Source organism: Bacillus rossius, chromosome 5 (assembly GCF_032445375.1).
Source record: "Bacillus rossius redtenbacheri isolate Brsri chromosome 5, Brsri_v3, whole genome shotgun sequence".
Lineage (NCBI taxonomy): Eukaryota > Metazoa > Arthropoda > Insecta > Phasmatodea > Bacillidae > Bacillus > Bacillus rossius.
The window spans coordinates 80,605,929-81,068,573 of record NC_086333.1 but is presented as its reverse complement, the minus strand read 5'-3'; the positions used below and the strand labels follow the sequence as shown (position 1 = coordinate 81,068,573).

At 41.1% G+C, this 462,645-nt stretch overlaps 1 protein-coding gene across 2 annotated transcripts; it reads left to right on the top strand.

The window, feature by feature from the left end:
• Positions 1-128,677: 128,677 nt before the first annotated feature.
• LOC134532105 (protein amalgam-like) lies at positions 128,678-426,399 on the top strand. Of its 2 annotated transcripts, XM_063368413.1 has the most exons (12): positions 128,678-128,970; positions 221,016-221,141; positions 256,576-256,776; positions 296,454-296,575; positions 307,913-308,063; positions 360,604-360,701; positions 393,780-393,954; positions 399,675-399,865; positions 402,474-402,690; positions 416,008-416,055; positions 420,953-421,073; positions 425,169-426,399. In XM_063368413.1, the coding sequence occupies exons 1-11, from the start codon at positions 128,901-128,903 to the stop codon at positions 421,051-421,053; spliced, it is 1,500 nt and encodes a 499-aa protein (XP_063224483.1). In that variant the 5' UTR covers positions 128,678-128,900; the 3' UTR covers positions 421,054-421,073; positions 425,169-426,399. The 2 variants fall into 2 exon arrangements, with proteins under 2 accessions (XP_063224483.1, XP_063224484.1); XM_063368414.1 differs by lacking the exon at positions 416,008-416,055 and having other exon boundaries at positions 128,680-128,970; positions 425,169-426,397.
• Positions 426,400-462,645: the final 36,246 nt, after the last annotated feature.

The following is a 462,645-nucleotide window of genomic DNA, read 5'->3' as shown; positions in this document are numbered from 1 at the left end:
GCGAGTCCAGCCACACGGCTGCTCTCTCTGTCCGCGGAGAGAGGACACGTGACGCAACACTGACGTCACCCCCCCTCCCCCGCGGTGCCGCCATACGGCCTTCAGCGCACCAGCCTGGCACCCGCCCTGACTCGCCTTACAGTCTTCACAACCGTCCAACTGCGAACCATCACCCCCCATGGAGTTTGACGTGGTGTATGAAAATATTGTATATCTGGCAACAGGGCACACTGAAACAAATACAGCACCAATAGCAGAAACTGTACATTGGCAAGAGAAAGAAAATTACAATTCAAATTCTCACAGCCATCTAAGGACGAAGCAAGCTATAGATACGGCCTACGCAGCTAATTCCGCGAAGAATACATTAAAATGCATTTATAATGTAGTGTCAGACCCCAGTTGTTGAAACAGGGATTTTTTTTCCCTCGCCGGGGGGGGGGGGGGGGAGGAAGTGTTTTAGTAACTCGCCAGAAATGTGTAACATCTAACCTCGTCAACGAGCAAATTAATTTTTTGTCATGTTGCAAATACACTCGGACACGAAATTTAACGCAGAATTATTAAAAAAAAAAAAAAAAACCGCCGAGCGTGATAAATAAATACGCATATTTTGTTTTAAACTACATTTCTTGTCGCGAATCACACGTAGTTTCCGCACCCGCCGCTAGGATTCCCTGCCGGAGCAGCTACGTCGATTGTCGAATAATTAGGTTGCATAGCGAATTTTAAACTATATAATGAAACGGGTACTATAAAAGCGAAAAAAGACTTGAAAAACACTAAAACTAGGCTTTGAAACTGATTTTCAAAAAAAGGAATTTTATTAAAATGTTGCCCAACTTGTTAAATTTAATTAAACAGTTAATACATAGTATAAAGTTACCCTATTTGGCTTTGTGAATTTTGGTCAACGTCTTCCCCCACATATGGCATCACAGTTGTTAAAAATTTCGTTCCGTACAAATTTTGTTTCGTTCGCAAAATTTTTCCAACCAAATGCCGTATGCCGAGAGCTAAGACGTTATACACATAAAAAAAGCCAAAAAATGTTTGCACGTATATTAAAAAAACTTACAAAACTATTGGCACCAATATATGAGCTTACAGTAGTAGCAGTAAGTGACGGGCTTCTCATAATGATATTTTTATTTATTTTTATAACTTCTGGGGGGGGGGGGGGATTTATATCCCATATCCATCACTGTCAAACATCTACTCCACTGAAACCCCGACGTACAAAATTATATGAGTTTCCGTAACCTCTACAAACTGTTAGCAATTTCTGTGTGTATGTTTAACGTTTTCAAGACTGGTCAATAATTCACGGTTTAATGCGCCTGACAGAAATTTAGATTTTCCCAATCTTTAAAATTTTTTAGTACATCTTTTAATTGCATTTATGTATGCAACATGGTCAGAATTTATTCTTTTTAGTCTTACATTACAAGCTACATCTCAACCTTTTCTCAAATCGTATTGAATGCAGGCCAACGGATTTACGGTAAAGGGAAACTGCGGCGTGCAGCGCACTGCAGCCAACTACTCGTGTGACGAATGCAAATATTCAGTTCCCAACTCCTGGGTTGGTACGAGCTGTTGGCACCACTGAGGCGCGCCATTTTTTTAAAAAAGGAGTTGATTATTTATAAAAATAAAAGTAAAATTATGTTAAAGTATTGGTATAAAAGTTTAAGAGAAGGATAACGTTTTTTTTAAACGCTATATATATATATATATATATATATATATATATATTTGTTTTCTAATGAAAAGTTGATTTTATTTTCATACTAAAATAAAGCTTTATTTCCTATTACCTAATTTTAAAGTAAAGACCGAGTGAGATTTATAAAATTTTACCTCACTGAAATATCATGTTATTATTTAAAAAAGAGAGTAAAAATTATTTTCTAATAAAAATGCTTAAAATTTCATATTTTTTTGTCTTATTTAATATTATTTTCACAATTTAAAACAAGACACTGTGTGGCATTTTTAGAACAAGTACTGTATCTAGCATAGAATCACATAGTTCAAAAGTGTGTGCTTCAAAAGCAATAACCAGGCAATCGAACTCCAAACTCTAAGGAGGTGGCCTGTGCATTGCTGGACAGCGCACTAGGGCGGGTTCTAGCATCAAGAATTAAGAATTGTATAGTATAAAGTACTATCCCTAAGGAGAAAAAAAACATAACAAAAAAAGGGGGGTTGTCTGTAAAGTAGGTTTACGGAAGATAATTTTAAGTAATAACGTCATAAGAAACATAGAGGAAAAATTGCATAATTTTTAATTTTCAAATATTATTAAAAGTTTTGGCAAATTTAATTTAAATAATTTGTTTAAATATAATCACGAAAAAATTAGTTAAAAAGCCCGCCTTAACCTGTTTGATTTTACAGAAGGTTTTCTCGCACTGTGGTTGGCCGGTTCTTGCACGCTCAGCTCAGGCGGAACGTGAGAATGAGTCATGTTTTTTCGTGCATGCAGCCGGCGTTCATCGATTTATAAGACGTTTTCACGTCAAAAAAATATGTGTAAAATAAAAACAAAAAAAAATAGAAGTATAATTTAAATCAAGTTATTACCTTTATAATATTTTCAAGTAATGTACGCTCGGCGCCTGCAGATGTTTTGTTTCTGTTCTTTTAGTCTGTAAGCTGTACTGATATTTCTCCTTTTCTAGTTCTAGGCGCTGAATGGCGGCGGAGTGAGTGTAGCCACTCACCGCCAGGGGCGCTTGCGTCCCTGGACATACGCCCAGTGCTGGATACATAACAAAGTTATAAAAATGAAGAAAGTATTTATTTGGTTTCATTAATAATCCTTAAAATGAGCTTTGATTCAATCAAAGAAATTAAAACAATGTAAAAAATGTTTTTTTTTTTTCACGCTAATATTTTGTGGCATCCTTCCACACCCTTGTCAATAGTATATTTTAAAAATAACTGCCATAGGCATATAACCATCGAAAATAATATATCTAAGGCGTTAGTACAAAACTACATTACCTATTACATATCACCTATTTTGAAAAATTTGTAAGATCTTTAACGTAAATACAGACTGACAATTAAAAAGTGACTGGATACATCACACAATTCTAATAATGAGCTCATGTTATGGCCAAACTACATTCACGTAATGTTCCGATATTTCGTTGGTATACATGTTCTGAATTGTTTGAACACGCATGTTGTCAGTTAAAACATTTCTTCTTTTCCGAGCAAGAGAAAGAAGTAAAAACCAAACATTCATGATGTTAGGTGGATTATACATAACTGCATGTGACGTAAAAAACACGCACACACACCGGTAACCAGTAGAGAATAAATAAACCCAGTACGCAGAGGAAGAGAGAGAGAGAGAGAGAGAGAGAGAGAGTAAAATGCAAGCAGGGACGCCAGCATCGCGCAAATAAACTGTAGCTAAATAAAGCAGGCGGTATCATCTGTCCCTGTGTTCCACGGCCCGCCAAGTCAATATCCCGCACAAGTGCACACAGATAATTAAACCGCTTTTCCACTCCGCATTCCAGCTGCAGTCAGCTCCGTTATTAAAAACCGTTATTGTTTATTGCCGGTTGCGCTGGGGCCCGCGACGCAGACACTTGCTTCCGAAAAAAAAAAACACGTGCGGGGGGAGGGGGCTACGAGGCAGTGTTTGTGAAAGGCGCGGTTTGCGTCGTGAATAGAGGAGCAAAGTATGTTTTATGTTTTACGATTTTCCCGCTAGAGCGGGCGCCTGTATGTCGTGGAAACCGACTGGAGCATTGCAGATGTACACGCAATTGCAGAAAACCAAGGGGTCAACCGGCGTAAGAATGCCCAGGCACATGGTATGAAGCTAAATCAAGACCACCTAAAATTTTTACAAACGGGAAATGTGTGCAGACGTTCCTGTAAGGGGGTCGGTTTTCTTCGCGGTGCCCCTGTTCTTCTCACCCAGGGACGGAACTAAAGATGGACAGAAAAGAAGGGGGTGGGGACCACTAAATTAGCAGAGTAGATTTTACTATAGTATAACACAAAATAAATTGGATGGCAGATGAACTGTATTATTTTTATTCAAACATACATACATGTATATCGTTTACATTTAAAAACTTATATTTTTTTGCGTACTATCAAACTTTCGATTTATTAAAAATGAATTGACTGCATATAAATATATTAATTTACTTCTTAAGTCAAATAGAAAAAAAATGGAAAAATGGAATTAAAATGTAGTGGCGACATGGGGCGTTGCTGGGAAAGGTTTTGGTTTGGTTGATTTTGGAAAAAAAGGAGGGGGGGACAAGTTTATTTCTTGCCCCGGGTGGAAACTAGGCTAGTCACGTCCCCACGCACACAGCGAACAGTAGAGAGAACAGTGTCGAGTGACACAGCGAACAGTAGAGAGAACAGTGTCGAGCGACACAGCGAACAGTAGCGAGAACAGTGTCTAGCTACACAGCGAACATTAGCGAATGCAGTGTCGAGTGACACAGCGAACAGTAGAGAGAACAGTGTCGAGCGACACAGCGAACAGTAGCGAGAACAGTGTCGAGCGACACAGCGAACAGTAGCGAGAACAGTGTCTAGCTACACAGCGAACAGTAGCGAGAACAGTGTCGAGCTACACAGCGAACATTAGCGAATGCAGTGTCGAGTGACACAGCGAACAGTAGAGAGAACAGTGTCGAGCGACACAGCGAACAGTAGCGAGAACGGTGTCGAGCTACACAGCGAACATTAGCGAGAACAGTGTCGAGCTACACAGCGAACATTAGCGAGAACAATGTCTAGCTACACAGCGAACAGTAGCGAGAACAGTGTCGAGCTACACAGCGAACATTAGCGAATGCAGTGTCGAGTGACACAGCGAACAGTAGAGAGAACAGTGTCGAGCGACACAGCGAACAGTAGCGAGAACAGTGTCGAGCTACACAGCGAACATTAGCGAATGCAGTGTCGAGTGACACAGTGAACATTAGCGAGAACAGTGTCAAGCTACACAGCGAACAGTAGCGAGAACAGTGTCGAGTGACACAGCGAACAGTAGAGGGAACAGTGTTGTGCTACACAGCGAACATTAGCGAGAACAGTGTCGAGCTACACAGCGAAAATTAGCGAGAACAGTGTCGAGCTACACAGCGAACATTAGCGAATGCAGTGTCGAGTGACACAGTGAACATTAGCGAGAACAGTGTCAAGCTACACAGCGAACAGTAGCGAGAACAGTGTCAAGTGACACAGCGAACAGTAGAGAGAACAGTGTCGAGCGACACAGCGAACATTAGCGAGAACAGTGTCGAGCTACACAGCGAACATTAGCGAGAACAGTGTCGAGCTACACAGCGAACATTAGCGAGAACAGTGTCTAGCTACACAGCGAACAGTAGCGAGAACAGTGTCGAGCTACACAGCGAACATTAGCGAATGCAGTGTCGAGTGACACAGCGAACAGTAGAGATAACAGTGTCGAGCGACACAGCGAACAGTAGCGAGAACAGTGTCGAGCTACACAGCGAACATTAGCGAATGCAGTGTCGAGTGACACAGTGAACATTAGCGAGAACAGTGTCAAGCTACACAGCGAACAGTAGCGAGAACAGTGTCGAGTGACACAGCGAACAGTAGAGGGAACAGTGTTGTGCTACACAGCGAATAGTAGTGAGAACAGTGTCGAGTGACACAGCGAACAGTAGCGAAACGTGTTTTTGCTCACTGTATTGTCTTATTAAATATATATTCGTTTGTGTTGGATTACAAGTGCATGATTTTAGTGATTATTTTGGACATACGACTTTGCTATTTTGCACCATATATGATAGAGAAAACCCAAAGATCGGACAGAGAAACATGAACACACTTACACAATGAAAACAAGCCAAAATCAGGCAATGTTAAATGTAAAGACAATACAGAGAATTACGTGGAAGGAATTAGTTCAGAACAGTATTACAGCACAGACGAACACAAAGGCCTGAAAACGATTAGACAGTTGCAACAAAACCACTGAATTTAGAAAAACAACACAAGAACAGACAGAGGAACTCAACGAAAATACTAAACAGATAATCCAAAAACACTGAAGACACAGTGACGCACATGCAAACACAGTGGGTTTCAGCCATGGTAGAAATTGCAAACTTGCAATGGCGTATGTCCAAAATAATGATTTAAATCAGTCCTCCCCATTGCACCCACCATTCAAAGAACGCACAAGAGTAAGGCTTAATGAAAACTATATATTTGTTTCACTCTGGTAACTTAAATGCTTGCACATATTGTAGGTCTTGGCTCCACCCAATCATAAAGATGGGGTTAACATATGTTTGAGAATGAGTTGTAGGTATGTCACTAAGAACGAAGAAAACAGCGAGGTGTATGATAGGTCTGCGCGCAACATTGGTGGACCGGTACAAATATTTACTAGACAAAGGAAATTACTCTGATTTATTTCATGACATGGTACACAACAATTTCGTAATACTTGTAAGGTCACATCACTAACTTGTTGAGCAGTTCTGTGAGTCAGTTGCGGACTTACAACCAAGACAGTGATGAAGCAAGAACAGTCAGTCGACACTTCTTACGATCAGCAGTCAGTGAGCACGCAATGGCTACTTTAATTTGAAATGACAGATGAGGCCAGTGGCCGTGCTGAATATCTAAATATCCTCTCTGTATAGCCATACATTACATTAAACCACAAATATATCTGAGCACACCTTAGATCCACGAGATAAAAATTTAAATCCCGTAAGATGATAATTTCGGAAAGTGTCAATTGGATACAAATTGTTTTCGAAAAAAAAAAATGAATTGGAAATTTTTTTACCAGTGTAATGTTTGTAACAGAACTGAAGGTGTCTTTTGTGTTTTGTTTAACATTTTGGAAAACATGTTAGAGAGTTTTGTCAATCTGCCCAAAAATAAATTTTTATCCATGAACATAACACAAAAGAAAAAAAAACAAATAAGTAGAACTACAACTTCATGTTCTTAAAATTTTAATTCCATTGAAGTCTTCACTATTTTTTTTCCAGCTACGAGTTATTTAAATACAAATTAATTTATTTTAGTGTTACTTAAGTTTCTATTTTAATTTTGCTGTCTCATGCGTACTTCCTGGCTGCCAGGTTATTCCCGCGTCAGACCATTACATTCCTGGCGTTATTTCAAACAATGCTCTTGTAATTTTACTCAGATGTGAATTCAAACGAGTGACTGTTGCTTCAAGGCAAAGATTTGTTGAAGTCAAAATATATACTAGCCGTAAAAATTAACGTTATTTATTGCGCCGTGGATCGAGAACTTCTCCAGCCCCGAACCGCCCCAGGGCTTAATCTCCCCGACTCGAACAGAAACAAAACTCCGCCGTCGCGCTGCGAAACCACCCTCCCCGCCCTCAGCCCTCGGGTTAAGCCCTTCCTGAGAAGCTTGGAGTCGCAGTCGGCTGGCGGACTGAGTGTGCCTCACACCCCGTTCCAGGCGAGGCTTCAGACACAAGACACACCATCAGCATTCACACCGAGGTCAGCTGAGGCGAGTCCTACTGGGATGCATGTCAGTCCGGCAGTTCCTGCGACGGAACACTGCTCTTCGACCGGTGATCCAATGATCTTAGCCTAAAAGTGATCTTTGCATTATTCCTAGAGACCGGAAAAATTCGCGAATTCATTTCGCGATAGGCTAAAATACAAATAGTTATACCTCAGTGCTGCCTCTGCTATTGGCTCACAACTCACCTGGATGAGAAACACCCAACCAAAGCTTTATCGAATCACAGGCTGGCTACGTTGGGACATCTCACAAGACAGCAGCCAATGAGTGGGTGATATTTGACCGAGTGTACGTAGAACTGTGGAGTTCATCCTGGAGGTCATTGAACCCGCGAATTTTTCCGGTCCCTAATTTATTTCTGTAGACGTTGCGCCAACACGTACTGACCACACGATCTTTTTTCGCTTGAACTATAGTTCATAACGTTTCCAATATGTGACATCAGGTAGCAGCTGCGTCGATGAAATGTTAGCTGCATTTCTTTTGGTGGGCTTGAACTAAATGACATGCTACAGTAGGCTGTGACACGGCTAGGCAGTGATTAAAGCCGTCCACACGAGATAGCAGCACACGCGACCACTGACTCAGTTTCAATAACGACTGAAAAAACGTAGTCCTACTGTTGTTTAAAAGTTAATATAATTCAAAGAAATCTGAAATATTAATAGGCTTTAATAAAAAAGCCTCTATTTGATATAGCAAGTAATTATGACGAAATGAAAAACCTCATTACAGCATTAAACAAAATATCAAGAACTAAAAAAAAACAACACACAATTAAGATAGGGTATTTCACATTAGAAGTGGTGGTAAGAATAGAATAAGTATGGGTTTTGATAACGGTCTTAAGAATGATCTGAAATTTTGTAGAAAAAAATTTCCAATATTTACGTCTGATTAAATCAACCCGCATAAAGTCAGTAAAAATTCCTGCCATGTCATCTCACGCAGTGTCGTTCCCAGATCACAGTCCATGAAGTTCACAATGATCTTGGTTCAGCTCTCGAAACACAATGGTGCAACAGAGAATGTGGTCGAACCGCGATCAACCCGGTTTCTGACCGTAGATCAGGCTTGAACCCCGATGGTGCAACTGGCCATAAACAAGCTTAGTCCATACGAACAACAGTTGAACTCCCTGTTCGATAGAGCCTTGGAGGAGGGGGGGAGGGCAGGGGAGGTGACATCCAAGCAACCACCACGGGAGGGGAACACAAGGGCTTGCAAGGACATGAAGGAGAAGCAGCCACCTCGACTCCAAACCACACAACAGGAAGAAAGTAAGTAAAAAAATAACATTTATTATCACAAATAAACTACATGTCTGCGCTGTCATCGAGCCAAATATAACTACAGTGATGATAGCACAAGCAATTTCTAGGACCCATAGAACTAAAAATATATCAATTATTAAAAGAGTGATGCCTTTGCGATAATACTGGTTTTTGCCTTCACCACAGTACACGCGGCTGCGCCAGTCCTTACAACGTGATCTGTGCCAGGCGCAGGCTCGGTTTTTCAAACGAAGCAACCCAGCGGCGAGCCAGGCCGCCCGCTCGACAGGCGTGTGCGGCGGGTGGCAGGCTGTGCAGGCGCTCCCGCCGCCGGCTGCGAGCAGGGCTCTGTCCGAAGCAAGTCGGCCCCTCAAACCCACGGGGGCTGCCTCGACCTTTACAGTATTCTTTACGTGCGAAACCTTATTAATGTGAAATACACCGATTATAGCTGAGTCATTCCTTTTTTTTTAAATTGCGGCCTCAGACATTACGGTTCGTTTCTGCTTATCCAGTGTAAAAAATTAACACACCCTCCTCACGCTTCAGGAAACTCGTTTCCAACAGCCTCGTTCCTCCCCTCCCACATCTCTGCCAGGGATTCCCTTTTTTAAAAAACAGGACGGCTTTAGCTGCTGGCCGCGGTTAAACACCCTTCAACACCGCGCCGCACCCACCTCGCGTCAAAGAGGCACTGAACCATTCACCGGCTGTCTTTCATGTTCCGAGCCGGCTGCAGACTCTCAGCTCCAGGCCTGCTCGGCTGTGCTCCCGTCCCGGTGGGGCGGGTCTAGGCTAGACTCCACTGTCCTCTGACGAGTGTCTAGTCTAGACTCCATTGTCTTCTGAGGAGTGTCTAGTCTAGACTCCATTGTCTTCTGAAGTGTGTCTAGTCAAGATTCCATTGTTCTCTGAGGCTTGTCTTTTCTAAACTGCATTGTATTCTGAGAACTGTCTAGGCTAGTCTCTAAAGTCTTCTCGGGCGCGTCTAGGTTGGAATCGACATTCCATTTGGGCGGGTCTAGGCTTAGACTACACAGTACATTGAGTATTAGGGAAACGCCAGTTTTTCGTTAGGTTACTCACAAATATATTTAACGAAAAAGAGAAAAAAAAAACATATACCTGACACAACCAACTTAAAAATGTGTGGCCTAAAATGACTTGGTACACAATGATCTGGCATAGTTTTGAGGTGGAATGAATGATCGCAGGCAAGTGGTTGCGTTGTTTGCTCCGTGGCGGTGACCACGTGGTGGAAGTTTCCCCCCCCCCCCCGGGGCACCGACACTTTGTTGCGAGGCAACTGCAGTGTCCCCCCACCCCCTCCACCGACCAGGCGGCGGCACGGCTACTGGACGACTGTTCTCGGCCCCAGAGGACGTAATCTCGCAGCTGCTGGTCAGTGGAGGGGGCAGGGGTCTAAAGGATGGTCGGCTGGGGGGCTTCATTTCGCCGCTGCTCGCGCGGGGGTGGGTGTTGGGGGGGGGAGAGGACAACCCTAACGGCCGGTGAGACTCGCTGGTAACATGTAGGGTCGGGAGAGGGAGGGCTGGGTTATGGTCGCCGAGACCCCTGCTCCTTCGTAGCCACTCTCACGACGCACACCTGTTCCGCTCGTCTCAGGACGGCTCCAGAGCCGCTACCAGGCGCGGTGGAGGCATCATCCGCGGATCCCGAGCTTCTGTTGGAGCCGTAACACTTCATTACCTGCTTCCTGATTGGTCGCATTGGTAAGCTGCTGTGGCAAACAGTCTCCAGTCAGTTACGAATTGTTTGCCCTCATATTGCCTTTCCAGAATTCCCTGTGAAGCTAAGTAACTTTTTTTTGACGTGATTAAGTCTTATAAATCGATGAACGCCGGCTGCACGCACGAAAAAGCATGACTCATTGTTACGTTCCGCCTGAGCCGAGCGTGCAAGAACCGGCCAACCACCGTGCGAGAAAATCTACAATAATATCAAACAGGTTAAGGCGGGCTTTCTTTTTAACTAATTGTTCGTGATAATATTTAAACAAATTATTTAAATTAAATATGCAAAAACCTGTAAATAATTTTTGAAAATTAAAAAGTATGCATTTTTTCATGAATGTTTTCTTATGACGTTATCACGTAAAATTATCGTCCGTAAACGGACTTTACAGACAACCCCCTTTTTTTTCTTTTTTCTTTAGGAGCACAAGAGTTAGTGACGCAACGTATATATAAAGATATTATTTCAATACTTATAAATATTAGAATAATATACAATTTTTAAAATTAAATTATATAACATAATGACTGCCTAAATGGTTCAATTATATAATTTTATTTAAAAGATATGTTAGTTTGGGTCTAGGTAATATTCTCTTTCAGTGCCATTAGTTTAACAATTAAATTAACTGTACTAATCAAACAAATATTCTTCACAATAGGTTTTGATCGAGGTATCTAAAACTTCGAGTACAGGACTATTTTTACTACCATTGGTTTGAAAATATTTTATATAAATGTTTGTTTTAATACCCAACTCATTTATTAAAAAAATCTTTTTAAACTAGTATTGGCTTTATAATTGAACTATGCTTTCCAAAGATGATAATGTGGTAGACCTACATATAGAAAAATAAAGAAGTTTCGATAATTCCTACTTTTTAATTTATAATATTGAAATAAACATTTTCTATTTTACAAGCTCAACTTTTCATTTGCTACTTGGCAATTTGTAAAACATTGGACTGAAATAAGCTTAAATGCGCTAAGAAAATAAATGATTTATGTAAAGAATTATTTAAATTATTTGATAAATATATTGTTAAAAATTAATTGTAGTGTTAAAATTTATACATTTTTCTTTTAAAAACAAAAAATAAATAGTATATTTTTCCTGATTTTATGGCTGTTACTAAATTATTTTTTAATTTGTTAAAATTGAGGAAATTTTATTGTGTGTTACAGACTCATAAGAAAAATATTTTAATTTTAACTTAATAAACAGGAGCAAGGAATGTTTCTTTGTTTACACTTTATACTTGTGTACGCAGAAATATGGAGTTCATCCTGGAGGTCATTGAACCCGCGAATTTTTCCGGTCCCTACCGATGGGAAAGCAAACTCCGTTAGAGTGAACACATAAGGGTTTGAATTCTACCCTGACGGAATTCCCGGGTCTTCAGCCATCTCTAGTCGCTGCTGATGCGGTCCCGCGCTCTGGCGCCACGTGGTCGAATGGGGCGCCGCGGATAATGCGCGGAACAGGCGCCCACGTGACAACACACCCCCCTCCCCTCCGCCGGCAACCCGCCGCTCGCAAACAAACCCCCCGGTGGAGCCGCAGCGCCGTAATGCGCGTCGCTACGATATCAGTTACACTTAATTAGCCGGCCCCGCGGAGCGGCGAGGGGTTAATTAGCGATCACGTGGCCGTGCTTTGTGGTCGCCGCTAGGGGGGGGGGGGAGTGTTGTTGTCTCTCCACACCCGGTGGGTCAGCTGTGTCCCGGACACTGCGCCCAGCAGTCGCACCAACCTCCACGGGCATCAACAACGAGGGCAGGAAGTGTTCCCGGGTTTAATTCTGCGACGGGTTAAAATTACAAAACCACGCTAGCTTTGTTATGCTTTGGAGATGCTGCGAAACCCAGCGCAAACATTCAGTTCGCAAGTTAGAATGCAAACCTTTCGCACTCTCGTAATGTGTTCGTGATTGGACCGCAGTTGTTTGGACATGCCCCTGTACGATCCCGAGCTAAGAGAGGAGTAAGCTAATCACGTAGTGCCAAATAACAAGGATAAATATGTTCTCGCTAAGAAATCAACCAATGGGAATGTAAACATGGGTTAAGCACACCTGTTACTTTGAATTCTACCCTGAGGACAGACGTATCTGCTATATTTCCTGGTCTCTAATTATGAAGTATATTTGGCCCCCCGGACATACTCTACTGTCGTACACATACTCCAGGAACAGTAAACTGTACACTGGCTTCCGCTTGTCTGTACGCCATCTACACTCAGCATTGACACACGTGGGATTTACACGACCGATCGCTGAAACATTACCGTTGTTTCAAGGCTTTTAACATAAGTCAGATTAACGACAATCCAATGACTAGAGACCTGTAAAATCGTGGATTCATTTCGCGATAGGATAGAGGCCAAATACTTTTGACATTATTTTGCTTCAGTGATTGGGCCACAGTTTATCTGAAGGACTCTTCGCCAATTAAAAATCTTTAACAGAAGAATTAGCGAATCACTATCATTCCAGTCAACAGGTGTTACGAGTCGGTAACCAATCATCAGATGTAATTTGCACGAGTGCATAGAGAATCACGGAGTCTATTCTTTAGGGATTTTAAATCGCGAATTTTACAGGTCTCTACCAATAACTCAAAACTTAAAAACCCACACATGTTTGAAGTCACCCATCGTGTTAATCAAACCACACCATAACGTAGAGTTGCTCGGCTTCCGGGTTGTGGCCGCGACGAAGGCCAAGATATCCCTGACGTTTCGGTCGACGTTGCAGTCGCCATCATAACCTACTGAGGTCGCTGCAAGTACTCTCGCCTTTATGCAGCTGTGGTGGGCCAATCAGAGCCTTCCTCTCTTCTGTTTGACCTGTTGGTTTTGGTCAATCATGGATGGGCTTCGGTGATTGGCTTTGGGGGTGCTGGCCAATCCGCGGCCTCTTATCTTCTGGTAGGAGGGGCTGTTTGGCAAACCAGAGGCGATCTGTCGTTTGTTGGGTGAAGAGATAGGTTTTGGGGGTTTATGAATAGAGACCGGAAAAATTCGCGAGTTCATTTCGCGATAGGCTAAAATACAAATAGTTATACCTCAGTGCTGCCTCTGCTATTGGCTCACAACTCACCTGGATGACGCTGGGCCAATGAGAAACACCCTACCAAAGCTTTATCGAATCACAGGCTGCTACGTTGGGACGTCTCACAAGACAGCAGCCAATGAGTGGGTGATATTTGACCGAGTGTACGTAGAACTATGGAGTTCATCCTGGAGGTCATTGTAACCGCGAATTTTTCCGGTCCCTACTTACTGTTAATCTGGACGAATCTCAACCAGTTATAAACTCTCAACCATAGAAGGATCGAATCACAGACAAACCAGCTGAGACGACTACAAGTCGGCAGCCAATGAACTTGCGTTATTTGCCCCGAGTGTACAGGGGAATGCGTAGACTATCCTGAAGGCCATCGAAACCACGAAATTTCTCCGGTCCCTTTGCTGCGGTCGTAACGAAATATTTTGTTAGTACAGCCACGCCATATATTAAAAATAAAATGGGTGCGTGTACTTATATGCGCACGTTAGTAGTTATACTTACTTGGCGCAAATAAAAAACTAACTTTAATTAAGCATGAAAATAATCAATAGAAATAAAATATTAAAAAGAGTGGAGTACGATTATAAAAGTATAATTTCAATCAAATCAAAAAATTTAAATAAATATTGAGTAATTCCACATTTATATGAACATTTGCATGAATTAATTATTTCATTTAGTAAAATAATCGAGATGGAGATTGATTAGTTACGAAAATCAATAAATAGGCTAATGATTTATTCTGATTGTTAAATCCAATTATTTATTAAATAATAATGTAAAAATTTTAATTTATAATAAAAATAAACCATACATACGGGAACATAAACTCACTTATATAAATACACTTGAAAAAGTTTATAAACACAAGTTATATCACTAATATAGACAATAAATAATTGTTTGAATGCTATGGACGAGTATTCAATATCAGTCACTAAAGCAAAAGAAGCATATATCTAATTTTTATTTCTATGCAGCCTTTTTTTCATCCTGTAAAATTTTAACTTTGCATGGTGCGCGCGCATTGTAAGAATTCAATCCCTTTATTTTTTTCATAACGCGACTTCAAGTGTAACTTATAAAAAAAAATTTTTAGCGACCAGAAAAAAAAAGTCTACTACTTACGTATTTTTGTGAACATTACAGAATTATTGTATGGCTGTAAAAAAATTTCATTACTTGCGAGATATGTTTTGGCGAACACAGTCTCTCTCTCTCACCCCAACCGCCCTCGGTGTTAGAGTTAGTAGGAGGCGAAAGCAACACCGAGTAGAACAACAGGAACGTAGCAAGTGCGTGGTGCCAGGTGCGAGGGTTGTTGCGAGTTGTTTACACGGAATGAAGCAAATTTTTTCCCCCGTTGTTCCCTGAGTGACCGCGCGAAAACCACCGCAAGCCACCGACTGTTCGAGTCTGCGGACTGTTACAAAAAAAAATTAACTCGCGAAAAAAAAAAATTAGCGAGCGCAGCGGAGCGGGAATGCCAGCGACGGGTCGTGACTGGGACAGGGGGTAGAGGGGGGATGGGGTGCCGGCCTGGAATTGACACGGGGCACCCTGTTGGGGGGAAGGGAGGGGTAATTACAAAATACAGAATGTTTCGAAGAGCGCGAGATGGCACGTGAAAGCGGAATTTCCCTGAAAAAAAAAAAGTGTGGAAGAACGCCGCGGACAGCGGAAAAAAAAGTAGGTTGTCTGTAAAGTCAGGTTTACGGACGATAATTTTACGTGATAACGTCATAAGAAAACATTGATGAAAAATTGCATACTTTTTAATTTTCAAATATTATTTACAGTTTTTTGCAAGTTTAATTTAAATAATTTGTTTAAATATAATCACGAACAATTAGTTTAAAAAGCACGCCTCACCCTGTTTGATATTATAGAAGATTTTCACGCACGGTGGTCGGCCGGTTCTTGCACGCTCGGCTCAGGTGGAACGTGACAATTTTTCGTGCGTGCAGCCGGCGTTCATCGATTTATAATTCGTTATCACGTCAAAAAATTCCGAAGAATTACGTCACTTCAGGCTAAACTCCGGACTTGTGTATTTCTTTTTTTTTTTTTTTTTCACCGGCTACTTTGACAAGTTGTGGACCTGAGAATGTCACTGGTTCAATGAATGACATGAGAAGTAGACTTGATGGCGCGGTGTGTTCACTCGAGCTTTAGATATGACTATCTTCATGTGATGAGAACTGGATTGGGTGTTGTCAAAACAAACGTGGTGTGATTACAAATATAAAAAAAATATATAGCCAGTCATGGGGACTGTCAACAGTAGCGAAAACTTAAAACTTTGTTTTAAAATGTGTAATAAGACATCATTTCTACGTCAAATGTACATAAGAAAATGATTTTGGTATTATATCAGTACGATGTCAGCATATCATTTATCCTTACATCATTTTTTATAGTCACAATGGATGTCAGAGGTATGTAAAAATTACGTAAAAATTCATTACCTAGCTTTGACTTACCAGTGATGTCAGACCTAGGTCATGTATTCACGTGATCAAATTAACTTCACTTACTGCTACTACAGCATGTCGGTGACGCGAACTCACAAGATTTTACCCACCCAAAAAAGAGTCCAACACGCACATGATACAGTCGAGTATATACAATGTATTAGTGTATATATGCGTATACATGTACACAGGCCGGTAAATGTCGACCGAAACGTCGGTGAATTATTCGCCAAGGACACGGCTACAACCCAGAAGCCAAGCTGCTTCAGACAATGGCCGTGAAAGCCTGCGAACATTATGGATAGTGTTTGCCAACCTTTTAAGTGTATTTTCAAGCGCTACTCGTGGATTGTCTGTCGTGAGTAGCGTGGTGTTGTCCCGGACCTCCGGCTACTCGCTGAGGACTGGCTGTGACGCAGTAGCGCTAGCACGACTGTGTAAAACCGTGTGTCACCGAGGTTTATGTTATAATATTTTATTAAGTTTTGTGTTAAGAAACAATATCCTCTTCGTGAAGTATGTTAGAAGAGTTCACGTGGCAGGGATTATTTCATTTTGGTTAAAATAAGTTTGAACAACCAGATAGTGCATATAGTTGAATATATAAAGAAATGTAATTTTCTGAACATTTTTTTTGCGGAGTATGTATCTCTATTCTGAAGCCCCTTAATTTTAGTGTTTAATTTCTAGCCTCTGCTTTTTTTCCATTGAAATCTCTTGTTACAGTTGTTGACTATAGTCGTGCGTTCGTCCCAGGTGGAATTAAGTATAATTTAATGAGTGTCAAAAATTTCGATAATTTTGACATCAATAAAATACTTGCCCTAGGACGAGTGTGCGTGTTGTTGTGTGTACATAGTAGAGGTAAAAAAAGTGCCACCATACTCTTAAAAAAATATAAATGAGTGAATGCTATCACACAAACGATATTAAAATTCCTTATAGTTTTATTTCAACAACAAGAAACGATTTAAAACCGAGAAGTTTGCTGTATCGTATAAACTTATTTATTGTGTCACTGGTAAGCAACTAGAATCGATTGGGCTGTAGCGTATATAGCTACTTAAAAAACTGAGTAAAATATTAGGTTGCTTAAATGATTGGACCATGAGCTGATGTATAACTACGCTACGATCATCAGACAGCTGAAGAACAATAGAATCAAGCACAAATTTAAGGACTCGGGTGTATAGTGATAACCAATATTATTGTGAATTTGTTTAAGAAACCCGAGAGAAGATATTGTACATGTCACTTTGTCCTTTATTTTTTCCCAAGAACATTATTTGTGATGGGATTTTCCTTATATTAAGATTTGTCTCTATAGAACCTGAGGTTTTCAATTACTCCAAATAAATTATATAGTTTAAATTATGGACGACTGTGAAGTTAGGAATGGCTTGAAATCAATCGGCAAAGTTTCCGGATGCTTGCAAATCGCTTGAGACCGTGGAAGGATGTATGTATGTAGGCGGACGTAGACACCCGTGAAGGTAGGCTGTACCGCCGAGCTGCGGAGCTGTGAGGGTCGTATCTTGAGCAGTTCATGGGGCGCGGCAGACAAGGGTAAAACCTCGCCTTCTCCGGGGACACTGAAGACCCTTGTGCCTCCCCCTCTCAAATGCCACCCCTCCAGCCCCTTGAAACCAGGCACCCCAGGGGAGAAGGTGGCGCGCTTACTACCCATCCCTTCACCACAAACCTCACCACGCTCTGCTACCACAGGCGTAGAGATGGTAGCTTATTGCGGGAAGTCTCCGCTGTTTGTCAGATGTCTGTACTTAGTCCATGGCTGCTTCATCTCGTTCAGCATTTGACTTTGCCAACAAGAACGCAAGTTCTGTGCAACAAAACGTCATTAATACGCCAGCAATAACCACTCCAACTTAAAAATATGAAATATTACTTCAAACCACAAAATACGTTTTTACAATGGCTTTGACGACTATCCAAGCAGAATAATTTTCGTTTTTAAAAATTATAACTATATATATATATATATATATATATGTGTGTGTGTGTGTGTGTGTGTGTGTGTGTGTGTGGAGGAGCTTCAACCTCGGTTGGAGGCTTAGCCCCCAAACCCTCAAACTTTGGCGATGTTCCCCTCAATTGGAGCTTTGCTCTCAAACTTCCACTCATTGGGGGCTTCACCAAATGTTGGGGGAGTTAAGACAAACACTAACACTGGTTTTAATTAAATAAAATGTGGTTATAGATTAGATGATATTATATATAAAATTTGCAAATCCAACTTGCGTAAGGCTACCAAATTTTCGATTATAGGTGCCCCACAAGAACGAAAAATCTTAAAAAAAAGTAGGTTAAAACTGTTCATTGAATCTCAAGATTCTAACGAAATCGATGGGAAAAACAAATGGAATTAGACAAAAATTATTTGGGCCAAAATTATAGATTTTTTGTACTTTGATGGCTTGCCAAGTTTTAAAATATGTAGCCATCCATAACTGCAGAAAGTAATAAAAATGTTAGGAAAAAGTGAAAAATACGCTGTATATTGAAAAATGTAACTATTTTAGGTATAACTGATAGAGATACAACCAAACGTTACATGCAAGATATTGCAGATGTTGTTAAATCCGGTAAGATAGTGCAATCAGTTTTTTTAATCGTCCCAACGTTTAAACACAATAAACCTACGAAGAAAGTTCTGCTTGAACGTTTAAAGCGTGTCTCAACTTGTCAAAATTGTGGAGGGTTAAAAGTTATTAATTTAAACTTTTGGATTTTTTTCCTTCTTACCTAAGCAATTAGAGGCTTTTGTTCTATGTTTACAACCAGACTGCACGTGTGACAAGTCAGATATTTTATTTCTGTTCCGCTTCAGGCAGCCTTCAGTGTTACCGTTGCTGTCATGTTTAACACAGATCTCTCTGCTTTCGCAACTGTGCTCGTCCGCACAAATTAATAGTTTCGTTTAAGAGTCGTTTATGTTCGCTTACGTTACGTTACTCGGCCTTTTTGACTTATATGTTTGCTGCTCCTTTGTTTCTTTATTCTAGTGTTTACTGTCTTAATTCCTTAAAAATAGTGTTAACACAGTTTACAATATGTTTGTGTCTATAACCGATGTTGAATTGTTTAATTTATTTGTATGTTTAGAAACCCGAGAATGTTTTTCTGACTTTATTTTACCACTGAGTGAACTATAAAAATTCAAACTTTTTTGAACCTAGTTTATTAGGATTATCAATTAATCCACGGACGTTTAGGCCTCTATTCATAGTGAATCCACGATTTACTTCAGTGGCGCATGTCCAGATTTTCGACTCTTAAGTTATCAACACTCCTACTTGTGCATGGGGTCCTGTTAAAGAGGAGATTGGTTGATTTGCTATTGACATTTACTTTTTGCGAAACGATTTTGAGACTAGCTGAGCGTTAAACAACTGTAACATCGGCTGTGTTTTTATGATATCTGGTAATAGTCTAGGATTTTGATATACCTGTGCGTATTTCCACTAGTGTGATAGCTCATGGACATTATGATTAGCTTTAAAAGATCCTGAGATAAAGATTCACATTGACTCCTTGAATGTCCACATTGTGAACGGCCGAGATAAGGAGAGAATTAACTTATAAACACCAGTAGCTAAACAGATTTATAAACACATAATCAGAACTCCCAGCATCGCTTTACCTCGTGAACCAGTGAACTGTTGTACTATAACCTTCCACACAATAAAATTGAAGTTATTTGGTTAATTGGCTACTTTCACAGTTTACCCGTGATGCAATCATCAAGGTAGTTCAAATTTATAAGAATATGCGTTTTAGCGTGTTAAAAAAAAAGTCGAACTTCGGAGGTCGGCCCACCAAGTCATCGGATGTTGCATACGTCACAAGACATCTCCAGTGTGACGTTATATCACGTAATTCTGGACACTCTTAATCAAACGCTTTGAAGGAACACAGCATACGTTGCAGTCAAAATTGATCCAAATTAGAAAAACAAGAAAAAAAGGCCACGAATAAGTTAAAACAGCTCCGTCGGAATCAGAGGAATCCAATGATTACATCGCATGACAGCCTCGGGGTCAAGTTCATTTAGCAATGACTTAGGGCATCATCAAGTGTACGTGTAGATGAGCCATTCGAGTCGTTGCCTCGTGACCTGTACACCACGTGACCACACAGCCAAGTCACTGATGTCGCATGCAGAGAGCATGTCGCTACGACACAGAACAGCTTGATTGGCAGAACTGTCAGGAACATGCACTGTTGGCGCATTCACGAGTGGGTAAAAAACTCATATATGTTATATTTATTAACACACCCAAACTGTTCATTATACATACATATATAATATCGAACTGAATCGAACTGTAAAAATTCAATAGCTAGAGACCGGAAAAAATTCGCGAATTCATTTCGCGATAGGCTAAACTACAAATTGTTATGCCTCAGTGCTGCCTCTGCTATTGGCTCACAGCTCACCTGGATGACTCTGGGCCAATGAGAAACACCCAATGAAAGCTTTATCAAATCACAGGCTGCTACGTTGGTATGTCTCACAAGACAGCAGCCAATGAGTGGGTGACATTTAACCGAGAGTACGTAGAACTATGGAGTTCATCCTGGAGGTAATTGAACCCGCGAATTTTTCCGGTCCCTATCAATAGCCCACCAAATTTTAACCCTCTGGGAGTTTCTTTCCGGAAAATCCGTTCTTAGTGGGTGTTTATGTAACATTAGGGATATGCTTGACAAATTTTAAGTCTGTAGGTTACATAGTTACGGAGAATATATGATGAATGAGTCAGTGAGTGGTATTTCGATTTAATAGAAATATAATTTAACATAAAAAAAAGTGTGTCTGTTAAAGAATCATTTTCAAACAGACGCATGTGCCATTGTTCACGTCAACTGGGCAGTCGCAGGTTCCGTGACCACAATACAATACTGGGTCTACTCGCATCTCTGGTCTATGAGTAGAACACGCTAGTCCTCTAGTCTGCTGGAGCTGGGGCCGGTGTCTGCTAGGGGCGGAGGCGAGGCAGGAAGCAGAAAGGGCTAAACAACCCCCGGAAACAAAACAGCGGTTCTGACCTCCGTATCCCCTCCCCCCCTCCTCCAACGGAGCGAGCAAACCTCTGGGGAATTAGCGGGGTCGTTGTTCGTTCACAGAAGATAATGCAGAAGTGTAGTAGGTATCAACTTACCGTCTTTGTTATTGCTGCCGTGCATAAAGAACGCCGCTTCTGTATACCAACGGCCCATCCATGTTTAGCTCCGTGTCCACACTACAAAACTTCCACGTAATTGTTTATGGCTCCGTGGACACGGGAATTCCACAGAATCAGTTGGCAACGAGGCAGAATTAACCACTCAGGAGCCGCTAAATCGCTTTCAGAAATACGAGGACTAACAAACCTGTTCCAACTTAAATATATGTATTTTGGTACTTTTGTCGTATTATAACAGCAATATTATTTATTTCGGCACTGTTCGATAGTAAAAAAATTGAATTTTAACAAGTTAAGTTTCAGTTCTTGGCTTTATGGATCTAATTCTTAGACTGTTAGGTTGACGAGAATGGGTGACGGGCGTTTTCTGAAACAAACGAACGATCGAAGACGCTGAAGCGATAAGCGTTTCGCAGAGAACCAACAACATTAGAAAAAAAAATTGGTTGTCTGTAAAGTCGGTTTACGGACGATAGTTTAACGTGACGTCATAACAAAACATTGATGAAATGATTACATACTTTTTGAATAAAATTGTATGATTTTTATTTTAATAATAAAAGAAAAAAATCTTGAAATTATACTAGAAATCAGATTTTTAAAATGCAAGAATAATTAACCTTTATTGCCGAAATGGTTGTTGTAATAAGCAATGAAAACCACATTAACTTTTCACTTCACTTTATAAAAAGTCGAGTGGAAGAGAGATAGATGCGGCGCAAGCGTACAATGAGCGTAACGGGACACAGCGTAACGGAACAATGTGCGTAACGGGACACTTTTTCGTGCGTGCAGCCGGCGTTCAACGATTTATTAGACGTTTTCACGTCAAAAAAGGAAGTTTGTGACTGATTTTGACCGTGTTGTTTTTATAGAAGGGCCTTCTTGTATGATGAATAACAGCCGTGATGCACGATAGAGAAAGGCCGTTTACACTTGGAACGTCGCACACCAGAGATCTGGGCGGTAGGTGCATGAAACATAATCGATTGTACTCCAGTATCGTCCTCAGTGGGATAAATTACCAAATACTGTACGATAAATTATTCTGAAATTCAAATAAAATATTTTAATATAAACTAGCTGCCCGACCCGGCTTCGCACGGTTGTATTAATAGGGGAAAAAATGAGACCAAATATATTATTTACAGTTATAATAAATAAAATAAAATTCAAATAATTAATTTTGACAAACACTTAATACAATGCTTTGTACTGTACCGAAGAAAAAACGAATTGCACCGATGGTTTCCCGACTCTCGAGCACGCAACGTTGTCATGGAGACGAATTACCCACTGTTTCCCGGGCTTAAACACCAATCAACATTGATAATCAGTTTATTATTAATTATAAATTATTAAGACCATTAATCGAAATAAAAACTATCCTATCTCTCAAGTTGGAAAAAATTACACATAAATGCCAATTTTCATCAAAATCGTTTGACTTGGTGAAGAGTTCACTGGAAACAAACATCAGGTACACTGGATTTATATATATTAATATAAATTATTACAACCATTATAAAGTATAAATAGATCATAACTGACCTAATAAAATAAAATATTATATCCAAGACAATTAAATGTAATTTAATTAAAAATATAAAAGTGACCATGAAATAACAAAATTAGATTATTATTAAAAAGAAATAAAATATTGTTGGACATGTAAATGCTACACTATGATTGTCATCGAGTTATTAGCTATCAGCACTACTGCAGAATATTCCTTTAGTTATAAAACGTATCAGCTATGCGTAAGCTTTCTTCCTGAAAGTATAGGCCTGATAAGCGTCATTACTTGCCAGTCCTGAAGTCAGAGAGGTACACTACAAAAAGGATGGAAAGCCAGTCTATATCCATAAATAAATAAAATCTTCTCCAAGGATGCTGGCTCTGATGCGCATAAATTATGAGCCGTACTGGGAACCCCGTAATGGATGTGAGCCTATGCTTCTGTTCGACCAGACTCCCGTGTGTGGTTCCGATTCATGCATGAACGCAACAATTTGTAAGCACGAGAAATGTCGTTCCGTAACTACACAGGAGCGAACGATGCTCAGGGTAGTTGTGCACTCGGGTCAGAAGAAAATAATTTCTGCCATGATACCAAAATATTTTGCTTACAAGTTAGATTTTTTACATTTACAAAATATTATTTATATCACTATAGAAGTTCTGTATTAAAACTGAGAAATCGAGTGTTGATGTTACACCAATGACAATAGGGCACACAGAATCCTTAACTGGATATAATATCCAGCTCTTTTTCCGTGCTCTGGAATTTTCAATTTATAACCATAAAACATATTCTAATTTCTTATAAACCCTTCTTTTGAACTGAGTTATTTATACAAAGGTAAATTTATGTAATTAAAAGGCTCTGATAAAGTGAAAAAGGCTTAAAATTGTACTACCCCCTGGCTTTGGATCCGATTGTCGACAATGAAGTTTGTTAAAATAGTGCCCTTCTTGTTAAAATTAATTAAACAGTTAAAAGGTACTACAAAGTTTCCCTTTGGCTTTGTGAACTTTGGTTCGCTCCATCAGCCACACACGGCAGCACCGCGATAGCACATTTCCGTTCCATGCGACTTCAGTCCAATTTTTCACAAAATAACTCCTACCAGATGTCGTACACAGAGATAGGATGTTTGCAATTCAGGAGGTTGCTGCAATAAGGGCCTAAATGACCACGGGCCCTTATAGGCGAGAATACAAAAATTAATTCTAGGTATGTTACACTCTATGGTTAGAGACCGGAAAAATTCGTGAATTCATTTCGCGATAGGCTAAAATACAAATAGTTATACCTCAGTGCTGCCTCTGCTATTGGCTCACAACTCACCTAGATGACGCTGGGCCAATGAGAAACACCCAACCAAAGCTTTATCGAATCACAGGCTGCTACGTTGGGACGTCTCACAAGACAGCAGCCAATGAGTGGGTGATATTTGACCGAGTGTACGCAGAACTATGGAGTTCATCCTGGAGGTCGTTGAACCCGCGAATTTTTCCGGTCTCTATCTATGGTCAACAAAAATTATCCAGAAATTTGAATTTGTTGTGTTGGTATGAAAAGTTTTACGTGATGAGCCCTTTTTGAAGAGAACTATTTTGTTTGTTGAAAGTTTTCAGATAAACAGATTACCTACTATTTTTATGTGTTTGCGTATTAATAGTGAAAGACGAGGAAAACATTTGTTTGGTAAGTTACAGAATATTATGCAATAACTTTATGTACGCATGTGTTCATTGGAGTAACTGTGCTCCGATACCGTGTGTGGCGCCAAGAAAACTTTGCACCTTGATGTCTCAGGACATTTTTTTTGGGGCATGGACCCTTATTGCAGTAACCTCCTCAGTTGGAGGATTGTGTGATTTTTCATGTTCTCTGTCACAGAGCTTTTTTTTGAACCCACTTTGAGACCTTTCTCCAATTTAGCAGGCACGAAGAGTAGGTACTCCATTCATGTCGATAAAAAAAGGGGGTTGTCTGTAATGTCGGTTTACGGACGATCATTTTACGTGATAACGTCATAAGAAAACATCGATGAAAAATTGCATACTTTTTAATTTTAAAATATTATTTTGCAATTTTTGCAAATTTAATTTGAATAATTTGTTTAAATATAAACACGAACAATTAGTTATAGAAATAAACTGAAATAAAATCAAAATCAATAAATTTGTTAATTTGAAATGACGAAATTGGAAAAATAAATACAATTTTTTTAAAATTGCTGCTTATTAAAAAGCCCGCCTTAACCTTGTTTGATATTATGGAAGATTTTTCTCGCACGGTGGTTGGCAGGTTCTTGCACGCTCGGCTCAGGCGGAACGTAACAACGAGTCATGCTTTTTTTTGACGTGACAACGTCTAATAAATCGATAAACGCCGGCTGCACGCACGAAAAAGTGTCTCGTTACGCACATTGTCCCGTTGCGCTGTGTCCCGATACGCTCATTGTACGCTGGCGCCGCATCTATCTCTCTTCCACTCGATTGGAACAACCATCGATTTGACTTTTTCGAGGCACATTAAACTTGAAACACTCCCATTCGTTTCCTACTTTTCCTATCATCGTCCTATCCTTAACAGAATAACACAGATTGGAAGAAGTTAAATAGCAAACATGTATAAAAGTTATAGTTAAAATAATCATTTCGTTAAACATATTTGAATTAATGAGTGCAAATAAAAGTAAAATTATCAATTAAATTGTAGATTTCATTTCACTCCTTCTTTGTATCCATACAAAATAGTGATAATTCAATAAAATGATTCAATTTTATTCATAAAAGTATGCAATAATTTCATCAATGTTTTGTTATGACGTTGTCACGTTAAACTATCGTCCGTAAACCGACTTTACAGACAACCAATTTTTTTTCCGTGCGTGCAGCCGGCGTTCGTCGATTCATAAGACGTTATCACGTCAAAAATGAACGTGGAGTGCGGGATTCAGTTCGCCCGGGGCGGACAGCTCTCGGCCCGGACAACTCGCGAGGCGCGGCGAGCTGTCCCGCGGCCTGCCAGCTGTCCGGAGGCTGTACGTGCTCACGAGCTGAGCTGTTAGGGCGATAACTCCGGCCTCCGACAACAAACACCGCCCCTCTCAGCGCGCTAACTCATCCTGCGAGCCGTGTGCTTACATCCGCCGCGTGAAGGCAGCGTCGCTCCAAACGAATTACAACCTTGAGATATTTTCCCCTTCGTCTGAGTCACGTACACATTTACGCCATTACGTCCAAATACAAAAAAAAAAAAACCAAAATGTAAAAATATACTGGCAAAAAAAAACACACACACACACACTTCACATGTTTTGATTATTCCCTTGAAAGTTGTGATTATAAGTATCATAAAAAAAAGGCCAGACATGAGGACTGTCAACAGAAGCGAAAATTTAAACCTTTGTTTTTTAAATGTGTAATATGACATCATTTATACGTCAAATGTACGTAAGAAAATGATTTTGGTATTATATCAGTACGATGTCAGCATGATATTATTTATCATTACATCATTTTTTTATAGTCACAACAGATGTCAGTGGTATGTAAAAATTACGTAAAAATTCATTACCTTGCTATGACTTACCAGTAATGTCAGACCTAGGGCATGTATTCACGTGGTCAAATTAACTTCACTTACTGCTACTGCAGCATGTCGGGGATGCGAACCCATAAGTTTTGCCCCCACCGAAAAATCGCTCAACGTGGCTAAAGAAGTTTTCACTTAAAAAAAAAAAAATACGTAGTGGTGATAACGAAAGAAATTCCGTTATGTCAATCACAGTATTTATTAGGGACTGCGATAGCGCTTCTTGGTCATGACAAGATTGCTGTTCTGTGTTGGGAAAAGTAATCCGCAGAGGGGATGTATACACTGTGGGAAGCCTTCATTTCACAGACGAGAGAGCCACACCCGAAGTTCCCCGAAGTTCATGCTAGGAAACCGTTTACATGATTTCACGGTATCTTGAATGTAGCTATCCTAATCAAATCAACCGTCCACAATGTTTTAAAGTATTTATAATGTAGCTAACCCAACCTAATTGACCATTAGTAATCATGAGTTACAATGAACAAAAAAAAAAAAAAAAAACCCGAAGATGCACGATAGGGCTTTTGGCTCTCTCGTCTGTGAAAAGAAGGCTTCCCATACACTGTGGTGTAGACACACGCCTGGACTCAGGTTCGCTTCTGTACGGCGCTGGAGTCTGGGTCTAGGGCCGCTGAGATATTATAATAGGGCATGAGAACCTCCGTGGCCTATAGGGGGAGGGTGTAAGTGGCAGAGGGAGGGGGAACATGAGGACCGGACACTCACACTAACACTATACATCACGGCCGAGCAGTCGCGGGGGGGGGGGGGGGGCCGTGGAAACGAGTAATAAAATAATCTAGCTTTGTCACGCGAGGCCCTGGAAGTCGCGCCGTGCTTCTGTTTGCCCGACTACCTCTCGCTCGCTCGCCTGCCGCGCGGTGGCGCACAGCAGTCACCGAACCACGCGGCCGCTGACACACTCGCGAATGCCACGTTGCGACCCATGCACCGAGAACACAGTATAAATTCAACAAATGCACATGATTACAAAGCAGGCTTCAGAAAACAAAATTATGCGAGCGAATACCTCAGTACTCGCCAGTGATGTGTGAACATCTAAACTCGATAACGAGAAGATTTATGTGTTCTCACGTTGCAAATAAATCTATAATACCAATACGAAACTCGGACACGAAATTTAACGTATAATTATTAGGGACCGGAAAAATTCGTGGTTTTCAATGACCTCCAGGATGAACTCCACAGTTCTGCGTACACTCGGTCAAATGCCATCCACTCATTGGCTGCTGTCTTGTGAGACGTCCCAACGTGGCAGTCTGTGATTCGATAAAGCTTTGGTCGGGTGTTTCTCATTGGCCCAGCGTCATCCAGGTGAGTTGTGAGCCAATAGCAGAGGCAGCACTGAGGTATAATTATTTGTATTTTAGCCTATCGCGAAATGAATACGCGAATTTTTCCGGTCTCTAATAATTATCTTAAATAATGCCAAAAGTGATAAATTTACGAAAACTATTTATTTTAGAAAAAAAAACTGTAAAAACTAATTCCCGTTTTAAACTTAACTATAAATCTGTTTCACAAGATATAACCTAACCCAACCGAACGGAACACAACCCCGGTAGATTAGGTTAATTTCTTTCAATTATTCAATGCTATTTCCTTCAATTATTCGCAAAGTGGTTCATTTGACGCGATTCTAACAAACTTAAACATTTCCCAATGGTAGGCGAAATAAAAGATAGCGTAATATTAGTACACTAAAAATTATGAAAGCACACTATTTATCATGCAAAAAATTGACAAGTAACTATGAGAAAAAAAACATACAAACTAATGCCAAAGTCAAAAAGACTAAATAAAATTCACTCGTAACAAAAAAATAGAATGATATGTTTAAATGCAGGTTAGGGCTACCTTGGAAATATTGGTTTACCCACAAAACAGTATCATTTTTAACAATACACGAGCTTAAGCTTCAGCACGCAATAATTATAAATACCTATATTCCAGAGTAGTTTCTCTATCATAAAGTTTCATTTGGTACACCAATACGTATGGTATGTACCCAAATGTTTAAAAAAAAAGAATTTTCTTTGGGTTTTATGTGGTTACACGTTAGTCCGCCATCTTTGTCCCACACATACTTTCATCGACTGCCATTCCATTTCCACAAAATCACTCCCCATTGTACGAGAGTGGTTGAACGTCCAAGTCCCTGGCCTTTGGACTGGTCGTAATGGCCGAGACGACAGAGCTCTTTTTCGCTGGCCTCCACGTTCACCTGACATAACGCCAAGCTATTTTTGACGTGACAACGTCTAATAAATCGATGAACGCCGGCTGCACGGACGAAAAAGTGTCCCGTAACGCACATTGTCCCGTTACGCTGTGTCCCGTTTCGCTCATTGTACGCTTGCGCCGCATCTATCTCTCTTCAACTCGATTGGAACAACCATCGATTTGACTTTTTCGAGGCACATTAAACTTGAATCACTCCCATTCGTTTCCTACTTTTCCTATCATCGTCATATCCTTAACAGAATAACACAGATGGGAAGAAGTTAAATAGCAAACATGTATAAAAAGTTATAGTTAATATAATATCTCCGTTAAAGTAATAAACATATTTGAATTAATGAATGCAAATAAAAGTAAATTTATCAATTAAATTGTAGATTTCATTTCACTCCTTCTTTGTATCGATACAAAATAGTGATAATTCAATAAAAATGATTCAATTTTATTCATAAAAGTATGCAATAATTTCATCACTGTTTTGTTATGACGTTGTCACGTTAAACTATCGTCCGTAAACCGACTTTAAAGACAACCAATTTTTTTTGCCTTTGGGACTTTATAAAAGACCGTGTATTACGTTCCGCCGCAACCTGATATTTTGCCAGAGTTGAGACACGGTATTGAAGATGCTATTGCTTCCATTACTCCGGACGTGTTGACCACAGTGTGGGAAGAAATGAACCTCAGGTAGAATGTGCTCCGTACAACTAAAAGTGCACGTATTGGACATTTGTATTATGTACTAGGGACCGGAATAATTCGCGGGTTCAATGACCTCCAGGATGAACTCCATAGTTCTACGTACACTCGGTCAAATGTTACCTACGCATTGGCTGCTGTATTGTGAGACGTCCCAACGTAGCAGCCTGTGATTCGATAAAGATTTGGTTGGGTGTTTTCAATTGGCCCAGAGTCATCCAGGTGAGTTGTGAGCCAAGAGCAGAGTAGAGACCGGAAAAATTCGCGGATTCATTTCGTGATAGGCTAAACTTCAAACATGTGAGCAATTCTTCTGGTTCTGCTATTGGCTCGCAGTTTAACTGGAGCTCTTTGGGCCAATGGCAGACTATTGACCAAAGAAGCGTCGAATCACAAGCTACCCAGTGGAAACGCCTCACAAGTTAGCACCCAATGAACACGCGTGTTTGCTTGAGAAATGCAGAGGATAATGGAAGCTATACTAGAGGTCAATGAATCCGCGAATATTTCAGGTATCTAGAGCAGAGGCAGCACTGAGGTATAACTATTTGTATTTTAGACTATCGCAAAACGAATTCGCGAATTTTTCCGGTCTCTATGTATTACGTATGATTTGTTGTAACTAGCCTAAGTAGAACAGTTATAACATGCCAGTGAAACTGGGACTTTCGTTTATGGACGGCCTGTGGGAAGTTTCCTGTGTATTTCCAACTCCTCCTGCAGGACACAGTGGTCGCCAGGACAAAGCCTGGAGGACGTGAGGAGACTTCCTGGTCGCCAGTAGCCCGGCGAGGTAATTCCAGGAAAGTAATCTGAAATGGCCGCCTGCAACAGCAGAGCCAGAGAGAAGGGGTGGGGCGGAGGTTATTAATTAATTCGGCCCCAAGTGCTCCGAGCAGAGACAGCGACGTCCAGGTACGGACGGAGACCAGGAAAGACCGCTTCAAGAGCGGGTTGGAAAGATCCGGGCAGCAGAAACACTCAGTGGCGTGGGCAGTCTGTCGTTGCTGGGGAGGGGAACCACCTCGTGACTGCAGCGGCCGCACACAAGTACACTGCTCTTGTTTCATCAAATACTTTCTTAAAAGAGAAATATTTATATTACATTTTTAATTAGCTTAATGCATATTTTTTAAAATTAGTTTCTTGACCATCTGATGGAATAATGATATGCTTTTGATTCTGTCATAATTAGAGACCGGAAAAATTCGCGAATTCATTTCGCGATAGGCTAAAATACTAATAGTTATACCTCAGTGCTGCCTCTGCTATTGGCTCACAATTCACCTGGATGACGCTGGGCCAATGAGAAACACCAAACCAAAGCTTTATCGAATCACAGGCTCCTACGTTGGGACGTCTCACAAGACAGCAGCCAATGGGTGGGTGACATTTGACCGAGTGTACGCAGAACTGTGGAGTTCATCCTGGAGATCATTGAACCCGCAAAATTTTCCGGTTCCTAGTCATAATGCATACACGGAGGTACGTTTATTTAATTATGCAGTTAACAGATAAAATGAAATGGTAAATATAAATTTCAAATGTATTATTGCGCAGAGAGGAGGGAAAGTAATGACCCCCCCCCCCTTCTTGAGCGCCACTTGTTAATGGTGCCAGAATATAGCTTATCTACTCCTCTGCTTGCAGGTCGAAGCATTGTCCAAGTTGGCGTGTGTGTATGTGTGTGTGTGTGTGTGGAGCGATTCAGCCCATCATGTCGCTTTAACTATTTTTTGATGAGACGAACTATTACATTAAAAACAGGGGGAGCTGTAATTAAAAACAGGTTTAAACTTCCTTACTATCACATTAGTTCGAACTTATTTCAAACCGTTTTAATATTATCCTAAGCCTTGGTCTAAAGCATATTTTTATATGCCTCCGTATTAGTGCAAGGGTTAGAAATAGTGATGATCAAAAAATTCACTACTACCTTAGTAGGCACAATATAAAATATAGTTTTAAGCTATTAAATGCTGAATGTTTTGAGTTGAAAACATTCGAAATTTTTTCGCTGCATGGAATATGAAAAATTTACATTAAGTTTTTAATACGTTCCTGAAGTTTATAGAAGTTTCCAGAAAATTTCCAGAATAATAGGTACTTCGAAATAAATCTAACCAGTAGGCTGTGCCAAAAGGGATTCTTGTTTTAATTTTTTATATTACAATTATTATCAGCTATTAAAAATTTATAATAACTAATTTTCAGGATAAACTTTAATGAGGCTAGGAATAAGTATGATATTATAAATCTTTATAGACCTAGGATACATTTTTTATTCATTTCAGTCCTTTTAAAAACCGGGTTTTTAATATTTTCTAAAATTTAATTATTATTTTCTGATTATTAGTCTATACATAGGTAACTTTTCCACGAAGTTATGTAGTGTCTGTGAAATTCTTTCTGGATAAAGAGAGCGTATCAAACGCTGTCTCGCTGGTCCAATGTGTATAAAAAATATATTTTTAAATTTTTGCAAATTAAAGGTTGATTTTTCTTTTAAAGGAATTTATAAAATGTTTAAAGAATGCTGAATGCTTTTCCCTCTTATTTGTTTTAAATTTTAAATGTGATAATAAGAAGTGTTTAAAGACAGTTAATTAAATAATCAGAGATAATGTTTAACATTTAGAAAAAGTCTTAACTCAGAGAAAAAAAAAATATTTGTATTTTCTCAGGCTGTGAAATTTAGGAATAAATGTGTTACTGAATTTGCAAAGAGTATCAAACAACATAGATAAAGAATTAAAAAAAAATAATATTTACGTTAAATTTTACATCATGTTTATGAATGTATTTAATTCTCCATACTATAATTGAAAACAAGAGCCTGGAGCAGTCTGTCATGTAGGCACCGCCTGTATAGTGCTGCGTTACGCATTCCGCAACACTTTACTGTTCGGCACGTAGCCTAACGTGATGAATACGGGGGCATTGCTAAACAAAGCCCAAAACATTTATAACGAACAGACAAACAAACAGACAAGAAAGCGAGTTAATATTGCATTGTCAATTAGTTCTGAGCTATATTAAATGTAACTCACCGGGAAGTTAATTTTTACCGATCAGACAAATAGACAAACAAGAAACCGAGTTATTAAAAACCTGGTATAATTTATTTCCCATTAAATTTGTGTCGGGATGAACATGGCTACAAAGATATTAAACACTTTGTTTTTCTCTAAAGCATTACAAAGTGGCGTTATATTTGGAGTCCAATATATACATTAATACAGAATTGAAACATTTTAAAACACATTTTGTAGCCCTAAGTATATGTGTGTATATTTGTTTTATGCTAAAACGACAGAAGTAAGTCTGTAAATACTTCTTAAACAAACTTTACACCTTATTGGACTGATTAAACATTTAATATTTAACAGAAAAAAATCTTTTAGACCGGATTTGAACTTTATTTATGACAAGGACATTTTATTCAAATAATTCCCTTCGTTTAAAATTTACCAAACAGTTAATACTGTTAATTTTAGGCACACGCTAGAAGTTATACTTATGCAGAATTACTAAAATACTAACGAGAAACATTTTAAAACACGTATTATAACACTAAGTATATGTTTGTAAATCTTCTTTTTCCTAAGCGATTAAAATCAGTCTTTAAATACTTCCTACAAACAAACCTCAACCTTATCGAGCTGATTAAGCATTTATTTATAATTATTATATTATAATCTTATTAAAAAGTAAAAAAAGTGCCCAGTTGCAAGATTTGAACTCCTTCCTTTCGGGTTATCAAGCTCGTGTTCTACCACTAAGCTACGGGCACAATTTAAGCTTAGGGAAGATACTATGTACGTGTTATCAACGCGTAATGACGTTCTCCTAAGCATTTTAATATTTGGGATTACTTTTTATATAATGATTTTACTTTACCAAATATGTTCCAAGGTAGTTTCATTATCATGTTTGGTATGCACCCTAATGTTTACGGAAGTGACTATGAACGGGTTTATGTTGCCATACATCGGTCCGCCATCTTTGTGTCACATTTACGTTCATCGACTTCTGTTCCATTTTCACGGAATAAGTCCTACCAAATACCGTACACCGAGAGCTAAGATATTCACACACCATAAGTTGAGACCTGCAAAATTCGCGGTTTCGATGGCCTTCAGGATAGACTGCACATACCCCTGTACACTCGAGCAAATAACGCAAGTTCATTGGCTGCCGACTTGTAAGTCGTCTCAGCTGGTTTGTCTGTGATTCGATCCTTCTTTGGTCGAGGGTTTATAACTGGTTGAGATTCGTCCAGATGAACAGTAAGCCAATAGCAAAATTATCTAAGAGGTATATGTGTTTGAATTCTAGCCTATCACCGAATGAATCAGCGAATTTTGCTGGTCTCTAATCATAAGTTCTTTAGCTTCACAGAACTGTTTAATATTGTGGTAATTATACTTTTATGTGTGTTTTATTCTTTATACATACTTAGTATGGATTTTATAGTTTTCTAAACGGTTTTTTAAATTAAGGTTTTCCCGACATTTTAAATATTGAATAAGTAAATTATTTTATGTATTTGGCTGAAAACCACTTCCTTAGAAATACGTTTACACTTAACTTTATTTAAAAAAAAATGAGTTCGCCTGAAACGTCTAATGAAGTCGTAAAAAAAAAAAAAAATCACCACCTCGTGAAGTCCCAACGACGCAGAAGCCGAGAATAAAATGGGGTGTTTTTACGTTTTCTTTTCCCGCTGGCACTGTCACGTAGTTTGATTGGTATTGAGTGTTCCGTGTGACGTCAGCCAGGCCTTTCATGCCCCTCCCTCCCCGCCGACTGCGGAGCGCATAAAGTCTTCTTTATCGCTGAGCCGGGACTGGTCTTTGTTAATCCAGCAAGAAGCCAGCCATGTTCTTACGACTCTTGGAGCGACTATTTCCGCGGTCCCTGCTCCAACTGCCCGACAGAAAGAAATTAAATTGACCTGCGTTAACGCACTTCAGATCCCATGGCACGTTGCTTGTCTTCAAGAAATTCAAGCGAATTCGTGTACCTTAATTTTTCATTTTTTTTTTGACGTGATAAAGTCTTATAAATCGATTAACGACGGCTGCACGCACGAAAAAGCATGACTCATTGTCACGTTCCGCCTGAGCCGAGCGTGCAAGAACCGGCCAAGCACCGTGCGAGAAAATCTTCTATAATATAAAACAGGTTAAGGCGGGCTTTTTAACTAATTGTTCGTGATTATATTTAAACAAATTATTTAAATTAAATTTGCAAAAACTGTAAATTATATTTGAAAATTAAAAAGTATGCAATTTTTCATCAATGTTTTCTTATGACGTTATCACGTAAAATTATCGTCCGCAAACCGACTTTACAGACAACCCCCTTTTTTTTTATTTCATCCACTATTCATAAAGCCAATTTTTTTATATTCTGAAGATACAGTGGACTGTACGAAAACCGTTTATAGCAATGCAGAAAGGCCATAATTTAGTAATTGTGTTATGCTTAACGTGTTTAATGTTTCATTTATTTAATAAACTTATTTTTCACCAACAGAAAATGTCGTCAATGTTCGTGTATTTCTTTGATGTTTTTTTGGTGCCAACTGTACTCACGATTCTCGCAAAACAGACACTTCTGAGGCAGGTCCAATGAAAAAATAAAAGTTGGTCACTCGAGATTTCCTGAAATCATGCTTTGATTAAAGACCAAACAAAGAGGGATATTAAGCAAGGAATATGACCTGGGCTATACCGTTTACTTCAGGCTCTAACCAGCTGTTACAAAATGAATTACTCTAGTATAGGTTCAACCAGTTAGTTTTGCAGTGTATTAATTTTTTTCTTCTACTATTCAACATCTTGGTAAAAAATTCAGTTTTAAATAGTTGAATGCTAAAATTTGTTTGAGTTTATGTATAGTACATTGCAATAACATTTGTTATGTTAGAAAAAAATAGCTAGTCATGGGGACTGTCAACAGAAGTGAAAACTTAAAACTTTGTTTTTAAATGTGTAATATGACATCATTTCTACGTCAAATGTACGTAAGAAAATGATTTTGGTATTATATCAGTACAATGTCAGCATTATATCATTTATCATCACATCATTTTTTAGTCACAACAGATGTCAGTGGTATGTCAAAATTACGTAAAAATTCATTACCTAGCTATGACTTACCAGTGATGTCAGACCTAGGTCATGTATTCACGTGGTCAAATTAACTTCACTTACTGCTACTACAGCATGTCGGTGACGCGAACCCATAAGATTTCACCCATCCAAAAAAGAGTCCAACACGCACATGATACAGTCGAGTATATACAATGTATTAGTATATATATGCGTATACATGTACACAGGCCGCTGCGCGTCGCCAGTCTGGCGCAACACGTCACTAGCATGTCGGTGACGCGAACCCATAAGTTTTGTCCTCTACCAAAAATCGCTCAACGCGGCCATATAAGTTTTCACTTCAAAAATTGCGTTGTCTGTCTCACCGCAAAAGTTTATTCCCGCTCCGCGCATGCCTACAGGTAGGGAAACCTGTATTTCGCGAATACATTTGGTGTCAATGTATTTCACAAAATACTGTAGCTTTTCTCCTGTGGTTATTGGCTGAGGTCGGTGAGAGGTGTCGTCCCGCTCTTGACGGGGCCGATGAGAATGTGGTCACCGTACTGCTGCACCCTCACAATTTGCCATGACTCTTAGAAAAAGCTACAGTGTTTTGTGAAATACCTTGACACGAAATGAAATCGCGAAATACAGGTGTCCCTACCTATAGGTTTCCGACAATGCTAACTATGAGTGTGGAAAAACCATTCAGAGTAGTTGTCTTTAGCAGGAACCTCCCCCCCCCCTTCCTTGCCCAAGCGCGGGCGTCTTGTTGACGGACTACTACGGCTCTCGGTGAGACAAGTGTTGTCTGGTGGTCGTGAAGGGGAGGCAAGTGGAGGAATGAAGCGACCGGGTCGTCCGGAGTGCGGGCGCAGTGCCTTACCACTGCGCTGCCGAGCTGCGGCCTCGGCGGAGCGATACAGGCGAGGCGCCGGCGACCGAAGATCCCCAGGAAATCAAGGAGGGGGGGGGGGGAAGGGCTAAACGATAACGGGCCTCGCCTCGCCTTAATCTGCGGCGGGGCGACCCCTCGTGGCCCCGGTATGCTAAACGGGACCAATTGGCTCCCGTAATCACCCGCGAACTGCATACGAATGAGCAATTAATCAGCGGCCTCCTGGGCGTCTGGGGGCAGACCGGGGCGTCGCGGCGCCTAGACGCTCGCTGAAGGTCGCCGGGTAAGACTTACTACATCTCTCCCCTCTGTTGTAAACTACACGTCACCTTACCACCTTACTTCTCGCACTGGAGTCTTCAAGGAAGTCTTACCCACATCTACGTGTACTTCGACATGGAAACAAACCCTTGCATGTGTACACGTACACGTGTTTGGTGTCATGATCAGGGGCAGGCATTTTTCGCGAAAAGATCTGAACTCCAGTTAGACTGCAACTAGCTATACCCGCACCAGCGGTTCCTTCCTTGTGACTGGCGGCCGTCTGCAGAGAGAAGTCGTTGCCTTGTTTGACCGAGCCAATCAGGACGCGTTTGCTTTCTCACTGAATTGCTGTGATTGGTGTTGTTACAATCGACATGCACCTGAAAGAAACACACCCAATCACGAAACACAGACGACGCTACAGTGTTTCAACTTCCAGCTACTCTCGGAATCTTTTCGCGAAAAATGCATGGCCCTAGTCATAATGTATCTTTTGGACTGCAACCAATGGTTAGAAAAGTAATTAAAAAATTATCACCCCGTTCGTAATGTAAAAAAAAATCAACAAAACCTTAAATACGTAACTTTGACTAAATATTTGTTTCAACACAATTATCCTGGCTAATAAATTATTTAAATTTTGCGACGGTGTCTTGTTGTATGAAGTTTCATTTGGCACACAAATACGTCAGTACGTCCCCCGGCCGTTGTTTGCGGAAGTGAATATATACGGGTGCATTTTGCCACACGCGGGTCTGAAATATTGGCGATTTTGGCTCGTGGCTATAACAGAAGAGCCTTCGACCCGTTAAATTTCCGTTGTGATGCGCGCGCATACCGCTGCATTTCCGACGCACACTAAAATTACACTCTTAGCGCGCCAAAATAAGTATAACTTGAGGCCGGGCCCCATCAGAGTCCCAACTCCCACTGCAAGCACTGCCTAACTAATCTCGGGATTAATAGAGATAATTTTCGAATGTTCTAGAAAGATCTTCATACCAGTTCACATAATCGATAAACAACCAATTTCCGGGATTTATTCTTCTTCTTGCTAAATTCGGAGTTGGTAACACTGAATTCGATGTTGTGTAGGAATGAAGTCTCCACTTTGTCTATGGTATTTTGTTGAAAGTGCACTGTCTTCTGCCGCACACAGCCGTGGCTTATCTATGAGTCGTGACGTCACAAGAGGTCAGTTTATTCCTACACGTCAACATAGAAGGTAAGCTTCTTCATGTCCTTAAATGTTTGGTGGTGGAAATTTAATTTTAACGTCTTGTGACCAGACACGGTCAAAAACTTCAGAAATACAGATTTGCAATGTGTAAAATATAAATAATTGAACACTTTGTTTCACGAAATGTTACTTCTTAGATATTACTCTCTCTAATGACACTTAATCAGACGCCTAGACCTCGCAGCAAATTTAATTCACCATTAGATTCTTTTGTCTTGATTATATGGAATTCGGACACTTGATTGTTAAACGTTTTTCCCTAAATCAAGGTAAACCAAGGCGTGTTAAATGAACGATATTCCACTAAAAAGAGAGAGACAAAAAACAATGCTTGCTTTAATTACTACCTGATGGTAAAATAGTGCTTAAAGCAAGACATGGTAGGTCTTACGTTTTGCCTTGATATCAAAATACCAACCCCTACGATATAGTTGTGACATTCATTTTTACGAAAGCTAGCTTTTAGGAAGGCTATTCATAAAGTAAGCTCCATTTAGCCATTAAAAAAATTAACTCGTGAGAAAAAAACTTTTATTGACAGTTTTAGTTTTTTACATATCTACTTCAGATTTTCACAGATTCGAACTTCAGTTCAAAACATTTTTCGTATCACTGCACCAGTTTCTTTAACCCCTCTACATAAGAATCCGCCCCCTGGGAATGGAACGGACGTCTGGGCTATAGGCATCATGGACTTCTAATACGCAATGCGTGTAGCCTAAGTACAGGGGCTCAGTAAACATCCCCACAAAAAACTTTTAAGCAATCTCCATACTCGAGTCAAAAAATGTTGGCTACCATTTATCGGGACGAAAAAGGCTTCTTTTTGTTGATTTAATGTAACTTGGGTCAAAAAACTAAGGCCATATATTCCAAAAATTACGACTGTCAACATGAAAAAATGTTTTTCTAATGAAATTACCAAGGTTTCGAGTGCTTGTTAGTTTAAGTCATGGCATCGGTACGCCTTTTTAATTGTAATTTTGGCTTTTGGAAGCTTAAAAGTTTGTGAAATATAATGCTTTCCTTCCTCCCGTAAACAAAGTTGGTTACTGCCTTGTTCGGGGTGGCTGTTCAAGCCCTAACACCTTGTTAGGGGCTGCTGTTCAAAAACAAATACCTTGTTCTTGGTGGCTGTTCAAGCCCTAATACCTTTTTCGGGGCTGCTGTTCAAAAACTAATAACTTGTTCTTAGTGGCTGTTCAAGCCATAATACCTTGTTAGAGGCTGCTGTTCAAAAACTAATAACTTGTTCTTGGTGGCTGTTCAAGCCCTAACACCTTGTTAGGGGCTGCTGTTCAAAAACTAATACCTTGTTCTTGGTGGCTGTTCAAGCCCTAATACCTTTTTCGGGGCTGCTGTTCAAAAACTAATAACTTGTTCTTAGTGGCTGTTCAAGCCATAATACCTTGTTAGAGGCTGCTGTTCAAAAACTAATAACTTGTTCTTGGTGGCTGTTCAAGCCCTAATACCTTTTTCGGGGCTGCTGTTCAAAAACTAATAACTTGTTCTTGGTGGCTGTTCAAGCCCTAATACCTTTTTCGGGGTGGCTGTTCAAGCCCTATCATCGAGCACCGGCGCAGTCGGGATCGCTCGCCGGTCACACCCAGGTTGCGCGAGCAGAGTTCTAGTTCTTGTGTTCCGCGCCGCTCGGCCGAGCAGCTAGGGGTTGGTAAGGGGGCAGGGGGTGGCTGCGTGTCCAGGAAATGTAAGCCTCGCCGCGGGGGAAGTGGGGGAGGCGAGCAGGATGTGAGTCACATTAGCCTCACACACGAGGGTGAAATAGCGCGACCCCTCCCCGGGACAGAAGATGGTATCTCGACATCCGACCCCTCCCTCCCCCCTTCTCCTGTTTCACCCGGAGGGGATAATGTCTCCATTCGTATTTGGACGAACCTTCCCCCCTCCCTCTCACGCCAATCCCACTCAATCGTCATTACGCCCCTCCCCCCCCCTGCCCGCCAACGAGAGGGGACGGCTTATCAGAGCAGCGCGGTATCCAGGGCGACCTTTGCCACGCCCGCCGTGGAACACTTCTCCCCACCAGCTCCCGTGTGAACACCTGGCTCCAGTTTCACCCTCCAGGGAGCAAGCTTTGCTATCTGTTAAATAACTTCTCTTTGGACTCGTCTCTTCAGAACTACAAGAGCACGGACTGATCAGGCTAAATGAACTCAAAACAACTGGCACCCATTGCACGCACATTGCGATCAGATCGGAGGGGGCATCACCCGTTGTAGTAAAACCAGCGATAAATAAATAAGTCTCGATAGCAACCAAACGAAATAAATGATAATACGCAGAAGACTGTTGAAGTCAATGAAAAAAAAGGAGAAATTTTCCAGTCCTTAATTTCAAGGACAATTGAATTGTTTTATACGGATCATGTCCGCCCACTCGGTGTGGCCGGTGGGTCAAGGGGTCCCGGGTTCGACTCCCGGCTGGGAGGGGAGTTACCAAACCTTCTCCCTGGGTCCAGAACTGGGTGTGTGTGACGCCCTCTCACCTTCATCACACGGTTTTGTTTATATAGAGGCGGGAAAATCTTTCAAAGACACCGCCTTTATACATGATGGTCGGTAGTGTGGGATTCCCACCCACTAACAACCCCCCTCTCCACTTTCCCCGTAATTATTGTAGGGAAAACTTGGCTGGAACCGCGTTAGCATTACTTCAACCCGGTCCGTGTTGCGTCAAACGATGTCCGCTCCCTTTTCACTGATCTCTCTATCTCTCAGATATTTTTTCCTTGAGGATGCACCGCACGTAGGCAGCGATTTCATTCCAGTTTTCTTCTCTTTGTATCATAAGGTTCACTAGGCTCGCAGGATTGAGAATCTTGCCTGTTGTTGCTTCGGTGTTACCTCTGTGATTCCTCCATGATTCGCAATTGAAAAACGCGTGCTCAGCGTCGTCTGTTTTTGTCCGGGCAGTACTTGCGCATCGGAGTGCGGTGTGGGCATGCGTTGAATGAGCCATGGCCTATCAACAGTTGAGTCAGGAAGAAATCTGTCTCACCGTGATTTCGGTCGATCACACGGTGTCTCCTGCCTGCGCCTGCAGAGAGCATCACCGCGGCCTGGCCTGAGCTCACCACACGCAGTGACTGGGAAAAAAAAGAGCCATCATCGTCATCATATGGATCCGGCTTTAAATGATTCATGCAACGGGGGAATTTTAATTAACTACATTTCTTCAGACGGTTTTGTCATACTTGTTTATTTTCATCGTTGTGTTCCTATACGTTCTTTAAGTGATTCATGCAATGTTGAATTTTGATCTAATGCAGTTTTTTTGGACATACGGCATTGCAGTTTTGCACTGTTTGTCATGGAAAATTTTGAAAATAAAAAAATAAAAATATGTAGTTTAAATATTCACAGAAAACAAGACTGAATCAGCTGATGTGAAACAGATGAACCCAACGATGGAACTAAACAAGTATAATGGCCAACACAACAACGACAGCACAGACGAACACAGAAGATTTTCAGTGACAACAGTTTCGACGTTTCGGGGACCTGACATCTGTTCCTATGTTCGCTGTGTTGTCCAAGTTTGTTCTCTGTCTACATTTACTGATCTTGATAAAACCGTCTCTTCATTGTTGGCCTACTCTGTTTGTCTGTGCTGTTAATTATTTGACGACTAAATTCCTTACACGCGATTTTTTTTTTTTTGCTGTCCGACTTCTAAAGTTTGACTGCGTTCGTCTGTGCTTTCGTCGTTGTGTTGTCCATGATATCTGTTTTTGGTTTTATCGTTGGGTCCAAATGTTCGCTGTGTTGTCCAGAGTTTCTTGTTTCTGCATTCTTGAATGTTCTTTCCACGTCAAACAGTGCAAAAACTGCAATGGCGTATGTACAAAGAGTTTGAAGTGAATTCACCGTCATCATCTGAAGAAGTCTGGGCGTGTCTATCACCTTCCTCCCCTCTCCCCCCTTGTTATGCTTGTGTCATCCCTTCCCCTTGCTCGCTTTTGACCTCCCTCCAGGGTTCTCGCGCATGCGCAGTGCGCTTTAGGCTCCCGAGAGCTCTGCCTCCTCATTTAGGTTCTGCACTTTGTTTAATTTCTTAGTTTGTTCATTAATTCTGTTAGTTTGTTACTCTTTTGTTATATTTATTTATTCTGCCATCAGGAGAGACAGGAAAAATTCGCGGATTCATTTCACGACAGCCTAAAATTCATATAGTTATGCCTCAGTGCTGCCTCTGCTATTGGCTCACAACTCACCTGGACGACTCCGGGCCAGTGAGAAACACTCAACCGAAGCTGTGTCGAATCACAGGCCGCTACATTGGGATAACTTCACAAGACTGCACCCGATGAGAGGGTGACATCTGACCGAGTGTACGTAGAACTATAAAGTTCATCCTAGAGGTCATTGAGCCCGCGAATTTTTCCGGTCCCTAGCCATCAGTTACACACACACACACCTCACATTCTCTGGTCTCTATTCCAGAATAGAGCCTTTTTTATATTTTTTTTGTGTGTTTGCGTTGCTACAACGCACAGTTGGAGGTTGCTGGGTCGGGACCGAACACGACACACTTCAAGTATTTGTTACATCAGATGGGATATCGTTAGAGTCCCGGAAATTTCGCGGATTCCTCTGGCCTCAGGATAGAATTCAAAGTTATAGGTGTGCTCGACCCATGTTTACTTTCCCATTGGTTGATTTCTTAGCGAGAACATTTTTATCCTTGTTATTCGGCACTACATGATTCGCTTACTTCTCTCCTAGCTGGACATCATTGGCTCACGGTCGTAGAGGGGCGTGTCCAAACAACTGCGGTCCAATCATGAACACATTGGGACAGTGTGGAGGTTTGCATTCTAGCTTGCGACTAAGTGAATCCGCGAAATTTCCGTGGCTCTAGATATCTCGTTCCTAGTGGTTCGCGCCGGGCGACATAACACACTCTGCAGTGTTGTGCAAGCGACACGTGGTAGCTCCTGGAGGGGCCACACTCGGGGGCGAGGCGGGGGGAGGGGGTGGGGTCTCCAAGGACTCGGCAAAGGACGAGGCGGGCCGGGTCCTTGGCGCAGGAGGTCCGACTGCTCTGGAGAGAGGGAGGGGGGTAGGCTAATCTGACGCGAGTCGCTGATTGGACGGTCGACGAGGCGGCGAGGGAGGCGTTAATAACCGCGGCACGACCGAGCCTGTCCCCAGGCGACCACCCAGGTGCTACCACCCAGGACTACCCAGGTGCTGCCACCCAGGACTACCTGGCCCCGCTATCTCAGCCTCCAGCTACCCCGGTCAACTGCACAGTTCCACGAAGACATTCCTTCGGATTAAACTGCGAAGTGATAATTTTACACGGAAATGTTTTTACATATATGTACACTAGCGGACCCAACCGACGTTGTTTCATTCGAACGTTTTAAATTCGAAAATTTACAGGAAATTTCCCTGAATCTGATTGCAGCACCATCTACCGGGTCGAACTGAAATAAAAATAAAATGTTTTTGAATATTCGATAACGCGATCACAGCGCTTCCTACCGGATCCAAAGTAAAACATCCAAAGTTCAACAACATTAATTAAATAAATAAATTTAAAAAAAAATATTTATCGGATTGAATTGTGAAATGCAATGCCGGATACCTTAGTTACAGGATAACCGGTAATATGTATTTAATATAATGAATTTTAAAAGAACAGTCGATATATTTTTTGTGCTGTGTTTTTCAAACAAAAAGCACTATATTTAGGCAATGCACATAATTATTGTAAGAGTATAAAATTAAGCGCAGCATAACTTTACGACCATTCGCCATATACTGTGACATGAAAAAAGCCCGCGAATGTTTCAGAAACTAAATAAGCGCATGCGAGTTTCCTTCTTTTACTATCATTTTTAAAGTGTAACACTAATTGTAAGTCTCACTCATCATTTAAATTGAAATTAGCGTTGTTAATTGTCACACAATATTTAAATATTTCGGTTTTTGTCCTGGCTCTTCTTTTGCTCACCATTGTTTATCAATAGGAAACTTTCATTTACATTATTTCAACAGTATTAATTTTTACAGAGCCTTTCAGTATTCTATAATTTTAGTAATGGATGGATTAAATAAAGTTATTTAAATATGAAAAATGTTTATGTGATAGATTTAATATTTTCACTAGAGGAAAATATTCATAACACTCTCATGTGGCAGTTTGCTCTTGTACATAAAAAGCAATTAGTATGATTACTATATTTGAAAGATTTGTGCAATGAGAGTGCATGACATGATGTAAGCTTTTGGACATACGCCAATGCTAAGCACATGTATGTCTGTAGAAGAATATGAGAGTATGATTACATCTAACCATAACAAAAAAAAAAAAAAACGTGAATTCGGGATGAAAGATGTTTGGACTTTTGATAAGGGATGTATCCGTGTCACGTGACCCCTCCGCCATGCATACGAATAGGACGCCGAAGTAACGTGGCTTGTAAGGGTGTACTTCCCAAAGAGTGGCTTATCACAGTCGCCCTTATTGCTGTACGCGACACGCGCGCCTGTAACGGCCCTCGTGCTCGCAGCTGTGATACCCCGCCGGCCAATCGCTGTCGAGGACTCCAGAGCTGCGTCTGTGCCCGCGCCTGCCTTCGCTGTGTCGTCCTGCGTCGGTCTAGTCCAGTGGCCGTGTTCGTCTGTGCGGCTCTGCCTTGTCCACATCACTAGGGACCGGAAAAATTCTTGGGTTCAATGACCTCCAGGATGAACTCCATAGTTCTGCGTACACTCGGTCAAATATCACCCACTCATTGGTGGCTGCTGTCTTGTGAGACGTCCCAACGTAGCAGCCTGTGATTCGATAAAGCTTTGGTTGGGTGTTTCTCATTGGACCAGCGTCATCCAGGTGAGTTATGAGCCAATAGCAGAGGCAGCACTGAGGTATAACAATTTGCATTTTAGCCTATCGCGAAATGAATTCGCGAATTTCGCAGGTCTCTACACATCATCTCTTTTAATGTCATCGTTGAGTTCGTCTATTTGTCACTGTATGTCCGAGGTCTGTTTTTTGCCTTTATTTACTGTTATTGTTGCAACTTTCTTGTCGTTGTCAGTTCACTGTATCAGTAGAGACAGGAAAAATTCGCGGATTCATTTCACGACAGCCTAAAATTCATATAGTTATACCTCAGTGCAGCCTCTGCTATTGGCTCACAACTCGCCTGGATGACTCTGGGCCAAAGAGACACATTCAACCGAAGCTGTGTCGAATCACAGGCCGCTACGTTGGGACACCTTCACAAGACAGCAGCCAATGAGAGGGTGACATTTGACCGAGTGTACGTAGAACTATTGAGTTCATCCAGGAGGTCATTGAACCCGAGAATTTTTCCGGTCCCTATTTATTGGCTGTTGACTTGTGAGTCGTCTGGACCGGGTAGCCTGTGATTCGACACTTCTATGAGTGAGGGTCCTCTAATTGGCCCTCATTACTCCAGATTAACAGTGAAACAATGTCGGAAGCAGCTCTAAGGTATAATTATTTGAATTGTAGCGTTTCACGAAATGAATCTGCGAATTTTTCAGTTCTCTATGGATTAATAGTTCTTAATTTGCTTCTTGACAAGCAGTGCAAAATATGCAATGGCGCGTTTGCAGGAAATTCTATCAGATCAAATATATTTTACTGTTACGTTGGGCCTGCCGAGAACCGTCGTCGTGTTCTCCGCTTCTGTACGCTCAGCTACTCTGCGCGTTCTTGACGCCCTCAGGGTGCGGGGAGGGCGGATCTCAGAGCCAGTCGGACGGCTTAAAGCTGCTAATGACGTGGAAAAAAATATATATACGCAACGAGCATCTCCCCCGCTACGCGCTTGGCTCCCGTCCAGCCTCCTCCCCCCTCCTCCCCTGCTGGACCAGGGCTGCTGCGAGCATCTCCCCCCCCCCCCCCCCGGGGAGTTCCCTCTCCCCCGCCTGGCGCGGCGCCATGTCGAGCACCTGGTGACGTCACCACGCCCGCATTGCCAACCTGCGCGCGACAAAAAAAAACAACTAATATATTAAAAAAATGCGATTTTTCAAAACCAGCTATTTTTTGTTCTGTTTCACCACTTGCGTTCTGCAAAAAAAAAAAAAAAAGATTTTTTTTTCAAAACAAACTGCGAGCAAAATAGTATTTTGTAAAATTATAAGCAAAAAAAGTATATGGAAATATACACAATTTAATGAAATATGCAATTAATTCGGATATTTTTCGCGATAAATCACCAGTAAAACGTTTCTATTCTTTGCGCCACACTAGTAGACTACACATTTATTTTTAAAATGTAATTTATCGACTTTTAATTTGTTATTGGTAGGAACATGTAGAATTTCGGTCATCAGACTGCAACAAGGCATACTAGCGCTGGCGATTGTTCCCTTGCTATTGGCGGCAGTCAGCAAGAGAAGCCATGGTCCTATTCGACCGGGTCGTTCAGACGCGTTTTCTTTCGCGACGGATGTCTTCGATTGGTGCGCTGATAGCGAACATCAGCCTGAAATAAACCCAGCCAACCGCGAAACACAGACAATGCTACTACTACGTTTTAACACACAGCTGGTCTGGAAAATGTCTTCGTGAAAAGTATATGGTCCTTAGTTACTGGTGGGTGCAACTATGAGAGGCTAGCTATTATCTCACCTAGGTCGTAGTTATGAATAGAGGAGTAAAATGTCTGATTGAGAGACGCAGCTTTTTAAACGCCGCAAAAAGATGTCTACTTGATAGGGACTAGAAAAATTCGCGGGTTCATTTCGTTTTATGCTAAAATTCAAATAATTATACCTTATTGCTGCTTCTGTCATTGGTTCACTGTTAATCTGGAGGACTGAGGGCCAATTAGAGACCCTCACTCATAGAAGTCTGAAATCACAGGCCACCCAGTCGAGACGACTCACAAGTCAACAGCCAATGAACAGTTGGCATATGTCCGAGTGTGTAGAGGATATTGGAGTCTATCCTGGAGGTCATGGAACCCGCGAATTTTTCCGGTCTCTACTACTTGAAGATGGGATATGATAATGACAATAGTCATCTCCCAAGTCTCTCTCTTCTATCGTTTCTTCAAGATTCCTGAAGGGCTACATTATGACAATATCATGTTAGTTTATTTTAAAAGACTGGGGGTGGGAGGAATTAGTAATTTATACGCTCACGGTATTCGTCACAATTTGACTGCGTATTTAAATTGGCACAAGAGTCACTTTACCATACTGACATATTTCTTGTCCGCTTTACCACGCACAAGATGTTTTTGAAGAGACGTGTACAAATTCTAAGTACTGCTCTTTTTGTACTTATATTCTGTGTTCATGTCAGAAATGTGCAGCGCTATCTTAAAGTAGATTCTCAAATGTTGGTATTTGAATTGTAGCATTTCACAAGAAAAACCAATGCGTTCCAGTACCTAAAGAAAATTTTGATTCCGTGATTTTAAAATTAGCATTGTTGTCAAACCAGTCTGCTGGCGACTTTGTCACAAAATAGAAGCCAGAAAGTTTTACTTCATTTGGTTTTCCTTAAAAGTTTTTGTTCAGATGTTCCTTGTCTGACTGCGCAAGTCAAAACTTATTCCTCGAGTGGTCTGTCGGCTTGGCTGGTGAAGAATGGCTTCGGTTTGAAATAAACTCTCTTTTGCTCCAGTTAGGGAAAAAGTTATCTATGCGGGTTCTTACATTTCGCGATTCTGCACTTGATATGAGAGAAATTCCTAATATAACCTTATTTAAACGTTTATAAAAGATTTTTTTTTTTAGACAAGTTCTTATTCAATATTTTTATGAAATTGAAGGCTAATTTTATGTCAGTCCTAGCATGTTCTGACAAGGTTAAATCATGTGGTACACATTTTTAGGTTAAACTTTGGTATTTAGGCTTTGTCTTCGAACGCTTTATTTTCAGCATATCATTGATTAAACAAAATGAATTAGCTTTCCTCAGAAACACAGAAACCTGATTTTCTTTTATTGATTTTGGGAAAACCCAATTGTTATTTAATTTACGAATACTAGAAAAATGTATTCGAATACGAAGAATACTTACAAAAGGTTAACTCAAAAATTCGTATCACATGACAAAATTATTTCCGTAAAAGCTAGCTAGGACTGACATAAATATTATTTTCTAAGTTAAAAAAAAATCCCTTTAGGCACATCCTACAGGCGTTGGTAGATTTCGAAGTAACTATTTCTTCTGGAAAGGTTTTGGGTATTTCTATAAAATCCTGGAATTTTTTAAGAACTTAATGTACATAACATCCTATATGTTCGCCAATATTAAAAAAAGATCAATTTTTTTTTCATATTTCACGCAACGGACATATTTTGAATGTTTTTAACTCAATGCATCCAGCATAGAATGTTTTAACGAATTTCATATTATGCCTACTATTTTGTACCCCTGGAACTAATACGAGTTCGTATATATTTCTTGGAAAAAGGTTTAAGGTATTTTTAAGGTAGTATTAATAAAGTCCGATGAATTTGATACCAAGAAAGTTTAATTTTTTAAAAATTCAACCCCTGTTTTTACGGTGATAGTTTGTTTCATCAAAAATTGTTTCAGTTACAGGTTTTAGATCAAATATAGGAGATTTACAATAAATTATAACGTATTTGATATTATATATATTAAAAAAAGTATTTTTTTTTGTTTTTCTACCCTTGTCATTACACCTTGCAGTAAGGGTTTGTTACATAAAATTTACTTAATGCAAAAGTTTTCAACAATATTTATAAAGTTAAACAAAATAAAAATTAATGCGATAGAGTACATCGTAGGGAAGTTTTATTAATTTATTTTATTTCAACCCCAGGGGTTTCAACCCCTTGCAAAAATGGTTTGTATTATCCAAAATTTTTTAAAATAAAAGTTTTAGATAAGAATTTAAAGATTTACAAACAATGTGATTGGATTTGATGGTATGCTTACTAAGGGAATTATTATTATTTTTCTTTTTTTAACCCCTCATTAGCCTTGCAGCAATGGTTCGTTGTATAAAAAAAATATTTGAGATAAAAGTTTTGATAATATTCATAAGGTTTACAAACAATTTGAACTTATTTTATAATATGCCTACTAAGGGAGTCATGCATTTTTTTCCCATTCAAACTCTAATTATTCCACCCCCCGCAGTAATGGTTGGGGTATAACAGATTGTTTTAAACGAATATTGTAGATAATAATTTACGGTTTTACAATAAAACCAAACGGATTTAACAGTGTACATGGTACGTAAATTATGATTTTTTTTGGTTATTCAACCCCTATTTATTCCACCCCTTGCAGTCATGGTAAGTCGTATTATAAAAAATATTTCAGACAAAAGTTGTAGGTAATAATTCAAGGGATTATGATAAATTAGAAGGAATTTAATAGTTTACATTGTACGGAACCTATTCTTCGTCCTTTTCGCGTCAGAAACGTTTCACAACAATGGTTCACGAAAAAGAGTTGGAATAAAATTCGAACCTTAAATTATACTCCTATTGCGCTCAAGGGGTCCGCCTCGTCAGGGGTGTATGTGTGTCGGCGAGGCGGGATGATAAGCGCGACGCTCGCTGGTGCTTCTAGCGCGGTGTCTCCTCCGGACTGGCGCGCAGTCTTCTCGTAGTCACAGGACAACTGTGAAATTTGAGCGGTGACCGTAACATTATATGGACGAGAAATGAAGATGCAATGCAAGTCCCTTAAGTGCTTTCAAGAATCTGTACTGGTTGTTTTACGCCTAAAAATTACTCTGAAAACACGAATTTTAGCCATTTTAACGCATCTGAAAATACAGTTTAAAATCTTAATCCGGAATCAAAAGTACTTTTCGGCTCTCAGCGAACTCTTAAATGCTTTTCGTAAACAGACCCAACTCGGATATCTCGAGTATTTTTGAAATCGCGCTGGTTTTCCCTGAAGCTCTGCGCACCGTGTGTGTGCCCGGGTAGGCGGGGGCCTTAAAGAGGTTTCGCCACAAAAATTAACTTGGGAATTGCTTTGTGGATATAAATTTTATATATCCACATAGAGGATGTAATAACAATCATAACAAACATAATATAAAAATAATAATAATATATAATATTGAATTTTAATAAATTGCTATTTTTAACTTTTTACTTTATATAACTAATGTAAAGTTTCTTAGGTTATTATTTATATATTTATTTCTCAGTTATTATACATTTACAAATGTTTACAATCGTCAAAATACCGCATGTAATTTGAAGTGACTAGATGCACTCACATACAAGTTTGCTTTCGTGAGTGCTAAATTTCCTAGTTAATTAAATGAATATTGTTAACAAAGTGTAAAAAAATGGGAAATAAATTATAATTATAATTATTATTATGTGCATACACACTGAAGTGAGGATGCTACCCCTTAACGCCCGCGCCGAGTGAGTGGCAGTCACAGGCATAGCAGCTCTCACGGGCCAGCATGCGCACGTCACGTGAGCCGTCACCCCCCCCCTCCCCTCTCCCGGGAGCGAGCGGGCTCCGAACCACGCGGCGGAGCTACAGTGGCGAGGGGACGGGCTGGCAACAGCTGACGAGGGGGACATGGTCGCGAATGGCGAAGAGTGATACTTCAATTCTCGCGTGGCGCCACGGGAAGGTTGCATTCTGCCAACGCTGTAAAAAACTGCTTTCTTTACTAAGTGTTTTTTTTTTTGGTTGTAAAACCACTGAATTAAGCATGAAAATATATATGTATTTAGTAATTGTAACTCAGTAAACACGTTTATTTTTGACGTGATAACGTCTTAAAAAATCGATGAACGCTGGCTGCACGCACGAAAAAGCATGACTCATTGTCACGTTCCGCCTGAGCCGAGCGTGCAAGAACCGGCCAATCCACCGTGCGAGAAAATCTTCTATAATATCAAACAGGTTAAGGCAGGATTTTAAAATAATTTTTTGGGATTTTATTTAAACAAATTATTTAAATTAAATTTGCAAAAAAACTGTAAATAATATTTGTAAATTAAAAAGAATGCAATTTTTTATCAATGTTTTCTTATGACGTTATCACGTAAAATTATCGCCCGTAAATTGACTTTACAGACAACACTTTTTTTCTGCTTTTCGTTTATAACAGTAGGCAGGGTAAAACATTGCCTGCACATTCATGAGAAAAAATATCCTTCTGCTTACAAATAAATGTTCATCTAAAATATATTAATTAGCACCACCTCAGAACAACCATCGTGTCAAAGTAGGAAATTTTGTCTGGAGTCCAAACGCGAGCATCTGTATGGTTTTTTTCCTTCGTTGTTTTTAGTTTTTTAACATTTTTTTGTTTCAGTTCCAAAACCTAGGCTTGTGGACGTTGGTATGAAATGTTGATTTTTATATTTCCATTCGTGACAGGTTTATAGCTTGTAAGCAGCATAACATTGAAATTTAAACTTTTCACATGTTACGTACAGCTATTTACCATAACTGTAAGTGATATTTAAAACTATGTAGACATTTATAAAACTGGAGTCAGTCACGGAAATCAGGAACAGATGATTGTTTTATTCTTAAATATGTTGAGAATCGCTAATTAGAACTTGTTTCGTTGAACAAAACACTGTAACTCAAACGAACTTTGGTGATACGATAGTTTTTCGATGCTGCCAACTTGGAAATTACTTCTTTTATTCCGGCAAATGGAACATGTCCAGGTCTCACTTCCTCCGCTTACTTCTTCTCGCATATGCAGTCTCTGATGTCTCATACCTTCCAGAGATGGCGTGAGCGTCGCTGCTACTGCGAGTGAACATAACTCCGTAGCCGTCGAACCCAGAGCTGGCCCATAAGTGTCGAGTGAAATATATAATTATTTCATTATAAGTAGGGACCGGAAAAATTTGCGGGTTCAATGACCTCCAGGATGAACTCCATAGTTCTGCGTACACTCGGTCAAATGCCACCCACTCATTGGCTGCTGTATTGTGAGACATCCCAACGTAGCTGCCTGTGATTCGATAAAGCTTTGGTTGGGTGTTTCTCATTGGCCCAGCGTCATCCAGGTGAGTTGTGAGCCAATAGCAGAGGCAGCACTGAGGTATAACTATTTGTATTTTAGCCCATCGCGAAATGAATTCGCGAATTTTTCCGGTCTCTAATTATAAGTTACTTTTTAAAAGAGGGTGCGGCCATATCGGAAATTTTTTTGTTTTCCTCATGTTGGTAGCAGATTTTTACTACCTCATAAGGACATTGAATATAAATTGCATCTAATGTAGCACCCATACAAGTTAACATTCTGTATCCACCCATGCAAAGCAACTATAAAAAAACTGTTAAACACCACGTTATTTCAATGATCCTTGCAATGTGGCAGATTGATTTAAATAACTATTTTGGACATACGCCGTTGCTAATTTGAGCGATATATAAGAGAGGAAACCTGATAGAACATACATATAAATATGAATACACAAACCCACAGAAAATAGCCGGAATCCTGATGCCAAATATTAATTTTAAAGACAGCTCAGAGAATTACGTGGAAGAAATTAGAGAACACAGTGTACTAACTACGACAAACCAGTTGCAGCAAAAAACAAACATTAAATACAGACAAACAAGGACTCTATACACAAACAGAGTGACAGACAGAGGAGCCCAACGATAATGATAATAAACATATTGTTACGAATTATTAAAATGAAATAATAATTCGTAGTGGGCAAATTCGTAAATTGATAGCCCAATGAAAAATTTTACTTCACAGTTTTATTTATTGCCAATATTTTCATCACTAACAAATAATATTCTAAAAATGTTTAATAATCAATGACACTTAAAAATATTTCTTCCCCAGTCACATGGTTTTCATACACCGCACACCTCGCTGGGCCGCACCTCTGGCGCACCTCTCGCCGCAGCGCCCCTCGTGGACCTCCGTCGCTGGACTCCACCACCCCGCCACCGCCGCACTTCCCTTCGCCGAGGGTCCGCTCGACGCTTCGCTTGGAAGGGACTGTTTGTTCGGGACTCTCGCCGCACCCGCGGCACTATCGCCACCCAACTATCGCCGAGAACTCAACTGAACTCGGAGGCCGGCGTCCCGGGCTTATATAGGACCAGGCGCCACTTTTAGAAGTCTCGAGCGCGGCTGGGGCCAGTCGCGTCATTCCGCGCCGACCCGACGCCACATTTACCGAGAAAGGCGTCGGGAGCTCGCGCGACCGCAGGCGGAATCCCCACAGCTGCCAGGTGTCAGGTTAACACCGCAAAGGCAGAGATTCGCTAGGGGAGTGGAGGGCAGGAGGGAGGGGAAGTGGTGACCCTTATTATCCACCAGGCGCGCGCTGCACGTCTCACGTTGCGGCAGCCACGTGACGTAAGTGGCCGTGCGGGGCCGCCAGCCAGCTCTGAACCTGCACGCGCCGCGGCCCTGCTCACGTTCGTAACGACATAATCTAGACAAAACATTGACAATACAGTGATGCACATGCAAACCCAGCGATGTAATCAAACAGGTATTCTGATAACACAATGACGACAGCAGCAGGCTTTACAAAACAGAACAGTTGCGACGTATCGGGAACAGCGATTGTAAATGTATAATAGCTGAGAAATAAATATATAAAATATTACATTAGTTATATAAATATGAAAGTTAAAAAGAGCAAATTATTAAAATTCAATATTATGTATAAACAAAAAAGTATAAATTATATCATTGTTACATGAATAAATGAAAATTCAATTAAATAAAAATTAGTATTTAAGTAAAGTACAGGTACAAAGTTAAAACAATATATAAAACTTACTTATGTTCCAATCGCCAGGCACAAACAGAATGGGAAACACTGACACATAATTAATATAAACACGCTCATCACTGACTGTAACGCAGTACGAATTATGTTTTCATGCGCTTACAGTGTAACATTTCCATTTCTCTTTGTTGTCCTGTTCCTCCTAGCATTGCTGGCGAGTCCGTGGCGTAAATATAACATGCACGGGGGTATAGATAGCGTTCTATTTTGACGAGGCAGATAGTTCATGATAAGAGTAGCGAGCCGCGGATTAGTTTGCCGCGTTTTGGCCGCGTATATCTGTTTAATATAATTCAAGTGTTTGGCCTCCACTTGCAAATATGAATCTACCAACCACTGTGTCAATTTTCCAGCGCTAATGATAGGATTAAATCGATCGAGAATACATGTTACGGCACACTTGAACTGTAGCATGCTAATGGTGTTGCGGTCTATATTCAATTGAGCACTTTCACACGAATCGCACTGCCAATATTGTTTCCATCCTGGCGTATATTGAATCGAATCCACAGCAAGGAAGATTATTAAATGACTAGGTGCAACTAACAAGAAATGCAGTGTTTAAAGAGGTTCCTCATTAAAAACAAATTTTTGAGAAATTTTTATTTTTCACTTATTTATATTAGAAATAATTTTCACTTGAGTAATATAATGATAAATAATAATTTCAATAAATAGTTAGTGTATATTAAATAAACATGTATGTTAATCATTTCTGAACGGGCCCGTTAGGTGCCTTTCAACTGACGTAACACATATAGTATGACATGATGGTGTAAGTACAGAAGTAACTGAAAGAGCCTGATATTGTTTGCGGTGTAGGCGACTGCTCGGTGGTCGCACGGAGACGTCAGCCACGTCTCCGCATGACAGTGACGCCCGGACACAGGAAAGCCATTAAGCCGTCACCACGCGCGGACAGCCCTCGGTGCCGGAGACTCCACACCTCCTCCGCAGATACTCGCGGCGGGGATTAATCACACGCGGATAATTGATAACCAGGGGGGCGCGTCATAAGGGACGGATTCCTTTAAGCGACTGCGACTGGTGCCATGACCAGGCGTCCAGGCGACCAGGCGAGTAGGCGACCAGGCGACCAGGCGACCAGGCGACCAGGCGAGCAGGCGTCCAGGCGTCCAGCTGTCCAGGTTCGGTAGAACAGCAACACAATTAAACAGTTGCTCGCCGGGCGACACACTGAGACTCGTCATGGCTCATACAAGCCAGGCTGTTAAATCATATCACGGCCACTAAGGCTTAAAATACCTTTGAACCGGACTTAATTTAGGAGTAGTCTGAAAGAATAAATTTCGAAAATACTAAATACAAAGGTGTAATTATATTTACTTTAACGGCATGACAACATACTACGTAAACAGACAATAGAAAATGTTATAACTGCAAGGACTCACCTCAGTTTCGACCCAAGTGGCACCACAATACTTGATCAAGTAACGACTGTAACAACGATAAGGTCGTGGCCACGGGATACCAGCATGTTTAAGCCCTGCGAAAAGCTCGTTTCGCATGAGAGAAACTGCAGGCAGAGCAGGTGGGAGAAATAGTGGAAGAGCTGGAAAAAGGTTTTTTTTCCGGGGTAGAATGGAAACACAAAGAGGACGAGTTACCATCGAGGACATGTCTTGCTATCTTCGTTTGTCTGACCCAGTATAATTGTTTAGTACTCGTTTATGAGATTTTGGGCTGGTGCTAAATAATTTTGCAGTACCCAGTTTTTGCTCCAGGCTAATTATCGGACAGTGTTAAATTATTAACGAGTTGGTTTTGCGGTCCCGTCCTTGTGAACTATTAGTATCACGTGTTTGACGAGACTTCAAACTTTGATACGTAAATCGTAAGCCCTCAACGCGTTTATAAGGTGTTGCTATGCTATTTATTTTAAACCGACGTTTGCATTGAGAAGCCTTTGCCATTCACGAGGTTCAAATTGTGTTTGCGTTTTTCCGTCTGCTGCTTACGTGATACAAGTATAGCGTCGTAACCATGCGTTCCGCAACGTGTGACAAACTTTGAACACACTCATCCGGCTAAGAGCCAAAGACTAATTTCTGAAAACTTTGATACATGTGTATTAGCCTTATTCCAGGATAATATATTTTTTTATTAAGTGTACTACATCCTTTCTAAATCACAGGCAATTTAGCTTAAAAGACTAAATGTTTTGGACATTATTTGAACATTTAAACATGTTTCACTACATTATTGTGGACCATTTTAATTTGGTTGTTAAAAAATTTATCTTAGACAGAAAATAATGGCTGTTCCATTCATATGTTTTTTAAATTAGTAAATACATACCAATGTCCGCATTTATGCCAACTAACGATAAGGCCGTGTGTCAGTTTAGCTATTTGATATGAGTGTACCTTTAGTAATTTTTAGTGCGATTCTCATTTGTATCACTTTTTTTCTTTTCTTTTTTAACACTCCGTTGTTTATCTGGGCCCGACTTAAGACTTAGATTTTGGAAAAAATCTCTGTACTGAAATAATTTTCACGTTTATGTTTTTGATTTTACAGCTTTTGAAAGAAGTTTGAGTTTGGTGGCATTGTTCTTCAGCCTTTCAGGCTGTTTTTATTTGAAACCCCAGCGGCCTCACTGCAATCAAATGTTTAAATTACTCTCGCCTGTGGAATAACAATGTTGAATAAATTAATACTCTAATAACATCGGCCAACCTCCAACAATTAAAAAAAAAATATGTTCATCAATTATATTCTATGCCAAAAAAAATTTCCTAACTTAAATTAAAGTTAATCGAACAAAAATATTGCAAACCTTCAAAATGGCATGTGAATTGGAGTGTCTCAATAATTGGTAAACTTGACGGACGTTGCCTCGATCAGTAAGTTGCAAGAGGTAATTTCAACCTTACCACGCTTGGATTCCTTCTGAGAACACTGAAAGCTTTCTGAGACCCCTTTTCTTCTCCGAAACCTGTTATCTCGGCGGGTGAATCTCCCTCCCATCTGTGCGCGCGCTACCCGACTGTTGCTTAGTAATCTCATTGTCTGCTTCACGTCCGCGGCTAACCTCGCTTCAAGTGGCTCTCCCGGGTGGTTCTCTCAAGATGTTATCCTTCTGTCCCGTGTCCTCCAAAACACCTTCATGATTAGAATTCTGTTCATTTTTATAATACAATAGAGGCATCTAGTAAAAAAAATGGGTGCGTGTGAGAAGTTATACTTCATTGGCATCATTAAAAAATAGTTTTTAATTGCATGCAATAAATCATGATATCATTCAATGATAAAAGCTGTTTATTTAATCAAGCGGACGGGTTCGCTCCAAGGAGAAAATTGACGCGGCGAGACCTCGTGGACATAGAGAAATGACACACACTCACTATGTATGTGTCTATGAAATATGATTTTTTTTCTGCAATTTAAATTGTAATATACAAAAAGGGTATTGAAAATTGAAACAAATATGGGGACACTACAAACTGTCAGGATCTTTATTTTTTTCTTACTCTCGCTCTGTCTCTTTCTATTCCCCCTCCCCAGGAGCGTTAAACGTTTAAGGCAACCTTGTTGGAAGTCGCATTAGAAGTATAACTTCAATAATGCTTGCTATGTAATATAAATACGCTCATCACTGACTTACAGAAGGACTATGTAACGCTGTACGAATTCTGTTCTCATGCGCTTACAGTATAACATTTCCACTGCTCTTTGCTAACCTGTTCCTCCTAGCATTCCTGGCGAGTCCGTGACACATGTGTAACATATATGTAAGTATATCAGAAATAATTTCATTTGCACAATATCTATTAATATAAATATAAATTGAATAAATATTTCATGTATATTAAAATTGAAGTGTTAGTTGTAATCATAAATTTTCAACGGGCCCCTTAGGCGCATTACAACTAATAAATGTTTGCTACATAGATCGAAAACATGCTCAAACAACATAAAAATGTATGTGAGATAAATACTGCCCATAATTTTGATCATCCGAAACAAATTCAACCCTGTTGTAAATGAAGGAAATACTTCCTGAAAGATAGCTCGTGTAGGGAAGCTATGTAACGCAGAAGCAGAGGAAGAGCGAGGACTGAAGGAATCTGTGAGATAAAAAAAAGTTGTGACAATTTTCTAACACAGCGTAGCAGAGGAATGAAGAAAATTCTTTGAATAGTTAAGACAAGAGATGAAAAATTGATGTTGGCGCACAGGGAAAGGCAGAACTCTTGGGTGGATTTTGATGAAACTAAGAGGAAGGTAATTGAACTTGAACCCAGGCTGGTTAATTAGGCATCGGAGGGAAAGTGGAGAGGAAGAGAGAGGCAAACTCTTACTTGTCTACGGCGAGGACTGAAGGTGCCAGCTGCAGTGTCGCTGGCTCAGAACTCCGCTACAGACTGGGAGTTAACTCAAGCCTCTCCGGGCTCTGGAATCCAACCACCGACTCCTGATTGTCTCTTATTGCAGTTTCAATCCCTGCGCGCTCTGTCGCATGGGTTTCCCCCGTACCCTGTTCTATTGTACTGGTTTCTTCGTGCTCTTCAACTGGACTCTTCATATTTCGGGATTTGCCCTTGGCCTCCATTGCAGCCATGGCACCAAGCTGACCTGCTAACATCCCTGCTAACATTCCTGCTAACATCCCTTCTAACAGCCCTGCTAACAGCCCGCTAACAGCCCTGCTAACAGACCTGCTAACAGCCTGCTAACAGCCACGTTACTAAGGGACTAACTACCCTGTGACGCGCTCAAACCACAACCGGACTCAGCTACTAACGTGCATGTCGGGGAAGTCACGGAAATGATGACGAGTTCTCTTTGGCCAGCGAGATTTGGGAGCGTACAAAAAAAATTAAAAGGGTAAGTGTACTTATATGTACGCGAGTTAGAAGTTACACTTACTTGATGTAATAATAAAACTTACTTTAATTTTGAGTGCAAATAATTTATATAAATATAATAATAAAATGCATAAATAGGTATTATAAATACGGTTGTCATGTATATATTCAATCGAATTAAAATGTAAATAATCAGTACTCAATGTTTATAAAATTAATTATTTTATTTAGTAAAATAACCAAAATAAAATTTAATTAATTATAAATATCAATAAATATGTTAAGTGTTTATTATAATTTATTAATTTCAATTAATTAATATATAATTTTACAAATTTTACAATTCATAATGAAATTAAATAATACATATAGGAACATAACCTCACATTATAGATAGGGGAAGGCGGGGTAACTGCACGCACTTAACTTTGGCACATTATATTTCTGTTAATAAAGTTTAAAAAGCAATGTAATTAATTTGTAGCAAAGCGACATTAAGTCAGTTTAAATATAGCCGAGTATTAATACTTTGTTTAAAAGCGAAGTGTGTTTTTTTACTTAAACTATTAAAATATGTATTGCGTACGATTACCCGACTTGAGGGGGTAATCGTACGCACTAAATTTATGTTGCGTATATTACCCTCTATGCCAATTCTGGTGCATAAAATTTTTCCCGAATATTCCCTGAATGGAAATATAATTGTTTTAAATATTACAATGAACCTAAATAACAAAATAGACTATTTGTACCTACTATACTGGGGACATAAAAATTTATTTTCTTTTCAAATTAAATACATACATGATTTGATATTTATCTTTTTTAATTTTTCATATTCGCTAATTCAAGCTTGCAGTTAAGTATTTTTAAAATAATTTTGTAGGTACTTGAATGAAATTATATATAGTTTAGAACGTAGCTTACTCATTATTTGCATTGTTATTGAACAAATATGAAGGGCTAACACAAAACAACACACTTACGCACTGACAAACCATAGTTGCAAATATATGGTTAAAATTAAATTTTCCATCAAAATAACTAAACAGTTTTTTATTTGACAAAGAAGTAGACTATTTCAGCATTAAAGTTATTGAAATAATTATACTTTCACTTGACGAAAATCGCATACAATATTTGAATGATTTTCTGCAGCACTACAGTCTGAATGGACCCAGCCCGAACACCTGCCATAGCGCTACCACAGTTCTCTGTCCTTAACAAACTCTCCACAAAACATACAGATCTCATTAGTGCCATTTTTGTTGGAAAGATGAAGCCACCATATCCAAATCTTCAATGTCATTATCTTGACAAAGATATTTTGTATTTTTTTTTTGCAAGAAGAAACGGACGAATCGCTGAAAATATTTTTCTTGGTTTTCTTCTTTTTCATTTTTTTAGCTTCCTGTATCATGTTCAGCTAGTTTCCTTTTATTTTTCCTCTTTGTTTCCACTTCTTCCAGCACTATTTTTTCTTGGAGTGGCTGTTAGAATTTCTGAACGCCGTTTTCGTGTCGGTGCCTTCCTGGTCCCTGCAGTCCTTGATGTCGATGGTTTTGTAACTGGGGAAGTTAGTATACATATTTGTTTGTTATTTTCATAATGTACAAAACCATTGATATGATCCATTTAAACATAACAGTTACTAAATTTCGCACAGGTGAATGAAATGCAGATGGGGAATTGGTACGCATCCCTGCGTACGAATACCCCAAACGACGACATATCAGTTTACTGACAGTCACAGTTGAAACGATCACAAAGTACAAGCCCTCGCCGCGTTAAGTTATAGAAAAAACACCACTAATTATTTATAAACATCTAAAATTCTACAAAAGTACATAGTTTTTTCCTTACCTCGAATGCAATGAATGCAGGATCTTATTGGAAAAATCTCCGATTTAAAAAAACACAAATATCCGACACAACTTCAGCCGCACGCCATCGCCACTCGACTAGAACGAAGTTACTCCTTTCGCCGCATAGTAGCGCCAGTACTCCTGCGTGCGTCTCTCTTCTTTAGCCAGATACTGACCTGCGTACCAGTACCCACTGCGTCCAGTTACCCCGCCTTCCCCTACACTTGAAAAAATTATAAATAAAATTTCTATCTCTAATATTCACAAGGAAAAAAGTTTTCAATGCTATAGACTGGTATTCAATATCAATCACTAAAGTTTAAGATTGAAAAGCACATATATATGATTTATTTTTATTGAGCCTTTTTTTTTGTATATGGATTAACTTTTCAATCCTGTCGCGCGTGCGTCGTAAATTGTTCATTCTCATTAACATTTCACAACGTGCCCAAAGAAGTATAATTTCAAATGAGCGAGGCTTAGCGCTCATGGCCCCCGAGGACCCACAAAGGGTAGTCCCTGACTAGAACAAGTGGAGCAGGCTGACTGTGACTAGTAGTGGGGGTAGTTATTGTGTCGGAATTGACCAACGCCCATGACTAGAGACCTGAAATATTCGCGGATTCATTGACCTCTAGTATAGCCTCTATTATCCTCTGCAATTCTCAAGCAAACACGCGTGTTCATCGGGTGCTAACTTGTGAGGCGTTTCCACTGGGTAGCTTGTGATTCGACGCTTCTTTGGTCGACAGTCTGCCATTGGCCCAGAGAGATACAGTTAAACTGCGAGCCAATAGCAGAACCAGCAGAATTGCTCACATGTTTGAAGTTTAGCCTATCACGAAATGAATCCGCGAATTTTTCCGGTCTCTAACCATGACTCAAACAGGAAGATACATCAAAAACTTGTGTTTCAATAACTCTGAAAAAAAATTTCAGGTCTGGACCTGTTGGACTCGAACCATTTTTTCCCCGGCGGGTGACGTCACTGATTTTCTCGCGCCTTTAGCGGGCACTTAACCTGCGCTTTATTGGGGGGGGGGGGGGGGAGGGAATACACGCGTCTTTGACACCTGAAATGCCTCAATTTTGTTCAAAAAGTATTTTATTTATTCCTGTAAAATCACTAAATTATTTTCAAAATACCATATATTTAAGGAAAAATTATATAATTCTCACACTGCAATCACATCAGGAAATGTTACTGTGAAGTCATTACCCATTTTAGGAATACTTAATTAAAAAACTTAAATATGGATATACCAGTTTTTCTTACGCTTTTGTAATTTTGATGATGCTACTGAACACAAACAATACTCTTGTATGTGTGGGTCTACACTAAATAAAGACTGTTAAATTTTTTTTTTATGTAAGTCAGTACAGGATTAAAAAAGAGGGTGTTCTCTGTAAAGTCGGTATACGGACGATAATTTTACGTGATAACGTCATAAGAAAATATTGATGAAAAATAGAATACTTTTTAATTTTAAAATATTATTTACAGTTATTGCAAATTTAATTAAAATAATTTGTTTAAATATAATCACGAACAATAAGTTATATAAATAAACTGAAATCAAATCAATATCAATAAATTGTTAATTTGAAATGACGAAATTAGACAAATAAATAAATTTTTTTAAATTACTGCTTTTAAAAAGCCCGCTTGAACCTTGTTTGATATTATAGAACATTTTCTCGCATGGTTTTTTGGCAGGTTCTTGCACGCTCGGCTCAGGTGGAACATGACAATGAGTCATGCATTTTTCGTGCGTGCAGCCGGCGTTCATCGATTTATAAGACGTTATCACGTCAAAAACTAAATGTTTGAAGTATTTTTCCAACTGGAATGATGCTATGGACAAGGAGACTCCCCGGAATGAGGCAGGTAGCAACAATGGCCGGGTGAAGGCGCCAGGTAAGAGCTTTGTGCATAGGGGAGGAGTCGCATTAGCTGCACCGGGCAGCGACGCCCTTACCGCCGCGCGGGGCTTAATCCGCTTTGCGCGCGCGGTATTTTACGCGAGGTGCCGGGGGAAGGGGAAGGCAGGGTTGTAGCAGGGATAAAGCCCTGGGCTCCTGTAATGAGACGCCGAGCCATACATATGCATCTCAGGCGGCCTTGATTAACATCGGCGGGGCGAGATAACATGATGCCACCCAGGGTTAGGCAACCCTGCAACCACGCATCAAAATACCCGGAGCTAGGCAAAATGACAGCCACGCATCACACCGCCCAGAGCTAGGCAATATGGCATCCACACATCACACCACTCGGAGCTAGGCAAAATGACAGCCACGCATCACACCGCCCAGAGCTAGGCAATATGGCATCCACACATCACACCACTCGGAGCTAGGCAAAATGACAGCCACGCATCACACCGCCCAGAGCTAGGCAATATGGCATCCACACATCACACCACTCGGAGCTAGGCAAAATGACAGCCACGCATCACACCGCCCAGAGCTAGGCAATATGGCATCCACACATCACACCACTCGGAGATAGGTAATATGGCAGCCACGCATCACATTGCCCAGAGCTAGGAAATACGGCAGACACACATCACACCACTCGGAGATAGGTAATATAGCAGCCACACATCACATTGCCCTGAGCTAGGCAATACGGCAGACACACATCACACCACTCGGAGATAGGCAACTAGCAGCCTAACATAATGACACCCGAAACTAGGCAACCAGCCGGTATGTCGCTCCAAGCAAGCGGGAAGCCAGCAACTAAAAATTGGTCATCGGCGAGCGAGCGAACTAGACATCTCGCCTCTCTTCGGACGTGCGATGCTCGTATTGGTGTAGACTTGCAACTGTGGATTGTGGAACTGTGGACTTTGCCATGGATCAAGGATTCGTCGCTTCATATTCGTGAGTCGTATCTGTTCTGACATTTATATCCTTGGTCCACCCCCATGGCAAGATTGAAGTCAGAGCTAATTTTTACATTCCCACAGACATCACAGCTCTAAAGCATGTAGTGCTCTTTGACATTTGTGTAAGGCAAGATATTTGAAACAAAAAAAAAATTTCTTTGAGACATGAACCCGAAATAATGTTTAGCAAACTTTGTAGGTAGTGCTGTATGAAATTTGACTTCTATGCAGTGCAATACAATTTCACGTGACTACTCTGTACTTGCTCAGTTGTAAACATTGATCTTGACCACTAATTTCATGTTATTTCTTTGTGTGACAGCCAGATGATTTTTAATAATAATTTAAGAAAATTTATTTGCAATAAATATTTCTTTAGTGTTATATATTAGCATATCCTAGCCAACATATGTTGCAATGATTAACGAGTTTATTTTGTGGCCTACTTTTGGAAATTTTATGAGTTTCATTTTGAGGAGCCTTTAAACTTTGATATGAAACACATCAAAATGTTAACCTACAAACTGACACAGTCTGGGCAGCTGTTTAGTGAAGGAATCTACTAACCTTGTCTAGCGGGAGAACTCTCTACTTTGTCAAAGAATGTCAGCGTGCTCTCAGTCCGTTGTGTTTTTATAAACTGAATATAGGTAATTAGATTTAAGGGACTAATTGTTTTAGAATTTTTTCCCCTCATTTTTATATATGATTAATGACTAAGTGATTGAAGTTTTAAGTTAGTTTCGTTTCACTCCAGGATATATTTATATTATAATATGTCCATTGAAGTTTGTAAATATACGAAAGATTTATCACGTGTATGTACCTACGATAAAGCCGCGTATTTATTTTGGTATTTGCATATGTGTGCTCTTTTAGCCACCTTTTGTGCACAAATATTTGCATTACCATTTTGAGTACAAGCACACAAGAATTTTTCCTGGTCCAAGCTAAGTGCCCTAAGACTTTGGGGGAATTTTCCACCTGTCCACTAGGGTTGATGTTTTTGCAAGATTTCAAAATAGTTTAAAGTTAGATGTGAATTTTGGCCCTTTTTAGTCTTTTGTAACTTCCATTTGAAAAACCCCGGGGCCACATGGAGGGTGGGGCTGTGGTCGTGAATCAAGCCTCAGGCGCGTGACGCCACACAAGCAGGTCACACCTGGCAGGTCACGCGCTGACACGGCCGGAGAGGCATGTCTCCTGCCCCCCGCCCTCCCCTCTTCCATGCTCCAGAACCCCTCCATCCCTCCTACTCACCTGCCGCCGGCACCCTGCCTCGTCCTTGTACTCCGCCTGACCGCTCTCAGAGCGGGGCTTCAACCACGGCCCAGTCGCGCTTGTTCCAGGACTACAGACCTGAAATATTCGCGGATTCATTTACCTCCAGTACAGCTTCCATCATCCTCTGCATTTCCTCAAGGAAAACACGCGTGTTCATCGGGTGCTAACTTGTGAGGCGTTTCCACCGGATAGCTTGTGATTACGACGCTTCTTTCGGTCGATTGTCTGCCATTGGCTCAGAGAGCTCCAGTTAAAAACTGCGAGCCAATAGCAGAACCAGCATGAATTGCTCACATGTTTGAAGTTTAGCCTATCACGAAATTAATCCGCGAATTTTTCCGGTCTCTATTCAGGAGTGAGTGTTCCCGGTTCTCTTCACGCAACCGCTGCGGGGGATTCACAAAGTCAGGAACTGTCACGAGAGGGCATACTGCCGCACAGTTGAAGTCACTTACCAGCGGTTCAAGTTAACTTCCCCAAAATGTTACACAATTCATCCTCAACTCTCTCTTTGTATTGCTACAATATAAATTTTAAATTGGATTAGGTAATGCAATTTGGTAAGTCACTAAGATGTTAAGGAAAATGAAATATTTCAATAAGTGTATGATATTTTGATACAATTAAAATGCTAAATTGAAAAATGTACTTTCTCCATCAATTGTCCATTTTTACATTAAACTAAACATTTTTTTAAAATTATTCTCTGACCATGCATGACAACGGCTAATATGCATGATTTAGAATTTCCGTCATCAAAAAACAATCACTGCCATAAAATATAACCCTTTAAGATGGTTTCCACACCACAAACACTTAATTTAAGCCAATGTCTTTGAGTGCCATGTAAAAATGAGGAGACAATCATCTGTATCCGTGTGGTTTCGCACGTAAGGTTACCTCATGAGCCGTTTCTTATCACAGGCCATTAACGGTTCCTGCTTTACTCTGTTTTATTCGTGTTGTTAGTTCCCACCCCTAGCCACCAAGTTGTGGACGAAATATGACACCAAAATAAATTAATACTGCTTCTATAAATCGCAATTTGTCTCACAGATCCTAGGAGGCTACACACTACTTGATGTTCATGGACAAAGTACTGCTGGGACTTTCAATCGAAGCAGAGTTCCTTGACCATCTCTTGGTCGTGTGCAGCTTCGCTTTGACCTTCGCTTTTAAGGGGCCCGCCTCGTCAGGGGTGTATGTGTGTCAGCGAGGCGGGATGACAAGGACGACGCTCGCTGGCGCTTCTGGCGCGGTATCGCCTCTAAGCACAACGCTGTGGCCTGGCGCGCAGTGTTCTCGTCGTGCTATGAGATGTGAGCGGTGACCATAACATTATATGGCACAGAAATAAATATGTAGCCGTAATGCAAGTCCTTTAATAAATGATTCCAAGAATTTCTACCAAGCCTTTAATGCCTAAAACGTGTTCTAAAAATCATTATTTATCCATTTTAATTTAAAAAAAATACTATTTAAAAATAAATATGGAGAAAGAACAAATAATCCGGCCTCAGAATATTCTGAAATGCTTTTTCGCAAACAAATCATACATCATATTGAAGGTAAATTAACCTTGTTTTTCTCACAAATTTTTTTTTATGTAGGACTACACCTTTAGTTATACGGCACACATCCAAACTAAATTCCAATTCTTCCCACACTTTGGTTAACACGTCCGGAGTAGTGGAAGCAATAGCATCTTCAATTCTGTGTCTCAACTCTGGAAATTCATTACGTAGCGGCTGAACGTAGATACGGTCTTTTATAAAGCCCTGAAGGATATAAATCGCATGGCGTTATGTCAGGTTAACGTGAAGGCCAGCGAAAAAGAGCTCTGTCGTCTCAACCATTTCGACCAATCCAACGGTCAGGGACTTGGACGTCCAACCACTCTCGTAAGAAGATATTCCAATGGGGAGGGACTCCATCCTGTTGCCAAATAAAGTTAACAGGTCCACCCTAAACTAATTGGGGAAAGAGTCATTATTTCGCTTTGCAAAAGAGATAACAACAAGGTAGTATTCGCGCATGCGCTCATCTAAAACTGTTTGACGTTACTCTTTAATTGTGACCTTGAACCAACACTCTATACATCTTAAAATTGATATTATAAAATGTTATATCTGTAACTTTGTTTTATGGGTAGAGACCGGAAAAATTCGCGAATCCATTTCGCGATAGGCTAAAATACAAATAGTTACACCTCAGTGCTGCCTCTGCTATTGGCTCACAACTCACCTAGACGACGCTGGGCCAATGAGAAACACCCGACCAAAGCTTTATCGAATCACAGGCCGCTACGTTGGGACGTCTCACAAGACAGCAGCCGATGAGTGGGTGGCATTTGACCGAGTGTACGCAGAACTGTGGAGTTCATCCCGGAGGTCATTGAACCCGCGAATTTTTTTCCGGTCCCTATTTATGGTTCGTGTGTGTGACGGGCAGGGCGCGCCACAGGTGTGAGACGACACGGGGTGTCCCGAGGAACATATTCACCTCCGCGCAAGGGCTCCCGACAAAGGCATCGCGCTGCGAGGTGTGAAGGGAAGGGCGGATCGAACGGATAGTTGGAGGGGGTGGGGGAGGATGTTTTCCCCAGCCGCCAATCCGCTTAGTTAGAGAAGATCAGTCGGCTCGAAGCAGCGCACTCGGTTCGGAGACGTCTCCCCTCCTAGGGGGGTTGTAGGGGGGGGGGGGTATAGGGTCTCCTCGCCCTGATGAGCCGCGCTCAAAGGGCCGTCTTGCCGCCCCAGCGGGTAGCAAGCAGTCCGCTCCAGTCTGCGCGCGGGCACCGGCAGATTGCCGGCGTCTAATGAACCCGCGTCCCAACAAGTCTTCCAAACTCCTCGCCTCGCAGGCACGCAGGATGCTTCTCTCGTTCATTGGTTGTTTCCCTGCCGAGAAGTATGTAGTCCCAGTCTCGGGGTGCGTTGGATGACGTAGAGATAGAGACCTGACATATTCGCGGATTCATTCCGTGAAACGCTACAATTAAAATAATTATACCTTAGTGATGCTTACGACATCGGTTCACTGTTAATCTGGAGTAATTAGGGCCAATTAGAGACCCTCACTCATAGAAGTGTCGAATCACAGGCTACACCCAGTCGAGACGACTCACAAGTCAACAGCCAATGAACATTTGGCATTTGCCCGAGTGTGTAGAGGATAGTGGAGTCTATCCTGGAGGTCATTGAACCCGCGAAATTTTCCGGCCTCTACGTAGAGACCTGATATATTCGCGGATTCATTGACCTCTAGTATAGCTTCCATTATCCTCTGCAATTTCTCAAGAAAACACGCGTGTTCATTGGGTGCTAACTTGTGAGGCGTTTCCACTGGGTAGCTTGTGATTACGTCGCTTCTTTGGTCAATAGTCTACCATTGGCCCAGAGAGCTCCAGTCTAACTGCGAGCCAATAGCAGAACCAGCAGAATTTATCACATGTTTGAAGTTTAGCCTATCACGAAATGAATCCGCGAATTTTTACGGTCTCTATGGATGTGGCACTGCTCAGGGCTTTCTACAAACCGTGTAAAACAAACCATCAGCTAACCACAAAAAGTATTTATTACTTGTATGTTTCAGAGGCTATCGCAGGAAAAATTCTGGTCTGAATATATCTCCAACTTTTCGAACGATATTTTCAGTTACCACATTCAGTGCAGCAGTAGGCAACTTACACCATAGTGAATGCGAATGTAATATCTACGGGATCATTGGAAAATGTATGCGTTTTTACTCTGTTCAATGAAAAAGCGTAGACCATACGTAGCTCTTAGTTAGTTTGCTTGCTGTATAGCAAAAAAAAAATGTAAAATTTTCGGTCTCAAAAAATATAATATAAGGCCGTGTAAGGAATTTTATCCTCTGAGTTGTCTCTTCTAAGATGTTCAGGTTTAAAGGTTACTTTTCAAGATTGTACTTGATTTAGTTATAGTATTTTATAACTTTGGAAAAGTTGAAATACTTTTACTTTTTTAACGTAACATTTCAGAAAAAAGGTTACAATGAATAAATTTGTAACGTGTGTACCTTCGTACACACCCAGAATCGTCATTGCCCCTAACATGTCTGTGGATGCCGCCCGCGCAACACTGAGCGCGGGGAGTTTGAACGCTGCGGCTGGTGGTCGGGCTTCTTCGGAAGCGGTCGGGCGTCATCGGTTGCGCGTCGATTCGCCGGAAAAGGAAGCCGGCCATTTTTTCCCCCAAACGTACGAAACCTTTCTGTTCTAGCCTGGTAAATCAACTGGGACTGGCCAATCACCGTTGCGTTTGACAGTGTATACGCAGTAGGTTGAGCCGAGGCTGGCACAAACTTGATTAAGGGTGCTGCTTCGATATTTTTATCAGATTGTTAATTTTTTGTGTTTTTGTTATATCTGACCTGTAACGGGTATTCAACTCCACCACGCAGGGGTACAGCTTCATAACGATCGATGTTAGTTCGAGAATGAGATGAGATATTCGTTTGTGAGAATATTTCTGATAATTAATTGTTGTATTTACGAATTCTATTGGGAATCTAATTTTCTGACACACTCGCATCCGTTCTTTCCTGCCTTGTTAGGGTTTCCTGTTCCTTTAGTGATACCCGTGACACATTTTAAAATAAAGATACTGCATTTTTAACACCTATTCAGTGCAGAAAACTCACGTAAATTGAAAATTTTGAAATAAATAACCATCTCCAAATGTTGTGAGGGTCTGCGACATGGTGGCAGGGCAGACTGCTAGGCTGACCAGTAGCTCGGCGACGTGCGGTGAATGCACCGGCAGCCAGCGCACATTCACCCGAGTTGCCCGCCAGACCCGTGACCCCACGTGACCTCTCAGCGAGCCCGCATGAGCCGCTCTTTGAGCTGACGGCGACCCCTCGCGGGAGAGAGAGAGAGAGAGAGAGAGAGAGAGAGAGAGAGAGACCACCCTTCCTTGTCCTCCCGGGCCGACAGCCCCCGCGCTGTGGAACAAGAGCAGGCGCGAGTTCTCCGAGGCTCTCCTGCGCGCGGGCATACTCGGTGCGCCGTCCGCCCGCCGCGCGTACACTCAGTCCGCCGTCGTCCTCTTGGCAGAACACTCGCCTCTCCTCCCGAATACGCCACTGCCGCGTCTCGAACGAAAAAAAAAGGGGGGGGGGTTTCTGTAAAGTCGGTTTACGGACGATAATTTTACGTGATAGCGTCATGAGAAAACATGCATGAAAAAATGCATACTTTTTAATTTTCAAAAATGTTATTTACAGTTGTTTTACAAATTTAATTTAAATAATTTGTTTAAATATAATCACGAACAAATAGTTATAGAAATAAAGTGAAATCAAATAGATGTCAATAAAATTGTTAATTTGAAATGACGAAATTGGGCAAATAAATAAAATTTTTTTTACATTACTGCTTTCAAAAAGCCCGCCACAACCTGTTTGATATTATAGAAGATTTTTCTCGCACGATGGTTGGCCGGTTCTCGCACGTTCGGCTCAGGCGAAACGTGACAATGAGTAATGTTTTTTTTGTGCGTGCAGTCGGCGTTCATCGATTTGTAAGACGTTATCACGTCAAAAGTATGAATCGTAAACTGAAATTCTGAAAAATATCTTCAAATGAAAAAGAACACCGCCACCCCGCATGGAGAATCTAAATGCTGTTATTTCACGGCTCTAGGCCTCGTCGTCTTCACGTCACGCGGAATGCAGGCAGACAGGCAGACACAGAGACAGAAGGAGATGCAGTCAGTCAGACGGACAGAGGGACAAATAAACTCTCTCGTTGATGTAGATGTATGACGTAGGGACCGGAAAAATTCGCGGGTTAAATGACCTCCAAGAATGAACTCCATAGTTCTGCGTACACTCGGTCAAATGTCACACACTCGTTGGCTGCTGTCTTGTGAGACGTCCCAACGTAGCAGCCTGTGATTCGATAAAGCTTCGGTTGCGTGTTTATCATTGGCCCAGCGTCATACAGGTGAGTTGTGAGCCAATAACAGAGGCAGAACTGAGGTATAACTATTTGTATTTTAGCCTATCGCGAAATTAATTTCTCGAATTTTTCCGGTGTCTATGTATGAGGGATAATTGAGTTATTTATTAGAAGGCTTTAAAAATTAGCTGACATGTGGTTTTTTGTGTTTGTGTCGGGTGCCGTGTTTGTGGTGAAGTGTTGCCATCTCTGTGGCAGTGTTGCCATCTCTGTGGCAGTGTTGCCATCTCTGTGGCAGTGTTGCCATCTCTGTGGCAGTGTTGCCATCTCTGTGGCAGTGTTGCCATCTCTGTGGCAGTGTTGCCATCTCTGTGGCAGTGTTGCCATCTCTGTGGCAGTGTTGCCATATTTGGGCAGTGTTGCCATCTTTGGGCAGTGTTGCCATCTCTGTGGCGACGAGTGGTCCAGTGGCATGAAGCGCCGGCCCAGCGGGCACCGTTGTTTGTCCCGCCTGGTCCGGCCGCGCCTAGCGCTTGTCGCGTGCCGGCTAACTGCCGCGCAGCACGGCACTGCGGGCGGCCTAGCCACCGAGCGGGCAGGCGCAGCGCGCGATAACCCGGCCACGCTCCGCCACCTACTAACACTGCAGGTCGTGTCGGGCGGCGATATAATACCCGCGGCAACTTCAACATCACGCCTTATGCCCCGCCGACATGCTCGCCCCTCAAGCTGCTGTACTCGACTCTTTATTGAAGTTATACTTCTAATGCGACTTCCAACAAGGTTGCGTTAAACGTTTAACGCTACCATGGAGGGGGTATGAAAGCACTGTCTGCTTGTACGCGGTGTTCTACAAAACTACTGTACGAATTTTAGTGGGGTTTTCAAGTTAGCTTGAGCGTAGCAGAGAAAGAAATATAAGCTTTATTTCATCAAAATCGGCTCAAGGAAAGAAAATAAATATTAATTTTATGACAAACAATATAATCATTATAAGAAGCCATTAAGTTTTGCTATTGTAAGGAACTAAGTAGAGAGTAAGAAAAAATTAAGATCCTGACAGTTTGTAGTGTCGCCATATTTGTTTCAATTTTCAATACCCTTTTTGTATATTACAATTTAAATAGCAGAAAAAAAATCATGTTTCATAGACACATAAATAGTGAGTGTGTGTCGTTTCTCTATGTCCACGAGGTCTCGCCGCGTCAATTTTCTCCTTGGGGCGAACCCGGCCGCTTAATTAAATAAACAGCTTTTATCGTTGAATGATTTAATGATTTATTTCATGAAAATCTGCTCTCATAAAACAGTTAGTTTTATAGAAATTCAATAGGTCTCTCTCTCTCTCTCCCTGAAAATCAATATATGAATCGATACAAATTTATTTCCTTTATTTTTTTTAGTTTGATTTGATACAATATGATTTCACTAAAAATCAATTTCTACCCCTTCCTATTTTTATTTCCACATTACGAAGTTTCACTTCTTCCGTGTGGAGGGACTCCACGCACTAATTTTGCAAGCAATTAAAAACTATTTTTTAATGATGCCAAAGAAGTATAACTTCTCACGCGCGTACCTAAGCACACGCGCCCATTTTTTTTATTTACTAGATGTGTTTGTACTTCGCTACAGAACTCTACTGGCAGAAAACACTCCCACTGCTCGTTATACATGAAAAAAAAAGTGAGGGGCGAATATATTTCTGTAGTTCCGCTATATGATCTTCAATGAACCCATGCCAGCTCTTTAACTCTTTCGTATTTAAGTATAAAAATATCAGTCAGTAAGAGACTTAGTTTAGGATTTCATCGTTAGCCTATATAATTAGACCCGAGGACGTACAAACAATAAATAGAAAGCAATATAAAAAAATCTATGCTAGAACTGTTTTTAAACAATTCAGTCTTTTTTTTTAATTAAAAGTAATTAATATATCCTTTTATGATCACTTTCATTTTAAATGCAGACCAGACATCACTTCTATATTTATTCGAAGTCTAAGACTTTCTGTTTTATAAGGTTTCCTGATGCACTTTAATATAGAAGAACATAGCCAGTATTTGGGAAAGGGCGGGGTGGATGTTCTAAAAATATGTTGATAAAACACAAAAATGTTTGAAAAGTTAGAATATAAGTATCTTCATTATACTCACACCGTAGAATTGTATATAATGATAATACGATTGAAATTGGCAATGATTAGAATCGTAGATAATTAGGCAAATGTGATAGAATATCGCTTAAAAATAAAACAAATACTTGATAGATTTTTGAAAAAAAATTCAAAATGCATTCTTTTCATCTCTGGGATAATTTATGTACCAAATATGACGTCTATAGCCTTTTTGTCTCCGCGCTACGCGAATGAAAGCCCAATTCTCCTACTCATTAATTGTTTATTTCATTGGACTTACTAACGCTTCCATTTGTGCGTCGAAAGGCTAACCAGATGGCATCTTTAAAGCTTCACGTGCATGCATGCCTCACAGGGGAATCGAAGCTAGGACCCTTCACTCTGGAGTTAGCGCTTCGACCTGACTTACTCTCCAAGGAGACTGGCTCGCAGGATAACGCCCTCTAGGCGGAGCTCCAGTGGTGACGTCACAGAGACAGTACGACATATGACAATGATCGCAGCTATTGCAAGCGGCGACGGGTCCTCACTTGTAAGCGCAGCGGAGTACAGGCCAGTGAACTGTAATGAATTTGAATTAGTATTGATTAAAACCATGTTCAGTTGCATTCTGATAGTTTATTGACACAGGTTAATATTGTTAATTTATCTACTTTATGTCTAATTGTTTAGTAAAAGTGATTTCAACTGTGCGAAAAACAATTAATGCTGTTTTGTAATAAAACGTATTGTTATATATAAATGAGGGGGACGCACCACAACGCCGAACGTACAATAACGCCGAAAACCATAACGCCGAATGCCAAATTTACTACAACGCCGACAGCTAGAAAACTGCTGTGTACCACAACGCCGAATTACCACAACGCCGAAATACATTAACGCCGAAAAATGTAATTGCAGGACTGCCACAAAGGTTAGGTTAGGTCAGGTTAGGTTAGGCTAGCCTAGGTTTTTCATTTTTCTCCAGAGGTCCCCCCCCTCCTCGCAGAAACATTTTTCGGCGTTACTGTATTTCGGCGTTGTGGTACCTACACAGCAGTTTTCTAGCTGTCGGCGTTGCGGTCAATTTGGCATTCGGTGTTATGGTATTCGGCGTTATTGTACGTTCGGCGTTGTGGTATTTCGGCGTTGTGGTAACGACCCATAAATGAGTAGGAGATGCAAAAATTTCTGGTATGTCACACCATAAAATATGTAGCTATCAAAATTGAGTGCATTATTTTAAACTGTTTTTTTTTGCCTGATAATAGCTTATAAATTACTTCTTACAATCAATGTAGCTATATTAGCAATATATTATGAAAGCTGTTATCTAGCGGATGGGACCAAAACTACTTCAGAAAACTAGGTCTCAAATCTCAGCAATTGGAGTTTCTCCCCCATGCCTATCACAGACAAGCTCACAGTGACGTCACCCCGACGGCACGCAAGGAATAGGTATATTCCTGATTCTGTCATGTCGTGCCGCCCGACAGAAAGCTAAACGGTAACGGAAACGGAGAACCTTACAGAACTAAACTTGAAAAATATCTACCTACTCGGTCAGTCTTTATGCTGAATAATGAAATTTCTTTTTACGTGTGGGTACATTATAATATTTGTAGCTTCCGTTCATCTTTTTACATAGACGGATATCATCGTGTTTATGGACAATGTTGTTCTTGCAGATTTATGAAGATTTAATTTAAGATTGGATGAGTTCAGCAAAGAATTTTTAATTAATAAATTTCAGGCTCGTGGCATTCTGTATGACAGTGGGTTGAAAGAATACAGAATTCTACAAAAAAAAAAACCTTTGCTGAGATAGCATTTTCTTTTCCGCTTATACACAGTTTTTAGTGCATTCTTTACCGAATTTTATGGAAGTATTTGGCTTGAAACGATTTACAGACAGTCAAATCAGAAATCCTCGGGTTAATGTTGTCGTGGTACTGTGGCTCTACGATATTAAATCTGTCGTGCTGGAGCGATGTTCGACTATTTGTCGGGTTTGTCGTTTCGTGACCGTCGTGGCATTTTGTCTGCAGCTTAAGCCTCGAAGGCGATAAGTACGACGACGGCTCGCTTATCGAGTACTTCACCTCCTCTATGCGCGACACTCGTTCGGAACTTTTCAGTCAGTTTATTTATCCTTTAATGGGCTAGCACTCTTAATGACGCTAATGAGTATTAATATATTATATGAAAAGATTACAACCTTTTTCTCTAAATATTACACCTTTTAAAACATAACTGAAGAAAAATTATCAGCCATAGAAATTAGAAAGTTTTCTTAAACGCTTCACGTAACACAGCAGATGCAATAAGTATATACGCGTTGGACAGGTTTTGAGTGCAATACGTTTGAATTAATATTTAAAAAAAAAAAGATTTTATTTTTTTGTTAGTTTTTATAAAATAATCTGTTACCAAATATTTTTTTCCATTATTCAAAATTAATTTTCATATTAAATTTTCAGTGTTTCATACAGTAAATCATGTTTAGAAACTTATGAGTTAATTTTTAACATTATTTTTATTTGCTGGTAGTTTATAAATTTGGTTTAAATTTTATTTTATTGTATCTGTAAGTATTTTTTTTAAGTGACAACGTCTAATAAATCTATGAACACCGGGTGCACGCACGAAAAAGTGTCCCGTAACGCACATTGTCGCGTTACGCTGTGGCCCGTTACGCTCATTGTACGCTTGCGCCGCATCTATCTCTCTTCCATTCGATTGGAACAACCATCGATTTGACTTTTTCAAGGCACATTAAACTTGAAACACTCCCATTCGTTTCCTACTTTTCCTATCATCGTCCTATCCTTAACAGAATAACACAGATTGGAAGAAGTTAAATAGCAAACATGTATAAAAGTTATAGTTAAAATAATCTCTTCGTTAAAGTAATAAACATATTTGAATTAATGAGTGCAAATGAAAGTAAATTTTTTGAATAAATTGTATATTTCATTTCACTCCTTCTTTGTATCCATACAAAATAGTGATAATTAAATAAAAATGATTCAATTTTATTCATAAAAGTATGCAATAATTTCTTCAATGTTTTGTTATGACGTTGTCACGTTAAACTATCGTCCGTAAACCGACTATACAGACAACCAATTTTTTTTCCTGTTGGGTAAATCTTTCTTAAAGTTTGTCTTAAATGAACCCGCGTGGTCGAGTGGCAAGGCGGCAGTCATGAAGCAAGTCGCTGCAGCGAGTCGGCGCTTGGTCGTTCCAAGGAGGATAGCGCGCGGACAGGCCACGTGGCGCCAGCAGCGGTACAGTCACGTGCACTCACACGTGCGCACGAGCTGCAGCCGCGAAGTGGCGGCGTCCCCCACGTTGTTCCGACCTGGGACTTCCCCCCCCTTCCCCCTTTCTCTCCTCCTCCTACCATCCACCGTCGCCACGCCAGGGGTCTCGATTTATGGGGCTGGCTTCTCGCCTTTTGGTGGCAGTCGCAGCTGCTGCCCGCCGCATAAACCACCCCCCCTGCCTCCACCACCCCCCCTAGTGGCAGGACAGAGCTGCCGATAGCTGCCAGTACCCTCCCCCCACCCCCCTAAACATCCCTCCAACCCCGGTCTCACTGGAGTCGGGCGAAGCAAACACCCTCACTCCCAGATTCCATCCACAGCACGTCCGTTCATTCTTCCTCTCTTCCAACACATGTTCCAAGTTACACTTCTTCGCAATTATAGAGCGTTACGAAAATTCCGATTGCATAAGTGGAATAGTTGGTCGCTAGGTGGGGTGAATTGGTAGAGGATATGACGGCAGGGGAAAGGTAAAAATGACGCAGCTTGCTAGCATAATCTATCGCTCACATACTCGCATATATATTTTTATTTATCTACAACCTCTGCCAAAATTTCGCTTCTATCGCGCGAGGACTCCACACACACATTTTTTGACGTGATAACGTCTTATAAATCGATAAACGCCGGCTGCACGCACGAAATATTGTCACGTTCCGCCTGAGCCGAGCGTGCAAGAACCGGCCGACAACCGGCCGACCACCGTGCGAGAAAAATCTTCTCTAATATCAAACAGGTTAAGGCGGGCATTTTTAACTAATTTTTCGTGATTATATTTAAACAATTTATTTCAATTAAATTTGCTAAAACTGTAAATAATATTTGAAAATTAAAAAAGTATGCAAACTTTATCTATGTTTTCTTATGATGTTATCACGTAAAATTATCGTTCGTAAACCGACTTTAAAGATAACGCCCTTTTTTTAATCAGCTGAACTCTTCGCTTTAATATGACTGGTCAGAGATTGTTGGTTTAGATTTATTATACTTTTATAATCATATAATATTTTTAAGTTAGGTAGATTTCGAAGAAAGACTACATGTTGTAGCCGTTACCATGGTGCGACTTCCCGAAAATTGTATTATAGTTTTTCGTTTCATAGAACATTGACCCCAAAACCATCGTCAACTCAAAAGTTTATACATATCACTTTTTTTTATGGTTACGATAACTGCCGTAATTTCGCACATCACTTCCAAGCTGATACATAAAATATAGGAATGGAAAATGGTCGAGTTCGCAACGGGTAAAATCCGATCAAAGGTGGGGAAGGTTAAAAAAAAAAAAAGAAAAGAGAAATCGCAATAACCCCCATATTATAAAGAATATCGCACCCATTAAAACCTATTATAAGTAGTAGGAGTAACAACAAAAATTTGATACGACCTATGATAACTGCAATGTGTGGAGGACAAAAAAAATTCATAACTCCGTTAGTAGGCACACCATAGAAGGTTATTTCGACATTATATAATGCAAATTTAGAACTTAAAAGCTGTAGTCTACTTATTTTTTTTTTTAGTTTTCATACCAGAAATAAGTAGAACGGTTAGTTACGTTAAAGCATTTCAATAAATTAGGACTAATATATTTTGAAAAAATTTACAGTTTTTTTGCTTTGTTATAAAAAAATTTTTTTATGTGGTTTATACAATGTTGCTTGGCTTGTGTGTTCTATTCGCGTCAAAGGCGAAATAGTTCACCGACTGTCTGTTGACATAACAATCACCCTTCTTCAAGGTGGTAGTGTCCAGTAGAATATCACAGTATGAGACTGCTATCCTGAAGCTGGCGATTGTAATTTCGACCAAAACATCGGTAAAAATTTCGCCTTCAACGCTGCCAGAAACAAACGAGCCAAGCAACCTCAAATAATGGCTATATAATCCGACGATATTTATCTATATTATTGTATACAATACTTATTTGGATTATTAAACGTAATTTTATGGTGTGTGATATATTAAATAAAGTGAGTGTGATTAACGCGAAATCCAAACACGCCGACAACCAAAAGTTATTCGATCGATAGACTTGACCGAAAGAAATTTGACCAACATACATTAGACCGACACGCATTAGACTGAGTCATTTTGACGAAACGTCATTTGACAGACTGTCACTAGACCGACAGGCTCTGGACGAAGAACTTGAAAATTTATCTCGCCAGGAAGATGTCTTAAGGGGCCAGCCTCGTCAGGGGTGTACATGTGTCAGTGAGGCGGGATGATATGCGCGACGCTCGCTGGTGCTTCTAGCGCGGTGTCTCCTCTGGACTGGCGCGCAGTCTTCTCGTCGTCACGTGATAACTGTGAAATTTGAGCGGTGACCGTAACATTATATGGCGCAGAAATTAAGATAAAGGTGTAATGTAAGTCCCCTAACTGCTTTCAAGAATCTGTACCGGTTGTTTTACGCCTAGAAATTACTCTGAAAACACGCGTTTTAGGCATTTTAACGCTTCTAAAAATACAGTTTTAAAACTTAATCCGAAATCAAAAGTACTTTTCGGCCCTCAGCGAACTCTTAAATGCTTTTCGTGAGCAGACCCCACTCGGATATCTTGAGTAGTTTTTGAAATCGCGTGTGTTTTTCTTGAAGTTCTGCGCACCGTGTGTGTGCCCGGGTGGGCGGGGGCCTTAACTCTGTCAGCAGACAGTAGTTGACCGACAGGCACTGGGACTGTGGTTTCGGTCAGATGACTCTCGATCTACACACCTGCCACATCGGCCGACGCAGGACGAGAGACGCAATAGTGGCGTGAGCAAATAAGCCAGGCCCGGTTGGCGATATGACCCCAGGTTTACGAGAGACCCCAGGTTTACCTCCCAGATGAGTCCTCCCCCTGTCCCCTGCTGCCTCTCTCCCGGGGGTCCGCCCCCGACTGCAACCCGGTGTCGCCGCGTGGCGACCGATATCACCCCCCTCCCCTCCCATCCACCCCGGGCGGGGGTCGCGCCCCCCACGTGCTATCCGGCGGCGCCCCGAATTACAAATTGAAAATTACGCCGTCCCCTGCCCACCCCGTGACCCCTGACCCCCCAGTGTCCGCGCCGCGCGGGGAGCAAGACGTACCCTCGTCCCGCAGGAATTAAGGCCCTTCTCCACAGCACACGTCTCCCGGTGCGTGCGGGCGGGAACACCTGGTCCACTCTCGAGCCGCGAGTCCACTCGGGGACTGACAGCCCGGTGGCTGCGAGCGACAACTTCCGGTTCACAGTCTACCACCGAGACATCGCGACGTTCCGTTTTTTTGGCAACTCCGTAAATATCAACCCCCGTACAACTATAACTAATATTTGCAATGAACAATAAACAAAACGAAACGTGGATAGCTGTTTTTGACGTGATAACGTCTTATAAATCGATGACCGCCGGCTGCACGCACGAAAAAAGCACGACTCATTGTCACGTTCTGCCCGAGCCGAGCGTGAAAGAACCGGCCAACCACCGTGCGAGAAAATCTTCTATAATATCAAACAGGTTAAGACGGGCTTTTTAAAAGCAGTAATTTAATCTTATGACGTTATCACGTAAAATTATCGCCCGTAAACCGACTTTACAGACAACCCCCCCCTTTTTTTATTTTAACGCAACGAATAGATTCTTACTAATGTAGTAGACATAATTCATTTACATTTGATTGCTTGTGATTTACTTTATGTAGTTCACTTTTGAGGGCATGCAGTTTCCTGATCTTTTTGAATTCCAAGCACAATTTAAAGTAGTGCTTTTGATTTTGGAGGTTACATGTTTATTCATTAAATATTTCAAACATCTCCCTATCTTATTTTTCTCATTAGCGAATTAAAAAAAAATAATTCCATTAGCCATATCTGCCTAACTACCAAATTTTATGGAATACCAATATACAGTCTGAATGTTATCGTGAGACAAAGTCACATACAGACACGCTCTGGTTGCTACGGGGACATCACTATATCGATGTAGGCCGTCTTCCCATCACTCAGCTGGCCATGACAGACATGAAGCATCATGCACGTGCCTTAATCTAAGACCTGTATCCCTTGTGTCTTAGTCTGCACAGACCATTCCGCACCCCATAGTTCTCATTCCATCCACGCCATGTGGTATTCCAGAAGTTTCTTCAAGTGTTGTGTACCATGCTTAGCATACGACGAATCGTAAGCCGCTAAAATGTGGTGAGGAAAATACAGTGTTATAGTTAGACTTCCCTGCATTGCGATACTAATTAATTTACCTTCACCTGTAATCTTTTGTTTGCCCAATAATATAGTATCTTCAAACACTAAACAAATTTTATATATATATATACATATATACTGAAAAATTATGTCTCTCAAAAAAACATAGAAAAACATGCATAAGAATTCGTGCACAAATGGCTAGAATTAAGTCATACGTTTAATCAAAACTACGTAATTTGTATTCTTACCGCTGACAGTTTGGGTTGCAATGTATGCGTTAGTTTTATCAACATGATTTACACTTGATGAGAACCTTAATTAACACTCATACAAAATGTAAACGTCAAAGATGAACTAGTCGTATATTTCAAAAACTCGTAATGATCAAATAAATTATATTTTTCATGTTTTAAGACTTAAACACATATTTTTATCTGAAAAGTTGTTTCAGTTTTGTGTTATAATTTAAATTACTCCATAATTATCTTTAGTGCGAAAGCACTTAAAATTTTTGTTGGAGAAACGACATAAAGATTTTTTTTACTAGCATCACGAATCTTTTCACTTTTCGGAGAATATCGCCGCGCGGGAAAGTAAACTCCGGCGCGGTTTGAACGCCGAGGAGAAAACAAAAGCGCGCCCGGAGCCACATCGCGAAGAAACGAAACGCGTCTCCCTCGCCAGAGTGTTTCCTGTTTTCATTAATACACGCCGCGCAACCGGCGTTTAGAAGGCGCGTGCGGGGGTTTACTCTGATTTCAAAACTTCTGGCCTGTTAATAAAAAAAAAGAGAGACGCGGCGGTGTCTTTTATGTGCCAGAGGCTGAGCGAAGTAACAGCGCAGCGGGACGAACAATGGGAAACGAAGTACGCAAATAAAATGAGCAGAAATAAGGAAGATGAACTGACAGTCAGCGTAATGATGAAGTGTGGGAGGGGGGGGGAGCCGGGAAGTGGAAAGAGTGGTTTAATATCCGGCTGCATCTTCTATCTGCGGAGCCTCCAGCCGCCGTCTCTCTCCAGCTTCTGCGGAGAACCAGAGCACTGGAAGAGAGCAATCGAGAGCATCTGAAGCACCAACATAGTTTCCCCCTCTCTTCCCGTCACTTCCCCTCTCGCCCTCACGTCCAACTTGTGATCTCCAGCAACTCGTTGATTAAGTACCGCGAAGCATTGCGTTCTAGCTGTCCAGTTTCGCAAGAGCCCTCAGAACATAAAGGAACAATAACCCAAACAGCTTCTGTCATCGTAAAGGTTGGTGAAACTCCCATGTTTAAGAATAAAATCATAATAATTCTCCAGCTCTCTTGTCATTTACTATTCGAGAAAGGAAATCAACGTAAAATTAATAACAAATACTCACGGACATATCTATTACGAAAAGAAAATGTTAAAAAGGTTCCTGTCTTTACGGATAGAGTCTTGATAGCAACTAGGGCAGGTGAACTCTCCTGACTACTCTACTATGTCATACATGGTACACTGTAAAATATTTTGGCACATTTTACAAGGAAAATCCTTGGCCAACGATATCACTTTGAAAACTACAAGGCAGAGTTTTGTATAATTGCCACTGGTAGAAAGCTCTACTTTGCAATTTTACAAGTGATATGGTTGGCAACTGTGTTACAAATTTTGTTTACAGTGTAGAGTAGCTGTCCACACAGAGAATTACAATATTAAATGGTTCAGGGCAGAAGAGGCTTCCACCATGCATCCGCAGTAATGTTCTCGTCGTGTTTTAAGAACATTTAAAAAAAAAATGTGCAAAAGTATTGAACAAAGAGGTAAGGGAATCTTTAATATATCATAGAAGGGAGAAAATATCATCCTCATGTCCTGCCTGATCCATGTCCCTGTTTCTGTAACTTGCACTGTCAATGTGCAATTCTACAAATAAAATAGTTTCTGCTTCTAAACATCTCATCTTCTCGAGTGAATTGAGAACCTCGTGTTTATGAACTACCTCACCAACTTTCTACCAGACTGTATTTTTTATCGAAAGTTTCTGTAAAAATAACAATATTTTAATAATTTTGTGCATACCAAACAAGTTTCAAATTTATTTATTTATTTGTATAAATACACACAAAATCGATCTTATTTAATTTATGATTTTTGGTATATTTAACAGCCTTTGCTACCTTGCGTGTAAGATTACACATAGTGTAAGTATTTTCACAAACTATCCATACTTAAGTGATAAAATACACCTACTTTGAAGGTGCAAAATCACACTTTCTTTTACAGAGTAGGCACATGGGGATACAATGAGTATATTAACACATGTTTATATTTTTTTTTAATGCAAACTGTTTTTACGTGATAAAGTCTTATAAATCGATGAACGCCGGCTGCACGCACGAAAAATTGTCACGTTCCACTTGAGCCGATCGTGCAAGAACCGGCCAACCACCGCGCGAGAAAATCTTCTATAATATCAAACAGGTTAAGGCGGGCCTTTATAACTAATCGTTCGTGATTATATTTAAACAAATTATTTAAAATTTAAATTTTGCAAAAAACTGTAAATAATATTTGAAAATTAAAAAAAGTATACAATTATACGTTATCACGTAAAATTACCGTCCGTAAACCGACTTTACAGACAATCCCTCCCCCACCTTTTTTTTTAATACTGTCCATCTTGTTACAATACTCTAAACAGTTAATACTTTAAAATTTCCCTTTGGCTTTGTGAACATCCACCGCAGATGGCAGCCCCGTACCTGATGCCGACAGTGGTCCCTGGACTCCGGGTGAGAGAAGACCCGGCCGCCGGGGAGTTACGCCCCACTCGGCCACTTGGACGGCTCCACCCCCACACCACCCCACCCCACCCCCCGGGGAACAGCGGCGCCCAACTTGTGTTCCCGCGGGCGCCCGGCCAACACCCGCGCCCCGACGCCTCGCGCCTTCAGGAGCCGCCGCCAGGAGCGCTGTGCGCGTCGTTCCCGCCGAGACCTCTCCCCCCCCCCCTCCGTCACGGAGTCCTGGGTTCAGACAGGGAAGCCTAAGATGTACATCAAGTTCTGCCCCTGCCCGAACACGCCCGAATATTCACCTTCGGCCAACCTCGGGTTTATTTATATATATTTATATTTCTCTGTGTATTTTAATGTAGCTATGCTAACCTAACTAACCGTCCATAGTGTTTTAATGTAGCTAACCTAACCGACCACTTTTAATATTTGAATTCAATTTTTCTTGCGCAAAAATGAAACAAATCCCGAGGTTGGCCGAAGGTGAATATTCGGGCGTGTTCGGGCAGGGACAGAACTTGATGGACATCTTAGGCTTCCCGTTCAGACACCGCTGACTACCCGCATCAAGTTACACTTATGTAGGCGCGATATTGATTTAAAAAAAATGACGAGAGTGAATTTTCACGAGAAACTGTATATATATGTCAATTATATTAGGCAAAAGAGAACCGAGTGCTGTAATGTTTCGTTGTAAATATCCAAATCTGTAAAGTGAAAAATTTGTGATTAATAAAAAAACCTATTGAATTTGAAGTGAGTACCATGAAACGAGCTTTTCACAGGCTGAAAAAAAAACCTACATACAAATAACTATTTTATATATCTGAATTTAAATCTTACACACTCGTGATTGTTATTGAATACTGGAACATATAATTAAAAAAAATTGTTTATTGAGAACATTAGTGACCCGTAAATTTCGCGGATTCTTCTGGCCTCAGGATAAAATTCAAAGTTTTAGGTGTGCTCGACCCATGTTTACTTTCCCATTGGTTGATTTCTTAGCGAGAACATTTTTATCCTTGTTATTTGGCACTACCTGATTCGCTTAATTCTTTCCTAGCTGGCATCGTTGGCTCACGGTCGTAGAGGGGCGTGTCAAAAATAACTGCGGTCCAATCATGAACACAGTGCGAGAGTGTGAGGTTTGCATTCTAGCTTGCGACTAAATGAATCCGCGAAATTTCCGGGTCTCTAGTGATAGATAATGTGTTTATAAGCTTTTTCAAACATAGTTCCAAGTTTATTTATATAAGTGAGATTATGTTCCCCTATGTATAATTTATTTACGTGATAATATCACTTAATCTTAATATATATAAATCTCGTGTCACAATGTTTGTCCTCAATGGACTCCTAAACCACTTAACCGATTTCGATGAAAATTGGCATTTAGGTGTAATATTTTCCAACTTGAGAGATAGGATAGTTTTTATTTCGATTAATGGTCTTAATCTTATAATTTTAGAGTTTTCTAATGTGATGCATGTATGAGTTGGCAGAAAATCACCACGGCAACGGCTGTAGCATTGTTGATGCTTCATTCGTCTCCATGGCAACGACTATTTCATTGTTAGTGTAGTCCTCATCACTCATTAAATACAGACCACCAATTTTTAGATATATACAGGTAAATAACTATACACTGGTAGAACAAAGTCGGTCGGGATTTGAAAGTGATATAAATTATTCAAATTAAGAAGACAATTACTAACTACATCTGATTTCTAAAAAGGTCCCCTTCACCAAGTCAACTGATTTCGATGAAAATGGGCATTTATGTGTAATTTTTTCCAACTTGAGAGATAGGGTAGTTTTTATTTCGATCAATGGTCTTAAAAATTTATTATTAATAATAAACTGATTATCAATGTTGATTGGTGTTTAAGCCCGGGAAACAGTGGGTAATTCGTCTCCATGACAACGTTGCGTGCTCGAGAGTCGGGAAACCATCGGTGCAATTCGTTTTTTCTTCGGTACATTACAAAGCATTGTGTTAAGTTTTTGTCAAAATTAATTAACTTTAAAAGAGATTTGGTCTCATTTTTCCCCCCCATTAATACAACCGTGCGAAGCCGGGTCGGGCAGCTAGTAAATAATTAAAATTAAAAAGGTTAAAAGTTTAGCATATTTATTGATTATTATTTAAATTTTATCTTGATTATTTTACTAAATTAAATAACTAATTTTGTACTCGTGCCTATATTAATGTTTAATATTGATATTTATTTAAATATTTAAATTTGTTTGAATTTATGCTTTACCAACCGTATTTATAATATCACTTCAGTCTTTTTTATAATTAATTATATTAATTATTTGCATGCAAAATTTAAGCTATTTTTTTATAACGGCAAGTAAGTTTAACTTCTGACGCGCGTGCCTATTTTTCCTCCGACAATGGTTTGTAGTAATTTTACCTTCAGCTTGCGACTTTGTCAGGATGTAACTTTCGCTTTACAATTTTACTTTTAAAAAACATTTGCATCTCGATATTTATGTTTAATTTTTTTTACAATAGGTACTCTCACGTAACTTGTATGGAGAAAAATATTATATGTTGTTTTTATCTACAACTATTTAAACCCCCATTCCAATATTTTTAAAGCAGATTTATAAAAACAAAATTGAAACATATATTTACCTACTTAATTTTTACCGTACTTTCACGAAGTTCCAAGTTAATAGGACCAACTTTTATGTTTTCTTTACACAAACTTTGAGCCCCATTTCACCCCTTTTAAGGCTGAAAATTGAGGAATATCTCCTTGGCTGCCGACATTGTGTGACAAATGTTCCCTCCAACTAAGTGCATTAGTTGAGACTGAACTTTTAATGGCTATCAGTCTTTCCTTTTATTATTGTTGGTTTAAAATCACATTGTTCTGCATAATAACTTAAGATGACGCCTGAGCTATATCAAGGTAACATAAGAAGCTACAACACCAAAAATATTTGATTAACTAAAAATACTAAAAAGGTCCTAAAAACTAATTTTTTTTTTAATTTTTCCCTTTTTCAAAAATGTATTTTGTTAGAAATATATTGGCGGGCAATTTTAAATTTTAATTTCCTTTATTTAAGCAATTATACCTAACAGCATACTTCTGCAAATGGGGGGGGGGGGGGGGGGGGGAGAAATGTGTTGCAAACACCAGGGTGGAAAGGGTGATAATTAGAGACCGGAAAAATTCGCGGGTTCAATGACCTCCAGGATGGACTCCAATATCCTCTACACACTCGGGCAAATGCCAACTGTTCATTGGCTGCTGACTTGTGAGTCGTCTCGACTGGGTGGCCTGTGATTCGACACTTCTATGAGTGAGGGTCTCTAATTGGCCCTCAGTCCTCCAGACTAACAGTGAACCAATGACAGAAGCAGCACTAAGGGATAATTATTTGAATTTTAGCATAACACGAAATGAACCCGCGAATGTTTCAGGTCTTTTGTGATAATGACCCCTGAAATGTCAATCGAGGGACTCAAACAATAACGAGTTAATGCGAATCGCTGCGAACTGTCTGTTATGGCGTGTTGCGATTGAAACACAACCTACCTGGCTGTCGCGGTCCAGAAATCACGAGCTAGAAATGCACTCGACACACTCCTGCACATAGCTGACCCATTTAACGACACGTTGAAAAAAAAATACATATTTTGGAACTGAACGTGAAAACTTAAACGAAGGTGACCTCGTAGATTTTTCCAGAAAACAAAAAATTGTTCGAACTGAAAACTGTGATTTGACAAGATAATTAAGTCATGATTCGTAAAGCACATTCAGGTGTCCGTGTAGTGGATACCGCTTTTGAACCAGCTGTGACAGGCGAGGTGACAGGTGTGGCTGCTGTGCAGTCAGTTATATATTTCATCGTGTTCGTCTGCCTGGCTTGCAGAGCTCTATGGCTGACGTGTCGTTCAGCGCCTCCCGACAGCAACCTGTCCGACACGTTGGCAGCCCTGTCCTCTCGTCTCCACGCGACACTTCATGTTGGCACCACTGCAAGGCTCCCGAGGTCCAACAGGGAAGCCTTAATTTCACAGACGAGAGAGATACACCCGAAGTTCCCCGAAGTTCATGCTCGCTTCCCCCCCACCCCCCCCGTTCTATCTCATTGTATAAACCGGTGTGGCTTTAAATTTTGCGGTCGATTAGGATAATTTAGCTACATTATAAATACTTTAAAACATTGTGGACGGTTGGTTATATTAGGTAAGTATAGCTAACATTAAAAATACTGTAAAATCATTTTATGTTTGCTTAGCAAATAACTTTTTAATATGTAGCTAACTAGCGCTAGGAAACCGTTTACATGATGTCACAGTATCTTTAATGTAGCTTTCCTAAACAAATTAACAGTCCACAATGTTTTAAAGTATTTATAATGTAGCTAACATAATTGAACATTAGTTATCATCATTCACAGACACACGGCAAACGAAAAATATGGCGGCGGTCGTACCATTGTACAGATGTATGTTAATGAATAAACGGCGATTTCTCGTAAACGTGTTGGAATTTCTTATCTCCGCAAGTTGTATTTATTTATTTACAATGAACAAAAAAAAAATACCCGAAGATGCACGATCGGGAAATTGACTCTCTCGTCTGTGAAAAGAAGGCTTCCCGAGGTGCACACCCATCCATTCCGAGGCCCGAACACTTCCGAACTTCCCCGAAGTTCCTCACACGGAATCATCTGCGCCCGCCTGTACTATTAACATTTCACATTGGCTGATTTAATGTTATATATCACGTTACTAAAGCCACTGCATTTTCCAACTTTTACAAGTTTTTGACGTGACAACGCGTAACAAACGCCGGCTGCACGCACGAAAACGTGTCCCGTTACGCACATTATCCCGTTACGCTGTGTCCCGTTACGCTCATTGTACGCTTGCGCCGCATCTATTTCTCTTCCACTCGATTGGAACAACCACCGATTTGACTTTTTTGGGGCACATTAAACTTGAAACACTCCTATTCGTTTCCTACTTTTCCTATCATCGCCCTATCCCTAAAAGAATAACACAGATTGGAATATGTTAAATAGCAAACATGTATAAAAGTTATAGTTAATATAATCTCTTCGTTAAAATAATAAACATATTAGAATTAATGAGTGCAAATAAAAGTAAATTTATCAATTAAATTGTAGATTTCATTTCACTCCTTTGTATCCATACAAAATAGTGATAATTCAATAAAAATGATTTAATTTTATTCATAAAAGTATGCAATCATTTCATCAATGTTTTTTTATGACGTTGTCACGTTAAACTATCGTCCGTAAACCGACTTTACAGACAACCAATTTTTTTTTAACGTTAGGACCATCTGAGCTGATCGGCGCTAGACTGGGGCGCATTAGACCTCTTCTTCTCCAGTGACTGCGCCAGCTCTCTTGTGTCGCGTGTGTGCGGGAGTTGAACCATGCGAGACGCAGGCGCGCGTTCACGACAAGGCCTGCGGCTGATTGCGAACACCCTCTCTGCCGAGACACGCGCCGGCCTGGATGATCACGTAACCACGTTTTCTGCAATCCGCCAGAAACGCGAGTAACGGCTTCAATCGATCACGCCAGGGGGCAACTAACCACTGAATAACTAATGTTTCGTTCAATAAACTATGCTGTCAGTAAAACATGACAATTTTGTTTCTCCGAGATAACTTAAATACCAATTTTTGTAATTACTTAATATAAAGATGAGCTGCAAAATAGGTTTTGTCAATCTTTCCAAACGTATGCATAGTTTAACAAAATAAAACCTCTGCAGCATCATTCCTTAAACTCAATTAAACTTAAAATTTAATTGATCCAGCTCCTTAGCTTAATCAGAAAGGTTTAAATAAAATCGCACCATTACAAATTGTTATTATTTAATACTCATTGTAGTGATACGCCCCTCGTGCCCTAAAATTATATTATTTTAAATTAATAAAAAACCTTAGGAAACAGCTGAGCCAAAGTATAAAGAAAAATTCAAGTATTACCAGAGGAGGCACGAGGTGGTGAACAAGACAATTTTATACTCCCTGCACACAAGCAAGTTGGGAGCTAGTGGATCGTTTAAATATATATAGGTAAATAAATCACAATTTAAGTATATTGGTCTATAGGTTTCCTGGTTTACTTAAAAAGGAAGTAAATTAAATAAAAATATGTTTACCATTTGTTTTGGTTTCACAATAAAAGGTATTAACAAGTTACAAAATGGAGGGCCGGCCCGATATGATTAACACAAGTTATACTATACTTTTAACAACAAAAAATGACATTTTATAGCAGGTGAGGTTCGTCCACTAATTACTGTAACAATTTCACATATTCTTATTTGTTAAGTTCAATATGGCACTGCTCGCTGGTATTAATTTAAATAAGTTCTTTTGTTGGTTGTAGGGAGAAGTTATATTTTAAAATATCACCCGGGGCTTCAAAGTTAGACGTCTGGCCGGGATAAAACTCTTCTTAAAGAGACTCGAAGCTCGAGGTCCTGGACAACATGATGGGTGCAATTTCGGCGCCCAAGTGTTGGACCCTGTCTGAAAGACAAATCAAATTCCAACGAATAATATCTGCTTCCAGACAGTCAAACACAGTCGGCGCGAAAAGGCCAACAAATGGGAATTCGGGGAGGACAAATAGACCGGAGTACTCACCAAACAGGGTGTAGCTCCTGGACTCAGGAAATGTCTCGCGCCGACATCCGAAAGGCGTGGACCGAGAATAGCGCGGATGACGTGGAAGAAACCATGATTTAAGAAGAAAAAACAGATTTAAAAAAATTTAAACTAAAATATTATTGTTGCCTAATTACAACGACTGACTGGCTACTACTAAGTTTAGAAACTGGGATCACATCCCTTAATACCAATGATTACATCCATAATTTGAAGAAAGTTCGTCGTTGCCACGAAAAAGCCTCTTAACAGAGGAGACGCCGAGATGATGCGGTAAGTAGCCGAAGTCAAAGTGTCGCGATGGCGGACAAAACTCCTAATTAAAACGGGCGCTCGGCCCTAGGGAAAAGAGGGGGAAGGTTCGGCTCTGGGCCGAAAACTTCCGAAGGTGAACAAGATGGGCATAACTACATCTTCGGTTGTTTGCGCCGAAGGACGACCACTGCGGTCTCTACCGGCGGGCACAGGAAGCTACATAGGATCGACTATTACTGGACGTGTGTTGAAAGCATAGGGCCTTATGGCGCAGCCGGTGCTGCTCTCTGGCGGCGTAAAGGGAATTGAAGGGGGAGGTTAGCAAGGTCGCCAACAGGTGTCGCGGGCGTTAGCTCCACTCGCTGGCGAAAAGAGCAGAAGTTACTATTTCTGCCGCTAGATTTCGTGTGTGGTCCATATTTGCAGATATTTTTTTTTTCTGTGGCAAAATGTCCTTGAAGTCGGGCATTGCCTGGCGAGTTCACACCAGGACAAAGATCCTGGGTTAAATTCTAAGAACCAGGATGGGGAGCTGGGAAGTGGGGTGGACAAAAAACGCAGCGAGGCTGGGAAAGAGCGTCCTCGAGACACTCGGTCGCGCCGTGACTCGCTGGGCTCAGCGGGCCTCTAAGAAATAGAGCTTGCAAGCCAGCAGCTGCTCTATGCAAATTTAGTCATGTAGGGGAATTAAAATTACAAACCCCGGACGTGACTGTAAGCGGGAGAAATGTCAACCGGGCTTCCAATGGCATCTTAGACTTGCAAAAGATCAGATTGGTCCCTGAGGAAAAGGTGCCTCGGTCCACTGGCACAAAGTTTAACTAAGTAGAGTACACATGACTAACAAAGTGTACATCACCCTTTTGTAAATAATTATATAGAAAATGAAATTTCCAAAAATAATTTAAGATTATAATGAAAATTAAAAAAAAGTGCCGAAATACCTAATTTCCGGCACAGTAGTTAGAGTACTTCGTTGACCTTTCATGCGCTAAATACCACCAACTGATATACTAGTGGGATGTAAGGTAGCACCGGTGCGATAAATACCGTTCTAAATGTGTGCTCATGCCCAACAGTTACGGTATATACCGTTACCATATAGTCAATTGTATTGGAGTTAAATGAAAAAAAAAAGGGGGGGGGGAGGGGTTGTCCGTAAAGTTTCGGTTTACGGACGATAATTTTACGTGATTACGTCATAAGATTAAATTGCTGCTTTAAAAAAGGCCCGCCTTAACCTGTTTGATATTATAGAAGATTTTCTCGCACGGTGGTCGGCAGGTTCTTGCACGCTCGGCTCAGGTGGAAATTGACAATAGGTAGGGCCTGGAAAAATTAGCATCTATTTATTACATAATTAGCAGTTATGATGTTGAAAATTAGCATCTATTTTCCAGAAATTAGCATCTATTTTTAAGAAATTTGCATAAGATATTAAAGTTACATAACAATACAAGAAGTTGTAATAGTGTTTATACCCATTATGACGAATTTTAACACAAACCAAAATCATTAAACGGTATTTGTAAACAAACGTTTGACCACTAGTAATTTCAGATGGAAACAAACTGACGATTCGAGTTGACCAACTTCAGTACGCTAAACGTGCACCACAAAATGTATGATTTGTCCCTATGTAAAATATTGATCAGAAAAAAATTTGAAGACTAAAGTGATTATCAACGAATGTAAAAAACCGCGTACTAAAATATTTGTAGTAGTTTTCAGCATTTAAAATATTTTCATTTTTATCTTTGCAAGTTCACTACGATCCCGTCAACGACCTAGATATTTTCTAGGTTGTTGGTTTCCGTGATGCGCTTCCCGGGAAATTTTGTTTTGTTAGGTTAGATACTCTTCATGAACAGGCAACACACGATGCAATGGCGAACGTAGGCGAACGTGATGTGATCTAACAAAACAAAATAACTGCGTCGATAAGTAGTGTGAACATTCTTTTCTAAACAACATTCAACGGTATCTTGAGTAAATCGTAAAGAATAAATTTACAAAATTACTTATTCTATACTATCATGCGTGATATTTGGTTAAGGAATGTTTTATAAATAAAGGTTAGGATTCGGATTTTATTCCTTCAACAAGCCTTGTCAGAAGCTATTGTTTACGGTAATTGTGTTATGGTGGCTATTTTCAAAAAAAATACTTTGAGGAATGTGTGTTCAAGCCATTTTGTTGCATTCTATAGTGGTTTTTCGCCCGATAATGGCAATTTTACCGCGATTTCGCAAATATAGCATTTATAACAACAATTAGTAAAAAATCGCATCTAACCTCAAAATTCGCAAAAAAATCGCATCTATCGCAAATTGCGAATTTTTCCGGCCCCTAACAATAGGTCATCATTTTTCGTGCGTGCAGCCGGCGTTCATCGATTTATAAGTAGAGACCGGAAAAAATCGCGAATTCATTTCGCGATAGGCTAAAATACAAATAGTTATACCTCAGTGCGGCCTCTGTTATTGGCTCACAACTCACCTAGATGATGCTGGGCCAATGAGAAACACCCAACCAAAGCTTTATCGAATCACAGGCTGCTACATTGCGACGTTTCACAAGACAGCAGCCAATGAGTGGGTGACATTTGACCGAGTGTACACAGAACTGTGGAGTTCATCCTGGAGGTCATTGAACCCGCGAATTTTATTCCGATCCCTATTTATAAGACGTTATCAAGTAAAAAAAAATGTTGTGTTCGTGATCTTTCCACCGTGTGTTTTGACGCCAAGTGCGCGGCTCGTACCTGAGGCAGCGCGGGCCGCGTCCATCACGAGCCAGACCTCTGCGAGCTAAGAACCCCCCCCCCCCCCTCTTCCTTCCCTCCATCATGCATTAACTCGCCTTGCCGTGACGTACACACGCGACATTAGTCACCCCTCCTCCCCTCCCTCCCGGCCGGACCGGCTTTACGGCACACCCTGTGCGCGCGCACCGGGGTGACAGATGTCGCGCCCTTCTCTCTCGCACAGCCTGTGCCAGGGGTGGACAGCCCGTGACAGCTACCAGCACTTTCGTTCATAGACGCTAGTCATAGCGTAGAGACCGGAAAAATTCGAGGGTTCAATGACCTCCAGGATAGACTCCACTATCCTCTACACACTCGGGCAAATGCAAACTGTTCATTGGCTGTTGACTTGTGAGTCGTCTAGACTGGGTAGCCTGTGATTCGACACTTCTTTTGAGTGAGGGTCTCTAATTGGCCCTCATTACTCCAGATTAACAGTGAATCAATGTCGGAAGCAGCACTAAGGTATAATTATTTGAATTGTAGCATTTCACGAAATGAATCCGCGAATTTTTTAGGTCTCTAGTCATAGGTAACAGCATATCATCAAAACATGTATGCTACTGTTAGGGTCACACGATTGAAATGAAACACTACAAAGTTCTACTTTAATAATGTTCCTAGGCTTTAACGGCCATTGTCGGAAGTAGCTTGGCTTCTGGGTTGTAGCCGTGTCCTTGGAAAATAATTCATCGATGTTTCAGTCGACTTTGCAGTCGCCATCATCAGAGAGCAATAACTGCTCCCTGATGATAGCGACTGCAATGTCGACCGGAACGTCGGTGAATTATTTTCCAAGGACACGGCTACAACCCAGAAGCCAAGCTACTTCAAAGTTTTACTTCATTGACCAACTAAATAATAATACAGCATGTTTTACGTTATAATAAATATTGGTTCCTATAGTTAAGTACGTAAGCCTAAGACTATACGCACTAATTTGATAGAAGGAATTTTTTAAATATACAAAGCTAAAAAAAGAAAATGTGATAAACATATTTAGATATGTTAGTACTACAAAATATGTGGTTAAGCGGGGTGCCTCCCATTTCAGGTCATGATTTTATATTTATATTAATCACTGATCAACTTTTAGACTTTTTCAATTGTTTAACTTTCACGAAATGAAAAATATATACAGCGCATACTTTTTGCATAATTATCTGCTAAAGTTTCATTTTTAACGGTTTTGGGTTGTACAAATAAGGAGAACTTATTTTATTGCAGAACTGAAACTTTTTAGGTTTTACTACAATGCTACTGGCTACTTCATGATATGGTTTGCATCTCTATCACAAAAACTCATTTAATGATTCTTGGCTGACAATTCGTTACATATTTGAGAATTTTGAAATACCAGGTAAAATTAATTAATATTTTTTGAAAGAAATAAAAACCATTTCTTGAAGTAGCCAGTGGCATTGCAGTTAAACCTAAAAAGTTTCAGTTCTGCATTAAATTAAATTCTCCTAATTTGTACAACCAAAAACGTCAAAAATGTAACTTTGGCAGCTGTTTATGCATAGAGACAGGAAAAATTCGCGAATTAATTTCGTGATAGGCTAAACTTCAAACATGTGAGCAATTCTGCTGGGTCTGCTATTGGCTCGCAGTTTAACTGGAGCTCTAGGGGTCAATGGCAGACTATTGACCAAAGAAGCGTTGAATCACAAGCTACCCAGTGGAAACGCCTCACAAGTTAGCACCCAATGAACACGCGTGTTTGCTTGAGAAATGCCGAGGATAATGGAAGCTATACTAGAGGTCAATGAATCCGCGAATATTTCTGGTCTCTAACTATGCAAAAACGTATGCGCTGTATATATATATTATATTTCGTGAAAGTTAAACAATAGGAAAAGTCTACAAGTTTGTCTGTAATTACTGTAAATGTAAAATCTTGGATTGAAATGGGAGGCACCCCCTTAAGGCTTACTCCTGCGCGCAGCTCGAGGCAAGACGTGAGCTCGGTGGCCAGTAGTGGTGAGACCCCTGCGCTGATGGGGCGGGAATTTAACGTCGCCAGGGCCCTTGAGGGAGGGTGGAAAAGAGGGGGGGGGGGGAGGTGGTGTAGGGTTGGTAGGAGGGATCGGGACCCAAACGAGAATTTCATCGTCGTAATTAGTTCGCATCACATAACTCAGGGATATTTCATCCTGGTCTACCTTGCGTGGGGGATTGCCTGCGGGGGAAGGGGGTGAGAACTCCACCCCTCCTGCCCCCTCCTCGTGTGGCGGGCAGCTGGCCAATCCCAGCACTCGCTCCGAGACGACGGAAGAAGATAATGCTTCGTAATTTAAATTAAATTCTTATGAAAACTTTGATTAATTATAACGTTATTTTTTTAATGAGAAATTAGCATGATTTTATTTTGGTTTTACAATGGTCAAATATTTCAGAATATTTACACAAAAAACAGTATAACTAATGTATCTGAAGTAATAATATGATTAGAATCAAACAAAATCATTGATTTTAAAAAAGAAATTTTTTTAAAATATTTTAATACCATCACTTATCCTGAAAATAAGGTGACCAAAATCTTTCCATGTAACTTAAAATTCAAAAGCTATAGAATTGATTATTTTAAATATATATTAAAAATGTGATTTATTTAGAAAATCTATAATTTAAAATTTTTCCAAATTTTGTTGTTGTTAATGAGCTAAACTTTTCAAAGGTGTTTATCAATAGAAAAGAAGAAGTTTCACCAGTTGGAAACCCAAAATTAATTATTTCTGTGAGAAAGTAGTACAAAAAAAAACATTGAAGTGCCTGAGTGAAATTCAGGCGACGAAAAGTGAACGATTTGCTGTTCGAAACACTGGGCTTCTCTTTATAGACCACGTTTCATTTTATGTCTCGAGTTATAACACAAAGTTCTTCGATCGAAAAAAAAAGTTATAGTGATTAAATAGCAAGTAGCTGTAGATGGATTGAAAATTAATATTCGCAATATCCATAAATGCAGTCCCAGTCTCGAGGCTTGACGCACTATCTCTCACAGCGCGTGGGCACTAAGGGCGACATTGGCTCGCGCAGCGTCATGATTTCCTATTTCAACAGATCTTAGCATCATATTTAAGCAAGCGCTGAAATTGTCCACTTCTCCAATTTCCTCTCCATTTCCTCTGTGCAGTGCTGTTCGTAATGGAAAAAAAAATTATAATTTTGTTGTGTTGGGTTCCTCTGTCTGTCGCTGCGTTGTCCCAAGTTGTTGTGTTGTTATCTCCTACAGCGACTCGAATAGAGTTGCCAAGGGAGATAGGGTGGGTTTTTATCTTGCGAAGAAACTTAAACAGTTTTATGTACAAGACACTTTTATTGGTTATGATATAGCACACGACAAACATGCAAACGTGGTACTGATACGTCGCCGTTTGCTTCAATAGCTAAAACAGGTTAACTGCAAATGGCTGACGATCTCTGTGAACACAAATTACACACTTTTAATTTGATGCTGGTAATCTCGTAATAACAACAAATAATAATCCTGAAATTTAGCGATTATGTTAGCAATGGCAACAAGCAATGTAATTTATGTATTCTATATTCTTTGAATTAATTTACTGATACTTCCACAGTTAGAAACTAGACTTAACTTTACTCAATTATACACAATCTTTATCTGACACACAATTCCAAACATACAATTGACTTAGACTTAGACCTACGCAACGAGATTGGGTCCGCCCTCCATTTATATAATAAATATTTAAGTCAGATCCCTAGTGGCGCTTTCGTCTACACACTATTTATGTGCGGCCAACTTGTCGTCTTTATATTTCGGTTATCCGGTGTCTCAGTCCTGTCTCTATCAATTTACTACTCTATTTACAAAGGCAATTCCGGGTAAGTTCGCCAACGCTACCTATAAACCCCTCTTCGCCGTATGCGGACGATGTAGATGTCGACTTCCACTCTCGTTGCGCCAACTCGCTCCTTCGCCACTCGCTGAACGAGTGTCTCTAATCAAAAGTCTGCTCCCGTCACTATTTTCCTTCAGGGGGTATTCGCCCACCCCTGAGGACTTCAAATTTGATTAGCAGCTTTTCTCAAAATTACTCGCCGAGCGAGTTCCTACTCGCTCCTGGCGAGTATTGGTGGCGAGTCGTGGCGTCTGAGGTTAAGTCCGTTTCTTCGTAATCTGTCGTCTGCGGCTAAGTCCCGATCCAGTGTGAAAAGTTAAAGTTCCACTTACTGCTTGTTGAAATTCGGCTAAGTCCCACCTCGGCTGCTGATGGAGGTGATAGACTCCGGAGGTGACGGCGCGGCCTCCACAGGCAGAGTCCGATTGGTGCCTGTCTCTCGTGGCGGAGCAGCGATTCCCTTCTGCCCCGCGTGCGGATTCTTCTAAGTCGGCAGCGAAGTTCCGGGCGTCGTGGGCGATGGCGGCAGCGTGACGAACTGTTGTCTTCTTCGGAGCGGTGATAAGCCGAAACCTCTGGCTGGCAGTCAGGCACCTTCTGCTTGCTGCTTGCTAACACACCCGTATTTATACCCGGCGAACCCAGCATGACATAATCAAGTGCCAATCAGCACAGACTTGAAATGACATCATCTAGAGCCAATCAGTGCTCACTGCCTTGTTGCTAAGGGCTCGGTCGCCTGTGAGTCTCGGGTTTCCTGGGGCCTAGGAGTTATGCAACCTCTTAGACTCCCGTGTATTGCAGTTGTCCTGCCTTTTGGGGAATTCTCGTTAGGTAGGAATTTCCTACCATAACAGTGTGTCTGCATTTACTGTTTCTGTTGTAACTGTATCGTTGTTGTCATCCCATACCGTGTCCGTCTCTGCTGCGAAAATTATTCTTACTTATTCATTATACGTAGAGACCGGAAAAATTCGTGGGTTCAATGACCTCCAGGATAGACTCCAACATCCTCTACACACTCGGGCAAATGCCAACTGTTCATTAGCTGCTGATTTGTGAGTCGTCTCGACTGGGTCACGACAAAATAATTTAAAAGGCTCCAGCTGTAATTTAAAATTTTAAATAAAGATACTATTGTCATTTCGGCTCTGAACGTAGGCTACGTGTCATTCCGAGGGTTGTTTCAGTTACCTCGGTTGGGCGGGCTGGGACGCACAACCCCGCGAAGTGGCGTGGACGCATACCCGGGGGTCGGTGCGAGACACGCAGAGTGGCGCCGCTAGAGAGAGCCGCTGTCGGTCCGGAGACAGCCTCTCCAGCCATCGACCGCCGCTGTTTTCATTCCATTATCTCCTCTCCTGTTGTTTCATCTGCCGAGTGCTTCTCATTGGAATTATTCACAACCTTCTTTTTTATTTTTATTTTTTATGATTTCCGCTTCTTTTCCCTCCCGTTGCTTGGTTTTCGTTTCTCCCGCGGCGGCGAACATTTCTAATCCATCAACAGAGGGTTCTTGTTGGATTCGTTTGTTGGTTTGTCCGCCGCGCGCCGTTAATCCACTTGTGTGTGCTTCTCTGGCGAGGGAGGGGGGGGGGGGTGGGGGAAACCCTAGCGCCTTCTGTCTCTGTGTCGCTTGCTGCGCCGAGCCGAACAAGAGCAGGCATGTGGCGGCGAACACGACCCGAACAGATGCCAGTAGCACGTGGCCACTATGCCTGGTCCCTCACAACCATCCACACGCTCCTGCAAGTTCCTTTTCAGAAATAGAACTCGTGCTTAGTTGTTACTGGTGTAGTTTTCATTTTCATGTTTAGAAATGTTATATTACTATTTTTGGTAAAACACTATTTTTGACGTGACAATGTCTAATAAATCGATGAACGCCGGCTGTACGCACGAAAAAGTGTCCCGTTACGCACATTGTCCCGTTACGCTGTGTCCCTTTACGCTCATTGTACGCTTGCGCCGCATCTATCACTCGTTTGGCCTATGCGTCCTGGTGAATCATATGATTGATGATAGATATTTGATTACATGTTTATTTATATGAAAACTTGTTCATAATAATATTTAAACTTTATAGCTAAACGCCAGATTTTAAAATTATTTACAAGACATCGACACGTTAACTGATTCAATTTTATTCATAAAAGTATGCAATAATTTCATCAATGTTTTATTATGACGTTGTTACGTTAAACTACCGTCCGTAAACCATATTTACAGACAACCAATTTTTTTATTCTTGTTGCAAAGAAAAAAAATCTATTAGAGATATGCAACCCTTCACTACAGATTTTCTATGTGTTGAAAAGTGTTGGCCTACTTACAAAGTGATTTGGACATACTATTATATAAAGATAAATTTATCGCTGTTATGCAAAATTTTTAATAAGTAGATATTATAAGTGTAATATATATTTATATGTATACAATTTATGTATAAAGATTTTACATACTGTGACAAACTGGCACATAGGCTTCATTTCCGCGTGATTTAAACCCATACTTTTAAAGTAAAATACTTAAATGTTATAAATACATTTTCTAGACAAAAGAAACAAAATTCCAGCGGCAAAGTTAAACAACATTCAAAGAGTCTCGCATATTGCAAATAATATTGCAGAGCTGTTCAACGCAATTCTTATTTTAAAACATCTGTCTCTGGAAGTACACCCGCCGAGAGCACAAAAGTCTTTCATCGAGACTTCCATAGATTCTGCTGCAATTTTCCAAGTGGCATGCAAGCTGCACGATGGGAATAGCTGCATGATGGGAAAAGCTGCATGCCATTTTAAAACCATCTCACACAAGGGCGATACCGCATTACAAGTGTTTAGCTCTCTCTCTCTCTCCCTCTCTCTCTCTCTCTCTCTCGCTAGCAGAAGGAACTCGGTGCTCATGTATTGAACACTCTATTCTAGTGTCTCAACTGTACGGGGACCTCGTTTATTTTTAAAGTTACAGAAAAATTTAAAAACAATAAAAAATAGTAATGCTTCAAATAAGAAAATGGGTGCATGTACTTATGTACGCGCGTTAAAAGTTATACTTACTTGGAGAAATAAAATGCAAACTTAAAGTTTGCATGCAAATAATAAGCTTAAATAAAATAATGAAAGTACTGTAGTTATATTACAAACACATTTGGTAAAGTATAAATTCAATCAAATTAAAAAAAAACTAAATACAAACATGTGTATAAAATTAGTTATTAAATTAGTAAAATAACCGAGATAAAATTTAAATAATAATGGAAAGAAATGCTGAACGTTTTTCCTTATTTATTAATTTTAACTATGTATTAAAAAATAATGTAATAATTTATATTGCGAATAAACTGTACATGCGGTAAGATAACCTCACGCACTTGAATAACTTCATAAGCACAATTTATATCACTAATATTCACAACAAATAAATGTTTTCACTCTCGTCATTTTTTCATAACGTGCCTAAAGCAGTATATCTTCAATAACCTCTGAAAAAAAACCTCATAGAGATTTAATATTTAAGTATGTTACGATCTCTTTGTTTGGTATTAAGCGAAGGTACGAAGACCACAAACCTGACAGTCAGTAGCAGTGAACCGAGACGAGCGCACAGAACAAGGAGGGAAATAAAGAAGTGCGACTCTTACAGTTGAAACTAAAACCATGTTTCACGCGACATGTGTCACGATCTGTTGGGCGGGCCCATATTATCAGCAAATAAAAAATTGGAATAGAGGTTCTCATACAAAATGTTTTTAGTTTTTTTAGTTGTATTAAGTTATCTCCTTGGCGGCGCAAAACTAATTTAATCGATGCGAAAATACTTAATACCGTTTTTGTAATAAACCGTAATGTAATAAATAAAGGAGTAGGAGGTGCAAAAACTCATTGTATTACACACCAAAAAAATTAGTGGCTACCTAAATAGAGTGAATTTTCACTGGTTTGTTTGCCTGATAATAGCTCATACATTACTTCTCCTAATAAATCAATGTAGTTATGTCAGCAATATATTATGAAAACTACTATATAGCAGACGGGCCTCAGTCTCGGTGATTAGAGTTTCTCCCCCGTGGACGAGCGAGCTAGAGGCGGGGCTACGGCGGACTGAGTGTAGACGCCCCTGCCTCGCGGCCGGCGACACGGGGTCTTTATTGCTTGCGCCGCGCGCGCATTAGCGCCCCGCCGCTCATATATTAGCCCCGCAATGAGCCCGCCCGAGGCCACACAGCGACATGGCTACACGCGCCGTCCGCTCTCCAAACAATCGCCGTCTACATCTCTTTATTAGCTCCGTGCGGCAATTACAGCCACGCGAAAAAAAAATCACGTAGCGAATAAACTCTTAACCCGTGGCCCGCTCGTTCGCAGCGGCCGCTTTCGAAAAAACGCCGCTGGGAATTTACTGACAGTCCGCCTGGAAGTGTGCTCCGCCCTCGAGTTCATGCTAGCTTCCTGATTGGCTCACGGCAAAAAAAAAAAAAAAATGGTTGTCTGTCAAGTCGGTTTACGGACGATAGTTTAACGTGACAACGTCAGAACAAAACATTGATGAAATGATTGCATACTTTTATGAATAAAATTGAATCATTTTTATTTAATAATAATAGAATAAATATTTGAAATTATACTAGTAATCAGATTTTAAAATGAAAGAATAATTAACCTTTATTGCCGAAATTGTTGTTGTAATAAGCAATCAAAACCACATTAACTTTTCACTTCACTATATAAACAGTCGACGAAACAGTTCATGTGTAGATGTAAGTTGTGTGCTGCCGCTGTCTTTCTTCTCCTCGGACGCATGGGCCAATCGAGTGGAAGATAGATAGATGCGGCGCAAGCGTACAATGAGCGTAACGGGACACGGCGTAACGGAACAATGAGCGTAACGTGACACAGCGTAACGGAACAATGAGCGTAACGTGACACTTTTTCGTGCGTGCAGCCGGCGTTCATCGATTTATTAGACGTTGTCACGCCAAAAAAAAAACAAAAAAAAAACAGGACCAATGATTCGTGAAATAACTTATAATTTCACTGTAAAGACACTTACCGTCATGCACCACGTATGCGCGCCGCGTTGCCTATCAGTTAGATCATTCGTGTAACGATGAAAATAAAATTACAAAGTTTCAGAGAAAAAAAAATTGTATTTTAAAAACAAAACCTTTTATTAGTAGTATAAAACAGGCAATACTGGCACAATGAGCCCTAAGAGAACCTTCTGAGACGCATAAACGTCAGTAGGTCAACTCAGATGAAATAAAAAGAGCTTGATCCTTAGCACGTTGACCTACACTATGCATATTGTTATTTTGCAAAACGCATTACTTCTTTGTATAATAGGGCTTAAGCTCACGGACCTGTGAAGTAGCTGTCGGATTTTGTTGCTGTTTTCAGGATCACATGTCTCACCGGGGATGGTGCAGTTCCTGAGAAACCGGGCTGGCTGGTGTGGTGTTTGTGTCGTGTGGTGTGTCACAAATGACCTGGTGCACCTCGTCCAGAGAGTGACGTGAAGCTGTGTGACGAGCCCTCGACGACATGTCACAGAGAAAAAAGGTTTGTTCGAACTAAACAAATATTTGTTTACATGAGGCGAAACAAATATTTACTTGGTGGGACAAAATATTTTTTGTTAGCTTAACCAAACATCGGTAAGTAACATAAACGATTTGTTACACCTTAACCAAATATACATTTGAGTTGAAAAATAATTTTGTTGGGGTCAACAGAAGCTTTTACTACTACAAAATATTTGTTTGAATCAACAAAATATATTTATTTCGCCATATACAAACATATTTGTTTGAATCAACAAAATATATTCATTTCGCCACATACAAACATCTTTGTTTGAATTAACAAAATATATTTATTTCGCCATATACAAACATATTTGTTTGAATCAACAAAATATATTTATTTTCCCATATACAAACATATTTGTTTGAATTAAACCAAATATATTTATTTCGCCATATACAAACATCTTTGTTTGAATTAATAAAATATATTTTATTTCGCCATATACAAACAACTATTTTGCTGAGGCAAACAAACCGTTCTCTCAGTGAGTGAGCTCGGCACTGGCCCACTACGTCCTGCGAGCAGCCGCTCAGGCTTACACTCGAGGACTCTATGTGCGGTGGGATCTCTGGGGGTGTTCCGACCACCGCCCGGGCGCTGGACACAAGTTATTCCGGGCAAAAGCCCGGCCTGGCCTCACCACCTCCACCTCCTAGAACTGAACCCGTGAGTGTGTATCAGGAGCACTTGCTTTGCTTCTCTAATCGACCAAGCACACGATGTGTGTGCATGCTTGGCCGATCAGGCCTTCTTTGTTGGTCGCTTTCGCCCGGATGAGTGGTGTTACCACCAACTCATTGGCCTTCACCAAGAATAACTTATCCATCTGGTTTCACCGCCGTGCCAGCAGTCCCAGATAAGGCTTTTTTCGGTTTTTAATACAGTTCACATTCCTTCATTGCGTCCACGCATGATAAAAACAGCGGTGTGTTGTTAAAAACTTTTCTCGACAGTCCTTTTGAAGTCTCTCCCACGCCTCTGTGACAGGACAGTTGCCAGTTCCTGCCACATCAACATGAGAGGGCACTGACTTCACTGCCATCTGGTGTTTCTGTTCTTTGCTATCTCTTCATATCCTTTAAGACAATTTCTTAGCCTTCTTCTGCTCTTCCGCAGCACACTCCTTCTGCCTGCTTTCTTGTTCCTTCCTTCCGCTCTGGACACAGTCACAGACCCAGGGCTCGGGTTAGCTGCGTCATCCAGGGATCGCTCACTGAACCGCGGTGAGGTTCCGGTGCAGAAGGCGCCGGCGCGAAGAGGCATGACTCACATGAGCTGCGCAGTGCGTGATGATACACTTCTTTAGTAGAGGGCCTCTCATTGGCCCAAAGTGAACTGCACGTATAATCATTTCATCATACCGCGAAATGAATCCACGGATATTTCCGTCCTCTAGTTACAAGTACGGTATAAACGTGCCCATACGTATTGTTACGAAACGTAAGCAGGGCCGCGGCGCGCGCAGGTTCGGAGCTGGCTGGCGGCCCAGCACGGCCACTGACGTCACGTGGCCGCCGCAACGTGAGACGTGCCGCGCAAGCCGTGTGGATTACAAGGGTCGCCGCTTCCCCTCCCTCCTGCCCGCCACTCCCCGCGCGAAGCTCTGTCTCGGCGCCGTTAACCTGACACCTGGCAGCTGTGGATAGTTCCGCGGGTCACCACGCGTGCTACCGACGCCTGTCCCGATAATTATGGCGTCGGGTCGGCGCGGAATGACGCGACTGGCCCCAGCCGCGCTCGCGACTTCTAGAAGTGGCGCCAAGGGCCTATATAAGCCCAGGACGCCGGCCTCCGAGAGTTCAGTGCAGTTCAGTTCCGGTGCGATAGTCCGGGCGATAGTGCCGCAGGTGCGGTGAGAGTCCCGAGTGAAGTTCCGAGCGAAGCGTCGAGCGGATCCTCGGCGAAGGGAAGTGCGGCGGTGGCGGGGTGGTGGAGTCCAGCGACGGAGGTCCACGAGGGGTGCTGCGGCGAGAGTTGCGCCAGAGGTGCGGCCCAGCGAGGTGTGCGGTGTATGAAAACCATGTGACTGGGGAAGAAATATTTTTAAGTGTAATTGATTATTAGACATTTTTAGAAGATTACTTGCCAGTGATGTAAATATTGGCTATCAATCAAACTGTGTAGTAAAACCTTTAATAATTGTGCTAACCATTAACGAACCCAGTAGTTTTCCCACGACGATGATTGTTTTAATAATCGTAACAGTATGTACGTTTTTAAAACCACAGTTGTATTAATATTCACTTTTTCAAATGTATAACACGTCTACGAAAACAAATAGTTTAAAAAAAAAATAGAAGCTTTTAAATGTTTCATATTAAAAGTAATAAATTGGTAGCACGTGTCACCAATCAGTTCACAAATGTTCATTGTTGCGACTGTTGCGGGTCAGCGAGCGGGGAGAAAGGAAGAGTGATCACGTCTGCGAGGTTGAGTAGTGCCGTGAGGGGTGGTAGCGAGGGGGTAGCGAGGGGTAGGCCAGCCCGAACTGTGCCGACACCCGCGGAAACTGTTTATTTTCTCTCTCTCTCTCCCTTGTATCGTCAGCTGGCTCCACGCCCCCTTGATTGTCGCTGTCGGGACGTGATCGGCCCCGAGCAGGTTCGCCGGGGGTGTGGTTGGGGGTGTGGTAGGGGGCGTGGGAGGGCTAATCAACCCTTCGAGAGCACGTGACCCGCCGTGGACGAGCGCCCCTCCAGTCGGGTCACGTCGCGATAAACCCCCGGCGCACACGACGCGGGGTCGGGGGGGAGAAAGGAAAAGGTAGAAACGAAAGAAAAGCGCGAGGAGGGAACAGTTGAAGGGGCTAAAAGAGATTTCCTCGCGCGCGCGCGGGGGGCCAATTGACCCGTGAAGCCGACCTTCTCTCGACCTCTGATTTGAAGTTACCGTCCCAGATACTTCCTGCCGGGATACTCGCCTACCCCCTCCACCCACACACACCAGGAGGCCGCCGTATGGACGTGCCGAGGACTGCGATCTGGCGAGTCTAATGACTCGGAATAACTCGCCACCGACGCCCCGCGAGGGAGATGTACTTCCCCTCCTCCCCCTCCTCCTGCATTAGCGGCTCGTGGAGGGGGGGGGGGGGGGGTGGTTGGGGCAGAACTGGAGGAGAGAGCGATAAGTTTGTGATGGCGCCGCAGACGTGATTGGGGGAAGCTAAAGTCTCTCCCCTGGAGACGTCGCGGAAACGCACCACGCATCCGAGATGAAGAGGGATCCCGCCATTATCCGCCACCTGACAGACCAGGCAGGTATGCCCAATTCACGCTCCACTCGACGTCATTTGTTTATTGCCGTTGCTACTCAGAGAAGGCATTTTCCATTTGGAAAGGACGACACACGCACACGGTTTGCGAAACTGCGGTGTCGCATCGTAACTTGGGAACTAGGTTAAACTTCACAGCTGCTTTTACACTCAGCAACCAATCAACTGTCCGAACAATGGCGCTCCTGTCAAAAGCCACCTTTAAGTATGTAGGGGCAGGTGTTTTTCGTGAATAAATCTGATCGCTCGTTAGACTGCAAAAAAGTTATGTTCGCGTTAGCGATTGTTTCCTTGTGATTGGCTGCAGTCTGCGAGAGAAGCCATTGCCATAATTGACCGGGCCAGTCAGAACGTTTTGGCTTCCGCAATGCACGACTGATTGGTGGGCCGACAGTAAACATGAAACGGAAAGAAACACAACCAATCACGGAACACAGACGATGCTACAGTTTTTTAACACAAAGATGGTCTATAAATCTTTTCGCGAAAACTACATGGCCCTTAGTATAGATATGATCGGGAGAATTCCACATCGAAGTGTATTTCACAGCCAGGTTAAACCTTACAGACACACACATTATATTGCACTAACTTTAGTCAGTTGCTCGCTTTTATTATTTTTTTTAACCGTTGTTTGGAAAGAGACTGGCGGGAAAAAATTCTAAGCTCATAACAAGAGATATTGTTCAGAAACTTCCAAAAATGATTCTTACGTGATTAAGCTATCTTAGCTTTATACGCACTACACGTCTTATAACAAACACCAAAAAAATCCAACGTTAAGTGAATTAAAAAGTTGTGTTTAACATGCAGACAGAACAATGAACAGATATTATTTAGGCCCTTAAGTTAATAATGCATTAAGTTATTAAATAAAATGAACACAGAGCTATATACAATAAATAAAAGTACCAAGAATCACAATTAATTATTAATTTTGTTTTCAGCAAATTGAGGGTATTATTTAAAACTTATTAATTTTTTAAGTTATTTTAATACGCACAGTTGTAAAACGATAATGGAGTTAGCGTGTTTTGCAAGTTATAAAAAAACATCTGAAGTGTTTATGTAACGTAAAGTCAGTATGTGGTGCGACATGTGGCCGACTGCTCCACCTGAACTAAGCGAGAGGCTAGGGGGGGGGATTGTGGCGTCGCGTGGTGGGGCGTAGGGTCGTGGTGAGGCGTCGCGACGCCTCTGGGCGTCTTATCGCGCGCTACAGTCCCGCGGCCTGATGGCCTGTTCCAGGGCAACAAGTAGTTGTCGCCGCAGGCCAGGCACCTGCCGCAAATACCGTGCAGCAACCCACCTACTGTCCTCGCAACCTGGGAGGAGTCCCCAGCCCCATCCCCAGCCAATATCGCCGTGCAACAACCACCTACTGGCGCGGCAACCTGGGAGGAGTCACCAGCCCCCTCCCCAACCAGCATCACCGTGCAACAACCACCTACTGGCCTCGCAACCTAGGAGGAGTCCCCAACCCTCTCTCCAGCCATAATCACAGTGCAGCAACCTACCTACTGGAATCGCTGGAACTCAGGCACTCAAAGATTATTCTATTTTAGTTTACCCATGTTAAAATGTTGGTCAGTTTACCTAAGCATTCAATCGATCACCTCAAATTCATGAAAAATGAATGTATTTAGAACATTTTGTTCGGAATAAAGTCTGTATTACATATTATTTAGTTGATCTCTTCGTAGACAGTCGCAGCGCATGACACTTTTATTTATCATCTTTACGTAAAGGAAGCACAAATAATCTCGAGAAAATTAATTGATCTAAATATTTTTCTTTAATAAGAAATTAAAGTTGTCGGTGCTAATAAAGTAAGGTTATGTTAAGTTAGGTTATGCTAGATAAGTTTATGTTAGGTTATTTAGGTAAGGATATGTAAGGAAAGGTTATGGTAGGTTTATTTAGGTTAGTTTTTTATGTAAGGTTATATTATGTTGAGTTAAATTATGTTGGTTTAAGTAGGGTTAGGCTAGGCTATGATCGTTATGTTAAGTTAGGTAAGGTAAGTTTATGTTAGCTTAAATTTAGCTAGGTTAATTTTCCTTTGTGAATGAGAAAATTGAAATTCTTCTCTACTATTTTAAAAATCTTTTGGTGTTGCCAAAACATCATTTATTAAGAAAAATTTTCAGAAATAGTTTAGTTTTATTAGTATATCTTGGACATATGACATTGAAGGTCTACGCTGGTTTCCTTAGAAAAGATCTTAGAAATGGACAACAAATATTAATACTTACATAAAAACACCCATTTAAAAATAAAATAAAATAATTGGTTGTCTGTAAAGTCGGTTTACAGACGATAGTTTAACGTGACGACGTCATAACAAAACACTGATGAAATGATTGCATACACTATGAATAAAATTGAATAATTTTTATTTTAATAATAAAATAATAAATACTTGAAATTATACTAGTAATCAGATTTTTTAAATGCAAGAATAATTAACCTTTATGGCCGAAATTGTTGTTGTAATAAGCAATGAAAACCACATTAACTTTTCACTTCACTTTATAAACAGTCGAGTGGAAGAGATATATATGCGGCGCAAGCGTACAATGAGCGTAACGGGACACAGAGTAACGGAACAATGTGCGTAACGGAACACTTTTTCGTGCGTGCAGCCGGCGTTCGCAGATTTATTAGACGTTGTCAAGTCAAAAAATTAAAAATTTTAATGGACATTTTGCAAGTAAATTACTGCTGTTTCTTTTAAACGGACCAATATTCGGGGTGGTATTTCAGCCCCAAGCACCTCAGCGACAAGGGAAATATCGTCGGGGAAGTTGCTCTCTCAGCTCCTATAACACGCGCGCTCCTCAGCCTGCTATCCCCCCCCTCCCCAGTACAACCAGGGGTTGACGCGGCCCCCACAGGAGGTGGCTTCGAGGATACGAGCCAACTCCCGCAGCACATGCGAGCAATCACGAGCCCGGACGAGCACGGCTCTTATTCACGAGCCAAGGGGCAACCTCTCGGAGGAGACCGGGACACGTGGAGCAAGCAGCTATAGCTACGACCTCCATCGCAATTCAAATTAAACTCTATTACCAAACTCCTATACAGCGACTCAACTGTGCTCCAGTTGGAATGTGTTTCGAAAACCAGAATGGCACACTTAATTTACCGGTTATATATTTACAGTTTGGCCAACGGGAAGAAACTTTTATGGTTTTTTGACGCGACAACGTCTAATAAATCGATTAACGCCGGCTGCACGCACGAAAAAGTCCCGTTACGAACATTGTTCCGTTACGATGTGTCCCGTTACGCACATTGTTCCGTTACGCTGTGTCCCGTTACGCTGTCGGCGAGTGCAGTAATAATAGGTTATGTTACAATTGACTAAAAAATTATGCTGATTCATATAATTGATGATAGATATTTGATTACAGTTTATTTATATGAAACATTGTTCATAATTATATTTGAACTTTATAGCTAAACGCCAGATTTTAAAATTAATTACAAGTCATCTACATACACGTGAACTGTTTCGTCGACTGTTTATAAAGTGAAGTAAAATTTAATGTGGTTTTCATTGCTTATCACAACAACAATTTCGGCAATAAAGGTTAATTATTCTTGGATTTTAAAAATCTGATTACAAGTATAATTTCAAGTATTTATTCTTTTATTATTAAAATAAAAATGATTCAATTTTATTCATAAAAGTATGCAATAATTTAATCAATGTTTTGTTATGACGTTGTCACGTTAAACTATCGTCCGTAAACCGACTTTACAGACAACCAATTTTTTTTATGAGTGATTTTTCACGAAGTTAACCAAAAAGGTCCTATGGGTAGTTTACTTGGATTAAATACATATATGCGCTGATTCCCGACCAAAACGCGTTACTTAATGAAAGAACGACGCACTCATAACAATAACGGACGCTGGTGGTATTACAAATATAAAACCTTGCAGGGATGTTACAATTTATATAAAAACAATATCGGTGTAAAAAATAAAGTTTTCTCAAGTCCTCTCTCACCTGAAAATTTCCAAGCCTTCGTTAAAAAAAGGACGATGAACAGCGTTGTCAAGTAGAAATTAATTAATTCTACAGCCATTAAAATAATTCTAAAGGATTAACTACATAAAAAAACACGTGAACGAGTCTTTCAGTTCTCGCCAGAGATGTGTAAACATGTAACCTCAGTAACGAAAAAATTAATTTGTTCTCATGTTGTTCATGTTGCAAATAAACTTGTAATATGATACTGAGACGTGAAATTTAACGTAGAATTCTTTATAATAATATCGAGCGTGATAAATATACAATATACATTTTTAGGGAATAATGGTAAAAATTCATCCCCAAACCAACGCAACCCATGTTAGGTTAGGTTAATTTATATTTATTTCCTACAATTATTGTTCTCAAAGTCGGTGATTTTTATGCGCTTCGGGTAGTTTTGGAATAGTTATGATTCAGTCATGATGATTATAATTCATAAAATTCACCGTAATCAATTATCATGTACACTTTTGAATCACAAACTCATTTTCCGCAATTTACTTTTGATCATACATGATGACCAACTGTGAAATCTTAAAAATTAAACATAGTATTTGAAACCAAGCTGGCGTCTTTCGGTTTATTTGTTAAAAACTGTGTTTAGTTTCGAATGTAACGTGTTTGGTAACATTGGTCATTGCTCTTCTCGTGAAGTTCGTTGTCAAACATTATCTAAATATACGGTAAATATGTTTACGTCCGTCCAAAGTAAAAATTAATTTAATTTAAAATATGTTTGATCACAATGAATACTTTATTTTATTTATATTTTTAATAACGTTTAGGAACGAGTGTTGAATTTACTTTTCACAGATTAGTTTACTGTATGTTCTTGTGATCTTTGTGCTTTGTTTGTTCAATACATGTGCAAAGTTGCAGTTTGTTACGTGACGTAGATAGTGAATGCATATAATGTTTTTATAATGTGAATTTAGTATTTCGGAGGTTTTTACTACTAAAAAAAAAGTGTGCGTAAAGTCCACGCTCAACAAAAGTGAAACTTCTTGCTTATTGTATTATTATATATATGAAATATAAATCACTTTGACTGAGGTCGCAGATAAAAAATATACAGGATAATTATAAAGTCCGTGAAACATTAAAAAAAAATCGGTACAGTGAAATGGCTAAGAATTATGTAACAAATTATAAACCACGTAAAAGAAACTATCAAAGTTTTTTTCCAAGAAAGAGCTAAGACGTTTCCGCCCGCGCCAGTCCATTACATACATCGCTGCATCTCGCGTCACCGGCCGCTCAAAAAGGCACGGGATCTCTTTTTTGTCTTCCAATCGACCTTTGAATGCATCAACGTACCAAAGCCCTTTATCAGGATATTGTGTAGGTAGGTATATTATTTTTAACATGATCCGTCATGTGTGAATCACAATGCAAAGCGAGAGGTTAGTGTACGCCACGTCTCCAGAGCGTCGGCGGTGTGTTCCTGAGATCGACGTCAAGATGGCGGACAAGATGGCGGACAAAATGGTTGACAAGATGGCGGGGAGGGGGGAAGCAGTCTCCGTGGCGGGAAGCCTTCTTTTCACAAATGAGAGAGCCAAAACCCGAAGTTCCCCGAAGTTCATGCTTTTTTTCCGTATATTTTATGTAGCTATCCTAACCAAATCAACCGTCCACAATGTTTTAAAGTATTTATAATGTAGCTAACCTAACATAATTGACCATTAGTATCCTTTATCAACACCGCCATATTTAATTACAATGAACAAAATAAAAAAAACCCGAAGATGCACGATCGGGAGTTTTGCTCTCTCGTCTGTGAAAAAAAAATTCCCTCCGTGGCCCACGGGTAGGCATCAGGCTGACGACACCCCCTCCCCTGGAGGGGAAGCAGTTCCATCTCCGGCCGCCAGGGGCGCTGGTCGTGACGGAGCGACGACACTTCCAGCTCACGACGTTCGCTGACTGTCATCAGCTGCGAGATGCACCAATCCCCCCTCCTGCCCACAGGTGGTTTAGGGCCCGGGGGGAGGGGAGGAAGACACCTGAGTCACGTCTCTCCCGCGGGCCGCCTGGCCCAAGCACCCAACCCCCGCATGGTTGAAATTCAGCCCCGCCCAACTCTTCTTACCTGGACCCTCCTTCCCTCTTGACCAGTAGTTACCTGCTTGCTTAATGCATGTTTATTTGATCTCCGCACGACCCGGCCCAGGGTTTTCCCTGTGTCTGTGCAGATTTTACCTGGGTCACATTAGCTAGCTTTTAAGCTAGACTTTCAATGGGGCGTCAGCCATGGCGCCAATCGCTGCCATGGCTGGTCAGTAAACCCCAATTAGCACAAGATGCACACGCCCTTGTCCTGCATGGTTAAAAACCTGCATTGTAGAGTGTATAGAGTAGTATAGGAAAGTATGTCCGGAAACATGGCGCTGGCGCGTGGTGTGTGGCCGGTGGTGTTTTCCGCCATCTTGGATTGTGATGTCACGGCGGCCATCTTGGATGGTTGTGACCTTGACCTTTGACCTTGACATTTGACCTTCAAAATGTGTCAAAATCCGCCAAAATTGGGCAAAATTTGCCCAAAATTCCTCAAAATTCGCCAAAATTTCCATTTCTGTGAAAAAAAAGTTCCGCCAAAAATTCGCAAAAAATTCCTCAATTCGAAAATCAGGATTTCGAAAATCCTCAAAAGTCGTTTTGCCCTAGAAAGAACCCTAATTCCTAAAACTGGCTTAAAACTCCTAAGAGATAGCCGCTTATAAGCCATTTCTAGGAATAAGGATACCATGACCGCCATCTTGGATTATGTCGTCACCGATGCAATTTGGACGCCATCTTTAACTTTTTTATTTATTATCTGATTTTAATGAAATTTTTTTAAAAATTAATAAAAAAATCCATTTAATAAAATTTTAATAAAAAATATTTAAAAAATGTACTTTTACGACACGGAGTTCAGAGTCCTCGGTTCGAACCCGGTGAGGCCAAAAAAATTAAAAATGGCGACAGGCTCCTTCCTTAATGGTGGCTGCAGGCAGACTGACTCCCACCACTTTTCTTAAAGCAGATATATCGTCACCTAGTATGACGTCATGTCCGCCATCTTGTCTTCGTTGCTGGAGACCACCATCTTGTTTTCGTTGGCGAGAGTGTGCTGCTAGCTTGTGAACTTCTCATTGTTGAGCAAAGATAGAGTTCTAGTCCAAGCCAGAATCAGTTTTTGAATTTGCTGTGTTTTTTTATTTTTTATTTTTTTCTGTAATTTTATGATAACAAAGAAAACTTGTGGCGGTTTTCTCCGTGTGCTTCCGATTATTCTTGTCAATATTATGGTGGTTTTCTCCGTGTGCTCCTGAATATTCTTGTCAATATTTTGATGGTTTTCTCGTGTTCTTGCAATCATTCCTGTGGTTTCTTCAAGTGTTTCTGACTATTCTGAGAAACTGCTCTCTGCATGGATTTTTTTTTGTCTAATGAGACATGTCATTTTATTTGGAGTTACATTTAATTCGATAATTTCTGCTACTAAATCAAAACTTGCAATATTTTTATAAGGTGGAATTAACACATATCATTACTCAGTCAAATTAATATTATGCCATGAGACATCTGTGGAGCACCAACATGCAAGACGAACTTCCTTTTCCTTGGAGTCTAGCGAAGCCATCCTTCTTTTGCGATCGTTAGTGAGCATCCCGCATCCCGCATAAAATAACTAAATATTATTTACCTGCAAGCAACATGTGGCGACATCTGTTGTTGAAAAGCAGAACTACATGCATAAAGTACTTTTGCAAGAGATATATTAATTCTCGCTGATGAAATATGAAAAAATTTCTATTTAAGTATTGAATCTAATTTAAAACACTCAATTGGTATCTGGCATTAGTCTCAGTAACTAATATGAATTCTGATTTGGGATCTGACGCTGTATCGAAAGAACATAGGTGTAAGTTTTGCAGTAAAGATTTTATCTTGAGAAAGAATAAAAGACAACACGAGAAGAATGACTGTGTTAAAAATCCACTGCGCAATATGATAAGTTGTGTTCGATGTAGCAAGTCGTTTACGCGGAGAGAGAGCCTAAAAAGACATGGAAGAACTTGTAGCGCCAAGCCTGCGTACAAGCTAGAGGACAACGATGAATCTACCATCCTAAGGAAGAGTGATCTGCATTACCACAATAATTTTCTTGGCTCTTCCGATCTCGATAAAGAACTTAAATTGAAGGAGGTTGATGATTTACGGAAGAATGAAGACAATGGAAGAATCCTTAACTTGAAAAGTGAGAATATATTCCAGCCGAATTCAAGTAGATCTTTCCTACTTTGTAAAAATGATGGACTCCTAAAAAGGAAGCATGAAGACGATGAAGACGCTTCAACATCATCAACATCGAAATATTACGGAAAATTGGGTGAAGACGATTCCTTCTACGGTGATTGTTACAGTGACTCTGAGGCTGTTGACAAAGACATAGACTATGATGAAGCACCTAAAGCTGCCAAGATCGAAGAATGTGGCGGTGTCCTGAGACCGAAACGGTGGAAACGACGTGATATATTAAATAAATCTGATCAAGCTTGTGATGATCACCGTCTCAAACATGAAAGTTACCCTGAGGTTGGTGGTAAAACGGAAGACACCAGAGATCATAATATTTATAAAGGTGCAAGGAAGATGGTGGTAGAAGAGATTGATTACACATCATGGAAAGATCCAAACATATTGGTTGACCGGTTAAGACTTCTACATGGTTCGCTTTGTGCAGGAAACTATTCGTGCATCAAAGAAATATCCTTCATACTCAAGGAACTGAGGAATGCTGGCTACATACAATAATGGCTTGTTTTACTTGCATTTGTATAATGTAAAGCAATAAAATAAACAATTTAAATTATAAGAATTTAATGTTTTTATTTCTTGTATTCTGATTTCTAAGACTTAGATCTCGTAACTTGTGCTTCCTTGTTGCCTTTTTTTTTTTGTTGATGGAGCTTCCAAATGTGCTGCCTTTTCGTAGTCGGTGCTTCCAAATGTGCTGCCTTTTCGTTGTCGGTGCTTCCAAATGTGCTGCCTTTTCGTTGTCGGTGCTTCCAAATGTGCTGCCTTTTCGTAGGCGGTGCTGCCAAATGTGCTGCCTTTTCGTTGTCGGTGCTGCCAAATGTGCTGCCTTTTCGTAGGCGGTGCTTCCAAATGTGCTGCCTTTTCGTAGTCGGTGCTTCCAAATGTGCTGCCTTTTCGTAGGCGGTGCTGCCAAATGTGCTGCCTTTGCGTTGTCGGTGCTTCCAAATGTGCTGCCTTTTCGTTGTCGGTGCTGCCAAATGTGCTGCCTTTTCGTTGTCGGTGTTGCCAAATGTGCTGCCTTTTCGTAGGCGGTGCTTCCAAATGTGCTGCCTTTTCGTAGTCGGAGCTTCCAATTTTTTTTTTCCTTTTTTGAAGGTGCTTCCAAGTGTGCTGCCTTTTCGTAGTCGGTGCTTCCAATTTTTTTTTTCCTTTTTTGAAGGTGCTTCCAAGTGTGCTTCCTTTTTTTTTTGATGGTGCTTCTATTTTTTTAATGTTGTTTTGACTCTAGTATTTTAGTAAAATGTTCTTGGTTTGACTAGCGTATTATTCCATACGGTGCATGTATATAAGCGAGTCCTAGACAGCAGGACGCTCAGTTTTGTTACTGACGTCGACGGTGTACGGATCACCTAGTTTGTTTCTTCTGGTGCATAAGACGTGTAATTGCTTGTTCTTGAGACTTCGATGGCATCTTTACCGACTTTAACGTCGTACTCGATGGAGGATGTACCATCGACTACGGGAACCATGACGTCGGCGCCGACGATGTTGGAGCAGATCCCGTTGGCAACGCCTCTGACAACACTGGAGGAGACTTCGATATGTGCTGTTCCACCATCAGCTGACGTTTCATCAGCATTGAATACTTCAATTAATGAAGAGCGTACTTCGCATCAGTGCAAATACTGTGGTGTATCATTTACTATCACCTCAAATGCTCGCAGACATGAAAGAAGCGGTTGTTCTAATAATGTTCAAAGAATACAATTTCAGTGCAATAAGTGCAATAAACTAATTTCACGTCTCGATAGCTTACATCGTCATTATAAAAAATGCTCCGAGAAGTATAATGAACATGGTTATTGATTTGACTCATGTGTTGTACCGGCTAATGAGACTATATAAGTACTATGAACTTCAGTCCGTCTCTGGCTGTGGTGATGAACGGATCGGATAGACATTTAAAGTCATGTAAAAGGCTTAGTCCGTACAATAAGAAGACTGTTTGAATCGAGGAATCCAAAAGGCTTTGGTAATTTGTCAGTGTTTTTTTTGTACTTGTAGTTGTGTATTGAATTTATTTAATAAAATTTTTTTAAAAGAACTTGTGGTGTTTTTATTTTCTCAAACCTAACACTTTTTTAGTATTTTTTAAAATTAAAGTTGTTTTGTAACGACCAGGGATCGAACCAAGGACCTAAGTCGATCCAATCAATCATTATATGGATTACAAATTTATTTAATGAATTTTGAACTTTTTCCCGAATCTCTAGCATTACAATTACGAATTACCAATATGTTGGTCTTGATGTCTGATAAGATGATGGCCGTAGAGGATTTAGAGACTCTTTACGAATGTTGAACATGGTATATTGAAATGATTATTTTTTACATAAAATCAAACATTATTGCATCGATCGGGTATCGAACCAAAGACGGGAATCCATCGAATCAATATGTAAGTTAATGAGTGATTTATTTAATGAATTTTGGAACTTTTCCCGAATTTCTAGCTAAATAATTACGGATTTTCAAGATGGCGGCCAAATTTCAAGATGGTGGGTGTCACAGTACTAAATGATTACTGCACTCTAGCGGATAAGAACTAAACTAACATGGCGTCAGCGCACTCTCGCCGACGAAAACAAGATGGTGGTCTCCAGCAACGAAGACAAGATGGCGGACATGACGTCATACTAGGTGACGATATATATGCTTTAAGAAAAGTGGTGGGAGTCAGTCTGCTAGCACCCACCTAGGGGGAAGGATCGGTCGCCATTTTTATTTGTTTGCCCTCACCGGGTTCGAACCGAGGACTCCAAACTCCGTGTCGTAAAAGTATATTTTTTATAAATATTTTATTAAAATTTTATTATTTGTATTTTTTTTATAATTTTTAAAAAAAATTTCATTAAAATCGGATAATAAATAAAAAAGTTAAAGATGGAGGCCGTAACGAAAATTGCAACGGTGACGTCATAATCCATGATGACGTCAGAGGCTTATCGTAGGCTGTAGACATGGATGCTTAAGCCTACATATGGACATTTCTAGCCGCTGGGATTTTTAAGGACTAAAAACGGGAAATTTTCCCTCGAAACGGGAATTTATCTCTCGAAAACGGGAATTTTTGAATTGTGGAATTTTTTGAGATTTTTTGGCGGAATTTTTTTTTCACAGAAATGGAAATTTTGGCGAATTTTGAGGAATTTTGGGCAAATTTTGCCCAATTTTGGCGGATTTTGACACAGTTTGAAGGTCAAATGTCAAGGTCAAAGGTCAAGGTCACAACCATCCAAGATGGCCGCCGTGACATCACAATCCAAGATGGCGGAAAACACCACCGGCCACACACCACGCGCCAGCGCCATGTTTCCGGACATACTTTCCTATACTACTGTATAGGCTTCGGCCTGAGACATATTTAGGTCCTTCCCTAACCTGGACCCTCCCCTTACACACTTAGAATAATTTAGGCTAGGAAAAAAAAATCCCACAGACAAAGAAAGTGATTCCTCCGCCGAGACCGCAGTTTGCGCTCGACAGGATTTATTTATTTCATTATTTATTTATTTATTTATCGTCTTTATTGGTGGCGAAATTAAGGCGCTACGCCTTTTCTTACACCTAACCACTGTTCTGAAAATTACATCAAATAGTGGAATATTAATAATTAAGCATGATATAAGCAGATTTTGACTAAATATTGAGAGAACAAAATAAAATTTTAACTTAATGTTCATTTATTAACTATTACAAAAGATTCAACCATAACTAATTTAAAGTAATTAAAAATCAAGCATAGACATACATAAAAAGGAAAATGATTAAACATACAGCAAACAGTGTAAAGAAATAGCTGCTACTCCATTAAAACCAGTCACTCGCACAATCACACACAGATTCAAGCTTGGAGCTCGAGTACTCGAACTGCTCGTGCAATAGTTGTCCCCAGAGGCGTGCGCAGAAGAGGGGCTGAAAGATACATCCATCCCCCCTTCCCCAGTAATAAATCCTGCGTACGCGCTTGCTCGTCCCACCGTGACAGAGTCCAGCGCGCTTCACTCGAGAGAGTACAGCGGGTTTACGAGCGCGCGGTCGAGACAGTAGCGACAAAAAAATTGGTTGTCTGTAAAGTCGGTTTACGGACGATAGTTTAACGTGACAACATCATAACAAAACATTGATGAAATTATTGCATACTTTTTGAATAAAATTGAATCCTTTTCATTGAATTATCACTATTTTGTATGGATACAAGAAGGAGTGAAAATAAATCTATAATTTAATTGATAAATATACTTTGATTTGCACTCATTAATTCAAAAATGTTTATTACTTTAACGAACAGATTGTGTTAACTATAACTTTTATACATGTTTGCTATTTAACTTCTTCCAATCTGTGTTATTCTGTTAACGATAGGACGATGATAGGAAAAGTAGGAAACGAATGGGAGTGTTTCAAGCTTAATGTGCCTCTAAAAAGTAAAATCGATGGTTTTTCCAATCGAGTGGAAGAGAGATAGATGCGGTGCAAGCGGACAATGAGCGTAACGGGACAATGTGGGTAACGGGACACTTTTTCGTGCGTGCAGCCGGCGTTCATCGATTTATTAGACGTTGTCACGTCAAAAAATTATTTTGGTGCTTTATAATTACTACGCTCTAGTAACTACTTTGGAAATCAGTAGAATCAGACGTCTGGCATCGCAATTGTAGACAGGACTGTATTAGGTGTGACAGTGTGACGTCATTCACATCAGGATAAGAACACGTACCGCTCTCAAGTCGGGACTGTTGTAGATGAGCCTTAATCAGGACTAGAAGGTACCGGGCTCTGTCAGAAGTACCGGATGTCTGTATTAAACGGAATTTGCCTTAAAACGCATGTAACACAAGTTAAATAAAAGGTAAAACTGTAATATTGATTTATTTCCCCATGATCAATTCAGTAAAGTATTAGAGCTCAGTAGTTGTAAACGAATAAATATACTGATTTTTAGGTACATATCGCAAGATAAACTACGATCACTGGCTTATTGTGGCGTAGATAGAAATACTGGGTATAGAAAGATAAATATATATATATAGCAATAATGCTACAATAATTGGTAGTGGGAGACGACAAAAACTAACTCATAATTTTTTTGTCTTTGATTGACATAAATAAAACAGTTAGTATGTCCATAAAGCAAGTTAAGGTTGTCACAAAAACGTTCTAACATTTCACGTTATATTTTACCTCCAGTCAACCATATATATATATATATATATATATATATATATATATGAGCACTTCCACTCGTTAGATGATTGAAGTCGCCTTAGGATACATAAACCCAATCTTAAAAATTCTGCTGTCTGGTTTAAAAATCCTAGTGGTTCACGTCAACCAGAAGGATAGCGTCGGATACAACTTCCACTCAAAGGACAGTTCATCCTGCCCTGAGCGCGTGTAGGAGTGGAGGAGTGGAGGAGTGGAGGAGTGCGGACAAACACCCAGGGCGGTGGTGGTCTCTATACTAATAGGCGCCCCTACGTCAGGCCTGCGCCCGCTCCGAAGCAGCGGCGCGACTAAGTCGCTGTCGCAGCGAGGCCAGGATATTACGTTAATAAATCACCGTCGAGGAGCGAGGAGCAGGATTGTTGTCGGGAAGAAGCGCGGAGCTGTCCTGCCGCAGATCCCCGCGGCTTGTCCGACAACCCCCCTCCCTCGAGGGCCATTCATCACCCGCCCCCACCCCCCCCCAGGCACGCGGGGAGATGACAGAGCAGCCCGAGCGCCGTCCTGCCCCGCGCTAATGAGCCCGCTACTGGCAGCGCCGTCCGACCTCCTTGGCCAGCGCCAAGGAGGTTGTAGCCGGCGCAACCCGCGTCCGACCTCGTTAGACTGAGGCAAGGAGGATGTAGCCGGCTCAACGCGCGTCCGACCTCCTTGGAACGCGTCAAGGAGGGTGTAGCACGTTAGAATTTCTTTTGGAATGCGCCAAGGAGGATGTAGCCGGCTGAACACCCGTTCGACCTCCTTGGCCCGTTCGTTAAGTTTTCTGCGTGAGCCAATTTTCTATATTAATCACGGGGCCATTGTTAGCTTACGATAAGGAAATGGACCTACAGAACGAACCAGATTTAAAAATCATAATTTCGCTTATTTACATTTTATATATTTAAAGACAATTTCTCTAAAAAAATTCAATTACAAATTAAAAATGAAGGAAATGTTTTTCATCATAGATATTTTTTTACGTGTAATATTTTTGCCAACAAGAAGCCAGGGATATGTCATAATTGTATAATCTGGTAATATACGTCAAAGTAATAAAGAGTCCTAGAAAAATTCTTCTTGGTGAAAGTAGCTTGCAATATTTTTACTACGTGTATATTAATGGAATAGGTTTTAAAAGTTCATGTAGCAGATATATAGTCATTTAGCCTATTTATGTGGTTTTAGGGTAGAGCTCATCACTTTTGCTAATGCAATCATTTTATAACGTAATCGGTGCTATTTTAAGAAAGTACTTTATGGCTCAGGGACAGTGGTTAATTAGTAAGCAGCAGAGTGACGAGTCAATTTAAAACAAAACTGGAAGCGTTAATTGGTCTCCAACAAAGAGTTCGGCCGGTAAAAATAACTGTCAAAGCTAAAGCCTGTCGCCAAATGAGTTCAATAAAACTCCCAGGATGTGTGCGTGTGTTGTCGACAAACAAGCTGTTATTCCTCGTGTGCTTTCGCGTCGCGCGACCGGATGTCCGGTTGCCGCCCCCCCCTCCACACCCCTGGAGGGGTGAGCGACCTCGCGACGAGGGAGTGGACCAATCACGCGCCTGGAGTCGCCCCGCGATCAGGAAATTCGCCCGCGGGGGGATTACAGTCTTTCCTGCGGACTGCAAGTAGGGGCTAGAACAGGCCGCCCTCCCAGCACGTCTGCTCAGCGGATTGCATACCCTGGACTGCATGCAGGGGCTAGAACAGGCCGCCCTCCCAGCACGTCTGCTCAGCGGATTGCATACCCTGGACTGCATGCAGGGGCGGGAACAGGCCGCCCTCCCAGCACGTCTGCTCGGCGGATTGCATACCCTGGACTGCATGCAGGGGCTAGAACAGGCCGCCCTCCCAGCACGTCTGCTCGGCGGATTGCATACCCTGGACTGCATGCAGGGGCTAGAACAGGCCGCCCTCCCAGCACGTCTGCTCGGCGGATTGCATACCCTAGACTGCATGCAGGGGCTAGAACAGGCCGCCCTCCCAGCACGTCTGCTCAGCGTATTGCATACCCTGGACTGCATGCAGGGGCTTAAACAGGCCGCCCTCCCAGCACGTCTGCTCGGCGGATTGCATACCCTGGACTGCATGCAGGGGCTTAAACAGGCCGCCCTCCCAGCACGTCTGCTCGGCGGGTTGCATACCCTGGACTGCAAGCAGGGGCTAGAACAGGCCGCCCTCCCAGCACGTCTGCTCGGCGGGTTGCATACCCTGGACTGCAAGCAGGGGCTAGAACAGGCCGCCCTCCCAGCACGTCTGCTCGGCGGGTTGCATACCCTGGACTGCATGCAGGGGCTAGAACAGGCCGCCCTCCCAGCACGTCTGCTCGGCGGGTTGCATACCCTGGACTGCAAGCAGGGGCTAGAACAGGCCGCCCTCCCAGCACGTCTGCTCGGCGGGTTGCATACCCTGGACTGCAAGCAGGGGCTAGAACAGGCCACCCTCCCAGCACGTCTGCTCGGCGGGTTGCATACCCTGGACTGCAAGCAGGGGCTAGAACAGGCCGCCCTCCCAGCACGTCTGCTCGGCGGGTTGCATACCCTGGACTGCAAGCAGGGGCTAGAACAGGCCGCCCTCCCAGCACGTCTGCTCGGCGGGTTGCATACCCTGGACTGCAAGCAGGGGCTAGAACAGGCCGCCCTCCCAGCACGTCTGCTCGGCGGGTTGCATACCCTGGACTGCAAGCAGGGGCTAGAACAGGCCGCCCTCCCAGCACGTCTGCTCGGCGGGTTGCATACCCTGGACTGCAAGCAGGGGCTAGAACAGGCCGCCCTCCCAGCACGTCTGCTCGGCGGGTTGCATACCCTGGACTGCAAGCAGGGGCTAGAACAGGCCGCCCTCCCAGCACGTCTGCTCGGCGGGTTGCATACCCTGGACTGCAAGCAGGGGCTAGAACAGGCCGCCCTCCCAGCACGTCTGCTCGGCGGGTTGCATACCCAGGACTGCATGCAGGGGCTAGAACAGGCCGCCCTCCCAGCACGTCTGCTCGGCGGGTCGCAAACCCTGGGGGGGGGGGGGGGCAGCCAGACTCTGTCTGATGGTAATGTGAATGTAGCTACGCCAGAATCACCTATCACCTGCTGTGTGGTCGCTAAGGCGTACGGTCGGCGAACAAAAGACACATGTCAACGATATCACAAATGTCTTCTCCAGTATGTACACTAAAGTGAGTTTTGAGTTCGCCCAACAAGTAGTGCGAAATTTTGCCAGTTTCCGAAAGTGTATTTTTGGCAGTCTGGAACACTCTGTACCAGTATCGTCGTTGAATAAATGAACGGCTAGGAGCAACACACGGCTGGACTTTTAATTAGATTTCGGTTTGGAAAAAATGTTTGACTACTAAGTTGTACTTCAAGCATCTGCGTGTTGCTTCGTATGTTGCGATTGAGTTTCCTACGGTTGAGCATGTCTCATCGCTAGAGATATGTGAAATTCGCGGATTCATTTCGAGATAGGCTAGCATCAAAACAACTATACCTTCGTACCGCTTCTGCGATTGGCCCCCATTTTATCCGGGGAACTGTGAGCCAATGGGAAAAAACTAAACCAAGAAAGTGCCGAATTACAGACAGCCTTGTTTTGAGACGTCTCACGCGTCGGTAGCCAATGAACATGTGTCATTTCCGCGAGTATTTAAAGGACTGTGGAGTCTATCCTAGAGGTCAATGATTCCGCGAATTTTGCAGGTCTCTACTCATTGCACGTCCAACAAGGGGGCTGAAGTTCATCGGCGGGGAGGGACTCCGCTACTTGGTCCGTGGGGCCAGTGACGTCACCACTGAAGCTAGCTGACGTCACGTGACTCCCCGTATAAGGCGGCGGATTGCCCCGCCGCCCTGCGCCACGATGCCACCTCGTTAAAGCAGCGGCGCGCTCTGATTGCTCGGCTCGTGCTGTCGAGGGATGATCCTCACCCCCTCACCCCCTCACCCCTCACCCCTCACACGACTCACGTCTAATTTACCCTCGGCGTTCTTCGACACTTCCTCGCCGACTGCTCCCTCCGAGACGCGGTGAATTTACACGTGGAAGTATCTCGCGAAGAAAATAATCACGTCAGCAACATGCACGTTGCGTTGCTGGCTCTAATTATTCTAGACGGGTGTCGACAATCAGCCTTACTGTGCAGCACGTTCTTTGGATAGTTCTTGCAACCGAGAAGATTGGTTTAAAATGTTTTTTATGACATGACGTCGTGCAATAAATCGATGAACGCCGACTTCACACACGAAAAAGTGTCCCGTTACGCTGTGTCCCGTTACGCTCATTGTTTCGTTACGCTGTCGGCGAGTGCAGTAATAATAGGTTATGTAACAATAGACTAAAAAATTATGGTGATTCATATAATTCATGATAGATATTTGATTATGATTTATTTATATGAAAACTTGTTCATAATTATATTTAATCTTTAAAGCTAAACGCCAGTTTTTAAAATTAATTACAAGTCATCTACACGTGAACTGTTTCGTCGACTGTTTATAAAGTGAAGTGAAAAGTTAATGTGGTTTTAATTGCTTATTACCTACAACAATTTCGGCAATAAAGGTTAATTATTCTTGCATTTTAAAATTCTGATTACTAGTATAATTTCAAGTATTTATTCTATTATTATTAAAATAAAAATGATTCAATTTTGTTCATAAAAGTATGCTATCATATAATCAATGTTTTGTTATGACGTTGTCACGTTAAACTATCTTCCGTGAACCGACTTTACAGGCAACCAATTTTTTTTACTTCTTTAAGTGCACTATGAAAAAAATGATGAGGTTGGATTCTTTACGATTCGCACACGTACCATGCAACGAAATTTTCACGGGATGAAAAAAAATAATAAAGAATCCACCCAAAAGGGGCTACATGGAAATAAAAGTTACATATGCGATTTTAAGTCTTATACTTTAGTGATTGATTCATGTAAAAGACAGATGTTTGTGAATTTTTTTACATGTATGTGAAAACAACCGTATCAATAAAAAATAGTATTTGCAGTTATACTGGGCATTTATGCTTTTATGCTATGCCCCAGTACTTCATACAGTTAAAGTTGCTTGTAAACAGTTCTCTGAAAAATTCTTTCCAGTATTAACTGCGCACATTATAAGCATGATACAACAAATTAAAGTCAAAAAGTTGATTATACTATTGTCTTTTTCATGACTGAAATATGCTTGAACGAAACATCAGTTAAAATATAAAATTATGTGCCAATTCTTGTGCAGAAAAAAAAACTCAGTATAATATCGAAATGCAGAAATATGCAGAAGTAACCATAGCCGTGCGCATTGATTGAAACTTTTTCGCTCGTGTTGGCGTCGGACGTGAGTGACGGTGCATGGGCATGCGAACTGAAGCGACAGCCAGGAAGCAGTAGTTGCTGGGACTGCCGCCAGACATCGCGTGGAGCAAGCCAGCTGCTCGGGGTGCTGTCATAACTTAGAAACACACAACTTAGAAACACATAACTTAGGATTATCTAAGTTATGACAGTTCTAAGTTATGACTTTCTACGTTATGACGTTTCTAAGTTGTGTGGTTCTGCGTTGCGTGTTTCTAAGTTACGTGTTTATACACTATGACAGTTCTAAGTTGTGTGTTTCTAAGTGGTGATATTTCTAAGTTGTGACTTTCTACGTTATGACGTTTCTAAGTTGTGTGGTTCTGCGTTGCGTGTTTCTATGTTACGTGTTTATACACTATGGCAGTTCTAAGTTGTGTGTTTCTAAGTGGTGATATTTATAAGTTGTGACTTTCTACGTTATGACGTTTCTAAGTTGTGTGGTTCTGCGTTGCGTGTTTCTAAGTTACGTGTTTATACACTATGACAGTTCTAAGTTGTGTGTTTCTAAGTGGTGATATTTCTAAGTCGTGACTTTCTACGTTATGACGTTTCTAAGTTGTGTGGTTCTGCGTTGCGTGTTTCTAAGTTACGTGTTTATACACTATGACAGTTCTAAGTTGTGTGTTTCTAAGTGGTGATATTTCTAAGTCGTGACTTTCTACGTTATGACGTTTCTAAGTTGTGTGGTTCTGCGTTGCGTGTTTCTAAGTTACGTGTTTATACACTATGACAGTTCTAAGTTGTGTGTTTCTAAGTGGTGATATTTCTAAGTTGTGACTTTCTACGTTATGACGTTTCTAAGTTGTGTGGTTCTGCGTTGCGTGTTTCTAAGTTACGTGTTTATACACTATGACAGTTCTAAGTTGTGTGTTTCTAAGTGGTGATATTTATAAGTTGTGACTTTCTACGTTATGACGTTTCTAAGTTGTGTGGTTCTGCGTTGCGTGTTTCTAAGTTACGTGTTTATACACTATGACAGTTCTAAGTTGTGTGTTTCTAAGTGGTGATATTTCTAAGTTGTGACTTTATACGTTATGACGTTTCTAAGTTGTGTGGTTCTGCGTTGCGTGTTTCTAAGTTACGTGTTTCTAAGTTATGACAGTTCTAAGTTGTGACTTTCTAAGTTGTGTGGTGTTCCCCAGCTGCTCGCTGGACGCACTATGTGCTCCTGGCGAGTCCTGCAGTCCTGCGGCAGACTGGACTAGTGTCCCACGCTGTGCCACACTCACTTGAGCTAGCCTAGAGCTTATACCAAAGAAAACTATAAAGCTAGATATAGTATTTTTATGTGTAAATTATAATATTTGTTTGGACTAACTAGTCATCACAGATATAATTATTTTTGTACTGGAAGTTATTTATGAGATGTGTTAAAGGCAAACAATAAACATTGGAACTAATTTTATGTGTTTTGTCAATGTTCTGCCAACTTACATTTTTCAGCATAGGTTTTGTCCCTTTGATTTTTTTTGTTGAATTTAATATGCAGGTTAGGCCCCATCTGAGCAAGTGTTTACCTTGTGGAAGGTAACAAGAGTGATTGCTTGCTGTGGGAGTTGGGACTCTGATGGGGACCGGCCTCACCCTTTAAACGACTCATGCAATCAGGAAATTTTGATTTAATACACTGTTTGAACTGTTTGCCATGAAAAAAAATTCCAGAACTCAAGTTTAAAAAAAATAAAAAAAACATAAACCCACAAAGAGCAAGCTGATGTCAAAAAGATAAACACAACGATGTAACTAAACAGGCGTTATGGAAAACACAACGACGATAGCACAGGTGAACACATTCGAAATTAAATATCAGGCAGCACAAGAATTCCATGGAATGAAATTGGTCATGAAAATGTAATTACAGCACAGACGAACGCAACGGGCTGGTAACGATGAGACATTTTCAACAATGAAGAGTAAACACAGGCAGAAAACAAAGACTAAACAATCATTATGTAATTCAGTACGTATTAAAACGGGAATAAAAAAAATCTTTGTGTTCATAAAAAAATTAAATTAGGTCATTTTTAGTAGAACAATATTTTATAAATAATTAAATACGGTTATATTATTCACTTATAAGTAATTATGTTAAAAAATAAAAATATCAGAAACAAAATAATTTAGGGTGCTACCCCGTTAAGCGAAGGCACTCATGCCCTTGTTGCATTTCAGATCATATCGGAGGTCTGCAGTCTGCTTCGTTTTTAGGAATTTATATATATATAAATAAATAAATAAATAAATAAATATATATATATATATATATATATTCATAACTGGTCTATCTTCACTAGCGGATTCGTATTTCTGGTTGTTTCACCAAACGTAATGAATTTTCAGACGTGTCTGTGTTACCTGAAACGAGGTAATATTACTTCGCAACGATTGGGTAGAAAAGAGACAATATCGACATCAATTGGCGTCAGTTTCGCTTGGTGTCCTTTTGTGTCCGTGCTTCGAGTTCTGCGCTCCAGTTGTTCAGTTGAATTCCTCGCTCATTGTGATATGAAGTGTACGTGTACCGTACGTGTAACGTACGTAACGTGCTTAGTAACCACCGTTCAACGTCTCCCACATCGTTGCGTAACATCCGAAGCAAGAAATAGAGCGAGTTATAAATGTTGCAGCGAAAAATGTACGAGCTAAGTTCCTTCTGAATGTTGTATGCGATGTCAGCAGCTACAAGCACTTTACTTCTTGTACTTGAATTTATTTCGGAGATACCTTTAAAACATGAAATAAAATACTTTATAAATTATAACTTAAATTTTTTTATATAGAATAGCTTCAAATATTGAATTAAAGTACTGAAAGCTGAATGCAAAGGCGCGAATTGCATGTAAAGATATGTTTGTGTTTTTTATTGAACGTGCAAAAAACAAGAGCTTATATATACGTATAGTTTATTATAATTTACGGTACAGAAGCTATATTATTATTATGAGCTTATTTTTCTGCATAGTTATAAATTAGATTCCTACTGTTGCATTAAAACGTTACTTCAGGTAGTACACATAAGTACGATATTTAAAATCTCAATATTTCGCCACCCGGGTGTTTTACTAGTACCCATTCTACCTGTCCGTTCTCCATATTAATGTCATCGTCTCTCGGCGCCTCTAAGGACCTCGTCGTTACGGATGGCAACGATATATCGATATATCGGAAATGTCGATCTTTCAGGTTCAAAATTTCGATAAATTGGTTTTGATAGTTTGGTGTGTTTTTTTTGTATCGATATTTTGTTTCTATAATATATAATTTGAATAAAATAATATTTTTAAACAAAAAAAATTAAAATTTTCTGTAATTAAATTTGGTAAAAAAATAATAAAATGGTGGACCGAAGGCTTCGGAAAGAACAAATTTATAATTCAAAGGAAAAAAAGAAGGGAATATTGTATTTCACAGTAAGGAAATTCACAGGTAGTTTTTTTTATTATTCATTATTTCCTTTTCTGCATGTTTATTGGCTTCTTTTATGCCTAAAATATTTAGTAGTGTATAAAAATAAAAATATATGAATATTATTGAATCATTAAAAAAATTAGAAAAATAACTTCCGAAGTATATAGACTAGGTGTTATTTATAGTAAAAAAAAAACTTTAAAAAAAGCTTGTAATAGATAATTCCTACATATATCATGAACTCAAAAAAAATATTTACCTAAATAAAACTTTTTTAATAATTAAAGCATGGGTAAATAGTTTGTATATTATAATAAACCAATAATTAAAAATTATCGGTATGTATATGATTGGAGCGATATAGCGGGAGACCGAACTTGGAAAGTTTCTACGGTCCTCGGTGTTGCGCGCGGGAAGCCTTCTTTTCACAGACGAGAGAGCCAAACGCCCGAACGTGCATCTTCGGTTTATTTTATTATTTTGTTTATTGTAACACATGATAACTAATGTTCAATTAGGTTAGGTTAGCTACATTATAAATACTTTAAAACATTGTGGATGGTTGGTTATATTAGGTAAGTATAGCTACATAAAAGATACTGTGAAATCATTTAAACGGTTTCCTAGCCCTGGATAGCTACATATTAAAAAGTTATTTTCTAAGCAACCATAAAATGATTTTACAGTATTTTTAATGTAGCTATACTTACCTAATATAACCAGCCATCCACAATGTTTTAAAGTGTTTATAATGTAGCTAACCTATCCTAATCGACCGCAAAATCTAATGCCACACCGGTTTATACAATGAGATAGAACGGGAAAAAATAATGTGAGCATGAACTTCGGGGAACTTCGGGTGTGGCTCTCTCGTCTGTGAAAAAAAGGCTTCCCCTCGGTGCGGCGCGCCGCTTCGCGGGTGAGTGGTAGGGAGGGGGTGGACCCTCGAACTGCGCATGCGCGAGCGACTCCTCCCCTCCCCCGGCGGCGAGGAAGGGGAATCCCCGCTCGGGAGCGCAGCGCGCGGCGCCGGGCAGTTCGCTGCGGTCTCTCGTCGCGGTCGGTCACGGAAGAGGCGCTCCCTCGCGACAGCAACCCCCGCAGCCCCCGAAGACGACATGCGCGCGGCGACACGCTAGGTCACCCTCCCTCCCCCTCGCGCGGGGTCATGCGCGTCCCCCCGGCCAGTGACAGGTGTCCCCGCTGATCTCGACTGTCCGTGTCGGCATGCCGTGCTGAGCCGAGCAGAAGCGACGATGCTGCGTCCCGTGGCCTGCTCGCAGTGGCTGCTGGTCGCGACCTTGAGCTCCGCCCTGCTGCTGCCAGGTAGGGGTCAGGCCCAGTACCCGGTGCGCAGAGCTTCAGACAACTACTCAAGTGCTTACTCGTCACATTGCCCGAACGTCTTGGAATACCACCCTGAATATCCTTGCGATTGACTAGATGATAAATATACACGTAAAAAAAAACTATTTTTAAGATTCACCTATTCCTGATCGATCCTGAACTTTTCAAAGATCATCACCTTGTGTAGTTTTATGTGTACTTTTCAACAGTTTTACAGTAGCCTTTTTTTTTTCAATGTCGCTGTGCTAACCTTAACAAAAGATTTAATTTATTTACGATCCTATGAACTAACTTCCCGAAAAAAAGAAAGTTTTGTTGTTTCCGTATTTCTTGGGCAAGATTCTTCAGGGACTTGCACTGCAAATCTGTGTTCATCCTCACGCCATACGTTGTCATGCTTACAACTCATAATCTCATGGTCTTCCTTTTTGCACGACGGGAAGACTGCCTTTTGCTCTTAGAAGCGATACCGCGCCAGAAGCACCAAGACAGGTGGACCCCTTGAGCACAGTCAAGTGCAGAGCGAGTTTGCCTTATCGCGGTAAACACCATGATGTTTACTGTCCTGTTGCACTTCGTTCACATCCGTGACAATCACCGCGTTACCAGCGCCAACCGGCTGAAAAAGCTTGCGTGCCTCTTGATCAAGCCAATGAGAACGCAGGTGTTGCGTTAGAGAACGTCCGTAATTGGTCTGAATATACCAGGAGTCTTGTCAGACATATGATGGAGGTGTTCTGTCAATTTTTGACGTGACAACGTCTAATAAAACTATGAACGCCGGCTGCACGCACGAAAAGTGTCCCGCTACGCACATTGTCCCATTAACGCTGTGTCCCGTTACGCTCATTGTACGCTTGCGCCGCATCTATCTCTCTTCCACTCGACTGTTTATAAAGTGAAGTGAAAAGTTAATGTGGTTTTCATTGCTTATTACAACAACAATTTCGTCAATAAAGGTTAAATTTTTCTTGCATTTTAAAAATATGATTACTAGTATAATTTCAAGTATTTATTCATTTTTTATTAAAATAAAAATCAATTTTATTCATAAAGTATGCAATCATTTCATCAATGTTTTGTTATGACGTTGTCACGTTAAACTATCGTCCGTAAACCGACTTTACAGACAACCAATTTTTTTTTGTAAATGGAATGGAAATTTTCATGTAAAATAACAGAGTTTAGTTAATTTGTACATCCATATGGAAACAACTGTATAGCTACAAAATAGTGTCCGCAATAATGATGGGATCGGATACTTACCTGGCCATTTATGCTTTGTGTTTTTCCCAGTAACTCCGCAAGTTAAAGTTATTAGGAAACCGTTCCTTGAATAGCTTTCCAGTATTAACAACGCGCAGTTATAAGAACAATAAAAAAGTCCAATTAAATTCGATTATCTTTTCTATGGTTCAAAAAATGTTTTAATAAAACTTAAATAAAAAATATAAAAATATATTCCTTTATATGTAAAAATAAAAATAGCCATGTGTTGTACAAAGTTACAATATTTTTTTCTTGTAGTATTACAAACCATTTCTTGGTAACCGGTTTCTAAAGATGTATTTTGTATTAGTACAGGATTGTTTTTTTTTCTCTGTAGCAGCAATGAAGCAATTCCCCAGTGACGTGAACACATGTTGCCCAAGTGTGACAGTCAGTCGAAACACAGGTGTCTCTGCTCTGACTATTGACTGGAAAGTGTCGCACATTGATCTGTCAAGGAGTCGAACCTGAGACATCTGGGTTCGACTCGCCTGTAGCGCCCAGACCGCGAGCTGACAGCCACCAACAAGTCAGCGTGCCAGTATCCGCGGGCAAGAACACCATTAAATATTGTATGTTCATGATAGTACAGAAGAATTTGGTTACCATAAATTGGGGCATGTTATAGTGAGCCGTATGCTTACAAGATATCATAGTGATAGAAAACAAAAAAAATATGTTAGAGGACAGAAACTGAATTATTTGTACCGAAGTTATCGTCAAATATTTCAGAACCGGTATTTTTCGCGTGCTATCCAACTGGCGATGAATAAAAAAGGAAATGACTGAAAATTAAATCTATTTATTTACCAACAAAGTTAAATAAAAAAAAATATTTGGAATAGAGAAGTGGAATCAATACGTGGTACAGGTGTTGTCGGAAGGTTTTCGTTTGGTTGGTTTGGAAGAGAAGGAGCTTCAGAATGAGTTCCAGCCCCGGGTGGACACTAGTCTAGTCACGTCGCTGTGTGGACTACATTCCACAACCTTTGTGTCTGCGTTAAATGATTGCCTTTCAGAGGCCCGACTGCATGTCTTCATAAGGATGGATTGCAGGAATCGCTAAGGGTCACTCCGGCACGCACACCAAGCGGCCAGTGGCCTCTACGTGCGAGCCACTGGCAGGCGTGTGTACTTCGTGTCGTGCAGCGAGCAGCCGTGAGGCTTTAAGCGGCGACCTTGTAACTTCAACCTTGTAACTTCATCCTTGTAATTTCAACCTTGTAACTTCATCCTTGTAATTTCAACCTCGTAACTTCATCCTTGTAACTTCATCCTTGTAACTTCATACTTGTAACTTCATCCTTGTAACTTCAACCTTGTAACTTCATCCTTGTAACTTCAACCTTGTAACTTCATCCTTGTAACTTCATCCTTGTTTCTTCATCCTTGTAACTTCATCCTTGTAACTTCATCCTAGGAAAGTGAGTGACAGAGGTCACCGCTCACGCAGGGCTGGTTTCATGCTTATTCAGTCGGAATTTTTTTTTTGCCACGTTGAATGGCTTCGAATAAACAGTGACTATGCTCTTAGAAATTACCATTCTTTTTCGGGTTTCTAACAGAACCATGCAGCTCAAATAAACAAATAAACCAAGAATCTTTCATAAATCCAAACCACTGGTTATTCTCACGAACTACGTCCAATTTCAACTTCCGAATAATGTGTTTACTTGTGAACAATATAAACGCACAAGTGGGTGAAAGAAGAGCTTTTTTCCTGCAGATTTAACATGTTTTTGATTGTTATTCTCAATACACTAATGCAATTCTTATGGTTTCATATTCAAAGTAAGTGAACTCACTGCATGTGTATTAACGAAGATAACTATGAATTTACACTGTGTAATCTGTAAACTTTACAGCGTAAACGCTGATTATTTTTAATATAATGCATCCCGCGTTGTAAAACATAGATATTTCTTTTTGTGCCCAAATTAATTGCTGATGAAATTTAGTTGTTTCCTCTAAAACGTGTATGTCAAACATCCTAGAAGGCAACTTCATGGCAGGTAGGCGCATCCGTTACCCCCGATGAAAAATCGCGACTAAACTTGGTTGTTTGAAAGGCCAGTAACTTATCGATCAGACAGGCCACTTACACTCAGATTAACCTGGATTTCCGTACAAGCTGCGATCAGAGCCCAAGAAAATATCTCGACCAAACATGAAATATGAGCGAGCCCATAGTTCTGAAACAAAGTTAGAGACGGGGAAATGTCGAGGTATCCCAGACTTCCCAGTATTCTGTTTCCTTCGCGCTTCGGTATTGCTCCATCGAAACGCTCGCATCTTTCTTAAATGTGTTGCTGACAACTCGACATCGATTCAATTTGTTACAAAACGTGTCAAATGATCTACGGTCAAGTAGCACAGGTATCATGTAAGTTCAGATGTTGGAAGCACAGTGTTTTTTTTTATGGATGACTTGCTAAAATTTAGTAGTCGATAAAATTAGCTGACCTCAAACGAAGCTTCCAACTTTTGAGTTTATTATGAAATATTGCATGGAAATTAAAAAAAAATGTTTTATTTAATACTGTATTACTTTTAAATTATTAACATAATTCAGTCTAGTTTCTTCCATATTGTCTGTCAAAGTTATTTTTTTGGTCTCGTCGTGCTAATAAAGATAAATACATAATTAACGAGAAAAACATATAATATTAAAATTGACACCTATATAAAGTAAATAAAACTATTTACTAAAACCTAAAATATTTAAATATTTAAGTAACTGTGTGTAGTTTTTAAATAAGGTTCCAAATCTGATAAAAAATTCATTTTAATAACTAATGATTATGTGAAAATCATGGAAGAAATATTTTTAGCAGAAAATGAGTTCAGTTGGAATGCTTACATATATTATAGTGTGTGTGTGTATATATATATACATATATATACCTATATATATACACACACACCTTCGCGCGAACAGGCACTAGCTGAGAACCTAACATTTATTTGTCCGCAAGGCTGAACTCCACAATCCTACTCTCTCTCTCTCTCTCTCTCTCTCTCTCTCTCTCTCTCTCTCTCGGATCAGTGAACTGTCCATTGCAAGACGACACCGACGGTTAGTTTTAGCTGATGCGCTCAGGTGGTGCGGGGTAATCCTTGTGAAAGTATCCCCGCTGGGGTTTCTCTGTCGGCTCAGGATCACGCGTCGTTACCACAACGCCGAAATACCACAACGCCGAACGTACAATAACGCCGAAATACCATAACGCCGAATGTCAAAATTGATCACGACATCGACAGCTAGAAAACTGCTGTGTACCACAACGCCGAATTACCACAACGCCGAAACAACTACTGAATGAATTTGTGTGTGTTTCTTAAATGTACCTTAACGCCGAAATACCACAATCAAACCTAACCTTACATAACCTAATCTAACCTATCGTAATATAACCTAACATAACTTAACCTACCCTTTCCTAGCCTAACCTAACCTAGCCTAACCTAACCTAGTATAACCTGGTATAAAACCTAGTCTAACCTAGTCGGACCTAACCTAGTCTAACTTAACCTAGTCTGACCTAACCTAGTCTAACCTAACCTAAACTTTGTGGCAGTCCTGCAATGACATTTTTCGGCGTTAGTGTATTTCGGCGTTGTGGTACACAGCAGTTTTATAGCTGTCGGCGTTGTGGTCAATTTTGACATTCGGCGTTATGTTATTCGGCGTTATTGTACGTTCGGCGTTGTGGTATTTCGGCTTTGAGGTGCGTCCCCCAGGATCACTAGTGGTGATGTTCCTATCGCTTGGAGCAAACTTGGTCACGTGAAGATCTGAGGCAGTGAGCGGTGACACAGCTCCGGTCACTAGCCTGGACAGCTAGGAGAGATTGGACAGGCCTCCACCGGACGACGGGTTTCCCGGGTGATTGAGGAGTTCTAGAGAAAAGTGGTAGATCGGGGTAGGCACCAGCAGTATTGTGACACTAGGGTGAAGGACACAGGCAATTGTCTGGTCGGCTCAGTGCGCTAGAGGGTTCTTGGTGGTGACGATGCTGGGATGGGTGGCCTCAGGCTCTCGCCATAGCCGGAGCTCTAAAGGATTTCCCGATTACGTAAACGGTGTATCTGTTTCCTCGCCCAAGTGCCCCAGGGTGACAGCGCCTTTTGGTTAAAATAAAAAAGGGGGAACCACCCGCCATGATAAGATACCGGAAAAATTCGCGGTTTCGATGGCCTTCATGATAGTCCACGCATTCCCTTGCACACTCGGGAAAATGACGCAAGTTCATTGGCTTCTGACTCGTAAGTCGTCTCAGCTGGTTTTGACTGTGATACGATCTTTCTTTGGTTGAGGGTTTATAATTGGTTGAGATTCTTCCACATTAACAGTGGGCTAATAGAAAAATCATCTAAAAGGTGTGTGTATTTGAATTTTAGCCTATCGCCGAATGGATCCGCGAATTTTTCCGGTCTCTAATGAGGAGGAACCCAGAGACTGCAGAAATAATCTGTACCTTAACATAGCTTTGGTGATGGGTTCACAACTGTTCCGCCACTCCCCGTCTCGACTGTAGACCAGTCAGCTACCGGCCAGCAGTACAGAGACCGAACCACGTAGACCCATTCAAAAAAGAATGGGAGGTTCCGAGTAAGGAATCAGCCAATAGGAAAGCACGCGTGCGTGCAGTATACACGGGACTGTTGATTCCAGCCTGTGTAGCCGAGTGGGTCCGCGATATTTCCGGGTGTGTGATGTCTAGAGACCGGATAAATTCGCGGGTTCTTTGAACTCCAGGATAGACTCCACTATCCTCTACAAATGCCAACTGTTCATTGGCTGTTGACTTGTGAGTCGTCTAGACTGGGTGTAACCTGTGATTCGACTCTTCTATGAGTGAGGGGTCTCTAATTGGCCCTCATTACTCCAGATTAACAGTGAACCAATGTCGGAAGCAGCACTAAGGTATAATTATTTGAATTGTAGCGTTTCACGAAATGAATCCGCAAATTTTTTCAGGTCTCTAGCTGATGTCAGGGGAAATAGTCGCCGACCATGCGGCGCACTTGGACGGGGTCTGTCATGGTTGCGAGGGGGAGAGGGGGAGGTGGAGTTGTGTCAGGGACAGTTCGCCGGAGTTCGGCCCCGGGCTGACGAGGTCCTGGCGGTTGGGTGGTTGGGGGGGGGGGGGAGGACACGTGGGAACAGCGCAGGTGGTGGAAATGGATCCCTCCGCCCCCTCAACACCGGAGGAAGCTATTACCGACAGCAGGACCCTTTCGCGTCCTGCGGCCGTCCGTCCATTCTTTATTGGCGAGCAGCGATGCAGCCCCCGTGATTTCTCTCCACTGTCTCGCTCGTTATTTAGGCGTCAGACAGTCGTCTCGCGACCTCTCCTCGACTCTGGACGTCACACGAGAAGCTGACTTCACTAGTGCTGGAGGCACGGATAATCTCGAAGGTTATGTCCGCGTCCCAAAGTAGGCTCTGCTCTGATGATTGGCTTCACAGTTCTCTCGACACCTTCAACCCCACAAACTGCGGGCTTGTTATCTACCAGCTAGCAGCAGAGCGCCAGAATCGAGTTTAATCAATTTTTGACGTGATAACGTCTTATAAATCGATGAACGCCGGCTGCACGCACGGAAAAAGCACGACTCATTGTCACGTTTCGCCTGAGCCGAGCGTATGCAAGAACCGGCCAACCACCGTGCGAGAAAATCTTCTATAATATCAGACAGGTTAAGGCGGGTTTTTTAAAACTAATTGTTCATGATCATATCTAAACAAAATTTTATAAATTAAATTTGCAAAAACTGTAAATAATATTTGAAAATTAAAAAAGTATGCAATTTTTTCATCAACATTTTCTTATGACGTTATCACGTAAAATTATCGTCCGTAAACCGACTTTACAGAAATTAGGAGTTTGCATTGATAAATCAGCCGATAGAAAATTAGTTTGGGCGTAGTGTAGGACTGTGAAGTATATCCTTGTTGATAACGCGTGCAACTGTCAACAGTTGCTCTGTGGTTTTGCTTGCACCTGTCTCGTAGTAGTTAGTTTACCGTGCTCGTCTGTGCTCTAAATTGTTTGAACAAAATTCCTTCCTTGGAATGTTGTGTGTGGTCTGAGCATGAAATATTTGACAACATCCTTCGTAAAGTAATCTCTGATTGATCATCAAAAAAAGAAAATTATTTAGAAAAATATTTGATGGGCCTACTTTAAATTTTCACATAATCGCCATTCAGTTCCAAGCATTTTTCGGAACGCTGTATCAGTTTCTTTAAAATCTCTGAATTTAAGCTCACCACCTGGAAATTAATCCAATTGCCAATCGTATTTTTGTAATTTTTGACGTGACAACGTCTAATGAATCGATGAACGCCGGCTGCACGCACGAAAAAGTGTCCCGTTTCGCACATTTTCCCGTTACGCTGTGTCCCGTTAAGCTCATTGTATGCTTGCGCCGCATCTATCTCTCTTCCACTCGATTGGAACAACCATCGATTTGACTTTTTCGAGGCACATTAAACTAGAAACACTCCCATTCTTTTCCTACTTTTCCTATCATCGTCCTTTCCTTAATAGAATAACACAGATTGGAAGAAGTTAAATAGCAAACATGTATAAAATTTATAGTTAAAATAATCTTTTCGTTAAAGTAATAAACATATTTGAATTAATGAGTGCAAATAAACGGAAATTTATCAAATAAATTGTAGATTTCATTTCACTCCTTCTTTGTATCCATACGAAGTAGTGATATTTCAATAAAAAACGATTCAATTTTATTCATAAAAGTATGCAATCATTTCATCAATGTTTTGTTATGACGTTGTCACGTTAAACTATCGTCCGTAAACCGACTTTACAGACAACCAATTTTTTTTAATGAACAAACAGACATTACTTTACGAATAGCCCTCGTAATATTGGCTTGTTACTATGTGTTAATGTATTAATATTTTTTATGCCAATTCGTAATGTGTTTTCTAAGACATTCATCATAAACAAGAAATGGCGTATGTCCAACACATCACGTTGAAAGCTCTCGAATAACGGACCAGTCCCTACATTTGGCAAGCGTGGCCGGAATAACGGATGTCAGGTCCCCGAATCATACATTCTTCTCCCACCCCAAAAAATCACCCACACATCACGTTCATGCTTCATTAGCGCTGGGCTAGCCGATGTCCGAAAAAAAATTAAAATAGGCTGCGATAATTTTTTCCCGCGCCCCGATGGAATTCACAACATAATTACAGGGGACTCAACGTTCATTAATTAAAACGTCCACTAAAAAAAAAAAAAAAAAATTACATCGAGTGAAATTTCCATGACGGCGTGCAATGTCGAGTTTCGTTGTTCGAATCGCTGGACCCAACATCAGTCCGTTGCCAATCTACACAGCCCAACGCATTGCGCTTATCAGTTTATCTGCCCATAACTCAAGCTGGCTTCATCCACTCTGAACAGGACCCGATGAAATAAGCACTTTTAATTATATTTTATTTACGGTATAGAATACAAACACTTTAGTTTAGGGATGGTGATTAGGTTTCCCTGCCTACACTTAATGTTTACATCCAAAGAAAGATCCTTTTTGGGTCTGATCATTCCGCTGTTAAATATACGAAAGGGGAAAAAAAAATTCGCTGTACATTTCAGATCATCGGACATTTTTTGAAACATTACGCTAAAAAAATACGTTTTACAACCAAAATTGTTGAAACAAATTTTTTTATAAACTAAATTAAAGCCTCAAGAATTTATCGCACAATAAAACTATTTATATTTAGTTACACTATTAGATAATTTTTTTATTATTTGTCTGAAGAAGGGGAGGGGTGTAAGAGGTACATACATCCTGAAAATTTCACGAATTAGCAATAATATATACAATAGCATATCATTACAAAAAAAAATTTCACTTGTTTGTGTGAGTCAACTTCTTCTGTTGCTGGTTCACAGTCGGCTCGAACCTCACTAGTGTAAATAATAAAGCCCTTGCTAAAATCACACGAATCCCTATCAAATCTTGTGAGAAAAAAAAAACAGTGCTGTAGGAATGGGAGCATGTACACCTCTCTTCCTCTATCTCTCTATTTCTCTCTCTCTCTCTCCGAGAGCAAGGGAACAAAATTTTAAACCTTAGCAGGTATTGCAAAGGAAAATTAAAAATATATATATATACAATTAAACCAAAAAACGTTTTTACCAAAATACCGGCTCTAAATGTTCAGGAAATCAACCTACAAGGCAGTATGACCAAATAAAAAAGAGGTAATTTGAATTGGGCGTCTTAAGAAAACAGTAACCGTAATTATATGACTGCATAAATTTTTTATCATACGCGCCAACATAATCATAATAATTTTTTTATTTCCCATATTTTTACAATTTGTTAGCAATATTCAATTAATTAACCAGGAAATATAGCACTCACGAAAGCAAGCTTGTATGTGAGTGCATCTAGTCACTTAAAATTACTTGCGGTATTTTGACGATTGTAAACATTTGTAAATGTATAAAAACTGAGAAAAATATATAAGATATAACCTAAGAAACTTTACATTAGTTATATAAAGACGAAAGTTAAAAAGAGCAATTCTTTAAGATTCAATATTATGCATAAACAAAAAAAAAACGTATAAATTATAACGTTGTTACTTGAATAAATGAAAATATAATTAAATAAAAATTAGTATTTAAGTAAAGTACAGGTACAAAGTTATAACAAAATATAAAACTTACTTAAATACTTAAGCCATCTCTTCATCAGTTAAAATATGTAGCGAAATATTAACATATTTTTCTCACTAGTAAATAATATTTAGTTTTTAATGTGACAACGTCTAATAAATCGAAGAATGCCGGCTGCACGCACGAAAAAGTGTCCCGTTTCACACATTGTGCCGTTACACTGTGTCCCGTTACGCTCATTGTACGCTTGCGCCTCATCTATCTCTCTTCCACTCGATTGGAACAACCATCGATTTGATTTTTTCGAGGCATATTAAACTTGAAACACTCCCATTCGTTTCCTACTTTTCCTATCATCGTCTTATCCTTAACAGAATAACACAGATTGGAAAAAGTTAAATAGCAAACTTCGTTAAAATAATAAACATATTTGAATTAATGAGTGCAAATAAACGGAAATTTATCAAATAAACTGTAGATTTCATTTCACTCCTTCTTTGTAACCATTCGAAATAGTGATATTTCAATAAAAATGATTCAATTTTATTCATAAAAGTATGCAATCATTTCATCAATGTGATTTTATGACGTTGTCATTTAAACTATCGTCCGTAAACCGACTTTACAGACAACCAATTTTTAGTTTTGCAGGAAGAATAACAACAATTTTTGGAAGCAAAACTTCTGAAGATCTCTGTCACAGTATGTGAGAACTGGCCGAGTGCAGGTCACCGCGGCAGCAGCCGGTGAGCAGCACTGCCCGGGAGAACAGGCTCGTGGCATCCACCGTCGTCGGGAACCCATGAGGCCACGAGGCCATGAGGCCCGGGCGCGCGCCCCCACCCCTCTTATTATAGGCACAGGCCTGCGCGCGCGGTATTTTTCCAAGATGGCGGTCGTCCCAAAACGCCGCGGCGTCACGTGTGCGGTAGGACCTTTAAAAGGCCGGCCCTGGGGGGAAAGGGGTAGGAGCAGGTCCTTTGTCGCTGGCGGGACGTGAGCCGGGTGCGAGATGCGGGCCTCGCTCCAGCTGCCTCCAGGGGCAGCACTCCAGCGCGGGGGGTCACAGTCCCTTGTTCGTGTCCACGGCACTCCAGCGCGGGAGGTCACGGTCCCTTGTTCGTGTCCACGGCACTCCAGCGCGGGAGGTCACGGTCCCTTGTTCGTGTCCACGGCACTCCAGCGCGGGAGGTCACGGTCCCTTGTTCGTGTCCACGGCACTCCAGCGCGGGAGGTCACGGTCCCTTGTTCGTGTCCACGGCACTCCAGCGCGGGAGGTCATGGTCCCTTGTTCGTGTCCACGGCACTCCAGCGCGGGAGGTCACGGTCCCTTGTTCGTGTCCACGGCACTCCAGCGCGGGAGGTCATGGTCCCTTGTTCGTGTCCACGGCACTCCAGCGCGGGAGGTCATGGTCCCTTGTTCGTGTCCACGGCACTCCAGCGCGGGAGGTCATGGTCCCTTGTTCGTGTCCACGGCACTCCAGCGCGGGAGGTCACGGTCCCTTGTTCGTGTCCACGGCACTCCAGCGCGGGAGGTCATGGTCCCTTGTTCGTGTCCACGGCACTCCAGCGCGGGAGGTCATGGTCCCTTGTTCGTGTCCACGGCACTCCAGCGCGGGAGGTCACGGTCCCTTGTTCGTGTCCACGGCACTCCAGCGCGGGAGGTCACGGTCCCTTGTTCGTGTCCACGGCACTCCAGCGCGGGAGGTCATGGTCCCTTGTTCGTGTCCACGGCACTCCAGCGCGGGAGGTCACGGTCCCTTGTTCGTGTCCACGGCACTCCAGCGCGGGAGGTCACGGTCCCTTTTTCGTGTCCACGGCACTCATGCGCGGGAGGTCACGGTCCCTTGTTAGTGCCCACGGCACTCCAGCGCGGGAGGTCATGGTCCCTTGTTCGTGTCCACGGCACTCCAGCGCGGGAGGTCATGGTCCCTTGTTAGTGCCCACGGCACTCCAGCGCGGGAGGTCACGGTCCCTTGTTCGTGTCCACGGCACTCCAGCGCGGGAGGTCACGGTCCCTTGTTCGTGTCCACGGCACTCATGCGCGGGAGGTCATGGTCCCTTGTTCGTGTCCACGGCACTCCAGCGCGGGAGGTCACGGTCCCTTGTTCGTGTCCACGGCACTCCAGCGCGGGAGGTCACGGTCCCTTGTTCGTGTCCACGGCACTCCAGCGCGGGAGGTCATGGTCCCTTGTTCGTGTCCACGGCACTCCAGCGCGGGAGGTCACGGTCCCTTGTTCGTGTCCACGGCACTCCAGCGCGGGAGGTCATGGTCCCTTGTTCGTGTCCACGGCACTCCAGCGCGGGAGGTCATGGTCCCTTGTTCGTGTCCACGGCACTCCAGCGCGGGAGGTCATGGTCCCTTGTTCGTGTCCACGGCACTCCAGCGCGGGAGGTCACGGTCCCTTGTTCGTGTCCACGGCACTCCAGCGCGGGAGGTCATGGTCCCTTGTTCGTGTCCACGGCACTCCAGCGCGGGAGGTCATGGTCCCTTGTTCGTGTCCACGGCACTCCAGCGCGGGAGGTCACGGTCCCTTGTTCGTGTCCACGGCACTCCAGCGCGGGAGGTCACGGTCCCTTGTTCGTGTCCACGGCACTCCAGCGCGGGAGGTCATGGTCCCTTGTTCGTGTCCACGGCACTCCAGCGCGGGAGGTCACGGTCCCTTGTTCGTGTCCACGGCACTCCAGCGCGGGAGGTCACGGTCCCTTGTTCGTGTCCACGGCACTCATGCGCGGGAGGTCACGGTCCCTTGTTAGTGCCCACGGCACTCCAGCGCGGGAGGTCATGGTCCCTTGTTCGTGTCCACGGCACTCCAGCGCGGGAGGTCATGGTCCCTTGTTAGTGCCCACGGCACTCCAGCGCGGGAGGTCACGGTCCCTTGTTCGTGTCCACGGCACTCCAGCGCGGGAGGTCACGGTCCCTTGTTCGTGTCCACGGCACTCATGCGCGGGAGGTCATGGTCCCTTGTTCGTGTCCACGGCACTCCAGCGCGGGAGGTCATGGTCCCTTGTTCGTGTCCACGGCACTCCAGCGCGGGAGGTCATGGTCCCTTGTTCGTGTCCACGGCACTCCAGCGCGGGAGGTCATGGTCCCTTGTTCGTGTCCACGGCACTCCAGCGCGGGAGGTCACGGTCCCTTGTTCGTGTCCACGGCACTCCAGCGCGGGAGGTCATGGTCCCTTGTTCGTGTCCACGGCACTCCAGCGCGGGAGGTCACGGTCCCTTGTTCGTGTCCACGGCACTCCAGCGCGGGAGGTCACGGTCCCTTGTTCGTGTCCACGGCACTCATGCGCGGGAGGTCATGGTCCCTTGTTCGTGTCCACGGCACTCCAGCGCGGGAGGTCATGGTCCCTTGTTCGTGTCCACGGCACTCCAGCGCGGGAGGTCACGGTCCCTTGTTCGTGTCCACGGCACTCATGCGCGGGAGGTCACGGTCCCTTGTTAGTGCCCACGGCACTCCAGCGCGGGAGGTCATGGTCCCTTGTTCGTGTCCACGGCACTCCAGCGCGGGAGGTCATGGTCCCTTGTTCGTGTCCACGGCACTCCAGCGCGGGAGGTCATGGTCCCTTGTTCGTGTCCACGGCACTCCAGCGCGGGAGGTCACGGTCCCTTGTTCGTGTCCACGGCACTCCAGCGCGGGAGGTCATGGTCCCTTGTTCGTGTCCACGGCACTCCAGCGCGGGAGGTCACGGTCCCTTGTTCGTGTCCACGGCACTCCAGCGCGGGAGGTCATGGTCCCTTGTTCGTGTCCACGGCACTCCAGCGCGGGAGGTCACGGTCCCTTGTTCGTGCCCACGGCACTCCAGCGCGGGAGGTCACGGTCCCTTGTTCGTGTCCACGGCACTCCAGCGCGGGAGGTCACGGTCCCTTGTTCGTTTCCACGGCACTCCAGCGCGGGAGGTCATGGTCCCTTGTTCGTGTCCACGGCACTCCAGCGCGGGAGGTCACGGTCCCTTGTTCGTGTCCACGGCACTCCAGCGCGGGAGGTCATGGTCCCTTGTTCGTGTCCACGGCACTCCAGCGCGGGAGGTCACGGTCCCTTGTTCGTGCCCACGGCACTCCAGCGCGGGAGGTCACGGTCCCTTGTTCGTGTCCACGGCACTCCAGCGCGGGAGGTCACGGTCCCTTGTTCGTGTCCACGGCACTCATGCGCGGGAGGTCACGGTCCCTTGTTCGTGCCCACGGCACTCCAGCGCGGGAGGTCACGGTCCCTTGTTCGTGTCCACGGCACTCCAGCGCGGGAGGTCACGGTCCATTTTTCGTGTCCACGGCACTCCAGCGCGGGAGGTCACGGTCCATTGTTCGTGTCCACGGCACTCCAGCGCGGGAGGTCACGGTCCATTGTTCGTGCCCACGGCACTCCAGCGCGGGAGGTCACGGTCCCTTGTTCGTGTCCACGGCACTCCAGCGCGGGAGGTCACGGTCCCTTGTTCGTGTCCACGGCACTCCAGCGCGGGAGGTCACGGTCCCTTGTTCGTGTCCACGGCACTCCAGCGCGGGAGGTCACGGTCCCTTGTTCGTGTCCACGGCACTCCAGCGCGGGAGGTCACGGTCCCTTGTTCGTGTCCACGGCACTCCAGCGCGGGAGGTCACGGTCCCTTGTTCGTGTCCACGGCACTCCAGCGCGGGAGGTCACGGTCCATTGTTCGTGTCCACGGCACTCCAGCGCTGGAGGTCACGGTCCCTTGTTCGTGTCCACGGCACTCCAGCGCGGGAGGTCACGGTCCCTTGTTCGTGCCCACGGCACTCCAGCGCGGGAGGTCACGGTCCCTTGTTCGTGTACACGGCACTCCAGCGCGGGAGGTCACGGTCCCTTGTTCGTGTCCACGGCACTCCAGCGCGGGAGGTCACGGTCCCTTGTTCGTGTCCACGGCACTCCAGCGCGGGAGGTCACGGTCCCTTGTTCGTGCCCACGGCACTCCAGCGCGGGAGGTCACGGTCCCTTGTTCGTGTCCACGGCACTCCAGCGCGGGAGGTCACGGTCCCTTGTTCGTGTCCACGGCACTCCAGCGCGGGAGGTCACGGTCCCTTGTTCGTGTCCACGGCACTCCAGCGCGGGAGGTCACGGTCCCTTGTTCGTGTCCACGGCACTCCAGCGCGGGAGGTCACGGTCCCTTGTTCGTGTCCACGGCACTCCAGCGCGGGAGGTCACGGTCCCTTGTTCGTGTCCACGGCACTCCAGCGCGGGAGGTCACGGTCCCTTGTTCGTGTCCACGGCACTCCAGCGCGGGAGGTCACGGTCCATTGTTCGTGTCCACGGTTCTACTCTCCAGTGGGACAGCTTTTCCCGTTCTCGGCCGGCCAGCAGCTACCAAGCTTTAACCTGACACAACTTATATCATTTACCTGTGCATAACTATGGCTTGTTATCGTCCTTTAAATTAATCATACAATGTGGAATTTTGATTTCATATATTTTCTTTGACATATGCCATTGCATTTTTGGCACTCTTTGTCATGGAAAACATTTAATAACGCAAACAAAAAAAAATCAGAATGAAACATAAACGCCGGGCGAGTCAGCTGCCGCGCTTTACGACGCGCATGAAACGGAACGACTGTTCGCACCGTTGCGTGTTGCTGCGTCCGTGCCGGTGCGGCGCGGGTCCGCACTGCCTGCACTCAGACACCACGAGCCAGACCTACAGACGGCTTCTCGTTCACTGCAGGAGACAGCCACGTTATACCGGGATATAACTTTCATTTTATGTAACCACCGGCCTTGTGCCCGATGGGAATATTAAGTGTGTCCATGAAAAAATTGGTTGTCTGTAAAGTCGGTTTACGGACGATAGTTTAACGTGACAACGTCATAACAAAACATTGATGAAATGATTTCATACTTTTATGAATAAAATTGAAACATTTTAATTTAATAATAAAAGAATAAATTCTTGAAATTATACTAGTAATCAGATTTTTAAAATGCAAGAATAATTAACCTATATTGCCGAAATTGTTGTTGTAATAAGCAATGAAAACCACATTAACTTTTCACTTCACTTTATAAACAGTCGACGAAACAGTTCACGTGTAGATGACTTGTAATTAATTTAAAAAACTGGCGTTTAGCTATAAATTTTAAATATAATTATGAACAAGTTTTCATATAAATAAACTGTAATCAAATATATATCACCAATTATATGAATCACCATCAATTTTTAGTCAATTGTAACATAACCTATTATTACTGCACTCGCCGACAGCGTAACGAAACACAGCGTAAAGGAACAATGAGCGTAACGGGACACAGCGTAACGGAACAATGAGCGAAACGAGACACAGCGTAACGGAACAATGTTCGTAATGGGACACTTTTTCGTGCGTGCAGCCGGCGTTCATCGATTTATTAGACGTTGTCACGTCAAAATGTCCCAGTTATAATTTTTAATGGTATCAACTGCCGGGGTTGTAGCGGCATGTTTTTTAAATGTCACAATTCAAGAGTAATTCAAACAGTTTTAGATAATCGAATGCGTGAGTACTGCTTTGTTGTTTTCTCGCTTGCAGCGCGAAAGAATGGCTGTTTGCCCAATTAGTGGAGGGTGAACCTTTTAACTTTATGACATAAATATATAAAAACACACGCGTATTCGAGTGTAACGTTGAGTAAAAATTTTAAATCAATCGGTAAAGAACTTTCGGTGATTTAATATTTTGAACGAACATTTACTTTTTTTATTTATATAAGTACACAGATGTACAATAGAGTAGCATGATCTATTTCAGCCACCAAAATTATGAAGTTACATTACAAAAAACGAAAAGCCAAAAGGTTTTTAGTTTCGCATTGATTGGTGCCAGAGGGAAGACACCGCCATGACAGAGCATGGGCGACCATACCTATGGGCAGGGATGTTTCCGTGGCTCCCCCTAGCTTTCAGGCAAAGAAAAAAATTAGGTGTTTTTGAGCATTTTGGGCACATTTTGAGTCCTTTAAGGCCATTTTTGGCCATTTTTTTTGTCATTTGTGAACGGGGGTACAGTACAAGCGCGGTAATGGGTGTTTTCGACGGAGAAAATAAACGCACTTGTTTTGCACAAGGTATTGTTGTTGAGGAAATTGAATTATTGTACAGAATATATTTTTGGTATTGTGTTCTATATAGAATAGGTAGGGCTGAAGTATACTTTATGATACCTGAGAAGTTTAAATCACAGTGATATACAATAAAAATGTACAAATATGGTATGGCAAAATATACAAAACCGGAACTGTAGTACAGAATATGATACCGTTCAATATACAATGAATTGCATCATGTTTTGTACTAGAATAGGTGAAGCTATAGCATAGAATACAATACCCTAAGATTAGTAAAAAAAAATTAATTTTGTGCAAAACAAGCATGTGAATGCTCCACACTAAAAACCCCCTACAAATTCTGCCCCCCCTTACAAACTATCATATGGGCGCCCTTGTGACACAGGGAGCAGCGTCGACCGCAGAGATAGCAGGAGGGAGACTGCAGTCCGGGCGCTGCAGGCGGCGATGAAAGGCTTAACTCCTCGCGGGCATTGTGTGCGGCGCTAATGGGCCGTCAGGGGTGGAGGGGGGGCAGAAGGGGGGGAGGAGGACGTCCCATTAGCCGTCGACGGGTTTAACAACGAGGAGCGGAGTTACGGCGCCTTGATTAACTGCCCGCCCGTAACTCACGCGATGGACAGCTCCTCCGCCGACGAGTCCTCGCCGTCGATTGTCCGCGATATATCGCAGCGCGCCGTCGACCCTGAGGGGGCGGCGATATGCCCGCGTGACGTCACCGCCCCTTGTCGCCGTCCGCACGCGCATCAGTGAGGCGGGATGACAAGTGCGAAGTTCACAGGTGCTTCTAGCGCGGCTTCGCCTCTAAGTGCGTGGCTCCGTGGTTCTTCACGTCGCGTCATGCATGGGACAACTATGTCATTGTGTGTCAGAAAAAATGAAGAAAACGTTATCATACAAATCGCTTGAGTGCTTTCAAGAATCTTCACCGTATGTTTCATTACTAAAAATGTCTCTGCGAACGCGAGTTTTAACAAAAAAAAAAAAAAAAAAATCGGTTGTCTGTAAATTCGGTTTACGGACGATAGTTTAACGTGACAACATCATAACAAAACATTGATGAAATTATTTCACACTTTTATGAATATAAATTGAATCATTTTTATTGAATTATCACAATTTCGTATGGATACAAAGAAGGAGTGAAATGAAATCTACAATTTAATTGATAAATTTACTTTTATTTGCACTCATTAATTCAAATATGTTTATTACTTTAACGAAGTTTGCTATTTAACTTATTACAATCTATGTTATTCTGTTAAGGATAGGACGATGATAGGAAAAGTAGGAAACGAATGGGAGTGTTTTAAGTTTAATGTGTCTCGAAAAAGTCAAATCGATGGTTGTTCCAATAGAATTGAAGAGAGATAGATGCGGCGCAAGCGTACAATGAGCGTAACGGGACAATATGCGTAACGGGACACTTTTTCGTGCGTGCAGCCGGCGTTCATTGTTTTATTAGACGTTTTCACGTCAAAAATGGTTAAAGAGCTAGTCAGTCGAGGCCAAGAGAAACTTACCTTAACGGTAAGTAAACCTTCACACTCTTGCCTGTACTGGGACATATGTAGAGAATGGAAAAACATTTCGGATTCAATGATCTCCGGAATTTGCTGTGCCTGCTCGCTGGATGCTAACTTGTGAAACGTACCAACTGGGTTGTTATGGACCCGAAACGTTTTTGATAAAATGTTTCCCATTGGCTCGTGGTGCTCCGGATGGATTGCAAGCAAGTATATAAAGTACAACAATTTCAACATATCGTGAAATGAATCTACGAGTCATACATAGAGACCTGTAAAATTCGCGGATTAATTTCGCGATAGGATAGAGTCCAAATACTTTTGACATTATTTTGCTTCACTGATTGGGCTACAGTTTATCTGAAGGACTCTGGGCCAATGAAAAATCTTTAACAGAAGAATTAGCGAATCACGATCATTCCAGTCAACAGGTGTTACGAGTCGGTAACCAATCAGCAGATGTAATTTTAACGACTGCATAGAGGATCATGGGGTCTATTCTTTAGGGATTTTAAATCGCGAATTTTACCGGTCTCTAGTCATACATATTCCAGGAAAAAGTAATTGAAGACAACTCGTCTGTCACGGAAAACAAAGATTAACGAATAAATTCATGCTAAAATAGGGCACAACGTATAAACTAATTGTTGTAAATATATATTAAAAATAAATCACTTTATTGAATTCTGAAATGCCTTTTGTTCATAACTTCCCACCGATTTTCCTACACATTTACTTTTCTGTGACTGTGAAGATAGGCATGTTTGTCAATAAACGCAGATAAATGCTAACGTCTCTTCTTATCTCATACACGAGCGATGAACAAATAAATGCAAGGCGGGATAATAAACGCTGTCTTTTGTGACCTCATACAGTCGTGGGTTACACTGCCATCTATGAGTAGAGACCGGAAAAATTCGTGGATTCATCTCACGACAGCCTAAAATTCATATGGTTATACCTCAGTGCTGCCTCTGCTATTGGCTCACAACTCACCTGGACGACTCCGGGCCAGTGAGAAACACTCGACCGAAGCTGTGTCGAATCACAGGCCGCTACATTGGGACATCTTCACAAGACAGCAGCCAATGAGAGGGTGACATTTGACCGAGTGTACGTAGAACTATAAAGTTCATCCTAGAGGTCATTGAACCAGTGAATTTTTCCGGTCTCTATGTATGAGTCTATAAATGGAGTCACTTGACCGAAAGTGTATAACAAAAGGATGTATGGAAAAAAATCGTTTTTCAATAAGTTTAGAGCTATAACAGAAGAACTAGATAGCTATCACCTTTACGCCTGAGAACGGACTTGTTGAGTGTCAAATTCTTACCTGAATGATGTTCGATACAGTAATACTACAATTTTACTATGCTTAAAAATTTTCCTATTAAAATATTGACGAAGTTACACCTGCTGTTTCATTTCTTCGGCTATCGTAGAAGCTATAGGGTGGTAATGTAGTGCTGTGAAACCTTGCATTTATACAATCATATAAATAATTATTAACAGTCACCTTATAATACATACAATTAGTTCCTTTAAATTGATATTTGGTCATGAATACTAACGATCTCTGTCAATATACAAAATAACTATTTGAATATAGTAGCGCTGTCTATGAGGTTGGTTTTAAACACTGACTGGGTGCATGACGGGCTGTTAATATTGCCATCCCCTGCACATGAGCCCTGTACCGTGTGCGGGAACTCTGGGAGTGATTGGTGCGCCTGCAGGGGAGGGTGTTCGGGAGCCCGACGTGCAGCCCGGTACTGCGGGTTGCGGACACCGGACCCCCGCAGGGGCAGCCATCTTGCTCAGCGGTGTTGCCGCGCTTCATCGGGTGTACCCCGGAGTCAGTGACCGCAACACAGCAAACACTTCGCACATTTGAATGGTTGGGAGGAAATTTTTTTCCTTAATGTATTATTCTTAAACTGACGGCGCAGGGGGATAGTTTGCCAAACCTTACTTATTTAGTCCCGTGGTGCGACATCTGCGAGGAGAGAAGATACAGCCGTAGATAGGCCAGGCCCCCCACATTATTCTGTGGGCCCCGTTGCTAGAAGTCATGATGCCCCCTCTTTTTTTTCTAACAGAGATAAAACATGTTTTTTCCTTTATGTACATTGTTTTAGTTATATATTTTTTTTAACCTTTTCACAATTATTTTTAAAACACATAAAAACTAGTTTTAAGTCAGTGTTTCGATTGTCAACGTAAATTTGTTTTGAATAATGGCAAATAAATGAGTGTAATTGTTCTGCACTGTCAACATGGTGTCACGTCAATTCGTGGTGGTTTTGTTACTCACAGTTGTAGATTCAGACACGTTCTGTACGCACAGCATATTCCGAATCATATTACTCTGGTGTGATATTTCGTCGGTAACTAAATTTAGGCCTTTCTGTTTAATTTTTTACTATGATTTATTTAAAATTATCTACTTTTTTTGTTTTAAGTTTTTTTCTTTCCTTCGCAGGCCCCCTAGACCCATGGGCCCCGTTGCCATAGCAACGGTAGCATCGGCCATGTGGGGGCCCTGAGATAGGCACTTGTTGACTTATGTCCTAGAGCTGTCATTTGTCCGTTAAGAGAGACTCAGATAACCACCGAGTAGTCAGTGGCTAACGTGAATTCCTGTAATTTGATTAAAGGAGAGGCGTTGGCAAATAGGGCGAGTAGAAACCAAGTCCAAATAGGACTTATATTTAGCCACAGTTAATTATGGATTAGTAAAATATCGAGAGAAAAGTTTTTTAAACCGCCAAAACTAGGAAATATTTAGGAATTTGCTACACTAACTTGGACGTTCGTGGAACTGCACGAACCCTCCCCCCCTTTTTTTAAAATCACTGCAACAACATGAACTTTCAGAAGGAAATATAGTTCTAGTTCCGGATAGCTCGCCCTGGAGGCGGCGCGACGTCTAGGCGCGCAGATAATGGGCTCTGAACCAAGCGGCGAGGAGGGAGACCCGCCCCGTCTGACGGGAGCCGCTGTCTTTTTGAAGTCCCCCCCCCCCCCCCAGGGGCCGAGAGACGCGGTGATATTTCATCCGGCGCCGGACGCGCGCATCGCTCTTCGTCCGCGCGTGGCCAGTGACGTCACCAAGATGGCCCCCCCTCTCCCCTCAGCCGCCTATTGGCCGGGGGGCAGGGGGTGGAACAGCCCCCACAGGGGAAAAAAAAATTGGGGTTGTCTGTGAAGTCGGTTTACGGACGATAATTTTACGTGATAACGTCATGAGAAAACATTGATGAAAAATTGCATACTTTTTTATTTTCAAATATTATTTAAAGTTTTTTTGCAAATTTTAAATAAAATAATTTGTTTAAATATAATCACCAATAATTAGTTTTTAAAAAAACCCGTAACCTGTTTGATATTATAGAAGATTTTCTCCCACGGTGGTTGGCCGGTTCTTGCACGCTCGGCTCAGGCGGAAACGTGAAAATTTTTTCGGGCGTGCAGCCGGCGTTCATCGATTTATAAGACGTTATCACGTCAAAAAAAAATTGTGTTTGGGTCTCCTCCACAGGAAATTTTTAAAAACAAACGAACACCTAAAAACAACATTTCGACAGTGGTTCAGTGTCACAAACGCTAACGATGAAATTCCGGCGAAATCGTGTCACTAAACGAGGCAATACATTCTTCGAAAACTTTTGTTTTTTTGTGATAACAGGTCACGAAGATTCAATTGGAAACGAAGGGCATACAACAAGAATTTAAATTAAATATCAATAAAAAAATTCAATTATTCCGTTTTCCACTGAAGTCTATATGCGTTACAAAAAATAAAAAAAGCTAGTGACGTGAGAATGAAATCACAGGCGAGGGTCGGGGGAGACAAGTGCGGTTGTTCTAGGAGCTGGCGAGTCATGACCGCCTCGTGCGTTGCAAGTGAAACTTCACACTTCAATAATACAATTTAACCAGGAAGCTGAATATTCAATAATTCACTGCAATGATAAAACAAAAACAATGACACTCACATTAACATACTAAAAAGAACCTACACAATCACTGATTGAATCGTCTACACATTTTACACAATTATAATTACAATTTCTAAAGAGAAAATACTTTATATTTTCCAGCGTAACGGAAAATGTAGCCCTAAAGTTTTTATTCACTATTACTCTCCCTGGAGTAAGGATTGGAACGCTCAATATCCTCCTTTCTCCTCTCCGCTATCGAGTGCTCCACTCCTGAGCGTTGAATTTTTCGTTACAATATGATGAGTCATACCTTAGATATAATCCTAGTGGATTGCAAGACGTTTTACTTAAAAAAAATTGATTGTCCGTAAAGTTTAACGTGACGTCATAACAAAACATTGATGAAATTATTGCATACTTTTATGAATAAAATTGAATCATTGTTATTGAATTATCACTATTTTGTATGGATACAATGAAGGAGTGAAATAAAATCTACAATTTAATTGATGTATTTACTTTTATTTGCACTCATTAATTCAAAGTTTATTACTTTAACGAAGAGATTATTTTAACTATGACTTTTATGCATGTTTTTATTTAACTACTTCCAATCTGTGTTATTCTGTTAAGAATAGGATGATGATAGGAAAAGTAGGAGACGAATGGGAGTGTTTCAAGTTAAATGTGGCTCAAAAAAGTCAAATCGATGGTTGTTCCAATCGAGTGGAAGAGAGATATTTGCGGCGCAAGCGTACAATGAGCGTAACGGGACACAGCGTAACGGGATAATGTGCGTAACGAGACACTTTTTCATGCGTGCAGCCGGCGTTCATCGATTTATTAGACGTTGTCACGTCAAAAGGTTATTTCAGCGAACAATTTTCAACAGTAGATCAGACACGTCATTCCCAGTGACAACGTGAAGCACGATATGCGTGTCACGGCAACACCGCTTACACATTACGTGGTTCGCTAAAAACACTACTCTCGGGGTACTTCATAACTTAGAAACACACTATTTATAAACACACATCTTAGAAACATACAAGATAATTTTTTTGCGTTATGACAGTTCTAAGTTATGACTTTCTGTAATTACTTTTATAAGTTGTGTGTTTCGGTGTTGTGTGTTTCTAATTTACGTGTTTTCACTTATGAGAGATCTAGGTATTTTCTAAGTAGTGATAATTCTACGTTATGACGTTCTATGTTCCAATGTTTCTACGTTGTGTGTTTCTAAGTTATGTGTTTCAAGTTATGAGAGTTCTAAGTTGTGTTTTTTTAAGTTATGACGTTCTATGTTACGATGTTTCTATGTTGCATGGTTTCTAAGTGGTGGTGTTTAGGCGTTTTGGGTTTCTAATTTATGACACTTATAAGTTGTGTGTTTCTAATATATTCGATCTAACTTATGATAGTTCTAAGTTATGTGGAATTTTTCAAGATTTAGAACATATGACTGTTCTATGTTGTGACTTTCTAAGTTATGTGGGGATCCACGGCTTCTCCGTCTAAGTGTGCTGCAGTCTCCAGGGAACCAGACCGGTATCGACAGAACTTGCTAATCCTTTGTCACAGCCACGCTGCTGTCATTATATCTCTGGTCACTTAGCCTGTCTCTGCCCCAAGTGTACGGACAAACATACGCGTATATATTTGGCTCGAACAAGTCTCTTACCTCGAGCCCATTTGAACGGGGTTTTCCCCTGGAAGAGACTCTGCCGTTGAAGACGTCCTCGGTGGAAGATGCGCTAACCGCCTGCGTACTCATCCCCGCTCGTCTTGCTACGAGGTCCAACAATTTATGGGTAGAGACCGGAAAAATTCGCGAATTCATTTCGCGATAGGCTAAAATACAAATAGTTATACCTCAGTGCTGCCTCTGCTATTCGCTCACAACTCACCTGGACGACTCTGGGCCAGTGAGAAACACTCAACCAAACCTTTATATAATCACAGGCTGCTACGTTGGGACGTCTCACAAGACAGCAGCAAATGAGTGGGTGACATTTGACCGAGTGTACGCATAACTATGGAGTTCAACATGGAGGTAATTGAACCCGTGAATTTTTCCAGTCCATAGTTATGGGGCGTTCGGAACTTTTATCTCTCGTAGACCCTAGTTCCGGTGAAGCTTCGGCTATGCTGTAAAGGTAGATCTTTGTAGCAACTTGCCAGGAAGTGCCATTAACCAATACAGGCCAGTCTAAAGCGCGCACTAGCCAACCGAACGCAAGGTTGTTTACAGGCACACCCCCCCCCCCCAAAAAAAAAACAGACACAAAGACCGAATACGTGTGTATCAAAGGCTCCATAACGACATTTTACTTCCGTGTAAAAAAGATTTTTTTTGACGTGACAACGTTTAATAAATCAATGAACGCCGGCTGCACGCACGAAAAAGTGTCCCGTAACGCACATTGTCCCGTTAGGCGGTGTCCCGTTACGATCATTGTACGCTTGCGCCGCATCTATCTCTCTTCCACTCGATTAAAACAACCATCGATTTGACTTTTTCGAGGCACATTAAACTTGAAACACTCCCATTCGTTTCCTACTTTTCCTATCATCGTCCTATCCTTAACAGAATAACACAGATTGGAAGAAGTTAAATAGCAAACATGTATAAAAGTTATAGTCAAAATAATCTCTTCGTTAAAGTAATAAACATATTTGAATTAACGAGAGCAAATAAAAGTAAATTTATCAATTAAATTGTATATTTCATTTCACTCCTTCTTTGTATCCATTCAAAATAGTGATAATTCAATAAAAATGATTCAGTTTTATTCATAAAAGTATGCAATAATTTCACCAATGTTTTGTTTTGACGTCACGTTAAACCATTGTCCGTAAACCGACTTTACAGATAACCAATATTTTTGGTAAAGTCAAGGATTAATGATTAAAGCCATGCGATTTTGCGAACATAATCTAAATGCTTATTGAACTGCCATATAGTATGACTGTTATTGTGTTATTTTGATCGGGCCAATCAGGACGCCCTGGCTTCCGCAAGGAGTCTGTGGTTCGTTAGCTGACAGTGAACATGCACCTGAAAGAAACTCAACCAATCACGAAACATAGATGATGCTGCAGTGTTTTAATTCTCGGCTAGTATGAAATATTTTCGCGAATAATATATTTCTCTATTAATAATAAATGTAGAGCTATTCATTTCTTCTACGCAAAGATTCAACATTAACTTACGACTTGCCAATAGAACAGTTTAATTTAGAAGATATTTTCAATGTCACTATTTTTTTCAAACCGGTACTCCAAAGTACCTACATACTTTATTGTTAAACAAGTAAACAAGCTATGTTTTACGCTGTACACGTTGTAATGTATGTATATGCAAGGTGTTATTACCTCAACAATGCGTCACATACACGCTCTTGACATATTATTCATCTTCGTATATTTAATAGGCTTATTATCATCATTCTTCGCTCCAATATACAATTATAAGTTGGATTGTACTAAGAGTTATATATATATATATATGTATGTATATATATAACTCTTAGTACAATGCCCTTAAAATTCGCATATACTTTTAAGTTTTTTTTTCAGTTTAAAAACATTAATATATATATATATATATATATATATATATATATATATATTACAAATGTTTTTAAACTGAAAAAAAAACTTAAAAGTATATTCGTATTTTAGGGGCATTGCAATGTTTTCAATGTTACTTCCAATCGGTTGTCTCTTTTATCGGACCTATCAAGCACCAAATTATTATTATTATTACTCTTTTATTTTAATATTTCTCCCTCCGTCAGAGGCCTTACTGGTTATCTTCTATACGTAATCATCAATATCACCATTTTCTTGTTTTCACGTTGTCTTCTCTCTTCCTGGGTTGTCTTCAAGGTCTGTTTTCTTCGAACTTTTTGGTAGTTTTTAACGGTCTTCCTTCCTTAAGGCCCCCTCCTACCCGGGCACACACACGGTGTGCAGAGCTTCAGGAAAAACAACGCGATTTCAAAACTACTCAGGATATCCGAGTGGGGTCTGTTTGCGAAAAGGAATTTAGAGTTCGCTGAGGGCCGAAAAGTACTTGTGATTTCGGATTAAGTTTTTAAACTTATGTCGAAAACGAATGTTTTCAGAGTGATTTTTAGGCGTAATGCAACCAGTACAAATTCTTGAAAGCACTAAAGGGACTTGCATTACACCTTTATCTTAATTTCTCAGCCATGTAATGATACGGTCACTGCTCAGATCTCACATTTATCCTGTGACGACGAGAAGACTGCGCGCCAGTCCAGAGGAGACACCGCGCTAGAAGCACCAGCGAGCGTCGCTCTTATCATCCCGCCTCACCGACACACTTACACCCCTGACGAGGCGGGTCCGAGTACACTCCACTTGCCCTAAAGTCATTTGACCTAAAATGAATTTCGACTGAATGCCTGTTAGGTCGAATGACTTTTTTGGGCAACTGACTTTTAGGCCAAGTGACTTTTAGGTCAAGTGATGTTTATGAGATATGACTTTTAGGTCAAATGACGCACACCGGCGGGCCCCTTGAACCTCGCACCTCCATCAGAAGTCTGACTCCGGGATCACAAGCTGTCGACGGTTCAGTCGCGGGGCGAGCCGCTCGGAGTATGGGGCATCGCACCACGTGACGATCTGCGGGTCCGCCGTGTCGGGGGTGATTTCCCCGGGGGGCAGCTAGGGGGCAGCGGGGGGCAGCGGGGGGCAGCGGGGGGCAGCTAGGGGGCAGCGACCTCCCTGTTGGGCGGCTCGAGACCACAGCACCCCCGAGGGCAGACACCCCCCTCCCCCTCTCCCTGGAGGGCTGGTTGTCCCGCCAGGGACGCCGCGGTGTTCGGGTGCACTCGGGCTGAAAGTACCACCAGGTGTGACACGTTCCCCTGGTCCAGTGATCAGGGGAGGTACCGAGGTAACCCCGAGGCCCTCCAGTATACGTACAGTTGGTCTGTCATTTCCAGCCAGGGCTCCCTGCGGTCGCCGCCGGATGAGTTCAGGCACTTCCGGGGCCTCAATCGGCTGTAAATCCGCCGGGCCGAGGTACGGCGGGTCGGAGGGTAGTCCGAGGAGACGAGGACATCCAGTGGAGTGACTCTGAAGAGTGACGGTTTGGTTAGCTGCCGGCGAACAGTCTGCCGAATCAACGCCAAGTTGGTGGTAGTACGGGAAGGATCCACCATGTTTGAACGGTGTCCCGTTGAGGTTTCCTCCAAGGCCCTGGATACTTGTTGGGTAGGGTCCACACATGGTGGTGGTGCTCCGATCGCTTGGAGCAGGCTCCAAGGGTTCTCTATCCCCATGCGGGGTCGACGTGGTGAGCGACGACACAGCTCCGGTGCTAGCCCGGACAGCTGGCAGAGGTTGGATAGGCCTCCACCGGACCACGGGTCCCAGTGTGACAGAGATCGGGGTAGGCGCCAGCAGTGCTGATAACGTCTAAGAGCTAAGGACGCAGCCAGTTGTCTGGTCAGCTGAGTAAGGCAAGGGGTGACGGTGGTGACTATGCTGGGATGGGTAGCCTCAGCCTCTGGACATGGCTGGATCCCTAACACCTCTCCTGTTACGCGTATACGGCGTATCCGTATCACCGCCCCGTGGGGGCCCACACGGCTAACAGGGCGCGTCCCGCCAGGGAGCCCCGGGGCCCTGTCCGGGCGTCGCCGACAGCCGGGGGGTTCCCCCTCCCCTGCGCCCGCGATGCCTCACGCCACTGCTTCCTCGCGCGTGTCTGCCGTCGACGTCGAAGAGACGTCGAGTTCCCGCCCCACCCGCGTCCTGACAGTCGAGTGGAAGACAGATAGATGCGGCGCAAGCGTACAATGAGCGTAACGGGACACAGCGTAAAAGGACAATGTGCGTAACGGAACACTTTTTTCGTGAGTGCAGCCGGCGTTCATCGATTTATTAGACGTTGTCACGTCAAAAATATCGAAGTCCAATGAACGTATTGCGTCAGCACCAGTGTCTACCGATCACTGAGGTTCAGCCGACATGTCAGCGACACCGAAAATAAGTCCCAAACTCCAGGGGGCAGAGCTCCCTGTGTTCCTGTGTTCCCTGTGTGCGCTCGGCCGTGGAACCGCCGCACCGCGCGCATCAGGGGCGGTGGTTTATAATTAGCTCCGACACACACGTGACAGCTGGCCAATGAGCTGTCGGCAGCGACTCCACGCCTCCCATGCGTGTTGCTGGGAGAGAGAGAGTTTTTTTTCTCGCTCAACTCCATCAGTCGTAGAGGATGCAGGTGGTGTTGTCAATCACCATGACACACCAGTTGAATGGCAGGTGTGCTCTTCATTCCAGTCACAGATAGCAGATTATAAAATACCATTCCCAGAGCGTTGTGACGTCCAGCGAGATGATAACTGTTGCAACACGCAAACACGTAAGCTGTAATTTTTTGAAACAGTTATTTGTAAGTTCTTTGAATTATAATGCACTGGTGAATTTTGAATTAATGCAGTTCTTTGGACTTACGCCACTGCAGTTTTGCTCTTGTTTTGTCATGGAAAAATTCCGAAAATCAAAGAGATAAATAATAATTTGAAGAAATATAATTCACATAATCAAACCTGAATCAGTTTACGTCAGACAAACAGAACAAAAGATGAAACTAAATAAGTACAACACAACTACGACAGCATCGAAAAAATGTTCAACCTTTAAATATCAGACAGCACAATAATTCCGTTGAAGGAACTTTGTCATGGAAATAATATAAAAACACATACGAAAACAGGGGACTGAAAACGACGAGACAGATTAAATGTAGGCAACGCAGCAAACATATAAACACAACGATGAAGATAAAGTTCCTTCCTTGTGCTGTCTGATATTTAGAGGTTGAAATTTTTGTCCGTGCTATCATCGTTGTATTATCCATAGTACTTGTTTAGTTTCATCCTTGGTCCCGTTTGTCAGACATCAGCTGATTCAGTCTTGTTTTCTGTGAATTGTTTATCTTCAAATATTTTTTATCTTTTGGATTTCCTGAATTTTTACATGATAAACAGTGAACAACTGCAATGGCGTATTTCCAAATAACTGCATTAGATCAGTTCTTTGTGAGGGCGTGTATTCATCACTAGAGACCGGAAAAATTCTAGAATTCATTTCGCTATAGGCTAAAATACAAATAGTTATACCCCAGTGCTGCCTCTGCTATTGGCTCACAACTCACCTGGATGACGCTGGGCCAATGAGAAACACCCAACCAAAGCTTTATCGAATCACAGGCTGCTACTTTCGAACGTCTCACAAGACAGCAGTCAATGAGTGGGTGACATTTGACCGAGTGTACGCAGAACTATGGAGTTCATCCTGGAGGTCATTAAACTCGCGAATTTTTCCAGTCCCTATTCATCACAAATTAATCTGACCGCTTATTAAACTACAACTGGGTATACCTGCGCTGGTGATTTTTCTCTTGTAAATGGCGACCGTCTGCAACAGAAGCTATTCATGTAATGTTTGCTTCCGCTCAGCATGGCTGTGATTGGTGTGTCAACAGTACACGCGTGCCTGGAATAAACACAGCCAACAACGAAATGCTGGCAATGCTACAACATTTTGAACACACAGCTGGTCTGGAACACGTTTCGCGAAAAAAAAAATGGCAATAGTTGTTTGGGATTAAGTGGCAAACAAACAAATTATTGCAGCACAGAGCCAAATTGACGATTTACGTTAAAAAGAACTGTAACAATGTGGAATGAAGTGTTAGGTCGTGTTTCGTCTCTAACAAAAAGGCATGGACGGCTCGTACCCACTCTCTCGTTACTCACGTTGCGACATTCACCACCGATGAATATTGGTAAATAACCCGGAATAATTTTACTGGTTATTCAAATGGGCGCGGAAATGCGCAGGTAAATCATTTAGCGAATAATTGAATAATTCGTGGCCGCGAACCGACACACACACAAAAAAAAAAATTCGAAATAATTTTCATCGCAACTGTGTTCTAACAGTCGAACACCTCAATAATTTGTTTCGCTCGGAAACAGACGGGGCTGTTAGGCGAATAATGTATAATCTCGCGTGTGTGCTTTAGGCGCGGGGCACGGGGAGGGTAGAATTCGTCGAAAGTGGCGGAAATCACATCACGGATTGCAAGTGAATTATGCAGCCGGCCGCGCTGTCGCCAGGTAAGCGGATAACGGCCAGGGGCTGAGCCGGGGCGAGATCGCGGGGTTGCCAACTGCTCTCGGCCGGGCGCGGGTGTGTTTGCGACGTGGCAACACTGGCGGGACAACCAGAGACGACAACGTGCTGTTTTGTAACGCAGTGACGTGCAACGTCACGGGCAGTTTATATTTCGAGAGAAAAAAAAAATTGAATATAATTATATTTATATTGATGATCATGAATGTCTGTAATTATTCATTGGATTATGAATTTTTTATATTGTTTTAATTTAATACATCCAACTGAAACATCTTCAGTACTTTAAGATAACTTATATTTAGAGACCGGAAAAATTCGCGGGTTCAATGACCTCCAGGATAGACTCCACTATCCTCTACACACTCGGGCAAATGCCAACTGTTCATTGGCTGTTGACTTGTGAGTCGTCTCGACTGGTTGACCTGTGATTCGACACTTCTATGAGTGAGGGTCTCTAATTGGCCCTCATTACTCCAGATTAACAGTGAACCAATGTCGGAAGCAGCACTACGGTATAATTATTTGAATTTTAGCATTTCACGGAATGAATCTGCGAATTTTTCAGGTCTCTACTCATATTCCAATTTTGAAACTAAATCGAAATATATCTTCATGTATATAATATTATTTCTTTAAACAGCAAGTGCATTTAAAATTCTTATTTACGCAGCTCTAAGCAGAATCGTCAATATAAGTATCGTATCGTGCACAATACCTGTGGTGGAGCGTGCAGTCCACAGGCTGGCAGATACACCGGGTTACAGTTAAAGCTCATGTTAAATGGGCAACAACTGTCTCGCCGCACGTGTCGCCGCACACGTTTGGCAACGTTGCACAAAAGCGCGCGACTTTTGCCCGCAGTTTTGCGCATGAGATGGTGGCATGCGTGGACGTTCGCGCGACAAAGTCTGTGGCGTTGCCCGACGAACGTGTTGTCGTGTTCTCGTGTCACAAGGGCGAAATTTTGACGTGATAACGTCTTATAAATCGATGAGCGCCGGCGAAAAAATTGTCACGTTCCGCCTGAGCCGAGCGTGCAAGAACCGGCCAACCACCGTGCGAGAAAATCTTCTATAATATCAAACAGGTTAAGGCGGGCTTTGTTAAATAATTGCTCGTGATTATATTTAAACAAATTATTTAAATTAAATTTGCAAAAAAACTGTGGATAATATTTGAAAATCAAAAAAGTATACAAATTTTTCATCAATGTTTTCTTATGACGTTATCACGTAAAATTATTGTCCGTAAACCGACTTTACAGACAACCCCCCCATTTTTTACAACGGCCGATGATGTACAGACTGACAACGTTGCTACACGAAAATCCCGCGTCGTCGCTGAACACGTGGAGCAACATGTCGAGCGTCAGTTGTTGCTTGCTCCAGCTCGTAACCGCCTGATAGCCGTTCATCCCAGGCCGTGACGACTCGCTTCCTGCGACTGACGTCACAGGCTCTGCAACTGACCGCTCGCCCCAGTTGGAGCCGCTCTTGCTCGTGATTGGCCGCTGTCAGGTCCAGCGGCACCTGCTCCTGAGCTGCGAGTGTGTACAGCCGCGAGCATCAAACAACACTTCACCGCAGCCGCTACTGCCCACGTCCTTCGTTTACTCCGTGATGCCGACTGAGTATTTTACGTTGAAAACTCCAAATTAAATGGACACACGAGAAAACACGGCACAACACATTTTTTTTTATTCACTGTTTTATTTGCATTATTGTTACGAACGCGAGCAAGGCCGGGACACGTGCAGGTGCAGAGCTGGCTGGCGACTGCCGCAACATGATGTGCGCCGCGCGCGCCTGGAAGATAACAAGGATTGTCGCTTTTCCCCCTCCTTCCCTCCACACCCCGCGCGGCGCCCTGCGTTTCACACGTAACTGAACCCTGACAGCTGCGGAGTTACGCGAGCCGCCGACACGTGTTTCGAGAGATTTCTACTGTCGGGTCGGCGCGGAATGACGCGACTGGCACCGGCCGCGCTCCCGAGTTCTGGAAATATCGGCTGATATATAAAACGAGGACGGCGGCCTCGAGAGTCAGTCAGTGGAGTTCAGGGTGAAGTCGCCAGTTTTCCCGCGGCGGAGTTTCCGGGCGATAGAGTGGCGAAGTCCCTGGACGAAGGTTCCAGGGCGAAGAGTTCAGTTCCGGGCGATAGTGTCGCGGGCGCGGCGGAGTTCCGAGCGAGGCGTCGAGTGGGATCTCGGCGAAGGGGAAGTGCGACGGCGGCGACGGAGTCCCGCAGCGGAGGACCACGAGGGGTGCTGCGGCGAGAGTTGGGAAACGAGTGACTGGAGGAAGTAACATTTTTTAAGTACAACTGATTAATTGACATTTTTAGATTATTAGCCAGTAATGTAAATAGTGGCAATAAATAAAACTGTGTGTGATAAAAATCTTTAATTGGGCTATCCTTTACGAACCCGCAGTAAATCGTAACATATTGGTGTCAGAAGTGGGATAGCCCTAATTTAAAGAATTTAAGATTAGTTTATAGTGAATTAAAGTTAAAATTCAATTATATATTCGAGATTGCAACAAGTGTTAGGATCTGTAGTTAGTTTTAAGTGCAGTAGCGAGGGGGGCATGTGTAATGTGCGCTGTCTGTGGACTGCCGGTGTGAAGCGCGGGCACTGCGAAGCTGAGATCACAACAGTTGCAATCAGGAACGTAAGACGCGCTGCTGCAGCCAACAGAGAAGGCCCATCCCGCCGGCCCGTCGCGCGATAAGCTCATCTGCATAGATACAAAACAAACTGGGAATAAAGAGACGCGGGAGGCCGGAGGGACGCGACTGATAACCTCGGGCCGACACGACGCGACGGGCCGATTGTGCGCGGCCCGCAATAAATCCCGCCGCGAGGCAGCGACGTGAATCTGCATAATATTTCCATTACAGCAATAAAACTGCGGGGGCGCGAGTTAGTAGAGGGAGCGTGTCGGTTCTGGCACAGTCGGATGCTAGAGTGGGGGGTTGATGGGGGAGGGGGTAGGGGGAGTTAGTAAAACAGCAGGGAGGGGGGGAGGATGAAATAAATCACGCCGCGCGATACCTAACACGGACAGGTGACCCTGTGCGCGGCGCTCACTTTAAATAATATGCGACACGTATTTCATATAAAGAATATCCTGTCAAAGCTTCATGTATGGGGAAAGGGGAACGCACGCCGTCATGGAACGGGAGGAAGTAAAATTTGGCATGCGAAATAAAATGCTCGGTCAGTGGGCCTGCCTGTTCATGAATTATAAAACTTGGTCGTTTCCAGCAAACAAAAAAAAAGGCATTCAACAAGGCTATTAAAACAATTTCATCGCTATGTCATCAAGAAAAGAGTTTCATGGCGAGAGGAAGTGTTTTTATGAAAAACTATTATAGCACACAGTAAATTTCAAAATTTACTAAACACCATTTAACTTTATAGCATGTTAAGTAAAATATAGGAATATTGTAATTCTGGGAGGCAAACACTGTTGTTGCCCACTTTAAGCCTGATTGCACAGTGCTCTTGCCAGTTTGGATGCTGCAATAAATGATAAAGAACTGCTTCCAAAAAGATTTTCATGACAATTTTTTCAATGGCAGTATTCACATTTGATTTCCACTCCAGTAATTGCTAGCTAGTAGACCTATGTGTAGCATAACATTACTCTTGTCTCAATTAATTAGGAAAAATTCCTTTCATTTGAGCTTTTGGAATACTTAGTAGTGCGTTGTATTACAACGTTTTTATTTTATTTTATGGTAGTACATAATTTAGGCATAAATTCAAGTTGAAATGAGAAGTCCAGAATCATTATTTTAAAATTTTGGTTATCCAATTATATTATTCAATTTCATATTTTCTGTTGAATTTATCAAGCTGAAGCCTGTTAGTTAGCTTCAGATTGTTACTTTGTAACAATATTTGTAAGCCTTTATTTATGTTATAAAATATTTTCTGTATGCTATAAAAATAAAATGGTATAATAAAATAGATCAAACTGAGATGGCAACAATAAATCCTCCTATACCTCACAGTATAAATCCATGCAGGTGATACATGTTTGCTATTGGTAAATAATTCTGCAACACGAACCAGATGAACAGTGGTGCATGCCTAGTTTATGAGCGGATTATAACACAAAGCAGTGGGGTATCTGCTCGCCATTGGTTACTTACAGTTAGCACTAGAGCCTTATTATAACGACTGAGTAATGAGGTAATTAATGAAGGGGCTGGCTGCATCGTAGGAGATGTAATATAGTCCCTGATAAGGACAAGACCATCCCAATAAACATTTCTAGGGTTCATTACCTTATTTCCCTTTCCGATGCAGAGTGTTACATCTCTAATCACGAATCATGTGCGGCTACAATATGCCAGCAGTGCATGCAGTTTGATTGTAACCATTTAATTACTCTTAATTTGTCTTTATAGGAATGGACTAAAAACACGATCAATTTTCTTATTGATAACCACAGTATGCCACTTACAATAATATAAAAAAGTTAAATGCTTTTTTTGTTATACTTAGAAATAATATCTCCATTTTGTGATGCTTTAGTTAATTAAGTTCAGAGTGTGAAAAAATATGTAATTAATTTGTTCAGTAGAACTAAAAAATAGCGATATTTTTGGGAATTGTATAGACCACACAGAAATCAATGATGATATCGGAGTCATTTGTTAGATAAGTGTGGTCAAATTTCATCCTCTTTTTCAATTACTCGTGTAAGTTGATATCAAGTCAAGAAATGTGAAGTAACATGTGATCCTAAAGAACAGAAATATTCACGAACCGCTCTGACAACAAGCTAAACTCCAACCCTCCTCCAGTTTTGAAAGACTTCTGTGAGCGGGGCAGGGACTGTGTCCTAGCATCAGTAAGCTTTCATCCATTGGAAGTATGCAGAAAGAAAGAACCGATCACTCGTAACTTACTCGGTCTTCCTTAATGTTTTCATTTAAGAAATAAAGCAGAGTTCAGACAAGGTTCATTGAACCTGCGAAATCATTCAGCTCATACCCAGTGCACTCAAACAATCACTTTCGCCATTCCCTAACTATGCACGATGTTAAAATATATATCTTGATTCCATAAGGTTGCTTGGTGGTAAACTGGTCTTCAACGACTTGTGCTTTCTAATCTGATGGTTTCTTGTAGTCTGTTTATTTGTGACCTACCATGTGATGGTGCTACGCCAGTAACTCTAGTTTATCTAGAGCTCGTATTCTGAAGGGAAAAATAAAGCATATTGCAGGAGCATGTACATGTAAAGTTGAGAAGTCCAACGACACCATCACAAGATCAGGGAACTTAGCAACACGAAGAAGAAATAAAAAAAAACTGGTCTGCCAAAAGTACTCAGTTAGCTATTTATGTCCTGTAACAGACTCCTATGCGTGAGATGTGTTTAAAATGCGTGTAGCGGAAGAGAGGAGAGATTGTCAAAGCCGGTGGCTGTTGGTTTTTGCTGCACTGCGGCCTGGAAGCGGGAGGTGGGATCTGGCGAGGATGTGGTTGGCTGAGCGCTGGTCAGAGGGGAGGGGTGGGGGCTGTGTCGGGTCAGCAGCTGCCACACGTCCGTCCACTGGCTAATTACCTCCCCTCCATCTCCCCCTCCCTCCCTCCCTTGAAGCCAGCAGGAAAGGGCGACACCTCCCGGCACCACGGCGGTATATTTAGAACTCCGGAGTGTGTAGTCCGCCTCTCCCTGGAATACTGCTCGGCATCATCTCCTCCCATTCCACCCTCCACAGTTCCAGAGCACGCTGGAGTTTCCAGGAAACATTCCCGAGAACACGCACGACTAATAAAGCTACTAGCTTTCGTTCCTGATATTTTACATGGCATTTACACGATGATTCTAGGGAATCAGTTCATTATCTCGTCTTCATGCCATAAAACTTTCAAGTTCAAACTTTGTTTCCCATTGACATTTTTGTCTTTTTTTTTTAGCCTTTTGTTTCAAAATCCTCTTAAAATATTCCTCCATTTTCCTGGAAGTAATAGGGATTTATGAAATGGACCAATTTTTGAGGCATAAACTGTACTTTATAGTGTAACATGCCTTCATATTAAATGTCTGGAAAAAAAATCATGTGTCGTTTGAAAGTATTTTGTCATGGGTGTACGAATCTTGGTGATGAATTGTGAACATGTTCCATGTGCCGTTTGCTTTTTATATCCTGTAGAAAAACTAAGACTAAAAAATTAATTATATATACAAAAGCGAACCCAAACTAAAAAACCTCAAGAGAGAGATAAAAAAGACAAAATGAAGATGTGGATGAGATTATTTACAACAGTCAACCAGCCTTATACAACACTACGAAAAGCGCAAAGACCAACAAAGTGGCATGAGGCTGTTACGACGTTTCGGGAGCTACAGAGTGTTACCATCATCACGCACAGAGCAGTGTCCACTTGGGCGAGCCATAAACCGAAATTATGTATAGGAATATTAGTCAGATATTCACAACTATAATACTTTTTTAAAATTAAACTATGGTTAAATACACTGAAATTTTGTGAATCCATTTAACAGAAATTTGAACTTTTACATATTTATGTATTTTTCCAAATTTTCAAATCGGCCAACATTTTATTTTGACACGCCCTAAGGAAGTCCAAACTAACAACAAATCAACAGAAAATAAACGTTTGTATTAAACTAAGGCAACATATACATTATCAATATACAACCTGTAGCAGCAGTGTTGAAGAAATGTTAGCTGCATTTCTATTGGTGGGCTAGAAATATATGAGTCGCTACTATCGTTTGTGACAAGGCGAGCAAATGGTTGATGCAACTACCAACAGTACATACAGTCGCTGCCTCATCCTTTGCATTTTAATAACAACTGAAAACACATGTTGGTATTTAAAAGTTAAAACAAAACGGAACAGTCGTTATGAATAGGGTTTATCCAAAAAAAGTTTTTATTCATCATGGAAAATATTCACGAAGAAATAACATTTAATAAACATTAAACTAAAACAGCAAACATTTCATACATTTAAAATATGGACGTTTCGCGTAAGATTAGGTTGTAACAGTAGGACGAGTATCATTTGGTACATGTTTTATGTATAATCTGCATTTTTTTAAAATTACTATAATATTTATGGTTAATAATGTTCGCAGGCTTTCACGGCCATTGTCTGAAGTAGCTTGGCTTCTGGGTAGTAGCCGTGTTCTTGTCGAATAATTCACCGACGTCTCGGTTGACATTGCAGTCGCCATATTCAGGGAACAGTTACCAATAGGTAGGTTACTGCTCCCTGAAGATGCCGACTGCAGTGTCGACTGAAACGTCGGTGAATTATTCGACAAGAACACGGCTACTACCCAGAAGCCAAGCTACTTCAATATTTATGGTTGGTTAAATTTTGCATGCATAAAGTCTTTGAAAATGCGGGCCATATCTGCTGGCGCAGTGTCGAGCCAGTATCGCTGCCATGAACTCACCTGAGAGTCGGTTCACACGGAAGTTCCCAGTGATCTTCGCTCAGCGCTCATAGCTCAGTGGTGCAGCAGGAACTGTGATCGAACGATGACCAAGCCAGCTAACGACATGAAATCACGCCTGAGCTCTTGCGGCGCAAACAGCCGCTAGCCGAGCACGAGTTGAACCCTCGACGTATCTGAACAGGTTTCAAAAGTACAAGGTGACAATACCACGTGAAGCCTTACGTTTAACAGACTTCTACGAGAAGTGATTGCGTAGAGACCGGAAAAATTCGCGGATTCATTTCACGACAGCCTAAAATTCATATGGTTACACCTCGGTGCTGCCTCTGCTATTGACTTACAACTCACCTGGACGACTCCTGGCCAGTGAGAAACACTCAACCGAAGCTGTGTCGAATTCACAGGCCGCTATGTTGGGACACCTTCACAAGACAGCAGCCAATGAGAGGGTGATATTTGACCGAGTGTACGTTGAACTATAAAGTTCTTCCTAGAGGTCATTCAACCAGCGAATTTTTCCGGTCCCTAGTGATCGTGTTTCCATTTTTTTTTGCCACCGTTACCATTGCTTTACATATTCGAAAATTCAGGTCAGGACTAGAGGTGTGAGGATTATTCGCGGGCGAGGGCTACCTTTGGTGGTGACGGGGAGAGATGGAGAAGGGGGTGGGGGAACACGGACTCGTGCGTCGCTTGTGACGCGCTAAGCCCGCGGCACGACGTCCGAGCCTCACGCCATTGGCCGGAGCGCTGCCACGTCACTGGGGCTTAGTTCCGAGCCGCCGGCACCAGGCAGCGCGCGCGTCGCGGTCCACGCCGCCATTAGCTAATTAGAGCTCTGTCCGCAGTGTGGCCAACAGTAGAAGCACCTCATAAGTAGAGACCTGAACAAATTCGCGGATTCCTTTCGTGAAAAGCTACAATTCTAATAATTATACCTTAGTGCTGCTTCTGTCATTGGTTCGCTGTTAATCTGGAGTGATGAGGGCCAATTAGAGACCCTCACTCATAGAAGTGTCGAATCACAGGCTGCCCAGTCGAGACGACTCACAAGTCAACAGCCAATGAACAGTTGGCGTTTACCCGAGTGTGTAGAGGATAGTGGAGTCTATCCTGGAGGTCATTGAACCCGCGAATTTTTCCGGTCTCTACACATACGCCGGCACTGGAATATTCCGTAATAGTATATGGCGCCATTAACAATTTCACGCAAGGATAAAGATAAAAAAAATAATCTGAGCGAGTCGTTCAGCACTCGCCAGTGACACGTGAGCATCTAGCCTCGGTGACGAGCCAACTCACGTGTTGTCAAGTTGCTCATGTTACAAATCAAATCATCATACGTAACACGGACACGAAATAAAGTATTAGCTTTTTAAGTGCATACTAAATTTCTAGACGCGAATCACTCACTTTTACTTTATGCGCCTACCGCTAGAATTCGCTGCCTGAAATGTAAATGTTGCTTGGGAGCAGTTACCTACTGCTGGGGACCGGAAATATTCGCTGGTTTAATGACCTCTAAGATGAACTTTATAGTTCTACGTACACTCGGTCAAATGTCACCCTCTCATTGGTTGCTGTCTTGTGAAAGGTGCCCCAACGTAGCGGCCTGTGATTCGATACAGCTTCGGTTGAGTGTTTCTCACTGGCCCGGAGTCGTCCAGGTGAGTTGTGAGCCAATAGCAGAGGCAGCACTCAGGTATAATTATATGAATTTCAGGCTGTCGTGAAATGATTCCGCGAACTTTTCCGGTCTCTACCTACTGCTACATACTGTTGCAGTAGGTAACTTCTCCCAGATGATGGTGACTGCAATGTCGAACCGAAACGTCGGTGAATTATTCGCCGAGGACGCGGCTACAACCCAGAAGCCAAGCTACTTGTGTTTTACCCTCCAACTGTTTGGAAGCATATATAATCTTAAAAAAGACATTCTCTTCAAGACTCTTGGGAGTGCTTCTTTTATAACGCACGTTTAGTATCACTTAGCAACCGTTGTAGCTAGTCTCAGTATTTAGTTTTTTTGAGATCATGCAAGTACGAGACCGATGTGTGTGGTTTCTGAGGAATCATTTACTCGGCAACTAACTAGTGGTGGTAAGCATTGGATTGTCTAGAAGCTCACGAAGAAGCTTGAAATTTCGCTGCAGTTAATTACCTTTAAGCCTATAACCCCCCTCTTTTTTTTCCTCATGGTAAACACGTGATATTGATAGGGACCGGAAAAATTCGCGGGTTCAATGACCTCCAGGATGAACTCCATAGTTCTGCGTACACTCGGTCAAATGCCCACCCACTCATTGGCTGCTGTGTGTGAGACGTCCCAACGTAGCAGCCTGTGATTCGATAAAGCTTCGGTTGGGTGTTTCTCATTGGCCCAGCGTCATCCAGGTGAGTTGTGAGCCAACAGCAGAGGCAGCACTGAGGTATAACTATTTGTATTTTAGCCCATCGCGAAATGAATTCGCGAATTTTTCCGGTCTCTAGATATTGATGGTATATGCCTAGAGTCCCGGAAATTTCGCGGATTCCTCTGGCCTCAGGATATAATTCAAAGTTATAGGTGTGCTAGAGCCATGTTTACTTTCCCATTGGTTGATTTCTTAGCGAGAACATTTTTTTCCTTGTTATTTGGCACTACCTGATTCGCTTACTTCCCTCCTAGCTGGGCATCATTGTCTCACGGTCGTAGAAAGGCGTGTCCAAACAACTGCGGTCCAATCATGAACACAGTGCGACAGTGTGGAGGTTTGCATTCTAGCTTGCGACTAAATGAATGCGCGAAAATTCCGTGGCTCTCTATATATGCCGAATACGTACACCCTTCAGGAACCCATAAACGCCCTCCTTCCTCGGACACGCCACTGTTCGCAAGCAATGTTCCGCTAAAGGGAAAGGAAGGTTCGACTGAGCGCGCGCGGTCGCGGGGCTAATGACGCCGTGTGAAGCAGGCTCTGGTGACGGCCGCGTCTCCAGTCTCGTCGACACATCATTACCGCCGCTGCAGCGAGCCTCGTTCACACGAGTGCGCTGGGGGTCGCAGCTGCTCGCGTTACCCCGAGGGAGGGGTGCGGGTAGTGAGGTTCCTGGCCCGAGGAGATGGAGACAGCGAGCCGTATTCCAGACATTATTACAGCCATTATCTATGTCAAATGAATTATAAATGCATGAATAAATTTTATTTAACAAATTTATTTTAAATAAATTGATAGAGTCCTGAAATATTCGCGGATTCATTGACCTCCAGTACAGCTTCCATTATCCTCTGCATTTCTCAAGCAAACACGCGTGTTCATTGGGTGCTAACTTGTGAGGCGTTTCTACTGGGTAGTTTGTGATTCGACGCTTCTTTGGTCAATAGTCTGCCATTGACCCAGAGAGCTTTAGTTTTAAACTGCGAGCCACTAGCAGAACCAGCGGAATTGCTCACATGTTTGAAGTTTAGCCTATCACGAAATGAATCCGCGAATTTTTCCGGTCTCTATAAATTGACCTTGCTTAAAATGTATTGTAACTTATAATATATTTAAATGTTAAACAAGCAAATTAAAGTGTAACAAATCAATTTTGTTCCTCAACAAATTTGGTTAGGGCAACAAAATATTTTGTTACGGCAAGTAAATTTTTGTTTCGCCATATGTAAACAACAAATATTTGTTTGATTCAAACAAATATTTATCTCTGTGTACAGTTCTAAAGAACTCTTCCTCAGTGCAACTGCGCGTGCACACTGAGAGAAAGGTTTGTTTACCTCAAAAAAATATTTTTTATATATGGCTAAATAAATATATTTTGCTGACTCAAACAAATATGTTGTAGTAGGAAAGATTTTGTTGACCCAACCAAATGATTTTTTTTCCAACTCAACTATATATTTGGTTAAGTGTAATCAAAAATTTTGGTCAGGGCAACAAAATATTTTGTTACGGTAAGTAAATGTTTGTTTCACCATGTATAAAGAAATATTTATTTGATTCAAACAAATTTTTTTTTCTCTGTGTACAGTTCTAAATAACTCTTCCTCAGTGCAACTGAGCGAGGCGCCTCGTGTGAGTTCGGCAATGTTCGTTCTGCACTCCCGAAGCTTCAAGTCACCCGTCGATATGCCATGTTTGTAAAACGCACAAGGGTCATAATGGTGCGACGTATATTCAATTTTTCCTTCGTGACTGATAAAAAAAAATATTAAATTATTTTTCTTTAAGCATCCTCTACGATATCAGATATAATTACAGCCATTATCTATGTCAAATGAAATATAAATGCATGCATACATTTTATTTAACAATTTATTTGGAACAAATTAACCTTGCTTAAAAAGTATTGTAACTTATATTATTTTTAAATGTTATACAAGCAAATAGATGATGAAGAAAGGATAGTTCTTACCCAAAAAAATGTTTTTGTTTATTTTACTTGGATGAAATTAAAAAAAATGCATTAAATACATTTTTGCTTACATGCATTTTTATTTTTTTTCGTATCTAATTTTCACAAAAGTTCTTTAAAGTAACCAGTAAAAAGCAACAGACGGTTGTGACAGCGAGTTCATAAAATAAAATGCGATGCTCAATGCTCAAGTCTTGTACCAGAGACTGCCCCATTTCAGACGACAGAATAGCACTGGTCGAATTGTCAGTGGACACACAACGGCACATGTAAAAGCAAAGGGAAGCATTTTAAAAGATGAGAGTTCGGAGCTACTGTAACAACCTTTCATCCGAAAACTTTTATTTGCTCGGAAAGTTTTTTTTCCAGGTAGATTTTTTTTATGAGTCCTTTATGTAGCTACCGAGGGTCATGTTAAGCTTAACAAAGGTTTCTGAAATCATGTTAAATTTTTTCTTTCTAGTACAGCGATAACACTGAACAAAAAAAAATCTGAGCTTCGCTTACCTATCCCTTTTCCCATCCAGCTGAATTTGTAATAACTTTAAAAATTCAGTGGCATCTATGACGTCGTCCAAGCAAGAGTCTTTATTAAAAAAAAGGTTTTTAATATGCTATTTTGACCCACGCAGGAACGCACAATTATTTTACAAGACTTACCTAATTTTTGACAATCTTTGATGGTATTTACAGTGTCAATTACCATCCCAAGAAAACTAGTTTTATGAAAACGCCCCTGAATTGATTTACCTTTTTTCTAAGCATATTTTTACGGAATTCATAAATTGAATTTTAGAACATTGAAAAACTATTGATGTGCCACAAAAGTATTTTGTTGATATTTTCACTGCCAGAAATTTTTCAGTGACAAACATCACGTTTCCACTGTTTATACAATTTGTAATTGATAAATAACAATTTTTCCCATGTTCGGTTTTAGCATCCAAGGTGGTACATGTTGATTTTGCGAGCACTTATTCGTAGGGACCGGAAAAATTCGCGTTTTCAATGACCTCTAGGATAGACTCCATGATCTTCAATGTACTTGTGAATATTACACCTGCTGATTGGTTACTGACTCGTGACACGTGTTAACTGGGAAGCTTGTGATTATATACTTATTTTGTCGGACGTTTTTCATTGGTCCAGAGTCCTTCATATAAACTGTGTCCCAATCACTGAAGCAGCATAAAAGGCAAATGTATTTGGATTCTAGCCTATCGCGAAATGAACCCGCGAATTTTTCAGGTCTCTGCTAATTCGGTGGTTGCATATAAAAAAACCACTATAATTCCTGAAGCTTCTGTTAGCTCAAAACTATGCTAATAACCTCGAACCAATATGTCCTTCCCTTACGTCTGTTTGGTCCGCAATTGCCGGAGAAAATGTGACGCGGGATTTAGAACGCGTTCGGTCTGACGTCAAGAAACCTCTCTGAGTCACGCCCGCCGTGTGAATGGGGAACAGGAAAGACAGAAACTTGACTACCCGAGTAATTATCTGCTGTACCAGGAACAACTGTTTTCCTCTACTAACTCCTGCTTTGTCCCGGGTCGACACGTGGGCCGGGGGATGGGGGGGGGGGGGCGGAAGGGGTTAAGGGTCGCAGGCTTGTGAGCACCAGGGAAGTTGCTGAATGAAAGTGTTCGCCGAGCGACGCTGAAGTTGGTGGGTAGCGTCCCACACACACACCCGCCCCCTCTCCACGATAATAACCGTCGTCACCCCCCCCCCCCCCCCCAAGTTTTGAGGTCGCGGGCAGAGTGGCGCAGAATTCTTCGCCCACTCTCTCCCCCCTCCTCGACCCAAACCCAGAGGCCGTGGTGCGCGCATGCGACCCAGAGGGCGGTGTACGCCGTTGGCGGGCTGTTGTTACAGGAACGCTCATGTCTGGAGACCTGAAATATTCGCGGATTCATTGACCTCTAGTAGGGAGAAGGTGGTAATATGGACCCCCATTTAGTTTTATGAAAAATTCTTGTATCTTTACAGCTTCAATCAATTATTTGATGCGTGGATAACTTCATTAACTTATTATACACACATTTCTTGCATTTAATGAAATTTATTTATACCTACAAATGATCTGGCATGAGTTGTTTCGCAAAGTGCGAAAATACCTACTGACCCATACATGCTGGTAATATGGACCCCTAATAGTCGACATAATATTTAAATTGTATTAAGACAACACAGACCATTAAAATTCAATTCTATGGCACAATAGTCATACCTAAATACTTAAATACCTAAATTAAAATCTAAAGTCCACTTAAATAAAATGTTTAGCAACAAAAATCACACATATAGGAAATGTCCTTTTCAGCCCCAGCACATTCACTGTGTGCCCATTGGTTGCACGTCTCGCACCTTACCCACAATTCTCCCCTGCAGTCATCAGTAAATGCCCCTTCACAAAACATGCATAGAGAATCTTCTGTATCTGTAGCACTTTCCTCCCACTGGGACTTCAAGGGGTGACTCTGTCTTAGCATCATCTAATGCACACGATGCGTAAGAGTCACTATCAGAACTTGATCCTTCAAATACCAGTCTCCTTTTCTTAGTTCGTTTTACAGTTCTTGGGCGCTGAAAGACAAGACCAGACGTAGTTGGTTGAGTCTGAGTCTGAGTCTGAGCAGTTGTTGTAGGTTGACAGACACCTACACATCTTCCTCGACCTGTTCATTTTTTCGACAGCTTCGCTTCTTTTTCTTGAATTGCCACCTGTAAAGAAGTTTTATACGGGGACCCAGTAATTATATTTGCGGATGATGGTTTCCTCCCACGTTCTGATTTATGTTTGAGTCGAGGTAGACGCTGAATATCCTTAGGTGAAATAAGAGAATACTTGTTGCCAACTTGAGAAGTAGGGCTAATGGCCGCAGTCGATGCAATCGGTGAAGACTGCATGGGTATGAAGATTAAGGTTGGTGGATTGTTGGACACTGTAGAGATGCTGGAAGTTTGGCTTTGTGCATTAAGAATCTCAGCAGCTTGTTGTGCAGCGAGAAATTCTGATTATGGAAAAATATTGCGGTTTCATGGTCAGATACCAGTCACTCGGAACCCATTCACTGCAATAGATGCCCTCGTGCATTCTAAGTAGGCCTTTCCGAACAGACCTGCAATGTCAAATGGTAAAATGAGCGAGAGTTCTTAAACAAACATTGAAAATAAGATAAAAGGATAAAAATTGAGGGGGACATATTTAGGCATTTTAAAATGATAAAAATATTCAAACTAACTCAAGTTTCATTTATAGAATGGTTCTACTTACAAAAAAACCTTCTACAGAGAGAAAGCTAATAATATTTTAAAAAAATAGTGAAAAACTAGTGAAAAACTATTGAATTTTAATTGTCTGGCATCTATTATTTATATTTATACACATCATGTTAAAATTAGAGTCTTCTTGTTTATATTATTCATGATATTTCTGGTAAGCCATGAAGTTACTTTCGTAATCAATGTTATCATGAAATTTGTTTTGGGCCTACATCATTAAAAATATTATTTTATTGAGTTAAGAAATAAATTATAAATCGCAGACATTAAATAAAATAAGAAAAATTCACAGTTGCTAAATTATTTCTTGTAACAAATAGACCCGATAAAAATGCATGTAATATGGACCCCGGGTCCATATTACAGACATTCCATGGGGTCCATTATACCAACAGCATAATGTTGGATTTGGAATTCAATATTACATAGAGAAACAGAAAATATCGAACTCTGACAATATACTGTTACAGACTCAATATTACCCTCTAAGATAAAATAAAAACATTTCTTTTTATTCAAATTAAACTTAAATTAGAATAAAATTTTACATACCTTGCAAAAGTTTTCACAATATTAGAAACTTTCCTTGCCTCGCTGTTCATATAATGCGACACTACTGGTTTGCTGCGACATCTACCTGCTGTTGGCACTTCATAAAGAGATAGTTCATGCAATGACCAAAAGAGTGCAGCACGCCACTGCTTGGAAATTGAGGGGGTCCATAAAATCAGCGGGTTCCATATTACCACCTTCTCCCTATAGCTTCCATTATCCTCTGCATTTCTCAATAAACACGCGTGTTCATTTGGTGCTAACTTGTGAGGCGTTTCCTCTGGGTAGCTTGTGATTCGACGCTTCTTTGGTCAATAGTCTGCCGTTGGCACAGAGAGCTCCAGTTAAACAGCGAGCCAATAGCAGAACCAGCAGAACTGCTCACATGTTTGAAGTTTAGCCTATCACGAAATTAATCAGAGAATTTTTCCGGTATCTACTCATGTCTCACAGTTTCAAACTAGACCCTTCGTACACCTACATATTCACTGCAGCTGAGAGGACTGTCGGGATACGTCCGAGACCTTGCTGCAAGACCGTCACGGTGTGTAGTTGTACTGGAGCAGTTATTCGGTACCCGCCATGCCTTTTGGCAGAGACCGGAAACATTCGCGAATTCATTTCACGATAGGCTAAAATACAAATAGTTATACCTCATTGCTGCCTCTGCTATTGGCTCACAACTCACCTGGATGATGTTGGGCCAATGAGAAACACCCGACCAAAGCTTTATCGAATCACAGGCTGCTACGTTGGAACGTCTCACAAGACAGCAGCCAATGAGTGGGTGACATTTGACCGAGTGTACGTAGAACTATGGAGTTCATCCTGGAGGTCATGGAACCCGCGAAATATTTCCGGTCAGTGGTTGAAGTGATAAGCTCTTATCACTAGCAGCACCATTTTCCCTCGAGTGTCTGCATAAGTTTCATTTGGAATAAAAAAAAGATTGGCGCAGAGAAATAAGTATTCAAACAAGCGTGCCACTCTCCTTATACATATTTTTGAGTTCTATTAAATAAATGTTCTTTATTATTTCCGGGAGGTTATGATGGGTTAAGTTATCATAACTAAAATGACAGGTTCATTAAGTATATATTTATAATATATTATAACAATCTGTCGGAAACATTTTGAGAACTTTGAAACTGTTCGAATATGGCTCTGATCCTTGAGAAATGGAAGCTTCGTCAACTGCTGTGTTCACATTAGTTTTTTTTACCAATTTCACATTTTACATATTAAGTGCTTAATAAAGTTGTAATTTAATGTTGTATTTAACTAAATTTTTATGAAAATGTATTTAAGTAAATTTTTAAATAATTTTTTCCCAATTTTTTCCGATAATAATTATTGAATTTAAAGATAGCGAATATAAGTCAAAATGGTGAAATCTGTTTACATTAAATTCATATTTTGTTCAGAACTGCCCAAGTATGCCAAATTTAAGCTCTATAATTCAAGCGAAAGTCGTTTGGATTTAACTTGGAAGACTTGAACTAAACAGACACATAAACAAACATGTAAAGTAAAATTAAAGCTTGTAATAATGTTTAGTATGATTACGAGAGAATTAGAACTCTGAACTTTCAGCCGTGACCTTTTCCCTTCATCCAAGTGGGCGTAAGTATCCTGGGTCGCGGCTCTGCACAGCTGGCGAGCAGAACATCCTGCCCATGAAACTCTACTTAGTCCGATTACAGAAGCACTTCTCGTCTATTTTATTAATCCGGCGATTTCTGTAAGCTTCGTTAAGGGCCTCATATTGTAAATAAATTATCTGCTGGAAGAATGGATAAGTCTGTCTCGCAGTTTGCAGGAGCACAAACATCGGGATTGAACAGTTAGCCGTCTGGAGAACAAGCTCGTATAAATAAACTATTTACGAACGGTACAGCAAAAAATAATGTTAAAAAAGGGGGTTGTCTGTAAAGTCGGTTTACGGACGATAATTTTACGTGAAAACGTCATAAGAAAACATTGATGAAAAAAATTGCAAATTACAGTTTTTCCAAATTTAATTTAAATAATTTGTTTAAATATAATCACGAACAATTAGTTAAAAAGCCCGCCTTAACCTGTTTGATATTATAGAAGATTTTCTCGCACGGTGGTTGGCCGGATCTTGCACGCTCGGCTCAGGCGGAACGTGACACTTTTTCGTGCGATTTATAAGACGTTATCACGTCAAAACGTTAGGCTAGAACTGTGGTTCTGTTCTCGCGTTTTGTCCATGGCATGTGTTTTTTTTTTAAGTGAATGATTGCAAAATGTATGTTTAAAGAGCAGTTTTAAGTTAAAAAAATCAAACTAATGTATTGAACTTCTGTGGGCGCGATGATAGTAAAAAATTTCAAGGCCAAATTTAAATGCAACTTTTACGTTAAACATTGTTGTAAAAAACTGTTCTGAGGCGAAAAAGATAGAGAATAGGTACTTGACCAAAGAAATATAAAGAGAGCACTATGTTATATATGTTGCTGTACTCGTTTAAGTTCTCTTCTTTGTACGACGATTCGTCCCCTGCCTCCACCCCCCCAAAAAAAGAACAGAGAGAGATAGACGAACGATAGAATAAGACAGAGTGTGTGAGCATGAGCTTGTTTAAAGAAATATATATAGGTATCCTATACAATCTGCTGTGAATGGCTTGAGTTTTACATTTTGCTACCAGCGCGCTCACGTTCCTCCTTGTTCAACCAGCAGCGTAGAGAGCGCTGTTGAGACAGTCCCAGGTGTTCCCGCATAGATAGCGCTACCTGTTGTGCATTTAATATTTTGTTCAAAGATTTGGCGTGTTCCAAACGGCAGAATTGTTTGAAGAAACAGTAACACGCAAAGTTTTTTTTTTCTTTATGGTGGTAGTGTTTCAAACGCGAGTAATATTTATTGTTGATTGAACATCATTAATTCATCAATAAAAATTATCTTCAGCGTTTTTTTTTAATTAAGTACGTGATAAATTTGTTAATTCATATTTATTTAGAAAAATGGTCTTCTTTCTCGCTTTCTCTCTGCCGTTTTAACCCCTTTACGATATACTCACGAGTCGAGGTTCGAATGTCCGAAGAAGTTTCCACGTCTTTCACGTGTACTGAGTTCACGCGCTTTTTGACGTGACAACGTCTAATAAATCGATGAACGCCGGCTGCACGCACGAAAAATGATGACTGATTGTCCCGTTACGCACATTGTACCGTTACGCTGTATCCCGTTACGCTCATTGTACGCTTGCGCCGCATCTATCTGTCTTCCACTCGATTGGAAAAACCATCGATTTGACTTTTTCGAGGCACATTAAACTTGAAACATTCCCATTCGTTTCCTACTTTTCCTATCATCGTCCTATCCTCAACAGAATAACACAGATTGGAAGAAGTTAAATAGCAAACATGTATAAAAGTTATAGTTAAAATATTCTCTTCGTTAAAGTAATAAACATATTTGTATTAATGAGTGCAAATAAAAGAAAATTTATCAATTAAATTGTAGATTTCATTTCACTCCTTCTTTGTATCCATACAAAATAGTGAAAATTCAATAAAAATGATTCAATTTTATTCATAAAAGTATGCAATCATTTCATCAATGTTTTGTTATGACGTTGTCACGTTAAACTATCGTCCGTAAACGGACTTTACTGACAACCAATTTTTTTTTTTAAATCTTGTTAGTTGTGAAATGCGAACGTCGCCTCTCAGTCGCACATTGGAAGCAACAGATGGGTCGCTGGGTCGTGCGAGAAGAACCGTCTATACGCTCGACATAATATCCCAGCACCGATTGCGTTACGCTCCGCGATGGAATTAGCGTAGAGTGGACGTCCGCATGAAGTGAATCACGTAGGGACCGGAGAAATACGCGGGTTCAATGACCTCCAGGATGAACTCCATAGCTCTACGTACACTCGGTCAAATGTCATCCACTCATTGGCTGCTGTCTTGTGAGACGTCCTAACGTAGCAGCCTGTGATTCGATAAAGCTTTGGTCGGGTCTTTCGCATTGGCCCAGAGTCATCCAGGTGAGTTGTGAGCCAATGGCAGAGGCAGAACTGAGGTATAACTATTTGTATTTTAGCCTATCGCGAAACGAATTCGCGAATTTTTCCGGTCTGTATGGTTCAGTCATTCTACGACCGGAACACTGCAGGTGTTGTTCAAGGGAGAAGCTCGTACTTTTATTTCCCCAAATATATATATTTTTTAATCCCGGAACCACGGACTTCTCCAGGAGAAGGGGCTCACAGGAGCCGCCTCTTTGGGCAGCCGGCACACGCGCAATCTCCACCGACTCATGAAATATTGCCGAGCGAAGCGATTCCTCCAAGAGGAAAATAATGGATCGCTGATAAAAAAAAAATCATGAAGTATGATTAATAATTAATGCCGGAATTTAATTTTTTTCCTCCCATATTTTTTTTCTCTCTCTCAAGGTTCATATTAAAATTTTATTCAGATTTTTTTTTCTTCTGAAGGTAATCTCATTTATCTCGTAGGGATTATTATTCGAGAAAGTGGGACTTAGGTACGAGACTTCAACGAGAGGCGATGTACCCGCCTAATCATAGGCGAGTTAATATTGATATTTCCAAAGTTTAATCCACGTACAGTCCCTCCAGAAACAGCGTTACCGAGCATTCAATATTAAAAAAAAAAAAATTGTATGGAGACGGCAAAACTTCTGCAAAATCTCTCAAAGCAAGAAAATGAATTGCCAAATAACTTCTCCTCCATCGGATACTGCACAGAGAAAATTGTATTTTAGTTTTGAAAATCTCCGGCTTATAATCAATTTTCATAATAATCCTGAAAGAAAATGGGTTGACCATTGCACATTTTGTGTTGAAGTATTATATTATAGTAATTTAATAATGATAAATTTTAAAAAATCTTACTAAAGAAAATTGAGCTCTTATAAAATATCCTTACACAAAATAACACCGCGAAAATGACCTTTTTGTATATTTTAATTACGATCTCCAAACGCTTCGGGCTATGTTTTTAATTACATATTTTTTAATTTCTACTAGCGGGTTTGTTTCAATAATTTTGTGAAAAATAAATAATGTGATTTTGACGGAGCATTTTGGATTAACTATAATTCTGAAGGAAATGTGAAAAAAAAAAACAGTTGCTCTGACACTGACAGGTTTAAAAGTTATTCAGTGCTCTGGAAAAAGAAAAGTTAAGATAATAATATTTCCTTGTTCTATTCAGCGCTCTCAGTGTCAGCGAAGGGTTAAAAATCCCCCCCCCCTCACCAACCTCGTTTCCATCATCGTCCGGGCCAATCAGGAGGGAGCCTGATCCGGGGCTGTAATCGCTCCGTGATTGGCCCGCCGGTTATTAATAACTTCCATTACTTGAGAGTTATTACTTCGTCACCCGCTGCGGCCCACGCGAATAACTTCTCCCGCGACAATCTACATCAGGGACTAATCTCGTGGAGCAGCCGGCCGCAGAACACCTGCGACTACAGAGTCGGAAAACTCGCGCGGGTCGTAAACCCCAGCCCGCCTAGCGGAGGCGTATCTGTGTCGGTGAGGCGACGCTCGCTGGTGCTTCTAGCGCGGTGTCTCCTCTGGACTGGCGCGCAGTCTTCTCCCAGTGCACACGACATCTATGAGATGCGAACGGTGACCATAACTAGAGACCGGAAAAATTCGCGAATTCATTTCCCGATAGGCTAAAATACAAATAGTTATACCTGAGTGCTGCCTCTACTATTGGTTCACAACTCACCTGGATGACGCTGGGCCAATGAGAAACACACAACCAAAGCTTTATACGAATCACAGGCTGCTACGCTGGAACGTCTCACAAGACAGCAGCCAACGAGTGGCTGACATTTGACCGAGTGTACGCAGAACTATGGAGTTCATCCTGGAGATCATTGAACCCGCGAATTTTTCCGGTCCCTAACAATAACACTATATGTAGAGACCGGAAAAATTCGCGGGTTCAATGACCTCCAGGATAGACTCCACTATCCTCTACACACTCGGGCAAATGCCAACTGTTCATTGGCTGTTGACTTGTGAGTCGTCTCGACTGGTCAGCCTGTGATTCGACACTTCTATCAGTTAGGGGTCTCTAATTGGCCCTCATTACTCCAGATTAACAGTGAACCAATGACAGAAGCAGCACTAAGGTATAATTATTTGAATTGTAGCGTTTCACGATATTAATCCGCGAATTTTTTCAGGTCCCTAACTATATGGCATAGAAATGAAGTTAAAGGTGTAATGCATTCCCTTGCGAGCTTTTAAGAATCTGCACCGGGTGTTTCAAGCCTAAAAACGTTATTTTAAAAACACGCGTTTTTAGCAAATCTTCAATCTTCTATAAAATACGTATTCTCAAATGTTTTTCGTGAGCAGACATAACTCGGATATCTTGAGTAATTTTAGATTTTTCTTTCTGAATTTCTGCACAATAGTGTGTGTGTGTGTGTGTGTGTGTGTGTGTGTGCTCGGGTAGGCGGGGTGCCTTAATAAGGCAGGATACGTTTTTGAAGGGGGAGAAGGGGGGAGGATATGTTTGGAATTATTTTCTCCGGGGCCCACGTGTCCGGAATACTGCCGAATGGGGAGTTATGCGTGCTACCCGCGGAACGCGAATGAACGTCGAGCTCTGCGATTGGCCCCGCCCACGGTACGAGCTGAGCTCCCGCACAGACGAGCTGCCCTCGAGTGGAGGCCCGGGAAGGAGCATAATGGCCGGTCCGCGGCACAAGGTCCACGCACTGGCCCGCACACGTGTGCGAGAGCACAATACACGAGCGAGCAGGCGGGCTTACGAACCAGCTCCTACGTCTTGCCGCGACCTTTCCCGTCAATTGAATCTCGCCCATTTCTTGGGGGAAAAAAAAGTTTTTGTGTCCAGAAAAAAAAAAACCTTCTGCAAACCCACTCTGTAGAATATTTCCTCATGTCAACGAATTATTCCGTAAAAAAAAAAATTGGTTGTCTGTAAAGTCGGTTTGCGGACAATAGTTTAACGTGACAACGTCATGACAAAACATTGATGAAACGATTGCATACTTTTATGAATAAAATTGAATCATTTTTATTGAATTATCACTATTTTGTATTGATACATTCAAAGGAGTGAAATCAAATCTACAATTTAATTAATAAATTTACTTTTTTATTTGCACTCATTAATTAAAATATGTTCATTTCTTTAACGAAGAGATTATTTTAACTATAACATTTATACATGTTTGCTATTTAACTTCTTCCAATCTGTGTTATTCTGTCAAGGATAGGACGATGATAGGAAAAGTATGATACGAATGGGAGTGTTTCAAGTTTAATGTGCCTCAAATTAGTCAAATTGATGGTTGTTCCAATCGAGTGGTGAGAGATAGATGCGGTGCAAGCGTACACTGAGCGTAACGGGACACAGCGTCACGGGACAATGTGCGTAACGGTACAGTTTTTCGTGCGTGCAGCCGGCGTTCATCGATTTATTAGACGTTGTCACGTCAAAAAGACCCACAAAACTCTCCAATTGTGGCGGCAAGCCTTGACAGTGGCCAGCAAAGCAATCGTTAAGTTATTTTGTCGGCAACACAACAATTTTGGCATGCTGACTTCGCTGACCGGGAGTTGTTTGTCCGAGTGCTGTCCGGTGAGTTCGTTTCGTGGTGAGAAGACGCGTCGTGCAAACAACCGCACGAGGGACTTGCACGAGTGAACTCTGCTGCAACGCGATGTCCACTGTTGTTGTCGACGACTGTGGCAGTTTTTGCTTTACGCCCTCATGGGGACCTCGGCGGTCTTTACCCGTCACCCCACTCACGTCAGGAAGATAAAAAAAATATCACCTTTCACGAATGAAATGACAGAAACGAACTACAAAGCGCTGGGAAGAACCGACTACCGCAACCCGTGGTTGGGGGGGAGGAGGAAATAAAAGCACTAACTTCAAGCCTTGAAACGTCACTTCAGAAAGGTTATTTTTCTAGCGATTTTGCTGACGGTACAATGTTCTGCACACTGTTAAAAAAAAATTTTCAACTACAATTTACGACTAACACTTGTCACAAATTATCAATGTAGGGATATTCGTAATTCAACGGCCATCTTCTTAAATTTACGAACATGAATCCACAAGAATATTCTTGGTGTATTAACATAATCTTTAAAAAACCAAAAACAATACTCTTGTTTTGTCCACGTGCCTTTTTCATCTTTGTTTGGATTGAAACATACAATTCGGAAATCAAAATACTGCGTAGTATCTAGGGAGATTCAGTTATTTCGAATTACGAAGAAAACCTCGTTTATTTGAGGTTAATTCTTCGTTGAAACGTCCGTAAATGTACTATAATGTACTATAATGTCACACGCAACGTTTTCAGCAACGGTTTACCTGCGCAGGTCACATCGTTGTAGACAAGACGTAGCGTGTAGACAGGAAAACTGCGCAGTTTTGTGAACTGCGCGGAGACGGAACACGGAGAAGGAAAACTGTGGCCAAGAGCATTTATGTCCTGCACAGCTTTGTCGTAGCGTGTGGACACTTCCTCCGTCTTCTGCGTACACGGGGCTCAGTTCTCCCTCGGTATTTGTGCCGGATCAGTGTAATCTGTTCAACGATGACCGATTTGCGACAGTGTTCACGTGAATTTCTAACAGAGTTCATTGGTCTGTACAAGTCCTTTCCGTGTTCGTGGCGGGTCAAATCAAAAGAATATAGCGATGACATAAAAAGTCAAGCGTATGAAGCACTTGTGCAAAAATACAAAGAGGTTGACATCGCGGCTAACAGAGATAAAATCACAAAAAAAAATAATTCTTTGAGGTCGGTATACCGGAAAGAATTGGCCAAAGTAAGGAATTCTCGCAACTGATAGGATAAAACTTGGCTGCAAACTGTGTTGTGTGGACACGGCTAAACTGCAACCTTTTGTTTGCACAGTTTTTCCTGCGCAGTAAAAACTGTGTACAAAACGTGGCGTGTGGACCGGCCTTAACACTGTACAGCGCACGAGAAACAAAAGAGCCTTCTCGGACATTGACATCGATGTCTGCGTAGGTTGTCACACTATAGTATCCTATAAAGCAGGTTGTGATTCTATATCCCTGTTATCCGTGTGCGCGCCTTCGTACCATTGGCTGTTGCGTCCTGCAATACCTACAATACCCCGACCGCAGAATCCAAATGTTGGTCGGAAGTTCCCGAACCTGCAACATTGCCAGGGAGCAGTTACACTGAGCCCACCAATAGGCCCGGCGTGGATGGTTTAGCGCCGACTGGGGACCCATTCGCCGCTGAAGGCAGCTGCGCTGGACGATATTGTGTTATCGTGCTGCCTGTTGGAGATAATGCCTGGTATAATTAATCAGCCTGCATTGCCGCCGCTCTTCTGTTGCTTCACGCCTATTTTGCATAACCAAAACGAGGGTGTTATTTTTTTTCTCGAAATTATTCGTGAATTTTTGGATTTAAGTAAGACATTTGGCACGACAACAAAATAATTATAGTGGTTATTTTGTATCTCACTAAATGTGTTTTATTATATTTATATTTCTTAGGTACAAAATTCGTTCCACAATTAATCCCTTTGGCTATTCGAAACATCTTCTTTAGCGCTAGCAATAATAAAAAATATAAGCGTTGCAAAGTTTTTGGCTCAGAATGGATTTTCCTTGAACCCCCTTCTACTAACGTAGGCTATTGATGTACGAAACAGCTCTAGACGCGATGTTTCATTGAAAAGAGACATGCCATGCGAGATCAAAGGGATATACTTCAGGACTTTTGATGCAGCGGTTTCCTGTTGCCTTCTGCGTCCTAATGCTTTGTGGGTTCTTCCATGTTTTGGGACCATTTCCTGCACCTAGGACAAGATGGTGTCCCAAATTCTATCAGCTCACCATCCCTCGAAGAGGCTGTTGCCACTTGGTAGAGGGATCTTCTTGTCCTGGAAGGTATTCGGTCCTTTCATTCGTTATCCGCCCACATATGACAACATTGTTACAAACAGCGTTGCCACATCTCCAGAGAGGAATGTCAGGCATTCACCTTCATTGAATCTGGGCGTTACTCAGTGTCTCAGACACTTACTGTATGGCCTAACTATAGCCTCCTTACTCTCCGAATGCTAACTAGCTGCTCCTGTACATGTTCGGGACTTTAGTTACATGGAATTTATAACCCATATAAATGGAAAAAAGGGGGTTGTCTTTAAAGTCGGTTTACGGACGATAATTTTACGTGATGACGTCATCAGAACACATTGATGAAAATTTGCATTCTTATTAATTTTCAAATATTATTTACAGTTATTGCAAATTTAATTTAAATAATTTGTTTAAATATAATCACGGACAATTAGTTAAAAAGCCCGCCTTAACATGTTTATATTATAGAAGATTTTCTCGCACGGTGGTTGGCTGGTTCTTGCACGCTCGGCTCAGGTGGAACGTGACAATCAGTCATGATTTTTCGTGCGTGCACCCGGCGTTCATCGATTTATAAGACGTTATCACGTCAAAAAATTACTATATTAATTGTATGGTTAAGGCCCTGTCACACGGTCAAAGTTTCGCTTCCAACACCCTCCAATTAGTTTGGTCAGAAATAATGTTGGAAGGTAATGAAGTCACGCTAGCGCAGTCAAGTTTGTTTGACAAGTTGAATGACTTGAGTTTCCACCAAATATTTTGCCCGCAGGAAGGGCTCTGAAATATGTTGGATGTTGGACGGAATCAGCCAAACGGAATCGTGACGATTGCAAGTGGAAATAGGGTCCGTTTCCGTATCACTGAGATTCTTTTAAATGGCGCAGAACTAGAGACCGGACAAATTCGCGAATTCATTTCACGATAGGCTGAAATACAAATAGTTATACCTCAGTACTGCCTCTGCTATTAGCATACAAATCACCTGGATGACTCTGGGCCAATGAGAAACACCCGACCAAAATTTATCAAATCACAAGCTGCTACGTTGGGACGTCTCACAAGACAGTAGCCAATGAGTGGGTGGCATTTGACCAAGTGTACGGAGAACTATGGAGTTCATCCTGCAGGTCATTGAACCCACGAATTTTTACGGTCCCTACGCAGAACACATGAGCGATTTGTTAATGTGAATGTCACGCGCAAAATATTTTTATATGTAAAAAGCAAATCATGTGTTTAAAACTTTAAAAAAATCGTTGAAATGAATTTTAAATTAAATATAAATAATATGAATTAAATATATGAATGTTTAAAACTAAAAAAAAAAAAATCATTTTAGGTCTAAAAATCACCATCAATCACTGCGATGTATTATTTTATTGGAAAGTAAGATAAAATAAAAATGTTTGTGATAGCTGAGACGATAAATAAATTTTGATAGAGTGTCATTTTAAAAACATGTTTGAAGTTGCTGTTCAAGTATATTTGGTAGAGAAAAATAGAAGCTAATTTTCGTCCAATATTATCCTTCCAACTATATTGTTAAATATAGCTGGAGACAACAATTTGACAGTGTAACAGGGCTATTAGCGATGTTTGACAAATTGGAAGTAACTGTTCCTACATTTAAAGCATACGCCGTTAAAATGATTGCGCTGGATACATTTCGAGCAAAAAGAAGCCTTTGGAAAACGTGAACTTTATCTACCTGCAAATCCTGCGATTCGTTACAAATATTGACGGAGGATCACAACATTTCATGGGATTATCAACGCGAATGAAATTACAATTTATGACCTCAAACCTTTCAAGTTTGGTGCTTTACTGCTGTAAATATGCGCACATGTTTAATCAGTATTCTGGTTTTATTGGAACGTCTCCATGTGCGCTTTGGAATTTTATATTTTTACTTTCACAAACAATAAATATTTATTCAATCCTCGTTGCACACCTGCTGCGTGTTCACATCATTGTGAATACATTATAAAATACCTTTTCTTTTTATTTATTTTTTGACGTGACAACGTCTAATAAATCGATGAACGCTGGCTGCACGCACGAAATGTGTCCCATTACGCAAATTGTCCCGTTACACTGTGTCCCGTTACGCTCATTGTACGCTTGCGCCGCATCTATCTCTCTTCCACTCGATTGGAACAACCATCGATTTGACTTTTTCGAGGCACATTAAACTTGAAACAATCACATTCGTTTCCTACTTTTCCTATCATCGTCCTGTCCTTAACAGAATAACACAGATTGGAAGAAGTTAAATAGCAAACACGTATACAAGTTATAGTTAAAATAATCTCTTCGTTAAAGAAATAAACATATTTGAATTAATGAGTGCAAATAAAAGAAAATTTATCAATTAAATTGTAGATTTCATTTCACTCATTCTTTGTATCGATACAAAATAGTGATAATTCAATAAAAATGATTCAATTTTATTCATAAAAGTATGCAATCATTTCATCAATGTTTTGTTATTACGTTATCACGTTAAACTATCGTCCGTAAACCGACTTTACAGACAACCAATTTTTTTTGGATATTTTTTTTTAAATAAATTTTTAATTCATTCCTTCATACAGTGAGACATTTTAAAGTACTTACTTGTGTCAAAATATCACATTTTAACTTTTGCAAAAACGTTTATACGATCAGTGAGAGGTTTTACTAATTAATTTTTGTTTTTAAGATTTATATAAATATTATATACTTATTATATATTATATGTAATGTATTATTATTTTGCAGCGAAAGCATGTGCAGGACTCAAGGACTAAAAGTTTTTATAGGAATTTTTCTTAAGATTTCGGAGCAGTGTCTTGTTATGAATATCGTAATACTTTTCTGAAGAGTAGGTGTAGCTTAACCTATAAGTTACACCATAACCTCTAGGTTCGAACACAGGTATAATGTTTTTAAAAACGTTTGCTTTTTTTTTGGTAGCAAATAAGTTCTCAAAAAAGTAATAAGTATTTATTTTTATTGTTCACTGTTCAACCCATGGGTTTCCATTTACTTCCACGATTTTAGTACCTGGACACTTCTGAATATAGTCACTTCCTGTGAATGACGACAGGGAAACACATTATTATGAAATCATGTTTTTGAAGACCATAAATTGAAATAAAATGCCCTAAAAACAATAAATTACTAAACCAGCTCTGGTTTGTTATACGACATGCCAAAAACCAGGCCTAAAATCTCTTTTCCCATACATATTGTTTTGTTTTTTATGGAAATATAAAGTTACTGTTGTGAAATGGAAACTGGGTATTTTTAGAAGAGGCTTAACACAAAGAACGTTATACTATACAAAGAATGTTATTCATTTTACCACATTTGTTAGTAAATTAGTTTTACCAAGGAACATTTTATGCTACGTTTTAATTAGAACATTATTCTTTTTTGTAATAAAACACATCCCTTTCCCAAAACAACTTGTAAGGCATTTTGACTTCTTTTCTTTCTCTGTTTTTGGTGTCTGCCTGGAAAACATTTAGTGGCATTGTTTTTCTTTTATTGTTTCACAATATTTTATGGGCTACCTTTTCCAGCCGTATTCTTTCTCTCTTGTTTTGCCATGTTTTTATGACATTATATTTTTCGGCATGATGATAAGGAATGTCACTAAAGAACTCGGAACTGTTGGTTATTTTGTAACTGGGCGGGCGTTTTTTTTTGTGCTGGGCGAAACCTGCCGAACCTTTATTCGCTATATATATTTTTTTTTATTCGCTTCGATTCACAGCTCCATATTGAAACGTGTTCGCCCGCCATGCCTTGCCCCATTCTCCGCTTCTCTCTCTCTTTCCTTCTATCTCTGCTTTCACTCTTCTTCTTCTCCGCCCGGTGCCGTGCGCCCACAGGGGGTCGCGAAAGCTCGGCACAAAGGCTCGCTCCTTTTAGCACAGACTCCAACGTTTCACGTGTAGCTTTACCACCGCGCAGTACTTGCGCGCTCTGAGAAACTACAGGACATTTACGGACTTCTCAATCAAGAATTAATTTAAATAAACTAACAATTCTTCGTTATTCCAAATAACTTAATCTTCTTGGAAACTACGTCCTATTTCGACTCCTGAGTTGTATGTTTCGTTTTGAACAAAGGTAAACACACACATTGACATAATAAGAGTGTTTTTGCTGTAAACTTAACCAGTTTTTAACTGTTTTCCTAATATACCAAGAATATTCTTTTGGATTCAAGTTTAATGACGTAACCAGACAATTTGGGGGGGGGGGGGGGGGGGAATCAAACGGGATTTAACCCCTGCCACCGCATTTTTTTTTGGGGTGGGATGCTAAACTGGCAGAGAAATATTTACTGCAGGTGTCTACTTGAATATCGTAGTGTTAGAACACAAACAAATGTTGGAGGGCAAATCAACTGAATTTATTTGTACTGAAAAAATATATACTTGTACATTGTCAAATATTAAAAAATAACTCGTTATTTTTCACGTGCTATTCAACTTGCGATAAATTAAAACTTAAATTACTGCAAATAAATTTATTTGTTTATTATTTAGTTAAGGTGGGTGCCTCCCCTTTCAGGTCAAAATTTTATATTTACAGAAATTACAGATAAACTTGTAGATTTTTTTCAATTGTTTAACTCTGACGAAATGAAAAATATATACAGCACATACTTTTTGCATAATTAACTGCCAAAGTCACATTTTTAACGTTTTTGGGTAGTAAAAATAAGGAGAATTTAATTTATTGCAGAATTGAAACTTTTTATGTTTAACTGCAATGCCACTAACTACTTCAAGAAAAGGTTTGAATTTCTTTCAGAAAGTATTAATTAATTTTACCTGGCATTTCAAAATTCTCAAATTTGTTACGTTTTTGACAGCCAAGAAACATGAAATAAGTTTTTGTGATAGAAATACAAACCATATCATGTAGTAGCCAGTTGCATTGCAGTTAAACCTTTAAAAGTTTCAGTGTTGCAATAAATTAAATTCTCCTTATTTGTACAACCCAAAAACGTTAAAAATGTAACTTTGGCAGCTAATTATTCAAAAAGTATGCGCTGTATATATTTTTAATTTCGTGAAAGTTAAACAATTGAAAGAATATAAAAGTTGATCAGTTATTAATATAATTATGAAATAATGAGCTGAAATGGGAGGCACCCTCTTAAACAGAAATAACTTGGAATGGTGGAATGAAAATGAGGTGTTGTGTTGTCGGGAAAGGTTATTGTTTGGTTGGTTTGAAGGGTGGGTGTGTGTGTGGGGGGGGGGAACTAGTCTGGCTACGTCCCTGGGCGGACGTAGCGCCGCTACGAGCCGCCTCTGGTCCCCAGGGAGGCGGGCATTAGGCGACACCTGCCGCCCCCGGCAATCTGCCGCCGGAACTTAATCCTGTGTTCCGAGAGGCCCCCGCTTCCCCTGCGAGGACGAACACCCCCCCCCCCTCACCCCCTCCACCCCTCCTCTCGGGGAGCACGTGCGCCATTCCAACTCCTCCCGGGGAAGGGTCGTACTTCCTCCGAGCTGGCTCGTATTTCATTCCCCGAGACTCGCCGAGTTCCAGCGCCTCCAGGAGGAGGAACAACTCTCGAAGAGCGAGCGTTTAAGCTCCTCGCGTCACACATTCCAGGAGTAAACGTTCCCAGAAGAGTTCCCTCCTCTGAGCTGAATCTGACAATACGCATCAGCAACGTGATTCACCGCCAGACCTCTTCATCGTAAACAAGGGTGTGTATTTCAGCGATGAAAAATATGAACGCTCATCAAACCATATTCATCATTCCAGTACTTAAAGCACAATTTCTATAATCCAGCAATCTGTAGAGACCGGAAAAAATCGCGAATTCATTTTGCCATAGGCTAAAATACAAATATTTATACCTCAGTGCTGCCTCTGCTATTGGCTCACAACTCACCTGGATGACGCTGGGCCAATGAGAAACACCCAACCAAAGCTTTATCGATTCACAGGCTGCTACGTTGGGACGTCTCACAAGACAGCAGCCAATGAGTGGGTGACATTTGTTCGAGTGTACGCAGAACTATGGAGTTCATCCTGGAGGTCATTGAATTCGCGAATTTTTCCGGTCCCTATCGATTAGTTAGTGTATCATTCTCTCTCCATGATGCACATAAAATGAAGCCTCTTTAGTGAGATCCGTGGTCAGTACTAACGAGAGAGAACTCTGCATTCTTGTTGTCTCCCAGCTAGCAGGAGAGAGTCCGAATCAAGATACCCATTTGAAGAAGGATGAGTTTCGCAGTGAGTAATCAGCCCAATAGAAAAACAATCGTTTAAGACCAGAAAAATTCGAATATTCATTTCACGATAGGATTATGTTCAAATATGTATAACTCTAAGCTAATTGCGGTGTCGACAGGGAGTACTATTGGCCAGTGAAAAACCCTCAACTAAAGAATCATCGAATCACAGGTTACCATATTGAGATGTCTGACCAGTTGGCAGCAAATGAACAGGAGACATTTCTTCTAGTATACAGAGGAATGTGGAGTCTTTCCTAAAGGTAATTGAAAACGCGAAATTTTTTTATCCGATTCATAGGAATGTGGGCCTAGTATATATGTAACGGGTAATGCTAGAGGAAGAAGTAAACCTAAGTTTACCCGGTTTAACTTAGCATTATTCAAGGTTGTAAGCTAATAGTTAGGATAAACACTAAAATTAACTTTAATCTGGCGATTACCCGTGAACACCTAGGTCTACCCATTGCTGACTGGGTAATGTTAGGTCTTGCTTCATTTTTAAGACATTTAGGTTAGGTTTTGTTAGGTTAGGTAAGTTAGTTAAGGATCAATGAAACTAAGTTATCAATCATTTAAGTAAACGCCGAATTCAAATTTATTTCAGTTTTTATTCGAAGTTTAACCAACACACTTGGATAATGCTGGTAAACATATGTTTACTTCTTCTTCTAGCATTACCCGTGACATATACATAGGACTGTGAATTTTAGCCTGACGCTAAATAGTCAGTTGTTACAAACCGAGGTCCATATTCATCTTGAATATAAAAACAATTGTAGTGAAACTTCTTCAGGCGCGATGATAATAAAATTTCAAGGCCGAATTTCAAAGCAAAGCTTTCGTTAAACATTGTTGTGAAACGTTTCTAACGCGAAAAGGACAGCAAGGTACTTGGCCAATAAGATATAAAGAGAGCACTATGTTATATATGTTGCTGGGCTAGTTGTCTTTGCACTATGATTCGTCCCCAAAAAAAAGAACCGAGAAAGATAGATGAATGAAATAATAAGACACAGAGTGTGTGCAAGTACTGCTTTCATAAAAAAATATATAGCTGTCCTATACAGTCAGCTGTGAATGCCTTGAATTTTATATTTGCTACCAGCGCTCTCGCATTCCTCCTTGTTCAACCAGCAGCGTAGAAAGCTCTGTTGAGACAGTCTCTGCACTTCCCGCGTAGATGGCGCTACTTGTTATGAATTTCATATTTCGTTCATGTTACAAATGGCAGAATGGTTTGAAGAAACAGTAACGCGCACAGTTATTTTTTTTTGATGTGACAAAATCTAATAAATCGATGAACGCCGGCTGCACACACGAAAAAGTGTCCCGTTACGCACATTGTCCCGTTACGCTGTGTCCAGTTACGCTGTGTCCCGTTACACTCATTGTACGCTTGCACCGCATCTATCTCTCTTCCACTCGATTGGAACAACCATCGATTTGACTTTTTCGAGGCACATTCAACTTGAAACACTCCCATTCGTTTCCTACTTTTCCTATCATCGTCCTATCCTTAACAGAATAACACAGATTGGAAGAACTTAAATAGCAAACATGTATAAAAGTTATAGTTGAAATAATCTGTTCGTTAAAGAAATATATTTGAATTAATGAGTGCAAATAAAAGTAAATTTATCAATTAAATTGTAGATTTAATTTCACTCCTTCTTTGTATCCATACAAAATAGTGATAATTCAATAAAAATGATTCAATTTTATTCAGAAAAGAATGCAATCATTTCATCAATGTTTTGTTATGACGTTGTCACGTTAAACTATCGTCCGTAAACCGGCTTTACTGACAACCAATTTTTCTTTATGGTGTGAGTAATTTGAACAGTTAGTAATATCTATTTAGAAAAATCGTCTTCTTTTCTCTAGTTCTCTCTTAACCCCTTACGACATCGAGGTTTTTAATTGCCGACGAGGTTTCAGTGTACTGGGTCACACGCCAGAGAAGACAGCGCGGTGTCCGCGCCGCGTGTGGAGTTGTCGGTGTGGGCCGGCAGTGGGGGGAGGGAGGGACGCGCTGACAAAGCCCTGTGACACCGGAGACTAGCAGCCCGGCGACTGAGTCCCGTGGCAGCGCGCTACAGGCCTGACCGCCGCTGGAACCCGAGCAGCGACACGAGTGTTCCAGTCACCTCGCCTCACCAGACCCGGCGCCGCACTCCACTCGCTTAACCTGTTCCAGTGCTGCTTCACGGCTCGCGCCACCTGCGGATCCACACATTTCACAGAGGCCTGCACGCAGCATTAGAGACCGGAAAAATTCGCGGATTCATTTCGCGATAGGCTAAAATACCAAAAGTTATACCTCAGTGCTGCCTCTGCTGTTGTCTCACAACTCACCTGGATGACGCTGGGCCAATGAGAAACACCAAACCAAAGCTTTATCGAATCACAGGCTGCTACGTTGGGACGTCTCACAAGAGAGCAGCCAATGAGTGGGTGATATTTGACCTAGTGTACGCAGAACTATGGAGTTCATCCTGGAGGTCATTGAACCCGCGAATTTTTTCGGTCCCTCATCATTAGAGACCGGAAAAATTCGCGTATTCATTTCGTGATAGGCTAAACTTCAAAAATGTGAGCAATTCTGCTAGTTCTGCTATTGGCTCGCAGTTTAACTGGAGCTCTCTGGGACAATGGCAGACTATTGACCAAAGAAGCGTCGAATCACAAGCTACCCAGTGGAAACGCCTCACAAGTTAGCGCCCAATGAACACGCGTGTTTGCTTGAGAAATGCAGAGTATAATGGAAGCTATACTAGAGGTCAATGAATCCGCGAATATTTCAGGTCTCTACACATCATGTTTCGCCAACAAATTTTAACTCGACATGTATATGCTGCAGCTCGTCTAATAACGGTTTAACTTCACGCAGGATTTTTTTTTAAAAAAAGGGGGTTGTCTGTAAAGTCGGTTTACGGACGACAATTTTACGTTATAACGTCATAAGAAAACATTGATGAAAAAATTGCACACTTTTTTAATATTCTAATGTTATTTTACAGTTTTTTTGCAAAATTTAATTTAAATAATTTGTTTAAATATAATCAAGAAAAATTAGTTAAAAAATACCGCCTTAACATGTTTTGATATTATAGAAGATTTTCTCGCACGGTGGTCGGCCGGTTCTTGCACGCACAAGCTCAGGCGGAACGTGACAATTTTTCGTGCGTGCAGCCGGCGTTCATCGATTTATAAGACGTTATCACGTCAATATTATTACCTGTGTGGCTGTTTACAGATCCGACGACCGATACTGCTGGTTCCAAACTTTGCTGGATGCCAAAAACAACCGATGTCAAAAGTTTCTTTGGAAATACCACTGTGTTGGTATGAGCTGTGATTTATTTCTAATTCCTTCTAAGCAAGTCTCTGTGCTCTCTATGCATTAAACATTTTGACGTCTGCTTTTTATTAATTTCTGTGTGTTCGTGTATTAATTTCATTGTCCGTTTTTTAGTTTTCTCTGTGATATACAGTGTAAATCATCAATAGCATATGCACAAAAAAACAAACCAATCTTCCGCAATGGAAGAATCATTGAAAGAAAACAGTTATAAGAAAGTTATCGTAGAAAAATCCTTTAATCAATATCAATGACAAAAAAAAATTAAAAAGCAAAATACGTTTATTCGACTTAAAATACTTTAAGTAAGTAGCACACGTAAATAAATTTCGCTAAATTCTGTTGGACTGAATCAAACCCAGACTCGTCTTCTACCGGAAGAGCTCTACCCAGAAAGCACCAGTCTCCTGTCGGTTTCTAGCTCGTGTTATGGAACAGTCGGTACTCTCTGACCTTCTCGGAAACCTTAGACCAATGATTGGCGTTCACCGTTCGAGTGTACACGCCCCTCGTGGTACCAGCGAACAATTATTAGTAGGGACCGGAAAAATTCGCGGGTTCAATGAACTCCAGTATGAACTCCATAGTTATACGTACACTCGGTCAAATGTCACCCACTCATTGGCTGCTGTCTTGTGAGACGTCCCAACGTAGCAACCTGTGATTCGATAAAGGTTTGGTTGGGTGTTTCTCATTGGCCCAGAGTCCTTCAGGTGAGTTGTGAGCTAATAGCAGAGGCAGCACTGAGGTATAACTATTTGTATTTTAGCCTATAGCGAAATGAATTCACGAATTTTTTGCGGTCTCTAATTATAAGTGGGTGCAACATAAAGTCAGACAATGAGCCGATTGCAATTTGTACATTATGTGTATCCTCTGCGGAATATAACTACTGTGAAGTGTAGCCAGGATGCTAAATAAACATACTGAGGAATAAAGAAAGTCATTCATAAAGGAGTAACTATGATGCACTAGTTACGAGGGGATGAAATGTTAAAGTATGGTGTTTTAATGCTAGGAAAATTTATATATTTTTTCAATATTTGCGAATTTTTTTTCTTCTTGGCTGCAACTAGAGAAATGAGTAGAGACCGGAAAAATTCGCGGTTTCGATGATCTTCAGGATAGTCTACGCATTCCCCTGTACACTCGGGGAAAATAACGCAGGTTCATTGGCTGCTGACTCGTGAGTCGTCTCAGCTGGTTTTGACTGTGATTCGATCATTCTTTGGTTGAGGGTTTATAATTGGTTGAGATTCGTCCGGATAAACAGTAAGGCAATAGAAAAAAAATCATCTAAGTGGTATGTGTATTTGAATTTTTAGCCTATCGCCGGATGGATCCGCGAATTTTTTTTCCGGTCTCTATTTGTAGAACAGGCTGGCGGTTCTGTCGGCGAGCAGAGAGCAGCGTCACGTGATCCTGTGCGCCGAGGCGACTCCTCGGCGCCGATTGGTGGGCCGCGCCGACGACCAACTGCCTCGACCAACCAGAACGCAATAACACTACGTCCTGGTTACCACCCAGGGAGGGGGGAACAGCCGCCGTTAGCAGCTCGACAGGCCGGAGGGGTGACATGCGATCGCCGAGCAGGCCGGATTACCTTTAAATAAGCCATCCTCCCCCCCACCCGAGGGCCCATTCGACGGCAGGAATAGTTCCCGCGGCCGCCGAGCCGGCGCCTGCATCGCACGTGCGGCACTCTTTTATTCAGGCGCCTACCCCTTCCCCCTTCCCAAACCCTCCTTCCCCCTCAAACACACTGCACACATTCAACAACAACACTGGACCGAACCTTTTTCCGTCTTCCCGACGTCATGACTAGAGACCGGAAAAATCCGCGGATCCATCCGGCGATATGCTAAAATTCAAGAAGGACTACATATATCTTTGAGATTATTTTTCTATTGGTAGAGACCGGAATAATTCGCGGGTTTAATGACCTCCAGGATAGATTCCGCTACACTCTACACACCCGGGTAAATGCTACCTGTCTCGACTGAGTACCTGTGATTCGACACTGATATGAGTGAGGGTCTCTAATTGGCTCTCATTACTACAGATAAAAAGTGAAACAGTGGTAGAAACAGCACTAAATTATAATTATTTGAATTGAAGCATATCACGAAATGAATCCACGAATTCATCAGGTCTCTATCTATTGGCTTACTGTTAATCTGGAATATCTCAACCAATTATACACCCTCAACCAAAGAAAGATCGAATCACAGTCAAAACCAGCTGAGACGACTTACAAGTCAGCAGCCAATGAACCTGCGTTATTTGCGTGGGGAATGCGTGGACTATCCTGAAGGCCAGTCGAAACCGCGAATTTTTCCGGTCCCTAGTCATGACTAGAGACACTGATTATTCTGATCGCAAGGTTGACTGTAATCAAGTATGTACTCCTTTGAACTCCTTTCTCCGGACAGCTCTACTCTGCGACTAACTACGTGGCCGAATCACGTCAACCGTCTCCAAAGAAAGGGAGTTTCCGCAGTGAGATGTCAGCCCATGGGATAGCACATGTGGGTATACCTGTATTATACACAGGACTGTGAATTTTAACCTGACACCATTTCCTCGAGAATCTTACAGAAATTATACGTGAACGCAGAATGGTTTCATTGGAATAACCGAACATGATCTAGCGTTTCTTTTAGACTTCTGGGAAACATTTAGAGTGTGTTCTAATAACATTTTTTTTTCAGAATGTTCTACATGAGTTCATAAAGTACATTTGCCTTCCTGGAACATGTATGTGGTATGTCTGTTAGTCATTTTTAGAGACCGGAAAAATTCGCGAATTCATTTCGCGATAGGCTAAAATATAAATAGTTATACCTCAGTGCTGCCTCTGCTATTGGCTCACAACTCACCTGGATGACGCTGGGCCAATGAGAAACACCCGATCAAAGCTTTATCGAATCACAGGCTGCTACGTTGGGACGTCTCACAATACACCAGCCAATTAGTGGGTGACATTTTACCGAGTGTACGTAGAACTGTGGAGTTCATCCTAGAGGTCATTGAACCCGCGAATTTTTCCGGTCCCTAGCAATATACCATTACACGTCGACCTTACCACATCATCTCTCCACACGCACAAATATACGACAAGCATCTTTCTTCCGTGATTGTGTACAACCACGCATTGTTCTGGTTGTAACCGTAAACCTCTTTGGGTTCGGGAACCTTTCTAAAAATTGATCACAAAAAGTCTACAGGTTATCGTGCGCTCGCTGTTTATCACGACTAATACAACTCGTTAATCTATTTCCAAAGTTAATCTAGGACACAATCTTCTATCCAGCCTTTAAAACTGTGAAGAAAAAATCAGAGAAGACAAATTTTCTCTCATTTTTTCCCCCCCGCACGGTGCAATTTATCGTTCGTGAAATCTCTCTCGACTTCTCGATATATTGAAGTATCGAGCATGGATCGATAGGTACGAGGGGGGTTATGTATGGAGTCAGGATGTGGCTACGGGAGTTTAAAAGCCACCAGAATCTTCCCTCTCCAACAAGATGACTTATTATTGAAATAGTTCCCCTCCTCCAAACTCTCCCATTGGCTTTGATGGAGAGACATGTCGTCCAGCTCTCTCGGAAAAACGAAGACTTTACGTAAACATGGAGCAAGAAATGGTATTAAAATAATTAAGTGAAACCCCGTCTATCCGGCCCTTATTGATTAGGAACTCCGGATACTCCAGATGAAATATGTGGACATTTTATTTAATATTCTGATAAAGATATTTAACTACGTTAGCATGAACGTAACTAAAAGAGCGCTAAACATGCACTGTCAAGGGGGTACCTCCCATTTAAGGTCATGATTTTATATTTATATTAATCACTGATTATCTTTTATATACTTTCAATTTTTTAACTTTCAGGGAATGAAAAATATATACAGCGCATACTTCTTGAATAATTAGCTGCCAAAGTTACATTTTTAACGTTTTTGGGTTGTAAAAATAAGAAGAATTTAATTTATTGCAGAACTGAAATTTTTTAAAATTTAAGTGTAATGCCACTGGCTACTTCATGATATGGTTTGTATTTCTATTACAAAAACTTATTTCATGTTTCTTGGCTGGCAAAATCGTAACAAATTTGAGAATTTTGAAATGCCAGGTAAAATTAATTAATACTTTCTGAAAGAAATTAAAACCTTTTCTAGAAGTAGGCATTTGTTAAAATGGGTCAACGCTACTTTGCTTGACTTTGATCAATGTGGAGTGCATCAAAAGTTATATAGGAATTCACGTCATTACCTCAAGAGATTTATAATTTAAATTTTGTTTACCTGCGTGTTTTGCCCTCGGAACTAAAACATTTTCACTGAAGCCTCCTCGCCCAGACTAAGTGATATTTTCCTTGGTACATTTGACTGAGCTATATAAATGCATTTTCTGAAGGTCATGGTTATCAGCTGTTCCACTATAAGAAGCAAGACGTGCAAGTATTGATGGACGTGCGCGTGTATAAATCCGGCTCCCAGTAGGACTTTTTTTTGGAACTTTCATAATTAATCCTTTTTATTTATATAGTATTTTTATGGTATTAGTATTATTTTATTTTTAGCATAGAGTCTTGTATATATTGTAATATATCTTAATAGGTTGAGGTAATCGCCATGCAAAAGTGTTTAGTATTTTTTGTTTATGAATGCTACGAAAGATGTTGCCGATATTAAATTTTTGGATAATCTTAATCTCCTTGGTGTTTTTAATGAGCCAAAGTCTTGCTGTGTACGTTTTTCATTATGCTCCCTTTCATAGCTCGACCGCCTGGGTGCAACTTTTGGAGCGAAATACCTATTTCAGATTTTGCCTTTTTTTTGTATTGATAGTTACCCAGGGTGAGTCGGGGACGGGACCCCCCTTCCAATTTGATCGGAAGGCGGGTTTCACAGTTAAACCTAAAAAAGTTTCAGTTCTGCATTAAATTAAATTCTCATTATTTGTGCAACCCAAAAATGTTAAAAATGGAACTTTGGCAGTTAATTATGCAAAAAGTATGCGCTGTAGGTATATATTTTTTCATTTCGTCAAAGTTAAACAATTGAAAAAGTCTACAAGTATATCTGTAATTACTATAGACCTGCAAAATTCACGGATTAATTCGGTGATAGGCTAGAATTCAAGCACATATACCTCTTATATAATTTTCCTATAGGCTTACTGTTCATCTGGACGAATCTCAACCAGTTATAAACCCTCAACCAAAGAAGGATCGAATCACAGACAAACCAGCTGAGACAACTTACAAGTCGGCAGCCAATGAACTTGCGTTATTTGCCCGAGTGTGCAGGGGTATGTGTAGTCTATCCTGAAGACCAACGAAACCGCGAATTTTGCAGGTCTCTAGTAATTATTTAAATATACAATCTTGACCGGAAATGGGAGGCACCCCCTTAAGTTAGCCAACGCACAGATCCTGACAGATGGTAGGGTTATGGTAATGAAATGGTTTTTGGAGCGTCAGCCTGACTCACTCCATCTGGACTGTTGATGGCAAGCGCTTGTCTGTCCGACTTCATTTAAACGACATACGTGTTTGGAACGGAAGAATGTGGACGAATTATTTGTTAAGAAATAATGTGGAAACTAATTTTTTTGACGTGTTAACGTCTTATAAATCGATAATCGCCGGCTGCACGCACGAAAAAGCACGACTCATTGTCACGTTCCGCCTGAGCCGAGCGTGCAAGAACCGGCCAACCACCGTGCGAGAAAATCTTCTATAATATCAAAACAGGTTAAGGCGGGCTATTTAACTAATTATTCGTGATTATATTTAAAACAAATTGTTTAAATTAAATTTGTAAAAAAACTGTAAATAATATTTGAAATTTAAAAAGTATGCAATTTTTCATCAATGTTTTCTTACGACGTTATCACGTAAAATTATCGTCCGTAAACCGACTTACAAACAACCCAATTTTTTATTATTTTTCGAATGTATTATAAACAACTTAGTACATGTAAACTAGTAATTTTTTTAAATAACTTAGATTTTTTATCGTAATAAACCGTAAGTCTGCTTATTCAAGGATTTTGTTTTGCTTATTACTAGGGACCGGAAAAATTCGCGGTTTCGATGGCCTTCAGGATAGTCTACGGATTCCCCTGTACACTCGGGGCAAATAACCAAGTTCATTGGCTGCTGACTTGTAAGTCGTCTCAGCTGGTTTTTACTGTGATTCGATCTTTCTTTCATTGAGGGTTTATAATTGATTGAGATTCTTCCAGATTAACAGTAAGCCAATATAAAAATCATCTCAAAAGTGTATGTATTTGAATTATAGCCTATCGCCGAATGAAGCCGCGAATTTTTCCGGTCTCTACTTATTACCTATGATTAGACACCCGTGAATTTCGCGGGTTCATTTCGTGTTATGCTAAAATTCAAATAATTATACCTTAGTGCTGCTTCTGTCATTGGTTCTCTGTTAATCTGGAGGACTGAGGGCCAATTAGAGACACTCACTCATAGAAATGTCGAATCACAGGCCACCCAGTCGAGACGACTCACAAGTCAACAGCCAATGAACAGTTGGCATTTGCCCGAGTGTGTAGAGGATATTGGAGTCTATCCTGGAGGTCATTGAATCCGCGAAATTCACGGGTCTCTACCTATGATACCCGGATTGTCCGGGTCGCTGAGACGCAAGCCAGTCCCCGAGTCCTGAGCTGCCAGAGGAGACTGGTCCCTCCTCCAGCCCGCAGACACACCTCCACTCGTCCGGAGTGACCCCTAGAGGGGGGGGGGGGGCGCAGGGCAGATGTACACTGGCCGAGGCGGAAGCGAGGGCGTTAATCAATGCGCCGGCGGCCCCGTAATTTCCTGAGGCATTACTTAGCGGGCCTAGCGCCCTAACGACCTTCATTAACGCGGTCATTTGCCCGCTCCAAGGCAGGAGGAGGGTTGTGCGGGGGGAGGGGGGGTTTGACCTCAGCGTGACCTTGCAGTCGTCACGGAGGTCGCTCTGTCGCCGAGACGACTCGGGGTCGACCCCCGCCCAGGCCTGCCAACTGTCGGCCATGTCGCTGTCGTGAGCCGGTGACGTCATGTACACAGGGGGAAAAAATTGGTTGTCTGTAAAGTTGGTTTACGGACGATAGTTTAACGTGACAACGTCATAACAAGACATTGATGAAATGATTGCGTACTTTTATGAATAAAATTGAATCATTATAATTGAATTATCACTATTTTGTATGGATACAAAGATGGAGTGAAATGAAATATACAATTTAATTTTTAAATTTACTTTTATTTGCACTCATTAATTCAAATATGTTTACTACTTTAACGAACAGATTATTTTAACTATAACTTCTATACATGTTTGCTATTTAACTTCTTCCAATCTGTGTTATTCTGTTAAGGATAGGACGATGATAGGAAAAGTAGGAAACGAATGGGAGTGTTTCAAGTAATGTGCCTCGAAAAAGTCAAATCGATGGTTGTTCCAATCGAGCGTAAGAGAGATAGATGCGGCGCAAGTGTACAATGAGCGTAACGGGACACCGCGTAACGGGACAATGTGCGTAACGGGATACTTTTTCGTGCGTGCAGCCGGCGTTCATCGATTTATAGGTATAGACCGGAAAAATTCGCAAATTCATTTCGCGATAGACTAAAATACAAATAATTATACCTCAGTGCTGCCTCTGCTATTGGCTGACAACTCACCTGGATGACGCTGGGCCAATGAGAAACACCCAACCAAAGCTTTATCGATTCACAGGCTGCTACGTTGGGACGTCTCAAAAGACAACAGCCAATGAGTGGGTGATATTTGTACGACTGTACGTAGAACTATGGAGTTCATCCTGGAGGTCATTGAATCCGCGAATTTTTCCGGTCCCTATTTATAAGACGTTATCACGTCTAAAATACAACTTTTTCTTCTTCTTCTTTCATCTTAAAATAAACCACATAAATAAATGATAGTAAAATTTTACTAAAACTGAACTTAAACGATGATGAAAACCCTGTTATATTATTTCTAGCTGTATACAAGGCTAATGGTTAGGGACCGGAAAAATTCGTGGGTTCAATGACCTCCGGGATGAACTCCATAGTTCTGCGTACTCTCGGTTAAATGTCACCCACGCATTGGCTGCTGTCTTGTGAGACGTACCAGCGTAGCAGCCTGTGATTCGATACAGCTTCGGTTGAGTGTTTCTCATTGGCCCAGAGTCATCCAGGTGAGTTGTGAGCCAATAGCAGAGGCAGCACTCAGGTATAACTATTTGTATTTCAGCCTATCGAGAAATGAATTCGCGAATTTTTTCTGGTCTCTACTCATGGAAGCTGCGACGTGACTGGCTCAGACGGGCTCGCGGCCCGGGCGACAGACAACAGGCCGCCAAGGCGCTGATCGCCGCTGACCGTGACGAGGTCCCGGCCGCTGCCAACCTCTCGAAATTAACGACGTCGATGTCTAAATTGTCCCCGGGGGGCCCCTGCGCCCGTTGTTTGCGCGTCCCAGACCCCGGCTCCAGGCGAGAACAAGTAAACCCCCAACTCGCGCGGGCCTTTTGTTCGCTGTCCTCCAATTAACCGCCGCGTGCTCCGCCGGCTAACGACGACGTCGTTAGCGCCGCAGCCGGGTGCCATTGTCGGCGTGATTGTCCGTCGCTTCCGCGTCGCCTCAGCCGCGCTCTGGCCTGGCAGCTCTGCGGGGTCACACCTCCCCCCCCCCCCCCCCCCCCCCCGGCAACTGACCGTCCCGCTCGCTACTTCAACACTCGGGTGCTAGCCTGGACAGCCAGCAGAGGCGGGTATCCTCGGCTGGATCACGGGCACCTGGGTGACCGAGGGGCTCCAGTGACGCGAGAGGTATGGGCAGGAGGGTAGAGACCGGAAAAATTCGCGGATTCATTTCGTGATGTGCTGAAATTCTAACATGTGTTACAATTCTGCTGGTTCTGCTAATGGCTCGCAGTTCAACTGGAGCTCCTCATGGGCCAATTAAGGGCTTTCGACCAAAGAAGCGTCGAATCGCAAGCTACCCAGTGGAGAACGCCTCACAATTCAATACCCCAATGGACAGGCGTGTTTACTTGAGAAATGCGGAGGATAATGGAGGCTATCCCAGAGGTCATTGAATCCACGAATTTTTAACGGTCCCTAGGTATGGGCCGTGTCGGTACTCACCAGGCCCACAGTTGGGGGGCTTGCACTGGTGGTGTCCTGGTGGCTCTCCGGTGGCATAGCATATTGGGGTGGGTTCCTCAACCTCTGTGCGAACCGTCGGCCTCCAGAACTGTGCCGCGTCTGAATAACGTAAATATTCCAGGTCCCGTGGGACCCATGGTAAGGATGGGTGTTCATAAAGCCCCACACCTGCCATGTAAAAGATCCACCATACGGAGCGAACTCAGATTCTGTCCTTTAGGAAGTAGGTACTGAGCCCAGGTGCGCGCAGCTCATATATCCCGAGACCCCGTGTGAGCTGTCACGAGCAGCACTGACCTCACATGCCTTCACAGACAGCTGGGTTGCGCGCCGCTCCAGCACCCTCGGACACCCATTTCCAGAGACCGGAAAATTTCGCGAATTTATTTCGTGACAGCCTTAAATTCATATAGTTATATCTCAGTGCTGCCTCTGCTATTGGCTCACAACTCACCTGGATGACTCTGGGCCAATGAGAAACACCCAACCAAAGCTTTATCGAATTACAGGCTGCTACTTTGGGACGTCTCACAAGACAGCAGCCAATGAGTGGGTGACATATGACCAAGTGTACGCAGAACTATGGAGTTCATCCTGGAGGTCATTGAACCCGCGAATTTTTCCGGTCCCTACCCATTTCACGAGGATCCTGTTGCGAGAGCCTAGAAACGTACGTACGTACACATAGTAAGCAATTGCTACAGTTCAGAAACACTTGAAAGTTTTTAAATTTACATTTTATTTTTCAAAAATTTCTCATGTTATCGATTTTTGAAGTCAAGTTGGCCTACTTTTAAATTTGCAACGACTTCCGGAAGAAGTGCGACTTTTGATGTCAAGTAGGCCTACTATTAAATTTGCAATGACCCCCGGAAGAAGTGCGTAGTATCTTGAACATCATCCAGTCATAGTTTGAGTTGGACGGAGTGACCGGAACATCGAAACATACCCGGGTGTTCTTCGACGCGAACCGTTCAGGGAAAGGGACGTTGATTTCGGGCGTGCCGATGCTAGCGTCCGACGTCTGATTCGCCCGACGACTCGGGAACCAACAATGCGCGTGTGCGTTCCGATTGGCTGGTTCGTTGCGGGCCAGTACCGCGAGAGGAAAACGCCGCACTCTTTGAGAGATGCTACCGGTAAGAAGAATTAGGGGCTTTTCTCCAACTGTCGCCACAGAGTGAACACAGATCCTGTTGTCCGGTATGTTGCCGGTGTACCACTTTCTCTGCCATTGAGGTCGGACTTGTGGCCGAGCGCCTGTGGACATGGCGAATTCACTTCCAGTGAAACTCTGAAATAGTAACAAAGGTAACTACGTAAAAATTTTACCATATTTTTTTAATATTTAATTTATAAACTTCGAAACATAATTTTTGTTGTATTTTTTTAATTTATGTTTTTTTAGTTTGTTTATTCATTGATGACCACACAAATAAATATTTAAGTATTAATTAATATTACTTTTATAGTTTAGTAAATTTAATTTGAACTATTCGAGTAATTTAGCCATTATAAAAGTAATTGCCATATTTTCATAACTATTTGTAAAAAATAAAAGTGATTTTCTTCCTGTACAAAAATAAAACGAGTAAACAAACGAATAAATAAATTAACTGCTGAATGAATATGACTATCCTATTCTCATCTTTCTCTACATTGTAATCATGACGAACGCCGAGCTACGCCCTTTGGATCCATGTCACAACAGCCTCGAGGTTTCAACTGTTGACTTTCTCTCTCTTTGATCTTCTTTCCTGGAACACAAGTCGCAGTCGAGCTCACAGGGAAGCAGGTATCTGGTGCGACACATCGTTACTGCGTCCTCCGAGAGAGACTGTGGCTTCTTTGCTGTTCCGTCCCAGTTTTGTTTCGCTCTCGTCTGTGCATACTACTTTATATTGTTTTGTGCATTGACATATTATTTTATTTTAAATTTTTTACTGCGTATAACTAAAAAAAACTGGGATGAGTCGCAACTCACCGAGATTTTTTTTCCATTTAAATGATAATAAAAAAAGGGGGTTTGTCTGTAAAGTCGGTTTACGGTCGATAATTTTACGCGATATCGTCATAAGAAAACATTGATGAAAAATTTGCATACTTTTTAATTTTCAAATATTATTTACAGTTTTTTGCAAATTTAATTTAAATAATTTGTTTTAAATATAATCACGAACAATTAGTTAAAAAAGCCCGCCTTAACCTGTTTAATATTAGAGAAGATTTTTCTCGCACGGTGGTTGCCCGGGTTCTTGCACGCTCGGCTCAGGCGGAACGTGACACTTTTTCGTGCGTGCAGCCGACGTTCATCGATTTATAAGACGTTATCACGCCAAAAATTACTAATTTAAACGAAAACAATATCCTGCGGTGGTAAGTGGGATGTGATCAATGTACTGTGAAATCATAAAAAAAAATATATAACAACAAATATTATCTCATGTACAAAATACTAAATAAAATTTGATCACGCGACGGTATGTTGAGGACGGCCTTGTGCCACTGTAAGTCGTTCACACGACGCAAAAAAAATGTATATATATTCCCTGGCTTTATACAAACACACTCCTTGTCTCACAGTAAGGACTCGTGTCGCTGGTATAGTGGAGGGGGGAGGGAAGTATAAGGGTAGAAGGAGGGGGGGGGGGACTGCTCAGGGACATCGGCGCTATGATAGCGGCTGTGTTGTTCTTCCATCCTGGACCGCAGTGTGGACCCAGCAGATAGCACAGTGCCCCCCCCCCCTTCTCAATCCACCCCCTTCCACCAAAACATGCTGCTATCGCACCACGGCGACCGACGCAGCCGCTATCAGGTCTGGGGAGGATCGCGAAGGATTACAGTTTACAATAAACATCAACATATTACATCAACAGAGCGCCTTGGAATAATTTCATACCAAATACAACAACAAAAAAGCATATTTTAGGAAAGACATTTCCTGAACTTGTGTTATTAGTACAATCACACCTGTAGCCACGGAAAATAAAAAAACCAAAGTTTTATAGAAATTGTAAAAGAAACATTTCACTGAATGAAATGCTGTTTATAACCACAGTGCCATATATATTTTAAGTTCTGGCATTAGTTCTCTAGTAAATATATTATCCTAATATTTGGTTAATAGTGTGTAGTTTTTTTTTTTTTTTAGGTAGATTCGAAGAAAAACCTACCTATTGTAGCTGTTACCATTTCGTGACTTCCGGAAAACATTTATTTAGTCAACAGAAAAGTTATAAATATATCACTATTATGTACATAATAATTGCCATAATTTTGTACAAATCACTTACAAACGTACACATAATATAAATTAATGGAAAATCTCAGTCGAGTTCGTTATGGGTAATATCCGACCAAAGGGTTAGAAATGGGGAAGGTTTTTTGAAAAACAAAAAAAAAATCGATATAAATCCTACAATATGACGAATATCACATCCGTTTAAACGTTTATAACTCTTAGGAGTAATACCAAAAAATTTGTCTAATAAATCATTAATACGACTAACCATAACTGCAAGGGATGGAAAAAGCAAGGGTTAGATGTCCAAAAAATAATCTTCCTTCGCACACACCATCAAATGTGTTCTAATGTTTGTAATTCTTATAATTTTTATTTAAAATTTTTGTCTGAAACAGGATTTGATACGACGAAATTGTTTGTAATGGGTTGAAAAACACAGAGGTAGAATTTAAACATAAATCATAATTTCCGTACCACGTACACTCTTAAAATCGTTCTTATTTATTGTAAAACGATATATTATTATCTAAAACATTCATCTGAAGTGATTTTTTATATTACCTACCATTACCGCAAAGGTTAGAATAAACAGATGATATATTACAAAAAAAAAATCATAACTTCCTTAGTAGGCACACTATAAAGTAAACCATACAAATAACATCTAAAACTTTTGTCTAAAACAATTTCTGATACAACCAACCATTGCAAAAGGTGGATAAAGAGGGGTTAAAATACAAAAATAAAAACACAACTCCCAATGTAGTCAAAAGGCTTGTAAATATAAGTTATATCTAAAATGATCGTCTAATTTTTTTATTATGCAAGCCATTATTGCAAGGGTTTGAAAAAACCTAATTTTGGAATAAGGAAATAAATAAAACTTCCATAACATGTACACTACCGAATCCATTCTTATTTTTGTTTAACTTTCTAAATATTATCTAAAATTTCAAGAGGTGGAAATAACAAGGTTTGAAAGAACAAAAAAAATATTTACTGTTTGTAACATAATATAAGATCCGTTATAATTTATTATATAAATACTTTGGTAGAAACAAATTTTTTGTAGAAACTATTTATCACCGTAAAAACAGGAGTTGAAATAAAAAAAAATCAAAATCTCATTAGGTTAAAATTGGTTAAAATTTATTTTAAATCATCTTAATATTATCTTAAACCTTGATACAAAGCAAAATTTTATACGACCACGACATGAGGGCAAGGGATGAAAAATACCGTAGTTGTCATTATAAAAATATTCGTTCTAAGCTATTTAATGTGGTATGCAATGAGTTAAAAACAATCATAAGGTTTTCGCTGCATGGAGAACATTAAAATGTTCCAGACGTTTATAGGCGATATCAAAATATTTCCCGAAGAAATAGTTAGTGTAGGCTGTGTCAACTACCCTGACGAAACATCATTGTTGTCCTTATTGTAACAGGATGAAGTATTTATAATTTTGTATGAATAAACTATTTTTTTCTACACAAAATGTCTGCAAATTATTTTAAAACAACGCTTAATTGCTTCAATTGATATTTTCTTTTAAATATATGTATACATATATATTTAGTAGGCAAATAGGAAACCCAGCTGTGGGAGAAAAAGAAACCTTGAACGCAAACAAAGGTAAATATAAATCATATTTAAGGTTTCCGTGGCCATAGTCTGGCACATCTCTCCAGGCACTCGAGGTTAAGGCGCGTCGAAGTGTTTGAAATCCACCGACGTTTCGTCTGCATTGCAGCAAGCATCTCCAGGGTCGAGGACTCAACTGAACAATCCGCCACTTGGACGCGGCTGCACCACAAAGGCCAGGAAACCTTCCCTAACGTGAAGGTTTCGCTGAGTGAGTGGTTGCGTGCGCCGGCAAAGACTCCCTGATCCAACAATTGACGTAAAGAAAAATACAGTTTTTTTATTTCCTTAACTGATTTTATTTTTAAAAAAATATGGGTGCTAACCACGCAAAAAAAATTTTTTTTTGAACGTGGTTATTTCGCAAATTATAGCATTTGATAAAACTTTATTGAAGTTATAACGTCTTACAAATCGATGAACGCCGGCTGCACGCACGAAAGAGCATGACTCATTGTCACGTTCCGCCTGAGCCGAGCGTGCAAGAACCGGCCGATCACCGTGCGAGGAAAAAAAATCTTCTGTAATATCAAACAAGGTTAAGGCGGGCCTTTTAAACCGATTGTTCGTGATTATATTTTCAAACAAAATTATTTAAATTAAATTTTGCAAAAAAAACTGTAAAAAATATTTGAAAATTTAAAAAAAAAGTATGCATTTCTTTCATCAATGTTTTTCTTATGACGTTATCACGTGAAATTATCGTCCGTAAAAACCGACTTTACAGACAAACCCCCAAACCCCACTCTTTTTTTTATTATTGATCAATTCCGATCCGACGACGATCTAGCGAATGACGTTAAGAAAACTTGGATTAGGGGAAGAAGGACTGAGTGGGGTAAGGGAAGGGGTGGTGTCTGAGACTCGCGAGTTCGGCCGCTGGACCGCGGCTGGTCGCTCGCCGGTTGTAATTGGACCCGCCGCCTAATAGCGGCACAAACAAGCGCCCCCCTCCTCCCCCCGGATCAACAAGGCCCCGCTCGAGGGCAATCGATAGCCGCCGCCGTCAGGAAACAACCCCCCTGCCCGCTCGACCTGGGGTGGGATTACACCGCCTGCTTGTCTGGGGGATTGCGAGGGGTGGGCCCACTTCTGCCGCCGACAGGAGCAGAAGGGCGCGTGCGAGCCGTCACTCTGCGCCTGGTTCAGCCAGGGCGCGCCCTTCTGCCGGCGCCGGCTGAGCGGCCTCCACTCTCAAGGCCACGCGTCCCTCTCTTCAAGGTCAACCACGTTGAACACTTCCATCCTTCATTTCGCACGCAAACGACGAGCCCGCTATTTCCCCTTCGGACACGTGTTAAAACTTAGAGGCAAGAACATATTCAATCTTCATTCTGTCTCCTGCACTCGGCCTTTCTTTCTCCAGTGTCACTATAATGTCCACGCAAGACACGTGCGGCGTGCGATGGCAGATCAGCAGAGACACATGTATTTCGCGAATACATTTCGTGTCAAGGCATTTCACAAAATACTGTAGCTTTTCTCCTGTGGTTATTGGCTGAGGTCGGCGAGAGGTGTCGTCCCGCTCTTGACGGGGCCAATGAGAATGTGGTCACCGTACTGCTGCACCCTCACCATTTGCCATGACTCTTAGAAAAAGCTACAGTGTTTTGTGAAATACCTTGACATGAAATGAAATCGCGAAATACAGGTGTCCCTACAGACCAGTACTAACAAATCACACGAGTGTCACTTCTGGTACCCGTCGATACTTAAAACATCAACTATATACCCTTCTATAAATCTCAAACATGTTGTAAAAAATATGTTCATCAGCTTCAACAGCTTAATATCTGGATAAAAAAATATTTTCATTCAATGTTTTGGCTCACCCATCCTTAAGAACTAGTTATGCTTTCCTTAAATGACTCATGCAATGGGGAATTTAGATTTGATACAATTTCTTGGACATACGCCATTTGCAGTTTTCCACTATTTGTTATGGGAAAATTTCATAAATGCAAATTAATAAATTAAAATGAAAACATAAACCCACAGACAATAAGCCTAGATCAGCTGATGTCGAACCGATAAACCCAACGATGAACCAGAACAGGCATTATGGACAACACACCGACCACAGCACAGACGAACACATTCAAACTTAACTATCAGAATTACGTGGAAGGAATTAAGTCATAAATAATAACAGCACAGACGAACACAGGGGGCTAACAACGATGAGACTGCTTTAACAACAGCAAATGCAGGCACACACCGAAACCTGGACAACGCAGCAAATATACGAACACAACGATGAAGATAAACATATATTATGGACAACACAACGATGACAACAACGAGGAACACAGTAGGTTTCCTATGACAAGACAGTTGCGACGTTTCGGAAACTGGCGTCTGTTCCCTTCATCAGGCACAAACAGACTTACATTGGACATGCAATCAAACCTTAAACACAAATATTGTTAACACCTCATTTTGACGTGACAACGTCTAAATCGATGAACGCCGGCTGCACGCACGAAAAAGGATGGCTCATTGTCACGTTACTCACATTGTCCCGTTACGCACATTGTCCCGTTACACTTTGTCCCGTTACGCTCATTGTACGCTTGCGCCGCATCTATCTCTCTTCTACTCGATTGGAAAAACCATCGATTTGACTTTTTCGAGGCACATTAAACTTGAAACACTCCCATTCGTTTCCTACTTTTCCTATCATCGTCCTATCCTTAACAGAATAATACAGATTGAGAAAAGTTAAAAATAGAAATCATGTATATAAGTTATAGTTAAAATAATCTCTTCGTTAAGGTAATAAACATATTTGAATTAATGAGTGCAAATAAAAGTAAAATTATCAATTCAATTGTAGATTTAATTTCACTCCTTCTTTGTATCCATACAAAATAGTGATAATTCAATAAAAGTGATTAAATTTTTTTCATAAAAGTATGCAATCATTTCATCAATGTTTTGTTATGACGTTGTCACGTTAAACTATCGTCCGTAAACCGACTTTACAGACAACCAATTTTTTTTAAATAGCACATAAGACAAACAATTGAATTGACTATCAAGATGTCACAGAAGTCGAAGTAGTTAACATAAGCGGCTGCGTATCACAAGGTCCAAGGTTGTGCTTGCGTCTCTGCGAAGATACAGCCTTATCGCCAGTGTTTGAAAACAACATGCACAGATATGACTGAGAAGAAGAAGGTAAACTGTTCTACGAGAGCGATGTTCCAGAAGCACGCCGCAAGCCGCAAGTCGGATGGGACAGATCTACATCGGACAGACTTGACGAGCCAGCAGCAGTTGCCTAAATGAGCTGTAATTACTGAACTCTATTCCCCCCTTCCCCCCTCCCCCCAACAGTAGCTCACGCAGCAAAGCAGCGGTTATTAGGGGCGAGTTATTCTCATTGTTCCAAACCCCTTTCACTGGCGTCTTTGTTGTCGCGCGCGGAACAGCGATATTCATTTGTCGCGCGTCTCGCTTTGGAAAACGCACCTTAAGCGACGGAGTCGGGGGGTGTGGCAGGGAAAGGGAGGAATACTGAAAGTCAAGAGGGGAGGAATTAAAAAGTTGCCAACCCTTTAAGCAGCGAAATGTTAGAGGGAGGTGATATTTTTTCATTACTATTCTCTCTGCCCTCGGGCCAAGATACTAATTAAGAACCCGCGGTTGTGAATCTTTGTCTAATCTCTCGCAAAGAACCTCGCGAGAAATTTGCTAATGATGGAAAAGGGTGGGCGAGGGAGGGGGGGTTGTAATGTTTAAGGGGAGGGGCGCAGAAGTCAGACCATCTCCTCCCCCCACGCAAAAGAAGAAAAGGAAAAGCTGTGTCGGAATTTAAATCACGTCGGGATTTGGGGACTCCCAACCCAAACACGGCGCTGGTAGTGAACAAACATTGGAACCAGGTTGCGTGTAAAGAAACTACTGCTTCTCTCCTTTTACTCTCGTACATTTTTTCTCTCAAGAGTTACGCTAATTGACCAAAAACCCTCCCATAAATTTGTGTAGTTTTAATTGAGGTAATAGAAAAAAAAAACAAATGGTGTGTGTTTTTTTTGCAGTTTTTTCTTATTCCCTACGCATTAATTATACTAACTTAACTGTGTAACATTTGTTCATGCTTCAATTTTAAACTTGCGGCTATATCTTCGGTTAATGTTTTTTTATAATTTTTGTCAATATGGCTAGCGTTATTTCTTGTTGTATTATTACAAAATCACCAATTCCTTAAGGTACTACAGAGTTTTTTTTTTTGTTTTAAATTACAACCTTGAGAACCAGGAAGGTAACGATATGAATTCATTATGTTTGAAGCAAAGTGATCATTCTCAGGTTTCTGATATATAAAATAGTAACATAAATAAGGTACCCAAAAAGTAATCATTAGATACTGAACCTGATAATGATATTACTATAAATAATTTATAACAGATAAGCGGTTCCTTTGACTTGGAGACACTTGGATAAACAATCGCAAATCTTCATCACAATATGTATGGCGTTAAGAATAAAATCAGATACTTAATTTGAACCAAAATATAATTATATATATTGAAAAATTGCACACACTTACAAGACTATAAAGCAGAAAATAAGTATTAAATAAAAACATTTTTTAAAGCACCAAAGTTTTTAAAACGGACTAAAAAGTATAAAATAATTTCTCCCAGCCCCATACAGATTTCCGACTCCATTAAGATTGTCCTGAAAATTTGTGATAGTGAATTTTTTATATGTACGAAATTATTTGTAAGATTTAAAACTAAAAACATGTTGCGCATGCAAATAGATAAAATAATTCATGAAAGTTCACCTAAGTCACTAACAATTATGTTGCATTGCAAATGATATGAAATGTTGTGTGAGTTTTATCAATGATAACTACCCTAATTGCTCCTTAATGTAATCTATGTGCCCTACATTTTACGCTTTAAATCTTACAGATATTTTCATAGGTATGAACGATTCACAATCATCAATTTTCAGGACAATCTGTATAGGATTTTATACTACATATTAGTCGTTTAAAAAAAGTTCGTTTTCCAAAATATATATTATTATTTGATTACTATTTTCTGCTTATTTCTAGATGGTTTAAAAAGTTTAAAAGTAAAGTTCCCGGTACAACTTAATTAGATGTTCATAAGCTTCATGCGAGTTAAAAAATTTTTTTTTGGATAAGCACATTTGCTGGTTTACACTGTATGTCACAGATAAACTCGAATAACTGCTAAGAGATGAATACAGAACACATAGAAAAACAAACAAAAATCATGCAGTGTCAAAAGACAGCACAGGGCATTAAATGGAAGTAAAGACAGAAAAATGTTACAGCACAAATGCACTCAAGGGCTGACAACGACGAGACAGTTGCAACAAGAACAGGAAGTACAGGCCAAAGACCTCGTACAACACAACGACAAACACGGGAACACAGGAGACTTCCTAAAGACAAAACAGCTGTAACTTTTCAGGAACTGACATGTTCTCACCGTCATCAGGCACATTGGCCAATTCTGGAAATTTTCCTGTACGTTTGTGTCTTTGTATTTTTCCTTGGGTTTCTCTACGTCATACAGTGTAATTTAGCAATGGCGTATGTTAGAAAAAAAATTCTAAATAAAATTGGTTGTCTGTAAAGTCGGTTTACGGACGATAGTTTAAAGTGACAACGTCATAACAAAACATTGATGAAATGATTGCATACTTTTATGAATAAAATTGAATCATATTTATTGAATTATCACTATTTTGTATGGATACAAAGAAGGAGTGAAATTAAATCTACAATTTAATTGATAAATTTACTTTTATTTGCACTCATTAATTCAAATATGTTTATTACTTTAACGAAGAGATTATTTTAACTATAACTTTTATACTTGTTTGCTATTTAACTTCTTCCAATCTGTGTTATTCTGTTAAGGATAGGACGATGATAGGAAAAGTAGGAAACGAATGGGAGTGTTTCAAGTTGAATGTGCCTCGAAAAAGTCAAATCGATGGTTGTTCCAATCGAGTGGAAGAGAGATAGATGCGGCGCAAGCGTACAATGAGCGTAACGGGACACAGCGTAACGGGACATTGTGCGTTACGGGACACTTTTTTGTGCGTGCAGCCGGCGTTCATCGATTTATTAGACATTGTCACGTCAAATAGTCGCCACTGCAAGACTCATTCAAAGAACGCGAACGTGGTCGAATACGGGTTGTATTTGGATGTGTCCTATGGTTTATCTACCCGCCTTAAGAATTATTTGGAGCTATTAAACTCCCGCTGAAATCCCTCTTCTCTCTCCGCTTCCTGCACCCAGTACCTCTGATGTAATCCAGTTTGTTTCCTGGTGTATTGCACAGCTCCGCTAGCCATTTTATTAATTTCCTTTCGTTATCGTACCTCCTCTTTCGGCGTTCCTTCGCGTCGCTCGAAATGTCTAATAAAATTTATCTTTCCATTTTATTGGATTTTTCCTGAATTCCTAGTATCTTCGGTGTTGTGAGCATTGAACATTGTCAACGATTAAATGAGCAATTTCGTAATATACCTTCGAAGACATTTCCACCCATAGCCTTAAACGAAACTTTACCCCGAAAAATAAGTGGTTTATATCGAGAGTCTCAACTGTAAGTGTATAAATATAACACATGCTCCACTTGTTTGGGTCCATCTACTCAAGGGTGTGTTTGCGTTAGTGAGGCGGAATGATAAGTGCGACGCTTGCTGGTGCTTCTAGCGCAGTATCGCCTCTAAGAGCAAGGCTCTGAACTGGTGCGCAGTCGTCTCGTTGTTTATGGCGAAAAAATGAGATCTGAGCGGTGACCGTAAAATTTTTAATGAAGATAAATGAAAATAAAGGTGTACTGTAAGTCCATTGAGTGGTTCATGCCTAAAAATTACTCTGAATACACGCGTTTGTGTCATTTTAACTGTTCTAAAAATACAGTTACACCTGACCTCGGCGTATTTTTAATTGCTTCTCGTAAACAGACCCCACTCGGATTTGTTGAGCAGTTTTCAAATCACGTGGTTTCTCCTGGAGCTATGCGCACCGGGGAAGCCTTCTTTTCACAGACGAGAGAGCCAAACGCCCGATCGTTAGAGACTGGAAAAATTCACGCTTTGAATGACCTCTAGGATAGACTCCACAATTCCCTACAAACTCAGGCAAATGCCACATGCTCATTGGCTATTGACTCGTGACACCTGTCAACTGGGACGCTTGCGATTCGATACTTTTTTGGTTGAAGGTTTTTCATTGGCTCAAAGTCCTTCAGATAAACTGTGGCCAATCAGAGAAGCAATATAAAGGTACAGTTGTTTGGATTATAGCATATCGTGAAATGAATCCGCGAATTTTTCCGGTCTCTACCGATTGTGCATCTTCGGTTTTTTTGTTCATTTAAATAAATATGGCGGTGTTGATAAAAGGATACTAATGGTCAATTAGGTTAGTTTAGCTACATTATAAATACTTTAAAACATTGTGGACGGTTGATTTGGTTAGGATAGCTACATTGAAGATACGGAAAAAAACATGAATTTCGGGGAACTTCGGGTTTTGGCTCTCTCGTCTGTGAAAAGAAGGCTTCCCATGCGCACAGTGTGTGTGCCCGTGTGGGCGGGGAATCAAGGGCATGGGTTCACTCGACCAACTTCCACCAGCACTGCAGCGCAGTGGAGCAATGCGGGGCGCTGATTGGGTGTCGCGGCAGCGCACTGCCTCCTCACTGGCTGCCCGGGTCCCGTCCACACCTCGGTGTTCCACACGTGGGAAACGTGACGGACGTTTCCACGAGTCACCGGGTTTTCTCAGGGAGCTCCTGTTTCGCCCCCTCTCCCACTTATCCCTTCAGTGCCGCATCCCTCACCTTCTCCGCTGAGCAATGTCGACTGACGTGAAAACGCTACTCATTGGCAGAGTACTGTATTAAGATATAGGTAGGGACCGGAAAAATTCGCGGGTTCAATGACCTCCAGGATGAACTTTATAGTTATTCGTACACTCGGTCAAATGTCACCCTCTCATTGGCTGCTGTCTTGTGAAGGTGTCCCAATGTAGCGGCCTATGATTCGACACAGCTTCGGTTGAGTGTTTCTCATTGGCCCAGCGTCATCCAGGTGAGTTGTGAGCCAATAACAGAGGCACCACTGAGGTATAACTATATGAATTTTAGGCTGTCCTGAAATGAATACGCAAATTTTTTCGGTCTCTAGATATAGGTATATATTTTTTCAACGGAGTTTTGAAAGTAAACACGCGAACACACAGGAATTGAACTAATTAGGGAGCAATCGTGCAATGCATTGAACAAATGCTTAACCTTTGAAAATAAAGTATTGTAAAAAAAATACTTCGGCGATTTATAATACATTTATACATTTATAGGAATTAACCTTTAAAATTGACATGATAATGACAACACTGTAGGCAATTTTTTATTACCTAGAAAATTAAAACGTTTTATAACTTTATATATATATAGTTCCCGTTTATCACTTAATCATGTAAGAATATAAGTTGCATGAAACTGTTCTATACCTTGATGTACACAGTTGCAAACAAGCGTGAATCGTTTGCAAGCGAATTAAGAGTGTTAGAGGCGCCTGCACAGTATAAATTCGCGCTGGCATCGTCCTTATCGCTGTTTTGCACCCGGTAGGCGAACTTTTTTTGTCTCCGGTAATGACAATATGTCAGTTCGGAAATGGATGACCTCTTTTCTTCATTAAAAGGGCGGACCAAAGAGTGGAGTTCAAATAGAAACAGTATGAAGTGCAAAATAAAGAAAAAAAAATGTCTTTAGAGTTAAAATTGAGGTTCGACTCGGACGTCTATTTGCGGTCGACAGGACTGTACAATATTCAGCAAGCAATAAAGCTAAATTTAGCACATTTGCGGTTGGGTTGGCTTTTTTTTTTGCGCGGATGAGAAACGGAAAACGAAATACGTCACCTCGTCTGCGCCAAGAGACGCAATTTAGGGACGTCATGACCGTTTTGTCAGGAAGACGTGCCGCGCTGGAGGAAGAATGCGACGTCCATTGGCTGTCTCTCTCTCTCTCTTGCACCGACCGTTATTTCCGTCGTGACCTCTGCCGGTCACGTGCTGGGGTGCACAGCCCCCCCTCCCTCCTCCTGGTCCCTCTGCTGTATCCCTCCGCAGTCCCTCGTACATCCCCCGGAGTCTGCCTGCGGTTCCTTGTCCCGCGCCGAGACACAGCATAGGTTGTGGTTTCAATAGCGCCCTAAACATCACACACAGAAATTTATAAAAAAAAAATTCGAAGCAGTCATGATGACTGCCGACAGAAGTGAAAACTTATAACTGGATGGTGTTATGCACAAATGAATTAACCAATAAAAAGAAGAAAAAAAAGTTTTTGAAATAATTGTGTACGTACAATGACACTTTTAATTGAGCTAAAAAAAATTTTAGCCGACATTCCTGGCTTCTATGCCATCTTGAGACCATACATTCAACGCACTGCCACAATACCGGTTATTGGGTGTTCAACTTTGAGCTCAATTTACTCAGTTGAAAATGTTTGTGGGTTGAACCATTTTTACATAACACAGTCCAACTATAAATAAACAGTTGTTATTTTTGGATATCAAAAATAATTTTTGATAAAAATCAGAGGCTTTTTCGCAATTTTTACAAAAATATATTGTCACACAACTAATTTTGCTTTATCGCGCGTTAGTAAAATAACACCTAAATTACTACAAAATACGCATTGCATAGTAATTGTAGGTATTAAAAAAATTGGTTGTCTGTAAAGTCGGTTTACGGACGATAGTTTAACGTGACAACGTCATAAAAAAATTGATTAAATGATTGCATACATTTATAAATAAAATTAGATCATTTTTATTTTAATAGTAAAAGAATAAATACTTGAAATTACACTAGTAATCAGATTTTTAAAATTCAAGAATAATTAACTTTTATTGCCGAAATTGTTGTTGTAATAAGCAATGAAAACCACATTAACTTTTCACTTCACTTTATAAACAGTCGAGTGGAAGAGAGATAGATGCGGCGCAAGCGTACAATGAGCGTAACGGAACAATGTGCGTAACGGAAACTTTTTCGTGCGTGCAGCTGGCGTTCATCGATTGATTAGACGTTGTCACGTCAAAAAAATTCGAAGCAGTCATGAGGACTGCCGACAGAAGTGAAAACTTAAAACTATATAAAAACAGTTGTTATTTTTGGATATCCAAATTAATTTTTGATAAAAATCACAGGCTTTATCGCAATTTTTACGGAAAAAAATATTATCACACAACAAATTTGTTTTATCGCGCTAGTAAAATAACTCCTAAATTACTATAAAATACGCATTGCATAGTAATTGTAGGTATTAAAAAATAAATAATGATGTTCTTAATTTTTTAGGTTATATTGCTACAAAGACTCAGTTTTTTTCGTTATTTAAACTATAGGTATATCTATATGAGAATATTAATATACTTTATACTCGCTTTTTACTGCACACACACATTCGATTCACATATGCACAGCACTGATGTACAGGGACTGAAGACGCGTATTAATAAGATATGTATTGGTATATGTCGAGTGCATTACTTGTCGACCTGTGTTATGTGTACTGGCTGCGCGCGCACCACTGAGTGTATAATATATATTTATATACATATATACACATAAACATTCACAGCTGACGTCACGTGACCATGTCGATGACGACTTACGTGAATTTACTCCCTATCCAAACCTTCATATAGAAGTTTTCACTTCAAAAATATCCACTACACAGAATATGCTGTAACAACCTAAATATTTTGGCCCTTTCAAAGAACCATATGATCTGTCTTTGGCATCATTTAAGAACGACGCAATATCTTATCGACTCATTCAAAGTGTCATACAAGCTCTCACGGCACATTCAAGTGTCATCTATATTTGTGGCCCATTTGAAAGCTATACAAGGTCTCGTTGGTCCTTTAAGGGGCCCGCCTCGTCAGGGGTGTATGTGTGTCAGTGAGGCGGGATGATAAGCGCGACGCTCGCTGGTGCTTCTAGCGCGGTGTCTCCTCTGGACTGGCGCGCAGTCTTCTCGTCGTCACAGGACAACTGTGAAATTTGAGCGGTTTGACGGAGAAATTATGATAAAGGGGAAGTGCAAGTCCCTTAAGTGCTTTCAAGATTATGAACGGTTTTTTTTACTCATAAAAATTGCTCTGAAAACAAGCGTTTCAGCCATTTTAACTCTTCTAAAACTACAATCAGTTCAAAAACTTAAATCCGAAATCAAAAGTACTTTTCGGCGCTCAGCGAACTCTTAAATGCTTTTCGTAAGCAGATCCCACGCGGATATGTTGAGTGGCTTTGAAATAGTGTTTTTTTTTTTTACTGGAGCTCTGCGCACCGCGTGTGTGCCCGGGTGGGCGGGGGCCATAAGAGCCGGGAAGCCTAAGATGCACATAAAGTTCTGCCATTCCCGATTACACCCGAACAATTCACCTTCGGCCAACCTCGGGTTTATTTATATATATATTTATATTTCTCTGTTTATTTTAAAATGTAGCTGTACTAACCTAACAAACCGTCCATAGTGTTTTTAAAGTGTTTTAATATAGCTAACCTAACCAACCACTTTTAATATTTGAATTCATTTTTCCTGCTCAAAATTAAAACGAAGCCCGAAGTTGGCCGACGGTGAATTGTTCGGGTGTAATCAGTAGAGACCTGTAAAATTCGCGATTTCAAATCCCTAAAGGATAGACTCCATGATCCTCTACGCAGTCGTGCAAATTACATCTGCTGATTGGTTACCGACTCGTAACACCTGTTGACTGGAATGATCGTGATTCGCCAATTCTTCTGTCAAAAATTTTTCCATTGGCCCAGAGTCATTCAGATGAACTGTGGTCCAATCCACTGAAGCAAAATAATGTCAAAAATATTTGGACTCTATCCTATCGCGAAATGAACCCGCGAATTTGGCAGGTGTCTAGTAATCGGGAATGGCAGAACTTGATGTGCATGTTGGGTCTCCCTTCAGAGCCGCCGGCACAGGAGGCTGGTGAGTGTCTCCTCACGTGGTTGCGTGTGCGCAGGTGCGACGGGCGACGTCAACAGCCTGGACCTGGTGACGGAGGAGCCGGCCTTCCTCACTTCCGGCAGGACCTTCCGCATCAAGACCAAGGACACCGTGGTGCTCCCGTGCGAGGTCACCAACCCAGGTGAGCGCGACCCCTCTCCCCTCGCCACAGAGACCCGGCCGTGCCAGCCTGCCGGCTTCAACAAGCCTTCTTGCCACAGGCGAGAGAGCCGATCTCCCGATCGTTAGAGACCGGAAAAATTCGCGGTTTCATTTCGTGATAGGCTAGAATTCAAATGTGTTTAACCTTTCGCTGCTTCAATGATTGGACCACAGGTTGTCTGAAGGAATCAGAGCCAATGAATAATCCTCAAAGAAAGAAGTATCGAATCAAAAAATATTCTAGTTAATATTTGTCACGAGTCGGTAGCCAATGAGCAGAAGTAATTTGTCCGAGTGCATAGAGGATCTTGGAGTACATCCTGTAGGTCATTGAATTCGCGAATTTTTGCGGTCCCTAACGATCGTGCATCTTCGGGGTTTTTTTTGTTCATTGTAAATAAATATGGCGGTGTTGATAAAAGGAAAGACCATAAACAAGGCGACGGTATTTTTTTGTAATTGTTTTTAGAGGAGTGTCCGTGAATGTTTATTTTGGACAACTCATGATAACTAATTAATGGTTTAGAGACTGGAAATATTCGCAAGTTCAATGACCTCTAGGATGGACTCCATGATCCTCTATGCACTCGGGAGAATTGCATCTGCTCATTGGTTACTGACTCGCAGCACCTGTTAACTGGGATGCTCGTGATTCGATACTTCTTTTGTTTACATTTTTCCATTGGCCCAAAGTCCTTCAGATATACTGTGGCCCAATCACCGAAGCAGCAAAAATGCAAAATGTTTGGATTCTAGCCTATCGTGAAATGAAAGCGTGAATTTTTCCGGTCCCTACTAATGGTTAATTAGGTTACGTTAACTACATTATAAATGCTTTAAAACATTGTGGACGGTTGATTTGGTTAGGATAGCTACATTAAAGATACTGTGAAATCATGTAAACTGTTTCCTAGCGCTGGATAGCTACATATTAAAAAGTTATTTGTTAAGCAACCATAAAATGATTTTACAGTACTTTTTAATGTAGCTATACTTACCTAATATAACCAACCATTCACAATGTTTTAAAGTATTTATAATGTAGCTAACCTATCCTAATCGACCGCAAAATTTAATGCCACGCCGGTTTATACAATGAGATAGAACGGAAAGAAAAAGCGAGCATGAAATTCTGGGAACTTCGGGTGTGGCTCTCTCCTCTGTGAAATGAAGGCTTCCCGGTTGTATCCGCACGGGCCCACGGTGTCTGATTGGCCAGACGCCTCGCCAACACGCCATCCACGACCCAAATAAACCGTCAATCAGGCCGTGTCCTTAGCTTGCCCCAAGTATACACACTTGTACGTACTTATCCTCGGAAGCGACATCACGAGGACTGTTCGAACTGAAAGCGAGGTGTGCAAGTAATTTAAGTAACCGAATCTGTATGCTTTTTCGCGTCCTTCAAGTTAAACGTTTAGCGGTTTATAGGTATGTGATAAAACATTTAAGTATTTTAAAGACTTTAAAAACCCATTTCACTCGTTTGGTATTAATTAACCGAGTAAAAAATTTTTTTAAACATGTTTATAAGCCGGTTTCACAAAAAAAAATCTTCAACCTGCCTATCGTAATCACGGACGAGGTAAAAAAAATTATCATGAAGTTAACAGTAATTATGTTAAAAATTATTTACTTCCGTTAAACATTGCTGTTACAATAAAATCTATTTGTTGTAAATATTTATGTAAACAATTGGTTCTGCTGTAGCCAAACATTGGATCCAATAGGATTGTTAAGTATGCAAGAGAAGTTATCATTGAAAGATTTGTGCAATGGGAGTGCATGACTTGATGCAGGCTTTTGGACATACACCATTGCTATGCTCATGTGTGTCTGTAGAAGAAAACTACAAAAAACACAAATGACAAAAACTCAAATTAAGCAAAAAATTGCTGTTGACAGGATATAAACACCACACAATATTCCACAACAGGAATATGGTCAACAAACAAAAAAAAAGCCAAGAAAATTTGTGGGTTTTTTTCGTTTTTGTTAGTCCATTTTTCTTTGTTTTTCTTTGTTTGTTGACCATATTCCTGTTGTGGAGTATTGAGTGGTGTTTATATCCTGACAACAGCAATTTTTTGCTTAATTTGTGTTTCTGTCATTTGTGTTTTTCGTAGTTTTCTTCTACATACATACATGAGCATAGCAATGGCGTATGTCCAAAAGCCTGCATCAAGTCATGCAAGAGAAGCACGCAAGTACACAGCAGTGAACTTGAATTTGGATGTGACCTTACTTTCATTCCTTGGGAAGTACCCACGGCGGTCGAGGTGTTCCGGGTTCGTTTCCCAGTGGCGTAAGAACAGGAGTGGGAGACCTGTTGGGTGTCGCCGACAGCTGGTGTGCTTTGTCCTGGTGCTAGGATCCCCCAAATCCCTGTTACCGGTTCCGGTAACTTTCTTCATTGTTTAGTTAGCTGTTGTCTACGTGAGTTTATTTTCTTGCTACTCAGTAACAGCCACGAGAGAATTCAAGAACTTGAATCCTGCTCTTACATTGTTTGGTTTTAAAGCATCTCACCATTGCGGGTTGAAAAGGGGAACTATATTTTGTACAGTCGCGTGCGGTGGGATCGTGCCACCCGCGCGACGTTTGACCCTCCTTGGTGCAAGTGTGCGAGGACAGATTGTTGACCGCGGTGTTGCTGGAGTAAGGCAACGGGGCGGTTACATCCCAATTCATTACGTCACCGCTCTTTCCTGATCCCATCCCTCCCCTTTAACGTCGCTAATGGCCACGGTATCGACGAGTCACTAAATCCCATTTCATTCACCCACTCAGTCGCACTCTGGGCCAGCAAACAGTCCAGACTTCTAACACAGGAGCAACCTCAGGTGGGGTGGAATGTTCTGTGCACAGATAGTTTAGTCGTGAACATGCTTGTGCAGTTTTCCAAATCTGGGCCGTCCACAGACTCACCAACTCAGATTACGGCAGAAATAATGCCCTACAATCTAATCGCAAATTCATTATATCATATTAACTGTACTAAACACATCATTAAGTCAATTTCTAAGGGCGAGCGGAAACAAAGTGACTAGATAGAAAAAGTAGAAGTATTCCTAACGATCGTAACCTACGCTGAGTGCTGCCCACGCACCCGCCTGCACTAGCGGCCATGGTTGGTCTACGACATATCAATCAATCAAGAAGGCCGAGTTAACCAAATTGACGTCTTTATGTAGCCTCGACATGACGTCGGCGCATGCGCAGCGTGGACAGGTCCAACTCAGGAGGGGTAAGGAAGGAAATCCGGACCTAGAGGAGGGGAAATCAGCAGTCCCGCGGCGGGCACTTCAAAATCCAAGTCATTACGTCGGGCTGCCGGCTCAACGTTGTTTGAATGATTCTTTCAATGAGGAGTACTGATTTAAAACATTTTTTTATGAACATACGCCATTGCTGGTTTTCATTGCATGTCATAGATAAACCACAAGAATGGACAAGAGAGATGAATAAACGAACAAACATAAAAACAAGCATAAATAAGCTGATGTCAAATGTTAAATAAATAAGCAGCACAGAGTATACCATGGAAGGAATTCTATGCGCTGTCTAATCATTTAACATTTTAAAAATTCTGTTTTGGCTTTTTTTTGTTTATTTATTTATTCATCAATATTGTACATTATTGTGGTTTCTCTACGCCATGCAGTGAATACCAGCAATGACGCTTGCTCATAAAAAAGGTTTTTATTTTTTTTCTACTCGGTTGGGTTTCTGTATCTTGTAAAATTATTTCATACTGTCCTGTTATCCTTTATCTGTTATTTTTCTTACCGTGTTTCTATGAAACCTTTCAGCAACCTCAAAGTTTGTTTTACCGATGGGTGTTTAGGAAAAAAAATATATATATCCTTCTCACCCCGAGTTTGGCAGACGCTAATACCACTCTCATTAGCAGACGATGGACCGGTTGCACGCATCTACCACTGAGCGTCGCGACTACGTGCGGCCAAGTAGACCTGCCGCGGTAGACCCCATCCTGATAGCATCGCGAGACACTTATCTATGGGCGCGGTTATACTTAACGCCAAACTACTTCAGGGAACAGGTTTAAGTAAGCATGTTTACAAACGCGAAAGTGTATGACCACACGGCAGTTGATATAAAGTGTGTTCGACTCTAAAATCGATTACCCACTGTCATCCAATGAACGTGTTGCGGATCTTCATTTATTCCAGCAAGTGTGCCTCTGTTAGAGAATTACCGCCAGCATCAATTAAAAAATATATATAATTACCTGTTGATCTATTTGTTGCAGTCGGTAAAAATACTTGTGCCATTAACATTCTTCATCTTGCGTTATTTCGTCATGTAATGTTTGTATTCTCAACGCTGAACAGACAATCAGAGGCGTATGTAGAAGAGATGTCGTTCTGGACTACCTGTTCAGGTTGAGTGAGAAATGGGCCTCGAACGAAACATGTTCAGACTGTGTGTAACCACTCGCACAAGTTGAACGTGTTCACCTGAAGTTGTTCAGCGTCCCGTGAGAGCGCGTTCTGAGACTCAGGGAATCTTCAGAGAAAACAGCGAGGTAAACGGTTGCAGAGAGATAAAAAATATGAGTTTCAATACAGATATACTTGCATACGTAGCTCCGTTTGAAAAAAAAAATAGCCAGTCATGGGGACTGTCAACAGAAGTGAAAACTTTGTTTTTACATGTGTAATATGACATCATTTCTACGTCAAATGTACGTAAGAAAATGATTTTCGTATTATATAGGTACGATGTCAGCATGATATCATTTATCATTACATCATTTTTTAGTCACAACAGATGTCAGTGATATGTAAAAATTCATCACCTAGCTATGACTTACCAGTGATGTCAGACCTAGGTCATGTATTCACCTGGTCAAATTAACTTCACTTACTGCTACTACAGCATGTCGGTGATGCGAACTCGCAAGATTTTACCCATAAAAAAAAGTCAACACGCACATGATATATAGTATTTAATATATAGTATATCGAGTATATACAACGTATTTGTGTATATATGCTTACTTATACATGTACACAGGCCGCTTAGATTCGCCAGTCTGGCGCAAACACGTCACTAGCATGTCGGTGACGCGAACCCACAAGTTTTGCCCCTACCAAAAAAATCGCTCATCGCGGCTAAAAAAGTTTTCTCTTCAAAAAAAAATATTTATCCGCCCACGCGAAGCCAGGCACAGCTGCCGGTATCCCGTGCAATCAAATAAAGTATGTATTTATTGTTTGCATCGATGGGCTAGCCAGCATAAAAGCAGGCATTTAGTCGAAATAAAAAAAAATAAGGTACGAAATGAAGGGATTACCGCCGGCATGTGACATTGGACAAGCGAGTGGGAAAGTGGTGTGAGGGCTCAGGGGGGTGGGGGGGGGGTGAATTGGGGGGGTATAGGGGGGGTGTGGTCCAGTCTCGCGGACATCAAAAGCCATAATTACGGCGAGCACCGGCCCGCGGCAGAGAGCGCTTGTTTGCGGGGCGAGGCGGCCATGTTGTGAACGGACTCCAAGGGTGGTGGACCCGTGGTTTAGGGGGGGGGGGAAGTGACGTTGTTTGCCGGCCACCAACACAGCAAATCGTTCGTCAAATAAAGATTCTGCGTGACTGCAGCACATGCTGGCAACAGCGGGCATGCTTATTTTTTAATATATATATATATATTTTTTTGTATTTTTGACAGAAAGGGGGGTGTTTTAAAGGGGTTGTGGTTCGCGTCCACTCTCTGCAGCTTCGCTCAACTGCCACTGGAAGCGCTGTCTTCGCACTCGGCACACGAACACTTCTCTGTTCTCACGTGAACGTCTTCGATTCGGAAGATATTCCCTTACGCGGGTGCACAACGTATAGGTAGGGACCGGAACAATACGCTGGTTCAATGACTTGCAAAATGAACTCTACAGTTCTACATACACTCGGTCAAATGCCACCCACTCATTGGCTGCTGTATTGTGAGACGTCCCAACGTAGCAGCCTGTGATTCGATACAGCTTTGGTTGGGTGTTTCTCATTGGCCCAGCGTCGTCTAGGTGAGTTGTGAGCCAATAGCAGAGGCAGCACTGAGGTGTAACTATTTGTATTTTAGCCTATCGCGAAATGAATTCGCGAATTTTTTCTGGTCTCTAAAAATTTATATATAGTCTGCTTGAAATATTTTTTTTGCTCAATATTCATGAGAAACAGAAGTACAAATTTAATGAGTCAGGCGTGATTTCAACCAAATAATTTTCTCTATTCACATATCCCGAAATAGTTTTTTTTTTTTTTTTCGAATCATCCTGGTTGTCAAAGCTGACCCCTGCCCTCGCATCGCTGCAAACACGTCGCCGCGCACGACTGGGCATCGATGTCTGAATGGCTGGGGGAGGGGGGCCATCACTCCGTCACCGCTGGGACCAATCACGCAGCGAGCCGGTCGGACGTGGAACACGGCTGTCCGCACGCGCGGCGGCGATTGGGGAATTAGCCCATGTCCTCGTGAAGCTGAGGGGGAGGGAGGTTGTGAAACTTCTGCCCGGTGTCGAGCTGTTTAAAACAGTTAATGACTAGAGACCTGAAAAATTAGCGGATTCATTTCGTGAAACGCTACAATTCAAATAATTATACCACAGTGCTGCTTCCGACGTTGGTTCACTGTTAATCTGGAGTGATGAGGGCCAATTAGAGACCCCTCACTCATAGAAGTGTCGAATCACAGGCTACCCAGTCGAGACGACTCACAAGTCAACAGCCAATGAACAGTTAGCATTTGCCCGAGTGTGTAGAGGATGGTGGAGTCTATCCTGGAGGTTATTGAACCCGCGAATTTTTCCGGTCTCTAGACATACGTCGTGGTTTTCTTACTTTGCATGTCATAGAGAATACTCTAGAACGGGCAAATAGTTGAATACACAAACATCCAGAAAACAATCCACAATCAGTCGATATTAATCGTTCAAAGCACAGACGACACAGATTGTGCTGTCGTCGTCGTCTTGTCCAGAATATCTGCTGAGCTCGTCTGTGTCTCTGTGTGTTGGCTCAGGTCATTTCCGTCTGTATTTACTTTTCTTGTTGCAACTGTCTCGTCGTCTATGCTGAGATATTTTCATTACTAATTCTTTTCACGTATTTATCTGAGCTGTTTTAACTTTTGACATCGGCTGTAATTCAATTATTTTCTACGTGTTTGAGTTTCCTCTACGACATACAGGATCAATAAAAAATGATGTATTAAAAATAAAACGTTTTAAATCAACAACAAACATGTTTATGCAATAGTTTACCAAATCTGAGAGCCGGACACAGAGGTAGGTAACTGCTTCCTGATGATGGCGACCGAAACGTCTGTGAATTATTCGCCAAGGACATGGCTACAACCCAGAAGCCAAGATATTTCACTATTCAATAAAGAAAGAAGATAGAATTTAAAAAACTTAATTTACAACATGTTAGAATAAAACAATAATTACGGACCGGAAAAATTCGCGGGTTCAATGACCTCCAGGATGAACTCCATAGTTCTACGTACACTCGGTCAAATGTCACCCACTCATTTGGCTGCTGTCTTGTGAGACGTCCCGACGTAGCAGCCTGTGATTCGATAAAGCTTTGGTGTGGGTGTTTCTCATTGGCCCAGAGTCATCCAGGTGAGATGTGAGCCAATAGCAGAGGCAGCACTGAGGTATAACTATTTGTATTTTAGGCTATCGCGAAATGAATTCGCGAATTTTTCCGGTCTCTTAACTATAATGAAATAGAAAAATGCGCTACTGTATCAGTGGTTCGAGTAAAGCAGAGGTCAAGCGACAGCTGAAACACCGCCACGCCCGTTCAACACCTTTGCTCGTAGAGACGATGCTCCTTGCGTGTCGTGGGCCAGTGTCGCCCCTATCAGCCGTGCAATGACACGTAGCGTCTTCCACCGGGCAGCCCCGGGGGATTTAATTTCCCCCGCCGGGATGTTCACTTAAATACGTTTCCGCCGCCCCCTCGTTTTAGTTTTTTCCCTCTGGGTGTGTGTGTGGGAGGGGGGGAAGGGGTGGAGGGATGCAGGCTGCAAGGAGACGGGCGCCGAGCTGCAGGGAAATTAGTTTTCCGCAGGTTGGTCATCCCGCCTCGTCGTCGGGGGCGGCTCATGGCGGAACAGACTCTCATTACTCGGCGAGCGGAGGAAATTGCGCTTTGCGAGCTGCGGCCCTGAAGGAGTCGTTGGGAAACTGCCCCCCTCCCCCTCCCCCTGAACTCGGGAGCAACTCTTCGTGTCTCCTGTACCGTGAAATCTTTTGTAACCCTCCCCCCCCCCCCCCCCGGCCAGACCCGCGCGCACTCTTAAGGGCGAGTTGTCTCGCCGGCAATAAAGCCGGACACCCCCAGCTCGCCTCGTTACCTCCAGCCCCGCCACACACCACGTGACCACGAGCTGGAGCAGTGTACAGTCGGCGCAGCTGCCCGTGGGACACCTTCCCGCACGGGAGACCTAACATGCACACAAAGTTCTGCACATTCCCGATCACACCCGAACAATTCACCTTCGGCCAACTTCGGGATCTGTTTTATTTTTGCGCAGGAAAAAATGAATTCAAATATTAAAAGTGGTCGATTAGGTTAGCTACATTAAAACACTTTAAAAACACTTTGGATTGTTAGTTAGGTTAGTATAGCTACATTAAAATAAACAGAGAAATATAAGTATATTTAAATGAACCCGAGGTTGGCCGAAGGTGAATATTCGGGCGTGTTCAGGCAGGGACAGAACTTTATGGATATCTTAGGCTTCCCTTCCACCACTGGCTGTATCTCCGGCCACGATAGTTACGGCACGGCTGCCTGCTCTTGTCTTTTCCCTCAAGAGAGCATTAAGTATACATCATGACTGTCAAATTGGGGGGAAAAATCAAGTGGTCTGGTTGTTGCCTGGCAGCTGGCCTGTTTGTCTGGCCTCGATTTTGCTCGCACACGTTCTGTCTGGATTCTTCCAGTAGCTTTAGCTAGCACACGCTCTGTCTGGATTCTTCCAGTAGCTTGAGCTAGCACACGCTCTGTCTGGATTCTTCCAGTAGCTTTTGCTAGCACACGCTCTGTCTGTATTCTTCCAGTAGCTTTGTAAACAGCTCCTATTGCACTGAGTGTTGCAGCCTGATTTAAGTGATAATTTGTGACCAAGTGTAACTATTAATTCAAATTAATTCACTTGCTTCAAATAAATAACTAGTGCCTGAGCCTGATCATAAAGTAGCGGGCTATATGACAATAAATATTTGTCCAATCTTTGAGTACTCGCCAGTGATGTATAATATCTAACCTCGGTAATGAGCAAATTCATTATTTCTCATGTTGAAACTACAATTATTATACGAAACTCGGACACGAATTCTTTAAAATAATGTCGAGTGTAATAAATTTACGCAAAATGTGTTACTATTTTTTTAAAGTGAATTTACAGAACAAGAGTAAAAAGATAAAATGTAAAAATTTCTTTATTTCCATTAAAGTTTCGATAAATTGCAATCGTTTCGCAAAGTCACTGATAATCTGTTTCATAATTTCATGCCTTTTCTCCTTATCTTTTATTTTTTAAACTGAAATGTGTTAATAGTAAATATTTTACTGATTCATATTTTAGTTTTTATTTTAATTTGAAAAATAAATGCTAAGTGTTAACATAAAAGCATCGAAAAGGTATCGATATTTATCATTTAATACTCTTATGAGTACGATACCTTTATTTGGAAAACACAAATGAGCACAGTGACTCTTCCTGTGCCAGAGACACTGCTGTATGGTCTGATTGGGTGGCATTCCAATGAGATTAATATGTGCTTGAGAAATTAACTCTGCAGCATCCCTGCTAATCTGGACATTCTTGAATCATCGTTTAATGCTACCTTCAATAAATGAAGCCATTTCAGTACAAAACCTAAATGTTGTCCCAATAATTTGTCATTTAGAATTATTGGTCAGAAAATCCCATCATAAAGTAAAATTTGTGCATTTGTTGACAAGAGTCTCTGTAAACTGAATTTACTGCTTAGTACTAGATCACTAGATCACATAATTTGACATGCATTGAGTAACTGGACTTTAGTTGTAAGATCAAAACAGCCAATGACAAAAAATGTGTGGAATTTATAAAGTACATTTACATGGTTGAGCAATTTAACATTATAATTACTTAAAGTTTTCAAGTTCTTGAAATCACCAAATCCAGCCAGATTATTTTAAGACTAGGATCCCTTTCGATTTGCTTTATATTCGACTACCCAGATTAAATTCTCAGAATTATATTCTTTTACACACTAGATAACTGTGTATTCATTGTTTTTGGGTACCGCTTCAGCTAGAAATAAAATTCTGGTTTGAATTTGCTGCACTAAATTCAGACACTCGTTGGGACAATCACAGCGTCTTTACAAGTCGGCTAGGCCCCAGTTCGCAGGGATGAAAGCCATAACCACAACCCGAACAGTTCCATTGTTTATACATAGAAATAATATATTGGGTTAGAATAGGTATGGTTAGTGCAATAAAAAATTGGTTGTCTGTAAAGTCGGTTTACGGACGATAGTTAAACGTGACAACGTCATAACAAAACATTGATGAAATGATTGCATACTTTATGAAAAAAATTGAATCATTTTAATTTTATTAATAAAAGAATGAATACTTGAAATTATACTAGTAATAAGATTTTTAAAATGCAAGAATAATTAACCTTTATTGCAGAAATTGTTGTTGTAATAAGGAATGAAAACCACATTAACTTTTCACTTCACTTTATAAACAGTCGACGAAAAAGTTCACGTGTAGATGACTTGTAATTAATTTTAAAAGCTTGCGTTTAGATGCGGCGCAAGCGTACAATGAGCGTAACGGGACACAGCGTAACGGAACAATGTGCGTAACGGGAAACTTTTTCGTGCGTGCAGCCGGTGTTCATCGATTTATTAGACGTTGTCACATCAATATTAGTTGTTTTTTTTTCGAAAGGGTAGTTAAAGTTAGGTTATCGTAACTAAACTGAAATGTTTCTTAGGTTAGGTTAGGTTAGCGTTTTTTAATACTGTATGACCGTAAAATATATAAATATTTGCAATATGATGAATTTTATATGAGCGATCGGCCAATTTCAGAGAACTTCAGAACTTTTCGGACGTGGCTTTCATCCTGTGAGATGCAGGCTTCCATTAAAAGTGTGCCAAAGTGACAATAGTCAAACCGCTTGAGGATGGACAGTTAATGTGCTCTGAAGCGCAGTGGTGTGGTAGCTCACCATGCCACCCGCCTGCCCGCCTGCTCCGGATGACATGAGGTCAGCGAAGGTCAAGCACAGTCTCCCACGTGACTTCTTGCTAGGAATCACCTGCTCCCTGCGGTGAGTGGGCGTGGCTTCGCTTGTTCTGCAGTGGCGGGAGTAACTGACGCGGGAAATTCTGCTCTCCAGGGAGAAACCTCGGCGCGGTCGCTTCCTCTATGCAACCACACATGTCCTCCATGGCCTCAGAGGAATCATACGAACAGGAGGAAAAAAACTCCCTCCGTGTCGGGCAAGGGAGAGTCGGTGTTATGTTCGTTCTGTTAGGTTGGCGACACGAGGGAAAGCAAACACACGGAACGAATCACGTGGAAGAAATAAATATATTTTTTGTGAAAATAAAAAAAAAACTCACGATACATCTGATTTGTAGGTGGGAAATTCGACCAATCGTTTCCACGTAAAGGCGTAAGACAAATATCCGTTACCGAAGCCGCAGATTTTGCTGGTTTGTTTGTGTTTCACGTGTTCGAACAGTCACTACACTGTGTCTCCACAGTGAAATCAGTTAACCATAAAACATTTGAGAGGGTTTATTTTTTACCAAATATTGGGGTGCGTAGTGTCACTGAAACGGTAAGACATTACTTTTGATTTCCAAGTGATAGGGAAGCAAATATGTTAACATTTCAAGTATATTAAAAAATAGAAACTAGTGGTAAAAATACATTAAAAATAGACACTGACGTATGTTTGGTCATAAGTTGCATGTTCTGTTAAACTTCAATTCCTGGTTAGAATTTTCGACTTGAAAATCGTGAACTCCAATGACAACCTCACCCCCTTTTATTATTGCACTTAATGAGCGATTTTCCAGTTACCAAGTAGAACAAATGAGTGCCTGCCAGTGGTTCCACCTGATGGCTCACAAAAGTGAACAAATGTCGTTTTTCAGACCGCAATGGCGCCAATCTGCACACCATTGAAGTCACAAATGTCCCCACAGAATTAGCATATTGAAACGATCACCCAGGGTGGAAAAAAAAATAAAACAGTTCAACTGCAAACATTTATGTTGTGGTTATTATGTCCAATGGAGTGTGATGTCATTTCACCAGCTTTATGAAAAAAAAATTTTTGCTTGTTTTACGATGCCCATTCATAACGCCGTACAGCTACAAAGACGCAACGAGATGTGCTTCCAAAAAGAGAAATGTAAAAAAAAAAATGTCATAGCGAGCCGCGAAGTACGGTGTAAAATACAGAGCCGTAATGGAATTGGGGGAGGGGGGGAGGGGGTTGGTGTAATGGCGGTGGAGGCCTTTGTAGGAGATACCGCCAGCACAGGGCGCAGAGCGCGTAAACTTGCCAACTTAACGACTGCGCGCGCAGGGAAATTACCGGCGCGGCGCGCGAGCAGTTGGTATCGCTCGCCACGTCATTAAGGACCGCCAACCCCCCCCCCCCCCCAGCCTCACTCCCTCCCTCCTTTCCCTCTCCTCCCTTCTCCTCGTGCGGTTCCGCCGGGAACACCCGCCCGGAAATTTGCTACTGCTCCAGAAGCCGCGGAAGTTGTCTACTTGCCGCGCGGCCACACCCCCCCCCCCCCTCCCCTCAACCCACCGTCGGGCGGCTAGCGAGCACAGAGCAGTCGACCGTACAGAAGACTCTCCATGGGAAGCCTTCTTTCCACAGACGAGAGAGCCAAACGCCCGATCGTGAATCTTCGAGGTTTTTTTTTGTTCATTTTAACTCATGATAACTAATGGTCAATTAGGTTAAGTTAGCTACATTATAAATATTTTAAAACATTGTGGGCGGTTGATTTGGTTAGGACAGCTACATTAAAGATACTGTGAAATCATGTAAACGGTTTCCTAGCCCTGGATAGCTACATATTAAAAAGGTTATTTGCTATGCAACCATAAAATGATTTTACAGTATTTTTAAATGCAGCTAAACTTACCTAATATAACCAACCATCCACAATGTTTTAAAGTATATATAATTTGGCTAACCTATCCTACTCGACCGCAAAATTTAATGCCATACCGGTTTATACAATGAGATAGAACGGAAAAAAAAGCGAGCATGAACTTCGGGGAACTTCGGGTGTGGCTCTCTCGTCTGTGAAATGAAGGCTTCCCGCGCTCCACTGCCGGAGGTCCAGGGCTATTCTCCCGTCTCTCGACTAACATCTTACCCAAAGATCGGGCTCACGCGACATCCTGGTGTCACTTTTCGTTTTTTTTTTTCTCCACTGATTTTATTTAAGGCGGTGCCTCCCATTTCAGGTCAACATTTTATATTTACAGTAATTACAGATAAACGTGTAGACTTTTCCAATTGTTGAACTTTGACGAATTGAAAAAATATATACAGCCCATTCTTTTTTGCATAATTATCTGCCAATATTACTTTTTTAACGTTTTTTAGGTTGTACAAATAAGAAGAATATTTAATTTATTGCAGAACTGAAACTTTTTAGGTTTAACTGCAATGCCACTGGCTACTTCAAGAAATGTTTTGAATTTCTTTCAGAAAATATTAATCAATTAATTTGACCTGGCAAATCAAAATTCTAAAATTTGTTACGACTTTTGACAGCAAAGAAACATGAAATGAGTTTTTGTGATAGAAATGCAAATCATGTCATGAAGTAGCCAGTGGCATTGCAGTTAAACCTAAAAAGTTTCAGTTCTGCAATAAATTAAATTTTCCCTTTTTGTGCAACCAAAAAACATTAAAAATGTAACTTTGGTAGCTAATTATGCAAAAAGTATGCGCTGTATGTATTTTTAATTTCGTGAAAGTTAAGCATTTCAAAAAGTCTAAAAGTTGATCAGTGATTATTATAAATATGAAATCATAACCTGAAATGGGAGGCACCCCCTTAATGGCTTTTATCTAGATACCTTCCTCACATTATGCTGATAATTACGTGTATACCCAATAAGCAAGAAGTTTAAATTCCGTCGCACGTGGACTTCACGCACAGGTTATTTTGATAATTTAAATGTAATTATTTTATCATCGTAGATGTTATTCTACTATTGTTAGTATTTAATCACTCATGTTTTAAAATATTTCCAAAAACAAAACAAAATATATTTTTAATCATTTCTGGGACACATTAAACCATCTCTAAAGTATTAAAGTCGTTTTGAACGACGTAAAAAAAATTATGTCCTAGGAAACACAAGACAAGTTCGAAACGAAGATATTTCAGGGAATTGGCACTTTCGATACTTTTGAACGACTTTTAATTCGATAAATATCGACTGCACTGCCTTTGTACAGCCATGAAATAAAACTAAGAGAATATCTGTTGAAAGTATTTGTGACAATAAAAAAACAAATGCAAGAAAGGTATTGACTTGAATTTTGAAAATTGCCCTAAAATAAAATTAATTAAAAAAAATCCTTGAACATGTCGGACCGAGAATTAATACCTATAAATAAAGACATTGACATTTCGTGAATTGATTTGGCTACGAGCAGTACCTACTGCAAATAGCAAACATAGGGCTGACGTAGTTAAAATAAAATAAAAACATTAAATAATTCTAACACTTACAGATAAAAAAATGTTTTTTGAAACGACGTTTTATTTTCAAGCGCACCAACACAATAGCTGCATTTTTACTGCCCCAGTTGACTTGCAGAACGAGTTTCTTCCGGCAATTAATGATGAAATGCCCTCACAATTGATGACGAAATTAATGACAACGACATACGTAATGTAATGCAGGCTCGTACACTTTTCAAATTTACTGCAGCAATATATTGTCTATAAATTATCACATATTCCAAATGAAGGAGTTAAGCTAATATTTCTCACCCCGTGGTACCTTGAGATGTGTATTTTTTATACAAGGCACAGGATCAATGAAATATCTGAATAAGTTAAATAGTTGTGTAAGTTAAATTTGGCTGGATTATTTAACAAAAGTAGAGGTCTGAAGAAAGTATATAATTGAGGAAGTTTTTTGTTATATTTAAGTTTCATATTAATGATAAGTTAATGCTATGACTTAAATTCGAATACTTCACTTCTCTTCCCAAACACAACATAATAAATTTTAACTACATTTAAAAAAACTAATATGACATAACTATAATTAGGTATACAACTTTCAAGACACTTAACAGTGACGGAGTATTACAAATTTGTGTCTTTTTATATTCATAACAAGCAACTGTTAAGTCCTGGTGACAAAATTTAAAATTAAGAAATAACAACGAAAATAGGCTAAATAGAAAAAAAAATTGACAAAAATAGTATACACAAAGCAGTGGTACAAAGAAAAAACAAACACACAGGACAAGACGAGAATAAAGAGCTAAGTAAAATGACAGAGAAGAAAACACAAAACTTTACGACTTTTCGAGGTCAGAAGTCTGTCCCGTTCTAGAGGCGAGACTGTCTATACTGCAAACAATCGCAGGCAACTGCCGGTGATTCTGCGGAGGAAAGTCGCATGTAGGAGAAATGTGATGAGAAATCAATGCCCAGAGAAAGTGAGGACAGACTAGAAGGCGGCCACAGTCCCCTGCGACCTCAAACCGAGATGATATTCCGGAAGAAGCCAAAACGAGAATATGCCAATAGAAAAGACGAGATCCATGTTTTAGCGGAGCGAGGGCATTTCGATGTACAGGAAACATTGAAATATCGAAATCGACTAATGAAGTGGGAAATACGACGCTTACTGGAATATATAAAACGTTATCGCTAGATACCTGCAAAATTCGCGGTTTCGATGGCCTTCAGGATAGAATGCACATACCCCTGTACACTCGGGCAAATAACGCAAGTCCATTGGCTGCCGACTTGTAAGTCGTCTCAGCTGGTTTGTCTGTGATTCGATCCTTCTTTGGTTGAGGGTTTATAACTGGTTGAGATTCGTCCAGATGAACAGTAAGCCAATAGAAAAATTATCTGAGAGGTATATGGGTTTGAATTCTAGCCTATCACCGAATAAATCCGCGAATTTTGCAGGTCTCTAGCTATCGCCTCTGCACTCAAGTTACGATGTGAACTATTGCTTGAATTAAGGACATTTTGTAGAGAAACCCTAGCATACCTGTTGCAGAGCCCAGTATACTAGTATTTCCTTGCTTTTTCGCGCATTTTCCGGTACGTTCTTCTTCTCCTGAAATAAATACTGATTATGGCTGCGTTAAAGAGTTTAAAGTTTTAAAGTTGAAAAAAAAAACTTTCTCTGATTGGCAGAAAGTCTTTGTTTACAAGAGCGCTATAGCGTGAGTAAGATAGTGCCCTTATTAAAGTTCATCACTAGAGACCTGCATAAATTAGTGGATTCATTCGGTGATAGGCTAGAATTAAAACACATGTACCTCTTAGATAATTTTTCTATTGGCTTACTGTTAATCTGGACGAATCTCAACCAGTTATAAATCCTCAACCAAAGAAGGATCGAATCACAGACAAACCAGCTGAGACGACTCACAAGTCGGCAGCCAATGAACTTGCGTTATTTTCCCGAGTGTACAGGGGTATGTGCAGTCTATCCTGATGGCAATCGAAACCGCGAATTTTGCAGGTCTCTATTCATCACCGTTTCAGCACACTGCTACAATTTCCTGGTTGTGATTGATATGAGCCCCGTTTAGCTGCTGCCACTAGTAAGTTCAGTGCGAGAGCCGCGCTCTTCGTAACCTTGGAGCCATTAGACCGGCCTGACCAACGACACGAACCTCCGGCGAAGAGAAGAGTTGCTCTCAGACACTCGGTACGGATGTCGAGGCCTCTTAGGAGGGGAAGCCTAAGATGTACATCAAGTTCTGTCCCTGCCCGAACACGCCCGAATATTCACCTTCGTCCAATCTCGGGTTTATTTACATACATTTATATTTCTCTGTTTATTTTAATGTAGCTATACTAACCTAACTAACCGTCCATAATGTTTTAAAGTGTTTAAATGTAGCTAACCTAACCGACCACTTTTAATATTTGAATTCATTTTTTTCCCTGCGCAAAAATAAAACAAATCCCGAGGTTGGCCGAAGGTGAATATTCGGGCGTGTTCGGGCAGGGACAGAACTTGATGTACATCTTAGGCTTCTCTCTTAGGAGAGTCAACACCGCCCGAATTTACCTTTACCGCCGGGGGTTGTTGGACCCAGTCCACGGATACAACCTACCCTGCCCCCAGACCACGAAGACGCCACAAGGAGAATAAGTGGAGAATATCGCCAAAATCACCCGAACATTTACAGTTTTAAGGGGAAAAAAGGGGGTTGTCTGTAAAGTCGGTTTACGGACGTTAATTTTACGAGATAGCGTCATAAGAAAACATTGATGAAAAATTGCAGACTTTTTTAATTTTCAAATATTATTTATAGTTTATTGCAAGTAGTATATAATAGTATTTCCGAGATCAGGGTTCAGGGTGTGGAGCCGAGAGCCGGCTCCACCATCTTGGATTTGTGACGTTACGGCGGCAAAAATTCCTCAAAATTCCTCAAAAATGACTCAAAATGACTCAAAATTTCCCGTTTTCGAGGGAAAAATTCCCGTTTCGAGGAAAAATTAGGATTTCAAAAAACCACAAATGTCTTTTGCCTTAGAAAGAACACCAATTCCTAAAATAGGCTTAAGCATCCTTAACTCAAGCCTCAGTTAAGCCATTTCTAGGAATAAGGATACCTTGACCTTTGACCTTGACCCCGACGGCCATCTTGGATCCACCATCTTAGATCCGCCATTGTGTTCTCGAACATTCCGTCGATGTGTTATCCGCCATTTTGAATGATGACGTCACCGTTGCAATTTCCGTTACGGCCGCCATCTTTAACTTTTTTATTATCCGATTTTAATGAAAATTTTTTTAAAAATTATAAAAAAATTCACTTAACAAAATTTTAATCAAAAATATCGAAAAAACATATATTTACGACACGGAGCTCGGAGTCCTCGGTTCGAACCCGGTGAGGGCAAAAAAAATAAAAATGGTGACCGATCCTTCCCCTGTGGCGGGGTGCTGGCAGACTGACCCCCACCACTTATGTCAATGCACATATACCATCAGGTAGTATGACGTCATGTCCGTAATCTTGAAATTTGGACGCCATCTTGAAAATATTTATTTATTATCCGATTTTAATGAAAAAAATTCCAAAATTCATCAAAAAATTAACGTATTTAAATTCTGTTTGATTATATCGATGTACGTCCTTGGTTTGATTCCCGACGAGAGTAAACAGTCGATCCTTCCTCCATGAAAGCTACCTAGACTGATCTATCACCACCAATACCAAGGTATATATCGTCAACTGGTATGACATCATGTCCGCCATCTTGTCTTCATCCACTGGAGACCACCATCTTGTTTTCGTGTGCTAGAGTGTGCCGATATCATGTAGTATAATTATCTGGTCACCACACCTTTGACCTTGACCTTGAACTTTGACCTTGACCTTGAAATTTGACCTTAAACTTGAACTTTGACCTTGACCTTGAAATTTGACCTTGACCTTGAACTTTGACCTTGACCTTGAAATTTGACCTTTACCTTGAAATTTGACCTTTACCTTGAAATTTGACCTTGACCTTGAACTTTGACCTTGACCTTGAACTTTGACCTTGACCTTGAAATTTGATCTTGACCTTGAAATTTGACCTTGACCTAGAAATTTGACCTGGCCTTGAAATTTGTCTTTGACCTTGAAATTTTACTTTGTCCTTGAAATTTGACTTTGTCCTTGATGTCCATCACGGATCCGTCATTTTATGTTCAGTACATGCTACCAAGAGCGACCACCTGCTGGAGTACACCATCTTGTGCATGTACTCGTATTACCATCATGCTAGTTTTATTCTAACATGCTACAGTGCAGTAATCATTTATTACTGAGGTACCCACCATCTTAAAATTTGACCGCCATCTTGAAATCATGTAATTATTTAGCTAGAAATGCGGGAAAAATTCCAATAGTCTCCGAAAAAAATCATTTATTAATTTACAAATCGAATCGATGAATCCCTGTCCACGGTTAGATTCTTGACCAGAGACAGTTGTAACTAATTATTAAATAAATGTTAGGTTCTGTTTTCCATTACCTTTCGCGGAGTTTATTAATCATTCACTCTAGGAAAATCAACTCAAGTCAATATACCGGACCAACGAATTAAATCAGTGCCGATTAGCCTATTATGAATGTCTAATTTTTCAATAATCTGAATAACATATAAGCCGTTCATGTACAAAGCCACACATATAGATCAATTGCCTTCAGTCCATGAGACCGAGTCATGTCATTATCAGACGTATAGGCTAGTCATTTCAGGACCACATGACCTTCGTAATCCATCGTGACATTTTTATACATTCTAAAGGACCAAGTAACCTTGTAAAATATTTTAGTAACACCAAGAGGTGATAAACTAGTAAATATTCAATCACTACATTTTGTACTACGCGCAGTCAACAAAAAAGGAAGCACCGACAACGAAAAGGCAGCACATTGGAAGCACCGACAACGAAAAGGCAGCACATTTGGAAGCACCGACAACGAAAAGGCAGCACATTTAGAAGCACCGACAACGAAAAGGCAGCACATTTGGAAGCATCGACAACGAAAAGGCAGCACATTTGGAAGCACCGACAACGAAAAGGCAGCACATTTGGAAGCACCGACAACGAAAAGGCAGCACATTTGGAAGCACCGACTACGAAAAGGCAGCACATTTGGAAGCACCGACAACGAAAAGGCAGCACATTGGAAGCACCGACAACGAAAAGGCAGCACATTAGGAAGCACCGACAACGAAAAGGCAGCACATTTGGAAGCACCGACAACGAAAAGGCAGCACATTTGGAAGCACCGACAACGAAAAGGCAGCACATTTGGAAGCACCGACAACGAAAAGGCAGCACATTTGGAAGCACCGACAACGAAAAGGCAGCACATTTGGAAGCACCGACAACGAAAAGGCAGCACATTTGGAAGCACCGACTACGAAAAGGCAGCACATTTGGAAGCACGGACAACGAAAAGGCAGCACATTTGGAAGCACCGTCATCGAAAAGACAGCACATTTGGAAGCACCGACAACGAAAAGGCAGCACATTTGGAAGCACCGACAACGTAAAGGCAGCACATTTGGAAGCACCGACAACGAAAAGGCAGCACATTTGGAAGCACCGACAACGAAAAGGCAGCACATTTGGAAGCACCGACAACGAAAAGGCAGCACATTTGGAAGCACCGACAACAAAAAGGCAGCACATTTGGAAGCGCCGACAACGAAAAGGCAGCACATTTGGAAGCACCGACAACGAAAAGGCAGCACATTGGAAGCACCAACAACGAAAAGGCAGCACATTTGGAAGCACCGACTACGAAAAGACAGCACATTTGGAAGCACCGACAACGAAAAGGCAGCACATTTGGAAGCACCGACAACGTAAAGGCAGCACATTTGGAAGCACCGACTACGAAAAGGCAGCACATTTGGAAGCACTGACAACGAAAAGGCAGCACATTTGGAAGCACCGACAACGAAAAGGCAGCACATTGGAAGCACCGACAACGAAAAAGGCAGCACATTTGAAAGCACCGCCAAGGAAAAGGCAGCACATTTTGGATGCATCATCGAATAAGGAAGCACATTTGGAAGCTCCATCAACTAAAAAAGGCAAAAAGGAAGCACAAGTTACGAGATCTAAGTCTTAGTAAGAAATCATAATACAAGAAATAAAAACATTACATTCTTATAATTTAAATTATTTATTTTATTGCTTTACATTATACAAATGCAAGTAAAACAAGTCAATATTGTATGTAGCCAGCATTCCTCAGTTCCTTGAGTATGAAGGATATTTCTTTGATGCACGAATAGTTTCCTGCACAAAGCGAACCATGTAGAAGTCTTAGCCGATCAACCAATATGTTTGGATCTTTCCATGATGTGTAATCATTCTCTTCTACCACCATCTTCCTTGCACCTTTATAATAAATATTATGATCTCTGGTGTCTTCCGTTTTACCACCAACCTCAGGGTAACTTTCATGTTTGAGACGGTGATCATCACAAGCTTGATCAGATTTATTTAATATATCACGTCGTTTCCACCGTTTCGGTCTCAGGACACCGCCACATTCTTCGATCTTGGCAGCTTTAGGTGCTTCATCATAGTCTATGTCTTTGTCAACAGCCTCAGAGTCACTGTAACAATCACCGTAGAAGGAATCGTCTTCACCCAATTTACCATAATAATTCGATGTTGATGATGTTGAAGTGTCTTCAACCTTCTTCAATTTAAGTTCTTTGTCGAGATCGGAAGAGCCAAGAAAATTATTGTCGTAATGCAGATCACTCTTCCTTAGGCTATGCTTTTCAACAACAGATGTCGACACATGTTGCTTGCAGGTAAATAATATTTAGTTATTTTATGCAGGATGCGGGATGCTCACTAACGATCGCAAAAGAAGGATGGCTTCGTTAGACTCCAAGGAAAAGGAAGTTCGTCTTGCATGTTGGTGCTCCACAGATGTCTCATGGCGTAATATTAATTTGACTGAGTAATGATATTTGTTAATTCCACCTGATAAAAATATTGCAAGTTTTGATTTAGTAGCATAAATTATCGAATTAAATGTAACTCCAAATAAAATGACATGTCTCATTAGAACAAAAAAAATTCCATGCAGAGAGCGGTTTCTCAGAATAGTCAGAAACACTTGAAGAAACCACAGGAATGATTGCAAGAACACGGGGAAAAACCATCAAAATATTGTCAAGAATAATCAGGAGCACACTGAGAAAACCACTATAATATTAACAATAATAATCGGAAGCACACGGAGAAAACCATCATAATATTAACCAGATTAATCGGAAGCACACAGAGAAAACCACCACATGTTTTCTTTGATATCATAAAATTACAAGAAAAATATTTAAAAATAAAAATAAATTAATAAAAAATTTAAAAAAAATTAAAAAAATGCATAAATTTCTGGCTTGTACAAGAACTCTATCTTTGCTCAACAATGATAAGTTTACAAGCTAGCAGAAACTGTTTATGCATTTTTTATTTTTTTTTAATTTTTTATTAATTTATTTTTATTTTTAAATATTTTTTCTTGTAATTTTATGATATCAAAGAAAACATGTGGTGGTTTTCTCTGTGTGCTTCCGATTAATCTGGTTAATATTATGATGGTTTTCTCCGTGCGCTTCCGATTATTATTGTTAATATTATAGTGGTTTTCTCAGTGTGCTCCTGATTATTCTTGACAATATTTTGATGGTTTTTTCCCGTGTTCTTGCAATCATTCCTGTGGTTTCTTCAAGTGTTTCTGACTATTCTGAGAAACCGCTCTCTGCATGGAATTTTTTTTGTTCTAATGAGACATGTCCTTTTATTTGGAGTTACATTTAATTCGATAATTTATGCTACTAAATCAAAACTTGCAATATTTTTATCAGGTGGAATTAACAAATATCATTACTCAGTCAAATTAATATTACGCCATGAGACATCTGTGGAGCACCAACATGCAAGACGAACTTCCTTTTCCTTGGAGTCTAACGAAGCCATCCTTCTTTTGCGATCGTTAGTGAGCATCCCGCATCCTGCATAAAATAACTAAATATTATTTACCTGCAAGCAACATGTGTCGACATCTGTTGTTGAAAAGCATAGCCTAAGGAAGAGTGATCTGCATTACGACAATAATTTTCTTGGCTCTTCCGATCTCGACAAAGAACTTAAATTGAAGAAGGTTGATGATTTACGGAAGAATGAAGACAATGGAAGAATCCTTAACGTGAAAAGTGAGAATATATTCCAGCCGAATTCAAGTAGATCTTTCCTACTTTGTAAAAATGATGGACTCCTAAAAAGGAAGCACGAAGACGATGAAGACACTTCAACATCATCAACATCGAATTATTATGGTAAATTGGGTGAAGACGATTCCTTCTACGGTGATTGTTACAGTGACTCTGAGGCTGTTGACAAAGACATAGACTATGATGAAGCACCTAAAGCTGCCAAGATCGAAGAATGTGGCGGTGTCCTGAGACCGAAACGATGGAAACGACGTGATATATTAAATAAATCTGATCAAGCTTGTGATGATCACCGTCTCAAACATGAAAGTTACCCTGAGGTTGGTGGTAAAACGGAAGACACCAGAGATCATAATATTTATTATAAAGGTGCAAGGAAGATGGTGGTAGAAGAGAATGATTACACATCATGGAAAGATCCAAACATATTGGTTGATCGGCTAAGACTTCTACATGGTTCGCTTTGTGCAGGAAACTATTCGTGCATCAAAGAAATATCCTTCATACTCAAGGAACTGAGGAATGCTGGCTACATACAATATTGACTTGTTTTACTTGCATTTGTATAATGTAAAGCAATAAAATAAATAATTTAAATTATAAGAATGTAATGTTTTTATTTCTTGTATTATGATTTCTTACTAAGACTTAGATCTCGTAACTTGTGCTTCCTTTTTGCCTTTTTTAGTTGATGGAGCTTCCAAATGTGCTTCCTTATTCGATGATGCATCCAAAATGTGCTGCCTTTTCCTTGGCGGTGCTTTCAAATGTGCTGCCTTTTTCGTTGTCGGTGCTTCCAATGTGCTGCCTTTTCGTTGTCGGTGCTTCCAAATGTGCTGCCTTTTCGTTGTCAGTGCTTCCAAATGTGCTGCCTTTTCGTAGTCGGTGCTTCCAAATGTGCTGCCTTTACGTTGTCGGTGCTTCCAAATGTGCTGCCTTTTCGTTGTCGGTGCTTCCAAATGTACTGTCTTTTCGTAGTCGGTGCTTCCAAATGTGCTGCCTTTTCGTTGTTGGTGCTTCCAATGTGCTGCCTTTTCGTTGTCGGTGCTTCCAAATGTGCTGCCTTTTCGTTGTCGGCGCTTCCAAATGTGCTGCCTTTTTGTTGTCGGTGCTTCCAAATGTGCTGCCTTTTCGTTGTCGGTGCTTCCAAATGTGCTGCCTTTTCGTTGTCGGTGCTTCCAAATGTGCTGCCTTTTCGTTGTCGGTGCTTCCAAATGTGCTGCCTTTACGTTGTCGGTGCTTCCAAATGTGCTGCCTTTTCGTTGTCGGTGCTTCCAAATGTGCTGTCTTTTCGATGACGGTGCTTCCAAATGTGCTGCCTTTTCGTAGTCGGTGCTTCCAAATGTGCTGCCTTTTCGTTGTCGGTGCTTCCAAATGTGCTGCCTTTTCGTTGTCGGTGCTTCCAAATGTGCTGCCTTTTGGTTGTCGGTGCTTCCAAATGTGCTGCCTTTTCGTTGTCGGTGCTTCCAAATGTGCTGCCTTTTCGTTGTCGGTGCTTCCAAATGTGCTGCCTTTTCGTTGTCGGTGCTTCCAAATGTGCTGCCTTTTCGTTGTCGGTGCTTCCAAATGTGCTGCCTTTTCGTTGTCGGTGCTTCCAAATGTGCTGCCTTTTCGTTGTCGGTGCTTCCAAATGTGCTGCCTTTTCGTTGTCGGTGCTTCCAAATGTGCTGCCTTTTCGTTGTCGGTGCTTCCAAATGTGCTGCCTTTTCGTAGTCGGTGCTTCCAAATGTGCTACCTTTTCGTTGTCGGTGCTTCCAAATGTGCTGCCTTTTCGTTGTCGGTGCTTCCAAATGTGCTGCCTTTTCGTTGTCGATGCTTCCAAATGTGCTGCCTTTTCGTTGTCGGTGCTTCTAAATGTGCTGCCTTTTCGTTGTCGGTGCTTCCAAATGTGCTGCCTTTTCGTTGTCGGTGCTTCCAATGTGCTGCCTTTTCGTTGTCGGTGCTTCCTTTTTTGTTGACTGCGCGTAGTACAAAATGTAGTGATTGAATATTTACTAGTTTATCACCTCTTGGTGTTACTAAAATATTTTACAAGGTTACTTGGTCCTTTAGAATGTATAAAAATGTCACGATGGATTACGAAGGTCATGTGGTCCTGAAATGACTAGCCTATACGTCTGATAATGACATGACTCGGTCTCATGGACTGAAGGCAATTGATCTATATGTGTGGCTTTGTACATGAACGGCTTATATGTTATTCAGATTATTGAAAAATTAGACTTTCATAATAGGCTAATCGGCACTGATTTAATTCGTTGGTCCGGTATATTGACTTGAGTTGATTTTCGTAGAGTGAATGATTAATAAACTCCGCGAAAGGTAATGGAAAACAGAACCTAACATTTATTTAATAATTAGTTACAACTGTCTCTGGTCAAGAATCTAACCGTGGACAGGGATTCATCGATTCGATTTGTAAATTAATAAATGATTTTTTTCTGAGACTATTGGAATTTTTCCCGCATTTCTAGCTAAATAATTACATGATTTCAAGATGGCGGTCAAATTTTAAGATGGTGGGTACCTCAGTAATAAATGATTACTGCACTGTAGCATGTTAGAATAAAACTAGCATGATGGTAATACGAGTACATGCACAAGATGGTGTACTCCAGCAGGTGGTCGCTCTTGGTAGCATGTACTGAACATAAAATGACGGATCCGTGATGGACATCAAGGACAAAGTCAAATTTCAAGGACAAAGTAAAATTTCAAGGTCAAAGTCAAATTTCAAGGTCAAGGTCAAATTTCTAGGTCAAGGTCAAATTTCAAGGTCAAGATCAAATTTTAAGGTCAAGGTCAAAGTTCAAGGTCAAGGTAAAAGTTCAAGGTCAAGGTCAAATTTCAAGGTAAAGGTCAAATTTCAAGGTAAAGGTCAAATTTCAAGTTCAAGGTCAAAGTTCAAGGTCAAGGTCAAATTTCAAGGTCAAGTTCAAGGTCAAAGTTCAAGTTCAAGGTCAAATTTCAAGGTCAAGGTCAAAGTTCAAGGTCAAGGTCAAAGGTGTGGTGACCAGATAATTATACTACATGATATCGGCACACTCTAGCACACGAAAACAAGATGGTGGTCTCCAGTGGATGAAGACAAGATGGCGGACATGATGTCATACCAGTTGACGATATATACCTTGGTATTGGTGGTGATAGATCAGTCTAGGTAGCTTTCATGGAGGAAGGATCGACTGTTTACTCTCGTCGGGAATCGAACCAAGGACGTACATCGATATAATCAAACAGAATTTAAATACGTTAATTTTTTGATGAATTTTGGAATTTTGTTCATTAAAATCGGATAATAAATAAATATTTTCAAGATGGCGTCCAAATTTCAAGATTACGGACATGACGTCATACTACCTGATGGTATATGTGCATTGACATAAGTGGTGGGGGTCAGTCTGCCAGCACCCCGCCACAGGGGAAGGATCGGTCACCATTTTTATTTTTTTTGCCCTCACCGGGTTCGAACCGAGGACTCCGAGCTCCGTGTCGTAAATATATGTTTTTTCGATATTTTTGATTAAAATTTTGTTAAGTGAATTTTTTTATAATTTTTAAAAAAATTTTCATTAAAATCGGATAATAAAAAAGTTAAAGATGGCGGCCGTAACGGAAATTGCAACGGTGACGTCATCATTCAAAATGGCGGATAACACATCGACGGAATGTTCGAGAACACAATGGCGGATCTAAGATGGTGGATCCAAGATGGCCGTCGGGGTCAAGGTCAAAGGTCAAGGTATCCTTATTCCTAGAAATGGCTTAACTGAGGCTTGAGTTAAGGATGCTTAAGCCTATTTTAGGAATTGGTGTTCTTTCTAAGGCAAAAGACATTTGTGGTTTTTTGAAATCCTAATTTTTCCTCGAAACGGGAATTTTTCCCTCGAAAACGGGAAATTTTGAGTCATTTTGAGTCATTTTTGAGGAATTTTGAGGAATTTTTGCCGCCGTAACGTCACAAATCCAAGATGGTGGAGCCGGCTCTCGGCTCCACACCCTGAACCCTGATCTCGGAAATACTATTATATACTACTATTGCAAATTTAATTTCAATAATTTGTTTAAATATAATCACGAACTATTAGTTAAAAATCCCGCCTTAACCTGTTTGAAATTATAGAAGATTTTCTCGCACGGTGGTTGGCCGGTTCTTGCACGCTCGGCTCAGGCGGAACGTGACAATGAGTCATGCTTTTTCGTGCGTGCAGCCGGCGTTCATCGATTTATAAGACGTTATCACATCAAAAATTCTTCCAAAAAATTAAAAAAAAAAAAATTCTCATTTTGAGAGAAAATTTCCCTTCAAAGTTTTCAAAAATATAAACAGCTTTAAACCACTCAAAATATCTTAAATTCACCATGAACAAGCCACACTTAGCCGCCGAGGTACCGTAATAATGGTAGAAACGAAAAAAAAGCACAATATTTACCTATATATTTGCAACGTAATTGTTTTAAGAAAAATAGTAACGCGTAAAAACAAACATTAACTGAACAAATGATGAGGGTGGTAAAAAAAATCACCCTGAAATTTTATTGGTTAACACCAAAATATTGGTTGTTCAATTTTTAACGCAAGTAAAATTTAAAATTTAAAATATAACTATAGTCAACCGAAGTAATATTTAAGGTCACGATATACTTTTATTTTTGTTTTAGTATTGACATAGACCAATAGAAGCTAAGCAAGTTTTGTGTCATGTTTGTGTCATTTGTGTAATTTTTGAACTGAACATTGAAGAATAGAAAATGTCCACTGGCGCTATAGTAGTTTCCTTAATAAACTAGCAATGAACTGAGTAAAGTCACTTAACATTCAGCAGTTCTCCCAGGAGTAAATGCTCTTCTACGAAGTCGGGACATGCTAGACAAGTCAAACAGAACACGCTTACAAATTAGGTTCATTGATAGCACGGTAATCCAAACACTCCCTTGCTGGTATGATTTACATATTCAAATGAAGTTCTGTCCACGCCACGCGTGTTTTCTCCAAAAGTATTTTTGTAGTGAAATGCGTTACCTGCTCCTTTAAAGAAAGCAGATTACTTTGAATTACATTTACTTGAGTTATGCTTGTTCATCACAATGTAATCTTGGTGTTGATCCAAGTTGTTATTTTGGACATACGCCATGGCTGGTTAAAATGAATGGCATGATAAAACTCAATAACGGACCAAAAAAATGATGAAAATACAAAAACGATAAAATTGCAAACACACAGAAAACAAGTTCAAAAAATTAAAAACATAAACAGCACAGAAAATTCCATGGGAGGTATTAGTCAAAAAATTTTGACAGCAGAGACTGACATCGTGTGTTAACAATGACAGACAGTAGGACGAAGGACAGTAAGTAAAGACCAAAAAATTGGTTGTCTGTAAATTCGGTTTACGGACGATAGTTTAACGTGACAACGTCATAACAAAACATTAATGAAATGATTGCATACTTTTATGAATAAAATTAAATCTTTTTTATTGAAATATCACTATTTTGTATGGATACAAAGAAGGAGTGAAATGAAATCTACAATGTAATTGATAAATTTACTTTTATTTGCACTCATTAATTCAAATATGTTTATTACTTTAACGAAGAGATTATTTTAACTATAACTTTTATACATGTTTGCTATTTAACTTCTTCCAATCTGTGTAATTATGTTAAGGATAGGACGATGATAGGAAAAGTATGAAACGAATGGGAGTGTTTCAAGTTTAATGTGCCTCGAAAAAGTAAAATAGATGGTTGTTCCAATCGAGTGGAAGAGAGATAGATGCGGCGCAAGCGTACAATGAGCGTAACGGTACAAAGCATAACGGGACAATGAGTCATCCTTTTTCGTGCGTGCAGCCGGCGTTCATAGATTTATAAGACGTTACCACGTCAAAACGTGTCCTTTGGTTGTATCTTGTAGGGGTCTCCGATCGACAACAGAAGCTCGCTACCACAAGACTCAACTGCTGTATCTCAGGACGTCTGTGATCACGCCATGTTACAAAAAATAATATCAATCAGACCTGTGAGGGTACGAAACAACAATTTTTGGTGCGAACGTTGAATCATTGGTAGGGACTAGAATAATTCGCTGTTTCAATGACCTCTAGGATGAACTTTATAGTTCTACATACACTCGGTAAAATGTCACCTTCTCATTGGCTACTGTCTTGTGAGACGTCCCAACGTAGCGGCCTGCGATTCGATAAAGCTTTGGTCGGGTGTTTCTCATTGGCCTAGAGTCATCCAGGTGAGATATGAGCCAATAGCAGAGGCAGCACTGAGGTATAACTATTTGTATTTTAGCCTATCGCGAAATGAATTCGCGAATTTTTCCGGTCTGTATGTATAAGCTATTAACTGTCAAACAAACCAGTGAAAATTCACTCTATTTAGGTAGCCACTAATTTTGTGGTGTGTAATACAAAGAGTTTTTGCGCCTCCTACTCCTTTATTTATTACATGACGGTTTATTACAAAACAGCATTAAGTATTTTCGCATCGATTAAATTAGTTTTGCGCCGCCACGGAGATAACTTAATATAACAAAAAAAAAACTTATACGTCTACTGGTAACACTGCCCCACGAAGCACCACCCGCCGCCACCCTACCCGCAACAGTACCGCCAACCACACCACCCGATCCAATCACCGAATCAACAAGGTTGGGCCGGGCCAAACGGCTCAACATCGCAACCAGACCAACATAAACACCAGCACGGCATCAGAACATCGCACGACACAAACAATTCATCTCCAAGGACTTTTCTGTCGGAAGGGATATTGTAAATATGTAAATAACAAATTTTTGTTGTTCTCTTATACCAATCAGGTGTCACCCTCCATGTATAATTTTTCTGTACCACTATTATTAATAAAAGAGTCTTTTTTTTTGGCGGGGAGGACACCCCTGGGATACATCCATTAAAAAAAAAAAAATAAAAAAACTTTGTACGAGAACCTCTATTCCGATTTTTTATTTGCTGTTAGTTATGGCCCCACCCGACAGATAGCGACACATGTTGCGTGAAATAATTGTTTCAGTTTCCACTGTAAGAGTCGCACTTGTTTATTTCCCTCCTTGTTCTGTGGCCTCGACGCGCGCAGGAACTCGTTAGCGCGGGCCGCTCCTCCGCGGGCGACTGTCAGCTCTCCTCCGCCGACAAAAGACTCGCCCGGGGCGCGGCGGGACAACCAGAGAGAGAGAGAGAGAGAGAGAGAGAGAGAGAGAGAGAGAGAGAGAGAGGGTGCAACTGAAGGATAACGCGCAAAGAACAGAACCTCCCGGTTGGAAACCGTCAGCGGAGACGCTTCCATCTGACATCGTCTCCCCCCCCCCCCCCCCTGAATGCCACACGCACGCAACTGTGTGCACACCCTATAACAATCAACAATCAGTTAGTACTGCCAGGATTTATTTAAAAAAAAGGGGGGGATGTTCTGTAAAGTCGGTTTACGGACGATAATTTTACGTGATAAACGTCATAAGAAAACATTGATGAAAAACAGCATATAAACCACATTAACTTTTCACTTCACTTTATAAACAGTTGGAAAAAAAATTTCACGTGTAGGTTCTGTGCTGTCGCTGTCTCTCTTCTACTCGGACGCATCGGCCGATGGAGTGGAAGAGAGATAGATGCGTCACAAGCCGATCGTGCCTCTTTATCGCTTGTTCCGCGCTCTCGCTTGCACGCTTGGCTCAGGCGGAACGTGACAATGAGTCATGCTTTTTTCGTGCGTGCAGCCGGCGTTCATCGATTTATAAGACGTTATCACGTCAAAAAAAAGACTGCAGTGATTTGTAAATGTATGTCCGGCGCCTGGGTTCCGGGTGTGGAGCCAGAGCACATGTCCGCCATCTTGGATTGTGAGGTCACGGCAGGTATTTCGGACGACCTTGACTTTGACATTGACCTTCAAAATTTGACAAAATTGCCAATATCCGCCAAAAATTTACAGTTAAAAAAATCTACCAGAAAATTCTCAAAAATCAGAAAAATTAAAATTTCCATATTTCTAGGGAAAAAATTTCCCATTTTGACAAAACAAAATACCCGTTTTAGTCGTCAAAAATGTCAAAAGCTTTAAAATTCCCCAAAATATCTTAAACTCGCCATGAACAAGCCGCACTATGCCGCCGAGGTACCGTAAGAATGGTAGAAACGAACGAAAAAGCACAATATTGTTACGATTTAGGGTTCGTAAAGGATAGCCCTTTTATAGATTTTTATCACACACCATTTTATTGATTTACAATATTTACATCACTAACAATCTTCTAAAATGGCAAATAATCAATTGCAATTTTAAAAAAAATGTTGCCTCTCCCAGTCATTCGGTTTCCACACACCGCACACCTCGCTGAGCCGCACCTCTGGCGCAACTCTCGCCGCAGCACCCCTCGTGGTCCTCCGCCGCCGCACTCCACCGCCGCCGTCGCACTTCCCTTCGCCGAGGGACCACCCGACGCCTCGCATCCGCCCGACGCCTCGCTCGGAACTTCACTTGAAACTACGCCGTGCCCGCGACACTATCGCCCCGGAAATTCCTCCGCGGGCAACTCCTGACTGAACTCTCACACACTCTGAGGCCGGCGTCCTCGGCTTAAATTACAGTCCAGGCGCCTTCTAGAATTCACGAGCGCGGCTGGGGCCAGTCGCGTCATTCCGAGCCGACCCGACGGCATAAATCTCTCGAAACACGTGTCGGCGGCTCGCGTAACTCCTTAAGCTGTCAGGTTTCGGATGTCAAACTAAGAGCGCCGCTCGGGTAGCTGATGGCTGGAGGGAGGGGAAGCGGCTATCCAGGTGCGCGCGGCACGTCTCATGTTGCGCGGCCACTTGATGTCAGGCAGCTGTGCACCTGCACGTGTCGCGGACTTGCTCGCGTTCGTAACAATATTAACTATATATTTGCAACGTAATTGTTTTAAGTAAAATATTAACGCATAAAAACAAACAATAACAGAAAAATGATTGTGGTAATAAAAAATTAACCCTGTAATTATATTGCCTTATACCAAAATATTGGTTGTAAAATTTTTAACGCAAGTAAAATGTGAAATCTGAAATATTATAGTCAACCTAAGTAATATTTAAGGTCACGACATACTTTTTTGTTTTATTATTGACGTAGACCAATAGAAGGTAAGCAAGTTTTGTGTCATAAGGCCTTGGTGTACACCATGTTAAAATGTGTTTTTCCCCAAATAATTATGACTGCATGTCACAATGTCGAGGCAGATTCATCTTGGAATATGTGTATTTCAACTCTCGCGACGTCTTCCGCAGGAAGTAGATTCCTTCTTTAAAATATCTTAATGTTCATACGCCATTGCTTTTTTTTTTAACTGAAGCTCAAAGAGAAACCACAAGAATGAACAAGAAAGTTGAAAACACAAACACACAGAAAAAAAACTAGTGGAAATATAATGTCAAAATTTAACCACATAGACAGGATAGAGCAAATTCCGTGGCAAGAATTATTCGGGAAAACTATCACAGCACAGACAAACAGCGGTCTGACAAACAACGAGAAAGTTTTGAAAAGAACTGAAATTACAGACAAACAGCAATCTTGGACGAAACAGCGACAAACAGACGAACCCAAAGTAGATAATCTGGACAACACAATGACGAAGGCACAGTACAACACAGTAGACTTCCTAAGACACAAACAGTTGCGACGTTTCGGGTACTGACGTCTGTTCCCATCATCAGGCACAACCCGACTGATCAGTTCCGAATATTTGTGTTTAGTTTCATGGCTGGTTTCTCCGGATGCGCCGCTGAGTTGTCCGAGATCGTTGTTCGTCTGTTCTTGTTACAACTGTGTCGTTGTTGTCAGCCCACTGTTTGTTTGTGGTTTCATGTTTCATCCCGACTACCTCCTTCCACTTTATTCCTATCCCTATACGTGACTTACGAGCGTTTAAAAGTTAACATCGGCTGATTTAGGCTTGGTTTTCTGTACGTTTGCTTATTCATCTTTCTCGTTCATTCTTGTTTTTTTTTCCACGTATGTTCACGAATATCTCTGAAATGAAGCTCCCCCACCATCGCAATAATCTTTGAAAGTGCGCAGTTCCCTGCTCATGAGCCATGAGCCATGAGCCATGAGCCATGAGCCCGCCGAGCGAGCAGCTTCTGTGTCGGCGCTGGAATGCTCTCGCCCGTTAGAGGGGAAGAGGTGGTGAAGGGGGGAGGGGGTAGGAAGAAGGAGCGAGGAATGAAATCTATTGGCGTCGCAATCCACGCGCCTCTGAGAATGGACGGGGTCAGCTGGGGTCGAAATAAAAAAAAATTAAACCCCCTCCGCCACCTTCCAGCACAACCACCCAACCGAACCCGATCAGGAAGAGGGGTGAAAAAAAAAAATCATTTGAGCTGTGCTGGTTCAAGTCTTTCTTCCTCACCCTTTATCTTTTTTTTTTCATTTGCGCCTATCCTTCCACATCGTTAAACTGTGGGTTGGCGCGTGAGGGGATGGGGGTGGGGGGGACGGGGTGCATACCACGTCCGCCATGGCGGGGGGGGGGGGGGGGGAGAGTGTGGATCCTGCCCCGATATTGCACCCTCTGCCTTCCCCCCGGCTGGCTGCTCCGTCTGTGTCGGGCAGGTTGCCTGCCCGCGCGCGCGGCAGGGGTCGCTGTCCTGCGGGCTGCCTAGCCTGCCACCCGCCAGGCGGCGCGGCTGGGGAACCTCGCGCCGACACCTCCTCCCCTCCCTCCCCCTGGCCAGAGCCCTCCAAGCACGCCGCGCAATTAAAAAAAAATTCCGGGGACGCTTTTGCGGAAGACATTTCCTTCAGAGGTCAAAGCGGAGTTGCTTCACCGTTCCCGAATCCTCTTTGCGGGTCGGACATCACGCTTCTCTGCTTTAAAACCTTCCTGTGGACATACGCCATTTTAAGTTAACACTGTATGAAATAAGAAAAAACTTAGGAATGGGAAAAGAGGGGGGGGGGGCAATGTTCTAACAACTTTACCACCGTGCTTTTGACGGTTGTGTAATATCGATTCATTTTAAATATATTTTAAGTACGCCGATTTTAAAACACTCGTTTTAGTGTGTTCGGAAATGTATTATCTTGATGAAATAATTTATAATTTATGAAATACGCGCTTCATTATGGCATGAGAAACAGTACGAAAACGTTAGTGGATAATTGTTTCGATGAGCGTTTTTTGAGTGTTTAAAAAACTTAAAACTATCTGAGGGATAAAATAGCTTTAAACGCACAAAGTCTGAACTAACGACTTACTGGGTATAGCTTAGTCATTTAACTAGGGTCTGAGTCCTGGTATGTTTACTTTAAGCCAGACCCTGTTGCGGTCGGAGGCGTGGTAAGTGGTCAGGCGGTGTTTTCAGAGAATTTTAAAGTTAAATTAATAATTTTCGCAGGCTTTCACGGCCATTGTCTGAAGTAGCTTGGCTTCTGGGTTGTAGCCGCGCACTTGGCGAATAATTCACCGACGCAATCGGTCGACATTGCAGTCGCCATCTTCAGGGAGTAGTAGGTAACTGCTCTCTGATGATGGAGACTGCAATGTCGACCAAAACGTTGGTGTATTATTCGCCAAAGTACGCGGCTGCAACCCAAAAGCCAAGCTATTTTATAGTTAATTGTTAAATGGTAATGAAACCGCCGACAGACGCAGACCATACCCGGAGATAAGGACGGAAGTTGGTCGTTGCTTGAAACAGCACTGACTGTCAGGTTGTTTACTAAATTCTCTCCAGAATTTGTCAGTGTAATCCGGATGAAAAAAGAAAAGAAACCACCACTTCCTACCTCCTCGTACCCTACACGCTTGTGTTTTGGATTAGCCACTATTCCTCTTCGATTCTTCACGTTCGGAGTTGCATTAAACTGTTCCATCTTCATTGAAGCCACTTGAACGTTCTACGGACGAGTTGCAAGAATGGCTAGGGACTGGAAAAATTCGCGGGTTCAATGACCTCCAGGATGAACTCCATAGTTTTGCGTACCTCGGTTAAATGTTACCCTCTCATTGGCTGCTGTCTTGTGAGACGTCCCAACGTAGCAGCCTGTGATTCAATAAAGCTTTGGTTGGGTGTTTCTCATTGGCCCAGCGTCATCCAGGTGAGGTGTGAGCCAATAGCAGAGGCAGCACTGAGGTATAACTATTTGTATTTTAGCCTATCACGAAATGAATTCGCGAATTTTTCCGGTCTCTAAGAATGGCTCAACAGTCTCAGGGTCTCCGAGTGTGTGTCGAGAAGTACAGCAGAAGGACATGGGACTGTCTGCGTGTCTCCTGACCTGGGGCGCACCACGCAGGGTAGCGCGGTGCAGTAGCGGGCCCGGTGCTGTCCGCAGGGCGCTACGTGCTCGCCTGGAAGAGAGGCATCGCCGTGCTGACGGCGGGCAACGTGAAGGTGACCCCCGACGCGCGGCTCAGACTCGTCGACGGCTACAACCTGGAGATCAGCGACGTGCAGACGGGCGACGCCGGCTTCTACGTGTGTCAGATCGGCACGCTGGAGCCGCAGGAGATCAGCCACTCCGTCGAGGTGCTGGGTGAGTGTCTGCTGTCTACCACTCCTCCTACTACTACACTCCTGTTATATGAGTGTCTGCTGTCTGCCTATACTCCGACACCTCTACTGTGTGAGTGTTTGCCACTTCCCTCTACTCCTACACCTCTGCTGGGTGAGTTTCTGCTGCCTGCCTCTACTCCTACACTCCTGCTATATGAGTGTCTGCTGTCTGCCTATACTCCGACACCTCTACTGTGTGAGTGTTTGCCACTTCCCTCTACTCCTACACCTCTGCTGGGTGAGTTTCTGCTGCCTGCCTCTACTCCTACACTCCTGCTAGATGAGTGTCTGATGTATGTCTCTACTCCTACACTCCTGATGGGTGGGTATTCCTGCCTCGTCAAGTTTCGTGCTAACCTCACTCTGATGGTCAGGCCTGGCGAAACCTACCGTGTTGCAATGTGCATGAATTCCGGGCCAGGATTTACGTACCCACATACTCGAATAATAGTTAATTTTTTAATTGTGAGACGTCTAGTCGGATTGCTATAAAATATTTCAGAGTTCAACACAATAGGAACACAAAATATTTCAAATGAATTTAAAGTGATAAAGAAAGAAACAAGATCCCACATTGATTTATTTTTCGGGAATGAATTTACACTGATCACATCATTTGGCCTATCATCTTTGGTTAACAAGCCTTCATACACAAGCTTAAAATTAATGACTGATGCTATCTTAATTAATACGCTGCAGCGCAGTATTACAAACAAGTTAAAAATAAATATAATGTAGAACATACAAATTGTGTGGATTTATCGTGCCTCTAAACAATATAAAAAGACAGGAAAATATATTCCAAAATATTAAGACATTTAGGGTTCATATTTAAAGTTACTAAATAATACATAATACTGCAAGGGATAAAAAACTAAAAATATCTTTAATGTTTTTTTCTAAATCCAGAATATTTATTGCTGTTCTAATAGTTTATCATAGACTGGCAATTATTAGTCCATGAAGTCATTGATGAAAATGCATTCATAAATTGGCTACCTCCATACTTCTTTACTTCGCACAAAAGAATTGTTGTCTCCGAAAGCCCGCAGCTGTGCCACGTTCACGAGTGGTGTGAAGTATTAGTGACTGCTTCGACCCACAGAACAATGTCCGCGCAGGAACACAGTCAGAAGCATAGAAGTCTCGCTGTGACGCGTCGGTAGTGCAAATTAATTAATGTCTTTAAAAAAAATTGGTTGTCTGTAAATTCGGTTTACGGACGATAGTATAACGTGACAACGTCATAACAAAACATTGATGAAATGAGTGCATACTTTTATGAATAATATTGAATAATTTTTATTGAATTATCACTATTTTGTATGGATACAAAGAAGGAGTGAAATGAAATCTAAAATTTAATTGATAATGTTACTTTTATTTTCACTCATTAATTCCAATAATTTTATTACTTTAACGATGAGATTATTTTAACTATAACTTTTGTACATGTTTGCTATTTAACTTCTTCCAATCTGTGTTATTCTGTTAAGGATAGGACGATGATAGGAAAAGTAGAAACGAATGGGAGTGTTTCAAGTTTAATGTGCCTCGAAAAAGTCAAATCGATGGTTGTTCCAATCGAGTGGAAGAGAGATAGATGCGGCGCAAGCGTACAATGAGCGTAACGGGACACTGTGCGTAACGGGACACTTTCGTGCGTGCAGCCGGCGTTTATCGATTTATTAGACGTTGTCACGTCAAAAAGAATTGCTGCGAAAAAATTGACACAGGCCACCTGATTTTCGAAAAGGAAAATTATTGAAATAATGTATATTTTGTTTAAATTCATTAAACAGTTAATACTTTAAAGTTAACCTTTGGCTTTGTGAACTTTGGTTCTCGCCATCCGCCATGAGATGGCAGCACCGTTTACAATCGCGAAAATCACTCCTGCCAAACGCCGTTCAATAATCGAAACGATATATCGATTCCTCCAGTAGGCGAGGGATAGTAGAGTATCTCGCTCATCGCGCTTGTTCGGAAAAGAACTGCTCGCAGCCTACAATTCCACGGAATCGAATCTCCACTCGGAAGAGCGAACAAGCGCACGAGCGCATCGCCTCGCCTCGGCCGGGCGGACCGTTATTTACCAATTAGAATAATGCGCCGGCCGTAACGGCTTGCCGGCGAGTTTCCATTCGGCCCTATTCGCCGACCGCCGCGGGGATTTATTCAGCAGTTTGTTGTGAGATGTTGGCTCGCGTGGGCGGCCGTCCCGACTGTTTGTCCTGTAGATGGGTCGCACCGCACACACACTGGGACCCCCAGTCGGTCCTGCCCTCAAACCCCCCCCCCCAATCCACCCCCCCCCCCCCACAACTGTGGTCAGAGAGCCCTGGACGGGCTTCACTTGTTCCTGTATCGACAAACCTTACATCTGCTTAGAGAAGAAAAATGTTTGTTTGAATCAAACAATTAATTTGTTCGTATGTTTAAGTGGCGAAAAAAAACATATTTTTTGTTAGTTCAACCAAACTCGGTAAGTAACCAAAAAATAATTTGTTACACCTTAATAAATTATACATTTTGAGTTGACAAAATCAATTTTTAGAGACCTGACAAATTCGCGGATTCATTCCGTGAAACGCTACAATTCAAATAATTATACAATAGTGCTGCTTCTGACATTGGTTCACTGTTAATCTGGAGTAATGAGGACCAATTAGAGACCCCTAACTGATAGAAGTGTCGAATCACAGGCCACCCAGTCGAGACGACTCACAAGTCAACAGCCAATGAACAGTTGGCATTTGCCCCGAGTGTGTAGAGGATAGTGGAGTCTATCCTGGAGGTCATTGAACCCGCGAATTTTTCCGGTCTATAATCATTTTGTTGGGGTCAACAGAATTTTTCCTACTACAAAATATTTGTTTGAATTAACAACATATATTTATTTCGCCATAAATAAATAAATTATTTTGTTGAGGCAAACAAACATTTCTCTCAGTGATGTAACAGAACATGGGCTCGGAAGAGTTACTGATGTGAAACATCTTTTCTCTCGGCATGCGGCATCTGGTAGGAGTAATTTAGTGGTATGTGACGGAATTCGCATGTAACGGGAATGTGTAACAACGGTGCTGCCATCTGTGGCGGGTGCGCGCGAACCAGAGTTCACAAAGCCAAAGGGAAACTTTATGTTATAACGGTTTTAACGAGCTTTAAAAAGATAGGAAGTATTTTAATTATTGGGAAGTAGATGAAGAAGATGGAAGAGGAAGTATATGGGAAGATGGGAAGTACTTTATTTTGTGAGAAGTGCGGTGTATAGGTTACACAAAAATGTTACTTGAAAAAAAAATTATAAATTTTGTAAAGGTAGGTTTCTAGCATCAACATCTCTCGTCCTCTAGGGTGTTACACTCCTGAACTGTTGTATCGTGATTTGTATGAATTAGTTGTATTTTTTCACTCTTAAAATGACTATAATAATTTATTTTAATAAAAATAGATGTCGCATGGACTGAGAAATGTATTATATATATAAACAGGTCCAAAGCCGGTGTTTAGTATGTTTTTTAACAAGTATATTCCGCTCTTATCGATACATCATTTCATTATGTAGGTTCAATTTTCGTTCTGCCAAATCGAATGATTCGATAGTGGACGTAGCTGCTCCGGCAGCGAATTCTAGCGGCGGGTGCGGAAACTACGTGTGCTTCGCGTCCAGAAGTGTAGTTAAAAAACAAATTGCGTACATTTATCTCGCCTCGAAATTGTTTTAAAGAATAATTCTACGTTATATTTCGTGTACAGGTCCATATTATAAATGTATTTGCAACGTGATAACTAGGGACCGGAAATATTCGCTGGTTCAAATACCTCTAGGATGAACTTTATAGTTCTACGTACACTCGGTCAAATGTCACCCTCTCATTGGCTGCTGTCTTGTGAAGGTGTCCCAATGTAGCGGCCTGTGATTCAACACAGTTTCGGTTGGGTGTTTCTCATTTGCCCGGAGTCGTCCAGGTGAGTTGTGAGCCAATAGCAGAGGCAGCACTGCGGTGTAACCATATGAATTTTAGGCTGTCGTGAAATGAATCCGCGAATTGTTCCGGTCTCTAGTGATAACACATGATTATGCTCGTCACTGAGGCTAGATGTTACACATCACTGGCGAGTGATGAAACACTTGCTAATTTTTTTTGTTTAAAATCTTTGTGAAGTGGCCAGCTCTGTGTAGTTTCCACGTTAACTTGAAGATTGTTTAAGACATGTATTGCGACAATATACAAAACCGCACCGTATATAATGTGGCAATTCGCAATATAAGCATAGATATGTGTGTGTTCTTGTGTTGTATAATATAATCGTATTATTATGTAACTAATATATATTTATGCATAAATGAAAAAGGTATAAAACGTGAACTACAAGCCTGAAACAATAACTTACGTTGGAAGAAATCTATTGGCCTCTAGTAGGTCAGGTTTAGGCAAGTGAAGACTCGGAATTTAAGACCGTAGAAAAGATAAAGAATTCTGCTGGTACGCCCTAGATGGGGTGGCATCCAGGAAAGAGGCAAGGAGTCAAAGCCTTCAGAATAAACTGTCGCAGACACTGCACAGTTCGTTTATCCACGCCTTACATTCCTGCTGTGCGTTGTTCTTCGGACCAGACCCGAAGGGGTGTGAAATAAGTAGAGATCGGAAAAATTCGCGAATTCATTTCGCGATAGGCTAAAATAAAAATAGTTATACCTCAGTGCTGCCTCTGCTATTGGCTCACAACTCACCTGGATGACTCTGGGCATGTGAGAAACACCCAACCAAACCTTTATCGAATCACAGGCTGTTACGTTGGGACGTCTCACAAGACAGCAGCCAACGAGTGGGTGATATTTGACCGAGTGTACGCAGAACTATGGAGTTCATCCTGGAGGTCATTGAACTCGCGAATTTTTCCGGTCCCTAGAAATAAGTATGTATGTTTTTAAAAATATAAATACATATATGTAAAAATAAAAATAAAAAATGTATCCTTATCGAGCTGAACTAAATGTGATAAATTAAGGATGAACATACATGTAGAATTATTTTTATTACATCAATCAAGCATCTAATTTAAGGCGGTGAAAAAGGTGTAGGTTTTTTAATTTATTAAAAAAACTCGTCTCGCTGAAACTAACAAAGTAAAAAGTAAAATATTTGATAAGAATGGTTAACATTAAAAAAATTAAAAAATACATTGTTTTAACTTTTTGAATAATTCCACTCCTAAAAGAAGGTAAAATGGTTAAATTTGGTTTCAAGAAAATTAATGTATACAAGGAGTAAGTCAGTTTGTAACATAAAATATAATATCCCCAAATAAAATCCAGGGTAATGTAATATCTTGAGCATGAATAGCTTATATATTTAGTTATGTAGGATGCTTCAACATTTTTCGAAATTCGTTACAAAAAGTACTGAAACAGGGGTGAGTAAGTTTTCAAAGTAATTAAACACACATCAAAGCAAATTAAGCGGGAGTTTAAGTAATTGAGCGGAATGACTTTCACTATAATATTTCATAGTATGTTTTTAATATTTTCGATAATCGACCACAATATAGATAAAACGTCTGACAGTTTGATTTAGGTGTTAACAAAAATAATATTTCTGAATCTAATTAAGCGGGAGGAATAATAGTTGGTATGGTTTATAAAACAAACAAAATTTAAAAATTTTCTACTACTTTCAGAAATTCTACCTGTAAAATTTTAAAGTTCGTAAATATGGATCCAACATTAAAATTTATATCTACTATTGAAATTACCCTAAATTTAAGATATGAGGAATGAATATTATAACTTTAAATACCGTATCTTAGTCATATTTTATAAAAATATCACCTCTTAAGTTCTAACAGTTAATTCAGAAAGACGCATTTAAATTCAATTAAAATAAGGTTTATTTTAAATAATATGGATTTCACAACTGCAGTAGTAAACATATTTAGGCTTAGTGTTTAGTAAACACATTTATGTCTTTATTTACTAAATCTGTTATTCATGATTTTCACATAGGCATCCCTGTGGGAAAAGAGGCTAGGGGTGAAAAGATTGGGTATTGTATTGTATTAATACTAAGCATAACTACTTATCAACTAATATGTAAGATAATAAATTTTATAACTGTATTCGTTATTTTAAAAAATTTCTGTTTGTTTCAAAAATCATAAATTTTGTAGGTATCTGTAGCACGTTAAATATTTAATTTTTCTTAAAACACACACATATATGTTTATAATAATATATAAGTATATAACTTAAATAAATGGAAGAGTAGGTGCAAACGAAGTCATAATTTAAAATAAAATAAATAAGCGTGTGTTTCACAATGTTTTGACTTGACGCTCTCATGAAAACACGAGGAAGCAGGTTGTGATTTCCTCAAGGTAACATGTATCCCCGAGTTCACTGCAACGAAAGTTATAAAATCGGCTGCTTAATATTTCATTAAAATTAAACAGACTTAGGCTTACTACTTTGTAAAATAAAAAATATATTAAATTTTTTTGAATTAAATCTAATATACACATGACATTTAATTGTGTCAACTGTTAAAATAAAACCGTTAGGAATTTACCACAAAATTTTCTTAAGATGGTAAAATATTAGCAATGCCACGAAATCGAGTGAGCGAGAGCTGCAAGTTATTAGCTAATAGTATTAATTTTTATTTTATTATTTTATACATGTTTACAAAATCACATTTAGTATTTTGGGGAAATTGAACCCACACAAAAGCAAGCGTGTCTCTTTGTGCCACGTTGGTATTTTAACTATATTATCCATGTAATACTGTTATCTCTCCTGTAGCAGCTCTTCAAGAGTTGCCAAAGGAGAAATGGGTTAGGTTTACTTGCGATCAAACTTATTAGATAACATTAAATGCGCCACTCTGCTTGAATCTTATCAGGAGACCCCTATTTATACTCGGGGAAATGAAAATGACATCATTCGTATCCAATCGTGGACCTCGGCGGATGACCGCATCAGCGCCCAATAGCCGTTCGCTTAGCTGTTACCAAGCACGTGCCCACCAGCGATTCTCTTGTAGCTGTAGGAGTTGTCAATACCTGAGTGTTATACAACCCTCTTGACTTGACCGTTTCGCAGATGTCCTGCCATTAAGGGGAAAAATCGTTAGGTAGGGGTAACCTACCAACCTACCATAAAAATACGACAGGAAATATTGCAAAGAAAATGACCATAGTATCTCGTGATTATACTCTCGATGGAAGCCTAAAAGACACAGGTGAATTCAGAAGCAGTGTGCGGGTTTTTATCTTTAAAAGATTTGTGCAATGGGAGTGCATGGCTTGATGTAAGTTTTTGGACATACGCCATTGCTAAGAACTTTTTCTGTTGAAGAAAAACTAATAAATAAAATAAATAAATAAAAATACCCAAAAAAGACAAAAAACACGAAATTAAGCAAACAATTGCTGTTGTCAACAATGATATGAACACCACAAAATATTCCGAAACAGGAATATGGTCAACAAACAAAGAAAAACAAAGAAAAATGTACTAAGAGAACGAAAAAAAAACCCACAAATGATGACAACACAAAAATATTGAACCCAAAAAAAAATTCAGCACAACAGTTGAAACGAGACAAAAACACGACAAAACGAAAATACAAACAAACACAATAGTTTTACAAACCCAGTGTACGGGTTCTCGTATAGGTTGGTTTGGCCTCGACACAGCATTTTCGGCCTGAAAGCACGCTTAACTCGACTCACTGCAGAACACTTGGCACCAGCCTCTGGATATGGAGAGCACGAGCGAGTGAATCAAAAAAAGAGAAGCTCTCTATCCCCCCCCCCCCACCCCCCTGGTTGTCCCAAGGGCAGACAGCCTCGCCGCCGGCGGAGGAATAAAATATGCAGCGAGGGTGTTCCCACAACTCCGGTGCCGCGCCAGCTGTCATAAACAAGTGAGCGGCTGAAGGTCAGCGAGTGTCTGGCCAGCAGCAGACTTCGCGGAACACTGTATATTTTTTTTGTACGCATAAATCTTCCCCGGAAAGTACAGCATGGGGCAAAATATGTATCGGTTTTGAAGGGCTATTAAAAAAACTGAATCACTTACAAAAATGAGGTTTATGTTATTGGCATTATTTTACATCCTCCTTTTTATTTTGTCAAGCTCTGGAGATCACACCTGGAAGATGGTGGTCATCAGTAGCGATGCATTGATGAAGGTTGTTATGGTAGGTTACCCCTACCTAACAATTTTGCCCCTAAACGGCAGGACATCTGCGAAACGGTCAAGTCAAGAGGGTTGTATAACACTCAGGTATCGACAACTTCTATAGCTACAAAAGAATCGCTGCTGGTCACGTGCTTGGTAACAGCTAAGCGAACGGCTATTGGGCGCTGATGCGGTCATCCGCCGAGGTCCACGATTGGATACGAATGATGTCATTTTCATTTCCCCGAGTATAACTAGGGGTCTCCTGATAAGATTCAAGATCGCAAGTAAACCTAACCCATTTCTCCTTTGGCAAATCTTGAAGAGCTGCTACAGGAGAGATATAAAGGTGACTTCGAAACTCTTCAAACGCTTTTCAGCACATTCCGAGGGGTGTAGCGCATATTTAGGTCTTCCAAGATGCGTGGACGATGTTTGAACAACTTTTCCTTGTGGTAACCCCACAGGAAAGAGTCACAAAAGCTCAACTTCTGTCAGAGTGGGCCCCCAATTTGAGCGATTGTGTCTACTTCCTGTGGGGCTACTGCAAGTGGAAAGGTGTTCAGACATCGTCTACACTCCGTGAAAGAACTGAAGATGCGAATTCGGGAGGAAATCACCGCTACACACCTCGAAATGTACCGATTTTAGAAATCACCTTCTTCAATGCATCGCTACTGATGGCCACCATCTCCCCGATATGATATTCAGAACTTAATTTTTAGAAAAATGGGGACGTATATTTATTCCAATAAAATAAACCTCATTTTTTAAGTGGCTCAGTTTTTTTTAATATTCCTTCAAAACCTATAAAAATCTTTTGCCCCACCCAGTATCTTAAACACAAGCTTTATTTCAGTATGTTAATGTTATTATGATTTTAAAAAAATGTAACATAAAGCTCTTTTACTGCAAAGTTATATCAATGTTTAAAACAATAAAATAAAATAAACATCTGAAATTAAAATATTTAGTCTAACAATTTCTTGTCTCCCTATAATTATGATGAATGTTGCTCTATCAGTACAGTTCAATGTTAACCAAGGATTGTCAACATTTATTTTTATGACTATAAATTAAAACATAAAATATTAAAGGATAGTTGTACTGTTATAAATTTTGGCTTGACACACCAATACGTTTGGCATGTCCTCTAATGTTTACTGAAGTGACTATAAAGGTATTGCTACAAGAGGGCCCGCGATCGTTGTAAAACATTTTTATTCATCGACTTCCGTTTCATTTTCACAAAAATTACTCCTACCAAATGCCGTACACCGATAGTTAAGTCGTTCACACATTAAAACATTTAAAGTACAAAAAAATAATCTTTGCTTATAATTAGAGACCGGAAAAATTCGCGAATTCATTTCGCGATAGACTAAAATACAAATAGTTATACTGCTGCCTCTGCTATTGGCTCACAACTCACCTGCTGAATGACTCTGGGCCAATGAGAAACACCCAACCAAACCTTTATTGAATCACAGGCTGCTACGTTGGGACGTCTCAGAAGAAAGCAGCCAATGAGTGGGTGGCATTTGACCGAGTGTACGCAGAACTATGGAGTTCATCCTGGAGGTCATTGAACCCTCAAATTTTCCGGTCCCTAGTTATAACGCAATTACTGATATTTATGGCCGACATATTTATCGTAGTTTCAATATCCGAAATCTCTCTTCTCTTCTTCACGTGACACAATCGGGTTGTGATATCTTCTCTGTCGTCCTAAGTCGTTATTCCCTCTTTCCGTGTTTCGCGAGCTGTCTCTTAACATCATTTGAATCAAATGGGAACGAAACATCAAAAGGGCTGCAGGGGCCATGGGAGACGGGGAAAGAACGGGAAAAAGTCAATCAAACACTTTGTCTGGTTTTGTCTCGAGCGCGAGCGCTGTGAGACACGCGCACTTTGAGCGAACACAGAATTGATACGGTATACTGTTATACTTGGTGGTAATGCGGTTCCATGCCAGTTCTTTGTCCGGGAAGGGACGAAGCGCTGCGAGGTAATCATATTCCAAAGAGCACCCCTCCTTTGGAGCCACGTCTTGAACCCGAGCTCCAGACGCGGGGAGCGCCAAAAGGTATAAACATAACTCTTAAGGGGCCCGCCTCGTCAGGGGTGTATGTGTGTTGGTGAGGCGAGATGATGGTGCTTCTAGCGCGGTATAGCCTCTAAGTGCAAGGCTCTGAACTGGCGCGCAGTCTTCTCGTCGTCACAGTATAACTGTGAAATTTGAGCGGTGATTGTAACATTATATAGCGGAGTATTCAAGATAAAGGTGTAATGCAAGTCCCTTAAGTGCTTTCAAGAATCTGTCTTGGTTGTTTTCCGCCTAAAAATTACTATGAAAACATGCGTTTTAACCATTTTAACTCTTCTAAAAATACAAGTTTAAAAACTTCATCCGAAATCAAAAGTACTTGTCGGCCCTCAGCGAACTCTTAAATGCTTTTTCGTAAAGAGAGACCCCACTCGGATATCTCGAGAAGTTTTGAAATCGCTGTGGTTTTTTTCCTGAAGCTCTGCGCAACGTGTGTGTGCCCGGGTGGGAATCCTTTTCACAGACGAGAGAGCCAAACGCCCGATCGTGCATCTTCGGGTTTTTTTGTTCATTGTAACTTATGATAACTAATGGTCAACTAGGTTAGGTTAGCTACATTATAAACACTTTAAAACATTGTGGACGGTATATTTGGTTAGGATAGCTACATAAAAGATACGGAAAAAAAGCATGAACTTCGGGGAACTTCGGGTGTTGGCTCTCTCGTCTGTGAAAAGAAGGCCATCTGCCGTGTTAGTTCCTGCGCCTCTCCGCCAGGTGGCAGGCCTTGCAGGCGCGTGGTTGCGGCGTGCGCACCAGGCGCGCTGGCCTCGGTCAAATGGGGCTCGGTAACGAGGCGGGTGCTTTTTACTGGACGAAGTACCGTGTTTTCCCGGGCGCAGGAGGAGACGGGTCGGCGGCAAGTGTGGCTTTCCTTAGGGCAGGGGTGGGGCGGAGACATCCTAGCGAGCAGGGAATAACGCAGCGCTGCAGAGACGCTAAACGGCTCGAAGGGGACGCTGTGCGGAAATTAACAACCCCCTTCCTTCTTCCCTTCCTTCCTCCTTCATCCAGCTTCTCCTCTGCCCCGTCCTGTTCGCCCCCCCTCCAAACTGTAAGGTCGCCCGCAAGGCAGGCTCGGCACGTGTTTCTGGTCCTTATGGAACAGATGGTGCACTCACTCACTCGTCTCTTGTTGCGGTCTGCCTGTGCTTATGTTTCCACCACGCATCCGACAACCCTGTGCCAAGTCCGCACGTCAAAACGTTTTTGAACGTATTTCATACAACAAAAGTTATACATAGGGGCATGTGTTTTTCGCAAATAAATCTGGATCTCTCGTTAGACTGCAAAAAAGTTATGTTCGCGTTAGCGATTGTTTTCTTGCGATTGGCTGCCGTCTGCCAGAGAAGCCATTGCCCTAATTGACCGGGCCAGTCAGAACGTGTTGGCTTCCGCAATGAACGACTGTGATTTGTGGACCAACAGTAAACATGCAACGGAAAGAAACACAAGCAATCACGGAACACAGACGATGCTACAGTGTTTTAACACAAAGCTGGTCTATAAATCTTTTCGCGAAAACTACATAGCCCTAGTTATACCATATCAGAAGCCAGTAATTACTAAACGCTGCACGCACGAAAAAAGCATGACTCATTGTCACGTTCCGCCTGAGCCGAGCGTGCAAGCGAGAGCGCGGATCAAGCGATAAGAGAGGCACGATCAGCCTAAGCGTTCGGCTAGTGACGCATCTATCTATCTTCCACTCACGTTATCACGTAAAATAATCGTCCGTAAAACCACTTTACAGACAACCCCCTTTTTTATCATTAAAAATTTACAGAAAGAGGTTTTTCTTTAACATTTCCTGTAAAATATTTTATTTTCCAGCTAATCTTTAATAGCTTGTAAACAAAAAGTAAAAGACATAAGGTAAAGACAGTTTAGTATCATGGGAGCCTCCAAAAATTCAAATGGTTGTTCACAAATGCAATGGTTTTTTTTCCTTAAGGGATGTACCTATCGGCCTAAGATATTTCCATTAAAAAACTGTGCTTCATTTTTATATTCTTGAGGTTGCTTGAGTGATATTTAAGAAGTTCGAGGAACGATGCATTCTCATTGGGACAGTGACATGAGAAGATGACCTCTCTCCCAGACTGAGCCAAATAAATAGAGTAGCTTTGCCAACATCCTGGAATTGTGGCGCAGTCAAAATAAACTGTTATAGCAAACCAGTCTCTTGACAAACAGCTGTCATATAATTAGCTTCTCACCGAGGCTATCCTGTTTGGTTTATTTCAGGTTGAAAACAAGATTTACTTAAGTACCTAATCTCCTAATTGACCACGGATAGAAACTAATTGTTAGAGACCGGAAAAATTCGCGGGTTCAATGATCTCCAGGATAGACACCACTATCTTCTACACACTCGGGAAAATGCCAACTGTTCATTGGTTGTTGACTTGTGAGTCGTCTCGATTGGATGGCTTGTGATTCGACACTTCTATGAGTGAGGATCTCTAATTGGCCCTCATTACTCCAGATTAACAGTGAACCAATGTCGGAAGCAGCACTATGGTATAATTATTTGAATTTTAGCATTTCACGGAATGAATCCGCAAATTTTTCAGGTCTCTATATATTTCACTTTAAAATTCAGTGTATAATGTTTATAGATACGCAAATTTTGCGTATTCCTTTGTACGCAATGTATAATTAAAATTCACATACTCTCGCTTTGTGTTCCTGATTGGACAGCAGTTATTTGGACACGCCCCTTTACGACCGTGAGCCAACGATACCGAGCTAGGAGAGAGTTAAACGATTTAAGCAGTGCCAATTAATTAGTACACAAAGGATCTCAGTTATAAAGCGAACGTTTGTAGAGTGAACATAAGTTTTTTTTTTAATTTCTGTCTGACACTAACAACAAAACAATTGGCTGAATTTCGGGTTCTCAAGTTATGATTAATATAAACAGGGAAATTTTTCGTTTGGCATCAGGCTAAAGTTTAAAATTTTATGTTTTCTTCACCATTTGATTTTCCATTGGCTGATTTCTAAGAAGAAATCTTCATTAAAGTCACTGTTAGATTCTGTTGATTCTCTCAAAGCTGGGCGTCGTTGACTTGTGGTCGTATAGGAGGGTGTCCAAACACTAGAGACTGGAAAAATTCGCGGGTTCAATGACCTCCAGGATAGACTCCACTACAATCTACACACCCGGGCAAATGCCAACTGTTCATTGGTTGTTGACTTGTGAGTCGTCTCGACTGGGTAGCCGGTGATTCGACTCTTCCATGAGTGAGGGTCTTTAATTGGCCCTCATTACTCCAGATTAACAGTGAACCAATGTCGGAAGCAGCACTAAGGTATAATTATTTGAATTGTAGCATTTCACGGAATTAATCCGCGAATTTGTCAGGTCTCTACCACGAACACAGTGAGAGAGTATAGAGATTTGCATTCTAGCCTGCGACCAGATGAATCCGCGAGCCTCTAACGAAGTGGCGTGTGGTTGATACAGCAACCACCAGTTTCGTCTAATCGTGTGCGGAGACCTCCTTGCGCCGTGCATTAAGCCTTCCGAACATAGAGCAAAACACTGCAGATGAACTGTGTTCTGTGAAAACTGACTGCGACGCTATGAATAACTAACTACGACACCACCGCAGGCGGCAGGTCCGCTCGGTGTTCAATGAGCCGGGCGAAGGAGATATGCGAACAGAGTCCCACGCGGCGGGCTGCGCGCTCGTGAATGCAGGAGATAACGGAACGACGGACGTGACGCTATGGCCCAAGTCCCTGCAGTCGTGCGGGGAATTAGATACGACCGAGAGAGCGGGTCATTCAGATGCGCAGTAGACATGTCTTAAGTCCATCATTCTGTTTGCGGCTGTTATTTACCTGAAGAAGAGTTTAAAAATGAGTCATGGCGGACGGCCGCTGGTGCGTTATTGATAGAAGCCGGAAAAATTCGCGAATTCATTTCGCGATAGGCTAAAATACAAATAGTTATACCTCAGTGCTGCCTCTGCTATTAGCTCACAACTCACCTGGATGACTCTGGACCAATGAGAAACACCCAACCAAAGCTTTATCGAATCACAGGCTGCTACGTTGGGACGTCTCACAAGACAGCAGCCAATTAGGGGGTGATATTTGACCGAGTGTAAGCAGAACTATGGAGTTCATCCTGGAGGTCATTGAACCCGCGAATTTTTCCGATCCCTAGTTATTGAGTAGAGGCCGGAAAAATTCGCGGATTCATTTCGTGATAGGTTAAACTTCAAATATGTGAGCAATTCTGCTGGTTCTGCTATTGGCTCGCAGTATAACTGGAGCTCTCTGGGCCAATGGCGGACTATTGACCAAAGAAGCGTCGAATCACAAGCTACCCAGTGGAAACGCCTCACATGTTAGCACCCGATGAACACGCGTGTTTGCTTGAGAAATGCAGAGGATAATGGAAGCTATACTAGAGGTCAATGAATCCGCGAATATATCAGGTCTCTATTATTGAGGTTATGAAATCTGGTAGCACATCACATGTCCGAGTTATAATACAGTTAGTGTTTTATTTAAGATGTGTTTTTTAACATATTTAATTGCTGGTTACATTGAATATAATAAGAAACATCAATGACAGACCAAGAAGATGAATATGGAAACATACAAGGAAAAATATAATAACATTAAAAGCACAGAAAATTTCATTAAATGAATCAGTCAGAAAAAAATATTATCAAACGGACACAAGAACAGAAAATAAAGACAAAAACGACCCTGGACAACAGTAACAAACTGACTAACCCAACGATGGTACTGAATACATAATCTGGACAACACAACGACAATATAAAGACAAATAGGTAGGGACACCTGTATTTCGTGAATACATTTCGTGTCAAGGTATGTCACAAAACACTGTAGCTTTTTCTTAGAGTAATGGCGAATCGTGTGCGTGCAGCAGTACGGTATCCACATTTCCATTGGCCCCGTCAAGTGCGGGAAAACACCTCTCGCCGACCACAGCCAATAACTACAAGAAAAAAGCTACAGTGTTTTGTGAAATACTTTGACACGAAATGTATTCGCGAAATACAGGTGTCCCTACAAATAGGCGAACCCAGTGATGTAACAAAACAGTCGGTTTGTGTCTGACGACGGGAGCAGATCTCCGTTCCCGAAACGTCGCAACTGTTGTGTCTTAAAAAGCTTACTTTGTTCATCTGTGTTGTCGTATTTGTGTTCTCAGAAAATGTATTTATTTTTATCTTTGGTTTTGCATGTGCACCGCTGTATTGTCGTGGTGCTGTCCATACTAACTGTTTTGAATCATCGTTGGGTAGCTGTTTGTCGCTGGTTGTGCAATTGGTTGTTTGTTTGTATTCATTTTTCTTGTCGCGAATATCTTATTGTTGTCAACCCGCTGTGTCCGTCTGTGCAGTAATTATTTTTTTAAACTAATTCATTGAAAGGAATTTTCTGTTATGTCTATGATTTTTAAATTTTTGTGATCAGATGCTTTTGGATTGTTTTCTGTGTATGCAATTTTTTTCTGACATTGAGGTTCCGTATTACATGCAATATAACCAGCAACGGCGTATGTAAAATAACTTTTAAATCAATTTTCCTTTTTTTTAAGAATCACTCAAAACGTAACAGTTTGTGTAGGGTACGTCACTCATTCTAAGGGTATTTCAACTTATTTTTTGAATAAAATTAAAAATTATAATTTAAAAATTCTAACGGAGTATGCCCCAAGTTTACAATAGATCAATTTGACGGTACTATTGACAACTCGTGGGCTGAAAACTCCGGAAACAAACATCTGTCTGTTCCATAGGTAGGGACCGGAAAAATTCTCTGGTTCAATGACCTCTAGGATTAACTTTATAGTTCTACGTACACTCGGTTAAATGTCACCCTCTCATTGGCTGCTGTCTTGTAAAGGTGTCCAAACGTAGCGGCCTGTGATTCGACACAGCTTAGGTTGAGTGTTTCTCACTGGCCCGGAGTCGTCCAGGTGAGTTGTGAGCCAATAGCAGAGGCAGCACTGAGGTGTAACTATATGAATTTTAGGCTGTCGTGAAATGAATCCGCGAATTTTTCCGGTCTCTATCCGTAGGAGCAGAGCGTCGGACAGTGCTTGTGACAGCTCCGAGGGGCTCCGGACAACTCGGGGACAACTCAGGAGCACTGTCCCTTGTGGAGTGTTGTCTCGCGCGTGCTGAAGGAAGCCGCTCGCCCGGAACACGCGGAAATACCACGGCAAAGGTCGGACAAATGTCAGGGAACACCTCTTCCACTCCCCGCCCCCCGCCCAGTGTCACCTCAACCTGGGCGGTGCTGAGTCCAGACAGCTGGCATGGGGCGAAGGAGAAGTCGGGGACTGGTAGTTCGAGGCTTGACTTCGTCTAGCGATGTTCCGGGTTCATACTCGCCTGGTGCAGTGTGTCCAGACTCTTCTTCAGTCAGCGACATACACACACTTGCATGGCTGTAAATTGCACTGTGCATATTTGTAGAGTTGTACCGAGAATTTGTTCTTTGTTGCAATACAGTAATATCTGTGGTTTGAGGTTAAACACGACACACGAATCAGGGCCAGTGCATTTTATTTGTAGTTGTGATGACTCATAACTAGAGACCGGAAAAATTTGCGAATTCATTTTGCGATAGGCTAAAATACAAATAGTTATACCTCAGTGCTGCCTCTGCTATTGGCTCACAACTCACCTGGATGACGCTGGGCCAATGAGAAACACCCAACCAAAGCTTTATCGAATTACAGGCTGCTACGTTGGGACGTCTAACAAGAGAGCAGCCAATAAGTGGGTAACATTTGACCGAGTGTACGCAGAACTATGGAGTTCATCCTGGAGGCCATTGAACCCGCGAATTTTTCCGGTCCCTACGAATGAGCCATAAGGAAATTTAGAACTCCACCATAACAGATTTCCGTATATGTTTGCAAATTATATTCTTTATCCTGGAAACTGTATCTGACCCAGTTTTACTAAGGTACTCGATTTCCGGGTTAAACAGTGTCGTAACTGCATCTGGACGTAAACTGTCCTCAGACTCCATACCACACTCGTCGGCTGAACAACTCCTACTCGCGTCAACGTATTTAAATATTATATCATTGAATTATCTTACGTGCCAAAGTAAGCCAATACATATTACAAATTAAGGCAGGGTATAAAAAAATACGTATAAATTAAAACTAATGTAAGTAAAACCAATTTATCAAGATTGTAAAAACACATTCTTAAACAAATTACTAGAAAAAATATTAAACCAGTTTGTAACATATAAATAAATATCACGCTTTTATACTATAGAATTTAACTCAATTTAAATAACATATAATTTAAATGCCTTTAAAATTATTTATACGAAAATAAGATAACAGTTTATGTAATTGTTAAATTGATAACAATTAATTAAACATAACCATTCTTAAATTAAAATTAAAGAATTCTGTGGCAATAGCATACGCGCATATTCAGTCCAAAATTACCCCCACCACAACTAAACGTGAGAACACGAGTTAGGAAGATACACGAATAACGTTATCTTAAACATTTCGAGTGTGTTATGAGGTATAATTGTTCCGGGAAATGTGGGCCATGAGCGGTGTTGCCAACTGCTCTGCAAAGAGTTAAATACACAGGATGAGTAACCTCGCTTTCCTGCCCTCGGAGGAGTTTCGCAGGAGGCTGTCCTTATTATAGTCGTGTTTTATACATGTTTTGACAATTTGAATTTGAAATTAATCATATAATAAAATTATTGGTTTTGTATTTCAAGAGTGGAAACATAAAACTGGCAAACGATTACCGAGAGAAGTAGGCCAGTCTTCAACTTAACTGGTTTAAATAATGTTAGCGGTGAGTAAAAAAATCCAGGTAGATTAAATTGAGCGTGTTTCTTAAAGCGAGTCAACTTGCAAGCGAATCATGACGTCAATCTCCTTGGCGAAATTGTGAAATATTCAAATCACACAGGAAATATTTTTCTGTACTTTTACAAAATATTTCTTTGGAAACCGATTGCCAAGAAATAGTTTCTAATACTACAAGAAAGTTATTGTAACTTTGCGCAACACTGGGCTATAGTTATTTTTGCGTGTATGAAAAACGTTTTTTCTAGATAATACTGGGTATTTCATACGCAAATTGGCGCATAATTTTGTAAATTACATTTTAATGAAAAAGGATAATCGAAATTAAATCATCTGGCTTTATTTTTATTACTATGCTCATAAATGTGCGCAGTTTATAAAAGAAAAATATTCAAAGATGGTCAATAGACATCTTCAACTTTTGGAGGTACTGGGAGAACACAAAAGCATAAATGCTCGGGTAAGAATCCGAAACCTGCATTACTGCAAACACTATTTTGTAGTGGAACAGCTGTTTTCATTTAATATACCAATTAAAAATACTTATAATTTACGCGAAAATACGCAAAAATAATTACAGTGCACAGACTTATAAACAAGCATAATTAGCTAAAGTAATTACTCGTGAAAAAAACACATGTAGCTGGCTTCATTTTACTGCTATTTTATTTTATTACTCATTAAGTATATTTAGTAAGTTTTGGTCTAGGATATAAAAATGCTTATAATTCTGCAATGAAGTAATTTTTCTCATGTTAAAACGTTGTCGGGATTTTGTTTGCAATTTTTGTGGCCTTATGTTTTGACTACCTAGGGAAAACGTGCCAATCGGTTAGGGAATCACACCATCAATAAGCATGTCGACAGGACCGCCGCTGGAAGGAGGGAAATATTGGGCTGTCGCGCCATGCGAGTGTTATTTATCACCGGGCTATGGACCGCGCAGATCCGCAGTGCTCGTCGTTTGTAGCCTGTCCGCTGCCTCCGCGCGCAGTCATTTCTCTCGGCCCTGCTGGGCGCAGCGCCGTGCCTCCTGGCGGGGACTGCGCTCCTAGGCGTAGAACAGGCGCAGAACAGGCGCAGAACAGGCGCAGAACAGGCGCGCGCACAGAGGCGCAGCTCTAGGACCGCGCCAACTGGGCGACAGGCCTGGCTGAAAACATACAGGATGTCTGGGGCCACGCATATTTCGCGAAAAGATTCCTAGACAGGTATTTTGTCTAGAGTTTTTTTTAGAGTGAATGATTAATAAAATCCACGAATGTTAATGGGGAGCAGAACATAAAATTTATTTTAAGCTTTAGTTATCTTTATCACTGGCCGAGAATCAAACCAAGTACGGAAATTATATCGCGCCAATCATTATTTTAATAAGTGAATTTTTTTATGAATTTTTGGAAATTTCCCGAATTTCTAGGTTAATAAATACACATTTACAAGATGGTGGACAGAACTACTTACTGAAGGCTGGTAGACTAGTAGCCTATCCTGCTTTTAGGATTTTAAACATTTTTTTATTAAATAAGTATTTTTTGAATAAAATTAAAATATTTGCATCGGCCAAGGATCGAAGCAAAGATAAGAATCGATCAATTCAATCAGTAAATTAATGAGAGATTTTTAATGAGTTTTGAACTTTTTCCCGAATTTCTAGGTTAAATATTACGAATTTTCAAGATGGCAGACATATCAGCTTATAAAAGGCTGGTTTATGAGGAACTTAAGTATATTTTAAGATTTTGAACACAATTTATTGAAATTGTTTTTGACGTGAAACGTCTAATAAATCGATGAACGCCGGCTTCACGCATGAAAAAGTGTCCCACTACGGATGTCCCACTACGGATGTGTCCTATTTGCTCATTGTACGCATGCGTGGCTTCTCTCTTCATGCGCATTGTACGCATGCGTGGCATCTCTCTTCATGCTCATTGTACGCATGCGTGGCATCTTTCTTCCACTCGATTGGAATAACCATCGATTTGACTTTTCAATCATATTTTCGTCGTTTGAATTATTAATATTATGTAATTAAACGATCGTCCACCGATTTTCAGCACAATCGGTGCGGTTATTTAAAAGTAATGTTGAAAATTCAAATACGTTTTGAACCAACAATGGTATTTTACAGTTACACATAATAATTCAAATTACACCCAGGATCTTTTGCAAAACGTTTTAAAAAATATTGTAACACATTATAAATAAGTTTATTGTATTTGGGATGCGTATTTGTTATCAAATCGTGTTATAAAAACGAAATAATATTATTCCCCTATCGTGAACAAAATTTTTATAACTGTTTATATAACATCTGAAACTACAATTTCTTAAGAATGGCCTCGTAGTCTTGCGGTTTGCGTAGCTAACTCTTAAATCAGATTTTTTTGGTTCGAAGCCCGGCAACTCCGAAATTTTTTTTGTACTTGTAAAAATAAAAACTGCGCACGCAACATTTCAAAAGTAATAAATATATTTGAATTAATGAATGCAAATAAAAGTAAATTTATCAAATAAATTGTAGATTTCATTTCACTCCTTTGTTTGTATACATACAAAATAGTGATAATTCAATAAAAATGATTCAATTTTATTCATAAAACTATGCAATCATTTCATCAATGTTTTGTTATGGCGTTGTCACGTTAAACTATCGTCCGTAAACCGACTTTACAGACAACCAATTTTTTTTTTCTCTTTGACGTGCTGTTTGGAACAATCGCTGGCGTGCGTCCAAAATAATGACTTGAAGCAATGTTCCACGTCGGAAGGATCATTCGCCGAAAGCAAGCTCCTTGCGCGCGGAGGCAGCCAGGCGCCGATTGGAAAGAGCCTCGTCGGGAATGGAAAGTCTCCCCCGGGCACTTGATGATCGAGGAGTGGTATATGAGGAGGGGGGGGGGAAGCAAGCGCTAACTCCTGCGTCTCTCATTGTTTGCGGCTCCAAGCGGCGAGTAGACTCGCCCTATCCCCCATCTTTATCTTCCTGCCACGTTATCGTTTTTTTCTTTCTTTCTCTCTCTCTCTCTCTCTCTTCTTTCGTTTGCCGGGAGGAACCTCTACTCCGCAAACCCAACACACCGCCATTTCCTGTGCGTCTCCTTCTTCTGAACGCCCCAGATATGCAATCGTTTCGCGGTCCGCCTGCTGCTGATCGGATTCTTGCTCGGCAAAAGAGCAGACGCTCATCTTTCCCCCCTCTTCTTCTCTTCCTTTCCCTCCTCCTCTTCCATGCTCGCCCCATTTCCCTGTCTACCTCCCCCTCCTCCCCCGTCTTCTCCTCGCTCCTCCTAAGTTAGTTTCCGGCCTCCAATCCGCGCGCCTCTCCGAGGCACAATAAAAATATTTTCGCTTCTGGGAAATCACGTCGCGGTTCAGAGAGCCCACGCGGAGGAGTATGTTAGGTCGGCGCAGTGCTGCCACCTGGACGGGTTAGCTGCACTGCGTTACCGCGCTGACGTCCGCCCTAGCGGCTGGACTAGTCTGTCTCATAAGTAGGGACCTGGAATATTCGCGGATTCATTGACCTCCAGTATAGCTTCCATTATCCTCTGCATTTCTCAAGCAAACACTCGTGTTCATTGGTTGATAACTTGTGAGGCGTTTCCACTGGGTAGCTTGTGATTCGACGCTTCTTTGGTCAATAGTCTGCCATTGGCCCAGAGAGCTCTAGTTAAACTGCGAACCAATAGCAGAACCAGCAGAATTGCTCACATGTTTGAAGTTTAGCCTATCACGAAATGAATCCGCGAATTTTTCCGGTCTCTAGTCATAAGTAGAGACAGGAAAAATTCGCGAATTCTTTTCGCGACAGGCTAAATTACAAATAGTTATACCTCAGTGCTGCCTCTGCTATTGGCTCACAACTCACTTGGAGGACTCTGGGCCAATGAGAAACACCCGACCAAAGCTTTATCTACTCACAAACTGCTACGTTGGGACGTCTCACAATACAGCAGCCAATGAGTGGGTGGCATTTGACCGAGTGTACGCAGAACTATGGAGTTCATCCTGGAGGTCATTGAACTCGCGAATTTTTATGGTCCCTAGTCATAAGTAATGTTCCTTCCCCCGCCATCTTTGATTCAGCACCCCGACATCTTGGATGGAGAGGATTCATTGTAATTAACATTAAGGATGTTACTTTAAGTGTATTAGATGCATGCATAAGAAATCTTTTTTTTTGTTAAAGTCCTTACAGTAATATTTATGCTTATAGGAGTAGTGACAAATATAGGCATACTCTTTTATGACCAGGATATTTATAGATGATATATAGTGCTATGCATGTTTGCAAGGATAGGCAGTAGATATAGGCATAATATTTGTATTATAATAAATATATACTATGTAGCACAAAGTCGTATAATGTTCTCCAGCGTTCATGAACTCGTAAACAACTATCATGAGTCTTTCTGCACGTGACATTTAGGAAAGTATACCACTAGTTTCAATACGATTTCTTGGACATACGCAATTGCAGTTTTGCACTGTTTGTCATGAAAAACAATTCCAGAACAAAAATTAAAAAAAAACACAAACACACAGAGAACATGCTTGAAAGAAAGCTATTTCTAACCCAACGATGTATGTAAACAGGTATTATGGACAACAAAACTAGGACAGCACAGGCGAACACATTCGAGCTTAAATATCGGACAGTACAAGAATTCCGTGGAAGGCATTTAGTCATGAAATAAATTTTAACAGCACAGACGATCACATTGGGATAACAACGACGAGACAGTTTCAACAATAACAGTAAATACAGAGAGGCAACAAACCTGGACAACGCAGCAAATATACGAACACAACGATGAAGATAAACAGATATTATGGACAACACAACGACGACAACACCGAAGAACACAGTAGGTCATCTATGACAAAAACAGTAGCGACGTTTCGGGGATTGGCATCTGTTTCCTTCATCAGAACTAAAATACCACTAGTGGTACTCTTTTGAACTTTTACATTTTATGGTTTTCTGAAACATTTCATGACTTATACGTTATACCGCCTGAAGTTTTCTTCAACTGCAACACTGATTGTCTCTGATTGCCTCGCTGCATGTTTGTTGTTGTGGGTTTTATCATTTGAATCAAAAACGTCGCTCCAATCGCAAAAAGATAATAAAACAAAGTTACACTTCTTTAGGCCCGTTATGAAACATTGAGAGTGATTTTCTACGATGCGCGGTCACCATGCAACTAAATTTACTCAGACTGAAAAAAAAAGCCACATACAAATGAAATATATATATGTGCTTTTAAATATTATAAGTTAGTGATTAATGTTGAATACTGGTCCATATTAATAAAAATTTATATTTATTTTGAATATTAGGTATATAAAATGTGTTTATAAACATGTTCAAGTGTATTTATATAAGTTAGGTTATGTTCTCGTATGTATATTTTATTTTTGTTACAAAAAAATACATTATTAATTGATAAATAATATTAATTAATACATTTGTTAAACATTAAGTATATTTTTTATGTTCATTATTAATTTTAATTTATATAGATAGTTGTAAAATATAACTAATTAATTTTATACACGTGTTTATATCAATATTGAATACTGAGTCTTTACTTGTTTGAAATTGGATATAGGTATATTTAACCAACCGTATTTATAATACCACTTTGGTCCTTTTATAATTGTATTATTAAAAGTTAGATTTTTACTACACCAAGTAAATATAACTTTTTACGCACGTGCATAAGTACACTCACCCATCTTTTATTTCGATTTTCTTCAAAATATCACGTGGAATATTTCCATCCGGAAACCAAGTATGCAACATTTGTACGTGGGAGACAAAACAGAGTTTTTGTTCTCCGGGAGAAGCGAGGACAGTTTCTCTTCTGTAGGCGCGGCTGTTCTGTGCGGGCGCTAGATCTCGGCGCAGCCGTCTCTGGTGCTGGGGGCGACCTTTCACAAGCGAGGAGGCATTTCGCGCGTGACAAAAAAATAAAATAAAATAAAACAAAGGGGGTAGGGAGCTCATAATTTATGTTTTCCAACCGGAGGGTTGTTATTATTTGCGACGCGCACACACGCCGCAGCGTCGAGGTGGAACGATGGAAAAAGAGAGAAAAAATCCACAATAAACGGAAAGAAAAACAAATGGAATACGATCGTGGGCGCTGGGTGGACGGTGGGCGGTTGGTGTGGATATGCTTCCGCCCCGTCGTGTGGGTGGGGGGGGAGGGGAGGGTGGTACTCTGTCCCGTCTCGGACAGCGGGCCTTTGTTAGCGCCGTGACGTCACGTGGAGACACCAGCGCGTGAGCCGCGCGCACAAACATCACGCGTCGGAAGTCCGCATTGCAATGAAACCTTACTCGTATGCCCCTGTCGTAAATAGAGACAGGAAAAGTTCGCGGGTTCAATGACCTCCAGGATAGACACCACTACACTCTAAACGCCCGGGAAAATGCCAACTGATCATTTTGGCTGTTGACTTATGAGTCGTCTCGACTGGGTAGCCTGTGATTCGACACTTCTATGAGTGAGGGGTCTCTAATTGGTCCTCATCACTCCAGATTAACAGTGAACCAATGTTGGAAGCAGCACTAAGGTATAATTATTTGAATTGTAGGGTTTCACGAAATGAGTCCTCGAATTTGTCAGGTCTCTATTCAAAAATATAAGGTACAGCTATTTTACGTTTTCTTCTACGTTAGTTTCAAATTAAGGTAGGACATACAGAAAAAAAAAAACCAAAAGATCTTTTGTTATTTCTTGATGTCAGTAGAGGTGTGGAAATTATAAGATTCGATAAGATTCAGCCGATGGAAAACAAATCATGTGAATGTGAATTATTGCCTGAGCCGAATGAATCTGGGAAATTTCCGGATTTATCTTTATACACGTGGTTAGATAAAGTTTAGCCGGTGTGGTAAGAAGCGAGGAAACGCTACTGAAAACCTTTGCCAAGTTATTAAAATTGCAAATGGCCGTCGACGTGACTTTGGCGCGTGTCCCGGGCATTCCCGTTCTTGTAGTTTACTGAGAGGTCGTGTGTGCTCCTGGCCAGCGCCCCGGAACGAGCATAAACAGGTTTCTGATTCCAATCAAGATATAATATTATTGAACATTATTAGAGGCCTGAAATATTCGCGGATTCATTGACCTCTAGTATAGCTTCCATTATCCTCTGCATTTCTCAAGCATACACGAGTGTTCATTGGGTGCTAACTTTTGAGGCGTTTCCACTGGGTAGCTTGTGATTCGACGCTTCTTTGGTCAATAGTCTGCCATTGGCCCAGAGAGCTCCAGTTAAACTGCGAGCCAATAGCAGATCCAGCAGAATTGCTCACATGTTTGAAGTTTAACCTATCACGAAATGAATCCGCGAATTTTCCCGGTCTCTTAACATTTAAGATTTTGTTAGCTTAACTATTCAATCGTTGAATTTCAGAGCTGTTATTTTATTCCAGTGATGAGAATTTTTTTATGCGTAACATCTTAGCTCTCGGTATGCAACATTTGATAGGAGTGATTTCGTGAATGGAACGGAAGTCGCATTGAAACGGAAATTGGTTACCACGGTGCTGCATTCTGTGGCAGATGGCGCAAATCAAAGTTCACAAAGCCAAGCGTAAACTTTATAGCATTTACTGTTTAATGAAGTTTACAAGCTGGGCAGTATTTCAATAAAACGTCTTTTCGAAAATCAGGTCCAAAACTAGGGAATTTTTTTTCAAATGTTTTGACGTGACAACGTCTAATAAATATATGAACGCCGGCTGCACGCTCGAAAAAGTGTCCCGTTACGCACATTGTGCCGTTACGCTGTGTCCCGTTACGCACATAGTTCCGTTACGCTGTGTCCCGTTACGCTCATTGTACGCTTGCACCACATCTATCTCTCTTCCATTAAACTGTTTATAAAGTGAAGTGAAAAGTTAATGTGGTTTTCATTGCTTATTACAACAACAATTTTGGCAATAAAGGTTAATTATTCTTGCATTTTAAAAATCTGATTACTAGTATAATTTCAAGTATTTATTCTTTTATTATTAAAATAAAAATGATTCAATTTTATTCATAAAGTATGCAAGAATTTCATCAACGTTTAGATATGACGTCACGTTAAACTATCGTCCGTAAACCGACATTACAGACAACCAATTTTTTAGATTTTATCGGAGCGGTTACATTATATAGTTTTAAATTTCGCTCTGGAAATCTAATGATTTGATATTTGACGTAGCTTCGCCGGCAACGAACTCTAGCGGCGGGTGCGGAAACTACGTGTTATTCGCTACAAGGAATGTAGTTGAAAACACAATTGGCTTTGCATATTTATCACGCTCGGCATTATTTTAAAGAATTCTATGTTAACTTTCGTGTCCGAGTTTCGTAATAAAAATGTATTTTTTTTGGGTTCAATATTTTTGTGCTGTCATTATTTGTGATTTTTTTTCGTTCTCTTAGTGCATTTTTCTTTGTTTTTCTTTGTTTGTTGACCATATTCATGTTATGGAATATTATGTGGTGTTTATATCCTGTGGACCACAGCTTTTTTTGCTTCATTTGTGTTTTTTGTCTTTTGGGTATTTTTTAGTTTTCTTCTACAGAAAACGTGCTTAGCAATGGCGTATGTCCAAAAGTTTACATTAAGTCATGCACTCCCATTGCACAAATCTTTCAAAGATAATTTCAAAGATAATAAAAATGTATTCAGATACACGAGAACACATGAATATGCTCGTTTTCGAGGTTAGATTATACACATCTCTGGGGAGTACTGAAAGATACGCTCACTTTTTTTTGCTGTTTTTTCATAAACTAAAATTTGCATAAACCCAGAAGAGATTTTGTGGCCGCTATAATTTTATAAAGCTTGTAAAATAGGTTCCATAATGTTGAAAGTTTGGCCAGCCCTGGTATAAGGCAATAAGGCTCTGTTTCAGGCAGGATCATAAAACTGGCTTTTCGCCAAGAAATATCCCGTCACTAAGAAAGAGAAGGTAAATAATGCACAGACTTGTCAGGCGAATGATGAGATGGATAGATGTCAGGAGGCTTGCCTTCGCAACATGTTGGAATAAGTGATAAAACTTCGCTGACACAATCTCGCGGTACTGCGAGAACACACATCACAAACATAAACATACCACAGGAATTTAAACATCTCATTGATTAACACTTCTTTGGAATTCCATACACCTATATTTAAGTTGCACCGCACGGAATTCGCAATTCTAAGAGCTAAGTGTCACCATTGATCGGACGTTTCCAAGGCGATGTTAAACTAACTAACGTTCTTTACCTTTTTAAATATTGCAGAGGCATGATTTTAGGAATAAAAATATGTATTCAGTGTAGTTTTTAAAAACTCCAAAACGCATGCCTAAATGCATGCCTACATACGTATACAACTTGAATATAAGACATCAAATCATAAAATATTTGCAAAATTCTTAATGAATAAGTATGGAAAACTGACGTTTGCTCAAACTAACAAGGCAAGTAGCCAACATTAAATTTAACAAGAAGTCTAAATACCCATTCAAAATGCTATTGCAAATGAAACATTATTACGGGCATCTCATCCGACACAAAACAAAATCAAGAGTTTCAGCACATGGAAGTAAAATTACTGAAAATCATTTACATACACAGAAAGCAAATTGCCTTAACAAAAAATTCCATTGAGAGAATTGTTCCAGAAGTGTAATGTAAACTAAATGTGGGTTAACCATGGTAATGTAACAATAGTAATTTTACTAATTAGTTTTTTTTTGTTTTCCAGCATTACTTACAAGATCAATTACTACTAGAGAAACAGAATTTTCGCGGATTCCTTTTTTTTCCGAAGTAGAATGCAAACATGCATAAATTTTCAATTCTTTGATGACTGTACTACCATTATTTCGACATTGCCCTCCAAGACTGTGGAACAGGTATCTCTCAGCTAGAAGCGGAGAGCACGAATCAAGCTCGCCCATTTGAAGAAGGAGATTCGTAGAGAGAAATCAGCCAACAGAAAAGCATAGCATAAATAGGGCTGAATTCCAGCCTGACCCGAAATGAATCATCTAAATTTTCTGGTCCCTACTTATTATGATATGAAATGTTGAATGTGGCTGTGTGAAGGGATTTTCTAAAAGCAGTCCTTGGACGAAATTTTCGTGGTTAATTAAGAATAATGGGTGCGTTTACTTATGTAGGTGCGTTAGAAGTAATACACACTTGGCGTGAAAAGAAAAACTATCTTTAATTCTTGATGCAAAAAATTAATAGAAATAAAATACTAAACGTTTTGGAGTGATATTATAAATACGGTTGCTAAAGTATAGATTCAATCAAGCTAAAAAAATTAACACAAATACTCGGTATTCAATTTCAATACAAACACGTGTATAAAATTATTTATTTAACTATATAAAAAATAGAGATGAATTTAAGTAAATAATAGAAAACAATAAATATGGATAATGTTTTTTAAATTTATTATTATTTATCAAATAATAATTTAATAAAATATAATTTATAATGAAAAACAATTATACATACGGAAACATAACCTCAAAAACACTCCCACGAAAAAGTCCAAGAGACTACCATACCCTCCACAGACACCACCCCTTGCCAGTGACAATGAAAACTTACAAGTAACCTGACATCGTTATGCATTCAGCAACATAACCTCACTTACATACATAAACACGCTTGAAAATACACTTGAAAAGGTATATATATATTTTTTATCACTAATATTCACATTAAAAAATACCAGTATTCAATGTCATTAGGGACCGGAAAAATTTGCGGGTTCAATGACCTCCAGTATGAACTCCATAGTTCTGCGTACACTCGGTCAAATGCCACCCACTCATTGGCTGCGGTCTTGTGAGACGTCCCAACGTAGAAGCCTGTGATTCGATAAAGCTTTGGTTGGGTGTTTCTCATTGGTCCAGCGTCATCCAGGTGAGTTGTGAGCCAATAGCAGAGGCAGCACTGAGGTATAACTATTTGTATTTTAGCCTATCGCGAAATGAATACGCGAATTGTTTCGGTCTCTAATTATCAGTCACTAAAGTATGTGATTTAAACACATATAATTGGAGACCTGAAAAATTCGCGGGTTCATTTCGTATTATGGTAAAATTCAAATAATTATACCTTAGTGCTGCTTCTGTCATTGGTTCACTGTTAATCTGGAGTAATGAGGGCTAATTAGAGACCCTCACTCATAGAAGTGTCGAATCACAGGTCACCCAGTCGAGACGACTCACAAGTCAACAGCCAATGAACAGTTGGCATTTACCCGAGTGTGTAGAGGATATTGGAGTATATCCTGGAGGTCATAGAACCCGCGAATTTTTCCGGTCTCTACATATAATTGGTATTTTCATGTATAATTTTTTTTTCATTTTGTGAAATTTTCGTTGCATGGTGCGCGTGCATCGTGAAGATTCACTGCCATAACTTCAAAAATGAATGGCAGTGCCTTGTATCCAAGCCTGATGTGTCCCCCATTGTTCGTACCGTAACTATCTCTCCACCCGATAGACAGTGATCTCGACAAGGCGGGAAGCATTCTTTTCACAGACGAGAGAGCCAAACGCTCGATCGTGCATTTTCGGTTTTTTTTTGTTCATTGTAACTTATCGTAACTAATGGTTAAATAGGTTAGGTTAGCTACATTACAAATACTTTAAAACATTGTGGACGGTTGATTTGGTTAGGATAGCTACATTAAAGATACTGTGAAATTTAAAAAAAAATTGGTTGTCTATAAAGTCGGTTTACGGACGATAGTTTAACGTGACAACGTCATAACAAAACATTGATGAAATGATTGCATACGTTTATGAATAAAATTGAATATTTTTATTGAATTATCACTATTTATTAGTATGGATACAAAGAAGGAGTGAAATGAGGTCTACAATTTAATTGATAAATTTACTTTCATTTGCACTCATTAATTCAAATATGTTTATTTCTTTAACGAACAGATTATTTTAACTAAAACTTTTATACATGTTTGCTATTTAACTTCTTCCAATCTATGTTATTCTGTTAAGGATAGGACGACGATAGGAAAAGTAGGAAACGAATGGGAGTGTTTCAAGTTTAATGTACCTCGAAAAAGTCAAATCGATGGTTGTTCCAATTGAGTGGAAGAGAGATCGATGCGGTGCAAGCGTACAATTAGCGTAACGGGACACAGCGTAACGGAACAATGTGCGTAACGTGACACTGTTTCGTGCGTGCAGCCGGCGTTCATCGATTTATTAGACGCTGTCACGTCAAAAGTAAAAAAAGCGAGCATGAACTTCGGGGAACGTCGGGGTTTGGCTCTCTCGTCTGTGAAATGATGGCTTCCCTCGACAAAGACAGCCTCCCGCGCGCAAAGGAAGGAGTCGTCCTCTCGCCTGATTGGAGGACCACGTGCGCCAGCAGCTAGGGAGGCCCGGTAACTCAGTTTGTAACCCCCCCCCTCCACAAAACCCCCAGGAACTGCTGCAGAGGGTCCCTGTACCATCCCACCCTCCCCCCCCCTCTTCAAGGTCCTCACCGGGCACGAGGGTAACCTCGCAAGCTTCCGACAGACATGTTATACAATCACATGTAAAGTTACAAGGAGAAAAAAAGCAGGGGGTTTGTCTGTAAAGTCGGTTTACGGACGATAATTTAACGTGATAACGTCATATCAAATTTTTTAAATTGCTGCTTTTAAAAAGCCCGCCTTAAAATGTTTGATATTATAGAAGATTTTCTCGCACGGTGGTTGGCCGGTTCTTGCACTCTCGGCTCAGGCGGAACGTGACAAAGAGTCATGCTTTTTCTTGCGTGCAGCCGCCGTTCATCGATTTATAAGACGTTATCACGTCAAAAAAACTATTGGTAGAGACCTGCAAAATTCGCGGATTCATTCGGTGATAGGCTATAATTAAAACACATATACCTCTTGGATAATTTTGCTAATGGCTTACTGTTCATCTGGACGAATCTCAACCAGTTATAAACCATCAACCAAAGATGGATTGAATCACGGACAAACCAGCTGAACGACTTACAAGTCAGCAGCCAATGGACTTGCGTTATTTGCCCGAGAGTACAGGGGAATGTGCAGTCTATCCTGAAGGCCATTGAAACCGCGAATTTTGTAGGTCTGTAACTATTGGACAATTTTTATCACTTTACTTTTGATTAATTGTTGTTTTTTTTGTGTACAGTTTTTTTTTTTTTTTAACTCAGAATATATTCGGTGGCACGTCGAATATAATTTTGTCCATTTCCGAAATTTGTGAGAGGTAGGGTTTTTATTTACTTTTCGCTGGTTCGTCGTGTGTTTTAATGGTTGTAAGTGGATTGGTTTAGCGACATCGTGTTCGGGGAACATCAGGTTACAGTCGCACAAGGCGGGGGCGGCGGGCTGGTGGCCAGACAGGCAGCTCGTACGAACGGTTGCCTCGCACTGCTGTTTATTGAACTGGAAGGCACTAAGCCCTCGGGCGCGGCGCAGTTATTAATTCCCGGCTCGCAGAGAGACGCAGGTACTCGGGGGCGTAAGTCTGGCTTATCGCGCGTCACGCATCCCCGTAGCGCGTAACAAGCACACCTGGATGCCGAAGTGGTCTTTATTGCAGGCGTCCACAAGGGTCACTGTTGCGTGAAAATACTTCAATTAACAAGCAAACTATATTGCTTACTGTGAGGAAATATACGCAGGTCTGATCCTTTGCGATCTTAATGATTTCTTCAATTAACCATCGCAAAGTAATTGTAAGTAATATCAGGTGTAGCTCTAAATTACTCCATATTACACAAGATGAATAATTTATTTTGCCAACATAGAAGGTGAAATGACTTAGGTTAAATTTTGTCGCCTAACAAATTGTTGGTTTTGACGTGTCGAGAATTAAAACAAAAAACTGCGGCTTTCAACGCGCAAGTAGGTACTCCATGCATCAGTTTAAACGTGCGGGGGAGGGGGTAAAGTACGTCACTAGCCCACTACTATCTCTCTGCGCGGGAAATTCACTCGCCGCGATGGAATGCTGAGATAATGATTCTTTTTTTTTACCGCCGCCAATACAGCTAAGCGGAAATAGCCCGGCCTCAGTAATTATTCGGCGGTCTCCCTGCTTGTATGGTGACTTGGGGATTTATTTCCTCGTCGCGAGAGAAGACAAAAAAAGGGGAGGGGGGAGGAAATGACGTGTGTCCGAGGCGCGGAATTGAAAGGGGTTGCGTGTCGGGATAGGGGGGGGGGGGAATATGGCCGGATATATATTTTCCATCCGCGCTATCAATCTTAATCACTAACGGGTCAGTGATGAATGTCCCCCCAGGGAAAGGGGTGGGGGGAAAGTGGGGGAGGGGTCCCCCGCTGATACAATCACTGTCACTCTGATCCACCAGGAGTGGTAGAGATCGCCTTCCACCTCCCTCGAAAGCCAAACTTTTAATATATTGAGAAGTTTTTTTTATTGTGTTTGATGTGTGGCACCCCCAACCTTTTATGTTCCGGGGACTCGATACTCACCATGTTTTATTCCTTAACTTTTTTTTAAAGTGAATGAATGAATGATGGTCTTGTGCCTCGTCGACAACCGTAGTCAATGGAGACTGGAATTTTGCCATGTTTAACTTCATATTATACTTAAGATTCAGATAAAATCACGTGGCTTCACGATGCACAAAATAACAGCTATTAAAGCTTCTTTGAGCTATTTGAATTTTAGATATTTCTAGTTATTTTAAGTTAACATTTTGATAACTTCATTTGAGGAGCCTGAAAATTTTAAACAGTATCAAATGCAACAAGTCTGCATTAAAAAATGCATCATGTACCATGTTAAGTCGCAGAATGTAATGAGAAAAAATATATTACCAATGTGGCCAGGTATTTGAAACTGCGAGTTGGATGGGGTTGATGCCTTTCTTAAAGAAATATTATGTTCTCAAAACTTATTTAATCGGACAGTCGCGTCACTACCACTCTTCAGAATATCATGCCTCTTTCAAGAATTAAATTAAAATTAAATATTTGACTTAAAAAATTGGTTGTCTGTAAAGTCGGTTTACGGACGATAGTTTAACGTGACAACGTCATAACAGAACATTGATGAAATGATTGCATGTTTTATGAATAAAATTGTATCATTTTTATTGAATTATCACTATTATGTATGGAGACAAGAAGGAGTGAAATTAAATCTACAATTTAATTGATAATTTTACTTTTATTTGCACTCATTAATTCAAATATGTTTATTACTTTAACGAAGAGATTATTTTAACTATAACTTTGATACATGTTTGCTATATAACTTCTTCCAATCTGTGTTATTATGTTAAGGATAGGACGATGATAGTAAAAGTAGGAAACGAATGGGATTGTTTCAAGTTTAATGTGCCTCGAAAAATTCAAATCGATAATTTTTCCAATCGAGTGGAAGAGAGATAAATGCGGCGCAAGCGTACAATTAGCGTAAAGGGGACACGGCGTAACGGGACAATGTGCGTTACGGGACACTTTTTCGTGCGTGCAGCCGGCGTTCATCGATTTATTAGACGTTGTACGTCAAAATGGGAAGACCTATTGATGTAATACAGGATGTCCATAGAAGAATGTCCCAGTTTCAATGGTGTATTATAACATAAATTTAGATATTTTACAACAAATCAAAAATCAAATTTACACTCCACGCCACTAGATGCTACTACTATAACTAGTCTCACGCACTTAAAACACGTATTGTACAGAAACGTAGGTACACTCTATGCCACTAGGCTCGCTGACATCACTTACCAGTTTCCCATACTGTCACTATTACAGTAATCCGTAACTGTTAATGATGACAAACATATGTGGACTGTATAGAGATGATTTTAACCGACGATGCAACATAAATTACACGATAGCATCAGCCACACCATTGCGACCTACCGCCATCATGCCGATAAGACTGTTTTTTTTTTTGTTTCTCACTGCAGGGATGCCACTCTCACGGTTTATGGACCCTTGCTGATTTCCAACATGGTGCCAACTGTAAAAAGCTGGGGCGCGGGTGATTTAAACTGTGTCTATCACTTGGCCCGGTACAAGTGCCACATAGTCAACTCACAACACAGTTCTATATACAAGAGTTCACACTAAGTACCAAACAGTAATAGGCAATTTTTTTCGAACGTTCGATTCCGAGTGACTCATCTACCTTCAGAGCAGTTATCGGACACACGCGTTTAAAAATGAAATTAATTTTGTGCAGAAAGTAGTGCGAGAACCGAATATCGAAAGAAAGAACTGCACACGACGGTTCCAAAAAGGCGCTACTCGCCGGTGGAACGGAACAGGCTTCAGGAAGAGGAAGAAAGCTCAGACGGACGTCACCCTGCCCAGTTCGAGTGCAGGTATTCACGACACTGATATGAGCGCCAGTGATAAGCCCTCTGACATCGTTGCCTCAAAAAGTTTTTTGGAACACCCACGAACACAACGTGTTCACAATAATAATGTTCGCAGGCTTTCACGACCATTGTCCGAAGTGGCTTGGCTTCTGGGTTGTGTCCGTGTCCTCGGCGAATAAATTCACCGACATTTCGGTCGACATTGCAGTCGCCATCATCAGGAAGCAATTTCATACTGAACTGCTCCCTGGTGATGTCGACTGCAATGTCAACCGAAACGTCGGTGAATTATTCGCCAAGGACGCGAATACAACCCAGAAGCCGAGCTACTTTACGAGGTATTCACGTTGAAAACTTTCGGCCGTTTCCCTACGTAACCTACCTGAAGTTATTTTTATCCTTCGCCGTCGTAGCGTTAACAACGGCTACCTTCCTCGGTGGACTGCGACCTCCTTGTCTGCTTGTTTTGACACGCGCCGCGACGGACAAGTCGTTAGCGGAACAAACATGGCGGCAGGGACGACTCTCGCTGCGTGGGAACTGAGTTGTGGCGAGTTGGTTCGTTATTTCCACGTAACTCTCAACTTTGATCTATATTTGAAGCTTGTGTTCGTGTTAGGAAGCACATTGTAAAAATAATAATTTTAAATGCCTCTAATTCATTTAATGGTATATTGCTATATTTCACATTATAACTTTCATTTCATTTGGCTACGTGAGATAGTTAATAAAACAAAACATTCTATTTCGCTTCATGCCGGATCAAATCCTTTTAAATTATATTATAACAGGTTTCACATTTCTCACTATTCTTGGTAGTTAATTTTCAGACATTCTTGTACTTTGTTAAATAAAATTCACAACTTTTTCTACCCTCTGCTCCTTTTTTTTTTTTTACCAAGGATTACATTTAAAGGAAAATATTAGTCTTAATTTTATAATATTAAGTTTAAATTTTAATACTTAGTGGTGGAACGTTCAAAAGTAAGGGGGGAACGTAGGAATTTTTTATGAATTTTATATGTATGGTATTCTTGTTTAAATGATTACATTCAGCTTCAGTAAATTCAGCTTCAGTAAACTCAGTGTGATTTACATTCATAAGTGTACTTTCCCGCTTTCCAACACATAGATAATGGAATTTCAAGTAAAAAATACATTACAGTATCATATATGTAAACAAAACATGTGCAATCTCCTATCTCACGCAACACATAAATAATGGAATTTCAAGTAAAAAATACATTACAGTATCATATATGTAAATAAAACATTAGCAATCTCCTATCTCCCGCTTTTGCATGTTCCGGGATACTAATTTCTTTCATCAAACTAAATAAACGCATTTTACTCTCTCAGTATACCTTTGGAAGATGGCTAATTTACTATTCATTCTCAATAAATTATTCAGCTTGGCTATCAACAAAGAGTTGTAGTGTTTTTGTTATAAAACCGTGTTTACGCAATTGTCACTCTCTTAGAGATCTGATTTTGGGAAGAGATAAAAAAGTTAGGGTTTTATTTGTTTACAATTCTCACATTTTATCTTAGTTTTATCTACTTCAATCATACGACTTTTTTTCATAAAACAATAGTTACCTCCTATTTTCACTCCTATACGAGTGTAATGACGAATTTGTGTATATCTTTGTGTTTAAGTTAGCCAAAGACCATAATAGCACAAAATTAATTCAGTAGTTTTATTGCGTAATACCAGAATGAACAAATGAATAGAAAATCTTCAAAAACATTTAGTTAGTTTAGAATAATATAAATGGTGAAAACACAAAGTTTTCCATTTCCAGATCCACGCAACATACAAAAGTTTTACTATGAAATATATTATTATTGTATATATAGATTAATTACTTTATAAAGTTATTTAAGTATATTTGAAAGTCACTTCTAAAGCCCTATAGTGCTAGCTGACCTGTCAGACGTGATTGGTCTGGTGTTCAGGACACCTGATTGGGTGGTCAGATGTCAGTCTGGAACTTTATTCCCTGGCTGAGGACTGTGAGCTTATCGTCGGGTCGTTACCATAACGCCGAAATACCATGACGCCGAATGTAAAAATTGACCACAACGCCGACAGCTAGAAAACTGCTGTGTACCACAACGCCGAAATAACAACTAAATGAATTTGTGTGTGTTTCTCAAATGTACCTTAACGCCGAAATACCACAATCAAACCTAACCTTACCTAACCTAACCTAACCTAGCGTAATATAACCTAACCTAACTTAACCAAGCCTATCCTAACCTAGCCTAACCTAACATAGTCTAACCTAACCTAGTCTAACCTAATACAGTCTAACCTAACCTAACCTTTTTGGCAGTCCTGCAATGACATTTTTCGGCGTTAGTGTATTTCGGCGTTGGGGTAATTCGGCGTTGTGGTACACTACAGTTTTCTAGCTGTCGGTGTTGTGGTCAATTTGGCATTTCGGCGTTGTGGCATTTCCCCCTATCGTCCCTTCGCCTCTGCGCGGGAAGGCAGTGGTACACCACAGCGGGATCACTTCCACCCCAAGCAACTGGAGGGATGTACAGTCCATCAGCTACTTGGGCATCTCGAGATGCCGGCTGCGCCATGTTCAGCGGAAGTGTGACGTCAGCAGGACAAAGATGCATCTTTTTAAGACTCGCGTCCGGACGATTCGTGGGCAGAAACAATGCAACATCGGAGAAAAACTGGCTATGCAGTTACTACAAAATATAATTTCAATGTAAAGCATTTGAAAAAGTTTTTGCAGTAGTAAATTTTAGAAGGTATTGAACCCATTTATTACAATATTACAAAATATTATTGGAAAGAGGTTTAAAATGCTCGAATATAGTGAAAATATGAATTTTTATATAAGAAAAACCCTGCCCAAACGTCTCCACTTAAATCTGTTAATACACCTTCAATTAACTACCATTAATGAAGTTCAGTGGTTTTTTGAGTAATTACTACTGCTTATGCAGTAAATTCCACGTACATATTTCAAATGAATACTAAAGGATTCAATTTTTATTTCTCTGATTATAAATGACTGTTCAAATTGAGAGTGAACTTAGCTATTACAGCGTTAGAAATTACAGTAAATTTACAGAATTTCAACGAAGTATTTAACCCAAACAAACGAAGAGTTTATTCATAATTTCAAGTAACTTAATCTTCATAAAAACTAATTCGTACGGACCGGAAAAATTTGCGGGTTCAATGACCTCCAGGATGAACTCCATAGTTCTGCGTACACTCGGTCAAATATCACCCACTCATTGGCTGCTGTCTTGTGAGACGTCCCAACGTAGCAGCCTGTGATTCGATAAAGCTTTGGTTGGGTGTTTCTCATTGGCCCAGAGTCATCCAGGTGAGTTGTGAACCAATAGCAGAGGCAGCACTGAGGTATAACTATTTGTATTTTAGCCTATCGCGAAATGAATTCGCGAATTTTTCCGGTCTCTAATAATTTGTATTTTTTACTTTCCCGCTGTATGTTTAGTTCTAAAGAAAAAGTAAATACACACGTGGACAAAAGAAGTGTGTTCTTGCTGTAGACTTAACCAGTTTTTAAATATTGCGGTAATATACTAAGAATATTCTATTGGATTCATATCCAAAGAGAATGGATTCAGTGCCCATAAATTTACGAATATCCCTGAATAATTTGTAACCAGAGTTCTTCTAAAATTGAAGATGAAAAGGTTAATATGTAGTTGGGCGATATTTGTAAAAAAAATTTTTAAAATTCCGAAAATACTTTTATTCTAGGCTTTTCAACTTCCTCTTTTCATAAAAACCCGGTGGAGATAAGAAATTAAAAATACTTTAGGAGATATCGCCGATCTTATTTTGCAATACAAGACCTGTGCAATCATTCGACCGTTGCCATTTTTTTTATTTTTCCGTGTGTTCGTGATTGCCTAATTAATAAAAATGGTCGATTAGGTCAGGTCAGTTACATTATAAATACTTTCAAACTAAGCGGACATTAAAAATAATATGAATTAATTTAAATGGTTGTTTAGTTTTAAATTATTTATAATGTAACTGACCTGACCTAACAAACAGGGACAAAGGATGAACCACAGTAACTCACGTATTTTTTTTACTTATTACTTGCGCAACAATATCCAAATAACAAACAAAACATTAAAATTTGAAACGTTAAAAAATCACCTAAGGTAGAGGCGGGTACAATTCCTTTGCCATTAGTAGAAAATGATGTAGTCGTTCACCTACGTCGCGAATATCTGCGACGGAAAACATGAACTGCATGAATGCACAGGTATTGTGATGAAAATTAAAAAAATTTCAATATCTACCGAAGTATTTGGAATTTCTTATCTCCGCCGGGTTTAATGAAAAGAGGAAGTTAAAGAGCATTGAATGAAAGTATTTACGAATTTTAAAAAAATTTTCAACACATATCTCCCAACTACATATTTAACGATGAAAATATTGAACAATGAAAGAGTGTAACAGTACTGCAGCTCCCATGGTAATACATAGCGACACCTGTATTTCGCGATTTCAATTCATCTCAAGGTATTTCACAAAACACTGCAGCTTTTTCTAAGAGTCATGGCTAGAGACCTGTAAAATTCGCGTTTTCAAATCCTTAAAGGATAGACTCCATGATCCTCTACGCAGTCGTGCAAATTACATCTGCTGATTGGTTACCGACTCGTAACACCTGTTGACTGGAATGATTGTGATTCGCTAATTCTTCTGTTAAAGATTTTTCATTGGCCCAGAGTCCTTCAGATAAACTGTGGCCCAATCACTGAAGCAAAATAGTGTCAAAAGAATTTGGACTCTATCCTATCGCGAAATGAATCCGCGAATTTTACAGGTCTCTAGTCATGGCAAATTGTGAGGGTGCAGCAGTATGGTGACCACATTCTCATTGGCCCCGTCAAGAGCGGGACGACACCTCTCACCAACCTCAGCCAATAACCACAGGAGAAAAGCTACAGTACTTTGTGAAATACCTTGACACGAAATGTATTCGTGAAATACAGGTGTCCCTAGTGATACACCATGGTGACTGTTGCGAGAGGCGTGTGGTGAACGCGGTGCGCGGGGACAAGTGTGCTTGACGGCGGTGCTGGTATTGTGCAGTGCCACCGAGGATACAGCAGGTGTCGTCCAACGGCGTGGTGGAGGTGAAGAAGGGCGCCACCGTGACCTTGGAGTGCCGCGCCTCGGGCAACCCGCCCCCCACCATCACCTGGACGCGCAAGGTCAGTGCTCCCCGCCTTAAGGACCTCCAAGGACGAGGAAGACCTCCTTCTTAGCAGCTTCCTTGATGAAACTGTTTCATTCCAAGTGCCATAGATTCATACCGCAAGAACGCACTCACTGCGTGCAAGATAACACCTTAGTAATGTCTGCCAAACTAACAAACCGGACAGTGTTTGAGCCGCAAAATGGTTTTTGCTACAATTTTTGGTTCGCTTTCAATGCCATTTTCACTAGCAAAAACTTTTCTGGCTTCATAAACTTGAGTAATGTCCTTTCTTTAGAACTTAAAAGGATACATAAATTTTAACCCAATTTAGCTGAGAATCTGTTATTGTTTTACCATCTATATTACATTTTTTTTGTGATTTACGTTCTGCTATAATGTAGAGGTATTTGTGAGTGACTTGCAGTATCATTTCATTCTTTTGCGACTAACCAAAATAAAACATAGAAAAAAATTCTTTGTTTCTTAATTCTTTAACATTGGCGGTTGGCTCATGATCAAGTCCTTTCTAGGAAACTTATTATTCGTCACGTCTTTTCCTGCATTTGTTTTTGTTGGGGTTTAGCTAATAGTGCGAACAAAAGATAATATTGTTGACTCCTCAGTTCTGTATCTGGCGCGCAGGTGTCAGGACAGTTCTCGTTCGTTCGTTGATTTCTGGGTTTCCCGTGGCAGGTTCCTCTTCTGTACTGCAGCCGACTCTGTGTCCAGGACGAGGAGCGATTGTCCTGGTGGCGAAGTTCCCTCCTAGCGAGGGTATCCCCCCCCCCCTGCCCCACACCCGCACGCCACAGGCCTCCTAACTCCGGCCTAACAGCGGCGCTTCATTAGTCGACCCGACACGGAGACATTCCGGCAAGATGGCGACCCCCGCACCCAGCTGGTCCCCCCCCCCGTCCATCCCCCCCCCCCCTTGCCAACCACCCCGACCTCTGGTGCTGCGGAACAGACGAGATGGCACCTTACTCATCGCAACACGATACACGAACATACGGACCGAAAGTCGTTTGACCGAAAATTTCGGCCAAGTAATTTTTTGGCTTACTGTCGCGTTACCGATGCGAGGATACACACGAAGTTGTTCAAGATTAGAAGACTCACCAAACATGGAAGAATGTGACTCTTGAACTTTGAGGAAGATTTTTTTTGGTAAGTCCCATAACATCGAGGCTGAAGAAAAATTATGAAGAAAAAAGAAGTGAATACATGTCCAAGGGCGTTTACATATTCTAATAAAAAGATTATAAATGCAATATACTAACATTAAGGATATAATGAAGGCCCAAAGAGAGAAGTTGACGAATAAAATGAAGGAGGATCACAGTAATAACAAAATACACGGAGGGAAGTAAATGCCACCCTTAAACTGTAATGAGTGATAGAAGAAGATCATGAGTAACTACGAAAAGAAGAGAAGATACCAGTTGGGTGACACGTCAACACAAGACTTTCCGCATCAAAAGAGATCTTTCAAGTGTGGTAAAAAAAGAAGAATGTTAAAATACATGAGTGGAGTTCTTTTGACGTGTCAACGTCTAATAAATCGATGAACTCCGACTGAACGCACGAAAAAGTATGACTCAAGGTCCCTTTACTCTCATTGTACGCTTGCGTCGCATCTATCTCTCTTCCACTCGATTGGAACAACCATCGAATTGACTTTTTTGAGGCACATTAAACTTTAAACACTCCCATTCGTTTACTTTTTCTATCCTCGTCATATCCTTAACAAAATAACACAGATTGGAAGAAGTTAAATATCAAACTTGTATAAACGTTATAGTTAAAATAATCTGTTCGTTAAATTATAAACGTATTTGAATTAATGAGTGCAAATAAAAGTAAATTTATCACTTAAATTGTAGATTTCATTTCACTCCTTCTTTGTATCCATACAAAATAGTGATAATTCAATGAAAATGATTCAATTTTTTTCATAAAACTATGCAATAATTTCATTAATTTTTTGTTATGACGATATATTTTTAAAATATCGTCCGTAAACCGACTTTACAGACAACCAATTTTTTATGAAAGATCATAAAAGATACAACATAAAACTTATTAGAGGAAGAAGGTAGAAGAAACCAACTGAAGATACTTAATAAAATAAAATAAAGACATAAAATGGATAACTTAAAAAAGGAGGCTCTTAAGTTTTATGAATTTTAAGTAAGTTAGAATGCTCATGATAGTGTTGCATATGGTGTACATATTACAACGTGTGTAAAGAGCGCAGGCTACCCGCACGACAGGCGTGCGTGGCGGTACAGCGGGCCTGTAGCGCGGCAGGCGCAAGGGACCTGCGCGGGTGGTCGATAAACGCGACAAGAGCGCGCCGACAATGGACGGTGCTGGAGGCTGCTGCCATCCACGAGTCACGCTGCGTCACAAAGCGGAGATGTTCGCCTCCCCACGCTTCTCCCGGGCTTATTGCCTCCTGCGAGCTATACAGGGTGCCCCGCATGCAACACTGCCAGATCCCCTAACACTGCTCTCACGCTCAACGGTAGTGAACATTTATCTAATTGTGTCTTCACTTCGGACACACAGCTTGAAAATTTATTATTAGCAGCGACGGTAATATTTCCGCGAGTTCATACAGTAAGTAGATGAACCCTTAAATATTTGTAATTTTGTACACACATGTGACCACACTATAGGCTGTATCACGCACAGCGGGCTTTGAGTAATAAGTAATCATGCAAAAAATTGAAGGGCGAATCACATGTAACCTCTTCAAGTCTTCTCAGTGACAGCTGTCGATGAACAAATTATATTTACTGTTACGTGATAATTTCTGGCCAGTCTGGCTAAAAGATTTTTGAAGCCTTTAATGTAAGCAATACCTAGAGACCGGAAAAATTCGCGCTTTCATTTCGCGATATGCTAGAATCCAAATGTGTTTAACCTTTTGCTGCTTCAGTGATTGAACGACAGGTTGTCTGAAGGAATCAGAGCTAATGAATAATCCTCAACGAAAGAATTATCGAATCAAAAGCATTCTAGTTAATAGTTGCCACGAGTCAGTAGCCAATGAGCAGATGTAATTGTCAGACTGCATAGAGTATCTTGGAGTCTATCTTGTAGGTCATTGAATTCGCGAATTTTTCTGGTCCCTAGCAATAACCAATGCCAAAAAAAATACAAAATTGTGATTCCTGCTTGCGCACAACGAAATAAATTGACGCAAAAACCACTTCAGATGTACTGGATTAATTATGTACTAGTGTTTGTCCCCATGCGAAATAATGCACGATGATTAAACACGTAAAATTATCGTCCGTAAACCGACTTTACAGACAACCCTCTATTTATTTATTTTTGCTAAAAAGAGATAAATACTTTAAGGGTTCTTTTTGCATTAATAAATATGATGTTGTGCCTTAACCACCTGTGCCACAAAACTTTTCAGGCAGTTCTCAGTTGCATTCCCTAGTTTTAATGGTCAAAAAGGTCAACTTCAGATCACGTCTGTCTGCGCTCCGCTGGAACCTTGTTCCAGTGATATGACCAGTCACTGGACTGAGCTGCCTGCTGTGTTGTCGGGTTGCCAGACTCCACCATCCCCCCTGGCCACTGAGGAGAACAAACACGGAGCAGCAGGCAGGCAGTGATGAGGGGGGTAGAGGGAGGGAGTGGGGGTATCGACGGGAGCTGGCGCCGGCCCAGGCGTAAGGACGTGAGTGGGCGCGAGCAAACGGAAACCTTCCTCTCCTCCCCCGCCCCGCCCACCGCGGGATATTACCGCGGTCGGCACTTGTTCCCGGTCGCCTCCGACGGCCTCGCCGCAGCTCGTTAATTAAACCCCCTCCACCCCTCCAGCACACACACCCCCTCCTGGTACAGCTGACCCCGAGATGCGAGGGAGCTGCTATACCCCGCTACCGAGCAGACAGGCGAGCCGTCTCTCCACAGCTGTCTGCCTCGCCGGTCAGCTGACCCTACTGCTGGTCGACCAGTTGCCCCGCGTTGCCGGGGCGTATCTGTGCCAGTCAGGCGGGGTGACAAGTGCGACGCTCGCTGGTGCTTCGAGCGCGCCAATCGCACGGCTAAAGAAGTGAGGATTAATGTGTAATGCAAGTCGCTTAATTGCTTTAAAGCAGCGGTTCCCCCGCCGGTGGGTCGCGATGAACGCCGGCTGCACGCACGAAAAAAAGTGTCCCGTAACGCTGTGTCCCGTTACGCCCATTGTACGCTTGCGCCGCATCTATCTCTCTTCCACTCGATTGGAACAACCGTCGATTTGACTTTTTCGAGGCACATTAAACTTGAAAACACTCCCATTCGTTCCCTACTTTTCCTATCGTAGTCCTATCCTTAACAGAATAACACAGATTGGAAGAAGTTAAATAGCAAACATGTATAAAAGTTATAGTTAAAATAATCACTTTGTTAAAGTAATAAATATATTTGAATTAATGAGTGCAAATAAAAGTAAATTATTTATAAATTAAATTGTAGATTTCATTTCACTCCTTCTTTGTATCCATACAAAATAGTGATAATTTAATAAAAATGATTCAATTTTATTCATAAAAGTATGCAATCATTTCATCAATGTTTTGTTATAGCGTTGTTACGTTAAACTATCGTCCGTAAACCGACTTTACAAACAACCAATTTTTTTCTTTCGTAAACAGACGCCACTCGGATGTCTCGAGTGGTTTTCAAACCACGTGGTTTATCCTGAAGCTCTGCGCGCCGTGTGTGTGCCCGGGTGGCAAGGGGCCCTTGAGGAATACGAGAAGAGCTCAACCAACAACATTTCGAAGTCTCAGTCGGCAGGGCTATAGGTCGATAGGTATTATTTTATTTTGAAATTTCGAGGCTGAAATGGCGAAATGTACAGGGCCACATTTTGAGGGCAATATGACAAGAGTGGCACGACAAAAATCAATGTGCTGTGACCGTGTGTAAGGTCAAGAACTACCTTAATACTATGGTTTTATGTCTCGTGCACCGAAAACGCACTTGAGGACGAGATAAATAAGTATAATTAAGCTTAACTGAGAATTATTTTGGGAAAAAGGAAAAAAAAATCGTCATGTTAAAAATTATAAAGTCTTAGATAGAATACTGCTGTGTATTGCTAAAACTATAAACATTCAGAGCAACCAACGAATGGGTAGATGTGTTGGGTAACAACAAGAAATGTTGAAAGTTTAGAAATAAGAATTGTGCCGAGTATAATAACGACTATGTTCAATAAGGATTTAGTTGCCTCCTTAGACGTTACAAATTCCCAGGGGATTTGAGGGGCAGTTGGTGAGAAGGGGGAGGGGTTGTATGATATATATATATATATGTACCATCTATAGGCCTATATACATACGGCGTTTTGAGCAGATTAAAAAAAGAGAGCAGAACCACGATGCAGACCCAACACAGACAGCACTGAGAGAGAAAGAGAGGGTCACCAAAGGGTGGTGGTTTTTTTTTTTTAGAGAAAAGAATGGTATTGTTTATATTTCTATAATGGCCAGCAAATATCAGAGTCTGATTTACTGTTTTTTGAAGTTACACTTCTTTAGGCGCGTTATGGAAAAATGATGAGAGTGAACTTTAACAATGCCCGTGCACAGCAAGATGGCGGATCCACTTTTATGAATATAAACCCATATAAGTAGAGACCGGAAAAATTCGCGGATTCATTTCACGACAGCCTGAAATTCAAATAGTTATACCTAAGTGCTGCCTCTATTGGCTCACAACTCACCTGGATGACTCCGGGCCAGTGAGAAACACTCAACCGAAGCTGTGTCGAATCACAGGCCGCTACTTTGGGACACCTACACAAGACAGCAGCCAATGAGAGGGTGACATTTGACCGAGTGTACGTAGAACTATAAAGTTCATCCTAGAGGTCATTGAACCAGCGAATTTTTCCGGTCCCTATATATAAGGTCACTTTAGGGGACATCCGAACCTATTGGGGCCCCAAATGAACCTTTACGATAGTGAAACTACCCTGAAATATATTTGGTAAACTAAAATATTCACAGAAAAGAGAAAGTTTTCAAGTTTTAAAATACCTACCGGTATTACAATACTTATAATACATATTCTCCTTACGAAAATCTGTCAGGCTTCGTAACGCTGTGATAACGTGAGCGGTTGGTAATGTATAGTGATGTGATTCAAAACTGGGCTGTGGAATTTTTTTTAAATTTTTATAAAAACAGATTAAAGATCTCAAATATTGTGCTTTATGTAAATATACATAAACACATATTATTTATTTATTTATTTAGTTGCTATAATAACGTGAAATAATAGCTTAGTCCATTGGATTGATTATTTCACACTAGGTAGGCATATGTTATCTTTTTTGAATTCGCATCGGTAATAAAATACAAAAATTTATTGTATTACAACTATCCTTTAATACTTGGTAATTTATATTTATTTTACGTTTTCAGAAAATATAATATTATGGTATTAACTTTTTAATTAATTTTAACAAATATACAGTATTATAAAAAAATTCCTCAAAAATAATTATGTACAAGTCGATGTTTATTATCTTTTCAAGTCTTTTTTTTTAAATTGGAGACGTCAATTATATTGTTTAACGTTTCGCTCTGCAAATCGAAAGGTTCTATAGTCGGTGTAGCTTCTCTATTGGCAAATTCTAGCGGCTGGTGCGGAACATCATGTGAGTCGCGTTCAGAAAGTTAGTGATTGATATCGAATACTGATCCATATAATTGAAAACATTTATATATTGTGAATATTAGTGATAGAAATTATGTTTATAATTTTTTTCAAGTGCATTTTAATGAGTAAGGTTATGTTCTCAAATGTATAAATTTTTTATTTAATAAATAATTGAAAGTAACAAATTTTATAAACATTCAGTATATTTAATATCATTATTAATTAAAATTTATAATGATTACTTTAATCAATTCAATATTTAATTTCATACACATGTTTAAATTAATATTAAATTCTCAGTATTTATTGAAATAAATTACGTTAAAATAAATTTAAAAATACTTCTGGGTCTTAAATAAAAAATAAGTATAACTTATAACGCACGTACATAAGTACACAATCATTTTTTTAAATTTTTCATTTAATATGTTTTGCCCGTAATGAAGGAGTTATCTGTGGATTCGTCTTTGTGTGGTGCACCTGTCAAGTCAAGATAGATTTAGATTTCATATACGACTATTCATAAAGTTAGTTCTCCCTTTTGCATCTTCTGCATTTTTCTGCGCCATTTTCACTAAATATTGTAAAATTTTTGGCCATATTAGTTTCAGGAAAAATGTTCTAGCTCTCCAAATACCTAATCCAAACAAATGTCTATTAATTTGTTGTTCTTGTGGTTAATATTTTGATACAGGCCTATGATATAATTTTTTTTAATTTAATGTGATTGCTATTAATTTCTTTAATTTTGACTACTTGTTGCTTAGTTTCTGCCACCCCTCAAAGTTTTTGGACATAGGTTACTTTTCGTTCTGTTTTGAATTAAATATGCAGGTTAGACCCCATTTGAGCAAGCAAGTTTTACCTTAAGTGATGATTCATTATTGGTAAAATATATTATTTTGCTTGCAGTGAGTGGTGGTGTTCAGGCGAGACCCGACTCAGTGTCGAGTTTGACACATGGAGACTGATAAGTTGAGGTCAACATTCTGATACCATCGTTGGTATCGTTGAATCTGACACGAACTTCCATGGACACTCGACATACGTAGACAGCCGACATCGAGCTATTGATGTGTTACTTTTTTTTAAATTCTTTTTTACTCTGGGCTAACGTACTTTGTTTTACGGGATATTCTAGCAAATATCATAGTAGCTTTCTTTCATTTGTTTTTTGATCGCATATTTCGTCACCAGATATTTACTTACCGTTTATTGCGAGCTGTAAATGCCACGCAAGTAGGCATGGTTTTAAACACTTGAGTGACTTTTACGAGTTTTGGTAACTATCTGAAAAAAAAAATACAATATTCATGGTGAGACCTAACTTTCAGGAGAGCTATCGTAATTGATCTTTCTTTAAACACAAGAAGTGACGAGGAAATGAAATTACCAAGAGGGCGTCGGACATCAAGCCTTAATAATTTAGAATGCTATTAAACACCAAAACACAGTCCTTCCTTCTTCGGTTGTGGTTTTTCGTTTGATCAATAATAATGAAATTCCACGTCGCCGACACCTGCTGGGCTAGAATGACTAAAAGTATGAAAATAAAACCTTATTTAAAAAAAAAACTTCTACAATTACCATTAAACGAGTAAACCGCCCACTCATGCGGCGTCGCGCAAAACAAAGCTAAAGATAAAAGCAGATTAAATTAAACTTGACTATAGTGTGGAAGGTTTGTACGGAACCTATAAAAGAAAAAAGAAATATTGAAAATAATTTTATCTTTATTTAAATCACACACTTTTTTTTATACAAAATATAATATACTGTAGATCGAAGAACTTTATGATGTGGCAATTACTTGTTACCTGTGCTATAGTTACCAAAGACGACATGTAATAAAATACGTTAAAATAAATAATATCTAATATTACTAAATTTAAAAAAAATGCATATAAGTCCTTTTGCTATAGTGTTCCAGCGAAATCTCACCAAATATAAGCATTAACTAAAATACGTAAACGTTTTGCACTTATCAACCAGGGTTGCCAACTAAAAGAAAAGCAGAGAGAAGGTAGCTCGTGTGGCCGAAAGCCACGCGGTGACCGGCAGACTGTTGGAGGCGATGCAGGCCGGTGGTTGGTTGTCTGCGGCCTCACAGGGGGGGGGGGGGGGGGATACCGGGAGTGGCCAATCAGCGTCAGGCAGACGGAGGTACGACACAGCCGCGGCTCTAACTGCACCGCGGCGAGGCCCTGGAGGGCGGATTCAGGCTGGCCGGGAACTGCCTGTTTCCTTCTACTTGAGAATCATTACACGTTCTAAAGTTTAGAATGTCTATGGCTGAGCCACAGAGCACACTTTCCTCAGTTTACTTTCCACCGCGAACATTTCAGTAAATATAAACTGAATACTTTTTTCATTAAAATAGCATCTTTTGTGAATCCACGACCTTTTAAATTGTAAAATTGTATGGTAACAGGAAACGAGTACTGAAGTTTTGCTGACAATGCGAGACATGCTGTACAATGTTTGAAGTTCCAGTTAACTATCGACAATGAGATTCTTTATTTATTTGTGTGTTTAGACATTTTTTTCCTCCTAAACAAAGTATATTTTCCTTTCTTGAGCTTTATGACAGTTTGAAAATTATTTCCTTTTAAAAATATTTATAATTGTTACGTGTATTCTTGTTAGTTTTGAGTTATAGGGCTACTTTTGGTTTATTGTTATATTAAAGTTTTTACAGGGTTTATTTCAATAGATATATTTAAATATGGAATTTAACGAATAAATATAGCTTGGCTAAGATATTAATTTTATAAAATATAATTTATTTCACTTTTTAATAACCAAGCACCTCATTTGAATGCAATTTAAAAACACCACTATTTTTTGTTAGTTCTGGGGATAATTAACTAGCTGTCATGATGTTTAATCGATGCTTTAGGGGATTTTTCAATTAAACGTTATTCTAATATGTGCGATGAGAAGCTATGTCAAGATTCGAGCTCCTTTTTATTTGTGTACGTGGCCCTTTGAGGAGATTCTATCTCTATATCACTCTCTCTATCTCTCTCGCTATTTCTCTGTCTCTCTCTCTCTCTCTCTCTCTCTGTGGGTATAAATCAAGTGTTGAGTTTGCCCAAACAGTTCTTAGTGTTTTATTTGTTACGTCTGACCTGCCCCGGGGCTTCCTGAAATTTGTGATTGAACTAGTGGGGAGGCCGTGAGGTATTTAAACCCGTTGGGGCTCGATGCAGTAGTGATTTTTTTGGTTGTATCCAAATATTTATTTAAAAAAAAACGTTTCCAAGTCACAGGGCAGTTTGAAAAATTACTTTGGGAATTTTTAACGGCCTATTTTGTGGCACAATATCTGAAAAGTATACAACTTTCTTCTATAAGCTATTATTGTGATACTTTGAAGAGTTTTAAGATCTGATTTAGGATAGTTTCCCTTTTTTTAGAGGGAATCTGAAATGTATCCAATATGGAAGATCTACAATGCAGTTTTATATGCATGCCAAAAATGACCAATTTGATACAACTGAAATTGTTATCCTTCTATTTCTTGCTTATGGGTTGGGACAAAGTCTGTGTAAATGTTAAAGTTCCTGATATCCTGACAAAACCTCAGGGAGTCATGAAACAGTGGGTGACTCTGGCTAGGGCAGCTCACGATGCAGATTGTATTCAAGTCTGGATGCCCTCTTTGATGTGGCGGAAGCACTCGGACTCCGTCAACATCTGCAAAATGTCACTCAAAATAAAAATAATAAAATAACATCTTGAGATTTCAAAAAACATTGAGAAAGGGGGGGGGGGGGGGTGTTTACCAGTAGAGCTGGTACAGGGACGTCTAACCTCCTTAGGACAGGGAGTGAGGGGTGTGTTTACTGGAAAAAAAAGGATTATTAATCCCAACATCGCTTCAGGTTTATCTCATAAAACTATGACTGCCACATTAATAAAAAAAAGTCAAACTGCCCTTTTCACAATAAATAAACAAACACTCCTTGGAAATGTATAAACAATAATTTTGACCCTGTTTTTAGTATGAGTTATTAACTTTCAGAATAAAAATTGGTTGTCTGTTAAGTCGGTTTACGGTGACAACGTCATAACAAAACATTGATGAAATGATTGCATACTTTTATGAATAAAATTGAATCATTTTTATTGAATTATCACTATTTTGTATGGATACAAAGAAGGAGTGAAATGAAATCTACAATTTAATTGATGAATTTACTTTTATTTGCACTCATTAATTCAAATATGTTTATTACTTTAACGAAGATATTATTTTAACTCTAACCTTTATACATGTTTGCCATTTAACTTCTTCCAATCTGTGTTATTCTGTTAAGGATAGGACGATGATAGGAAAAGTAGGAAACGAATGGGAGTGTTTCAAGTTTAATGTGCCTCCAAAAAAGCCATATCGATGGTTGTTCCAATTGAGTGGAAGAGAGATAGATGCGGCGCAAGCTTACAGTGAGCGTAAAGGGACACAGCGTAACGGGACAATGTGCGTACGTGCTTGCAGCCGGCGTTCATCGATTTATTAGACGTTGTCACGTCGAAATTGATTAATGTTTTAGCAACACCTCGACCCATCCGCCAGCTGAATCAACGAAAGGAATGTAACATTTGTGGATGCCGAACTGGCTGCGGGGTAGCGGTCGTGAGCGGAGCGTGGGCGTGTGCTCGGTTGCAGAACAACATCCTGCCGTCGGGCGAGCAGTCCGTGGAGGGCTTCACCATCACCATCGAGCAGGTGAACCGTCACCAGGCCGGAGTGTACGTCTGCTCGGCCAGCAACGGCGTGGGCGAGCCGGCGTCGGAGACCATCGGCCTGAGGGTTCTGTGTGAGTGTCGCCGCCCGTCCTTCTTCTCTCTCTTCATCGGGGGAACACCTCAGCACACACGTGCACCAGGACCAGCAGTAGTGTAGGGCAGGGGTTCCGGGCACTGGGTTCTGGGTCTGGAGCTGTGTGCAGGGTCGCAACAACAGGGGGGGCAAGGGTATATTGCCCCCCCTCCCCTCTGAAACCTTGAAGTGGGGGCAAACGGGGGCAAAGAAAGTACAGTGTAATCAATTTTTAAATAATAAAACTGCTTAAATAGCACCATTTTCCACCTTGAAATACAAATTTTCCCGGGGGAGGACACCCGGACCCCCCGCTTCAATTAGGGGGGATCGATGATCTATATATATAAAAATTTAGCTTCCGTATGTATTTGGCCGCAAAACTCGGAAAGTATACGATGGTTTGGATTGAAATTTTTACAGAACATTGCATCTTAACAGAAGAGTGTTTATATGAAATAAAAGTTTGGAAAAAACCACCGGAAAAGTCGGAAAAAAAAGTTTCTATAACTAAATATCATGGTCACCCAACTTAGTTGTGACCACGCTCGACGATGCTGTACCATATTGTCGAAGTTCAGCACATCAGGCTACTTTTTTTTTTTTTTTTTTTTATTTACAATTAGCTTCATGCGGGTGGCATGGTACATGTACATAGGAAAGGTATAGGGCAGAGGCTCAAGTGCGCATGCCCACCCTTTCACATTTTACATTTTACATTTTACATTTTTACATTCACTCAGACATTACCATTACATTACTTGGTTCGGTACACAGATCAAAAGAAAAACAGGTAAGGACCAAACCGAGGTTGCAGCGTTTTGTAATTGATCATACTCCACCGGGCACGGCGAAGTTGGTCGACAAAGTCACGTACAGAATACGGCGTTGGGGTGTGTAAGGAAAAGTCAAGCAGGTTCATGATGAGCCACACTATTGCTCTACGTTTGACGGTCGGAAACACTGTGAAATCAAAAAAGCAAATTTTCTGTACGATTATGTCCTGGATCGGGACATTGAGTTGTCTTGCTACACGTCTCCTGCACCAGAGCCACAGAGGTTTAGAGTAGACACAACTAGAGACTCGGTGAAGCGCTGTATCACATTGGCCACATAGGTCACAAATGTCGTCATTGTCGAGGGAGATTTGTCGTCTTCTAATCTTCGTAGGGGTGAGATCATTGACAAAGGCAAAAGCTGACGCTCGGAGAGATGTTGATAATTCGTCGTCCGCTATGTTCTTCCAGATACGCGTCCAGTTGAAGTACGGCCATTTTGACTGTATTTTGGGAGTAATTTTGACCGTTTGGCAATATTTGTCGTATAATAGCGGGGTAGTTACACACTCCCCGTCGGGCAATTCATTTATCTGCGATCGCAAGTCATGAAGTGCTACTATATAGGTGCGCGGAAGAAGCCTCTCATTCGTCCACACGGCGTGATGTAATGCCGCGAAGACTACATCGTCGGTCATTAATCGTTGGACAATAGTTTTCCCAAACAGGGCTTTGGCCTTCAGATGGTGGTCAATTAGCCCCAATCCACCAATATGAGGTTTCTGTGTAATCTGCTCACGACCTGTTCGGAATAGAAATCCATGCCATACGAACCAACCGACATATTGTCGTATTTGTGCCTCTGTACCACGAGACATGGGAATCAGCTGTGCGACGTACCACAATTTGGATAACATGTACATGTTAACTATGTGCACTCTCTGAATAATGTTTATATTTCGTAGACGTGCAGCTACAAGTGTTCCTCGTACGTTGTTTACCACAGAGTCCCAATTAACCTTGTCCATTTGTCTTGTATTTTGCATGAAGGTGATTCCTAGTGTGCATAAAGTTTCGGTTCTGGTGTATGGCCTCACCTGCTGCAGCAGATGGGGCGCCATCTTGAGGTCTACTATTTTTGTTTTTACGGCATTTACTTGGGTGGTAGAGGCTTGGCTGAAATTGGTCAAGGCGGCTGATGTCCTGAGTACATCATCTTCACTCCGAATTATGCAGGTGACATCGTCAGCATAGGCACTGCATGTGATCCGGTGGCTGGCAATGCTAATTCCTGTTAAAGTCTCATGGAGTGTCCGGAGCAATGGTTCTATATACAGTACAAACAGTGCCATGGACAAGGGGCACCCTTGACGCACGGAAGAGCGGATATTAATTTCTTCGCCCAGTTTCCCATTAATAGAAATCTGCGTCGTAGAGCATTTACGCAGAGTGTGAAGCATGCGGACCGTAATTTGTGGAAATCCAACATGAGTTAGGAGTCTGTCGAGAAAACCCCAGTGTATCCTGTCGAAGGCTTTATCAAGGTCAACGTTGAGTAATGCCACTGGACCGGGCAAGGATTTGGCAAGGAGCTGTACATCACGTAGTACCGCAATCCCCTGTATAATAGATTTATTTGGAACTGCGCAACATTGCTCGGGTCCAACGAGTTCGGGCAGTACACGTTTCAATTTTTGTGCAATTGTACGGGCGATGATTTTATAGTCCGTGCACAGTAGAGTTATAGGCCTGTAATCCACCAGGTTTATCGGTTTATTTTTCTTTGGAATTAAAACCAGGATACCGTTTGTTTGAGACTTGCAAAGGGCACCGCGTTGAAGCACTGTACGTGCCATTTTACAAAAATCGGTTTTTATTATTGTCCAGTGTGTTTGATAGAATTCATACGGTATTCCATCCTTTCCCGGAGATTTTCTTTTTGGAGCATCATGAACAACTTGCGCAATTTCTTCGTCTGTAATCTCACTCTCCAGAAGATCCCGCGCATTGTCGCTCAGGCGGGCTGTTACTCGTTGTATGAAGGAAGTTCCGGCGTCAAAATCGACCTGGTGTTCCGAGTATAAGTCGGTATAATGAATACGGAAGGCGGTCGCAATGGCCGTTGTGTCTCGGAGAGTACTGCCATCAGCTGTCGTCAACGCGTCAATCTGTCGTTTAGTCTTACATTTTTGTTCGTTTGCCAAGGAATATAAGCTGAGCCTCTCATTTTGTAATGCGCTATTTGTGTGAAGGAAGTGCAGCCGTTCTTCCATATATTTCCTATGAATGGTCATAATTTTTTCTTTGAGCCGACGCTCTTTTGCCTTGACGTTCGTCACTGGCATAGCTGCCGCGCCGAGATCTCGCAGAGCCCGCTCATATAGGTACAAGAGTGAGGCTTGCTCCCGTCGGACACGTGCTCCGTGGTATTGAAAGAGGCGTCGAATGCCCGGTTTTACACAATGTTCCCACCATTCCGCGACATCAGCGTATCGGTGTTTCTGCCTAGTCCACAAAATCCACCGTTGCTGGAATTCCACATCCACCTCATCTTGTCCCAATAATCGTGTCTGCAGGCGCCAGTAGTTTCGCCCGCGAACAGGGTTGAGTGTGGGGTAAGAGAGAGTGCAAAGTACAAGGGAGTGATCTGTGAAGGCCGCCGGTATGACGTCATAACTGACCACTGAATTGCGGTTGCTTTTGGAAAAGTAAAACCGGTCCAACCGCGTACTAGACGCATGGCCATGGAACGTAAAGTGGGGTCGAGGAACTAGCAGAATATCAACTGCATCCTCAACTTGTATGGCTGAGACTAAATCTTGTAACGCTGTGTTAGTCGTATATGCTCCTCCATGGTGGTCAATAAGGTTCAGCACACAGTTGAAATCACCACCAAATATTATTTTGTTGCGGTCACCTTCCAAGAATGGTAATATTTCTTGTCTGTAAAAGTTCGTCCTGGCTTGCCTGTTTTGTGAACCCGAAGGGGCGTACACGTTCACACATAGAGCTAGTTCCAACAAGTCATTTCCAGGTGGTAGAGAAGGCATGACAAGAGTTCCTGCAATGATTCGTCCCGAGGGGTGTGCTCGGATATTTATTAGCTGATATCCATTCCGTGTAATGATACCCGTACCTCTTCCGTGGGAGCCAACATTTGTATACACATTGCAGTTATCGAAGTGCGGGATCTGATTTATTGGTAATTCTTGTAAAAAAATTACTTCGATGGCGTGAGCGTAAGCTAGTGTATATAACACACGGTATTTGCATGCCATCTCCATGGCACAGACATTTACAGTTGCAACTGTCAAAACGCTGGCCATGACCCCTCTGGTGATGAACGTTTATGGAGTTATCACCGAAGGCAAGCCGTGTGAGTCCTCACACTTTCCTATGGCTTGTTTGGCTACGGCAAGAGGGTGAGCTCGTTGTGATTGAGGGCTGTCAGGGACAATTTTATTCCGTCTGGGACTTCGACTGTTTTGACGAAATTTCTTCCCTGTACGTCCTTCCCCGCGCACATCCTCAGTACTCCCTTTTTTACGTGGATGTTGTTTATCGCCACGTTTCCCTGTCATTTCGTCATCTGCCTGTTCTCTGTCCCCAATGTGTGCGTCTGTGGTTCCTGCACTAACATCCCCGCCCTCAGTAGTGAGTAACTCCCCCATGTCAATTTCCAGCAATGGTGAAGTGTTTGCCAATATACCCTTTATTGAAACCATGTCCCGAGCACTCCCAGTCGGGTGTTCCCCCGCTGGGGTTTGAACCGGAGGTCTACGGAAGGTAGCGCTGCTCTCCCGCGCCGCTGCGGTGTCACGTGTGTCACTCTTGTCCGGAGCCGCGCCGCGCACTCCGCCGACGAGCGCCCGGCCGCGGCCGCGGCAGGGGCAGGCGTGTCGCGGCGCGGTGCAATGGGGCAGGCGGCCCGCGCATGTCCCGGCGTGTGGCATATACTGCATGTCTGAGGCTGGCCGTCGTACAGGGCCACGCCTGTGTGACCCTCGACCGTCAGTACTGATGGTATGTCCTTATCTAACTCAATCTTGACCACACGTACACCGGTTTTAACTTTGTATTTGCAGTGTCCCCCCCAAAGTTCGTCAATTAAGGACAATACTTTACCGTATGGAGTCAGCGCCTTAACTATATTATCATTAGTGACTTCAACAGGAAGGTTTATCACACGTACAGTTTTTAGGTTGTCTAGGGCAATTTCAATGTCAGCCAAAATAGACTCACCCGATGCTGTTAGAATCTGCGATGAACCGCCAGTCAGTCTCATGATCCGTTCGCAGTGGAGCATGGATGTTAACTTGATAAATATGCAGCGTTGACGCCCGTCCATTTGGACAGCCACCAGCTCGTCTTCTTTTATTCGGAGAGTCTCGTCCATCCAGTTGTGAAGATCCATGGCGAATGGCTTCGTTTGACACTTCACACTAAGCGTGTTGACGCGTTTGGTAGGTGTATGCACATCCATATTAATAGGATAATATGGCTGTGGTAGCAATGTAGATTAATGTAAGCAGGCCGAGCCTAGCTGAACACTTCTGAAATCGCGCGGCACGAACTGTACTCACGTAAGTCGAATGCACTCGCATGTAAACACGTCCGCGCGCCTCGGAATCCCAAGGCAGACTATTTTTCCGGTACCTACTAATAATTAATGTGTAAAAAAAAATCCAAACCTATCAAAATTTACATTCATTGAACTTTATTTATAACAAATATTTTGGCAAAACTCCGTTCCCCCGGAGAAACCCCCGGAATGGCCACCGCATGGGGAGCCCAAGAAAAGAAACGGGCTCCCCATTTGGAAGCCACCTGGAAGGTTTTTTTCTGTTCCACCCACCGTTTCTTTTGGTAGCCTGACTTGTTGCAAAGGATTGTATTCCTACCAGAGAAAATGCCACCATTTTATCTGGGCAATCCGCCTTGGAGGAGCCGGGGCGCGAACCCGGGTCCTACAAGTCACAAGGCAGGCGCTCTACCACCAGAACCAGAGTGGTAGAGCGGTGCAGTGATGCAACATCAGCAGTGTTCTGATGTTGACACGAGAATAACGCAAAAACTACTGCACAGATTTTTAGGAAACTTTTTGTATTTGAAACCTTATGTTTTGACTTAAAAACTTATATATATCTATATATAAAAATTTAGCTTCCGTATGTATTTGGCCGCAAAACTCGGAAAGTATACGATGGTTTGGATTGAAATTTTTACAGAACATTGCATCTTAACAGAAGAGTGTTTATATGAAATAAAAGTTTGGGAAAATCCACCGGAAAAGTCGGAAAAAAAAGTTTCTACAACTAAATATCATGGTCACCCAACTTAGTTGTGACCACGCTCGACGATGCTGTACCATATTGTCGAAGTTCAGCACATCAGGCTACTCGACCATTGTGCCTTGACGACTATAATTTACACAAATATGTATATATATATATTTCAAGAAAGAATAAAAAACTTTATTTAATTTGAAAGTATATTCTTTCGACTCTATTGATAAAAATACGTTTAAATTAAAAAATATTCAAATTTTTGGAGCACAGTAAAAAAAATGCATTTAACCACGAATATGCGAGTTAAACTTCAGAACGATCCAACAGCAGTCATATTTTCAAGACAATTAATTGAAGTTGGTAACGGCACTGTACCTACAAATCCAGAAACAGGAAAAATCAGCTTATCATCTGATTTATGCAACATCGTAGATTCAAAAGAGGAATTAGTAGACAAGGTATTCCAAAACATCGAAACAAAATTCAAAAATCATGCATGGTTGAGCGAAAGAGCCATTCTAGCGGCTAAAAATGTTGACGTACACGATATGAACAATAGTATTATAAACAGAATCGAAGGTGAAACAATGACATACAAATCTATTGATTCAGTAGTGCACCAAAATGAAGCAGTGAACTTTCCAACGGAATTTCTCAATTCACTCGATGTTCCAGGATTACCACCACATATTTTGAATTTGAAAATTGGTGTGCCAATTATATTGCTTCGAAATATCTGTCAGCCTAAATTATGTAATGGTACACGATTAGTAGTTAAAAAATTAATGGATAATCTTATTGAAGCAACAATTTTGATTGGACTTCATAAAGGTGAAGACGTATTACTTCCACGAATGCCACTTATTCCGACAGATATGGCGTTCGAGTTCAAACGACTTTAATTTCCAATACGCCTTGCGTTCGCTATGACCATCAATAAAGCACAAGGACAATCTTTGCAAGTGTGCGGTTTGAATTTAGAAAATGAATGCTTCTCTCATGGACAGTTATATGTCGGGTGCTCCAGAGTCGGTAAACCATCTGATCTATATGTTTATGCAAAAAATGGGAAAACAAGGAATGTAGTCCTTCCATTAGCTTTACAATAAAAATATTTAAGCTAAACACATTTTTATTTCTTCTATTACATTCCACAGCCATGCACAGTAAAATATTAAATTAAACAATGAATTAATATTAAACTGTGCCACAGCAAAGCGTGGCCGGGTTTAGCTAGTTCTTTATAAAAAGGTATATTGCCCCACCTCCCCTTTTGGAAATTTAGTTGTTGCGCCCCTGGCTGTGTGTACAGGTTTTTTTTTTGTGTGGCGGCTTCTACTGCCTTGGAACCAACATCTGGGCGCTCTATTTAAAGATGGCGGATCCAAGATGGCGAATCCAAGATCAAATTGAAAGGTCAAGGTCAAAGGTCAAGGTCATCCAAGATGACCGCCGTGACGACTTCGGAGATGTGGGTTCCAAAGGCAGTAGAAGCCTGCCACACAATTTAAAATTCCTGTACACACAGCTCCACACCCAGAACCCAGTGCCCGGAACCCCTTTTTCTATTCTACTATTAGCAAAGCAGAATATTCACTCTCTGGAAGACCCTGAAACTCAACAGAGAAGATGCGGTGTGGCCTGACCCAACGCAACCCATTACTAGAGACTGGAAAAATTCCCGAGTTCAATGACCTCCAGGATAGATTGCACGATCCTCCGCCTACTTGGGCAAACGGCGCCCGTTTATTGGGTACTGGATTTTGAGGCGTCTAAATTGGGTAACTTGTGATTGGACACTTATTTGATTGATTGTCTCTAATTGCCCATTAGTCCTGCATATTAACAGTGAACCAATAGCAGAAACAGCACAACGGTATAATTATTTGAATTTTTAGCATATCACGAAATGAACCCACGAATTTTTCCGGTCTCGACCCATAACAAAGTTATAAATACACCAACTGGTATCGACTAATGACCAAAGTTAACTTTCCAACTATGCATATACCTAACTGTTGACTATAGCCTGACTTGGAACATTCTGAATACTCAATTAACTGAAATAAGCTATGGTAGAAACTTCTTTGTTTTTATTTGTGCTCTATGGCTGCTGTATGCTCAAGATGTCACCGCACGCAGTCTGTCATTCTGTCATTAGAGAGGCGTGAATCGAGTGAAAACCACATTTTTTGAGACTAAAATATATCCAGTAAATCATGATATACTAATATCACTGAAATGTCTTTGCGTGTCAAGTGTTCTGCAGGGCTTTACGCACAAAATCACTGTCCCTACCCATCACTGCAGATCCTAGAGTATCTCGAGCTGATGGTTGGCATGTAGATCTAGAGAGTGACAAGTCCTTGCTTTTAGAGTCAAGTGGGGAGTTACCTACTTACACAAATCATCAGTTTACTTTATTTTTTGTCGTACATTTAGGGATATCTAACTTTTCCTGGCAGTCCAACACACCATAAAAAACATTCGGTCTCTGCTACTCCTTTTGAAAAAAAAAACATTTCTAACTGTACTTTTAAATCGAGTTCATTTGAAACTCTTGTCCGTGTTTGCTAGTTCATCAACTTTCATATCTGACTAGTCATCTGCGATCTCCTTCTGAACATTAAGTCATGCAATCTGAAAAATTAAAAAGAAATTCTAAGACAAAACATTGTTATAACTTGACTGATTGGTGGATTTCCAGAAAAATACAAAACTTAGTCAAAAAATTAATGTGTAATGCAATCACGTCGTATTACATCATCAACAGAAAATTAAAACGAATTATATTGTCAGAGTGTGAAAAGGAGTAAGAAGTCACAATAATGGTCAATGAATGTACGATTGCTCTTCTTATCACTCTTTCAGACGAGGGTTCCTTATCACTTCACCTTGAACAGCGGTTACGAATAAACCAGCAGAGATGAACTGTCTCTAAAAAATATTGTGAATGGATTGTATGTATACAAATGAACCATTTTGTGTGTCATTCATGTGAGTGTTAGAACTGACATGTATCAAAATATGGATTTTTTTTTTAGAAAATTTGGCATAGCTAGAAATTTTTTTAAAAAAAAAGGTAGTCATTTAATCAGTTTGTACAAAAACTGTTCTTGAGAACAGTATTTACGCATCACAAAATTCACTTGAAATAGGGCGTTGCGGTATGCTTTTTGTTACTCAAGCTGCTGTCAAGCAATAAGTATGATATATCATCTGGAGTGATGTTAAGAGTTATATCTTTAAAAAGTCTTGGTTCCCAACTGTTTGGAAAAGCGCACACAGCCTGGAATCTAATCGTCAGAAAATAATCGAATCTTAGAATCCCCTTGAAAGGTTTTTTAATTCGTGCGGGATTTAACGTTTTTAATATCCCGTGTCGAGAAATAACGAGAGTGAAAGTCAACTGGGTTAATTCGTTTGACAAACGCCCCTGTGATTAATCTGGCGCCTCGACTGTTATCGGTCCAGCGCCTTCAGTGCGGTGCATGTGTCGGCTTGCCTCTGCTCTCAATAATTGTTTTCCTGTTCTCCCCTCCCCAACCCAACCAACCCACCCCAGCCTTGAAAATTCCATTCGACAAGTTGCTGCCCCTGGGGGAGGGAAGGGGGAGGGGGAGAGCGTTCATAATCCCGGCGGGGCTAATGAAATCACTAATTAGCGCTGTAAGTGGCGTGGTTTCCGGGGAGGGGAAGAGAGCGGTGTTTTATCGGTTTCCGATGCCGCTACCTGGTTCAGACACGCGCGCTTCGAGCGACGATATCGCTTTGAGCGACCGCCACCCCTCCCCCCGCCCCTCCCGCCAAAGATGCGTGACCCGCGGGATGATTAATAAAAGTGGACCGCTGCGCCAAAGTACGCCGCCGGTATTTAGGCCGTTATTGGCCGCGGGGTTCGGCGCATTAAGGCGTAGCCGGGTGTACGGGCTCGACGGGAGATATTGTGTGCGTGCTGCGAGCGATTGCCGCGTGCCGAAGGTCTGTCGGCGTTTCAGCGGCGGCTTTCCAGGCCTTTGAAGGTAGAACAAGCGCTTTAGCAGGGACTGACGGAGCATGGGGAATTTTTTCCTCGTGCAAAAATCCAGTTATTAAAATAGCACTATTAACAATTTCATTACCTAATATGAGTTTGAAAAAAAAATTTACTATACAGCCACTAATGTTTTACGTACAATAACATATTATTTAGATTAAAAAATATATATTTATGAAGTTTATAGTAGGTTTAAAATGTTAGCACGGTTATTTTACTGTGGCCTTTTTTAAATATTTAACTGTTACTGCTGAATTAAGTGTTCGCAAAAATCCTTTATTTCATCTCTTTAACTCTTCAGATATATGATCCCAATGTTTTTGTTGAGTAGACATCTAAACTATTCCGTTACGTATTTTTTCTAAATCCTACAACTTTTGATGTGAACACACTAGTAGTCAAATACCACTACCTCCGATAAAGTTGGACAAAATTAGTGATATAAAAAAATTTGTGAAGTTAAATAGAATATGAATGACATGCGATAGCAAAATAGGAAGTTCCCATTCCTTATCGACGCATTAATGCACTTAACCACTTTGGGATACATGTTTAACATGACACTCAAGAGCCAAATAAGAGATGACAGATCAGAATTTGAAATATTTAAGAAATCCCCCTATTAACATATATTCACGCGTTCACTGCATCACGCGAGGTTAGAATCGCCTGCATATGTTGTTCGAGTCCGTGTTCACCCCAAACTTGTACACGACTTTATTATAAAGTTTTATTGATGATTGCGTGGCGTTAACATGTAGACTATTCACCTTAAATCCGCCCTGTCCAGACTTTTTCAACTTGGTACAATATTACAATTCTGTACCACGGATGTAAAATATAATATGTCACAAAATCATATTTTTAAAAAATTTTCTTATAGCATCTGCTTCAAAAAACTTTATTACATTAGTATTATTATTATTACTATTCTTTATTGACGAATTTACTGTTGCTTTTTACTTTAGTAGCTGGTAATTTATCTGTGCCAACTTTATTTTACTAAACATGGACGAGGTGTCATTGTTAGGGCCTGCATATTTCGCGAATAAATCTGAACGCCTATTAGATTGCAATAAGATATATCCGCACCAACAGTTTCTTCCTTGTGATTGGCGGCCGTCTGCGAGATGTCGTTGCATTATTTGATTGAGCCTCTCAGGACGCGTTTGCTTCCACACTGGATTACTGTGATTGGTGTTGTAACAGTCGACATGTACCTGGAAGAAACTCACCCGATCACGGAATACAGACGATGCTACAGTGTTTTAACTTTCAGCTAGCCTTGGTTTATTTTCGCGAAATATGCATGTCATTAGGGGGAAAATAATCAAAGATTCATTAGCAAAAAAAAGAGCGCGTGTGACTCAGCACACGTGATAGAAGTGAAACTTATTTTCAACTCAAATCTCGACACGCGAGTGTATCGTGAGGGGGAAAGCGACATGGATAGAGAGAGAGAGAAATAGAAAAAGAAAACAATTTCCTAGCTTAAAGTAAGCAATCTTTCACATGTTGTTTACAATATTTTAAAAGAAGCTAACCTAACTGAGCATTCACACAATTTTATAGTATTTTATATGTCACGAATCATTAAACTGTTAACTATCGGCGAAATACTTAAAATATGAAATTCCATTTTAAACAAGGATTAGAACCAGGATAACATAGCGTGGTATTTTTTTGCATTCATTTTTTTTCAAGTATTCAATAATCCTAACAATTTTTGTATTAAATGGAAATTGATTAAAATAATATTAAATAAACATGATTTAACAAAATAATTACTCTCTTCAAAGTAACTGTTAAGGATATAAATAAGTATTTATCAATCAATAATAATCAAATAAAAATAAATATTACTCACTGTTGTTGAAATACTCACACCAAAAAGAAAAAAAAACTATGCGTGTTATTTTTTCTTCAAACAATTGTGCCATTTGTAAAAAACCAAATTTCTGAACGAAAAATAAGATTCATAACAGGTAGCGCTATCTATACGGGAAATGCAGGGAATGTCTCAACAGCGCTCTCTACGCTGCTGGTTGAATAAGGGAGGAAAGCGAGCGCGCTGGTAGCACATATAAAATTCAAGGAATTCATAGCTGACTGTATAGGATACCTATATCCATTTTCTGAAATAAGTGCATACGCACACTCTCTGTCTTATTATTTCGTTCATCTATCTCGCTCGGTTATATATATATATATATATATATATATATATATATATATATGTATATAGGTGGGGGGTGTAAAAAATCTCACAAAGAGGAGAATTAGAACGAGTCCAGCAATGTATGTAGCATAGTGCTCTCTTTATATCTCTTTGGCCAAGTACCTATTTTCTGTCCTTTTCGCGTCAGAAACGTTTCACGAACAAGGTTTCACGAAATTGTTGCATTTGCTGTTTCATATTGACGCATAATATCACAAAATGTTTAGAAATATCATCGAAATAATAATGTATCTAATGTTTGTTAAAAACAATTGTATGCGTAATACATATCCGTGTGAAGTAGTTAGAGTAATATCCTAGAAGAAGGCACTGAAGTGGTAAGAGCGATCCTAGCCGCGAGCGCTGGACAGCTCACGTCACAGCCGCTCGCTCTAGCACCGCGACGCCCGGCGTCCAGACCTGATGGACGTGAATGATGTATACCAGCCACTTGTTCTTCGATACTCCCTTCCCCCCAACCCACCCCGCCACCCGGGCCCGAGGAGAGTTCTCCCTTTTACTCTGCTTGTTTATCGACCCGCCGTGTGTTTTATACCCACTCCGGCGTCTACGAGTCCTTCCGTGGGCTCTTCGCTCTCGTGTCCGGGAGTCCTGGCGCCCCGGAAGGACCTGCCACAAGTGTCCTCCCCCGCCAGGGGTCACGGGGTCAGCGGGGCAACACCCCCTCCCAACCTCCAACCCCCTCCCCCTATCTCGCCCTCCGCCCGACCGGTAAATAATTAATAGTTCCGGGATTGATCGAGTGCGACGGGACAAGGACGTAATCAACCGCTGTTTTCGATAGGAGAGTCCACCCCTCGTAAAGGGGCGCGGGATTTAATTAGTTCCTCGTTTATCGGCCGCGGTCAAGCCGGGAAGGAGGGGGAGGGGAGCGGAAGTAGCGCGCGGAGAAGGGGCAGGTTTGTGGGTTAATTAGGGTTCCCGCGTCTGTTTGGATTCCGCTTTTGTGCGCGGGTGTTTTCAGCGGAAGGGATCGGAGGGGCAGGATAACCACCTACTTCCCTTTGCCCCTGGTCATTCGTGGTTAGGCAGACCCGCGGAGCGCCGGCGTGCTTGTTTTCTCAGCGGGTGTATATGTATGAGGGGTAAACAAGCAGTTCCTTTCGGCAACACTTGTGATACCAGGAATTGGCGCAGGCATACTGAAGAAGAATATTGATTACTCGTCGTTTGGAACTGGCACCGAGTAGTGACGTCACGTGGTTTCTATAATGAGTCGCCACAGCAGCAGAGCTTGTAGTTCGAGCTGGCTGACACTAGTTCGCGCTGGACTCCGAAGTTTCCTGTCTGTAGCCTGTCTCATGTCTGGCTGCATGAAGCACCCAGGAGTGCCCCACATTTAAATGCGGCCGCAAGGTCCAAGCACCCAACCCCTGCATGGTTGATTTTTCAGCCCCTCCAACTCTTCTTACCTGGACCCTTCTTCCCTCTTGTCCAGTAGTTACCTACTTGCTTAATGCATGTTATTGATCCCCGCATGACCCGGCCCAGGGTTTTCCCTGCGTCTGTGCAGGTTTTACCTGGGTCTCTTTAGTTAGCTTTTAAGCTAGACTTTCTATGGGGCGTCAGCCATGGCGCCAATCGCAGCCATGGTTGGCCTTAAACCCCAATTAGCACGATGCACGCGCCCTTGTCCTGCATGGTTAAAAACCCGCATGGTAGAGTGTATAGGCTTCGGCCTGAGACACACTTAGGTCCTCCCCTAACCTGGACCCTCCCCATACACACTTAGAATTAATTTAGGCTAGGCAAAAAAAATTAGTTGCATGAAGCATGCCTGACCCTCCTCGGTTTCTGCACCAAGTGAACGAGCAGGGTGAGGCCAACCGAACATGAGGACTGCGGGCTGTCGCCGGAACACCACTGCAGGAACTTAATTGAACCATTGGTACCACACAAATATCAAAAGAAGATGAGCACAGCTAGACGTGGTCAGTGCTGAGAACGTCACCATAGATTACCGCTGCACGCTGTTTGAAAGTCCAGTTAATTTACTGACTTTCCATCGAAGAATTTACGTCAGGTATAGGAATATTTCTTCATTATAACTGGATCATCGTAAAAAAATACGCCGTATTTGACTGCCGAATTCTGTTTTAAAGGTAAACACACACGTAAAAAAAAGAGCGGTTCTTTAGGAGTCTTTACATTTTAGGTATTGGAAGTTTTACGGAAATACCAAGAATATACTTGTGGATTCAAGTTCAACGTAGGTGAAGATAACGTTAAGTTTACAAATATGACTGAATAATTTGTGGATGGTTTTCTTAGTAAATTTCAAGGTGAATAATTTTAACAGAGCACACGATCACAGGCGAAGCAGAAAATCACTCGTTAGATTGTCCCGACGAATATTGGCTCGTTGTGGTTCACTCGCTCGTTCTCCCGACCAGCTGGCTCGTTGTGGTTCACTCACTCGTTCTCCCGACTAGCTGGCTCGTTTTGGTTCACTCGCTCGTTCTCCCGACTAGCTGGCTCGTTGTGGTTCATTCGCTCGTTCTTCCGACTAGCTGGCTCGTTGTGGTTCACTCGCTCGTTCTCCCGACTAGCTGGCTCGTTGTGGTTCACTCGCTCGTTCTCCCGACTAGCTGGCTCGTTGTGGTTCACTCGCTCGTTCTCCCGACTAGCTGGCTCGTTTTGGTTCACTCGCTCGTTCTTCCGACTAGCTGGCTCCTTGTGGTTCACTCACTCGTTCTTCCGACCAGCTGGCGCGAAGACCGGCGCTTCTCATTTCTCCGCCAGCGAATAACTGTCACCGACTAACTTTCACCAACCAACCATCCTGTAGACCACCACACTGGGTTCGCTCGTTCAGTGACGTCATTATGTTTCTCCTCTTGCGCAGATAGCGCTTAGCGGTCTCGTGAGGCGCTTAGAAATACTACCAGGTCAGCGATCTTCGAGCTCTGCCGGATTACTTACACTAGCCGGCACGAGGTATCATAGATTCCAGGTACACATTGAATAAAACCTGATATTAGATACTACCCTGAACAAGCTCAAGTTATCTTGTATAGGCTCAGGTCTTGAGTCTCCGCCTCATCGCTTCAAAAGTAAAAAGCTCTCCCCAACAGAACAGTGTTATAAAAGGTAAACAAAATACTTTCTTTGTGAGTTCAAAGGATAAGACACAGCTGTTTTTATTGTCACCTGCTTATAAAATTTGAATTAAATATGACGTTAATAATGTTTTATACAGTTTAGTTTCAGTTAGATTACGAGAAACTAATAACTATTATTTAAATTATTTTCTTACCGGGTCATTTATACGGGTTTTTGTATTCTTTTCGCCACCGTACATTCGGGAAACAGTGGCGGATCACTGTAGAATCATTCTGCCATAAAATTAAAGAGTAATCGTCATCAGCATTATCGTCATTTTATTTCAAGGATAATTTCAAGTGTTTTAGCATAGCTGCGAACGTTCCGTACGCACAAAGATCGTCAGAGAGACTTTTTACAGGTCTGCAACGTCCATGCACATCTGGTTTGCTCCGCAAAATGTCATCGGACTCCGCGCGCGAATCAGGAAAAGTAATAACTAGAGACCCGGAAAAATTCGCGGATTAATTTCACGACAGCCTGAAATTCATATAGTTATACCTCAGTGCTGCCTCTGATATTGGCTCACAACTCACCTGGACGAATCCGGGCCAGTGAGAAACACTCAAACGAAGCTGTGTCGAATCACAGGCCGCTACATTGGGACACCTTCACAAGACAGCAGCCAATGAGAGGGTGACATTTGAACGAGTGTACGTAGAACTATAAAGTTCATCCTAGAGGTCATTGAACCCGCGAATTTTTCCGGTCCCTAGTGATAACTCATGGTTTTTTTTATCCCCGCGAAATGTCTAGGATGAGGACGGAGGCAGGAAAATCCCAGTGTGACGTGGCAGAAACCAAACACCAGTGCCTGTACCTGAACTATCCCTTTACTGAAAAAGAAGTATGTTAGCTTGTTGTTTCCTCTACGTTTGAAGGCGTAGTTCAGACACGGCGAATGTACTTCACCAGCCAATCAGAGGGAAGAGCGCGGAATCTTTGAGGCTCGGAGCAGCGTCAATTGGTCGTTGACACCCAGTCGCGTGGGCGACGATCCCTTATTGGCTAACACTGTGCTCTCCCACGTGATGGTTGTTCCGTTTGAATCCACGCTGTTAGAGCAAGTCAGGAGGCATAGCATTTGTTTTACAAGGCAATGAATGAGGTCGAATATTAATATTAATGTTATTCCTAAAGTCAAGATTTATTTATACACTTGAATATCAAGTTTTAGTCTTATATATTTTTTGTAATAATATTATGAAATGCACGAGTTAATCATAAAAGTTAAATAGAAGGTAAATTTGACTGTTGAATGCTGAATCTACTAAAGTACACATTGTTCATCACTGCTGTATTTCCCTACTCACTGGTCTCCACTAGCAGAAACAAAGTAAGGATTTCATTATATGGTGGAAGGGGACAGAAGGGGGTTTGGAACATATTTTGCTTGCTGTTGGCTTTCAAACTCTTTCCTGTTGCTGATGGGAATCATGAATTCTTTTGGGAATCAGGAGGGGGGAGGAGTGAAAGAAGGAGAGAAATGCCACACCCCCCCCCCCCCCCAACACTTGCGTACACCCTTGTCAGCCAGCAAGAAGCTTGACTAATAAATCAGGATGTAACTGTGATTTTTCCTGTAAAAAAATAAAAAGTGCACGATACAGTTTTCATAGCTTTACAAACTTCACGGGGCAAAATATAACTTACGTGTTATCTTAGTTCTTTACTCTTTCAGTTCGTGACGTGAAAAAAAAAATAATGCTACAGTAATCTACTTTTCATAAAGAAGAGTGGCGCATGCCACAGTCACTGAGCTATGCAGGTGCTACGTGAATACGGGGTGTGTGTCGGCTCTGGGGAGATCCTGACTCTTGCGGTGTGTGTCGGCTCTGGGGAGATCCTGACTCTTGCTAGGTTAGGAGGGGGAGGGGGTAAGGGCCTCGAGTGTACGCCCTCTTGCAAAATTCAGGCCGCGGCTACATGCTACCAACCCCCCCCCCCCCCCCTCAGGTTCTGAAGGTGAAACGACTGCAGCGCACGGTGCAAGTTTAATGCGGCTGCCCCCGCTAACCCCCTCCTCCAAGACCCCCTGCCATGCTTTAACCTGCCGTGCAGGGATCGATGTGTCTCGGCGGTCGTCGAAGCTCGCCTCGGACGCGACTGTCGCGACACTCTCACGCTCTCGTCGTCTCTCTCTCTCGCCGTAGGCCCGCCTGCCACACGAAGACAAGGACGTCGGCCGTCACACAGGGGACAGAAGGACCTCGTAGTCTTCTCCGGTTCAACACACGCCCATTGGGCCGCGCGCCATAGAAGAGACCAGACCAGTTCGTATCCAAGACGACTCCGGCTCGGAACAAAACATTGTGGAAACACACAAGTTGCATGTGGACTGCTCGCGGTTTGAGAGGTCTTTAGGTTAAATTTTTAAACGAGAGATCAGTTATTGCAGATAAAATCTGTACCATTTAAAGGAACCAAAAAATACTTTTTTTTTTAAATTAAAATAATTTGCCGCTTTTAAATAGATGCACGAAGCACGTCATAGTGATCAAAACTGTAAACCTTAAATCTTAAAACCAAAAGATATATATTTTTTTCGCTTGAATAAATTTTGATATTATCGTCAATTTTTTTTGTAAAAAGAGATATTATATTTCTATCACATGTTGTTATGTAATTTTTTCTTAAATGTTTTTGAGATGGAGACGCTATCTGTCAATATCTTCTTTAAATCAAAATAAAATGAAAGTTTCCGAGAGGTTTATCCCACAGACGTGACGTCGTGGGCAGAAAGGGGCGTGGCCGATCCTCGACAGTGGCACAGACATGGCCGCCATTCCCCGCAGCAGCTCGCAGTGGAGTGAAGTGTGGGCGCTGCAGGGAAGAACAAACACCGCTTCTCTTCTGCCCTCGCTCCCCCCGGCAAGTTCTATTGGAACATCAGCCCCCCCCCCCCCCCTCTCTCTCTCTCTCTCTCTACACCCTGCCGGCTCCCTTCTCCGGGCTCGAGTATCCACAGGTCATTCCATGGTGTTGCAGGCTGTTCAAACACTTCCCTTCATTATCGTGACTGTACGCGTTGAACCTATGGATTCCACGTTGTATTTTACCATCGGCTGACTTTACATAGCTGTACATTTGTTCCATACGCAGTTTTTTTTTCCTTCCGTGTAAACGGATTCCCTCTTTTTAAGTTCATGAAATCGTTGAGAACCACATCAAGAATTCACGTCGTGTATGGCGTATTTCCCTTTCCCTTTGTTGCCGACAATAATTAGTAGTTATTCAACGATATTCTTTTATATTCTACATTTAGATTTTTTAAAGATGTTATTTAACCGGACACTGTGTTTAAGATCGTCAGTAGAAAGTGGTGGGATGTGTTTGGTTCCTGTTTTTTGAGACATGTCTACTGGGGTTGCTTTTACAGAGTCTACATTGCTTCACATTAATATTGTCGAATAATTCACTCCGTGATTTTTATAAAGTGAGAAACTAAATGTTATATATTAAATAACGATAAAAACATTCAAATAAAAGAGAGAACGTGTCTAATAGTTGTTGCATGAATTCCGCGTGATCAAGTCCGAATATAAAGATAGCGCCTAACAGCAGTATCATCCAATAAGGAATGGAATGTTTCCTGTTGCAAGAAGCCTTATGTAACTATGGAACTAGATTGTATATAATCAATACTTGTTGAAAAACGCTTAAACCCTGATTGAAAAGCTAGCGTGTTCGAAACCGGTAAAAAATTTTAACGCAGTTTTTAAATGTTTTTTTAAGTCATTATAAACAATAGGTTATATTTTTTAAGGACTTAAGTTGAAAACATAATTTTATGTTGAAGAGGAAAATTTTAAATTATATTTATGTAAATAATACACCTTCTTGTCTTATTACGTCAAAATCCTGGCATAATTTGCACTTCTAAGGAGACAGAAAAGAAAATTGACTTCTCGGTTTCAAATGACTTTATCATTAACATTTTGTTTCAATTTATATAATTGATGTGGCCCTGTTCGAGCATAGCACAAAATTAAATGTAATGTCTGAAGTTAATAGTGACACGCAGATGAAAACAAATTTTCACGTGTGAAAAATTTGTCGTTTAGTATTAAATTAATATTTTCCCAATGACTACAACTAATAGACATTATTTTATCGTTATTATAAAATATAAAAAAACTTTATAATACGCATGATTGCACACAAAATAAATAAAAATAATAATTTAACCATATGATTAATAAGTGTAGCAGTATCACTCAGGAAACAAAGCATTTAATATACTGTGTACTGGAAAATAAAAATCTAGACGCTCTATGGATAGCTTGGTTTGTCGTGCAAAAAAAACGGAGCACGGTATTTGCGAAGACTAACCCGCTGGAATAATATTTCTACGTCTCCGGGGGCCTTTATACATCGTGATGGCGGTGCTGTGGTGAAGGATCTACTTGCGCAGACTCCGTGGATCCCGAGTTCGTGCAAGAAAGTCCTCTGCTGCAATCTGACCGCGACTGCGAGAGAGAGAGAGAGAGAGTGTGTGTGTGTGTATGAGTATCCTTGTTACGAAACGTAATTTCTGTTGTAATTTTCCTGCGGCACTTATTCGCCCAGAGGGACGTATCAAGTGACGGGAAACAGCGCAGGGCGAGCTACACCAGGCAGCCTCCTCCCTCCTCCCTCCTCGTGCAGTCTGTGTTCCCCCCACCCCAAACCCCACCACCCACCACAGGGAGCAAGGGGGCGTGGCATGAAAAATTGCATACTTTTTATTTTTCAAATTTTATTTACAGTTTTCGCAACTTTAATTTAAATAATTTGTTTAAATATAATCACGAACAATTAGTTTAAAAAAAGCCTGCATTAACCTGTTTGATATTATAGAAGATTTTCTCGCAAGGCGGTTGGCCAGTTCTTGCACGGTCGGCTCAGGCGGAACGTGACAATTTTGTGTTCGTGCAGCCGGCGTTCATCGATTTATAGGACGTTAAAACGTCAAAAAAATCTACCTATAGTACCGAAAGTACTGGGAATTTTTTTGTTCCCGTTGAAGACTGGTAACGGAATTCCCGGTTCTGAATGTAGGTTGCGGTTCTGAACGCCCTGGTTGGGAGTAGGGACCGGATAAATTCGCGGTTTCTATGGTCTTCAGCATAGTCCACGCATTCCCCTGTACACTCGGGGCAAATGACAAGTTCATTGGCTGCTGACTTGTGAGTCGTCTCAGCTGGTTTTGACTGTAATTCGTAGAGACCGGATAAAATCGCGGGTTCAATTACCTCCAGGATAGACTCCACTGTCCTCTACACACTCGGTCAAATGCCAACTTTACATTAGCTGCTGACTTGTGAGTCGTCTCGACTGGGTGGCCTGTGATTTCAGACTTCTATGAGTGAGGGTCTCTAATTGGCCCTCAGTCCTCCAGACTAACAGTGAACCAATGACAGAAGCAGCACTAAGGTATAATTATTTAAATTTTAGCATAACACGAAATGAACCCGCGAATTTTTAAGGTCTCTAGTAATTCGATCTTTCTTTGGTTGAGGGTTTATAATTGGTTGAGATTCGTCCAGATTAACAGTAAGCCAATAGAAAAATATTCTAAAAGGTATATGTATTTGAATTTTAGCCTATCACCGAATGGATCCGCGAATTTTTCCGGTCTCTAGTCATGAATAGAGACCCGGAAATTTCGCGGATTCTTCTGGCCTCAGTATAGAATTCAAAGATATAGGTGTGCTCGACCCATTATTACTTTCCCATTGGTTGATTTCTTAGCGAGAACATTTTTATCCTTTGGCACTACCTGATATTACCGAATGGATCCGCGAATTTTTCCGGTCTCTAGTCATGAATAGAGACCCGGATTTTTCGCGGATTCTTCTGGCCTCAGTATAGAATTCAAAGATATAGGTGTGCTCGACCCATTATTACTTTCCCATTGGTTGATTTCTTAGCGAGAACATTTTTATCCTTTCTATTTGGCATTACCTGATTCGCTTACTTCTCTCCTAGATGGGCATTATTGGCTCACGGTCGTAGAGAGGCGTGTCCAAACAACTGCGGTCCAATCATGAACACAGTGCGAGAGTGTGAAGGTTTGCATTCTAGCTTGCGACTAAATGAATCCGTGAAATTTCCGGGGTCTCTAGTCATGAAGTGTTTCCGGAACTCGCGTGTCACGTGATGGAGGGTGGGGGGGGGGGCGGGCAACCCCTACCCTCCTTCTGGGGGGAAGCGAGACGCGGCGCCTCGGGAGGAATAATTAATTAGCGCCCCAGCCACCCCGGGCGGGTCCCCGCGTCGATAAACAAACACCACTCTTCATTTACCGCTTGTTTTCCCCGGCCTTCGGGAGTTTCTCCGCGGCGCTTGTGACGTCCTCTGTCGTAATTACACTCTCCCCGCCGTGGGAAGCCGCCAGCCGACACACGGGGCGCGCCCCAGGACCATTCCTCGTCACGTGACTTCCTGATGCGGAGAACCCGCGACTCTGTACTCGAACACAGGTCCGCTTCTTCTTTCTTCGATAATGATTATACATTTTGAATGACCTTTCGCAGAGCCGTTAGTTGATTAATTAGGGACCGGGAAAATTCTCGGGTTCAATGACCTCTATGATGAACTCCATAGTTCTGCGTACACTCGGTCAAATGCCACCCGCTCATTGGCTGCTGTCTTGTGAGACGTCCCAATCGTAGCTGCCTGTGATTCGATAAAGCTTTGGTTGGGTGTTTCTCATTGGCCCAGCGTCATCCAGGTGAGTTTTGAGTCAATGGCAGAGGCATCAGCACTGAGGTATAACTATCGCGAAATGAATACGCGCATTTTTCCGGTCTCTACTGATTATGACTTTCCGCCACTCGTTTCACCAACAATAACGGTTGCAGTAAAGTATATTTTAGAACAAAATTCTAGTAAGGCGCGTAAATCATATATGTGAGAGGACTTATCTTGCAATACTTTGGATTATTATAATTAGTTTTTTTTTTATTATTTGTTGATTTAAAAAAAACTTCTTACATGCCTACCTATGGCTTAAGTCCTTGGATGGTAAGCACGATACAAGTATTTATATATTTTTGGAAAAAAACTATTGACTGTACACTCGTACAAAGAGACGCCATGAAAAACTATCAGCGAACAACAAATTTACGCAAATCTCATGCCCGAGTTTGTACAACTTTCCCGAAATTCCCCAAATAAAATGTTTTGTACGAGATTTTATGAATATAGGGCGACATATCTCACTGCAGCGAGAGTGAATTTTTTTTAGTTATAGCTAGAGACCTGTAAAATTCGCGATTTCAAATCCCTAAAGGATAGACTCCATGATCCTCTATGCACTCGTGCAAATTGCATCTGCTGATTGGTTACTGACTCGTAACACCTGTTGACTGGAATGATCGTGATTCGCTAATTCTTCTGTTAAAGATTTTTCATTGGCCCAGAGTCCTTCAGATAAACTGTGGCCCAATCACTGAAGCAAAATAATGTCAAAAGTATTTGGACTCTATCCTATCGCGAAATGAATCCACGTATTTTGCAGGTCTCTAGTTATAGCATTAAAATAACATTTTTCAAAGTATTTCGTAAATTATTCTAGCTTCAGTATGCACCTCATTTTTCTGCGCACACTCTATCAACTATAGATAGTTAATTATCCGTGTACCCGTCAGGGGTTTTTCGTCATTAGTAGCGGACTTCTGGTGGTTCGGCCTCACTTATTTCCCTGTTCATTATCTGCCCGGCATCGTCTCTCGATAACTGTGGTCAGATCACTAAAATAAAGCAGATTTACAAAAAAGTTAAGTCTGCGTTCCCACCGAGTCAGCAAAGTAACGCGAAGTCTATCTTAAAGGTGCCTAAACAAATTATATTTGCTGGTCTTTAAACATGCGTTATTTTAAGTTCTCCTAAATCAAAATTCGTTTATATTGTTCTGATTTCGTATGAAATAAAGTGTGTGTACCTGACTGGAAACTTCAAAATGTAAGTCTGAAATTCATGTATTAAACTTGATATCACACTTTCCATTTTAATTACCCAGCAGTAAAAAAAAAAAGCCACAACATATTTTAGATGGAAGTTAAGATCCCTAATGTTCGTTAAAATATTTGGATTTTGTAAAAAAAAAAATAGATTGACATGATACCGCTTTATTGTTTATTTGGACACTGAACGATGTAGGTATGTGTGCAGGCGTGTGCCAATCTAGGAAACGCCTTGTAGCAGGCCAGTAGGTAGCGGGGTGGGTTGAATTATCTCGACAGGGGTTATGTGATGGAGGGTGGGGGGGTTGTTTGGCTGTGTTTGCGTCCTGCTGGAGGGGCGAGGTGGAGTAATGACCACTGTTAGGTTCACTTCGCCGGCAAAGCTGTTCAAACACGCCACGACACGCGATGACTCTGGCCATTTGGTCCCAGCCGAGGCCACGGTCGATATGGTTTTCTTGTATTCTTGCTCGCCGCAGGCCAGTAAGTACAGACCCTGTCAACCCTCGTTTCGTCTTGATAGACTGGGGCTGCGTGAACGTCCGTGTATTTCCGTACGTCCACAGCACTGTCCCGACAATCACTTCTCAGAATCTAAGATCATTGTGCAGTGTAAGATAGTTCAATTTGAGTAGCCAAGTCCAGTGTCTCAGAGATGGTTTATAACAGGAGTGGCAGACAATGGACAGCTGATGCGTTCCAGAGCTTGCTCAGAACTACGGAAGAATCAGAGTAGCCAACTTTGGTTTAACGGTGTCATAACCATTTAGAGTTGCCAACTGTGGAATTCAGAATTGCCACTACAGCCAAATGACGGAGGAATTAGGGCTGCCAACAGTTGTTAAATGGTGTATTAATCAGAGTTGCCAACTTCGTAATAGTGCAGGATCATAAATAACGGAGGAGTCAGAGCTGCCAACTGTGGTTAAACGGTGTCGTAACTAATCAGAGTTGCCAACTGTGGAATGGTGGAGAATTCAGAATTGCCACATACAGCCAAATGACGGGAGGAATAAGAGCTGCCAACAGTGGCTAAAAGGTATAATAATCAGAGTTGCCAACTTCGGAATAGTGCAGGATTCAGACCTGCCACGTGACAGCTAAATAACGGAGGAATCAGAGCTGCCAACTGCGGCAGAATGTCGGCGGTGATGGAGCCAAGTGCACTGCAACCGTTGGAAGGAACAGAAGGAAGGAATAAAAGAGCTTTGTGAGATCCCAGACGGAGGAAATGTCCGTCATCAGAGGTGTGGGAGAGGGGTCGGAGGAGGTGGTAATGGCGCCGGTTGGACGAGGAGGGGAATGTTGGTAGCAATGGGGAGCGCCTCCACAGGTGCGGGAAGGATTGTCATCGGGGAAGGAGCAGGGATGTTCTTGCGAGGACTGCGGACTGCAGATAACCCGTCTGACAATGTGGGCGCCGTCTGAAAGGACTCTTTCCTCGCGCCAATAAAGACCCTCCTGCAGGTCTCTTTCTCCGCCGTCTGCCCGTGGAGCTGACGACCTGAAGCTCTTCTATGATAATTCCAGAACATAATACCTTCACCTCTCTCTGTCTCTCTCTCTCTCTCTCTCTCTCTCTGTCTCTCGAGCGGAGGAGGTCCAGTTCTTATCGTCGCGTCTCGAGCGAACGACCTTTTTTCTTCCCGATCACCATCCACGGGACTCGCTGACGTCACACGTCGCTTCGAGGGTCCCTGCTGCCGGGTCGTTACCACAACGCCGAAATACCATAACGCCGAATGTCAAAATTGACCACAACGCCGACAGCTATAAAACTGCTGTGTACCACAACGCCGAAATAACAACTGAATGAATTTGTGTATGTTTCTCAAATGTACCTTAACGTCGAAATACCACAATCAAACCTATCCTAACCTAACCTAGTCTAACCTAACCTTTGTGGCAGTCCTGCAATGACATTTTTCGACGTTAGTGTATTTCGGCGTTGTGGTGCGTCCCTGCTGCGGCTCTGAGCAACCTGGCGTGACCCGCAGTTCTGTTGTTACCTGCGCCTTTTGGTATCTTCTCCGGAGAACGTTCTCCCCGACTTGTTGGCTAAACTATTCCCAGTCCTCCCTAACGCAAATACTTTTCGAAACCATCGACGTGTGTGTCTACTGGTAACTGCAGTAGCATTCCAAGGTGCTAGACCAGGCACACTCCGTACTTAACTAGTAATATAAGACAGAGTAATTAGAGCCATTATTTATTTCTTAAGTATTCCATCTAATTTCTGCTATACTCAGATGTAACGTAGGGATAAAAAAAGTGTCAACAACCCAATTGCCGTTACTTCATTAACGTTTTGGAAGATTCTAAGCCCGCGCTTATAAAAACCGCAGCATTATATAGAACAAAGAGGGAAAATCAAGACCTTACAAAAATGTATTTGTTCACTGTTTTGGCTGTTCTGTGAATACGTCACGACGCAATTCAGACTATCTTCTCAGTATGATGATTATGTCTAACGTGAGAACCCAGAAATTATAAAATTGTATCACATTGGCTTTATCATTAAGGGACCCAGCTCCCTGAGAACGTTTACGGTGTACAGCGCTTCGGAAGAAAATCAAGCAATCTGAAAACTCCTCAAGATATAGTAGTGTTTCCTGTTTACGAAAATAATTTAAGAATACTTTGAAAACTGATAATTAGTCTTGTTTCCAGATTTCGTTTTTAAACTTTATTTTCAGAAGCGTGAAAATGCTGATTTGCTTATTTTCAGTGTATTTTGTAGGCATGAAACACCCGGAACAGATTCTTGAAAGCACTCAAGGGACTTGCATTAAAGCTTTATCTTCATTTCTCAGCCATATAATTTTACAGTTTCCACTTAAATTTCCTAGTTGCCCCACGCACGGCAGAGACGACAGCGCTTAGAGGCGACAACGCGCTAGGAGCACCAGCGAACCTCAAACTTATCATTCCGCTTCACTGACTAAAATTCATCCAAACTTGGAAGCTCCCTTAGCCAGTTGATTTTGTATTCTACCGAGAAACAGCGTACACATACCCATTAAAAAGTTAAGCCACAGCCTGGAGCGCAGATTCCTTGTTATTTTCGGCACAACGAGATATGGAACGTAGCCTTAAACATATTTTGGAGGAAGTTGAAGCTTTTTTCAAGTTACTAGCCTGTTACTAGCTACAAAAAAACATGGAAAGATAATATTGAAGCCCTGTACTTCCAAGAATTTGGTTATGTAATATATAGGCTGTCCGTGAAAGACCACACGTCTTTTTTGGATCAGATAGAGAATAATATTTCTGAGACAGGAAGTCTTTGCCGATTTTGATCTGACCCATAGGTAATTAGTAGTCCCGGAAATTTCGCGAATTCCTCTGGCCTCAGGATATAATTCAAAGTTATAGGTGGGCTCGACCCATGTTTACTTTCCCATTGGTTGATTTCTTAGCGAGAACATTTTTATTCTTGTTTTTGGCACTACCTGATTCGCTAATACTTCTCTCCTACCTGTACATCGTTGGCTCACGGTCGTAGAGGGGCGTGTCCAGATAACTGCGGTCCAATCATGAACACAGTGCGACAGTGTGGAGGTTTGCATTCTAGCTTGCGACTAAATGAATGCGCGAAAATTCCGTAGCTCTAGTAATTAGTAATTAATTAAAATAGTTAACCAATGATGAGAGCGCTTTAAGAGAAAGAAGAAGAGTGGGGGGACTGTGCTTACCGGAGAGAGAGAGAGAGAGAGAGAGAGAGAGAGAGAGAGAGAGAGAGAGAGAGAAGCGCGAGGTACTACTGCTTACTGTCTCACGGCGCACCAAGAGTATAAGGGGGCAAGCAGCAGTAAGCGAGCATGTGCGCGCTCATCATTGGTTAACTATTTTAATTAATTACTAATTACCTATGGGTCAGATCAAAAATCGGCAAAGACTTCCTGTCTCAGAAATTTATTCTCAATCTGATCCAAAAAAAATAATAACGTGAGGTCGCTAGAGACCGGAAAAATTCGCGAATTCATTTCGCGATAGGCTAAAATACATATAGTTATACCTCAGTGCTGCCTCTACTATTGGCTCACAACTCACCTGGATGACGCTGGGCCAATGAGAAACACCCAACTAAACCTTTATCGAATCACAGGCTGCTACGTTGGGACGTCTCACAAGACAGCAGCCAATGAGTGGGTGGCATTTGACCGAGTGTACGTAGAACTGTGGAGTTCATCCTGGAGGTCATTGAACCCGCGAATTTTTCCGGTCTCTAGCGATCGTTCACGGACACCCAGTATATGTGTTCCAAGATGGCGCGGACTGTTCCTCGCGGGGGCGCCGGAGGTCACGTGACCGGGCAGAGAGAGCGCGCGCGGTGCAGCAACCACACCCGGCGCCGCTAATCGCGTTGCGCGGCGCTGATTGGCGGAGGCCGCCCTTGTTAGCCTAACGAAGACGGTGACGTCGATAAACACCTGCCTGTCGGCCGGCCGCGGCGGGCAACGTTGTTAGCCGCCGACTTCGGCCGTAACGAGGTTAGCGCGGACGTGCCTTCGCCCGCCGACTGCGGCCAATTAGCCGAGACTGCCACCTGGCGGCGGCTAGCGGAACTGCGTGGTGCCTCGCCAGGCGGTGGTACCGGCCCGGTACCGAGTAGATCTGCACGGGCACGCCAATACACACGAAGTCGGTTCACGGACGATAGTTTAACGTGACAACGTCATAACAAAACATGGATGAAATTAATGCATACTTTTATGAATAAAATTGAATCATTTTTATTGAATTATCACTATTTCGTATGGATACAAAGAAGGAGTGAAATGAAATCTACAATTAAATTGATGAATTTACTTTTATTTGCACTCATTAATTCAAATATGTTTGTTACTTTAACGAAGAGATTATTTTAACTATAACTTTTATACATGTTTAATATTTAACTTCTTCCAATCTGTGATATTCTGTTAAGTATAGGACGATGGTAGGAAAAGTAGGAAACGAATGGGAGTGTTTCAAGTTTAATGTGCCTCAAGAAAGTCATATCGATGGTTGTTCCAATCGAGTGGAAGAGAGAGAGATGCGGCGCAAGCGTACAATGAGTGTAACGAGACACCACGTAACGGGACAATGTGCGTAACGGGACTGTTTTCGTGCGTGCAGCCGGCGTTCATTGATTTATTAGACTTTGTCACGTCAAAAAAACATAATAATGGCCACAAATATTTAACCATATTCACTTGGAATAGAAAACTGACATTCCCTGGCCGTAGCGCACGGATATCAAACATCCCTGTGTTTCTGTAAACAGCCTCGATACGGTATATTCCTAAGGATCTCTGGAGAACCACAGGATCAAGTTGCAGCTAATATCAAGTAAACATTAGGGTGGTGACGATATCTCTCACTAAAAACATTCTCGGATATACACTATTGAAGCACAACATAATTTAAGTTCCTATGTTTATATTGCAGGTAAAATTTACAATAATTTTACACCAACCTTTAACCAGAAAATATCATTTTTCACATGTGGCTGGAATAGTAGCATTCAATTGTTACTTTATGCCCCCTCCTCCCCGTCCGAATCCCACGACGCATTCTAAAATAATACTCACGTGCCTTAATAGAGCAACTATTTCATATGTTTTAATATATTTGTATTAAAGAAGGCAGCAATATTTTGTGTTCATACTTTTATTTGGGTTTGTGTCTGAGTGACACCCAAACTGAGAACTTCTCATACCAAAAAGTACTAGGGTGTAGAGGTGGGCGTACTCAAATTGCGTGTTCTGTAGGTGGAAACACTGCTCCAGACAGTGTTAGCTGCCTGAGGCTTCTCCAGGCAGTTGTGATTGTGAAGTGTTCATGTAGATAATTTTTTACAAGTTAGGGAAGCATTTTAAAGTAGATTAACTGCAATAACATTCCACGTTGCTAGACTAGACACACGCCGTACTGAACATTTAAGCTAAGACAATATAATAAGTGCAAAGAGTTAATATTTCAAACTATTTTCTGCTATTTTCAGATGTAACATGGGGATTAAAATGTTTAAACAACCCCAATGGAAATGCTTAAAAATTTTAGATCCCCCCAGGTATTATTAACGTTTTGGAAGATTCTTAACCTTCGCTAGTGAAAACCACAGTATTTTATATAACAAAAAGAAAAAAAATTAAATATCTACGAAACATATTTGGTCACAGTATGGATTGCAAACACTTGTACTTTGGCTTTTCTTTGTAGAAATTACGACCCCGAACAGACACCCTTCACGATTCGGAGTTAGTGGTAACCAGATTCAGTATAAAGACCGAAACATGTAATATTCAGTGCTAATATTTAGTCTAACGTGTGAACCTACTGGGTTAAAAAACGTTTGAAAGCATAAAGAGTAAAGAGTAGAGACCGGAAAAATTCGCGGGTTCGATGACCTCCAGGATAGACTCCACCATCCTCTACACACTCGGGCAAATGCCAACTGTTCATTGGCTGTTGACTTGTGAGTCGTCACGACTGGGTAGCCTGTGATTCGACACTTCTTTGAATGAGGGGTCTCTAATTGGCCCTCATCACTCCAGATTAACAGTGAACCAATGTCAGAAGCAGCACTAAGGTATAATTATTTGAATTATAGCATTTTACGAAATTAATCCGGGAATTTGTCAGGTCTCTAGTAAAGAGTAAATTTCCCGGGCGAAGGCAACTACAGGCAAGAATCACAATGCTGACCCAGCGCACTGCAGGGCTAGATGCTGCTGTGTTCTACTACCGAACCACGATGGCGACATGCAGCGGCGCCCCAGGTCTGGCCGGAGCCGCACGAAGGCCCGTGGTCACGAGGTCTACCCACGCTGATGGCGGCATCACGTGAGCGACCCGCCTCCCCCTGGTGATTAATAACCACTCCCGTGCCGGGGCGCGGTCCATCACAGCACGGCCGCCGGGGCGTGCTGCGTCGCCATAGTCCCGTGCCGCGTGCTGCCCAGCACCGGGTGCCATGTGCTGCCCAGCACCGGGTGCCATGTGCTGACAAGCACCGGGTGCCATGTTCTGCCCAGCACCGGGTGCCATGTACTGCCCAGCACCGGGTGCCACGTACTGCCCAGCACCGGGTGCCATGTACTGCCCAGCACCGGGTGCCACGTACTGCCCAGCACCGGGTGCCATGTGCTGCCCAGCACCGGGTGCCACGTACTGCCCAGCACCGGGTGCCATGTACTGCCCAGCACCGGGTGCCATGTTCTGCCCAGCACCGGGTGCCATGTGCTGCCCAGCACCGGGTGCCATGTACTGCCCAGCACCGGGTGCCATGTACTGCCCAGCACCGGGTGCCATGTACTGCCCAGCACCGGGTGCCACGTGCTGCCCAGCACCGGGTGCCATGTGCTGCCCAGCACCGGGTGCCACGTACTGCCCAGCACCGGGTGCCATGTGCTGCCCAGCACCGGGTGCCACGTACTGCCCAGCACCGGGTGCCATGTGCTGCCCAGCACCGGGTGCCATGTGCTGCCCAGCACCGGGTGCCATGTTCTGCCCAGCACCGGGTGCCATGTACTGCCCAGCACCGGGTGCCACGTACTGCCCAGCACCGGGTGCCACGTACTGCCCAGCACCGGGTGCCACGTACTGCCCAGCACCGGGTGCCACGTACTGCCCAGCACCGGGTGCCATGTACTGCCCAGCACCGGGTGCCACGTGCTGCCCAGCACCGGGTGCCATGTACTGCCCAGAACCGGGTGCCACGTACTGCCCAGCACCGGGTGCCACGTACTGCCCAGCACCGGGTGCCACGTACTGCCCAGCACCGGGTGCCATGTGCTGCCCAGCACCGGGTGCCATGTACTGCCCAGCACCGGGTGCCACGTACTGCCCAGCACCGGGTGCCATGTACTGCCCAGCACCGGGTGCCACGTACTGCCCAGCACCGGGTGCCATGTGCTGCCCAGCACCGGGTGCCACGTGCTGCCCAGCACCGGGTGCCATGTGCTGCCCAGCACCGGGTGCCATGTGCTGCCCAGCACCGGGTGCCATGTGCTGCCCAGCACCGGGTGCCATGTTCTGCCCAGCACCGGGTGCCATGTACTGCCCAGCACCGGGTGCCACGTGCTGCCCAGCACCGGGTGCCATGTACTGCCCAGCACCGGGTGCCACGTGCTGCCCAGCACCGGGTGCCATGTACTGCCCAGCACCGGGTGCCACGTGCTGCCCAGCACCGGGTGCCACGTACTGCCCAGCACCGGGTGCCACGTGCTGCCCAGCACCGGGTGCCATGTACTGCCCAGCACCGGGTGCCATGTACTGCCCAGCACCGGGTGCCATGTGCTGCCCAGCACCGGGTGCCATGTGCTGCCCAGCACCGGGTGCCATGTTCTGCCCAGCACCGGGTGCCATGTACTGCCCAGCACCGGGTGCCACGTACTGCCCAGCACCGGGTGCCATGTACTGCCCAGCACCGGGTGCCACGTACTGCCCAGCACCGGGTGCCATGTGCTGCCCAGCACCGGGTGCCACGTACTGCCCAACACCGGGTGCCATGTGCTGCCCAGCACCGGGTGCCATGTACTGCCCAGCACCGGGTGCCATGTACTGCCCAGCACCGGGTGCCACGTACTGCCCAGCACCGGGTGCCACGTACTGCCCAGCACCGGGTGCCACGTACTGCCCAGCACCGGGTGCCATGTGCTGCCCAGCACCGGGTGCCATGTGCTGCCCAGCACCGGGTGCCATGTTCTGCCCAGCACCGGGTGCCATGTACTGCCCAGCACCGGGTGCCACGTACTGCCCAGCACCGGGTGCCATGTACTGCCCAGCACCGGGTGCCATGTGCTGCCCAGCACCGGGTGCAATGTTCTGCCCAGCACCGGGTGCCATGTACTGCCCAGCACCGGGTGCCACGTACTGCCCAGCACCGGGTGCCATGTGCTGCCCAGCACCGGGTGCCATGTACTGCCCAGCACCGGGTGCCATGTACTGCCCAGCACCGGGTGCCATGTGCTGCCCAGCACCGGGTGCCATGTACTGCCCAGCACCGGGTGCCACGTACTGCCAAGCACCGGGTGCCATGTGCTGCCCAGCACCGGGTGCCATGTACTGCCCAGCACCGGGTGCCATGTACTGCCCAGCACCGGGTGCCATGTACTGGCCAGCACCGGGTGCCATGTACTGCCCAGCACCGGGTGCCATGTTCTGCTAACACCGGATTTCATGTACTGCCAGCACCGGTTATCGTGTACTGCCAACACCGGGTGCGCTGTATTTCAAGCACCGGGTGTCATGTACTGCCTAGCACCAGGTGTCATGTTTTGCCAACACCGGGTACCCTGTATTCCAAGAACAGGGTGTCATGTTATACCAAGCATCGGGTGTCATGTACTTTCAAGCACCGGGTTTCATGTACTGCCAATACCGGGTTTCATGTACTGCAATCACCGGTTTTAATGTACTCCCAACATCGGGTTTCATGTGCCTCTAATCTTATCGTATCCCTGCCATCGACTCTGCCAACGCCTCCTGGCAGAACACCATTTCTTCCTTCAAAACGAAGAAGAACCCTCCAAACACGCCCTTCAACTCCACAGTCCGGACGCAGTCTTCCCCCTCTGCAGCATAGACACCCACGCCGCGCCAAACTCCTCCAACCCTCGCCCTGATTGGGCCGACCCCGCCGCGCGCCGCCAATCCGACCAATCCTGTCTAGCGACCATCGTGCCGAGATCCCCCTCCCAAGTCGTCCCTCCCCAGACGGCGCGGCGCTCGGCTTCATGAAGAAGTGCCACGCCACCAGAAAAGGGGAGGGAGAGGCTAAGAAAAATTGCTTAGTGAAGCAACCCCCCAGCCGACTCTCGTCTGACTGACAGAGATCTCATCATCGCCAGTGTGGGCCTGGGGGCCCGAGTGCCGCGACTTGGCATCGAATCCCTAAGCCATGTAGGAGTACCTACCAGGTCGCTTTCTGCGACCCATAACCTCCTGGTTTGACCTATAAAAGTTTTGTTTTGGCTTTTTATGATATTGTTTTCTAAAATAAGCTGCGAAGCTGTGATGATTGCAATTGGCCTGTAATAATTAAATTTAATTGCGTGTGTTGACTTTACTTTAATCTCGTGGTGTTGTCCAGACCTCCCTTTAAGTTTAGAATCAAAGGGGGATGGGGGTGAATATTAGGTTAAGCTGAGCAGTTGGCCTTAGCTGCTCAGTTTGTCTTGATTATTATTTGTTATTAAACGTGTTGATTTATTTGTGCTTGTCGGCAATGACTGGACTAATTTACTGTGTTAATCTAAGTGTGTTGAGTGTTGGCGAGGTTGCTGAGACCGTGGGCTGCTTACTCCCTCCCTTTAACGGGCTCCCCGCGGCTGGCTCGGTGTGTACCTGGGGCGACTCAGCACCGCAGTTAGCATTTCTGCCAACTGCAGCACTGCGCCGCGCGGAGCAGACTGCAGCTCGGTGCGGCCCCGGCCCTGGGGAGAAGGGGGGGGAGAGACGTGGTTGTTACGTGGGAAACTGCGCCAACCAATCACGCGCTCCTAGCCTGGCTGACGTCAGGGCTTGCTGTAAATGTGCCCATCCACACCTGGCTACGACCTGCTCGACGAGCCTAGCGCTACGAAGCACAGAGGCGCTCCAGTTTTAAAACGGTCCCACCGGTAATAATTAAAAAAAAAAGCTCAATAAAGACAAAAATTCTGAGTAGGCTGTATTTTTGACTAACGCCAACAGGGGTTTGTTTCAAGAATTTCCATCGCGCTGAACGTAAATCTTGTGTATGAATTAAATTAAAAAAATTTAACAAAATTGATGTTTCATTATTTCTTGACGTGAATTCAATGTAGGCCTACGTCTTTCTTGTCGGTCGGGTGTCCACACCAGAAAAGAATTGCGGCACCAAAAAACATGTAATACATCTACCATCCTCTCTTCCATTGCCACACGGGTCTCTTTCTTGAGTGTTCGGTGGCTGAAGAAAATATTTCAACACCAAATTTTCGGAAAAAAATCAGCCCTTCATTATCTCGTGGGTCAGGTTTAATGTAGTATCACTGAGACGGTCCACATTGTCGCATTAGAGGTTTGAGCGATTTCAGCCCAAGGCATATTATGTTGTTTACTGTGAAATGCTAAATACTTGGAGTCTTGTAACGTGCTAATGCAAACAGTTGTTGGGAACGGTATTTTTTTTGAATAATATAAAAGATATTATAACAATTGCTGTTGCACTGGCATGGACTTGTACTGTCAAAGAAAACTCAATAATTTTGAAGTTAAGGCCTCGTTCAGACGCGGTTTTGGTCCTGGGTTTTATTTATCATGAGCGTAATCATAATCAATGAGACGTAAGTACGACCGCAGCTGAACCGCCGGGAAACAGAAGCCCGTTTCTGTTGCTGTGGAGCGGCCATGAGCTCGCTTCGACACGGGACTACTTATTTACGAAGTGGGGAAAATACATGCATTATGGGATCTTAGATTTATGATTTTCCCAGTGAACTTTCCAAGAACTGAGCTTGGTGGGAGTTGGTGTATATATTTGGAAATTAATTTTTCTCTATACTTTAATTTTTTTAAATTTATGATTTAACCTTAGGAACTGGCCATGTACGAGTCGGTCATTTAATGTAGGATGCACCCAATACTGCCTTTTTTTCTTTTATCTTTTTTTCCAGCAATCGGATTAAACATAGTATTTCTTCTCCGACTTCCATTTTTGTCTGGACACGCAGGCCGCCATTTTGCTGTTCAAACAGCGCGGTTCACGCGTGTCCGAACCTGCCCCAGATGTTTTATTTAGGAGGCGACATTGGGGCAGTTTAGTTGGAATACGGCCTCTGAAGAAATTCAAGACGCAGTAGCAGCATTGTAACGACGAACGCCACAGCTGCTAATGGCGCTCCGCGCACGCAAACGCGTGGACAAAAAGGAGCCTTAAAGGCGGACCTGGTGGTGACATTGGGCCCGGAACGGGCTGCTGCTGGAAAGATACGAGGGCAGTGTTCCGCCATCAGTCATAAACACGGCTCCGCGGGGGCGTGCGACCGCGGGACTGGAGACGCTGACAAATGAAAGCTATCTGGCTGTGGTATCACGTGGTGCGTGCGACCCGGTGACAGTGACGGATGTGTTCCGCCGGCCACGCCCCCCTCGAAGCACGAGCCAGTCATCGCGCACCGAGTCTCTGACGGCGCGGCAGGCGCCTGCCTGCGGGGTGACTAACAAGCTCTAGCACGCACACACCTCGCCACTGGCTCTGTGCCCGCCTTGTAGAGTGTCGCTTCAAGGTCACGATTAAGTTCCCCGCCCACCCGGGCACACACGCGGTGCGCAGAGCTTCAGGAAAAAAACAACGCGATTTCAAAAAACTACTCAAGATATCCGAGTGGGGCCTGCTTACGAAAAGCATTTAAGAGTTCGCTGAGGGCCGGAAAGTACTTTTGATTTCGGATTAAGTTTTTTAAACTGTAATTTTAGAAGAGTTAAAATGGCTAAAAATGCATGTTTTCAGAGTAATTTTTAGATGTAAAACGACCAGTACAGATTCTTGAAAGCACTTACAAGGGACTTGCATTACTCCTTTATCTTCATTTCTCGGCCATGTAATGTTACGGTCACCGCTCAGATCTCGCAGTTATCCTGTGCACTGGGAGAAGACTGCGCGCCAGTCCAGAGGAGACACCACGCTAGAAGCACCAGCAAGCGTCGCGCTTATCCCGCCTCACTAACACACATACACCCCTGACGAGGCGGGCCCCTTAAAGAGTAACTCAAACCGTTTTAGATAAGCGCATGCGTGAATATGGCTATTTCCCCAATTGGTGGAGGGTGAAACTGGTAACTTTATTTAGCAACAGGATGGAGCCCCTCCCCATTGTACGAGAATGGTTGAAAGTGGAAGTTCCTGGCCGTTGGATTGTTCGTAATGGTCTATATTGTCGCGGGTTGAAATTTTGCAGGGTTGTTGAAATCAAATTTAGGGACTTTACTGACGGGACTCTGGGCTGGCTGCTCTGTTCACTCGTCAGCGCAAGTGGCGTGACCATGTAATTGGGGCACGGGGCCGGCGCGGCGCGCTGCGGGCTTGCAGAATTTTGTTTGTTTGTTTGGCCGCGCGCTGGCGCAGCCACGGGCCGCAGTTACTGGGGCGCGCTGTCGTAACAAGCCGCGCGGTGTGGCCTGCACATCGGGGTAGAGGGGGGGTAGTCTTCCCAGATGTTCTAGTTAGTTGTTTAGTAAATTTGACTTCAATAACGAGCTTTTGTTATGGTAGGCGCGGCAGGGCGCGCGAATTTAAGCGCAAGTGAGTGGTGACTCGGGGCTCACTCAGGCGGAGGCTATGCGTCTCACCTGTGGTCACGAGTTGTTAGTTCGTTCGTGATGTAGGAATTCAAGCTTTCGGGCGGAAGCTATGGTCGACGCCAGAGGCCACGAGTCGTTTAATTTAAGTTAGGTCATAATGTAGTCGTCAAGCTTTCGGGCGGAGGCTATGGCCCTCGTCAGGGGTCACGCGTCATAGTTTTTAAAATGTAATGTTCGTTCGGGATTTCAAGGGCAGGAGAGGCCCCTACGTTATTTTTTTAAAGTAATCGATCAAGAAAGGCTTTTCGGAAAATGTGAGTATGGACTTATCTTTGTTTTAATTTTAAGTATTAATTATGATTTGAGGTATTCGGAAGGACTAGGGAAGTGTTTAGTGAAGTTCTCTCATTCTCTCTCTTGTAAGGTCGTTCAATCGTTAAGGAAGTAAAGAGATTATTGTTTTAAATTGTAATCCTGCTATTTAAATGTTCTTTAAAATGATGTTGAGTATTTGACTTTAAGAATAAAATAATTTTAATTAAGTATTATGTTATTTTGCAAAATCTCCTTAGTTCAGCTCTCACCAGACATCCTGTACGGGATGACGAACCTATGATCCTAGGTACAGTAAAGTATTTTATGAAGTTAAGACTAGTTGATGCCAAGCGAGTTGTTTCTATGTAAAGAGCTACGATTCTCGCCCCCCCCCCCCCCCTCTGAAGGTGGATCGTGACAGAAATGGTAGAGTTCGCCGGATAGGTTCTATTTCTGGAGAGAGAGAGAGGTAGATTTTTATGTTTATTATTAAGTTAGTTTCAGCTTCTGATAGCAGGTTATTAAGAGTTTACTTGAGGAGAGGATTACGGAATTTTAGTCTATAGTGGAGGAAGTCTTTGAGATTTTTTTTTTGACGTAACAGATGTTTATTTGAGTATACTTGTAAGGATAAAGTTTATAGTGATAAGTTGTTTTAAGTCGTTGAGTTTATCAGGGATTTTTACGTGAGGAGAATACGTTATAATTTAAATGATTAATAGAGATAATGCAAGTGGTTTAATTTAATTGAAATTAATTTTAAGATTGTAGGTTAAGAGAGTTAAAATTTAAAATAAAGTTTTTTTCGTAAATAGGAATTATTTTCAAGAGAAGTTTGTTTTGTTTTCGTGCGCGTAGGAGACGAGACGTACGAATTAAATCAGTCGAGGGAAGGATAAACGTTAGAAAGGAATTAAAGAGAAAACGAGAGTTTATGTAAAAGAGAGTTATAGAATTTATAGTGATGTTTTGTTTTAATTAGAAAAATGTTGAGAGTTGTTTCAGAACGACACGTCAGTGGACGTGGCAGAGTGAACACGTGACGGGGAGGTGCTGAGACCTAGCGGAGAACGGAGGAACCGCAAGCGAGGGTTGGCGCACCTGATGGAATTCGGTGACGTCACGGGCTCATACGGAGACGTGGACAGGCCGTGACCTTGTTTTGATCAGCTGTACGGTAACTTAGCGATAAGAAAATAGACTATTGGTTAAATAAATTTAAATTTAAGTGTGTTTTAGGAGAAGAGGAACTTTCAGTATGTAAGTAATTTATTTTAAGAAGTGTATGATGTATAGGCTAGAAGTGTTTCGTTGTAAGTTGTTTATGTTTTTGTTAGTTAAATTCTACCTCGGTTTTAAAAATATTTTTTTGGGATTTGTAAACATTATTAAGGAGGTACACTATAAAATCGATAAGCATTGAGAAAAGTGGGAAGGATAGTTTTTGTGTGTAGAGGGAATTTACTCCAAGGGAACAGAGAGACAAAATTAATGTTTTCATTAGGGCGAGGGACCCTAAGGTGAGGCGTTGTGTCCCTGGGAAGAAAGGGAATTGTAGCGCAGACCATAGGAGATGGGCTGGCTACGTGAATTAAGGGTTAGGAGAATCCTGAGAGTTGTGAGTAGTTTGGGGCAGGAGTTCCCCATGGTAGTACCGAAGTGGCTATCCTGTATGGGATAGGGTACCATTTCAATGAAGTTTGTTGGTGGGGTGAGAGCCCCCTGTGTAGTGGGCCTATAGCAGATAGGCACTACAGTGAAATTTTTGGTTATTTTGTGAGGTAAATTCCCTGGAGGTTAAGTAAGATTGGATTCAGTTAGGAAGGAGGGAAATGAGAAACATTGCTGTAGAGAGTTAGTGTACTTGCCTAATGTGAAATTGAATTTTACTAAATTAATTTAGAAGAAAGTTTAAAGATGCAAGGTAACATTATTATTGTAATAATTGAAAGAGATTAAGAGGTAGAGAGAAATAGGCAGTTTTTGTTTGTAAGTACTAAAGTTTACATATAGAAATTTAGTAACTAAGAATGAATAATAAGTTAAGTCTAGTGTAAAAGTTTTTTTTAAGTTTGTTAAGTTAAGAGTCACAAGTAAATTTTTTTTTAGAGAGAATGTCTTTGATAGGAAGTATTAGAAACTTATGGGAATTTTAGGGTAACATAAATAATGTAGGTAATGAATAATAAATATATGGTAGGTCTTAAGTTAAGATTAACATTTGAAGCAGAATTTAATTAAGAAGAAGGAAAATAAATAGGCCTAATGAAAAGAACAAAAAAGTATTTTATGGTAAAGCATTTTTTTTAAGTAATAAACAATGAATAATAATGTTGTTTCAGGGTAATGTGTACTAATAATACAATTTTTTTTTAGGACCAAAGAACAGGAATTATGTAATTTAAATTAACATGTATTTTTGAAACTGTTACAGATTCCTTAAGATGAGCTGAGCAGCAGTCCAGTTTACAAGATGACAAGAGTTCGAGAGACAAGATACAAGATCACTGAAACAAGAGCCAAGACTGAAGATTCAAGAGAAGAGAAAGCTGGCAGCCATGGACTTACAAGTGGAGATTAATAAGGTCATGTAAAGTTTTATTTTTTTTTATGGAAGACAGTAACTGGAGTTTTTTTTTGTTATAAACATTATTTACAGAACTTTTTAGGTTATAGTAATGTAATGGAACTAGTGAGTTGTGGTAGCTGTCAAAAAGAACTAATACCTTAAGTTTAATTTTTAAAGTTAATTTTCTTAATTTACAGAGGGATTAGTAGTTTTTTTTAAAACCTTATTTAGGTTGGAATTTAAATACAATAGCTTATTATAAATGTGTACGAACAGTTCAAGTTCACAGTACTGATAGGTAGGTCAGATGATCTTATTGATTTTGATGATTTGTTGTTTTGAGTTGATTTTTAAGTGTTGTGAATTAGACAATGAAATAGTTCTGAAAACTTAAATTATTTCAAGCTAAGAAATAGTAAAGTTAATTGTAACTCAAAGGACACCAGAATTTAATTTTTTTTTGAATTAGTAATGTTTGAAAATTTTATACTTTACAAGAAAGGTTATAAACAAACAGATCGGATGGAACAAGGATGCAGTAAATCACAATTTCATTTAGAATTATTGATTAGCTTTTGAGGTTATGAAGTAAAAGTAATTATAGTTTAAAAGTTTGAATAAAAAAAAAATGTTTTTTTTTATTTGTTTCAAATAGAAAGTTTAAAAGTTAATTAGTCATGATCTAGGTGGGTGATGGGGTGGGAATTGGCCACTCTTTTTCCCTATAACCTCCCTAACATGGCCTTCTATTACAACTAACAGAAATAAAGAAGAAGAAAAATGAAGAATTATTAGTTAGAATGTTTCTTTCATGAAGATACCTGATGAACTTTTACTGTTTGGAAGAATAGAAGCAAGGTTAGTCAGATATTTTTACTCAGAAGAAGAAGAAGATAAAGCAGTTTTATGACTCGACAAGCCAGAGATTGGTGTTTCCCCTCTGCGCTCCTATTGACTACGTTGTTTACTCTCATGGGATAGCTGGTTCGGCACCATGGAGAGAGATTGGTGGGCATTGTGGTTGCCCCCAGAAGAAAAGAAGAGTAGAAGAGGTTATGGGTGGGTCATGTGAACTGACCTTCAACCCAGTTACTTCGTGGGGACTATTTGCTGTATAGAGAAGATCAAGACTCAAGAGGTAGGGAAAATCATTGGAGGTCATGTTTCCCTTCCTTAAGTTTTTCCTATCAAATTATTTGCCTGATTAGATTATGCTAAGGGTGGGATAATTTATGTTAGCAGTTGAATTAATTAATTTTATTTTTTTGTGTGTTTGCATCCTTGCCCATCGATTGCAGTTTAGTAGTTAGTTTTGTATTTGTCAGGCGTGATGGTAATGCCTGTTGATGATGTTTCAGAATTGTAATCTGTTCGTGATGAGGATGGCACAACTCCGAAGCAGATGTGGGGAGAAGTTGTGAGCTGCCCTGGAAGCCAGTCCAGTAGCTGTTGGAGTTGAGTGGTGTTTGCTGATGGCCAGCCCAGGGAGCTACTCTTCTCGACAACACTGACTTCGAGGAGTTGCACCAACCTTCACGAGATAAGAGTTTAATTAATTGAAACACTGTAAGGACACTTAATTTTTTTTGAAGAACGAAAGAAGTATGGTAATAAACGGAAACCGAAAAAAAAATAATAATAATAATTATCAAGAATTTGCACATTGTTTAACGAATACTGAGAAACTAAGAACAGTAATTTAATTTGTAAAGAGAGCTTCACTAACAGAACAATTTTTTTAGAATTGAGAACTCGAGCCTCTGAAGGTTCCTGTGAGAACAAACCAGATAAAAGTTTTACATTTAATTTTATGAATACTTGTTGTTTTAAAATAAATCTTATGCAGAATCTAGATGTATGTTCAGACAGCAAGGAACTAAGAAAATTATTATTTTTGTGAAATGAGGAATTTATAGTTATGGTTTAATGGAAAAAGACAATTTGTAATTTTGAGGTAGCTCGATGGGGCTCGAGCTCTGTGAGGGGAGGGTTATGTCGCGGGTTGAAATTTTGCAGGGTTGTTGAAATCAAATTTAGGGACTTTACTGACGGGACTCTGGGCTGGCTGCTCTGTTCACTCGTCAGCGCAAGTGGCGTGACCATGTAATTGGGGCACGGGGCCGGCGCGGCGCGCTGCGGGCTTGCAGAATTTTGTTTGTTTGTTTGGCCGCGCGCTGGCGCAGCCACGGGCCGCAGTTACTGGGGCGCGCTGTCGTAACAAGCCGCGCGGTGTGGCCTGCACATCGGGGTAGAGGGGGGGTAGTCTTCCCAGATGTTCTAGTTAGTTGTTTAGTAAATTTGACTTCAATAACGAGCTTTTGTTATGGTAGGCGCGGCAGGGCGCGCGAATTTAAGCGCAAGTGAGTGGTGACTCGGGGCTCACTCAGGCGGAGGCTATGCGTCTCACCTGTGGTCACGAGTTGTTAGTTCGTTCGTGATGTAGGAATTCAAGCTTTCGGGCGGAAGCTATGGTCGACGCCAGAGGCCACGAGTCGTTTAATTTAAGTTAGGTCATAATGTAGTCGTCAAGCTTTCGGGCGGAGGCTATGGCCCTCGTCAGGGGTCACGCGTCATAGTTTTTAAAATGTAATGTTCGTTCGGGATTTCAAGGGCAGGAGAGGCCCCTACGTTATTTTTTTAAAGTAATCGATCAAGAAAGGCTTTTCGGAAAATGTGAGTATGGACTTATCTTTGTTTTAATTTTAAGTATTAATTATGATTTGAGGTATTCGGAAGGACTAGGGAAGTGTTTAGTGAAGTTCTCTCATTCTCTCTCTTGTAAGGTCGTTCAATCGTTAAGGAAGTAAAGAGATTATTGTTTTAAATTGTAATCCTGCTATTTAAATGTTCTTTAAAATGATGTTGAGTATTTGACTTTAAGAATAAAATAATTTTAATTAAGTATTATGTTATTTTGCAAAATCTCCTTAGTTCAGCTCTCACCAGACATCCTGTACGGGATGACGAACCTATGATCCTAGGTACAGTAAAGTATTTTATGAAGTTAAGACTAGTTGATGCCAAGCGAGTTGTTTCTATGTAAAGAGCTACGATTCTCGCCCCCCCCCCCCTCTGAAGGTGGATCGTGACAATATGACACAGTTATTTTTTTTTGACGTGACAACGTCTAATAAATCGATGAACACCGGCTGCACGCACGAAAAAGGATGACTCATTGTCCCGTTACGCACATTGTCCCTAAACGCTGTGTCCCTTTTACGCTCATTATACGATTGCGCCGCATCTATCTCTCTTCCACTCGATTGGAACAACCATCGATTTGACTTTTTTGAGGCACATTAAACTTGAAACACTCCCATTCGTTTCCTACTTTTCCTATCATCGTCCTATCCTTAACAGAAGAACACAGATTGGAAGAAGTTAAACAGCAAACATGTATAAAAGTATAAAAGTTATAGTTAAAATAATCTCTTCGTTAAAGTAATAAACATAATTGAATTAATGAGGCAAATAAAGTAAATTTATCAATTAGATTGAAGATTTCAATTCACTCCTTCTTTGTATCAATACAAAATAGTGATAATTCAATAAAAATGATTCAATTTTATTCATTAAAGTATGAAATAATTTAATCAATGTTTTGTTATGACGTCACGTTAAACTATCGTCCGTAAACCGACTTTACAGACAACCAATTTTTTTTTTAAAATAGGAAGTACATATGCATTTAACTAAAAAGGTCAGTAAAAACCATTTTATGTGACGAGTTTATGCAGCTTAAATTACGAATAGCCCTCTATCATGAAGATCATGTGTTGGTTTATGTTCCTGAGTGGAATAAATTCAGCTATTCTTGCACTCTTGACACCAGCAGATGTATCACCACGTCCGAGATATTGTCGCGGTGTCGAGGGGCATATCGCCGACAGAGTGGCTCGCGGCACTGGAACATGGCGTGGTCAGGACCAATCAGGCCAAGAGACGTCGGGAACACGAGCGGGGGAAAATGAGCACGACCGTAATGCAGAGTATAAATACAATACTTAGAAGCCTTACCGGACTACAAGCCAGTCTGAAACCAGCCAGTCACGTCACGAGCTACACTGATCGCCTCCCCCCCCCCCCTCCTAGGGTTTTATCAACTCGACTGTAAAACATACTTTCGTGACTTTGTCCTGGTTTGGTCGACGCCTCTTCCGTCGCAAAACACCGTAGCATAGTTTGGGTTTTGCAGGTGATGTAAACTCAACCAACAAGTGCAAGAAAAACTACGAGTATGTATGCTCTAATATGACTGAAGCTTTAAAAAAAACCACTGGTCTGTTTTTTTTTCCTGAAAAAAAAATTTAATAATTTTTTCTGAGCTGAAGAAATATTTTTAGCACAATGTGCCAACGTGAATACAAATTTAACTGCTAATTTTTTTTTCACTACAGTTTCTTTCAAATAATATAATTTTCCATTTAGTGATAAACTTAAGCTGTGCCATCTTACATAATTATCATAACTTTTTGTTTACAACATAACGTTGACTTCACCGATGTAAGAGCAACAACCTTAACATAACTATAATTATGTACCATATGCACACATTTGAAATATTTTGTCGTGATATTTTCTGCTGCTTGCGTAAATACGTTGCCATCAATTTCCACGAATGTAATATATATTCAAACGAAAACAAAAAAAAAAAACATTTTTGTGACTCGACATTGAAAAATTCAATAACTTACTGGGTATACATTGCTTTCAAATGTAGTTCGTTTTTTTTTTTTTAAATAAACAGTACCGTTATGTTTAAATAAAACAGATTTGTGTCAGAGAAAGCAGTGGTACGAAATGTGTTCCAAAATGTAACGGGTATTTTGTAATTTCGTGGGTTGTACTAGTCCGATTCACGCAATTTGTTTTTCGTGGTTGTGGCAGTAAACATGTCTGTAAAGAATCTGCACATTGTCAGCCATATTGTATGTTTAGTTTTTTGCAAGCTGTCAAAAAGGTCAAATGTGTTCCGAAGCTAGACTCCTTACGCGTGACCTTTCGCTTCTCAGACTGCTGAGTTCTCGTCTGAAGCAGAGAGTTGCTGCTGCAAAAATATTAGTTAACATATCTAGCACATTTCTACACTTTACTACATTCTTATAACAACATTTGATGTGAATTCTCTAGTCCATTTTCTTAAAAAAAAAAAAAAAAAACTAATAACCGATGGTACCGAAACAAATTTAAAACTTTTTTACAGCTGAAAAAAAAACCAAACAGCCAATATGGCTGTCGATGTGCAGATATTTTTCTGACATGTTTACCAACACATAAACGAAAAAAAAATTGCTCGATCAAAATTACAAAACTTGAAAAATTGCAAAAATATTTCCTTATTTTTTGAACACGCCTCTTATTTAGAAGTCATGCAGTGTCGTTGGCGTTGATTGGCGGATGGCGGACTGAGTGCTCTCGGTGGGAGGTGCCAAGTACATCTCAGGTGCGCCCCTATTGGCGCAGCTGACACCGCCTGTGGTGGCGGCAGAGAGTAGAGCGTGGAGCGTGGACTCCTCGAGCAGTACCGTGCCACGCTCTCACGCTCTGACAGCCGACCAAAGCACCTAGCAACGCGATACGTGCCAGCCATGGCAACATTGCTCTTTTCAAATAACGACACTGTCGCTTATTTCAAAGTACTGGATATCAGTTGCGCAAACACCCGGTGTATCTCTAGGGACAAGATAATCCCGCGGGTACATTAGGCATCATGCTAAAATCCACAATCCCATGTATACTATGCCCTCCTCCTTTAAATATGTTAACTTGAAACGGCCTGCCTCCTGCCAGCTGTGACACAACTAGGGACCGGAAAAATTCGCGGGTTCAATGACCTCCAGGATGAACTCCATAGTTCTATGTACACTCGGTCAAATGTCACCCACTCATTGGCTGCTGTCTTGTGTGACGTCCCAACGTAGCAGCCTGTGATTCGATAAAGCTTTGGTTGGGTTTTTTCTCATTGGTCCAGCGTCATCCAGGTGAGTTGTGAGCCAATAGCAGAGGCAGCACTGAGGTATAACTATTTGTATTTTAGCCTATCGCGAAATGAATCCGCGAATTTTTCCGGTCTCTAGACATAACTGGCTCTTAGTCGTAGAAGGATGTGCCGGAAGAATTGTAGTCCAATCATCAAAGCAATGCAAAGTGATGCATGTTTGCAGTTTACTTTGGGACAAATAAATATATATGCCAAATTTCCGTACACCAATGTTTTTCTAAAAAAAATAATCAGTCTGTGTTGAATCCAAATCACATCAGCTACGTCCATTTTACTTGAGGCTGAAATTTTTCCAGTCAGGTGTCGACAGAGCCCTCGAGTCATTGCTCTGCAATGTCGTAGTTGCCTGCAGACTATAGTCTATAGCGTTAATCAGGAGAAAAATCATCGGCTTGAGACAGCAAGTAGCATTTTCACGTCTTTTTAGCATTAATGTGTCAAGACTTAGTACAGAGACTCATTATTTAGAATTATAGACTAAAATTTTTATGGCAGGCATTTGTCGCGAAAAATTTCGAATGCCTATTAAACTGCAAAAATGTATACCCGCATAGAAGGTTTATTTCTTGTGATTGGCGGCCGTCTGCGAGAGAAGTCGTTGCCTTATTTGACCGAGGCATTTAGGACGCATTTTCTTGCGCATTTGTCACTCTCATTGGTGGTATACCTATTGAAATGTACCATAAAGAAACTCACACAGTCACGAAGCACAGACGATGCTACAGTGTTTTAAAGTTCAGCTAGTCTCGGAATCTTTTCGCTAAATATGGATTATCCTATTTATTTGGTTAATAACTGGCATATATACCAGTACAACTAGAATTGGTATTATTTATAATGTAACGTACATAAATATTACAATAGCTATTTAATTGTAATTTCTGGCAGACTGGCAGGATACACGAGCAGACCGGCAGGGGACACTGGAAGACTGTAGTTCGATTGGGACCGAGCGAGGCAGATGACTCGCTCACCGATCGACTACTGAAAGCAGTTGTGTACACAGTTACACCGTGTTTGCTTGCTCGGACATCAAAGGGGATATTGACTCGACAAAAAATCAAACAGTCACGAATCTGGGAGAATGCTTGAGCTCGGTATCTCTTCGTCGAATCACAAGATAAATATACACGCGATTCCGTCCGTTTGTTATGTTAGCTGTCGCCTTACTGAGAAGTTGTGTCCTTTCTTGGTTCAGAAGAACCTCGTTCGATGATATTTCTAGCGGATTGTTTTTTTTTTACATTTTAATATCTGATATAACACTCAGTACACTTAATTCTGATATAAATGGGAAATAAAAAAAATATTATATCATTAATTCATTATTAATTAAGGTATAACCTTCACTCAAACAACTTTTGTTTCCCTTACTTTTTTAACATAACAAATATATTTTAGGTCAGAAATAAATAGTTTTTAATCAATAAGCAAAGAAACTATTGTTCTGGTGTACTTGTAAAATCTAACCCATGCAGCTTAACATTACAATGCCGTTAATAAACTTCACCAGCTGATTCTTTATTAATATTAGTAAAAAATAACTTTATTCTTTGGTTTAACATTGATATTAATATTTGGGTGTAGATGCAAGGTATTGGGACGTGAAACGTCTGCAAATATACAGTAATATATAATCTGATGTCCATGCTCAATAACAATGAATGTATGCAAACTAAAAGAAATAATCACTACTATTAAGAATATGGTGTGATTTAAAAGTCATTCCACGCGAAATTTTTTAAATTAAACCCTTTATGATTACTATCCAGGCTTTTTATACCACCTTAAGTGAAACAATTCTCGTCTTGTTTAGTCTAATTAGTTTAAAAACTATTAAAATCTATGAATGTTCATTGCCATACAGAAAACTCAATGTTATTTATAGTATTACTAGCTGAAGTACCCGGCGTTGCCCGGATAAACACATCATAACACAAGGAACATCACTGCCGAGTTTCAAGTATGTAGGTCATACACTTCAAAAACGTGAAATTTTAATTTTATGGTCCTATTGATTGCACAATCTCGGTGCATCAACAAGGCTACGCATCAACAAAACCGGGACGCCGATCTTCAGTTTCAATTTGTGGGAAGGCAGGTAACCCCTAGGCAAGACGTGACGAACGCACCAAACGATAGCGCGTTACAAATTCAAGCCAACGCCATCTATTGACGTAGTCCTAAACCAAGCGGATGGGTTTCGCCAAGGAGAAGTATAGGAAGTTGCCAGACCTTACTATATGACCGTGTGGCGGATACAGATACATTATTACACAAACTCACTCTTTGTATCTATGAGTTTCTACTATAAAACTGCATTCACACCTTTTTCACTCCCTTAGGGATGGAATTTCATAATTATACGTAGTCTAAGTCACTCTCCTGCCATTAAACTAAACTGTATGCAAAAACGATCATGTTGGTCCGTTGCTTCGTCACTGCGTGAAATAAGGACAAACCGACCAACGCATTTTCGCATTAATAATATTATTATAGTAGGGATTAATGATTCGAGTAGTCGCTGAGGTAACAAGTTAATTAACCTAATTCAATCACTCCTCAGAGTGATAGCTCGCAACGAAACAGCGTTATGGCGGGGTCAAATACTTATAGTTAGGGACCGGAAAAATTTGCGGTTTCGATGGCCTTCAGGATAGTCTACGCATTCCCCTGTACACTCGGTGCAAATCACGCAAGTTCATTGGCTGCTGACTTGTGAGTCGTCTCAGCTGGTTTTGACTGTGATTCGATCTTTTTTTGGTTGAGGGTTTATAATTGGTTGAGATTCGTCCAGATTAACAGTAAGCCAGTAGCAAAATTATCTAAAAGGTATATGTATTTGAATTTTAGCCTATCGCCGAATGGATCCGCGAATTTTTCCTGTCTCTACTTATAGTTCATAAGTTCTTATTCCTTGCTTGCAAATTGACTGTTTGGAGGAGAATAGAAATACTTTGTCCTCTCGGGGAGGGGGGGGGGAAGGAAGTCTCCAAATGGTTGCGGGTGGTCAGAAGAGAGTGGCACTTACTGGTTTGAAGGGAGATTCCAAACTACTTGATGATGTCTACAACTGACATTCTCCAGCGGCGGGCCGTCACTTCAGCACTTAAGCATCTGTAGCTCCAGTGCGACTATTCAGCATCGCGTGACGTCAGCTTTCTGTCAGTTCCCCGGAGAGACCTAAGTGTGTCTCGATCAAACATCACCACCTCCGGCTACACACCTCAGTTAATAATGTTCGCAGGCTTTCACGGCCATTGTCTGAAGTAGCTTGGTTTCTGAGTTGTAGCCGTGTCTTTGGCGAATAATTCACCGACGTTTCGGTCGATATTGCAGTCGCCATCATCAGGGAGCAGTTACATTTTGCTCCCTCACGCTCTAATAATAGTAATTACTAAATATGTTTATTCTTATCAATATATTTAACATATTGTTTCACCTGATGAGTATTTTAGAGTAAAGCAGACAAGAAAATATCTATCTCTAAAGTAGCGACAATCTATAGCTTTGTTTACACTATTTCTAACTTGAAAAGAAGTCAACTTTCTATTGTTTATAGATTATTTAAGAAGCCGTGGCCAGCCAAATAATTATATTGGGTTCCAGAATTTGATTTAATAATGTTTTCCTTTCGTTCAAAAGTATTTAAGGCTTGTCAAATGAATAAATAAGGATTTTGTTTTGGCGAAGGAAAAATATATGAAATATTGAGCTTTTGCTAAGTCCGTGACATAAATATTGACTTATGAAAGGAAACAAAAATGGGTTAAATTTATATGAAAGCAGCCATTGAATAATTTGCAGCGAATATTGTATAGAGAGGAATAAGAAATTAAAAAGTAAGAGAAAATAAAAAAAATACTTTATGATTAATAAATTACCAACCTGTAGCTACCAAGTAATTGAATTTTCTTTACAAAAGCGGAAATAAAAATGTTATTTCTTGGTTTGGTTGCTCTGCTGTCAACACCAAAAGTTTCCAGTTATCAACATTTTTATAAATATGTGTATATATATATTTTATTATTTTAGTGGTTGTTTATCGTCCACTACAGCTCAGTTGCAGCGACATCAGTAGCACTGGCGTGACAGCATACCTAGCCTTGTCCGGACGACGAACAAGACAACAAACACAGAAAAATGTCAAGTCAAGCCAGCCACCCCCTCCCCCCTTCCATATTGTGAGCAGATGCGGTGTTGCCGCGTGTAACACGCTTACGGTTTTTTTGACGTAACGTCTAATAAATCGATGAACGCCGGCTGCACGCACGAAAAAGTATTCCGTTACGCACATTGTTCTGTTACTGTGTGTCCCGTTACGCTCATTGTTCCGTTACGCTATGTCCCGTTACGCTCATTGTTCCGTTACGCTGTCGGCGAGTGCAGTAATAATAGGTTATGTTACAATTGACTAAAAAATTATGGTGATTCATATAATTGATGATATATATTTGATTACAGTTTATTTATATGAAAACTTGTTCATAATTATATTTAAACTTTATAGCTAAACGCCAGTTTTTAATATTAATTACAAGTCATCTACACGTGAACTGTTTCGTCGACTGTTTATGAAATGAAGTGAAAAGTTAGTGTGGTTTTCATTGCTTATTACTACAACAATTTCGGCAATAAAGGTTAAATAATCTTGCATTTTAAAAATCTGATTACTAGTATAATTTCAAGTTTTTATTCTTTTATTATTAAAATAAAAATGATCAATTTTATTCATTAAAGAATGCAATCATTTCATCAATGTTTTGTTATGACGTTGTCACGTTAAACTATCGTCCGCCGTAAACCGACTTTACAGACAACCAATTTTTTTTAGCGTGCAAGTTTATAGTTGGAAGTATAATTGTATTCGTAATCAAGCAGTGCCAATGGAAGTAAGCCAGTCTTGTAACCGCCTATCACTAAACTGTTTAAAAAAATTCACCTTCAATTCGCGAAGACCGCTGGTTACAAACTATACTGTTTACGAGTAGTTCGTAAATTAGCGGACACTGAGCTAACTTGCTTTGAACATGAATCAAAAAGAATATTATTATTGTATTAACAAAACATTAAAAAATATATATATATTTAAGTCTACAGTAAGAACACTCGTGTATTGACCACTTTTGTTTAGAAAGAAACATACTAATTGGTTGAGACCGGAAAAATTTGCGGGTTCAATGACCTCCAGGATATACTCCACTACACTCTACACACCCGGGCAAATGCCAACTGTTCATTGGCTGTTGACTTGTGAGTCGTCTCAACCGGGTAGCCTGTGATTCGACACTTCTATGAGTGAGGGTCTCTAATTGACCCTCATCACTTTAGATTAACAATGAATCAATGTCAGAAGCAGCACTAAGGTATAATTATTTGGATTGTAGCGTTTCACGAAATGAATCTGCGAATTTTTCAGGTCTCTACTAATTGTAATTGGAAATACGGCGTAGTTTATATGAAAATCCAGCTATTTTAAATAACAACGAATACGTTGTTTATTTCAGCAAAAATTTTCGTTGGAAAGTCCGTAAAATTGACAATAGTTTCTAACAGTGTAGATCTGGCAAAACAGAACTCGAAGCGAGAGCTCTTTAAGCTTCTATTCTCTATGGACTGAGTGACAGAACTCGCACACCGCCGCGGTTGAGATCCCAGTGACGCCTTTTTGAGTTCAGTTTTTATTATGATTTCCCGTGACAACACTGGGAAAAGACTGAATCGTTTCCTTATTATTATCTATTACTAATTATTTTTCCCCCCTGTGTGATATTGTCTGAATTCATAATCTCTAGCTATTTTGCCTTCAACAAGATGTGACTCCCTATATTATTTTATACTCAATCCAGTTATGTTTCTTCTTTGTGGGAGATCAATTAATTAGAATTGTTTAAACGGTTTTAAAATAATCTCTGCGCAAATCATTGTGTTGCTGGAAGTGTATCTTGGTGCCTATTGCGTGTTTACCTGTTATACAATTGTCCTGTATTTTCTCCGCTCGTGTTATTCAGTGTGTATTAGACTTGCCGCCAAACCAGCCCGAGGCATTAGCGCCATGAGCTCGTGAGTGGCTGACGGAGTTGTGGCTGACAGGTGTGTGGCTGACGGAGGTGTAGCTCACGGAGGTGTGGCTGACAGGTGTTTTTATGACGGATATGTGGCTGACAGGTGTGTTTCTGACGGAGACGTGGCTGACATGTGTGTTTCTGACGGATATGTGGCTGACATGTGTGTTTCTGACGGATATGTGGCTGAAATGTGTGTTTCTGACGGAGGTGTAGCTCACGGAGGTGTGGCTGACAGGTGTTTTTATGACGGAGATGTGGCTGACAGGTGTGTTTATGACGGATATGTGACTGACATGTGTTTTTCTGACGGATATGTGGCTGACGGAGGTGTGGCTGACAGGTGTGTTTCTGACGGAGATGTGGCTGACAGGTGTGTTTATGACGGATATGTGACTGACGGGTGTGTTTCTGACGGAGACGTGGCTGACATGTGTGTTTCTGACGGATATGTGGCTGACATGTGTTTTTCTGACGGATATGTGGCTGACGGAGGTGTGGCTGACAGGTGTGTTTCTGACGGAGACGTGGCTGACATGTGTGTTTCTGACGGATATGTGGCTGACATGTGTGTTTCTGACGGAGGTGTAGCTCACGGAGGTGTGGCTGACAGGTGTTTTTATGACGGAGATGTGGCTGACAGGTGTGTTTCTGACGGATATGTGACTGACATGTGTTTTTCTGACGGATATGTGGCTGACGGAGGTGTGGCTGACAGGTGTGTTTCTGACGGATATGTGACTGACATGTGTTTTTCTGACGGATATGTGGCTGACGGAGGTGTGGCTGACAGGTGTGTTTCTGACGGAGATGTGGCTGACAGGTGTGTTTATGACGGATATGTGACTGACGGGTGTGTGGCTGACGGGTGTGTGGCTGACAGGTGTGTGCCTGACGGGTGTGTGGCTGACAGGTGTGTGGTTGACGGGTGTGTGTTGTTGCAGACGCGCCGGAGATCGAGGTGGAGCGCAGCTGGATCCACTCCGGGGAGGGCTACGAGGCTCAGCTCGCCTGCATCGTGCACGCCGAGCCGGCGGCCGAGGTGAGTGCCGCCCCCAGCCGCCCCCAGCCCCTCCCAGCCGCCCCAGCCGCCCCCAGCCGCCCCCAGTCCCTCCCAGCCGCCCCTCAGCAGCAACTAACTGCCCTCGGGTCTTTTAGCAGTGGCTCGTTCCTTGACTTCTCACCGCTCATGTGTTTCCAACAATCACTCTCACTTTCTGCGCCCATTAGTGCTCTTTGACAGTGAAACATTTCTGCGCGTGCATGTTTCACATGTACATAAACAAAATCAAATTATAACTACCTTTTATTCAATAAAAAATAATATTAATTTCTTAGAGAATATAGTCGTCCGAATAGATTCAACCTGGGGAATGAGAAAGAACGCACCGCCCAAAGAACACATGCCTTCTGCTGCAACGTCATGAAATATCTAAATAGCTATTGTTGAAACATAACTGTGATTCATTCTCACTCGTTTTTATTTGTTTTGCTGATATTTTTCCAAAAACATATTTGGCAGGATTTTAAATTAATAAGAATAAATTTTTTTTTATACGCGTCAAATACCACTTAAACTTATAATTATTGATAATGTTACCGTTTAGGATGCGAAGGAATCACTTTAACTGTCGTAGAATTAACGAAACAGTAATATTTATAGGTACGAAAAAATTCACGAATATTCAGCTTTAATAATAAAGCACTGATAACGTTTATCAATAAAAATTTTGTGTACTGTGTATATTTTCAATCTATAGACACGGAGAGGTTATTTCTACTGACGATTTATTCACGTTTTACGTTAAAACAGATTATTTTTCCATTGCAGAAACGAGCTTGTGACTCCTAGAACACACGAATGAACAAGTAAAAAGCAGAATTCTTTTACAATAAATCATTATGTAGCACTTACGCACCTTTAATACACTTACGTCATGGATTACCAAATAAAAAAAAATAAACTTTCCCATATATTTACTCTTTGTTTCTTGCCCGGTGAGATGCGTAGACGAGAAATTAAAATGCTACGAAGTTTCATTACATTTCAAAAATTTGCAGGTTTATACATTTTAAAAATATAATATGAGAATTTACTCGAGTTGCGTGGCAGTTCCACCACCCAATCTTCCCCACAGGTTTTCGCGGAACAGGAAGGCTCTTGTTTGTTCGTTAAAAAAAAATGAATTTCGCTATCGCAGGCAGTGTAGGTTCTTTCTTTTCTCAACATGTACACACACAAATATATATATATTTTTTTCATCTGAAGTTCCCCAGTTATTCCCAGCGCCACCGGGTTGACATTTCTCCTCTCGGTAAAAGTCCTCCAGCCGACTTCAAGGGCCATTAGGATAAATATTTTCTCTCCGGAGCCGGCTCATGAAACAGGCCTTGTGGGTTGGGGGAGAGGAGGAGGGGGCGAGGAAAGCGCGCGTCTCCGGAAGAGAACACTCCCCCCCCCCTTCCTTGTGTTTGTTTACCTCCCCCCCCCCCCCCCCCCCGCCACACGACGGACCGACCTGGGGTCGAACACGCGGGCCCAAGGGAGCTCGAAAACTCGTGACGCTGAGTTCCCCGGGTGCGCTGTGTCGCTGATAGCCTCCTGCCTGCGCGCGGAAATATGCAGACAAGGAGAACAAACACAGGGAAGAACTACTGTTTTCCCCGCGCCCTTTGAAGTGAGCCTTCGAGGTCCGTCGACTTGGTGATGTGGGGTAGGTCTTCCCTTGTCTCCAGGCAGATGTTATCCAACCTTATGCTGGCAATATTTAATTCAGCACTTATTGCCTCTTCAAGATTGAAGCCCCCTTGGGGGTATACTTAAAGAATTAATTTTTGTAATTTATTTCTTTATACATATACACAATTCTTTCCTGGTTTTATAAAATGATTTTTCCGGGGTTATTGATAGGTCTTCTTAATCCCTTTTTTTGTATAATAAGTATATTTTATATTTTAAATATATATAATTAAATTATATATTTTCAATAAATCTTCTAGGGAGTACGGAGTTCCTCGAGGTGAATAAATAAATTAATTTCCTTACCAGAAAAAAATATATATATTGAAATCTTATTAAACTTTTATTCAGCTGCTGTAAAACAAATTTACTATTAATCATTGTAAATTGTATTGATTGATAGTTGTAACATTAGCCTGTATGTTGTGCTTCAATACTCACCCACTCCGCTGCACTCTCACAATTTGACTCTTTACACTCAACTCATTTTAAATGATTTCTTCCAACGCTCAACTCATTTTACGCGACGCAGTCACACATTTAATTCATTTCTTGAAAATTTTGTCCCACGCTCAACCCAATCACAGTAATTAGTCCGAAAATTAATTCATTTAACAGAGTTTGGTTTAACACCCGACCAAATATTGTCATGGGGACAATGTGGGAAACTGGTGAGAAATACGTGAGACAAGTGATGTCGGAAAACCTGGTGGCGTAGAGTATAACTACGGGTGTTTTAAGTGCGTGACACAACATGTTTAAAAAAATTCTTATTTAACTTCAATTACATTCGAATTACAGAAATTTCAACTATTTTGAGTCCCAAATTTACGTGTTTTACTGGTTGAAGTATATCATTCAACGACGCAGCTCTTCCCCATATAGAGGCACACGTATGTGGACATAGGTTTGATTGCACTTGGGCAGTCGCACCTTGCAGTATTGACGCTTCACGGTGTGCTTTGGAACAGAAATGGCGTCAAGTCAACAGTGTTTGACTCACGTCTCAGAAGCAGTCCCCCAGGACCCGACGCCGATGTTTTTCATTTGTGTCGTACTTGTTTGTCTAGTGTTCTGTCACAAATATGGATTTCAGTGGGATAAGGAAAATTCGCATTTAATTTAAAGTTCTGGTCAATACAAATTTACATTCATGATTTCATACTATAAAAACCTTCAACTATCGTATTTGCCACGAATAATCACGCGACTCCAACCGGAATTTATTTGATCGTAAGCATTTATAAAAAAAACTGACCCGAAGATAATTTATCTGGAACGAATATCAACATTTCTTAAGATAAATAAGGCAAACCATCGTTAAAAATTTAAGTTGCATAATGGCTTAAATGGTTGTTTGAAAGACTTAATATTGTTCAAACGGATGGTCCTCAAAATAGTAAAACCCAGCCCGAGACCCAGCAAAGTCTGCGCCGACCACTGATGTTATTAAAAGTTGATTAAATTATAATGTTCGCAGGATTTCACAGCCATTGTCTGAAATAGCTTCGCTTCTGAGTTGTAGCTTGGCTTCTGGGTTGATTTCAACCAATTACACACCAGATCCAACATCCGACAATAAAATAAAAGATAAATTCGAGAATCAAAAGAAAAATTAAAACACCCAGGAAACATTAATAGAGAAGATGGCTACAAATTAAGCAAAATATGGAGCCCACTCTTTACAAATCCTCAAAACATAGCTCCACAGCCAACATCAGACAAATCGCCCCTGATTGGCAAAGCAAACCAGCCAACCAGAAGAAAGGAAGGCTCTGATAGGTAACGGCTCCCTGATGATGGCGACGGCAATGTCGACCGAAAAGTCGGTGAATTATTTGCCAAGGACACGGCCATAACCCAGAAGGCAAGCTACTGAGTAAATTATACTACATATCTGTAATCTATATATGCAAACAAACAATCACTCAATTAAAAGTGATGTAAAGTGACGCGAAGACACCCTCCAAGGAGACGGGAGACAAGTGGAGCGATGTTACCAGATTTCCCGCAATGCTCCAGCCAAACAACCCTTGAAAAACCAATTGGTAGAGACCGGAAAAATTCGCGAATTCATTTCGCGATAGGCTAAGATACAGATAGTTATACATCAGTGCTGTTTATGCTATTGGCTCACAACTCACCTGGATGACTCTGGACCAATGAGAAACACCCAACCGAAGCTTTATCGAATCACAGGCTGCTACGCTGGGACGTCTCACAAGACAGCAGCCAATGAGTGGGTGACATTTGACCGAGTGTACGTAGAACTATGGAGTTCATCCTGGAGGTCATTGAACCCGCGAATTTTTTCGGTCCCTACCGATCGGCCGACGGTCTCGGGAGTAACAAAAAAAAAAACACCGTCTTCAAGCCACGTCCCGGAGGCCAGAGCGTTTTGGCCGCGACTGTACGGGCGCGGGGACCGTAAACATGCAAGCGTCTGTGTTGTCTCGCGAGAACCAAATTACCGGAAGTGCGTGTGACGTCATTCCGCCCCCTCCCCCCCGCGCGAGACCACAGTATATTCGCCTCCGGCCGGGTGGGGGGGATGCGAGACTCGCTCTGGGGAACAGTTTACCCCTCCTCCCACCCCTACCAGGCCTCCAGGGCTGCCACAACCCCCGCGGCGGGAAGGGCTGAGGGCTGAAATACACGCGCGCGAAGGGCGCACACCCCCTCCCGCCCCCCGCTGGCTCGCCGGCTGTCCGACGGCCTCCAGGGGGAAAGCTTTTACGTGGCCGCATTAACTTGCCTCGCGGGCGGTATTTTTACGACGAGCCACGCCCCCCTCCCCCCCTCCCGGCGCCAGAGACGGCCTCGGGCTGCGGCTAGGCCCTCCGCAGTCGCACACGCCCTGAAGACGGCTGCCGCAACGCAGGGCGAAACGTCGGGCACAATCCACACAGCCTCGGCACGTTCTTCAAGTTGATCCGCGCAATGATTGTGCGCTGGTTTTGTCGTGGGTGGGAGGGGGGCGGGAATATTCACGAACGCAAACTGAGAATTAAAAAATGAAAACGTAAACCCACGGAGAAACAAGCCTAAATCAGCTGATTTTCAAACCAGATCAGCCCGACGGAGAACCAAAACAGGTATTGCGGACAACACGACGGCTAAGGCACAGACAAACACATTCTAACTATAAATATCAGCCAGCACAAGTTTTTCATAGAAGGAATTTGGATTCGTTTTCATTTTTAACTCTTATATTGCGTTCTCGAATTTTTTTTTTCCATGACGAACAGTGCAAAACTGCAATGGCATATGTCCAAGATATTTGACTCTGCCCAACTTTGGAAGCGATGATAGTTCATTTTGGGAGATGTTCCCTTTACTTCCGTTTAATCAAACGGTAGTTATAACTTATTATTTGCTTATGTGCATTTACTTATTCACCTAAGTGTAGTTTTATCATTGTTGTAAATGGTATAGGGAAGTGCTGGAAGCCTTTATCTTAAATGTTGCATTATAAAATCATAGGTCTCCCCTGCCGTCCCCCCTTCAAACCTATCCCCCTTTCTAACGGTCTTCCCATTAGACCGCTAGTGCATGTGTTGGAGTGGCGTCGCCGCTGACGCACTCTCCTCCTCTACCGTCCCCCCCCCCCCCCGGTGTCACCAATTATTCCCCTCATGTGATCGGAATTTTCGTATTTCTCGAAAATTTTAGCCCCCCCCCCCCCCTACTCCCAAGCAAAGAAGTTTTACTTCAAAAATATTTTGGTAACTTTACGGCTTCAAATCACAAACACATTCATCTGCTAATCCAGAGTTAAATATTACTCAAATTATAAATACATTTTCAAAATCAAAATTTATTTTGATAAATATCATACAGTTTTGGATCAAAGCAATTCACATTTTTTCTTTATTTTAATATTTCATATTAAAAAACTGGGTAGGCGATAAGGAACAATTACCGTGGAAGTGAAGTTTGAATTTTAAAAACTAAAGGATATAATTTTTCCTTCAGGAGAACATCCAGACAAATGCAGCGGAGCTGGAAGTTAATTGGCGTTTCATATTAAGTAAAAACTCACTTATTGAAGTATTTCTGTGCAGTTTCACAACACACGTAAAGAATTTGGATACTACCTTCTTACCAGAGTGTTCAAGGAATTTGACGACACAAAATAATCTGCTTTCATTTTGTTCAATCACTGACATTACCGTTATTGTTTCACGTTGGAGGGTGGTAACTCTCGGGATGATTTCCGCCTCATTTACGCCCCCGCGGGAGAAAGACGTCGGGCCGTAAGATGAGCCGGGAGGGGGAAGATGTTTAGCAAAGTGGCGGCGCTTAAGGCTTGCCCGAAACATCGCTCCTAATCTGCGTCGTATTTCTCCACGCATTAAGCAGCTCCCCGCCGCTAAACCGGCAATTCCCCCAGGAAAGCAAGGAAAAACCAGATTACCGCCCCTCTCTCCCCCCGGCTCCAACCCAGCATCCACTTAGTGGCCTGTTGCTGCTTCGCTGCTCTCGTGGCTGCTTTCGTCGTGCCCCTGGCTGCTTATAGCACCCGGCGATACAGGCGCGTTCAGCTCGGTCACGTATCCGCCAGGGGTAGCGCCCCTGGCTTCTTAGAGCACCTGGTGATACAGGCGCGTTCAGCTCGTTCACGTATTCTCTAGGGGTAGCGCCCCTGGCTGCTTAGAGCACCTGGAGATACAGGCGCGTTCCGCTCGGTCACGTATCCGCCAGGGGTAGCGCCCCTGGCTGCTTAGAGCACCTGGTGATACAGGCGCGTTCAGCTCGGTCACGTATCCGCCAGGGGTAGCGCCCCTGGATGCTTAGAGCACCTGGCGATACAAGCACGTTCAACTCGGTCACGTATCCGCCAGGGGTAGCACCCCTGGCTGCTCAGTGCACCTGGTGATACAGGCGCGTTCACCCCTGATACATATCTTCCATGGGTAAAACACCCTCACCTTTTGACAAACACCAAGCTACTTCAACAGTAATATTTGATTAGACGAGGTTCTATGGTATTCAGCTGACTATTACAATCAAGGCATAAATATATGTATCCATACTACAACCTGGATACAAACTCCATAATCATATTTGTGAATACTAGGGATTTTCAGTTTTGACAATACCTGTAATTGTAATTTTAATAAATGTTCTCACCGTTTTATTTATTTTAGTTTTTCTAGAGAACTTTGTCTTCATGCTTTATATTTTCTCTTTCGTATTTTAACTACCTTAATTTTTCCCCTTTTTTATTTTTAATTTATTAACATAAGTGTATATACATTAAAATACTCAAATTATATCAGAGTTGTTATCAGGGTCATCATAATTATATATCATGCTATATTTCTCTTGTCGCTCTTATATAGTCTTCTTGTACTTTTACGTATATTTCCATAGGGGTTTGGCTTCCTTTATGTTTTTTTTTCATTTATTATTTCTTCTTTCCTGTGATTTTTTTTTCTACATTTTGTTGTCTAAATTTTGTTCGTAGACAGCTGACTGCGTCAATGGTCGATTTGTTGACTACCCGAGGGTTAAAAGCAACTAGTTCTCTTGTTCGACCGGCTGCCCGAACTCCAATTGCTGTCTATGTGTCCTGAGTCCCGGAGGGCGTGTCCGGCGGAAGTCTGGCCAGTCACATTCAAACGGTCAGTCGTCCGAGTCAACAAACTACCCCGTGCCCGCCCCTCGCCATGCAACTAACTCACCGCTGGAGGGGAAGGTACAGTCGGTGGAAACTACAAAAGTCTGTTACCAAACAATTCTGCGCGCACAGACGATGAAGAAACGATTAACCATCGTTTATTAACCATCCCGGAACGATTAAGTATTTTTTTTTACAAATTTAGTAATAACCAAATTTTCAATTTTAGGTGCTTACCATCGCGTTCTTACCTCAACTTTGTTATTTTCTTTAATTTTTTTCAATATTTAATATTTAAAATTGATTTTTAAAAAAAAATTTAATACCATACTATATATTCATTTAGTCATAATTATTTCACTGGATTTTTTTTTTTTTTTTAATTTTCACGAGCATATGGTTGTGTTTTTTTGGACATATTTATTTACGTCTCTAACATCAAGTTTTAGTTATTCAGTAATTTCTTTTTATTGTGATTTAATTGTATTTTATATGTACGAGAAAGCTGTGATGTGATTGGTCGGTGAGGGCACTCACCTGCCTTCTCCCTGCGAGCTGGTAGGCTGTTGCGCCATCTCATCAGTTCGCTGCTAGATGTGGACTGTGTGTGTCTCCTGTGTTCCTTTATGATGTCTCCTCACTTCTGTTTCCCTATATGATATCTCTTGTCTCCTGTGTTCTTATATGATGTCTCTTGTCTCCAGTGTTCTGTCGTCCATGTTCAGTCGCCTCCCTTCTGTATTATTTCTTCTGTCTCCTGTGTTCTGTCTCTATTCTGTTTCCTTGTTCTGTCTCCTGTTATCATTTTTGCGTCTCTTGTATTCTGTCTCTTGTCCTGTATTCTGCCTCATGTATCCTGTGTTTTGTTTACTATGTTCTGTCTCCTGACTCATGTATTCTTTACCCTGTATCCGTGTTCGGTCTCCTGTCTCCTGTATTCTGCCTCCTGTCTCCCGTGTTCTGTCACCTGTCTCCTCTCTCATTGGTTCTGTATCTTGTCTCCTATCTCCTGTTTTCTGTCTCTTATCTCCTGTGTTCTACCACCTGTCTACTCTCTAATTGATTCTGTCACTTGTCTCTTGTCTCCTGTATCCTGTATTCCTATCTCCTCTATCATTGGTTCTGTATTCTGCCTCCTGTGTCTCACGTGTTCTGTCACCTGTCTCCTGTGTGGTGTCCATTGTCTCCTCTCTCTCATTGGTTCTGTCTCCTTATCCTTTCTCCTGTGTTCTGTCTCCTGACTTCTGCCTCCCATGTTCTGTCACCTGTCTCCTGTGTGCTGTCCATTGTCTCCTCTCTCTCTCTCATTGGTTCTTTCTCCTTATCCTTTATCCTGTCTCCTAGCTCATTGGTTCTGTCTCTTGTCTCTTGTCTCATGTCTTTTGTATTCTGTCTCCAGTCTCCTCTATCATTGGTTCTGTATTCTGCCTCCTGTGTCTCTAATGTTCTGTCACCTGTCTCCTGTGTGCTGTCCATTGTCTCCTCTCTCTCATTGGTTCGGTCTCCTTATCCTGTCTCCTGTCTCCTGTCTCCTCTATCATTGGTTCTGTATCTTGTCTCCTATCTTATGTTTTCTGTCTCTTATCTCCTGTGTTCTGTCTCCTGTCTCCTCTATCATTGGTTCTGTCTCCTCTCTCCTCTCTCATTGGTTCTGTCTCCCGTGTCGCGACTCGTGTCTCCTGGTGGCGCGAGCACCTGGGTCCTCGAGGCGGGCCTCTCCTGGGAAGAGCAGGCGAGCCCAGGCGGCAGGAGGAACACTCGTCACCGGCGGCGCGGTGTTGGTTTTCCCGGTCATTAGTCGCCGCGCGTCCAGGGGTCGTCTTGCCCCCCCCCCCCCAGGGGTGCCACAAGGTGCGCGGGGCGTCGCTAATTGGGAGCCGGCCGCTTGTTAGCGGTCACGTGGCAGCCAGCGGCGCCCCCGCTTGCCTGACACTTCCCTGCGTGGCAAGGCCGTCTTCCATCTCCACCTCCGGGTTACACTCTTACAGTCGCATGCAAGCTTCTACTGTGCTTTTCAAGTCAAAACTTCTTCAGCCGCGTTGAGCGATTTTTTTGGTTCGGGGAAAAACTTAAGGGTTCGCGTCACCGACATGCTAGTGACGTGTTGCGCCTGACTGGCGACGCGCACCGGTCTGTGTACATGTTTACGCATATATACACTAATACAGTGTATATACTCGACTGTATCATGTGCGTGTTGGACTCTTTTTTGGACGGGTAAAATATTGTGAGTTCGCATCACCGACATACTGTAGTAGCAGTAAGTGAAGTTAATTTGACCATGTCTGACATTACTGGTAAGTAATAGCGAGGTAATTAATTTTTACGTAATTTTTACATACCACTGACATCTGTTGTGACTAAAAAAATGATGTAAGGATAAATATCATGCTGACATCGTACTGATATAATTCCAAAATCATTTTCTTACGTACATTTTACGTAGAAATGATGTCATATTACACATTTAAAAACGAAGTTTTAAGTTTTCACTTCTCTTGACAGTCCCCATGACTGGCTATTTTTTTTCTCATCTGCATTTTTTTTTTAGCCATAAACTGTAGCCGTTTACGTAACACATACCCATACGTAGGACGAGACTGAACGCATTTTGTTCACTGTGTAAGCTTAAAACGTAACCTCTTGATGAAGCACGTGAAAAATAATTTAACTATTTTATATAGAACATTTATAATGCTATGAATCCTTGAGAACAAAATATTTAAATATATTTTGCATAAAGTTAAACCGAAAGATACATTTTTTTTTTTAAATTTTGAATTTAAATTCATAATCTTTCACTGTTTCAATGCGTGAACGGAATTGCCACCATACGTAAGCCCGTAATTGTACTACGGCTCCGATGAAATCGAAAAGACTTGAAAAAAATACCGAACTCCAGTTTGTACTTAAATCTAAAATAATTAATTTTATTAAAATACTGTTCATATTGTTGAAATTCACTAAATAGCCATTACTCTACAGTTTACCTTTGGCTTTGTGAACCTTGGTTCACGCCATCTGCCATATATGGTAGCATCGTGATTACTCATTTCCATTACATGCGACTTCCATCGCATCCACGAAATTTCTCCAACCAATTGTCGCATACCGGGACCTATATATATGGTGATCTTTTTTAAAATCGTTTTGTTGACGTGACAACGTCTAATAAATCGATTAACGCCGGCTGCACGCACATTGTCCCGTTACGCTGTGTCCCGTAACACTCATTGCACGCTTGCGCCGCATCTATCTCTCTTCCACTCGATTGGAACAACCATCTATTTGACTTTTTCGAGGCACATTCAACTTTAAACACTCCCATTCGTTTCCTACTTTTCCTATCATAGTCCTATCCTTAAAAGAATAACACAGATTGGAAGAAGTTAAATAGCAAACATGTATAAAAGTTATAGTTAAAATAATCTCTTCGTTAAAGTAATAAATATATTTGAATTACTGAGTGCAAATAAAAGTTAATTTATCAATTAAATTGTAGATTTCATTTCACTCCTTCTTTGTATCAATACATAATAGTGATAATTCAATAAAAATGATTCAATTTAATTTATAAAAGTATGCAATCATTTCATCAATGTTTTTGTTATGTCGTTGTCACGTTAAACTATCGTCCGTAAACTGACTTTACAGACAACCAATTTTTTTTTAGTTTTAATATTTATTTTTTCCTAATGTTAAACTGTAATAACTAACAAATTTGTTGATAATAATGTTAGTTCCCACTTTGAAGCTTCATAAGGCTGACTGAAATACTCCATGCTTCAAGGAAACGGAACAGCACAGACGTAACTCGTGTATTACGAAGCCCCTGGCTCGCCTTACATCCCAGGGGAAGCCTGTACTTTCAACCGGAAGAGCAGCCAAGAAAATTGTTGATAAAATAATTTTACTCTGCTCGTGAAGGTAACCGAAAACTTGAAGTAATTCATTTAGGAGTTTTCAACTAAATTGCGGTTGTTTTCCCATTTTCCTCCAGGTCCGCCGCGGAGCTGGGAAAGAGAAGTTGGCAAGGGAGAAATTATAGTGAGGATACAGTAAAGATTTAAAATAAAAGGGTGAAAAGTAACTTTCTAAAAGCTTACTGTTTAAAGAGAATAAAAAATTATGTGTATATATATATTTTTTTGAACAGCATGCTTTACACCTTTCGGAAAGTTGGCAACACGGGAGAACTTTAGCCTCGTATTTTTTAAATCGCACTCTGCTAATTGCGTGTAACAAAACCCGGGCGTGCAAAGTATCATCAAGCCGGGCGTATCGCGCGGGAATCGCAGCTCTTTACGGAACTGTAACCTGTCGATGGTTCTCGCGCGGAACTTTCGCAACGTCCCGCCTCTTCGTCTGGAGTTGCCTTGTTCGCCGGAGTTTTCCCCTTCTTGTCGCCTTTGAACAACCTATCTTTCATCGAGTTTCATCCTCGGCGCGCTGCAGTTTGGTTTTACTGTCGCCTTTTCTCTCTCCCTCTCTCTCTCTCTCTCTCTCTCTCTCTCTCTCTCTCGAGCGAACTGACAAGTTCTAACTGTCTGGCATTCGGAGCGAGTGCAGCCCAGAAGTTACTGAGTTCAGTGTCTCGTCTCTAGGATTCACTCCTGCACAATAGCAATTAATATTGATGTGTAACATCTTAGCTTTCAGTATGCGTCATTTGGAGGAAATACTTTCATGCATTCGATGGAAGTAACAGAACGGAAATGTGTGGAAAAAAAAAGGTGCTGCAATTTGTGTGTCGGATGGTGCAAACCAAAGTTCACAAAGCCAAAGGTGTGTATTAATTATTGAATTTTAACAAAGATAATAATTTTCCTTGTTGAAAACCAGGCCCCAAATCCGGGGTTTAGTGTTTCTTCAAGACTTTTTCAAATTACATCGGAGACGTTTCTAATAGTTTAAAATTTACGTCTTCTAGGCGAATGTTTCTACAGTCGACGTAGCGAAAGTGCTGTTGTCTGCACATGATGGTAGGAAGCCACGTTTACAATTCAGGCAGCGCATTCTGTCGGCGGGAGTGGAAAGTACGTGTGCGATTAACGTCCAGAAATTTATTTTAAAATATATTTTCCTTATATTAATCACGCTCGGAATTGAACAGTGAGACGCATTGCCTTATGGATTTTCTAATACGCTGTTAATAAGTTATTAAATAATAATTTATGTTATAAAATATAAATCCAATAATTTTATAAGTGCTGTATTGTAATATTCCCTGTTAATGGGAACACATTGGTTGTCAAGACGCGTCCATCTATCACAACTATAATGGAACCATCGCTCCCAAAAGAAATTATTTTCCTCCTACTCCTGCTTAGGCCATTACCCTTCACAATTCACACTGTGAAACAATTGATTATATTAGTTACTCTTATGAAAACATACTTACACAACAACTTAATTACGTCGCTCTCTCACGAATTACAATCTTTAAAGGGATGGGAAGTCTCTAAATAAAAATTCCTTGTCTAAAATCAGGTCCAAAGCCAAGGTTAGTATTTTGCAAGTTTTTTTAACTTTTATCGGAGCCGTTTCCATGATAAAGTTTTAAAATTTCGGTCTGCCAATCAAATTATTCAATAGTCAACGTCGCGGCTCCGAAAATTGTATCGGTACGTGCAGAACTTATGTGTAATATGTTTGAAAAAAATTAAGTCTTAAAATATCTGCGTATATTTATCACGCTCGGCAATATTTTTAAGAATTGTACGTTTGAATTGGTGTCCGTATTTTCGTATTATAAGTGTATTTGCAACATGAGAACACGTGAATTTGCTCGTTCCCGTGGTTAGATTTTACACATCTCTGACGAGTACTGAAACAACTCGCTCGCTTGTTTTCCTCCGTTCGTTCGTTCCCCTTTAAGCCACCGGGAATCCTAGATAAGTATTTTGATTCGTTAATGAGATATGAAATCCTCCGCACAAGAGTCTGCGAAGTAAGGTCAGCAGAGTTGAAGGTGTTATGACGAGGAATATATTACTGACTAGCAGCGAAACCCGGCGTTGCTCGGGTTAAGATTCAATTTAATAAATTGCACTCAATTTAGAATTTTCTAGATCATTCTAGAAATTTCTAGAACTTTCTCGAACATTTGAAATAGCTTATTATAAATTGCACTCATTTTAGAATTGGACATTTTGGAACTTTCTAGATCAAGCCAGAAATTTGTAGAACTTTCTCAAATATTCTATTTCGATTATAATAGTTTGCACTCATTCTAGAATTTTCTAGATCGTTCCAGATGTTTCTAGAACTTTCTAGAACATTCCAGATCAATTATAACCGTTTTACACCTTTTGGAAATTTCTAGACCATTCAAGAAATTTTGAGATCTTTTCAGAAGTTATCGTGCGTTAGAAAAGGACAGAAATATATGTTTTAACATTTTCTCCACCCACAACCACCCACCGCGACCAACCTCCCTTACTACCACCTGGAGACCAAGGGGTATTTACCACCCCAACGGAAAGTTTATTGGGGTTGGTGGTGATTAAGAAAACTGTGTATTTATGTACTAACAAAGCATTTTATATTAATATTTAGATTAATATCGCTGGGTAAAAGTCTGAACCAAAAAGGAGTCAAGGAAGAGTAACAACACTGGCGTGGTTGATTGGGGATCGGAAACAAGGAAGGAAAACAGATTATAGGGAGCGGTGAATAACACACGAATGCGAAGTCTTGTTTCGGACAAAGCCATAATCCCGAAGCAGATAGAAGCCTTTGTAATAAGATCCAGGGCCAGAGGCAAATCCAGGAAGAAAACATGACACTAAATAGTTCCGAGATAGGCTTGAAATATTTACAAATTTGTGGTCTCAGATCCAGATTTTTAATAGTTTCATAGAACTTTTGACAAAAGAAAAATTCAACAATTAATTTAATTTGTGTTGGCATGAATATAGCAGAAAAAGATTTTATAATTTTTAAAAAAGTTTCTGAATTACTAGCATAAAAATTATGGAATTTTAAGATGTCGGCCATAATAAAAAGTGCGACGGTGTTTTTTAAAGATTTTCTATTAAAATTTATTTAATTAATATTTTTATAAATTTTAAAAATTTTCCCGAATTTTCAGCATTAAAATTACGGATTTTCAAGATGACGGACATGACATCATACTAGCTGACGATATATATACCTAAGCATAAGTGGTGGGGGTCAGTCTGTCGGTGGCTTCTGTGGAAGAAGGATCGGTCGCCATTTTTTTATATTTTGCTTGTAACGGGTTCTAACCAAGGACTCCGCGCTCCATGTCTAAAGTGCATTTTAAAAATATTTTTATTAAAAAATAATAATAATTAATTTTTCTATTTTTAAAAAAAAATTCATTAAAATCGTATAACAAATAAAGATTTTCAATATAGCGGCCGTAACGGAAATTCCAACGGTGACGTCATAATCCTAGATGACGTCAAAGGCTTATCGGAGGCTGTAGACATGGATGCTTAAGCCTCTTTCAGGATTTTGTGTTCTTTCTGAGGCAAAAGTCTTTTGAGGTTTTTCTAAATCCTAATTTTTTTTTAATTTTTATGGTAGAAAACGAGAATTTTTCCTTCAAAACGGGAAAAAAATTAATTTTGAGTCATTTTCAGTCATTTTGAGTCACTTTTGAGGAATTTTTTAGTCCAAAATGGCCGCCGTGACGCCATCGTAGATGTATGTAGGTTCCGAGGCAGAATGCGCCACCATACACCATTGCCTGAAGCCTGTCCCAGCTCCGGTCTATACATACCACTCTTTTCGCATCAGAAAAGTTTCATAACAATGTTTACACGAAAACGTTGCATTAAAATTTGGCCTTGAAATTTTTTGCACAAAAAATAATTACCGCTTTAATAAGAAATAACAAAAATGAAAACACAGACCCACAAAGAACAAGTCTAAATCAGCTGATGCCAAGCAGATAAACCCAACGATGAACTTAAACAGGCATTATGGACAACACAACACGACAGCACAGACAAACACATTCAAACTTAATTATCAGACAGCACAATAATTCCTTGGAAGTAATATTGTCACTGTGTTTGTCTGTGCTGTTATTATTTTTTAAATAATCAAATCAAAATATCAATCGCACGAATTATTTTAAGAACCCGTTACCTTGCCGACACACGCCACCCATCCTTTTTCAACGCATTTCTCTGGATTATAATCACTAGTAGGACTGGGAGGTTTGCAAATGCTTGTTAAGGGTTCGTACGCTTCCTTAATATTCTTAAAAAGTCCCTGATTGAACTTTAATTTGAATAAGGATACTTAAAAGTCTTTAAATGTCACTCAAATTTCTTAAAAAGCTCCACTGAAAGAATTCAAAAAGCGGGTAAATGTGAATCTTTTGATGTTACTTTGTTTTGCACTTGGCAGAAAACAAAGCTTTGTACATGCGCAGTACAAATTGCGAACTTCGGGCGACGCAATTAAATTTTTTATGTGTAACCCGTTTTTAATTCGTTTTTCGTATGTTGTGTCTTGCCTTCATTTTTCTTATTGTGTTACTTTGAACTTATAAAATAAATGAAATTAGTGATCGAATTGAATTTTAGGGTTAAAAATTTAAGATTAGCACTTTTTTGGGTTAGATATGTCTTCCAGAGAAAATCCTATACAACTGAGACTTACCTGTGACAATTGAAGTAACCAACTAATGGATGATTTTTTTTCATTAACTATTTAACATTTTTTACTTTGAGGTAATTTGCTATATTACCAATATTTTTCTATCTCTTGATAGTGGTGAAGGAGATAAAGTTAAAGTGTCCTTCAAAAATCCTTAATTTTTTATTGTGCAATACGGTACGAACCCCGTTGATTATTTTCAAAATATTTCACGGTTTATAGAAAACTAGTGACCCTAATAACGATTTTAATTGTGAATGTTCAAAAATTAAAATATATATAATTGTATTAATTTTTATTGAAAAAATGACACAAAATAGTGTATACATATATATATTACTGTTGATTCGATCGCTGCCAAACTTCACAGGATCACCCGCTGGGCTGATCAGAAGAATGCCTGAAAATTTCATCAAAATCGGCCCAGCCGTTTTTGAGTCCATGGGAAACATACATACACACGTAGATTTTTATATATGTATATTTTGGGTATTAAAAATGGTTACGTATGAGATTCAGCCACGAACCTAATCACCGGGTTTGAAAAAGAACGGTATCAGTTGGCGATCTTCCAGGAAGAGGTGGGCCAGAAGGAATCACAGACTTCCTGTTTATGAAAATGCTTCGATGTTTTGCGTCGAAGATAATCGGTAGGCGTGGCTCCAACAACAAAGCGTTGCCATGGTGACGACGGTCCTTCTGCAAGAGGTTTCCGTTGAAACAATTCAAGCGCATAATGACGACGTAACCGTCAAAGGAAGCTCGAGCCTGCGACAGAGATATATTTTAAAAAAAACATTGGTTGTCTGTAAAGTCGGTTTACGGACGATAGTTTAACATGACGTCATAACAAAACATTAATGAAATGATTGCATACTTTTATGAATAAAATTAAATCATTTTTATTGAATTATCACTATTTTGTATGGATACAAAGAAGGAGTGAAATGAATTCTACAATTTAATTTGATAAATTTACTTTTATATGCACTCATAATTCAAATATGTTTATTACTTTAACGAAGAGATTATTTTAACTATACATTTTATACATGTTTGCTATTTAACTTTTTCCAATCTGTGATATTCTATTAAGGATAGGACGATGATAGGAAAAAGTAGGAAACGAATGAGGTTGTGTTTCAAGTTTAATGTGCCTCGAAAAAGTCAAATCGATGGTTGTTCCAATCGAGTGGAAGAGAGATAGATGCGGCGCAAGCGTATAATGAGCGTAACGGGACAAAGCATAACGGGACAATGAGTCATCCTTTTTCGTTCGTGCAGCCGGCGTTCATCGATTTATTAGACGTTGTCACGTCAAACAGAACAAACAATTATTAATAAAATCTCTTCTGGTAGGGATACCTGTAGCAGGACACCTGTAGTTAGTTGTTTCAAAAAATAAAATGATTCAAAGAACGAGATTTGGTCAGAAAAAGCAATAAAACCATTAACATGGGAGAATAATCCTACAAATATACCAAAAAAAAAATATTATAAAAAATCGAATAGCGAATGCAATGCAAACGCAAGACATAACGCGGGTGTAGTTACGCACCCGATCGATCTGATACACTAGAAAATTTGCAGGTAGCTTTACGATAGCCCAAATCAATATCAATGTAGGTTGATGCATTAAGTACACAAAAATTTTTAGTGCATATGCATACCAAAAATATTACTTTAGATATAACGCTCGACAAACCATTAATTACACAGATTAAAAAAAAAAAAACAAGAATATATAGCTAGGGACCGGAAAAATTCGCGGGTTCAATGACCTCCAGGATGAACTCCATAGTTCTGCGTACACTCCGTCAAATGTCACCCACTCATTGGCTGCTGTCTTGTGAGACGTCCCAACGTAGCAGCCTGTTATTCGATAAAGCTTCGGTTGGGCGTTTCTCATTGGCCCAACGTCATACAGGTGAGTTGTGAGCCAATAGCAGAGGCAGCACTGAGGTATGACTATTTGTATTTTAGCCTATCGCGAAATGAATTCGCGAATTTTTCCGGTCTCTATATATAACAATATGAATAAATACGCTCCTTACATCAATACTGATATACGTATGTGTTGACTATAAATATTAGCTAGTTTCATTAAGAATACAAAACGCGCCAAATGTGCGGACATAAAAAAAAGCGACACCCCTACCACCTGAATTTGGCTTGTTTTCTGTGTTTGTTTATTCATCTTTCTTTACCCGTTCTTCGGGTTTTCCCTATGTTTACAGTACAAACCTGAAATAGCATTTTGTGTCAATTAATTTTTAAAACAAACTTCCCCATTGTAAAAATCAATAAAAAAAACGTATGTTTCGGAAGTTACACCGCAGAGACTTATTTGAATTTAAATGAGTCTTTTTAAACCTAGACTATCTCAAACGATTTTAAAATTGAAATTAATTTTTAAGCAATCACTCAACATTGAAGGTGGGAAAAATGTGATCATATTCTAATTATATTTTTTTTTTTTTTGATTTCTTGAAACTTTTTATTTTGCGAATACAGGCTGATCGAAGAACCGCGTACAAGCCGAACTGAAACTAATTCGTGTTTTAAAACTGCACACGACCCATGTCTTAGCCGGGATACCAACCCAGAACTATTCGCACTGAAGTGCGCACGCACAGTTAAACAACTTGGCCACATGCCCAGCTAGCCTAGTGCGTTAATAATTACGCATTCATTTTCATTCCTTTCCGAATGCATAAGGTTAATCAACTAGTACATAGCCCTTTTACAGTTCAAAATATATGATACTTTGACAAAAAGAAATTGGGGTGGTATACTTAAGAACGCTCGTTAGATATACGTACTTAGCGTAATAAAAAAAACTGACTTTCATTTTGAATGCAAATAATTAATAGAAATAAAATAATAAAGGTACTGGAGTGATATTATAAATACTGTTGATAAATTATAAACTCATTGAAATAAATACTCAGTATACAGTATTAACATAAACACGTGTATAAAATTAATTATTTAATTTATTAAAATAATAAAAATAAAATTTAAATAATAATGAATATCAATGAATATATTCTGATAGTTTATTCTAATTTATTAATTTTAATTATTTATTGAATAATAATGTAATAATTTACAACCCAAAAATTGTACAAACGGAAACATAATCTCACTTAAATTATATAAATACGCTTGAAATAATTATAAATACAATTATATCACTAATATTAGCAATAAATGAATGTTTTAATCATATGGACCAGTATGTAACAATAAATTTACACTTTAGCATTATTTGATAGGTTTGGCTACTATTCAACGTATAACCCATATACATAGTACCATTGAATACATATATACATTATATATGATAGCAGTTTCTGAAATAAAAATAATTCTGTCGCATTTTTATATAATGCCGGCTGAATACCTATACAAAAATACATACTGTTAGAAATTATTTACTTTTGAAACGTTATTTCCGATCACCCGGGAATTTTTTTTAATATTTGGTAAGGAATAATGATTACTAGGGGCAGACACTTTTCGCGAATAGATTTCTGGACGCCTATTAGACTGCAACGAGGTATACCCGCACCTGTGGTTTCTTCCTTGTGATTGGTGGCCATCTGAGAGAGAAGTCGTTGCCTTGTCTGACGCAGCCACTCAGGACGCGTTTGCTTCCCCACTGAATCACTGTGATTGGTGTTGTGACAATTGACATGCGCCTGAAAGAAACTCACCCAATCATGAAACACAGACTATGCTTCAGTGTTTTAACTTTTAACTAATCTCGGAATTTTTTCGTGAAATATGCATGGCCCTAATGATTACATAAATCAAAATTGATGATCACCAAACGAAACTGTTGTACCATAGATTTTTCATCGAAAACGTTAGATTTCAAAATTCTACGGTATTGTGTATCCTACTTACATGATGAAACGTTCCGAGTGAATGAGAGTCGCCAGCTCCGCAGAGTGTGAAGCTTGTACCAGAACCCGCATTTTCATACTACTAATGCGCGCGTCTCGCACAGTCTCGCTCGAGCGAGGGGGCCGGGGCGTGCTACATTAAAGAGATCCTCGTCTCCCCACCAACCCTTCAGGAAACGTCCTGAAAGCCTCCAGTCAAAGCCGCCGGGCTCTAGAGGAAGTGGCGGATGTTTGATGTTTCCTTCTCGTTTAGCGATTTTCCCGCGCCTCGCCTTCTTTGCCGCCCCGTAATCTTCCGCCATAGAGTAACGAAGGTAGAGAGAGAGAGAGACACGTTTAGGAAATATTAATTACCGAGTACCTGTGGTTCTTTGCCGAGTTGCTTCACGTACGCCGGAATATACACTTATCTCTTGCTATTTTTTTACAGAAAAAAATAGATATATATTTTTTAATTAAAACTTAATTAAGTGCCGTTTTACCGGTTGGAGACGGACGTGAGTGAACTCCAGAAGAACCGAGGCAGCTGGCACGGAGCGGCAGTTCTGAGAGGCGCCGTCCCCGTAGGCGCCTTACGTCGGGCCGGTTACGTCGACAAGGTTTCCGGCTTTCTTACGCGCACCAGAGACGTAGTCAGGGAGGAGAAGGTCCTGGGTTCGAACCCTCCTTTCATGAATTAAAAAACCAAACAATTCACATACGAAAAACAGAATCAGCTACATAAGGTTGCAAAGATATCATTTCGGCAAATATTATTGTAGTCCTTTTAGGATGCAATATTACTGTATCATCATGTAAACTTTTGGGCATACGCCATTGCTAAGCACATGCATGTCTCTAGAAGAAAACTACAAAAAACACAAATTAAGCAAAACATTGCTGTTGTCGACAGGATATAAACACCACATAATATTCCATAACAGGAATATGGTCAACAAGCAAAGAAAAACAAAGAAAAATCTCGTTCTTTGAATCATTTTATTTTTTGAAACAACTAATTACAGACATACATGTTCTTAGCAATGGCGTATGTCCAAAAGCTTACATCAAGTCATGCACTCCCATTGCACAAATCTTTCAAAAATAATATTATTGTATCTCCTCCACATAACAGTCCTCGTACTCAGAAACAGCAGGAATGGTGTTCTCAAGTATGTACAGTCATGCCAGTTACCACACGTGAAAGTTGCGTCTTTTATACTAACTTGACGTGAGTGTTTCGTGTAACCTACCTACTAACATTAACATCTACGTGTTTAAGTCCTGCTTTAACGAAATCAAACAATTTACTTAATAACGAAGTTTTAACAATTCAATAAAAATAAACAAAATATATATAAAATATTCAGTTTTAATTTATCAAAATATTGGTGTTCTGTAAAGTCGGTTTATGGACGATAGTTTAACGTGACAACGTCATAACAAAACATTATGAAATGATTGCATACTTTAATGAATAAAAATGAATCATTTTTATTTTAATAATAAAAGAATAAATACTTGAAATTATACTAGTAATCAGATTTTTAAAATGCAAGAATAATTAACCTTTATTGCCGAAATTGTTGTTGTAATAAGCAATGAAAACCACATTAACTTTTCACTTCACTTTATAAACAGTTGACGAAACAGTTCAAGTGTAGATGACTTGTAATCAATTTTAAAAACTGGCGTTTAGCTATAAAGTTTAAATATAATTTTGAACAAGTTTTCATATAAATAAACTGTAATCAAATATCTATCATCAATTATATGAATCGCATTAATTTTTTAGTCAATTGTAACATGACCTATTATTACTGCACTCGCCGACAGCGTAACGGAACACAGCGTAACGGAACAATTAGCGAAACAGGACACAGCCTAACGGAACAATGAGCGTAACGGGACACATAGTAACGGAAAAATGAGCGTAACTGGACACTTTTTCGTGCGTGCAGCCTTCATTCATCGATTTATTAGACGTTACGTCAAAAATTCTATGTGTAAACTTTATTTTCCCTGAGATTTTAGTGTGATACAGTTAACGTCTTATAAATCGATGAACGCCCGGCTGCACGCACGAAAAAAATCGTCACGTTCCACCTGAGCCGAGCGTGCAAGAACCGGCCGACCACCGTGCGAGAAAATTTTCTATAATATCAAACAGGTGAAGGCGGGCTTTTTAACTAATTGTTCGTGATTATAATTTTAAACAAATTATTTAAATTAAATTTGCAAAAACTGTAAATAATATTTGAAAATTAAAGAAAGTATGCAAATTTTTCATCAATGTTTTCTTATGACGTTATCACGTAAAATTATCGTCCGTAAACTGACTTTACAAAATACCCCCTTTTTTCGAAATAATACTAAGTACTAATATCTTTGAAAAAAAATTGGCACCTAATTTTATAATTTAATTAAGGTTTCATTCAAACATGATAAAGAAATAATAGATAATTCAAATATTTGACTCTTTTTGGTTGTATCGAGCTTATACTATTCAGGGAACGGTTTATACATAACTTAACCGGGTAAGTATCCGAACCCCAGTAATCTTGCGAACATTATTTTGTAGTGATATAGTTGTTTTTCGTGTGATTGTACAAATTAACGAAAATATTTAAGTACACACGAATATTTCTCTTCCATTTATATATAAAAATTTAAGTGCACTGCCAAGCACGAAAACCAAAAACTATTCCTTTCTAGTGCCGACTCGAGCATACCAACAGCTTGGTCTGCTGGTCTGTAGTCTGTGTTTGTGTTTTGTGTTTGGTAGCGCAAAGGCCTGTTGGGTTATAGTAATCACTGGAATCAGTCAGCATTTAGTGAATTCCCTGGTATCACTTCCACGCGTCAATGCCGCCGTGCGGTCCATACAGAGCTGAGTAATTACACTCAGCGCCAAGCCAGGAGTGTGATTGGTCCATCCTTTTACCCCCTCCGTGGAACAAACTACCTGTTAATGATGTAACAAATAAAATATATCATTGCTTATCATGTGTTATATCTCCCAGCTCTCAAAATTCGCCCTACGAAAAAAAAAACTACAGCATAAATCCATTGTGTAGCATATGCTACGTTATGTATATGTCAATACTATACTGTTGAGTCTATACAGTATTTATGTGTATGTGGTGTCTATACAGTATGATGTAGATACACCTACCACTATGTATATGCCTCTCGTAGTGTTGTCAATTTCCCTATGAGTGTAGTATAGCTGAATAAATAGTATTGTAGTGAATTGGGCGCCGTTGCTATACTAAACAAAGGTATATTATATGGTTTGCGTGGAGTTGAATAAGTACATAAAAAGATGAATTAAAATAATTATAGTTAAGTGTAATGATCAGAAGGTATGTGTCTTGCAATATAAAACACAACACAGTTTAATAACCTAAGAAAAACACACAACAATAACAAATGCACCTAACAATACGAACTCTAAACAAATAAATACACAAAACAATACCACTTCAATTGCAATACTCTGTGATTAACTGTTTTATTATGAGTAGGGATATATTTTGCAGGTTGATAGTGACTAAATTCTGAATTGATATTGTTTATTGTGGCTTTCCTGGTTATGTTTATCTGGTTAAAAATTCCGGATATATATAGGCACAGATTTATAGTCAACACAACAGTTCATTAAATTAAAAATATCCTTTACTAAAAGTTCGTGTACGAGAGACAGTTTAGTGGTCAAATTCTTCAAATTACGTAAATTACCGTAGCTCAGTTTAGTTAAAAAATACGTGAAATAAATAAATATTTCTTCAATAGATAATGTTTTTACCTCGGCTATAGCTCAGGGTTTGCATGAGTTCTGCAATAGGACCACTGAGTAGAATTACACAGTAAATAACTCTGAAATAATAATTTAAATTTGCAATAATGTTCAATCATATGTCTAAAATGTCCAAAGTATGTGTGACTGACTTTGAAATAATTATAATATTCAAACGTACAATCGCGTAAAAGTCCGTACTAGGGACGCTACCAAGCTCAAAAATGGCTACTTTCAGCTTATAGCATAAGCCTCCGTCTAATTTGTAGATAACTTATCTCTTTGCCACCGGATCTCGTTGCAAACGCTCACGGTCGTAGTTACAACAATACAAATTAGTTTCGATACACTGAATTTACAGTATTTTACAAGATTATGTAAAATATAACAATTTATATAAGGCCAGCGTCGGGATAGGCCCTGACGAAGAGACGCCTTTTCTTACTTCCTTCTACATGACATAATTCACGGACGCATTTCCGCCCACGGTGGTATGCTATTATCCAAGATAGCCTGCGGCTGTAAACACTGCAGCCAAGAACAGGTAAAATAATGTAGGTGATTAACAATCACATCTAAACAAAGTGTAGAACTATTAAACATAAAATATCTGTGGTGAGAAAAATACAAAAAGTAACAGAAGTGAAGTTACAGCAATTATATAAATATTAAATCAGGTTAGGTTTGATGGTATTATGGTCAGTTCAATGTTAATAGATGCTAGGCTGTAACATGACAGTTCCGTAGTTTGATGGTCACAGTATCTTATATAGAAGTGTTAAACAACATCGTAACATTAATAATAATAAAGAAGACATAAATAATAATAACACAATTAATACATATTTTATATGTTTCTGTACGCGGTACCATGTAACCGTACACCATCCACTGTTTAAAAACATTTCAAGCAATTTATATATATATATATATATATGTATACTTACTTATTGACGTGATAACGTCTTATAAATCGATGAACGCCGGCTGTGCACGCACGAAAAAGCATGACTCATTGTCACGTTCCGCCTGACCCGAGCGTGCAAGAACCGTCCAACCACCGTGCGAGAAAATCTCCTATAATATCAAACAGGTTAAAACGGGCTTTTTAAAAGCGACAATTTAAAAAGTTTGATTTAGTTGTCCAATTTCGTCATTTAAAATTTACAATTTATTGACATTGATTTGATTTCAGTTTATTTCTATAAGTAATTGTTCGTGATTATATTTAAACAAAATTAATTAAATTAAATTTTCAAAAACTGTAAATAATTTTTGAAAATTAAAAATTACGCAATTTTTCATCAATGTTTTCTTATGACGTTATCACGTAAATTTATCGTCCGTAAACCGACTTTACAGACAAATCCCCTTTTTTATTTTTTCTTTCTTCCTCTTTTAGTTTACCTCTGTGTAAAATTGTTTTATTTTGTGTAGGCAAATGCGATTTCTCTTACACAAAATTTTCCATTAATGAAATTAGAATAATACATTATTGATAAATAAAATTAATAAACGTCTTTGCTAGTTTTTTTAGCATTTGCCGGCGAATGTGTACACTTGGCACTTAGGCAGTTAATATCTTCATCGTTGCGATGGTTACAACATAATAGAGCACCCAGATCACGTGATGTATGTCATCTCGGAATGTTCTCACTAGCAGTGCTGCCACTACATCCCAAGAGCTAGGGAGATTCTTGCCTGTCACGTTGCTTTCATGTACAGGAAGCGCGGATATTGGCCGTGGTACGCGAAAATGCAATAATGTCGAGCAAAAAACTTTCCACTTCCAACAACTTCCACGTTTCTTGGTTTCAAAGAGCTGCCGCTCTTTCAAAAGATTTTCTTTATGAGAAATGTAATATGAATACCAAAAAATAGTGAGATAGTTTCTGCTGCGAAACTTCGTCGCGAAGCACGACGACCTAGTGAGTGCGAACTGAGATGCACCTACGCCATTAACATGTTATATTTTATTGAAACAAATGCAAAATTGACATGCTCACAGCCCTCCCATTACACACACCCATCTTGTAAAGAGTTGTGAATTCTTCGACAGTGATACCTTTTATTGTCAAGGAAGTAAACACCAAATTGAATGTGAAAATGATACCTCAAGGTTGTAATTGAAGCAAAGGCCAAATCTAAACATTATACGGGCCTTTTTTTACAATAATAAGGAACATTAAGAAACTAAAAAAAATCATTGTATAGAAAACGTTAAAGTGTTGCCTGTGGAAAAGTATTAATAAAAGGATTATAGACGTCAGTATTCCGCGCGTAGATGTTACTTGTGTGATCGTGCTACAGACTGTTCAACACGATCGGAAAAGCACTGAGCCAATGAAAGGACAGCCACATCAGACAGAACTAACTACTTGTAACACCGTCAAGTGTGGAATCCTATTTCTTATTGTGTAACATCTGAGATCTCGATATACGGTACTTGGTTGGAGTAATTTTCGTGAGTGCGACGGAAGTCGCATGGGACGGAAACTTGTAACCACGGTGCTGCCATCTGTGGCGGATGGCACGTACCAAAGTTCACAAAGACAAAGGGAAATTTGTATAGTTTTAACCGTTTAATGAATTTTAACAAGATTATCAGTATTTAAATAAAATTCCTTGTCAAAAATTAAGTCCGAAGCCGCAATTTTATATTTTTTCAAGGTTTATTTTTTTTTTTTAGTTTTTATCGGAGCTATTTAATTTTATAGTTTAAAATTTCACTCTGCAAATCGAATGTTTCGACAGTCGACGTTGCTGTTTCAGCAAGGAACTCTAGCGGCGGGTGCGGAAACTACGTGTGATTCGCGTCCAGAAATTTAGCTGTAAACACAGTTTGCGTATATTCAACACTTTCGGCATTATTTCGAAGAATTCTATGTTAAATTGCATGTCCGAGTTTCGTATCACAAATACATTTGCAACACGAGAACACATTTATGTGCTCGTTACCGAGGTAAGACATTAAACATCTCTGGCGAGTACTGAAACACTCGCTCGCATATTTTTTTTATTTGCAAATTTAAACGGTTTGGTATGATTCACATATAAAAATTGGACTGTATTTCATCACCCAACTGGTTAGGAGCGTATTTTAACATGGCAGATCACGTCATATTAAGTCTTTATTTTTGTGCTTACATAACAGCATTTATTTGTGAATTATTACCACGTAATTAACAAGCTATGAATTGTTTCAATTCGACTTATTTGCAAGAGAAAAAAAATGAGGGGGGTTGTCTGTAAAGTTTGTTTACTGACGATAACTTTACGTGATAACGTCATAAGAAAACATTGATGAAAAATTGCATACTGTTTAAATTTCAAATATTATTTACAGATTTTGCAAATTTAATTTAACTAATTTGTTTAAATATAATCACGAACAATTAGTTAAAAAAACACCGCTTTAACCGGTTTGATATTATAGAAGATTTTTCTCGCACGGTGGTTGGCCGGTTCTTGCACGCTCGGCTCAGGTGGAACGTGACAATTTTCCGTGTATGCAGCCGGCGTTCATCGATTTATAGGACGTTATCCCGTCAAAAAAAAAGTGTTTTACATTAACTAGGCGGGTGGGGGAAAAAATGAATCCGTTTATTTATTTTTGAACAGTTGGCGGTGATAAAGAACCAGTGTGGACTGTTGGAGCCTGGGGCGGGACTCTTCCCGAGCCGAGAGTGATTCTGGCCGCGAGCTCTCGATATCGGCGCCCCTGGAGGGGAGGGGAGGGGAGGAGATAACCCCCTCCCTTCTGCCCGCGGGCGGCTATAAAGTGGGGGCGAGTGGCGGCCCCACCCCAGTGGCCCGCCAGCCATCGGCGCGATTACCAGTCGAGGGAGCTAGGCTCCGCTGCGGCGGAGGAAGTAAAGACCCTAAACTCTTGCCCTTTGCCGGCCTACGAGACCTCGGCTCCGGGGCTGAGACTGGGTTAGCTTGTCCGTCACGCACTTTAATACACGTACAAAAAATACAGGAACTGACAATTAAAAGAGGCAAGATTATTTCGGGTTCGTTCTGCAGAAATGTAGACTGGAATTCATGTACCTACCTTAAAGTCAAAGGACATAATTTTAATTTTCAATTTATGAAATATTATTGGCACCGTGTATTTTGTGTACATTTTTCGCTCTTTGTAGCAGCAGAGAGCATTCATGCCATTCATTACCTGCGTCAAAAAAAAGAAGCTATTTACGGTGGTGTTTAAAGTTGCAGAATGCTTTGTCTAAAACGTTAAACTATTTTATCGAAAAGATCGTTTTTTATATTTTTTAGTTTTGTAAAGATTATATAGAATAATTGTTAGAGATTTATAAAACAATTCAGATTGGAAGCGACAAAAACCCCGAAAATAAATACAGTTTAAACAATTCAAATACTTGTTCTCCTGAAAAATGTAGAATATTTTGACATGGTGTCCCTTGATTTAAATAATACATTGCTAGTTTGCATTGAGAGTCATAGAGAAAACCGGAAGAACAGACAAAGAAAGATGAATAAACGAACATTCAGAAAACAAGTAAAAATCAGTCGATGTGAAATGTTAATGTGTGGACGGCAAAGAGAATTCAGTGGAAGGAACAATATCACGGTCAGAACTTTGAAAAATTGTTGAAAATTAAAAAAAATATATATTTAATACACACAAAACACAAATCGGCAAAAAAAAAATTTGGGGCATACAAACATTTGTTACATACATAAAAGACAAAAAAAGCCATGTTTTTTTTATAAATTTATACACTTAATGATAAAATAATATTTAAAAAAAAAAGATTTTCGAAAGGGCGTTAGTAGTCTACCAAATTTACAATATCATCAAAAGATTCCCAGTGACGCAAATTTAGATTTCCAAAACATAAAAAAAAATTTAAACGTTTTTCGTTTTGAGCTAAACTTTCTGAGATGCGTTTTTAGTAATTATAAGCATAGTTATTCGAAAAGCGTCTAATACGCCCAGTGAAAAATGATGAATACAAAAACACTTTAATTTAACAACTAGGCGTGGTCCACTTTTATAGCTGTGTTTCAAATGTTATTCTATTGTTACACTGCCATTTTCTATTGTATACACATCTCTATGGAGTAGGATAATTCTTGTGCTACATGATACGCTTGTCTGTAAGGTATATATATATCTCTTTGGCGTTACAGAGTCAGTCAGTAATGAGCGTATAGTATATCACCGTATAGTATAGTAGACAATAATAAATAAGCTTACAAAACAACTTGATGACATCTGAATTTTTTTTCAATTACAAATTGTAATGATTTACTAGTTAATCAAGTCATGAAATTTCAATTAAAATAAATGACGCTACAAATATAATCTTAACTTATCAGTCACAGGAAATTAGAAAAATTAATTTTTTCAATAACTCTAATTTTACGAAAGTACAATTTTTAATCTTTTTTTATTTCTTATATCTTTGAAATTTATAAAATTAAAAAATAGTTTTTTCGTGTATAAACGTTTGTATGCTTGAAATTTGTGTTAGTCAGATTTTATTTTTTGTAGTGACACCTTTTTGAATTTTTATATTATATTCTTTATTTCTGATCACTTAATTTATTCCTGCTATAATTATCACTAAATAGCACAGATACTCTAAATTTACATATATTTATATAATTTTGGTCAATTTATATCAAAAATATTACCAGTCCGTGAAAATCATTAAGTAGTATTTCAGGAGGAGATTGTTTATAACTAGGGAGGGGCCTGCAGATTTCGCGAAACGATTTCGAGACTAGATGAAATTTAAAACACTATAGCATCGTGTGTATTTCGTGATTGGGTGAGTTTCTCCCAGGTACATATCGATTGTAACAACACCAATCACAGTGATTCAGTGCGGTAGCAAACGCGTCCTGAGTGGCTCTGTCAAATAAGGCAACGATTTCTCTCGTAGAAGGCCGCCAATCACATGGAAGAAACCACAGGTGCGGGTATACCTTGTTGCAGTCTAATAAGTGTTCAGATCTTTTCGCGAAAAATACCTGCCCCTATTTATAACACGTAAATCAATGACTAGAGACTCGGAAATTTCGCGGATTCTTCTGGCCTCAGGATAGAATTCAAAGTTATAGGTGTGCTCGACCCATGTTTACATTCCCATTGGTTGATTTCTTAGCGAGAACATTTTTATCCTTGTTATTTGGCACTACCTGATTCGCTTACTTTTCTCCTAGCTGGGCATCATTGGCTCACGGTCGTAGAGGGGCGTGTCCAAACAACTGCGTGCCAATCATGAGCACAGTGCGAGAGTGTGAAGGTTAGCATTCTAGCTTGCGACTAAATGAATCCGGGAAATTTCCGGGTCTCTATCAATGACGTATCTTCTTCCCATCGCAAACTCGTTCGGGAGTCCTAATCAAGGATTGCCGCCTCGCAATCCATATCCGCGAGGCGCGGCCAATTGAGTTCCCGCGCGCCTGGACGCAGGGCCGGAGAGGGGGGGGGGGCGCGATAAGATATGGATTCCGGCGCCGGCTGTAAAGACGATAACGGCCGCCGCATGATGAAGACCGCCGATAAACCAGGCGCAGACCTCCGACACTGAGACGCTGCTGCGATCCTCCGGCCTCAGGCGCTACCGACCACAGTCTTCACATTTTGCTACATGCACCCCTCAAGAAGTTTCAAAGATGAATAAAAAATTGGTTGCCTGTAAAGTCGGTTTACGGACGATAGTTTAACGTGACAACGTCATAACAAAAACATTGATGAAATGATCGCATACTTTTATGAATAAAATTGGATCATTTTTATTTTAATAATACAAGAATAAATACTTGAAATTATACCAGTACTCAGATTTTTAAAATGCAAGAATAATTAACCTTTATTGCCGAAATTGTTGTTGTGATAAGCAATGAAAACCACATTAACTTTTCACTTCACTTTATAAACAGTCGACGAAACAGTTCACATGTAGATGACTTGTAATTAATTTTAAAAACTGGCGTTTAGCTATAAAGTTTAAATATAATTATGGACAAGTTTCCATATAAATAAAATTTAATCAAATATCTATCATCAATTATATGAGTCACCATAATTTTTTAGTCAATTGTAACATAACCTATTATTACTGCACTCGCCGACAGCTTAACGGAACACAGCGTAACGGAACAATGAGCGTAATGGTAAACTTTTTCGTGCGTGCAGCCGTCGTTCATCGATTTATTAAACGTTGTCACGTAAAAATTAATGATCTCTGAATTTAATTGTATACTGATAGTAAACATACGAAAAATACCAATAAATGTTTTTATATTTTTCTAATTTATAACGATAAGGGGTAAAAAAAAAATGGGGTAAGTACAATTTTTAAAAAAAAAAATTATATCTTTAAAGTGTAATAAATTATATTAGTTGCCAATAATAAACATGATAAAACTACCAACCACAATTTTTATATTTTTGGCATTATTCAACCCCTAAGGGGTGAAAAAGTGGTAAGTGTTAATATTTATATCTCCGAATTTATTGAAGTGTAATAAAATATTTTGGGTATTAATAACAAACAAACAAAATTTACCAACCACAGTGTTAATATTTTGTGAAACGCAACCCCTAAAGTGTGAAAAAAGTTTGATACGGATTCTTTGTAATAAAAAATTATTTTGGTTTTGAATTTGCAGTCGTATGCTAAGCCACGCCATTATTGTAAATACACTTTTAAAATAATACACCAAATTATTAACGAATGCAATTAAAAAGTGGCTTTATTTTAATTACTACCTCTACCTCGGAAGCATTAGACACTATGTAAAAAAAAAACTTATTTTTCATGAGAGCATTTTGAAGGATTTTAAAGAGTGCCTCACTTATTTACTCAACTATTTTATACTTGAAATATGTGAATTTTTACACATAACATACATATATCTTAGTGTTGTATGCCACTAGAAAGATCGTAAAATGGTGGTATATTTTATGGTTAAATAGAATTTGGCCCAACAGTGGACATAGCGTCTTATTGCTCAAAAGTACAGATATATTGATACGAGGATGCTTGAGACGTGACCGGCCTGTCGCGCCGGCGCGCCAGCCTGAGAGACTCATATAGAGAAACCGGGCACGGAAGAGAAGAAACGCATGCAGCTGCCCCCTCCCCCTCGTCCATCTCTTACAACTACGTTAACAGCGGCTATCTGACAACCACACACACACACACACACACACACACACCTCTCTCTCCCCCGGCGCCCCCCATAGAGTCTGGGCGTCGCTCTGTCCATCTAGAGGTTTCGGCAGGTTCCCAGAGCCCCGCAGCCAAGAATGTTAAGTCAGGGGGGGGGGGGGGACTTTGATGAAGCGACATTTCGTAGGGTTACGTGACATGTCCAGGAAAGGAACTTGAGATTTGTGAAAGGGAGACCTGAAAAATTCGCGGGTTCATTTCGCGATAGGCTAGAATCCAAATACATTTGTCTTCCTTGCTGCTTCAGTGATTGGGCCACAGTTTATCTGAAGGACTCTGGACCAATGAAAATCGTTCGACAGAAGAAGTATCGAATCACAAGCTTCCCAGTTAACACGTGTAATGAGTTAGTAGCCCATAAGCAGGTGTAATCTGCACAAGTACATAGAGGATCATGGAGTCTATCCTAGAGGTCATTGAAAACGCGAATTTTTCCGGTCCCTAGCTATCAGTGACGTGAGGATGGTGCGCATCGCTTGGCGAGCTCTAGCGGGCGACGAGAGACTAGCATCGCGGAGGTGGCGCCGCGCGGCGGACGAGCGAGGTAGTGCGAGGCCGTGTGATAGGCCCGCGGCGTGCGGCACGAGACGAACAGTGCAGCCAGCCACTGTCCAGCCGAGATCCAGTGGGGAGAGTAAATAGCTGGTGGACGTATGAAAGTGTGCATAATTAGTGGACAACCAATCAGGTTGTGGTAATTTAGGAAAAAGGGTACATAGTAATTAATAAATTTAAAAAAATTATTATTGTACTATCCTTCGGAACTGTATTACCACACTTGCAACAAAAATTCTATTTCATTGGGAAGAGTTTGGGTGGTGTTACGATAGGAGTGAAACATTTCTGATTCTCACCACTTGGTCGTGGGAGGAATGGATTCCAGAAAAGTTTACTTCTCGTCTATCCTCCTCTTATCTCTTCGAAGCAAGGAAGTAATAACATCTGAGACACGCAAATTGAACCAATACTTGACTTGGCGCATCACCACCCCCAAACCTTGATATCGGCAATCGGAATAGCACTTCGGGACTTCAGCGTAAGGAAATGAAATAAATCAGTCACGGCAGGGGTGTCTGGGGTGTGCCAAGTGGGCAGGCGATGTTATTGTTGTGGTGGTGTACAGCTTGGGAGTAGTGGTGTTCGCGGTGTACGTAGTGCTGGTGAGTATATGCTGAGTGGCGGTGAGTGCCGTGTGAGCGCCCGCCTGCCCGCCAGGTGGTGTGGTACCGGGACAGCCTGCGCGTGGACCCCACGGAGCGGCGCATCCTGGAGAACAGAGGCAGCCGCCGCACGCTCATCATCAGGAAGGTGCAGTTCTCTGACTTCGGCAACTACAGCTGCGTGGCGGAGAACGTGCTGGGCAAGGCGCGCAACTTCCTCGAGCTGTCGGGTGAGTGCGCCACCAGTCCCTGCTCTCGTTACACGCATCACACACCATTCGCATACTTAAACAATGATTTTCTTTTGACCTGATAACGTCTTATAAATCGATGAACGCCGGCTGCACGCACGGAAAAAGAATGACTCATTTGTCACGTTCCGCCTGAGCCGAGCGTGCAAGAACCGGCCAACCACCGTGCGAGAAAATCCTCTATAATATCAAACAGGTTAACGCGGTATTTTTAAAAGCAGCATTAAAAAAAAAAATTTGATTTATTTGTCCAATTTCGTCATCTCAAGTTAACAATTTATTGACATTAATAACTAGTTTTTCGTGATTATATTTAAACAAATTGTTTAAATTAAATCTTCAAAAACTGTAAATAATTTTTGGAAATTTAAAAGTATGCAGTTTTTCATCAATGTTTTCTTATGACGTTATCACGTAAAATTATCGTCAGTAAACCGACTTTACAGACAACCCCCCTTTTTTTTCAATTAGTCAAAACCTTCAAGTGGCCCGCTTAGTCAGGAGTGTATCAGTGTTGGTGAGGAGGGATGATGATAAGTGCGGCGCTCGCTGGTTCTTCTAGCGCAGTATCGCCTCTAAGCACAAGGCTCTGAACTGGCGCGCAGTCTTCTCGTCGTGTACCTATTAGGACAAAAACGATATTTGAGCGGTTACCGTAAAATTATGAAATGAAGATTCATGTGCAATGCAAGTCCTTTGAGTGCTTTCACGCGCTTTAACAATTTTTAAGCTTTTAAAAATACAGTTTATAAGTGAAATACGTAAACGGATCTACCCATCAACCTACAGCGTATTCTTAAATGATTTTTGTAAAAAGACACCGCTGGAAAATTTTAGCAGCTTTTAAATCGCGCTGTTTTTTTGTTTTTTTGTTGTTTTTTTCTCTGCACACCGTGTGTGCTGTCACATAGGTGGGGCCGTTAATAACTTTGAAACCCCAATAACTTTGAAATCACGTATTGAACAATAATAAATGTGCTTCAAGACAGAAGGTTCTATAGGTTTGTTTATCTTAAAAGAAACTTTTTAAAAAATTCTCGCAGCTACCACAGTGGCAGAGTGGTCAGATTAATGACGTCCCGCCACAGTGGGATCTATTGCGGTGGTTTCAAACCTTGATATTTCAACAGTGGGAAACGTGACGGATGTTTCCGGTAGTCGTTGGAATCTTCCCTCAGCCATTCATTCCGTCATTGTTCCATCCTCACATCACTACCCCTCATCACTAGAGACCGGAAAAATTCGCGAATTCATTTCGCGATAGGCTAAAATACAAATAGTTGTACCACAGTGCTGCCTCTGCTATTGGCTCACAACTCACCTGGATGGCGCTGGGCCAATGAGAAACACCCGACCAAACCTTTATCGAATCACAGGTTGCTACGTTGGGACGTCTCACAAGACAGCAGCCAATGAGTGGGTGATATTTGACCGAGTGTACGCAGAACTATGAGGTTCATCCTGGAGGTCATTGAACCCGCGAATTTTTCCGGTCCCTACTCATCACATCTGATTACTCAGCGTTGTTGAGACAAAGCCGCCACTTTTCAATCTTTAAGAAAGTACAACTCATTTAAACGATTTGCCTAGTTTATAGAAAATATTTCATTTAAATTATTACTGGTTAGGAATTATGAGGAATTATTATAATTTCCCCTGTTTCCTTCAAATATTCGTTTGAAAATCAAAGTGTTTATAATATTGGCTAACACACGTGTAGCCAAATTTATGCTCTAAATTACGTAACTGAAAATTGCCAAAAATGTAATTTATGATCAAAGAATTCCAAATATTTGTAATTACGTTGCTTGGAGAGCAATATTAGAGCAGCACATATTATCATTAAATCTCTGAATTGTACAGACGATTACTGCGGAAAATTGTTCCTGTTTAGATTTATTTTAATGTTGGAACAAATTGTTGACTTCGGGGAATAAATATCAGTTTACAAAGTTCACTTAAATTACAAATTTTATTATGTTAATATTTAATAGTATTTTGAATAAGAAGTTAATTAATTAAAATTAAATATTATGTTTTTATATCCTACGCAGAGTTGGTTATTTATTTGAAAAATGTAGAATTAATTGTGAACATTACATTCAAGGTTCAAATTTATCTTCATGCAGCTATGCCAAGTTCATCATCTGCCTTAAATGTCAGTACTTCTGACTGGTAAGACGAATATTCCGGGTTCGCGTCCCAACAGAGTCGGTGGATGTTATACTTATGGGAAACATCCTTCCTGGTTCTCCTTAATATTGCAGAATGCAATGGAAAGCCTCTGCAGAATTATCGTGCACGGGATCATTAAGCTTGGAATCGAACCACGATAACTTATCAAGATTCGAAAATCATTTTCCAAATTACAATCACAAATTAAAAAATTTTTTCAAACAATTGGGTACTTTTGCTGTGTGTATTTAACATTAATTTCCATAAAAATAAGAATTTTTTAACAATAATTTATATTTATACACATTTTCGAGTTTAAAACACATTTAAAATTTCTACAACAAATTTTATTGATTGATCTCTTCGTCAGAAACGTTTTTTTAGGATTACTCATTCTGCCGAAAGATCGTCTAATATTTACAAATGTATATATTTTACGTTACCGCTACATTTTTTAAAGTTTTTCTGTGGAATTGAATGCTTTATAATATAAATGTCGGACTTTAACTAAAGTATCTTCCTTCAGTCCCTAACATATTTCTATGAAGACGTTTAGGCCGCACATAAATGTGATTTTATTCCGTCTGTCGTTATAGCAAGCAGCATGTTTATTTTTTTCATGGAAAAAAAAATATTTCTGCAGGGACATGTTTCTGCAAAGGAGAGACGAGAAGTAGAGAAAAACTTCGACTCGGAAGCAAACTTGTCGGGGGGTAGGAATACATAACGCGTACCCGGAGCAGTAAGTTATAACTTGATATCGCGAAACTTTCTGATCTTGTTTTGGTCTCTGCTCGCCCGCAGAACTGGAGGCGCCGCGATGCACCTCTCCCCCCCCCCCTCCCCCCTTCTCCACGGTTGTTGCATCATTCGGGCCGGAGAAAATAACAAGCGTTTAATGAAGCTATTTGCCGGAACTGCGCCGAAATGGGTTTCCGGAAACAATGCATAACGAAAGAAAAGAAAAAAATCCGTTACTGCGAGATGAAGTTTTTCAGAAGATAAGTTGGAAGATAATAAAAAAAACGCTTCCCATTTGTTTCTTTACTTTCCATTCATTAAAAAAAAAAATACTTTATCTCCGGCAATCGCGGATCCGCAGATCGGAAATATTATATCTAAATTGTTTCGAGAATTTCCCCGTCTTCATGATTTATTGCCTTTTTCTTTGCTCTCGTTCTTCGCTCTCTCTCTCTCTCTCTCTCTCTCTCTCTCTTGTGCGTGGACTAGCATCGTTAGCATGAGTTTCACCCTTACTCTGGCTTCCTTGCGTTGCAGATGCTCCAACCGCCAGTTAAAGTCGGCTGAACGACGTCACTCTCTTTCGCAGATGATTGGGGTATAGTACAGCTCTTTTACAAAACATTGGCCAAACAAAACTTATCACAGAAAATATGCCTGAAAATGTGTTGAGACGTGAAGAAAACATGTAACTTGCATTATCAAACAGAATCTTTTATTTGTTATAACTATTTAAACTCTCATATCTCATATATATGATCTTTAAAAAAAATACAAATAATAGCTATGTACGGCGAAGAACTTCTGAAATACATATCTATAAAGGGCACAAATATTATAAAAAAAATATTATTTTCTTTTCGTTTCCCTGTTGTTTTTTTTATGTATGAAGAAATGAATGTGCAATTTGCCCATTAGTGCTCAAACTGAAAGCTATCCCTACAACTGACATATTTTCCCACGGGGACCAGAGATGTTTAAGCCAGGAACAGGTAGAGACCTGCAGTAGCTGCTACAGTACTTTAGGCTGCTGGGTGAAGGGTTCTGTGTGTGGTGAGCAGGCACACAGGGGACTACAGGGGCTGCTACAGTTCTTGAGTCTGTCGTGTGGTGAGCAGGCACACAGGGAACTACAGGGGCTGCTACAGTGCTTGAGGCTGTCGTGTGGTGAGCAGGCACACAGGGAACTACATGGGCTGCTACAGTGCTTGAGGCTGTCGTGTGCTGAGCAGGCACACAGGGAACTACAGGGGCTGCTACTGGGCTTGAGGCTATCGTGGGGTGAACAGGCACACAGGGAACTACAGGGGCTGCTACAGTGCTTGAGGCTGTCGTGTGGTGAGCAGGCACACAGGGAACTACAGGGGCTGCTACAGTGCTTGAGGCTGTAGTGTGGTGAGCAGGCACACAGGGAACTACAGGGGCTGCTACAGTGCTTGAGGCTGTAGTGTGGTGAGCAGGCACACAGGGAACTACAGGGGCTGCTACAGTGCTTGAGGCTGTCGTGTGGTGAGCAGGCACACAGGGAACTACAGGGGCTGCTTCAGTGATTGAGGCTGTAGTGTGGTGAGCAGGCACACAGGGAACTACAGGGGCTGCTACAGTGCTTGAGGCTGTCGTATGGTGAGCAGGCACACAGTGAACTACAGGGGCTGCTACAGTGCTTGAGGCTGTCGTGTGGTGAGCAGGCACACAGGGAACTACAGGGGCTGCTACAGTGCTTGAGGCTGTCGTGGGGTGAGCAGGCACACAGGGAACTACAGGGGCTGCTACAGTGCTTGAGGCTGTAGTGTGGTGAGCAGGCACACAGGGAACTACAGGAGCTGCTACAGTGCTTGAGGCTGTCGTGTGGTGAGCAGGCACACAGGGAACTACAGGAGCTGCTACAGTGCTTGAGGCTGTCGTGGGGTGAGCAGGCACACAGGGAACTACAGGAGCTGCTACAGTGCTTGAGGCTGTCGTGTGGTGAGCAGGCACACAGGGAACTACAGGAGCTGCTACAGTGCTTGAGGCTGTCGTGTGGTGAGCAGGCACACAGGGAACTACAGGAGCTGCTACAGTGCTTGAGGCTGTCGTGTGGTGAGCAGGCACACAGGGAACTACAGGGGCTGCTACAGTGCTTGAGGCTGTCGTGGGGTGAGCAGGCACACAGGGAACTACAGGGGCTGCTACAGTGCTTGAGGCTGTAGTGTGGTGAGCAGGCACACAGGGAACTACAGGAGCTGCTACAGTGCTTGAGGCTGTCGTGGGGTGAGCAGGCACACAGGGAACTACAGGGGCTGCTACAGTGCTTGAGGCTGTAGTGTGGTGAGCAGGCACACAGGGAACTACAGGAGCTGCTACAGTGCTTGAGGCTGTCGTGTGGTGAGCAGGCACACAGGGAACTACAGGGGCTGCTACAGTGCTTGAGGCTGTAGTGTGGTGAGCAGGCACACAGGGAACTACAGGGGCTGCTACAGTGCTTGAGGCTGTCGTGTGGTGAGCAGGCACACAGGGAACTACAGGGGCTGCTACAGTGCTTGAGGCTGTCGTGTGCTGAGCAGGCACACAGGGAACTACAGAGGCTGCTACAGTGCTTGAGGCTGTCGTGTGGTCAACAGGCACACAGGGACTACAGGGGCTGCTACAGTGCTTGAGGCTGTCGTGTGGTCAGCAGACACACAGGGAACTACAGGGGCTGCTACAGTGCTTGAGGCTGTCGTGTGGTGAGCAGACACACAGGGAACTACAGGAGCTGTAACAGTGTCTGCAGGCTCACAGGGAACGTGCGTGTGGTCCCGCAGGCAAGCCGAACCGCGCCGTGTTCCGCAGCCACCCGCTGGGGCGCTACCGCGACAGCTACAACATCACGTGGTCCGTGGACAGCTACACGCCCATCGAGGAGTTCAAGCTGTTCTACCGGCGCCTGCCGCAGACCGCGCCCCACCACCAGCCCGGGCTGCACGCCTCGTACTCCAAGTGGCCGCAGCGCCGGGTGAGACCCTCTGCTGCGCTTCATTGCTCTTTACCTGCTCCACTACCTTCCTCCATGCGTTCACCCCTACTCCCCTCCTCATATTCTCCCCTACTCCCCTCCTCACATCCTCCCCTACTCCCCTCCTCATATCCTCCCCTACTCCCAATCCCACATTCTACCTTACTCCCCTCCTCACAACCAACCATATTTTTCTTCACTCATTCTATACTTCTTTCCTCCTCATTTCACCCACTCATTCCCTCCTCAAATACTTAACTATGTCGATCCTCATATCCTCCCTAATTCCCTCCTCACATAATCACTAATTCACCACCTCATAGATTTCCTCCACGCCACTACCTTTTTACAGCTGCTATCCTACTCCTCTCCGCATATCCACCCCTCCTTCCCCTCTTGTAACCCACCACCGTTTTCAAGCTACTCTCATTCTCCCCTACATCGCTCTAAATGTTCTTCCTCTGCCGCCTCCACAACTCCCGTAACTCCATCGTCACGTCACATCCTTTACTCCTCATGTCCTCATCCTCCCACATCCTCATTTGCTCACATACTTTTCTTCTCACATACTTATCTATTCCCATTCTCATTGTCTCGCATCTTTATCTCTTCACATTCTCATCTTCTCACACCCTCATCTCCTTCACTCCGTTACGCCTATCTAAATTAATATATACATTGTTTTCAGCATAACGAGAAATGCAGCAATGTAGCATTTCTTTATTTATGCTTGTCTGAGGTGAAAAGTAAAGAGCTTAATTCCCCCCCCCTTTTTTTTCCCATTTTTGTTCTGAAACAACGAAATCCTAGGTGTTACGCTGTATTAAGTCATCGTTATGAACTAGACGTGAAACGAGTAACTGATGGTCGGCTTACAACGACGCAGTGGCGCAGCCTCGCGGCCCCGGGCATGGCCGGCGCACCTGGCTTCGAGCCCCATTGGCCCGCGGCTCGCCCTGTAGGTACACCCGCCAGTCAGGGGGACACGGGTCGCCGCGCGGCTTGTTAGTGGAAGTTCAGCGCCGGTCGAGGTTACAACACCTCGTGTCGGGGGAGGGGCCCAGTTTCCAACCCCACCGGCTTGTTCGCGCGCCTAACAAGCCCATCGCCTCCAGGAAGGGGTGGGAAAACAAATGCGGTGATGGACGAGTACATGTCACGCTAGCGTGACTCAGTCCCTCAGAGGGTCAATTCCCACCCCCACATCCCACACCCCCCTCCTCTTACTTTACCTTTGCACGCGTTTGCTGTTCGCCCTCCCTGACACCTGATGCCATCTCGGGTTTCCCCCTGGAGGGTGAGCGACCCGCCCTGCACTCCTAGCTCGTAGAGCCCTTACGCAGTGTCGCCTCCACACGCAGGCACGAGGTCAGGGCGCCTGGTAGGTCGAACGCTATGTTGGCAACACCTTTCGCAGGCCACAAAGTAAGAGACCTGCAAAAAACATTTAGTCTCTCTTCTCTCGCCACAGCTACCGTAAAATGACTTAACTACAGGCAAAACTATCCGAGCCTGTTTGATTGTGTTCATTGCTGTAGTGGCAAACCGTTTAAGAGAAATTTTCTTGTGAACTATTACATTAATCTCAAGTATTTTTCAACGAGTTTCAATTGAAATTATTGACCGGCTGCATGATATTTCATTAATTTGTTTTTCCTGATAGAGTATAACTTAGGCTTAATAAATGCTATTTCATTACATTTAAGTAAGGTGGGTGTATTTTGCTTAAGTAATAAAAATTATATAAAATATATAACCTAATAGAAACGCAAAATACACCATGTGGCAAATGTCTGAACAGGTAAAGTGTAATAATGTTCGGGCCCCTGTGATAGGATTGTTAAATAAATCATAGGTGTCATCCATCGACCTTCCACCAGTACATTTCTTACTTCACTATATTAAACATGTCATTGAGTCAGGCCAAGGTCGTCGTAGCGGGGAATCGGGAAAAGAGTGTCTGAAAAAACCATTAACATTGTCCTTTCAGAGAACATGCCGTAGATCAATTATGCTTTAAGATTAGTTAAGAATATATTTTGTCTTTAATATCAGCCAACTCCCAGTTACCTTTGATGGAAATTATAGTTGATGTAACAATAGTTATTTAAGTAGTAACAAACTTAATTCAAACAGACATTTAATTGTTATAGACATTGGAAGTGTTTCGCCCACTTTTTTGGGTTTAGAGAACAAAATAAAATTTTGTTAGGTATTGATTTTGTTTAGCTAAGCAAGATAAATTTTTTCGCAGGTTTTCACGGCCATTGTCTGAAGTAGCTTGGCTTCTGGGTTTGTAGCCGTGTCCTTGGAGAATAATTCGCCGATGTTTCGGTCGACATTGCAGTCGACACCATCAGGGAGCAGTTACCAGTAGGCGACTGCAATGTCGACCGAAACGTCGGTGAATTATTCGCCAAGGACACGGCCACAGCCCAGAAGCAAAGCTACTTTAGCTAAGCAAGGTTTTATAAGCACTTCATCAGTGGATTTATCTGGAACAAAAATTATTTCTAGAAAATTGAACAATAGATTTTAATGGCGAAGCTGGCTGAGCTTGTCTCATGGAGGGTGAAGTGCAGTGCTGAGGGAGTATGTCCTGCTGCAGGACAACGACACGTACCCCTTCGTGAGCTACGGCATGCGCGGCGAGTGGAACGACGTGATCCTGCCCGCCATCCCCTCGGAGCTACACACGCAGCAGATGTCGTACCTCATCAAGGGGCTGGAGGCCGGCGCCCAGTTTGAGGCCAAGGTTCAGGCCAAGAACCGCTTCGGCTGGAGCCTCGTCAGCGACGGCTTCCAGTTCTCCACGCGCAGCGCCGGTGAGTGCTTCTCTGCGGTCTGTCTCCCCGCCTGCTGGCACGTGGCTCCCCCCCCCTCCCTCAAGGACCTCATTCAGACCTGCAACCCCTTCCACTTCTCTTCCTCCGTCCCCTACACGTCACCTTCTCTCCTCCTTCACTGCCCTTCGCTTCCAGTTCTCCACGCGCAGCGCCGGTGAGTGCTTCTCGCGGTCTGTCTCCCCACCTGCTGGCACGTAGCTTCCCCCCATTCCCTCTCGGACCTCATTCACCCCTGCAGCCCCTTCCACTTCTCACTCTCCGTCCCATACATGTCACCTGCTCTCCTCCTTCACTGCCCTTCGCTTCCAGTTCTCCACGCGCAGCGCCGGTGAGTGCTTCTCGCGGTCTGTCTCCCCACCTGCTGGCACGTAGCTTCACCCAACTCCCTCTCGGACCTCATTACCCCTGCACCCCCTTCCACATCTCACTCTCCATCCCATACATGTCACCTTCTCTCCTCCTTCACTGCCCTTCGCTTCCAGTTCTCCACGCGTAGCGCCGGTGAGTGCTTCTCGCGGTCTGTCTCCCCACCTGCTGGCACGTAGCTTCCCCCCACTCCCTCTCGGACCTCATTCACCCCTGCACCCCCTTCCACTTCTCACTCTCCGTCCCATACATGTCACCTTCTCTCCTCCTTCACTGCCCTTCGCTTCCAGTTCTCCACGCGCAGCGCCGGTGAGTGCTTCTCGCGGTCTGTCTCCCCGCCTGCTGGCACGTAGCTTCCCCCCACTCCCTCTCGGACCTCATTCACCCCTGCACTCCCTTCCACTTCTCACTCTCCGTCCCATACATGTCACCTTCTCTACTCCTTCACTGCCCTTCGCTTCCAGTTCTCCACGCGCAGCACCGGTGAGTGCTTCTCGCGGTCTGTCTCCCCGCCTGCTGGCACGTAGCTTCCCCCAACTCCCTCTCGGACCTCATTCAGCCCTGCACCCCCTTCCACTTCTCACTCTCCGTCCCATACATGTCACCTTCTCTACTCCTTCACTGCCCTTCGCTTCCAGTTCTCCACGCGCAGCGCCGGTGAGTGCTTCTCGCGGTCTGTCTCCCCGCCTGGTGGCATGTAGCTTCCCCCCACTCCCTCTCGGACCTCATTCACCCCTGCACTCCCTTCCACTTCTCACTCTCCGTCCCATACATGTCACCTTCTCTACTCCTTCACTGCCCTTCGCTTCCAGTTCTCCACGCGCAGCACCGGTGAGTGCTTCTCGCGGTCTGTCTCCCCGCCTGCTGGCACGTAGCTTCCCCCAACTCCCTCTCGGACCTCATTCAGCCCTGCACCCCCTTCCACTTCTCACTCTCCGTCCCATACATGTCACCTTCTCTACTCCTTCACTGCCCTTCGCTTCCAGTTCTCCACGCGCAGCGCCGGTGAGTGCTTCTCGCGGTCTGTCTCCCCACCTGCTGGCACGTGGCTTCCCCCCCACTCCCTCTCGGACCTCATTCACCCCTGCACCCCCTTCCACTTCTCACTCTCCGTCCCATACATGTCACCTTCTCTCCTCCTTCACTGCCCTTCGCTTCCAGTTCTCCACGCGCAGCGCCGGTGAGTGCTTCTCGCGGTCTGTCTCCCCATCTGCTGGCACGTAGCTTCCCCCCACTCCTTCTCGGACCTCATTCACCCCTGCACCCCCTTCCAATTCTCACTCTCCATCCCATACATGTCACCTTCTCTCCTCCTTCACTGCCCTTCGCTTCCAGTTCTCCACGCGCAGCGCCGGTGGGTGCTTATCGCGGTCTGTCTCCCCGCCTGCTGGCACGTAGCTTCCCCCCACTCCCTCTCGGACCTCATTCACCCCTGCACTCCCTTCCACTTCTCACTCTCCGTCCCATACATGTCACCTTCTCTCCTCCTTCACTGCCATTCGCTTCCAGTTCTCCACGCGCAGCGCCGGTGAGTGCTTCTCGCGGTCTGTCTCCCCACCTGCTGGCACGTTGCTTCCCCCCACTCCCTCTCGGACCTCATTCACCCCTGCTCCTCCTTCCACTTCTCACTCTCCGTCTCATACATGTCACCTTCTCTCCTCCTTCACTGCCTTTCGCTTCCAGTTCTCCACGCGCAGTGCCGGTGAGTGCTTCTCGCGGTCTGTCTCCCCACCTGCTGGCACGTAGCTTCCCCCCACTCCCTCTCGGACCTCATTCACCCCTGCTCCTCCTTCCACTTCTCACTCTCCGTCCCATACATGTCACCTTCTCTCCTCCTTCACTGCCCTTGGCTTCCAGTTCTCCACGCGCAGTGCCGGTGAGTGCTTCTCTGCGGTCTGTCTCCCCGCCTGCTGGCACGTGGCTACCCCCCTCCCTCAAGGATCTCATTCAGACCTGCACCCCTTTCCACTTCTCTTCCTCCGTCCCCTACACGTCACCTTCTCTCCTCCTTCACTGCCCTTCGCTTCCAGTTCTCCACGCGCAGCGTCGGTGAGTGCTTCTCGCAGTCTGTCTCCCCACCTGCTGGCACATAGCTTCCCCCCACTCCCTCTCGGACCTCATTCACCCCTGCACCCCCTTCCACTTCTCACTCTCCATCCCATACATGTCACCTTCTCTCCTCCTTCACTGCTCTTCGCTTCCAGTTCTCCACGCGCAGCATCGGTGAGTGCTTCTCGCGGTCTGTCTCCCCACCTGCTGGCACGTAGCTTTCCCTCAATTCCTCTCGGACCTTATTCACCCCTGCACCCCCTTCCACTTCTCATTCTCCGTCCCATACTTGTCACCTTCTCTCCTCCTTCACTGCCCTTCGCTTCCAGTTCTCCACGCGCAGCGCCGGTGAGTGCTTCTCGCGGTCTGTCTCCCCACCTGCTGGCACGTAGCTGCCCCCTCCTTCTCGGACCTCATTTAGGCTTACATGCCTTACAATTTCTCCTTTTTCCTTCATTACTTTCCACCATCTTCTTCTGACTTACCTTTTTTTTCTTTTTTTTCTCCCCAGTCACTTAACTTTGGTGTACTATACTGTGAACTCCATCTGCCAATGTTCGTATATTTCAACTGTTCTGTATTCTATAGCATTAATCTTAATGTACGACGTATCCCTGGTAAAGTTTTAATCACTTTCATTCATTTCATTAAAGTTTTCTTACTTCATTCACATGTGATATTAAAATAATTCTCGTTCTTAGGCTCTGCGCCTGTGTTAACCCACCCATCTCCAAATGCGCATATTAACCTTCGCACTGGGGCATCTTCCATTTTTAATTATAATTGTGGAGGTCCTTGTTTGATCTACCTTCTTTTTATCATGATTCACCGCTCATAACTTTAACATGGAATGCTTTGTGACCATACACTTGCAACAATAGCTTGAACTGTAAAAAATAACAAGTGGTATATGTATTAGTTATGCTAATTGTTATTACACAATACATTACCATAAAAAACAACATTCTTCAGGGTATCTAGATGTAATATGTCACTTGAAGTTAGGCATTGAGATAATCGAGATACTTCCCCCAGATCACCTTCAACGGAACGGTGTGTAGAGTACTGATGTCTATGTTTATAAAATATCCATATCGTGGACCTATTTTCTCAAAATAGTTCTGTGTTAGCTTGTACACATTTACGAGTTCACGAACTCATCACAAACCTTACATGCCTCTTTCATACTACAGAATCCTTCATGACTCCGAATTTACTCAACACACACTTGAAGCGTTTTGAGTTGCTCAAACCCAACGATATTTGAATGAAAACCAGAGAATATAAATCTACCAACACCACCGGTCCTTTAAATTCAGTTGTGATCTAAATGCTTCAGCAAATATTTCAAGTGATTCGTAATGCACGACACTGGGGCAATCTCTTTTTCTTCATTTTATGTATTTCACTTTCCTAACCACCATTTACTTCTAGTAAATAGATTGAGATAAGAAATGTATTAAATTGAAGAAATATTTTGGCTTGTATACAAATATCTACTCTTTTTAAATGAATTTTTCTTGTTTTGCCATATAATTAAAATATTTTTCTTCTTGTTGTACCAGACGACTTCAAGATCCAATATTTTGAAGTAGACAGAAACACCTTGTCCACGATAGTTTTGTGTTTAAGGAACCTCTATTTGATATGTCGTTATTAAATTTAATTCAAGATTAGTCAAACATTGCTATTATATCATTTTTATTCAGTCAAATAATTTTGGCTTTGGTACATTATTAAGGATTGTTGACGAGTGATAGGTTTTATGTTGGGTCCAGCCTAACACAGCCTAACATTAGATACCCCCCAGGTGAAAGAGACTTTTATCCGCTCGTTGCAAGAAACTGCGAGAGCAAAGCCTGAGAATCAACGTGTCACACTACAGTCGCGCGAGCGGGTGAAATGCGTGAGACATTCTGTCATTGTTACAAGCAGGAACGTGGTTGTACTGGAAAAGCAACTGTACTCAACGTGTTGTGAGTCGGTCAGGTGTGGCTTGGCAACACCGCACAGTGTTGCCACATTCTCGATCCTCCGGCCAGTAGCGTTCCTTCCTTGACTTAACACTGGTCCCACATTGGAGCTCCTATGTCATCTTCCTTCACCTCCTAGCTCCATTTTGGTTACATTCCGTGAGTTCATTGGCCGACACGCGTGGTTTTCTGGTAACAGACTTGACTCAACACTCTATTCATCATCGGTTTGGTGTCTAGTTTTGATTGATCGTTGCCACATAATCTTTTCCCTCCCGGATGCAAATGGCTGGATGGTATGCGCTTTTTTTTATCTTTTCCATTGCGGTTTTTTAAATTTATCTGATCACAATGTAATAATATCCCTGGATTTTAATAATTGTATGCACTCGTGCCTTTCTACGTGGATTTGTCAAGTGTCTGTGCATTGGTTCACCGTGTACTTTTCGAACGTTCCTTTTTGATGTCCCGTGTTTTTTTCGTTTGGGAGAAAAAAAATTGGTAGTCTGTAAAGTTGCCATACGGACGATAGTTTAACGTGACAACGTCATAACAAAACATTGATGAAATGATTGCATACTTTTATGAATAAAATTGAATCATTTTCATTGAATTATCACTATTTTGTATGGATACAAAGAAGGAGTGAAATGAAATCTACAATTTAATTTATAAATTTACTTTTATTTGCACTCATTAATTCAAATATGTTTATTACTTTAACGAACAGATTATTTTAACTGTAACGTTTATACATGTTTGCTATTTAACTTCTTCCAATGTGTGTTATTCTGTTAAGGATAGGACGATGATAGGAAAAGTAGGAAACGATTGGGAGTGTTTCAAGTTTAATGTGCCTCGAAAAAGTCAAATCGATGGTTGTTCCAATCGAGTGTAAGAGAGATAGATGCGGCGCAAGCGTGCAATGAGCGTAACGGGGAAATGTGCGTTACCGTACAATGTGCGTAACGGGACAATGAGTCATCCTTTTTCGTGCGTGCAGCCGGAGTTCATCGATTTGTTAGACGTTGTCACGTCAAAAAACATTTTGAATCACGTTATTCGTGGAACTCTGTCTGGGTAGTAAAGGGACATTGTGCTTGTCTTCCTCGCTTCCTCTGCCTCTGCTTCTGTTCCTGATTCCTGCAGCCACGACGAAGTGAAGCAGAGGTCTCGGTTCGCTCGCCGCCCGAGGGCAGGCACGTGCTCACACACGTGCACACACACACGTGCACTCCGTGCATTCTGCGCGCGTGTTTACTCGCTCCGCGGCGAGCGAACAGCGGGACGTGAACAGAGCCCCGAGTGTTTGTTCACCGGGCTGTTCTGTTCAGGCGTCCCTCCAGCCTCGAGTCACGGCGAACAGCAGACCACCTCCGGCGCCCCCTGTTCCAAGGCTACAAGTCACGAGTGAATTCCCCTTGTAGCTAAGGAAGTTGTTTCATAAAATTACAAGTCAACTCTCACTCGTACAAAATTACACTCGCAGATTCACAAGTCACCAGCCTCTTTCTACAAGTTATTTTTACACTCGTGTTTCGTGAAGTTTGCTTGTAACCTTCATGGAATTGTAATATGTGTAGCAATTTATAATACTAACACCAAAGTAAAATATTTTTTTTCGAGTACAAATTTTAATGTTTCATATGGAATTGTATTAGATATGTATATTACGGAAACAGAGGAATATGATGTTATTGAAGTCAAGTTCAGACCCAAGATTAGTAAAGAATTTATGACAATTTTCTAATACGCTAATATAGTTTTTTTTTAATTGTCATAGACAACTCATTTAGGATTTAACATATTTGATGCAACTGTTTGGGGAACATAATTTTTTAATAATAAAGTAATTATATTAGCTGTTATGTTTTCAACTTAAGAGCACTCCATTTAAAAAATTCATATCCAACGAAAGAATATAAAAGATTTTTTACTCAATAAATCTAAATCTGTATAATTAAGAATAATTTATATATCTTACTATGCTACCTATTTTTAAGTTTTGCCAGATAATTTTTTTATGTTTATCTGTTGTTTTAAATTTTAGTCCATTAATTAATTTTGTCCCATTTTATCTGAAGATGCTCTTTATCTTGCTGAAACTCTGGCAGTTTGCTATTAATTTTTGGGTTCTTCGTGCTTATTTTTCAATTGTAACATAAAACTTGTCTTAATACGGAGTTCCCTTTAAACATAAACAATCCCAGCCGACTTGTAGACTTGCAATTCAGTTTAGTAGTAAGCCAACGGTTACAACTCAAACCATTTTCTTTATGAAACAGCTCAGTATTTCAATTGGAAATCATTCACTTGTAATCAATAACTTGCAGCTTGTAGACTTATGAAATAGAACACTTTGCGATTTACAAGTCACAGTTTTAAAATAAATTCGCCGAAAAAAATGAAAAATAAATAGAGACTGAACTATTTCGCGATATATTTGACAGACAGTCTAGACTACACAGTTTAACACATTCCCCCCCATTTTTTTTTTTTTTTTTTTTTACTTTTTGAACGAACCAATCTGAATTCACCAGATCGATTGATAATTTTTAAAGCCATGTATTTATCGCGAAAATATTTCCAGATCAGCTGTGTGTTAAAACTTTGTAGCATTGTCTGAGTTTCGTGGTTGGCTGTGTTTACGTGTCTACTGTCAACACACCAATCATAGTCATCCAGTGCTGAAGCGAACGCTTTCTGAAAGGCTCGGCCAAACAGGGCAATGTTTTCTCTTGAAGGCTGCTGCCAATTGCAAGGAAACAATATCTAGCACATGTTCGCCTTATTGCAGTCTAATGAGCGATCAGATAATTTCACGAAAAATACATGGCCCTAATAATTTTCTACTGTTGCCTCTGAGTCTTCGAGCGCGTGCTTAATGAACGGCAGGCCAACCACATAAAAAAAATCAAACACACTGTCAGAAATTACAGTAAATTTTCTGGCTCTTCAACGAAGAAATGTCCTGAAATAAACGAAGTGTTCTTCGTAATCTCAGATAAATGAATCTTCGTAACAACTACGCCATATTTCATGTTTCCAGTTCCGTGCTCGGTTGTGAAGAAGGTAACAGGCAATTGCAAGGGTGAAGCGGGTTTTTTTCTGTTGACTTAAAAGTCAACAGTTTGTAGTATACCAAACATTGTTATTGTGGATTCGTGCTCAATGTAAGAAAAAATTGTTACCTTTTTTGAAGTGAAACTTCTAATGCGACTTCCAACAAAGTTGCGTTAAACGTTTAACGCTCCTGGGGAGGGGGAATATAAAGAGACAGAGCGAGTGTGTGTCATTTCTCTATGTCCACGACGTCTCACCGCGTCAATTTTCTCCTTGGGGCCAACCCGTCCGCTTATTAAATAAACAGCTTTTATCGTTGAATGATTTCATGATTTATTTTATTTTGATTTGATACAATATGATTTCACTAAAAATCAATTTCTACCCCTTCCTATTTTCATTTCCACATTACGAAGTTTCACTTTCTTCCACGAGGAGGGACTCCACGCACTATTTTTTTTTACGAAGATAACCGCAAATTAACGAAGATCCCTGAATAATTCATAACAAGTGTTGTTCGTAAATTTAAGAAGAAAGGTTTTAACCGTGTATATTTTTGAAATACAGCCTTGTGTTGACAGTGTCTCACATGGCGGGTAGCTTTTAGTTCTCTGCGATGTCTGGCAGCGTGTAACGAGAAGTGTTCAGCTCTTGAAGCAGCGCGACAGGCTGCACACGTATTACAAATCAAGTAACGTGATTTAAAGTCGTGTGTTGGTATGAAACGACCGCGTGTTTCCTCGCTGATTCGGCGGACCCCCAGGGTCTCCTCCGGACAGCGCCCGCCAGCGAGAAGCGGACAAACAAACGTCGCAATTCGCCCGCGCTTGTATTCATCCGCGCGCCGAACTCCGGCGCCCGTTAAATTTGCATAATTGCGGGAGGAGTGGGAGGGGTTTCGCGAGGTCGAGCGTTTAATACCCCCTTCGCCGAGGGGTAGGATAAGGGAGTGAGGGGGGGAGAGTCCTGGATTTCCGGGGAGGGGGGACTATAGCCCGCGCGCGCTGGGCCCTCATAAACCTTGCAACTCCCGCTTGGTTCGCGGTCCTAATACCTCCGGCCGGCTCCGGAGACTTCCGTCCGCAGGTGAAACATTCACCCCCTCGCGAGGACCCGACCGCTTCCGAGCGCAGCCGAGAACTCCCGAGGTGCGGGTCCGAGCGCGGCCGAGAACTCCCGAGCGCAGCCGAGAACTCCCGAAGTGCGGGCCCGATCGCTTCCGAGCGCAGCCGAGAACTCCCGAGCGCAGCCGAGAACTCCCGAGTTGCGGTGAGTCCAGGGCTGCCCTCTGTAAGAGAGGTCACTCTAAACTTGCAGCTGCTGAGAGTTTGTCGACTCCTTTGCGTGCTTTAAAGACATGATTTAAAACTAAAATGTTTCTCATATTCGTTCAAGACCATTTGAAAGTTTGTACACGAAAATTTTATTCTGGCTATTTGAGTAGCTATTTACATATTCCAAAGGAATTAGCTGTCTAGTTTTGTTAAATTCTGTAACTTCAGGTATATAAAAAAAATTTGGTAACATCTTTGCTCTCTTTATGCGGCTCTTGGGTGATAGTAATTACTTGAATGCGACGGAAGTCAAGGAAATTAAATAACAGGAAGTAGGGAGAAGAGCGCGCCATTTAATTCTATTTTGAGACTTCAATACCACCTTCTTGTTTAACATGATTATAGTTATGTTTTTACAGGGGAATTTTTTTTACCATTTTCCTCTGAAATGAATACTTAATAAGTAGAGACCGGAAAAATTCGCGGTTTCAATGACCTCTAGGATAGACTCCATGATACTCTATGTACTGGGACAAATTGCTCCTGCTCATTGGATACTGACGCGTGACACGCGTCAACTGGGATGCTTGTGATTTGATACCTCTTTTGTTGAAGGTTTTTCATTGGCTTAGAGTCCTTCAGATAAACGGTGGTCCCATCGCTGACTCAGCATAAAGGTGTACGTGTTTGGAGTCTAGCCTATCGCGAAATGAACCCGCGAATTTTTCCGGTCTCTATTAATAAGTTACGGTCATTTTAAGGTTTTAAAATAACTTCTCCAAAGTGTACCACAAGCAAAAAAAAGGTTATTAGTATATTCAAGAATATCAACAATAATTACTAATTTTTAATGGTGGTAATAATCAAAATCTTATATTATTTATTCGAGATATTGTAATCTAAGCAAGGGCGCTTTAGCTGTGAAACTGATGACTCACTTCTCCGTCATCCGACAGTGAGGCGATACCAAAAATTGTGCAGTGAAGCTGGAAAAAAGCCTTATCTTTGTCAATGCTCGACTCTTTGTTAGTCCCAGCTTCTGTTTCAAAGAATTTCGTTCAAAATAACTATGTCACTTCAGCTATCCATCGCAGTAGGAAAATGTTACAATGTTGTTTAAACTATTACGACACTTTTTTTGCAGTTATGAACTGTTCTTAAGTCTAGTGTATCCAATATTATTGTAACATGTTGGATAGCGTTAGGCATGGGTGTCTCTGGCACCTAAAGTTTGGAGGGGGGGATATAAAATAAATTTATTTATTTATTTAAATGCTAGTACCTCCATCGAGTTAAGTATAAAATGTCTGTTTATTTTCAAGCGATGCTTTGTATGTAATTTTTATTTGACACCTGATCTACTAATATGTATATGTCTGCACTGTAAATACATGTATTTTATAAACATGAAAATAGTATAAATAAAACTATTGGATGTACTTGAAAATATTGGGGAGGGGGGGAGGGAAGTGTCCCCCACGTCCCCCCCCCCACGCCAGAGACGCCCGTGGCGTTAGGTGTTTATAAAGAAAGTGAAGTTCAGAATTCGTCTTCAGTGATGGCATAGGCAGAACAATTCTATCATATCTTGTCATCTTTAATAATTGGGGGCATCTGTTTTTTTACGCGAAAAAAATATTTGCATAGCATAATTGTGTTAAAACATTGTAGAATTGTCTGTGCTTCGTGGTTGGCTAATGTCTGTTTCAAGGTCAGCACGGCGATCACGGCCATCCAGTGCGGAAGCAAACAAGTCATGATTGGTAGAGACCGGAAATATTCGCGAATTCATTTCGCGATAGGCTAAAATACAAATAGTTATACCTCAGTGCTGCCTCTGCTATTGTCTGATAACTCACCTGGATGACTCTGGGCCAATGAGAAACACCCGACCAAAGATTTATCGAATCACATGCTGCTACGCTGAAACGTCTCACAAGACAGCAGCCAATGAGTGGGTGGCATTTGACCGAGTGTACGTATAACTATGGAGTTCATCCTACGGGTCATTTAACCAGCGAATTTTTCCGGTCCCTAATGATTGGCCGTGCCATTACACGGAAACAATCGCTAGCAGCCTAATAATTAAAAAGGTGTTTTCGCAACAAAAAAATATACATCTCCCTAGCAGTAATTGAAGTCTTCAATACGATCAAATTATTATTGTAATAGTGTTTAACACATTTTTTTGACGTGATAACGACTTATAAATTCGATGAACGCCGGCTGCACGCACGAAAATTTGTCACGTTCCGCCTGAGCCGAGCGTGCAAGAACCGGCCAACCACCGTGCGAGGAAAATCTTCTATAATGTCAAACAGGTTAAGGCGTGGCTTTTTTAACTAATTGTTCGTGGTTATATTTAAACAGATTATTGAAATTAAATTTTGCAAATAACTGCAAAAAGTATTTGAAAAATTAAAAAGTATGCAATTTTTTCTTAAGTGTTTTCTTATGTCGTTATCACGTAAAATTATCGTCCGTAAACCGACTTTACAGACAACCCCCTTTTTTTCAAATTCGTGCAGGGTTCGCCGATACAACCAGTGACCCAGTGAGCAAGAGCTGGCACAGGGCGGTGTGACGTCTGCGGGGGGTTGCTGGCGTGCGGCACGCCGGGTAATGAGCGGGGCGCTCGACGGGCGATCAGCAGTCGCGTGGCCGACAAATGAGCCCTCGCCGCGCCGGGAAGACGGCCTGTTACGAGGCAGCTCGCGGTTACACGCGGGAAGCGAGGCCTAACGATAATGTGGCCCTGTCACGCTCCGCGGTTTAATGTTCCTGCGGCGACACCGCGCGCGCGTGGCTTTGCTGTCGCTCCCCATGTCTCGTCCCTCGGGAAGCCTAGGATGTCCATCAAGTTCTGTCCCTGCCCGAACACGCCCGAATATTCACCTTCGGCCAACCTCGGGTTTATTTATATATAACTTTATATTTCTCTGTTTTTTTTAATGTAGCTATACTAACCTAACTAACCGTCTATAGTGTTTTAAAGTGCTTTCATGTAGCTAACCTAACCGACCACTTTTAATATTTGAATTCGTTTATTCCTGCGGAAAAATTAAACAAATCCTGAAGTTGGCCGAAGGTGAATATTCGGGCGTGTTCGGGCAGGGACAGAACTTAAAGGAATTCTTAGGCTTCCCCCCTCGTCTCTCTGTCGTTCGAGGTTGTTGTCTGAAGTAGCCCCGCTTCTGGGTTGTAGCCGCGTCCTTGGAGAATGTTTCAACGACGTTTCGGTCGACACTGCAGTCGCCATCATCAGGGAGCAGTTACCTACTGTGTGGGATTTTGGAGAGAATCTAACAAACCTGAAAGTCGTTAACTTTTCGAAAGTAAATGTTGGCAACCTTTATTTTTTTGTGGTCGTTAGATGTATAAGTAGAGACCTGAAATATTCGCGGATTCATTGATCTCTAGTATAGCTTCCATTATCCTCTGCATTTCTCAAGCAAACACGCGTGTTCATTGGGTGATAACTTGTGAGGCGTTTCCACTGGGTAGCTTGTGATTCGACTCTTCTTTGGTCAATAGTCTGCCATTGGCCCAGAGAGCTCCAGTTAAACTGCGAGCCAATAGCAGAACCAGCAGAATTGCTCACATGTTTGAAGTTTAGCCTATCACGAAATGAATCCGCGAATTTTTCCGGTCTCTATGTAAAAGTCCCTATTTCATCTGGAAATGTTCTGGGAACTTCTATAAACTAATGGAACATTTTAAGAACTTAATATACATGATAACCTTATTGTTCTCCAATTTTCAAAAAATTATCGATTACACATTTTCTAACATTAGACCGTGAGAGAATGTTTCGAATGGTTTATCCTGCCTTTATATAATCTCGCCTGAGGCTGGCTTCTTCCTGGTTGGCTGCAACTGTGGGCTAATCAGGTGGTTGTCTGTCTGTGTTTACTGTTTCTTTCTTGTGTTCGTCTCAGCTGTCTATAAATTCACCAATCGACATCCGCTAATTTGGGCTTCTCTTACACTTAATCTCAGTAATAACCGACTGCACAAAAATCATACCTCATACACTTGTAATACTTAACCAACCTAAACTAATAGTTTAAGAACACTACTAAATAACAAATACTCTCAAAAGTTAATAACTAGGGACCGGAAAAAATTCGCGGTTTCGATGGCCTTCAGAATAGTCTACGCATTCCGCTGTACACTCGGGGCAAAAAACGCAAGTTCATTGGCTGCTAACTTGTAAGTCTTCTCAGCTGGTTTTGACTGTGATTCGATCTTTCTTTGGTTGAGGGTTTATAATAGGTTGAGATTCTTCCAGATTAACAGTAAGCCAATATAAAAATCATCTAAAAGGTATATGTATTTGAATTTTAGCCTATCGCCGAATGGATCCGCGAATTTTTCCGGTCTCTACCAATCACTCGAGTGGGGGAACCTTCAGATGCGCCCGTAGACTGACGTGGTGCTGGCTTCCTGTGTCTGTTGGCCTGGTTGTGTGTCCCAAGTTCAGGCCCTGCTGTGGTGCTGCGCCCTGCGGCCTGTGTCCTCACGCCCTTGTGTGTTCTCTGTTCTCGTGTCTCTGATTGGCTCGCGGCCAGACTACGGCTCGGCGCACGACCTATCGGCGGACACCTCGCTGCTGTCAGGTGAGTAGCAGCCGTCTCGCATGCCTCGCCTCGCTCTGTCTCTGGTGCGGTCCAAACACCTCTGCTTCCCCATTTCCCCTGCTGTTCCCAGTCGGTGACAAGCAGGTGGCAGTAGGATCACCAGTACGTAGAGACCGGAAAAATTCGCGGATTCATTTCTCTATAGGCTAAAATACAAATAGTTATACCTCAGTGCTGCCTCTGCTATATGCTCGCAACTTACCTGGATGACGCTGGGCCAATGAGAAACACCCAAACCAATCTTTATCGAATCACAGGCTGCTACGTTGTAACGTCTCACAAGACAGCAGCCAATGAGTGGGTGATATTTGACCGAGTGTACGCAGAACTATGGAGTTCATCCTTGGAGTTAAATGAACCCGCGAATTTTTCCGGTCCCTACCAATACGTAGAGACCTGAAAAATTAGCGGATTCATCCCGTGAAACGATACAATTCAAATAATTATACCTTAGTTCTGCTTCCAACATTGGTTCACTGTTAATCTGGAGTAATGAGGGCCAATAAGAGACCCTCACTCATAGAAGTGTCGAATCACAGGCTACCCAGTCGAGACGACTCACAAGTCAACAGCCAATGAACAGTTGGCATTTGCCCGGGTGTGTAGAGGATAGTGGAGTCTATCCTGTAGGTCATTGAACCCGCGAATATTTCCGGTCTCTACCAATACGTCAAATCCCAACTGAATGGGTGAAAGGTTTCCTGCAAAAACCTCTTGGGCGAGAAGTACTGCCCAATTTTGGCCACAAGCCAAGGGATTCCGCGAATTTCTGGACAACAAAACTGTTAGTAAGTTCCCATGCAATTTTTTTTATTTGCGTTTTATCAGTAGGGGCATGCAGATTTCGCGACAAGATTCTGAGACAAGAATAAAGTTAAAACAATATAGCTTCATCTGTGTTTCGTGATTGGGCGTGTTTCTCCCAGGTACATATCGAATGTTACAATACCAATCACAGTAATTCAGTGCGGAAGTAAACGCGTCCTGAGTGGCTCGGTCAGACAAGGCAACGACTTCTCTCGCAGACGGCCGCCAATCACAAGGAAGAAACAACAGGTGCGGGTATACCTTGTTGCAGTCTAATAATTGTTCATATCTTTTCGCGAAAAATACCTTCTCCTAGTTATCAGCATGCAAGACTCCTGTGATTGGACAGTTGTTAACATCTACCATCATGCGCACTTAGAAAACTCCCAGAAGCAACCGTAGGTCGTGATAACTGTAGTTCCTTACGGGCCCGCATACGATCACTAGGGACCGGAAAAATTCGCGAATTCATTTCGCGATGGGCTAAAATACAAATAGTTATACCTCCGTGCTGCCTCTGCTATTGGCTCACAACTCACTTGGATGACTCTGGGCCAATGAGAAACACCCAACCAAAGCTTTATCTAATCACAGGCTGCTACGTTGGGACGTCTCACAAGACAGCTGCCAATGAGTGGGTGATATTTGACCGAGTGTACGCAGAACTATGGAGTTCATCCTGGAGGTCATTGAACCCGCGAATTTTTCCGGTCCCTACGTATTAGTGCAAGGGATTAAAAGTAGTGTTTTAAGATCAAAAGTAATAATTGCATAACTACCTTAGTAGGCATAATATGAAATTCGTTTAAACATACAATGCTGGATACATTAAATTAAAAGCATTCAAAAAAACATTTTACTGCATGAAATATAAGAAAATGTTAAATCGATCTTTTTCGAATTGGCTAACATATATGATTTTTCGTAGGCGACATTAAGTCTTTAAAATGTTCCAAGACTTTTTTATGGTAATTTCAAAATTATTTCCAGAAGATTGAGGTACTCCGATATATACCTACGCCTGTAAACTGTGCCGATAAGGGATTTTTTATTTCACGTTCCCGATTGATATAATTATTTATGGCTTGGTAATGGTTATTCAATGACGGGATATTCTTCACCTGCTGCCCTGTACAACGCTGACATTTATGAGGAGCACAGTGTCACCCGGCGGCGATCGACTCCCGCGTGGGAAAAACAGAAATCGATTGTGGCCCGCGTCACACGAGTAGTGATAGCAGCCACAGTGTAAAATATTCATCGGCGCGCCACTAGGTTTTGTTGGTATCCCTGGACACAGCAGTTGGTGAAGGGTGGGTGGCGTTGGTGGGGGGGGGGGAAGAGAGAGAACCAGCTGTTCGGGTCACTCCCCTGGAAAAATTCGCCGGTTCAATGACCTCCAGGATGAACTCCATAGTTCTGCGTACACTCGGTCAAATATCACCCACTCACTGGCTGCTGTCTTGTGAAGGTGCCCCTACGTAGTAGCCTGTGATTCGATAAAGTTTTGGTTTGGTGTTTCTCATTGGCCCAGAGTCCTCCAGGTGAGTTGTGAGCCAATAGCAGAGGCGGCACTGGGGAATAACTATTTGTATTTTAGCCTATCGCGAAATAAATTCGCGAATTTTTCCGGTCTCTACATTAGTTACACAGCTTTGATATTGGATTTATATAATGATGCCTTTTTTATTATTTAGTACAATTGTGAAGGGAAGTACAACAGTAAGAAATGTTAAATTTTCTTATATATATATAGTACATTTCTTACTTCTGCGAAACAACGGCAACAGCTTTAGCAACGACAGTAGCGCACCCAGGAGGAGGGACTGTACAACTATCAGTGCGACTGTGTTCTGCCTGTGTTCTACCGTAGCGAAGAGTGGGTGCTGTGGGTAGAGTTTAGTAGAGGTAATATTCTTACGTCGCGGCTTTTCAGGAAATTAATAATAAAATTCAGGAAAAAATAACTTTTTTTTGTTGCGAAATCTAGAGACGTTAGGCACACAGCGAAAATCATTACCTTGAAAACATTTTCTTGATATTCCAAAAGGTTTCTGAGAAATCACTGTTCATAGCGTAAATTATAATATCTAGTGCGTATTGACGCAACCGTTGCAATTTATTTTTAACGTTCTTATACATGGAGACTCACAGGATTCGAAAACCTAATATTCACAACAGTTTATTCCGAAGCCGCGTTTTATGCATGTTTACCCTGAAAATTGCGTTTCTATGTTCCTACTGGTTTCTGAGTAATCACTGCTTATACGAGTATGTTACATTACAATACCAATGTTTTGACGCGGCCGCCGCTATTTTTTGCTTTCTCCTGTATTTCCGTGTATTTATGTCTTGGAGAAGTGAAGTCAGAGATATTCAGGATGGTCGATTAGGTTCGGAGAGCTACATTAAAAAATTGGTTTTCTGTAAAGTCGATTTACGGACGATAGTTTAACGTGACAACGTCATAACAAAACATTGATGAAATGATTGCATAATTTTATGAATAAAATTGAATCATTTTTATTTTAATAATAAATGACTAAATACTTGAAACTATACTAGTAATCAGATTTTTAAAATCCAAGAATAATTAACCTTTATTGCCGAAATTGTTGTTGTAGTAAGCAATGAAAACCACATTTTTTTCACTTCACTTTATAAACAGTCGACGAAACAGTTCATGTGTAGATGACTTGTAATTAATTTTAAAAACTAGCGTTTAGCTATAAAGTTTAAATATAATTATGAACAAGTTTTCATATAAATAAACTATAATCAAATATCTATCATCAATTATATGAATTACCATAATTTTTTAGTCAATTGTAACATAACCTATTATTACTGCACTCGCCGACAGCGTAACGAAACACAGCGTAACGGAACAATGAGCGTAACGGGACACAGAGTACCGGAACAATGAGTGTAACGGACACTACGTAACGGAACAATGTGCGTAACGGGACACTTTTTCGTGTGTGCAGCCGGCGTTCATCGATTTATTAGATGTTGTCACGTCAAAAATACTTTGTAATATTGTAGCCGGTTAGTTTGGTATAGCTAAATTGAAAATGCTATTAAGTATTTTTAATGGCTGTTCAGGAATTGCAACGTAGTGTAGCAACCGGTTCACATAATTCCAGTCAGAGGCCCGAATAGTTCCGAAGTTCACCGAAGGTTGTTGAGGTTCACAGCTCCCACGAGCAACTCAGCAGCGCGTGGTACGGGATAAACACGTGCACGAAAGATGTCCATGTCAACTTTCTTCCATATACTTATGTGAAGGAGAAGTAAGAGAATAGTCGAGAAACATTAAAAAAAACCTTAACGTAAGTGTGAACTGTTGATTACGTCATGATATCTACATCTTAAATTGGTCATTCCCATTTAAAATATTTGACAGTTTTTTAATGTAGCTATTTTAACCTAACTAACTGAACACAATGTTTTAAGGTAATTTTAACGTAGCTAACCTAAACTAAAATAACATTATCAATATCTGACTTAGTTATTCAAAACATAAACATACGGACAGACGCGGAAAAGTAGAAATTAGACGGCGGCCGCGTCAAAACATTGGTATTGTAACAAATAAGCAGTGATTTCTCAGAAACCAGTAATAACATAGAAACGCTATTTTCAGGGTAAACAGAGGAACGTCTAATGTGTGAGAGAAAATTTTTTTCCAAATTTTATTATGTTATTTACGGAAAAGCCGCGTCGCGAGAATTTACCAAAGTACAGAAAATTTGTACCGTGCGAAGTAACTGGTTCAGAATGTGACAGAGGAGTCCGGATAGGCTTGTGAGAGGGTATTACGGGATGTGTGGTGAGGATTAGTCTTGTGAGAGGGTCTAGCACGCTGTGTGGTGAAGGCGAGGCTTGTGAGAGGCTCTGGCGGGTTGTGTGGCGAGGGTGAGAGGTTTTTGAGAGGGTCTGGTGAGCTGTGAGGCGAGGGTGAGAGTGTTGTGAGAGGGTCTGGCGTGCCGTGAGGTGGCAGTGAGAGTGTTGTGAGAGGGTCTGGCGTGCCGTGAGGCGACAGTGAGAGTGCTGTGTTGTGTCGCAGAGCCGGAGGTGCGCGACCTGAGCATGACGGTGTTCAACAGCGTCTCGGCGCACGAGGCGTCGGCGTCCCTGCTGCTGCTGGCGGCGCTGCTGGCCTCGTAGTCGCGTCTCGCCGCGCTCAGGTAATACAACTCTATATACAATAGTGCTGTGTCCGATAGTGTTCCTTTTTTTTATTTGAAACTTCTTTCGGTGCGATGCGATTAAAATTCCGTTTCCTAATTTGAATGCAACATTACGTGAATTTTTTTTTTACTTTCTTTCCCCAGCCTAAGTTAATATAAGTGTGTAAGCGGGTTCAGTTTAGGGGAGGATCTAAGTGTGTCTCAGGCCGACGCCTATACACTCTATCATGCGGGGTATTAACCATGCAGAAACGGTCGCGTGCATCGTTTGCTAATTGGGTATTTATTGCCCAGCCATGGCTGCGACAGGCGCCCCTTTGATAGCCTAGCCTAAAAGCTCACTAAAGTGACCCAGGTAAAACCTGCATAGACACAGGGAAAACCATGGGCCGGTTAATGCGGGGATCAAATAAACATGCATTAAGCAAGCAGGAAACTACTGTACAAGAGGGAAAAGGTCCAGGTAAGAAGAGTTGGGCTGGGCAGAAAGATTCAACCATGCAGGGTTTGGGCGCTTGGGCCTTGCGGCCCGCATTATTCATGTTTGCCCCACCTGGTTTATTATTAGCCAGGGGCGCATGCGCCCCCAGGGGCGGGCGACTTCACTCGTCAACCTAGCCCAGCTGCCCAGCCAGCCAGAGGAAGGTTTTTTTTCCTAACCTAACTAATAACTAATTGTATTTGGTAGGGTTTTGGTTAGGGAAGACTCTAAGTGCGTCTCAGGCCGAAGCCTATACGCTCTAAGCATGCAGGTTTTTAGCCACGCAAGAGAGGTAGCATGCATCATGTGCTGGGAGGGGATTGGCCAGCCATGGCAGCGTTTTAGCCATGACTAACTCCCCTCACTGACTATTCTAGATTAAGGTTTCTGACGTTACAAAGACGGAGAATATGTTGCGGACGGTGCAGAGAACGTGGCGGCGTGCGGCTCAGGTTGAACCCCGCCATGCTGCAGGGATAGGGACCCGCCTGCGCCTGACTCCACCTTGACTTGCTGGCGTCTTGTAAGGGAGTGTTTGGGCAGAGGGCAACACAACGGGGTTTGAGCTTATTTTAAAAGTGAGTAATATTTTGGTAATTATTGTTTATTTAGACAATTACCTTCTTCATTTCTCTTTCTCTATCTCTTTCTCTTCCGTTTTATTCCTTACGATATACTTACGTATCGAGGGATAAATTGCCAATAAAGTTTCGGTACTATCCTGTGTACGGTGTTAAACGCGCTCTTTTTATTTTAACTCTAGACTTTAAAATGAAGCTCTGGATAAGTATTTAGTGACAGTGAAGAAACGATTGATTCTTTATATATTGTTATTTCAAAAAATAAAATAAAGCGCAATTAAAAACACATGTGATACGTTACCTATTTTCCTACGTAGTCGCCATATAAATTTTAAACATGTGTCATAGAGTATCATCAGCTTTTCTATGTCGTCTGTGCACTCAGTTACCGCCATGTTGTTAAACCAGTCAATAACATCCTCTTTTAGTTTTTGTCACTTCTGTACTGTGTCCCGGCCAAAACAATTCTTCGATCTGGGGTAAAGCATTGTATTTTTTTTTTTTTTTTTTAGTTTGTCAGTCATAACTGAAGGTTGGCCCGAGCGTTCTCCAATTTGAATATTCGTTCGCCCGCCATTAAACATGGTGGAGCGGAAGTCGCACGGACGAGAATTTGTAACCACGGTGCTACCATCTGTGGTGGATGGCGCGAACCAAAGTTCACAAAGCCAAAGGGATACGTTATAGTATTAACTGATTTATGAATTTTCACAACATGTCAAGTATTTTATTTAAATTTCCTTGTTGAAAATAAGGTTTAAAGTCGGGGTTTAGTAATTATTTTAAAGTCTTTTATTCGTTTTTATCGGAGCCGTTTCACTGTAAAGTTTAACATTTCGATCTGCTAATCAAATGATTCGATATTCAACGTAGCTGCTCCGGCAACGAACTCTAGCGGCGGGTGCGGAACTACGTGTGATTCGCGTCCAGAAATGCAGTTGAAAACACAATGTTGCGTATATATTTGTCACGCTCGGCATTATTTTAAATTTCGTGTCCACGTTTCGTATTATAAGTGTATTGCAACATGAAAACTCATGATTTAGCTAGTTATCGAGTTTATCATTTACGCATCACTGGCGAGTATTGAAAGAGTTGCACTTTAATATTTGTTGTTTGGGTAGGTTTTTAATTCAAGTGCATTTGGCATTCACAGTTTTCGCGCTCGTAACAACACTCCAGTGCTGTTCACATTAATTGTTATAAAAAATACATGCAAACGAATGAAGAGACGATATCTCGTGCTATTTAAATTATTAAATCTCTGAAACAACATATTTTTGTAATTATACAATGTAATCACTGTTGTTTTCCATTTTAATTAAATCGTAAAGTCAACAAAGTAATTTTTTATGACTAGCTGCCAATTATAATATTAATTTATATCACCACGCTTAGTTTATAAGATCAGAAAAGTCGATATCACAAATGTTTCCGTCATAAAGGTGAAACTAGAAATGGCTTTCTTGCGTGGTTACTGTTTTTATTTTATTTAGTCTGATCTTTGGTGCGTAATCATTTTTGACGTCCTGCGTTATTTTAAACTCTCGTGCAGTCTACAGTCGAAAGGAACATCGCAGCCTTTTAATGTCAATAATAAACTTAAACTGAGTCATGTCTTTACTTTAATGATGGCTTGCTGGATGATTGATGTCTTGACATGATCAAACGGCATCAGGACTTATCCGGGAAGAAAACGTCGGCAGGTGAATCGTTCTCTTACCTGGCTGGGGATCGAAGCCAGGACCCTATCTCCTCTCTCCCAGCCGTAACAGGCACTAACGGTGAAATGTGGAGGGGGCCTCGGTCTCTGGAAAGTGCGCATTAATATTCGCTCCCGTCGTATCTGAGAGAATTTTCAGATTCACGCAATAATAAATTACAAGTTTGCTTCGGGGAAAGAGCGGGGCAAAGTTTCCGCGTAATTAAGGCCCAGCGTTTGACCGTACAGCACGCGAAGAGATCCCTCCTTCTGGGTAAATGAAGATGAATGTGGAACGTGTAAGCTGGAAGTCCGCCCGGGAAGTTTGGCAACGTAATTCACAATTTCTTTAAGCACGGAGATGCTCGAGCCAGCCGCGGCTGTCCAATGAGAGACAGTCAGCTTGCACGGAGTGACTGAGCGTCACTCAGTTCCCAGGCTTGTGCTGTCAGCTACAAAGTGATAATTTCGCCTTTGTATTTTTAGCGGTTGGTTCAAACACAAACCTATTCAAATGCTTAAATTATATTTTTTTTCAGGAATAGTGATTTTTTCCTGGAAATATTTCGTAAAAAGTTACAAATCAAAACTGGTCAGTCTTTACTCAAAACAACTGCTGAAAAATATTCTTCTGAACGTCCGGTTAACAAAAATAAATGTGCTGGAAACTATCAGACATACAAAACATGTGAAACTGAACTCTAGCTTCTCCCACAGACATGTTTCCCCATATTCTGAAAGACACGGATTTTAAAACCTGCCCATTACCTTCTGAGTTCAGTTTCCATAAACCAGTACAGGTGGATGCCTTGTAAACACTTGCACCATTCTCGTTAAGACAGCTGTTATTCCTCATCCACCGATAAGTATTATCATTGCCTCAGAATACTACGGGATGTGTCAAAATAACTTTAGTTCAATTTACAAAGCAATTAGTTTGTTATAAGAGTCTGGACTAAACACTGTAACCATCTGCAATAAAATATTCAAATTATGGCTTTAATAAGGTTCATGAGGCAAGTGTTAAGATATCTTAAAAAATGATCAAACTGATTGCCACCAAGATTGCTGTCATACGGCATAACTGTATTGCATTAAAGAAATGTTTTCATTGAAATTCGTCCTGAAGCATTTATTTAATTGCAATTAAATTTAGTAATATAATTACATCAGAACATTTTTCATAAAATGTTCAGTACCTCTGTTTTTTTCTAATGATTTACTGCCAGTAAGCCACTCCACATAAATTAAATTTATGTATGTTCCAACATGTCAACTGGCGACTAAGCACAACTTCATTACTATATTGTGTGCAATTATTGTTTCAGAGCCAGCTTCAACAGTTTCGCAGTAGCCGAACCCAACTCCAGCTGGCAAGACTTCAGGCACTTTCGTTTGTTTTCTCGTCGTTCCTTTAATTATTATTTTCTTTTGTTATTTAACGTAGGTGAAAATTTTTGTGGGTTGTTGCGAGATGTCATCCCCTCCCCTCGAGGAAAGAAGCAACGCCCCCGGCCCTGGGTGCAGAACACCCTTAAGAACCCACGCGTGCAGAACACCCTTAATAAGCCACGCATGTCAGGATCCCCAGGATCCCCAGGGGCGGCTGCAAGATGTCCTCGGGTTCGCGAGGTGCTCCGTGGGCGAAGGACGTCTCTACCGATGATGTGACTCTATGGCTCATTGTATCCCCGTGTTTGTGCGAGTGCGCGCCAGAAAGCACCAGACCAAGACTGAAAAAAAAAAGAATATAGTGTTCCTCCGTCAGAAAACAAAGGACAATGCGTGTCGCTCTCCAGCCCGGATGAAGGCTACGTTAGTGAAAAGGGAAGTGATGGAGAAAAAAAAAGGATTGTGACGAATGCGCTCCAGTGAAACGAAAAAAAAAAACTAAACCAAAATTCAACAATGTTTGTATGTACCTAAGAATAACTCGTGTTTAAGGTGTCAAAGAAATCTTTTTATTTTGTATGTGTGTTAATTTGTTTTACTTAAAGGGGTAATTAATTTACAGATAAAATAAGAATGTTTGTGATTATCCTGCTTTGTGACATCCAGCCTTAATGTGTCGTAAAATAAAAAAAAAGGTGGGGGGACGTTGTTTTAACCGTTTATTCCGAGAGAAATAATAATACATAATCTCGTTAAAAATGTTTGTAATGTAAAATGTCTATTTAGAATTTGCTACTGTGTAAAATGACTGTCGTTCACCAAAAAAAAATCAGTACGTTTGATTTTATATATATTTAAATTATTTTAGTTTAATGAATGATGTAATGAAAAATTCTATTTGTAAACTTTTGAAACCATCGTTTTCTTTTTAAATTTACAATATATGTTCTGGTGTACTATTAAAAACTTGAAAGTTTTTTAATATCTAGTCATTATAAAGTCCTGTTCACATTTACAAGACACTGGTTTGTTGACTGCAAAAATGTACACACAAATCCTTGTTGCTCACCAATTATTTGTATGTAAAGAACGATGGCACATATGTAAGCTTTGTATTTTACTGCACAGATATTTGTGTAATAAATAAACGTCAATTTTGACATTAGTCTGCGTTGAGGTTTTTATTCTTGTAAAAAACATACATAACTAGAGAGTATTGTTTAGCTACAGTATATACCTTTCCAAGATAACTTGAGAAACTAAACTGTGGACATTGTAGCTTATCTGTTAGTAAGCCTTCAAACCTTTGTATTGGTTTTCACAAAATTTAGTCACGTAGTTTCTGTGTTCATTAGTGGCTCGTGGTCATTCAGAGTGAGGAACTTAAACTATGGCCAAACGGTTGATTTTTTTGACGTGATAACGTCTCATAAATCGATGAACGCCGGCTGCACGCACGAAAAATCATGACTCATTGTCACGTTCCGCCTGAGCCTAGCGTGCAAAAACTGCCAACCACCGTGCGAGAAAATCTTCTATAATATCAAACAGGTTAAGGCGGGCTTTTTAAAAGCAGCAACTTAAAAGTTTGATATGACGTTATCACGTAAAATTATTGTCCGTAAACCGACTTTACAGACAACCCCCTTTTTTTAAGTTCAGCGAATAAATACACACAAGCCTCGTGCCTCAAGACGTCGAACCATTTGTAGAGCCAAGATTTTATTGTGTTACAAAAACTCAAAATTCGTCATTCGTCATTAAAAACTTAAACACATGTAATAATAATAATAATTACATATCAAGCAAAATTACATAAACTTCTTCAACAAGTTGTGGTAAGACAATTCAAATGTGTACATTAAACAATACTTCTACATAAAACATGAAAAATTTCTTGTAATGTTTTTCAATAGGCTTTCACCCATGACTACATGGTAACTGCTAGAAACTGCTTTTGTTCATTTTACTTTGAAAAACTATAGATAGGAATAAATTTTTTTTACTTAGTACACAACTATATTGAGCAATGGAATTCGTGCTTTTTTTATTTCATAACATTGAATAAATTTCAGCCTGGCCAATTATCAGATTTTTATTCTAGTTCCCAATATTTCAGCCTTCTTCCTTCTTCGGTCGCCAGCTATCTTCCCTTGCGTTGTGTGGCATCGTACACTAAACCAGATGTCTTTCCTTCGTAGCATCGCCTGAGGAATGTTTCTTTGCTCGCCAAGTTTCATCAGGGTGTCATCATTGGTCACATGGGCAGTCCATTGTTATAATTTTTGACGTGATAACGTCTTATAAATCGATTAACGCTGGCTGCGCGCACGAAGGAAAAAATGACTCATTGTCACGTTCCGCCTGAGCCGAGCGTGCAAGAACCGGCCAACCACCGTGCGAGAAAATCTTGTATAATATCAAACAGGTTAAGGCGGGCTTCTTAACTAATTGTTCGTTATTATATTTAAACAAATTATTTAAATTAAATTTGCACAAAACTGTAAATAATATTTGAAAATTAAAAAGTATTCATTTTTTCATAAATTTTTTTCTTATGGCGTTATCACGTAAAATTATCGTCCGTAAACCTACTTTACAGACAACCCCCTTTTTGTTTTTTGTTTTTTTTAACACCACATTTTAACCCCTCTCGGTGTATTTGTATCCAATCTTTTGTGCCCGAGAGTATATTTTTATCTAAATCCTTTATTTTGAGCCTCACACTACGTCTATAGCAGTTGTAGTTTTGATCTCTAACAGTGGTCGTTAGTAGGAGCCGCTGAAATTTCCAAAATTAATTTCGGCTCCTACTTGAGCTTGGGACACCACATCGCCACTGTGCGTAACTTAGTGGCGTCAAACTTGTGTTCTCTTGATGTGTTATTAGAAAGTAGTTCTAATGTATCTATGTATCACTTTAAAAATGAAACATCAATATCTGAAGTTTTGTATACATATTTTCGTAATTCACTTCTTCAAGAATAATGTTTTTGAAATTCAAAACTATTTTTTAGTTATAGAACAAATAAAAGTAACTTTAGGAAATAAATTTATTTGTTCAATGGTTATTTTTAAAAAAAATTCAATAAAATTGAAGGCAACCTTTTATTACAATGAGACAAGCAACGCTTTTCAAAGAAACACCTTTTATTTCATTTACATGACTTCAAAGAGGATTTTAAATTGAGAATTACTTCGCTTTAAATTAACCCGATATTAGCTGTCGTACATGTTGCGGACGAATTCTATTTTTAACTTCACAATGAAGTACCATTATGCATTCAAACGATTACTATATATTTCCTTCATGTTTTTTTATCTCCGGTTTCTTTCTATTCATATTAAGTTAAAATACATTATGACTCAACTTTCATACAATCTACAATGAGTATACAAAGTATAGTCTCCAAAGTCAAACAAGATATTTCTTTTATAAAATTTTGTTGATTATGTGAATCGTTAACTTCTTGTTAAAGAAGTCCTTATACAAAAGTGTAAAAATGTTTTGTATTTCAAAGTGGCTAAATATTTTTCGAGTTATTTGATATCAAACATTGCAGACAGACACACAATTTAAAAAATGTTGTTATGTATCAATTTGGTAAGGATTTTTTTTTTTTTAAACCGATATGAAGCAATTTGGTTGGCGTTTGAAAAGTGTGGGGACAATTATTTTTAAATATAAAAGTTAAATCATTGAAAAGTTTTATTTTATGTTTACTACTATAAGTTTATGTAATATTTTGGACGTGATAACGTCTTATAAATCGATAAAAGCCGGCTGCACGCACGAAAAATTTTCACGTTCCGCCTGAGCCGAGCGTGCAAGAACCGGCCAAACACCGTGCGAGGAAAATCTTCTATAATATCAAACAGGTTAATGCGGGCATTTTAACTAATTGTTCACGATTGTATTAAAACAAATTATTTAAATTAAATTTTGCAAAAAAAAATGTAAATAATATTTGAATAATTAAAAAAGTATGCAATTTTTCATCAATTTTTTTCTTATGAAGTTATCACGTAAAATTATTGTCCGTAAACCGACTTTACAGATAACCCCCTTTTTTCCCCACCACTTCGAAGCGTGTTGTTCTGTAATCCGGCACGGTCGTGCCGGAGTGTCAAGCGCCTCGACGTGGTTCAGAGGTCAAGGTCGCGCCTCGCCGCGCTGGACTGTCCACGCGCTCATCTATAATGCAGCCCGCACGTGGTCGCGGCCGGGCGGGTTGCGTGCGCGCCAGGGGTAATGAACGGTGGGTGCGCGCGCAGCCCACTATGGGGAGGGGGGGTGGAGAGGGGGCGGGGCGATAATGACCTGGCGACCCACTTCCCGCTATCGCCGCCTGCGAACAGAACAAGGAGGGAAATAAACAAGTGCGACTCTTACAGTGGAAACTGAAACCATGTTTCACGCGACATGTGTCGCTATCTGTTGGGTGGGCCCATAACTACCAGCAAATAAAAAAAATCGGAATATAGGTTCTCATACAATTTTTTTTTTGTTTCTTTTATTTATTTTATAATTTTTTTTCAATGTAAGACAACCCCCCCCCCCCTTAGGTGGTCCGTCCCGCCAAAAATTCGCTGAAAATATATTTACAGTCAACAGGTACAGTTATATGGAGGGGAACAACTGATACATATTTACAAGACATGATACATTTACACTTCACTGGGCCCCTCCCAAAAATTCAGTCCTTGGGGGCCGGTTATTTATGGGTGGTGAAGTTAATTAAATTGGTGGTGAGGATGGTGATGAGGTGGTTGTGTGGCCAGGCCTGTTTGGCTCGGGTTTAGTTAATACGTTTTTTATTTTGGTTACATTAAGTTATCTCCTTGGCGGCGCAAAATTAAATTAATCGATGCGAAAATACTTAATGCTGTTTTGTAATAAACCGTCATGTAATAAATAAAGGAGTAGGAGGTGCAAAAACTAATTTGTATTACACACCACAAAATTAGTGACTATCTAAATAGAGTGAATTTTCACTAATTTGTTTGCCTGATAAAAGATTATACATTACTTCTCCTAATAAATTAATGTAGTTATGTCAGCAATATATTATGAAAACTACTATCTAGCGGACGGGCCCATAACTACTTCAAAAAACTAGGTCTCAGTCTCGGTAATTAGAGTTTCTCCCCCGTGGCCTGCGACCTAGCGGCGAGGTCGGCAACTACGGCGCGGGAGCAGCGCGCTTCAGCGGGGCTCCGACCACCTGCCTTCTGCGGCTGTCACGTCAACACCACACTTCACCACACAACATTCCAACACAACATTTAGTATTTAAGTAAGTTTTATATATTGTTATAACTTTGTACCTGTACTTTACTTAAATACTAATTTGTATTTAATTATATTTTCATTTTTTCATGTAACAATGTTATAATTTATAATAATTTATACGTTTTATTGTTTATGCATAATATTGAATTTAAATAAATTGCTCTTTTTGACTTTTATCTTTTTATAATTAATGTAAAAATTTTTAGGTAATATTTTATATTATTTATTTCTCAGTTATTATACATTTACAAGTGTTTACAATCGTCAAAATACCGCATGTAATTTAAAGTGACTAGATGCACTCACATACAAGCTTGTTTCGTGAGTGCTAAATTTCCTGGTCAATTAAGTGAATATTGTTAACAAAGTGTAAAAAAATGGGAAATAAAATTATTCTTATAAACATGCCGAAAGTGCTGTTTTATTGTCTGTTTACGTTTGTCGGTTTTATGCAGTGTATAATGATGAGGCTTGCTCAGCTCAGAGGACGCTACATGCGTTGCAGTTCGAGGGTGGGGTTCGAACAGTAGCTAGGGTTACAGCGGCCTGAACATTTCGTCCAATTACCCGATAATCACCCGGCGCTACTAATGATAGCACGGATGATTTCAACCGGTGAATTATTGCACATGCTTGCGCATCAACGTCAGTATCGGAGCGCACATAGTTCACGTCAATCTCGACTGACCCTTTTCGGTTCGCTGTACTGAAACATAGTGACCGAGTAATACATGTATAGAGACCGGAAAAATTCGCGGATTCATTTCACAGCAGCCTAAAATTCATATAGTTATACCTCAGTGCTGCCTCTGCTATTGGCTCACAACTCAACTGGACGACTCCGGGCCAATGAGAAACACTCAACCGAAGCTGTGTCGAATCACAGGCCGCTACGTTGGGACACCTTCACAAGACAGCAGCCAATGAGAGGGTGACATTTGACCGAGTGAACGTAGAACTATAAAGTTCATCCTAGAGGTCATTGAACCAGCGAATTTTTCCGGAGGATATCAACTCACCTGACTTAATGACCCCGCCCACCTGCCCCGCGCAGATACGATGTGCAGCGCGCTTCAGGAAAAATAAACAAGTCAATTTTGAAGAAAATATTTGCTCAAGAAATCAGAGTGGGGAATGTTTACCAAAGACATTTAATGAAACGCTGAAGTTGGATGAGTAGTTATGCTTCCGCTTTTCGTTTTCAAACAGTATTCTTATGTTTTCAAAATAATATTTGGGCAAGAAATATCAGCTACAGAGGCTTGAAAGCACCCAAAGTACTAGAATTTCGCCTCCATCTTTATTTCTTCGCCATGTAACGTTATTACCGCTCAAATATCACAGTTTTCCTCTAGCTAGGCGAGATCCTTAAGTAAGATGTTTAAAATATTTAAATGTAAACACTTAAAACGCCAGAGTTTACTTGTGTACCATATACAATCCTCAGTATGATGCTATATGTCGTGACCAAAGAAAGTATACAGCTTGAGTAAAATCCAAATTATCTAGTTATATGATGTCAGTTCTTATTCCAAATCAATAACAACAAAAAATGTAGTTTGATATTAGCTATTTTATTAATTGATGTTAGATTCTGAATATTAAGATTAATTATAACAAATGACAAGTTACATTTTTGGGTTTAAAAAAATTAAATGCTTCAGCTAGCCCATAGCATGACACACTTAAAAACTCTTGACTACTGAGAGCACATAAAACAAACAATTTCTTCATCTATTGGTTATAATATTTAACCGAAGTAGCTTGGCTTTTGGGTTGTAGCCGTGTCCTTGGCAAATAATTCACCGACGTTTAGGTCGACATTGCAGTCGCTATCATCAGGGAGCAGTTACCTAACTGCTACAACCCAGAAGCCAAGCTACTTCAGACAATGGCCGTGAAAGCCTATGAACATTATTGCAATATTTAACTATTCATCAGCTTCAGAAATCTAAGTGCTATGCAGTAAACAAGAATAAAAAAATTTAAACATACATGATTAATCAGAGAAACTAATTCTAAAATCTACAAGTACACCTCTCTTGATATGGGTGGTACTGAAATTCGTAGAAGGTACGTAGTTTGAGTACATCCACTCCACCTGGGTGTATATATTCCATGATCTGATATTCGTCGTCAATCATCCAGATCTCGTAGAGGAACCTCATTTGCAGTCTGCGGTAATCACAGAAAATCGTGGTACCTCGTGGTAGTACTCTCTGTGGGTGGTAGCAGAGTCTGTATGCATATCACCTGCTTCTGCTGGTCTCAGTCAAACATGGTTGTGGTTTTTGGCAGCATTAGCTGGAACTAGTTTATGACCCTCTGCTTGTGTTTGATGGTAGTCACATCAATTTGTATTTCACCGTCATGATATGTTTCTATATTTAATCAATTTTTTGTCGTATTAATATTTGATCTATTCCATAGTGTGTCATTCCATTTTTGAAATACTAACATTCATACAGTTCGTTTGCAGCATTCGAATATCTTGACGTGTTTACTAGTTGAGTAATATGTTAAAATAATATCAAACCTCTACTGGTTAATCTTGTATCACACAAAAACGATGACACTCAGAAACTGCATCGAAATTATAATAAAGCACGGCTGAAACGTAAGGCTACTTAAATACTTCTAAAACCTTTTACATTCGTCAGTTTCTTTGCCAGTGAGAAATGACTTATTTGGAAAACAAAATGTGTTTGTCATCCGTGACTTTTCAACCTTACACTATGCTTTGACTATGTTGAAGCTACTTTGCATTTTACAACTGAAACATAACATTTGCCTACACTGAAAAATTTGGCAATGTTTAATTATATTAATGAAATCTGTAAGTGGCCTTCCAATGCACTAAAAATTTATAAGTGTACAAGTGTCGAGGCTGTCGGAGAAGTCTCGTGAATTGATAGCTCGAGTCTTTGCGATTTCACGGAGAGATTTGGTGAAAAGTTGAACTTTAATTCTTCCCCTCTTTAACTCCATAAATATTATGTACGGTATTACTTTACAGAGTTGCATTAACATGGATCTATTTAATGAGCCTACTAAATGTTATATTCCGTAAACATATTAGGCAGATGCAGAAATGTTATTGTTAGAGACCTGAAAAATTCGCGGATTCATTTCGTGAAACGCTACAATTCAAAAAATTATACCTTAGTGCTGCTTCCGACATTGGTTCATTGTTAATCTGGAGTAATGAGGGCCAATTAGAGACCCTCACTCATAAAAGTGTCGAATCACAGGCCACCCAGTCGAGACGACTCACGAGTCAACAGCCAATGAACAGTTGGCATTTTCCCGGGTGTGTAGAGTGTAGTGGAGTCTATCCTGGAGGTCATTGTACCCGCGAATTTTTCCGGTCTCTAGTTATTGTATGTTTGTATGTACGGTATACTCGGTTGCATGCTAACTAGAAAACCGACTGTACGAGTAGCTAAGTAACTTCCCTCGGGTCCACCTAAACAACTTAGAGATTGCTATCGCCCATTGTGTTCTACATTTCAAGAGCAGGCGAGTTCAGTAGCGTCACAGCTAAGCCACGGATCCAGAGAAACCTGCGTGGAGTAGAGTGAGCATTCCTGGCTGTTGCTTCCAAGTGGAGTGGAAGCGAGCTGTCTCTGACAATTTGTTAAGTATGCTTATAAATCCGTAAGTCTTTCCTTAGAAAAACTCCACCCCTCCACCGTTTTCACCTAAAAAAAATACCACTTCAGGTACAGACACTGTATGGCTGGTTGAACACATTTGAGCACTTCTTGTTGAGTTATGTAGTTGAATACATGAAAAGTTTATTTCGGTGTGAAACGTCAAATATTTTTTTCCAAACCTAACTAAAACTAAGTGTATTTGGGAGGGGTTTGGGTTAGGGGAGGGACCTAGGTGCGTCTCAGGCCGAAGCCTATACGCCTGGTCATGCTGGGATAAACCATGCAGGGAGAGGGTCGCATTCATCATGTGCTAGGAGGGGATTGGCCAGCAATGGCAGCGATTAATGCCCTAAATCTTAATTCTAGACTATAACTAGTAGATAGTTTGGGCCCGAGTAAAACAAACATAGACACAGGAAAAACTCTGGGCACTCTTCATGCTGGTTGTAGTTTTCAATGCATTAAGTGTAGGAGGATACAGAAGACAGATGATGGACTGGATGAAGAGTTGGACTGAGTAGAAAAGAGTCATCCATGCGGGGGGGTTGGGCACTTGGGCTCGTGGTCCACGTTATATCGTGATCCAGGTCTGGTTTTATGGCCAGGGACGTAACACCTCTGGCGGAGAGGGGACACCAGCCACTCACGAAGGCTTCAGCAGCAACTGTGAAACGTTTCTTTTTCCTAACCTAACTTAAAGCTATGTGTGTGCGGGAGAGGTCTGGGTAGGGAAGACTCTAAGTGCATCTCAGGCCGAAGCCTATACGCTCTAAGCATGCAGGTTGTGAACCATGCAGGAGAGGTAGCATGCATCATGTGCAAGGAGGGGATTGGCCAGCCATGGCAACGTTTTAGCCATGACTAATTCCGCTTACTGACTATTCTAGGTTAAAAACTAGATAAATTGGGCACTGGTAAAACCTGCATAGACATAGGGAAAACCCTGGGCACTGACATGCGGGATGGCAAATTTCATGCATTAATATCAAGCAGGAGGATTACGGGAAATCAGAAGGATGGATCTGGAAGAAGAGTTGGACAGAGTAGAAAAGAGTCTACCATGCGTGAGCTGCGTAACTAAATATTTTTGAAGTAAAACTTCATTTGAGCGCGATGTGAGTAAAATTTCAATTACAATTTCATGGCCGATTTTTTAATGTAACGTTTTCGTGAAACATTGTTTTGAAACTCTTCTGACGCCAAAGATATATAAAGAGAGCACTTACGAGTCCAAAGAAGTTTTCACTTCCATCAGGTGTACTGAGTTACACGCGCTTTTTTTTCATGGGACTGGTAGTGACTACTTATCCCAAACATAGGTACTTTTACCAGCCCGCCGATGTGACGGGAGTGAGGTGATAATCTCTCCCGAGGTCAGTCACAAGAGTGTCGCAGTTCGGCCAGGCTGCCGGGATCGATGTCTCGCGACGCGACAATCGATGTCTCGCGACGCGAGTGAGCGATCATACAGGATTCCCTTTGTTTCCTGGCGAGGAGATCAAACATACAGACGTCCCAAGATAACTCTCGCTCAGACAACCCGCGCATGTGGCACCGGCCAGTACACAGACATATAATATTGACTTGTTAAGTAATAGGGCTCGACGAATATTCCACGTATTCAGTAACGTACGTTTTGTTGAATATTGCAAACAATCTCGTTCTATATCTGGAGTAGGTATACAGATATCCCAGAACTATTGAACTAAATTTCTCGGATAAATTATTCAGCTCATGCCATTTTCATAAATACTTTAGCCAACTGTGACTTCAGCTATAATTTTACTAACGTGTATGCTTTAGAGATACTAACATTAAAGGGATATATTTATTTTTAATTTTCTTTGAAACAGAGTGAAGAGATGAAATGAAATATCTGAAAAAATATTAATTCAATTATATATTACTCTATATAATTTTCATCCTCATTTTGAAATAATTTAAAAATGCTTTAACAACATATTTAAAAATATATATTGCAGTTATTGACGTGACAACGTCTAATAAATCGATAAACGCCGGCTGCACGCACGAAAAAGTGTCCCGTTACGCACCTTGTCCCGTTTCGCTGTGTCCCGTTACGCTCATTTTATATTGCTCTTTGCTAACCTGAACCTCCTAGCATTGCAACCGAGTCCGTGGCGTCATTCTGTTTTCATGCATTTCAATGTAACATTTTCATTGCTCTTTGCTAACCCGTTCCTCCTAGCATTGCTGCAGAGTCCGTGGCGCAAATATATTATTTTTGACTGCATCTTGGTGTTGGGTAAGCCATTTTCCTTCACGTCATCCTTGAAACACTCCCATTCGTTTCCTACTTTATCTATCATCGTCCTATCCTTAACAGAATAACACAGATTGGAAGAATTTAAATAGCAAACATGTTTAAAAGTTATAGTTAAAGTAATAAACATATTTAAATTAATGAGTGCAAATAAAATTAAATTTATCAATTAAATTGTGGATTTAATTTCACTCCTTCTTTGTATTCATACAAAATAGTGATAATTCAATAAAAATTATTCAATTTTATTCATAAAAGTATGCAATAATTTCATCAATGTTTTGTTATGACGGTGTCACGTTAAACTATCGTCCGTATACCGACTTTACAGACAACCAGTTCTTTGTACTTCGTTTTAATCATTCTTTTATACTTGTTTTCATGAATAAAAATTTTTTGTGTGTATTTTCTGTAATTCCTACCATCCCCTTTTTTTACGTAACGGTTTTTTTTAGTATCCGTGTATTCCAGGTGGTTGTTCCCGCGCGGTGTTGGGATCCTGCGGAGCTGGACACCGCCGCGCCTGCGGGCCTGGCTCGTGATTGGCGGACAGCGCCACGCGTCGCTCGGAGGCGCATGAGACCACCCCCCCCCCTCCTCCCACAGAGCCCGCGCCACGTGCTGTCGACCGCTGTAGAGTCACGCCTGAAGCCATGAGATATCGGAAGGTGCCCCGCTGAGGTTTCCTCCAAGGCCCTGGATTCTGATTGGGCAGGCCTCGTACTTGGTGGTGCTCCGATCGCTTGGAGCAGGCTCCAAGGGTTCCCTAGCCCGATGCGGAGTCGACGTGGTGAGCGACGACACAGCTCCGGTGCTAGCCTGGACAGCTGGCAGAGGTTGGATAGGCCTCCACCGGACCACGGGTTCACTAGGTCCCAGCGTGATGTGGGAGATCGGGGAAGGCGCCAGCAGTGCTGAGAAAGTCCAAGGGCTCAGGACACAGCCAACTGTCTGGTCAGCTGAGTGCGGTAGAGGGGCTGAGGCGGCGACTATGCCAGTGATGTGTAACATCCAACCTATCGTATCACAAATTATGTATTAACACAACACTTATTTTGATACAACAATTATAAAATTATTAAATTTATATTAAAAATTATTATGTTACAGCTTATTTATAACGTAGGTATGCGACATGGCAATGCGTCTCGCTAATAAACACTACTTTTCCTATATAAATCCATTAAAATTTACTGACACTATTGCTGTACCTGTATTTAACTCGAACATATCCCAAACATTACCAAAACCTTTAAGTGCTAGTATATTCTAAATTATTCGTTTTAAGGGAAAAAAATTGAAATTTATTGTTCCCTGTTTAAAACCTAACTTTTTTAATGTGTTAAGAGGGTGACACTATTGGTTGTTGAAAATAAATAAGTACTTATATCATTTTTGCACTGGAGTGTTTATTGATTCTTTATATCCTTGAATGTAGTTTACTTGTACAATTTTTGCTTCTAGGTACACTTTAGAGGAGTTATTTTCAAATCTTAAAATGGCTGTAGTTTTTTAAGTATTCATTTTAGGGTGAAACTGTAACAAATTTTCCCCATTTGAAAGCCAATTTTAATTCTGTTTAACAAGATGGTACTATTGAATTCTCCCTAATTCCTGTTACACATTTCCGTTCCTCAAATTTAGTCTCATTCACTAAATTTCTTACAAAATTCCGTATAGCAAGATATAATATGTTACACACCAAAAAAACATATATTATTGGAATGTTTCTTGCAACTACGAAGATTGATTTAAAACATTACTAACGCACTAGCGATGGTGTGTATCCAAAATAATATTTCAAAACAAACAACAACCATGGAAAACACAACGAAGAACATTCGAGCCCAACGATGATAATCTTGACAACACAACAACAAAGCAGTGACGCATAAACGTATTTTAATTTTTTTCTCACCATATGTATTCCACGGAATCACTGGGTTGTCTGGGCATTTATTATTTGATATTAGCCAGTTTTGAACTTATTCTTCTTGAGTTTATGTATTGATATTTGTTATCCATTGCAAACAAGTGTAATCCAGAAATTACGTATATGCATGAATTTTATTTCAAACCAGTCTCCACCGATGCAAGAATCCTTCAAAGAACGCAAAAGTCTGGAAAAGGTTCCACAGTTACGGCTCTCGGAAGACTTTCGACTCGTGCGCATTGCGGTGGTTGGTGAATGAAACGGAACGAGGCTAATGCCGCATCGTGCGTGGTTAAGGGGGTGGCTCCCAATTCAGGTCATGATTTTATATTTATATTAATCACAGATCAACTCTTAGACTTGTTCAATGTTTTAACTTTCACGAAATGAAAAATATATACAGTGCATACGTTTTGCGTAATTGGCTGCCAAAGTTACATTTTTAACGTTTTTGGGTTGTACAAATATGGGGAATTCAATTTATTGCAGAATTGAAACTTTTTAGGTTTAACTGCAATGCCACTGGCTACTCTTCATGATATGGGTTTCATTTCTATCACACAAACTCATTTCATGTTTCTTGGCTGTCCAAATCGTAACAAATTTTAAAATTTTGAAATGCCAGGTAAAATTAATTAATATTTTATGAAAGTAATTCAACCCATTTCTTGAAGTAGCCAGTGGAATTTCAGTTAAACCTAAAAAGGTTTCAGTTCTGCAATCAATTAAATTCTCCTTATTTTTACACCCCCGAAAACGTTAAAAATGTAACTTTGGAAGCTAATTATGCAAAAAGTATTTTTTATTTCGTGAAAGTCAAACAATTGAACAAGTCTAAGAGTTGATCAATGATCAATATAAATATAAAATCATGACCTGAAATGCGAGGCACCCCCTTAACAAGGAGCGGATCTCTGGACCCGACCCAGCTATTATGACGTCTGGCTCAGAGCAACAGCAGACGGGGAAGTTTCTCCCCCGCACAAAGGGTGAGTCGTACATAGCTGTGTTCATGGTAAACACGCAAAGGGTGGTTTTCACATGATGGTAAGGGGGGGGGAAGAAAAATAATGCTTCTCTTTTTATTGGTCGACTTGTTGGAAAGACCATAACGAGGGGCCATTTTATTTTATGGTTTTATTTGTGTGTCATGGAGGGGACTCTAGAAAGCGGAATTGTAACCGAATACCATGTATGCTCCATCCACCTCCTTCCTCATTATTCTTTTGATATTTCTTGCTGAAGTCTGTATTTCTGAAGGCAGAACTCTATATTCTATATAACTCCTTACCACTGTATCTTCCGCACTATAGTGCTGCTGTCGTACTGCTTCTCTTGATTTATTTTTTATCACATTGGTTACTACGTTTCGGAATTAATGTCTCACGACAGCAATGCCATCCGTGTCAGGACCCTGAGTGTCAACGAAGGCTATATATTCACCAACCATTGCAAAGGGGCTGTATGTACAGTTAAGGTCTCAAAGATTCCTCGCATTCATTTGGTGGCATTGTAGATTACAAAATAATTGCACTATCATGCTTCCATTGTTATTTTGATATACGCCTTGGAATATTATGAGTTATTACTAGAGACTGGAAAAATTCGCGGATTCATTTCACGACAGCCCTAAATTTATATAGTTATACCTCAGTGCTGCCTCTGCTATTGGCTCACAACTCACCTGGACGACTCCGGGCCAGTGAGAAACAACCGAAGCTGTATCGAATCACAGGCCGCTACATTGGGACACCTTCACAAGACAGCAGCCAATGAGAGGGTGACATTTGACCGAGTGTACGTAGAACTATAAAGTTCATCCTAGAGGTATTTGAACCAGCGAATTTTTCCGGTCCCTAGTTATTACTGAACCCGCCAGTGTGGGTACAGATAAGCACACTTATCCGGGTCAAGTGCGGAATGGTTAGGTTTTTATCCTTGGATCGCTGATTAAATTAATTTATCTTTTTTTCAGGACGCCTTTTTAATTTATGTTTTCGCTGGACAACAGAAACACTCGTCTCACTTATGGCTGTACGAATAGGAACGCAGCATTTGTTACGCCATTTTGAATATATTCCTCCCGACAATGGGCTAACCTCGGAAGGATGTAGGGTCCACAGTTTTTCGTAAAACTGTGTTTTCCCAAGAGAATTTTCGCCTAGTAACCACCTTCGCTTCACATCAGAGCACGCGCCGATGAGAGGGTGCCGTCATCCCAAGTGTAAAGAAGATAGTAATGTGCAGTTTGCGGGTCGTTAATCTCAGGACATGTTCCCGCCTCTACAGTCCGCAGCGCTGCACTTGCAAGAAGGTTTTAATCACCCACCTCCCCCCTCCCTCGCTGCAAGCGAATCGTTTTTTTTTTTGTCAGGGCATCAGTCATAGGAAGCAAACTTTATGGAAACAACAAAATATAGTATGCCTGAAAATATAGCTTTACTAAATCATTTGTTTTGCATTTTCCCCTAATCCTTCTTCATCATGTATGGCACGATTTGAAAACAGTTAGTCCTTAATATAATGTAAATATAGACTTCTACAGAATTTTGAAAATCATAAAATGATGCCCTTTCAACACAAAGACAAATTCCCACCAGGAAAAAGATCAAAATAACAACATTCACTATGATATTATACTACCATTGTCTCAAAATACCAGTGTAATATGCCATTAAAAATATTAAACAGTATAGACATGGTGTATGGAAATTTTTCTTTAATAAATTTCACGTTAAGCATCACATAATATAACACTACTCATCATTGAATTATCAGACACTGGTCCATCCAAAAGGTCTTTGTACAGTCGAGACCTCTCCTCTGGTACATATTGCATCAGACGTCTAATATCACTCAATTTTTTTTAGTGCAGAGTAATTTTCAAATTTCATTCTGTATTTTGAATGCATATAACTACCCACACGATGCTCTGACCGATGCCCTTCCTACACCAATCATTAGGTCTACGTTTTTGTGATCGGGACGAAACATATAACTGAAAATCGTCAATATAATGACTGATGCCTAGAGACCGCAAAATTCGCGAATTAATTTCGCGATAGGCTAAAATACAAATAATTATACCTCATTGCTGCCTCTGCTATTGGCTCACAACTCACTTGGATGACGCTGGGCCAATGAGAAACACCCAACCAAAGCTTTATCGAATCACAGGCTGCTACGTTGGGACGTCTCACAAGACAGCAGCCAATGAGTTGGTGACATTTGACAGAGTGTATGTAGAACTATGGAGTTCATCCTGGAGGTCATTGAACCCGCGAATTTTTCCGGTCCCTACTGAGGCCCTTTCAAAACAAAGCGATTCAAGTGTTGTTTAATGAGCCCACCTGGTGAGGGGTGTATCCTCGTTGGATAGGTGCTTCTAGCGCGGTGTCACCTCTGAGCTGGCGCGCAGTCTTCTCCCAGTGCACAGGACAACTGTGAGATTTGAGCTGTGACGGTAATATAATATGGCGGAGAAATGAAGATAGAGGTATAACACAAGTCTTTTGAGACAATTCCAGAATCTGTACTAAAGGGTTCATTCCATAAAAATTATTGTCCTGAAAACACCAGCCATTTTCACTCTCCTGAAAATACAGTTTAAAAAGGAAATATGTGATGATGATCCACCCTCAGCTAATTCTTAAAAACTTTTTAACCTATAACGTCTTGAAAATCGATGAACGCCGGCTGCACGCACGAAAAAATTGTCACGTTCCACCTGAGCCGAGCGTGCAAGAACCGGCACAAACCGTGCGAAACAATCTTCTATAATATCAAACAGGTGAAGGCAGGCTTTTTAAACTAATTATTCGTGATAATATTTGAACAGATTATTTAAAATTAAATTTGCAATAACTGTAAATAATATTTGTAAATTAAAAAAGTATGCAATTTTTCATCAAATGTTTTTTCATTATGACGTTATCACATAAAATTATCGTCCGTAAACCGACTTTTCAGACAACGCACTTTTTTTTGGTAAACAGACACCACTCAGATATCTTGAACTGTTTTGAAACTCTGTAGTTTCTCCTGAAGCTCTGCGCACCGTGTGTGTGCCCGGGTGGGCGGGGGCCTTAAAGGTCACATGCCTCTTGTTTCCTCGGCTTGCTGGGCTCCGGCCCCGCAGTGACGTATGTGCTCACGGGAAGGAGGGCGAGGGGGGGGGGTGTTTATCGCCGCCTCCAGACGGCACACGAGGTCGGCTGCTGCCCGCAGATAAACACTCCGCCTCCAGCATCCAGCCGCCTAGCTTAATTACCTGTACCACCGAGGGCGTATGACGTCACCGCCCGGACCTGCCACCGGCGCCGCGCGGCATTAAGGCCCCTGTCCACCCAGGCACACACAAGCGGTGCGCGCAGAGATTCCCAAGAACCCACGAGATTTTAAAACTACTCGAGAATTCCGAATGGTGTAATTTAATAATACGTAGTAGTTCTGTTTACGTATCTCCTTTTTGAACTGTGTTTTTTTTTTTTGACGTGACAACGTCTAATAAATCGATGAACGCCGGCTGCACGCACTAAAAAGTGTCCCGTTAAGCACATTGTCCCGTTACGCTCATTGTACGCTTGCGCCGCATCTATCTCTCTTCCACTCGATTGGAACAACCATCGATTTGACTTTTTCGAGGCACATTAAACTTGAAACACTCCCATTCGTTTCTTTCCTACTTTTCCTATAATCGTCCTATCCTTAACAGACAAACACAGATTGGAAGAAGTTAAGTAGCAAACATGTATAAAAGTTATAGTTAAAATAATCTGTTCGTTAAAGTAATTAACATATTTGAATTAATGAGTGGAAATAAAAGTAAATTTATCATTTAAATTATAGATTTCATTTCACTCCTTCTTTGTATCCATACAAAATAGTGATAGTTCAATAAAAATGATTCAATGTTATTCATAAAAGTATGCAATCATTTTATCAATGTTTTTTTATGACGTTGTCACGTTAAACTATCGTCCGTAAACCGACTTTACAGAAAACCATTTTTTTTTTTAAATAGAAGTACATAAAAGTATTTCCTTCGGCCGGAAGAGGAGTGAGGGCTGTAGCTGGGGTCCGCCATCTTGGATTGTGATGTCACGGCCGTCACCTTGGATGAGCTTGACGTTTGACCTTGACATCAAAAAATTTTGGCAATTTCTCCAACAAGACTCGACATTCGCCCAAATGGACCCAAACCTCCCCAAAATTACACCCAATTAACACGTTTTCACCAAAATATCTAGAGAAATATGAAAATTCAAAAATTTACGAAATCTAAAAAAGTTTGTCTCATTAAAAATTTCAACTTCCTAACTTCTCAAAGTGTTCTTGCCTTTAAAAGAACTAAATGTCCCCAAAGAGAGTTAAATTACTTTTTTACCATCTTCCAATGATCCTCATGGGAGGATCTTTGAACTTTACCCCATCCGCCATCTTGAATAATGACGTCACATTAGCAATTTCGTCTTCAGCCATTTTGTATTCCGCCATCATGGATTCCACCATTTTATTTTAAAGAAAGTCCCGCCATCTTGAATTATGGCGTCACATCTGCCATATTGAAAATGTGTTATCAACAGAAAATTCGACAAATTTTTACAATTTATTAAAAATTATTTAATTAAATTTTTAATATAAATCACTCACCTCAAAGACCTTGGAGTCTTCGGTACGAACGCGGTGACGACAAAAATGGCGACGGGTGGCAAGGCGTTGCCCAACAGTCCGTGACGCAATTGTGTGATCGGCAACTTCCATGCGTTTGAAGCACGTCGCGCCGCAAAAAAAAAAAAAAAAAATGAATTCGCGAGAAACGTTCTCCTCTTTCCTCGTCCCCCCGTCCATAGTTGTTAACGCCGGATCAGGCGTGGATTATGACGTAACTGAACAGAACGAATCCCACATTCCTGATTGGTTTCCACCGGGTATCGGCGGTACGGTTAATAATGCTCCAATTAAACCGGCTGACACCGAATGGGGTCACATTTTCGGGCCGCGGGGAAAATAATGTTTTTCGTTCGTCCTTTTTTTTTTACTCGTCGTACATACGAATGCAAAGTTGGTAAATTCGTCGGACGGGCTGGACGAGGTGCCACTCATAATTACCACAGGAGGGATATCGGTGGCGGTCCTGTCCAGTGGTTAGGAGAGGGGGAGAGGTTAATTGCGCTGGAGAACCTACCGCGATCCCTGGAGTGGGCTGCATTGCTCGCTAACAAGCCGGCCCGAGCTGGAGCGCTGGAGCCTCCAGCACAGAGCACGCGGCCGGACAGAAGCGCAACACCTTCCTCGCGCCCGCCAAACACCCCTACCTAGAGACCGGAAAAATTCGCGAATTCATCTCGCGATAGGCTAAAATACAAATAGTTATACCTCAGTGCTGCCTCTGCTATTGGCTCACAACTCACCTGGATGACTCTGGGCCAATGAGAAACACCCGACCAAAGCTTTATCGAATCACAGGCTGCTACGTTGGAACGTCTCACAAGACAGCAGCCAATGAGTGACTTGAACGAGGATACACAGCTGAGTTGCATAAAAATTGCCACTAACTCATAAGAATACGGTCTTAAATTCACTGTTATGTATTCTTTTAGCAATTGTTATATCAATATTTTGAGTTCAATTATAAAATTGATTCATGTGAAATTTTAACAAGCTATGTTATTACTTAAGATAATAATTGTAATAGCGATATGTAAGTAATAGTGTTCATGTTGAAGCATATGCTTCTTGCGCCGCCGTACAGCTGAGGAGCGATTCCTTCCCCTCCCTTCGTCGTTTCCCCCTCATCGCTGGTTTGATTTCCGCTCCGCGTCCCCACTCCTTCCCCTGTAGTGTGTTATTCCGCCGCAGCTCCAGCGCCCTCTATATTGCGCTTATAGGTGCCTGCGAGCTCTTCAGTATCAGCGATGACGGTAACTTGCATACAGCAACGTTTCTTGCACGATGTGGCCGTGGCTTTTTTATATACATTTGTTCCGCCCTTCTAAAGTTAGCTTTAATCAGCCACGATGTTTGTTCGAGCCGTTTGGGCTGTGGTACGGGCATTTCTGTTTGTGTTTCGCTATACTGCCAGTCTTCTTTCGCGGTTTGCATTGCCACCGGTAAACGTAACGATTGATTCCTTGTAATGATGAATTTATTAACTTCTGTACTTTTTATGTTTGCGCCACACCGATATTGGCCGCCTTGTTTTGTTGTGGAGCTTTAATTAGTTTCATTTTTCTTGCTTGTTTTGTCTTTGCCCGTTAACTCCATACGCGCCATTTGCTGCGCGAGCCAATATCGAGATCGGGCTTGTGTCATCTCTCCCGTGGCAGCACCGAACCTCCACGTTTAGGGCTTTATTATTCGTTTGATTCTTCTAAATTGTTTTGTTTGTTTGAATCAATTTTATATGTACTGCGCAGCCCGCCCGGGTTTTATACTCCTTTAATACTGCTGTATTTTTATAATCTTCTCTTTTACTGTAACATATTGTATACTCCCAGTATTTGTTTTCATGCTGTGTTTATTTAGATACCACATCATAACGGTTCACGTTATATTTGTAACTATCTTTCGGACTTGTTGCGATTGTTTTATTGCGTCTTAATAGAGCACGTTTTGTTCACATACATTGTTATGCATGTATTAATCTTTTATACTCATGATTGTTATCAATAAAGAAGCAAGTTAACGAATGTGGTTGGTCCTGTTCTATAACAACATTTACACCTCTCTGAATAATTACACTTTTTACTTTAATAGCTTGCAGTCTGGTCGAACCCGTGAGTCCACCCGGCTGCAATGTTACTATCAATATATAAATAACTAGCTGCCCGACCCGGCTTCGCGCGGCTATACTAATGGGAAAAAAATAAGCCACATCTCCCATTTACAGTAATGGTAAATAAAAAAAGTTCAGTGAAAATTTATTACAATGCTGTATAATGTACCGGAGAGAAAATGAATAGCACTGATGGTTTCCCGACTCGTGCACGCAACGTACAACTGATGTACCCGTACTTCGCTACGGCAGTCTACAGGCAGATCACTCTTGCGCCGCTCATTATACATGCCCCTCCTTGTGGATACGCCACTGCCGCGCGATGCCCGTTGCCATGGAGACGCAGAAGGCATTAACAATGCAAAATCCTGTTCTCATGCAGACAAAGTACCCACTGTTGCCTAGTTTTAGCCACCCATGGGATCTAATTTTCGGAAAATGTCATCCTGCGTAACATAAGGTACATTACTGTGAAGTTTCAAGTCTGTAAAATTTATATACTTGGAAAAAAAAGGGCAATTTTTGATATTTAAAGTACCCGCCAAAATTTCAACGGTGATGAGGACTGCACTAACAATGAAATAGTCGTTGCCATAGAGACGAATGAAGCATCAACAAAGCAACAGCCGTTGCCATGGTGATTTCCTACCAAAAACTGGAAATTTTGATATATTACGCCCCCGAAACTCCCCTTGGGATCGGATTTCCGCAAAAATCCGTTCTTAGTGAGCCTCTACATCACAAAATGAGTAACTATGCTAAATTTTAAGTCAATCGGGTGTATAGTTTTAGAGATCTCGTGTTGAGTGAGTCAGTGAGTGGTATTTTATCCCCTTGGGGGTAGAATTAATCAAAATCCTTTCTTAGCGGATGCCTACGTCATAACATCTACCTGCATGCCAAATTTCATCCCGATCCATCCAGTGGTTTGGGCTGTGCGCTGATAGATCACTATGTCAGTCAGTCAGTCACCTTTGAGTTATATATATTTAGATAGACACAGCCATAATTCATTATTGATTTATTCTTACTAGACACTAAAACCAAGTTTATTTATTTGAAATCACCCAGATATTTATCACAATCATCATATATTCACATTATAAATATAACACTATCCCCACGGGTTTTTCATGTCATCCACTACAATGATCAATTATAAATGTGTTTCCAACAAAGAAATATGGTGTAGGAGCAAAAAATATATAATTATATTTAAGTTAGGAAGATGGGGTTTCTCTAAAAAGCTGGAAACGGAAAGTGAAGAAGAAGAAAAAAACCATAATCTGAGATCAGTCAGCTATTTATAATTATAGACGTGTTAATTATTAATCATATAAAATATTTCGCTGAATTTTCTAAGTTAATGAAAATATTAATAATCACATTCGATATTGGTGGATTTGAAATACACTTTTTCTTAAATATGTTATATGAATTCGCATTTTGGATTACTCACAGTATATGAGGCAAAACACCCTAATAATTGCAGTAGAAGAATTGCTAAAACATTAGCTTAGGCAATAAAGGACCCATGTGTCCGAGAGTGAATTCCTAAGTGCATGTTTTGTTCGAAATTGTAATGTCAGGTTTATTTACACGCATGTGCACACAGTTCATTGACCCGTGCCATGGCAATTTTCCGGTTTGCTTCAGTAAACACTTTTTTTTACCTGAAATAAAACACGTTTTGTCAAACCGTGGTTTCGAGTCAATAAATAAATGTTATCGTAGTTTAGCTGGCATAACAAACTTTTTCCATAACTGTTTATTCCACGTTCATGTGTGTATCAACACACGCGGGAGCAAACAGACAGCGTGTGAGTGGCATGTGCCAGCAGGTGGTATCCCGAGCTGGACAAACATAAGTTTTTTCCTAAATTAATTAAGTGAAAACTTGGTTCGTTTCTCGTCACCTGCTGCCATGCAAGAACTTTTCTGACGAGATGCTAGCCTACCACCTGCCTGTCTTTGCTATATGTAGGGACCGGAAAACTTCGCGGGTTCAATGACCTCCAGGATGAACTCCACAGTTCTGCGTACACTCGGTCAAAGGCCACCCACTCATTGGCTGCTGTCTTCTGAGACGTCCCAACGTAGCAGCCTGTGATTCGATAAAGCTTTGGTTGGGTGTTTCTCATTGGCCCAGAGTCATCCAGGTGAGTTGTGAACCAATAGTAGAGGCAGCACTGAGGTATAACTATTTGTATTTTAGCCTATCACGAAATGAATTCGCTATATTTTCCGGTCTGTAGGAATAAGTAAAACACGTGGAATTACGAAGAAGCAATAAAAGTATAAAAACATTTGTTTTGCAAAAAAAAATTATTTGTAACTGGTTTCCTCAGAATACTTTTGTTGAAGTCAAAATAAATCCTGTGTACACTCGCATGATTATGAAAGTGGCGAGATTGTACCTACAACAATATTCGTCCAGCCCCAAAGCAAACGCCATGGACGCCACGAACTACTCGCAGCTAGTTCTACGGCGCCAGCAGTAGAGTCGACCAGACAGGTGTGGTGGCGCTGGTGGTAGCTCCGCGCAGTGATGCCTGCGACCTGGTGGAGTCTTTTTCTCGTCCGTTTGTCGTCCCACGGCGCCGTGAAAACACTCGTGCGCAGAAAGAAACACACACGGGACGCTTCCTTCCCCTGGAGTGGTCGTGGAGTGCCTCGCTCTCTCGGACGAGACACTCACTCTGCGATGAATGGTTGGACGAAGTATTAACTGTCTTATTTGTATTATTAGATTTTAAAATTTGATTTTAAATGCTTATATTTTTTATAGGACGAGAAGACCCTGTAGATATTTATTTATTTAATTGTTATGTTTTTTGGTTTATTTATTAATAATTATTATATTTTTTTGTTGGGGTGACAAAGAGATAAAAGTAACTCTTTATTTTATTTAACACTGATTTGTGATTTTTTGACCTTTTATTAATGTTATAAGATTCCGATACCTCAGCAATAAGAGCGTAATTCTTTTTGAGAGTTCATATCGAAAGAAGAGATTGCGACCTCGATGTTTCATTAAGATAATAAATAGGTGTAGGTGCCATTTTGCTGGCCATTTACTGTCTTTTTTTCCAATGCACGATCTCTGTCATTAGTGCTGTCCCTGTTCCCACGTGCTCTGTTGCCAGATATACGAGCTTTGAAATGTAATGAACAATTCTCAAAACTTCTTCAAAATGGAACATTTGGAATGAGAATTTTTGGAAATACATCATCTTTTTGTATTATCATCAGGGGCATCATCTGATAAAACTCGATTATAACTTCTGAGGAAACATGAGTGAAGGACGCTATCAGTCAATATTTTTATTTATTATTTAATATTAAAATTTGTGGCTGTGTTCGACTATAGGACATAATTTATGGAATGCCTCTTTATTTATATACTTAGTGACTGGCTTCTACAAATACTTTCTTCTGGGAAATAAAATTTGGTGTTTTAAAATCAATATATTGTAATAATCTGACTATTTTATGGTCTCAGAAAAATCAAAAAATAGTAAACAATTTAAAAGAATATATTTAAATATTAAAAGTTATTATAATTATTGACGGTGTATGCAAATGTTAACAAGCCAGGTAGTGTGGATGCCGTTTGCTTCCCGAACTGCTAACTGATCGTGGGACGCGCTATAGAGCCTCGCGGTCCATGCTCGCTGTCGGGGACGCACCACAACGCCGAAAAACCACAACGCCGAACGTACAATAACGCCGAAAACCATAACGCCGAATGCCAAATTGACTACAACGCCGACAGCTAGAAAACTGATGTGTACCACAAAGCCGAAAAATGTCATTGCAGGACTGCCACAAAGGTTAGGTTAGATAAGGTTAGCACACAAATTCATTCAATTGTTTTTCATTTTGCTCCTGTGCCCCCCTCCCCCCCCCTCTTCCACGCAGAAACATTTTTCGGCGTCACTGTATTTCGGCGTTGTGGTACACAGCAGTTTTTCTAACTGTCGGCGTTGCGGTCAATTTAGCACTCGGCGTTATGGTATTCGGCGTTATTGTACGTGGTGACGACCCCTCGCTGTCTGCTCGTGGGAAGACGTTCCCGCAGCGGGAGCCACTTCGCCGCACTCGACCGCCTCTGTCCCAGTCGGAGGTAACCCCTGACCCCGCCGACACAGTCCTTCACAGCTCCGCCTCGTCTCCAGGGAGCCTCAGCAATCCTGGCCTTTCATTACCTCCGGGAGGAACCAGCCCCTTCGTGCGACGCGACCAGACACTGCCGGGTCGCGCTCCTTCGCTTCGAGCGAGACGCGCATTCGAGGATGCGGCGACGCCATCTCGGCGGTCATTAACCGAGTCGAGGCGCGGGCGACTGATGAAGAGAAACTCCAGAAGACACGGAAGGGAACTCTTCAGAAGCGGATCCAGAGAATGGGACACCGCCCTCTCCCTTCCTCCCACCACGGCTCAACCAGGATAAAAGATACACTGGACGAAAAATACTCCTCGAAAACATTTTTCAGTAGTTTGTATAATTACTACCTAGAGACAGGAAAAATTCGTGGGTTCAATTACTTCCAGAATAGACTCCACTATCCTCTACACACTCGGGCAAATGCCAACTGTTCATTGGCTGTTGACTTGTGAGTCGTCTCGACTGGGTGGCCTGTGATTCGACACTTCTATGAGTGAGTGGTCTCTAATTGGCCCTAATCACCAATGTCGGAAGCAGCACTAATGTATAATTATTTGAATTGTAGCGTTTCACGAAATGAATCCGCGAATTTGTCAGGTCTCTACTATCAAAGACCAGTGCATGGTCTGGCTATGTTATCTAGACATAGTTATTAGTGTATAGGTACTAGGTCTCGTTCCTGCGATTTTATTGGTTTGGAGCTATTCAGACCTCCGGTTACCGGCATCGAAACTCGTTGGTTCATTTTACATTCCATTGTCTTGACACATTTCACTGCATGCTCGCTAAAATATATGTCTCGTGATGATTCCTTAAAAGTCTAGAAAATTTTTTGCTTGTGTTTCAGTCTTTCTTCTGCTTGCTATTGGTTATTTCAAGGTATAGCATGTGTGTCTCGATCGAAAAAAGCCTTATAAATATCCAATCCTAAAAAGTGTTGCTCCGCTGTGGTTAAGAAACCGTGATTTCTGTCAGATCGCGCAAGTAAAGGTTATTAGTAGAGACCTGAAAAATTCGCGGATTCATTTCGTGAAACGCTACAATTCAAATAATTATACCTTAGTGCTGCTTCCGACATTGGTTCACTGTTAATCTGGAGTAATGAGGGCCAATAAGAGACCCTCACTCATAGAAGTGTCGAATCACAGGCTACCTAGTCGAGACGACTCACAAGTCAACAGACAATTAACAGTTAGCATTTTCCCGAGTGTGTAGAGGATAGTGGAGTCTATCTTGGAGGTCATTGAACTCGCGAATTTTTCCGGTCTCTAGTTATTAGACGAGAAGACGTGTGCATGGAATAAGAGGGTTCATCGGGATTGGCTTCACACTTGCGCGGTGTTGCCATGTGTAACACCTGACACACATACCTACAGACTCGCAGCAATGTGCTGCTTGAGACCCTCACTCGTTGCTGGGATCAATGTTCTGCCGACGTACACACTTGCGTGTGGGTTCACTTGTGTTGTGGCGACGCGCTAATTGTAAGCCGCCCCATAACACAACCTGCGGACGAATGGGTCCCCTTCTGGTAGGGGAGGATGCAAGAGGACGGGGGTGTGCGGGCAGGTGCCCCAAAGGCAGTAAACACCAGAATCAGGAAAACATAAATAGCGAAAATTACTTTATATTTTTACTATCAATAAGGCTGATGCAACCACACAGCAAGAGTAACAGTCGGGGAACCCACATAAAGTTCCCTTTCTTCGGTAGCATACATATCAGTTTACAACAATCTTTGCAATCAATTGACATAGGGTACAAGCAAGTTTAAATATAAGTTTGTCTCTGTTATCAATTAATAACGGGGACGGTTAAAATTAACGTCCTCGTATAATATGAAAATTTCCAAAAAAAAAAAAAAAAGCTCTACAAAGGGCGGATGTGATACCCAAAAAACATATAATAAAAACAATCCAAAGAAACAATCCACGCGCGGGTCGTGCTACCCCCTCGGACCGCGGTCGCACGGTCAAACAACGCCACTCAGCCCACTCAGATCCGAGACTAAATTAAAATAAGAACAAACCACAGGTCTGACAACAATCGCGAGAGGGGGGGAAAGACTTCACAGCAGACAGATGGAAAAAGGCGAGAGGGGAAGCGGAAAGGGGAAGCCAGGCACGAGCGCGCGCGCGGCGTTCGAAGTACTGAGGTGACGATCAGTCCACTTCAGTGTGCAGGAGGTTCGTCCATGATGCCTGGCATGACCCACGTGCTATCCCAACCAAGGGGGAGTGGGGTTCAGACACCCGCTCCCTCTGGAAATAAGCAGCCCCTCGCTGAAAGAGTCCACTCGCGCTTTCAAAATCAAAATCGTGACTGTGAAACTGGGTTGATAAATACAAACGTAAAAACTATGTTGTATGGAAAACTTGTTCTATATTTTACGTGTTTTCTGCATATAGGCCAGAATGGTTTTTTTTTTTTGGGTTCAATATTTTTGTGCTGTCATCATTTGTGGGGTTTTTTCCGTTCTCTTAGTCCATTTTTCTTTTTTTTTTCCTTTGTTTTTTGACCATATTCCGGTTATAGAATATTATGTGGTGTTTATATCCTGTTGACAACAGCAATTGTTTGCTCAATTTGTGTTTTTGTCTTTTGGGTATTTTTTTAAGTCTTCTTCTACAGAAAAAGTGCTTATCAATGGCGTATGTCCAAAAGCTTACATCAAGTCATGCATCATGTAAGCATCCATCCAGCGATGAATTTTGTCGGTTAAAACCCACATGCAAAACTCTCTGGCCACTCCACCCCCCCCCCCCCCCCCACCCCCTCCTCATACTTTTCCTGGAATTTCCATGGACCACCCCCCTCCCCTTGAAAATTCTACAAAATACTCATCCCTGGGCAGACTTATCATTTAAACGGTTAGACACTTTTGGGACAGCTTGCAGAATTGGGTACCGCTTCGAGTGCACGGGCAGCGGGAGGCTCCGAAGACCCGTGGAAGACGAAGAAGAAGCGTCTGAAGGCAGGTTTGAAGGCAGCGACTTCATAATGCGCGGCGCCGTCTCTCCCCGCGTGAATCCGGGGCTGACAGGTTATCGACAGTCCTGCCGCGCCCCCATCGTCACGGCGACGGTCTCACGCCACTGATAAGGCCGGGGGGGCCGTTATTGCCAACTTGGCGGGAGTTCACCCCCCTCCCCCCGCCATAAGCAGGCGCGCGAGTCTATTATCCAGCTTTATTCTCGCTCGGAGGAGTCAGCAGCTATGCGCCTGGCTCGAGTGACATATGCCCTTCAGCTGAGAGACCGCTCTGCCTAGTCTGCTGAACTGTGAGCACTTTAACATCTCAATTGTGTCTCATGACGAGATCACTTTAATCTTGGTCTCACGCGCCATTTTTATTTTTATTTTTATCCTCCCTTGCATTCATTGTTGTGCCACTAATATATTATTTTACACGCGTATGTAAAAATGGTGGTGCAACTATCACTTTCATGACATTTTTACACTCATTGTATCACACTTGATGAATATCTGCTGAATATATTAGTGACAATAACAACAAATCCAAGGGTGGTATCGTGTTAAAAATTTCATAAATATACCTCAAGTAAAATAAATGACTAAAATAATTGACATAAAATATTTCGACATGTTTTGAGAAACTGAAGCATAAGCGGAACGGAAACACGGAAACCTTAAAAGTTTAAAAATGTCGCGCCAGGCTTCATGCCAGCAACTTCGAAGGGATATTTTTCGTGACTCCGGAAATTATCGTCCTGTATGTGTGAAATGATGTAAGGTTTATTTTCCCGTGTGGACGCTGTCTGTGGGGTGTAGCCCTGCTCCTAAGGTGAAGCCCGCTAAGCCGACGCCGCCGTGCGCCGTGGAACACAAACTGTAATCTTGTAACTTGTCCGGACGCCGTAGCGGCGAAGCCGTGTCGGCGAGGCTGCTGTTCCCCGCCGCGCAAGTTGCGACCCGAGTTTCCCCCGAGTTTCCCCCGAGTTTCCCCGAGGGGGGAGGGGGTGTTCCGCCCCTGTATTCCTCGTGGACCGGTGGGCGCACCTGGCAGGCTCGTGCTAGCGTGTGCGATAAGGTCGAGCCTGCGCCGCTGGAACACACGCAGCCTCGCCCTTAGGACCTGAAGGCCCAGGGAATATAACATTCCTTAAGACTTATCAAGTAACGTAAATCTAGCGCTGTTCGTCAAATCCTTCGCTGTTCATGACACAACTTTTCATCGGATACGTTATAAAAAATAAAGTTTAAAAATGTATGCAGGAAGTTAAAGAAAGGATGCATAAACTTTCCTGCCCAGACCTCCAAAAGATTTTTTTAATCGTCTGAAAGGCATGTATTTCAAAACTTTCCAATTTTTCCCGGGAAGTATATAATCACTGGGTAAATGCCTCCTTAAACTAATATTAATTTCATTTGTGAATTTTTATTTCAGTGTTTCCTGTGTGAAGTGGATTCAAATCGTCCTGCATCGTTAAGATGGTTGCAAACAAGGCATGATGAAACGCTGGGTCGAAAATTGTTTCCTAACTTGATTTTGTTCATCATGCAATGTATAAGTATACCTATTCATTAATTTTTCTGTTATTAATTTTGATGTTATTACGTAACTATTTATGTGTAATTATTTTTAAAGATATATTTTGTAAGAGACAGCTTATTGTAAGGCCCCGCGAGAGATCGTGTCTATAGCCAAGGAGTAGAGAAGAAAACAGATATTTTACTCCCGGGTTAAAATTGATAATTTTTTTTTTCCAAAATCGATCACTAGAGACTTGAAAAATTCGCGGATGCATTTCGTGAAACGCTACAATTCAAATAATTATACCTTAGTGCTGCTTCTGACTGGTTCACTGTTAATCTAGAGTGATGAGGGCCAATTAGAGACCCCTCATTCATAGAAGTGTCTAATCACAGGCCACCCAGTCGAGACGACTCACAAGTCAACAGCCAATGAACAGTTGGCATTTGCCCGGGCTTGTAGAGGATGGTGGAGTCTATCCTGGAGGTCGTTGAACCCGCGAATTTTTCTCCGGTCTCCAGTGCTGAGTCACACGCGCACATCTCGTAAGGGTCGTGTCCGCACACTCGAGGCTATACAGGGTGTGTCGCACCGCGGCGGTGCCAAAGCTCGCCGCTGATTCACTTTCTCCCTCCCCGCACGGCGGTCGCCTCATAATTGCTCCGGCATTCAAATCGCAAAACATGAAAGTTAACGAGCTGATGGCTCGCCGGGGATTGCGTCGGTCGGGAGGGGGGGGGGAGGCAAGCCCCTCAACCCCCTCCACAACACAGAAATGGCTCGGCTTGTAATTGTGATTGCCGACAAAAGGGCTTTAAGCCCCGGTGTCCGCGAGGCTTAAACCCCGCGGTGTGGAGGACTGATTGACGCAACACCCCCCCCCCCCATCACTCCCCGGGATCGAGACTGCGTCACGGACCCCGACTGCCAATTATGCAAATTGGCTCGGCGGCTAACACTCGCCTGTATGGGCGAGAGGAGATTGTCGGGTGAATTTTTTATTTTTTTGATCCATCAGCTCTCGTTTATTTTTTTTATTTTTTTTTTTTATTTCCCCACGTGGGAAAACAGTGCTCTTGTGCAAATAAACACGCAATTTCATTTACGAGCTGTTTTGATTTTTCCCCTCTCCACGACCTCGTGATTACCAATCCGCCCGCGGCGCCAGCGAACTCTGCCCTAGGGCGGGGGGGGGGGGGGACACGTGACCGATCATTAGTCACGTGGCGCGGCCTCGTGTCGGCATCGCTGAGACGTCTGCGTGGCTCAGGAGGTACACGAGCGTGCTTCATCTCTAAGCTACTGCTGCAGTGTCCGCGCCGTGGTAGTACAGTGTTAACAAACACAGATCTACACAGCTGGTTTTATTGTATTACTGGCCTATACCCGGCATCAGCTGCAATGCTTCAATCGATTTTTCTTTTTTTTTTTTGACGTGACAACGTCTAATTAATCGATGAATGCCGGCTGCACGCACGAAAAAGTGTCCCGTTACGCACATTTTTCCGTTACGCTGTGTCCCGTTACGTTCATTGTACGCTTGCGCCGCATCTATCTCTCTTCCACTCGACTGTTTATAAAGTGAAGTGAAAAGTTAACGTGGTTTTCATTACTTATTACAACAACAATTTCGGCAATAAAGGTTAAGTATTCTTGCATTTTAAAAATCTGATTACTAGTATAATTTTAAGTATTTATTATTTTATTATTAAAATAAAAATGATTCAATTTTATTCATAAAGTATGGAATCATTTCATTAATGTTTTGTTATGACGTTGTCACGTTTAACTATCATCCGTAAAGTGACTTTACAGACAACCAATTTGTTTTATATACATATCATCATTCTATCCTTCTCTAATCCGATATATCTCTATCTATCTTGCTATACATACCCCTATATCTACATCTGCATCTCTAACTCTCGTTATCTCTATCTAGATATAGCCATCTTTATCACTCTATATCTCTCCTCGCTATACCTGTATATATATGTATATATATGTATATGTATATATGTCACTCTGCAGCAACGCAAATATTAAAAATCTATGTTTTTAACTATCTATATTTCTATCTATTTTTTATCTGTCATAGTTGCGGCATAGGTATGTAAAAACAAGAGTATATTCGAATACATATTTGTGTCCACATTTAAAAACAATCAGATGTAGAACTTTCGGAGATTTAAAATTTTGAACGAACGAAAATTTACATTTATATTTATATAGATTACTAAGTTTCTGCATCAAAATATAGCCTTTTAACGAATTTTTTTTTAGTATTTATAAATGAAACGTAAGACCAGACATGTGATTTCACTTTTTATCTATGTAAAGATATAACTAGTTTATTTATACCCAGTCGCTCAGTTGAATAATTATACGCTAATAAATTAAATTTAGTTACTTTCAGTTTGAGTAACTCCTATATAATCATAGTTTTTTCACAGTTTTGACTTTTTTTGGTCAGACTTTCAGGATCTAAAGGCACTCCATACCGGAAATTTAGAGAGTATTTTACTATCATTGAATATTTAACTATTTTTGTATTAACTTTACGGGTAATACAGAGAAAACTTAAAGCTACTAACTATTATATAATTTTAACGTTGTACTAGGAGAATTATAGTAAAACAAACAATTTTAGTGGAGAATCAAAGGTAACTTGTGGTTACTAAACAAGTATTTAGTTCTTATCAACCATTTTTGTATTAAAACAGACAAATCCTGTAACCACTCAAAGATTTGTGAAAAAATCTAAAGAAAACATTTTAATAAAACTTCAATCTATCTTTTAAATTTAAATATGAGTTCCTGTGTTGCCAGCTGTTTACTTTTTAGTAAAGAATGAAAACAAATATCAAATTTATGATTTAATTTTTATTTATTGTGTAAAATGAGGTATCTTAAACATTAAATACTTGGGTATTGTCATTTAGGGTGAAGTTATAAAGATTTTTTTAAGGGTAGATCCTCAATAGCTGTCCCAAGTGGCTCTATAACCGTCAGTTTCCTGCTGGTGTCTTAGCGAGTTGGAGCCCTTGGTTACACTAACAGACAGTCTGCTAAGACACACCTTGTCAGTGGGGCCCTTCAAGTAATGCCATCCGATATTTATCGCGGTTTAAAATATCCGAATTGCCGTAATTGTGTATTCATTTTTGGTGTGATCCCTTAGGACTCCCATTCCGGTTCAGTTCGGAAATATCTCATATTTGAACAGGAACATTAAAACAATTGGTTATTAAAACGTGTTAATTACCGCGAAATATCAGCCACTTTATTTCAACTGCACGTCGGACGAATTTGTTTACATTAACCGAGTAAATTTTTTTTTGATGTTAATTTCATGTGGGGGAAAAAAAAATTGTTAGCAGCTATGGTTTAGAAATTAAATTACATTCACTCTTCCCCCGTGTAACTGCGTTATTTAATAATGTCCCGTTAAAAAAAAATGGCTGCAGAAATGGTCCGAATGTTCGTAGACTGGTGATCTACTTCAGCACTGGGAGAATAGTTCCGTATTTTCGTATTGCTGCACTGACGAGATAAACTAAAGATATTAGCGCGCTTTCTTTTTCGGGGACCAGTCGAGAGAGTAGTCCATCGGTCTTGTTACTTCACGGAATTTAATATTTAAAATCTTCTTGTATTTTAAAAATAAAATAAAAATTATATCTGAAAACATCAGAGACCAGAGACTTAGAAAAAAAATTGGTTGTCTGTAAAGTTGGTTTCCGGACGATAGTTTAACGTGACAACGTCATAACAAAACATTGATGAAATAATTGCATTCTTTTATGAATAAAATTGAATCATTTTTATTCTAATAATAAAAGAATAAATACTTTAAATTGTACTAGTAATCAGATTTTTAAAATGCAAGAATAATTAATCTTTACTGCCGAAATTGTTGTTGTAATAAGCAATGAAAACCACATTAACTTTTCAATTCACTTTATAAACAGTCGACGAAACAGTTCACGTGTAGATGACTTGTAATTAATTTTAAAAACTGGCGATTAGCTATAAAGTTTAAAAATAATTATGAACAAGTTTTCATATAAATGAACTGTAATCAAATATATATCATCAATTCTATGAATTGTCACCTCTGCCCATAGTTCCAAGCAGAGATAACAACTTGCCCGCTCCCTACTGGGTACTATGTGTCGTGATGCGAAATCCACAAACTCTCCAATTAAATACAAATTTAAATGGCTCACATAAAAAAGGCACATCTATAGCCTTGTTTACCACCGGAGCAGGCAATAAAATTATATACGTACTTATATTTGCAGCATTACAAAAAATGAAGAAGTCAAACGCATTTTGTGATAACTCTATAATTAAATAGAAACCTTCAACGCTGTATGCAGCTACATTCAATATCGCGTATAAACAAAATAACAGCTTACAAACTTCCACTTTAACCGTTACCAAATTCATGTGCGGTAATTCAAAGTTCAAGTCCCCGCACTTTTCTTGCAATAATAATTATTACAAAATATGAATAATATTTAAACACACTTCTTTACAGGTTGGCTATAACTAATTACCTATAGTTTCTACCATAAGACTGCAATGGTTAATACCTTATAAAAAAATATCTATACGCCCCAACCTATATACCAAAATATAAGATAATTACTAAGTTGCTTTATGAGTATTATACATTAAATCATAAACAAAACAAACTTACATAGAATACATTAAATGGGAGCTCCCTATGCGCATTACGTTAAATAGGTTTTTTACTAAAGTCATATTTATCACCGTTGTGTGTTATTGTTTCTTTAGGGCCACAGCTTCATCAATTCAAAAAAAGGACACAGTGTTTCTGTAAATGTTCGAACGGGTTGCAAAATACAATCACGCAACAGTTTCTCACCCAGACAGTTTACTCGAAGTTTCCCTGCCAGTAGATAAAACATTCTCGCCCCGCACACAAACTTGCGGGCTCACAGTATGGTAGAATTTGTGCTAACATATTTACGCGCAGGCAGTATCGTAATAATTATGTCAATTTCTAGCACCTATTTAGCAGTTCCTCTTGCAAGCTATAAATACGGAAAATATACGACTCACGTGAAATTCTTCTCTTCAGTGCAGACCAGGCCAAACCATCAGGGCTCGAGGCACTGCAGGATGGGCCCGCGTCACAATCGGTGCCGCTAACAACCGAGGAAAAGCAGACCATGATTCACCAGTGAATTCCAGCACATTTTTGACGTAACAACGTCTAATAAATCGATGAACGCCGGCTGCACGCACGAAAAAGTGTCCCACTACGGATGTCCCACTACGGATGTTCCTGTTTGCTCATTGTACGCATGCGTGCCATCTCTCTTCCACTCGATTGGAACGACCATCGATTTGACTTTTCAATCATATTTTCGTCGTTTGAATTATTAATATTATGTAATTTAACGATCGTCCACCGATTTTCAGCACAATCGGTACGGTTATTTTTTAGTAATGTTGAATATTAAAATACGTTTTGAACCAACAATGGTGTTTTACAGTTACACATAATAATTCAAATTACAACCGGGATCTTTTGCACAATGTTTTAAAAAATATTGTAACACCTTATAAATAAGTTTGGTGTATTTGGGATGCGTATTTGTTATAAATCGAGTTATTAAAACGAAATAATATTATTCCCCTACCGTGAACAAAATTTTTATAACGATATATATAACATCTGAAACTAGCAATTATTAAATATGGCCTTGTGGCTGAGTGGTCAGCGGTGCTATAATCTGAATATAAGCTTATCAGTTCAAATCCCGGCAAGTCCAATATTTTTTTTGAACTTGTAAAAATAAATACGGCGCACGTAACATTTCAAAAGTAATAAATATATTTGAATCAATGAATGCAAATAAAAGTAAATTTATTAATTAAATTGTACATTTCATTTCACTCCTTTGTATCCATACAAAATAGTGATAATTCGATAAAAATTATTCAATTTTATTCATAAAAGTATGCAGAGGTAGATTTTATCATACGAAAGATATAAAAATTAAAAAAAAAATTCTTGCTCAAAAAATATAATATTTTTAATGCCTAAATGGTTTGGTTGCAAAAACCTATTACGGCTCAGTCTCAGGCCGAATATGATATTTCCTTTTCTTCTGGATCAATCATTTCATCAATGTTTTGTTATGACGTTGTCACGTTAAACTATCGTCCGTAAACCGACTTTACATACAACCAATTTTTTCCCAGTACATCTTCGTTCCTTCGATTTTCACACGCGCGCAAAAAGGTCAAAGCCCGCTGCACTCGCCGCGCGCACCTGTCGCCTCTCGCTCCAGCTCGCAACTCCCAGCTGATCGGGACTACGCTCAGCGCCAGTTCGTCACGCGGCCATCCGCGGAACTACAGCTTTAAGTTCGGAACTCTTCAGTAGAAATAATTACACACTTGTTTTTGTTGAATCAATTTAACGTCTTTTTTAAAGCCTATATTTACATCCAAAAAAATAATTTTTTCAATCCCAACAAAAACATATACTTCTTAAAATATTCTTTCTCCTATAATCTTCATAGCTCTTGGAGCTTCTTGAATATTAGTGGCCTTCGGCATGCCTCTGACGGCCAATATTGATATGCATAAACTAAACTCAATTAAAAAGGCAAACAACTATAAACGACTAAAATAACTGAAATAAGTGAGTTAACAAAATAATTTCTAAAAAATAAATCTATGGGCGTATAGACTATATAAAAATAGGAGCAATAACAAAAATGACTAAATATAAAACAGGAATAAAGTGGCACATGCCACAGAATCACCATAATTTTTTTAGTAAATTGTAACATAACCTATTATAAATGCACTCGCCGACAGCGTAACGGAACACAGCGAAACGGGACAATGTGCGTAACGGGACAATTTTTCGTGCGTGCAGCCGGCTTTCATCGATTTATTAGACGTTACGTCAAAAAATAAAAATAGTTGACTCCAGCAGAGCACGATATGAGTAAGAGTAGGTGCGGATCGAAATCATTCAGAGTGCTCCATGCCATACATAATTTTCCTTTTGTCTTTTTGATAACGTTACAGATTTTATTTTTTTTATGTTTACGGAGTGAAACTTGTTTACTAACGGCAGGGTTGGTGGAGATGATGAGTCAATCTGATCGTAACGAAAAGTTCAACGATCAGTTTACGTCACTCCTGGGGCTGGGTTAGGGGGGAGGGGTATAGCGAATAAAGTAGAGACTCAGAACACTGTATAAAACTATTGGAAAGTTTTTTTCGTCACCATGTATGTTACAATTAACAACCTCCAGTGAGAAATTTCATTAAGGAGCGTACGCAGAAATTCATTTGTAAGGAGGTGGGGGGATAGAACTATTTTGCTCGCTGTTTGCTTTAAAATAATTTAACTTTGTTGGTGGGGTGGAAATATATGATTTTTTTTAGGATTTAGGGGGTTGGGTAGAGAACCCTCCGTACGCCTCTATGATATGTTTTATCTTTTTTTAAGTGGTTCTTTGAAGTGAGAAGTTTCACTTATAATTCACGTAGCAAACGTGTTATATATCATCAATTAATATTGTGTCTTTAAATATAGCCATTTTCCATTCATAATCATAGCTTAAAGTTCAAATATGATCAGTAGAGTCCCGGAAATTTCGCGGATTCCTCTGGCCTCAGGATAGAATTCAAAGTTATAGGTGTGCTCGACCCATGTTTACTTTCCCATTGGTTGATTTCTTAGCGAGAACATTTTTATCCTTTTTATTTTCCACTACCTGATTCGCTTACTTCTCTCCTAGCTGGACAT

Excerpts from the sequence above, each read along its gene's own strand:
- LOC134532105 (XM_063368413.1), top strand. The coding sequence starts at position 128,901 with ATGCTGCGTCCCGTGGCCTGCTCGCAGTGGCTGCTGGTCGCGACCTTG. Across the intron at positions 399,866-402,473 it reads CCAAGTGGCCGCAGCGCCGG|GACAACGACACGTACCCCTT; the intron begins GTGAGACCCTCT and ends GTCCTGCTGCAG. Across the intron at positions 416,056-420,952 it reads GGACACCTCGCTGCTGTCAG|AGCCGGAGGTGCGCGACCTG; the intron begins GTGAGTAGCAGC and ends GTTGTGTCGCAG.